Source organism: Microplitis mediator, chromosome 9, assembly GCF_029852145.1.
Source record: "Microplitis mediator isolate UGA2020A chromosome 9, iyMicMedi2.1, whole genome shotgun sequence".
In the NCBI taxonomy this organism is placed as follows: Eukaryota; Metazoa; Arthropoda; class Insecta; order Hymenoptera; family Braconidae; genus Microplitis; species Microplitis mediator.
Window position 1 is genome coordinate 2,301,345 of NC_079977.1, and position 576,716 is coordinate 2,878,060.

Genomic DNA, 576,716 nt, shown 5'->3' on the forward strand with positions numbered 1-576,716 from the left:
ATTGTTTTTGCCTCAATTAACGATAATTACGTAATTTTAACAAAATATTATTATACCCCCACCCTCATACTCGATCGGAGTTAATTTACTTCTTTTGTACACCATTTCAACACCCGTTGAAAACCTCCCCTACCGGTGTGTTCATTTAAACACCGACTTTTTTCACTGGTGTTGATTTTTGAATTTTTATCATTCACTTTAAATACAGAATTTATATGTCATCTGTATTGATGTTTCATATATTTGTATAAAAAAATTTATAAACTGATGGCATGTCACCCCTTTTAACCCGGCATTGAATTAAAAATTTTTCATTAACGAAATGTATGATAAATCTGGTTACTAATTAAAACGTTTGCCGTCAAGGCATTGTCTGAATTTAGTTGTGAATTTGTTTTACGTGAATTTATATATATGTGTATGTTTATATATATATTTTTCGGTAGTTTGTGTTTTCGAACGCGTTAATAAAAAATCTGGTGAATGCATCAGCAGCAAAAATGTTTTAGCTCGATTGATTTAATTATCGTCAATTGTTTTTACTCACAACAGATGACCAACTTTTCCATGCACTTTTAATCACTCACTCTGTAACGTACTTGCTCGGGTTACTTTACCTCCTGGCGCTCGTGATGTGTGTTTCAGTTAAACGAACCTCTAGACCACACTGTGTTATTGTGTCCGTTGTCCATAAAACAGCTTCTCCTAATGGCAAATGTGCGCCGCCATTAAATTTGTTACTCTCTGATACATTATTATATATAAACTATTACTACCCGTATATATGATAACTAAGTTTCCTAGTTTATTTTCGAAACACGATTATAAAAGACCGGCTCTCGTACAATGTACGCTTGTACTCGGCTTTTTTTGACTTATTGATATCCTGTCATTGCCTTTATTTATTTTCCGAGTTTGTAAAACGCTAATCAAAAACTTTCCTCATATTTATATTTCAAATTTAATTTTTTTTATCACAGACGTCGCGTAATTAAATTTGTCATTTACTTAATTACGTAAAGAAGGGAAGGAATCCTGAGAAAATAATCGTTGGTAAAATTTAATTTTCAAATTTCGCGCCAATGATAAATTTGAAAAATTGTAATTTTGAAGTCCAAATTAAAATTTTTAATTTTTACCAGCGGTAAAAAATTCAATCTGGGGTAAAATGAGCCAACTACAAAATATTGAATGGTCATATTACCCCCTCTGCTTACCCTATTTTTTAATAAATTTATTTATGACTCAAAAATGACTGAATTTTAAAAAAATAAAAATTAAAAATTTTTACCAGTCTCAAAAAATCTATCTGGGGGTAAAATGAGCCCCAAAATATTGAAATTTAAAAAAATTTAATTAATTATATCAATTAAAAAAAAAAATTACATTAAAAATTTTGAAAATAAAAGCAAATAATTTATACGACCTAAACTCCCCCCCCCCCAATGGTCATATTGCCCCCGCCCCCATATTTTAATAAATTTATTTATGACTCAAAAATGACTGAATTTTAAAAAATTAAAAATTCTTACCAGTCTCAAAAAATCTACCTGGGGGTAAAATGAGCCCAAAAATATTGAAATTAAAAAAAATTTAATTATTTATATCAATTAAAAAAAAACACATTAAAAATTTTGAAATTAAAAGACAAAAATTTATATGACCTAAACTACCCCCTAATGGTCATATTGCCCCTCATCATATTTTAATAAATTTATTTATGACTCAAAAATGGCTGAATTTTTAAAAATTAAAAATTTTTAATTTTTATTTTTAAAAATTTATCTGAGGGTAAAATAACTCAACTTCAAAATATTGAAATTGAAAAAAATTTAATTATTTATATCAATTAAAAAAAAATTTATATGATCTAGATCATCCCCAATGGTCATACCCCCCCCCCCCATATTTTAATGAATTTATTTATGACTCAAAAATGGCTGAATTTTTATGATACTGAAATTATCCGAGGTCTAATAATTTTTCGAGTTTTTTTCCAAAACGATAAATTATAAAAAAAGTTTTTGGAAAAATTGTACCTGTAGTTTTTAAAATTTTCTACAAATGCATATTTTTTGTTTTTATTTTTTTGCAATTGATTTGCTGCAAAAAAAATCTAAAAATTGTTGATTGTCTGTTAGCTTTAGGATCACGAATTTTTTAGGATTAAAATTCAAAAAAATGTTAATTATAATTTTTTAAATGAGTGTAATTACAAAAAAAAATTAAGAGATCAGTAACAAACTTCTAGAAGGTGTGAATTATTTTCTCCACTCGTGAGTAAAAAACCAGGCGCCCGGACTTCTAAATCCCGGAATCAAAATAAACTAAAAAACTGTAATTGAAATAAAAATAGTAATTATGATAATATGAAATAAAAAAAAAGGTACAAGTAGCGAAGAAACTACCAAACTACTTTTCAAGCAGCCCCCTCTGGCCCTGGCCCTGGCCCTGGCAAGATTATAATTAAAACGTCGCCCAGCAAGATAATAAATTAATGCATAATTAACATAGCTAATTATAATACTGGCTGAAAATTTTTCTCGTAACTCGACGAACGCACACGGGCAGAGAGAACGAGCTCAAGAGAACAGTCCCGGTAATTTATGATCGGACATGAAAAATTACCGTCTCAAGGGGGTTTAATCATCCACGAACTCACTCTCTTTTACGTCTGATTCCCTCGACTCTTCTCCCCTCTGTCCTCTCACTCTTACACTCGGTTTTTATTTATATTTATATATATATCCCTCTCGCTCGGCTTCTTTCGTATTCTCCGGACACTCTTTACTTTCGAGCCTCCGAATCCCCCCGACACTAAACAGAGACGGAAACTATATAATGCATTTTTTATTAAATCGTTTAACCTCCTCTTTAGTAGGTCCTCTGTTGATGATAATTATCAGCAAAATTAAAAAATACTTACTCACATATTTATATTTTTTTATAATTTATAGCCGTGTAATATATATTTTATATTAATATACAATGAGGACAAAATTGCTGTAGAAAAATAATAATTATATTTTAATTAAAATAATAACTAGCCCGCAATTACTGTGTACCGGAATAATTAATAAATTTATTTAATGAGATTTTAAATTTATTTTTTATCCAATTGTTTATTTAGACGCTGCTGTAATTTTAATTGGAAATTTTAATAGTTTTTATTGTCGTTTTTACTTAACATTGGCAGGGTGGGGTAAAATAGGTCCTTGTTTTGAAGACAAATTTTTTTGTCAGAATTATTTTATTAATTCAGACAACTGTGGGGTGAAATGGGCTACAGCTGAAAAAATTCGTGAATTTTTTTTGCTACGATCTATAAAAGCAAAAATTTATTTTACTGTTTTTTTTCGAAAAATTTAAAAGACCAGACCCAACTTGCCCCAATTTTATTTACAAACTGTAACTAAAAAAAAAAAAAATTGTGTATCAGTGGATCCCAAGTTAGCCGAAATTTTTTCAATACTTAATTTTTTTTATACGTTGGGGTGGAGGGGTGGGAAAAATGGACCACCGCGAAAATTCATTGAAAAATTAAAAAAAAAATTTTTTTTGGAAATTTTTCAGTAGACTATAGATCATTGGCCACAAATATAATATGTATTTTTTTTTTGGGGTCCGTTTAGCCCAGGGGAAAAAATTTTTTTTCTACAGCAACTAAAAATTTCCTTAATTACTTCTTATTCATTAAAAAAAAAGAAATTATTCTCAGGCCCAAAAATCGATTATTTTCTTACCGGCCCGACTTTCCCTCCCTCTACTAATAAAAAAAAAAAAATTTAATTCTTACGACTCCTAATTTTCACACCCAGTAAATAAAAAATTTTTGCCAGCCAATTTTTTCATATATTTTAAATAATTTCACTCATTCATGAAAAAATAAATTTTATCTCTACTAATTAATTTTTTTCATTGATAATCCAACATTAAAAAAATATATGAATATATATGATATAAAAATAACTTGATAAATAAATATAAAACTGATTGTCGGTCGAGATGATAATTTTTACTAAAGCGGCGTTTGATTTGATATGATGCTAATTAAAATAATACGTGAATGCATATATGTGTATATATGTATATGTATACGTGTGTGTTAATAATAAATGCAAGAATCTGCCGCAAAGTGGACAACTCGATGAAATACAATAATATATCAATGGCACGGGGACGGACACAACTGTAGTTGTCATATTAAGCTTAACTAAAGTCAAAACGACATTTAAACGTTAAAAGCATTTGACTGTTTCTGGATAATGTACGTTTATTAATGTAATGTTATATTTAGACCCGTTTATTATTCAATCATATTTAAATATCACCATAATATTACTGTTAACATTTAATTATTATTTATTCATAACTTCCGTTCTAACAAAAGCTTCAACTGAGGAAACTAAAAGTTACGTTTGTCCACTTTTTTTTTCTTTTCATACTTTTTATATACATTGATTTTAACGATTTAACTAACGAAGCTTTGTGTTATATTTTATGCTCACATATTTATTATCACAATAATTCTTAATCACTTTTTATGTTTGCGTACATTAAATTTTTTTCTAATAAAAATTTTAAATTGCATTTTTTTTTTTAATAAAAAATTTTTTTTTACTCTTCACTAAATAGTTAAATTTTTTATTAATTATTAATACGATGCATTAATTATTAATTAGTTGAGGTCTTTAAGTCCATGATCTGATGATTAAAATTCAGAAAATTTTCTAGGTCTTCTAATTTTTTCAAAAAAAATTTTCCGCGGATTTTTGGTTTTTGCAAAAAAAATTTTTGAATGAAAAAAAATTCAATTTAATCCGACGGGATTTTACGGATCGATAAAGAAAAAAAAATTGAAATTTTGATTTTTGAAAGAAATTTTGAAATGAAAAAAAAAAGGATTTAAGATCTAGAGATCTACGGATGTTAAATTGACAAAAATCAGATCGAATTAAATTTTTTATTTGGGAATAAAACGAAAAATAAAATATCTAGAATAGTTTTGGTGGCATCGAGAAGTAATTTTTACGACAATGGCGATCGCGATGACAATGATGATGACAATAAAAGACAAATTGTTTAAATGAGTTTAAAAAAAATTAATCGTGCATCAGAAGACACAGAATGAGTGGCAATAAAACAAAAAAGTTGTATCGTTACGAGGGTTTAAAAGAGGACCGCCGTGTCATTAAGGATACAATTAAAAATGGTCGCGTAATAAAATCGCGCATTAATGTAACGAATGCCTTGTCTTGGCTGTCTTTTATTTTATTTAATATCTCTGAGTCAGCCACGACTCTGACTCTGACTTTGCCTCATCATCCAACTACTACTTTAATATTTTTTGTGTGTAGAATTAGAGCCACAATTGGGAACCAGTCCAAAGTTACGTTGCTACACTGATGCTCAACAACTCAAGATAATTAGCGATGGTTATTTTTTTTTTATCTTTTAATGAAATATTTTTATATTGATTAAAAGTACGGTAATTAATATTTTTATTAGAGAAAATCGTTAAACATGCTTGCAAATTGCTATCAATTTTCGGTGGACAAAAACCTGATGGTCAATGGAAGATTTTAAACTGAGACTCTGCAACTTAATTTTTTTTTTTTCATAGGATTTATAAATAATTCGAATTATTCGTAAAGTTTCAAATTCTTTGAAAAATTCGAATTATTTGAAAAAATTTGAGTATCGTAATTTTTCTCATTATTAGAAAAATTTTAATTATTCGTAAATTTTCTAATTTTTCGGGAAATCAGAATTATTTGTAAACTTTCAAATTTTTCGAAAAATTCGAATTATTTGAAAAATTTTGAGTATCGTAATTTTTCTCATTATTCGAAAAATTTCAATCATTCGTAAATTTTCTAATTCTTCGAAAAATTCGAATTATTTGAAAAAATTTGAGTATCGTAATTTTTCTCACTATTCGAAAAATTCAAATTATTCGTAAATTTTCTAATCATTCAAAAAATGGGAATTTATCGTAAGTTTTCTAAATTTTTTGGAAATTGGAATTGTACGTAAATTTTCTAATTTTTCGAACAATTTTCTAATTATTCGATTTGTAAAATATTGCAACGAATTTTCATAATTTATCAAAAATTAGATCGAAATTTGATCTTCTAATTTCGAATTCCAATAAAAAGATTCCAAATTATTCCCAATAATTTTAATATTTCTAATTTTTTTATTAGTAAAATATTGCAACAAATTTTCGTGATTTATCAAAAATTAGATCAAAATTTTGTCTTCTAATTTCGAATTGAAACAAAAAAATTCCAAATTATTGCCAATAATTTGAATTTTTCTAATTTTTCGATTAGTAAAATATTGCAACAAATTTTCATAATTGATCAAAATTTTGTCTCCTAATTTCGAATTTCAATAAAAAAATTCCAAATTATTGCCAATAATTTGAATTTTCCAAAAATTTGATTCAATTTTATGCGAACACTATTTGCATTTTTCATTTTCTAATAAATATGAGAAATTGAGCCCGACAAAATACCAGCATTAATTAAAAAAAAAAATGAATACTCTATAGATTTAAATATTTTTTTCTGGCTAAATTTTATACTGAATTTTGATTTTAAAAATATTGAAGATCGGAGAGGGGGGTCGCGGAGGCTGGCGTTGTAAATATATAAAATTGATGATACACGCCCAGTAGCTGATGTGGTATCACTCGAAAGTGGTGATTATCAGCGTAGTATGTATCGTCGCTCCTTTATATAATATGTAATATGTATATATTTATATTTATAATATATATAATGTGAAGCATGTGGACGTATGGTGACTATGGTGAGAAAAGACCGGTTGTAAGTAAAATAATAAAATGCCAGGCACTTTATTATGCTTAGTAAGGTATTCAGATAACGGATAATAACAGCGTGACTGCTGCACCAACGTCAACTACTTTACTTATTCCCCTCGGGCTATACCTCACGTATCTTAACTTTTATATTAACTCCTTTCTCTTTTATTATTTTTATTTATCAAATTGATTTTTTATTAAGTTTTACAGTGATTTCAATGCTTGCACTTCATTCCAAATTTTTTTTTTCCAATTAATCAATTAATTTTTTACACCAAAAAATCAAAAAAATTTCTAAAACTCCTTGAAATTTTTCACGATCATTTCCAAAATTTTTCTACAGTCTGCAAAATTGAAAATCATCAAAAATTTTTAGTAAAAAAATAAAAGTTTCCGTTTTTCCGAAAACAGAATTGAAATTAACGAAAGTTAAGGAGACTTTAGTTGATCAAGTGGCTTTTGTGACGGTCGTCGTTCAACTCCAGCGTCTTTTCCGGGTCCTGGACGTAATATTCCAGACACTTGGCAGCAGTCCACCCTCGCAGACTATTGGCCAAAGTTAACAGAGATAGATATTGTAGCCAGTGGGCAGTGGGTAGTGGCCAATACCCACTGACCAGTGGCCAGTCACCCAACTCTCAAGCAACTTCTGTTATTATAAGTTGACCCCGCATCTACAAGCTCACGCCAGCTCACCCAAAATGTCCATACCCGTCCTGTACTGAAGCTTCTTGTTGACCATCTCCAGTCTCCAGCCTCCAGTCTCTAGTCTTTAGTCTACACTACAGCCTCCTTATTCCCAGATTATGGCCATCAGCCAGAGATCTTGCAGTGTAACGTCATCGAACTTTACTGTTTTGTTAACCAACCTCTTGTCTATACTACAATAACAATAATAATAATAATAATAATAGGAATTGCACGAGCAATAAACCACTAAACTATCATTAAATATCTCTCATCTCTAATCAAGTTGTTTAAATTCCGTATAATAATAAAATAAAATAAATCTTTATGTAAAGTTAAATTAATACAATTGTTAAATTGAATAAAATACGAATGTTAAAAATAATACGAGCAAGATAATACGGGAATGAGATTGTTGTGGTCATTGCCGATACAAAGCAATTGAATTTAAAATAGCAATACCCCATCCCTGTGGCACAAAGGAGAATTGCAAACACGGTAAATGCCTTTAGCTTTAGTCGAGCTAAAAGCCAACATTATTATTTTCGATAGGATGTATAAATGGTGGGATGTATGCTGGAGAAGATCCAGTTGAATTGAGAAAAGAGAATAAGTATTAAATCGAAAGAATAAGTATAAGACGATTCAAACTTAACTCGGCAGCTTTACGAGAGTTTAAACTTTAGTTAGAGGATATAAAGTAACAACGTCGCATATAACTTACAATCAACTCAACCAAAGCTGTACTACCTCGCAACCGGCCGGCTAAAGGCCAGCATTTTTAAATATATATGAGCCTGCTTCCAATCATTCCTAACTTGTTGGTTATATTAAAGAAGAGGAATTCGAATTTTTACCGCCACTTTATTCGTCTTGACTTTATCAATTTTTTTTTTTTTTAATTTATTTATTTCATTGGAACGGGGGTTAATTTGCAGGTAACACTGGAAGAAATTTTTTTTTTTTATTTGATGATCAGTTGAAAAAAAATTTTTTTAACGAAAATAAAATTAGAAATTTTTATTAATGAGGTTTGGAAAATGATAAGAATTTTAAATCGTGTAGTTGAGTTTTGAGTTTGGTGAGTTGCCACCAGATGGCGAGGGAGAAAAATACTTCTCTGGGTGAGACAGTAGGTTGGAAGGTGTTAAAAGCCATTCTATGAGACACATAAGTTGTCATTCAGTGGGGTCATTACTGATCCACTTAGCAGATGATGATTGCCTAAGATGACTTAGTGATTCGACGGCACTGACAATCGAACTATCGCCGATTAGTCAGAACACTCTGATGCTATTCTGAATGTCCAAAAATATTTCAAAGTTAAAATAATTGCTTAGAATACTAAGCATTGAATAAATTCGAATATTTTATTTTCGAAGTCGAGTCTAACCTTTGCTTTTGTTCAAAATTGATTATTGAAAAATTTCTTTTCATTTTCTAAGTTCGTCGAGTATGGAAAAGGATATTGGAACTTTACCAATAAAATTTTAGAAGTAAAATCATGATCGAAAATTAAAATTTTCGAAAGAGGAATTATTTTTTATTTTTCTAGAAGTGATTCTTATAATAAATTTCCTATCCGTGCATTCGACGACGCACTAAATGATTGTTTTTAAACTGCCGATAAATTAGAATCACAAATATTCGTAATTTCAGCAGAATTTAAATTTACGACAAAAATTTAGAATCTTTGATTTGAAGTCAACAAAACAAAAAACATTATTATTTAAATATAAATCAGCAGTCCTCATCAGAAAATTTGAGTACAAAATCATAAATATAAAATTTGAGTGAAAAAAATTTTGTAAATTTCCACCAGAATAATTATTTCGTTAACCGGTAACACGAAATTTGACTTGAAAAATCTTTTCCATCATAATTACAAGGAAGAGAAATAGTAAAATTTCCTTCTATTAAATTCTTATAAAATATATGAATTTACAGTAATCAATCCATAGTTTGTTCATTTAATTTTTTTAAGATGGACTTATAAATTAATTAATTAGAGTCGTGATCTCTTTCTACTCAAAGTAAATTATTACACTTGGCACCGGCGATAATATTCGTATGAAAATTCAGAGTTATGAAAAATCATAAATATATATAATTATATGTATACTTTTTAAAAATTATATATGATTATTTTCTCTCTGATATATATTATACAAAGCGGCGTGCTGCTTCCACTCTGTCCCGTGGTACGGTTTGCAACAAACTTTTTCCAGAGCCTCTAATCTGGCTCGATAGTTGATCAATTCTTGGTCTTTTAACTCTCGTATTATATGTAATTCGAATTCAATGGCAGGTGTTATCAGTGTAATTTCTTTAAATTTTATTATTTGATCATTTAGATCTTCGATCAATTCAATCCATTCTATAAAGCGTTGTTGTTCTCCTTGAGATTCCTGAATTTTTTCAGGCTCCATAATTAGAATCTTTTATTTGCAGATTCAATAACCTATATCCTCAAAATTTTTATCCTCAAAAGAGAAATAAAGCGATAACTTATTAACAGTTATAAAGAATAATTAAAAAAAAGAAGAACAAACTTTGCATTTTTCTAAGCCTGAGTAGCTGGACATAAATAAGCGAAATAATCTTTTACGGAAAAAGGTGGCAAGTATCATAATCGTAAAAAAACCAGTGACTTGCATTTCATTTTAGTAATAATTTAAAAGTTATCGCGTCCTCCTAGCCAAATTTATACTATAATAAAGCTTTTTTGTCTGTCCTTGCAAAGTTTTTTATGTCCATCCCGAACAAAAATAATCAACAAAACAAAGGAAGCACAAACAAAATAATCCTTTTGAATTACATCCCAGCAAGTGCTATTGTTCCGTCCATATTTTTCCCTTTTGCTTTAGCTTTCACGTTTACTTTAGCTTTTATTTAATGCGATACTTGATCCGACATTGACAAGCTTTAATTTTATCATAATAATTACCCTCTTTAATCATAAGTTCCTGCTTTTATCTCAAAACTACAGCAACAATTGTAGGAACGGAAACAAAAGTACGGTCGCGGCTCGATATACACCTATATATATATATAGGTATTTATATAAATATAGAGTAATAAGAGTAGTAGCATAATATGGGGATCTTCGTTTGAAATAAGCCCCTCCTTAACTTGTACCTAGTTTGTTGCTTTTGAATATTCAACGCAACATTTTTTTTTATTAGCTCACCAACCACCTCTTCTTGAAAACCCCTTGCCGCTCTTGCCTCAAAACTGACTTTACCCTTCTCTCTCCTCTCTCCTTGTTTCTCCTTCCCCACCCGCATTTTACTGCGAACGACCGAAGACATCTTTATTCATTGCCTTTCCAAAGATATAATTGAGTAATTATTTATAATATATCTCGAATATGCATGCTTCACTTCTTTGACTGAATATATTACCTGTTTACTACCCTTAAACGTTGCCCTCTACGGTTTAATTTTTATTTTTTATTTTTTATTTCACGTCCACTTGAGATTCGCGATGTTGTTTATTTGCTGAATGTAAATGTCTTTTATTAATTACGTTTAAAATCGGAGACACGGAATGCGGAGGTAATTTTCAGTATCACCGAGGTGGCAAAAAAAAATCACTAGTATAGTAAATTAAGTTTTTACATACTAGGGGTAAGCAAATTATTTTTTCGTACGAATTTTTTTCATCGAATTTGATAATTTGGGTTAAGTGCCAAATTTCGACTTCGTTTTTATTGACGATCGGGTCGAAAAATTTGATGATCTCTCTAATTTTTATAAAAACTTTAAGCTCTTTTGTATCTAAAGACAGCCGGAAATGGATTAAATAACGACGGAAAAAGTCTAGTTTTGGTCTGGATAAAAACAAAAGAAGGAAAAAGATTTTGAATCATCCTGAGTTAGCAGACAAGTAAAAATTTTTTTCCAAGATATCAATTGCGAAAAAAAAAATGCATATGTAGAAAATGAAAAAAGCTATAGGTGTAATTTTTTCAAAATTTTTTTTTTTTATAATTTACCGTTTTTAAAAAAATTCAAAAATTATTAGACGTCGGCTAACTTCAGTATTATGATTTTGATCTAGAGGCGACCAAAACCAGACTGCAGACTATTGGAAACAAGTATAAAAATAGACTAAATATTCAAAATAGATAAAATTTTTCGAGCCCGGAAGTGCGAACGCTCGAAATTAACAAAATTTTCACATTCCACTAAATTCCGGCGCGTTAACGAGCTTTTCATTAAGGGGGATAGCCACTGTGAAATTTAAAAAAAAAAAAATTTTTTTTTTTATTAAATCAAAGTGTATATGTTCAAAAATATGTATCTAAAGTTTTATATGAAAATTCCGAATATTTTCCAAGTTATAGTAATTTTTGTGACAGCGCGTCCACTGACCGCTGCATCGACTAAAAACTTTAAACGCGTTTTTCTCGAAACTACTTTTTTTGAACTGGTGGCATCTGTAATTTGCATAAATATCAACCGATTCGCAACTTTTTTTTTTGCCGTATTCGTCTATTCAGTAGCTAAAGTTGCGCGTAGGGGATTTTGAAAATTTTGATTTTTAAGATTTTTTAGGGCTGTTTGAATCCAAAAAAATGAGAAAAAATAACGAAAAAATTTTTAATATGTCGCCATTTTTTTTCAAATCCCAATTTTCAAAATCCCCTATGTGCAACGATAACCACATGCATACAGATTACAACGCCGTTTGGTTTTTTTGTTTCTGATAATCCGTTTTTGAGTTAGAGATGACACCGTGGTGGGGGAAATTTTTTTGTTGCTCCACAAAAATGCTTATAACTTTGTAACAACATGATATTTTTTAATGAAAATTTATGAGAATTATCTTCAATGTATACTTTATAAAACAAAAAAAACCCGATCCCCAAATTCCTTTATTATTCCAGTCAAAAAAATTCCCGAAAATCACCTATTTTTTCAATCCTCACAGTGGCTATCCCCCTTAACCAGAGATTTGAAAACAGGCAAAATTCATCTTCTTGATTTTTTTTTTTATTTGTAACGCAATAGAGACTTAAAGTGGAGTGAAGTCAAAAGGAAGGAATATAATAAATAAAAAAATTATCTTTGCGTTCACTCCACAGATTGATATACTGCAGCGGTGAAAAATGATTTTAGCGAAGGTTCTAGTTGAGGTACAGAGTAATTAGATTGGTAATGTAATTGTGAGGGTAATTTGACGGAAATAGATGTAAATGTTGCGACAGAGTATATCGAGTATTTCAATTTGTGGCCCTTTTTGATGTAAGGCTTTATGTGTTTCCCCTCAACTCGGATAAATATGAAATCATATGACGTTAAATTAGATTTTTTTTTCATTTTTGGTGACGTTAGAAAAATAAATAAATAAACTTAAGGCCGTAGCTTTGTCAGGGCAGTTTTTCTGGGATGGGTTCAGCTGGAGCTGGAGGTTGTTTTTTCGAGGCCTCACATGTTTTCAGTGACTAGTTTTCTCGGAATAGCCTGTGCTATGGCAAATTGAAGATGGAGATGCGAGTACCGGTACACTGGGGTCGGTAATTCTATCAGAAGCCAATCACATCCGGTCGAGGGTTGTCTGTGGAGCTGGAAAATCGACCAGACGGACACATCGAACCCGGAAAATAAAAAATTTTGTGGAAACTGCCTGTGTCCTTACTTGCACGGAAATATATTTCAGATAATCTGAAATGCTATTTTATAATATTTACATTTTTTCATACAATTTTTGTTATTGGATTGAGAAAATGTAAACCCATCACCCAGTTCTCGAATATTTATTTTCAAATTTTTTTTAAATTTATTGCACAGAAAAAAAGAATTTATTGGCACAAGAAAAATTCTTCATTACCCAGGTAGAAAATTGTCTTAGTCGGACAAGTTTGAAACTTAAAAATAGCTTTATTTTAGCTTAACATCTAAGTCTTGTTTTGGAAGCTTTGTTCTAGGTTGTTATTAGAATGAATTCTATGACAAGTCTTTAGAGTGTAACTAACTTTCAAATATATCTTTCTGTTAGCTTTTTTTCCACGCGTATGGTAAGATTCGTTGTAAGCTTGGATTCTAAACTTAAAACTACCTTATCTGCTAACATTACTCCAAGCGTATTGAAAACTCAAGTTTGAGGTTAATTAGGAGTTTGTGTTATTGTTTATAAGTGATAAATGAGTCCAATTTTATTTGCATTATATATAAAGAAAAATATTTACTAAGTAAGTAAGTTTTAATTTTTTAAATTATTGAATCACAAGTTTTTAATGCTCATAATAAAAAAATTTGAATATTTTAGAACGTCGTTACATTACAAGCATAAAACTGATTACGTTATAAATTATTGTTAAAACGATGAATGACAACCATAAAAGAACATTTACTGTTTTATATTTCTAAAATATATATAACACTATACATTTAATGCCCAATATCTAATGTTTGTGTACAGAAAGAAAAAATAATAAAAAATTTTTCTCTTTAAACATGTTTTCAAACTTAAATTACCAAATCTATTCTAGCTAAGAATAAGATATATTTTTAACCTTATAGTGAGCTGAATTGTCACTGTTTATGCAAGCTAAAATTGCAAGCTTTATGTTAGCAATCCAAAGCGTTACCAACTAACCTTGTGTTAACCATAGTTTGTTAGCTAATTTTAGGCTAAAACTGATAAAATTAGCTTGATACAAGCTAATTCCTTTGATTACTTTCTACCTGGGTACGAAATGACGACAAAAATTTTCTTAGGGTAAGTAAAAATTTTTGCACCAAAAGTCTTTTTTTTGTGTCGACTCAATTTAAAAATTTGTGCAAAAAAAAAATTACGGCCTTCGCCAGCCAGCTTTGGAGTGAATAAATAAAATGACGAGAACCCGAGTGTTAATTTTCTTAAAAAATATCTAAAGTGGGATTATTCCCTGCGGGATATCCCGGTTTCGGACAGCACCTCTAGCGATATTGTCTATTTAAACCGTGAGTATACAAAACACTGAGAGTAGGTGTAGTATGTCAGTGTGGGCGCCAACAGCCCGGTCGCCTGAAAGTCGAGCACATCATTTTATCTCCATGATAAATACGCAACATTTTATGCGCATTATTTTTCTCCCGTCCATCCGCGATCTCGAGCCCCTTCTTCGCCACAGACTCGTACAAATCCACCCTCACTTACACCCAACAAAAAATCCCCACACTCACTCACCCCAGAGTCATTTTTTTTTACCTCGGTCTCGCTCCCGCACCTTCGCCTCCATTATCTCCGTCCCACTCTAGTCTTCCTCTCCTCTTTCCCTGTTCCCCTTCCCTCCCATCCGACTGCATTGTATGCAACTCGCCCAGTGGGTGTCGTACACCCAGCAGTACACCAGCCCATCGTTTTTAATGTTAGGCAGTTATAGTCCGGGCGTGGAATAAAAAAAACTTAGGTCAATTTTTATCACACAAACCTTTGCGGGTGTACGAGTGAGCGAGCAAAATGAAAAAGAGTTAAACGCAAGCGGAGCCGAGCCGAGTGACCGAAAGAGGGACCGAGAGGGTGCGAGAGTGGCGCCCATAAAAAATGCCTCTTTACGTATGGCGATTGGTCCACGGCACGGGGTAATACCGGGGCTTGGCTCTCGTCTTGTTACTTTTTTTTATTTTCCAATGCGGGGAAAAAATGCGCGCTGCCCGTCGATTGGTCCAGGGGACAGATGACGTAGTGAGCGACGTGCCACCCACCGAACGGGGGCTGCTGGGGGATGAAAAAAGAGAGACCCGTGTATATATGTCGAGTGTATCGGGGTGAGGGTTTTGTAGTACGACATCGCTCTGAGTGAGCCAGTTCGTAGAGGGGGGGAGAGGGGAGGCTGAGGTTCGCGCTGAGGCTGAATTCGATGGAAATATCATTACATCGGAAAAGCCTCCGAAACCTCGGGTGGCCAAATGGTTACGGGAAAAAAATATATCGCCCGAAATAAACGAAACCCCACTCAGACCCATGGCAAAAAACAAGACGCGAATTATGTTTCAACACTTGCTGGCTATTATCGCTCTCTTACCCTCTTTACCCGGGTAATTTATTTATCTGGTTATTTAAATAAATACTTGGGTAAGCGCGAGCTTAAAATGGCTGCTCAGAATGATAAAAAAATGTATAATGTCCTCATTTAATGTCCCGATGTAACATGATCAGCACATTAACCCAGCAGTTTTTCATCACCCGGTGGGTCTTTGGCTGACGCCTCGCTGGATATGCGTTTTTATCGATTCGCTAGAACTCTGGCTGTGTATGTCTGTCTGGGTTTAATGTACGGACATGTATGATGTCTGTATGTCTGTCCACCTACATCTCCCCCTCTCTCAGCAGCCAGAATACACAAAGCATCGATAGAGAAGTATACAGATTGGATCAGACCATCAGAGCTCACCCTATTTAAAAATATTTTTCACCAGACTGATAACTAAATGCGACTCTACTGCTTCTACATCAACATACGATATTATATTTTATGTAAATTATTGCAATTTAATTTGAAAAAAAAATTTTAATAATTTTTTTTTTGACAGTTTTCGAAGTAGAGAAGCTTTTAAAGCCTTTTGACCTATAATGTATTTTATTATTATCAAATAATGCGTTTAATTTTAATGGACTTTAATATGGGGAAGGAAAAAGTTCATAAATTAATTAGGGTAAAAAAAAAAAATTTTTGGTTCGAAAAAAAAATTTTTGATTGGGATCGAAGCTCGGAATAGACACGTGGGAATTCAAAATTAGAAAGTGGGTTGGTAAATTTTTTTGAGAAAATTACGCGGGAAAAATGAATGAAATATTGGATTTTGTTTTTATTTATATTTTTTTAAAAAAAAAGAAGGGATGAAAAAAGTGTGAAAAATAACAGCTTACATCTTTATTGAGTTTTTACAATGAAAGTGGTGTTGGTGGCGTCGACGAAGTGGAGAATTCCTCGAAGCGATCAGAAGTGAGAGGAAAAAGAATCCCGGGTGTTACCCCCCCTTGTGTCCCGTTCCATGTCAAACACCTGTGGAACGTTTAAACTCGACATTCGAAGAAGTTGAATGAAGCCGGTGTACGTGTTCACATATACATATACATATATATATATACACGCACATGTAAATGTATTTATATGTACACCAAGTTTGCGGAAAGGATATAAAGGATAGAGGATAAAATAAAACGTCTAACAAAAGGTAAAGATTAAAAGTTTTCAGTCTGTGGATAAATATACGAGGGACTGGGCCACGGGACTAAAAGTTATGCTCACTTTTTAGGACACGAACTTTTTTTTTTTTAGGGTTAATTAGTCAGTATTTTTGAGTTTTTTTGATAAAGAGAAAAATTTCAGAGCACGACGGAATCGATTTTTAATTTTTAGAGACCCATTTTACCTCCAGAATTTCGTACCGATTTAAAATTCATAATAATCACAAATTTAAAAAATTTTGATTGGTCCATTTCACCCCCAGAATTTCGTATCGATGTAAAATCCATAATAATCGCGAAATTTGAAAAAATTTTAGTGGCTCATTTTACCCCGGGTACTTCTGATAGCTTTGAAATTTGGAATTTGTAAATTTTTTTTGTGGACTAAAATTTTAAAAAAATTTATTTTTGGACTTTTTCATTCAATACCTGAATTTCAGGATAAAAAATATTTTTTTTTTTAAATTAAAATTGGAAATTTTATAAAAATTCTGTGGCATGAAAACAAATTAAAAAAAAAAAATTTCAGAGCACAATGGCATTAATTTGTAATTTTGTAGCTGACCCATTTCACCCCCAAAATTTAGTACAGATTTAAAATCCATAATCACAAAATTTCAAAAAATTTGGCCCATTTTGCCCAGAGTATTTTTATAATTTTCAAATTTGTAAATTTTTTTTGTTGACTAAAATTTTCAAAAAATTATTTTTGACTTTTTCATTCAATGTCTGAATTTCAGGATAAAAAATATTTTTTTAAAAATTTAAAATCGAAAATTTTATAAAAATTCTGTGACATGAAAACAAATTTTTTTAATTAAAAAAAAAAATCTCAGAGCACATTGGCATCAATTTGTAATTTTGTAGCTGAACCATTTTACCCCCAAAATTTAGTACCGATTTAAAACACATAATCCCAAAATTTCAAAAAATTTTAGTGGCCCATTTTTGCCGAGTATTTTTATAGCTTTGAAATTTGATAAATTTTTTTTTGGTGACCTTTTATGTTTTTAGACTTTTTCAGGATAAAAAATATTTTTTCCAGAATTTCAGACCGGAAATTGTACGAAAATTCTGTGAGTAAAAAAAAAATTGTTTTCTAGTCCAATATATATATAAATATATGTATATTTATATTTATTGAAGGATGACACAAGCATAACAATCGAGAGACATTGGTTATAAAGTCAAATAGGATACTTGGCTGACCATTCCGCGAAAGGGCTTTCCGAGGGTTTCCCACTCAGTTGGAATCCGTAGCCATGGCAACGGGAGCTCATAATGATCTACTAGTCCAGTGGCGGTGGTACTAAAGCATCGGTGCTGTGCCCTGTCTCTTATTCCCTCACAACAAGCACACATAAACCCACAATCAAACTTGCACCCTTCGTACTGCAGTACACGGGTTTAGCTCTCTGTCTCTGTGCTGGTAATCTTACTGGAATAAACTTATCGCTAAGTTTGTTTCGCAACATTGATCGTTACCATCCACCTTATACACTCATCGACCCATACATTCACAATCCACCCTTCCATTTCATTACAATCCTTTGAATTGCTATATATATACATATACTTATCCCAACTGTAATTAAATTTTTATTTTTATTTAAATCCCCATTTTTTTTCCCTTAAGTAAAAAAAATTTTTAATTGCGAGGTCACTCATCCAAAACTTTTTCAAATTTCCACATAGAAAATTTTTTACCTCGTCAAAAAATTCACAATATAAAATATTCGTAACCAAATTTTCAATTTAAAAAATTATCGAAAATAAATTGGATTTTTTTTTTTTTTTAAAGAACTGAAATGTAAAAATTTACAGAATATTTTCGTTAAATTCCATTTTTGAATTCACCGGAAAATTTTTAATTACGAGGCCACTACTCCAAAATTTTTTTAAAATTTCCCCATAAAAAATTTTTTACCTCGTCACAAAAAATTCAAAATATAAAATATTCGTAACCAAATTTTCAATTTAAACAATTATCGAAAATAAATTTCAATTTATTCTTTTTTTTCAAAGAACTGAAATTTAAAAATTCACAGAAATTTTTTTTAAAATTCCATTTTTGAATTCACCGAAAAATTTTTAATTACGAGGCCACTAATCCAAAATTTTTTTAAAATTTCCCCATAAAAAATTTTTTACTTCGTCACAAAAAGTTCAAAATGTAAAATATTCGTAACCAAATTCTCAATTTAAAAGATGATCGAACATAAATTTCAATTTTTTTTGTTTTTTTCAAAAAACTGAAATTTAAAAATTCACAAAAATTTTTTTTAAAAATTCCTTTTTTGAATTCAACGAAAAATTTTTAATTACGAGGCCACTGATCCAAAATTTTTTCCGAATTTCCTCATAAAAAATTTTTTACCTCGTCACAAAAAATTCAAAATGTGAAATATTCGTAACCAAATTCCTCAATTAAAAAAATGATCGAAAATAAATTTGAATTTTTTTCTCTAAAGAACTGAAATTTAAAAATTCACAGAAACTTTTTGAAAATAAAATTTTTGAATTCACCGAAAAATTTTTTACTGTCCAAATTACGATTCAAAATTTTTCAGGTTAATTTTACTCCATATAAATTTTATTTCATAAAAAAAAAGTCGTTTTTTTACCACCCCCTCCCCCTACGCCTTTCCCGTGCGCTATATGATTATTAATTTATTATTATTACTCTAATTAGACGTACTTATGGAGATATTGAATGGCACACTGTACTTGGTACTTGTAATTTTAAATTATAACACAGCATTCCCATCAAAACATAACATTATCCCACTAATTGGGGCATTCATACGATGAATATACTTGATTATAAGTATAGCCGTCGAACTTAAGCTTTAAAACCTTGAAAATAAATTAAATATTTTCCCTCCTCTCTTATCTACGCTAATTTTTAGCTCTTATTAATTTACTCATCAAATTCGACAACTCACTCGCGCTTTATATTATTTCGATATAAATATATAAATATACATATATATGAACACAGGAACAATTGAAAAAATGGCACAAAAATCCCGGGGCGGGAACGTTTCTGAAAGCCTCTACATCAGCATCAGAATCGACACAAAGAAAGGTAAAATAATCGACTTTTAAATCGATAGTCTGTCGAATTATAAATTGAATTTAATTCATCTGCCAAACGAGAGAAGATATATTTTTTTTTTTTTTGGTCTTTTGTATAAAACCGTACGTTTGTTTTTATCTTTTGCTTCCGACAGATTTGCGATCCTACAAAACGCCCAACAATACTTTTATTAACGAATCAATTTATGCCTGAGGCTTATTTTAAATTAACCAGCATATGCTTAACAAATAAATATATATATATATATATATATAGTTTATTTATATATTTATTTTGGGAGAAGGTATGAGAGTATTGTAGGAAGTTCTTCATATTGTGAAAAAATTCTATAAAAAAATCACTAGAAAAAATGTTTTTGTTTCTACACTCAAAAAAATTGGGAGTGAATACGGAATTTGGAGTGAAATTCACTCAAAGAGAGTAAATGAAGAAATATCACCCATTTTGGGTTCACTCTGAAAATTTTTTACGGTGTAGTAATGTTCAAATTTCGATTTTTTACTCAAATTATTACAAGCCTTCAAAATATATGTTTGAAATGAATGATAAAAAATAGTCAATGTCTAATAATTTTTTGATTTTTTTTTTAAACGATAGATTATAAAAAAAAAAATATTTTGAAAAATTGCACTTGTAGATTTTTAAATTTTCTACATGTGCATTTTTTTAGTTTTTTTTTTTTTAATGAAATTGTTGAAAAAAAAAAATCCAAAAGATATTAGTCTACCAACTTCTGGAGCATAGCTAGACGTTGTCAAAAAATTTTTGGAATTTTTTCCAAACGATAAATTATAAAAAAAAAAATATTTTGAAAAATTGCACTTACAGTTTTTTAAATTTTCTACATGTGCATTTTTTTAGTTTTTTTTTTTTTCAATTAAATTGTTGAGAAAATGAATCCAAAAATTGTTAATTGTCTACCAACTTCAGGATCGTAATCAGTCAATGTCTAATAATTTTTGGATTCTTGTAATAACAATAAATTTATAAAATAAAAATTCTTTCGAAAATTGCACTTATATTTTTTTTCATTTTCTACATGTGCATATTTTTTTTTTTTTTTAAATAAATAACAATAAGTCAAATTTGCTGCTCAAAATTCTCAAAAATTTACTTGCTAATGTGTCACATTTTGTCCCGATTTTCCCTAATTATTGACTTTCAAAAATTAATTCTGTTGATAACTATCAAAAATTTATATAAGAATGTCTTATAAGTAATATATATATATATATATATATATCTATATATATAAAGACCAAATGCTTCCTCAATTTCACAGCCTCCAGCATATCAATATAATTTAATGACATCAGTACAACCCGAGGCTAGCAAAACATTTAGTTTTATATATTTCTTATAATTTTCCCTTTAATTGCTAATAAAAAAAAAAAAAAAAAAATGTCACATTAATATTCAGCGATCAGAAAATTATATCAATTAAATTTCTCTCGAATCATCAACATCATGGCCTACATTTATTATTATAATTATAAACATTGTATAAGATATAAGCTGAGTCTAAGTTGTCGTCATTGGAGACGTATAGATGTATATATGTGTATATATGTGAAGACGTAGGTGCTAAGATAATTACTTGTCTAATACTACGTCTTAAGTCCTCAATATACATGCTGAGCTAAGTAATAACTAATAATCCAATCGATAAACTACAAGTGCTTGACAACCGTGTGACTAAACTTAGACTCGCTCTTTTAGACACGTACTACCTTATTTTATAAATATATTTTTTTTTTTTTTATTAGAAAGTCGCTAATTTTATTTATATGAGAAAATTAAAAGTTTGTCGTCATTATAGAGGAAGTGAAATTCAAAATTCTGTAACTTGGGTTCAAAACATCGTATCGAGATGAAAAAAATTTTTATTTACAGCCTAGAGTATCGAGTTTCAGATAATCTAAGCCATTATTGTGTAAAAAAATTTTTTGGACATTTTCGAGGACTAATAAAAGGGGACATAAGAAATTAGAAGACAGATTTTTGGGAATGAGGGAAAATTCAAAATTCAAAATGCTGTAACTTGGGTTCAAAATATCGTATCGAGGTGAAAAAAATTTTAATTCAGAGCTTGAAGTGTCTACTTTAAGATAATTTGGGTCATCTTTCTTAAAAAAATTTGTTTTGATACTTTTAAGGCAAAAAATTAATCATATATAAAAGTTCAAAAATTTGAGAAATTTATTTTTCAGGCTTTTGAGCTTCGGAAAATTTTTTTAGATGAATTTTATGAAATTCATCAGCAAAATTAGACTTTTTACGATAAGATAATGAGGCTCAAAAAATTTCTAAGATGATTTCGAGACGAGTTATGATGATTTTTGTAACGAATCGTCTTTTGATGATTTTGTAAGAATTCAAAAAAACAAACTGAAGAAATTTGAATGAGAAAATGAGGAAATATTAAATTATTGTAGACAGTGTGACATTTTTTTAGCTGTCCGGTGTAGAAAAAAAAAAATTCCAATGAATTTGAGGAATTTTCCAGTTGAATATTTACTAATTATGTAAATTATTTAAAGTAAAATTAATATGGTTCAATAATATGAGTTTCGTAGCAAGTATGGACTCGAATACTCGGATTTCCATCGGCACAATGTTATCCTGTTCTATCCTCATTATGCTAAGCACCAAAATCGATATCGTCCAAAGTAAAGGGGGACTTTATACTTCAACACTATTACAGATCCGTGTACATAGAGGACATATAAGTACGCACATTGATACTGCCCACCAGAGACTGCGTTCGTTTGAGCAGGAGAAATTCGAAGGTTTCAGACGCACATTTGCATTGACCGTAACTCAAAAATAATTTTCGCAAACGCGACATAATTTTGAAAAATATTCTGAGCGATTTGTTTTATTTCTTTGATATGTATATAATATATAATATATATTTTTCATTTTATTTTATATTTATAGATTTTTTGTTGATAAAACTCGTTGATTGAATCCTTGAATTAGAAAAAAAGCATTCAATATTTGCATCGCTTTGGAAAAAAATAAAAAGTGTAGGTATATATCGGTGAGAGTGCAAGCCGAGACCGGTATTGCGATTGGATATCGTCGAAAATGACGGAGTTAAAAAAAAACGTAGAATAAAATAGGAGTAAAAAAAAATATAATAAAATCGGATGCTGAGCTTTAAAATTATGCTCTTGAATATATTTTTTTTTCCTTTTGTTATATTTTTATTTTCATTTTACGTTCGTTTGCCGGCGCTTCGGGAGCGCCAAAATTGATGCACATAAATTTCACCTTCGGCCGAACGGATCCAATTCCATCGAGAAAGGCTAACGGATGATACGTCGCTCTGTAACGCTTCTGCCCTTACGGCAATGCCTATATATATTTATATTTATATACAATAAACTATACTTTTACAAGCTTATATTTATATTTGTATAGTCATTATATTGCTTACAATTGTTATCGAGTACAACAAGTATTAACAGTTTGCATATGCACATGATTCCAGAATTTGAAATAGGGGAGGGGGGGGGGGGGGGGCAAAAAGGGGTACTTAAGGAAATACTAATTTTTCGAAGACTAAAATACGCTAAATCTTTTTGATATTAATGATATTTAAGGTAAATAGACAAAGTTTTTAGCTGCCGTTAAAAAATAAAATTTTTATTTTTGGCGGGAAAAATGGGGTACCCTTTAAAAAAGTTGAAAAAATAAAATTTCTGAAAGTTGATCAAATTTCATTAAATTAGATTTTTTATACACGGAAAAAAATTTGTAAAATCCAAAAGTGCACGCCTCGAACGCTCATATTATAATAAAATTAATTATTAATGTTTTTTCCTTATTACAAAATTTTTTAATAAACATCTAGACATTCCTTATTTTTTTTTTTTTTTTAATTTAGTTAATTGGATAACAGTTGGCAAGTCGATTTGTCACACGATATAATAAAAAAAAAAAAAAAAAATTATCTGATGGTAAAGTGGAGCCTTACAATATCAGCAAAGTTTCATGATAATCATGCCTACTTATATTTGTGGGGGAAAAATGGCGGATTGAGCATTAGTAAACATAATCAGTTTTCAGTTTTTAATTGATAATAAATGAACGAGAAGGACTACAGTAGTAATATTTAAAAGGCTTCTATTCTACTAAAATCTGAAGCTATTGAAAAAAAAATTAGACTGATTAATTGAGTTTTTCGAGAGATATCTTGCTCACACACGGACATCCCAATTGACGTCCAACTAGTCTCATGTTAAATAATTTTTTTCTTATTATAGTGTAGCTTAATGAAATTTTTAATTAAATCAAAATTATTCTTTAGAATTTTCTCTAGACATTGGTGTACTTTTTTTTCCACAGAGATGATTTACGAAATCAGCAGAAATGATTAAAGATTGGAAAATCCCGTTTTCACGACAAGTCGATTATAGAGCACAACCTCTCTCGCTACCGCGTCCGAGGCGTGCAAAAATGAACTATATAAATTGAGAATGACAAGTAATAATGATAAAGTGATCAGTAAATACCATCATTCTAAATGGTAATTATTTTATTTATGATTAAAATGTGAATAATTACAGGATAAGTATGAAAATTTATTGTCTATGTAAGAAAAATTACTATTTGAACTTTAAAAATCGTAACTGATACTTAAGGGGTTAGGGGTAGTCAGAATTTTCAAAAAATCGATTTTTTTTTTTTTGCATTTTCTTAAAGTATAATATTTTAAAAATATTGTGTGAAAATTTGAAGTGAATCCAACAAATTCTTTTCGAGTTATTTAACAATGACCAAAGGACGCTCGGGTGCTACGTGGCATTCGAGAGCAGGTAGCTAGAAACAGCTGCAAGCAACCGACCTTTCGGGTTTCATTGTCATGAATATCTCCCCATTTTAATGTATGTATAATTATATATATATATATATATATATATATATATATATATATATATATATATATATATATATATATATATATATTCACAATTTGTAGGTAGTACAAGAACTGAAAAATAATTTTTGGTTGCCAGTATACCTGTAGTCGTTGCACTGATCAGTCGATAGTTTTGTGATAAATTATTTCTCAAGTGAATTAAATTATTAACCATGGGACGTGATTCTAGAAAGGTTTCAAGAGAACTTCGGAGTTCTGAAAAAATTAATAAGTCGCGTTCAGTCAAAAGAAAGAATGTTTTTAATCCGAAAACAGCCGAACGTGATGAAAGTATTCAGAGTACATCTTCTAAAAAATTAAAACAAAACACTGAAGATGATGTACCTGAAGACAGCAGTACTGAATTTCGAATAATAAATTTTATTCAGGTATTCACTGCAATTTCTGCTCTTATAAAATGTAAAAAATGTGATGGAAATGTAGTGTTTCAAACAGCAAGTACACGTGGGCTGGGATTCAAAATTGTAGTTGCATGTAATAACTGTGGAAATGAATATATTCCTTCCTGTTGAAAATATGAAATCTGCTATAATGGCAACCTTTTATCACTACGGCTCGAGTGATGAAAAACCGAATCATGATATGTGTCCAAAAGGCGAAGAATCTTGGTGCTCTTACCAGCGCGCTGAAGCAAGAGGAGAGCTTGATACCTATTCTCACGATTATTCTCCCTTACCTTCTGATGTTTTAAAAGCTATCAAGCCTATATACGAAGATCTTAGTAATGAAAATTTACTTTCAAGATGTGTAGGTGGATTCAATCAGAATAATAATGAAAGCTTTAACCAACTAGTATGGAAAATATGCCCAAAAACGGTAAATACTAGTTTTACTATCGTACAAATAGCTGCATACGTTGCTATGTGTATATTTAATGAGGGTATAAATTCATTATTAGTCTTGATGAATACACTAGGACTTAATTGTGGGCCTAATTCTCATCGGTATGCAGAAAGAATGGATGCTGCACGTATCAAAGTAGCAGATAAGCGCGCTAATGATAACGCCCGAGAAGGTCGATTGCAACGTAGGCACCAGCAAATCGATATTTTGGAAGCTGCTATGACGGCTGAAGAGCTATTATATGGTCCAGGAATAGATGACTCAGTGTAAGTTATTAAATAATTCTTATAATTCGACATAAATCCATAGCAAAACTTTAAATGCGTTTTTCTCAAAACTATGTTTTCTGAACTGGTGATCACTGTAACTTAAAAACTGCTCGGTAGATTTCAATAAAATTTATTGTACTTTTGAAATACATTAAAAACTCGTGCCTGATCGAAGGATTTTTTTTTTTTTTCAAAATTTCGATTTTTTTTTAACAATAAACTGTCGGTTTTTTTCTCGAAAATTTGAAAAAAATTTCCTGAGGCCGCCATTTTGTTAATTTCGAAAAAAAAAAAAAAAGCTTCGATCAGGCACAAGATTATCTATTAATAAAACTAATTTTTCTTGTCCGATTGATTTTAGATGAATCTCCAAGGACTTATGATGATCACCGCAAAGGACTTCGGGAGGAACGGGCTCTACAAAAACAGCGATAACTTTTTGAATTATTAATTTTTTTTTTTGAAATTTTCGTGAAGTCAAATCGAAACGTGTTCTAATAAAGCTATGTTTTTATTTTTGTCAAATAAAGTAATTAACTACAAAAAAAAAATTATTGAAAATCATCATTTTTTCAGGCCTCTGAGTACCCCTAACCCCTTAAAAAATAGACGACACGTCCCGCATGGAAAAGCTATATATTGTTAAAAGTATATAACAAAATATATGGTGAATATGTGATAAATATATAGCGGCAAAAATATCTATATTGAAAAATATATGTTTTTTACATATATTGGATTATATATTTATCATAATATATTTACTTGTATATAATGTTTTGTATTTTTCTATATATATTATCTCATATAATGCTCAATATATTCTTATCATATATGGATAGTATATATATAATTTATAAGTATAATATAATAAACTTGATATATATATCCATATTTTTTGACTCATATAATTAGTGGTATATGGTCTCTATATAATTGATTATATATGAAAGAATTTATATGATTAAATATATGGTTCGCGGTATATTGGAATTATATTTTTCCAGTATATCAAAACTTATATTTTTCGCAATATATTGAAAATTTTATTTTTTCAAAATACTTTTTCAATTTCTACACAATTCCACAAAAAAAAAGTCAAATTTATTATTTTTTCTCCTTCTTTTCATTGACCTTATATTTACTGGCGATAACCTAAGAAAAGTAAAAAAAGTGCCATATATTTTACAATATATTGGAAACCATATATTTTGCAATATATTGGAAAACATATATAAAAAATACACTTATCCAAAAAATTAAAGGAACAAGAAAATTTTATAAATTTTTTAGTGATTTTTGGAAGGCTGTATTTTCGTGAAAAATGATCGTATCGAAAAAATAAAAAAAGCAAATTGAAGCTTGAAATCTCTAGTTTGAAGATCTTTCAGCAAAATATTTTTTTGAGCCACGGTTTTTGCGGAATCAGAAGAAAAAGGTCGAGACAAAATTTTTCTAAATTTTTTGGTTTCGTTTTTTAGGTCTACGGGGCCGGGAAAAATTTTTTCGAAAAAACGAATTCATGGCTTGTTTAGGAAATTTATTCAGCTACAGTTTGCTTTTTTTTGTTTCTCTGTACGACAATTTGCTGCTGAGATATCAGCCTTCAAATAAAAAAGGATCCTTTTGTCTTTGATTATTGATATCTCAGCAAGAAATGGTCACACAGTGATTTAAAGGACAGTTTAATAAACTTGAATAAATCCCCTACAAGCTCCATTTTTGATTTTTTCAAAAAAAAATTTTTTTTCATCCTTGACATCCATTTGAAAAACCTTTAAAAAATAGCCATTTTCTGGTTTTTTAGTCGACTCATCGCTACTCTGCAAATATTGATAGAAAAAATAATGTTGCCAGGTAATTTTAAAGCTTAATGTACCCCCAAAAACCCTGGAAATTTTCAGATTGATCCATTGAACCGTTTGTCCGGTCCGATTGCTCAAAGTTTTACAAAACAATTAAAGGAACAAGTTTTGTTCCTTAATCTGTGTAATCGTTATCAAAATGAAAAAATCAATTTTTTTCGGAGTTTCTTTCATTTTTGTGTTAGTTATTCAGTAAATGTAAGGTAAAGAAAAAAAAAAAAATTTTTTCCGAAAAACGAAAAAAAAAAATAACCCCCCGAATAAAACATAAAAAAAAAAAATTGGAATAAATTCTTGTTTGGTCTCGTTTTTTGGAAAATTTTTTTTTTTTCTCTTTACCTTACATTTACTGAATAACTAACGCAAAAATGAAAGAAAATCCAAAAAAAAAATAATTTTTTCATTTTGGTAATGATAACACAAATTAAGGAACAAAACTTGTTCCTTTAATTGTTTTGCAAAGCTTTGAGCAATCGGACCGGACAAACGGTTCAATGGATCAATCTGAAAATTTCCAGGGTTTTTGGGGGTACATTAAGCTTTAAAATTACCTGGCAACATTATTTTTTCTATCAATATTTGCAGAGTAGCGATGAGTCGACTAAAAAACCAGAAAATGGCTATTTTTTAAAGGTTTTTCAAATGGATGTCAAGGATGAAAAAAAATTTTTTTTCGAAAAAATCAAAAATGGAGCTTGTAGGGGATTTATTCAAGTTTATTAAACTGTCCTTTAAATCACTGTGTGACCATTTCTTGCTGAGATATCAATAATCAAAGACAAAAGGATCCTTTTTTATTTGAAGGCTGATATCTCAGCAGCAAAATGTCGTACAGAGAAACAAAAAAAAACAAACTGTAGCTGAATAAATTTCCTAAACAAGCCATGAATTCGTTTTTTCGAAAAAATTTTTCCCGGCCCCGTAGACCTAAAAAATGAAACCAAAAAATTTAGAAAAATTTTGTCTCGACCTTTTTCTTCTGATTCCGCAAAAAACGTGGCTCAAAAAAATATTTTGCTGAAAGATCTTCAAACTAGAGATTTCAAGCTTCAATTTGCTTTTTTTATTTTTTCGATACGATCATTTTTCACGAAAATACAGCATTCCAAAAATCACTAAAAAATTTATAAAATTTTCTTGTTCCTTTAATTTTTTGGATAAGTGTATAAAAAATACTATATATTAATTAATATACTACTTTCAATATAATATATCAATATAAAAAAGATATATTAAAATATATATGTAAAACATATATGAAAAGTCATATATTGATAAATATATTGATAATATATTCTAGAAATATATTTTTTTTCAATATATTATCATATATGAATACGGCAAAAATATAAATATTATTTTATATATTGTACAATATATCACATTATAATATTCATATATTCTATCATATATGTTTTCACATATAAAGTTTTTTCATGCGGGGTATTATAAAATTTACTATTTAAATGTTAAAATTCCCCATATTGACAACCGGGTTCCGGGTTATAATTTCAAATACTAATTTTTAAAGTTTTTTTTTTTCCGTGTATGGATTATACATAAAGAAAACTTACATTTTACATTATTGGTGGATACGAAGGCAACTTATTATCTGCCTTTATAACATAACAAGTTTTTTGCGTTATCGCACACCAAGTACGTTCAACTAATTTTTTTTTTCATTTGTATAATTACTAAAAAATATATTTTTTTTTTTTAATTAAAAAAAATTCTAAATACTTGATATTTTTATGATTTCCGTCGTTTTACCAATTTACGTTTTGTATTAAGTACATCTCGATAAATTGAACCGATCGATCAACTATTTTATTGCAGAATGATATATCTCAACTTGGCATTATTTAGTGATTTCAAATATTTTTGTAGAATAGTACAGTTAATATATTATTGCAATTTGAACGTGTACTTGGCGCAATCTATTACAGCTGTGCTATTTTTGGTGTGATTTTATGATATGACGAACCAATCATTTCAAATTAGATTTCTTAATTAGGGATATCACCAACTTTTTTAAGATAGATGGTTTATTACTTGAATTTACGGAATTGAATGTGCGACATTACTATTTTTGAGCTTGAAGAGCTCAAAACTATACTGACCATAACGAATAATTGAAAACAGGGGGAAGTTTCAGGGCTGGCCCAAAGGGTTCTTGCGGTTTCAAGATTTTTTTGTTTTATTTTCATCTGAAATATTTTAAAACTAACTGGACAAATCCGATTCTGAGGTAAAATGGGCAACAAGCATTATAAAAAAACGTTATATTATTTTGTATTTTCTTTTAAGTTGGATAATTGGTTTTACGTAAAATGTATGAGCGATAAGTAACTTGCTGACCTTCTTGAAGTACATTATTTAAAGTGATTAAATATCAACTGCGTCGATATAAATTATCTCTTTTAATTTAGTAGAAAAAACTAGACTTTATCTTTCTTTTTGTAAACAAAATAATTAAAATTATCGGCAAATTCGGTTAATTGCCTAATCACCTGACTATCCTGCCATTCATTGCTAAATTTTCTCACTTCCAATTTTCCGACTCCCACCATTAATTATTGTAAAGCCACGCCTCATGCCAAAATGTATATAAACATATTTTAACGCACAGACGAACATCAGTAAAAATTACTAAACTCCAACGTTGTCTTCCTGTCTGTTTAATGTAAGTATAAATTTTATAGACTTGTCAATAATATCGAAAGTCAGATCGATATAAGTAAAATTACCAGCCAATTACAGTTCAATATAATTGATAATCTAAACAAATGTTTTTCTTTTTTTTTTTTTTTTTTTTTTTGTACAGAAATCGTCAAAAACAACGAAAATTTTGAAAATGATTAAGCTGTTGATATTTTCACTTTTGATGATCGCATTGGTAGCAGCTGTTACTGCTGAAGGTTGTCCAGGACAATGGGTTCGTAAATATGATTATATTTATTCATTGTCTCCACACGGAGAGAAATTTATGGTAACCGTTCCTAGTACGTTTATGAAATATCATCCCATACCGTTACCGTAATTATTACTTGGAATTATGGAATATAGGCCCATACTTTCTGGGAAAAATTCTCATAAGTATGGGAACGATTCCCATCATTATGGAAAAAATTCCCATTTCGCATGTGAAAGAAATATGGGAATTATTACCATAATATTATGGTAATCGTTCCCATTATACTATGGTAATCGCGACTATAATATTATGGTAATCGTTACCATAATTATTGAGAAGGTTTGCATGTTTAGGTTTCCACTATATTTAAATGGTGTATTACCGTACGATGGACGGTGTGGCTCGATAAGTTATAGATCAAATTGAACGGAATATAGTATAGGGCCGAATAGCTCAACTGGTAGATCACTCGGCGCGATATCGAATTGGTCTGGGTTCGATTCCCAGTTTGGGCTATCTATATTTTTCTCAATTTATCTATTGGCTCCGTGCGCTTACGTATACTACTATAGAAGTAAATGTGTATTGTGTATACGTATTATCCTCCAGAAGTTCCGATCCTCCTTTTTGGTGGCGCTGTCATTATGCATGTATACGTCTCACACTGATGATTTAATAGTATTAGTATTTTCGTGCACGAAGCCAATAAATTGTCTTATTGAGAAGGTTTGCATGTTTAGGTTTTCACTATTTTTAAATGGTATTATATTATGGTAACGATTACTATAATATTATAGTAATGATAACTATTATTATAATCAACATTTCAAAGAAACCGGTTACCATGCATTACGGGAACCATTCCTATAATATATGGTAATTGTTACCATAAATTTCTGTCCGTGTTATAGATGTCTATTAAAGTAAACTAAACCAAAAATTTTTCATAATTAATTACACATAAATTTATATTTTTTAGTGTCACCCGAGTGAAGGTCACCCCTGCTGCAATGTCGATTATCGTTGTTCAGCCGAATGGTTCCAAGGTACCTGCTATCTTAGGAAAAATGGAAAATAAATGGAAAGTTCATCTTGTAATTACAAGTAATAGGCAAATGTACTACTTCCTTAATAAATAAACTGACATTTGCACTGAAAAAAAAAAATCTTTACTTTAAAATTCCATTTTCACTACACGGAAAGATTGGAACCCGACTGGTTACTGTTCTGCACCCGACTCAGTACGGTGCTGAAAAAAAATGCTCAATTCCCGACTAGAATTTTTCATAAGGGCCTGACGAGGTCCTTATCGGGTTAACCTTATTTTAAATAAGGTCCCGATCAGGGTATCCTGACAAGGATCCTGATATGGATGTAACGCTTAAGACCCATGAGGTCCTTATCGGAATTGCCTTATCAGGACCTTACCAGGATATCCTCATCACGTCCTTATCAGGATTGCCTTATCAGGTCCTTACCAGGATATCCTCATCACGTCCTTATCAGGATTGCCTTATCAGGTCCTTACCAGGATATCCTCATCAAATCCTTATCAGGATTACCTTATTAGTAATTATTTTCAAAAAAATATTAAATTGCAAAAAAAAAATAAGAGAATTTTAATTCGATCGAGAATGTTATCTATTGTATTGAGAGCATTAATTAAAGGAAGTAAACATATTTTTTATTGATGAAAAAATCCCGATAACTGCTGGGCTCGAACCTGCGTCCTTTCGATTCGAAGTCCTCGATGCTATCCACTGGGCTAACATACACAAGTGATTTTGAAAGTGTAAATATAATATTCATTATGATGTCAAAGAATAACTGATGAAAAAGTAAAAAATCTGTGCTACAATGATTGACGTGATTTTTATATAATATTCTTTTGTACTTTTTTAATTTTTAGCCTGTAAATGAAATATTTAAAGAGATGGGATAACTTTTTTTTTAATAGAGATATCCTGACGAGGTCCTGATCAGGAACTCGTCAGGTTGACCCGATGGCAAATGACTTCTTTTTAAATAGAGATATCCTGACGAGGTCCTGATCAGGAACTTGTCAGGTTGACCCGATGGCAAATAAGTTTTTTTTGAATAAGGATATCCTGATGAGGTCCTGACAAGGAACTTGTCAGGTTTGCCCTAATAAGGCAAACCTTATATTAACCCGATAAGGTCCTTATGGTACTTCAGGCAAATCAGGAAGAAATTCTAGTCGGGATAGCGAATATACTTATACCAAATATAAGTCTCAACGCAATATTTTTAAGCGTATGACTTAAACGAGTTTAAGTCATACGCTTAAACCGAGTTTTAGCGCCACCGCAAAACTCATATAAGCACTACACTCAAATCCTTACACTCATAAATTGACAGAATTAGAAAAGAAAGGTTATGGAAATAAATATTGCTATATTTATTTAAAAATGAAATTTATTTAAAAATTAATAAATAATTAATAATAATTATAATTGTAATATAGGTCACAGAGTATTAACCCTAGATGTGACAAGGTATATTAATACTCATATAATTAGTTTTTAAAATATTTAAAGATGAAATAATAATTTTAATAATGGTTAGATCGTACAATTATAAATGATTTATCAGAATCAGAATCAGAAAGGAATCCATGAATGATTATTTTTAATTCCAATTATGTAATTAATCTTTTGAATGCTCTTAAGAACGATGTATAGGTTAAAGCAGGTTAAAGGTATAATATAAACACGGGGAAAAAAGATGCGACATACGCGCTAAGTCTTACTTTTCTTACTATACTCTCTGGACTTGCTATAGTATCGTACGGAAAATATAAGTCACTCACTTAAACAGAGTATTGCGATAATACTTAAACTTTTTATATTATATCCGCAATACCAATTCATTAAAAAAAAGTATACCAATAGGACTTAAACTTTTTTTTTCAGTGTACTTTTGACTTGCTAAACCAAGTCGAAAAAAAGTCATTTATTCGCCTTACTTTCGCCTTAATATATAAAAATTATTTCACCTTAGTTCTGACTTTTTCAACTTATAATTTAAGTCGAATAAGTCTACATCAAGTCAGTTTCGACTTGATCTTGACTTTTTCGTCTTAAAATTTAAGTCGAATAAGTCTAAACCAAGTCAATTTCGACTTGATTTAAACTTTTTTGTCTTAAATCGTGACTAAGTAAGCCAGTTAAGTCTAAACCAAGGCGTAAACTTAATATATTTCATACCTTCGTAAAAAAAGTCGAGTTTGTCTTGTGAAAAACAGCTCCAAATTTCGACTTAGTAAACCAAGTCTAAATCAAGTTTTATTTTTAACCCGGGTAATATTAGAGTAATGATAACTATAATTATAATCAAAATTTTGAAGAAACCGGTTACCATGCATAACGGGAACCATTTCCGTAATGTATGGTAATTGTTACCATAAATTTCTCTTCGTGTTATCGATGTCTATTAAAGGAAATTAAACTAAAAATGTTTCATAATTAATTACACATAAATTTATATTTTTTAGTGTCACGAGAGTCAAAAACACTACTGCTGCGACGGTTATCGTTGTTCAAACAAATGGTTTCAAGGTCACTGCGTTCGTAAGAGAAATGGAAAATAAATGGGAAGTTCATCTTGTAATTACAAGTAATAGGCAAATGTACTACTTCCTTAATAAATAAACTGACATTTGCACTGAAAAAGAAAATCTTTACTCACGATTATTGTTCTTCAATCAAGAAATTTCTTGGCAGATGAAATGAAAACCGGAAATTCCTTGAATGAAGTAAGATAACTTTTTGAATTTTAAATCTTAATTAAGAAAAAATTCCTACTCCAAAACAAATTTCGTACTCCAAAACAAGTTATGGTTTTCACCCCGATTTGCGAAAATCGAAATTTCATCAGATGTCGACGTTCTGAGGTCCTAGGAAGCTATTCTGACTATTTTCAGAATGATGTCCGAGTGTTTGTACGTATGTATTGTAACGAGGTTTATAATACCTACTATTACTAGAGGGGGTGGACCTCAACTACGTTTCAGTATGTGTGTGTGTGTGCATGTGTGTATGTATGTGTGTGACCGGTCTATAACTTTTTAACTAATGAACCGATTTGGATGGTTAAGGCGGCAATCGAAAGAGCTTGTTGGCCATCAACTTTTCTGAAAATTTCAGATCATTTGATCAAGTAGACTCGAAAATATTGGCGAATTACGAAAAAAAAATTTTTTCTTCATACCCGGACGAAAGTACGTACTTTCGGCCTCGAGTTTACGGCAGAAAGTCTAACATTTCTGCTGTGCTGGGATAACTCGCGCGCCATCTATAACAGCGGGACGAAAGAGTTTTTCGTGCACACTGTTACCCGGTTATATGTATACTACCGTCATTTCGAGGAGATTTGCTGACACTCTCGCTCATATTTATAACCTCACAACTTGTCTAAAATTAATTTGAAATTTTATATGTCTGTGTTTTTGGAAAAGTAAAATTTACTAAAGATTAATAAAAACACAAAAAATTATTTTTAATAAATTTAGTAATTAGAAAAAAATTAGAAATTATTTATGATACTGAAGTCAGCCGATGTCTACTAATTTTTTTATTTTATTTTAAACGATAAATTATAAATTAAAAAATTATGCCTACAGTTTTTTTTTTAATTTTCTACAAGTGCTGCATATTTTTAGTTTTTATTTTTTTGTAATGGATTTAAAAAAAAAAAGTAAAATCTGAAAATTGTTAATTGTCTGTTACCGAAAGGATCATAATTATAATAATTTCTTTTAACAATGTGTAATGATCATTTTTTTTGTAGATATATTTGATGCCTGCCCCGACCAGCAGCACTCGCTTCGCTCGTGCCGCAAATGTCGGGGCAGGCATCAATACATGCTAAAACGTAATTATGTAATTTATACATCTTTGATTAGTCAACGTACTTTCGTCCGAGTATAAAGAAAAATAGTATACACTACACGGACAGAAAGTTGGAGAGCCCTGAACTGCGCGTCTGATGCCCTCGGCTTCGCCTCGGGCATCATGACGCACAGTGCAGGAATCTCCAACTTTCTGCCCTTGTAGAGTAATATACTATTTTTTTTTTTAGTTTTTTATCGATTTCTCAGAAACGACTCATACGATCAACTTAAAAATCTAATCAGCTCTAGAACTTAATAAAACGCGTCGATTGCCGCCTTAGCCATCTCAATCGGAGTATTCGTTCGAGAGTTATCGCGGGAGAAAGAAATGGTAAAAAACGGTTTTTTGCGAATATCTTCGAAACAACTGAACCAAACAATTTCAAAATCTAATCAGCTTTAGAATTTATTAAAACGCATCGATTGTCACCTTAACTATCAAAATCGGTCAATTCGTTCCTGAGATATCGTGGGAGAAAGAAATGCTAAAATCGGTTTTTTTCGAAAACAATGGAATACAAACGTATTTTCGAGCTCGAAGATGTATCCACAACAATGTTTTCGAGCTCAAGGAGCTCGAAAACAGCGGGAAGTTTTCGGGCTGGCCCGCAGGGTCAACCGATCGACAGATTTTTTTTGTTTTATTTTTATCTGAAATATTATAATACTAACTGGACAAATCCGATTCTGAGGTAAAATGGGCAACAAGCATCATAAAAAAACATCGTATTATTTTTTTATTTTCTTTTAAGTTGAATAATTGGTTTGACGAAAAGTGTATGAGCGATAACTAAATTGCTGACCTTCTTGAGGTAAATTATTTAAAGTGATTAGATACCAACTGCGGCAATATACATTATCTCTTTTAATTAAGTAGAAAAAACTAGACTTTACATTTTTGTTATTACCAAAATAATTAAAATTATCGGCAAATTGAGTTAATTGCCTAATCACCTGACTATCCTGCCATTGGTTGCTAAATTTTCCCACTTCGAATTTTCCGACTCCCACCATTAATTATTGTAAAGCCACGTCTCACGCCAAAATGTATTAAAACTGATATTTTAGTGCACAGAAGCACATCAGTAAAAATTACTAAACTTAAACATTGTCCTGTCTTTTTGATGTAAGTATAAATTTCATAGACTTGTCAATAATATCGAAAGTTCGATCGATATAAGTAAAATTATCAGCTAATTACAGTTCAATATAATTGATAATCTAAAAAAATGTTTTTTTTTTTTTTTTTTTTTTGCACAGAAATCGTCAAAAACAATGAAAATTTTGAAAATGACTAAACTGTTGATATTTGCACTTTTGATGATCGCATTGGTAGCAGTTGTTACTGCTGAAGGTTGTGATGGACAAAAGGTTCGTAAATATAATTATAACTATTCATTGTCTCCACACGGAGGAAAATTTATGGTAACCGTACCTAGTACATTTATAAAATATCATCCCATACCGTTATGGTAATGATTACTTGGAATTTTGGGATATAGGCCCATACTTTCTGGGAAAAGTTCTCATAAGTATGGGAACAATTCCCATCATTATGGTAAACACTCCCATATCGTATGTGAAAATTATGGCAATTATTATATTATAGTAAACGCTACTATAGTATTATGGTACTATGGTACTATATAAATATGGGTGCCGTCCCTATAATCAACATTCCAAAGAAACCGGTTACCATGCATTACACGGAAAGAATTTTCGTATGAATATTGCCATGTTATTTATTCTAAAAATTACTCTAAATCGAGTAATCTTGGGCCATTACGACTTTTTACTTTCGAATTACGAAATTTTACTCTTTCAGTGAGAAAAATCAATCAGATTAATTTTTACTCACAATTGCGAGTAAAAATTACACCTAGCGGATGTCTAAATAAATTATCTCTAATTCAATTTTTACTCGTAGGTTATGATAAAAAGTTGATGATTCAATTTATAAAATTTATATTGAATTACAATAAAAATTACAATTAATAGGCTGAAATTTCTATAAAAAATCTAAAAACCATCTAATTGCCTTAGAATATGACTTAAAATAAATATTTTGAAAAAGAATAAAAAAAAAATTACTCTTATTGTGTTGAAAAAGAAAAGATACAAATTTTTTTTTTAATTTTAAAATAAATATTAAGTTATAGAGAGATACAGAGATCGTCTTTTTTTCCAAGCCTACGTTTGTGTGCGTAACATGTAAGTTGTCGCGAGCAAAATAAAAGACATTTAATTGAAGCCGATATTAACCGAAGATTAACGGAGACTACTGAAATATTACTCTGCAGTTTAGAGTAAAAATTACTTCCATAGATAAGAAAATTTATTTGAGTTATAAGCAGTTTTTCATCAAACAGTTAATGGGTTTAAAAGAATTGTATATTGGGGAGTAAAAATTAATCGCATAGAGTAAAAATTAATAGATTAAGATGAGATATTCACAATAATCGAATAAATTTAAGACTTTTAAAAAATTACTCAGTAGTAGAGTAAAACATAGTCTAGCAACGTTAATATTTAAACAAAAAATATTAAATTTAAAACAAAAAATACCAATTTTTTGCAACGGCCCATGATTAGTCGAAATTAGGGAGTAATTTTCATCGAAAAATTCTTTCCGTGTACGGGAACCATTCCCATAATATATGGTCATTGTTACCATAAATTTCTCTATGTGTTATAACTAAACTAAAAATTTTTCATAATTAATTACACATAAATTTACATTTTTTAGTGTAACATGAACAAAGAAAAGTATTGCTGCAAAAATTATCGTTGTACAAAAAGAAAGGCCCCAGGTACCTGCGTTCCTTGGTAGACTCCAGGAAAACAAATGGGAAGTTTATCTTGTAATTACAAGTAATAGGCAAATGTACTACTTCCTTAATAAATAAACTGACATTTGCACTGCAAAAAAAATCTTTACGATAATTTTTTTTCAATCAAGAAATTTTTGGCAGATGGCATGAAAACCGAAAATTTCTTGAACTATGATAACTTTTTTAATTTTAAATCTTAATTAAGAAAAAATTCCTACTCCAGAACCAATTTCGTACTCAGTCAAAAAAAAAACTACTTGTGTTAAAAATTTGAATTTATTGGTGTAATGCTTAGAAATTTATCGGAAATTTTCATCTCCAATAATTTCCGGCGGCTTTGAAATTTTTAATTTTAAAAGGAAATTTCTCTAATGATTTACAAATATTTGGATCTGATGGAAAATATTTTCATGAGCTCTGAAGTTTCCATTTTCCAAAGAAAATTTTCAATTCAGTTATTGAATTTCTATTTTCAATAGAAAATTATTCTACTCTAGTTCTAAATATTGTTTTTTACTAGAAGTTATTTCTTTTAACGAGGAAAATATTAGGAAAAAGTTCTATCAGTATTTTTGATGGAAAATATTCTCATCAGCCACTAAGTTGCCATTTTCCATAGAAAATATTCCGACCAGCCACTAAAAATTTATTTCTACTGAAAATTATTTCCATTGATCATTAAAATTTCAATTTCACTATATAACTGTTCCATAAGTCCCGAATTCGTACTTTTCTATAAAATTTTTCCCTTTTAATTGATTTTAAATTCCAAATATTGAATTCCGAATTGGGTTTGGGCGCCATTACTATCTGTGTCTCCATTAGAAACGTCAGAGTGACAGTTGTTGCCAAGTAATTTCGAGTATTGCACGAAGAATGTGAAAGTTTGTAAAATTAGTTAATGAAGTCAGTGGTCGGTCAAAATAAACAGTCGGATAATTTAGATGGAGAGAAACTGTAATACTACAGAGTACAACAAATGACCATGGTAAAATTAACTAGACGACTGTAATAGTACAATACGATAGCGTAAATGTTCAAAGCATTTGCATGGCAGTGGACATTCCGTTAGTAATCGTAGCCCAATAATCCAGCTTCTCTCGTTGGATGTTATCGAGCTAATGACAAAACTACAGGCTGCGAATTCTCTACCTCCATACTATCTGTGTATTGACAACTGTCGAGCTGAGTGAAGTCAACGAAACGGGCAACAGAATGTTCCAAGTTGTCGCCAGCAGAGTCCAGAGTCCAGAGTCCAGAGTTACGACACCCTCATTCATTCGCACTAACACCGACGGCAAATGATAATTTACCAAAAGACCCCCTTTTCAATCCCCCTTCGCTCCCAATATCCTTTAGCTCCCCAGCCTCTAAATCCACCCTTTGATTACGTTACCCCTTTTGGTGCCTTCGAACCTACTCGCGATTCCCCTCATCCGTTTTACCCCAAAATTTACTCTTTCCTCTTTCCCAATTCCCTTATTCTGCAGCCACTCCACTCTATCCACCGCCAATACCCCCAGAATCCTCTAATTATATTCACTCAGCCCGCTTCCAACAGTGTCCAGGGGGTCCAATTTCGTTTTACACCTTTCATTATTACAACCAACCCAAAACTCGATCTATTAGCTATCGAAATTATCGGCATTTTTTAAATTATCGGCCCTCAGTCCAGACTAAGTTTACTCTGCAAAAAACTTGAGGTGACAAGACGAACACATGACGTTAAAAAAAAGCTGCGCTTTTCTCTATTGAAAAGTTATTAAAGAAGATTAGGGAAATTGGAGAAAAGTGACTGACTGGGTGAATTTGGCCACGACTGTCAGAATTAGAAGGGAAAATTAGCCCTGTTTTGGTTGATCAACTTGCCCCTTCTACAACCAGTTTCAACATTTTTTTATTAATTTTGATCGGCAAAATTTTTCCTATATTTGAAATTTTCTATCCGCCCGAAAATTCGTCAGAAAAATTTACCATTTTCTAGACATTTCCACTAGATCCACATTCTGAACTTAAAATCAAATTTCTGGACTAAATATCGAAGATACGCTAAAAAATACAAGGTACGATTTTGTAGGCCTCTTAATTTCCTACGAAAAAAGGAATTTGGCTCATATTTGAAATTTTACCGCCCGAAAATTCATCAAAAACCTTCACTGTTTCCTAGACATTTTGAAGATTCGCGTTCTAAATTCAAAATTCAAATTTCCGCGCTAAATATCAAAGATACACAAAAAAATACAAGGAACGATTTTGTGGCCAACAATTTCCTACTAAGTAGTGAACTTCGACCAAATTTGAAATTTTACCGCCCGAAAATTCATCTAAAACCTTCACTGTTTCCTAGACATTTTAAAGACTCGCGTTCTAAATTCAAAAATGAACTTTTCGCGCTAACTATCAAAAATATAGGGAACGATTTTGTAGCCAACAATTTCCTGCAAAATAGGGAACTTGGCCCATATTTGAATTATTTTCCACCGAAAATTCATCAAAAATCTTTACCATTTCCTAGACATTTTGAAACTCGCGTTCTGAATTCAAAAACCAAATTTCCGGGGTAAATATCAAAGAAACGCGAAAAAAAATAAACAATTATGTAGCCCAAAAAATTCCTGTGAACCCGGGTCAAAAATAAAACTTGATTCAGGCTCGCTTTGCCTTATTTTCTTTTGAAGTTATCGATTTGCCGACGATTTTTTGATAAGATCTCGACTTTTTCGACTTAAATTTAATTTTTTTAAACTTTTTCAACTTTTTTCATCTTAGGTTCAACAATTTCGACTTGGTAAACCAAGTCTAAATCAAGTTTTATTTTTGACCCGGGAAAGTATCATGCAAGAAATCTTTAAAGAAAATCAACTGGAAACTAAAAAGAACAGTAAAATTTCTCGTTGTCTATGGAAACTACAGCAGATAATAATAATGACCTGAATAATTTATCAAGTAATGAAAAATTTTTAAAAAGTGGGTTGCATGTTTTAACGCGCTTAGCACAAGTAATATTCAAAAGAAGTAGGCGTGCACCGCCGACAGAGACCGTTAAACACTGGTAAGGTTCTCTAGGTACTCTATATTAGCAGACAGGAGCCCAAAACTACATAAACTATATATAGTGGACTAGACGTGTTGATTATAAACTAATAGCTCTTGAATTATAGAGATATTATGCAACGCGTGAGGGTTTATTACCTTCGCGTCATAATTCCCGCGAAATTATTAAGGAAGGAAACCTCTGTCTCGGAGTATAAGAAAGCTTAGGTATGTTATCTACTGGAGATTTAGGGCCACTCTAGTTAAATATATTATTATTTCGGTAAATTTATTCTTTATCACGAGTGGCGGTTAAAAAACATAAAAAAAAAAATAACCAACCGCATAATGAATAACTTTTTAATAAATTTACCGCGCCCGCCTTCTTGCCAGTGGAATTTAACCGATCCCTTAAGACATTTCTGATTAAGGAATGCTCTAAGAAATGACGCGTCGGGACCTTGATATTGCTTGGAACTCGATTATTAATCGTCAATTAGCTATGATTAAAATATTTTGGGATCTCGCGTGCATCTTAACTATTTTATCGAGCTAAATATTCATTTTAAAGGGGCTTAAATATATTACGGAATTTTTTAAGTTATTACTTCAGCCATTATTTGAATTATTAATTTATTGCGCGGTGAAAAAATCGGTGGTAAAATGAACACACGGTAGGGGTGTTATCTAATGGTTGTAAAAACGGTGTACATATGAGTAAATTAACGGGGTATAATAATATTTCGTTAAAATTACGTAATTATCGTTAATTGAGATAAAAATAATTTTATTTCCTGCAAAATAAGAAATGTCTCTTTTATTAAACTGAACAAAGGCTGAAATTTTTGATCACTTGTCAAATTAAATATTTAGGAAAAATATTATTATTATTTTTATTATAACTCTGATGTTTTTCATGAGGTAATGACTGATTTTAAGATGATAAATTAAGGGGGATAGCCACTGTGAGGATCGAAAAAATAGGTGATTTTCGGGAATTTTTTTGACTGGAATAATAAAGGAATTTGGGGATCGGGTTTTTTGTTTTCTAAATTATACATTGAAGATAATTCTCATAAATTTTCATTAAAAAATATCATGTTGTTACAAAGTTATAAGCATTTTTGTGGAGCAACAAAAAAATTTCCCCCACCACGGTGTCATCTCTAACTCAAAAACGGATTATCAGAAACAAAAAAACCAAACGGCGTTGTAATCTGTATGCATGTGGTTATCATTGCACATAGGGGATTTTGAAAATTTGGATTTGAAAAAAAATGGCGACATATTAAAAATTTTTTCGTTATTTTTTCTCATTTTTTTGGATTCAAACAGCCCTAAAAAATCTTAAAAATCAAAATTTTCAAAATCCCCTACGCGCAACTTTAGCTACTGAATAGACAAATACGGCAAAAAAAAAAGTTGCGAATCGGTTGATATTTATGCAAATTACAGATGCCACCAGTTCAAAAAAAGTAGTTTCGAGAAAAATGCGTTTAAAGTTTTTAGTCGATGCAACGGTCAGTTGACGCGCTGTCACAAAAATGACTTTAACTTGAAAAATATTCGGAATTTTCATATAAAACTTCAGATACATATTGTTGAACATATACACTTTGATTTAATAAAAAAAAAAATTTTTTTTTTTGAAATTTCACAGCGGCTATCCTCCTTAATCATTAATAATTTTATTTTATTTTTGTCGCTGATTTAGTTTGCAAAGAGACTGCGAATCATAAAAATCTCTTTCCCATATTTTATACAGTAACATTAGCATGTAATTGTGGGCAAATATTCTTTGGATTTCTCCATAAATTGGCAACTCTGTCGTGTCATTAATTTTTGAAACAATCAAAATTTTTTTTTGTATTTGAAATCCAATTCGACTTCTGATACTTTTTGGGCCCACGGGTCAACCGTTTTTCAGATTTTTTTCTCAGCACCGAGCCCGGGTCTAGATTTTCTATAGAATTTCTTAGACGGCGATCCTGACCAAAATTAGGACGTCCATTAGATTTTCGGTGCCTCGGTATTTGAAATCCAATTCGACTTTTGATACTTAAAAAATAAAACTACTTTTTTTTTAACACAGCTTAACACCGGGAAAAATTTTACCACCGTTTTCGGTGTTAAATTTGACACCGCGATCATTGACATCGCGGATTGATATCGCGATAACCCCAACACCGGGATAGCGTAAACTTACACGTTTTTTTTTTTACAGCGAATTTTTTTTTATCCATCACTCAGATACTAAAACTATCCTTGACAATAACTTATTTATTGGGCCAATTATATCATCGTATTAGTTATGCTAATTGCGGTGAGAGGGAACGCGAGATAATAAATTCAAATAAAATTGCTCGAGCGATTATTATTAATCGGATATTTATCTGTGCCACCGTACGGATAATATGTATGCGATATATATATTTATATTTCACTGCTTGGTTGGCCTGGCCGCATGCACAATTTGTTGATATAAACTCTATATAATATTAATAATTATTTTGTGAAATATTTACACTAAATAATCCATAATTAATTTTCTTCAATATTTTTTTTTCCCAACACACAGAGCGCTGCGCATGTGGATTTTAATTAAAAAAAATATTTTGTCGGTCTCTACAAAGAAGGGGCAAGATGGTCTTCTATTTAATGGCCGCCTTCTTTAAAAAATTATAAAAAAAATTTTTTACTTGTCATTTTAATATGTAGAGGGGGTAAATGGGTCATTACTGCAAATTTACTGACCAGGGAAAGTTGGACCTATGGTACAAAATTTTTTAAAATATAATTTCCCTAAATTTTTCCGGTTAATTTAAAAAATATGACTATTACGCCCCCCCCCCCCTCATTTAAAAATTTTCTTGACCAATCAACTAAAAGTAAATTTATTTTTGTGGGAAAATGAACTCGTTCAATTGATAAAAATCTAATAAGTAATAAAATTCTCAAAGATCCATCTTACCCCCTCTTTTTTTGGAAAAATAAATTATTAATGAGGAATTATTTGGTAAGTATCTACTCGTTTACCGATATAATGATTTTGTAAATTTAAAAAGTTGACAATTGGAGCCGACGTGCCCGAGTCTGTGGTTTAATAATCGACATTCTGGAAGTAGGTGTAGTTTGTGTACTGGTACGAGGAGTGCATAAATTAACCTCCGAAACTCGTTAAGGAAATAACTGAGTTCTAAAGACGTCCGAAATAAATCATTTAACGGGAATAATAATACGATAATCGGAGGACAAGGCTTTTATCAACTACGTCAATAATTTTAAAGTTTTGTCAAACTATGAGCTGGGGCAAGACCTTATTATCTTGTGAACAAAAACCCTTGTGCTTTTTACTACATAATTAATTAATAAATTTAAGAAATTATAACAGTACTGAAAAAAAACGGGTGTAAGCCCGAGTCAAAAAACAAACTCGGGTTCAAGTCTCAAAGTTCTCAATGAGGTTTTTGAGTATCAATTTAGAATTTTAAGATTGACAACAGTAGAAAGTTATCCTAGCTTAGTCCTCAAAGAGTTACGACCCATTTTATCACTTTGAGGACTAAACTGGAATCCCGGGTCAAAAATAAAACTTGATTCAGGCTCGCTTCGCCTTAATTTCTTTTGAAGTTATCGATTTGCCGACGATTTTTTGATAAGGTCTCGACTTTTTCGACTTAAATTTAATTTTTTTCAACTTTTTGAACTTTTTTTATCTCAGTTTCAACTTATTCGTCTTTACTTTGAGCACGATAGTCATTCACATTACTTTTGACTCGCTAAACCAAGTCGAAAAAAAGTCATTTATTCGCCTTACTTTCGCCTTAATATATAAAAATTATTTCACCTTAGTTCTGACTTTTCTGACTTATAATTTAAGTCGAATAAGTCTACATCAAGTCAGTTTCGACTTGATTTAGACATTTTCGCCTTACATTTTAAGTCGAATAAGTCTAAACCAAGTGAATTTCGACTTGATTTAAACTTTTTCGTCTTAAATCGTGACTAAGTAAGCCAGTTAAGTCTAAACCAAGGCGAAAACTTAATATATTTCATACCTCCGTAAAAAAAGTCGAGTTTGTCTTGTGAAAAACGGCTCCAAATTTCGATTTGGTAAACCAAGTCTAAATCAAGTTTTATTTTTGACCCGGGATAACATGATCTGAATTAGAGCTTCAAAAGTCTCATTCGACGTATTTTCTCCCCTCCCTTTTCTATCTAAAATTTTCAAAAGTCCGAAGTATCTTCTCATTCGTTGAGGATTTTGAGGCCTTAGTTATGATTTAAAATTCAGACCTTATAGTTCTCATTAAGTATTTTGAGTACTAAAGTAGAGTTACTTTTTGAGCGGCAAATAAAACATCAAAGGAATCGAGGCTTTTGAGGCCTAAACTAGAATTTGTTTTTTGACTCGGGAGTCCGCACTCCAAGTGTTAAAATCAACCCCCGAAAGCGGTGTTAAAATAAGTAAATTTGAACACCGTTTTATTTTTAAAGTGAGACAGGAAATAGGATGCAGTTATGAACAAAGCTTTGGGTTTAGGTATTAGATAAATGTATAGCGTATAATAAATAGACGACGGGAGTAAATGTATTGCCGACGCCGACGGGCGGCTTGAGGTGATGGCCAGAACTCACTGCCAGAAGAGGGTCGCTAAATATTCAGGCATTACGGCTCTGCATAAATTCATTTCATTATAGCGCCACCAAACATTGCTTTTGATGGTTCCCTCTCGTTCCATGGCATACACAACTAACCCCCACCCTACCAGGAAAACCCTCCATACAACAACCAATAGAGATTCTAATTCCTCAGTACCGTTTGCCTCCGTATGACGGCGCTATTTTCTTCCAACCCTGAGTACTTTGCTTTGGTCTCTTATATCTTATATCTTATATATTACTGTTACTGTTCACCTCTTATTCATAAATTCGATTGTTCATTAGACTATTTGAGGAGCTATAAATGCCGACCGCTAAATAAAAGTCCATTGGTGGTATACGTGGATAGAGGAAGCTGAGACTTAATGAGATATGACTGGTGATGTTAAAAGGTAATGAGTTTTAGTGCAGATTGTATTTAGAGAAACGCGTGTGAGACCCGTTGAAAACATCAACTGTATTCCAGGCTGTCCTTTCTCATACATATGGAACATTTCATTATATCAGACCCGCTCAATGTATAATTTACTTTTGCGTAAGTCACTTCATCTACCGTCGTATATATATATATATATATATATATATATATATATATATATATATATATATATATATATATATATAGTCATCTGCGACATGAGTGCAGGACATTTATGTTGACAAAAAGTCAATTTTACATTGCTAATTTTAAGTCTACTGAAAATAAATAAAGCAAATATTTTATTAAAAATGTTTAATATATTTTAAACCTCAGGCTAAATGAGATGTAGAATACGCTAGTGTAATTACAGTTTATATCATGAGGAGTGGCAAGTTGGATACTTTGGAAAATGCGTTTATGATTATAAATAATAAGTGCGATTTTGATGTATTAGGGATTTTTACTATTTGGAAATATTTTAGAGAATTTTAAGGATTTGATTTGAAACTGATGAGAATTTTACTGGTCGCAGTGACTAGAACCACTTGACATAAGAGAAAAAAAATTTTTCTTGGGACTGTTTAGGGTTTCTTCTACTCGAGGACATCATAAGGAACAAAAAACGTTTGCATTGTATGGAGTTATTCCCAACAGAAGAAAAGTTACGGGTCGATCTTCGAAAAATGCATGACAGTGTCATCTGCCCGCATGTGCCCGTATCTGCCCGACGTCGATTACTCAAAAAATAAATTTTTTTCTAGAGGTTTTGAATCTTTTCCTAATACAGGACATTATATGGAACAATAAACGTTTATATTGTGCAGAGTTATTCTCGACAGAAGAAAAGTTACGGGCTACTTTTCATAAAAATGCATAGACAGTGTCATCTCCACCCATTTCCATCCATGGGCCTGGAAATGAAAAATAAATTTTTTACGGGACTTTTTGTGGTTTCTCCTATTCGAGGACATCATAAGGAACAAAAAACGTTTGCATTGTATGGAGTTATTCCCAACAGAAGAAAAGTTACAGGCCACTCTTCGAAAAATGCATAGACAGGGTCATCTACCCGTATCCGTCCGACGTCGATTACTCAGAAAATAAATTTTTTTCTAGAAGTTTGGAATCTTTTCCTACTACAGGACACTATAAGGAACAAAAAACGTTTGTATTGTGCTGAGTTATTCCCAACAGGAGCAACGTTACGGGCCACTCTTCATAGGAAGACATAAACAGCCTCATCCTCATTTATCTTAATTTATCCTAATTTATCCTGATATGGGTCTGAACTCAAGAAATAAATTTTTCTTAAGACTTTTTAGGGTTTTTTCTACTCAAGGGCCTCATAATGAACAAAAAACGTTTATATTGTGCTGAGTTATTCCCAACAGAAAAAAATTTACAGGCCACTTTCCATAAAAACACATAGATGGCATCCTCCTTCCATTCTCCCTGCCCCGACCGGGCATCATAAGTCAAGAAAAAAAATTTTCTCAGGACTTTTTGGAGTTACTCCTACTAAAGGACATCATAAGGAACAAAAAACGTCTATATTGTGCTGAGTTATTCCCAACAGAAAAAAATTTACAGGCCACTTTCCATAAAAACACATAGATAGCATCCTCCTTCCATTCTCCCTGCCCCGACCGGGCATCATAAGTCAAGAAAAAAAATTTTCTCAGGACTTTTTGGAGTTACTCCTACTAAAGGACATCATAAGGAACAAAAAACGTCTATATTGTGCTGAGTTATTCCCAACAGAAAAAAATTTACAGGCCACTTTCCAAAAAAACACATAGATGGCATCCTCCTTCCATTCTCCCTGCCCTGACCAGGCATCATAAGTCAAGAAAAAAAATTTTTTCAGGACTTTTTGGAGTTACTCTCACTAAAAGACATCATAAGGAACAAAAAACGTTTATATTGTGATGAGTTATTCCCAACAGGAGCAAAGTTACGGGCCACTTTTCTTAAAAATCGAGAGAGTCATTCTTATCTATCCTCAATTCTAACCTCTCTTCAACTTCTCGTGCCTTTTTTTCTATGCTTCAACTTACCCCACGTCTTCCTTACATATATTTACAACCATGCATACATTTAATGAATATTCTTTGTATATTATTATAAATTTCATTAAATAAATTATGTAAATAAGAGCAATAATAATTATTATTGTCATTTCAGATCTCAAATTACGTAACACCCGTCGTTATGTAATGAAAATGAGAAATGAGAACACAATTATAAAATAGGAAACGCCAAGTTAATTAATTCAAGTAGAAAGTAACTTAATGTGTACGTGCTTGCATTTGAGAGGTAATTAATTACAAATTGTTATTTCTGTATTTTCCGCGAATTATAAATAATTAATTTTCCCCCAAAAAAAAATTGTCTTTATTTTTTTCGATAAAAAGTAAACAAACGGTTTAGCAATTGACGTATTCACGCAAATGAATCATGAATTTTTGGGTGGATGTTAAAAAGAGTAAAACTTTTTGCTCATCAGAACACGGAGCGAATTTTTCTCATCCTGCAGCGTAGGCCGCTGTGGGGAGCAGTACAGTAGAATAAAAGTCCACAGGGTGAATCAGACAACGTCAGTAACGCAATTAGACTAACAATCGATCGCCGGTGATGAGTATAAACAAATTGACAATTAAATATTTAAATAAAATACACGGAAAGAAAATTATGGGAAGTTTTGCTATGCATTATGGGAATAGTTCCCATAATGGTATAGGAATTGTACCCATACTATTATAGGGGTGCTTCCCACATATTATTGGATCTATCCCTATAATTGTATGGGTAAAATTCCTATAACATTATGGGAACCATTCCCATAATTATAGGAACTATTCCTATAATTATGGGAACCACTCCAATAATATCATGGGAACTATTCCCATATAATTATTGGAACCATTCCCATAATGGTGTGGGAATCATTCCCATACTATTATGGGAACTATTCCCACAATGGTATGGGAACTATTCCTATAATATTATGGGAACTATTCCTATAATGTTATGGGAACCATTCCCATAATGGTATAGGAGTAGTTCCTATACCAATATGGGAGCCATTCCAATAATATTATGGGAACTATTCCCATATCACTATTGGAACCATTCCCATAATGGTGTGGGAACTATTCCCATAATGGTATGGGAACTATTCTTATAATATTATGGGAACTATTCCTATAATGTTATGGGAACCATTCGCATAATATCATAAGAATTTTTTTTTGCAAAATAGTGTAGAAATTTCCATCATGAAATGGAGAGATTCAAATAAAGTATCTTCGACGCTACATTTATTAAAAAAAAAAAAATTTTGTTAAAAATTTTAATGTTTTTGTCAAATGCAATTTTTTTTTTCAATGTTTGAATTTTTGTTTTCATATTTAATAATATTTCTGTGTTTTATAAAAGTGATTTCCACACTTTTCTTTAAATTAATTTTTTCATGATAGTATGGGAACCATTCCCATAATATTGTGGGAATAGTTCCCATAATGGTATAGAAATATTTCCTATAATGTTATGGGAATGGTTTCTATAATTTATAGGAATAGTTCCCATATATTATGGGAATGATTCCCATAATAATTTAGAAAGTATTCCTATAAATTATAGGAACCATTCCTATAATTAGAGGAACCATTCCCATAATTAAAGGAACTATTCCTATAATTATGGGAAACATTACTATAATAATAGGAACTGCTTCCATAATTTTATGAAATTTATTCCTATACCAACATAGGAATTACGACCATAAATTATGGGAGCAGTTCCTATAATTATAGTAATGTTTCCCATAATTATAGGAATAGTTCCTATAATTATGGGAATGGTCCCTATAATTTATGGGAATGGTTTCTATAATTTATAGGAATAGTTCCCGTATATTATGGAAATGATTCCCATAATATTATAGAAAGTATTCCGATAAATTATAGGAACCATTCCTATAATTAGAGGAACCATTCCCATAATTATAGGAACTATTCCTATAATTATGGGAAACATTCCTATAATTATAGGAACCGCTCCCATAATTTATGGTCGTAATTCCTATGTTGGTATAGGCAAAAATTTCACAAAATTATGGGAACAGTTTCCATAATTTTCTTTCCGTGCAGTAAATTATTATTATTTTTTTTTTTTCGTAACCCCGAGGATGATTTGAAATCCAGTCGTCAGTGAGACGCAATGGGTATAAAAGTCCTCCCTGTCCAGTGTCAGATTTCCGAGGCACTTTTCGCGGCCCCTCTAGCAGCGTATGCGCCACTAATACTAAAGAATCATCCCCTATATCACATTTAGCCTCATTGTACTTTTCCATCCATTGTTTTTATAATTACAAACCCTACTGCCAGCCTATCATACGAAACTCGATTTAAATTTTTATTCTCTCACTCATCTCTCCCACCCTCTATTATTATTATCATTGTCTTTATTATTATTATTATTATTGTTATCGTAATTTTTTTAATTCCAAACAATGTCACTGGTGAAAATGTTCTTTCCCTTGTACACAAACCAAATGACTTTCTATTAAGAGGATCAACTACACAAGGAACAATTACACCGCACTCGGTTTTCTGTTAAAATGTCACTTGACGGTTAACTCTTCATTAAACTTTGCTTTGCAATCAATAAAAACATTTTTAGTTATTGTCCCGAGTGGATTTACACGTAAGTCGGTTGTTTAATTGAAAGACTTTAGTCAAGTTCAAGGACCTGAAAATTGAATCCTTAGCATACGCGGCCGCGGAAAAAGTCGCGGTTTTGTGAGAAATGAATTTTTTTTACTGATGTGTAGTTCCTTAGATAATTTTCTGGGGTTGGTGTCATATGTTGGTCATATATTTGTTGACTATATACAAGAGGGGGGAAATTATTTTGAATTTTTTTTGTTTTTGAAAATCGAAAATTTCAGTGGAAAAATTTTGATGACTTTTGATAAAAATTTTATGAAATTCAACTTTTTTAGGGAGCGCCCATTTTGCCTACAAAAGAAATTTTTTTTCCAATGGCAGCTAAAAATTTTTTCTATTCACTGAATATAAAAAAAAAAAAATGGACGTTTTCTGTTTGAAGGCTGATATCTCTGCGACAAAACGTCCTACGAGGTTAAAAAAAAAAAACAAATTGAAGCTGAATAAATTTGCTAAACGAGCTTGGCATTTGTTCAGTTGAAAGAATTTTTTCGCGGTCCGTGGGCTTTTCGGAAAAAAAAAAAAATTTCTAAATTTTTTGTCTCGCGGTATTTTTCATGTTTGCGCAATAATCAGAACTTTTAAAAAATGCACCAAAACTATAGATTTTAAGCTACAAAATGCTTTTTCTAAAATCTCGATACAATCATTTTTCACCAAGTTACAGCTTTCCAAAAATCACAAAAAAATTTGTAAAATTTTTCTGCTCCTTTAATTTTTTGCATTAGTGTAAAAAAAAAAACGGACGTATTTGAGTCCCCAAAAATTTAGTATTTCCTTAAGTGTCCCGTTTTGCCCCTTTATGCCCTACGAGATTTATGTCTAAGAACAAGATATTTTTTCACAGTATAAAATTTCTGAAATTCAAAAGAACTCGCTGTGAATAAAAACGAAATTGTCATTTCCTAGGCACGGCGAAAAAAGTCGCGATTTCGAGAGAAATGAATTTTTTCTACACCGATGTCTACTTCCTTAGAGAATTTTCTAGGATTAGTGTCATATGTTGGTCATATATTTTTTGACTATATACAGAAGGGGGGAAATTATTTTGAATTTTTTTTGGTTTCTAAAATCGAAAATTTCAGTGGAAAAATTTTGATGACTTTTCATAAAAACTATAAAATTTTTTTTATTTTGCATCCAATAATTTTGTGAAATTCACTTTTTTTAGAGTGTCCATTTTGCCCGCAAATAATAAAATTTTTTTTCAACGTCAGCTGAAAATTTTTTCTATTCACTGAATATCAAAAAAAAAAATTGACGAATTTGAGTCCCCAAAAATTTAGTCTTCCCTCAAGTGTCCCATTTTGCCCCTTTACTCCCTACAAGATTTATGTCTAAGAACAAGATATTTTTTAGCAGCATAAAATTTCTAAAATTCAAAAGAACTCGCCGTGAATAAAAACTCTATTTCCATCCCCTAGGCGCAGCGCAAAACGTTGTCATCTTGACCTTGTAAAACAAAATAAAAAATCATCGATATTCCCGTACGCGGATAGTATTAATAGCATTTCCAGTGTGACGTGTCACACACTGGCCACTAGGTTTGGTGGGCATAAATCATTGAAAACGAAAACATATCCCCGTGGCCACGCAAATTTGCCAACACCCGACCACAGTGGCACGCAAACAAGCACGGCAACGCGGAATCATGACGCCCGACGAGCGACCACCGTCGATGAGCTATCAGCAATGTGTGTAAGCTCACAAGTACTAGTGTCCATTGAGCTGTATCCCGTGTTGTGTATATGCAGGGACACACCAGCTCCGACATATGAACCAATACTGCGAAATAGTTACTGACGATGACTGGGAGTGTAGGTATCAACAGTGGGTAGGTGTGTACACACGATACTGCGGGACGGACACAAACGAGTGACGATCGGTGAACGCAAAATCGAGGTATTCTAGCGTGGATGACTCGTCATTGCCGTGGGGCGCGCGTGCCACGCACACATTGATACCCACTACTGGCATATGCATGTATCATCAACGACCACACTGGTACTTGGCCAGAGCTTTCACATATGCAGCAATAGCTGTGGCTTTTCGACGATCCTGAACGTGGGATAGCGTCACACACACGCACACACACGCACACATTCGAGAGCCGGTCAGTGTTGGTGATGTCCGTGACTGCTCGCATGAATCAGCACCAACACCACCGACCGTCATCAGTCCCGTATGTGCGTATCCATTTATGAATGCGGATGACGGTGTGAGTGTGTGTGAGTGGCATGGTGCGGCCAGTCATCACCAGCGCTCACGGCACCACTCAATTACTCGCGAAACGCTGTGGAATCATTTACCCAATCATTTGGTTACATCAACGCACCGCGACGCGTATCCCGAGAGCGGCCCGAGGCCTTCCAGTCCACGTGGCTTTTAACACACACACTCACACACTCACACATGAGCGAGGGGATGATGACTGTGTACTGGATATTGAAGCTGCTCACACTTTCTCTCTCGGCATACTGTGTTCAGAGGGATGAAAATATTGCGGGGACGAGAGACTGTTGACTATTGTGTGTATCACGGCACGCGGGACTGAGCATTCCAGTCGTGGTGTAGGTCCTGTTGATTCCGCGTTATATCGTTATGATGACGGTATAATAGCCCCCGCCAATAGTCACCAGGATTTAGTTTGATGACCCCGAGCGTTTAACGTATTTTCACTTTATTTCCCACGTCCGTGTCATTAAATCCGCAAAGAGCTAAATATTTTTCATCATTCCTGCCATTTCACCCTTTCGCTTTCACACCTGGGACTTTTACACTCAGGCATTCCTCAGCTCCGACACGGACGTGCCTACAGCAGCTCAGTGGATGGACTCAATGACACCTGGGCGAAAACTTGGGGAAGGTCTTTTCGACTGGGACTTTCGGGGCTTCCGGTGATGACGGGATTAAGAAGTGCGTGATGATGGGATCAGAATTTTTTTGAGGCTCGATCGACCCAAACCGGTCGACAAAACCGATACATGCGCGTGACTACAATATCTCCTCCCGTTGGTCTGCAAGTCCGAATGCGTTCTACTCGGGATGGTAAAAAAAATGCTGGCAGGATTGGGTGGGTATAGACGGTGACTACGCCGAGGGGGAGAGGAAGCGGAAGGTGGTACCACACGTAGTTATAAACCAGGGGGATAACGTTTGGGGTGACGGGGGGAGGGGGAGGTATTTTTTTATTCGGGTGGGTTTGATGTGGGTGGCTGTTGGGTGGTAGGTAGGTAGGCAGCAATAGTAGAGATGGCTGGTGGTGTATTGCAGATCAATACAATTGCACGTTAGTGCTAATAAATAATAGGCGGTGGGAGCGAAAAAAAGCGCGCATTGCAGCAACGAACGCAACACACAAATAATACGCGATACATCAACCGGGCTGCTGGTCGGCTAGGTACCTATTCGCCTCTTCTCCCTTCTACAATTCACCCGCTACTCGCTATACTCTACACTCTCATTCTCTCACACTCTCACCCTCTTCCACAGCATCACAGTCCCCCTTTTTATTTTAAACCATTTTTATTATTTTATTTTACTCTTTTTTTCACAAATTTTTTTACCCATACAGCTCACACACACTCACACACACCTATCACGCCGCGGCACAAGCACCACCCCCGGGGCATCGCCATTTCCGGACAAATAAACTCTAGTCGACGTAATTTTTGGGCTGGCCGGCGCTTTGGCCTCGACGAAAAGTGAGGATCGGCCTTTGCAATACACGCATCTATACCTTTTTTACTCTTGTTTTTTGTTACTCCTACCACTACTGCGAACAACCTATTCTTTTTCATCGGGTGTCGCTGCCTCCCCATTCCTCCCATGTTTATATTTTACATTCTACTGTCATTTCTAATCATCTGTCTTTATTTCCCTACGCCTCGGCTGCTAAATGCCTGCGAAAATTATCCCCCTCGGTGCTCTGGCCTTCGGAAAAATCAAACCCCTATTGATTATCAGGAAAACAAAACCTCGTAAGTTATTTTCTGGGTAAAAAAATATTATTTAATTTTTTTCAATCATGATATATCGCTCCCCGCGGATTCGGCGGGTTTGGAATTCGCCGGCGGTAGCAGTAGGTGTAAAAGACTAAGGGTGAGTGTTGGCGAGCAAGGGGGCAGGGAGACCGAGGCTGTCAAACATTAGTTAATTTTGAAAAATAGCCCTTAACACGCCAGCTCGTATGTTGAATTGGCTTTTCTGTAAGCTTTAACAGGCCAATCGGGAGACACTCTCACCCATTGTTATTTTTATATTTTTTATTTTACCATTTTTACATGAATGTTTTGTTTTAACAGTGGCGTCGTGGCCCCCGTTACGAATCCTAGGCTCACTCATCCGATCCGCCTCAGTCCCTGTCTCTTTTCCCCCTTCCCACCCACGCACACACGCTAATGCCTGAAAAATGTACAGCTATTTTTTATTTTTTAATGCTTACCCACCCTACGTCCCGTCCCTGTTACTATACGAGCCCGGGTATACCGGCACCCAGCCACGATCGGTTTTTATTTCATTTTTTTTTACTTTTTACTATCGATAATTTGTTTGGATAATTTCCAATGCTATTGATCCAGATGTCCTGCATCCTGCAGAACACATCGAATCCCTAGTGGCGCCCAAAAACAGACGAGAATCCTCTAGAACCAACGCACTAATAAACCAAGTGGACGAATATCACCGGGGCAAAACGATACACTTTAAATTTTTATTACACGTGCACTAGGGTGATTCATTTCTGTAAAATTTTTTTTTTTTTAAGAGCTTAAGCAAAATCTCAATCTACATGAAAAAAAAAAAATTCTCACGAAATATGAGCTCTTAATTCCAATGCTAAGTACTTGCCATTTGATTTCAAAGATTTCCCATTTAAAATACACGTAAATTAAATTACTTTTTTTTTAACTTTCTAATACTCAGCTGCGTTTCATGATATCAAGGCGGTTTTGGTCGCAAATTGTAGGGCATTTGGTGTTCTTCAAAAGTGCCCGAAGTTACTTAGCTGTAATTCCAGCTGTTTCACTTGTGTCCGTTGCGGAACTTATTTTTCCTATGAAATTGACCTTTATTGGCTTGCAGAACGTAAACCAATGAAAGTACATCAAAAATGTCAATAGAAATTTTATAGGAAATTTTATTCCCTTCAAAAAATGTCCTATGAATCAAGTCGCTAAAGTCCATAGTTTCCGAGTTATAGTAATTTTAATAATTTGAAAAATATAATATAAAAAAAAATTATAATTGACATTTTATTTTTCAAATCATTAAAATGATTATAACTCGGAAACTATGGACTTTAGCGACTTGATTCATAGGACTTTTTTTGAAGGGAATAAAATTTCCTATAAAATTTCTATTAACATATTTGATGTACTTTCATCGGTTTATGTTCTGCAAGCCAATAAAGGTCAATTTCATAGGAAAAATGAGTTCCGCAACGAACACAAGTGAAACAGCTGGAATTACAGCTAAGTAACTTCGGGCACTTTTGAAGAACACCAAATGCCCTACAATTTGCGACCAAAACCGCCTTGATATCATGAAACGCAGCTGAGTATTAGAAAGTTAAAAAAAAAGTAATTTAATTTACGTGTATTTTAAACGAGAAATCTTTGAAATCAAATGACAAGTACTTAGCATTGGAATTAAGAGCTCATATTTCGTGAGAATTTTTTTTTTTTCATGTAGATTGAGATTTTGCTTAAGCACTTAAAAAAAAAAAAATTTTACGGAAATGAATCATCCTAGTGCACACATTTTATCGAGCAAGAAACAACTGACCGCTTAATATATCATCCGCGAGATCTCCCATCAATCTCAACTATTTCCTCCCGCTCAAAAAATTTTTAAATTTAATTCTAATCCTCGGCAGATCGCGAGTAAACTTTTAATTGGATTTTTTAAAAAAATTAATAATGTAGAAAGAGACGTTTAATTATCAGCCATTACGCGTCTTTGGCCGTTGGTAGAACCCAAGACGGGACTGAAGGTAACTCTGGGGTCATGATGGTCTTGGTCGGGTGCCTTAGGGTTTCAGTGCCTTGGACACTGGCCAAAATTCGTATTAACCCGCGGTAATCTTAATGAAAAGTTTTATTCAAAAGTTAAGTTCACTGGGTCTGGGTTACTCGAGAGATAAAAAAAATATGAGCAAGATATGGATGAGTGGATTTATGTGACACCATAGCAGAAGGAGATCGGAGTAGTCTTGTGAATAAATTTATTTCATCGGCAAATAACCGAGTGAATAAAGTGCCGGACGATAGAGTAGTTTTAAAACACGGGAATAAAGAGAAAAAGTTGTAGGAGTAGCAGAGTAAGGGAGCAGAGAAGTAGAAGGGGACAAGGGGAGGGGAAGAAAGAGGACACAGGAGTGAGACGATGAAATGGATGAGAGACGGAGCAAGGAAGATTGGATAGAATCAGCAGTCTGCGAGTAACAATAGGGGGTTCAATTGAAAAAATAATTTAATGTGTCCTTTTAATTAAACAGAGAGGGACAGCCGGGCATGTGAGGGCAGCGAGACGGGGGCCAGTGGGCGCGGCTTGGATGGACGCGGAAATTTAAAACCTGATCAATTGATAGGACGGAATGAAATAAAAAAAAATTCTGGCTGGAAAAAAAATGTTGAATTGAGGGGTTGCGAATAGGCAGTAGTGGGTGGGTGGGTGGGTGGTGGGTCGCGAGGTGCTCGGGACGCTGTGCCACGGAGTGCGTCGCGACGAGCAGAGCAATAGGGGGACCTGCTACTGCTACTACTACTACTGGTACTACTACTGGTACTGCTACAACTACTGATGCCTGCCTGCTAGCTGCTAGGGGTAGATGGGATTGCCGGGCATTATTCTGAAACGCGAATTTGTTCATTTGTTTCTTTCCTCTGTATGCATCGCGGCGTGTGTGCATCCTTTTATCGACTAAAATCCAGGCTTCGAATTACCGTGCAAATGATTTTTTCTTTTTTTTTTTTTAACTTTTTTTATATTTTATTCCGGGTTTTTTTATTTTTACAGATTCAACCGAGTGAGCGAACACCAACAGCAGACCTACACCCAACGAATATGTATACAAATGTCGTTTGGATCTACGGTTCTCTGTATGGATGTTTTCTAACTGCGCAAGTACTAACGTACAAACTCAAAAGGAATTTAAAACCACCGAGCAACCGTCCTCGCGATAAAAAAATAAAATAAAATACGGATAGAATGAATATACAAAAAGTATAAATAACAGAGCTATGTGGACTCGCATTACGCTAGTTTTTTTTAAACAGCAAATGTGTGAACACAATTGTTTACCTGATGGTTTTTAGTTTTTATTCAAGTAGCTGTCGTAGTTCATTGCTATTTTGTTGGTTCTTTGGAGATAAAAAACAGATTGGAAATAAAAATACATTTTGTCCTGATAAATTTTAGCTACTGGAGGTAAATTATTTGTAACGGGCTAGAAATATCGTCGGAGTCTGAGAAAAAAAATTTTAATATCGTTCAGGTCTAAAAAAAATTATTGAGGGGCAAAATGGGCCGTGATAAAAGATTTTAAATAAATTGTAGGAATAAAAATATGTATGGCAGGTTTAAAATTAAAAAAAAATGTCGGGTGGCATTCATTGGTCCATGGCCATATTACCTCGTAGTAGAATTTAAAAAAAAAAATTACGGAGTCTTTTTGCCCTCCCTGTCCTTAAATATCGTCAGAGCCTGAGAGAAAAATTTTCAAGTCAATGTCTAGGTCTAAAAAAAATTTTTACCGTGGGGCAAAATGGGCCGGGCAAAAAAAAATTTTGATATTCAGCCGTAAAAAAAAATTTTTGGAGTCAATATGACTCGGACCTAAAAAAAATTATTGAGGGGTCAAATGGGCCGTTAGGAGAAATTTTACATAAATTGTAGAAACAAAAATTTGTATGGCGGATTTGAAATTTTAAAAAAATTTCGGGTGGCTTCCATTACTCCATGACCATATTACCTCGTGGTGAAATTGAAAAAAAATTAGGAGTTATTTGCCCTCCCTATTCTTAAATATTGTCAGAGCCTGAGAAAAAAATTTCAAGTCAATGTCTAGGTCTAAAAAAAATTTTACCGTGGGGCAAAATGAGCCGCGCAAAAAAAAATTTTGAAATTCAGCCGTAAAAAACAATTTTTGGAGTCAATATGACTCGGACCTAAAAAAAATTAATGAGGGGCAAAATGGGCCGTCAGGAGAAATTTTGCTTAAATTTTGGAAATAAAAATTTCGGGTGGCTTCTATTACTCCACTTCCATATTACCTCGTGGTAGAATTGAAAAAAAAAATTACGGAGTCTATTTGCCCTCCCTGACGATATTTAAGTCTGAGAAAAAAAATTTCAAGTCAATGTCTAGGTCTAAAAAAAATTTTTACAGTGGGGCAAAATGGGCGGTTAGAAAAAATTTTAAATAAATTGTGGAAATAAAAATTTGTATGGCAGATTTAAGATTTCAAAAGAATGGCCTCTATTGTTCCACGATGGCCAAATTACCTCTGTGTAGAATGACAAAAAATTATGGAATCTGCCCTCCTTGTCCTCAAATAGATCGCAGCATTACTAATTCAACAGAAATAGCCTCAAGACTTTTTGCTGCCGAATAAAAAGACTTTTTTTACTGCAGATGGCCGAGATTTATAAAAACATTTTCAATAAACTCTCGATATTAATATGTGAGGATGAAACCACTCAAGAGTAACGTCTTGGTAACTCATCAGATGTCACGATATGAGATTTTCGAATCCAATAATATTTGAGTTGACGTTGACGCGACGAAGCGCAACGGTCATCTTCTGGACGGGATATATTATATCGAAATTGAGACAACTTGCGTCCAACTGGAAGTTATTAAATTTATATATCTACCCCATATATACCCATTTATATCACGTCCTCAAACATCTCGAGTAAAAATTCACGAGCTTATTTTAGCATCCGATAGCTCTAATAATTAATCCGGTTCGATGATCATAAAATTAAACTCATTACCCAATAAGAGACTCTGACTCTCGAAGACGTCGCGTTATCAAATTAACTCATCTAATTTAGGATAACCGTAATTACATAAAATTGCCGTGATTTTAGTATGAAGAATTGGTATAAATAACTCAGTTTTATATACGGAAATGCATGTGTGGGCTGAGAGGTCAAACGCCGGGCGACCAAACTGATGCTGATTGGGCGCCATATCGTCGATTCTAAAGGTAATCAACTAAGTAACGTTAACTAGGTGTACCTTTGCTCGTTACTTTGGAACCGACAAAACTCAAACTGACATATTTTACTCGTACCCTTCACTCTACACCCTAAAATACTCACATTCTGTTACGTGTAACTGCCGAGTTACCCATCAGCAGCATCACCAACTCGACAATTTTGCATCATGTTTAATCGATACTGTCTGTTAGACAAAAAATGAATTTTTTTTTGTGAAAAATAAAAAGTGCGAGGATCGACGCGAGGATCAACTGAATAGTCTCATATTTTTTTATTTTTTTTTTTTACGTAGATGATGTTTGCGAGTGATATTTGACAAAGTCCTGTTTCATCTACTATATATATATATATATATGGCACTTATATATGTATATATATATATATGAGTGTATATATGTGATGACGCGGCGTTGTTTGTTCTTTAACAGATTGACAATATTTAAAAATTTCTTCCATTCGGTTTATTTATTTATTTAGTTTATAATGTATACGGCAATTAAAAGTGTAATTAAAAATGTAATTAAAAAATACTGAATAAATTTTCTTGTAAATTGCTGTGTATTATAAATTAAAATAATTATAATAATAATTAAAATAAAAAAAAAAAAAAAAAAGAAAAAAGAGGAAATGAAGAGGAGGGTAGAAAGTAATAATAAAAAAAAGACCGGCATCAGCAGATGCAAATGAATTATTAAAAAAATATTAAATCAATCAAACGGCTTGTGTATACGCGCTCGGTCTCGCTCGCTCTTTAAACTCATCTCTCAATAGATATTTCTGTCCTGCTCTCAACGGGTAACTCTCCCTCGGATTCTGTGTTTGGTAATGATTATTCATGTCGTGGACTGACTCTCAATGCAGAGCAACCAGTATTTATAATTTGTTTTATTTAAATTACTCAAGACGCGGGTAATATTGATAAATTGTTTTTACTTTTCATTGTTTTATAAATTGTTATAAATTTTGTTTTTTTAAAGTGGGTACGGGTGCCCCGATTGGGGGGAAGTTTTTTTTCAACCCTGGTTTTATTAAATTTAATTTTTGATTATAAAACGAGGAGATGGGGTAAAATGGGTCTGGTTGATTTTTTTTTTATTTACAATGAGGTAATATGGGCACCGTGGGGCAATATGGGCCACCAAAAGTTATAAAAAATTCAAATCTTGAATTAATCATAAAAATTTTTATTTAAATTTTTACAGGCAGTTCATTTTACCTCACATTTTTAAATTATTTTTCTTCTACTGTCACATTGGGCCCAAATATTTGAGAAACAAAAATCAAACAGGGTCCGAGTGCCCGAATTGAGTAGAAAAATTTTTATGATCCTGAAGTTAGCAGACAATTAATAATTTTCAGATTTTTTTTTTACCAAATCAATTACAAAAAAAAAAAAACTAAAAATATGAACATGGAGAAAATTTGAAAAACTACAGGTGCAATTTTTCAAATATTTTTCTTTCTATGGGTTATCTTAAAAAAAAAAATCCAAAAATTATTAGACGTCTGTTAACTTCAGTATCATAATTTTTTTCAACCCGCGGTTTTATTGAATTTAATTTTTGATGATAAAAAAATATGGGGTAAAATCGGTCTAATTATTTTTTTTTCCAATTTACAATGAGGTAATTTGGACACAGTGGACAATATGGGCCACCAAAAGTTGTAAAAAAATTCAAATTTTAAATCAACCATAAAAATTTTTATTTTAATTTCTACAGGCGGTTCATTTTACCTCACATTTAAAATTTTTTTTTTCTACTGTCACATTGGGCCCAAATATTTGTAAGAAAAAAATTAAACCGGGTACGAGTGCCCGAATTGAGTAGAAATTTTTTTTCCACCCGCGGTTTTATTAAATTTAATTTTTGATGATGAAAATGGAGTAAAATGGGTCTGGTAAATTTTTTTTTATTTACAAGGAGGTAATATGGGCCACTAAAAGTTATAAAAAAATTCAAATTTCAAATTAACCATGAATATTTTATTTAAATTTTTACAGGTGGTTCATTTTACCTCACGTTAGTTGATTATTTTTTTATGCTGTCACATTGGGCCCAAATATTTGTAAGAAAAAAATTAAACCGGGTACGGGTGCCCGAATTGAGTAGAAAATTTGTTTTCCATTCGCGGTTTTATTAAATTTAATTTTTCATGATAAAAAAATATGGGGTAAAATGGGTCTAATTAATTTTTTTTTAATTTATAATGAGATAAAAAAATTTGGGGTAAAATGGGTCTAATTAATTTTTTTTTAATTTATAATGAGGTAATATGAGCACAGTGGACAATATGGGCCACCAAAAATTAGAAAAAATTCAAATTTCAAATCAATCATAAAAATTTTTATTTAAATTTCTACAGGCGGTTCATTTTACCCCACATTAAAAAATTACTTTTTTTTCTGACCCATCGATCAAATATTTGAGGCAAAAGAAGTAAAATTTTTTTCCCGCCTACTGCCCGCTGAAAAAATTCCCTAACCCGCGTAAAATCTCCCCCATCACTCTCCTCATAAATAAGACTCCCTGATACACGAGTATCGCGTATTTCTCATTCCTTATACAAAATAATATTCTAATGTAATATCGATCAAAATCGGGTCATTTAAATGTTGACCACAGATCAGAATGAAAAATTCAAAGAGCCGGTAAGAAAATATTTTTATACCTCTCTGGGGATACCTTTTCAAATATACTTTCTATATACATGTATACATATATATGGATATGTATGTACTGCCTACCGATTGACTTAATATATTCCTCGGCAATATATGTATGTATGCACCCACTGGGCATCCTCCGACCCGCCATTCCTTTCTCAATGAGCTACTCACGTGTTACTATGCGTGATGGCTGCTATATTTTAAATATATGCTAAATTCGCGGCATATAAAATGCATTGAAAATATTCCGCAACATACATATATATTTTATTTCATTTATTTTATTTATATCATATTTTTTTTTTTTTTTTTTTCAATAAATAAAGTAACCGGCAATAAAGCGAGCGATTAAAAAATATAAATAGTCGGTCGGGTTTATAATAAAAATGTTATTTAGTTAATGGCGGAATTACTGTTAGTTCATGAGCACGAGAGCATTTTAAATACATTGTAAAAAAAAAAAAAAAAAAGATAATAATAAATAAAATAAAAAGGCATCAAAGACGTAAACTTCAAAAGCATATTTCAGGTCATTGAATAATTGCACGATGAAAATATGTAAAAATAATGGGGCAACATGAAAATAGGAAGGCATCACGTCAACCCAAAAAGTGTGTAGAGTTTCGAGTGGGCTAGGGGTGAGTAGAATAGCGATAGAAACCGCCGCCGGTGGAGACAAGAGCAGTGTGGGTGCAATCGCCCAGTTCGCGAAGGGGTAGCAGGAGATCTCGCTCCATACAAAAATTTATTTTATTTTTTTTTCTCTTGCTTTTTAGTTTATTTTCATACTTTTTTTTGAAATACGTTTGCAAGAGTACTTTGTTCGCGAGACACCTCAATTTTTTACCTCCAAATAAATGTGTTCCGGTAAAAATAATATTTAACGTTAAAACGTTAACGTAATGCAGATCTCTATGCAGAATCGCGTACGCGTTTTCGCTGGAGAAACCCGCGGTTTGGGAGGGCGAGGGGGAAAGGGGGAGAGAAATACCGCGTGTTGTGTTATATAGTGTGTTTTTGTCCGTTTTCGAGTTGGAGCAACACGTGCCGCGGGCGAACGCGAGACCAGAGATGGGTTTAAACTTTAAAATTCACCCGAGGATGAAGTGATTAAAAGGCAAGTGCTCTGTTATTTTATCTCCTATGCTCAAGAGAATTTTATACCCACTATTTCATACTTGATTTAATCTATATTTTTTTAAGACACTGTCAATAAAAACAACACCCGTCTGGGAAAAAAGTTTCATCTTTTTTACGACTTTCGCACATGAGAAAATCGGACAGGTTTCATAATAGGGACATTTTGTTGTGATCTAAGGGATATTTTACCACAGGATTTAGGGGAAGGGGGGGTAAAAGGGAGTAGGGTAAGCAAAACGGGGTACCCCCAAAATTTGATAAAAAAAAATTTTATATTTTAAATGGTTTTTAAACATTCCAAAATCACTTCTGTAAATATAATTAAGCGTTACTTTGAATTTTTTTTGGAAAACTTTTTCAAAAATCAATTGTCAGTTGAAAAATATTAATGACGTTTGTTTTATGATAAAAACTATTAAAAATTTTTTTTCTTCTTTTGTATCCAATTAACATGTAAAATATAATTTTTCTTCATATAAATTACTTACAAAAAAATTCAACTTAATCAAATTCGTTTAAAATCCAGAAATTTTTTTTTTTTAACATTTTTAGGGGGTACCCCCTTTTGCCCGCAGAAATGAAAATTTTTTTTTTTCAACGGTAACTGAAAATTTCTTCTATTTACTTTAAATATCATTAAAAAAAAAAAGATTTAGCGTATTTGAGTCCTCGCAAACTTGGCATTTCCTTAAGTACCCCCTTTTGCCCCTCCCTCCCCTACTGAACTTTGGATCACAACTCTAGTGTTATTTTGAATGATGTAAAGTCACCCTTTTCTTCTTGTAATTAATTTAATTCGAATTAAATGTCTACTAATTAAATTTGAGGCCTGTATATTTTTTATAATCGCTTTGGAAAATTTATCTAGTGCTACGGACCCGGGTATCAATAAAATATCACCTCAGACAAAATAAGACACCATTTTTAACCCGAAAATATTTTTTTTTTAATTCCTAGTTATGATTTGTCGAAATTATGGGGTTAACAATTTTCGGATTTTTGTTTCAACGAATAAATTACAAAAAAAATGAAAACTAAAAAAATGCACCTGTAGAAAATTTTAAAAACTACAGGTACAATTTTTTGAAATATTTTTTTTTTTATAAGTTATTGGTTAAAAAAAAAATCCAAAAATTATTAGACGTCAGCTGACTTTAATATCATAGAATTATGATCTTAAAATTGATAGATAATTAAAAATTTTCAACAAAATAATGACAAAAAAAAAAACTAAAAATATGCACATGTAGAAAATTAAATAAACTGCAAGTGCATTTTTTCAAATATTTTTTTTTTATAATTTATTGTTTAAAAAAAAATCCAAAAATTATTAACCGTCGGCTAACTCCAGTATCACAAATATTTTAATTTTCTCAGCCCGAGCAGTGCGATCACTTGAAAATATTTTTCAATCGTGTCCTATTTTACCCCAAAATAAGATTTTTCAGTTCACAGTAAAATATTTTAAATAAAAATTTTTTTTCTGAACAATTTGATGATCCTGAAGTTAACAGACAGTTAAAAATTTTCAAATTTCTGTTTGAACGACTTAATTAAAAAAAAATTAAAAATAAAAATATGCACATGTAAAAAATTTAATAAACTATGGGTGCAATTTTTTCAAATATTTTTTTAAAAATAATTCATTGTTCAAAAGAAAATCCAAAAATCATTGGACGTCGGCTAACTTCAGTATCTTAAAATTTGAAGCCCAACTGATCGATTTACCCCCTTCGTTTTAATGAACCGCCCAATTTTTTTCTCAAGATGTCTCATTTTACCCCGGAAGTCAGGATTCCAATGCGACAAATTGACGTAAAAAATTTTCAATAAAATTTTTTGGTCATCTCATCCTGCCCCACTTTTCTGTTTGCGTGAATATTTTATTCGGACTGATAACGATATGAAGATTGAAAAAGCTTTTTTAAAAAAGAATTTATATTTTTAAATTTATTTTGGCAAATAGCCCGCTCGGGGTGGGAGCCGATTCTTTTGGTCTCTGTCGATAGTGAACCGTTTTTTAAATATTTTTTTACAGCACTCTGGTACTCTCTTCTCTCAATATACATATATATATATATATATATATATACATACATATATATCCGAACGGCGCCGATGAATGACAAAATATAAGCTCGAGCTTGGATTCAATCAGAAATGGCGACGCCCAGCGTTCGATTTTTAAAACTGGTTACACACAAGTGAGAGCACACACTGACAAAAGACTGGGTGGGCGTTTTTAAAAAAAAAATAAAGGAGTACCGCGTTGATGCTCTAATAAATAATCATAAGTTTCCAGTGAGTTTCAGCTTTTTTATGGCCCCATGGCTTTGTTGCGACCAATATCGATCTCGAAGTGATTGCATTTAAAAATCATCCTTTCATATTCGACAATCGTGATTCAAATATCTTTATGAAATATATCCTCGATAATCTATTGCATCCGTATTCGCAAAATGCAAAGCTTCCCACGAGAATTTTAAATATTTCTATTGCCCTAAAAAAATCTCATCGCTGTCTTTAAATATTTAATTAAGGGAATAAATAAATTTAAATAATCGAACAATTGAATTATATCTTAAACAGATACTTTGGAGTGAAGTGGATGGAGAAGAAAAAAGAAGAAGAAGAAGAAAAAAAAATAATAGCCAATATGATTACGTGACTTTGTATTATTATTTCTTTTATTCTCATTCACTTACTCTCCACCTTTTCATCGGCTGCGGCAGCCCCTGTACGTATGGACGCCTTTACCATACGAAGCGTTAAAATTAAAGTTAGTCAGCAGAGAAGCTGCCGCAATTGTGATTGCAAATAATAAAATCTATTTTTGTCGTTTAATTCAGTCCAAGCGGGATAAAAATTTTAAAAGATTATTGAATTATTTCTCTCTATTCACTTTATATATATCTGAATATAAGTAAGCGCGTGTTGATTTTCATATATTTATTTTGGCGTGGAAATTGTCGATTTTTTGGAGTGTCCAGCCAATAGGGTGTTCGAAAGAGATTTCACAAAGGGGAGGGTGGGGCAGAGCGGCTCCCCTGAAATTTTGATAAAAAAAAATTTGTTTTTTTTCGACTTATTACTATAAATCCGATATGTTTGCGCATTTTTACCCCTACGCATGACATTTGGGGCAAAATGAACGAGCCCAAAATTTTGAAAAAGTGATTTTTTCATATTTTTATCGTCAAATTAAAAAAAAATTATTATAATTCCACATTTCTAGCCCTACGTATAACACCTGGGGCAAAATGGACCAGCCGAAACCTCCGAAGAAATTATTTTTTCATATTTTTCGGCCGTTTCTCGAAGTAAGGGGCAAATTTGAACACTAAAAATTTATAAAAATAAAATTTTTTTTTAGTTGATAAATTTTTGAAATAAAGTAAAACTATAGAATTGTTTTTTCTTTTTATTAAATAACAATTAGTAATTAAGGTAATCGAGAGTGAACGATTTATTACACCTTAAAAAATTTTTTTCGAGTAATATAAAACCAAAAATAGTTGTCAAGAGAAAGAAATACATTCTTAATGATGAAAACAATTTAAAAAAAAAAAAAAACGAAAAAAAAAAAATTTTTTATCACTTTTTGGAGGGGGGCCGCTCTGCCTCACAAAATAAAATTTTTTTTTAGAATTTTGGCAAAATGTCCATAAATTTGTTCGAAATAGGACAAAAGTAAAGTGATCTTATGGTTGAAAGCCACAAAAAGTAATAATTGGCTTAGGGGGGCCGCTCTGCCCCACCCTCTCCTACATTTCATTTCCTTTTTGTGAAAACATACTAAAGAAAAAAACTTTTTCGATCCTAATCTCTCCACAGGACATGTCGATGTTCATCCCCTCTATGGGTCAATCGGAATTTTTCTTTTTAATCTGACTACTGATTATCATCCCACATAATTTTTGAGGCCCTTTACATGTAAAATAATGGAAAATACGGGAGGAGAAAATTTTTCTTAGCTCCAGAACATTCACTGGAATATGTGTCTGAATGTGTCTGGGCGTCTCTTCTGTATAAATCCGTCGGTTAATTTTTTTCATTCTGCCTGATCACCATTAATTATTTCCATGTCTCACTCAATGTGAATTAATAGAAAACACTGAAGGAAAAATATATTTTTAATTCCGTATTACAATCATTTCATAAGAGAAATAAAATTTTTTTTCCATCAATTCAATATAATATAAAAAACAAAAAAAATATAGACCCCATAAACCCATCGGATGAAAAAATAAAATTCCAATATAAAATATTCAGCAGTAGAATAAATAAAAATTATATAATTTTAATTTCTTTTTTTTAGGTACACACGAGCAATATCGAGAAAAAAAAATTCATTTCAAATCACCCGCTTATTTATATTGCATCCGCATCGTAAAAATCACGCAATACTTTTGAGATTAACAGGGAAAAAAAATATCACCAATAGCCGGTTCTGTAGGCTAAAAATAAATAAATGAAACGAAAAAAGAAAAAAAGGTTAATAAAAAAAGAGTTTTTAAAATATTATTAAAAGCCGAGCGATTGCCGATACACCGAATTCTAGATGCAAAGTGCACCATTTCATCGTATAAATATCAGTCTATATATGGTTATCTTTTGAGAACAGTCGTATACAAACATTACAACAGATACCAAAGACTTTATAATATCAATATATATTTTTGCCAATCTACTTTTCAAATATTTGACAAAATTTACCTGCCATAAAAGTTTAAAAAATTGTAAAATAAAAAAGTACGAGAGCGAACATCGTTATTTTTTTTTTAACTTAATGGATACACGAAATTGCAGTTAATTTCATAAAAAATAATTCGTCTAAAATCAAAATTTCCAGGCTTAATTTTTCTAATACGAGTATTTGAGGAATAAATTTTTGCAAACGTCAAAATTAAAAAAGTTGTCATCAATTTTCTAAATTCACTTCCAAGGAACCCAAAAAAAATTTAATAAAAATTAATTACCCTTTAGTTAATTAATTAAATGTAATTAAAAATCGCAAGTGAGGTTTGAAAAAAAATGGCGCCAAAAAATCATCCGCGAGATGTCGCGGTCATTAACATGAAAATTTCTACAGAAATTTAAGTTAAAAATTACACTCGTCATTACGCTCGAGGTTTAAAGAAATTAATTAATTGATAATTCGCAAAGTGACAGCGCAAAATAAGGAGATAAAAAATTAATATAATTTTATTTAACTTAATGGCGTGATAATTAGGCGCCAATGGTTACTTGTGGTATAATTTAGTAATTAAGAAAGTTGTCGTAAATTTTCTAAATTCATTTCGAAGGAACCAAACAAAAAATTTAATAATAATTAATTACCGTTTAGTTAATTAATTAAATGTAATTAAAAATCGCAAGTGAGGTTTGAAAAAAAATGGCGCCAAAAAATCATCCGCGAGATGTCATGGTCATTCAAATGAAAACAAAAATTTCTACAGAATTTCAGTTACAAATCGGACTCATTTTTACGCGGGAGGTTTAAAAAATGAATTGGTTGATAATTCGCACAGTGACAGCGCGAAAATAAAGAGATAAAAAATTAAAATAATTTTATTTAACTTAATGGCGTGATAAGTGGGCGCCAATGGATACTTGTGATATAATTTAGTAATTAAAAAAGTTGTCATAAATTTTCTAAATTCACTCCCAAAGAATCAAAAAAAAATTTTTAAATAATTAATTACCCTTCAGTTAATTAATTAGGCGTAATTAAAAATCGCAAGTGAAGTTTAGAAAAAAATGGCGCCAAAAAAATCACCCGCGAGATGTCGCGGTCATTAAAGTGAAAATAAAAATTTCTACAGAAATTTAAGTTACAAATCAAACTCGTTTTTACGCGGGAGGTTTAACAAATGAATTAGTTGATAATTCGCACAGTGACAGCGCGAAAATAAAGAGATAAAAAATTAAAATAATTTTATTTAACTTAATGGCGTGATAAGTGGGCGCCAATGGATACTTGTGGTATAATTTAGTAATGAAGAGGCCACTTTGAATAGACCCGTGTATGTGACAAGTGTATTAAGTGTAAGTATATAAACGTAAAGAAGTTTATTTGGTTGAACCTTATGATAGGATAATAGTAATTTGAGTATGGTTATAATGTGTAATGGTAAATGGTAAATGTTAAATTGTAAATGGAGTCATTCAAGAGTGCCCGAGTTTATTATTCATACAGATGGCACTTCATAATCCTATCACCCCTAATAAGTAACAAGTGGGACAAAATAGCTGGTAATTTTAAAACTCGATCTAAAGTAATCGTTAATTTTTCCATCTCCTCTTAAATATTTTTCTACACTTCCTAGTCTACGCACCGAAATTATACATATGTTTAATCAACTTTGCGTATGATATATTTATCTGATAAATATTAAAATTAAATAACGCAACAAATCGTCAGTGAAAGATAAAGCATATTGAGTTATTTAATTAATGTTCTTTGCCAGCGTAAAATTAAATGCCAAATGCGTTATTTGTAAATGAAATGGGAAATATGTATATATATTTATATAGAGAGGAGTTCAGGAAACATAACTCACCTAACACTTGCTCGCATTATCAGCCGCAGTCAACTAGCCATATTTATCTCATTTCTCCCAACGTCCGTTTAGCCGATCGTTATTTTATTGCCATTCACCGCAGCCTCATTGAAAACCCAGTGGGTAATCTTGTGTCTGCTCTGCAAACCTTTAATAAAATTCAGTAAATTATTATCAATATTATCCGTATATTTATTTAGATTTTTCAAGGTAATTTGGGTAATGTACCGCCGGAGGTCTTGATACGTGAATTGTAATCATTAGATGGTAGACATCAAAATACGATAGATTATTTATTAAATGCAATACAACGGCGGCATGGCTGTGAATATTCTGCACGTGCATTAATTTTGGTAATGGGCGCAGACCGTAATTAATAATTTATCATAAACGCATGAGAACAGTATATATGTGTACAAAAACGATCGGTGCCTCGGGGGATGTTTGTCATTTATACAAACTATCCTACAGTTCATTTCAATTGCTGCTATTTAAAACAATCAATTTTACTTTTTTTTTTTATCATTTTTTTGGCACTTTAATTAATGATTTTAGAGGACTACGGTATCCATTTTTTTGAAATTTATGGGACATTTTTGGGGGATTTAAATTGTTAAAAATTTTGTGAACTGGTTAGTAGACGATTAACAATTTTCGGATTTTTGTTTCGATGAATAAATTACAAAAAAAATGAAAACTAAAAAAATGCACGTGTAGGAAATTTCGAAAACTACAGGTGCAATTTTTTGAAATATTTTTTTTTTATTATTTATTGGTAAAAAAAATCCAAAAATTATTAGACGTCAGCTGACCAGTATCGTGAAATTAACAGGCAATTAAAAATTTTTAACAAAATAATGACAAAAAAAAAAAAAAGAAAAAATGCACATGTAGAAAATTAAAAAATCTACAAGTGCATTTTTTCAAAATTTTTTTTTTCTTATGATTTCTCGTTTTTAAAAAAATCAAAAAATTATTAGACGTCAGCTGACTTCAGTATCATAAAATTATGATCTAAAAATTAACAGATAATTAAAAATTTTCGGATTTTTGTTTCAACAAATAAGTTACAAGAAAAATAAAAACTAAAAAAATGCACATGCAGAAAATTTTGAAAACTACAGGTGCAATTTTTTGAAATATTTTTTTTTTATAATTTATTGGTTAAAAAAAAATCCAAAAATTATTAGATGTCTGCTGACTTTAGCATCAGAAAATTATGATTGTAAAATTAACAGACAATTGAAAATTTTCAACAAAAAAAAAAAAACTAAAAATATGCATATGTAGAGAATTAAAAAAACTACAAGTGCATTTTTTCAAATATTTTTTTTTTTCATAATTTATTGTTTAAAAAAAAAATCAAAAAATTATTAGACGTCAGCTGACTTTAGTATCAGAAAATTATGATAATAAAATTAACAGACAATTAAAAATTTTCAAAAAAAAATTAAAATTATGCACATGTAGAGAATTAAAAAAACTACAAGTGCATTTTTTCAAATATTTTTTTTTTTTACAATTTATTGTTTAAAAAAAAATCCAAAAATTATTAGACGTCGGCTAACTTCAGTATCATAAATTTTTTTTTACTGAATTTCTAGGATTTACTTTTTGAAATTTATTTCTTTGACGTAAATTTTCCAAAAAAAAAAAGACTTTTTTTAGTCTTCATAAAATCTGAGATGAAAAAAAGTGTCGAAGTCTTTAATAAAATTCATGATCAATGAATATTCTAATTAGAGTAAAAATATCCAATTTGTTTGAATCCGTTGGGTTGAACAAATAAAAATGAGATGTTCGACAATGACTACGAGCTATCAAGCATTCGTCAATCTCGTTTGCATGTAAAAGAAGAAGAGTGGACAGTTTTTTATTCGTACCTACTATCTCGGTCTTGAAGTTTAATTCTTAATGAAAATGAGACCCTCGGTCGTCGGTAAAAAAAAGAAATAAACTCGTAAAAGAATGAAAAAATAAAAAGTTAAAACGGGAGGATGGTCATGAGCAGAAAGAAGATGAAGATGATGATGACGATGAGGGGTTGGAACTACAGGGTTGAACAATGAACACAAGAGGGCCGTTGCAGTGCCTTTGGCCACGCGCGCCCCACACTACCCCCTATACTTAACAGTCTCCATCTCCTGGAAGCTTTAGAATTGTCATACACTCCCACACACTTTTAACACTTCCACAGACCATCGACACCCCCACAAATTTCCTATTCTTCAAATTTATCTACCGGATATTCTAAAAAAATTTATTTCAATTTTTAAAAATTTCATTTATCAAAATCATTTCCCGCCATCTTGCGTCCCTGTAAAATATATGACTCGTATGACAATAGTTTGTCAGCGTGAATATATAAGGCAACAAATGAAAAGTGTATATGCTTATATAAAAGTATATTATACATATATATGATGCGCTGACAAACAAAGTACTGACAAGTGACCACTTGGAATTTAACCGCCGGCGTTAATTTTTATTCATGTCTTTGTATCATTTGTTTTAATTACTCACTTAATTATTTATTTATCTTACTTTTTACTCATTAACAAATAAAAATAATTAAGTCTAGGCAAAAAAAACTTCAAAAAATTCTTCTTATGATTTTTTTAAAATTTAATTTTTGACTTCCCTTTAAACAAAAAAATTAATTACGGAAAATAAACGGGCCCGCGAGATTTTTTTCATTAAACGAAATTTAGTTGAGCAGAATAATTAAGAAATGCTCTCTAAACATGAATTATTGAAAATTTCATTAATTACACGGAAAAAACAAATTTCGTCCTGATAACAAAAGACGGGATAACGAAAGATTTTTTTATAATGACAAACATGATTAGCTTACGGTAACAAATCAATTTGTTATAGTAACAAATGAATTTGTGTCGTAATTAAGAGGTCGATTTGTTATGAGAACACATGATGTTTATTATAATAATATCGTCGTATTTTAAAGCCGGCATTTGCTACCGTAAGTAATATTAGCTTATGATTACAAAAATTTTTGTTAATACTACAAATTCATTCTGTTACTTCAACAAATCAGTTTTTCTTTATCCCTTAGTCGAAAGTACGCACTTCCCTCCCTAATTTTAAGGCCTAAAGTCTCATTTCCCTCTCCTAGTGGAGTTACACGCGCCCCACTTACATCGCCGGGAGCAAAAAATTTTTTCGTGCCTACGGAAACAGCCGGCTGCTGCCATCTACTGAACGTCTACCACTTTATCAATAAAATTTTTGACGATAACATCATAGATCGTTGCTTTATTTATATGTACGTCAGTGTTTTCGTGTCTCGTTGTTTGTGATATTTTAAGTAAACAGTGTACTTGCAATAATAAAATGACTGAAAAAGTATCATCTGATGACTCTATGGACGAGGATGAGGTGATAAAAGATTTTGATGCAGAGGCGAGGTTAATTATTGAAAGATTATGTATTCATTTATATATTATTTATTGGCAGGAAAAAAATCTTGTTCATAGGCATAAATTTATTTCTTTCGAAAAAAAATAATTATTTTTTATTTTTATTTTTTATAAGTATAATTATGTCTTTTTTTTTGTTTTGTTTTTGATGCCTGCCCCCGCCGACCAGACGCACTCGCTTCGCTCGTGCTTTCAAATGTCGCGGGGCAGGCATCAAAAACGCAACAAAAAAAAAAAGGGAGACGGAAAAAAATTAAAGTTTTATGTATGTCCGAAAGAGGCGCGTCAATAGGGAGCAAATAAAAAAAACATGGCCGACCTGTCAGCTGAAGGCAGAACGTGGTTGTGTTGTTTATAGTATTCAAAAATGTAATTAATAAACGTACTTTCGACCAGGTATAAAGAAAAATCGTATACACCACACGGGAAGATAGTTAAAAGCCCTGCCCTGTGTGTCATGATGCCCTCGGCTTCGCCTCGGGCATCATATCACACAGGGCAGGAATTTCAACTTTCTTCCCTTGTAGTGTAATATACTATTCTTATTGGAACACAACAGTTTTGTTACAGTTACAAATCATTGCTTGACCCAGCGAAGAATTTGCTAGCATTGCAAAAACATTGTAATCCCAACGAATGCTTCGTTATCCGTATATTAACGCAGAATTTTGTTACCGTAAGTTATCTTATCTTGTGGTCACCAAAAATTTTTTTCCGTGTACGTTAGTGAAGCAGTATTCACTTCATAATCAGTGTATTTAAATAACAAATTAGTGAATTCTCACTAATAAATTTGGTACTATAATTTTCACTAGCAAATTAGTGATTTTCACTACTGAACTGGCGATATTTTCATAATTTCTACAAGTGAAACTGTTATTCACTTCTTAATTTATGAATTTCAGAATTTCACTAGTAACTTTAACTTGCAAATAATTAAATATTTTACTAGATATAAATATAATTAATAATTACGGTGCTATTTTTAAAAATTTTAATAAAAAACTTTCAAAATAAAAAAAAATAGAAGTACAGAACAATAATATATTTATATGAAGAGTACGTCAATCATAACATCACGGATTTTTTATTTCTTCATCAGCTATTGTTTGGTATCATAACGAATATACTATTTACACTCACGCGATCACATGCGTAGGTCAGCGCAGTGGATAGCATCAAAGACTTTGAATCGGAAGGATGCAGGTTCGAGCCCAGCAGTCACCGGGATTTTTTCATCAATCAAAATCATGTATACTTCCTCTAAGTAATGATTCTAATACATTAACCACATTTCGGATCTAATTACAAGTGTCTTATATTTTTTTTCGCAATATAATATTTTTTTTTACCGATGAAATCAGTGGATTCGCATATTCACTTTTCAATTTAGTGGATTCTCATATTCACTTATCAAATCAGTGAATTCCAATATTCACTTATTCATTTAGTGAATAATCACTAATTCTGCGTGGTACGATTGTAGCATTGACTATTAGTGGATATTCACTTGAAATTAGTGAAAAATCACTAATTCATATTTAGAGAGTGGGTTATCAGTAATTGAGTGGGAATGTGTAATTTGTTTGGCTGATTTACAAAAGATGCCCGGGGTATTAACTAGGGGGTTAAAATAATGAAATAGGTATAGGGTTTGCTTGACACGCAGCAGGAAATGTGACTGTAAAAGCAAAGGTACTGTTTAGAATCACTGGACACAGCCAAGTAATACGTAAAATAAAAACTAAGACCCCTTGGTCTTGAGCGAGTACTGCTCCAGAGCTGGTTAACAATAGAGAGAACTGAGACTCACGTGCGCGAGAAATCAAGTGTTCTCACACAACGTTGCCCTCGACTTGTGTAGTACGCTGTAAAAAATAAAAAAAAAAAAAACATTTTAAAAGAGTAGGGGCGTATGCATAATACAATGACCCTGCTAAGTACTATTTTAAAACAATGCTGAAATTGCTTTAGGGGATAAAAATGAACGAGCTGGGTACGTAGGTATATTTTTTCCCTTGACTACTTATTCTTATTCTTCTTCAGCCTCTGACTTTACCTCTACTCTGCCAGCATCAGAACCTTTGCCACTATTCTGTCTCTATCTGCTGGCTGGTTTACTTCCGAGCTTTTATATTTGTAAGTAAAGATGCACGTACGTGGCCAGTAGCAATAGACCCATCCTTGCACCCCCTATTCTGTCGCCGCACGACAAAGTCTGAGCCTTTGAGTCTCCGCCAGCACAATAAGGCCTATGACTTGTGTAAGTATTTTTTTTTTTATTTTATTCTTTTTATATTTCTCCCTTGTATTTTTATTTTTACTTAAAAGGGGTTTTGTTTTTGTGAGCAAACGAAAGCAGACAATGAGCTTTCCGCCACTGGCAACTTGACGAAATTTTATGTCAGAAAAAAAAATTTTTTTTTAATGGTCAATTTTACCCCCTCCCTACCTAAAAAAAATTTAAGATTCATCTGTTTTGAGCGCGCGCAAATTCAAAAATTTAAAAGTCTTAAGATTTAATTTGACATAAAAATAGCAAATAAATTAAATGAATTTTTTTACCGAACTCATAAAATAAAGTTTAATAAAAGCTTTTTACTAAAAAATTACATTAGAGCCCAAGTAAAGGCTTCCCTTCATAAAAAAAATTTATCACAAAAAAATAACTCAATTACCCCAAATAAAATTACCGTTCGGTTGCTAATAATTTATCATACTGTGTTTCGATAACACTATTAGTTTATTTGAACCCCTACAAAAATAAGAGCCCGGAATGCAGAAATGGTTAAAAGTCTCGTCCCTTTAACGGAACCTAACGCAATTCGAACTTTCCATCGCTGTGACAACCAGACAATTCACCAACATTTACCCCCAAATTAACCAGCAAACATATATACATATATATATATATACATATATACTCGGTATTTATATTTTCCTTCACTCTTTCTCCTCTTTATACCTCCTAAAATATTCAAATTCCGCGGCAATAAATTGAATTAAAAATAATGTAAATACACGGATGTGTACACTACTTATCAAAGTATCCAGCGCACTACTCATTTGCTCGAGTATAAACAAACATTAACACTCGGCACGTTTACGTAAACACAGCAAGTAGTTTGCCGATAATTAACCTCCGTAAATGAGAGTTGTATTAAAAGTTTTAAGGGATGTTAATATATAATATATAATAAATATATATATTATACATCAAAGTTAATGGATACTATTTAGCAGTGTGTTAAAGTTGTTGTAAATTCACTTTATAACGAAAAGCTATAGCTCAAAGTAACCTTCCCTTCTCTCCCCTCGCTTTGACTTAATAATTTTCCCGGCCTCCAGGCATAGGCACAAGCACATAAGCATAATGTTGGCCGTCCTCGCGTGAAACCAATAATCCTCGACAGCTAGTAGGGGTAGCAGTCTATAGATTAGACGGGGGATTGAGTTGGTAGCGAATATGCCCGCTAATATCCACGTTAATGAGAGTACTCGCACATGTGGATCGTGAGGTAACATGCTTGTGACATGTAATTTAAACCGCCATTTTACCTCATTATTTATAGTATTTAATTCACAGATTATCATTTTAGTTCATTAATAATTACCGGTACTTACATTAGTAAGAAAATATTTTAACTACAGGTAATTAACGGCAATAAAAATCGATTATTTAATAACGCTGCTGAAAAATAACCTTTGTTGTGCTCAGCGTTGGTTAGAGACGCCGCCACTAGAGGGCGCGCTCGTGAGATCGTAGGCTGGTTTTAAGCTGAAGGGGGGGAAGGGAAGGGCGAGAAGACTGAGTAGGGATAAAGCATGAAGGCTGTCCGTAGCCCGCAGGCAGTAGGTACGTAATTAGGTGATTAAAATTAGATCTCACATCGGCCAGAAACTCAATTAGCAATTAAACGTTGCATTTTCTCTAATTACGATACGTTCTCACTAATTACACGACTAGCTATTACTACTCGTGTACACTCTTTACTTTCCTTCTATTACTTTATTTCACTTACGACAATTTTTTTTAATTTTTTTTTTCATATTTATTTATTCTTTTTCGATCAATCATGAATTTAAAAATGTGGAATTAATTATTGGCAATAAAAAAATAATAAATAAAAGAAAATGTATTTTATTAAATGAATTGTTTGTTTCAATAATTCGTGCAGCAAATATTAATTGGAATATATCGATAAATATATGTAATTAGCTTTTCGTCTGGGATATTATGTTTTTGTTTGTTTATGTTTATATTTATATTTATATATTTATATTTATATTTATAAATGTACGGCGAATGCAAAGTATGCATGTGAGTATGTGTTGGAGGCAAATAAATATAAATATGTTGCCGGCTTTATACCGCAACATTGTTTAATCGAAACAATATTTGAGTTTACAGAATTATGGTTCATTAACGTTACGGTAAATAGTAAACTTTGTGGAAATCAATACCTATATCGGTTGCATTATACTAGGGCATATAGATGGTAGACACCGGGATAGGAGTGTTGGTGTTGATGATGACGGTTAACGCGAGCTAATGATGGAAATAAAAATATTTAAAACAAATATTTACCCTGTTTATTAATTATCATGTGTGGTAATTTATTAAGGCTGTTTTAATTTTTAAATACACATGCGAGTACTCGTGACGCGTTTTCGAGTCAAGGCTCGAAATGAAAAAAAAAAAAAAATTTTCGAGGAAACTAATTATGGACGTGGGTTAAATGGTCATGGAGGGGTGAAAAAAATCAAGACAGACATAAATAAATATTTGATATCAATATGACCCAGTAAAAATATAAAAAAATTTTTTGGGGAGAACTAATTACTCTCGAAACATGAATTAGTGGAAATTTCATTAATTACGTTAGTGAAGCAGTATTCACTTCATAATTAGTGTCTTTAAATAACAAATTAGTGAATTCTCGCTAATAAATTTAGTACTATAATTTTCACTAGCAAATTAGTGATTTTCACTACTGAACTAGCGATATTTTCATAATTTCTACAAGTCAAACTGTTATTCACTTCTTAATTTATGAATTTCACAATTTCACTAGTAACTTTAACTAGCAAATAATTAAATATTTTACTAGATATAAATATAATTAATAATTATGGTACTATTTTTAAAAATTTTGATAAAAAACTTTCAAAATAAAAAAAAATAGAAGTACAGAACAATAATATATTTATATGAAGAGTACGTCAATCATAACATCACGGATTTTTTATTTCTTCATCAGTTATTGTTTGGTATCATAACGAATATACTATTTACACTCGCGCGATCACATGCGTAGGTCAGCGCAGTGGATAGCATCAAAGACTTTGAATCGGAAGGATGCAGGTTCGAGCCCAGCAGTCACCGGGATTTTTTCATCAATCAAAATCATGTAAACTTCCTCTAAGTAATGATTCTAATACATTGATCACATTTCGGATCTAATTACAAGTGTCTTATATTTTTTTTCGCAATATAATATTTTTTTTCACCGATGAAATCAGTGGATTCCCATATTCACTTTTCAATTTAGTGGATTCTCATATTCACTTATCAAATCAGTGAATTCCAATATTCACATATTCATTCAGTGAATATTCACTAATTCTGCGTGGTACAATTGTAGCATTGACAATTAGTGAATATTCACTTAAAATTAGTGAAAAATCACTAATTCATATTTAGAGAGTCGGATCGTGGGTTAAATGGTCACGGGAGAGAGATCTCGAAAAATAAAATTTGTAGGACTTTTTTCAGACACAAATAAATATTCGGCATCAATATGACCCATTGGTAAATAAAATAAAAAAATTTGTGAGCTAAAATGGGCCGCTAAAAAAAAATTAAGAAACTGATTTTTTTTTGGTAAAAATTAATGCTCATTTTCCCCGCGAATTTATTAGTCATTAAAATTATTTTTTAAATTTTTAATAAAAATTCTTGGGTGACCAGTTTACCCTACTTTGCCTAATTAGACTAATTGGAAACATCTGTCATGTAATTAAAATGTAATTGCTCTTAAATTACGTATTAAATACAACTGAAGGTAACGAAAAAAAAAAAAAATATTAAAATTTGCGTTTGATAATCTCGTAAAACTGAGCAATATATGTTTTAAATATTTTTTATATTTGCAGGTGAAAAAAAAAGTCTTAGAGCAATATATCACGATTATTTGACCGAAGCTTTTCACGAGGTCGTATATTTTACTTACAGTCACACCAGGTTGGATCACGAGTTTTTGTTTTTTTAAATATTTTTAGTCCGGCGCCCAGCCCATGGTATTAGATTTTTAAATGGTTTTTATGTTTTGAATAGCAATAGGGTTTTACCGAGCACTTTGCAGTATACGTGTATAATAACTATGATATCACGTGTACGTTTCTCTCAGTTCATCTTGATGAGTCTCTCGCTCTTACTCTAGAGCTATTCTTCCTTTATCGAGTCGACATAAGTACCCTTGCAGTGCTTTGTCCTCTATTGTAATACGAGATGATAGTCTCATGTCAGTCGACTAGACTCAACTACTACAACAGTAGCAGTTGCAGTAGTAGTAGTAGTAGTAGTAGAAGTAGTAGTACAGTTTACTAGCGCATACCCCACACCCACTACATTCTCGATAGCGGTCTCATTTGTCGAGCTTCGCCGCAACTTGGTGGCCAACTATTATTTAAATTCCTTCTTTACTTGTATCATATATCTATTGATATAAATATATTTATGACCCTATCACTCATCACTAAATTAAAAATTTTAATAAGAAAAACTACAGAAAAAGGATTTTTTGGTGCAAATAAAAAATTTTTTGGCAATTTTGGGTGGACTATATTAACGCATGTTCATGTTACCCCTGTGTGATGTTGAAAGAAATTTGGAAGCCACATTTCGCTTCTTGGAATTTTAATTTATAAAAATTATATATGGCCTATTTTACCCTCGTATCAAATTAATTTATTGGCTGTTTTAGGAACGACGGAATTAGAGAAGTCATATATATTTAAAATCTATATTTAGTTACGAAGTTTAGTATTTTTACCCTAATAAATAAACGAGCTATTTATAGAAAAACTATATTAGTGTTGAAAATATATAAATATATATGAGGAAAAAAATAATTTAAATCTACGATGACTTACAGCTTAATTAAGATAAATTATCAAACTCTAAGTATCAAAAATTTCCGATTTTCAAAAAGAGTTTTTTTATTGCGCATTCAAATCTTAAGTGTGTTCTTTCATTTAATTATTTTTGATAATTAGGGGAAAGGGGGCAAAAAGGGGCACCCTTAAAATTTTGTAAAAAAAAAAATTTATTTTTTAAATGTTTTTTAAACATTCAAAAATACGAGTGTGAATATTGCAGACAGGCAAATTTAAATTTATAAATAAATAGAGTAAATAATTTAAAAAATGATATTTTGAAAAAATGCGCTTTTTAATTTAAAAATTTTTTAAATGCGCATTTTTTTAAAATTTTATTTTATTAATTATTTACTCTATTTATTTATCATTTTAAATTTGTCTGACGTCTGCTACATTCACTCTCATTCCAGAATCACTTTTGTAAATATAATTGAGCATTATTTTGAATTTTTTTTTGTTACACTTTTTCAAAAATCGATTGTCAGTTGAAAGATATTTTATGCTAAAAACTAATGATACTGAAGTTAGCCGACGACCAATAATTTATGGATTTTTTTTAAACAATAAATTATTAAAAAAAAAATATTTGAAAAAAATGCACCTATAGTTTACTAAATTTTCAACATGTGCATATTTTTATTTTTTTTTTTTTTAAATTAAGTCGTTCAAACAAAAATTCGAAAATTTTTAACTGTCTGCTAACTGCAAGATCATTAAAAACTATTACAAATTTTTTTTTCCTTCGTATCCAATAATCATGTAAATTATAATTTTTCTTTAAGTAAATTACTTACAAAAAATTTAACTTGATCAAATTCATTTAAAATCCAAAACTTTTTTTTTTACCCCTTTTAGGGGGTATCCCATTTTGCCCACAAAAATGAAATGATCCAGAAATTGGCAGACAATCAAAAATTTTCGGATTTTTTTTTCACTGGAGAATTACAAAAAAAAAAATCGGTCTGTCAGTTGACCCTGCGGGCCAGCCCTAAAACTTCCCGCTGTTTTCGAGCTCAAGAACCTCGAAAACATTATTGTGAATACATTTTTATGCTTTTGTAAAATACTTTTGTATGCTGTTGTTTTCGAAAAAAAACGTTTTTCACCATTTTTTCTCCAACGATATCTCTCAAACGAATAAACTGATTGAGACGGTTGAGGTGGCAATCGAAGCGTTTTATCAAGTTCTAAAGATCATCAAATTGTGAATTCGACTTATCGAGTCGTTTTTGAGATATTTCAGAAAAAATAAAAAAAGTTTTTTTTTTAATTCTTTCGACAACGGTTTCTCTTGAACAAATGAGCCGATTTTGATGGTTGAAGTGGCATTCGACGCGGCTTCTAAAGCTTCAGAGCCCAGTCGATTTTGGAATCAATCCATCGAGCAGATTAAAAGTTATAAAAAAAAAAAAATTTTTGAAAAAAATTTATTTTTGGAATATCTCTGGACGAGCCCTACCGATCAAGCTCAATTTCTCACAGCTTTAAGATATTGACAAGCCGCGTCGAATGACACCTTAAAGTTCAAAATCGGTTCATCCGTTCAAAAGATACAGGTATTTACATACGTACGTACGTACGTACATACATACATACATACACTCGGACATCATCTTGAAATTAGTCAGAATAGCTTCCTAGGACCTCAAAACGTCGACATCTGATGAAAATTCGATTTTCGTAAATCGGACCGAAACCAATAACTTCCCGAATTTTTGAAAATTTACAATTTTCTTAGCGGTAAGTTAATAAAACTAAAAATATGCACATGTAGAACATTTAAAAAACTACCGGTGCAATTTTTTAAAATATTTTTTTTTTATAATTTATCGTTTAAAAAAGAATTTAAAAATTATCAGACGGCCAATTTCAGTTTCATAAAATGAAACATTTTTTTAACGGTAACTGAAATTTTTTTCTATTTACTTCGAATACCATAAAAAAAAAAATTTTGCGCATTTGAGTCCTCGAAAACTTGTATTACCTTAAGTACCCCGTTTCCCCCCTTCCTCCCTCCCCTATATTTTTCACTGATTTAAATTATAAAATTAAAACGCGCGGCTTAAAATCGTTACCGCATCCGAGTCCTTATTAATCAGAATTTATTGCTATTATTATTTTTATTATCATTATTGTCAGTGTTATTATTTTTTAGTGTTTTTTATAGACAGAAAAAATATTTTCAATGATACCATTAATGATTGTTACATGAACAGCTCAACAGTAACTGAAAAGGGTATACTAATGAGCGAGTAGAAAAATCGTTAAAATAATTGGTGCTATCGAATGCTATCGATTCTCGTATCCACCAGATTGAACTACAATAATGAAACTGATTTTCGCGGTTCACATAACCAGGCCTCAGTCTCCTACACTCAAACTACAGTTCCCTATCCCGTTCACTCTCTCTCTCTGACTCAAACTCCGGCTCCAGCACTAGCTCTATACTACTCTGCAATATCATGGCGAGTTGTCGAATCAAGAGTTCGCGTGTAGTTGAACCGCCGAGTGGCTGAGTCACCTTATGTGCACACAGCGGTGCTTAAAACTCATCAACTTCACTAATTAACAAACACAATCCTTAATTTTATCCTCCCGATCCCTAAATTCACATTTTTTTCTGTTATATATTTCCATTAAAAAAAAATCATCTAATTAATTAATTAATTAATTAACTAATTAATTACCCAAAAATTAATTTTTTTTCAAATCGCGAATGAGAATCACTGACGTTCCCTATTTTAGCCAATACACCCCTCAATAATTTCACCGCCCATACAATTATATAGCCCTTGCATTAAAAATACCCTAGTTAATTTTTATATATAAAATATGCACATATATTTTTTCACAATATTTATAATTATTATTATTATTTTTTTTTTTACTCATTAAATTTTTTACATATCCATTAAAAAATAAATTTACATTCAATGTTTAATTAAAAAAATTTTTTACCAAAAAAAAAAATATATGTGTATTTAAAATTGTAATTAAACGGCAGTAAATAATTTATTATTTTTCCTCTTTGATCAATAGACGGTAAAAAAAATTTTTTGTTTCCATTCGATCAAAAAATATGTGAATTAAAAAATGTAATAATAAAAATTACGAATCTGACCGTCGGTAAGGGTGTGTATATATTTATATATATATATAGGAAGTGAAGGGTGTGTGTCCCCTAAGCTCTGCGTGCCCAAGTGCTGGGTACGCATAATGAAAACACGGCTTACAGTATGAGGGATGGGGGGTGAGGAGATGAGGGGGCGTGAGAGGAGACCGCGGGGAACGGGGGCGCTATAATTAGGGGCTCGAAGGGCCATGGGGAGGAAGTAGAAGAGGCTGACAGATGTGGGAGCATTGTTTTATGGGGAACCCACACCCTTGTCACCCCCTTTATTATAGTCTCGTCTCTTTCTTACTCGTGTCTTCGGCTTTGTCGTGTGTTATTCTCTCTCACGTGGTTACAGTACAGTATAAGTATACTACTCTGATGATGGCTATACACCCCGTGGCGTGCTGTGATTTTAAATAGGAACCCCCGATTTTACGAACCCACCGCGGAGCCAAACGATTCGATGTTCGATATTTTATATTGTTTTTGTAATTTAAGAAATTTTAATCAGTATTCGGTATACATATTTATTAGGGTGTTTCAAAAAAAACAAATTTTTTTTTGGTATTCAAAAATTGAAAGTATACCTGAAAATAAAAATTTTGGTGGCAATCCGAGCTCTTAATAATAATATTAAGGTTTGCCTCAATCCATTTTTCTATTTTCCATTTAAATAACATAGGAAAATTTTTTTTTTTTTTAGAATTTTCTAGCTTACAGACCACTCAACGGATTTTTATGCGCAATGAAACTTTGTGTAGGAAATTGAACGCTCTACAAAAAATGTCTCTTATCATTTTTTGATAAATCCCACTGTTCAAAAGTTATTTGAGTTTCAAGTCAAATTTATAGTAAATTTTGAGATCTTTTCACTTTCTGGCGAAACTTTCAGTCTTATTACAAAATGTCATAGAAACTTTTTTGTAGGTAATTTTATTCCTTACAAATTATTACGAATAAAATTTTTCGAAATTCCGCATTGTTTTCAATTTATTTTCATTTCAATGTCAAGCTCTTAAAATTAATCAGACATCTATTTTTTTAAGAGCTTGACATTGAAATGGAAATAACTTGAAAACAACGCAGAATTTTGAAAAACTTTATTCGTAATAATTTGTAAGGAATAAAATTATCTACAAAAAAGTTCTTGTAATATTTTTTGATAAGACTGATAGTTTCGCCGGAAAAGTAAAAAAATCTCAAAATTTACTATAAATTTGACTTGAAGCTCAAATAACTTTTGAACAGTGAGATTTATCAAAAAATGATAAGAGACTTTTTTTGTAGAGCGTTCAATTTCATACACAAAAATTTCTGTGCATAAAAATCCGTTGATTGGTTTATGAGCTGGAAAATTCTAAAAAAAAAATTTTTTTTCCCGTGTTATTTAAATGGAAAATAGAAAAATGGATTGAGGCTTGGAATGGTATCAAAATTTTTATTTTTAGTTATACTTTCAAATTTTGTATACCATGAAAAAAAAAAAAATTGTTTTTTTTTTTTGAAACACCCTAATATTTATCCACGAGTATATTTTTACAACCAAAGCTTGTAATTAATTTCCCCATTAATTAAAAATAATTAACTTCTATTTTGACACGATCCAAAAATTCGACATTGGGCCAAAAATTTCAACAATCACGTATTCAAAAAAAAAAAATAATTACGTGAAGCAAAAAATAAAAGAGTAGAATAATATTTCGTCTGTAATTAAATGAAAAAATATTTCTCGAATTAAAACTGAGAATAATCAGCATCAGAGTACTGCTGAGCAAAAACGTGTTCAGTCACACCTCTCATTAGGTTTTTGACAACCCTTCATATATATACGCGGATCAACCCACTCTGTGCATCCGCCTGAGTCCCTACCAACCCTCTCGACATCGCAGTGTGATCATTCCCTTCCCTTCCCCCTCCCCTTCCCCAAACTGAAACACATCATCATAGATCCTTTGTCCTTTGTCTGAATGGTCTGCGACCCTCTTATTGCTTAAACAAAATGTCTCACATTTGTCATTTGTCATTATAAAAAAATTAATTATCATTTGATAATTAAAAAAAAAACCAAAAATCCATAAAGACATTATTTAAAACTTTGGCAATAATTCAAAGCCCCGAGACCGCACGCGGCAATAATTCAATCTCTTTTAAAAAACGTTAACTAATAAGCAAGGTGTTAATTTATCGCACAAAAAATAGTTTATAATAAAGGCAACTACTACGAAAACAGTAACAAGGACACAAATGACAATGACAAGTCGACAACCGTTGCCGAGAGTTTGAAAGTGCCTTAGCAAGCAAGAAAATAAGCATTTGGTCTGAGGGCGAGTGAGTACGTAGGAGACTAAGAAGAAGAAGAAGAAGAAGAAGAAGTAGGGGAAGGGGAAGGGGGTATATGAAGGGGATTTTGTGTTAAAGAAAATATGGTTTGGATGATGTATATACAAGAACCACGAAAGCTAGCAGAAGGAGAGTACACCAAGTGCGTGGCTTAATTTCCTGCTAAATTACTACTTTAATAGGAAAGATGAACGCCGTTGATGAGGAGGGTTAGTTGGAATATAAATAGGGAGAACGTCAGCAAGCATTGGCCATTACTACAACTACTACTACTACTACTACTACTAACCCTCGTTAAATTTTCTATCTCTCATTTCTTACTCTTGTTATTATGTAAGCACCCCTTTTGATTTTGGATCCCAATACCAATGCTGGTGGGTGGGATCCAAAACTGAAATACTAAAGCGCATATTAGTTTTTGTAAATCACAAGTAATTCACCCTCGATTCAAATCAACTTAAAAATTTATATTTCCTTATTTATTTTATTCAAATTACTTTTTTTTGAATAAATCGTGTTATTTAATATCGACAAAACTAAACAGATGTTTGGCTGATCTCCAATTTTCGATTCCCAATGGCGACTGCCGGATCAGAAAGGTCATCAAGGGTCAATTAACAAGTAATTGATAATGAACTGCTAAGGGTGGGGGTGAACCCATATAGAAAAAAAGAATCGACCCATTACTGGGTCATGAATGGCGGCTAATTTTCAAGCATCGGCCGAAGATCGGCTAAATATCGGATGATAACGTTATGCCAAGCATTGGCCAATCGTGGCAATCAATCAACGGCCAAAGCTTGGTATCAAGATCACTCGATTAAATCGTAGGCCAACGAACGGCGGGTAATTGTGCGCCGTTATTATAAGCAAAAAGACGGCTGCCAATTATTCACCATGCACGGGCCAGTATAGTTAGCCATTTATTGGCCAATCATTGTAAACCAGGCATCGGCTGATCTATGAAAAAATTTTGAAGCTCGGCGAATTTGTATGGGAAAGGGCTAGAAATTTGAATTTACGAAAATTGCATACTCTCTAAATATGAATTAGTGATTTTTCACTAATTTCAAGTGAATATTCACTAATTGTCAATGCTACAATCGTACCACGCAGAATTAGTGAATATTCACTAAATGAATAGGTGAATATTGGAATTCACTGATTTGATAAGTGAATATGAGAATCCACTAAATTGAAGAGTGAATATGGGAATCCACTGATTTCATCGGTGAAAAAAAATATTATATTGCGAAAAAAAATATAAGACACTTGTAATTAGATCCGAAATGTGATTAATGTATTAGAATCATTACTTAGAGGAAGTATACATGATTTTGATTGATGGAAAAATCCCGGTGACTGCTGGGCTCGAACCTGCATCCTTCCGATTCAAAGTCTTTGATGCTATCCACTGCGCTGACCTACGCATGTGATTGCGTGAGTGTAAATAGTATATTCGTTATGATACCAAACAATAACTGATGAAGAAATAAAAAATCCGTGATGTTATGATTGACGTACTCTTCATATAAATATATTATTGTTCTGTACTTCTATTTTTTTTTATTTTGAAAGTTTTTTATTAAAATTTTTAAAAATAGTACCATAATTATTAATTATATTTATATCTAGTAAAATATTTAATTATTTGGTAGTTAAAGTTACTAGTGAAATTGTGAAATTAATAAATTAAGAAGTGAATAACAGTTTCACTTGTAGAAATTATGAAAATATCGCTAGTTCAGTAGTGAAAATCACTAATTTGCTAGTAAAAATTATAGTACTAAATTTATTAGCAAGAATTCACTAATTTGTTATTTAAATACACTTATTATGAAGTGAATTCTGCTTCACTAACGTAATTAATGAAATTTCCACTAATTCATGTTTAGAGAGTAGGGCCCATTTCACCCCTTCTCGAAAAATGTCAACCAACAAGTGGGTAAGAGCTGGAAGAAATTATTTTTAAGTTTTGTTGGAAGTAGTCTTAGATTTTTGTTTAAAGTTCTGGTTCGGCAATTAATGCAAGCGAATCCTTTGGCAGGATGTCAAGACACCCTCTTATTTCGGGTAGGCGATGCCACGAGTAACTAACCCGAAAGAGAAGAGAAGACCCCTTTTATACAACTACTCTCTGATTCGATTCGCGCAACCTTTTCTCCATTTACTTATTTTCCACCCCCTCTCTCTCTCTCTCTTTTCTCAGACTCTGATATCCTTTGCCGTGCTTTTGTTAACGTTTGAGTATTTATTATGTAAATGAGATCTCGGTATATATATGTGTTTGCAAACCAGGCGGGGGAAGGGGGACACTTTGTGCAGAAAGGGGTTATAAGACATGGCATGCGAGACAAAAGATAAAAGACAAGACGAAACTTTTGAGATTAGACGAGAGCAGAAGAGTGAAACTTTATCAGCACAAAGGGACAGTCCATTCTTCTTCGCGATTCGTAATGCTTCATTACAAATGCTATTTAAATTATAATTTTAAATTTACAGCTTCATTAATTAACGGGACAAAACAAATTTTAATACTTTCGTAATCTCGGTCTGGATTTTTTTTTTAATTTAAACAAAATCAACAACAAAATCTTGACTTTTTTTGGCGGCGCTAATAACTCAACTGTTTCGTTGACATTGTAACAGAAAAAAAAAAAAGTTTTTAAATTCCCATGATCGAAATAAATTAAGTCAGTTGAAATAGATAAAACAAATAATGGGCTGGATGAAAAAGCTTTGGAGAAGTTACACGATCAGTCGAAAAGCGATTGGCAACTGGCGTCGATCACCACCTAGTGTATATGTAGGTATATGTATATAATATATATGTATGTGTATATAAATATATATAACTGGGATAGAGTCATAGAGAGAGAGTTCGTCGACCCTCGCGCTTCGATTCTTATTGAAACCCTCACAAAAGGGCGATTGTAGCTTTATCTGCAGTTTGATTGTAGATTATTGATGTTCCTCCCGTGTTCGTTCATCCACGCAAGCGAGACCCGTCGCCCGTTAAAAAAATCCGCTGCCGAAAAATCGACTGCAAAGGCTCTGAGTTGCCGAGCGAGAGAGTCCGGTGGATCTCTTTTTTTCCACCACTTCCAATGGCCGTGCTCTGGGCCCTGGCACTCTCGTTATACCGGGGATACAAAATAAAAAATGTACATAAAAAATAGGTAATAAAAAAAAAAATAATAGGTGGTCACACGCGTGAGAGTATGTGTTGGAAAAGTGTCGGGCTGATGGTATACGCGTCGGCGCGGCAAACTTTTTACTCTATAACTATACCGGTTCTTGTTTTGCACCTATGTAATCTCCATTCACAATCATTCACATACTTTTCCCATTAGAAACTCAAACTCACAAGTGAACGGGCAGAACAATACACACCCTTTTTTTTACAGACCGAAAATTACAAAGTTATTTTTACGGCTCTCAGATAACGCGCGTTTTGGAGACTCCGATAATTGAGCCAACATTTTTGAGGAAAAATTTTTTTTGTTTGAAAATGTCGGTTTTTAATTTTCAGTTTAAAAAAATTCAAATTTCCCGCCAAGAAAATTTAAAATTCAAAAAAGAATGACAACTGACTTTACTCCTATCATTTGACTGGAAAATTACTCTAAGAAATGTATCATATTTTTTTTTGAGTTTATTGGTTATTATAAATTATTGTCATTGTAGAGTTTGCGATAACTCGCTCTTGTTATTTTTTTTTTAATTCAATTTAAATTACAATAATAATCCTGATAAATTATTACGCGAATGTAGCAGACATGAAACAAATTTAAAGTTATAAATAAATAGAGTAAATAATTTAAAAAATAATATTTAAAAAAAATGCACTTATTAATTTTTAAATTTCCTAACTGTGCATTTTTTGAAAATTTTGTTTTATTAATTGTTTACTCTATTTATTAATAATTTTTTCTGATGTCTGTTACAGTTATTAAATTATTTCATTTTTTAAATTAATTATTTTTGGCGCCAAAAATTGTAATTCAAATTTTTTGTGTAAATAAAATGAGTACTTATAAATTATAATAAAAATCAATAATTTTCCGTGATAAATAAAATTTTAAACAAAAAAAAAAAATAAAAACTTACATTTTGTGGAATCGTTACAAATTCACCAGAGCCCTTCGGAAACGGAAGTTGGATAATTATTTGCACTAAAATACACTGACACTCACTTCACCAACTGATCACTTATATTTATTATAAAACACCACTCACTTATAAAACACGACTTGTAATTTTAAAATAAAAAATATGAAAAAATTTTTTTGAAAATCGCGGCACTGAACGACAAAAAAAAATCACTTTTCACGGTAGACACTTGTTTAAAAAAACTCACACTTATGCACAGACACTCACTGATATTTTTTCAACACTTTAATACACGAACACTAATTAATAAAAATTAATTACGAGGATTTTTAATTATTCTGGAATTAGAAGCCAATTAAAAATTTTTGAATTTTTTTTTAATCAATTGATAAAAAAAAAATATGCACGTGTAGAAAATAAAAAAAACTACAGGTGCAATTTCTTAAATTATTTTTTTTTTTTATATTTACTATTTAAAAAAAAAATTCAAAAATTATCAGACGTCAGTTAACTTCAGTACCATGGATTGTTAATCAATAACGCGAACGACAATGGAAAAAATCGTACGATTTAATTTATTGATTTTTTTTCTGTTTATATTCAAAGCACTGAGTAAATTATTATCACAAAATATTAATTGAGTACCGAATCATATTTTAATACACTTGTTTTAATTTATTTCACTGTAAAAACAATTAATTTATTTATTTAATCGCGAACTGGACAGGGCCCGAGTACTCTAGTGGCGTCACTATGAAGTTGGCAACAGACATGCGCAGTAGTTCCGCTATTTGAAATTAGCTGCGCGGGAAAAGCAAGTAAATTTAAAAAAATTTTTAAACCGAAAGTATTTTTTTCCATTCGTTTAACAAAAAAAATTATTGAGATAATTTTTTTACATAATTTAATTATTTTAATTAAAATAAAAAAAAATATTTTTAAAAATTGCACCTATAGTTTATTAAATTTTCTACAAGTGCATATTATTTTTTTTTTTTTTTTTTGTAATTAATCGATTAAAAAAAATTCAAAAATTTTTAATTGTCTGCTCATTTCAGGATCATGTCCACACTCATGATACTGAAGTGAGTGTCTGATAATTTTTGAATTCTTTTCAAAACGATAAATAATAAAAAAAAAAAATATTTAAAAAAATTCCATCTAAGGATTTTTTAATTTTCTACAGATGCATTTTTTTTTTTTTTTTTTTGTAATTAATTTGTTGATGAAAAAAAAAATAGAAAAATTTTTACTTGTCTGCTAATTTCAGAATCATTCAAACACTCATGACACTGAAGTTAGCGTCTGATAAATTTTGAATTTTTTTTAAAACGATAAATAATAAAAAAAAATATTTCAAAATTTTGTAATTAATTTGTTAACGAAAAAAAAAAAAATATAAAAATTTTTACTTGTCTGACACTTTCAGGATCATCGAACACTCACTCATATTTTTTTAACACTTTGATACAGAAAAAAAAAAAAAATTAATAAAAAATCAATAAAACAAACGACAATCAGTACACGCAACTCAACAATGGAAAAAATCGTACGATTTAATTTAATAATTTTTTTCCCGTTTATGTTCCACGTACCGAGTAAATTATTATCACAAAATATTAATTGAGTCTCAAATTATATAAAAAAACACTTTCTTTAATTTATTTAATTGTAAAAACAATTAATTTATTTATTTAATCGCGAACTGGACAGGGCCCGAGTACTCTAGTAGCGTCACTATGAAGTTGGCAACAGACTTGCGCAGTAGTAGTGATATTTTAAATGAGCTGCGCAGTAGACACAAAATTGCGACGCGTCGCGCACAAGCGTCACGCAATGAATTGTGGGTCAGTCTCCATCTCCACTCTCCGCTCGTCGCGTCTTATTGTCGTCGTAATTTTAATTAATTAAAAAAAATAATTTACTACTCGGTTATTAATATTTCGTAATTAATAAATTATTTTTAATTAAGTGATAAATATTTCGTGGTGTGTAATTTCGTGTGTGATCGTGAATTTTTAAGTGAATTAAATTCAGTGTCTGCTCTCTCGTAGTTCGTCGTCATGTCAGTTGTCGTAATTTTTAAAAACGAATAAAAATATTTAAATTTCTTATTTTAATTCAAATTAATATTTTTAATTAATTATTGATGTTCGGTGATCAATTAGCTGTGATAGTTTAATTTTTTTAGTGAGTGTTTGTGTGTGTAATGTATAAATTTGTGCGTCGGTGATGTGCGAGCAGCAGAGAATACAAATGGCGGGAAAAGTGAGTAAATTTGAAATGTTTTTAAATAGAATTTTTTTTTTCTTTGTTTTTAAATAGAAAAAAATTATGGGGTGAATTTATTTGAATAATTTAATTATTTTATTTGATGAAAAGAAAAAAAAAATATTTATTTTATTTGAAAATTTAAATTCCCGCGTCTTGAGAGGGAGCGCGATATTCAAAATGGCGTGACTGTAAACACCTGACATTTATTTTGTTGGAAAAAATAATTTTACTGATAAATATATGAATTAATGGAAGTCATTGATTATAAATAATATATCATACTTAATTACCAGCATCAATATTAATTATGAATAGAAAATTATGATAATAAATTTGGGATAATTATTTATTGGATTGAATTGTTGGCAATGAAATTGTAATTGTCAAGTAGGTTATTGTTGGAATGAACGTAAGTACAAAAAAAATTGTAATCACTTTATAATTATTTGAAATCGATATAAAATTTTTTTCGTAGCATTAAATTTTATTTTTTTGAAAATTAATGTCTAGTATAAATTTTTATAAAAATTTGGAAAATTAATTTTGAGGACGCAGAGTAGTAGAGAATTTGATGCTCTTTCAAACGAGTACCAACATGACATATTTATTTTTAATATTCAACAAGATGTACATATATTTAATTTTGTAAAAATACATATATATGTCAAATATTAATAAAGATAAAGATGTCACCGGTAGTCGTTTGGAAGGGCTTCAAATTTCCTGGAAGAAAAAGTCTGATAGTTTTTGGAATTTAAATAATTGACAATTTATAAATATATAAATATATGAGAATGTACAAAACAATAGACTTTGATCTTGTAGTTTCATAGGAAATCAAAAGTCCTCTCAAACGAGTACCTACATGACATATTTATTTTTAATATTTCCCAAGATATATATATATTTAATTTTATAAGAATAAATATGTATGTATGTTAAATATTAATAAAAAGAACGTCATGTCGGTAGTCGTTTGGAAGGGCTTCAATTTCCTGGTAGAAAAAATCTGACAATTTTTGGAATTCAAATAATTGACAATTTATACATATATAAATATATGAAAATGTAAAAAACAGTAGACTTTGATCTCGTAGTTTTATAGGAAATTAAAAGTCCTCTCAAATGAGTACCCACATGACATATTTATTTTTAATAATTCTCATGATATACATATATTTTAATGTATACTAATTTTTTATATCCATATACTTTAAAAATTCTGCAAATAAGTATGTCATGTCGGTACTCATTCGAAAGGGCTTTCAATTTGCTACCGAAAAAAATTTATATAGATCTCTAATTAAAATATTCTCAAAATAATTTTGTATTCCTTCAAATTCGTAAAATTACAGTGATTATAATTTTTTTTACATTTACAATTTACAGATATTCAATCCATCCCTACTATAGAGGCTCTAGATATCAATTCAATAATCGACGAATTTTTTAAAAATATATAAAAGGATCAAAAATCAAAACGTAATTAGGAATTTTTGGACAAAATTTTTCTTTAAAAAAAAACGATAATCGAAGATCTAAATTAATCTGACTAGATCTCGACTTTTCCGAACCATAAGAAAGAATATTTATCATAAATTCGATTGGCCCAAAAATATGGGCGCTAATGGACTTGGTAAAATAATAAAAATAAAAATGTATAACGTGGATCAAAAAGGTCGTTAATTAAACGTGGTGACATCGAAGGTGGTTGTAATATATCGAATGATGAATCTGCGAATCGTAAGCCCATAAAAAACCCGTCATGCCGGACAGCCGAGATGCGTTTAGTTCTATTACTGTCTGCCAACATATTCAGGCGTTTTTTCCAACTCCTCCATCCACTTCACTCTACTCAACTCAACTTGACTGCTCAACAAACGGCTAACTAAATTATACGATTATTTTTTTCACTACTAATACACCCAGCGGTTAAATTACCCGCTTAATATAAAATATAATACGTAATCGACGTTTTGACGTCGTACCGGGCATCTAATTAACGGTCGAACTCGAACTCAACCCGGAGCCTCCATGTCACCAGTAGTTTTTTTATTTTTATTTATTCTTTATGTAATTACTGTTTACTCGAGTTTATGTCCTCGCTTAATTAATAATGAACTAATAATTAGTACTCAAGGATTCAATTGGGCCAAATTAACGTTTATAGCTCGGGTATAACATCGATGATATATATTACGATTATTAGACACTGACGTAGACTATTTTATTTTTGTTAATCAATATAATGATTGTAATTAGTCGTACAAGTGGCCTTAATCGACGGAAGATGTAATTATAACCTCATCTATTTTATCTATTCACATAATCAAGGGGTAGGGGTAAGACGGCCCTCTATTACTGCCTCCAAAAAATAGGAAAAGACTTTTTTTCTCATTTTTATTTTTACAAGGCGACAAATTTCTGAGTAAAACACAAATTCAATGATCGGGGGTGAGTTGGACCCATGTAAAAAATTTTTAAATTAATTTTTGTCGGAAGCTTCGTAATTTCCCGCCTGGATATGAATGCAAATTTTAGTAAAATCTTTGAGGGTCCATCTTGCCTCGATTTCGAAATTTATTGTCTCATTTTTATTTTTCTAAGGCGATAAATTTCCCAGTGAAACACAAATTTAATGATTGGGGGTGAGTTGCACCCATGTCAAAAATTTTTAATTTAATTTTTGTCTGAAGTTTCGTAATTTTTGGCGCCAGAATTTGAATTCAAAATTTGCTAGTCAGTTTTTTGATAAACGAATAAAATCCTTGCGAGTTCATCTTGCCCCCACTCAAAAATTTTATTTCTCATTTTCATTTTTTCAGGTGACAAATTTCCTAGTAAAATACAAATTGATTGATCGGGGGCAAGTCGGACCCATGAAACAAATTTTTAATTTAATTTTTGGCGCCAGTATTCGAATTCAAAATTTGCTGGTCAGTTTGTTAACAAATAAATAAAATTTTTGAGGGTCCACTTTACCCCCACTCAAAGTTTTTTCTCTTATTTTTATAAGGCGACAAATTTCTCAGTAAAATACAAATTCAATGATCGGGGGTGAGTTGGGCCCACGTAAAAAATTTTTAATTTAATTTTTGGCGCCAGGATTCGAATTCAAAATTTGCTGGTCAGTTTTTTAATAAACGAATAAAATCCTTGCGAGTCCATCTTGCCCCCACTTCAAAATTTCATTTCTCATTTTTATTTTTTCAAGGCGACAAATTTCCCAGTAAAATACAAATTCATTGATCGGGGGCAAGTCAGACCCATGAACAAAATTTTTAATTTAATTTTTGGCGCCAGAATTCAAATTCAAAATTTGCTAGTCAGTTTTTTAATAAATAAATAAAATTCTTGAGGGACCACTTTGCCCCCACTCCAAAATTTTTGTGTCATTTTTATTTTTATAAGGCAACAAATTTCTCAGTAAAATACAAGTTTAATGATTGAGGGTGAGTTGGACCGGTAAAAAAAATTTTTACTCTAATTTTAGTTTGAAGTTTCATAAAAATTTTGCGCCTGGATTCGAATTCAAAATTTGCTGGTCAGTTTTTTAATAAACGAATAAAATCTTTGAGCGACCACTTTGCCCCCATTCCAAAATTTTTTGTGTAATTTTCATTTTTATAAGACGACAAATTTCCCAGTAAAACACAAATTTAATGATTGGGGGTGAGTTGGACCCGTAAAAAAAAATTTTTAATTTAATTTTTGTTTGAAACTTCGTAATTTTTGGCGCCAGAATTTGAATTCAAAATTTGCTAGTCAGTTTTTTGATAAACGAATAAAATCCATGCGAGTCCATCTTGCCCCCACTCAAAAATTTTATTTCTCATTTTTATTTTTTCAAGGCGACAAATTTCTCAGTAAAATTCAAATTCACCGATCGGGGGCAAGTTGGACCCATAAAAAAAATTTTTAATTTAATTTATTCTTAAGCTCCGTAATTATTTTGCCCTGGATTCGAATACAAAATTTATTAAAATCCTTGAGGGTCCATTTTACCCCTTCTCCAAATTTGTTTTTTTATTAAAAAATTTAATAATCCATTTTTTAATCCGACTGTAATTTATAACAATTCATATATCGCGATGTGCTCTCGCATATTTATAATCCTTTTTGGAATGTAATTTACGTCATATATATATATTTATTTCCAATGGATGTAAATAATATAACGCAAGCAAACAAATATATAAAACAGATTAAATGGATTGAAATACAAATCAGTTAAGTGTGTAAATAAATGATCAGCTGGAGTTAAATCAAGTGGATTTGATATTTTAAAAATTATAAAATATTATCCGAAATTCAGGGCAGGGTAGAAATGGAAATACTTGAGATGAGATGGGAAATAAAATAAAATAAAATTTCGTGTAACGCGAGCTGATAAAAGTATGAACGTACCGTGAATGATTGCCGATATTCCCAATGCGCCGTGTAAAAAAGTTATATATTTTTTGTAAGGACTATAATAACTAATATTTACTAGTGTCCAATTTCGCGAGCATCAAAAGAGTCACGGGTTGAAACGGTTAAATAAAATGTTCACGTTTATATACGCCCAGTATACTAGTATATATATATATATATAGATATATAGATATATATAGAGGGAGAGAGGGAGGGAGTACTCAACTCGCTCGTTTCGGAAGTCAGACATTGTAAATTTTGCGACCGTATGCATCAGACAATAAAGTGTGAGCACCAAAGATATCTGGGCAAAAAAAATGCTGATACATATCTGGTATTTTTATTCAGTTGTCATAAAAATACATACAGCTGGTGATGAATTTCTTTGGGTCTTATTTATGAAGATTTATTTTATTAGACGATCGTCAACTTGCGTATAAATTTTTAGTAAACGGGAAAACTAAAAATATTTTTAACGACTCATAGGTTTGGAAGTTTGATAGATTCTGATTTAGGAGGGAAATTTTAAAATTTTAATTATGAGTAAAATGAGGCGTCAGAATTTTTGTATTTTAAATAGGGTAATTTGAGTTACGAAAAATTGGAAAAATTTTTTTTTGTAAACTTGTCCGTAGCCATAAATTTTCACGAATAAATTATACGTTGATTTTTTTAACAGGAAAATTTTTATAACAAAGTACAGAGAAATAAAGAATTTCTTGGCGCGAAAAAAATTTTGAATTATAAAATGGAAGTAAAATTTTCTGAGGACCAGAAAATAATGAAAAAAATTTCTTAGGGTTAGTAAAAATTTTTTGCCTCAAGAAATCTTTTTTTTTTGTGCCCAGAAAAAAAAAATCTTGGCGTAGTAAATAATTTGTATTACAAATTGAAAAAAAAAAATTTTCTAGACCGTGAAAAAAAAAATCGTTCCAAAAAGATTTCAAAAAATTAGAACTTCGAATGGAACTTTTTTGGAACGTTAGTAATTTTTGATGAGCAAATTTCGAGTCAAAAAAGGACGTTCTTGGAACTTTTTTGGAATTTGTTTTTACATTTTTTTAGTTCTATAAAAAATTCAAAAGTAGTATGATTTTGGAACGTTTTTTGAATGTCCATATAAAATTTTTTACCATCAAAATTACTAACGTTCCAAAAAAGTTCCATTCGAAGTTCTAATCTGTCTCACATTAAGAACTTCCACATGCGGAACTTTTTTGGAACGAATTTTTTTTACACGGGGGGAGAAAAAATTCTTAGCTCGAAAAATTTTCTCTCGCACCAATAAATTTTTCTTCTCAACTCGAAAAATTTCTCAGACAAGAAATCCTTTTTTTCTGTATATATTGAGTTAAAAAAATTAAAGCCGATTTATTCTTTGTATCGCATTAAATTTACGAGCGAGTCATAAAATATATTGAGTGGACAGGTGTTTCTTTGCAGAAAGACTATTTAGAGTTGCCCTTGGTATCTTCGGTTACTTTAACATATATATATACTATCGCATGTATATCAGTGAAAGGTATAGAGCAGTGTATCTCGACAATGCAGAGCTGACGTATAAAACGCGGATGGTCGGATTCGAGGCGTGAAGGGTGTAGCTCAAGCGGCGGCAATGTGGAGCTATGTCGATAAAGTTAGAACCGTAGGTTGAACGATATGCAGCAGGGGCCGCGTAATGACAACGCACCGCGTCGTAAACGCGTTTATGTCCAGAGTTGCATTACAGTAATACCTGCCAGCACCCAATGGAAATCCAGAGCTTCCTCTCTACTGGCTGTTACACTGTAGCTCATTTACGACCATAAGCGTTTTGCTACCATATTATCTTCATACACTTACACTTACATTCTAACCCACACTCTTTCATTTTTCGGCCACACTAATAAATACATACCGTAAAACTTCCATATATACACATACATATTTTTTAAAATATATTTATTATAAACATAAAGACCACCGTAACCTTAACATTAAATAATCCTCGGTCGATCTGTAATTACATTTACCGCGAGTTTAAAAATAATTCAAATTTTAATTACATAATGACTTGATTTCGGAGCTCGTGTACATGTACAATAAACTGAAACAATTCTGTAAAAGAATAACTCGCGCATAATACAATAAAGCGACGGTTGATGGCTGATGGGTAATTTAAGGGCTGCCTCGCTAATGTTCAAAAGGACAACGCGAAGGGTTTGAATATCAACTTTCTGGTTGTGACACATCAGTTTGTTTGTTTATGTGCGATCTGCAATATATATGTGTGTATATATGTGTGTCTTGTGTGGGTGAATGCATGTAAATGGAGACTGGGAGGATGAGAAGAAGAAGAAGGGGTTGGGTGGAGGAAAGCTAGAGGGTATGTGGCTCATATTCTGCGTTTATGGGACATAACCCACCACACCAGCCGCTTCTCGTCTAGATTATTTTGGCTTGATCAATTTGATAACTACCCGTTGTTATGACGCTTATGATCATCTCTTGCCCTATACTCCATTGTGTTATTTTGTTGCTGGTTATGTTCACTGATTTTTATTATTATTATTTTTATTAAGGATTTATTTTATTTGTTTACGGGCTTAATATTAAGGAGTTCAAAAAATTTTACTGGGGTATGATCATATAAATTTTGAGGTTTTTTTACCGTAACCTTTTGAAATTTTTTTTCTTTTGAACTTTTGATAAACTCTCTAAATATTAATTAGTGATTTTTTACTAATTTCAAGTGAATATTCACTAAATGAATATGTGAATATTGGAATTCACTGATTTGATAAGTGAATATGAGAATCCACTAAATCGAAAAGTGAATATGGGAATCCACTGATTTCATCGGTGAAAAAAAATATTATATTGCGAAAAAAAATATAAGACACTTGTAATTAGATCCGAAATGTGATCAATGTATTAGAATCATTACTTAGAGGAAGTATACATGATTTTGATTGATGAAAAAATCCCGGTGACTGCTGGGCTCGAACCTGCTTCCTTCCGATTCAAAGTCTTTGATGCTATCTACTGCGCTGACCTACGCATGTGATCGCGCGAGTGTAAATAGTATATTCGTTATGATACCAAACAATAACTGATGAAGAAATAAAAAATCCGCGATGTTATGATCGACGTACTCTTCATATAAATATATTATTGTTCTGTACTTCTATTTTTTTTTATTTTGAAAGTTTTTTATTAAAATTTTTAAAAATAGTACCATAATTATTAATTATATTTATATCTAGTAAAATATTTAATTATTTGCTAGTTAAAGTTACTAGTGAAATTGTGAAATTCATAAATTAAGAAGTGAATAACAGTTTCACTTGTGGAAATTATGAAAATATCGCTAGTTCAGTAGTGAAAATCACTAATTTACTAGTGAAAATTATAGTACTAAATTTATTAGTGAGAATTCACTAATTTGTTATTTAAATACACTGATTATGAAGTGAATACTGCTTCACTAACGTAATTAATGAAATTTTCACTAATTCATGTTTAGAGAGAAAATCTAAAAAATTGTCGTGTTTTTTTGGTTTTCTAAAAAATTCTATCGATCTTTTTTTCTGTACTAAAATTTTGAGGACGGGTTTGGTCGTGGAATGAAACTTTTTTTTTTAGAAAAATATTTGGGACTTTTTTTAGTAAACAAAATTTTTAACCAACAGTCAGAAGTTTAAATTTTGTGAGCCAAAAATTCTTGGGCTTTATGGTGACCATTTTGTCTCTGAAAAATTATTACCCTCTGTAGTACGGATATTAAAGCTTAATAAACATAATAATGCAATCTGCCGGCATAATTTACGGTTTTACGGGCAAAACTGTAATTCTATAAAGTAATGACCGTTTTATTTCTTGGTCACGCATAAATATATAAATTTTTAGTCCATTTAAATCCGTAATATTGTTACTAATAGCAAAATAGCTGAAACCTTAAGTGTCAAAATTACATCAAAAGGTAATGCAGCAACAAATTACCCGGAAGTACAACAACTGCCGGTTAAAAGGGTGCAAAAATGGGTGTCTATAGTCTTTATTGCCCATTGTACTCTACTTGTATATATATTTATAAAAATTTATAAATCACTACTAGCCATTACTGCAAGTAATGTTTTCTGTAAAACCAGATGTAGACTTAAAAATAAATTCCGTCTTACATAAAGGGATTTTAAGGCTATTTCGCGTAATGGATTATCCTTAAACGCCGATGGGAATTCGCGAAAGTTGAGTTATAAAAAATAAATACTCTTTTGAACAGTAAAGAGATTAAGTAATTTCATCTAAAAAAATATAAAAACACCTTAAGGGGAAACTGGACTTAGATACAAAAAAAAAAAGGATATTTTCGTGATTTTTTTTTTCAGCGTCCCTTCATTCTCAAAATTCTCAAAATTTGTGACATTCTTAAGCATCATTTCAAGAATGTTCTCCTAAATTTTCATAAAAAAATATTGAAAAACAAGCCAGTGGTAGCGGGGAGAGACGTCACCTCAAAAAAAAGTCTCCGTGCCGTAGGCAGAATAACTCATGACTGCCTCATCTGAAATAAAAAAACCAAGAAGATTTCTTTAGTACATAAGTTTATCTTGGATTTGAACAAAGGAATAAACAAAATATTCATTTTTGAATTTTTGGTAAATTCGCAATCAAAAAACTCTGTTTTTTCCCAAAAATTCTTCCTTTTGTTTAATTAAAAAATAAGTAGGTATTGAAAAAAAAAATCCTTCGTTCAAATCTAAGATAAACTTATGTACTAAAGAAATCTTTTTGGTTTTTTCATTTCAGATGAGACAGTCATGAGTTATCCTGCCTACGGCACGGAGACTTTTTTTTGAGGTGACGTCTCTCCCCACTACCACTGGCTTATTTTTCAATATTTTTTTATAAAAATTTCACAGAACATTTTTGAAATGCTGCTTAATAATGTCACAAATTTTAAGAATTTTCATATCGAAGCTACTCTAAAAAAAAAATCAAAATATTTGAGTTTTTAAAATTTAATAATTCCGTTAATCGACCGGTAATTTTCTTTTCAATTTAAAAAAGTGGTCTTAAAAAAATAATATATAGATCGCGAACTGCTAAAGGAAATGATAGCTTTCTTCTGCACTGGATAGTTTCGTCCTCGCCCTCGCTCGCGTCCTCATCCTCCGTCTCATAAATACCGTTTCATTCTAAACAACTACTTTGTAGAGTCGTAACATCCAGCACAAACTAGAAAGCTAGAATAATCCACACGCAACATAAAACGTTTCTAGGAAATGTATATTATATCAGTACCGTGAAACCATAAAACCGAGTTCCAATATTGACAGCGCGACAATCCGCGAGTGCCAGTTGATACTATCATCGAGAATTGAACACACACGGTCAAGGTATATAGCATAGACATGGATATATACCGACACAAAACATATCATATTGTTATGAAATTTAACCACTGTTGCTATTTTATCACGTGCTTCCGTCTGCAAACTGTATATAATATCTAGACCCTCCTTTTCGCTCCTTCATATTACATTGGACTAGTGTAATGTACTTTTCCTCGGATTATATAGCCACTTAACGTTTAACAACCTTCGATGTCTGTGCAATTGTTCCTATTCTGTTTGTTTACTTGTCAGAAATATACAAAACACTCTTCCATGTCCAAGTTGAGTTTCGCTCTGGTCCGTTTCTTCGAAACAACCCTCGGGGACACCGACATACCCTAGAGGTAGCCATAGTAACTGCCTGGGATCACCAGAATTGATTAATTTATCTTCTGTGTTGGCCCTTTTACACACCCATCGTCCATCCGTACCAACAGCTTGAGTGTTATTGCGACCAAGGATTTAACGATTCTACATTGTCAAGTACTCGCGATTTATTAACCTTAAAACACTATTTACACTAGTGTTACGCAGAAAAAAAGTCATTTCTTGGTGTAAAAAAATTTTATTTGCTCTAAGAAATTTTTCACTTGACCCAGGAATTTTTTTTTCTGTGCACGAGAGGACATTCATTTTTTTTTTTTAGAGTAAATCACGATAAATTAACATGATTCTGAAGTCAGCGGACAATTAACAATTTTTGAATTTTTTTTTAACAGTTTAATTTTGAAAAAGATGAAAAAATAAAAAAATGCACATGTAGGAAATTTAAAAATCTATAGGTGGAATTTTTTGTAATATTTTTTTTTTGGAATTTTATCGTTTTTGAAAAAGTTCAAAAGTTATTAGACGTCGGTTAATTTCAGAATCATAAAGTAGTTGACTATTAAAAATTTTGGATTTTTGTTTTCAACGAACCAATTACAAAAAAAAAAAAATAAAAAAATGCACATGTAGAAAATTTAAAAAACTATAGGTGGAATTTTTTGAAATATTTTTTTTTTTATAATTTATCGTTTTTTAAAAAATTCAAAAGTTATCAGACGTCGGTTAGTTGCAGTATCATAAAGTAGTTGATTATTAAAAATTTTAAATTTTTGTTTTCAACAAATCAATTGCAAAAAAAAAAAAAAAACTAAAAAAATGCACATGTAGAAAATTTGAAAAACTATAGGTGGAATTTTTTGAAATATTTTTTTTTTTATAATTTGTCGTTTTTAAAAGAATCCAAAAGTTATTAGACGGTTAATTTCAGAATCATAAAGTAGTTGACTATTCAAAATTTTGGATTTTTGTTTTCAACGAATCAATTGCAAAAAAAAAAAAACTAAAAAAATGCACATGTAGAAAATTTAAAAAACTATAGGTGGAATTTTTTTGAATATTTTTTTTTTTATAATTTATCGTTTTTTAAAAAATCCAAAAGTTATTAGACGGTTAATTTCAGAATCATAAAGTAGTTGACTATTCAAAATTTTGGATTTTTGTTTTTAACAAATCAATTGCAAAAAAAAAAAAAACTAAAAAAATGCACATGTAGAAAATTTGAAAAACTATAGGTGGAATTTTTTGAAATATTTTTTTTTTTTGAAATTAATCGTTTTTAAAAAAGTTCAAAAGTTATTAGACGTCGGTTAATTTCAGAATCATAATTTTTTATGGTTTAGGACCGAGTATTTTATTAAATTCGTCTTCAAAAATCTCCAAATTATAGAAAATCTGTTTCTGGGCTTAAAAAATAAAATTTTACCAATGAATGATATTTTTAAAAAAATGTAAATTACATGAATAAATAATTGCAAAAGTTATTTTTATCAAGTGAAAGGATGTTGAGATCTTTAAAAATAATAAAATATAACGAAGGGGTAATAATGTTTTCTGGAGCAATTTTGAGGAATTCATTTTTAAATAACTTAGTCATAACACGCGATCGTTTTCTATTCATTCAGAAATTCAGTAATAAAAATAATATAACATAAATAATACAGGTGTACATATAAACATCCGGATGTTGCTCATCACAAAATTGTTATATGCGGTCAATGTAAACGACAGTGGATAGAGGGACAAAAAGGCCCAAAAATAAAAATCTCAAGAATTCGGCTAACCCATAATTTCCTCAACCAGTAGCACATTGTAGAGATTTTGTTATTTATCAGCAACAATGGGCGGAAAAAAAAACAAAAAATAATGGAGTCGCTCCCTTGCATTATTTGTCCAACTCGAATCCAAAATATTATTTATGCAGATTTTTTGCATAACATTATCGTAATAATAATGCGTGTCATTCTCGAATTTTATTATTATGCATACGACATAAAAATATATTTTCATAAATACTCAGTATTAACTTTTTTATCAAATTCTACTGGATATTTTTTAACTGTCACTCAACGACATATTTTCCTTTTTAAATTTATTCTCAATGACAATTCGTCAATTTTTGTCACGTCACCTCCGACATGCAATAATTTAGACTTTTTTTCGTTTTTTTAAATTATAATCACAATAATTTTCGACTGAGGTCATCAAAATATAAATTTCTTTCACTCATTTCTCAATAATATTTTAAAACTACATAATGATCGGTAAAATTGATCCTCCATTATGACTCATGGTTCCTTAGACAGTCCGATGTCCAGTGTCCAGTTCATGTAAATTTTTTGCTAAACGTGTTCAGTAAATTCGAAAAAGTGTTTTACAAAAATTTTAGATGACTAGTCTGAATTTATACTGAAATCAGCCATCTAATAATTTTTGGATTTTTGAAAAAACGATAAATTATGAAAAAAAAAATATTTAAAAAAATTCCACCTATAGTTCTTCAAATTTTCTACATGTGCATTTTTTTAGTTTTTTTTTTTTTCAATTGATTCGTTGAAAACAAAAATCCATAATTTTTAATAGTCAACTACTTTATGATTCTGAAATTAACCGACGTCTAATAACTTTTGGATTTTTTTAAAAACGATAAATTATAAAAAAAAATATTTGAAAAAATTCTACCTATAGTTTTTCAAATTTTCTACATGTGCATTTTTTTAGTTTTTTTTTTTGCAATTGATTTGTTGGAAACAAAAATCCAAAATTTTTAAAAGTCAGCTACTTTATTTTTTTTAAAAACGATAAATTATGAAAAAAAAAAAAATTTGAAAAAATTGCACCTATAGTTTATTAAATTTTCTAACTGTGCAATTTTTTATTTTGTATTTTTTTATAATTGATTCGTTAAAAAAATAATCCAAAAATTTTTAATTCAAAAAAATTAAAATTTTATTGATTTCGATCAAATTTTTGGAATTGAAATTTTCAATAGAAAATAAATTTTTCGAGATCTAAAAACTTGTGACTATTTTTAGTATGACGTCTTAATGCAAATAATTCTCGTAGCGATCAAAAGGAGTGAGGGGGGGGGGGGATCAAAAATTTTTTTTTCGAAAAAAAATAAATCAATGAATGAAAAATTTTTTCGGGTCGAGTTATGAAGTCAAGAAATTTTTTCATTTATTGTGTTGCTCATCACAAATTTTCTTAAATGAAAATAATTAGGGATTAAATTTATGATACTCAAGTTAACAGACGTCTAATAAATTTTGGATTTTTATTTTGTGACGAGTCACAATTATTTTAATTTTAATTTAAAAAAAAAAAAAAAAAAAATAAAAAAAAAATAAAAAAAAATATTTTATTATTTTTATAAAAAAAATTATACTTTAAAAAAAAAAAAAAAAAAAAAGTATAATACGTTAGAGTATAAGAGTAAGAGAGAAGGAAAAAAAAGAAAAGAGAAAAAAATTCGTGGAAGAGAATTAAAATTCTCGGAAGCGAATATCGGGTGAAAGAAGAGAAGAAGAAGAGAGAGACAGCATCAAGAAAGAGAGAGAGAGAGAATGGGCGATTGCACGCAATTTAGCAGCGGTAGTTCCGAGTGCCGCCGCTAGGCGGAAAAGGGCGCTGATCGCTTTTCGCTTGAGGACGGGATACTCAGAATATTTAAAAGCGATTCAAATACACGGTAAAAACAGATCAGCTCACTACCGGACAATATCTTGTAGAGAGTAAAAGTACCTTAAGGGAAAAATACTCGGGAGCTGACAATTGAAAGCAGTGAAGCTGGAAGAAATTCCAGCTGAAGCAGAAGCCGTGTAGCAGAGCAGCATTACACAGTATACGAGGTATACTGGCAGCGGAGCAGAGCAGCATTACACAGTATACGAGGTATACTGGCAGCGGAGCAGAGCAGCATTACACAGTATACAAGGTATACTGGCAGCGTAGCAGAGCAGCATTACACAGTATACGAAGTATACTGGCAGCGTAGCAGAGCAGCACAACACAGTATACGGGGTATACTAGCAGCAGTAGCAGAGCAGTGTTACACAGTATACAGGGGTATACTGGCAGCGTAGCAGAGCAATCTTACACAGTATACGAGGTATACTAGCAGCAGTAGCAGAGCCACAACACAGTATACGGGGTATACTAGCAGCAGTAGCAGAGCAGTATTACACAGTATACAGGGGTATACTGGCAGCGTAGCAGAGCAATCTTACACAGTATACGGGGTATACTAGCAGCAGTAGCAGAGCCACAACACAGTATACGGGGTATACTAGCAGCGGCAGCAGTAGCAGACCAGTAAACAGTACACAATATACGGGGTATATTGAGAGCAGCAGAGAACAAGTCAAGCAACAGCCAGGCAGCAACCGATTGCAGAGTAGCGGCCAGCCACTGGAAGGAATCCACTACCAAATATAACTTTCAAAATAAATTACTTTTCTTTTCATGTATTTAGTTAATAAGTCATCTTCAATAAATAATTATATATATATATATATCTTAAAAGGGTCTTCTGGTCAAATTAATTTAAATTTAGTTTTTTTTTTAGTAATAGTAACGTCACCACCCTGATATCCTATCCTTAAGAATCCTGGCAATCCGGCGAGCCAATCCACAATAGGGTTAAGGGTTAGAATAAGGATTAATTTAAGTATTTTAAATAAAATAGTAAGTTGAAACGTTACAATTTAGACGATAAACTGTAAAAAAAAATATTTGAAAAAATTGCATCTGTAGTTTTTTAAATTTTCTATTTGCGCATATTTTTAGTTTTTGTTTTTTCGTAATTAATTTGTTGAAAAAAAAATCCGAAAATTACTAATTGTCTGCTAACTTCAGGATCATTTAAATTTACCCTCAGCATAATTACTCAGCTGCATTGAATTTTCCTTTTAATCTTTTTTCAACTTCTTTTTGGTGGTTCTCTTGAATTTATAAAATTTTTTCCACTCACTCGGCCGATACGGCGGTTAACCTCACGCAGACTTTTTGCTCGCTGTAGAAAATACTCAAAAAAAAAAAAAGAAAAAATACTCTAGCATTTCATTATACACATTACACCTGTACGAGAGTAGCCGCGGTTCGCCATGTGGTGAACACGCGGATGGGGTGCCAATAAGAACACAGATTTTGAAAACCTGCGGCTACTTTGTTGCACTAATTTGCAACTAAGTATCTCATTATGATCTCACGCAACTTAAATCGCTTCCAAAAAACCAAAATCCAAAAAAATAATAATTTTATATAAATATATGGGTGGCGCAAAAAAAACCAACTAATTTTTTTTTAATTTCGTATGGAAATTTGTAAGCATCACACATTTTAAGAGTCCCCTGGAAAAATTGTATGAATATAATAATTCTTTGAAGCTGCTCCGAAAATTTTTATTTTTATTACGAAATAATCTAAAAATTTTCCAAAATGTCAATTTCTCTAAAAAATTTTTCATTGTCATGAGTGTGAAATGTCAATTTAAATATTGATATTAAATCTTCATATATATTTTTTTCCTTCGCTATATATATTTATATTTATATCGAAAAGTACTTCGGAAAAAAATAAAAAATGTCATATTGGAAAAATTTCAAGATTTTTGAGCAGCCTCCAAAAATTTATATTTCGGAGTAAAATTTCCAGATAATTTATTTTTTATCTAAAATTTTTTTTTATTCATGAAAAAAAAATTCGAGAAAAATAATCGACTTTTGAAAATTTTAAGATTTTTAAGCAGCCTCAAAAATTTATATTTCGGAGTAAAATTTTCAGATAATTTATTTTTTATCCATGAAAAAAAAATTCGAGAAAAATAATTGACTTAAAAATTTTAAGATTTTGGGCAGCCTCAAAAAATTCATATTTCGGAGTTAAATTTTCAGATAATTATTTTTTTATGTAAAATTTTTTGTTATCCATGAAAAAAAAATTCGAGAAAAACAATCGACTTAAAAATTTCAAGATTTTTGAGCAGCCTCCAAAAATTCATATTTCAAATTAAAATTTTCAGATAATTTATTTTATGTAAAAAAATTCGAGAAAACTAAAAATTCATTTTTTTTAAACTTTCAAAATTATTGACAGACCTCTAAAAATTTTCTGCCGATTTTTGACAGTTCTCAAAATGCGTAAAACTGAAAAATTTTCATACACTGAAAAAAAAAAATTAACCAATTTTTTTTTTTTGCGCCACCCATATATATGTATAATTTAAATAATTTTGAGTTCTCAGGTTAAAACCTGCGTCATTTAGTTACAAGGGTTTATACTTCTGAGAACTATGATCGTAAAGAGGTTTTGACTTTGAATCCAGTCTGTTATTAGTCTCAAAACTTTCGGCTCGTTGCCTTCAGGGTTCCAGCATTTCGACTCTCCACCATTTATTACATTCTATCATTATTATTTATATATATTTATACTAAAAATAATTACTATTACAATTTAAAACCCGGTTATTTAAATAATCGAGTGCGATAAATAAAAAATTATAAACTCACGTTTCCCACTGCGGGTAAAATAAAAAAAAAAAAATAAAAAAATCTCCAGGATTATCTGGGTGATATCAAGACTTATAAAGTGTAGATTAGAATCGTACAATAAAAACCGTACGATAAAGGAATAAAAATAAAAAGAAACTAACGAGAGAAGCGTGTCGGCATTCCGTGGCGAAATAACAGTCAGTTGAAGGAGGATGAGAACGAGGATGAGAATGAGAATGAGGAGGATGAGAAGTCGGTGTGTGAGTTTTAGTGTATTGCCAGTAGAAGTATCGTAAAAGGAAAGAGTTTAACACAAGAGACCAGAGAGAAACATTTGAGGGGCAGGAGGACACCAATAGCCCAGTGATGCTGTAGCCAGCAATGTGGTCGACCACGAACGAGCATCGGTACGAACAGGATACCCAACACTTTGTACTTTTAATTGATCATGTGATAGTATTAGTGAGTACCCGAGTCAAAATTAAAAAGGTAATTTGAGCCTCCAAATCCTACATGAGGGTAAGGAGGTTCAAATCATCTTTTTAGAATATGAAGATCCATGCATTAAAAAGGTAATTTGAACCTAAACGTGGTAACTTTGTCCGCTTTTACCAAGTTTAGGTTCAAATCATCTTTTTAAAAAGGTAAAATAAGCCTCCAGAGCCTAAATTTATAGATCGAGAAAGACTCTCATCGGATCGCGTACAATTGGTAAAGAAACAGAAGGGAAAAGGGGGCCACTAATTAGAAATGGCTGCCATGATCGAAAAAAATTTGAAATTAAAAATTCCAAAAATAATTTCTTAGCAATAAATGTTTTGTTGTGAGTTAAAAAATAACAAAATTTAAAATATTAATAATAATAGCTAAACTTATATGAGTAGGCGTTCGAATAGAATAGTACTATGTCATTCGAAATTCGAATTGAATAATTAGAGCCTTTGACTTATTAGTATATGATCAATTAATTATTTTACGCGAACAATAAATACAAACGAAGTAATGGAAAACGGAAACTGCCGAAGAATTTGAAAAAACCTGCTGATAAATAATCTGCTGCCGCCGGGATTCGAAACCACGACCTTACGAATATGAAGCACAACCACTGCCGCACTGCTACTCGGACGTTCACGATCAGTTGGAAATATCTTTATGTATAAGAATAATATCATGCTAAAGAATTGAGCTCATTCGAAGTTACAGATTAAAAGTATGGTAGGCCATGGAGGGTTAAAATACCATTTTAAAAAGGTGATTAAGTCCTCCACGCGCTTCGTTTAGGACATCGAGGACTTAAATAGCATTTTAAAATAAATGGTAGGCCATGGAGGGTTAAATTACCATTTTAAAAAGGTGATTTACTCCTTCATACGCTACTTTTAGGACATCGAGGACTTAAATAACATATTACATTCAGCGGCAAGTGCAACATCAAAAGAACTGAGGCTTTGGAGGCTCAAACTACTGTTTTAATTTTGACTCGGGTAGCGAGCAGGTAAAAGAGGAACACGTGGTGTCTTTATCATCAGCAGGAGAGACTCCGTCTGCTAGATGGACGAAATATCTAGGGGAAATAAAGACACGAGAATACTAGTTGAGACTGAATGAATGACTGGAGTAGAGGATGAGGGTGAGGATGAGGGTGATCGTGTAGGTGAGGGTGAGGGTAAGGGTGAGTTGCGGTAGTTTGAGTACCAGGGGGTTGAAGGCGGTCTAGATACTGCACTAGTCCAAGAGCAAGAGTACCGAGGGAAGGTGGGTTGAGTCGGCTGTTGAGTAGGTTGGGGAAACAGTTTCGGTTCAGGGGATATATTCCTACACTCTTTAAAAGAGTGCGAGCAAGACCGCGCCAGGGTGGGAATACAGCAGAGGGTAGTAAGAGAAAACGAGTATGAGACCCACATCTCGCCTCTTCTATACCCGGTGATATAGAGAGCTTGATTCCTACAAGTTTTCAACCAGCTGGGTTTTCCCTCTATCGTTTTCCTGCTCTATCATTTTCTTCCCTTACACGCCGGGTTTGCTGTCTGGTGTCTACTCTCTCGTATCATGGGGGTTATAGTCGTCTGGGTGTGCAAAGTGAAAGAGAATCTTTATATTCTGAACTACCAACAAGGACAAATATATTTCATTCATTCGTTCGTTTTCATGTCACGACGCACCCATCGACTAACACTTTTTTTACCCTCCTTACTCGGCACTCAATGAACCTCTTATCGGTCGGTGTACGACTACGGGAGATGGTGACCTTGTGACGTGTTTTTTATTTTTGGGACGGTCTATTAAAGGGGCATTTGTTGTTATTGTTGATTAATTTTGTTGTTATTAGATGTGAGCAATGTCTATTTGGGGCGTGAGGTTAAATAAAATTAAACTAGTTACCCGCATGTATATTAATCGGAAAGTATAATTTATTTTTAATACTTGGGAGATAGTTACTGGATGATAAAAGCTAATTGTATTAATTTAACTAATTTAGATCGAGCATTAAGATAATTAAGACAGTGGGAAACAAAAAAAATTTTTACGATTGGGGGTCGAATTCCTTATGCTTTATTTTGGGAATAAAATCTATAAATATATATTAATAAGTACTTTTGTTTGAGGAGGGTAATTTTATGAGACTGGATAATATTAACCGTGGATGTAAAATTACTCTTCTGGAATCGAGTTAATTTTTTCTAGGCTCCAAATTTTTCAGATGAAATTCTGAGTCTCGAGATTTTTAGTAGCAGAGGAAACTGGGGACGGGGTGCAAAATTTTTTTAATCTGCGTTTAAAAAACGAGGGTGAAAATGAACCTCTAAAAAAATTATCTGTAAATTTTTTTTTAAATAAAAATTTTTAATGCAGGGTAAAATGGTCTGTAAAAAAATTAAAAATTTTTAAGGCTCGGGTGAAAAATTGTTTTAATCTGCGTTTAAAAATCGAGGGTCAAAATAACCCTCTAAAAAAATTATCTGTAAATTTTTTTTGAAATAAAAATTTTTAATGCAGGGTAAAATGGTCTGTAAAAAAATTAAAAAATTTTTAAGGCTCGGGTGCAAAATTTTTTTAATCTGCGTTTAAAAATCGAGGGTCAAAATGAACCTCTAAAAAAATTATCTGTGAATTTTTTTTGAAATAAAAATTTTCAATGCCGGGTAAAATGGTCTGTAAAAAAATTTAAAAATTTTTAAGGCTCGGGTGGAAAATTTTTTTAATCTGCGTTTAAAAATCGAGGGTCAAAATGAACCTCTAAAAAAACTATCTGTAAATTTTTTTTGAAATAAAAATTTTCAATGCAGGGTAAAATGGTCTGATAAATTTGTGGTGACAAAAATTTTGACGTTTAAAAAAAAAATTTTTTTTCAAATTTTTTGCCTCATTCTGCTCCGGCACTTCCTATTGGTCTTCTAGAATTTCATTAAATTTTGAAAAAAAAAAAAAAAAGTTATCACTCGACCCGTTGTTCCCCGATTTCTGTATGACAATAAAATATTCAAAAAATTTTAGAGACTTAAGTGAGCTCAGAAAAAATAAGTAAAAGTCAAAACTATATATATATGAAGATCCCAAAATCCCTTGGTATTGTAATAACAAAACAATCTAATAAAATAAACAAGATAAAAAAATTTTATTGACATTTCGGGCGTTGGCTAAACATCCGGCCATTGGTATTTTTTTCCAATTTCATTTGTAACATTTTTTTTCTTCTATTACCATTATTATTATTATTATTATTTTCTATTCCAACCCCACTACACCGATCAGCCGGAACTCATCTTGTTCCCCAAACATTTGGGCGTTAAATTTAAATAACGCGGGAAAAAAAAAGGTTTCCATCATCTATTCCATGAAATTCGTGTCCCAGCTAGCTCCCTCCGAATATAAGCTAAAGCCTACACCGCCATCACTGTGCCCCCGTTTTCTTCCTTTTTTATTCCATGCGACAAAAAAAAATAAAAATCGCAATCTGATTTGCATCCCACGGTCACGACTCTCGATTGCTCATTGCACTGCGTTATAGATGATGGAAGGGACCCAACAGAATTCGCGGACCATCAAGGGGGTGAATATCGCAATCTTCACCCCCCGATCTACTCCGCGGTCTCGCCGATCGCTAATTCGCGTCTAAATATCTCCCATCCCCCATCTATCCCGGCCCATATTACCCCCATAATTAATAATACCCTCAATAATAATAATAATTATCAATAATAATGACAATAATGATAACAATAACAAACAGCAAGTAGATTTAGCTAACAAACAAGTCTGATCTTGGACCACCTCCGCGCATGGTATCCGCCCTCGGCACGCCTTTAAATCCCCCACTATTTGAATTAACAAGAGTGCGCAGATCAACTCGCGGACTATCTGGCCGCCTACCCGATGTATGTTAAACAACTGCCGTCACCCGGCACAACGCAGCCAGACTGCGACACGCGAGGTTCTTTATAATATCGCGGGTTTTTTTAAATTTTGCGCGGGTAATTTTGAACACACTTGTCCCATTCAACATAACGCGCAACGTGACTTACACGCTTTTATTATTACAATTAAAATAATACGACAATAATAATAATAATTAATTATTAATATTATTATTATTTTTAAATAAAATAATACTGTGACTGTGTCTCGATATTAATATTTATTATTTTTAAAATAATTTAAAACGAGACTGTAATTTTATTTGGGTGAGTGAGCTGTCAGGTGTATTGCTGTGCATTTAAAGGATTTAATTGATAAAGAGATTAACGTGAGATATAAGAATTCAATTTTAAATCCAGTATAAATAATAATAATAATAATAATAATAATAATAATAATAATCACTTGGTGATAATTGACAATTGAAATAACATAAGTGTGTTAATATAAATATATATATTTATATATATAAATTAAATTAAACGCAAGTGACAGTGACATTGCAAAGATTGTTTTTATTACGCATTGTACAAACACTGTTTTAAATTTACAGTACGATAATAATAATAATTATTGTTATTATTATTAATATATAAATCGAAGGTATGGAATATGTGTGCGTAAATTCTACAGATATATCGTCAAGTTACCAGAGGGTTAGGGGTTAATAAGATTGACAAGCGATCGAGGTGGAGGTTTGTTGCAATAAATTAGTAAAAACGGAGCCGGTCAAAACGGAGCGGGGATTTTCATTTTGGAGCGATGACGTGACTAGTGAAACGTGCAGAAATTTGTTTATGTTTGGGACGTATTCGCACAATAATAATAACAATAGTGCTAGTAATAATAATATTAATAGTAATGGTAATAATGATAATGATAATGATATAAGTAGTAATTATAATAATAGGAGTAATAATAATAATAATAATAATAACGACTGTGGTAATAATAATTTAGATATTAATTTATCTGATGCTCGAGGATCGAACGACGTTAATACAAGAGATCCACACATCGAGGACACGAAAAAATTACTAGGCATTCATACAGGTAAATTATTTTAATTTACTTAAAATAATTTATTGCGTAAAAAATTTCAATTTTTTTTTTTTTATAAATTTTTATATGACTGAAGTTCTCCGCCGATAATTTTTGAATTTTTTTTAAAAAGACATTATAAAAAAAAAGTTATTTAAAAAATTGCGCCTAGTTTTTTAAATTTTCTACTCGTGCATATTTTTAGTTTTTTTTTTTTTAATTAATTGATTAATAACAAAAAATTCAAAAAATTGATTGTCTTGTAATTTCAGGATGACACTGAAGTTCGCCGCCGATAATTTTTGAATTTTTTTTAAATATGACAGATTATAAAAAAAAAAGTATTTAAAAAATTGCACCTGTAGTTTTTTTTATTTTCTACATGTGCATATTTTTATTTTATTTTTTTTTTAATTAATTGATTAAAAAAAAAATTCAAAAAATTAATTGTCTTGTAATTTCAGGATGACACTGAAGTTCGCCGCCGATAATTTTTGAATTTTTTTTAAATATGACAGATTATAAAAAAAAAAGTATTTAAAAAATTGCACCTGTAGTTTTTTTTATTTTCTACATGTGCATATTTTTAGTTTTTTTTTTTTCTAATTAATTGATCAATAAAAAAAATTCAAAAAATTAATTGTCTTGTAATTTCAGGATGACACTGAAGTTCGCCGCCGATAATTTTTGAATTTCTTTTAAAATCACAAAAAAAAAAGTATTTAAAAAATTGCACCTGTAGTTTTTTTATTTTCTACGTGCATATTTTTTTTTTTTCAATTAAATTGCGGAAAAAAAAATCAAAAATTGTCTACTTCAGTATCATAATTTTTTTTAATTTTAACCAAAAATTTTACATTCTAAATTTCATAATTTTTCAAAAAATTTTAATCACGATATTTAATAAAAAAAAAAAATTCCATTCATAAAAAAAAACTTACTAAATTTTTGAAAAAAAAAAAATGATAACATAGTTGACGAGTGAGTGGTTTGCGTAAAAAATGACAGCGACTCTAATAATATCCTAATTATCTTAATAATTACAATGTGCACGTGACCGTAGTCATACGAGAGCACTCATAACTCGTACACATTGTAAACCGTACAGATAAACCGCCTCCACATCACATTCACAAAATAAAATATATATATATAAACACTCGCGAGTGTTTTTCAGCTGAAATTATACGTTTATACGCGAACAACCGAGACAGTCTCGGTAAACACTAAGTAAACCGAGCTCAGGCAAATAGAATAATTAAAAGTGTATTATAAAGCGGTCTTATTATATACATCGTTATCTCAGACCGCAGAATAACTCTCAAATAAACAAACCGGAAAAAGATTTTCTTTTGCATTTAAATAATAACCGACGATAAATATATACACCTTTAATTACGTTATCAAATTTTAAGACTCGTTATCATTTTTTTTTTTTTTTTATAATTATTTATCGATAAATTTATAAATACAATGATATTTTTAAAGAGAAAGCCGAGTACTTTTAAATCAACCGCATCTGGTTGATATATATGTATACATATATGTATATAGAGATATAGGAAGAAACTACGTCATTGAAACGCCCTAGTTACATCAGTCATTTTTAAAATCCATGTTGCTATTGGATTAATAAAATATTGTTATTGTTGTTGTCGTTATTGTCACCATCACCGTCGGGTTAATAGAGAGCTAATATTGATAATTGATAGGTCATTTTGTGTTAGGAAATAAACTTAGATCCATAAATAATATATATGTATATATATATAGTGCGGTGAATTTATACCAAGTTTAATTAAATATTTATTTCTATTCACTGCTTCGGTTATTATATTTTAAGAATCTTACAATGAATATGACTTGGAGATATTCATTTTATAATTATCAGATATATGTCTGATTCATCCCTTAGTATACTTATAAATATACGGAATTAATTATTTATTTAAATGAGAGATTTCAAGAGTTAGTTTGGAAATTTTATTGAATCATTTTTAAATTTATTCATTAATTTCATTAATCGGATTTTTTAACATCATTGAGAAAATGGAGAAAAAATTATTTTTTTTGGTCAGAAATAAAAAAAATTGGATGTGGGGTAAGATGGGCCGGTCAAAAATTTTGGTTTAATTTTTTTACTTAATTTTAGTTGATAGAAAAAATTTTCATTACGATGTGACGTAATAAAAAATTGTGGGGTAAAATGGGCCGGTAAAAAAAATTTAATTTATTAATTTTTGAATTATTTCACTTAATTTTAGTTCCTGGAAAAAATTTTCATTACAATGGGACGTAAAAAAAAATTGTGGGGTAACATGGGTCGGTAAAAAATTTAATTTATTAATCTGAATTATTTTTAGTTCGTAGAAAAATATTTCACTACGTGACGTAAAAAAATTTGGGTAAAATGGACGGGTGTAAAAATTTTGACAGATCAAATATTAAAACAAATTTTGAGAAATTTTTAGCGGCCCACTTTACCCCTGGACATTGTCCCGTAAGTAAAAAAAAAAATCAGTCTTTTTTCCTGACTTTTCTTATATATGTAGAATATTAAAAGTATGAGCGCTCGGAGGTCGCGGTGATAATTTAGCTACTGGCTGTTTAGCTGAGTCCTAGTAATTAGCCGATAATTATGTGCCATCGGATAACGTCTATATGTACATATACATATATGTACATATATGTGGTGGTTCATATTGCATTGTAAATGTTGAGTAGCATTGTGACCTGGAAATGCTAATTGAAGAATTGGAACTAAAGTAAATATGGCTCTCGGTCACGAGTTTCTTAATTTGTGTCAAAAGTTTCATTGCTAAATTATTGATCACATTTTAAATAGTACTAAAATTAAGATAACATCTATAAGAACAAGGTGTCCGAGATAAGAGTAATTTTCCAATTGGTTAAATTTATTATTAATTTATAAAATCAATTTCCATATATATGTATAACTGGACTACTTTTTAAAAATCAATTTACTTTTTTTTCCTCTTAAATATAAATTGTTATTTATTTTTAATGCGGATTTATGGATAAAGTGGAAAAAAAAAAAAAAAGATACGGAAAAGAAATGATAAGGGTAGAAAATTTTTTTTTTTCGTGTGTGGGTTTGGTAAAGTAGGGTTGAGGATCGCCGACGGCATAAAATCCCAAAGGCACTCGACTCACGATATTGTTGGGGTAGGCACTTGAAAAGTGGTCACAAAAGGAAACGACGTTGTATCAAAGCTTACAGAGGGTGAATTTTGCGCGGGAGTAACTCTTGTCGTACTTGAATTCTTACGAGTTTATACTAAAATTTTTTATACATTGTCTTTGATTTTTTTCTTACATAGACTTTAAATTAAATTTAACATTTTTATAATATTAATCTCTCTAAATATGAATTAGTGATTTTTCACTAATTTCAAGTAAATATTCACTAATTGTCAATGCTACAATCGTACCACGCAGAATTAGTGAATATTCACTAAATGAATATGTGAATATTGGAATTCACTGATTTGATAAGTGAATATGAGAATCCACTAAATTGAAAAGTGAATATGGGAATCCACTGATTTAATCGGTGAAAAAAAATATTATATTGCGAAAAAAAATATAAGACACTTGTAATTAGATCCGAAATGTGATTAATGTATTAGAATCATTACTTAGAGGAAGTATACATGATTTTTATTGATGAAAAAATCCCGGTGACTGCTGGGCTCGAACCTGCATCCTTCCGATTCAAAGTCTTTGATGCTATCCACTGCGCTGACCTACGCATGTGATCGCGTGAGTGTAAATAGTATATTCGTTATGATACCAAACAATAACTGATGAAGAAATAAAAAATCCGTGATGTTATGATTGACGTACTCTTCATATAAATATATTATTGTTCTGTACTTCTATTTTTTTTTATTTTGAAAGTTTTTTATTAAAATTTTTAAAAATAGCACCATAATTATTAATTATATTTATATCTAGTAAAATATTTAATTATTTGCTAATTAAAGTTACTAGTGAAATTGTGAAATTCATAAATTAAGAAGTGAATAACAGTTTGACTTGTAGAAATTATGAAAATATCGCTAGTTCAGTAGTGAAAATCACTAATTTGCTAGTGAAAATTATAGTACTAAATTTATAAGTGAGAATTCACTAATTTGTTATTTAAATACACTGATTATGAAGTGAATACTGCTTCACTAATGTAATTAATGGAATTTCCACTAATTCATGTTTAAAGAGAATATTTAATTAAAAGATAAAATTAATTTTTAATTAAGATGGTAATGACCCATTAAGTAATTATTAAATTTGGACATTGCTCGTCTTCTTATCGGTCGTTTGCCAGTTCAAATAAAAATCATAGCTAACTCATATGTATGTAAATACAACATATATTTTATATTATTTAAGATAATGATCTCACTGATAATTATATATCACAAAAAACACTTAACTTTTTCAATTAACGAAAAAGTATTACACTAAATATATATACATATTTTGTTTCGTAATTTATTTTTTTAGTACTAGTCAATCATTCGATTAATCGATGATTTTTATAATTAAAAGCTGTTTACTTGAGCAGTGAATTATCTCGAAAAATGCGCGTAAATATTTGAATTAAATTTAAGTTGGTGTTAAATGAGATTTATGTTTTATCTCGAGTGTGTGAATATGTAGAAGGAATTTATAGAAACTGTTGATTTTACGAGCTGATAAAAGTATTTGTTAGTGAGGTCAAGACTTGATATTTTTTTAACACGAGCGCGAAAACGAGGTCTTTAGTGAGACATTTAAATTTTTTGACTTTTTCTCGGGGTTAAATTGTTGCTACGATTTTTATGACTAAAGTGAGATATAATGCATAGAATTGTAGAGATGATTCGTTAATGAACGAGTCTGACGCGATTTCAAGTCAATTAATTAAAATATTAATGAAAGAAAAAATTATATCAGGATTTTTTTAAATGAACTTAAAATTTTTTATGAATAAAAAAATTATTTTAAATTAAACCTTTGAATTTTTCATTGAATTTTCCTGGAAAAAAATCGATTTCCAGAGGTTATTTTTTCTTATATCGTCGGTCAAATTTTACGAGAATTTGTAATCATGATAACTTCTGAATAACGCGACCAATAGACCTAATTTTTTTTCCTTAGCTTTGGATTTTCATAGAAAAGAATTCTATAGAAAATCACTAGTTAATTCTTTTCCGTTTAATTATAATCAACAATTAAGCCCTAAAACCGATAGTGGATGAATAAGCAGCTGACATTTTTTTTGTGTTTTTGGTTCCTGCCGAGTGGCAACAGCACTGGCGCGGCAGTCGCATAAATTCCGACTTTTGAACCCGCGGAAAAATGGCGGGTTAATTTAAAAAATTGAACGCGACTCAAATCGTAGATATAATAATTCAGACAGATATTTAAATTAATAACCGACCAATGAGTAATTAATTATCGTATTTCAATACCTAAATTAATTATTGAAGCTCTTTAATATCAAATAATAAAATTTATAAAATAATTCATCAGATTCAGTTCTTACATGAGCATTTGACATGTGGAGTTTTCAAAATTTTTTATTAAATTAAATTAAATCGCCATCTGACTTAGACGACTTTCCACTCGATTTTTACACCCAGCGTCGAGCATCAAAGCCACCCTTCGGCCAATATCGCAGAACCCTCGATTTCTAAACGATAACATTTTCGCTCTGGGTACCCACTTTACGTCAATGCACCGCCGTACCTAAACTATTACACAAACTACCCTTTGCCGTTCTCGTATTATCGTTTTCTCGTCTAATTTTACGTCATGCTGGGCTTTATCACCCATCAACGCGTCCAATCGATCTCCATAATCATGTGTCTTGAGCAAAAAAGTTTTTTTTCCCATTCGTTCATAAATTAATTCACTCACTCACTCGTTCATTCATTTTAAAATAATTATAATTTCCAGCAACAAAAAACATTCATCACGATAAATAAAATCCTGATTCACAATTGAACGTGACACGACTCTGCAATGCGTTGAGCGTGTGCTGTCATTAATTCAAATAATTTATAAAGAAGCACGCACGTGCGTAACGCCCAGACCCCGACAGCTTGCCTAGTCTAGCATCACCCAAGAAGGGGTTATTATACTTATAGAAACCAAGACCTCGAGCAATATCCCATGACTCGAGTGTTTTTTGTACGCATCATGTCTCTAATGGAGCTAATTTCCCTTTAAAAGGACGCTTAGACTCAACACACTCTTGTCTTATTGGATCACCCGTTAATGACGTCTCAACAAAATTCACCCCAGTCTATGCCAGATCACGTGTCCTTTCATATTCTCTGCTACGATTTATTCACCAATTATTATAATTTTATCATAATGGAGCTCAGAGGCAAGAGGCTGCTTCGTAGTCGAAATCTAAGGCATACTTTCAGCCTAAATGAGCACCGAAAACCTACATTAGACTTTTTAGGACATAATCATTGCAAAAGCTTTGAATGAACCCTTAGACAAAGGCATGAATTAGACCTACAAACTTATATCGTGAAGCGAACACTGAATTTTTGAATCAACTGTTGGTTCCAGGCTGCTTCTAGGTCCTATTCCACTCCTAGGTGTCATTAATCTGCTGATAAAATCGCTGGATCCCATCAATTTTTTACCAGCCTTAGAATTTTTTTAATCGACCCTCAGTCCCAGGCTTCCTGAGGGACCCAATCAACCCTTGGGTGTCATTAGCGCAGGGAGAGATGGACCACTTGCATCAATTTTCTAGTAGTCCGCAAATTTAACCTATTGTAGTATTCCTTGCAAGTCCTTCCTTCTGTTCAGTTACGTTCGCTCACGATTTAGGTCTGTGTAGGTCTGATTCCCGCCTCCATAAGCCTGTGGGTTCAATTCGAGCCTTTGTAGAAGTAGGTCCATTTCAAGCTTTTACAATGATCATGCCCTAAAAAGTCCAGTGTAGGTTTTCAATGCTCATTTAGGTTCCTTAGAATTTTTTTAAATCGACCCTCTGTTAGTCCCAGGCTGCTTGTAGGACCCAATCCACCCTAAGGTGTTATAAGCCCAGGGAAAGATGACTGGATCATTTGCATCAATTTTCCAGTAGCCCGCAAATTTAACCTAATGTAGTATTCCTTGCAAGTCCTTCCTTCTGTTCAGTTACGTTCGTTCTCGATTTAGGTCTGTGTAGGTCTAATTCCCGTCTTCATAAGTCTGTAGGTTCAATTCGCGCCTTTGTAGAAGTAGGTCCATTTCAAGCTTTTACAATGATCATGTCTTAAAAAGTCTAGTGTAGGTTTTCAATGCTCATTTAGGTTTCTCAGAATTTTTTAAATCGACCCTCAGTCCCAGGCTGCCTGTGGAACCCAATCCACCCTTGGGTGTCATTAGCCCAGGGAGAGATGACTGGATCACTTGCATAAATTCTCCAGTAGTCCGCGAATTCAACAATTTTACCTTTTAGTAGTATTCCTTGCAAGTCCTTCCTTCTGCTAAGTCTACTTACGTTCGTTCACGATTTCGGTCTGTGTAGATCTAATTCCTTCCTCCATAAGTCTTTAGGTTCAATTCGAGCCTTTGTAAGTCTAGGTAAGTCCATTCCAAGCTTTTACAACGATCATGTCTTAAAAAGTCCAGTGTAGGTTTTCAATGCTCATTTAGGTTTCTCAGAATTTTTTAAATCGACCCTCAGTCCCAGGCTGCCTGTGGAACCCAATCCACCCTTGGGTGTCATTAGCCCAGGGAGAGATGACTGGATCACTTGCATAAATTCTCCAGTAGTCCGCGAATTCAACAATTTTACCTTTTAGTAGTATTCCTTGCAAGTCCTTCCTTCTGCTAAGTCTACTTACGTTCGTTCACGATTTCGGTCTGTGTAGATCTAATTCCTTCCTCCATAAGTCTTTAGGTTCAATTCGAGCCTTTGTAAGTCTAGGTAAGTCCATTCCAAGCTTTTACAACGATCATGTCTTAAAAAGTCCAGTGTAGGTTTTCAATGCTCATTTAGGTTTCTCAGAATTTTTTAAATCGACCCTCAGTCCCAGGCTGCCTGTGGAACCCAATCCACCCTTGGGTGTCATTAGCCCAGGGAGAGATGACTGGATCACTTGCATAAATTCTCCAGTAGTCCGCGAATTCAACAATTTTACCTTTTAGTAGTATTCCTTGCAAGTCCTTCCTTCTGCTAAGTCTACTTACGTTCGTTCACGATTTCGGTCTGTGTAGATCTAATTCCTTCCTCCATAAGTCTTTAAGTTCAATTCGAGCCTTTGTAAGTCTAGGTAAGTCCATTCCAAGCTTTTACAACGATCATGTCTTAAAAAGTCCAGTGTAGGTTTTCAATGCTCATTTAGGTTCAAATTTTGACTCTGCCATGAGTTTTTAAGTTTTAAGAAAACACTTGTATATTTTACTGGCATATGTAAAATTGCCACACACAACTCCAATGGCACAGCATGAGATATTAAACTACCAGTTGGGAGCGTACCTAAATACCTCCTATATATATATATATATAAGCATAAACCATCTGAAATATACTACAGTAGGGGAGTTTTTAGTATTATAATCGTTTGCGTGCAACTGCTTAAAAGTTCTATTTGTGGTAATGCAAAGTTTAATGCACCCATACACAGACAGCTAATGTGTGTGTGATGTTGAGTCGTCCAGTCATTGCGGAATTACAATTTTTAGCCAGCCCAGCCCTATACACATATATATTCGTCAGACCGAACACGAGTTAAAGTCTCGGGTCGTAAAAGATAAAATGTTCTTCCTGCATTTTACAACCAGCACCCAGTGGGAACCATAACTCTAATGCTGATCAACTGCCTTAAAATGTGCACGTAAAATAATTAAATCCTTCACCCTTGGGCCCCGTTCTCGCATCCTGTAAAGATATCCGTCAATATCGACTTGTGTTTTGTCTTATTTACTTTTTAATTGCCGGGATAATTTATTGGCTCACTGAATCTGGTACATTGGGCGTTGGCACGCACATCTTCGGCTCACGATTCCCCACTAGTTTTGTTAAATATATACATATATATATATATATTAACACACACTTAAAGGAAAACTTAAACTGTGCAAGTCAGTGAGTATTTAACACTTGGCATTGCATTCGTGTGTTTAATCCTTGTATTTCGTGACTACGAACAAAAGCCCGGTGGATTTCTGACAGAATGGTATCGCACGAAACGAGCATTATCTTGGGTACTTATGCTACATCCATGAATCCAACTACCCAACTTATATATGTGTATATATACATTAAGACTATTTTCTTAAATAATCAGGCCAGGTGTCTTGAGCATCTGTTTTTTAAACGATTTCATTTAGTTTTAAGCATTAACGCTTTGGTTATGAATAAAAAAATATGTGGATCAGTTATTAAAGTACGTTAAAAGTACTCTGACATAATACCACGAGTGGACAAAGTCGCAATGGGCGGTTGCCAACTGCTCCTGCTGAGTTACTTTCATTGGTTGTTTAAATACTTGGTAGGGATATATAAATATATTACTACCATTATATATATATATAAATGAATAAATAACTGGCAATCTTTACCGATAACTTTTATTTGAACCGACTAATAATTAGCAAGCCGAGGGTTCACTGGGTGGAAAAACGTTCAGCAGTTGAAGATTTTTTTAATCTCAGTAATTTAATATAAACAAGAAGGGGTAAAATGGGTCCCCAGAAAAAACAATATATGGTTAAAATATATAAAATCATATATGTTTGCAAAAAAAATATATATGATATATTATATTGTATATTAGAAAAAATCATATAGAGATTTTGGCCGGTTTAATATAAAATTATATACAGTAGTAAATATATGTATTCCATATATGTCTTATATGTTTTTTATATTAAGCTGTATATACATTTACATTTACCTTATAATATATTGTATTGATATATTTCCTTTTATATTCAAAAAATATAAAATTTTTATGTGAAATGAAATATATGGTAGCATATAATTTATATTATAAATGGCACCATATATTTTCTTTGTTATATTTAAGCATATATTTTATTCGGTGTATGTATATGTATATGGGTATATATATTCGCATCAAATTAACTAATTTTGAAAATTTTAACTGCAATTTAAAGAGTATATTAAAATTTAGATCTAATTTAATTGGAGTCGGTCATACGAATAAGAAACTTTTTTTTTCCATACACAATATAAATATATGTTTTTATATATGATCAGAATATATTTTTCGTATATGATAGAAATATATATTTTTATGTGTGATAAAAATATAGTTTTCGTATATGACAAGAATATATATTTTCATATATGATAATAATATATTTTTTGTATATGATTGACATATATATTTTATATACATGCTAAACATATACAGACTCGTATATGATGAATATTATATTTTTTAATATAACAAAAAATATATCAGAAAATATAGTTAAATTGGCAACATATGTTCTCTGATATTTATCATATATTTTTACATATATTTTGATCATATACGTTATTTTCATATTGGTTTATATATGATCAGAATATATTTTTCGTGTATGATAGAAATATATATTTTTATGTATGATAAAAATATAGTTTTCGTATATGACAAGAATATATATTTTCATATATGATAAAAATATATTTTTTGTATATGATTGACATTTATATTTTATATATGCTAAACATATACGGACTCGTATGTGATGAATATTATATTTTTTAATATAAAAAAAAATATATCAGAAAATATAGTTAAATTGGCCACATATATTTTCTGATATTTATCATATATTTTGACTGTATATGTTATTTCATACCTGCTAAGTCGAAATATTTCGATCTATTTTACTCCCGTATATTAAATTTCGCTGTAAAGAAATTTCTATTGAAATAAAAAAGTAAACAGAAAAAAAATTTCACCTGAAAGAAAATTTCTTGAGTCAAGAAAATTTTTTTGAAAATTTCCATTTTCTCAGAAAATTAGAAATTTCCTCTGACCTAGACAAAAAATCTTGTGTCGGTTCCCGAAATCGTTGGTCTTAAAAAATATTTTCTTGACTCACAACTTTTTTGTGTGCAAATTTAATTTTGAAGTTTTAAAAAAAAAATGACCAGAGTACGATAGGAATAAAATATTTATATATATTTAGTTTTGAAAGAGCTCCCATAAATAACGTGATTGAACAGAGCCTAGAGCTAGATCCAACCAAGGGCTGTATTAAAAGGCCTTATATCTTATATATATTTATACTATGTATTTATAAAATCGACGGCGAATGAGTCTCGTAGGATTCTGTCGGTCGTGGCCGTATCGAGTGCTTGCAATTACAAGCTGGTCAACATATAATTATCCCCAATGACCATAAATTACTGTATTTTTATGCGCAACATTCTTAATTACCCTTTGAATTAACATCAATCAAGCCCCTTAATTATATAGTAGAGACTCGGGCTATTGCTGACGATGATGCGGCTGCCAATGCTACACAGCCTTGCTCAAGATAAAACTCAATATCTAAACCACGCATTATACATTTTATTCAAAATTAAAATACCTTTGATACAACTTTTAATTAGCTTTTATTGACACATTGTTATTTGGGCCAAGCGATTTATTCCATTGTCATTTTTTACTCCTATAATTTTGTGTATACCTTTGACATGGGTTCGTTAGAACGTATAATTTTATAACCAGACATATATGTATATATATATGTATATTCTTAATAGTGGTTGCTATCAGATGAGATCTTGACGGATCGCGTTGTTAAATCTTGACCGCTTTGATATAATAATGCAACACACAGCACACACACACACACAGAAAAACACACACATACCGATCATTATTGCATTTAAATCGGCTTTGCTAATTGATCCAGTTTCCAAATAACTGCTATTATATATCTCACGGGATTACTCGATTGTACAATCGCTTCGGGCTAAAATCTACTCTCCTACATATATATTTATGAATTGTACGGTTTATAACCGACAGTTGAAGGTTTAAATTGTTAATTATAGTAATTAATATCTATAAATTAATAAGTATAAGATTCGAGTCCCGAAACAATAAATTTTATTGCTGTTTAAATAAATTATTTAAGAAAAAGGAGAAAGTGACCTCTGAGAAAAACCAGCCGTTAATTTTCTATGTAAAAAAAAAGGGGGTAAGTCCCGAAGTTCGCATGAGTGTGAATGTAGCAGACGGACAAATTTAAATCTATAAATAAATAGAGTAAATAATTAAAAAAATAAAATTTTGAAAAAATGCACTTGTTAATTTTGAAATTTTTTAAATGTGCAATTTTTCAAAATTTTATTTTTTTAATTATTTACTTTATTTATTAGGAATTTTAAATTTGTCTGTCTGCTAAATTCACTCTCATAAGTTAACAGACAATTAACAATTTTTGGATTTCTGATTTCGACAGTTGAATTAAAAAAAAAAAAAAATGCACATGTAGAAAATGAAAAAACTACAGGTGCAATTTTCTGAAATATTTTTTTTTTTATAATTTACCGTTTTTAAAAAAATCCAAGATTATCAGACGTCAGCTAAATTCAGATCATGGTGTAGGCGTTAAAATATTTTTCGGAATTTTTTGACACCGATTTAACACCAGTATTTTAACACCGCCTACACCAGTGTAATTTCAAATTTTTTTCAAAATTCAAATTTAAATTTTCCCGCCGAATCTGAAGTTTAAAAATTTTAATTTAAAATTATTAGTAGTCATGTTGCCCCTTGAATAAAAAAAAAAACCGAGACCCATTAACACCGCCTACACCAGTGTAATTTCAAATTTTTTTCAAAATTCAAATTTAAATTTTCCCGCCTAATCTGAAATTTAAAAATTTTAATTCGAAATTATTAGTAGTCATGTTACCCCTTGAATAATAAAAAAAATCGAGACTCATTAACACCGCCTACACCAGTGTAATTTCAAATTGTTTTCAAAATTCAATTTAAAATTTTCCCGCCTAATCTGAAGTTCAAAAATTTGAATTCAAAATTATTAGTAGCCATGTTTTCCCTTGAATATAAAAAAAAACTGAGACCCATTTTACCCCACGTCCCCTAATTAAAATACTTGGTCATAAAAAAAAAGTTTAGCAGCCAAAAAAAAAAAAGTCCACGTGAATCAACGGGTTGTTTTAAATAAATAATAAAGAGGGCTTAGCACATGAGCCAGACTCTTTGTGCGGTGGCTAAACAAGGGAGAATCAAAGCGAAAAAATTTTTATTATAACCAAAAAATGACGTTGTGTTTCTACTTGATGAAGCGATTAATTGACAGCATTATCAATAGACAGCAAAAGAATAACAAATTTATTTAAAAAACAAATTAAAAAAAAAAAAATTAAAAAAAAAGATTCGATTATCGAGTCGATGAGCCATTCATTTACGTTCTCAAACACAGTCACCGCAATTCGTTTACCTCGGAGCGGTCAATGACGCGGAAGATTTCCTCCACCTCGTGTGTGTTTCGTCGAGTATCCCGTATAGTATCGTTACCCCCCAGCTCACCAGCAGAACCAAACACTCGACCAGTTGCACTCGTGACCTTTAGCTCCCAACACACGCCAGCGATCCATCTGCTCGTCACAATCCCGATCCGTATTAATAAATTTAATACGCATTATAATATAGAGGTTTAAAAAAAAAATTTAACTAAATAAATAATTGGCGCGAAGCCAAGAGATTTTAAAACTCCAAAATAACTCTAGCCAAAGATCCTCCCCATGTACGCGTCCATCTAGCCGCTCCGTCTCGTTTAAGATTAATTCACATGCTCAGATCATAAAACCCAAATAAACATAATTTAACGCCAATGCATTACGACAATTGCCCTTGAACCCATCTCTAAATATACTTGTGTTCAGCCAACCCGACGACTTGGTGTAAAAAGAAAGTCAACAAAACATGTGTAGCAAAAAATGAAACCGGCAAATGTATATTATATATAAGACTTGTTTCTCTTATTTAAAGAGTTTTTGCTTTGAAGTTGACAAAATAAGATTAAGAGGGTGCCCACGTTCCCCAGACAGCTGTTCACAAATTTTTATTACCTCCCAAAAGTCATTAGCGATTTAATTACAATCGTTTTATGACTCCGAGTATCAGTTTTATTTAGTCCCGGCCATTATCATTTTTTAGTCTTTTCTCCCGTGATCGCGGGCTGCCTGAATGCGGACCGCGACGGTAAAAAAATGGACTACGAGCACGTGCGGTTTTAGGGGAGGGTGGGGCAGAGCGGCCCCCCTGAAATTTTGATCAAAAAAAATTTTTTTTTTTGACTAATTACTATAAATCCGATATGTTTGCGCATTTTTACCCACGCATGACATTTGGGGCAAAATGAACAAGCCCAAAATTTTGAAAAAGTGATTTTTTCATATTTTTATCGTCAAATTAAAAAAAAATTATTATAATTCCACATTTCTAGCCCTACGCAGAACAGCTGGGGCAAAATGGACCAGCCGAAATCTCCGAAAAAATTATTTTTTCATATTTTTCGGCCGTTTCTCGATGTAAGAGGCAAATTTGGTCACTAAAAATTTATAAAAATAAAATTTTTTTTTTTAGTTGATAAATTTTTGAAATAAAGTAAAACTATAGAATTATTTTTTTTTTTTATTAAATAACAATTAGTAATTAAGGTAATCGAGAGTGAACGATTTATTACACCTTAAAAAATTTTTTTCGAGTAATATAAAACCAAAAATAGTTTTCAAGAGAAAGAAATACATTCTTAATGATGAAAACAATTTAAAAAAAAAAAAAACGAAAAAAAAAATTTTTTATCATTTTTTGGAGGGGGGCCGCTCTGCCCCACAAAAAAAAATTTTTTTTTTCAGAATTTCGGCAAAATGTCCATAAATTTGTTCGAAATAGGACAAAAGTAAAGTGATCTTATGGTTGAAAGCCACAAAAAGTAATAATTAGCTTATGGGGGCCGCTCTGCCCCACCCTCCCCTAATTATCTAAGAAATACTTTAATCGGTACTATTGTTGTTGTTTAAGATCACGAGTCATCGGGATGCTCGGCTGACATGGCAGAGGGTTCTGCTGAAGAGGAACAAAGCAGTACCGCAGCCCCGGCATCGCCGCCCGCGGATTTACGTACAATAAATACCCACTTATCGCCATCGTACCGACGTCTACAGCCGCCTCAGCCTCAGTCCCAGGCACCTCAGTCCCAGCAGCAAACCCACCATCGTCCTTACGCAAACATGTTGGCCACTGCGGTACCCATGAGACATAACTACAGCATGCTGTCACACGTTAAGACCGAGGCCGCGGACATCGATCCTCCCTGCGACGTTCCATTGAATCTCAAGAGTGAGGTAAGTCCCCGATAATTTAATAATTTATTTATCATACTTGACGATCATCACAACACCACCAACAGTATTATCCATCCTCGGTGTGGGGAACAATCCATTGGTATTGAATAGCAAAGTACATTGACCTGGTTAATGTGTCATTCATTAATGTTGGGCTTTGTATGTCAATGACAATCAATTAGACTACACGCTACTCTCTCTAGTTGGTACACATAAATGTACGTCCCGCAGTACAGTATCTCAATCGAAATCATAACTCTGTGTGTAATCAATTGGAGCGTGTCAAGATGTCAAGAGTCCGGGTCAATGACTTGTAGTAATTTTTTTATAAATTGTTCGCTTTCGTTACTGCGCTACAATCTATCCTTCGTAATTAATTGAGAAAAGAATTTTACAAAGTTAATTAATATTTAAATTTTTAAATTTTTAAATTTTTAAATTTTTCCCGCCTGAATTAAAGACTTCCGCGTTTCTATCAAATTCTATGAAATTTTTGTATGGACATACATTTACCGCGTCACTGTCCCTAGCATCGAGAGAGATCGAGATCGATTGACGTTGACGGCAGCTGACGGTTTGATTATCATCGAAAAAATAACGGGCGGTAAATAATTGAGGTTTAAATAAAGCAACGATAAATTTTTTGATGGAGATTACGCTTGTGAATCTGGTAACGGGATACATGTGTGTATACATGTGTAGTAGAGCAATATGTGTGACGATAAGACGGGTGAATAGTAGTTGTTTGCACTCGGCTTAAACGCCCACCTTTGGGACACACAATACAACAGCGACTACAAATTAAACTACAGCGACGTTAAACATCACAGCTACTGTAGATTCTGTTGAGCAAACCTTCGCCTCTATGGCTCGGGTGTGCAACAGCAAACCATCACATACTCAATATGCTAATTAATTTATATAGAGATTTTTTTAATTTATCGCGAAATTTTTGTCTAGCGAAATTGCAAATCCGTATTTTTGTAATTTGAGTAAATTTTTGTAGAGTAGAGGGGCAAGTTGGTCATCTGAGACAAAAAAGAAATTTTGAAAATTTTTATATGAATTTTCAAAATTTGAATAGAGTCATGTGGGGTAAGTGTGCGCAAACCTATTTATTTTAGATTGAAATGCATGGGTTTGCGCACACTTGCCCCACGTGACTAAGTTTTGTAGGGAAAGTAGAGAAACTTTTATTGAAATTTAAAGAAGATTACGCGAAGTTTTTAAAAATTTGAAATCGGCGGGAAAAATAAAATTATTTAAATACTTTTTTTTTACATAATTTTGAATTTCCAAGTGATAAATTTTAAAAATAAAAATCAGTTATTTTATTTAAACAATTTTTTTAAAAACCGAAATTTTAATTCAAAATTCTATTTTTTCATGGAGGGGAGAGGGGGGCAGAGTGGGCCGCTTAAAGAAAATAATTATAATATCATTAATTTTTTTTACGCGTTTACTTCTTTTTAGACTCGGGATATTTATTTTGACTTCATTATGCTGCGTCTATTAAAATTGAAAAATCAAAAATTCGGGGCAAAGTGGGCCCTCCAAAAAATTTCGGATTTGATATTTTTTATTCTTTACACGTGTGATATTTGCAAATAACTATAAAATAATTTTATTTTATTAATATAAAAGTCATTTTAATAGTCTGCTGCGATATAAATTTAAAACGTAATTTTATTATCTTTAATTTTCTTAATTAATTATATTTAATGAACAGTTTTGGGGGTCTATTTTAGCCCTCATTATATAAGAAACTTTGATAAGCTCATTATATGTCCGAATTGGCGTATAGAAAATTTTGAGGGACCCACTTTGCCCCTTCTCCCCTACAATTAAATTAATTAATTTTACTCACAAAAAAAATTATTTTTTGGCGCGAAAATTTTTTTGAAATTTGAATAGAAAACTAAAATTTTCTTGCGGCGAAAAAAAATTTCTTGCTGAAAAAATTTTTTCCACCCCTAAAAAATTTTTTTTTCAATTCAGTGCAAAATATTTCTCTCGCCAATAAATCTTTTTTTCCTGTGTATAAAATTAATGATACTGAAGTTAGCAGACGTCTAATAATTTTTGGATTTTATTTTAGACGGAAAATTATTAAAAAAAAAATATTTGAAAAAATTGCACCTGTAGTTTTTTAAATTTTCTACAAGTGCATTTTTTTAAGTTTTTTTTTTTTTTGTAATTTATTTGTTAAAAAAAATCCGAAAATTTTTAATTATCTGCTAACTTCAGGATCATATAAAATTAATAAATTTCTATGACAATTATCCTTGAAAATGGATAAAAAAATTAGCAACAGTATTTACTGTTGACCGTAGAGCGCATATAGAAAAAATACACGGGGAATGATGGCCCGAGTGCTAATCACCTGAAGGGGCTGTCATTCATGTTTGACGTTGGTGAAGATCGCCCGGTGTGTAACAAGTCTGACTAATCGCCGCTGCGTGTAGTTTAGCCTAAAGGCACATTCCACCTTGATGGGCTGGGGTTAAATTTATCCAACATACCTCCAGCCTGTGTACGGCTGCTGCGTAAATGCAACTGTCGAGATGTGATTGAAGGTATCGTATCGTATCGTATCGGGGATTATTAAACTAGCGGGAAAAATAAAAAATTAAACTTTTAAATAAAATAAAATTTATTTATACACGGTCTCATTACTTTAAGAATTATTTTGTACGGTTACAATTACATTGGGATCGTATTTCACAATTATACGATTATTATTATTATTCGTCGCCTTGTTAGCGGGCTGTTGTAAATAAGTAAGGCGGGAGTTGACTTAACTGGGCAGCATATTGGGGCACAGGCAACTGGAATCCGGTTACTTTATCGTGCATAATAATTATGTTTGTTTTCTTATTATTAACGTGGCTGCACAATATCGAATTACTGAGTGACCAGAGCTTGGGTTGGGTTTAACTTGAAAAAAAAAAAAAAAAAAATTATTTTTATGGTGATTGAAGTCTGCAGCGCGATTTAAAACTAAATTATTATTATTGTTATTAATTATTAATATTATTATTATTACTGTAAAAAAAATTGGGGTAAATCGAGGCAGTGTAGGTGTGAATATTTTTACTTACGCAATCATTATGAGACAGTATTTTTATTAATTAATTAAATTATTGGTGATTGAAATAGTGGCGGTAAAACTGTGGAATTTTAAAATTAATTTCGTACAACATAAATATATAAATAAGTATGTAGCAAAATTGAAATTTCCTCCGGATAAAATTAATTGAATTTTAAGATTTTTTTATGTGTACAGTAAAAAAGGATTCGTCAAAATCAACACATATTGTGTGTAAAATGAACGTTTTACTCTTATTTATGTGTTATTTTAACATGTTGTAAGTGTTAAAAAAAGTTACACACGTATATGTTGAAAGTAAAAATTTTCCAAGAATTCTTTTGTGATTATTAAAATTATTTTTAACATATTTTGTGTGTTAATTTGACACTAACATATAAAAAGTGTTAATTTCGCAAATAACATTTTTGTGTGTTAAAAAATCAATCGATTGCGACAGTTCAAAAAAAAAATACTGTGTGTTAAATTGACACCTAAAAGTGTTAAAAATTCAACACTCAGAATTTTAACACACGATTATTTTTACATTTTGACGATTAGTTTTTTATTGTTTAATACATTTTTGTTCTAATTTCTATACGTGGAATTTTTTTTTTACACCGATTTAACACTAGTATTTTAACACCGCTGAATTACACCATCTACACCGGTTTTATATTATTTTAAAATTACGCGGTGTAAAATTGAGTCCATTTTTAACTCTACTTTTTTATAGTGTATTATTATTATTATTATTATTATTATTATTATTATTATTATTATTAGTATTATTATTATCCTTAATAGTCTGACTCTACCAAGGGCCTCACCTGAGCACCAAATCGTTGTTGTTATTATTATTATTATTATTATTATTATTATTATCCTCGATAGTCTGACTTTACCGAGGGCCTCACCTGAGCACCAAATCGTTGTTATTATTATTATTATTATTATTATTATTATTATTATTATTATTATTATTATTATTATTATTATTATTATTATTATTAGTATTATTATTATTATCCTCGATAGTTTTACTTTACCGTGGGCCTCACCTGAGCACCAAATCGTTGTTATTATTATTATTATTATTATTATTATTATTATTATTATTATTATTATTATTATTATTAGTATTATTATTATTATCCTCGATAGTTTTACTTTACCGTGGGCCTCACCTGAGCACCAAATCGTTGTTATTATTATTATTATTATTATTATTATTATTATTATTATTATTATTATTATTATTATTATTATTATTATTATTATTATTATTATTATCCTCGATAGTCTGACTTTACCGAGGGCCTCACCTGAGCACCAAATCGTTTTTATTATTATTATTATTATTATTATTATTATTATTATTATTATTATTATTATTATTATTAGTATTATTATTATTATCCTCGATAGTTTTACTTTACCGTGGGCCTCACCTGAGCACCAAATCGTTGTTATTATTATTATTATTATTATTATTATTATTATTATTATTATTATTATTATTATTATTATTATTATTATTATTATTATTATTATTATTATTTATGTGGTAGTTTTTTGTTAAATTGTAATGCAACAATTGAATTAATCTGAAAATTCAATAATATATATGTGTAGAGAGACAAGAAAATATTTGAGGGAGGGGGTAAAAATCGATGAGTGAGAATTGATTGCAATTAAAAAAGAATAAATGCGATTGGTGGTTATAATGAAAATCAGGAAAAAAGCAATATTCGTATGTATGTTAGTGTAGAGTGAGTGTCCATTTTCATCGACGCCTCGTACACTAATACCAGTGTATATAAAAAAGCTATAATACGTCTGATACTCACTAACCGTGCAGGAGTTCTTCATTGAAATTGATATGATATGATATGATATAAAAATGTTTCCCGATAAATTAATTTCCTAGAAGCACGAAAAAGTTTAAAAACATCATCGTGATCTCTTTGTACGATTTAAATCTCAACTGATACATTCAATCAGTTTTATAAATTCGTGGTTGTGTACTACACCCATCTGTGCTGAGTCTGTGTGTGTGGGTGTGGGCGGGTGGGTTTTGTTCCTGTAGTATCAATAGATTGGGCATTTTTTCCATTAGATTGCAAGTTGATTAAATTGAAAATCTGTCAATTGAGGAAAAAGCATATCCGACATTTTCTGGTTTATAACCGCGTCTACGTCATAACATTACTCTACTTGGTTAAAAAATAACCAACACATTGGCATCACGACTCCTTATTCGTTAAATATTTTATATATTTGTCATATTTTTATTTTGTCATCAACTTCCACTACGAAAGTTATCGGCGTCGGTCTGATTTTCAAAAATCGCGGTCTCGTCAGAATTCGAGCTTTCGACCCGTATGAAAAAATATATGGTTGAATTATATAAAATCATATATGTTTGCAACAAAAAAATATATGATATATTATATTGTATTTTATAAAAAAATCATATAGAGATTTTGGCCGATTTAATATAAAATTATATACAGTAAATATATGTATTCCATATGTCTAACTTATATGTTTTTTATATTAAGCTATATATGGGGCATTTCACGCCAAATCGACGTCTTTTGAACCCGACCCCTTTAAATTTGGCTGAAAATTTTTTCTCTTTTTCTACCCCATCAAAAACGTTTCTCATAATTTTTTCATATTTTTTCACCCAACCGAAAAAAAGTTATAAATTTTTGAAAAAAATGGCTTTTTTCATTTTAAATAGCTATAACTTTTTCAAAATTCGACTGATTGGGACGTTTTTTTTTTTCAGAATTTTCGTTTTTAAATGTACTTTTTGAAAAAAAATACAAAAAAATTATTGCACGATCTTCATTGTTTTTTTTGTAGATTTTTAGAAAAAATCAAAAATTTTTCGATGTTTACCATTTTTGATTTTTGATTTTTTTTTTTTTATATAAAACTTTGACATTTTCTGCAGATCCTCAAATTTTTTCAGAGTGATGTTTTTTCGATTTATATTTTTTTTTCCAATTGAAAAAAAAAATTTTTTTAAACTAGCCTTATTTCTCATAACACCATGCTTAAAATTTTTGAGAGTGCTCAGAAAACTTCCAAATTTGGAAAAAAAAAATAAAAAAAATAAATTTAAATGGTAATCATCGAAATAATTTGAATTTTGTTCGAAAAATCAAGTTCAAAAATAGAAGAACCTTCTGAATAATTTTTTTGTATTTTTTTCTGAAACCTACGTTCAAAAACGAAGAAAATGAAAAAAAAAGTTTTCGTTTGGTCCATTTTTGGACAGATGCTGGCAATTCAAAAAAAAAATTCTTTTAACCATGAAACAATGAGTGTAGAAGGAATTTTCTGATATTTATCACATATTTTGACCATATATGTTATTTTCATACGCGTTTATTTCATAAAAAGTCAAAAATTATCAAAAAATGACGTTTTCGAATTTTCTTGCTCGAAAACATCAAGAAGACTTGGGATTGGCCGACAAATTTTCCGAATTTTATTTAAAAGTTCAGGGTCCGGTGAAAAAAAAACTATAAAACAATTTGAAAAAATTACATTCTATTTAATTTAATGAGATCTCGTTAGATCTGAATTATTTTCCCAGATCTATAGGAATTTGCTGTTGCATAAATTTAAATAAAATATTGTTTGTACGAATGACAAGATAATTAGCGAGCTCGCTGGCGTTTATAGAATTATTAATAACGATTTAAAATAGTAAACGAAAAAAACTTGATCCATTGCTCGTCATAATTTTTTTCCATGCGATCGTAAAAAAAGTAACCGTGTATTGTTAAACGTCCATCGAAAGTTGTTGGGAATATTTAAAATTTCTGGTAATTATGAGTGACGTGACTTTAACGCGGATAGCTACATATATATATACATCCACACAAATATATGTCTGTTGTATCTGGATATGGATTATGAAAAAAATTAACAGACTCAGTAATGTATCAGATGAATTATTTTCCACGGTGGATAAATATCTGTATACGAGTCGACAGACAACTAGAACTCGGTTGGTCGTTACTAATTTAATTTCAGTTTGTTTAATCTTAACGAGGTTCCGAGAATTTAATTTTAAAACACGGCAATTAAATGTTCAGTGACTTCGATACTTAGCGAGACTGCTGGGCAACTCGTTACTGATTGGACTCTTTCTCTCTCTCTTGCCTACCGATAATTCACCCAGTGGGCTCTGCTGTATCCGTGATAATAAAACAGGAAGAAGATAAAAAATGGTGAAAATAAAGTATGAGCATAATAAGATTCGATTGAGATTAAACAAGGTCTCTTTTGGAGCCGTCGATCGACGATATATAGGCATTAGCTGGTTCAGCATTATCGTGGCTTTGGCGGTTCGCTGGGAGGGCAGCCGGGAAAAGTTAATTTTTGAGTTTAAAACTTTTGATTAATTAGCTGACGAGCGGGAGCAAAGACAATTTAATTATCAACAAGTATAAATGAGTTTACAAGTGATGAATTTGAAGGTTGGTACACATTGTTCAGCTGGACAATCCGGCTTCCATAAATAGTAGCAGGAAACTCAAGTTGACTACACACACAAGCAGCAGGAACATGCGTCCTACAAGAGAGACCTCGTGCTAGAACTCCCAGGCGGTGTCAAATAACAATGTTGAATCTCATAAACAAGGAGACAAGACAAATACCCGCTGGTCAGTGGTCCTGAGAGGAGAACGAGGAGGAGATGAAGGAGAAGTGCTACTGGACAGAGTCCGTTCCACCGCCCACTCAACATCCTCCCAAGCATGAGAGAGACTCTGCTGGTAATTTCACGGTGTCTTGCATCTCTGAGCTAACCCCTAGCTGGTTACCCCCTGGACTAACCTCCCCCGGCCCCTTATTCTCCTCGGCAACACTATCATTCGACGCTTATACACGTCCGCTGACCAGTCTGTGAAGACTGGTCCTACTGATCCCAACACATTATGAAAACACACCCGCTTCAATTAATTTTACACTGTTCATATTCTATGTGATCCAGTGAAATTCATTTCCCGAATTGCCCCATGATTAATTGCCCTGCTGGACAATAAATAATCCAATATACTTTTTGAGTCCTTTGTCTTGACCCCAGATCCAAAAACTTCTTGATCCTATTCATCAAGATTTTTTATCGCAATTAGCAAATGGACGCAATGCTAATTTGTCTTTGTTCTCTAAACATGAATTAGTGGAAATTTTATTAATTACGTTAGTGAAGCAGTATTCACTTCATAATCAGTGAATTTAAATAACAAATTAGTGAATTCTTGCTAATAAATTTAGTACTATAATTTTCACTAGCAAATTAGTGATTTTCACTACTGAACTAGCGATATTTTCATAATTTCTACAAGTGAAACTGTTATTCACTTCTTAATTTGTGAATTTCACAATTTCACTAGTAACTTTAACTAGCAAATAATTAAATATTTTACTAGATATAAATATAATTAATAATTATGGTACTATTTTTAAAAATTTTAATAAAAAACTTTCAAAATAAAAAAAAATAGAAGTACAGAACAATAATATATTTATATGAAGAGTACGTCAATCATAACATCGCGGATTTTTTATTTCTTCATCAGTTATTGTTTGGTATCATAACGAATATACTATTTACACTGACGCGATCACATGCGTAGGTCAGCGCAGTGGATAGCATCAAAGACTTTGAATCGGAAGGATGCAGGTTCGAGCCCAGCAGTCACCGGGATTTTTTCATCAATCAAAATCATGTATACTTCCTCTGAGTAATGATTCTAATACATTAATCACATTTCGGATCTAATTACAAGTGTCTTATATTTTTTTTCGCAATATAATATTTTTTTTCACCGATGAAATCAGTGGATTCCCATATTCACTTTTCAATTTAGTGGATTCTCATATTCACTTATCAAATCAGTGAATTCCAATATTCACATATTCATTTAGTGAATATTCACTACTTCTGCGTGGTACTGTAGCATTGACAATTAGTGAATATTCACTTGAAATTAGTGAAAAATCACTAATTCATATTTACAGAGCAAAAACTTCTTGATCCTATTCATCAAGATTTTTTATCCCGCGATTAGCAAATGGACGCGATAATGCTAATTTGTCTTTGGGTATCGGACACTCGGACAAATTACGCGCCGACAGTTTTGAGCTTTGAACGTAACCGGGGGTTAGAAAGTTTTTCCTCGGCCTCAACATTAAATCATAAATCAAATTACCGAAGAGATTAGATTTCTGTTTGGTTGTATAACAGCCGAGTTTGGGGACGAGTTTCTCATCTACTGACCAAAAGTCTACGGCAGTGTTAAAGTGGGTGCCGGTTGAAGGCCTTCATTTCTCCTCTCAAGCTTCTACTTCTGCTTCAACTTCAACTTCTGCCTCTGCCTCTTCCTCTACCTCTGGTTGTACTTGTACTTGTACTTGTCTAAGCACTGGGGCGCCTTCATCGGCGTCTCATCCTTCTTTGGTCATTCCCCAGTCTCTTCTACCAGCAGCAGTAGCAGCGGCAGTAAGGTCCAACATTAGTTAACGATTAATCAAGGCGCTTGTAGCTCAACATATATCATTAAACTAGTTAGCGAAGTAGGGTCGGCCAAGTGTGCTGACCACTAGCCAGCTTCAACCCCCCGTAACAATCTCCCGGTGAGGAGTAGGGTGTATATGGGTTGATATGACCGTTCTCGGAGTCCCGACCTCCACCCACCCACTATACGTGCTCGCGTACCAAACCAAAACTCTTAGAGACCCACACCCTCTTACTATATTACCCTCGTATCCTCTACCTTACTCGCCAATCCTTTTGACCCTCAAGAGTTACTCTCTCATGTATATTTCGCTACTCGTTTTATACTTGCTCGTTAAATAACTTGCCGGTGCTTTAAACGATAGCACTTTTGTCACCTCGGATGTCTTATTTACGAATTTATTTATCAGACCCATGATTATTTAATCCTTGTCTGTTCTATTGGATGGATAAATCAAACTATTGGAAATCGGAGAGCAATATATATATGAATATAAATATAAATCAGGATTTGGAGCATGATCTGATTAATTATTTGCCTTGGAAACTTGGAATATAACGAAAAAGAGGAGTAGATTAATATTTATAATTTATTTGCCGAAACAAAGTCGATGACAAATCAATAAGGAGCTTATTCGCGACCTATTTTAGACACTCATAAAATTTTGAATATTCCGAGACAACCTGAACCGAGCAACCACTCATTTAACAAATATGTCGCGTTATAAATCCTCGAGAACAACAACTGGACACTAATGTACGACTGTTTGCGGGCATAACTTGGCCCCAACATGAAGGATACGAGAAATAGTGTTGGTGTACGTTAAGCTGGACTAAAGGCTTCTGCCGACCGAGCAATTCCTCTTCGGCCCTTAACAATCTTACACCTCAGTCTTGGCTGTGTCTTTGGTTCTTATCCCAACGCAAAATGTACCCGGCGTACTGGGTTGATTTATCGACATATTTCGACAGTATTTGCTCAGAAGAAGATTAATTTTTTTAAAAATAGTATGAATTTATCAAAACGACCGATACAGTGTAGAAAATTGGGGGTGAATCTGCATATGGAGTAAATTTATGTACCTGAAGATCGGAACGTTTTTCGCGAAATGAAAAGGAAAGAATCGAAATGAAAAGTAAAAAATCTACTGGATCTAAATTTCTGAAATGTTTTGCACATCACCGGAAAATTGCAGCCTATCTTATTTACTTTTTAAGTAAAATTACATAAATTTTTTTCATTTTCGTTGCACGAAAAACGTTCCGATCTTCAGGTACATGGAAATTTTCTTTTAAGAAGTGAATTTAACTCCGAGGGGATTAAATAAATGAACAGTAGGGTGGTAGTTAAAAATTCAATTTTCTCAGGAGCCCTATAAAAAGCTTCTTTTTGGTGAAAAAATACCTGGGGAATTTGGTTTTTTTTTTTTTTTACGTAAAAAGAACACGTGCCGCAAGATGATCATAGCTCATTTTTGGACACAATCGCGTTTTTTTTAAATATCTCATGAAATATGCAGATTAGAGGAAAAACTCAAAGGAACAATTTTGTAGGAAATTAAATTCTTAACAAAAAAGGTCACATTCATTTTTTTTATAAAATGTGTTTTTACCAAGATATTTAAAAAAAAACATTTTTGGGATCTATGAATTGGGCGTTTTAAGGATTAGAAATGTTTTTTTTAAATATCTTCATAAATATACATTTTATAAAAAAAATGAACATGACCTTTTTTGTCAAGAATTTAATTTCCTACAAAATCGTCCCCATAAGTTTTTCCTTTAATCTGCATATTTCATGAGATATTTAAAAAAAACATTTTTGGGATCTATGAATTGGGCGTTTTAAGGATTATAAATGTTTTTTTTAAATATCTTCATAAATATACATTTTATAAAAAAATGAATAAGACCTTTCTTGTCAAGAATTTAATTTCCTACAAAATTGACCCTACAAGTTTTTCCTTTAATCTGCATATTTCATGAGATATTTAAAAAAAACATTTTTGGGATCTATGAATTGGGCGTTTTAAGGATTAGAAATGTTTTTTTTAAATATCTTCGTAAATACATATTTTATAAAAAAAATGAACATGACCTTTTTTGTCAAAAATTTAATTTCCTACAAAATTGTTCCTATGATTTTTTCCCGTAATCTGCATATTTCAAGAGATATTTAAAAAAAACGCGGCTGTATCGAAAAATGAACTTGGATCATCCTAAGGCACGTGTTCTTTTTACTCAAAAAGAAAAATCCAAAGTCCCCATGTATTTTTCCACTAAACAGAATTTTTTTATGAATCGTCTGTCAAAATTTAATTTTTAACGACCACCCTAATAAACATTCATCTGCTTTTTATTTACTCCGCTAATTTACAGTAAAGTTTTGTTATTTAAAAAAAGGCCGTATCTAACATTTGAATATCGAAACCACTGGAGTACTCGTGTCAGAATTACTTGGGAACTTATTTGACCACTATTCATCGGCATACGCGATGCTGGATGGTATTAAATCCCGTAGCGGTAGTGGTGCTGCAGACAGACTTGTAACCAACCGGACTAGGGACCTGAGAGTTCCAGAGAGGAGGCACCAGTGTCCGGCGGTGTCGTCGGCAAACGTTTGCTCGACAAACAAACTCCACTCGCTCACCCACCAACACACACACAATTTCATCGTTTGCTTCCACATTCTCCATGTACATTCACCAGACAAGTACGAGTCTGTTTTCCTATATAAATGAGATGGTCCCGGTAAATACAGAATGAAACTGTCCGAACACAGATTACCAACTCGAATCACACGAGTCACTAAACAATCTATCGATTCCCGAATTTTAAAAACCCAGAGCCCAGCGTTATCATAAATCCAGAAATCAAATCCGCGGGTTATTTCGCGGTTTCGTATTCCAGTAAAATTAAAATTCTTTCAGCTCCACAATCTATAGGCAAATATTTAATTTATTGTAGACAATTTAAAGTGGTCAAAACTTTGAATTGGGACATTTGATACCCATTGGTCAACATTTAAACCGGCTTGCACTTGTCTATTCAGCAACTAGCAGCAGCAGCAGCAGCGTGTTTGCGAATGGCAGGTGAGGAAGGAGCCGAGGAAAAGAGAAAGCTTTTCCAACTAAACTCTTCCTTCTCTTGATCCTCATCCTCTTTCTCTCCCTTCACCTCTTCCTCATCCTCTTGCCTTACAGATCTAACACGGTACACTGGCAATGTGAATGTTGGCAAAGTTACCAAGCGTCACACTATCCCAAGAATAAGATAATCCTAGGGTACACAGTGTCCAGTATTCAGTATTAATGTTTGCCCGCGATAGTCGTTACCAGACACTACTACTACCGCTTTATTCGCGGCTTTCCTATCTATATATACACATCTATATAGATGTATTTATGTGTAGATGCTGTATAGATGTATATGCATACAAGCTTTACGGGTGTTTGAATATCAGCTGACCACTGAGATTAGGAACTTAGTTCGGACAGGCTCGCCACCGTCGTCTCGGTAGTCTGCTTCGTGCCATCTAAGTTCATCGGTAATAGAGGCAGTGGTGGACGGGGGGAGATACAGGGGGGAAGGCTGAAGAGGGATTCGAGAAAGCAAATTGCAAGCTGGTGGCCAGCCAATCTGCTGCCACGGTCAGCTAACCCCTTAGACAACCGGGTTCCACTAAACTCAAAGATTCAACTCCCAACTCTGACTCATTTCGCCGTGTAAGCAGCTAAGGACTTTTTTGTTTATAGATTTCGATAATTTTACAACGAAGTATCGATTTTGGGACGATAATAATGATATGGCGGCTTAAGCAGCTGTTAATATAATTATCGTTATCGGATTTATCGCAAGTCATTTAGCAGTGGCAAGTGATGACACACTGTTGTTATCACACATGGATTTCTATTGTGTCTATCTACTCATTCATCTGCCCGTGTAATGCGCCTGCGTTTGAATTTAAATCACGCGTGCTGCACATGCTTGCAATTTTTAGGTAATAAATTAATATAGCGGAGGAATAATAAAGAATTGGGAATTCACTTCTTTTTATTTCGGACTTTGAATCTTTCAGTTTTCTCTTGTATTTGAAGAAAATGGAACCGAAAATTTTTTGGGGTTTATGCGTAAAATTAGTCGACTTAGAAAATTTTTTGAGAAATTATGGGGATTTCCGAGTATTTTTGAGTTTGAAAATAATAATTATTCCTCATTTTGAAAGTTACAGGGATGAAAAAAAAATTTTGCAATTTTTGCAAAATATAGATTTTTTTTTCAAAAAGATCCGAAAAATAATTTTTGACAATTTTGATGATTTGAATGGAATTTTTGGTTAGAAAATAATAGCTATTGTCCATTTTGAGAGTTACAGGCATAAAAAAAAATTTTTTTCAATTTTTACAAAATATAGGTTTTTTCTGAAAAGATCAAAAAAATAATTTTTGACAATTTCGATCATTTTAATGGAATTTTAGGTTGAAAAATAATAGTTATTGTTCATTTTGAAAGTTACAGGCATAAAAAAAAAATTTTTTCAGTTTTCGCGAAATATAGGTTTTTTTCAAAAAGATCAAAAAAATAATTTTTGACAATTTTGATGATTTTAATGTAATTTTTAGTTATAAAATGATAGCTATTGTTCATTTTGAAAGTTACAGGGATGAAAAAAAATTTTTTTCTATTTTTGCAAAATATAGATTTTTTTTCAAAAAGATCAAAAAAATAATTTTCGACAATTTCGATAATTTCAATGTAATTTTTAGTTAAAAAATATTAGCTATGGTCCATTTTGAGAGTTACGGGCACGAAAAAAAAAATTTTCAATTTTTACAAAATATATGTTAAAAAAAAAAAAATCAAAAAAATTATTTTTGACAGCATTTAATAATTATGATGTCACAAATGATTATAAATATTACCGCTAATAAATTTTGGACATAAAAACCATGAAAAAAAAATTTTGAAAAAAAGTATAAGTTCCGGACATTTGAAAAATAAAAATAAATGCAATAAATAATAATCCGATATGATTTTTGAACAAATTTGTGATATTCCCGATTTATAAGAATAAAATAAGTTTTCTTAAATTAAATTAAAAAGTATGCTATTTCGAATGTGGTTCAATAAAATGTCAACATGTGTATTTTCTTGGCTGTTTGACGTCAGTTGCTCGATACGTCTCCATATAATATTCTTGTTGGTGTTTTAAATAAACGAGGATCGAAAATTATCAGATTATTTGACGTTAATTAAATACATATCGACGACCATTTGAGACGTTACAAATTTCAAAATAAACGGTTGTATGACAGTGAAATATGTCACGTCGCGCATCAAAACGTAACTTCATATATTTATAATTATAATCACACGTTCTACTATCAGTCTTTTTGGTCTTATATATATACTCGTGTCGCCGAATTACGAGACCGATTGGAAAGGAATACTCTATCGATTTCAATTTGTCTAATAATTAAATAACTTCGTCTTGAGGATACAATTAGACTACGCTATCATTTAAGCTCAAAACATGATATTGATTTTATATAAAACTGCTAATAATTAATAATCAAACTTTTCTTCACCATGTTTTATTTTAAGATACACAGCGCGATGTTATTATTTATTTATATTGTTAACTTATTGACCGACATTTAAAGCAGTTGTCAGTTAAAAAAAAAAAAAAAAAAAAATGACATCTGTCCGCCAAAAATTTAAAAAATAATTTTCAAAATTTCAAACTCATAAAAACTTGTAAAATTATTATGAAATAACCAGGAAAAAATAATTTTGATCCGTGAAGGTCAAATTCAAAAAAATTTCTAATCGAAAATTATAAAAATTCAAAATTTTGACATTTAGTGTTTTTAGGACCTCGTAAAAATTTTCTTTAGTAATTTCAGGTCTAAAAATATCTAATAGATCAATTGACATCAATTTAGATCTAAAATTTTTAAAAAATAATTTTCAAAATTTGTGAACTCCTAAAAATCAGTAAAAATATTATGAAATAACCAGGAAAAATAATTTTGATCCGTCAAGATCAAATTCAAAAAATTTCTAATCGAAAATTGTAAAAATTCAAAATTTTGATATTCAGTGATTTCGGGACCTCGTAAAAGTTTTCTTTAGTAATTTCAAATCTAAGATCTAATAGATCAATTGACATCAATTTTGATCTAAATTTACAAAAAATTAGATTTCGCTAAATCAAAATAATTTTTTCCAAAAAAATTTAATTTTGACTTTAGCTCGCGCATTTTTACATCATTGCTGACTCACTTGATCAGAAAGTGATGACAGTTAAATTTTTCATTTTGAAAATCAAAAATTGCCGCCATTTTTACAATTTCTCGAATTAGCCTAATTTCGATCTCAATCAAGTTAATTGCCCAAAATCGTGCCCACTCCCTTGTGATCGATTAGAAGAATCGCGACTGATCACAAGACCCTCCATATGAACTTTTGAACCCAGTATTTTGTAACCGTCAAATCAAAATCCATATAAGAAGTCACCATGGCGACAAATGCAACATAGAATTAAGCAAAAGCTGAGTAAAAACAGCAAAATGAATTTCGTAGTCGTTAACTATTCCGACTTTATGATAAAACAATAGAGCGATAAAATATTTTGTAGTGTGAGAAGTGAGACGAAGCGTAAGATCTCAACACTTGAAGTCTCTATATCTCAGAGCTGTTGTATCTTTTATTAGCATATCCCGTGGAATAGCTATTCCGTATTCCGAGCTATATAACATCCCTTAATATATCTATATATATATAGCCAAGAATAATATTACAAGTGGCCCTTGCCGATTTAACAGAGCTCTGGTAGGTTGGTGTTGCAGTACCAGTACGTTGGGTATACAGCAAAGCAGAAGTGCGTATTTACGAGCGTTCCCGTCCATAAAGCAACCTCGCGCCTGATTTTGATACATTCTCCATGCCGGGCACTATCTCACGCGCGAATACGACCTACGTAGCCATACACCCAGGATTTATGGAGATACCGTAGGTTATATTCCACCAGTACCACCAGAACTCGCACTGGCTGAGCCTCAACCGTATCACCATCACCAGTTTTGTTTCCTCCAATACTCGGCCCGACTATTGCCCTCGAAGATTCGACACCCAGATACTCCGAAGCATTTCGTCGGTTCGCTTATTTGCATACTCATTTTTATTTTATTCATTTCCATTTACTTATATATATATATATATTTATATATTAGGGTGGCGCAAAAAAACCGACTATTTTTTTTTTTCGATCTGTCATGAAAATTTGTTGGTTTACGATGTTTTGAGAAGCCTCTCCAAAAATCAGCTCGATAAAAAATTTTCAAGAGGTCGCTCACGAATTTTGAAAATATCAAAAATAATCGAAATTCGGATTTTTATTTCTAAATTTTTTTCTTTCTCGTGGCAGCAATAGTTTATATTTGTAAAATCATGACTACGCTGAGAATTTCAGCCCAAAATTTGAATATTTAAACTTCGCTCAAGAATTTTGAATGTTTCCGAGTGCTGTCTTTTGGACGTTTTTGAGCGACCCTTAAATATTAATAATAAAGCTTCTCGATTTTTTCACCGTCAATTTGCATGTCAATGAATGAAAATATAACCCGAGAAATAGAAATATCAAGTTATTTACATACTTTTTTATTTTTTAATTCAATTTGTAGGTTTTTTCGCTTATTCAAAACTTACCAAATTTTATTGTTTAAGACTGTCCTGTATATTTTTGGTTATGCAAAAGTTATATTTAAGTGAAATGACAATAATTGAGTTATAAAAAAATATAAAAACTAATTCAAACTATTAGTTACATATTATCAGTTAATATTCAAAATTCTTGAGCGCTGTTCAAATATTTAAATTTTGGGCTGAAATTTTCAGCATAGTCATGATTTTACAAATATAAACTATTGCTGCCACGAGAAAGAAAAAAATTTAGAAATAAAAATCCAAATTTCCATCATTTTTGATATTTTCAAAACTTGTGAGCGACCTCTTGAAAATTTTTTATCGAGCTGATTTTTGGAGAGGCTTCTCAAAACATCGTAAACCAACAAATTTTCATGCGAGATCCAAAAAAAAATATTCGTTTTTTTTGCGCCACCCTAATATATATAAATATATACCACTTCCAGACCCATACAATCTATATATTTATTTAATGGACTCGACAGCATCAATTCAAACTCATTCACGGATTCCCGCTTCTTGAATAAATATTTCAATTGCTTATTATTTTTATTCCGGAGCTGCATCTTCAGCGGTAATTATTAATTAGCATAATTAATTACTTGATTATATATTATATTAAGGAATAAATAACAGGGCAATTAAAGTAGGCGTAAGCTTTTATTTAGTTATCAAAGTCGCGAAATGCAAAAGCTCGCTCACGGTTTCTTATTGGCGATGCTGCCGGTCTTATATTTATAATGTTGAGTATAAATGAATGGGCCCGGGTTGCATTAGCATAATGTATGTTGCAATTATCGTCATAATTGCCAAAGTTGTTACAAACTTATTTAAATCCAGCAGTTCCAGGAGCACTAGCGCCGGCAGTATTATATAGCGACGCTAAGCTTCTCCTCTTTTACCATAGTACTTCATCTTGAGTGTCGCTTTCACAAGAAACATCTTACCGAAGAGTCGTAATCACTTTCGCATACAACCTATTTAACATCGCACACCAGCACACCCTCGCCCTCGCCCTCACCCTAACAGTCTCCTTGCTCTCTTTCTCTCCTTATTCGTCCCTGTCCTCCCGCCCGAAAAGTTAATTAACTCAATTTTAATCAATACTCTCTCGTCTTTAATGGACTTTGTATTAATTTAATTTTTGCTTTTAACTATTGACTCTCGGTACGGTAAATAATTAGTTTTTTATAAAAATATATAAATAGTAATTATTAAAGATACACAATGTCCTTAATATGAAATTGCATTGCCACAATTCATTTCAACGGCGGTCACGTCGTCGCCACAAAACCAATTATTGGAATCGACAAGGCCAATAATTATGTTCCTCATCACTCAACATACATATATATTATATACAATATATATATAATCTGTCTTGTAGAAAAATAATATTCAATATTTATTGTTTACACGGAAAAAAATTCGGGAATACCCGCATGAAAATATATATGGTAAACGTATATTAAAAAATATATGTAACAGATATAAATATATATGTGACAATACATGAAATCTTATATAGAATTATATATAGATTTCGGCCGATTTAATTATATTTCCATTGAACGTTCCTTAGAACACGCGGCCGCGAAAAAAGCCGCGCTCATGGGAAAATTTCAAGAAAATGAATTTTTTTTACACCGATGTCTACTTCCCTAGATAATTTTCTGGGATTAGTGTCATATGTTGGTCATATATTTTTTGACTATATACAGCAGGGGGGAAATTATTTTGCATTTTTTTTGTTTTCTAAAATCGAAAATTTCAGTGGAAAAATTTTGATGACTCCCGCATGAAAATATCATATATGGTAAACATATATTAAAAAGTATATGTTACAGATAAATATATATGTGACAATACATGAAATCTTACATAGAACTATATATAGATTTTGGCCGATTTTATTATATTTCTATGTATGTTTTCTCTTATATGATTTCATATATTTCCGTATAACTTCAATATATTATTTATATATTTGAAAACTTGAAATTTTGATATATTCAAAAATAAATGTTATTTATATATGGAAACAAATAAGAATACATATATAATTCATCATTATGTGGCACGATATATATACCATGTATTTAACTTTATAAATTTTTGTATATTTTTCGATATATTGAACCATATAAGTCTCCCCATGTACGTAATTTTTGAAAATTATTTCGCGTGAATGTATATGTAAAGAAGCTCGAAAATATTTCCGTACTCAATATAAAGTTTGAAATATAAAAGACGTAACCTCACTATGTATCAGTAATTTTCTCCGCTAGTTTTTACTACGATTTCATTCTGAATTTCCCAAAACTCCTTCGGAGCGAATAAAGAATCATCCAGACCATGTTTACTCCGCAAATTTTTTACAGTAGGGGAAGGGGGGGGGGGGGGGCAAAACGGGGTGCCCCCAAAATTTGATAAACAAAATTTTATATTTTAAATGGTTTTTAAACATTCCAAAATCACTTCTGTAAATATAATTAATCGTTACTTTGAATTTTTTTTGGTAAACTTTTTCAAAAATCAATTGTCAGTTGAAAAATATTAATGACGTTTGTTTTAAGATAAAAACTATTAAAAATTTTTTTCTTCTTTTGTATCCAATAAACATGTAAACTATAATTTTTCTTTATGTAAATTACTTACAAAAAAATTCAACTTAATCAAATTCGTTTAAAATCCAGAAATTTTTTTTTTTACCTTTTTTAGGGGGTACTCCACTTTGCCCGCAGAAATGAAAATTTTTTTTTTCAACGGTAACTGAAAATTTCTTCTATTTACTTTGAATATTATTAAAAAAAAAAAGATTTAGCGTATTTGAGTCCTCGAAAACTTGGTATTTTCGCAAGTACCCCCTTTTGCCCCTCCCTCCCCTATGTTTATTATTTTATATATAAAGACATTTGAATCGGTTATTTACGACAAGTATTTAAACTTCTGTTAATTTTTAAATAAAAAAAAAAAAACAATGACTTGGTCTCGAGAAAGTCTCTCACCTTCGCGGTATTTTGCTTGATTTTATGCTTCGTATTTTTTAAGACTATTTTTTATGCCTATTCAATCCCATATATATATATATATATATATATATATATATATATATATATATATATATATATATATATATATATGAATTTATACTGCCGAAAAGTCTGATCAGGGTGTCCCTTATTCTTAAACCTTTTTACGAGGGACTTTTTATGGCACGTATTACTTTTATACTTAAATATAAGGACGTAAATTAAATTTAATATTTAATTCTGCAGTTTTATTTACGAAAGAGATCGTTGGGAATATTAATCGATCTTTAATCACAAGTTTATTTCTACAAACTATAGAAAATTGGTGCTCGGGGTTTATTTTTTATAAAAATTCGCTCCCTCCGGGGAGTCATAAAAAAAATTACAAGTGTTTTAGTATTTTGTCTGGACTAGTTCTTACCTAGATTTTTTTTTTGTAATTTATGGCTGCCTTCAGGGCACAAGCAGAAATTTTTCGCATAAAATATCAGTAATAAATAAACAAATAATACAAATTCGGATTCCCAATACTAGTTTGCCTCTTCAGATTTTTTAAATTACCAAATTTTTAACCAACACACACATATATATATATATATATATATATATATATATATATATATATTTCTTAATTTTCTTTTTAATTACCCTGCCATTGGCTCTTAAGTAATCAAACAAATACTGGATTTAAACTCAACAATGTTTCGAATAATTAACATTTAAATTGTAGTCTCAATTTATTATAACAAATACCATATTTATGAAGCTATTGTCTGTTAAATAAGAAGCATTACACAAGTATTCTCATTCATGTTTATTTAATTTTATTATTAGCTATTTTTATTTTTATTGCCAATTGAAACTCATTGCGCGCATAAATCCTTGATGAATCTATAGCTCATTAAACTACCATTGACCTGAATGTATCATTCGTCTTTGCAATGAACCGATGATTATCATTATTACGATAATAATAACAATAATTATTATTATTATACAGGACAGATGATGCATGTGAGTAGAAAGCGATGGAGTTGCGGTAAATCGGTAGACATATGCAGGTTGGTTTTATATGTACCACCACCGCAACTCATTATATACGAGAGAAAATAATCATTACACGGGCATTGAATGTCGAGGGCGCAATTTTACCTTATATATCTATATATCTATACGATATTCCTCTCTGACTACGAATGAATGCGACTCTGATGACGATTAGTAGCCCTCTTGGCATCGTTAATGACCGCACTCATCCGCACAGGAATCCCGGCTTGATATGTCATACACATTACCCCCACTCTTCTCTTACTCGCCCTAACCCTAGGCCGTCCCCGCGAACTTCAAAAAACGCGGGAAATTCAAATTCAAAATTTCGGAATCTACGGGAAGTTTTAAACTCCGAATATCTCAATGGCTATCGAGTTTTTCAAAAAAACATAAGAGACCTTTTTTGTAGAGAATTTAACGAGCTACAAAAAAGATATCTTTCAGTTTTTGAATCAGAGCAGTATTTACCCAGATATTTTAAAAAAACCGATTGCGCTTTTTTTAAAAGAAATTTTTCACTTTATTGTGAAAATTAAAATTTATCGTAAGTCTATTGAGGGCAAGTTTTCTATTGTCCATCCATCTGTTCTCACAAATACGCGTTCTATGAACGCCCGTAATCTAATTTTTCTTTTTTCATTACTCACAATTTAATTACAAGTATTTCAAATCGATCCCCATTGCAAAGGCTCTTTTTTAATGAAACAGAAATTTACTTACGTAAAAGAATTTTCTGTTCGATGATTCGACGGTTATTTAAATTAGAAATTCGAGATAATTGTACAACAAAGTAGATTTCAAATTAAAGAATGGACAAAAAATTGCCATAGGTGTTACTTTGATCAGCGAACAGTTGGACACTTAGATTTTTATTTTTACCTTAATCGTAGTTAAAGACAAATCTATAGGCGGAAAAAAAAATATAAAAACCGTGGGAAGGAAGAGGGAATAATCGTTGGACGTTGAGCTGTCGTCAACTCTTGTATTTTCTACTCCATCAGTCTCTACACCGGAATTTGTTAGTCCACTCTTCTCTTCTCTTCTGTACCTCTGTCCCAACTGCTGAGAAAAGAGAAGCCAACAAAATAGACCGACTGACAGGAATTTACATCCTCTCGCGAGCAATCTGCGTGAGTGAATTGTGTCGTGTTACCGCCGCCCGGAGAATTAGATCCGGAAAATCCGTAATAATTACTCGAGCAACGGTTACCCAAGTATCCTACCCCTCTCCCCTCAACTCCCACCTCATTTTTTTTATTTTCCATCACGCTCATCGCGTAAAAACTTTTTTTTCACTTGTCTACTTTTTTTAATCGTCTGGTTGTTCGCGCTCACTTGTCACCCCGCGCTTTTATTTTCTCTCTCATATTCCGCATTACGTCCACTCTATACTCTGTTGTAAAGTAAAACCCGGTGGCTTTAAAACACTAAAATAAACATGATTCATGGGTGCATTTAGACGTATGCCAGCCAGATAAATTCATCGTACTCTTTTGTACTGATGTCCAACAAATCATATATTTTATGATTCTTATATTACTTGACGGTGCTCTTATTCGCTAGAAAAAAACTGATTCCCGGTCAACCCCAGTAGGCCAACCCCAAAATTTTCCGCGTTATTTTCAAATTTTGAGTTCTTTGAGGCCCGAAACATCTAACGGATGCTCTAATCGGAGTCAATTTACTCATTTGTACACCGGTATGTTCATTTTACTACATTTTTTTCAGTATACCCCCATGAAAAAAATTTCTAAAAAAAATATATGTTAAATATAAAAAAAATATATTTTTCATATAAAAAAAATATATTAAAAATACATAAGAAATATATAATATGTATAAAAAATATATATTAAATAGCTAACTTTTGGCCGATTTTCGTATATATTTGATATATTTTAAATATATTAAAAATATATCGTAGAATATATAAAAAATACATGTATAAAAATATACAAAAAATATATTTTTTATATAATTTTTTTATATTTTCATAATTATATTTTTTATAGATTTAAAATATATTACTAATATATTTTTTTTATATTTTTAAATATAAGAAAAATATATTTTTCGTATATTTTTATACATGTATTTTTTATATATTTTTAATATATAAAATATATACGAAAATCGGCCAAAAGTTAGTTATTTAAAATATATTTTTTATACATATTTTATATATATTTATATATTTTTTATGTATTTTTAATATATTTTAACAAATATTTTTTTTATAAATTTTTTTCGTGGGGGTATTAATTAAAATAAATCAGCATCATTTATTAAATGAATGATGCCTTTGATTTAATATATTTCGCTCCTCGTATCTGGGACAGAATCTCCTAGAAACTAAACTACTAGAGCCCAAGTGAAATCATGTTTGCAGACGTAAATGTATTTATATGTATGTATGTATGTATGTACGTACATGTACATTAACATGAGCATGCATGGGTTTATATACATACTAGATTCTCGTGAATCAACAATAGCAGAGGGCATGCAAGAAGGGATATGACTGCTCGAGGCGCGCGTGCACGTTCACAACACACTGAGGGATGCTCGAGTGGCTGCTGTCGAGACCAGAGAATTTATGATGGCAAAAAAAAAAAACAATTATAAAACAACATTTTTAATTTATAAATTATATTGCCGAGCTTTAAAACCTGCTCTCAAAATTAATCCGCGAAAGTACTCGGAAAAAAATTAAACGACTAATTTTCGGTAAATATTCACTAGTCCTCAGTAATTATTTTTTTCAAAAAATTACAAAACATCAGAAGTCATTGTAGGAACCCAGGTCAAAAATAAAACTTGATTCAGGCTCGCTTCGCCTTATTTTCTTTTGAAGTTATCGATTCGCCGACGATTTTTTGATAAGATCTCGACTTTTTCGACTTAAATTTAATTTTTTTAAACTTTTTCAACTTTTTTCATCTTAGGTTCAACTTATTCGTCTTTACTTTGAGCACGATAGTCATTCACATTACTTTTGACTCGCTAAACCAAGTCAAAAAAAGTCATTTATTCGCCTTAATATATAAAAATTATTTCACCTTACACGGAGAAAAAAGTATAGTAAAAATTACAATACTATAGTAAAATTTACTAACAGATATGAAAAAATACATTCTGTATTGTAATTATTACTAAGCGTTTAGTAAAATTTACTAGTTAGTAATAATTACATAATAAGATATTAAAAATTACTATGCGTAATGTATTTTTTGCTAAGACGATTATATTTTTTACTATTTGTATAGTAAATTTTACTATCAAGTACTATTAATAAATACAAATTTAAGAAAGTTAATTTTCTAATACAATATAGGATTTGTTACTATACAAAATATTAAAAATTACTATACGCAATGTATTTTTTGCTAACACGATTATATTTTTTTACTATCTGTATAGTAAATTCTACTATGTATAGATAAAATTAAAAGTTGGTGGGGATAGCATATACAAAGATGTATTACAAGTTCTGAAACGTTTGTTCAAAGGACACATCGGGCCGTAAGACATTGGAAAGAACTCGCGCGCGGGAGATCAGGGTTCGAATCTCGGTTGAATCAAGTGATTTTTTAAAAAACAAAAATCCACACCAACACCAATACAGATGACAGAAATAATAATAATAATAATAATCAATAATAATAAAAAGTTGAAAAACTATTAAAAATTTAATTTTATTTTTTTCCATTCTAATATAGTAAAATTTACTAAACGGGATAGTAAAATTTACTAAACTAGAATAGTAAAATTTACTAACCGACTTGTGAAATATGCTAATCTGTTTATGAATTTTTCATATAAATCATAAGCGTTTAAAGATTACTATCCAAATTTAGTAATTATTCTCATATTTTTTAGTAAAATTTACTATATTTTTTTCTCCGTGTAGTTCTGACTTTTTCGACTTATAATTTAAGTCAAATAAGTCTAAACCAAGTGAATTTCGACTTGATTTAAACTTTTTCGTCTTAAATCGTGACTAAGTAAGCCAGTTAAGTCTAAACCAAGGCGAAAACTTAATATATTTCATACCTCCGTAAAAAAAGTCGAGTTTGTCTTGTGAAAAACGGCTCCAAATTTCAACTCGGTAAACCAAGTCTAAATCAAGTTTTATTTTTGACCCGGGAATCGGTACCGAAACAGTGACACAGACAAGTCCTTAATGACGTGAATCGTCACCGCGAAATTCGCGGCCTCTTCCCTTCTCTCTCCATCTTCTTCTAATTGGCGTATTCATCTTCACCCAGACATCAGGAGATCGGGACTCAAGTAGATTTTGAGTAGCATTCGACTTGACAATTGTAATAGAAGTTGGAATGGACACAGAAATTCCTAAACTGGAGACCCAGCCTTAAAAACTTCAGTAAATATTTGACTATTAGTAAACTCCCCTCTATTAAAATACCAACTCGTTTCCAACAAAAATCATTATTACGATTCGACTTTTAAATCCGTACAATAATGACGTAACGCAGGCATTCGTATCCATCATCATCATCATCATCATCATCATCGTCATCGTCATCATCGGGTTTTTTTTGTATGCTGATATACATAACCCGCAGGGTATGAATCGAGCAGCAATCACTACGCATAATCTGCGTGCTCATTACTAGGACTCGGAATGTTATATATATATATATATATATGTACATATATAGGGATATATATCTAGCCAGGCATCTATACTATGGTACAGTAGGAAAGGGTAGAGCGGATAAGGGAGAAAAGCATTCATTATGGAGACGATACGCAGCATTGTTTGCACAATGATGAGAGGGACGAAGCAAGGAATCAAAGATATATATGTATATATGTATATATACTTGGGTAGAACAGTATGTAGTGCAGAAATGACTATCCCTTTAATACAGTCCCTCTTTCCTCTAGCCGCTTTCACCGACATGCTTGTTGACGAGCTCCACTATTTGTCCCGCAACTTCGCTAGTCATCAGTTCGCATCATGTCCCATATCTCCATCATCAATACATTTATTATTATTAATATGTCCCAATTAAATCATGATCTATAGATTTTATCGGAGGTAAAATTGTTTTTTTTTTTTCAAGTAGTGTCCAGGTGTGGGGGGAGTTAATCGTCCGCTGGATGATAATTATCCTTATAATTGGAACACGTGTACGGAAATACGTGACGATCCTGTAGGCGAGTATACAGCTCATGTATACATGAGACGCGATTATGATCGACGGATTGTAATCACAATCGACACGGAGTTTTATTGTATTTAAAAAAAAAAAAAGGGATTGGAAATTAAATATTTCGACGCTCAAGGGATTTTTTTGATGTCAAATTAAATTAGTTGAATTTTTTTTGTGTGTTTATTTATGACAGGTTTATATTTTGGACTAGATTTAGCAGTTGATGCAAGATAATTTTTTATCTGGGGTAAAGGAAGCGAATTTGCGAAAAATAACTTTACTAAATATATAAATATATGACTACTTTATCATATTCAAAACAGTTGCTTATATTAAAGGGGTTGTCCACTGGGGTAAAATAGACACCATAATTTTTTTTAACTACAAAGGGGCAACTTGGACACTTAGGCCTCAAAAATTAATAAAAAAAATTTGCAACTCAATTTTTTAATTGGCTCAAATTGCCGGGTCATAATTTTACAGTTTTGCACACCTCAAGCGCGAAAGCGCTGGTGTGCTTTATGTTCGCTCTATATTTTTTGACTCATTCACTCACATTAAATTATCTCTTGACTTTTTCGATTACACTAAAATGGGTCAAATTTTATACCAACACAAAGACAATTTATTAAAGAATAACTTCGACCCAATATTAAGTCGATTAATTATTCCATTAATTAAATATAAATTATTTTAATCCCAGTGACACGAGTTGTCAATTGTCCTGTATGAAACTTAGTAAACCAAATAACTCTCGATAGACACAATTAATCGGCCTAACTTTTTTTTTATTATCTTTGTATTTTTGATCACAAGAACCCTATTGAAAATTACTGTCTAAATCCTTTTAGTTTAATTGTAATTAAATAAAATAATAAGACTGATTATTCACGAAAAGTTTAGCGGCCATTTTTATTTTTACTATTGTTATTATTACAAAAGTAAATTTTTTTTTCTTTTTTTCTCCCCATCAACTACTGGCAGCAGCACTAGCGTAAAACAGTAGGATTGAAAAAAAAAGAGCGACATCTACAACAAAAATGCGGGATATTTAGAAAAAATTTAAATAAAAAAAAAAAATTTAACTGGAATTAAGAAATAAAAAAATCAAATTAATAATTTAAAAGTTGAATAAAAAAATTCATAAAAAAAATAAAAGTAATGATTAAAAATAAAATGAGCGATTGAGGTGTGCAATTTTGGATTTTCCAACATTTTTTTAATTTTTTAACGCGATTTACCCCCGCCTTTCTTAATTTTCTATAAAAAATTTTATTTTTCCAGTCCATACGTTAACAAATCTTACATCTGCACCAAGTAAAATTTTACCATAAAAGTTCAAGTAAAGTCTTGTAAATAATTATTCATGAGTATAAATTAAGGTGAAAACATGTGAATCTAAAACAACATCGATGTAGCACTAATTGCACGTTAAATTTAGTCCTTATGCGTCTATATATATAAACACACATACATACATATATATACATATTGTATACGGTATGTCGGATTAACAATTGCCATTGGGGTGTTGTGTGTAACGGTTCTTGAGTTTGCGGCTCCCGTTAGCAGTGTGTATATTTATTATTGTATGCCAGTATTGTAGACCAGGTATGGGTGTTACAGAAGGGTGTATAACACCCGCCGACGGACAATAATGAACGGCCTCGCTCTTTCCCCCTCCCCTTCCTTTCTCAGTATCGCGATGCAATCTGTGCATACTTAACGATCAAAACTGCATATTCATGTACTGCCGAGCCGCGAACGATGGTCGTACGAGGCGCGACTACCGCTCAGTTATATATTTTTTTAAATTTTTTCATTTTTTAAAAACTAACTGCTGTAAGAGGAGGATGGAAAGAGAGCTGTCATCCCGCAACGATACGTAGACTCGAGTCGGAACTCAACCCAGGGTAAATATTTCATGTCCCACTTGGTTTACCACCACCACTGTCGAGCTACGAGAGCCGTGTTTAATATTTGCATTTATATCGTTTACCAGGGGTTTTGTCGGAAGTTAAGGCGCCCAAGTACTCGTTTTGAGTGACTTTATATATTTTATTTTTTTATTTCACTAGCGTGAAACGTTGTCACGTGTATTTATCTTTAGGCCAGTAAAAATATACGATTTTTTGGTAAACTTTGCACTAAATTTCCGATCCAAATTTTTTTTTTTACAAAATTTAGGATCACTTACTGAGCATAAAATCACAAAATGCTGACAGATCCAGGTGGTGCTACAAGCGCTATGTTGAAAAAATGTTTTCGGCCGATATCTCAGAAATTATGCGCTTTAGGGCAAAAGTCATAGAGACCATTATTATAGAGAATAAAATTTCGCATCTTTTGTTTCCAGTAAACTTTTTTGTAAAACTTACCGTTTACGATTTATGGCCCATTTAATGAACCGGTTTATCTATCGCGGCCAATAACTTTTGAAATATTAGATTAATCAATAAAATGCATCAATCCATTTTTAAAGATCAGTTTATTTTCTACAACTTTTGTTTCAAACTTTTTTTTCTAATGTCAATACTTTTTGAGTTATAGAACGTTTAATGTAGAAATGCCGACGCTCGGCGGGTGACGCGGCAGCCCTACGGTTTTTTCCTATAGCAGGTAACCTGAAAATCTGTGAAAATCTTTTCACCGTTTTATCATATAGTCAATAGACATGAATTGGGAATTCATTATTTTTCATATATTTATTTATGGATGTTTGCAACCAACGCATTGAAAAGCTTTTAACGTTCCATCACAACCAATAATACAAAAATACTTATGGTCTTTCGTTGAAACATTTGGTAGTCGTTTAACCCAGTGACTCTTTCATTTGGTCTAGTGTGAAGACAGAGGACCAACCGCCGCGTTTTATTCCGCGTCTTTATCTAACTCGCGATAGTTACCCACCAACAGTTATACGTTTCTCTTTACTCCGACTACTTTACGCGAGGAAGTAAAGGGTGAGAGGAAACGGTGGCTTTAAATAGACCGCCGCACTCTGGGGCTTTCACTCTCAACGACTACGACGCGACGCGACACGAGGCGACGCGACGCCGTATTTCCAACAAGAAAACTTGAGACTTGTCGGCCAAGTTCAACTCGTTTTCATTCACCGATTCTTACGAGCAAAATTTATATTTTTTTTTTTATTTAAATAATTATTTTTACCGCGTAAATTTAAATTATGAAACATGACAACACAATGCGGACAGTTCGACGGATTTTTTATGTATCGTCTGTATTGATTACTCATATCACGTGTCAATAAATTCGAATTAAAAAAAAAAATATATATATATATATATGTATGTATGTATATGTATATGTATTTTGTTGATATGATTAAAGGGCGTACAAAAAAAATAAACACGGGTGAGTCACTCACTCTCAATAATTATCCATTCTCAGCGGACTCATTGACCTCGTAAGTATTGATTTTTTGTCGAGACACCCTCGGTGGCAAGGCATCCGCATTTAAATCGATTGTACCTACGCGTAATACCAAAGACTATAAAGTAGTTTAAACAATGTACATATCTGTTACGGGTTCCCGATAACCCGCGATGTGTGTATGTGCAAATAAACCCTTTATGCAAGCATATATTATGCTAGTCATTAGAGGTACTAATTTAAAAGTTTGTTTCCATATGTCCGTACGCGACTACGCTTCACTGCCGATTGCTTGGTCTCATTACCCCCACCACGGTGAATACTTCGTTCCCACTGAGCTGCTTGCCCCCACTCCTCGAGCCGAGACTGGCAATCTTCCCCCCACCACTTACTTGAGTAAATTATAGACAGCTTTCGATAGTGGGTGAAAAAAATTTAAATTAAGGGGGATGTTAAAGTTTAGCTGGATCACGTAGGCGCTTTCTCGCGTGTCGTAACATCCTGGTATCTGGTGGTTATGTATAGCGAACCGAGTCGCATATGTGAACATGTAAATTACTATACACAATTGAGAATGGAGGTTTATAAAAAGCACTGCAATGGCATGCATGGAACGCTGGCCGTGAATTGAAAATCCGATTCTTTTGTCCTCGCGGGTACACCCACTGTTATATTTTTATTTTTTTTCATTTTCTTTCGCTTAAGCAGGGGTGAACATATTCTCTACGTATTGAGTTGTTGTAGGTACTGTTCTCAGCTAGTATTTACCAATAGAAAATCACCAGCATTCGTTTTAAAACAAAACCTACTAAATGATCATGCGATTACGGATTTTTTTTCGATAAAAGTACACGCGGATTATTATCGTCATTTTTCACATGAGGAATTTTTTTTTTTTTTTAATTACCACCCAATTAAACACCAGAAAAATTACCTCTAATTAGGTCAGTAACTTTAAATATTTTTTAATTCATTAGTCTAGATAAAAAAAAAATGGGATGAAAATAAATATGACAGGAATCAAAATTAATAATTTATTTAATAAAATATGAACATTTATGTCTAAGAGATTAAAAATTGTCGATCAAAAAATTTCTTGTTTTGCTTCTTATAAATTTTTTTGGCGCCAAAATTCGAAAATTTTTGACAATTTTCTAAATTCACTCCCAGGGAACCTGAAAAAAAATTAATAATTTTAATTAGTCATTTATTTTATTAATTAGACGTAAGTAAAAATCGCAAGTGAGGCTTTGGAAAAAAAAATGGCGGCAATGGATACAAAAATAAAAGATGGCTGATTGATTTTTCTCGTAAATTGAATGAAAAATAAAAATTTCGACTTAATTTCCAAATTTTTAAATTTTTTCAAAATATATAATGAACATATATTTTTTTTTATTAAAATTTATATATGTATGTTTCTTATAAAAAAAAATTGTCGTATATTTTAGTAAATTTCCATCTGAAAGGAAAATAAAATGAGAAGTCGCGAATGAATGGACGAGGAACCGGACGAAGCCAACAACTCGATTCAGAGATTCAACGCGATCGTAGCTCGTATAAATCAGCTTTCTGCTTATCGTCCTTTCATCGCCATCAGCCTGAATTCCATCTAAACGTTCATTTTATTTTTTAAATTATTTATCACAATAAAACCAAAAAAAAAAAAAAAAAAAAGTTCTATTCACGCAAAATATACAAAGTACTAAAAAAAAGTATAATAATATTTTAAATAAATAAATTTTTTTTAGCAATATGTCGGAAAGTTTTTTAATGAGAATGAGGGCGTATAAAAAAATTGAGTCAATAAAATTTACATGAAAAAGAGTTGTGTGATGGAAAAAAGAGGTGAGAAGCAATAATATACATGTAGATGTTGAATGTATGTAGTAGGTGCGATTAATTGACAGAATTCAAGCGACGTAGTCGGGCTCGACGGCACATATATGTATATATAAAGTGTATGTGCGCCTATAAATGAGACAAAAAATTAAAAAACCGGGTATAGGTCTATGCGCTGATGCCGGTGCTAGTGCTAGTGTTTGCTCGACATATCAATCTCTGCCAACTCTGAAGCTCTACTTCATCGTTGCAACTAAATTGCTCGGGCCTTTAATTGAAAATAGATTAAAAAAAAAATAATAATAATAATAAAATAGAGTAGAATAGAATGAAAAAAATTGTAACCATCGAAAACTTTAAAATCCGACGTAACTCAATTGTCGCATTTCAATTTTAAATTTAAATTAAAATTTAATTTTTTTGCAATTGAATCTTAAATTTATTTGCCGTTTGACAATTGCCGGTAATTTGTAATTTTTAGCGATGGGAGTGTGTAAGTACAGGAGTCAAAGTATCAGAGCTTAAACGCGTGGCTTTCGCGCGGTCCGACTTACCGCGTGCGCGAATTAGTTTTACTCAGATGAGTGTACACATTGCAAGAGCTGGGATTTGATGTGTAGCTGGGTGGTACTCTGTAATGTGTGTGTGGTAGTTGAGTATGTAGTGTATATGTACTCTATGTGACGGCGGACGAAATTAAAGAGAGGGTTGATTGAAACGACGCGGCACCGTGAAACGAAGATGAGCAGAGCAATGACAGACATGCTTAAATTGCGTTAAATTCATGACTCAGCTTTTAATTATTTTTTTTTTAATGCAATTTTATGAATAAATAATTTAGCGGGCTTGGGTAAAATGGCCAGGGTACAAAAATTAAATTTTTTAATTCTTACGAAATTTGTTACTTTTTTTCCGTTGAAAAAATTACATGTAAGCCCGTTTTTTAAAGGGCCCATTTTGTCCCACTCTCCCCTAAATGAGATTTTTTTAAAAAATGTCAAAATATTTTTGTTTGAATTCTTTCACAAAATTTGTTACTTTTTTCTTCGTTAAAAAAGAATCAGTTTTCAAATAGAGGGGTGGGGCAAAATGATCTTACATTTATATTACATATACCCTGTTTTTTAATGTGCCCATTTTGCCTCACTCTTCCCTAAATGAGATTTTTTAAAAAAATGTCAAAATATTTATGTTTGAATTCTTATACAAAATTTGTTACTTTTTTTGTCGTTAAAAAAAATCAGTTTTCAAATAGAGGGGTGGGGCAAAATGGGCTTACATTTATATTACGTATGTCCTGTTTTTTTAAGGGGCCCATTTTGCCCCACTCTCTCCTAAATGAGATTTTTAAAAAAAATTTTTAAATATTTTTGTTTGAATTTTTACACAAAATTTGTTACTTTTTTTTTGTCGTAAAAAAATCAGTTTTCAAATAGAGGAGTGGGGCAAAATGGGCTGACATTTATATTACGTATGTCCTGTTTTTTTAAGGGGCCCATTTTGCCCCACTCTCCCCTAAATGAGATTTTTTAAAAAAATTTTAAAATATTTTTGTTTGAATTCTTACTCAAAATTTGTTACTTTTTTTTTGTCGTTAAAAAAATCAGTTTTCAAATAGAGGGGTGGGGCAAAATGGTCTTACATTTAAATTACATGAGCCCTATTTTTTTAAAGTGCCCATTTTGCCCCACTCTCCCCTAAATGCGATTTTTTCAAAAAAAGTAAAATTAAATTTTTTTCAAATTTTGATAAAAAATACGATTCGTGGGAACAAAAAAATTTAATTTTCCGTCCTATTCTACTAGAACTAAAATTAGATTATTCGAACCCTTTGACTTGAAATAACCATCGAGTTTGAATATTAAAAAAAAAATGGAATTACCGTAAAAAAAAAACGTAAAATGATTGATGTTAAAAAGTAATTTTAGATAGCTCTGTAAATGATGGGGTTGAGAGAATGAAAGTAAGATAGTGTGAGATAGCGAAAATAGTATTTATAAGTGATGATTTTCCAGCGTTAACTTAACACGAAATAATGTAGAGATATATATAGTGAGTAGCACGTGTGGCGTGTGTACTCTTTAGAGGCTGGGATGGAAACGGAAACGCCCGAGAGAATATCATTATAAAACGGCGAGTCACGAAACCGGCCATTCCATCGTCCTATTAAAATATTAAAACACCTCATCCAGCCCCGGGGAGTCGTAGTGGCATGGGGTGTGAAAAAAAATAAATCTACCTTGTCATGCACAGGCCCTCACGGTGGCAGCACCGCCACCGCCACCGACACTCTAGTCTCACTATCCTGCTCCGTCCTGGCTCCAGTTCCACACATTTATTTCAGACCGAACAAGTTCACACATCCTACTCAGCTAAAATAACACATCCGACTCTAACTATTATTTATAACTATTTTATTTTTATTTTTTCTTTATCATATTTATCAACCAGAAACAAAACTTATTAATTATTCCCGGGTCAAAAATAAAACTTGATTCAGGCTCGCTTCGCCTTATTTTCTTTTCAAGTTATCGATTTGCCGACGATTTTTTGATAAGATCTCGACTTTTTCGACTTAAATTTAATTTTTTTAAACTTTTTCAACTTTTTTCATCTTAGTTTCAACTTATTCGTCTTTACTTTGAGCACGATAGTCATTCAAATTACTTTTGACTTGCTAAACCAAGTCGAAAAAAAGTCATTCATTCGCCTTACTTTCGCCTTAATATATCAAAATTATTTCACCTTACACGGAAAGAAAATTATGGGAAGTTTTGCTATGCATTGTGGGAATGGTTCCCATAATGGTATGGGAATAGTACCTATACTACTATAGGGATGGTTCCCATATTGGTATAAGAACTATTCCTATAATATTATGGGAACTATTCCCATAATGTTATGGGAACCATCCCTATAATATCATAAATTTTTTTTTTGCACAATAGTGTAGAAATTTCCCAAAATTTAAATTTTCTTGAATGATTTGTGCTGATAAAAAATTCTTGTTAAAAATTTTAAGTTTTTTTTGCCAAATACGATTTTTTTTTTCAATGTTGGAATTTTTGTTTTTATGTGAAATAATATTTCTGTGTATTGTAGAAGTGATTGCCACACTTCTTTAAATTAATTTTTTCATGATAATATGGGAACCATTCCCATAATATTATAGGAATGGTTCCTATAATAGTATGGGAACGATTCCAATAATATTATGGGAATGATTCCCATAATGGTATACGAACCATTCCAATTGCACTATGGGAATCATTCCCATAATATTATGGGAATAGTTCCCATAGTATTATAGGAACCATTCCCATAATTTTATGGGAATGGTTCCTATAAATTATAGGAACCATTCCCATAAATTATAGGTATGATTCCCATAATATTATAGAAAGTATTCCTATAAATTATAGGAACCATTCCTATAATTATAGTAACCATTCCTATAATTATGGGAAACATTCCTATAATTATAGGAACCGCTCCCATAATTTATGGTCGTAATTCCTATGATGGTATAGGAAAAAATTTCACAAAATTATGGGAACCGCTGCCATAATTTTCTTTCCGTGTAGTTCTGACTTTTTCGACTTGTAATTTAAGTCGAATAAGTCTACATCAAGTCAGTTTCGACTTGATTTAGACTTTTTCGCTTTACATTTTAAGTCGAATAAGTCTAAACCAAGTAAATTTCGACTTGATCTTGACTTTTTCGTCTTAAAATTTAAGTCGAATAAGTCTAAACCAAGTAAATTTCGACTTGATTTAAACTTTTTCGTCTTAAATCGTGACTAAGTAAGCCAGTTAAGTCTAAACCAAGGCGAAAACTTGATATATTTCATACCTCCGTAAAAAAAGTCGAGTTTGTCTTGTGAAAAACGGCTCCAAATTTCGACTTGATAAACCAAGTCTAAATCAAGTTTTATTTTTTACCCGGGTTTTTAAATATTACCAGAGCAATGAGTGGTTTAAAATTATATCGATTCTAGCCCATCACCACCACGAGGCTATTCCGAGCTGGCTGGACTTGTCCAGCCGCTCATCAGTCAGAGTCATTACTGGGATAATTAATTACATTTACCAACCCTCGGCTCTTCATCCTCCACCATCAACAACTCCCTTCTCTTCCTCTTCCTATTCCTCTTTCCCTTTCCCTTCTTCTTCCTCTTCCACCCACTCACCCACCCCCACCCCCACCTATCCATACTTACACCTACTCATATTTAACCCACGCGGCCTTGATACCGACACCCCGAATAAATCAATAAAAAAAAACGTGATATTTGAAACAGTATAAATATTTTTTTCACAATCCGGAGCTTGTTGAGAATCTAGAGGATTCCAGGAGAGGTCACGGTGCAGAATTAAAATCTGTTGAAAACTCAACTCCTTCTTTAATTAATTATGCAAATGGCCTCAGGCTTCCATGCTTAAACTTTTCGTCTGAGACCTTATTCGTTTCACTCTAATATATACCGGAGTAGCTTCACCTCATCCTTTGCACTCTTATCCTCCTACTTCTGGTTATTCTTCTTCGTCTTATTCTTATTCTGTTTCTGGTTCTCTTTAACCTCTGGTTCTACTATCAGAGCTGTCTTACTCCCTCGGTAACATTTTATTCTGTGTCGACGCTTCTTCTTTTATCCCAGCTGGTCTGCTACTGCTACTGCTAGTCGATGAGACTGCTGCTGCGTTAATTATACACCGAATAATAACAATTATTACAATTACCACTGGCTTTGCTCCTGCTTCTACTGCCGCTCCGAGACAAGACGGCCTAGCTTAGAATAACAATTTTACTCGAGCGTTTTCTTTATCCAACTACTTATGAACCATCGATGTTTATTGTAATTTTTTAAATTATGGAAACTTTTGAATTATAACGCAATTAAATTCTCACATAAATTTAAAAAAAAAAATTTCTTTAGTAAATTTTCGGGGTAAAAAAATTTCAAGCCGAAAAGTGGCAGGCAAAAGGCTCAGGCAGTGAACACTAGGCCCCAAATTTGGCCGAAGGCATCAAAATTTTGTCTAAAACTTGAAAATTTTCTGTTCTAAATTCATTTGCTCAAAATTTTTCTAAAATTTTATTTAAAAAAAAAAACATGGCTGACAAAAGGCCCAAGTAGTGAAGACGAGACCAAAAATTATCTAGGCCAAAATTTGGCCAATGACTAGGGATTAAAACGATCGAAATTTTGCCGAAAACTTGAAAATTTTATGTTCTGTATTCAGTTGCTCGAAATTTTTATAAAATTTTACTTAAAAAAAAAAACAAAAATGGCCGACAAAAGGCCCAAATAGTGAATACGAGGCCGAAAATTATCTAGGCCAAAATTTGGTCAATGACTAAGGACCAAAACAACCGAAATTTTGCCAAAAACTTGAAAATTTTCTGTTCTGCATTGAGTTGCTGGAAATTTATCTATAATTTTATTAAAAAAAAAAATATGACGGAAAATAGATCGAATCGATTATTCGACAAATTTTCGGCCTGTTCTTTAAAAACAACAAAATTTCGGCGGGTTTTCGGCCGTTTTCGAAAAATTCTACGGCTTTGGCTCAATTTCGGTAAAATTTCGTTTTTTCGCCGTAATTTCGACCAAATATTTTACCCGGGTTAGAAAAAAAAAAAATTACTGAATTAAAATCGGGGTACAATAGGCTAAAAAATTTCCTAAACCGAAAAATTATAAAATTTCAATAAAATAATTATTTAACTATAATTAAATAAATAGTCTGCAAATGAACAAGGATAAAATTTTAATACACAGTGTTATCGTAAGTGGTTGTGCAATAGATAATTAAAAAAAAAATAATAATATATAAATCACGTGTACATTGCTCGTAAACCTGATCCGCGGCGCACAATCACCTACGAGAGCTGATACACTTTGAATTGTCATGGGCGTCTACACTCGTATTTAAATTTCCGCGGTACGTCTATTACACGTCTATTCAAATTCCATAAATAAATATATACATATATACATATAAACAATATGAAAAAAAAAATTTCAAACAAAGAATTAAAATTTTTTTTTTTTCGTTTCCTTCAGAAAATTTCCGTAAAATTTACGAAATAAATTCAAACAATAAATTTATTTCCACGCCTATGTACTCAATCCTCATTACACGGTTTACCAGTCACAAGATCACATTAAAAAAAATATAATTATAATTAAGTCTACCTATGAATTTAATCGTGCATATAAAACTTCATTAATTTTCTAATCTTTAATTACTGATAAAATTTAACGGTTACTTTACGAGTTATTTATTTATTTATTTTAATTATCACTATTATTATTATAAACATGGTTTTATAATTATTAAAGTTGATAAGAGAAAATTAAATTTATAATTTATAAATTATAATTTATAATTTAAATATAAAGATATTTATTACACGGTCGAGTAAATTATAATTGATATCTCTTTCTCAGGTGGACACATGAAACGAGTTAAAGTAATTTCCAGGTTTAAAAAGTTTAATAGAATAAAATGAACCCCCATCAGACATCAAGACTACTCTTGCTCTCTTTTAAACCAACAATTATACAAAAAACCTCGGGTAAAAAAAACTTACCCGAGTTAAAAGACTGCTCACAAACTACTCTGGTGGTTTTCTCCTGTCGGTTTGTGAACGCGCATTTTCTTTCTCATTAGGCGATAGAAATAAAAAAAAAAGAGTTTAAGGATCGTGTTACTAATTAGAAAAGAAATGAGCTTGCGATGTCGTTTGGACACTATTAAAATATTTATTAAATAAAACAGACGGATGATAAAGTAAGAGATTATTTATTTTTTTTTATTTATTTTATGAGACGGAAAAAATTTTATGCTTTTAATATTTTCAAGAAACTTGATAATTTTTTACAATAAATCTTTTAGAGCCGGGTGGGTAAAATGGACCAGCCAAAACTTTTTTTTTTATTTTTCCTCAGGAATTTTTTTTACATAAAAAAAAATTAATTTGTATTTTTTTAGGGGATGATTCGTTTTACCCAGGGAAAAAAATTTTATTTGCATTAAAAAAATTTACTGTATATTCAAGTGCACAAAAATCCATTATTTCTTAGTGACCTGAAATTTTCCACGTTTTCTTTTTTTGAAATTTTTCTTTTTCTGAAAAAAATCCCATGAGTCGGGAAAAATTTTATTCTTTAGTATGTAAAGAAAATGATTTAATTTTTTACGATAAATATTTCAAAGCAGGATGGGCAAAATGGACCACCAAAATTTTCTTTTTTTAATTTTTCCCCAATAATTTTTGTAAATAAAAAAAAAACTAATTTGCATTTTTTTAGGGGATGATCCGTTTTACTCAGAAAAAAAAATTTTATTTGCAATAAAAAAATTTACTGTAAATTCAAGTGTACAATAATTCATTATTTCTTAGCGACTGCTGAAATTTTCCACGTTTTTTTTTTTTTAATTTTTTTTTTTCTGAAAAAAATCCCATGAGACGGGAAAAATTTTATCCTTTAGTATGTAAAGAAAATGATTTAATTTTTTACGATAAATATTTCAAAGCAGAATGGGCAAAATGGATCACCAAAATTTTTTTTTTTTTTTAATTTTTCCTCAGGAATTTTTCTTAAATAAAAAAAAAAATAATTTGCACTTTTTTGGGGGAGTGGTCCGTTTTACCCAGAGAAAATAATTTTATTTGCATTAAAAAAATTTACTGTATACTCAAGTGCGCAAAAATCCATTTTTTCTTAGCGACTTCTGAAATTTTCCGTTTTCTTTTTTTGAAATTTTTTTTTTCTGAAGAAAATCCCGTCTCAAATTTTCCAGTCTCTAAATTAATCAATAAAAAAATTATTAAAAAATTTAATTCGACAAATATTTAAAACTGCATTTAATTTCTTTCCTCGAATAAAAAATTTATTTAAACCAATTGCTCAAAAACTATATCTTTGTTCATATCCACAATTTCTCCCGCTCAGAATCTACTTTTCAGTCTCACAAATTAAAAAGTGCAATTAAAATAAAATAATTGTCAATGTTTATATTTAAATACCGCGAAGTACCGTTCAAAAAGTTTAATTGTCTTAAAAGTTTTTAAAGCAGCTCGAATTCATCGCCGATGTTATATATATACATCTATATAAATATATATTTAAAGAGAATTTATAACCAGTCATGTGCGATATCCACGTCCGTGTATATCACCTGCACTTTCCAGTGGGGTTCTGTCGTCTCTATAATCTACTTGATATCACATACACATAATGATCGAGTAGCTTAACAATGGTTAAAGTGTAATTATATCTGACGAGTAAGACTTGAGTTGTAGACCACCACCGGCACTGCCACCACCATCGCGTCATTGACAATTCAGTTTTAATCACCGAGCAGCAATTTCAAAGAAAATTGGCCTCGTACTATCTTTGTCCCCGGGTATAAAAGACTAAAAAGGGTTTTTGATGTTAAATTACACCTTGGAAATATAAAACCGACGAGCTGACATAAATTTACCTCAAGCAACAAACGTTAAAACATCAAAATACTCTTCTTTACATAATTAAAATCTACCCAATTACAACCCGCGATATAAAATTTAAATATTCTATCTGGTTTTTATCGTTATCGAATTATTATTATTTTTATTATCATTCCCTGGGTTGATTCCCGAATGCGTTTTCCTATCAAGCTCAGTAACGAAACTCCACGTACTGGAAAAAATGCCGTATCACAATCTCGTATCGACGCTCAATCACATTTGCGATGCAGTAATTTTTTTTTAGTTTTACTTTTTCATATTTTTTTTTTTTTTTTTTTTTTTCATAAAGCTGGATTATAATTGCATCGCGAGTTTGAGTCGCGATCTATAAAAAACGAACGGACGTACGTATATGGCCGAGTGTTAGTGCGCCGATAGCTGGATCAGGGGCCGGTAGGGAGAAAGGGTATACGCGAGGGATGAATCACGGGATGAATCAAGGGGAACTTAAAAAAAAACTGATCAAGTTTTGAGCTGGCTGATTGGTAGATTGCTCGATAGGAATAGTAAAGGCACCTACTGCCACCCACATACATTTATATTCAAACTAAAACCTAACCCGATCCATATCGCTGTCCATCTCGGGGTTCCCATTTAAATATATCGCTTCGAATTATATCCTCGGTGAATTAATAACCCGTCGATACATCGTTAATCACTCGGACACGGGCACGGAGACTACAGAAGATAATTATCTGGGACTTTTTGGCTTAGCCCGATATTTTATCTCATTATATTAAATATAATGGTGTGTTGTTACGAAAGTCATCGGTCAGTCGGGGGATGTTTGTTTTGGGATTTTTTAGTATTTATCGAAAACCGCTTGCCGTCAATGTCTGCACACGTACGCAAAAATGTACGGACGAGGACATGGAAAAATACAAATATGAGAATTGGACACTCGCACGTACACATTGTCCTGCGATCGGATTGTATGGATTTTTTCCGGGAGCGAAATCTCCCACCACAGGCCACCCTTTGGACGAAAACTACGACCTCGTCCAGGCGTTACTGCCAGCCGACGACCCCCTTGCAGATTCGTTTGCTGTAATTTTAAGCTGCACTAATTTTTCACTCGATTATTTGACGCCCGATGCGCCACTTGGGTCATGGAAATTTTTTTCTGTCCATCGGTTGTCTAAATGCGGGAAATTTGAGTTAATACTTTAAAACACAATGAGAAATAAATAAAATTGATATTAAGTGTGGAGTAAAAAAAATTAAATCAAAGACACTCGTGTCTGGAATTCCCAGTCCTGAATAAATAAATAGCAGTCGGCCATATTACACAAAGGGTCGTTGCAAATACCTCATCCCTTCTCCACCTCCGCCTATTTTCAATCCCCACAATTTTTTTTTCTGTCCTCTCACCACCGCCGATGGCTCAATGGAATTCATAACGTTTGCGCAGATAGAAAAAACATAAAAAAAAACGAAAAAAACGGGGAAAAAAGGTTTGCTCGGCTACCAATAGGGTGGATCGTCCTCCACATCGGGACATTACTCATAGTCCGGCGTTGGCGCAATTTTTCGCTCGAAAATAAATCATCATTATTGCAAAGGGATACGCATTATAGGGTGGGCCAGGCTTGGGTAGATTATCACACACACACACGCAGATTTATTTTAAATATTTAAAATCTGATCCATTGGATACCAGAGTATAGGAACCCAGCATATTCTCAGGCCAATTAAATGAATACTCTTTAAATATGAATTAGTGATTTTTCACTAATTTTAAGTGAATATTCACTAATTGTCAATGCTACAATCGTACCACGCAGAATTAGTGAATATTCACTAAATGAATATGTGAATATTGGAATTCACTGATTTGATAAGTGAATATGAGAATCCACTAAATTGAAAAGTGAATATGGGAATCCACTGATTTAATCGGTGAAAAAAAATATTATATTGCGAAAAAAAATATAAGACACTTGTAATTAGATCCGAAATGTGATTAATGTATTAGAATCATTACTTAGAGGAAGTATACATGATTTTGATTGATGAAAAAATCCCGGTGACTGCTGGGCTCGAACCTGCATCTCTCCGATTCAAAGTCTTTGATGCTATCCACTGCGCTGACCTACGCATGTGATCGCGTGAGTGTAAATAGTATATTCGTTATGATACCAAACAATAACTGATGAAGAAATAAAAAATCCGTGATGTTATGATTGACGTACTCTTCATACTCTCTAAACATGAATTAGTGATTTTTCACTAATTTCAAGTGAATATTCACTAATTGTCAATGCTACAATCGTACCACGCAGAATTAGTGAATATTCACTAAATGAATATGTGAATATTGGAATTCACTGATTTGATAAGTGAATATGAGAATCCACTAAATTGAAAAGTGAATATGGGAATCCACTGATTTCATCGGTGAAAAAAAATATTATATTGCGAAAATAAATATAAGACACTTGTAATTAGATCCGAAATGTGATTAATGTATTAGAATCATTACTTAGAGGAAGTATACATGATTTTGATTGATGAAAAAATCCCGGTGACTGCTGGGCTCGAACCTGCATCCTTCCGATTCAAAGTCTTTGATGCTATTCACTGCGCTGACCTACGCATATGATCGCGTGAGTGTAAATAGTATATTCGTTATGATACCAAACAATAACTGATGAAGAAATAAAAAATCCGTGATGTTATGATTGACGTACTCTTCATATAAATATATTATTGTTCTGTACTTCTATTTTTTTTTATTTTGAAAGTTTTTTATTAAAATTTTTAAAAATAGCACCATAATTATTAATTATATTTATATCTAGTAAAATATTTAATTATTTGCTAGTTAAAGTTACTAGTGAAATTGTGAAATTCATAAATTAAGAAGTGAATAACAGTTTCACTTGTAGAAATTATGAAAATATCGCTAGTTCAGTAGTGAAAATCACTAATTTGCTAGTGAAAATTATAGCACTAAATTTATTAGCGAGAATTCACTAATTTGTTATTTAAATACACTGATTATGAAGTGAATACTGCTTCACTAACGTTATTAATAAAATTTCCACTAATTCATGTTCAGAGAGTAAACAATAAATTTTTTCTGTTCTTTGTTTCAGGTGAGTAAACTATCGATGACGGAACTTGGATTGAGTTTGGCAGCCGAGTCAGAGTGAGTAGTATTAGTAGTTGTAACAATTGATCTTGATCGAAAAGCTCGTTTCCTACATTTCACGACATCCGAGCGCGACGTTGAAGCCGTCAGACGTATAGTTGAATTAGGAGCTTAATGAGGAAGGAGTTACACCGCCCAGAAATGGGTGATTCTGTAGCTGTGTAGGTTCCCAAGTACCAGGGTAGCATCATTAACGTGATTAATGTTGAAATAAATCAGAAACTATGCAGCGGTAGTCGATAAATCCCGTAATTGCTGGATTATCATAAGTAAATAGGTAAAATCGATGCGATGACATATCCGGCTATTCGAGCACCTGTTATTAGATATACCACTGCATAGCTATACCTCAATATATATATCTCATCAAGTATCGTATCGTATCATTGTGCATTTCATAGGCAAATATTTAATGACTCCCGACTTGGAATTGAACAAGCTAACAGTTGAATCGATATTCGAGACCAAGTTTTCGAGGGTTCGGTGCAATACAAAGTATCATTACTTTCCGTGGCATTGTTTCGGTTGCTAAGAGCATCAAAACATCCATAACTCGGTCCCTGAGACGCGAATGTGGGGCGTGTAGATGTGAATACCGAATTATGTGGAATTTAACGTGTCCCGTGTGGGCATTACCCTGGAAGAGGATGAACAGACAACGGAGTATCACACCGTGTCAACCAACACGATGTCCTTTAAACACACCAACGAGACAATCGCCATCCGATGATACATAATAAGCGTAGTAGACTCTGTTCTGGAGTATAAACGATGAGGATGATGATGATGATGATGCCAGCGAACGTCTGGAGGCTTAATGCTAGTCCACAGGATCGCGTTGTCTAGCTTTAGCTGCACTACCACTACCGCAAGCAGAAACAGTAGAAGTGCCAGCAGAACTAGTACCGGCAGTAGCGTCACCGTGAGAGCTAATGAAGCCGGGATAGTTGAGTACGATGTTAATTAAATGATATGATCATTAGTCATTATAGCGTCATTGTCCGAGCAACAACTTGCCATCGGGCACGTCGTCTAGGTGTCCAGGGAGCTTTGCTCTGTGTTGCAGTACGTGTTAAACGCGCATAGAACATGCAAACTAACAGCAACACTACCAGCAATAGCAGGATGCCACACCCGTTCTCTATATACGACCACGAAATTTCTATAGCCGCATAATGCTCGCGTAAGCAACGATCGGATTAGACGCGGCGAATGCTTACTACTACCAATACACCGTTAGGCTTCTGATCATGATCATGGCATATTAGGCTAGACTACTGCCTGCTCCAAGAGCTATGGGTAAGCTTCATCATTCTGCCTCGAATATGAGGGATGAGAACCGGGGATGGGGCTCCGGGAACAAGAGGGAGAATAAGCGTTAAAGGGGCTGGAATACCGGCCACGGGAGGCCAGGAGGAATTTAGATGCCGATCCTTCTCACTCCACTGAGTCCAATTTCGAGGACTAGATTCCGATGACACCGAGTTGCTATCATGTCACTTCCTTCCATAGCTCATCATCATCAAACGCTGCCCGAATACCTATGCTACAAACATCGTTGGGGCTGACAACCCAATTCATTCATCCCAATTTCGTTCTTTCTTGCGAAATTTCGTCTGTAAACGCATCCCCGGTTATCACAAGTGACTATACCACGCGCTAATTAATTGGTTATAATCTAGGGCATTTAATAATTGTTATTATGTTGAACATAATGAGCAGGCTTCTCTTGGGCAACTGGCTCGAGTATGGCTTCGATAATTAATTAGCTATTACACTCCGCTATTGCTAATCAGCGGTCGTGTTCCGAGCCTCGTATATTGAATTAAAGTTTTTTTCGGTATTTATTTTATTTTTAGCAGGTGGCTTTATTTTTTTTAGAGAGCTAGTGATTACAAGTATAGTTTAATTTAGTGACAATGAGAAAATTTTTGAGCATCACAGTAGTCAGTAGAAATACGTACAGACGGATAATCCTCTTCGAACATATATTCCGTAATGTGGTAGTACTAGTGCGACCCTCCAACTACGATTCACTGTTCTGTAATTTAATACACGCACGGAACTGGAGACAGTAATGACTCGTAGGGTTTCAGGCTTAAAATTAAATGCGACTATCCGAGTTAGTAAAATTTCTAATTCGTCCCTGCGTACTCTCTATATCCCAAAGGTAAAATGAAAAGGAGCAACAGCACTATTATATATACATACAATACAGTATAACTCCAATGGTATTTACGTAAGCATATACATTTTTCCTGTGATCTTCCGGGGCTTCGTACTCTAGCGGACCCGCGCCTTATACTCCTACTGGACGCGTTCCAAATTAAAATTTAAAGATTAAAAAAAACAAAGTGAATTATATTTTTTACTTTTACTTCTACTGCAAATTGAAACTCGTCTCCACTTTTCCCCATTTTTTTATAAGTCCTCTTATCCGTCTAATTCTTCTTTACCTCTCGTAAAATCTCAGTGGCTGGTCTGAATACAGCCACTCTGACAAAAATGAACCCAACCCTATCGAGATTTACCCGCATCGTGTTATTCCTTCTTTACACTTGTGGCTACAGGATGCGGGCGACTGTTCTTTCTTTCGGGTCACTTACTAACAACAGGCAACATCTTTAAACAAAGCAGCCACAAGTACTTGAACCAATAGAACTGACACTGAAAACGAGTTTTAAATCTCAAAGTAAATGCTATCAAATTAATAGACGACGAAAGTTTGATGAAAATTAGTCCAGGTACCGAGTTCCGAGTGTTTGTTTTGATGTACAAATGTTTCAGCAGATGGACAAAATAATGTGGTCAAGTAGCCAAGGCAGCATTATGAAGCCCCTAGAGCATTGTGCCTCATATAGTTTTCACTACACATACTGACTAAGGTTTCAATAACCTAATGAACTAAACTTACACACTTGAGTCAGCACATGAACGCAAACTGTCCTCTGTAATTACTATTTCATTCACTTAAACTCCGTGTGTACTCGGTACCCCCGAAAATCTCTCCTGTAAAAACAGCTTTCAGAGGCCAAAACTTTTACATCAATTTAAGCTCTTAATTAACAGCCAAAGCCACCCGAGTTAGAAAATTTGATCAGTTTTAAATACTTCGTTGTTTCTATTCGATTTTACTTCTAAATGTATTGTTCATTATTGAGACTATTTTTAGACTTGTTTTCGATCATTGGCAGGCTGGTTTTGATCGAAATTATACTTTTTCTGTGCATTATTTTTAGTGTTTTTGATCCTCTTTAGATCAGAAGCAGCTTAGAATTTTTGAAATGAAGACCGAGCAAATAATTCAAATTCAGGCCAATTACGAACGGGACCAAAATCAGATCAAATAAAACTTTTAAGTTACTTCTATTCAATTTTAGTTCTATCTGTGGTTAATTGACATGTGAAATTTAATCAAGTTTTTGCACACCTCAAGCGCGAAAGCGCTGGTGTGCTTTATGATCGCTCCAAATTTTTTGACTCATTCACTCACATTAAATTATCTCTAGATTTTTTCAATTACACTAAAATGGGTCAAATTTTATACCAACCCAAAGACAATTCATTAAAGAATAACTTCGACCCAATATTAAGTCGATTAATTATTCCATTAATTAAATATAAATTATTTTAATCCCAGTGACACGAGTTGTCAATTGTCCTGTATGAAACTTAGTAAACCAAATAACTCTCGATAGACACAATTAATCGGCCTAACTTTTTTAACTTCCCGCTAAGAAAATTGCAAATTTTCAAAAAAGGGAAGTTATTGGTTTCGGTCCGATTTTCGAAAATCGAGTTTTCATCAGATGTCGACGTTTTGAGGTCCTAGGAAACTATTCTGACTATTCCCGGGTGGACGTCCGTGTGTGTGTGTGTGTGTGTGTGTGTGTGTGTGTGTGAACTTTTTTTTGTCCGACGATATCTTTGGAACGGATGAACCGATTTGAACGTACTTGGTGGCGATCGAAAGAGCTCACCAAAACTTAGTCTTGATTAGATTTTGGGGTAAATCGGTCATGTAGTTTACAAGTTATAGAAAGAATAAGAATTAAAATTTTTTTTTTATTTTAGTTTTTTATTGATTTCTCAGAAACGACTTATACGATCAACTTCAAAATCTAATCAGCTCTAGAACTCAATAAAACGCGTCGATTGCCGCCTCAACCATCAAAATCGGTTCATTCGTTCGTGAGATATCGTGGGCAAAAGAAATGCCAAAAAACGGTTTTTTGCGAATATCTTTGAAACGACTTAACCAAACAATTTCAAAATTTGATCAGCTCTAGAACTCAATAAAACACGCCGATTGCCGCCTCAACCATTGAAATCAGTCGATTCGTTCGTGAGATATCGTGGGAGAAAGAAATGCTAAAAACGGTTTTTTTCGAAAAGAATGGGATACAATAGTATTTTTGAGCTCGAAGAGCTCGAAAATGTACTTACAACAATGTTTTCGAGCTCCTTGAGCTCGAAAACAGCGGGAAGTTTTGGGGCTGGCCCGCAGGGTCAACCGATAGACAGATTTTTTTTATTATCTTTGTATTTTTGATCACAAGAACCCTATTGAAAATTACTGTCTAAATCCTTTTAGTTTAATTGTAATTAAATAAAATAATAAGACTGATTATTCACGAAAAGTTTAGCGGCCATTTTTATTTTTACTATTGTTATTATTACAAAAGTAAATTTTTTTTTCTTTTTTTCTCCCCATCAACTACTGGCAGCAGCACTAGCGTAAAACAGTAGGATTGAAAAAAAAAGAGCGACATCTACAACAAAAATGCGGGATATTTAGAAAAAATTTAAATAAAAAAAAAAAATTAAACTGGAATTAAGAAATAAAAAAATCAAATTAATAATTTAAAAGTTGAATAAAAAAATTGATAAAAAAAAATAAAAGTAATGATTAAAAATGAAATGAGCGATTGAGGTATGCAATTTTGGATTTTCCAACATTTTTTCCGTACTATTCCTTATGTAGACTATTTTCAGACTTGTTTTGTTCGCCATTAGATCGAAATTTTGCTTTTATCAGACCAAAATCCGACTTCCCGCCCATTATTTTTAGTTCCCATTATTTTTGATCGTCTTCAGATCAAAAACGTCTTAAAATTTTTATCAAAATTCAAAGACAGATCAACGAATACTTAAAATACAGACCAATTAATCAAAATCCAGTCTCGTTAGACTAAAATCAGATAAAATTTTTCTACCCGAGCAAGTAATTAAAATATTTGATTGGTTAGACCCCGAAAACTGGCGCAGTAATTCCGTTCTCGAGTATAAGTAGGCCCAGTGGCATATAACCTACTATTCAGCATCATGTTTACTACATTACATGTCGTGGTATCGTGGCTCAGTTTAATTTGAAATGCTAAACAGCAAATACGCCTAATGAACACGTACATTTGCCGCCCGATGTCTATCTACATTGTAACCGACGATCCAAACATTTATCATTTGTGTTCCTCCCAAGTACCCGCGACTTGACACAAGAATCACCAGCTTCGTATCCAATCCCATTTTTCAGTTTGTCTCTGTCACGCAAAATTTTTCATTGTTTTAAAACGAGCGTAGTTAAATTATGTTAATTTATTGTTCTATAAACGGAATATTTTATTCGTTATTATTTTTGAAATCGGTGCGCATGAAATGACGGCAATATAACGGTAATCAAGTGTATAAATTGATCAAAATATTGTAATATTAATGTTAATTAGTAAAATCAATGATGTAATCATTGAGAGTAAAATGTTAATTAATGTGATTATATTCAAAGTGGTAATATTTATGGTTTGAGAGAGTAGATATATATAAAATTACCATCGAAATGCGATTAAATGCTTTTGTGGATACCAACGAGAAAGAGAGAGAGCGATAGTAGGCTGGGTTGGGAAACTATCGATAGCATAATCATCAGCATCGTCATCATGCTAGAACTGTATACGCGTATTTATAAATATATATCATCAATATACATATATGTATTAAATATAGGATGGGTAGTTGGTATACAGACGTAGCAGGTATTCACGTCACCGCGGAATCCCCTGGAGCTTTCTTCTTCCCCCTTTGGAAAATGCTTTGCATTTTGTTGATCGGCCACATCGACAACTACCACGAGACGGGGCTCGCGTTTTTACAGGAAGCATCAATATTTATATTGCATAATGCATCTGTAATTGCCGCGCATGTACACTCTATTTGTTTTGATTTTGTAATTCCATTAAAATGTATGAACCAATAGACGCTATTATTAGGAGTTAAATGCAAAATAATATCGTCGCGAGTGTACGCGAGTTTAAATAATGATATAACAATATTCTGGTCTCGCTTCTTTCACCCACCTGCTCGGTAGGATGAAAAAAACATCAAACATTAGCCTGGAAGAAAACAATCCTGGGAGATTTGAATGAACTTTCGGGAAGTGTTTACCAGTTGAAGAGTTTTTTACATCAAGTGTCTCGTCAGACGTTGATGGGAAGTTGGGAGGCTGGAAGCTCAGCTGGAATTGGTCGGTCAAGCAGCCGTCGGTCTAGTTTCTCGGACGTTGTTCGAAATACTACTCGGCAGCAGTATTTCTGGATGAGAAATCGCCGTTGGATTCAAAGGCACTCGGCCGCTAGTTGAATTTATCGACAACCTGTATACGCGCGTACAACCACTACTAGTTTAGTCTACTAGACTAATGTAAGAGCCTAACACCAGGAAGGAGATGCAGGATAGATGGATGGAGAGAATTTGGGCAATGGAGGAGTAGATGCTTTTGGGTAATCCCGTGTAACACAAGGTCGAGGAGCCAGAATGACCGCTTGCCAGCTATTTCAACCAGACACCCTTCTTCAATCCACGGAGGGTTGAAAAGCTTCACTGGCTTTGCTATCTCTCTCCTAAGGAGGGTCCAAATAAGTTATCTTCAACCGACATCCCCTTCCCATCCTCCTTTCGTGTATCAAGTGGACAGTCGCTCAAGTGAGACGCCTCCATCTGCTGGTTCTGCTGGTGAAATCGATCGGTTATATACTTCCAGACGTTATTAAATCAAAGACTAAGTCCAACTGACCACTTTTTAGTGAATGACAAAGCTCATCTAGTTCCTCTTTTATGGAGAAAAAGTGTCGGACAATGAAACTAAAGTTCTGAGCATAAAATTTTCGCATTATACATCGATAGAGTTCTCATTTGGAGGGTTAGTTTCTGGCTGGAACCTATTGCCTGAGGGAATAAACGTAGCAAGGAGGAAACTCAGAGGCTGGGAGGGTGAGTAGTCGTAGTCGTAGTCGTCGTATCCGGTGTCTCGACGATGGTGCGACGGTAGGGTGATTGTGGCCAGTCACGAGGGGGTACTAGCCAAGGGTGAAGAGAAACGAGGCTCTGAGAAGAGAAGTGGACTCGGGTGGTATATAGTTTAGTCTCTTGTACACGAGCCTGGAACTTGAGAGATCAATAAACGACCCTCCTGGACATCTCATCCTTGTCATGGACCTTCGTCTGTTCATTAGCAACTTTAGTAATTCCCAAATGCTTACTAAAGTATATACCTGTACATATTCATACTTACATAAATATATATGATATATTACAGCATCTTACATCCAGCAATTCCATTTTATTTATTTCCGACGATTTAAAACTGGGGCACTGCTGGTTTATTTGTGTCGATCGTCGAATCTATAGACAGACCCAGTTCTGAACACCGGAATTAAAGCATTTGCCGGTGTGGTGGCTGTCGAGGGTGTGCAAGAAGAGACCAAGTGCCGAGTGAAAGAGACTGAATAAGCGAGAGCTGGATCGTCAAGTGTGCCGGCGGTATATAGATATATATAAAGAGTGAGAGAAGTAAACGACGCAGGGAGTTTGGGACTTTTACGGTCTGTGTTTCTCATGCCAGAATCGCGGCGGTTGCGTCGGCATCAGCTATAGTGCCAGAACGAAGGGGTGAGGAGCCAAGCAGCAGAGTTTGCGGATGCCGCGAGCAACTGGTGGTGGAAAAACACCCTCGTTCGCGCTCTACTCTCACCACTACCACCCTCACAACCCGAGCCCAACAACGACTACGACTACGACTACGACGTTGACGACGACTATCACCATCACTCGTACCAGCAATATACCAGCATCTCCTTTTAGTGGCTTTCGACGTCGATGCTCTCAACCTTCTCTCCCTTATTCATTAAACTCTTTCTCTCTCCCACTACACTCTCAGCGACACCCCGCTCGGTGATGCTCGTCCGTGTGTGTGCGGGTGTATCTGTATCTGTACCTCCATTGGTCGTGTTCTCTGTCGCGCCGCCGCATTCAACGGCTCAAAGCCACTGCAATTCTTCGAGCTTTATGAACACATAAATGCCAAAGGATATAATACGCGTTTATATAGAAAGGGAAAGTTAAACGTTTTCTTCTCTCCCCTTTTACGCCTCGATTCCATCTAGTTAGCCACTTGTCAACCGTCAACTCGTTTTTTCTTCCTCTTTTTCCCTTTTTTATCTTTCAATTTGACGTGTTCTATTTATTCAATCCTTTTTATTAACAGATGCTTTATTTAGATACATAGTCCTGTCCCGTACTTTTTTTTCCTTTTTCTATTCTCTTCTCTTTTCTGGGTGAAATCCCGGCAGTGAATGTGTGGACAAAAAGAACAACTTCAGTGTTAAAATAACGGATGTAAAAAGCAACATTTGGATTATCCGATTCTTTCGGAAATGAAAATCCAGACGAGCGCCTAATTCCCGGCTGTTCATTAGACCTCGCAATATTCACGGCCTAATCCCTCAGATCAGTGGGCCGGCGCTTAAGCCATCATTAAGACTCGAATAATTCAAGTTAACAGCGAGCAGGAACCAGGGGTAATCTAAATTTGCATTTTCTGGTTCCGATTTCGATGTTTGTGTGACCTCGTAAAAATAAACAATGCAGAATCACTTTGTTTTATTTTTAATTATTTTATTGGGCAATGGTCCAGAAGTGGGGCTCCACATATTTTTAAAAGTTCCAAGTGCTTACACCTTAAATATCTATAATTAAACTTTTTCCACGTGTTCAGCTACATGGCGGATTAAATTTTCTGTATGTGTTTTTGTCTTTAACACTAGATATCTATCCGAACCTTGTAACTGAAGTGTACAAAATTGATAAAAATAACATAAAATCATGAAAATTTTCAAAAATAAATTTAATAAATTTTATAATAAATATAAATAATTAATTTTATTAATACCGTAAGATGGACGGTGGCGATAGAAAGGTCTAACTAAGAGCTACAAAGATTTTTTGAACTCTTGTACAGTGAAAATTGGCATATTTCTGTTATTTCAATACTTTAACGATGTACAACAGCTCACCTAACATTTTCTTGCAAGTAGTTTGGACGGTATCCGCCTTCCTTTGCTAGTATAGTGTCTGGCTGAAGCCCACAACACAGTTTTACGCCGGCTTGTACTGGTAAGAGATGTAGTCTAAGGCAAGAGTGCGTTAACGTACTTAGGACGAAACTACAGAAATTATGGCAAATAGGCAGCTACCTTAAATTTTAGTGTTTGATTTAAGAGTCAATACACAGAATGAAATGAAAAGTATGTCAAATAATGCAGTGTTGCACGGAACTGAAAATTCATGAACTTAACATCTAAATCAAGCATAATTTATACCTTTGGTATACACTAGGGTGGCGCAAAAAAACCGACTATATTTTTTTTTTCGATATCGCATGAAAACTTGTTGGTTTACGATGTTTTAAGAAGCCTCTCCAAAAATCAGCTCGATAAAAAATTTTCAAGAGGTCGCTCACGAATTTTGAAAATATCAAAAATGATGGAAATTTGGATTTTTATTTCTAAATTTTTTTCTTTCTCGTGGCAGCAATAGTTTATATTTGTGAAATCATGACTACGCTGAGAATTTCAGCCCAAAATTTAAATATTCAAACCTCGCTCAAGAATTTTGAATGTTTCCGAGTGCTGTCTTATGGACGTTTTTGAGCGACCCTTAAATATTAATAATAAAGCTTCTCGATTTTTTCACCATCAATTTGCATGACAATGAATGAAAATATAACCCGAGAAATAGAAATATCAAGTTATTTACATACTTTTTTATTTTTTAATTCAATTTGTAGGTTATTTCGCTTATTCAAAACTTACCAAATTTTATTGTTTAAGACTGTCCTGTATATTTTTGGTTATGCAAAAGTTATATTTAAGTGGAATGACAATAATTGAGTTATAAAAAAATATAAAAACTAATTCAAACTATTAGTTATATATTATCAGTTAATATTCAAAATTCTTGAGCACCGTTCAAATATTTAAATTTTGGGCTGAAATTTTCAGCATAGTCATGATTTCACAAATATAAACTATAGCTGCCACGAGAAAGAAAAAAATTTAGAAATAAAAATCCAAATTTCCATCATTGTTGATATTTTCAAAACTCGTGAGCGACCTCTTGAAAATTTTTTATCGAGCTGATTTTTGGAGAGGCTTTCTAAAACATCGTAAACCAACAAATTTTCATGCGAGATCGAAAAAAAAACTATAGTCGGTTTTTTTGCGCCACCCTAGTATACACTTATAACTTATTAAGGCTCAAATAACACCTAAAGGAGCAATTATATCTTCAATCCGCCGACAAATGCTAGAGAAAAAAATTGGTTTCAAATCAATTTGTCTATATTTTGATTTTTGCTTGATATAAACAGGTGGAGCCCCGATTATAGACCATAACCTTTTATTGAATTAACTAATTATTTTGTTCTTCGCAATTCAATTTATCCATATCCGCTGTAAAATTGTCTGTTTTCATAAATAACAAATTGCTGGGATGAAAGGAACAGAGAGATAAAAAAAAAACAAGTAGCACAATCTAGTATTACTACTAAGCATCCTTTACATCCATCCGAATCGGATGAAACGTCTACCCAAATGCATTTTGTAAATCGAAACAGTCGACGGTGCTATCAGCCGTAACAACTATTCACCGGTAACGTGACGGCAGGGGGTGGCTGCATGGATAGGGTAGATCACCAACTATAGCTTTGAAAAATCACCAGTCCCCTTTACCAATTCACAAGCCCCCTTCGATCTCTCGTCATTACTTGCATGCGTTTCATTCTCTCCACTAGAACGGGAGTAAAAAATACAAAAAACCGAAACAGAAATACGGTAAAAAAATGCGACTGGTTAAAAAGAGAAGTAATTCCAATAAAAGGTTTCCTATCACGATGTATTTGTTTCAAAGGCCATACTATTCTTTTAACTTTTTTTAAAATATACATCACACTGAATTCAAACGCAATTCCATCAGACAGAATAATATTCTTTATCAACAATTATATCAATATTATCAAAGCGCCCGGTTTTAAAATAAATAGTCGGTCTATAAATTGGATGGCAGGACAGTGTAGCGTGAGTAAGTGTGTAAAGAAGTTATAGAAGCAAGTTTAACAATCTATTCCCTGATGGTGGAACGTAGAATAATGACAGAATCTTATGTATAGTTGTTAGGTAAGGACTCAAATAGCTCAAGTCTCGTCCCCGGTCCAGTTGCTCGGAGGATCGTCCGGTCGGTCAGTCCTCTATAGCTCGGGGTGGGTGGATGGGCAAATACTGACTATGCATAACAATCGATCTACCTTCCCAGGAAACTGCGAATAGGACCCGGAGCTTTCCTACTACTAGTATTAGTAATAGAAGTGGTAGTGGTCAGCCGGGAGAAATAGCCAAGAGCCAGTGCCAGTGGAATAGACGAGATCCTCAAACTCCTTTCCCCTCCTCCCTAAGGGTGTAAGTAGGAGGTGATGAGACTCGGTACGAACTGCATTAGAAGCACCAAGGACCTTGCTGGTGTTGAAGCTGTGGTAGTGTAGGAGTAGTTCGAAGATGGGAGGACTTAAACAAGATGAACCAAGTCTGAGAGATAGCCACTAAAACACCCTGTCCATTTCTCTTCAGTTACTGCCAGACCAATGGCCAAAAAAGCCTTTTCCCAACCAATAGTTATCACTGTCAGTTTATCAACACTTTCTCAATCCGTTTGTTCTCGCGTCAATGTTACGAAATTTGGGTTAGAAGGCGTTCGATAGATCTTCGACTGGGAAAGAAGGAGACTTCTATCAACGAAATCGTGATCCACAATGGGGGACATGTTTAAAAAAATATTTACTGACGAGTTTGCGGGTTTTATGGAGCACGTACGCGTTGATGTAGAGCTAGAGGTAGAGATAGAGGTGAGTGGGAGTTTGGATGAGCAGAGTCATCAGTCAAGTAGCATTACGGTATTTGCATGTTATTTACTCGCGAGCCACCGAGTGCATTTATTTGGATTATCCCTCAAATAAACTAGTTTCTCTGAAGCTCAAACTCGATTCCGAGTCTTTTGCTTTGCTTTTGTTTTACTCTCACTCAACCTACAGATTGTCAGAGCTTTAAATTCTCTGAAAGCTGATGAACGTATCCCAGAAAGAACAAATAAATGGCTTACGTTTGTCCACTTTATACGCAACTACATCATCCTGACAACGTTTTATTGTCCTGTTATTTTTCATTTCAGTCATCCGTTTATTTATTTTTTATACATCAGACCTGAAATTATGGTAGTTTATGTTAAATATTTTAAATGTCATCTTCAAGTAATCGCGAAATCCTGATGAACATCGTGATTGCTGCTGGTACACGGGATTGATTTTCTTGGATTCAAAGGGTAAAAATAATAAAATTAAAATTACAATCGTAAATTTATGGTCATTCCGTCAATTAAATCGAAGCATTGCAGCGGATGGTCATAACATAAATATGTAAAGCTGCATTGAAGAGGCTCCCTCTTATATTCAATACCCATATAAGCATACGCTTGTCCATCAATGTCTCTTGGGATTCGAGTATCGACATGCTTTACCCAATCTATACTTTATACTGTCTCTCCCTCTTCTACTGCCGCTATTGCATCCGTTATATATATATATATGTATACCAATAAGCCTTATCATATACATTTTAGCTTTGTATAATTTAACGTTTATCATCAAATGATACTTTTACGGAGCTGAATATACCCAAGGATTTATTGCGCAATTTAATACTGGCGATTGTTAAACTACTTTATTATTTTACCGTCGAATCGGACGGATTAAAAATTAAAGATCTACGATAGACGAAAAAAGAATATGGGATTTGGTGTCAATCCGCTTTTATAAAGTAATGATTTTAATAAAAACCAATAATTTGCTTCTAAATAGATTAATATATAAATATATATAAATAACAGAATATAAACGTCAAACTAATTATTTTAGTTAATTTGAGAAACGAGAAATAAACGATGGAATATAAATAAAATAAAATCAATGATAACCTACATAAATAAATATAACTAAATAATATAAATAAAACATGGATGGAAAATTTTAGAAACTTTTCTTATACTTCTATAGGAATTTTTCCATTGTGGGGAAAAAAACCCATAAGTATGGGAAAAGTTTCCGTAAGAACAAGAACTGTTTTCTTAATGTACGCATGTTATTGGAACAGTTCCTATAAATTATGGGCATGGTTCCCATTTTTTTTCTCTCCGTACACTTATGGGGGTAGTATCTATACATTCATGTAAAACCTATCAACAGTATATGGGAACCACTCCCATAAGAACAGGAACAATTACCACAATGTATGGGAATCATGTTCCTTTTGTAGGAACAGTTCCTAATTCTGAAATTTTTCCCTTATGGAAAAATTAATGGAATCAGTCCTTATAGTCTACAGGAACTGTTCTTATAAATTATGGGCGTGACTCCCATAAAATATTGGAACCGTTCCTTCATTTTTCTCTCCGTGCACTCAGAAAAACAAATACGCAAGTCATAGTTTCGATATACATATGGCGTTAGTCTCGATACATTAATAGAAACCATAACAATAGTGTATGGAAATAACTCCCATATGTACAGGAACGATTCCCACAATATATGGGAACCATGTTCCTTTTGTAAGAACAGTTCCTAAGTCGGAAAATTTTTCCTTTATGGGAAAATTAATGGAATCGGTTCTTATAGACTACAGGAACGGTTCTTATAAATTATGGGCATGACTTCCATAAAATATTGGAACCGTTCCTTCATTTTTCTTTCCGTGCACTCAAAAAAACAAATACGCAAGTCATAGTTTCGGTACACATATGAGGGCTGTCATCATAAATTAGTAAAAATCATACCCAATATTCTATAGGAATCACTCCCATAAGTACAGGAACGATTCCTACAATGTATGGGAACCAGATGCCTTTTGTAAGAACAGTTCCTATGACCTCTGAAAATTTTTCCCTTATGGAAAAATTAATGGAATCAGTCCTTATAGTCTACAGTAATAGTTTCTATATTCAAATAGACAGGAACGGTTCTTATAAATTATGGTCATGACTCCCATAAAATATTGGAACCGTTCCTTCATTTTTCTTTCCGTGCACTCAGAAAAACAAATACGCAAGTCATAGTTTCGATACACATATGAGGGCTGTCATCATAAATTAGTAAAAATCATACCCAATATTCTATGGGGTATGAAAATCACTTCCAAAATAGAACCAACCCCATAACCAGAAAACATTAACTCCTAGAAAATCAGCGCACTTTTGCACGCTAGTAAAAAATTTCAACAGTCCACTAAAACTTCTCATTTTCCGTATATAGAGCAAGAAACTGAAATAATTCCAATAGAGCAGATTATTTAAATTTATCGAACCGGCTCTATATCGCGTCTGCTCTTACTTATACGACTGTAATTAATGTTTAGCATAAACATTATTTGTTTAGTTTCATTTAATTATCTTCGGCGACGAGGGATAAGGATTTTATGCAAATAGAAACGAGACCTAAAGTTTAAACCCCAACCCCGGTGTCTCATTTTAACAATATAATAATTTATATCTTCTCTCTCATTCCGTTCCTTTGTCTGCTCAGTCCATTCCGTATCATCGTCATTATTATTATTATCATAATTATTATTATTATTTAATAATAATATTATTGCAGCGATAATTTTGGTTATTACCTAGCTCAGCGCGCCTTTTCTCTCATAATAAATGTCATTCATAATTCATTATGCTTCTTTGGTGCTCATTAATCCTTTGATTAACTGTATTTCATTATTTAGATTAGCCGTTCTTGTCGCAACTTTTGCCCTCCTATATACATATCCAACTACAGAACAGAGCTCTGTAGTCTACTAAAGTATCCATTCTCAGCTCAACATTTTCTCCTTTTGATCCCTTCATCCCCTTCGCTCTTTCGCTTTATATCTTTATTTATATCCATCTCTTTTCTTCAACACTTTTGTACTTCCAGTGCCTCATCTACGTGATATTCCGACGGAAACTGTCGTGCTGCATAATATATATACATATATATGTATATTTATATATTCACATATATTTCCATCCATCTATACAGGGGAGAGACGGAGAGAGAGAGATTTGTCGCGTGTTAATGAGACACATTCACAAAGTTTGTCTTACGGTAAAGCAAGTCGATTGTATAGAGCGAAAATTGGCTTTTCAATTCTCGTGGTCCTGTCCCATAAGCGTTACCATCACTAACACATGACTGTAAACTTTATAACATAAATTTGAACATTACTGTCCGAGTATAGATATCGCCGTCAGTTATTGTGCTGGGGAAATAATAAAAAAATGGGGATAGTAAAATGAAGCCTCTCATGAAAATATTATAAAATATATGTTACAGATATAAATATATATGTGATAATATATGAAGTCTTATATGGAACTATATATAGATTTCGGCTGATTTAATTATATTTCTATTAAACGTTCCTAAGAACACGCGGCCGCGAAAAAAGCCGCGTACTCATGGGAAAATTTCAAGAAAATGGATTTTTTTTACACCGATGTCTACTTCCTTAGATAATTTTCTGGGATTAGGGTCATATATTGATCATATATTTTTTGACTATATATAGGAAGGGGAAAATATTTTGGATTTTTTTTGTTTTCTAAAATCGAAAATTTCAGTGGAAAAATTTTGATGACTTCCGCATGAAAATATCATATATGTTACAGATATAAATATATATGTGACAATAGATGAAATCTTATATAGAACTATATATAGATTTCGGCCGATTTTATTATATTTCCATTGAACGTTCCTTAGAACACGCGGCCGCGAAAAAACCCGCGCTCATGGGAAAATTTCAAGAAAATGGATTTTTTTTACACCGATGTCTACTTCCTTAGATAATTTTCTGGGATTAGTGTCATATGTTGGTCATATATTTTTTGACTATATATAGGAGGGGGGAAATTATTTTGCATTTTTTTTGTTTTCTAAAATCGACAATTTCAGTGGAAAAATTTTGATGACTCCCGCGTGAAAATATCATAAATGGTAAATATATATTAAAAAGTATATGTTACAGATATAAATATATATGTGACAATACATGAAATCTTGTATAGAACTATATATAGATTTCGGCCGATTTTATTATATTTCTATATATGTTTTCTCTTAGATGATTTCATATATTTCCGTATAACTTAAATATATTATTTATATATTTGAAAACTTGAAATTTTAATATATTCAAAAATAAATGTTATTTATATATGGAAACAAATAAGAATTCATATATAATTCATCATTATATGTCACGATATATGTACCGTGTATTTAACTTTATAAATTTTTGTATATTTTTCGATATATAGAACCATATAAGTCTCCCCATATATGTAAGAATAAATAAAATCTATTCTTTTCTGTCTTCCTCTCTCTGTTATAAGATTCAAACATTGTGTTCAAAATATATATATATATGTGTGCTAGCTTACAAATTTACATATATAATTATCAATATATGTAATACATATATGTGCTAACTTATAAGTTTACACATATGATTATAAATATATATAATACATGTATTAACTTATAAACTTACGTATATAATTAATTATATTAAAACTTACTATATTATATATAAGAACATATATATCGTTTTTGGCCACTTATATGGTCCCATATTGATTACATATTTTTCCATATATATTTATCATATATGGTATTTTCATGCGGGCTGTAAAGTATAAAGTAAAATTGAAAAAGTACTTTAGTATAATGCGAGCAGTGTATATAAGAGAGTTAGATATTTTTATTATGATCATCCGGGTTTAATTTAAGCGGCGTTAGTCGGTTCCGTCATGGCTCCAGGTGTGAATTAAGCGTCGAGTTCGCGTATACTCTTATGGTAACAATGCACAGCATAATTAAATGTGTGTTATAATAAATGCCCCCATGAGTAAAAGCGGTTGAGTTGTAGTTGTAGTGTCTTATTCTCTTGCACTCGTGCTGCCTCCTGCTTTCTCTCTTTTACTCTATTCAACTCTGTTCTTTACACCAGCACTCTCTTGCAAGAAAATGATGCTCTATTTTAGCAGTAGTGGTTATTATATTACTTACAATACCACCACTACGACAAAACTTCGTCATGCAAAACGTCTACGCAGAGAAATCCCTTCCCAGGTGTATATTTAAATATATGTGTATATAAATATATTTAAATTAACCGCGAATATTGAAATTAGTGTTAATTATTTTGGGAATTCGGAGCTTGGGTGAAAAATAGGGTGGAAAATTAATTTTTTATCAAAAATCCGACTCTGTAGCTGTCAATATATCGACCTTCGGCGCTTTTTTTATTTATTTAATCATTAATTAATGTGACTAAAAATAATTGACCGAAAAACGCCGAAAAAGTAGAATTTTGCGGAAATTAAAGAATTTTTATCTAAAAAACCGAAATTTGGTCTAATTTACGCTGAAACTTTAGAATTTTAGTGGAAAAGCAGAAATTTGGTCGAAATTAGAGAATTTTGTTCTAAGAAACCAAAATTTGGTCAAATTTACGTTGAAACTTTAGAATTTTATTAGAAAAATCAGAATTTGACCGAAATTAGAGAATTTTGTTCTCCACAACCGAAAGTTGGTCACTTTACGCTGATACTGTAGAATTTTGTTCTGAGAAACCAAAATTTGGTCAAATTTACGTTGAAACTTTAGAATTTTATTAGAAAAATCAGAATTTGACCGAAATTAGAGAATTTTGTTCTCCACAACCGAAATTTGGTCACTTTACGCTGATACTGTAGAATTTTATTGGAAAAAGCAAAATTTTACCGAAATTAGAGAATTTTGTTCTAAGAAACCAAAATTTGGCCAAATTTACACTGATACTGTAGAATTTTATTAGAAAAGGCAGAAATTTGTCCGAAAACCCGGCGAAATTTTGTTTTTCTTAATGAACAGGCCAAAAATTAGTTGATAAATTGACCCAGCTTATTTCGGGCCTCATTATCGACCACTTTTCGGCAGATAATTAATTTTGTTTGCTTGAAATTTTTTTATCCGGGTAATGATAAATAAAATAATGGATTTTGCAGACCTGACACGTTCTAATTTATTTTGCTTAGTAAAATATTTAAAATTTTTACTGTCCTGCATTAAAAACGAAGTTCAGGTTTGTATAATACAAAGTTTTGGTGACTTGACAGTTTAGAGTGAGCTGGCAAATGCATGACGGCATGTTCCAGTTAATAAGTCACTATTTCGTTATTTTCGGTCGTTTATAAACTCATACATTTTATTTTCGTTACATATATTTTATCTCAAGTAAAAAAATTCCATTAATAATTAATTCGATTTTTTTTATCGACAATTCTTTTATAAAATTTCCACAAATGAACAAATTTTGAATTTCGATTCAAAAAACTTTTTTCATTTTTCGACAAAATTTTTAAAAAAGTTCCGGCATCTAAAATATCTTTAAAAAAATAATATAATTTATGAATTAAAACATAAAACTATTTTTTATAAAAAAAATTGTGATTTAAATTTTTCGCGCCCCATTTCGCGTGTTCTGAATATAAATAAAAACTAATTAATATTCCTGTTAATTATAAAATCGTTAAATTTGTAAGTTAAGCGATCCAATGAAATATTCATAACCAAAAAAAATAAAAAAAATGAAGATTTAATGACAAGTGGAATAAAGTGTAGTTATGATGTTGAGATTTAGCATGTAGGTGTTGGTAGTTGTAAATAATGAATTATTGACACGGGATTTTCTCTCTCTTTCTCTCTATGCTTTGCGTCAGGTCATGCTTTAAAGTTTGAATTTATGCTTGGTTGTTTATGATCGAGAGTGATAAGGGATCTAGGGTGTATGACAAATGATCCAGTAATGAAAAGTGAAAGATACTGTATGCAAGTATATACATATTTCCATTCCCGCATAAATTTAAATGATTTAATGGTATTGAGGGTGCCGGTGCATCCTCATTGAATTTAAATCAATAAAAATTACACTGATCACGACTTTGTTTAAATAATTAATTTATTACCAGAGTTTATAGGATTTGAATTTACCGGTTCTCTATCTATCGATACACTGTAACCAAAACACCGGTATAAGTCCATGCTATCGAAAACGGTGTTAAAAAGTAGTTCTATTTTTCAAGGATCAGAAGCCAAATTGGATTTCGTAATTCAAAAACATATTTTCGCGCCCTGATAAATTTGTCTTTGATTCATACCCTTGTAGAAAAAAACGGACCCAAGGATTGGCGCAAAAGTTATTAACTCTGGGGAAAGTTTTAAATCCAAGCTTGGCCTAAGTCTGTCTAAGCATCGAAATGATAACAGAAGTCAAGTTTGAGTGCCATTCACTCCAAAACCAAGTGTGTAGTCAAAATTAACGTTAAAACGCTTCAAGCAATCTATAGATATTTAATACACCGTAAATCGTGTTTTAGGTGACTACAAAAAACTATACTCTCTAAACATGAATTAGTGAAAATAAGTGAATATTCACTGATTCCAAGTGCAAACCGATCCACTAAATCCAAAAAGTGGTTCGGTTGGCACTCATAATTAGTGAATATTCACTTATTCATGTTTAGAGAGTAAAACATACATAAAAAGTCATATATTGACAATATATTCTAGCAATATATTTTTTTTCAATATATTATCATATATTAATACGGCAAAAATATAAATATTATTTTATATATTGTACAATATATCACATTATAATATTCATATATTCTATCATATATTTTTTCACATATAAAATTTTTTCATGCGGGCGGGAATGGAAAAAAATGTAATGATAATAATTATCGTGGGTTAACATTTGTTATCTAATTTAAAATGAATAAAGTCACCCGGGAAAAGGAGCTTGGGTATTTATTTCAAAAGTTTCGAGGGCTTTGTAACTGAAAAGCAGCTCACTGAAGTAATTACGAACGCCCGACGCTTATGTATTCTCCCGCTGGTCCATTGCGCGGTTGTATTTAAACATTGGGCGGTTTATGTCGATACGCGACCCCTTACTTGGAAACGGGAACGGGATTGTGAATGGGAATTGGAACGCTAGGGCATCTCGTTCCTCTCAATGGGATCTTTGATGTAAAGTATAAATTTATCTCACTTACACATGCATGTAATTGTTGCCTGAGGATTAAAGCTCGCGGATAGACGAGTCAAGTTCGAAAGACAGGAGACGAGAGACGGATGGAAAATGGAATAAGAGAGATGAGAGATTAAGGAATAACTTGCATTATTCATTATCGATTGATAGACTGCTGCATTAATTTACTCACAATTCCTTTGACAAGTTTCTCATGTAACTGATGATGCTAAAGTATTTCAAGAATTTATCCATTGATTATTTCAACAGTTTGAGTTTAATAAAACCCACTGATCATTAACACACAAAGTATATATAGGTACAGAAATAAAGAATTTCTTGGCGCACAAAACATTTATTTGATCTAAGAAAACTTCGGGATTACCCTAGTATAGAAAAGAATTTTGAGAACGGGGCTGTTCTTAGCACAATATTGGGTTACCCATTCTCTGAATGGGAAACGAATTAGTGAAAATCACGTAACAATGACTATTTGGCAGTGAATAGTCACTTATTACTAGTGAATAGTATACCACTATTTGAATTAGTGACCTATTTATCACTAAAAAATAGTGAATAGTCACTACTTTCACTATTTCAAATTTAAGAGAGCAAGCACGGTCTCCAAAAGTCGAGATGAGACCAATGTCCGAGATCTGACCATTGTTCAAGTCCGAGATCTGACCAATGTTCAAGTGACGAGCTTCGGTTTGTCATTCTTGAGCCAATACTCAAATAACAAATGTACCTGAAGATCGGAACGTTTTTTGCGCAACGAAAATGGAAAATTGATGTACTCTCTAAACATGAATTAGTGAAAACAAGTGAATATTCACTAATTCCAAGTGCAAACCGAACCACTAATTTCAAAAAGTGGTTCGATTGGCACTCAGAATTAGTGAATATTCACTTATTTCACTTATTCATGTTTAGAGAGTATATATTTTAATATATCTTTTTTATATTGATACATTATATTGAAAGTAGCATATTAATTAATATATAGTATTTTTTATTTATGTTTTCCAATATATTGGAAAATATAAGTTTTGATATACTGGAAAAATATAATTCCAATATACCGCGAACCATATCTTTAATCATATAAATTCTTTCATATATAATTAATTATATAGAGACCATATACCACTAATTATATGAGTCAAAATATATGAATATACATATCAAGTTTATTATATTATACTTATAAATTATATATATATACTATCCATATATGATAAGAATATATTGAGCATTATATGAGATAATATATATAGAAAAATACAAAACATTATATACAAGTAAATATATTATGATAAATATATAATCCAATATATGTAAAAAACATATATTTTTCAATATAGATATTTTTGCCGCTATATATTTATCACATATTCACCATATATTTTTTTATATATTTTTAACAATATATAGCTTTTCCATGCGGGCGGTTTTTAATTTCGATCGCCGTCGAATTTTATCAACATTTTATTTAAATATTTTTTTTATCACTTTTAATAATTTTCTTCATTATAAAATTTTTTTTGTGTGAGAATGTAATTAAAAGACAAGATGGAAAGTTATAATTATAGAATATAATTAGTATTATATAGTAAGAGGGAATATATATATATATATATATATGTATTATAAAGAGAGACAGATATAGAAGAAGGAAACAAAGAGAATGAGAAAGACCAATGAGCACTTCTCCAAAGGAACCTACTCAAGAAGGTTAATTAACTTCTTAATATAACTTATTCTTGTACAACCTCCAAGCTATTGACTATTACTTCTTCACAAATTTATATATATATGAATATAAAAATATAATTTATATTTTTATGAATGCATGGATGTATATATCGACCTTGAAGACAATAGATGCTCTATTTTTAGGTCAATTTATTTTACCCCCGGTAAATAATGTAATGGCTTTACTAAAATGATGGAGTTATAGTTTGTCATTTCCTGTTGCTACTATGCTCAGTTCCATATACAAGATTCATTAGCACACGGAATTAAATTAACACTTTATATAAATATATTTTCAGAACAAAAGGATTTTACTTTTTTTTTTTACTCACTTACGTTGAGAAATTATTTTATCAAACGGAGCAGACTGATAATTATTTATGATAGTAAAGTTGGCGGACATCTGACAATTTTTGAAACTTTGAAATAAAAATTAATATGTTTATAAAATAAAAATAAAAAAATACATGTTTAGAATTCAAAATTCAGTACATGCATTTTTGAAAATTTTTTTATTTTGATTATTTAATTTTTTTATATGTAATTAAAAATTGTCGTATGTCTGCTAAATTTATACTCATTAATTGTTTTGGTTGAATTGAGTATGAAAAAAAAATTAGAAAATTTGGGATCCATTTTTTTAGACCTCGAGTACAAAAAATTTTTGGATTCATTTTTTTAAATATGTTTTTAATAAATATCATAATATTTTAAATCAATTTTTTGAAAATATTTTTGAATCGAAGCTCAATTCAAAATTTTGATAAAAAAAAACTAAATAAAATTTCGTAATGCACAAAAAAAAATTTGCACCAAAAGTAAATATTTTTGATTCAAAAAAATTTTGAAAAAACCTCAATTTTTTTGGATGAAGTAGAAATTTCCTCTGAAGGAAAATTTTGGCTCAAGAAAATTTTGACAGTTTCCGAAAACGTTTGTCTTAAAAAATATTTTCTTGACTCAAAAATATTTATGATACTCAAATTAGCCGTCTAATAATTTTTGGATTTTTCAAAAGACGATAAATTATAAAAAAAAAAATATTTAAAAAAAATGCACTTATGGTTTTTTAAATTTTCTACATGTGCATTTTTTCAGTTTTTTTTTTTCTTCAAATTTAGTTCTTCAAAATAAAATCCAAAAATTTTTGTCTGATAATTTCATGATCCAGAAATTAGCAGGCAATTTAAAATTTTCAAATTTTTTTTAATCCCATTAATTTAAAAAAAAACAAAAATCTAAAAAAATGCACATGTAGAAAATTTAATAAACTATAGGTGCAATTTTTTCAAAAATTTTTTTTATCACTATTTATCATTATAAAAAAAACCAAAAATTAAAAGACGTCAGCTTACTTCAGGATCATAAATATTTTTGTGCAAAAAAAAATCAAAATAAATTTTGTGGTATCAAAAAAAAAAAATTAGACCTTGATCTAATAATTTTACTACCTCTTCCGCAAGTATATTTATAATTCCACCACAATCTGATACATAATAATAATAATATTTTATTAGGGGCATTATTATAATTATAGAACAGGCGTTTTATTTTCCTTCGGCAGCAAACCGTGAAGTGAATTTACTTGTTCGCTTACGAGTTAGATACGAAAGTGAATAATAAATGTATGAGCACATTAATAAAAGTATTATACAATTGAACTAGCATATATATTTAAGTACCCAAGGAGAATAAACACTCGTGCATATATATATATATATATGTATATATATAGAGTATGGTAAACCTGGTGAATGGATTTTAATGAGCCGGTTATACATATTATCAATTAAGAGTCCGGGTTACACTCGAAAGACATTTTTAGGTCTGGTTATATTTATATTATTATTATTAGACTCCTAATAGACTTTAATTGCGGGAGAGGTTGTGAGGATGATAATTGAACAATAATTAATAAAGTAATAAAGAGATGATGAATAATATACGAAGCCGTTGATTTCTGGGAAAACCTTGAAATGTATATAATTTCTTAAGAAACGTAGTAGCGTCATTAACGAATGCCTGGGTGTTAATGAGCGTAATTTCACATATTCCAATGACGTTTGAGAGTGTATGATATTATACATACAGCCTGCCCGCGTACCATCAAGGACGGTTTACTTAAGATAATCAAGTCGCTGTAAGACCTTAATTTCATATAATTATTAATAATAATAATAATAACATGTATGAACACAAAGGAGTACAGTTTTTAAATTAATTGTAACGGTTATTAATTTTTTTAATATCATACATTAATTATATATACGCGGTTTTTCTTACAGGCGCAATTTTTTGCATTAGATCTCAAAACATCGGAATACTATTTTTTTAATGAGGGACAAAATAATATTTCGTTAAAATTTTTATCACTGGCTTCAGATTTTTTGTAAAAAATTTTAGATGTCAATTTTTGTACTTTGGATTTTTGAAAAAAATTAGAGGCCCATTTTACCCCAGATGTCTAAATGTCTTACTATTCTTTTTAATTTCATTCAAAAAATTTCGCGGTTTTTTTACAGGCATAATTTTGCGCATCAGATCTCTAAGCATCGGAAAAATTTTTTTTTAATGAGGGACAAAATAATTTTTTGTAAAAAATTTTTGATGTCAATTTTTCTACTTTAAATTTCTGAAAAAAAAATTTGAGGTCCATTTTACCTTAGATGTCTAATTGTCTTTTTTTATTTTTTGTAATTTCATTTAAAAAAATTTCGCGGTTTTTTTCAGGCATAATTTTGTGCATCAGATTTCTGAGCATCGGGAAAAAAAATTTTTTAATGAGGGACAAAACGATCTGACGTAAAAAATTTTAGATGTCAATTTTTGTACTTTGGATTTTTTAAAAAAATTTGAGGTCTATTTACTCCAGATGTCTAATTGTTTTTTTTTACTCTTTTTAATTTCATTCAAAAAATTTCGCGGTTTTTTTACGGTCATAATTTTGTGCATCAGATCTCCAAGGATCGGGAGAAAAAATTTTTTAATGAGACATAAATCATCTTTTGTAAAAAATTTTAGATGTCAATTTTTGTACTTTAGATTTTTTAAAAAAATTTGAGGTCTATTTTACCCCAGATGTCTAATTGTTTTTTTTTACTCTTTTTAATTTCATTTTAAAAAATCTCGCGGTTTTTTTACAGGCATAATTTCATGCATCAGATCTCAAAGCATCAGAAAAAAAATTTTTTAATGATGGACAAAATCATCTTGTGTAAAAAATTTTCGATGTCAATTTAGAATTTTGAAAAAAAAAATTTGTGGCCCATTTTTCCCCAGAGGAGTCGGCTTCTATTCTATTAAATTTCCTCAAAAACAAAATATCAATAAACTCATCCCCATAGTGGAATAAATTCCTTACCCACTCAGCGTTTACGCAAATTTTTCCACGTGCATCCACAATATAAAATTATCTTTACACAGTCCTCTCTTTATCTCCATCTTAAAACTCTTTAGCCGGGTCTTTATACTCTAACAAAATTACGTTAGCTAATAAACAGCACCCTATCTAGCGTTCAAGTGAGTTAATTTCCATCTCTTTGATTTTTGACATTCCACTGAGCGCTCAACTCTAATTTCGCCTCACCTTTACACTATTATAGTAGGCATTGAACATATAGAGCCCCAACAACAACAGCAACAACAACAACAACAACAGAGACAAACAACGGGAACATAAAATACACAAGCCGTCTGGAATGATGATGGCGTTGTCACCAAGCCAGGCCTCGATGAATCTCTCTACTGTGCTCCGTAAAAGACGAAAAGCACGTGCACTAGTACTAGTACATACGCCGCTAAAAGGGAAAATAGGATAGGCCAGGGTGGGGTTCAGAGTTGAGTAGACGGCGAGCTGGGAAAGTTAAAAGAGGGACTGAGAGAAAGAGAGATTGATGATGAGGCCACGAGAAGAGTCGTCGAGCACTTTGCTAAATTTTACACCAGCATCGTCAAGGTTATACCAAGCGATCTAATAAAGAGACCCTCTTAATAGTACAGCCGAACCAGAGCATTCGCTCTTTGATGTTCCTCGGCTAGTCAGCGGCAAGTTACTCCACGTACAGGTCGCGATCATAATTACGACGATACAATCCCGGATGTTTAGAAATAACTGATTCCCGGGTCAAAAATAAAAATTGATTTAGACTTGGTTTACCAAGTCGACATTTGGAGCCGTTTTTCACAAGACAAACTCGACTTTTTTTACGGAGGTATGAAATATATGAAGTTTTCGCCTTGGTTTAGACTTAACTGGCTTACTTAGTCACGATTCAAGACGAAAAAGTTTAAATCAAGTCGAAATTTACTTGGTTTAGACTTATTTGACTTAAATTATAAGTCGAAAAAGTCAGAACTACACGGAGAAAAAAATATAGTAAATTTTACTAAAAAATATGAGAATAATTACTAAATTTGGATAGTAATCTTGAAACGCTTATGATTTATATGAAAAATTCATAAACAGATTAGCATATTTCACAAGTCGATTAGTAAATTTTACTATCCCGTTTAGTAAATTTTACTATATTAGAATGGAAAAAAATAAAATTAAATTTTTAATAGTTTTTCAACTTTTTATTATTATTGATTATTATTATTATTATTATTTCTGTCATCTGTATTGGTGTTGGTGTGGATTTTTGTTTTTTAAAAAATCACTTGATTCAACCGAGATTCGAACCCTGATCTCCCGCGCGTGAGTCCTTTCCAATGTCTGACGGCCCGATGTGTCCTTTGAACAAAAGTTTCAGAACTTGTAATACATCTTTGTATATGCTATCCCCACCAACTTTTAATTTTATCTATACATAGTAGAATTTACTATACAGATAGTAAAAAAATATAATCGTGTTAGCAAAAAATACATTGCGTATAGTAATTTTTAATATTTTGTATAGTAACAAATCCTATATTGTATTAGAAAATGTACTTTCTTAAATTTGTATTTATTAATAGTACTTGATAGTAAAATTTACTATACAAATAGTAAAAAATATAATCGTGTTAGCAAAAAATACATTGCGTATAGTAATTTTTAATATTTTGTATAGTAACAAATCCTATATTGTATTAGAAAATTTACTTTCTTAAATTTGTATTTATTAATAGTACTTGATAGTAAAATTTACTATACAAATAGTAAAAAATATAATCGTCTTAGCAAAAAATACATTACGTATAGTAATTTTTAATATCTTATTATGTAATTATTACTAACTAGTAAATTTTACTAAACGTTTAGTAATAATTACAATACAGAATGTATTTTTTCATATCTGTTAGTAAATTTTACTATAGTATTGTAATTTTTACTATACTTTTTTCTCCGTGTAAGGTGAAATAATTTTTATATATTAAGGCGAAAGTAAGGCGAATGACTATCGTGCTCAAAGTAAAGACGAATAAGTTGAACCTAAGATGAAAAAAGTTCCAAAAGTTGAAAAAAATTAAATTCAACTCGAAAAAGTCGAGATCTTATCAAAAAATCGTCGGCAAATCGATAACTTCAAAAGAAAATAAGACAAAGCGAGCCTGAATCAAGTTTCATTTTTGACCCGGGTTAGCACACGGGATGAAAAAATGATAATTCAAGAGCCGGCTGTGAAAAAGTTAATTGACAATTGATGCAGATTTTCAGCAAGTCGTTATTAATAACTCATAATCTCTAATTACTAATCACAGCTCTAATATGACCTCGAGGGGGTTGAGAGACGGAAGGACCGAGCACCAGTAGCAGCACCGCCAGCAAAAGGGATGCCAGGAATGGGTAGAAAGAGAGAGCTCGAGGACGAGACACGGCCCGAGTGACACTCTTGGTAATTCGCCCGTCGTTTCCAACGAGGGATCCTCGTGCCACGCTACCTAGCACCGTACTATCGATCATTTGGCAGGCCTCATAATTAGCAATTAACTATATCCATTAGTCTCTGATATAATTACCACACACTATACTCTCTTGCTGGTGGTGGTGCTGGTGCTGGTGGCACTCACGACTAGATACGACTACTGAACGTCTGCTTTACTGGCTACAGAATCCCCTGGCATACAACACACGGCGAATTGATTTTCCTGGCATTAGTAGCTACATCCGGATAATTATCTACTATTGATTATTACTTTGACAAGTATTCCGAGGGAAACATCCAAGGCGTAAATGTTTTTAAATAATGCTGATAATAAAAGCCATTGTTGCTGTACCCATTATTACCCGATGTGGTCTTATTACAATGATGCATGATTTCCGGTATATTTTAAAGTAATTACGTGTGGGTAAATCGCCGCTGTAGGTTTACAAGCCGTCAGTAGGGTTGATTCGTGATATGACACCTGCGGCTTGGCTACAAATTCAACTATTATATACACGTATTACCACAATTCAAAGTTTTACGTAATTATTATCGTGGGGCTGATGCTATATAACCATTGATTATGCCCATTATGAACTGTCGGGTAAATATATATAAGAAGGTAGGGCTGGGCGCCGGTAGTTGGAATTAGTGGTCTAGGATCGGCCTAGAACTATCTTGGATGTATATATATATATGTATATGTATAACGTTGATTGCAGAATTAGAATTTATATGGCTCTGTGCACGCGATGATTCAGGGGTTCTCTATTGTGTTCGATATCTCGTTATTATTATTGTAATTTTTGAGAACTTAACGCTATTAAGCTCCGACTATTTTCCGAGGTAATATTAGCTACATTGTAAAAAGTCGGTGTTAAAATGAACACTGGGGTGGTTTTCAACGGGGGTTAAAACGGGGTACATAAGAGTTAATTAACTGATCGAGTATGAGGGTGGGGGTAAAATTACGTAATTATCGTTAATTGATAAAAACAATTTTATTTCCTACAAAATAAGAAATGTCACTTTTATTAAACTGAACAAAGGCTGAAATTTTTGATCACGTAAAATTAAATATTTAGGAAAAATATTATAATTATTTTTATTATAACTCTGATGTTTTTCATGAAGTAATGACTGATTTTAAGATGAAAAATTAATCATTGATAATTTTATTTTATTTTTGTCGCTGATTTAGTTTGCAAAGAGACTGCGAATCATAAAAATCTCTTTTTCATATTTTATACAGTAACATTAGCATGCAATTGTGGGCAAATATTCTTTGGATTTCTCCATAAATTGGCAACTTTGTCGTATCATTAATTTTTGAAACAATAAAAAATTTTTTTTTGTATTTGAAATCCAATTCGACTTCTGATACTTTTTGGGCCCACGGGTCAACCGTTTTTCAGATTTTTTTCTCAGCACCGAGCCCGAGTCTAGATTTTCTATAGAATTTCTTAGACGGCGATCCTGACCAAAATTAGGGCGTCCGTTGCGGGCCTTGAAGAGCTTAAAAATTTGAAAATAAGGCGGGAAATTTTGGGGTTGGCCTACTGGGGATGACCGGGAATCAGATTTTTTCCAGCGAATAAGAGCACTGTCAAGTAATATAAGAATCATAAAATATATGATTTGTTGGACATCAGTACAAAAGAGTACGATTAATTTATCTGGCTGGCATACGTCTAAATGCACCCATGAATCATGTTTATTTTAGTGTTTTAAAGCCATCGGGTTTTACTTTACAACAGAGTATAGAGTGGACGTAATGCGGAATATGAGAGAGAAAATAAAAGCGCGGGGTGGCAAGTGAGCGCGAACAGCCAGACGATTAAAAAAAGTAGACTAGTATTTTTTTCTCAGTATCGAGCCCGAGTCTAGAATTTCTTAGACGGCGATTCTGACCAAAATTAGGGCGTCCGTTGAATGTTTGGTGCCTCGGTATTTGAAATCCAATTCGACTTCTGATACTTGGAAAGTAAAACTACTTTTTTTGACACCTACAAAAATTTTAACACTACTATCCGTGTCATTTTAACACCGAACCGGCATGGACTTACACCATTTTTCTAATAGTGTAGTATAAGACCGTGACATTTAATTAATAATATATTCCGGCAAATTCAAATACTTAAATATTTATTTATAAAATATTTAACCTCCAGTAATAATAATAATGATAACTTTAACGTTCGATATTTTCTTATGCATATGCATAAGAGACACTAGACCAGTGTATTCGAATTGATGAAATTTCCAACATTAATTGTATCACAATGGTAATTGAATCTGCGGAACGTCGTCTATTTGAACAATAGTTGGTTATATTATGCAGATTTCCTCCGTGGCGTCGGTCTTCTCACGTTTCTCCATTTCTCCTTTCTCCCTCGGCGTGTCTTCCTTCGTCCTCCTACCCTTACCCCAGTCCCAGTCATAGTCATCATCTTCTACTTCTTAGTCTTCTTCCTTTATTCTTGTTCCTCGAGTCCGTTTCTATCTCAAAGCTGCACCCAGCACTCCGGTTTTAATATATAGCCGGTAGAATTTCCGAGTGAGCAAAACTGGGAGTAAGGTTAGAGTCATACTTGACTTGCTGTTTAAACACAGACGATATCAGAACTAACCGAACTAATGCACGAAGCTGTCGAGGTTGCCCACATAACCTCTTCTCAACGAGATACATATATATATATATATATATATATACCACTGGCAGTGCCACCACCGACTACCCCATTCTCTTGTGTGTTATCACTGCTGCCTTATATATCTACATATATATGAATAAACTTTAACAAGTTAAGTGTAAACTGGACCTACACGACAGAGTTTCTCTCAAAACCACATCGGGTAAACATTTCGACAACTTCTTCCCCGAATTCGGGGTCGCGGTTCCTTCTTTAAGGGGTTAGGGGTACTCAGAGGCCTGAAAAAATGATGATTTTCAATAATTTTTTTTTTGTAGTTAATTACTTTATTTGACAAAAATAAAAACATAGCTTTATTAGAACACGTTTCGATTTGACTTCACGAAAATTTCAAAAAAAAAAATTAATAATTCAAAAAGTTATCGCTGTTTTTGTAGAGCCCGTTCCTCCCGAAGTCCTTTGCGGTGATCATCATAAGTCCTTGGAGATTCATCTAAAATCAATCGGACAAGAAAAATTAGTTTTATTAATAGATAATCTTGTGCCTGATCGAAGCTTTTTTTTTTTTTTTCGAAATTAACAAAATGGAGGCCTCAGGAAATTTTTTTCAAATTTTCGAGAAAAAAACCGACAGTTTATTGTTAAAAAAAAATCGAAATTTTTGAAAAAAAAAAAAATCCTTCGATCAGGCACGAGTTTTTAATGTATTTCAAAAGTACAATAAATTTTATTGAAATCTACCGAGCAGTTTTTAAGTTACAGTGATCACCAGTTCAGAAAACATAGTTTTGAGAAAAACGCATTTAAAGTTTTGCTATGGATTTATGTCGAATTATAAGAATTATTTAATAACTTACACTGAGTCATCTATTCCTGGACCATATAATAGCTCTTCAGCCGTCATAGCAGCTTCCAAAATATTGATTTGCTGGTGCCTACGTTGCAATCGACCTTCTCGGGTGTTATCATTAGCGCGCTTATCTGCTACTTTGATACGTGCAGCATCCATTCTTTCTGCATACCGATGAGAATTAGGCCCACAATTAAGTCCTAGTGTATTCATCAAGACTAATAATGAATTTATACCCTCATTAAATATACACATAGCAACGTATGCAGCTATTTGTACGACAGTAAAACTAGTATTTACCGTTTTTGGGCATATTTTCCATACTAGTTGGTTAAAGCTTTCATTATTATTCTGATTGAATCCACCTACACATCTTGAAAGTAAATTTTCATTACTAAGACCTTCGTATATAGGCTTGATAGCTTTTAAAACATCAGAAGGTAAGGGAGAATAATCGTGAGAATAGGTATCAAGCTCTCCTCTTGCTTCAGCGCGCTGGTAAGAGCACCAAGATTCTTCGCCTTTTGGACACATATCATGATTCGGTTTTTCATCACTCGAATTTCATCAAATTTATTATTCGAAATTCAGTACTGCTGTCTTCAGGTACATCATCTTCAGTGTTTTGTTTTAATTTTTTAGAAGATGTACTCTGAATACTTTCATCACTTTCGGCTGTTTTCGGATTAAAAACATTCTTTCTTTTGACTGAACGCGACTTATTAATTTTTTCAGAACTCCGAAGTTCTCTTGAAACCTTTCTAGAATCACGTCCCATGGTTAATAATTTAATTCACTTGAGAAATAATTTATCACAAAACTATCGACTGATCAGTGCAACGACTACAGGTATACTGGCAACCAAAAATTATTTTTCAGTTCTTGTACTACCTACAAATTGTGAATATATGTAGAAGGATTTATATATATATATATATATATATATATATATATATATATATATATATATATATATATATATATATATATATATATATATAATTATACATACATTAAAATGGGGAGATATTCATGGCAATGAAACCCGAAAGGTCGGTTGCTTGCAGCTGTTTCTAGCTACCTGCTCTCGAATGCCACGTAGCACCCGAGCGTCCTTTGGTCATTGTTAAATAACTCGAAAAGAATTTGTCGGATTCACTTCAAATTTTCACACAATATTTTAAAAATATTATACTTTAAGAAAATGCAAAAAAAAAAAAATCGATTTTTTGAAAATTCTGACTACCCCTAACCCCTTAAACGCTTTCGCCCCCGAATTATCGCAGATATTTGAATGGACCTATGAGATGTGGGGGTAAATCTGATGAAGATGGCTGTGTATCCGATATCACTTTCACAGGTTCACTCACCACTAATCGGCCGAGCATCTACTCTCTACTACTGGGACTTGTCGTCTTCCGAGGGGGAGTAACCGGTGATTCGATGTGGCCGCTGTGATATACACCGGCAAAGAGAGACATTGAGGGGTTGCTTTGCAGAGTATTAGGGACATGTTAGGGTTGTTGGACGCAAGTAACAGAGACAACAAAAGGACCGCAGGTACCGTGTTAGTGGACATCCTTTGTCACCGGGGAAATTGCTTTCGTAGAACAATTTATACTTTTTTCGTAACTCAATTCTTATTCGTTCGTTTGCTACCCGGGTCAAAAATAAAACTTGATTTAGACTTGGTTTACCAAGTCGAAATTTGGAGCCGTTTTTCACAAGACAAACTCGACTTTTTTTACGGAGGTATGAAATATATTAAGTTTTCGCTTTGGTTTAGACTTAACTGGCTTACTTAGTCACGATTTAAGACAAAAAGTTTAAATCAAGTCGAAATTTACTTGGTTTAGACTTATTCGACTTAAATTTTAAGACGAAAAAGTCAGAACTACACGGAGAAAAAAATATAGTAAATTTTACTAAAAAATATGAGAATAATTACTAAATTTGGATAGTAATTTTGAAACGCTTATGATTTATATGAAAAATTCATAAACAGATTAGCATATTTCACAAGTCGGTTAGTAAATTTTACTATCCCGTTTAGTAAATTTTACTATATTAGAATGGAAAAAAATTAAATTAAATTTTTAATAGTTTTTCAACTTTTTATTATTATTAATTATTATTATTATTATTTGTGTCATCTGTATTGGTGTTGGTGTGGATTTTTGTTTTTTAAAAAATCACTTGATTCAACCGAGATTCGAACCCTGATCTCCCGCGCGCGAGTCCTTTCCAATGTCTGACGGCCCGATGTGTCTTTTGAACAAAAGTTTCAGAACTTGTAATACATCTTTGTATATGCTATCCCCACCAACTTTTAATTTTATCTATACATAGTAGAATTTACTGTACCGATAGTAAAAAAATATAATCGTGTTAGCAAAAAATACATTGCGTATAGTAATTTTTAATATTTTGTATAGTAACAAATCCTATATTGTATTAGAAAATTAACTTTCTTAAATTTGTATTTATTAATAGTACTTGATAGTAAAATTTACTATACAAATAGTAAAAAATATAATCGTCTTAGCAAAAAATACATTACGTATAGTAATTTTTAATATCTTATTATGTAATTATTACTAACTAGTAAATTTTACTAAACGTTTAGTAATAATTACAATACAGAATGTATTTTTTCATATCTGTCAGTAAATTTTACTATAGTATTGTAATTTTTACTATACTTTTTTCTCCGTGTGAGGTGAAATAATTTTTATATATTAAGGCGAATAAATGACTTTTTTTGACTTGGTTTAGCAAGTCAAAAGTAATGTGAATGACTATCGTGCTCAAAGTAAAGACGAATAAGTTGAAACTAAGATGAAAAAAGTCCAAAAAGTTGAAAAAAATTAAATTTAAGTCGAAAAAGTCGAGATCTTATCAAAAAATCGTCGGCAAATCGATAACTTCAAAAGAAAATAAGCCTGAATCAAGTTTTATTTTCGACCCGGGCTGCAACAGTAGAGCTTATTATTGTTATCGTTCTACTCGGACGGGCGCGAAGCCGAAGAGTTCGAGCTGCTTGTTAATTATTTAGTTTAAATAATTCAATATCCACTTTGGCGAATTAAAAAATTAGCGATAATAATAATAAATAAGGTTATTATTACTCTCAATAGCCGTATTCATGATCTCGAGTTAATTAATAAGCATCATCATCCGTCGGAGCTCGGGTAGTTTCCTTTGGAAATATCGCTCCCCGGATTTGCCTTGAGTTATCTCTTGGAAAAGTTAAAACCACTGAATAAGTCTACAATGTCTGGGAGTACTAGTGGATAGAGAGCTGAGTAGGACGTTGTGAGTTGTTGGAGTAGTTGGTATTATCTCAAGGAAAATAGCTGCTGCCAGTGGTCCTGCTGGTGGTGGTGTTGCTGGTACTGCTACTGGTGTTGGTATCACTGGTCTATCTGTAGCTCGGTGTTTGTGCTGTACAGGGAGGGAAGGGATCATTGCAGTGTAATGCAGATTTCGGTCATTTCGGTGGCGTTTGACGTTCTATCCAGATATTACTTAAACTTGTGTTCGGCCGAAGGGTGGTACACATCGGGGTGTATATATATGGATACGAATAAGAGCGTAGGACAGTAGAGAGTAGAAATCCACAAGCACAAGCAGTAGCAGTAGCAGTAGCAGAAGTGGGAGCCAGGGTATGGGTGAAAGGAGGCCTTGGACCTTGCTCAGTAGCGATGGTACTCGCACCGTTGAGTTGGTAGCCCTTCCAGCCTGGCTGCCACCACCTCATTTGAATTTCTAATTAGGAAACCTCCATGCAATTATTGGATTAATGTAAATTACGAGAGCTGGGCTCGGTCTCCGCCACCGCTACCACCGCCACCACTGCACAAGGGTGAAACTCGCTTGTTCACTCTCTCCTTCTTGCTTTCTCCTACAGTGAAAACTAATCGCACCGCTCGCTTTACCTATCTCACCTCTTCTTCTGTATATACCGCCAGCACAAACCTTTCTCGTACTCCCCGCCGTTCATCCTTCCTCCCTTAGCCCCCTCCCCCGCTGCTTCCTCACCACGCGTTTCTCGGCCCCTCCCAGCAGGGGCTGGGGATAATTAAAATCCGTTGATTAATATGTAAATTTAATAAGATTACTGTTCTAGGAATGCCTGCTGCTGCTGCTACCGCTACTGCTCCCAGTACTCTATGCTCTACTACTGCAGTAGACGAATTCGGTGGTTATTCTGATTGTCAGAATCATACGCTTTCAAATCCCATACAAAATTATTACTAATACTCGATAATTAACGTCTTGATTGTTTCACTTTTTACCACGATATCACTGCTGGCGTTTAAATAAAAAATTGTGAGAAAAAAAATTTTTCACAATAAACTTTAGTCAAAAAAGTGACACTACCGTGTTGGTATTGTCCGTGATTGAATGGAATCGCGCCGATTGGCAGGCTGCATTTTTACAACATTTTTTTCTCTGCCATTTTTTTTTTTTTCGCTATTATTATTATTTAATTTTTTTTTTATTCCTATACGTCACACTGCATCACACCGTCCCAGTTGTCGTAGTATAATCGTCGACGCGTCAGTCACTATCCGCGCGCAATTTGCATACGCGGGCCAAAAGAGTTACCCGATTGTTGGGGGATTGGATGTGTCATTTTGCGGAACCAACTTGCCGATATTTTTTACCATTATAAAAAATATAAAACAAAATTATAACTGATGAAAAAGGTACAATAAATATTAGACTGATTCAAACAAATCGACTAATATTTTTTTTTCTTCATTATATCGAAAATATTGTTGGAAATGACAAAAAAAAAATACTGTGGTTTGAGCTCTTAATATTAATATTAACAACTGCCGCATCGCAATTTTCTATTTCCCGTTTAAATAATATGGGAAAATTTATTTTTTAAGCTTTGGAATTTTGTAGCTCTCGGTGGGACCAATACTTTTAAATGTTCAAGACATATTCTTATGGGAAATTTGACGCTCTACAAAAAAGGTCTCTTATAATTTTTCGATATTTTTATTTCTTCAAAAGTTATTCAAAGTTAAAGTTAGATTGACGATAAATTTCTACATTTTTTTAATTTTTTGACGCAACCATCAACTTTATCGGAAAATTTTACAGGACATTTTTTGTAGAGCATTTTATTTCCTACAACTTATCTCAGAGAAAATTTTTGATATTTCTCACAAGTCGTAAGTTATTTGCAATTAACTGAAAATTTAATATAATTAATTTTAAGCAACAAAATTTAGATTATTTAAGAAAATTTCCAGTTAATTGCAAATAACATACGACTTATGAGAAATATCGAAAATTGTCTCCGAGATAAGTTGTAGGAAATAAAATGCTCTACAAAAAATGTCCTGTAAAATTTTCCGATAAAGTTGATGGTTGCGTCAAAAAATTAAAAAAATGTAGAAATTTATCGTCAATCTAACTTTAACTTTGAATAACTTTTGAAGAAATAAAAATATCGAAAAATTATAAGAGACCTTTTTTGTAGAGCGTCAAATTTCCCATAAGAATATGTCTTGAACATTTAAAAGTATTGGTCCCACCGAGAGCTACAAAATTCCAAAGCTTAAAAAATAAATTTTCCCATGTTATTTAAACGGGAAATAGAAAATTGCGATGCGGCAGTTGTTAATATTAATATTAAGAGCTCAAACCTTCACAGTATTTTTTTTTGTCATTTCCAACAATATTTTCGATATAATGAAGAAAAAAAATATTAGTCGATTTTTTTGAATCAGTCTAATAAATATATAGATATACTCTGATAAAAAATTTAATAACGAGTAATATATTTATTTGAATTCCGAGGGATAAAAATATTTATCGCGTACTAAAATTCGTAATTATCGAAGGAAATCTAAATGAAATATTAATTACACTCATATATATATTTATTTGTTGATATTAGAGTATAAATCGGTTATATTTGTACGGCAGTTATTTTTTTGGACAAACGATATTGGTATTAAAAGTTTCTGTTTTTTTCATAATCCTCCGGCGAGACCGATCGTTTCTAGTAAATTCTTTTTCGAGCTCAATATAACCGCAGAATAGTTACGCACACAAATAAACAGTGACCATTTTTTATTTTTTTATTATAAATCTCTCTCATTTTCCGGAACATTTGTTCACTCTCCCAATTGGACGATTCGGCCGCTAACGAGCTCAATAAAAATATGAATTTTTTTATACTTTTTCTCGCAATCACAAATGTCACATACCCCCACCCCATTACTGTATTTGTTACAGACATTTATCTAATCGCGCTCTTTTTTGAATCTAAAAAAAATAAAAATAAAATGGGTGTGTTTTAAAATATCATTATTTTATTTAACGTTTTAATGTCGAGATGGCAAAAAAGTAAAAGCCGCTGGCCTCTAGCGTATTATACTTGACTACATGATAATACATAAAACTTTATTTTTGGTAAATTTAAACTTTTAAATTGTGAGGTACGATAATTATGCGGGGTAAAACAATGCCAGTACTTGTGGACTCGTGTGATATACGTCAGCGGGTTTTTGCAAGACAAAGGCGTTTCATATCGTGCCGACGCGTCCGCTACTTTTCTCCCTTTCTCCTGTACTGAGTCTCTTTCTCTTTTATTTTATTTTATTTTTTATCCCCTTTCCCAACTCGGGCTCTCTTTCCTACTCATTACACACTTGCCCGTCTTTATTACACACGACAATTTGTCTTCACAGTTTGTTTCCTCCTTCACCACATCCTTCGACTTTCATTAATAACCTCCCCTTAATTTTAACCGCCTTTTCATCACAACTGTATTTTTTTTATAATTTTTATCAAGTGCTACATTCGTTTTTTTTTTCTAAATCCACTGAATTTTTTAAATATTCAGAAGAATTGGAAAAAATTTTGAATCCTATCCCAAATTTTTTTGGTAAATTTTATGATGACTTGCAATTAATTTTGACTATTAAAGAAAATTCTACGGCTTCCGTGGTGCCGCCGAATGACCGCGAGTTCTTGTAGAACTCGACGTAAAACTTTTTTATGACTAAATGTAGCAGACATCAGACAAATTCAAAATTATTAATAAATAGAGAAAAACAATTAATAAAATCAAATTTTAAAAAAATGCACATGCAAAAAATTTTGTAATTAATAAGTGCATTTTTTAAAAATATTGTTTTTTAATTATTTACTCTATTTATTTATAATTCGAAATTTATTTGATGTCTGCTACATATGATACTAAAGTTAGCGCGATCCTGAAGCTAGCGGACAATTAAAAATTTTTTGATTTTTTTTGAACAATTAAATTTGAAGAAAAAAAAAAAACTAAAAATATGCACATGAAGAAAATTTAAAAGACTATAAGTGCAATTTTTTGAAATATTTTTTTTTTTATAATTTCTCGCTTACAAAAAATCAAAAAATTATTAGACGTCGGCTAATTTCAGTATCATAAGTTAGCCGACGTTTTATAATTTTTGGATGATTTTTAAAAATAATAAATTATAAAAAAAAAATATTTGAAAAAATTGCACTTATAGGTTTTTTAATTCTCTAAATGTGCATTTTTTTAGTTTTTTTTTTTCATAACCAATTTGTTTAAAAAAAAATCCAAAAATTATTGATTGGCTGTCAATTTTACTGATCCCTGCTACATTTACACTCATAACTTTTTAAGAATAAAAATTTCGATATCTCGCTTAATTTTCGAGAAAAATTCGATTTTTTAAAAAAAGGAAAATTTCATAGATTTTTACATCTGCAATTTTTTTGTATTTTTTTCCGTCTATTTAAAGACGAAAATTTTGAGAAAAAAATACTCCGGAATTAGTCAATTTTTGAAAAAGTCTTTCGTCGAGTTCTACAAGAATTCGCGATCATTTGGCGGCGCCACGGAAACTGAAGACTTCCAGCAAAAAAAAAAAAAAATTGTATTTTACTGGTTCGATTTTTATAAAATTAATTAAAAAAATAAATAAAAATATTTTCGAATCGTTACGTGTAAAATACACTAGCAGATAAAATCCGTAAAGTTTTAATGCAGCTTTGGCTAAATACCAATAGCGACTATTGTTTTCTCGAAACAATAAATGACATTTTGAAATTGGATTGGCTCGTAGTGACAAAAAAAAAAATTAGCATTTGTCATCCATTTAAAACAGTTAATTCCCCCCTCCCTTATCCTTCCATACACAAAACTTAATACCCTCTACCAACGATATATTTTTATTCACTCAACAAAAAATAATTAATTAATTAATTAATTTAATAAATAAATAACAAAAAAAAATCACCATAATAACAATAATTTAATGCACATTAAATTATTTAAATCGTAATATCATTTTGCCGCTTTAATCGACAATAAAATATATATACCCGTTGGATTTTAATAAACTCGGCGTTGTAACGGCTGGCCCTACTCCTCTTTGTACAGTAACTTTCCAGAAGAGTGCGTCAATTTTTAAATATAGCCGCATTAGTAAAGGTTTGGCCATCAGCGAGCGGTATCGAGAAAATAAAGTGAGATAAAGATACGGGATCTAGTTCCGAGTGTGAGTGAAAGAGAAGAATTGTTAGCACACTGATGATGTTGTTGTTACTATTACTATTATTATTATTGTTACTACTAATATATATATATACATATACATATATATATACATATTGAGAGATTGGTTAAACCGGCATCAAAGCTGCCACAAAAAGCTTCGCCTCGCTGACCCACGAAAAAGACTCGCCATCCGTGGAATCTTTTGTTTATAATTTTTTGATCATTATACGAGTGAATCAGTAATCCAATATATATATAAAGGTAAAAATATAGGGACACATGCCCAGTGATACAGGTGCATTTACAAATTTATTGATAGTCATTTGATGACGCCTATTTGCCCGTGAAATTCCCATCACTTTATTTTAACAGAGTAACTTTACTCCACTTCAATGGCCTTTGTCTAAATTCCGTCATCAGACATATTGTCTACGTTTATTTTATATTTTTTTGAATTTACCCTGGAAATAGATGTAACGAACCGTTGCCAGTGGATTGGACTAAAAATGATAGAGAATAAAAAATAATCATGTGTTTTTTTTTTTTTTTATAATCGACAGTATGTCTGATGGTCTGGAATTAATCGTAGCTCCACTACTAATAGGGTTCAAAAATATTACAGAGTTGGCATCAGTTGTAGCTGTAGGAGTAGAAATAGGAATAGGTGGAAAGTGCGATTATCGTATGGACAGGACGCGAATGGCGGACATTACAACAACGTGTATAGTAGCAGTAGCAGAAGCAGATGAACAGGGGGTAGAGATGGGGGTGGATGCTATAGATATAGAGGTGAGGGGCTAAAAGTAATGCGTTCAGGCGCAAGCGTTTTTTATCGTACACCCGCGACCGTTTTAGCCACCCTTTTGGCTGGCACCCTACTCTCAACTCGTCCACCTCTCTTTTAACATCGCCCGTCCAATGCTTTATGTGAACTGCACTGTAAAATCTCATTACATTCGTATCTATGTATATGCATTCTCAACGTATCCGCTGGTTTATGCCATAACACATTTTTACCTTTTGTGTACTTCCAATATCTTGTTTTTTATTTCACTCGATATTTAGCTGTCGGCTGATATAAAACTCATGTAATTTACAGCCCAGACATCTCATACTTTATTGACAGCAATAATTGATAAATATTTTATTTAGGAAAGGGTGGAGCAAAGTGGGCCTCCCTAAAATTTTCTATAGACAACACGGTAGATGCATGGCGTTCGTATGACCACAAAAACTATGTAGATGTTATTAGACTAGGTTTATCTGCCAAAAGCAATGTAGATACGGCAATGCAGTATGGGCTCGACGGCCAAACTGACATTGCGGCGTCCGCAACAACTATTGCCAATGTTACTATTCCCGCAATGGTTGAATCATCTATGCGTATATTTTTATAACCTATAGAAACCATCGATACCATACACGGTAAGAAATGCATGGCCAACAGCATCCTGGTATGGTTTCAAGACAGATACTAAAATAGTATGTGAAATGTTCCAAGACAGTATTGTAACGAATCCCAGAAGTATGGCGTTATTTACTATACTATATAGTACTGGAGCTATTGTATTGCTCACACGTATGTATAGCAGGCACGGCAAAACAACATGGCCTGACACCCATACTACAATGCTGAGGGCACAATGCTACTAGTTTTTCCCGCCATAATTTCTGGTGTGTCAGTCAATGTATACTATCGTATGACCACAAAAACCATGTAGATGTCGTTAGACTAGGTGTATCTGCCAGAAGCAATGTAGATACGGCAACGCAGTATGGGCTCGACGGCCAAACTAACATTGCGGCGCCCGCGACAACTATCGCCAATGTTACTATTCCCCACAGAAAAAAAAAAAATCTCGACTGAAAGTAAATATTCTTGATTCAAGAAAATTTTTTTGGAGACCTAAATTTTTTCAGATAAAGTAGAAATCTTTTCCGACCAAGACGAATTTTTTGTAACCAAGACAAATTCTCTTAGCTCAAGAAAATCTTGACTTGGTTCCCGAAAACGTTTGTCTTCAAAAATATTTTCTTGACTCAAGATAATTTTTTTTTCTGTGCCGCAATGGTTGAATCATCTATGCATATAATTTTATAACCTATAAAAATATTCGATACCATACAGTATGGCGTTCGAGCCCATACTGGCATAGTGATATCCGCAAAATATTTCTTACCGTGCTCATAATAAGTCACCTTTACTTTTTGACGACTATTCATTTATTAATTAGCTTATTTATGTCTTATCAAATTACTAATTAGGTTTATTTCTCTTTTCGCATGTGCGAAAGTTTTATCCGTCTGAAAGAAAGAGCGTTATTTGAAAAATATTAATTCAGCATGCATTTAAATAAACTTAAAAAAAGTAAAGCAAATGAAGAACAATTTTATGAAAAAATTTTTGGAAGGGGCTCACTTTACCCCATATTTTAAAATTCCTCATTTATTATAAACACAGCTTATTCATAACATATTCGAAGTGAAGAATTTAAAAAATATAAAACGAGCAATAAATTTGTCTTACACAATTTTTTTAGATGGGCCCACTTTGCCCCACCCCTAATTTCAATTATTTTACAAAACAAAATTTTCCACACAGCAGACCGACGATAGTCGGACTCAGGCTTGCGGAAATAAAACGATGGCATAAAATCCCGCAGTCGGGTATCTTCGTCGTTAACTGGAGCTTGCAGGTTGTTCATTTAAAGCAATATATATTTATATATATACAGATATAGTTTATGCTGTAGTAAAGAGAGATGGACACTCGGCTTAAGCTCAGGTTGGCAACGCGACCGAGAGGTTAATGGCGCGTCGTTGCGTATTCCAACGGTGTTTGTTTGCCCCGCAGTCGGCAATAAACTAAGATAAATGAATGTTGGGTAGGCCGGGCCACTATTATTCCTTCGGCCACTGCCTACATTAAGTCGCATTAAGGCCACGAAACGGTCCACACCCTGGCTATCCACCCTACGAACCCACCTAGTTACCTATCTCCTACCTACTGCATCAATTAATGGATCGAACACTCGTCCGAAGCGCATCCACACAACGATAGCCCACGATATTAACAACTTTAAGCCCCGCTGTGGACTCTCCTCTATTCCTACGCCAGATAGTTATAGACACAAAAGACCTATTTCCATTTAATTCGAATCCAATCCGTTCTCTTCCTTCTTCGACCCCCACTCTTTGCTGTACTTCACATGTGAGCCGGAATTAAAAAAAGTTTGGGAAATCCAAAAGTGCACTCCTCGAACGCTCATGTTACAATGAAATATATAAATTATTAATTTTTATTTTTCATTACAAAATTTTTTAATAAATATCTAGAAAGAAATTCGTCGTTTTTTTTTTTTAATTTAGTTAATTCTATGACAGTTGGTAATAAAAAAAAATTATTTGATGGTAAAGTAGAACCTTATGATATCAGCAAAGTTCGATGATAAAAAAAAAATTCCCGATAAAATAAAAAAATGGCGGCAGTGTGTGTTTGTTTACATGGAATAGTGCCGGTTTTAACAGAAATGATTTATTAAAAAAAAAAACGAGAGGGTCTACAGTAGTGATTTTCGAAAAGAACCTTCTTTGCATAATTCTGAAGACAGTGAAAAAAATATAAAGTCATTTTGTCAAGCTGTTCACAAAATATCCGTGCCACAGACTTTTTTTGGACTACAGACTAACTGACGTCCACGATAAATATTTTTTATTGAACTTTTTTTTATTATAATACGTATCGAACAACTTAATGAAAGTATCAGTCTTATTAATTAGTGTTTCCTCTTTAGGTTAATGTGCTTTTTATAACGTGTGAGTGTGACATAAAAATAATATATACAGTTTAATGAGGAAAAGTCAAGTGACCTTGACAGGTCCGTTATAAAGCACAACCTCGCCGCTTCGCTTTCGAGGCGTGCAAAAAAAGTTTGGAAAATCCAAAAGTGCACACCTCGAGCGCTTATGTTACAATGAAATATATAAATTATTAATTTTTATTTTTAATTACAAAATTTTTTAATAAATATCCAGAAAGAAATTCGTCGTTTTTTTTTTTAATTTAGTTAATTCTATGACAGTTGGTAATAAAAAAAAATTATTTGATGGTAAAGTAGAACCTTATGATATCAGCAAAGTTCGATGATAAAAAAAAAATTCCCGATAAAATAAAAAAATGGCTGCAGTGTGTGTTTGTTTACATGGAATAGTGCCGGTTTTAACAGAAATGATTTATTAAAAAAAAAACGAGAGGGTCTACAGTAGTGATTTTCGAAAAGAACCTTCTTTGCATAATTCTGAAGACAGTGAAAAAAAAATAAAGTCATTTTGTCAAGCCGTTCACGAAATATCCGTGCCACAGACTTTTTTTGGACTACAGACTAACTGACGTCCACGATAAATATTTTCTATTGAACTTTTTTTTATTATAATACGTATCGGACAACTTAATGAAAGTATCAGTCTTATTAATTAGTGTTTCCTCTTTAGGTTAGTGTGCTTTTAATAACGTGTGAGTGTGACATAAAAATAATATATACAGTTTAATGAGGAAAAGTCAAGTGACCTTGACAGGTCCGTTATAAAGCACAACCTCGCCGCTTCGCTTTCGAGGCGTGCAATAACGAAAATTATTTATTTAGCGGGTGTTATATATTAGTGATATAGATCTGAATAGTACTGTGTTTATGTATGTGTAGTGGCATAAAATCCAGTGGGGTATCAAATTCAAGTATGGAAGGATCAGCTACGGGAAAGCACGGGAAGATGCACAACGGGATATTAAGGCTATTATCGCCGTTGCATATTCATGCGGTATTATAATGAAAATACAGTTTATTACTCAAGATTAACAGCTTCTTACGCAGCGTTGGTAAGAGGTAGTACCTCTTGTGAATTTGAACCAAAGCACTAGCGGCGACATTACCACTAGCATCAGAAACAACCCCCTGATTATAAAGTGGGCGTAACTCTACGCCAATAATTTTATTACGGACTAACGATTTATCCAGATGTCTGTTTTGTTTATGACAATTATCCTTCAGGCACTTGGCATCACTTTGGTGTGAGAGATGGATACACTGGAAAAAATTGGTGTTAAAATGCACGCCGGGGGTGGTTTTCAACGGGGGTTAAAACGGTGTACATAAGAGTTAATTAATTTCGATTGAGTATGAAAAAATTTTATTTCCTGAAAAATAAGAAATGTCACTTTTATTAAACTGAAGAAAGGCTGAGATTTTTGATCACTTGTAAAATTAAATATTGAGGAAAAATGTTATAATTATTTTTATTATAACTCTGATGTTTTTCATGAGGTAATGACTGATTTTAAGATGATAAATTAATCATTGATAATTTTATTTTATTTTTGTCGCTGATTTAGTTTGCAAAGAGACTGCGAATCATAAAAATCTATTTCCCATATTTTATACAGTAACATTAGCATCTAATTGTGGGCGAATATTCTTTGGATTTCTCCATAAATTGGCAAATCTGTCGTATCATTAATTTTTGAAACAATAAAAAATTTTTTTTTGTATTTGAAATCCAATTCGACTTCTGATACTTTTTGGGCCCACGGGTCAACCGTTTTTCAGATTTTTTTCTCAACACCGAACCCGAGTCTAGACTTTCTATAAAATTTCTTAGACCGCGATCCTGACCAAAATTAGGGCGTCCGTTGGATGTTCGGTGCCTCGGTATTTGAAATCCAATTCGATTTCTGATACTTGAAAAGTAAAACTACTTTTTTTAACACCGGGATGGTGTGAATTTACACCTTTTTTTACAGTGTACAGTTTTTACGAAGTAAAAAGTGTTTTGACATTGAATATTTTTTTGTTGGACACTAACTTTTTAACAACCCAGTCACGGTGGGAATTGAAAAATAGACAGCTTACGTTTTCATATAAACGTCCCAAAGTTTGAGCTGTAAGTTGGTGTTTACGAGCTGTAAATAAGTAAATAATTTACTGTACTGGCGCTGCAGACACTTTGATAGGATGATAGGGATGGGGATGAGGATGAGGACGAAGACCGGGATACTACAGAGTATAAGTCGGTAGATGAAGAGCTAGAAGAGGGTACGTACCGTCTGGTAGACAGGATGAAATGGTGCGGTATTTAAGCAATAGGATGCCGGGGTGGCAGATCGTAAAAGTGGATCGAGTAAAGACTTTATAAAATTGTTAAGAAGTAGCATCAAGTCGAGGTAGCGGTAAATCTGCATAATATCGTCAGTAATGTTAATAAAATTTAAAACGCTCGTTGTTGCTGCATAGATGTTCCTTCGGTGTTGGAACTATCGTGCTTATCCTGCTATGACTACGTCAACTGTAACTTAATTATAATTAATTAACGCTCCTAACTAAGTCCAGGAGACAACTATTGCCCACGAATTATGTTGCCACGTCTTTGGCTCTCTTGCTCTCGCGTTTTATCTCTTTCTACTAAATTATGGATGCTACAACTCAATAACTATTGATCGATAAGATTTATAATTAATTCACAACTTGTGTTTTAAGAATTTCAATTTTATTGCGACGCTTTATATTCAAATTTATACCACTAGGTTACACCGCTACACCAGCGTGCACAGAAAAAATTATTTCTTGGCACAAAAAATTTTTTTTACATCAGAAATTTCTTAAATATTTTTTGGGAAACTCAAAAAAGTGATCAAAATTTTTTTTATTGTTTTTTTTTAAAGCGAGTGCATAAAATGTGACCTGAATTAATATTCAAAGAGACCTAGTTGATGAATATATATTAATATATATAAATATATAAATTTTGGTTGAATAATTGAGTAGGTTCAAAAAATAATTCAATTGAAAATCGACTTGTGGATATTTATTTGCGACATTAATATAAATTATTTATAATAAGAAAATGGAACGTCTGTCTTATTGATAATGTATTGATTAAATTGATACAATATATATGTGATATATTATTTGACAGGTGTGTAAAAAATTTGAAAATTCAAAATTGATGAGATGAATATTTTTTTATTTAACTCCGACAGAATTTCATTTTTATTAATAAGATTAATAATGATGTCAAGTCTCAGCTTATTGATGTTTAAATTTTTTAATTATCATTACCAATTGAATGACACGTCACAATGTGATTTTTACGGGTATTGAAATTTGTGTTGGATAATATTTTGAATTATAGAAAATTTATGTTTCAATTAATAGCATCTTAAAGGAAAATGGAATTTACTCTCTTTGGAAATGATCCTAAAGTTGACAGCCAAAAAAAAAACGGAAAAAAAAACTAAAAATATGCACGTATAGAAAATTAAAAAAACTATGTGCATTTTTTTTTATAATTTATTGTTTTGAAAAATATCCAAAAATTATTAGACTTCATTTTTATTCTTTGGGAAACTCAAAAAAAGTGAAAATAAATTTTTTTCGTACACTTTTTAGCCTTTTTCTGACACAAATAAATAAAAAGACGAAGAAAAAACTGATCGAGTCAAGAAATTTTAGTCCTAAGAAAATTTCTGTTTTCAATTCACAGTTCAAAAATTTTTCGCGCCGAAAAATCCTTTTTTTTTCTGTGCAGTTTAAAATGAGGTTCTAATTTCCTACCGGGAATTTTCCCAAAATTATTTTTTTTCTCAGAGCAGAAATGAGAGTGAGTGAAAATTAGCTTCCGATTATCAAAATTTGAAGTATAAAATATCTGCTTTGATTTTTCTGTTTTCAATTCACAGTTCCAAAATTTTTTCGCGCCGAAAAATCCTTTTTTTTTCTGTGCAGTTTAAAATGAGGTTCTAATTTCCTACCGGGAATTTTCCCAAAATTATTTTTTTTCTCAGAGCAGAAATGAGAGTGAGTGAAAATTAGCTTCCGATTATCAAAATTTGAAGTATAAAATATCTGCTTTGATTTTTCTGTTTTCAATTCACAGTTCCAAAATTTTTTCGCGCCAAAAAATTTTTTCTTTCCGTGCAGTTTCAAACGAGGTTCTATTTTCCTACTAGGAATTTTCCCAAAATTATTTTTTTTCTCAGAGCAGAAATGAGAGTGAGTGAAAATTAGCTTCCGATTATCAAAATTTGAAGTATAAAATATCTGCTTTGATTTTTCTGTTTTCAATTCACAGTTCCAAAATTTTTTCGCGCCGAAAAATCCTTTTTTTTTCTGTGCAGTTTAAAATGAGGTTCTAATTTCCTACCGGGAATTTTCCCAAAATTATTTTTTTTCTCAGAGCAGAAATGAGAGTGAGTGAAAATTAGCTTCCGATTATCAAAATTTGAAGTATAAAATATCTGCTTTGATTTTTCTGTTTTCAATTCACAGTTCCAAAATTTTTTCGCGCCAAAAAATTTTTTCTTTCCGTGCAGTTTCAAACGAGGTTCTATTTTCCTACTAGGAATTTTCCCAAAATTATTTTTTTTCTCAGAGCAGAAATGAGAGTGAGTGAAAATTAGCTTCCGATTATCAAAATTTGAAGTATAAAATATCTGCTTTGATTTTTCTGTTTTCAATTCACAGTTCCAAAATTTTTTCGCGCCAAAAAATTTTTTCTTTCCGTGCAGTTTCAAACGAGGTTCTATTTTCCTACTAGGAATTTTCCCAAAATTATTTTTTTTCTCAGAGCAGAAATGAGAGTGAGTGAAAATTAGCTTCCGATTATCAAAATTTGAAGTATAAAATATCTGCTTTGATTTTTCTGTTTTCAATTCACAGTTCCAAAATTTTTTCGCGCCAAAAAATTTTTTCTTTCCGTGCAGTTTCAAACGAGGTTCTATTTTCCTACTAGGAATTTTCCCAAAATTATTTTTTTTCTCAGAGCAGAAATGAGAGTGAGTGAAAATTAGCTTCCGATTATCAAAATTTGAAGTATAAAATATCTGCTTTGATTTTTCTGTTTTCAATTCACAGAGTCAAAATTTTTTCGCGCCAAAAAATTTTTTCTTTCCGTGCAGTTTCAAACGAGGTTCTATTTTCCTACTAGGAATTTTCCCAAAATTATTTTTTTTCTCAGAGCAGAAATAGGAGTGAGTCAAAATTAGCTTCCGATTATTCAAATTTGAAGTGTAAAATATCTGTTTTGTTTTTTCTGTTTTCAATTCACAGTTCAAAAATTTTTTCGCGCCAAAAAATCTTTTTTTTTTGTGCAGTTTCAAACGAGCATCTATTTTCCTATTGGGAATTTTTCCAAAACTATTTTTTTCTCAGAGCAGAAATAGGAGTGAGTCAAAATTAGCTTCCGATTATTCAAATTTGAAGTGTAAAATATCTGTTTTGTTTTTTCTGTTTTCAATTCACAGTTCAAAAATTTTTTCGCGCCAAAAAATCTTTTTTTTTTGTGCAGTTTCAAACGAGCATCTATTTTCCTATTGGGAATTTTTCCAAAACTATTTTTTTTCTCAGAGCAGAAATGAGAGTGAGTGAAAATTAGCTTCCGATTATCAAAATTTGAAGTATAAAATATCTGCTTTGATTTTTCTGTTTTCAATTCACAGTTCCAAAATTTTTTCGCACCAAAAAATTTTTTCTTTCCGTGCAGTTTCAAACGAGGTTCTATTTTCCTACTAGGAATTTTCCCAAAATTATTTTTTTTCTCAGAGCAGAAATGAGAGTGAGTGAAAATTAGCTTCCGATTATCAAAATTTGAAGTATAAAATATCTGCTTTGATTTTTCTGTTTTCAATTCACAGTTCCAAAATTTTTTCGCGCCAAAAAATTTTTTCTTTCCGTGCAGTTTCAAACGAGGTTCTATTTTCCTACTAGGAATTTTCCCAAAATTATTTTTTTTCTCAGAGCAGAAATGAGAGTGAGTGAAAATTAGCTTCCGATTATCAAAATTTGAAGTATAAAATATCTGCTTTGATTTTTCTGTTTTCAATTCACAGTTCCAAAATTTTTTCGCGCCAAAAAATTTTTTCTTTCCGTGCAGTTTCAAACGAGGTTCTATTTTCCTACTAGGAATTTTCCCAAAATTATTTTTTTTCTCAGAGCAGAAATAGGAGTGAGTCAAAATTAGCTTCCGATTATTCAAATTTGAAGTGTAAAATATCTGTTTTGTTTTTTCTGTTTTCAATTCACAGTTCAAAAATTTTTTCGCGCCAAAAAATCTTTTTTTTTTGTGCAGTTTCAAACGAGCATCTATTTTCCTATTGGGAATTTTTCCAAAACTATTTTTTTCTCAGAGCAGAAATGGAAGTGGGTCAAAATTAGCTTCCGATTATTAAAATTTAAAGTGTAAAATATCTGTTTTGTTTTTTCTGTTTTCAATTCACAGTTCAAAAATTTTTTCGCGCCAAAAAATCCTTTTTTTCTGTGCAGTTTCAAACGAGTTCTATTTTCCTACTGGGAATTTTTCCCCAACTATTTTTTTTCTCAGAGCAGAAATAGAAGTGAGTCAAAATTAGCTTCCGATTATTAAAATCAAAAGTGTAAAATATCTGTTTTGATGAATTAATTTAACATATGATATTTGGCGGGCATATAAGCCCACAGCAATAAGGTTAATTGAAATACGTCAAGTCTAAAGCAAAGCATCAGGGAATACGTTGTGATTTGCAGTGTATGTTTGAGCATTCATCCAGATAATCACGATAACAATAATAATAATATTATCTTAGCTCTTTATCCACGTGTAAAACATATTAACAAGTGATGGAGGTGGCGGTAATTAGCGCGAGCCACCACGTGACGTCTCGTTTCTCTGACGGGTTCGCTGTGAAGTAGGAGTGCGGCCCGGGGAGGGATGTTACGTGTAAAACCGAGAATCCGGAACCGACTAAGCGGCAGAATAGAAGGCAGGAGATCTCTGCCCCAGTGGTCTCAGGCGACTGAAACGGATAGTGTGAATTAGAGAAATGGGAAAATTAAGGGAAAGAAGAGGGAAACTGTTTATACTTTAGTATAAATTTTAACGGAATGAAGAACGTGGAGATCAAAAGGAACGAAATTAATAACGAATTATTTATGGATTCAATCTAATGGATTATATTAATAATTTTTTAATCTTATTTTGTCAAACGGTTCTTATGTTGTATATATATTTTAGTGTGTATGTGAGGTAGATATATATGTGAGTATACCGGCAGCAGTAATGACATAAAATTGGCCACTTGCTAGTGCAGTAGCTTATACAGTACGCTTTGCACTTAATTCAATTCAATTGTGATACAGTTCAATAATTCGATTAATTAAAAATATACCCCTGCAAGCACTTGCTGATTGCGAGTAAGAGAAGGAGTTGCGAATATGAACAAGAAATAGCAGAACGTCACGAAAAAATTATCGGGATACCGATGCTTTAAATGTCTGCCAAGCAGAGGGATCTCTATTAATAATATTTATATTTATAGAGCAAGGGGAGAGACCCGGAATTTTTTTTTCCCTCCACAGAGGGGTAATATGGACAGTTTGTCAACAAATTTTGAATTTTTTTTCTGGATCTAAATGAACATCCACTAAAATGAATTTTTAAATTAAATTTGTAGCGAAACTATTGGTGTTACGAAAAAATGTTTGAGACAAAAGTTGTAGGAAATTTAATTTGCTACAAAAAAGGTCTAATTACTCATAGCCGTATCTCTGATACTTTAGAAGTTATAGAAAGAAAACGAGAGCAATTCATAAAAATCCGTCAAAATTTATTTTTTTGAAAAATTTGTAATTACGTCGAAATAACGCGACGTACGTAAAAATGTAATCAGACCTTTTTTGTAGGAAATTTAATGACCTACAAAATTGCTTATATGCATTTTTGTCGTATCTCTATTAGTTCAGCTCAAATATTGACTTTTTCGTGATAACTTTTGAATGTCAATTTGGTAGTCAAAAAATTTTTTGAAAAAAAAAAAATAAAATAGACTTCAATGAAACGGGTGGAGTACCGTCGAGATTTTATATAAATGTATCGTTTTATATAAATATATTTAGTAATAAATTTGTCGTAACAAATTGATGAATAGTTGGGGAAAAAAATAAAAAATAATTTGATAATAAGATTAAGCGGAATGAGAGTAATCCTGGTCACGATGACATAATCCAAAGGTCGTGTAAAATAATAATCGGGCAATAATAAATCGAGTGAATGGACGATTTGTTTTGTAGTCTGAGTGCTCTTGGGTTTTATTCGTACCGAAGATTTCTCTTCCTACAGCAGTACCAGCAACTCCTGGTACTCCTCGAGCGTGCGAGAGACACCACAGAGTGGCTTCATGAATAATAATATCGTCCCGTCCTTCCAATACCGACTAGAGGCCTTCATCCAATCCCGCCGATTCGACTTGTCGCATCGGAAACTGACACAAGAAAAAAAAACAACAATAATTAAACCGCTTAGTTACGAATCATTCATTCGATATTATAATGTCCTAAGTTATTTTTATTTCCACCTCGTCCCCGCGCGATTCCCGGTACACTTTTTTTATGTCAACCCTTTTTCCGTCGCTGGTACGCATCCAACCTACCAACCAACCGACCGACTCTTATATTAGCAGACTTTCGCAGCTCTCTGGTATCATACCGGTGTTGTGATAATAATGAACGCGTTAATTAAACCATCTGATTTATACGCCTTTCATATTGTAATTGCCCGTAGAACTTGAGTCTCGCTGGCGCGGATCTTCTACATATATATATATACATAAATATATATGTATATATTTATATACAAGCCAATCGAGCTAAACTAACGCGGCCGCAACTCGAACAAACACTTAAATATTATTAAGATATTTAAATATATAATTAAATGTTGAATAATAAATATGAATATTTAATTATGGAACCTCGGGAAAAATAATTAAGATCTACGGAGATCAAGGTAGATCTTATGGATGTCAGTTTTTTAGGAGATCTTACATCTGCAGAAATTTATGAAGATCGCTGGAGATCGGTGACCTCTAGGCTTTATTAGAACAATTAATGGTTAGATCTTGCCGATCTAAGTAGATCTTTTTTTTTCTAGTAGATCTTTATCAATCTAAAAAGATCTCTATTGATATTATCGTGAAATCTTTGATCTGCCGAAACCATCAGAGATCTGAAATCTGATCAAATTTTAGATCTGCGGTGATCTGATTTTTTTTTATATTAGATCTCCGGTAGTTCAAGCAGATCTACGATCCAGATAGATCTCATAGTTGCCAGACCTTTTTTCAGATCTTAAATTTGTAGAAATTCACAGAAATCGTCGAAGATCGGTGACCTCTGTGGCCCCTTTGTAAATCTAACCAGATCTCCACTGATATTATTGTGAATTCGATCTGCTGAGATCTTGTGAGATCACCATAGATCGAAATCTTTGCCGACATCATCAGTGATCTGAGATCTAATCCAAATTTTAGATCTACGGAGTTCTAATTTTTCCAAAAATTAGATCTATGTAATTTCTAGCAGATCTACGATCAAAATAGATCTCATAGTTGCCAGAACTTTTTTTTCAGATCTTAGACTTGTAGAAATTCACAGAAATCGTCAAAGATCGACGACTTCTGTAGCCCCTTTGTAAATCTAACCAGATCTTCATTGATATTATTGAGAATTCGATCTGCTGAGATCTTTTAAGATCACCATAGATCAAAAATCCCTGACGATCTGCTGAACCCATCAGGGATCTGAGATCTAATCCAAATTTACCGTCTACAAAGATCTGATTTTTTCAAAAATCAGATCTACGTAATTTCTAGCAGATCTACGATCCAGATCTCGTAGTTGCCAGACCTTTTTCAGATCTTAAATTTGTAGAAATTCACAGAAATCGTCAAAAATCGATGCCTTCTTTGGCCCCTTTGTATATCTAACCAGATCTTCATTGATATTATTGTGAATTCGATCTGCTTAGATCTTTTGAGATCACCATAGATCAATAATCCCTAACGATCTGCCGAAACCATCAGAGATCTGAGATCTAATCCAAATTTTCCGTCTACGGAGATTTAATTTTTTCAAAAATCGGATCTATGTATTTTCTAGCAGATCTACGATCTATATAGATCTCATAGTTGCCAGAATTTTTTTCAGATCTTAAATTTGTAGAAATTCACAGAAATCATCGAAGATCGGTGACTTTTGTGGCCCCTTCGTAAATCTAACCAGATCTCCATTGATATTATTGAGAATTCGATCTACTAAGATCTTTTGAGATCAACAATCACTGATGATCTACCAAAATCATCAGTGATCTTATTCAAATTTGAGATCTACAAAGATCTCAATTATTTTTTCCCGGGACTGTCACATAAATTTCAGTGCTCGGAACTTAACTCAGTATTAAAATATTTTATTAAAATAAAAATATATATGAAAATGTCAGTGTGAAAAACCAAGAGAATAATTTTCATTTGACCATAGATGCAATGGCACCATTGAGAATAATATTTAATTTAACGCATGAATGTAATGTCTTTTGGTAGACTGTAATGAAGCGCATTCACTCGCTACAAAGCTCCATAATTACATTGCAAGTATAGAAAACTATATTATTTAATATATAACTCACCGTGATATTTATTATTTTTTTAATGGTTAATTTATTAAACTCATTAACATTTAAAATGAAATTATAAATAAAAATTAACATAAAAAATAACAGACTCGAGAAAAAATAAACGACTGTAAGAATTTAAATATAACTTGATTAAAAAAAATATTAAAACATATATATATATATCTTGGCACCTTTAATTTAATGAATTTAAAAATAATAAAAGAAATAAATTAAAACCCATGAATTAGTTATGACACTGAGTAGTACGAAGAATAAGAACTGGAAGAGAAAAGGAATAATAATAAGAACAAGGATAAAATGTTGAGTTTAAATAAAAAAAAAGTAAAAGTATAAGTGAGAATTGAGAACATAAAAAAAAAAGGTGTTAAGATGATCTTGTAGTATTGCCGGTAGTTAATGCCACGGGCTCTTAAGGTCCGTGTGTATATTTCCGTGCTGGGGACATGATTTGGACACACCACCACTGGCCAGAGTTGAGTTGAAGTAACAGCAGTGGCAGGCAGAAGCTATAGCTGTGCCAGGATATAGGACTGGAGGGAATGGTCTAACCGAACTTAATTGAATCCCAGTCCGAATGTATAATATGTAGACTGCTTGCATAATATCGTATAAGGGCAGTGGTTGTCAGGTCGGTTCGACAGCTCACAAAGACGACACTCTCGCCACCCCAAACTCGGTCCACTGAGAATTTGAGAACCGTCCGCGGAATTATATATACAATAATGTAAGCAGAGCTACGTTGTGGTGTAAGGGTTGTGCCAGTAAGGTCATGTATATTCATACATCGGCCAGGCCTTTCTCCATCTCCATCTCTCACCCCCAGCATTACTGCCACCCCATTCTTCTTGATTCCCGCCCGCGACCCCTTTCTGGAGCTTCCCCTGCATCTCTAAACAACGAACTGGGCGCCAGTGAATCGCAACTCAGCCTTAGTTTTTATTTTAATAAACTAATTAAAGTTATTTTGGGCAACAATTATTGCCAGTCAATTAAAATATTTAAATAACAAAAGCTGGCTCGGGTAAATTTATGACTTAACGCAGCTGATAAGAAAAAAAATGGATTGAGGCAGGGATACTTGCGTGCAAACTGACAAGTCCAACTAATTAACAGACAACGGTTGTTAAGAATAGATCGAATATTCTAAATGGCTGTATGTTGTGTTGTTAAGCATGCATACATATGTATAGACTTAGTCTTGGCACGTAGGCAGAGTTGTGTGCTGCTGAGAGCGAGGGAGAGAGATCCCTGGCTGATGGGAGTACCTATACGAGCCTACTACTATAGATAATGACCGATTTATCGCAACGAGCAGAGCGTGGCAGCGAGTAGACAGACCCCCATCAACCTACAGGGGTAAATTAACAACAGACAAGCCACTTGAAACATTACCGAGCTTTCGTATACCAGTGGGCCGCCACCACCGTGAGCTCAAGCAATACCAGCTCAACCAGAGAGTTCCTACCGTGGGTGGTTTTAGGGGTGAAGGAATCACCCCAGGGTGGGGGTGGTGGTTATACCTAAGGGTAGGTTGGGGATTTTCGCCTGTTACCTTACTCAACATAAATTAGAACCGATAGAAAGGGTAGATTGTACAATGTTAACTGTATAACAGCCATACCACTGACTGGCTGGGGGGTACATGTTAAGCTGTGTTACTGTATGAGACAATATTTATGTGCATCGGCTCTCTTCATACCAACCGTGAATCATCCTCTTACTGATACTTAACTACTCGTACGTGCTACCTGTCACCCACCCCACCCCACCCACTATCTTCATTGCCATCCACTATTTCCTCAATTTAGACTTATTACTATTTATTATAATACTCAGGAAATAACACATATATGATCATGTATGATCATGTCTGATATCACTCACAGTCATGCATGGTCATATTTTATATCATTCATAATCATGCATGATCATATCTGATATTATTTGAGGTCATATGATCATACATTATATCATGCATGGTAATATATGATCATATATGATCAGAAATCGATTTATGAATCATCATGCATGATTATGGCTAATATCCTGCACGGTCATATACGGCCATGCATGGTAATGTATGATCAGAGATTAATTGATGAATGATCATGTATGACTATGCATAGTATCACATATGACGACTGATATCTTGAAGGTCATATACGATCATACATTGTATCATGCATAGTAATGCATGATCATATATCATCAGAGATCGATTTAGGAATGACCATATATATAACTATGCATCGTATCACATATGAGCATGCATGATAATGGCTGTTACCATGCATGGTAATATATGATCATATATGATATCATGCATGGTACTATATGATCATATATGATATCATGCATGGTACTATATGATCATATAGTACCATGCATGCTATTATATGATCATATATTATCAGAGATCGATTTATGAATCATCATGCATGATTATGCATAGTATCACATATGACGGCTGGTATCATGCAGGTCATATACGATCATGCTTTGTATCATGCATAGTAATATATGATCATATATAATCATAATCAGAGATCGATTTATGAATGATCATATATGACTATGCACGGTATCACATATGAACATGCATGAAGATGTAGTTTGTATCATGCATGTTCATATATGATCATGCATGGTTATAAATGGTCATGCATGGTAATGTATGATCAGAGATCAATTTATAAATGATCATATAACTATGCATCGTATCACATATGAGCATGCATGATAATGGCTGTTATCATGCACGGTCATATATGATCATACATGGTAATTTATAGTCAGAAATTAATTGATGAATGATCATGTATGATTAACATGGTATCATATACGATCATGCACCGCCATATGTGATCATGCATGGTATCATAAATGATGAAATAGATGTATAAAATCATGCATGATCACATATAAGTACAAATAATATCATTTATGGTCATGCATGATCAGGTTCCGATTCATGCATGATAAGAGTCATTTTTTAATCTAATGACTCATGAGAATATTCATTTATGATAATTTATAATAATGTCTTAATTTTTCTCCTGTAAAATTATTATCAGGGTAATGAGTATGATTAAATGTCGAGTTAATTAATTTTAATAAAGAATAGAAATTACAATTATTATTATTATTTTTCCAAGTTTTCATTTGATTCTTATTTTAGTCGCGCTTTTAATCTGTACGAATACCAGCTGAGGAGTTTATTTTAATGTTGCATTTACATAAAATGGATATTGAAATTAATGACTGTCGCCCTATTAAGAATACGAATCAGTTGGAAGAAATAAAGAGAATTACGAATAATGAAGTTTCAAGTTGAATTTAACTTTTAAATCTTTTCTTTCTCTCATTATTATATTTCAAACATCTCGTTATTTTAATCAGTTATAATTTATTGAATACAACAATATTTCATAATATATTTTTTATTCATCCCTTTTGTACATTTTAATGATAACCGTAACCATAATCTTTATTATTAGTTATTACGTTAAATAATAAATCAGTCGATATCGATATCGAATTCGAATTATTTAAATAATAAAGACGATCAATAAATGTCTGGAAACATGAGATCAGAAAATAAAAGGACGCAGTTTTTTATCACAAGAGCAGTCGAAAGTAGTCGACAGTGTTGCGGGCAAGTCGCCCGGTGGCCCGGGTGAAACATTAATATCGCGAAATGAAGCTCATTTGCATATAAATAAGGTGGGGAATAGTGTGGTGGTGGAGAGTTTAAAACGAAAGGGGATGTAAGAGCAATGGCGCTGTTGAGGACAACCAGGGAGCGAGAGATCTAGATGAGCTAACACACACACACGCACACACTTGCACATTTACCATCAGCCATCACCCTTCTAGTTCTTCTGGTTCTTCCTTTAGTTGCCTTTTACCTTCCCAACCCCCGTTTACCAGCACAGACGCTCCGACTAATTACACTTACAGACAAAGCTGTAGACCGAACCCTACACCAAGGGTTATTCGCACGCGGTCTTCCCGATAACACTGGTTTGCAATGACCACGTGATAATTGCCAACTCAACTACCCCAGAACTACATACACAGCGCTTGTATTATTCATACACCAAAAACCACTTCCATGTTCTTAAATTCATCATTACTTTTATGATAATACGATATTCATATATTTTTTTTTATTTTTTTATAAACTGAGGGAAAAGTAAATTTAGAAATGAACCCGGGTCGAAAAATTTGATCTGATTTCAGTCCCGATAAATATATATGGAAAAATATATAATCAATATGGGGCTAAATGAGTGGCCAAAAACGATATATATTTTCTTATATATAATATAGTAAGTTTTAATATAATTAATTATATACGTAAGTTTATAAGTTAATACATGTATTATATATATTTATAATCATATGTGTAAACTTATAAGTTAGCATATATATGTATTAGATATATTGATAATTATATATGTAAATTTGTAAGCTAGCACACATATATATATATATATTTTGAACACAATGTTTGAATCTTATAACAGAGAGAGGAAGACAGAAAAGAATAGATTTTATTTATTCTTACATATATGAGGAGACTTATATGGTTCTATAAATCGAAAAATATACAAAAATTTATAAAGTTATATACATGGTACATATATCGTGCCATATAATGATGAATTATATATGTATTCTTATTTGTTTCCATATATAAATAACATTTATTTTTGAATATATTAAAATTTCAAGTTTTCAAATATATAAATAATATATTAAAGTTATACGGAAATATATGAAATCATATAAGAGAAAACATATATAGAAATATAATAAAATCGGCCAAAATCTATATATAGTTCTATATAAGATTTCATGTATTGTCACATATATATTTATATCTGTAACATATATTTTTTAATATATGTTTACCATATATGATATTTTCATGCGGGAGTCATCAAAATTTTTCCACTGAAATTTTCGATTTTAGAAAACAAAAAAAATGCAAAATAATTTCCCCCCTCCTGTATATAGTCAAAAAATATATGACCAACATATGACACTAATCCCAGAAAATTATCTAAGGTAGTAGACATCAGTGTAACAAAAATTCATTTTTTTGAAATTTTCCCATGAGTACGCGGCTTTTTTCGCGGCCGCGTGTTCTAAGGAACGTTCAATGGAAATATAATAAAATCTGTCGAAATCTATATATAGTTCTATATAAGATTTCATGCTTTGTCACATATATATTTATATCTGTAGCATATATTTTTTAATATACGTTTACCATATATGATATTTTCAATTGGTCTGTATTTGAATTTTTATCTAAATTTTAAGCTGTTTGATCTAAAGACGACCAATAGCAGAAAAATTTTCATTAATTAAAATAAATAATTAAATGTCCAAAAATCGATCTGCGGCCACAAATGGCACTTCTGCCCTACGATAAAAAAATTTTCTAGATCCTTATTTTACCCCCAGATCGCACTATTTAGTGATCAGTCAAATGATTGATAAAAATTTCCAGCTGTATTTGATCTAAAGGCGCCCAAAAAATAATTATTAATTAAAATAATTAATTAAATGTCCAAAAATGGATCTGCGGCCACAAATGGCACTTCTGCCTTACAATAAAAAAATTTTCTAGGTTAATTTTACCCAGATCGCACTACTCCAAAATCAGCCAAATTATTGGTAAAGAATTTTCTTGTCTCCATTTTTCCAGTGGCCTATCGTGCCCGACTTTCTGGTATTATTATCAGTAATACTTGATATAAATACATATATGTAACTCTCAGGTGATAAAACGTGAAAATAATCGATTTAACCTGGTATATAAGGCCATTAAGTCTGAGATAGAATGCCGGTATCGTTTATTAAACGTAAACGGATATTAATGTATTTTTACACAGAGCCAATAGCAACATTGTGTATACGTACCACGTGATATGGAAAAAAAGTATTAAAAAAAGGGAAATAATAAATAAATAAATAAACGAGGCAGCATATCCAAGAGAATACACGGTTTTAAGCCAAATCCAATTACTTTTATTCGAACGAAATGAGTGCAGCTAAGTCATTAATACTAATCAATGGACAGTCGGGACACCATAGGAATTACCCATAACTCAAACAGTTAAATTACTTTATTGCTAAAAAAAAAAAAAGCCTGAGTGAGTGAGAGGATTAAAAATAAACAGTAAAAAGGCAAAGTTGCGTTTTTGTGGATGAGAACTATAGAGTTTGGGCGCCATCTACTCTTCCCCCCTTCTCCCACCCACGTCCGGCATTGTTAAAGGCCAACACCGATAAGTAATGTTTATTGTTACATTTCCAACGGTATTGCTACGAGCATCCCTGTTCACTCTCACCTACCCTCCGACACCGTTCATCCCTTCGTTTTTACCGGACTAAAATTTTTTAATACTTTTTTTTTTTATATCCTGATGTCGGACTTTTTCGCATTAGAGAGATCAACCGAATATTTTGTTTTTAACGCCCAACGATCAACATTTTACGTTAAATTTTTATTCCAGGAGCTTTCTAGTATGAAAAAACAATATGTGGTTAAAATATATAAAATTATATGTTTGCAACCATAAATATATGATATATTATATTGTGTATTATGAAAAATCATATAGAGATTTTGGCCGATTTAATATAAAATTATATACAGTAGTAAATATATGTATTCCATATATGTCTTATATGTTTTTGATATTTAGCTATATATACATTTACATTTACCTTATAATATATTGTATTGATATATTTCCTTTTATATTCAAAAAATATAAAATTTTTATATGAAATGAAATATATGGTAGCAAATAATTTATATTATATATGGCACCATATATTTTCTTTGTTATATTTAAGCATATATTTTATTCGGTGTATGTATATCTATATGGGTATATATATTCGCATCAAATTAACTAATTTTGAAAATTTTAACTGCAATTTAAAGAGTATATTAAAATTTAGATCTAATTTAATTGGAGTTGGTCATACGAATAAGAAACTTTTTTTTTCCATACACAATATAAATATATGTTTTTATATATGATCAGAATATATTTTTCTTACTACCTCGGTCGAAAGTACGTGTTTTGATCCCTGGTTTCAGGGCAGAAAATCTAATTTTTATTCCTTGGTCGAGCTGTTCGCGCGCCATCTAGCATAGCGGGAGTAAAAATTTAGCCGCGTACACCGACACACAATACATGAGCAAAAATATCCCCTCTACAAAATACTACCACTAGAGCCCGACGCGCGCATCCACAACTTTTACGTTTACTTACAAATGACATAACCTCACAGTTTATTTACATTTATTTAACGCTTATTTCAATTATTAAATTTTACTCATAGAGTTATTGTGATCAATAAAGTGTTGTGATATTATAAAAGTAAAAAAATGTATGAATCGTCCGACGAGTCTACCGATGAAGAAGAGGTCACTCAGAATTTTGATGCGGAAGCACAATTAATTGTGCAGAATGACACTCTACCAAAAAAATCTGCTGACAAATATTCGTTGGTTTATAATAATTATAAGGACTGGAAACAAGAAAATAAGAATTCGTTATCTGGGTCGGAGGAAAATAATTTGATTGTCTATTTTAAAAGTTTATCCTCAAGACTATGTCCAACTACATTGTGGAGTATCCATTCCATGTTAAAATCAACAATGAATGCAAGAGATAATATTGACATCAGTAAATTTTACAAATTAAAAGGACTTATTAAAAATAATGCAAAAGGTCATAAGCCGAAAAAATCTGCTGTTTTAACGTGGGACCAGGTAATCAGCTTCATAAATAATGCGCCAGACTACACACATTTAGCCCATAAAGTATGTACTTTTAAATATTTGTTTAAATTGTATTGATTATTTAATTAATTAACTTATTATCATCTTTATTTTTATATTTTAAGATTGTCTTAATTTTTGGCATTTGTGGAGCTACGAGATGCGAGGAATTGAAAGAGCTTGGAGTTTCTGATGTCGAGGATATTAATGGAAAATACCTTGTTTCCATAAACGATTCCAAAAATGGTCTTCCTCGTAAATTTTTAGTCGGACCACTTTTTTATAAACAAGTAAAGACTTATATTTCATTCAGACCTAAAGATTTTGATTCGGAGAGATTTTTTATGCAATTTCTAAAAGGCAAATGCACTCGACAACCGATAGGGAAGAATAAAATAGGTCAAATTCCGAAAATTATCGCTGAGTTCCTGAAATTGGCTAATCCAGAACGCTACACAGGACACTGCTTACGCAGGACATCAGCGACATTGATATCAAATTCTGGTGCTAGTATTACAATGCTTAAACAATTGGGAGGATGGAAATCGGCAAATATCGCAGAAGGTGATTCTATTATTTATTAAAAAAAATTATAATTGTTGATTATTTGTGAATAGTTTAAATAATATGTTTTTATCTATATATTTACAGGTTATATCGAAAACTCCTTGCGCAATAGAGAAAAAATCTTTGATAAGATTACTCATGCAGCTCAAGTTGTTCCTCCGTCAGATGGAAATCTGCAACAATCTACGAGTAGGACTAATCCAGCTAATTCTGAAAGTTTAGTTCAAAACGATCAACCTGTATCAACAGAAACTGATAATGAAGATTGTTTTGAAGATTTTGTTTTTGATGATGACACTTTGGTGGCAATTGATAACTCGTTGATGTCAGAAAACCCAGTATCATCACCACCTTTCTTCACTACAGCCAATAATAAGAGAATAATAACAAATTCTGACCCTGAAACAGATCGACCTTGCCACTTTTTGAAAAAATCGCCCATCTCGGTTTTTTCGAACGGAAAAGAAAATTTACCTCCAGAAAAGAAAATTAAGCTTCAGCAATTGCATAATGAAAACAGTGGTGTAAAGTCGACATCAGCATTTAATAATTCAATAGCAAATAAACGAAAATTTGAGTCTAAGACTAGTAAAAATAAAGTCGAACAAGTAACATCGGAAACTAAATCGACAAATTTTGAGGAATCAGAGTTTGCACTTACGGAAACGTTTTCAAGCAAGACTCCTAACGTGAAGTAATAATCAAAATCCTGAAGCAAATTAATAATACAGTAAAATATTTACGATATAAAAGATTTAAAATTATAATACTACTGTTAGCGTATTAGTATATGATCCATGCAAGATATTTAAATTGATAATTATTTTTAAAAAATAACTAGTACTATATATAAACTATATAATACTATATAACTATATAATTCTATATATAAAAGTTTATATATAAACTATGATAGAAAAATAGAATAAGTAATTGATAGAGTAAACTTGGCTGTTTATAAATTAAAATTCATGATTGTGATAATGATAAAAAGTCAATAGATTATAACAGTAAGTTTAGTTGAATGCATGCAATATATTCATGTCGATAATTACTTTTAAAAAATGACTGTTACGATGTAAGCTATAATTGATAAAGTTATCTCAGGTGTTATGAAAATCGTTTAGTAATTATGATAGAAATAAATACTCATGTTTAAATATATGCATAATTTCTTTAATTAAAATGTAACTTTTATTTATACCTTTATTTATACTATACTTTTATTTATAGATGTATTTGATTTGATGCCTGCCCCCGACCAGCAACACTCGCTTCGCTCGTGCCGCAAATGTCGGGGCAGGCATCAATATCTTTTATTTAACACATGTCATTGTTCCGTACTTTCGACCGGGCAGCAAGAAAAATAGTATACACTACACGGGAAGAAAGTTTGAAAGCCCTGCCCTGCACGCCATCTTGCCCTCGGCTTCGCCTCGGGCAAGATGGCGCGCAGGGCAGAAATTTCAAACTTTCTTCCCTTGTAGTGTAAAATACTAATTTCGTATGTAATAGAAATGAATATTTTTATGTATGACAAAAATATAGTTTTCGTATATGACAACAATATATATTTTCATATATGATCAAAATATATTTTTTGTATATGATTGACATATATATGTCATACATGCTAAACATATAAGGACTCGTATATGATACATATTATATTTTTTAATATAAAAAAAAATATATCAGAAAATATAGTTAAATTGGCCACATATATTTTCTGATATTTATCATATATTTTTACATATATGTTATTTTCATACGGGTTTATATATGATCAGAATATATTTTTCGTGTATGATAGAAATATGTATTTTTATGTATGATAAAAATATAGTTTTCGTATATGGCAAGAATATATATTTTCATATATGATAAAAATATATTCTTTGTATATGATTGACATATATATTTTATATATGCTAAACATATACGGACTCGTATATGATGAATATTAAATTATTTAATATAAAAAGAATATATCAGAAAATATAGTTAAATTGGCCACATATATTTTCTAATATTTTTACATATATTTTGATCATATATTATTTTCATACGGGTTATTATAAAATATATATATATATATATATATATATATATATTTTTAATTCCAGCTTAAGTATAAATAATAAAATAAACGGCATCAAAGACCGTCGCTATTTGTGCTGATGAATTCCATCGAATAATAAAAATAATTTCATTATCCGATAATTATTTTATTTGCTCATATATATTATATTTAACAAACATTATTTTAATATAGATGATAATAAAAATGTAAAAAAAAATGATAAATAAAAAATAACTCGTACGTTTGAGCTAATCCCCCTTTGCCTCGGCGATTTAATATGCAATATACCCATATCGTCGGACATCGTTTACGAATTTACGCGGAAAAAATTCAACCGGCTCCTCTCCTCTTTTATGGAGGCGATTTTCGTTCGTTAGCCATTGACCGGGCTTTATCGTTTTTTTATATTTTTTTAAAGTTTTTGTTTCATCCGATCGAGCGTCACATCGAACAAAGCCCGGACGGCTCGCGAAGCTCGATAAGAACGCATCCTCCCGTGCAGTGACACTAGTATACTGTAGTTTGTATCTGTATTAAAATGGGAAAACAAAGAAAACCATTTTTTTATTTTAACGGGGCTCATAATTTAAGCCGTCGATGAATTGATTGACTTTTTTGACAAAAATATCGGAGGTGGGGATATAAATTTATATACGGAATAGTAGTGATATATGTGGTAAATTAATTTCGGTCAAACTAGGTCACTCGTAAAACTCTTAGAGTTAACCCCGATTTCCTCAATCGATTTGTCCTAATTAGGATCATCCGTCGTGATTATTAATATTCTTTGTTCATATAAATTAATTCGGTAACAAGATTAAGCGATGTATTAATTTCACATGTCTATTCATGTGTTAATTTATCAAATCATTGTTATAGATAATGATAATGAATGACTAATGAGTAGACTGTAGAAAGAGCGGTGTTAAAAATGGACTCATTTTAACTCCGCCCGGTGTTAAAATGAAATTACACTGGTGTAGGAGGTGTAATTCGGCGGTGTTAAAATACCGGTGTAAAAGCAGGGTAGTGATCGAGTAAGTAAAAATATTCACAAAGTAAAATATTTTAACACCGGTCTAGAATATTTTTTATTATTTACACCAGTGGCGGCGTTATTTTAACACCGGGGAATTTTTTATAACACCGGTACAGAATATTTACACCGGCGGTGGCGTTATTTTAACACCGGTCTAGAATATTTACACCAGTGGCGACGTTATTTTAACACCGGGAAATTTTTTTTAACACCGGTACAGAATATTTACACCAGCGGCGGTGTTATTTTAACACCGGTCTAGAATATTTACACCAGTGGCGGCGTAATTTTAACACCGGGGAATTTTTTTTAACACCGGTACAGAATATTTACACCGGCGGTGGCGTTATTTTAACTCTGCTTTCGGTGTTGAAATTTAACACCGCCGATTTAAACACCTACACTGCTTGGACTTACCCAGGTGATTTTTTACAGTGTATCTAACGGAGGTTAAAACGGTGTACATAAGAGTTAATTTTGATCGAGTATGAGGGTGGGGGTCAAATAATATTTCGTTAAAATTACGAAATTATCGTTAATTGAGACAAAAACAATTTTATTTCCTGTAAGATAAGAAATGTCACTTTTATTAAACTGAGCAAAGACTGAAATTTTTGATCACTTGTAAAATTAAATATTTAGGAAAAATATTATAATTATTTTTATTATAACTCTGATGTTTTTCATGAGGTAATGACTGATTTTAAAATGATAAATTAATCATTGATAATTTTATTTTATTTTTGTCGCTGATTTAGTTTGCAAAGAGACTGCGAATCATAAAAATCTCTTTCCCATATTTTATACAGTAACATTAGCATGTAATTGTAGGCAAATATTCTTTGGATTTCTCCATAAATTGGCAAATCTGTCGTATCATTAATTTTTGAAACAATAAAAAATTTTTTTTTGTATTTGAAATCCAATTCGACTTCTGATACTTTTTGGGCCCACGGGTCAACCGTTTTTCAGATTTTTTTCTCAGCACCGAGCCCGAGTCTAGATTTTCTATAGAATTTCTTAGACGGCGATCCGGACCAAAATTAGGACGTCCGTTGGATGTTTAGTCCCTCGGTATTTGAAATCCAATTCGACTTCTGATACTTGAAAAATAAAACTACTTTTTTAACACCGGGAAAAATTATAACACCGCCACCAGTGTTATTTTACACCATTTTTGTCGTTAAATTTAACACAGAGGTAATGATAGCGACTATAATTAATAAATTATTTTTGTCTGTTACAGGAAAGTGATCGAAGCAGTACCGGAAGTCCAGAACCAGCATCGGGTGTCCTCCATGAGCACCATATGCTCATGGAGGGACTCAAAAACTCACGAAAAAGACGACGAAGTACGTCGCCCGAAAACATGACCCATTCAAAATTTCCACGATCAGATTCTCACTTAAACGGTACCAGTAAGTTTCAAAACTCCAATTTTTTCTTTAAATCAACAACTCCCGGAGTTCACAAAACAATAACTAACTCTCCGGGTTTTCCTTTATAGTGGCAGGAATGGTAACTCTGCAAAATTTACAAAATTTAGCAAACATGCAGCAAAACTTACCGCAAGTGGCATCTCTGGCAGCTGGACTACAAGCCGGGATGTCCAGCGGGTTATCAAATAATCAAATGATCAATACTCCTTTAAATTTAACAGTCAGTGCATCAGGTAAATAATAAATTACCCTCATTTTATTGCACAAGCCCGGGTCAAAAATAAAACTTGATTTAGACTTGGTTTACCAAGTCGAAATTTGGAGCCGTTTTTCACAAGACAAACTCGACTTTTTTTACGGAGGTATGAAATATATTAAGTCTTCGCCTTGGTTTAGACTTAACTGGCTTACTTAGTCACGATTTAAGACGAAAAAGTTTAAATCAAGTCGAAATTTACTTGGTGTAGACTTATTCGATTTAAATTATAAGTCGAAAAAGTCAGAACTACACGGAGAAAAAAATTTAGTAAATTTTACTAAAAAATATGAGAATAACTACTAAATTTGGATAGTAATCTTGAAACGCTTATGATTTATATGAAAAATTCATAAACAGATTAGCATATTTCACAAGTCGGTTAGTAAATTTTACCATCCCGTTTTGTAAATTTTACTATATTAGGATGGAAAAAAATAAAATTAAATTTTTAATAGTTTTTCAACTTTTTATTATTATTGATTATTATTATTAATATTTCTGTCATCCGTATTGGTGTTGGTGTGGATTTTTGTTTTTTAAAAAATCACTTGATTCAACCGAGATTCGAACCCTGATCTCCCGCGCGCGAGTTCTTTCCAATGTCTGACGGCCCGATGTGTCCTTTGAACAAAAGTTTCAGAACTTGTAATACATCTTTGTATATGCTATCCCCACCAACTTTTAATTTTATCTATACATAGTAGAATTTACTATACAGATAGTAAAAAAATATAATCGTGTTAGCAAAAAATACATTGCGTATAGTAATTTTTAATATTTTGTATAGTAACAAATCCTATATTGTATTAGAAAATTTACTTTCTTCAATTTGTATTTATTAATAGTACTTGATAGTAAAATTTACTATACAAATAGTAAAAAATATAATCGTCTTAGCAAAAAATACATTACGTATAGTAATTTTTAATATCTTATTATGTAATTATTACTGACTAGTAAATTTTACTAAACGTTTAGTAATAATTACAATACAGAATGTATTTTTTCATATCTGTTAGTAAATTTTACTATAGTATTGTAATTTTTACTATACTTTTTTCTCCGTGTAAGGTGAAATAATTTTTATATATTAAGGCGAAAGTAAGGCGAATAAATGACTTTTTTTCGACTTGGTTTAGCAAGTCAAAAGTAATGTGAATGACTATCGTGCTCAAAGTAAAGACGAATAAGTTGAACCTAAGATGAAAAAAGTCCAAAAAGTTTAAAAAAATTAAATTTAAGTCGAAAAAGTCGAGATCTTATCAAAAAATCGTCGGCAAATCGATAACTTCAAAAGAAAATAAGGCGAAGCGAGTCTGAATGAATTTTTATTTTTGACCCGGGAGTCTTCTAATAGAAGTCATTTACACAAAATTTAAAAAAATTCCCGTTCAAGGAGGAACTGCACCAACTCCCTCTAGCACGACGTCATCGCCGCATCTTCTGCCCTCAAGTTCAGCCCCGATGGCAACGCTACCCCAATTACTGTCCCAACATCAGCCAGTGTCAATGCCTCAATTTATTTTAACCTCAGGTCAACTGGTCCAAGGGATCCAGGGCGCCCAGTTGTTCATTCCGACCTCCCAAGGCAAGTAATCAACGTCAATTAATAAGAACAATACTTTTTTTTACCGTGTGTACACCACAATTACATTACAATATTACTTGACAATATTCCCTCGGCCATTCTCCGTCTAAATCGAACTCATAATTCGATTCTTCCACAAAGTTATCCCGGTCCATTTGTCCATTAGTACGTTTCAGAGCTTGTTTATAAGACAATCAAATGGGTTATTAGTGTAAGACGAGCGTAGTCGTGAGATGGATTCTGTGTGGATGATAATTTGATAAAGAACTTCAATGGGAACTTGAATTAAACGTAACTTTTTTCATAAAATTTGTTGTATATAATAATGCGAAACGTCGATGGCCGTTGAAAACGTCAGATTTGCTTAGCCGAGCTATTAAGTAGATACACACAGGTACTGAAGATCAGTAATCATATTAAGCGCATGTAGAAGATAATCTGATTAGGGAAACTGGGAGGTAATCTCGAAACTATTCTAAGTATGATTAGCCAGCTCAGAGTCCTTCTCGGGCGCCAGTTCAAGTCCGGTACCTCTCACTAGTTTCTATTATATCTACCTATATATATGTATATATAATATGTATATAGATATGTATAATATTTCCTCCTACTCGCATCGGCACAGTATATTCGCCCCCACTTTCCACCAGCCTTTAAAGATGGCGATAATAGTTTGGGAACTATATCTAAACTAGCCGTCCAAGTAACCTGCCCTATGGGTTGCTTAATAATCCCTCTATGAGACTTGTATAACTTTACTTGGGATCCGGATGAGGAGTCAACGATATACGTCGGCTTAATAGAAATCTATATAACGTTATAATTCCCACTCGCGAGGCGCCGTCATAAAATACGTTCGCACTTATAGGGGGTGTCTTTTTCTGCGACAAGGGGTCGGGGGTCCGGTTCCATGCGTTTTGAGCACCTGACAAAATATCCCCGACAAAATATCCCCAGTTTTGTGTCAGTTTTTTTGGCTTTTTTCACTATTTTTGCTTTCTTTTCATGGGGATATTTTGTCCGAAGATATTTTGTCGGGGATATTTTGTCAGGTGCTCAAAGCTCCTGATACCGGGGGTCCAGGGAAACGTGACGGCAGCTCAAAAAAATTTTCAAAATCCTCTGGGTTTTTTTTTTATATTTTTTTGTTACGACAAAAAGTGATTCTGAACTCAGCAGACGTCTAATAATTTTTGGATATTTTTAAAAAAGGTAAATTATAAAAAAAAAAATATTTTGAAAAATTGCACCTATAGTTTTTTTAATTTTCTACATGTGCATTTTTTTATTTTTTTTTTTTTTTTTAATTGAATTGTCAAAAAAAAATCCGAAAATTATTAATCGGCTGCTAACTTCAGGATCATTAGAAAATCATTCGTTTCATATTTGCAAGTATATAAATATATGTATATATATATATATATATATTTCCGTCATAGTGGGGTAAGAGGGGCAACCTACTGTAGGATGACCCTAACGATACATGATTATTTACAGGACTCGTTACGCAAACGATACTCACTATCCCAGTGAACCATGTGACGAATAATCAAATGGTGAACCTGGCGCTCAGTAATGGCCAAGTTGTGTCGACAACTCTTGCAAATCTTCAGTCAATCGCACAGCCTCAGAACCTTATGAATACATCAACGAGTAATGGTAAGAATCCCCAGCAACTGAGAATGGCGCCCACTCACTTTCCTCAAAGACCGGGTCCTTTAGTCGTAAATTTAAAAATTGTTGCAGTGCCAACGAGTCAAAGTCTTGCATCGGGATTGGGTTTGAACCCAGCGTCATTGCCTCACTTACTAGGCAATAATTCAGCAAGTCAACAGTTACTCAATGCCATGCAACCACAACAGCTTCTGCAGGCTGCGCAAGCGGCACAAGCTCAAGCTGCCCAGGCTGCCCAAGCTGCTCAGGCATCACAGCAACCTCTGCTTGCTACGTCACCGCAACACCAGCACAGCCATCGGCATACCTCACACCTCAACCACTACCAGGTATACCAAATATTCTCATCAGTTATCACACTCATTTAAATACGACATTGCATCCTCGATTCAATTCCATTCCGACCCATCCCTACCCAACTTGATCTCTCATCCCATCCTGTCTTATGACGTCTCTCATTCCGTTTGCTCAGTTGTATTAACAGTAAATAATTATAATCAATCAGCAAACCTCCGAAAAACATCATCGAGAAAGACCAGAACAGTCCTCGCCTTTAAACAACTCAGCGGTTTCGGCCGCGTCGGCTCTCAACAGACTGGCAGCAACAAATGGGGAAATTACAATAACGACAACTCATGGGCCAGGTAATGCTGGGATGAAGTTGTCACCTGGTAGCAGGCTCAGTCCTAAGGAAGACGATGACGATTTACTCAGTGATTCTCCGAGTGAGTTGATATTTTTTTATTAAATACTTATTGGATTTATTTGAATTTGCCGCGGATTTATCGCGACTCGGGAGTTGTTTATTGGACAGCAAGTTGACTTTAGCAATTTCAAGTTAAATAAGTGGGGATTTATATATTGGAAGTGGTGTAATATGAGACGCAGCATTAGACGTAGAGATTTATGAGAGAAATCAGACATTGCAACATGAAATATTTTAGTTGAGACTTACGCAGAAAAAAGGATTTGGCGCAGAAAATTTTTACTCGGAACATTTTTATTTGTCCTGAGAAATTTTTTTTACTCAAGAAAATTTTTTCTCACCTCAAGAAAATTTTAGTTTTTTAATTCATAGTAAAAAAAATTTCTGAGGACCAGTAAAAATTTTCTGAGGGCGAATAAAAATTTCCTTGGGGCGAATAAAAATTTTCTGCGCCAAGAAAATTTTCGTTTTCAATTCATAGTAAAAAAAAATTCTAAAGACCAGTAAAAATTTTCTTAAGGCGAATAGAAATTTTTTTTCGGCGAGTAAAAATTTTCTTGGGGTGAATAAAAATTTTCTGCGCCAAGAAATTTTTCATTTTCAATTCATAGTAAAAAAAAATTCTAAGGACCAGTTAAAATTTTCTTAAGGCGAATAGAAATTTTTTTTGGGCGAGTAAAAATTTTCTTGGGGCGAATAAAAATTTTCTGCGCCAAGAAATTTTTTGTTTTCAATTCATAGTAAAAAAAAATTTCTGAGGACCAGTTAAAATTTTCTTAGGGCGAGTAGAAATTTTCTTACGGCGAGTAAAAATTTTCTCAGGGCGAGTAAAAATTTTCTTGGGGCGAATAAAAATTTTCTGCGCCAAGAAATTTTTGGTTTTCAATTCATAGTAAAAAAAATTTCTGAGGACCAGTTAAAATTTTCTTAGGGCGAGTAGAAATTTTCTTACGGCGAGTAAAAATTTTCTCAGGGCGAGTAAAAATTTTCTTAGGGCGAGTAAAAATTTTCTTGGGGCGAATAAAAATTTTTTTTGTGGTTGTAAATAAAATGTTAATTATTATTTGATATTGCGGAGCGAGTAGGGTTTAATTTATAAAATTTAACCAACTAGATCAACCGACAATCAATGAAGCTACGAATAACGTTGTGGATGGAATCAACTTAGATGAGATTAAGGAGTTTGCCAAGGCATTTAAACTTCGACGATTGTCTCTGGGATTGACGCAAACTCAAGTTGGACAGGCACTCAGTATCACTGAAGGACCCGCGTACAGTCAGAGCGCAATATGCAGGTGAGATATTTCCCAATTTACTATTTATATATTTAATTACATTGTTATTATTTTCTATTTTATTTTTTTTGGTTTTTTTGTTTTAATTTAAATAGTTTGCCAGGCCACTGGAAATGGCATTAAAATTATAAATATATAATAATAAATTATAGTCGTCCTGAATTAAGTCATTTTGATCTATAGTACACTGTAAAAAATTTTTATCGATACTCTAGCTCTTTTTGAGAAGAGCAGCCATTTTTACGGTTTTTGCCCTCTTGTAATTTTGAAAAAAAAATTTTAAACAGTTTAAAAATCCCGCCAATAGAAAATTTAAATTTTTCAAATTTCGAACTCACTCCCAATTTTTTACAGTGTAGTCAAACTTATAATTTATGCAGGAGACCTCGGGGCAAAATGAGACAAAATTTTTTTGGTTAAAAATACTGTTTAAAAAAATGGGGCAAGTTGACCCCGACAATAAAAATTTTTTTTATTAAGAACTGAAAAAATTTGAGTGAAGTAAAATGGGCCAAAATTTTAATAAAAATTAAAAAAATCACCGAAATGACCAAATTGCCCCATTTTTGAAAAAACCGCAATTATTCTTAATCAAAATTTTTTTGTTTAAAACCAATCAATTGCTGTTTAAAAAATGGGGCAAGTTGATCCGTCCGTCAATTCAAAAATTTTTTTCGTGTTTTCAAAATTTTTTTACTGAAATAATTTCCGTATGACTCAAAATGGGCCCAAATTAAAAATTCCCAATTGACCAACTTGCCCACTATTTAAACAAATAATTTTTTAGCCGCAAAAATTTCTCTAATTTTGTCCCGAGCGTACCTATAAATATATAGATAATTTATATAGATGTATGACGGCTGTTGTTAAAGCCCAAGGTTTAATTTCAATAAATAAACTCAAGTAATGACATTACCGTCTATACTCGAATAATAATAATATTAATAATGATAGTTAGTGAATTGTTATAAGTAATAATAGTATAAGAAAGTAACAAGAGTTTATTATCAAGAATAGTTGGAATCAAACCTTGTGTAGCTCTCACAATATATAAGCACCAACAACAAACAACTTAGATTATTATTATTATCGTTTCGACTAACTTAAGCATTGGTGATTGTTCCCCAGTGCCCTGGCTACCCAGATGTACGCTGCCTCGCAGATTGCCTCTCAGCAGCAAGCTATGTACGTTCACCCCTTATTCATGCTACATACTTTATTTAACATAACCTATATACAAGTTCTTTTTAAATAAATCCATCTTTAATAAATTTTTACACTCATGCAGTTACACCCACCCCCTTTGCAATCAATTTTTCAAAAAAAAAAATCTCCATAAGACGAAATTTTATTTTTGGTCATCGTTTACTTGACGGGGTGGGTATCGCTGTCATGAAAAAAAACTGCTTTCTCAATCGAGTTCGTGTGAAATTTATTGAAAGGAGCACAAAAAAATACGAGATAGAAAATTTTTTAGGCTCTACCTTTTCTGTATTTTTATGTTTCATTATCTATTTTGTCTTCTTTATACATAGTTTATATATATGTATATTTAGTGGGTGGCTTGGAAAATTTTTTCATTTTTTTTTCGACTTTTTTGGAAGTTAGTGGATGGTAAAAAAAATTAGCATCGAGCTTGAGATCAAAATTTTGGGATTGCTAAAGAATTTTGAACATTTTTCAAATTTTGGTGGCAAAATAAATTATAGAAAAATTTTCACTGCAAAATATAAATTTTAAAAGGGCGCGAAATTTTGAATTTTCAACATTTTGTATTTTTATGAGCGACTTTTAAAAATTTATTTTTTGAGGTGACAATTTTTCTACGGTAAAATAAATGATTTGAAAATTTTCACCGCAAAATATAAATTTTAAAAGGGCGCGAAATTTTGAATTTTCAAAATTTGGTATTTTTATAAGACTTTTAAAAATTTATTTTTTGAGGTGAAAATTTTGCTACGATAAAATAAATGGTTTGGAAATTTTCACCGCAAAATATAAATTTTATAAGGGCGCGAAATTTGAAATTTCAAAATTTTGTATTTTATCAGCGACCTTCAAAAATTTTATTTCGAGGTGACAATTTTATTATGCCAAAATAAATGGTTTGAAAATTTTCACCTCAAAATTTAAATTTTACAAAGGCGCGAAATTTGAAATTTAAAAACTTTTTTCTGAGCGACCTTCAAAATTTTTTTTTTTAAGCGACGATTTTCCCATAACTTATTTTGCCACAACAAAAAAAAAATTTTCAAAATTCTCAGACGGTCTCGTAACTCAAAATTTTGATCTCAAGTTTTCGAATTTTTTTTTTTTTATCATACGCTAATTTTCAAAGGGTGAGAGTCTAAAAAAAGTAAAAATTTTTTTTGAGCCACCGTAATATACATATATGATTTTCTATATATATATGTATAATTAACGAATATGTGTATACCGATGTTTTGTGTATATATATTTATATTTATATATATAGGTATATATATATATATAGAAATATGTGTATATATAGATATTATAATTATATATGTATTTATTATCTTGGAGCCAGGGCATTGGCAAGCTTGGGCATGGTGTCGCCAACACGCGAGATATTCGTATCAATTAACGTCCACCGGTCGTTTCAGATGTTTCTCATGATATAATAATAATAATAATTATTATTATTATTCCCATTCGTTGAGAGGGATATATCACGCGACTGGGACAAACCAAACCCGTTGGCAACATCATACGCGGCATCACCAAACCTACACGCATGCACGCATTGTCAATGTCCTGTTATTTTTTATATTTATTTTTTACACAAATTACATCCAAATATATAATGCATGACTCTTTAGTGCTCCTTTAGTTAATTTACTGCCTTAAGTTATTATTCTTTCACAAAAAAATTTCAACGGAACCAAATTTTTCTAATGAAATTTTTTTAAATTCAAAATACTTACGGGTAATTTATTACACTGTAAGTTTCATTACTTCATGGATAAGCAACAGCTTTTTTGGGCTTTAGGTTTGAAAAATTGGATATTACGCCGAAGAGCGCGCAGAAAATAAAACCGGTACTTGCGAGGTGGATGAAAGAAGCCGAAGAGAGGTGAGTTTTATTATTTTTCAAATTTGTAGTTTGTTTTTTCATTCTTAATTTAAAAAATTTAAAAACGCGGGAAAACGAAACCTTTTTTAAAAATTTGAATTGGACCAAAAACGCGGGAAAACAAAACCTTTTTTAAAAATTTGAATTGGACCAAAAACGCGGGAAAACGAAATCTTTTTCAAAAATTTGAATTGGAGAAAAAACGCGGGAAAACAAAATCTTTTTCAAAAATTTGAATTGGACCAAAAACGCGGGAAAACGAAATCTTTTTCAAAAATTTGAATTAGAGCAAAAACGCGGGAAAACAAAATCTTTTTCAAAATTTGAATCGAAGCAAAATCGGCACTGGGTAATTTGGGCCACCGAAAATTTTTGAATTTTTAATTCGTACTAAAAATTTTTTTCAACCCATTTCGCCCCGGATTTTTTCAAATTTATTTCAACTCACGATTAGAGCGGCCGTATTACTAGACACCTAATGTAGATGGTAGGGGTAAAACAGACACTTGGGGTAATTTGGGCCATAAAAAATTTTCGAATTTTGAATTCGTACCAGAAATTTTTTTGTAAATAAAAAATTTTTCTTGACCCATTTCGCCTCCGATTATTTCTGATCTTTTTTTCCTCGCGATTAGAACGACCGTATTACCAGACGCTTAATGTAGATGGCGTGCGGGGGTTACTGACCACGTGCGTGCTAATTGGTAATTCGCTAATTGAATCTACCTGATTAATTGCGTATTCTAATTAATACGGAATGTTAATTACAACTAAAGAACAATAAAAAATTATCCTTTTTTACTATAATTTATCGTCAATCGGCACTCGTACAACAAAAAACAACATAAATTTTCATTAGATAATCAGATTTGAAATTTAACCGGCATCATATATAAGTATATTGATGAAATATTTATAAACAGTCTAATTATTCACTGTCACAATCACGATAAAATAACTCAGCAAAAAAATTTAAAAGAGCGAATTGAAAATTGCGCATGCAAATGCTTTGTAGACAGCAACAATTACCCATCTCGCATTCTCTCGACGTAAAACTAAGTGCAACTGTGCCACCAGCGTCAACTGCAATCCAACACTATATATATATATATTTTTTTTTTATATATATACTGCGGAAAAATGAAAGCGGCTAGTTTATGCGGTGCACGTGCACGATTTATCGGCTTAGTAATTAAACTGTGGACTAATTAAAATCAGGTTTTCTGATGTACCCCGCGCAACTTCACCATCACTTGTACACCTTTACTTTGTCTTTAATTATTTTCTTTTGTCTTTTCTTTCACGCCCGCATGTTCAACCATTTTTATTCCTCCATCTATTATTACTTTTTTTTTATTATTATTCAAACTCCATAAATTTTAATTCGCTTTAAAGTTCTTATTGCATTAAATGCCGGAAGTTGGTCACTTGATGGTACACTTAAATAATAATAATTCTGAAAATGCTTCTGTTGGGTCAATATTCATTCTGGCGCCTCAAACTCCATTAGCATATTGTTTCAATGAACGATAAACTATCGAAAGTACTGTACTCGATATCATTTTTTACATTTTTTTTTGTTTTGGGTTTCGTTTTTTATTTTACGCTGCCTTTCGATGCTTTGGTCATTCGACGTTAAATTAAAAACATAAATTTATCTCAATGTCCAAACTACATATATATGTATATATATATATTATTGTGAATTTTATTTTGTTCACAGTTTATTCTAACTACGAAAAGTTTGAGCTGTTGCCAGTTGTTTTTCATTTCATTTATTTCCATTACTCTTTTTCATTAATTTTATATATATATATATATATATATATATATATATATATATATATATACATATATATATATGTGTATTTATCTATTGTAATTTCATATTTTTATTTTTTTTACACCAATAAAAATATGATCCTAAAGTTAGTAGACAATTAAAAATTTTCTGATCTTGTTTTCAACAAATCGATTGCAAAAAAAGAAAAAAAAAAAAATTGCACGTGTAGAAAATTAAAAAAACTACAAGTGGATTTTTTTTACATATTCTTTTTTTTATAATTTATTGGTGAAAAAAAAATCCAAAAGTTGTAAGACGTTGGCTAAATAGTATCATGTGAAAATTGAAATAATAAATTTTTTTTGGAAAAAAAAATTTTTTTTTACTACACTAATGTAGTAAAACACTCAATTGGGATAAATAGTTGCCAGAATTTTAGTGAGAGTAGTGTTTATGATTATAGGTATAAAAGCGGTGCCAATAATCTTACGGAATTTATTGGAGTCGAGCCAAGCAAAAAACGAAAACGGCGGACATCGTTTACTCCACAGGCTTTGGAACTTCTCAATGCACATTTTGATAAAAATACACATCCGACTGGTAAGATAATTGTTTATCTTTGTCATATTAACAGTAATCTACTTTATTTTATTTAAAAAAATTATAAAATTCTACGAGCTTTCACACTTGTATTTAAAAATCGTCATAAAAAATTGGAAATTTAAGCTAAACTAGTAGTGATACGACAAAAATGTATAGTAACAATTTTGTAGGTAATTAAATTTTCTACAAAAAAGGTCTCTTTACATTTTTCTATACATCGCGTTTTTTTAGATTTAATTTCCATGTAAAGTAAAAAAATTAAATTTCGATGATTTTGAAATTTAATCTTCCCGTGTTTATTTCATCTGTAACTTTTGTACTATCAGAGATACGGTGACAAGTATATAAACCTTTTTTGTAGAAAATTAAATTCCCTACAAAAAAGGTCTTATTACATTTTTCCTTACATCGCGTTTTTTTAGATTTAATTCCCATGTAAAGTAAAAATAAAATTTGATGATTTTGAAATTTATTCTTCCCGCCTTTATTTTATCTGTAACTTTTGTACTATCGAAGATACGGTGATAGGTAACTTAACCTTTTTTGTAGAAAATTAAATTCCCTACAACTTTTGTTTCAAACATTTTTTTCTAAAATCCATAACTCCGCTTTTTATTTGAAAGTTTATTTGAAAATAATTGACTAATTTTTATTTTTTTGACGTTTAATTAATTTATTAATGTAATTAAATAATAATAATTAAATTTGAATTTTAGGTAATGAAATAACAACACTGGCACAACAATTGGGGTACGAAAGAGAAGTGATAAGAATTTGGTTCTGCAACAAACGGCAGGCATTGAAAAATACCGTGCGGATGATGTCTAAATAAATATTCAAAGACTGGAATTAATATTAATAATAATAATAATAATTAATAAAGACAATTAATAAAAAATAAAAATGGTGAATGTTGTAACGATACGTGATAACGACATGGATAAACTGCGCGGATGACAATGGACATTTAATTGAATTAAAAATAATAACAAAAAATTAATTAAATAATTAATTAATTAAGATGGAATCATCCCGCCGAGGCTGTGGCATGTCAGCAATCTTACGATTACAAACTATGACTTCTTTGCGTCTAAGTATTTGCCTATGCTGAACAAATATAATAATAATATTAATTTTAATAATTATAATAATAATAATAATGATAATGATTAATAACCATCACAAAAAAAGTATAACTGTATTTACTTTTGACGGCAATTGTGATTATAAAACGTATACGCGTGTATTATGTGTAAATAGTTTATGACTTACGACTTCTGATTCGTATGAGTAGATTTAGAAATATCTTTTAATTATAATTATATTATGATAATTACTATTAAAATAATAATAATATTATTAATAATAATGATGATGAAGATAAAGATGACAAGTATTTATTATCAACTTGTTGCTTCTAAGGTGATACCAAATGACGGCCTGGAAAAAATACTAAGATATGATCATATATGATTTTATATGAAATCTCATATATTATCAGATACTCAAAATTTTCCTATTTGATCAAATATAATTATATATGAGACTGTATCATTGCAAATTTCTTCATATATGATCATATATTGTAGACATGATCAGATAAGACGTTTAATTACATCGGATATAATCATATATGTTCACATATGATCATAAATACTCATATATGATCACACATGACCATAAATATCTATATATGATCACATACGATCGTAGACATTCATATATGATCACATGTGGTATGTGGTATCACATATGATTATAAATTTCTATATATGATCATAAATGGTCATATATATTCACATGTAATCTTACATATTCCTATATGATCATATACGAATGTAGATATTTATCTATGATCATACATACTCATATATGATCACATAGATTATATATGATCATAAATATCTACATATGATCATTCACATATGATCATAAATATTCATATATGATCACATATGATCATAAATGGTCATATGTATTCATATATGATTACATACGTTCACATATGGTCATCAATGTTCATATATATCCACATATGATCTTACATATTCATATATGATCACATAAATTTACATATGATTATAAATATTCATATTTGATCATATATGATCACATGCATTCACATATGGTCATAAATATTCATATATGACCATAATAGTCATATATGACCATAATAGTCATATATGATCTTACATGTTCCCAAATGATCATATATGATCACATACATTTACATATAGTCATATATGTTCATATATGATCACCTACATTCACATATGGTCATAAATATTCATATATGACCATATATATTCATGTATGGTTATAAATATTCATATATGATCATATATGTTCACAAATGATCATATATGATCACAAACATTTACATATAGTCATATATAGTTATATATGATCACATACATTGACATATGGTGATAAATATTCACATATGATCATATATGTTTATATATGATTATTCTGTAATTAAAAATGAAGCTTGAAGTAAAATATGGTAATATATGATCACATCTGTTCATATATGACCAAAATTGATTAATAATACATAAATTTATGTATGAAAATATCGTAGTATTTTTTCTTGGGGAATTGTGTCAAAATTATTTTTATTTATTTGTATATTTGAAAATGAACTTTAGTTTAAAAAGCACGTGAGCAAAGAAATTGATATATAAGTTTTTTATAATTTTTTTAAAATTAAAAAAAAAATCCAGGGTATTAGATTTTATTGTGAAAAATTAATTTAGATGATTTTTGGGCGAGTGCTCAGTGCTGTAAGATGAAGAAAAGATAAAACGCAATGCGTCGATTTGGGTATCAATTTGACGACGTCCAGGCTCAAAGACTCTCTAGAATTATTACGCCAACATAAGAGTTAATAATATGAAAATAAAGTATATTAATAATAAATAATAAATAAAAAATATTTAAGTATTGATTAAAAACTATAAATAGTAAGGTATAAAAGCGCAATAACTTCTGTGAAAGTATATTATAATACTATATTAAAATTTCCTTTTCACGCACTATTAATCATCTACTAAATCTCAATTCAACATGAAAAATAAAAAATAAAAATTAAATAAAACTAACAAGGACGATGATATGTGAACAAATAAATAAATTAAATTTAAATAAATTTACGAAGCTAGTCCAAAACAACAATCTGCCATACGATTTAACATTTCTTTACCTCCTTAATCATTTTATTGTTACTGAATAATAATAAAAATAATAATAATAATAATAATAATAAAATAAATAATATTCTACTGAAATTTTATTACTATACATATTTTTTAATTTTAAACGAAACAATCCCATTTGCATTTATGATTTTTTTTCATTTTTACTGTAGATATTTTACCCATCTGACAAAAAAATTCAGATATGATCATATATATTTATATCTGATATCATATATGAAGTATAAGATCAAACTCAGCACCATACAAGACTCTAAATGACTATACACGCCCATATACGAAAATATATGACTTAATATGATCATATATAAACATTCATAGTCATATATGATCATATAGTCATATATGAGCATGCAAAATCATATATGACACTATTTACATGTATATGACATGATATATGACTATATATGTTTAAGTATGACCATATTGTTCATATAGAGTCATATATGGTTTTGTATAAGCAATCGTAGTCATATGTGATCATATAAAGTAATATCTAACTTTGTACGAGTAAGTGAAGTCATATATGATCATATAAAAGCATATGCGACTTTGTATCAGCAAATGTAGTCATATATAATCATATAGAGTCATATCTGGCCACGTAGGAGCAATTGTGGTCATATATGATCATATAAATTCATATATGACTTTTTACGAGTATGTGAAGTCATATATGATCATATAAAGTCATATGTGGTCTTGTATCAGCAGGTGAGGTCATATATGATCATATAGTCATATCTGGCCACGTAGGAGCAATTGTGGTCATATATGATCATATAAATTCATATATGACCTTTTACGACTAAGTGAAGTCATATATGATCATATAAAGTCATATGTGGTCTTGTATCAGCAGGTGAGGTCATATATGATCATATAGTCACATATGGCCACTTGTGAGCAATCGTAGTCATATGTGATCATATAAAGTCATATGTGGTTTTTTATGAGCAAATAAGATCATATATGATCATACAGAGTCATATATGGCCACGTATAAGCAAGCATAGTCATATATGATTATATGAAGTCATATATAGCTACATATGAGCAATCGTAGTCATATGTGATCATATGAAATCATATGTGGCCTTGTATAGGCAATCGTAGTCATATATTATTATATTAAGTCATATATGGTTTTTTTATGACCAAGTAAAGTCATATATGATCCCATAAAGTCATATATGGCCTTGTATCAGCAAGTGAAGTCATATATGGTATTGTATGAGTAGCTGTAGTCATATGTGATCATATAAAGTCATTAATGGTTTTATATGATCATGCATAGTCATATATGTTAATTTATGATCATATATGTTCATATAAAGTCATATATGGTCTTATTTTCGAGTGAATAGTCATATATGAATATGTATGAGCATATATGGTTATATATAATAACATCTATCAATATATGATCATATCTGAAAATTTTGTGGATGATAACTAATAATAAATGGCGATGATAAAAAATGAAACACTGAAAGGAGTGGAATCCTTTGTATATAAATATAAAAATAAAAATAAAAAATAGGTATTGTAATATTAAAGTACCTTTAATATATTATACATACTATAAATAAAAGTATATTACAGCTATCAAATAGCTAGACATGCAAAGAAAATTTACATGGTTGATAAAATAAATTGACGAGTTAAAAATATAATATAAATTCAAAATTTTAAACTGACAACCAGTTGTATAATAAATATAAATAATAACAATAGTAATAATAATGATAAATAATAAATAATAATAAATTCAAAATTCAAAATTTCGATCTTTAAATACCAGAGTTATTTTATCTTTTTGATAGAGAAAAAAAAAAACGTTTGTACAGAGATGTTCTGGTTATTAAATTTTGTTATGCGACTAAATCCAAAATGTATGTAGATCATGTGTATTTTCTTCGTAAAAAAAAAAAAAAAAAAAAAAAAAAAAAACCAAAAAAAAAAACATGAATAACTTGTAGCTCATTATAAGAGTATTGATATGAGTATTAAAAATTCAAACACGTATTTATGAGTGTCAGTGTCATATTTCTAGGAGACATTTAAACCAAGAAAAATTAAATTAATTAATTAATTAATTAACAATAATAATATTAAATAAATAAATAAACATGGGCTAATGTTTCGTAACAGTTTTCAGCGAAATAAATAAAAACAATCGTCAATAATTCATTAATAAATAAATCACTTACATACACATTGTACATAAATATATATTTAAATAGACTGTTACACAATATTATAAAATCAATTTAACAATGAAAAAAAAAAAAAAAACATTAACAAATCCTCTCTTTACTATATACCTCATTCATTTTTTTTTATTACTTATATAAGTATATATTAATATTAATTACGATTATAAATAATATAAAAAAAAATAATTTAAGTTATTTATATTAATATAAGTCGTCATAAGTGATCCCCTACCCTATTTGATATAATTTTTTTATCAATTGCACGCCTGAAGTACGAAAGCGCGTGCGCTTACGATCGGCTTAATTTTTTCGACTGATTCACTGACGATAAATCGTCTCTACACTTTTGAATTGCAGTCAAATGGCTTTAGTTGTATACTAGTACAAAGATAATTTACTAAGTAATGATATCGATCCGGTAATTAATCGATTAATGATTCGATTGGTCGAAAATAATCTATTTTAATTCGAAAAACCAGCGCAGTCGGTTGTTACGCGCGAATTCGGAACCACGATAACTTCTAAAAAATATAATAGAATGGCCTGATTTTTTTTTGTGGCTCTGTATCACTTGTCGCAAGGACCCTATGAAAAATTATTATCTAAATCTTTCTTGTTTAATTGTAATTAAGTAAAAATTAAAAATTTATCTCCTGTAATTCATGAAAAATTCAGCCGCCATTTTTGATTTTTATTGTTAGTATTTTTTTTCTTCTTTACCAACTACTGGAAGCAGCGCTGGTGGGTCAGTAAGATTAAAAAATGAAAAGCGACATTTTGAAAAAAAGGCGGGAAATTTAAAAAAATTCAAAATAATGAAAATTAAACTAAAAGAGAAAACTAAAAAATGAAAAATTTTTCCTGATTGAAAGATAGACTTTTTCTAGGTCGATATATATCGAAATTCGAATCCAGGCCAATGGTACGCAGGATTTCAATTTCTGTAGAAAAAATTATTTTTTTGAATTGAATGAAAACTGTTCCTGAAACATTGACCAAAAATTATTACAAAATATTTAAAAATACTCCTCGTTCATTATTGAGAGCAACACATTTTCGATAGCGCGATATTTATATATATACTGCAAGGAAGATTCATCTGCAAGATTGATCAGATCTGATAAATGTTTAACTGAAAAATTATAATTTTAAACGGAATGGATTTTAAATTATTTTAATAATTAAGAAGTTTTAACTTTGTTTTATTATTGAGACTAAAATTATTATTATCATTATATCGAATGTTGAATAATTAATTTATTTTCCGATTGAGAAAATTATTAGATGTATTTATTGATATTTATAGAATCATTTCATTGAATTATTCAAAATTATTGTCAATTCATAATGAAATTTTTATTAACGAGGTAAGTTCTATATATTGGATTTGAATGAATTATTTGCAGATATATTTTATTCATTGATAGTAAGGTAAGAGACTTAGTACCCGATCACTTCATGTATTTGTATATCTAGGTACTTCTTACTGTTCAAAATTTCATAGTAATTTTGAATTAAACAAAAAAAACTTTAATTTACTTTTTTCAAAATTTTTTTCGGGTGACCCTTTTTACCCCAGTTATTTGTACCATCGGAAAATGAAAATAAATTACGTACATACAAAAAAAAATCAAGTTGTAATTAAAGATAATGAAAAAAATTAACACATCATTAAAAATTTTTTAAGTTAAATTTTGAATTAATTTCGATTAGCGGGCTCGCGACTGTTCACTAGTTGGAAGTCAGTTTTCGGGTCGACTAAAATAACTTTAGAAATAGTTCCTGTAAACTCAATAATACCGTAACCTACGACCCCGATTATTAAAATACCGATGAGTAAATACAATTTAGTGCTGGTGCATAAATAAGAGCTATAAGAGTACGCAATAACTGAACCAGTGGCTTCCCAGAGTCGGAAGTTAGAGTACGCCGCTTCTTCCATTCCAGGAAACAGGATTCCACTTAAAGCTGAAACAATATTAAAGACAAAATCAATTCACCCCCAGATTCATCAACGACAGAAAAAAATTTCGGGTCCATAGGTCATTAGGGGAAATTAGAAGCTCTGACATTTTTTTTTATCAAAATTTTGATTAATTTTCTTATTGGTTGGGTCACATGAAGCTTCCGATCAAAAAACTGGATGCCAATTTGACATTGCGAGAAATTTTTTATCGAAAATTTAATAAATTTAGTGACCAAATTTCGAAAAAAATTATAAATGCTGACAAAATTTAGATACGACCCCATATCTGCTGCTAATTTCAAGAAAAATAATTTGATTTTTCTCAATTAAACAAAACCGCCATCTTTTGCTAAATTTCGAAACGTCAGTCATTTTTGTCAGATGGTAAGAGTTTCATTCAGAATTCGTGACAACCGTCGCACCTGCCATCTACCCTGATAGCCAAACTGACGGAAAGTTACCGACGACCTACTGCTGCTTGTCATCAAATTGATGTCAAAAGATGTCATTTCCATAAGCTGATGACTGGACGCCTAACTTTCTAAGAAAATTAACAACAAAAGTTGACTTCAATTTCTCCAGACAATTAACAAAAAATTATCAGCAATTTGATCACAATTGACATCAATTGACATCAATTTTCTGACCCAAAAGTCGGGCTATCAGGGAAAAAACTTACAGATGATGAGTATGAACTCCTCCGCAATTCCAGTAGCCGATAAAAAGGGATTTAATTCTTATCACCTTAAATTTCGACTGAATCTACCCCACCAATAATCAGCCAATCACCGACCTGAGCAATAATAGCAACCAAATAACAAATATTTAAAAATGCGTACCATTAACTTGGACCAGCCAAATTGCATCGCAGATCCCCCACAGTCCCGACATGAGGTAAAATATGATGCCCTGTTCTGGAGTAGGTTTCCAAAACAAAAGTGCTATTATTAGGAGCAAGTGAAGTAGAAACGCAAAGACAACAACTGGAATCCGTCCTGTCAGTTTGACAATTGATCCAGTTGCTAAGGCAGCGACTGCATTTGCGACACCATAACAAATCATGACAAAACCGATGTTGCTTATTCCATATGCGCACGAAACGAATGACTAAACAATAAATCACAATATTTTGAAACCCTGTCAAAAGACATCCTAAATAAAATTTATTTCACTTACTGCATTGTAATCAGCGAATAAAAACGCTTGTTCTGCTCCGATAAAAATAGTTATCGGCAATATAAGTAACTGACGTTTTTCTTTCAACAGTTTCAATGTTACGGCGAGCAATTTGAGTCCCGATTGTCCGGTTGCTGATCCAGTTCTACCCTTATCGTACCTGGAATAATGTAACGGTAATAGCGTAATTTCGTGATGAAAATTTTCATGTTATTTTAGTGTCGAGTTTCTAGTTCTTTAGTCAATTAGACGGCTTGCGGTATCTACTTGCACATCTTAAGCGTCGCGCTTAGTACTTTAGTGATAACGCAATTTAATTTCCGAACGATTCACTTGCGTTGGATTGCTGCTGCTTTTTTACGATAGACTTAAGTCGGAGATAAGGATAAAATTGCAATGGAAGTTTGTTAATAAATGAGTCTGATGCAATTCCTAGTCAATTTCTTTGAATATTATCAGCGAAAAAAAAAAATTTTTTTAAATAGTATATTACACACCTAGAGGGAAAAATAGGACATTATGATCCGGGTGTACAATTGCCGACCCGAGTCGTAGGTAATTTTATAGAGTAATCAAATACATTCTTGTTGATTAAAGTAAGAGCAGGTAATTACACGGGTTAATAAGTTATTTTATTTTCATGGCGTTTTCCTCATTGAGCTAAAAATTTTCAAAAATTTTGTCAGTGATGCTGTGGCAAAATATTTTCATAATTTTTTTTATAATTGGAAGTGATCATTTTTAAAAATTGGTAATTAGTGTAATTACTGAATAATTAACGTTCTAATGTAACGGATATGTTTTGAGTAATTGCACAACTCGAGCACGAGAACGTTGAGAGTTTTATTTACACATTGAAAGTTCTGACTGCTTTACTCACGTTTAATTATTTCTGCGACTTTTATGATAAACTATAGTAGGAAATAATTTATGGCATCGCAAAGAAGGTTTATTAATAAATGAGTCTGATGCAATTCCTAGTCGGTTTATTTAAATATTAATGGCAAAAAAATAACTTTGAAAAAAAATATTTATGATGTCGGTCAGATTGGCCGGATGTTTGTAAACACGATAGCTTCCGAAAAACGCAACTAATCGACTTAATTTTTTTTTCAGTAGCTTTGGATTTTCATAGAACAGAACTCTATAGAAAATCACTAGTTAATTCTTTTTTGTTTAATTATAATCAATGAATAAGCCCTAAAACCGATAGTGGATGACTAAGTCAGCTGACATTTTTTTTTGAGTGTTTTTGCTTCCTGCCGACTGGCAACAGCACTGGCGCGGCAGTCGCATAAATAAATTCCGACTTTTGAACCCATGGAAAAATGGCGGGTTAATTTAAAAATTTAAACGCGACTCAAATCGTAGATATAATAATTCAGACAGATATTTAAATTAATAACCGACTAATGAGTAATTAATTTTCGTATTTTAATATCTAAATTAATTATTGCAGCTCTTTAATAACTAATAAAATTTTACAACATAATTAATTTAAAATATTTTTCTGCCAATAAATTTCGAGTCTCTGTCTGAGACGTTACTCATTCGCTAAATCAAAAAACATTAAAATTAAGTGATAAATTGTTATTTTAATTTAATAAATTAAATTACTTTATATCCGTTCCGATGTGCAATTTTTGACTAAAAAAAATGTTTGTTATTTTTTTTTATTTTTAATGCCAGTGAAACTTGAAGACGATAAGCAGGTCTGGGAAATAACGGGGATAATTTATGAGGCTATTTAATATGCGCATGGCTGGATACAAATAAATTAGTGATGAGTAATGTTAGATAATGATTGATTATTCTCGTGAAGATTAATCACTAATTACATTTATATATTATAATATTTAATTATAATATGAAAACGCTAATTATTTATTTTTTAATTTAAAATATTCATGGTATTGAAGTCCAAGTATCGGGATCCATTTAAATGAATATGATTTTTTTATCCATAAAATACGAAACTGGGGTGAAAAATTGGTAGCGAGGATTGGAAAGCGGGTAAGATAAATTGCATGGCGCCCAGTGTATGAAACAGTAAATGTTTTGAATTACCTTGATAAAGAATCAACTCCAAACGCGACAATCAGAGACGCCAGGACCATACAGCCAAGATAAATTCCGGATATTAAATGGATTCGCTCGACTGGCGGTGGAGCTAAATTGGGATTTTCTTCAACTATTTGACAAAAATTAGCTCCACATATTTCAGATACTTTTGTGCTGTTCAATTCTACGAATGGCAAATCTCCTTTGCCGTAAGATAATACTGCAAGTAATATCTTAATAAATCCACTTGTTTAAAAATAAATATGATAAATGTGCCATTACCAGAACGAGCTCTGGTATAAAAAAAAAAAAAAAATGTCATAAAAATTTTTCTTCTTGTAAAATGTTATGAAATTTTTTTTATTCAAAATTAGGGTTTTTTTGACCTGATAAATTTGATGCGTATAATTTTCAATTTATATTTATATAAAATTTATCAAGGATTCGAAAGGTTTTTTAGGCAGACACGAGTTCATTTATGAAAGATTTTTTTTTTTTAACTTTTGGAAAATTGTTTATTTTAATTTTTCAATTTTCACAGAAAAAATTTGAGTCAAAATATTTTGGAAAACGTCTTTAGGAACCAGGTCAAGATTTTCTTGACTCAAGAAATTTTCTTTAGAAATTTTTACTCTATCCCAGAAAATTTCGGTTTTCAAAAAAATTTTCTTGAATCAAAAAAATTTACTATCAGTCAATAATTTTCTTTTTTGGGCCAAAAGAAGGTTGGGCCCCAATACCCTAAGTAATTTTTTTTTTTTCAAAATTAGTCTCGAATAATTTCGAACCTTCATTGATTTTTTAAAAATTTCTGCTCGCCAATAATTTGAGAATTTTTTTTGACAGTTCGTTTAAAATGATTTTAAAAATCATATTTTTACTTAAATAAGCCCGCGAATTTCCGTAATTTTCAAATTGAGTTAAAAATATTTAAATCAATTTTTGAAAATAAATCGTTTCCCGCCAAAATGAAAAAAAATGTTTGAAAATAAATTATTTCCCGCCAAAATAAAAAAAAATTTTTCCGGTATTGTAAAGTTTTTCATCTTAAAAAATATGTAATCCAGCGTATTTAGGATCAAGATAAATTTTTCTCAGCGGCTCTATTTTCCCCTAAATTTCAGTGACAATTTATATAAAAACTTTTTATCAAGTTAAATAAATTATCAAAAATGGTCCCGTAATTTTGAGTGTTCCAGCACTGGTACATTTATTTACTAAGGTAATAACAATAATTACGAACCAGCTGAAGAAATCAGATTACCCCAGACCTGCGCCATTTGATAAAACATAAAAAACATTCCAAAAAATCTGGTAACAAGAACATCAGCTCCAAGCTCAGATATTGTTGCATAAGCTTCTGAAACTACCGTTAAATATGTACACTTAGCACACCATAATGGCCCGCCGCCTAATCCAACGGCCAGCCCAGCTGGAATCATTGTCATGAACTTTGGGTAAAACTGCGTTGCTATAAACGGAATATATGCAATAAATGACAGTGAAATTGTCCATTTACATCCTAACCAACTGTAAAGTACAAAATATTGTTACCACAATATATAATAACGTTATTTTAATCATATATTTATTTATTGTTCGTTTTGCTGTCCTAATTTTTTGCATAGTATCGTATTTTGTTTTTTTATTTTTAAATTTAGTAGGGGCATTAATTTCCCGCCGAGTACTGGCTGCGGAGAGATTAATTTCGGTAGTGGACGGATAAAATAAGATAGACGAGAGCTAAACCCATTAAATTTGTCAAAGAAAGAGGAGGGAAGGTAATTTCCGGAGTCGGCTAATCGAAATTTCCTAAATTACTCTTTATACTTTTTTTTGTCAATTTGTTGTCATACTCTTTGAAGTTTGCTAGATAAATGTCATTCAAATTTATTACTTATATTTAATATATCAGAAATTTCACCACGACAGGATATTTGACATATATATTAATTATGATTTTTTTTTTTTAATACGTACTAAGAGTTTGAAATTTTTGAATAATTAAAATTTATACTGGTCACAAAATTAAGGGTGTAAAAAAAATTCCAAATTTTTGAGTGATTTTCAAAATGCTGTAACTCGATGAAAAATGGTCGAGTAAAAATAAAAAAAGCAAATTGTACCCTCAAGTTTCTAGTTTTCAGACCTGGACTTCAAATTTTTTTATCATGCGCGGTTCCGGAGTAATGCGGAGAAAACCGACGTAAAAAAAAATTTCCAAATTTTTGCTCGGCTTCAAAAAAGTCTGGGCTTCAATTACTTTTTTTTGATAATCTGACCTTATGTTTCTTTTAGGAAATTTTTATTCTTTAACTTTTGTGACCAGTGTAATTTGAAAAATAAATCGAATATTCGAAGTATTTTGCGTTACTGATGCCATAAGGGCCGATCCCGAAAAAAATACCCTTGAAAAGGCATAAGGGCGTAAAAAAAATTTTTTTCCGGGAAGTGTACTTTTACTTGCCCGTGTAAAAAAAATTTGTTCCGAAAAGATTCCAAAAAAGTTCCGCATGTGGAACTTCTAAACATGAGACAGATTAGAAGATCGAATGGAACTTTTTTGTAACGTTAGTAATTTCGATGGTAAAAAAAAAGTTCTTATGATCAAATTTAGAGTTAAAAAATGACGTTCTTGGAACTTTTTTGGAATTTTATACAGACATTCCAAAAAAATTCCAGAATCACCAGTTTTTACTTTTTTATGGACTAAAAAAGGCATTCCAAAACATTCCAAAATCACTACTTTTGCATCTTTTGTAGACCAAGGAAGTTTCAAAAACATGTCAAAATAGTTCAAAAATCACTACTTTTGAATTTTTTACAGAACAAGAAAAAAAAACATCCATAAAAATTTCCAAAAAAATTCCAAGAACGTCCTTTTTTGACTCTAAATTTGCTCATAAAAACTTTTTTTTTACCATCAAAATTAGTAACGTTCCAAAAAAGTTCCATTCGAAGTTCTAATCTGTCTCATTTTTAGAAGTTCCACATGCGGAACTATTTTGGAATCTTTTTGGAACGAATTTTTTTACACAGGCGAAACGCGTAGAAATGACGAAAAAAAATTTTTTTTCAAATTTGAAATTAACTTTGGTCAAAATTTTTTGGAATACTTTTATTCAAAATGATTACTCTCAATCATACATAAAGTGATCAAAGTTAATTTCAAATTTGAAAAAAAAAATTTTTCATCATTTCTATGCATTTAAAGTAAAAATTCGTTGTTTCCCGAAAAATTTTTTTTGGTACGCCCTTATGGCCTTCGTAACGCGATTTGATAAAAATTTTCATTTAAATATCAAATTTTGGTAATTGTTTAGATGTGTGGCTCCACCTATTTTTCAACATAAAAAATACAATAATGAAGGTATCGACAAATTTTTTTTTTTTTGAAATTGTTCTTCTCTGCGGCAGATTTATGGTTTTCTGGTTTTTTATCGAAATTTTCGTTGCAAAATTTTTGCGAGTCTTTAATTATTTTTTTTCGTAAAGAAAATAAAAAATAGAACAAATTAAAAAAAAAAATGTCTCAATATCATAATTTGAATTTTTTTTAGGCTTTTAAAAAATTCGAGTTTTTAAAAATTTGTTAATATCGTTATTTTTTTATTTTTTATGTCCAAAAATAGGTGGAGCCACACATCTAAACAATTACCAAATTTTAATTACATATAAATAATTTGTGAAAAAATTATTCGCACATCCCGACTTTTTTAATTGACAAAAAAAATTTTTTTTTACCAAATTTTTTACCGCCAAAATTTGAATTTAATTAATACGAGACTTCTTAAAAAAAAAAAATTTGCTTCTGGAGCAGGAAATAAAATCTTCATCCCGATTAAAAAAAAACGAATGAAAATTTTTTTTTTTCAAATTTTCCAAATGTCCCATCGTACCCCGTAAAAATTATCTACATAAATCAGAATTGATATAATCGATACTTAATAGTAATGAGCTCAGGAATCATTATCTCGAGTACTTGACTCGAATGACGTCAAATATTTTATCATTTATCAGTGAAATTAAAAATAAATAAGCCTACAAATTAAAATTAATCTGGAGTCTGTTTGTCTAGGTGACGTAGGTCAGATAAAAAAAAAAAAAAAGGAAACGTACCTTATTATAAGCACAGGTAAGAAAATATTACTGACTATAAGACTTCCATAGATAGAGGCCAGTGTGAATGTACCGAGTGATTGGTCGGCATTTATCGAACTCTGGAGGTTACTTGCACCCATGAATGCCGTGAAATGAATCATAAATGCAATCCCAATCATTATGATGTTTTTTAAAATTCTCCATCGTTCTTTTGAATTAAAATTACTCCTCACGGCATCTGTTGCTACCAAGTTTGCCATTATTGCGTAAATTAACTTTTCTTACCTGCAGTAAAAGATCGTGTTTGTTAATTTTTTAATAATGGATTTGCGGCAATTAAATGCAAATGTCGGATTTTTACAATGGGGTTGTGGGTAATTAGAATAAATTGAGAAATTACTCTAGCGTTGGTAAGTAATTGGGTCAGTTGATAAACGTGAAGAAATTAAATGTCATTGGGTTGGCGCCAAAATTTTTTGTAGGATAATTAAATAATAAATTGATAATTTAGAGGGAATTGGAAAAATTGGAATGTAAGATTTCGGTAGGAAAATTTTTTTAAAAATTTGTGACGTATGTGAAGTATAGGCATTAATTTTTTGAGCGATAGTGAAATTTTTATGGGAATTTTTACCTGGGAGATGGATAGAAATTATTATTTTAATTTATGTAGATCTAAGGAGATCTATTTAGATCATAGATAAAAGGCGGCAATTTTAAAAATTTAAAAAGTTTGAAATTTTTGTTTTTTAAAAATTTCAGAGCTTTGAAGGAAAAATTGAAAATATTTTAAATCTGAGGAAATTTGAATTTTGTTTTTAATTATTGGGATCTATTTAGATCTATGGAGATCTATGCAGATCAAAGCTGGGGAAAAAATTGTGAAAATTCAAAATTTTGATTTTTTAAAAAATTTTGTGACCTAGTGAAAAAAAATTTATTATCTAAGAAAGTAGATTTTTTTTGAGTTTTGGAATCTATTGAGATCTTTGGAGATCTAGACGGATCAAAATTGAATCACCATATTTTAAAAATTCAAAATTTTGGTTTTCATAAGATTTCGGATAGTGAAAAAAAATTTTTTCTGTATAAATTTCAGAATATTTAACTTTTATCAATCATTGGGATCTATTTCGATCTGTAGAGATCTATGTAGATCAGAGCTGAGAAAAAAAAGTAAAAATTCAAAATTTTGATTTTGTTAAAAATTTTGTGACCTGGTAAAAAAAAAAAATTTATCATCTAAGGAAATAGATTTTTTGTTCGAGTTTTGTGATCTATGCAGATCTATGAAAATCTATCTAGATCAAAATTAAATTATCATATTTTAAAAATTCAAAATTTCGATTTTTTTTTTCAATTTTGTGATTCAGTAAAAAAAAATTTCTTATCTAAGGAAATAGATTTTCTATTACGAATTTAGAGATCCATGTAGATCTATGGAGATCTATTTAGATCAAAATTAAATTATCATATTTTAAAAATTCAAAATTTCGATTTTTCATAAAATTTCGGAAACTGAAAAAAATTATTTCATTATAAATCTCAGAATATTTAATTTTTATTAATTTTTAGGATCTATTTAGATCTGTGGAGATCTATGTAGATCAAAGCTGAGGAAAAAAATTGTAAAAATTCAAAATTTTGATTTTGTTAAAAATTTTGTGACCGGGTAAAAAAAAAATTTATCATCTAAGGTAATAGATTTTTTGTTCGAGTTTTGTGATCTATGAAGATCTATCTAGATCAAAAGTAAATTATCATATTTTAAAAATTCAAAATTTCGATTTTTCATAAAATTTCAGAAACTGAAAAAAATTTTTTGATTATAAATCTCAGAATATTTTATTTTACTTTTATCAATTATTGGGATCTATTTAGATCTTTGGAAAATTATGTAGATCGAAGCTGCAGCTGATGAGAAAAAACTAAATCGTAAAATTCTAAATTACGATTTTCAGAAAAACTGCGGGACCTCGTAAAAAAAAAAAAATTGAAAAGTATTTAGGAGTTTTCTATAAATTTAAGTAATTAATTAAATGTAAATTCAAACATTAATTGGACTAAAGTTAATTCAGTTGCACACATCGAATTGATACAATTTATATCTCCAGGAAGTATCTCATTACTCTTGACCCTTTGAAATTATACCTATTGAAAATAACTTGACCTCAAAAAGCATCGCATGTCCCAGTATATAAATGGCTGAAAACTTCAATCGCTACTCGACTATTATTTTATATAAAACATGAAATTTAATTAGAACCAGTCCAAAGAGCTTTAATTCGTTAAATCCTCAAAGGAAAATCGCTTTGAATGCTTATCAATGACGAGAGCTTATCAAGCAAAAATTTTAAATAAAAATAAAAATCACACTTCTCATTGGCCCCACTCAGCTTTAATTACTTTAATCACATAAATAATTATTTTAATCAAGCACAAGATTCGTTTAAAATTCTATCATCTAATTGTCTATTAAAATGGCAATCGCCCCTAAGTACCCACTTTAATTTTTTATCGTGATTTTAAAATAAAAAATTATTAACAAAAAACATTTTTATGACAGCAAAAAAATTTTTATGTCTTTCGCACGGTAATAAAATTCTTTATTCTATTGTTCCGGTCTATTAATTGTTTTCCTACGTGCGCTGGATTGTACATATTTCTATCCAACTATTATATTATGAAGAAATTTTTATATCTATATAGAAGTACTTGAGACAAAATAAGACATCATATATTTCGGACAAAAAATTTTCGTATCTAAGTCTACGACAATTAAAGCTCATGCGATAATTAAATGAATAAATCGACAAAGTTTCAAGACATGACCCATTTTACTTCATAGTCTAACTTTTTTAGTTCTCAGTAAAATAATTCAGATTACAAGAAGTGAAAAAAAAATTTTTTACGGAAAATTAAAAGTTTTCCGATCTGCCAAATTTTCCCACTTTTTTTTTAAACCGGAATTTTTATTTATCATAGAAATTTTTATATTTATATAAAAGTACTTGAGACAATATATGACATCATATTTAAGGCAAAAAATAATTTTTTTACTCGAATTTTTCGTACCCAGTCTCAGAAATTAGAAAAAAAAAATTTTAATGAAAATTCAAAATTTTCCAATCTGACAAATTTTCCCACTTTTTTTTTAAACCGAAATTTTTATCTATCATAGAAATTTTTATATTTATATAAAAGTACTTGAGACAATATATGACATCATATTTAAGGCAAAAAATAATTTTTTTACTCGAATTTTTCGTACCCAGTCTCAGAAATTAGAAAAAAAAAATTTTAATGAAAATTCAAAATTTTCCAATCTGACAAATTTTCCCACTTTTTTTTTAAACCGTAATTTTTATCTATCATAGAAATTTATATATATATATATATATATATAATTATATATAAGTACTTGAGACAATATATGACATCGAATTTAAGGCAAAAAAAAAATTTTACTCGAATTAGAAAAAAAAAATTTTACTGAAAATTAAAAATTTTCCAATTTGTCAAATTTTCCCACTTTTTTTTAAACCGTAATTTTTATCTAACTGTCATAGCAATTTTTTATTTATATAAAAAAGTTTGAGATAATACATGACCCCGAGACGAAAAATTCAAGTCTCTCTGAGTCTCTGAGAGTCTCTAGAAGGCTCGCTGAGTCTTGCTGAGTCTCTCTGAATCTTCCTGAGTCTCTCTGAGTCTCCATTTTAAAGACTCGTAGACAATCGTGTTTCACATGGTCTCTTTGAGTCTCCCAGAGTCTCTCATTCAGAGACTATGGAAGACTTAGACTATAAAATTTCCCAGCAAACATTAAGTCTCCCAACACGAGACTTAAAGAGACAACTTACAGACTGTAAAATTTTTTAGCAAACATGTAGTCTTTCAACACGAGACTTGGAGAGACTAGAGACTGTAAAATTTCCCAGCAAACATTTAGTCTTCCAACACGAGACTTACAGAGACTAAAAACTGGGAATTTCCCAACAGCTTTAAAATTTATCTCTTCAACAAGACCAAACAGGAACAAAAATTTTATAAGTAGGGTACGTTTATCTACAAACAATAGTGTATGTACATATAATAAAATTGGTACTACATTAGGCAGTAATATGTTTACACGTACAATATTTTCGTAGGTTGGTGTAAATTTGTAGGTTTGTGTCCAGAAAATAATATTTTAAAGATTCATTCCGAACTGAACCTTCGAATCGGATAGTTCGCTTGAAATATCAGTGGATATCGTGTTGTGTTTCACAGTGTTAAAAAAATGTTCGTTTTAGTTTTTTTGATTAAAACCTTGCAAAAGTCTGTTATTAACGAAAAAGACATTTGCATTCCATCGAGCCCAGACGTTACAGCAGAAGTAGGGGATATTGTACTATAGTGAAATGGGGAAAATCAAAGTCTCAAACGAAGATTCTCCGATACATCAGTAAGTTATTAAAAATAGTAAAACTTGTAATATGACAAAATAATTTTCACAACTTCGTAAAGATTAAAAAAAATTTTTTTTTTCTCTATTTTTTCTATTTATTTAATGAAATCTCTGATCATATTCATAGGGTCTAAAGAAGAATTAGAAAAAATAAATGTTGGGGAAAGATGGGAACATCATTGATAAAGCAACAAGAAACTCGAAAAAAAAAAACAATTCAACAAAAATATTGCAGAAAAAAAAAGTTTTAGTAAATTCAAACTATTATCTCAAAAAGCTTGTAAGCAAACTGAGAAATATTATAATGAAGAACTTTTATCGAGTTTACTTGAAAAAAATTGCGAAGATAAAGATAATTACACAAATGACGATGAGATAGTAGCCGATACAATTCGAGATGACAATAAAACATCAGAAATCGATGAAATCAGTAAATCATGTTATATTTCAGTTTCCGATAATAGTATTAGTACCACGTGCGAACTTTGTTCATCATTACCTGTAAGTAAGTATTTGCATTCATTTCTATAACAATAATTTATTATTGTTTATTTTCATTTTAATTTTTCATACATTTATTTATTTTAGCATTAGTTACTGCATAGGCTATCATGTGTATGGAACATGTTTTAAAATTTTTAAAGACTATATATTATCAGAAAGTATCTATTGAAAAAGCAAATAGTAGTGTAAGTAATGAGTAAAATAATAATGCATTATACTCCTGTATAAGAAAATTTAAATTAATTTTAAATGTAATATTTAATAATAAAAACAATTAATATAAAACTATATTGTATTTTTAATTATTTGTATAAAAATATTTTAAGAGTTGATCCTCAGTCTCTCATTCAGAGACTTTAAAACAGTCTCGCCGAGTCTCTCATTCGGAGATTCTAAAACAGTCTCGCCGAGTCTCTCATTCGGAGATTCTGAAACAGTCTCGCAGAGTCTCTGATTCGGAGACTTCTATTACTTTAAAGCAGTCTTCGGAAGTCTCTTCCTGAGAGATTCGTAGAGATCGAGTCTCTACGAGTCTCTGTGGCTGCCAACACAGAGACTCCCAGAGACTACAATAAGTCTCTCATTCAGAGACTCCAAGAGACTCTCAGAGACTCCGAGAGACTTGAATTTTTCGTCTCGGGACATCATATTTGAGGCAAAAAAAATTTTCCACTCGAATTTTTCGTACCCAGTCTCGAAAATAAGAAAAAAAAAATTTTACTGAAAATTAAAAATTTTCCAATCTGTCAAATTTCCTCACTTTTTTTTGAAACCGTAATTTTTATCTATCATAGAAATTTTTATATCTATATAAAAGTACTTGAGACAATATATGACATCATATTTGAGGCAAAAAAAAATTTTATTACTCGTATTTTTCGTACCCAGTCTCGGAAATTAGAAAAAAAAATTTACTGAAAATTAAAAATTTTTCAACCTGTCAAATTTTCCCACATTTTTTTGAAACCGTAATTTTGATCTATCATAGAAATTTTTATATCTATATAAAAGTACTTGAGACAATATATGACATCATATTTAAGGCAAAAGAAAATTTTTTTACTCGAATTTTTCGTACCCAGTCTGCGACGATTAGAAAAAAAAAATTTTTCTGCTCAAATTGCCCCACTTTTCTTTTCTCTAAACCAAAACCACACACACAGATACTCATATGTATATATATATTTTTAGAGAAAGGTAGATAACAACTCCGTAAAAAAATGACAGATGCAGTAAAATATAATCTTATTACCTACGTAGTATAATTTAAAAATACATAAATATACTTTTACAAAATCTTTATACAAACAACCATTTCTTGCACGTAAATATAATAAATAATTTTAATTACAAAGCAGACACTTGTCTCAAGAATTAATTTAAATAGAACAGCACTGCAAATTAACACTTAAATGTAACTCATTAAAAAAAATAAACCAACATTTTTTTTTCTCAATAACGACGGAAACTTTTTTATGTCCGTAACTTCAAACGGTCCCAGAAGTAACTGATCCCGCGGAGGTATTTTATTATCGCTCGTGCAGCTAAAAAATCAATCTGGTTATATTTCCGTCCTTGAATTGTCTCTATCATCTAGTATAATCTACCTTTCACGTCTCCATTCGTACAAATAAATATTTATCAACATAAACTTTTGCAATCGTATACTTTCCAGACCAATGATTATTGCCCCCAGTTAATTATTTTAATTAATTAAATAAATATTAAATAATTACCGCCGAATTCCATAGGTTGCAAATTCATATTTTCATTAATATAAAATATAAATATATAAATATGACTTCGGGTGATGAGTTATTAATTTTATTACGAGAAAATTGAACCCTGACTGATCTGAGTGTAATTAAATTGTCAATAATTCGCCCCCGGGCATCAACTTCGCGCAGATAATTGAAGCGCATAAATATTTGCTGGAAGATGCCTTTATTTATTTCAATTATTTTATGTAATTGTTTGTTCAATTAGCATTTGTAATAAAATACGATATATATTTATCAGTTCTGCCATCTTTTACTAGACCTTGATTGAGAATAAATTTATGTAGAAAATAATTATTTGAGTTATTGGCTATTTATTTATTCATTTAAAGTTTGTGCGTCAGCAATTGTACTTTTCTCATTAACATGAATGGAAGTTTTAATAATAAAATTTTAAAATATTTTCAATGATAATGATAATGAGAAAATAACGAGGAGTTCGATGCACTAAACTATTGAGTTTTTTTTTTCTATAGCCTAAAGTCGGGCGTAAAATTTACAGATTGGAAATTGATAAAAGTAAGTTAGGAAATTGACCACTAGGTTTTTCGACGAATGCCCAATTCTGGGGATCTCATATCTTAATGACGAAAATATATAAGGGAGGAAATTTTTCATTTTCACTACAGTCGTGTGCAACAGTTCACTGAAGACACTTGTAATTTTTTTGTTTTTGAAAAAGTTAAAGAAAAAACGACGGAAATGGCTCGCATCCTTATTTTCACTTTCCTGCTTTGCTGCATTTTTGCTTACGTAAGTATCCAATAATTTTTTTTTTTTTTTTTTTCAATGGCTTTGATTAGTAATTTATTATTTTTATTTGTCGACGTCATCAATTTGTTGAAATGTAAATTAAATATCATTCGGAGTTCTGAGTTTGAAAAAAATTATTTTGTACACCGGAAAATATTTTTTTTTTTTTTTGAGGAATGATTTTGGGAGATTTTATTTTGATCCGAATTTACTCCTTTTTTTTGGAAGAAATTTCAGTGTAAGATTAAATAAAAAAATTCTACTTTGCGAATTCACTCCGGATTCAATCCACGTTTACTTGGAAATTTTTTTTACACTACATTTACGAAATTAATTAAAAATTGATTATTCACATGCTATTAAATTTTAAATTTTAAATTAAAATTTTGGATATTTGATATATTTTTTTTACTTTATTTATTTAAAAAATAAGAGATGAAAAAAATAATAAATATCAAATAGTTTTTTTTTATGTGGAAATCAGCTGACGTCTAATAATTTTTTGATTATTTTTTAAAACGATGAATTATTGAAAAAAAAAAATTTGAAAAAATTGCACCTACAGATTTTTTAATTTTCTAAATGTGGATATTTTTAATTTTTTTTTTTTTGTAATTGATGTTGAAAAAAAAATCAAAAAGTTTTTTCTTGTTTGCCAATTTCAGGATTATTAATTTTTAAATAGAAATGGAGCGAAATTCATATTAATTTTTTGAAATCTACACTGAAAAAAAAAAAAAATAATTTTCTTCAAGTATAAATACTTCATTTAAAAAAATATTTACTCGGTAGGATACAAACATTTATATACTTGAAAAAAGTTTTTATTTTATGATCCTGAAGTTAGCAGACAATTAGTAATTTTCAAAATTTTTTTTCACCAAATCAATGACAAAAAATATGCACATGTAGAAAATTTTTAAATCTACAGGTGCGATTTCTTCAAATATTTTTTCTTTATCAGAAACTTTAATTTTTTTTCGTTAGTTCCCTAAAACAAGATTTAAAAAATTAATTAACTTCCGCATACTTACATTCTACAGTAATTAAAAAAAAATTTTAATTACCCGATATTCATTACCGCCATAATATATCCGCAATCACCATGCAAGTTTAATTAATCAATACCACCAAAAAAAATAATTTTTTTTCCTACTAATCACTTTGGTGTAAAAACAAAAAATATTAATTTAAAAAAATAATTTTACCCATTAATTAAAATGGATAGTAAATGATCCCGCGTACTCATGAAAAAAAAAAAATCTGTCTTCTTTTACCTCCCCCCCCCTCTGTTTAATTCACCAGAAAAATTAATAATTAATACTGAAATTTTTTATTTGTGCAGGTAAATTGTGACCCAGTATTTTTTCCGGAGCACGGACTTATCAGTAGTCCGAACGCACAAATCACCACGACAGTAACTCACTCGGATGGTTTCTTCGCCAGCTTATGGGCAGCAATTGCGCATTTCTTTGCCAGTATAGGAGCCGGTATTACTGACGTCTCTACCTCAGTGAGAACATGGGTCGGCTTCTAATAAAAATCTGCAGCATATTTATAAAACTAATTCATGTTACTTTCTTTTATACAAAATGTAATTTCTAACTGATTCATATTTTTTGCTCGATGTCGGTCTCAATTGTAAGCCGTTGAGTAACAGATATTTTTGTAGAATAAAAAAAAATAAAATGTATATCGAGTTATTTCATTTCAAGTAGATAAGAATTTACACATTCAAATAAATGAGAAATTTAGTAGATATATGATTTACATTTGTCGAATATATATGAGACAATTCTATTACACGGAAAAAAAATATTAGTAAATAATACTCGGATTCTCATCAACTGCGGGTCTTGACTGAATAATAGTTAATATTATGGAGTAGAACGTAAGAAATTAATATCAGATGCATTTTTTTGACAACCCGTGTAATGAAAAATGTCAAAAAAAGGTTAAAAAAGTGTTGACTATTGTAAAGTTCAAAACGTGACACAACGACGAACTCTTTTTTAGCACTTTTTAAACTTCTAAAATTAAAGGGAGTAGAAAAAGTTTTCCCTAATTGTATAATTGTACGTTTTTTGAATCATTTGAAAACTAATTTATTGACTCTCTTCTCGGAACGTTTGATTTTTTTGTAGTGAGAAACACGTTTAAAAACGACTATTTTTGAACAGTTTGTAAACGTTTTTTGGTCTTTTTTCCAACGGATTTCTGATCCTGCCTACGGAACATTTGTAGATGACTTTATTTTTGTTAAAAAAATGTTTGAAAACACCGCATTTTAAACAGTTTTCTAACGTTTTTTGATCTTTTTTCTAACGGCTTCCTAATCCCGTTTACAGAGCATTTATAGCTGAATTTATTTTGGTTCAAAATACGATTTTTTTAAACGTTTTTTGAACAAGAAAAAAAAAAAAAACAAATTAAAAAACAAGTACTCTGCAAACGAAATCAGAATACTTATAGAAAAAAGATCGAAAAACGTTTAAAAACTGTTCAAAATTAGTCGTTTTTAAACGTGTTTCTCACTATAAAAAAATAAAAAAATCAAACGCTCCGAAAAGAGTCAATAAATTAGTTTTCAAATGATTCAAAAAACGTACAATTATACAATTGGGGAAAACTTTTTCTACTCCCTTTAACTTTAGAAATTTAAAAAGTGTTCAAAAAGAGTTCGTCGTTGTGTCACGTTTTGAACTTTACAATAGTCAACACTTTTTTAACCTTTTTTTGACATTTTTTTTTTACACGGGAAGTGTCGTGTAGTTTTTAAGGTTTAAGTAGTAATTTTAAATTGTCAAGCAGTTTATTTCAATGATTAACTGTTAATGATAGCAGTTTAAACATTGAAATCATAATTTTACTGATTAAAACGACATTAGTTATTGAACATAACATAAATAATTAGAAGTTAAACTATAATTATTGTTAATCATTTTTTTTCGTGTAAATTACATGACATATAGGGGAGGGTGGGGCAGAGCGGCCCCCCTGAAATTTTGATCAAAAAAAAAATTTTTTTTTTTCGACTAATTACTATAAATCCGATATGTTTGCGCATTTTTACCCCTACGCATGACATTTGGGGCAAAATGAACAAGCCCAAAATTTTGAAAAAGTGATTTTTTCATATTTTTATCGTCAAATTAAAAAAAATATTATAATTCCACTTTTCTAGCCCTACACATAACACCTGGGGCAAAATGGACCAGCCGAAACTTCCGAAAAAATTATTTTTTCATATTTTTCGGCCGTTTCTCTGTGTAAGAGGCAAATTTGGTCACTAAAAATTTATAAAAATTAGATTTTTTTTTTTTAGTTGATAAATTTTTGAAATAAAGTAAAATTATAGAATTGATTTTTTTTTTTATTAAATAACAATTAGTAATTAAGGTAATCGAGAATGAACGATTTTTTACGCTTTAAAAAATTTTTTTCAAGTAATATAAAACCAAAAATAGTTGTCAAGAGAAAGAAATACATTCTTAATGATTAAAACAATTTAAAAAAAAAAATTTTTTTATCATATTTTGGAGGGGGGCCGCTCTGCCCCACAAAAAGTTTTTTTTTCAGAATTTTGGCAAAATGTCCATAAATTTGTTCGAAATAGGACAAAAGTAAAGTGATCTTATGGTTGGAAGCCACAAAAAGTAATAATTGGCTTAGGGGGGCCCTGAAAAAGTAATAGTATCTTGAAAAATTTCATTTTTTAGAGCAAAATTGCAATTATCTCATTAACTATTAACTTCACGAAGTTTTATTATAGGACCTTTTTTGTAGAGAATTAAATTTCCGATCAAAATGAGTTGGAAAATGATATTTACTTATCAGTTCTGCCATCTTTTACTAGACCTTGATTGAGTATATATTTATATATAAAATAATTACGCTAGTTATTGACTATTAATTCATTCATTTAAAAATTGTGCGTCAGCAATTGTACTTTTATCATTAAAATAAATGGAAGTTTTAATAACTTAATTTTTAATGATGATGATAATGAGAAAATAACGAGGAGTTCGATGACTAAACTATTGCGTTATATTATTTTTCTATGGCCAAAGGATGGGCCCCAAATTAATAGATTGGAAACTGATAAAAGTGAATGATGAAATTGACCACTAGGTTTTTGACGGATGCCGACTTCTGTGGATTTCTTATCTTAATGAAGGAAAATATAATATATGAGGGAGGAAATTTTTCATTTTCACTACAGTCGTGTGCAACAGTCCACTAAAGACACTTGTAGTTTTCTGTTTTTTGAAAAAGTTAAAGAAAAAAATGACGAAAATGGTTCGCATCCTTGTTTTCACTTTCCTGCTATACTGCATTTTTGCTTACGTAAGTATCCAATAATTATTTATTTTTTTTTTTTTCGATGGCTTTGATTGGTAATTTATTATTCTTACTCTGAGTAATAGCGCAGAAGTTTGGTCACTAATCTTTAGTTATAAAATATTTAGAGATTTTTTTTTATCAGTCGACGTCATCAATTTTCGAAACATCACTTGGAGGTCTGGTTTAAAAAATATTATTTTGCATACCGGAAAATAGGAGTTTTTTTTTTTTTTTTAGAAGAATGATTTCGAAGGGGATTTTATTTTATCCGCAAAGACGCTGATCTACGAATTCAATCCACGTTCACTTCGAAAATTTTTTTCACTTTACATTTAAGAAATTAATTAAAAATTTATAATTCTCGTGCTTTTAAATTTTCAAATTCAAAATTAAAATTTTTGATATCTGATATATTTTTGCTCACTTTTTTTCTTTGTTTATGTAAAAAATAATAAGTATTAAATAGTTTTTTTTTATATGGAAATCAGCTGACGTCTAATAATTTTTTGATTATTTTTAAAAACGATAAATTATAAAAAAAAAAAATTTCAAAAAATTGCACCTACAAATTTTCTAATTTTTTAAACATGCATATTTTTTTTTTTTTTTTTTTTTTTTTTTGTAATTGATGTTAAAAAAAAATCGAAAAGTTTTTGATTGTTTGACAATTTCAGGATCATTAATTTTTAAACATAAATGGAGTGAAATTCTGATAATTTTTTTGAAAAATCTATTGATAAAATAATTTTTTTGTAATTTTGTGTCTCAGAAAATAAGTTTTTCTACAATTTTCCAGCAAAAATAAAACTAAATTTTGACAAACTTGTAAACAGAAAAAATTAATTCAAAAATTGATTTTCTTTATCACAAAATTTAATTATTTCCTCATTAGTTCCCTAAAACAAATTTAAAAAAATTAATTTACTTCTGCATACTGACATTTTCCAGTTAATTACAAAAAATTTTAATTACCCGAGATTAATCACTACCATAATACACCCGCAATCACCATACAAGTTTAATTAATCAATAGCACCAAAAAAACTAATTGTTTTTCCTCCTAATCACTTTGGTGTAAAAACAAAAAATATAAAATAAAAAAAAAAAATTTTTTAAAATGATTTTTCCCATTAATTCAAATGGATGGTTAATAATCTCGCGTACTCATGATAAAAAAAATTCTGTCTTATTTTACCTCCCCCTCCCCCTCTGTTTAATTCACCAGAAAAATTAATAATTAATAACGAAATTTTTTATTTTTGCAGGTAAATTGTGACCCAATTTTTTCGAAGAAAAAAAGTATCCATATGCTGGACGAAGAAAACACCAGGAGAGAACCTCGCTCGGTAGGTTTCTTCGAAACGATCTTCGCAGTAATAGTGATGATCTTGGGCAAATTAGGATTACCTGTGGTAATACTATAGTAACGTCTCTTCCTCAGTGAGAACATGGGTCGGCTTCAAATGAAAATCTGCACCATATTTATAAAACTAATTCATGATACTTTTTTTTTTATACAAAATGTAATTTCTGACTGATTCATATTTTTTGCTTAGTGTCGGCCTCAATTGTAAGCCGTTGAGTAACAGATATTTTTGTAGAATAAAAAAAAATAAAATGTATATCGAGTTATTTCATAAGTAGATAAGAATTTACACATTCAAATAAATGAGAAATTTAGTATATATATGATTTACATTCGTCGCATATATATTGGACAATTCTATTAATTACATAATATATACATATGTATATGTACGTATGATATATAGAACGAATAAGGAGTTATTATTAAATTATGCAACACACCCTCGACCACGAACGTAAACCGGTTATTTAATCAGATAAATTTGAGATTCTTGCCAGGAATTTCCAAAGTTTACGTACAGTAGCCTTGATATTATTGTTTTTAATACACGATTTTACTGATACTGAGAATGTAATGTGTAATTATGTTACACAAACTATTATTTAATTAGTTAATTAAAAGATAACTTATTTAATGGGAAATTAAATTAATGTAACTTTAAATAATGAAGTAAATAAACTGTGCACGTGTAATTAAGAATCAAGCTGCTATAAATTTAAAGGTAATACTGAAGTTTATTACGATGACTTTCAATTTTATTTATTTTTACTTCTATTGAATGTATGAGAAAAATAATTTAGCGCGCGCTCGAGTTCGGAAGAATTATATTTGAAAATTTTATTCAATGAGTATTGAAGTGTAATTATTTTTATTTTTTTTTACAATGGAGAACTTGAGGGCTGGGTTCAATATATTTTTAAATACTCATTGTGGACATGAAGAAATTTTTTTTTTAATTTAATAGAGGGGTCAAATTTTTTGAAAACTTTTTTGGGGAGGTTCAAAATGAAGTTGAATTTTAGATTAATTTTGACCACAAGACAAATTTTAAATTGTGAATAGAAGAAATTTTTCTTTAATTTCCTTTTTTTTTTGTGGAAAATTTTTTTTTTTTTCAAGGGAAGGGTTAGAATTTTTTGAAAATATTTTAAGGAAGGTCGAGCTAAAGACGAATTTTAGTTTAATTTTGACTACAAGACAAATTTCGAATTATGATTAGAAAATAGTAGTTTATCTATCGAGTGCGATCGCGTCTTAGACTCGATTGTACTAGATAAATACATTAGTTTTTGTGACAGATATTTGAAATGTACTACATTTAGCGCCTATAAATGGTGGATTATAACCTGCATATATTTATTTAGTAAAATTATTTTGAGTATTCGTTAAAAATGAGAGAAGTCGGTAAGTGTATTAATTAATATGATGATAAATTCTGTCACAAGATGGCTCGCTGAGTTACTTCGATTTTTTTGGTTATTTGCGATCGCACGTGTAGCTAAAAAATATTTTTTGATCCGTCGATGACGTCACTATTACAACGATCAGATATCTTTTTTACCAGCTGTAAGTTATCTAATATGTTTAACTACCGGCTGTAGGCGCTAAGTGTCGTACATTTTAAGTGTCTGTCACAATTTTTTTTTTTAATTTCCTTCCTTTCCGAGCACTCGGCGTGATACCGACGGTCTGGGTTCGATTCCCAGTTCGGGCTATCTATATTGCACACCTCAATCGCGAAAGCGTTAGGTGTGCTTTACTGTCACTCTCTCACTCTCGGCCCTTTTACGGACTTTAAATCCTCTCTACTTTCTTTATAGTACACCAAAGTTGTTAATGATATATACCATTTTAAAGGAAATTTATTAAGGAACATTTTTCAATGCAATCCATATTTGATTAATGATGTGATTAATTTAAAAAAAAGGATTTAGTCCGAAGCCCTCAGTGCGTCAATTGTGGTGTTCGGACTCGTCTAAACACGATAACTTTCGAAAAACAAGACTTATCGACTTAGTTTTTTTTTTATTATCTGTGTATTTCTGATCACAAGAACCCTTTCAAAAATTACTATCTGAATCCTTTTTGTTTTGGTGTAATTAATAAAAAACGTGAAAACTGATTCTTCGTGAAAAATTTAGCTGCTATTTTTACTGGTGTTATTATTTTTTTCATTGTTTCTCTCTATCAACTACTGGTGGCAGCACTATAGCGTATCAATATGTTTGAAAAAAAAGCGACATTTAAGACAAAACAAGGCGGGATATTTAGAAAAAATTGTTAGTAAAAAAATATTAAACTGAAAATAAGAAATAAGAATAAAAAAATCAAATTGATAATTTGTAAGTTGAATAACAGTTCATAACAAAAAAAAATATATTAATATTATATAATAATAAAAGTAATGATTAAAAATAAATTGAGCGATTGAGGTGTGCACTTTTGGATTTTCCAACATTTTTTTCTCAATTTATTTATAAATTGTCTTATTGAGGTCAATTGTAAGTTTAGGAATCACTATATTTAAAAATTACCGTTAAATTCCATACACTGAAAAAAAAAATCGCGATTTTTAATCGTTAGCTGCAAGCGATTTTTTCGCTATCACTTACTTATCTGTTCCTTGTATAAAAAAAAAGTTAAGCATCGGTATAGCTCGAAAATAAAACAAATACTGTTTTTATCATTAAAATAGATTCATAAATATATGTATATATATATATATATATATATATATATATATATATATATATATATATATATATATATATATATATATATACCGATGTTTAACTTTTTTTTATACAAGGAACAGATAAGTGCTAGCGAAATAATCGCTAGCAGCTAGCGATTATTTTTTTCAGTGTAAGTTACAAATTCATATTTTCATGAATATAAAATATAAATATATAAATATGACTTCGGGTGATGATTTATTGATTTTGTTACGAGAAAATTGAAACCTGACTGATCTGAGTGTAATTAAATTGTCAATAATTTGCCCCCGAGCACCAACTACGCGCAGATAATTGAAGCGCATAAATATTTGCTGGAAGATGCATTTATTTATTTTAATTATTTTGTGTAATTGTTTGTTTAATTAGCATTTGTAATAAAATACGATACTGATTTATCAGTTTTGCCATCTTTTACTAGACCTTGATTGAGAATAAATTTATATATAAAATAATTATTTGAGTTGTTGACTACTTATTCATTTATTCCAGAAGTTTGTGTCAGCAATTGTACTTTTATCATTGACATGAATGGAAGTTTTGATAATTGAATTTTTAAAACATTTTTAATGATAACGATAAAGATAAAATAACGAGGAGTTCGATGATTAAACTATTGAGTTTTTTTTCTATGGCGAAATGTCGGATCCAAAATTAACAGATTGGAATTTGATAAAAGTAAATTGGGAAATTGACCATCAGGTTTTTTGACGGATGCTCAATTCTGTGGATTTCTTATCTTAATGACGAAAAATATATAAGGGGAAATTTGTAATTTTCACTACAGTCGTGTGCAACAGTCCACTAAAGACACTTGTAATTTTTTGTTTTTGAAAAAGTTAAAGAAAAAACAACGGAAATGGCTCGCATCCTTGTTTTCACTTTCCTGCTTTGCTGCATCTTTGCTTACGTAAGTATCCAATAAAATTTTTTTTTTTTTTCAATGGCTTTGATTAGTAATTTATTATTTTTACTGAGTAATCGCGCAGAAGTTTGGTCACTAGTTTTTATTTGTAAAATATTTAGAGTTTTTTTTTTATTAGTCGACGTCATCAATTTATGAAATATCACTTGGAGGTCTGATTTAAAAAATATCATTTCGCATACCGGGAAATAGGATTTTATTTTTTTTTATAGGAATGACTTCGGAGTGGATTTTATTTCTATCCGCATTCACTTCAATCTAGTGTTGAGATAAAAAAAAACTCCGTTTTGGAGGAAATTTCAGTCTAGGATTAAACAAAAAAAAAATTCTACGTTGCAAATTTACTCTGCATTAACTCTAAATTCAATCCACGTTCACTTGGAAAATTTTTTACACTTTGTATTTACAAAATTAATTAAAAATTGAAAACTCACCTGTTATTAAATTTTCAAATTTCAAATTTAAATTTTGGATATCTGATATAGTTTTTCTCAATTTTTTTACTTTACATATTTAAAAAATAAGAGATGAAAAAAATAATGAATTTTAACATGAGTGTGAATGTAGCAGACATCAGACAAATTTAAAATAATTTATAAATAGAGTAAATAATTAATAAAATTAGATTTTTAAAAAATGCGCATTTAAAAAATTAAAAAATTCATAAGTGCATTTTTTATAAATATATATTTTTTAATTATTTACTCTATTTATTTATAATTTTAAATTTGTCTGATGTCTGCTACATTCACACTCATATATTTAATCGTTTCTTTTATATGGAAATCAGCTGACGTCTTATAATTTTTAGATTATTTTTTAAACGATAAATTTCAGAAAAAAAAAATTTGAAAAAATTGCACCTACAGATTTTTTAATTTACTAAACGTGCATATTTTTTTTTTTTTTTTTGTAATTGATGTTGATAAAAAATCGAAAAGTTTTTGATTGTTTGTCAATTTCAGGATCATTAATTTTTAAATAGAAATGTATCGGAATTCCGATCTCATTTCCTTATTTTGAGTCAAAACACTGAAGTCCTTTACTTGGGTCACCGGGACCACATTATTTGGCACCGAGCATGAATAGGGATAGGAGTGTGTATGTTTTTAAAATTAGCAATGAAAATGTCAGAACTTACAGATGCGGTTTTTTTATTGAAGTCAGTTACTCAGAATGTACACAAGTCGATGATGATCACGATGACAGCACACTCGGATTCGTCCCGATTTCGTTGGTGCTGCTGTTTAGCGGCGAATTGTGCGAAAGTGGTTACGTTGGTAGTCTTCTTTGTTGTTTTCAATATCACGGAATTTACTATTTCTCACGATATTCGAGCTTTAAACGAAAGATTGCATTAACTTAAGTTTAACTCCCTCACATTGGGTTACGAAGACGATCGAAAGTATTTCCGAAACCGAGATTTTAATTTAGAAATAAAGAATATGAGAGGAAAGAATAGAAAAATTGAAAAGGTGAAAAATTATAGGCGATAAGAATTTACTTCCGGATGATATATAATAAAAGGAAAAATCAATCATATGATTTGTTGATAAGCTAAGTAATTCCTCAAGGTTAACAAAAAAATGTAACAAAGAAAAATCAAAAGTAACTACGGATCCACTTGTTACGGCAACTAAAAATTACAATAGGCAATTAGGCCTTTATATACGCTAGTGATTAGGTGGGTACTGACAAGAAAGGGAGTACACGGCCTAGTTTTTTTAAGACTTCACTAATTTGAATAAAAATGGAAGGAATTTTATAACTTTATTTAAATTAGAAAACAAGTCATAAATTTTTGTAATAAATGTCATTTTTGATAATAATAGTAGAGCAAGATAATTTAACTAGGTCCTTGATAAATTATCAATTAAATTTAATAAGTTTTATTTTTAAAAATTATGTGATTATAATAAAAATAGTACGAAATAATTTTTTTTTTTTTCTAAATAATCGAAAATATTAAATAAATTCCTCTTTATATTTCATAAAACCAAATGGTTGAAGTAGACTGAATAAGTAGATCATATAAAAGAGTCAGCTCAACATTAGTAGGTTTGTCCGGTAGCCAATGTTCAGACCCAGCAATCAGAAGGGCGACAGTTCGCGCCTAGAGCCCAGCAGAATTTTTTCTGGGTTTTTTTCACATCATTGACCCTACTTGAATAGTTTAAACGTCAATAATCATGAATACTACACGGAGAAAAAAGTATAGTAAAAATTACAATACTATAGTAAAATTTACTAACAGATACGAAAAAATACATTCTGTATTGTAATTATTACTAGACGTTTAGTAAAATTTACTAGTTAGTAATAATTACATAATAAGATATTAAAAAATACTATACGTAATGTATTTTTTGCTAAGACGATTATATTTTTTACTATTTGTATAATAAATTTTACTATCAAGTACTATTAGTAAATACAAATTTAAGAAAGTAAATTTTCTAATACAATATAGGATTTGTTACTATACAAAATATTAAAAATTACTATACGCAATGTATTTTTTGCTAACACGATTATATTTTTTACTATTTGTATAATAAATTTTACTATCAAGTACTATTAGTAAATACAAATTTAAGAAAGTAAATTTTCTAATACAATATAGGATTTGTTACTATACAAAATATTAAAAATTACTATACGCAATGTATTTTTTGCTAACACGATTATATTTTTTTACTATCTGTATAGTAAATTCTACTATGTATAGATAAAATTAAAAGTTGGTGGGGATAGCATATACAAAGATGTATTACAAGTTCTGAAACTTTTGTTCAAAGGAAACATCGGGCCGTCAGACATTGGAAAGAACTCGCACGCGGGAGATCAGGGTTCGAATCTCGGTTAAATCAAGTGATTTTTTAAAAAACTAAATCCACACCGACACCAATACAGATGACAGAAATAATAATAATAATAATCAATAATAATAAAAAGTTGAAAAACTCTTAAAAATTTAATTTTATTTTTTTCCATTCTAATATAGTAAAATTTACTTAACGCGATAGTAAAATTTACTAAACGACTTTTAAAAAATGCTAATCTGTTTATGAATTTTTCATATAAATCATAAGCGTTTCACGATTACTATCCAAATTTAGTGATTATTCTCATATTTTTTAGTAAAATTTACTATATTTTTTTCTCCGTGTACTAGGATAATCAAAATAAAATTTATTTTTAATCAAATTTATTTGCTTGCTTGGCTGATCGCTGGCTACCATTAATCGGCTGATAGTCGAGCCCCATTAATGGGCCGAGGTTATCATCCCGGCTATGAGCCGTTCATCGGCCAATAAAAATTGCCATTGCTGAGCCATTAATCGACATTCTTCGCCCAGTAATGGCCCGATCTAGGGCCGATTCCCAAATTTTGTACAGGTATTAGACTGTGTAGAATAAAATCGATATTTTTTTTTTAGTTCCATACGAAAATTTTGTCGTATGTAGCAGTACAAAAATTTAGGGACTTTTTTGTATCTTATGTATTTTACCTCCCCCTCCTCCTCTGTTTAATTCCCAAGAAAAATTAATAATTAATAATAAAATTTTTGATTTGTACAGGTAAATTGTGACCCAATTGTTTCGAAGGAAGGAAGTACCCATATTCTAGACACAGAAACCACCACGACAGTAATTCACTCGGAAGGTTTCTTAGCCAGCTTCTGGGCATCAATAGTGCAGTTCTTTACCAGTATAGGAGTCGGTATTGGTAACGTCTCTGCCTCAGTGTTAGCATGGCTCGGCTTCCAATGAAAATCTGCACCATATTTATAAAACTAATTCATGTTACTTTCTTATATACAAAATGTAATTTCTGACTGATTCATATTTTTTGCTCGATGTCACCTCAATTGTAAGCCGTTGAGTAACAGATATTTTTGTAGAATAAAAAAAAATAAAATGTGTATCGAGTTATTTCATAAGTAGATAAGAATTTACACATTCAAATAAATGAGAAATTTAGTAGATATATGATTTCTATTCGTCGCATATATATGAGACAATTCTATTAATTACATAATATATACGTATGTATATGTATGTATGATATATAGAATGAATAAGGAGTTATTATTAAATTATGCAACACACCCTCGACCACAAACGTAAACCGGTTATTTAATCAGATAAATTTGAGATTCTTGCCAGGAATTTCCAAAGTTTACGTACAGTAGCCTTGATATTATTGTTTTTAATACACGATGTCACTGATACTGAGAATGTAATGTGTAATTATGTTACACAAACTATTATTTAATTAGTTAATTAAAAGATAACTTATTTAATGGGAAATTAAATTAATTTAACTTTAAATAATGAAGTAAATAAACTGTGCACGTGTAATTAAGAATCAAGCGGCTATAAATTTAAAAGTAATACTGATGTTTATTACGATGACTTTCAATTTTATTTATTTTTACTTCTATTGATTGTATGAGAAAAATAATTTAGCGCGCGCTCGAGTTCGGAAGAAATATATTTGAAAATTTTATTCAATGAGTATTGACGTGTAATTATTTTTATTTTTTTTTATAATGGAGGACTTGAGGTCCGGATTGGGGGCTGGGTTCGATATATTTTTAAATACTTATCCTGGACATGGAGAAATTTTTTTTTTTTTTTTTTTCAATTTAATGGAGGGGTCAAATTTTTTGCAAACTCTTTTGGGAAGGTTCAAAATGAAGTTAAATTTTAGATTAATTTTGACCTCAAGACAAATTTTAAATTGTGAATAGAAGAAATTTTCCTTTAATTTCCATTTTTATCGTGAAAATTTTTTTTTTATTTAAGGGAAGGGTTCAAGTTTTTTGAAAATATTTCTAGGAAGGCTCGAGCTAAAGACAAATTTTAGTTTAATTTTCACTACAAGACAAATTTCGAATTGTGATTAGAAAAGTTTTTTTTTTTAATTTCCATCATTTGAATTTTCTTAATTTATTTTAATTATTTTATGTGATTGTTTGTTCAATTAGCATTTGTAATAAAATACGATACCGATTTATCAGTTCGGCCATCTCTGACAAGACTTTGATTGAGAAAAAATTTATATATAAAATAATTATTTGAGTCATTGTTTATTTATTTATTAATTTAAAAAGCGTGTGTCAGCAATTGTACTTTTATCATTAACACAAATGGAAGTTTTGATAATTAAATTATTAAAATATTTTTATTGATAATGATAATGAGTCAACAACGTGGAGTTCAATGCACTAAACCATCGTGTTATTTTTCTATGGCCAAAGGGCGGCCCCACAATTTATAGATTGGAAATTGATAGAAGTAAATTAGGAAATTGACCATTAGGTTTTTCGACAGATGTTCAATTCCGTGGATTTCTTATCTTAATGAAGAAAAATACATAAGAGAGGAAATTTTTCATTTTCACTACAGTCGTGTGCAACAGTTCACTGAAGATACTTGTAGTTTTCTGTTTTTGAAAAAGTCAAAGAAAAAACGACGAAAATGGTTCGCACCCTCGTTTTCACTTTCCTGCTTTGCTGCATTTTTGCTTACGTAAGTATCCAATAAGAAATTTTTTTTTTTTCAATGGCTCTGATTAGTCATTAATTATTTTTACTGCTCTCTAAATCTGAAACAGTGAAAACTAATGAATAATAGTGCATATAGGGGAGGGTGGGGCAGAGCGGCCCCCTTGAAATTTTGATCAAAAAAAATTTTTTTTTTTTCGACTAATTACTATAAATCCGATATGTTTGCGCATTTTTACCCCTACGCACGACATTTGGGGCAAAATGAACAAGCCCAAAATTTTAAAAAAATTTGGTTAGAAAATTTTGTTTTTTCAAAATTATTTTTAATCAGTCACGACTTTTTCAGCCAAAATTTTTTTAGTTCATGAATTTCTCAGTAGCTCGATGTATCATTGTCCAGAAAAAATACATGCGGTGTCTTCATCGCTATATTTGAATTTTATGTAAGCTATAATCTTCAATAATCTTGTTTTTTTGGCACATTTATTTATTAAAATGCATTGAAAATATTTTTTTCACTTAGATTAGGGGAGGGTGGGGCAGAGCGGCCCTCCTGAAATTTTGATCAAAAAAAAATTTTTTTTTTCGACTAATTACTATAAATCCGATATGTTTGCGCATTTTTACCCCACGCATGACATTTGAGGCAAAATGAACAAGCCCAAAATTTTGAAAAAGTGATTTTTTCATATTTTTATCGTCAAATTAAAAAAAAATTATTATAATTCCACATTTCTAGCCCTACGCATAACACCTGGGGCAAAATGGACCAGCCGAAACTTCCGAAAAAATTATTTTTTCATATTTTTCGGCCGCTTCTCTGTGTAAGAGGCAAATTTGGTCACTAAAAATTTATAAAAATAAAATTTTTTTTTTAGTTGATAAATTTTTGAAATAAAGTAAAACTATAGAATTGTTTTTTTTTTATTAAATAACAATTAGTAATTAAGGTAATCGAGAGTGAACGATTTATTACACCTTAAAAAATTTTTTTCGAGTAATATAAAACCAAAAATAGTTGTCAAGAGAAAGAAATACATTCTTAATGATGAAAACAATTTAAAAAAAAAAAAAACGAAAAAAAAAATTTTTTATCATTTTTTGGAGGGGGGCCGCTCTGCCCCACAAAAAATTTTTTTTTTTTCAGAATTTTGGCAAAATGTCCATAAATTAGTTCGAAATAGGACAAAAGTAAAGTGATCTTATGGTTGAAAGCCACAAAAAGTAATAATTGGCTTAGGGGGGCCGCTCTGCCCCACCCTCCCCTACATTATTCCACAGTTATAAGTACACTACTTGGTGGTATATTCACTGTTTCATATTTAGAGAGTGAGTAACTGCGCAGAAGTTCAGTCACTAGTTTTGTTGTAAAATATTTAGAGATTTACTTTTATTAGTCGATGTCATCAAGTTATGAAATATCACTTGGAGATCTGGTTGAAAAATTTATAAGCGATAATTAAATTTTTGGTTTGTGCAGGTAAATTGTGACCCAGTAAATTTTCCGAAGGACGGACTTATCAGTAGTCCGAACGCACAAACCATTACGACAGGAACTCACTCGGAAGGTTTCTTAGCCAGCTTGTGGGAAGCAATAGTGCAGTTCCTTGACCGTATAGGTGTTATGGAAGTCATTAGTGACTCATTCATAAGTCTGTTCAGGTGGATGTAAAAATCTGCAGCATATTTATAAAACTAATTTATGTTATTTTCTTTTATACAAAATGTAATTTTTGACTGATTTATATTTTTTGCTTAATGTCACCTCAATGGTAAGCCGTTGAGTAACAGATATTTGTATAGTATAAGAAAAAAGAAAATGCGCGCGCTCAAGTTCGGAAGAATTATATTTGAAAATTTTATTCAATGAGTATTGAACTGTAATCCATTTTTTTTTTTCATAATAAAGGATTTGAGGTCTGGCTTGAGGGCTGGGTTCAATATATTTTTAGATAGGGGTCAAGCTAAATAATAAATTTCATAATTTACTTCATATTTTATCAAATTTTGTTTTTACTTTTCAGTTTTCATTAAAAAAAAAATTTAGTATCCATTAGGAAAATTCTTGAAAAAATGTTGGAAAATCCAAAATTGCACATCTCAATCGCTCATTTTATTTTTAATCTTTACTTTTATTTTTTTTTATGAATTTTTTTATTCAACTTTAAAATTATTAATTTGATTTTTTTATTTCTTAATTCCAGTTTAATTTTTTTTTTATTTCAATTTTTTCTAAATATCCCGCGTTTTTGTTGTAGATGTCGCTCTTTTTTTTTCAATCCTACTGTTTTACGCTAGTGCTGCTGCCAGTAGTTGATGGGGAGAAAAAAAGAAAAAAAAATTTACTTTTGTAATAATAACAATAGTAAAAATAAAAATGGCCGCTAAACTTTTCGTGAATAATCAGTCTTATTATTTTATTTAATTACAATTAAACTAAAAGGATTTAGACAGTAATTTTCAATAGGGTTCTTGTGATCAAAAATACAAAGATAATAAAAAAAAAGTTAGGCCGATTAATTGTGTCTATCGAGAGTTATTTGGTTTACTAAGTTTCATACAGGACAATTGACAACTCGTGTCACTGGGATTAAAATAATTTATATTTAATTAATGGAATAATTAATCGACTTAATATTGGGTCGAAGTTATTCTTTAATAAATTGTCTTTGTGTTAGTAAAAAATTTGACCCATTTTAGTGTAATCGAAAAAGTCTAGAGATAATTTAATGTGAGAGAATGAGTCAAAAAATTTAGAGCGATCATAAAGCACACCAGCGCTTTCGCGCTTGAGGTGTGCAAAAAAAATAGATCAGAGTAATGGAATTTGTTTTAGAAAAATTTGAATTGAACAAAGAAAGACATGATAAATTTTTTTAAACTGTGAGTAGGGGAGGGTGGGCAGAGCGGCCCCCCTAAGCCAATTATTACTTTTTGTGGCTTTCAACCATAAGATCACTTTACTTTTGTCCTATTTCGAACAAATTTATGGACAATTTGCCAAAATTCTGAAAAAAAAAAATTTTTTTTTGTGTGGCAGAGCGGCCCCCGTCCAAAAAGTGATAAAAAATTTTTTTTTTCGTTTTTTTTTTTTTTAAATTGTTTTCATCATTAAGAATGTATTTCTTTCTCTTGACAACTATTTTTGGTTTTATATTACTCGAAAAAAATTTTTTAAAGTGTAATAAATCGTTCACTCTCGATTACCTTAATTACTAATTGTTATTTAATAAAAAAAAAAAAAACAATTCTATAGTTTTACTTTATTTCAAAAATTTATCAACTAAAAAAAAATTTTATTTTTATAAATTTTTAGTGACCAAATTTGCCTCTTACACAGAGAAACGGCCGAAAAAAATGAAAAAATAATTTTTTCGGAAGTTTCGACTGGTCCATTTTGCCCCAGGTGTTATGCGTAGGGCTAGAAATGTGGAATTATAATAATTTTTTTTTAATTTGACGATAAAAATATGAAAAAATCACTTTTTCAAAATTTTTGGCTTGTCCATTTTGCCCCAAATGTCATGCGTAGGGATAAAATTTCGCAAACATATCGGATTTATAGTAATTAGTCGAAAAAAAAAATTTTTTTTTTTTATCAAAATTTCAGGGGGGCCGCTCTGCCCCACCCTCCCTTATATTGAAAATTTAGCGGAATTTTCTTATATTGACTGAATTATATAAATATATAAAATTATACCATAAAGATGAAAAGCAAATTTTCATCGGGTTTATAATAATATTGAGGTTAGTTTAATGTTTTAAAGAGGTCGTACGGGATTCAGTGCTTTATATGATGTGAATGTTAAATTTTATAAAAAGTATGAAAAGTATAAGAGCGTAGTCGGGGCGCTTTTGAAGATAAAGATAGTGGAGAGAATGATAAAGCGACGAGTGAGTGCCCACACTTGTAGAGTACAAAGCCATTCTTGAGGATAAGAAAAAAAAAAAAAAGGAAATTTCCTGAGAGAAAGTAGTTTCGAATGGTGATGTCGCTCGCTATGTAAGTCATAATTTTATTTTTCGGTTTAAATTTAATGGAGTTAAAATAAAAATACATTAAATTATCTTCACAACAACGGGTTTATAGTCGGGTCCTTTGAATAAACTTTATAATATAATTCAAAAAGTTTATTTGAATTATAATAAATCCGTTATTATTCAGCGAATAATTCTACAAAACTGAATAATAAAACTGATGAATTAACTTTTTAGATTAAATTTTGGTAAACATTTTTGTATTCATTGAACCAGAAATAATAGCATTGCAAATAGCTATTTACATTTCGACTTGATGCACATTCAAGACCCGATAACTATTTCCTTAATCTTTTAGAAACCATCGACTAAAAGTTTCTTAACTTAATATTGTTTGTAGAATCGATATTATCCGCTTTTTGTTTCAAACTTACTTTCTCTCATGATATATATATATATATATATCTATATATATTTATAGAACAGTAGGGGTGACCGAGGTCAAAATGAGATTATTTTTTATTTCGTTTGAAAATGTGTAATTACCCATAGAAAAAAAGAATTGGCCCATTACTGGGTCGTAAATGGCTGTCAATTTTCAAGCATCGGCCGAAGATCGGCTAAATATCGGATGATAACGGTATGCCAAGCATTGGCCAATCGTGGCAATCAATCATCGGCCAAAGCTTGGTTTCAAGATCATTCGATCAAACCGTTGGCCAACGAACGGCGGTTAATTGTGCGCCGTTCTTATAAGCCATAAGGCGGCTGCCAATGATTCACCAGGCATCCGCCGATCTATGGAAAAATTTCGAAACTCGGTGACTTTGTATGGGTATGAAGTTAAAATCGGGTCAGCTTGGCGGGGTCAAAAAATTTGGTCTGATTTTGGTCTAACGAGACTTTGATGGACGAATTGGTCCATTTTTGAATCAATTGATCTGTTTTTGAATTTTTATTGAAATTTTGCATGTTTTTGATCTAAGAACGTTAAAAACCAGACTCAGAATAATAGACAGAAAATGTCGGATTTTGGTCTGGATAAAAACGAAGAAAGCAAAATATTTTGAGAGAAAAATCTGATTTTGATCAAAAAGGATCAAATTTTTCGACTCAGACCTATTCCTTAAAAACTTAGTTTTAGAAATAGATGGCCCATTATACCCCGATAAAATTTGAAAAAATTACTATAATTTTTACAGAATTTATTGACCCATTTCGATTTGTCGGACATTGAGTCCAATTTAAAATTTTCAAAAAAAAAAAAATTTGAATCATTTGTAATATTAATTTTTTTTTTTTTTTAATAAGAGAACCGACTCTGAGGTAAAACGAGCCAGGCTGATCAACTTACCCCATTTTTTTTTCTATAAACTGTAACAAAGTATTTTTCAATAAAAAAAGAACTATTTTTGAAATGGTCTCATTTTGCCCGATATCCTTTAGGTCTTTGATAAAAACTGACAAACAATTCAAAATATAAAGCAAAGTTACGATCAGATGACACAAAAATACTGAGTAAAATAACAGACGAAGTAGAAAGTTTGAAATATTTTAGCAATGAAATATTGTTTGAATTGAAATATAATATTTTGCTTTATTGTTTCAAGAACTCGACGTATTTTAGTCGACTCGTTGCTACGGCGAGAAACATTATACCCGAGAAAAAATATTTTTTTATAGTTTGCGATGAGTGAGATAAAAAAAATAAGTAAAGAGGTATAATTTTGTTCGAAATACGGCAGAGACATTTTCACTGAGAGCTTTTAATGCCAGTAAATCACGTCGCCATTGTGCCAGTTGTATACCAGTGTCAAGCAACGATTAAGGTGAAATTAGGCAGTATTCCATCTTCTCTGTTTATGAGCTGAGATAAAGGGACCAGAATCACGACAGTAGTGCCAGTAGCTGTAAACCTAGATAAATTGATTTTTTTTTTATTTTTTCGTGTCATTTTTAATCTCAAGAGGCCACTATACTTTGGACAAAAAGTCCATTGTTCAAGCGATGAGAAAAAGTGCCGAGGCTTGAAAATAATAAAATAAAGTGATCAACTGTTGGATATTTTGTTCAAGATTCGTAAATACCCGAGTCAAAAAAATTATTTCGAGAAATGGTTCAAAAAGTTTCATAACTGAGAGCTTCCAAATTTGGGACGGTTCTTAATTTCGAGCTGATCATTTTTGGAAAACATTCAAGAGAAAAAAAATTTTTGACTGAGTAATTTGAACGGGCGTTTTTCCGAAATTTTAAAGGAAAAATAATTTTTGGAAATTTTGCTGGCATAAAAAACATCGAAACAAAAAGACTTTAAAACCAATTATGAACTTTTTTTGAGTATTTACAAGAAGTTTTCGAGAACGAGGTCGAGATTGAAATTTTTTTCCAATTCTACTTTTGAATTTTTTTGAATTTCCAAAAATGATCAATTGAAAGTTCAGAATTTACTCAAATTTGGAAGTTTAGTATGGCCATAGTAATTTTCGCATGCGCGTATTTCAATTTCTGCAGGTGGCCAACATAGGCCGGTTTTACTGTAACACCACAGCATCAAACGATAATTTCTCCGAGTATGTATAGATATTTGGATACATTATTCATAAAAAATAAATTTTGGTATTAAAGCGGACAGAAACAGTTTAAGGCATAAACTATTTACAAAGCGCTTAAACTATTCCCCAACAAATTTACATACATTTATATGTCCTGCCTTGATGTCGGATTATATATATGAAACTTTTACGGAATTTGGTAACATTAATAAACACTTCATCAAAGAGCTAAATGCCTCTTTAAATAGCTGTGTATCTAACTCGCAATTATAAATTTATACTAATAAATATTTGATCTGAAACTGCTAATGATGTCGTCATACATATATAAATATATACATTTATCTATTAACAAGGCAGACCATACTAGCTTTTATAAGAAACCCAATTTACCACAACTTGCACTTTCAAGTTTATAAAAAATTTTTTTAATCGTTTTGATTAACTATCAGTCTCAAAAAAATTTTGTGGCCCATTTTGCCCACAGTAAGATTTTTTTTTTGAGTCACCAACAATTAAATTTTTTAAATTTTTCTAATGAGATCCATTTTACCTCATATTAAATTGTTATTTTTTTATCGCTCGGTCATATTGACATCAAATAGGGGAGGGTGGGGCAAAGTGGGCCCCCTCGAAAATTTTGTAAAAATTTTTTTTTTTCATTTTCAGTCAAATCATGATACCTCTGATGTTTTAAAAATATTTTAAGCTGATCTGCGATATCTGGGGCAAAATGGACCACCAAAAAAAAATTTGCAACAGAAAAAATTTTTTTTTTTCTTAACTAAAATGAATTTGAAAAATTTATTGATTAAAGCTCTTTTAGGTCAACAGATTATATTGTGGTTAACATAAAAAAATAAAAATTTCAATAAAACTGGTTACCCATACAAGGTCGCCGAGCTTCGAAATTTTCCCATAGACCGGCCGATGGCTGGCTTGCAATGATTGGCCAATAAATGGCTAACTATACTGGCCCGTGCATGGTGAATCATTGGCAGCCGTCTTTTTGCTTATAAGAACGGCGCACAATTAACCGCCGATCGTTGGCCAACGGTTTGATCAAGTGTTCTTGATACCAAGCTTTGGCCGATGATTGATTGCCACGATTGGCCAATGGTTGGCATACCGTTATCATCCGATATTTAGCCGATCTTCGGCCGATGCTTCAAAATTAGCAGCCATTCACGTCCCAGTAATGGGCCGATTCTTTTTTTTTGTATGGTTATATCTGCTAAATACATTTTTTTTCTAATAAATTTGAAGTCCATGGAATTATAAAGGTACGGAAATAGTATATTTGTACTTAAAATCTTTTTTTTCAATAAAAAAAAACAAATTTTTTTTTAAGCTTTTTTTGAAGGAGGGCCGTCGTGCCCAAAAAAATTTTTTTTTTGATTTTTGGTAAAACCAAATAGATTTTGAAAGCCAGAAAAAATAATTACCGGCTTATGAGGGCCGTCGTGCCCCGGTCTCACATATATATATATAAACCATTGTCATATAAATTTAGTAGCGTCATAAAAAATAAATCCATATAAATGAAGAATTTAATGATAAATAAAAAAATAGTCAACATATTTTTTTATGTGTGTCTCGGAGTGTAAGTATAATTTGACAAATTAATGTACTACAACTTGTGTAATTCCCGAGGGAAACGTGAAAATGAAGTAACTTTATTGTCCACTAAAAATAAAGGTCTGAGACGGAAAATTTTTTTAACGCTCTCACGAGGAATCATTTTACAACTGTGACTTACTTACATACTCGCGTTAGTATATTTGCAGTACACACAAACTTTGTTTTATAAATAAACTAAATATTAAATAAATTTCGTTAATTAAAAACTGTAATAATTGTTACTTTTACTATAGACCGTAAAAACAAGTTCTCTAATTGTTCATATTTACGGAGGTTAAATTAAATTATTATTTATTGACTAAGTTTGGGTGGCAATTTTCTTATTTGAATTTTTAAAAACAGTTATTTATGACTGCATACAAGTTATAACATTGCAATTTTATGAAACCTTTGGAATCTTGCAAGTTCGTGGAATAACCTATAGGTTGTAGACGCAAGTTAACTACCAGCTATATAATTTTATAGAGTAATTAAATACATTCTTGTTGATTAAAGTAAGAGCAGGTAATTACACGGGTTAATAAGTTATTTTATTTTCATGGCGTTTTCCTCATTGAGCTGAAAATTTTCAAAAATTTTGTCAGTGATGACGCTGTGGCAAAATATTATCATAATTTTTTTTATAATTGGAAGTGATCATTTTAAAAAATTGGTAATTAGTGTAATTACTGAATAATTAACGTTCTAATGTAACGGAAATGTTTTGAGTAATTGCACAACTCGAGCACGAGAACGTTGAGAGTTTTATTTACACATTCAAAGTTCTGACTGCTTTACTCACGTTTAATTATTTCTGCGACTTTTATGATAAACTATAGTAGGAAATAATTTATGGCATCGCAAAGAAGGTTTATTAATAAATGAGTCTGATGCAATTCCTAGTCGGTTTATTTAAATATTAATGGCAAAAAAATAACTTTGAAAAAAAATATTTATGATGTCGGTCAGATTGGCCGGATGTTTGTAAACACGATAGCTTCCGATAAACGCAACTAATCGACTTAATTTTTTTTTCAGTAGCTTTGGATTTTCATAGAACAGAACTCTATAGAAAATCACTAGTTAATTCTTTTTTGTTTAATTATAATCAATGAATAAGCCCTAAAACCGATAGTGGATGACTAAGTCAGCTGACATTTTTTTTTGAGTGTTTTTGCTTCCTGCCGACTGGCAACAGCACTGGCGCGGCAGTCGCATAAATAAATTCCGACTTTTGAACCCATGGAAAAATGGCGGGTTAATTTAAAAATTTAAACGCGACTCAAATCGTAGATATAATAATTCAGACAGATATTTAAATTAATAACCGACCAATGAGTAATTAATTTTCGTATTTCAATATCTAAATTAATTATTGCAGCTCTTTAATAACTAATAAAATTTTACAATATAATTCATTTAAAATATTTTTCTGTCATTAAATTTAGAGTCGTCTCTGTCTGAGATGTGAGGAAAGTTTTCAAGAGAAAAACAAAATTATCGATAAAAAAACTGACGGTAATAATTAATGAAGTTTATCAGGACATGAACATTCAAGTGTACACTTGATCTTTTTAAAATTTTAATTAATAGACGACAAATAAATTTAAACGTCGCCAATTTTTTGACATAAAAACCAAAAAACTTTTCTTAGAATCCAATAAAGTCATATCTAATTTTTTTATCACATAAATTGAACGTTCCCAATTATGAACAGTAAAATAAAATATGAAAGTCTAGACAATACTGACTATCGAAATTTACAAAAAAGTAAACATGTCACGCTTTTTAGAGGGTGCGCGTTAGCAAGGACTCCGCACAAGAGGGGTAGGTAGCGAAACAACCGGTTTCACAGCCAAACTTACTTTTAGTATTCGCGCGTCTCCATATCGTGCAGGACGTTTCGCGATATTTATCAATAGACCGCAAAATCATCCATTTAACCCTTAAGTGATTTTTTAAATTTGCAGACTAAGTTTTTTCCTTAAAAAAAAAATAAAAAAACACGTGATTACTTGTGCCAATTTTTCATACTTATCTCAAGTTTTTTTTTTTTTTTTTCAACAAATCTTCATTGTACTCAAGTCGATAAATTGATGGTAAATATTTATGCACTACATAAAAATTACATACTTTTAAAAATTTTGTAACCTCAATAAAATTCTGCGGTACTTCAGAGAGGATTTTATAAATTTTTGACCAGTGATAATTTTCAAAAAAACATTAAACTTCATATATATAAATCCTGGTGACTATTATTGCATGATAACAAAGTTTTAGAAGCACTTTATCTTCCAGTTGTAACTTCTAAGTCGAGTCCATTTTCCTCAGATATCATTCTACCGAGGATATATATATATATGTGTGTATGTGTATGTATTTTTTTTTTATAAAAATTTTAGTTAATTTGAATTTTTACCGGGCATTTATATTCCCAATTTACTAAAGAGCATTTTTGATAAATTTTATTAATTAAGTTTCCATTGATGACAGAAAATCATTAGTTCAATAATTTATGCCATCATAAAATTCGTGATGACAAAATAAATAATAAAAAAATGCATATTTATAAACTTGATTAATTTTTTGTTTAAACAAAAAACAATTAGTCGGAAAATAAATCGAAGCGTTGATTTATAAAAATATTCATTTAAATAAACTATAGCCGCGGGCATATTTTCATACATTTATGCAAATTTTGGGGTGGAAATTTAGTTATGTTTTTAACAATATGAATATTTCTATGAGCGGGGAATGTATGATTGAAATTTTATTGTTGATGAAAGGATGACAAGAGATAATTGGGTGTATATATAAACATATATATGGAGTTTCATTTTGGTACAACATAGATAGAGATATTGTGAAAGTTTTTTTTTTTGTTATGAATGAAGTTGATATGAGAATCTGTTGTTAGTATCATTTATAAATATAACATATATATATATTTATATATATATATATATATTTTATAGTTCATTTATAACTTGTATATATACTGATATTTCTTGTTTAACACGTCAACAAAGTTTATTACTTTTTCTAACAAATAAACTACTAAAATTTTTTTTTAATATTATAATCTTTGGAAACTAAAAAAAAAAGTGGAACGAGTATTAAAAAACTTTTTTAAAATTTTTAATACTCTAATTCTAATTATTTTTTTTTATTAGAAACGGAGAAATAATTTCACGTGAGTAATAAATTATCTCCGAAAAAATTGGAAATAAATTTTCACTGTCATGAGTTTGGGGGTTGAAAAAAAACCAACGCAAACAAAATTTTGATTAACGAAGAGGTCAAATATATGAGCATATAAATAAGTTCATTATAAAATACGAAAATATTTTACGGCGATTATTTTTTTTATACACGGAGAAAAAAGTATAGTAAAAATTACAATACTATAGTAAAATTTACTAACAGATATGAAAAAATACATTCTGTATTGAAATTATTACTAAACGTTTAGTAAAATTTACTAGTTAGTATTAATTACATCATAAGTTATTAAAAATTACTATACGTAATGTATTTTTTGCTAAGACGATTATATTTTTTACTATTTGTATAGTCAATTTTACTATCAAGTACTATTAATAAATACAAATTTAAGAAAGTAAATTTTCTAATACAATATAGGATTTGTTACTATACAAAATATTAAAAATTACTATACGCAATGTATTTTTTGCTAACACGATTATATTTTTTTACTATCTGTATAGTAAATTCTACTATGTATAGATAAAATTAAAAGTTGGTGGTGACAGCATATACAAATATGTATTACAAGTTCTGAAACTTTTGTTCAAAGGACACATCGGGCCGTCAGACATTGGAAAGGACTCGCGCGCGGGAGATCAGGGTTCGAATCTCGGTTGAGTCAAGTGATTTTTTAAAAAACAAAAATCCTCACCAACACCAATACAGATGACAGAAATAATAATAATAATAATCAATAATAATAAAAAGTTGAAAAACTATTAAAAATTTAATTTAATTTTTTTCCATTCTAATATAGTAAAATTTACTAAACGGGATAGTAAACTTTATTAAACGACTTGTAAAATATGCTAATCTATTTATGAATTTTTCATATAAATCATAAGCGTTTCAAGATTACTATCCAAACTTAGTAATTATTCTCATATTTTTTAGTAAAATTTACTATATTTTTTTCTCCGTGTACTCAATAATTAATTTTCTACTCATTTTCAAGTGATAAATTACAAATGCTCATATATATGACTTCGAAAGGTGTATCTAAATTTTGTAGTGACACTTTTTTGGTGTAAGATCCTTTATAATAATTTTTCCCGCCGTTACTATCGCAAAAAAAAACGCACAATGACTAGTCATTACTATATTCATTCAATCGTTGAAACGAAACCGTTTTGGTTTTTTTTTACTTTAATTCCATGGGTCACAAATGCCGGGTAAATAAATACAGGATCTAAATAAAGAGAATATGTCATGTCGAAATTTTTATTTGTATTAAAGATAAAAAAATAAATGCGCCCAGTAGGACAGATGTTTTATGAAAATCGATAGCATACTCATGAAAATAACTCTCATAACTCAATTATCTAAGATCTAGCTCCTATGTAGCAAAAGATGTTACCGAAATCCCAAGAGAATTTTTATTCGTACCATACCTTCATATGTATAAATTTATTGGAGGATACGTTGAAAATAATATAGGAAGTAAGATATAAGTTTTTATTTCTTAGATTCTTGATTTTTCTTTTTTTTTTTTCAATAATTTATCTAACCGATACAAACAGCATTATTTGTTTTTACATTTATTTACATGCCGAAGACAGTCTGCGATAAAAAAAAAATATATACATATATATGCATGTATGGATAAGGGAGCTTTACATATAAAACGACATGAGGATAAAAATCGTGAATTTAAAAAATTTTATATTTTTTCTGACATCTTGTCTTTTGTTCTCAATTTTGTATCTGGGATTTTTGTTTCAATGCGATCTCATAAACGTATTTATGGTAATCTGAGGCTATCAAAAAAAATTTTTCTTTATCGGAGATATTTTTGACATACGAAAATAGAATGATTTGAACAGAATTGTTTTATTTGGTTTTTTTAAGGAAAAATTTTATTTTGGCTCCAGGTATCCCGCATGAAAATAATATATAGTTCTAAAGTATACTACAAAGTATAGCCATGTGCATACTTTCTATAAATGCGGCAAAATATATCGTAAATGAGTTATAACATGTGATACTTCGTTATTATAAATTTAAGATATAATTAATTGTATAGTATCACATATATGTAAAACTATACCTTAATGTATACTTTTTAATATATTCGAAATTTATAAACTATAGTTGATCGAAGATATTTATGATAGAAGTAGAAAGTATAATAATCGATGTATATCGCAAATCTATCAACGAGTATATCTTAAATATATAATTATTGGCGCCAATTTCAAATTTTGAAAAGAAATAACAAGGAAAAACTTCTTTAAAAATATGTTGAGAGTAAATTTTATTACTTACATCAATTTAGAAAGACATTATTACATCAATTTTATTCACTTGAAAAAAAAAAAAAAAAAATTTACTTTTTTTTGGGGTATCCCATTTTGCCCGCAGAAAATAAAAAATTTTTTCTGATGGCAGTCGAAAATTCGTTACATTTATTTCAAATAGAATCAAAATGAAGCCAATTTACGATATTCATGTCCCTAAAAACTAAATTTTTCGTTAAGTATCCCGTTTTGCCCCCCCCCCCCCTTCCCCTATATGAGATCGTTGTAAAACACTAACACGATTGTTTGACTAAATTTAGTCTGATAAAAAAAAATTAACTAGAACAGTAAATTTGGTAGGTTCAGATGCATTTATGGAGATCACGAGTACGTTAAGTTGAAGACGTACAATAAAAATAATACTACTGAGATAAATGTTGCATTAAAGGCTTGGAAAAATGCAGTATTGAGTAAAAGATTAAAAACTTAAATGAATAGAATTAAGAAATTTACCAAAAGTCTTAAGAATTAGCGGCATTATTTATGTATTTGAATGTAAGACTACATTTTCTGTGGTTTAAATATTTAATTACAATTGTTCAAGAACAATACGAACAGTCCTATTCAAATTTGTCCATGTATATATATTTATATATTTGTATACCTTTGTGTTTCTCCCATTGATAAGCAGAACAAATATGTTCGGCTCTACTGAAGAATTTTAATTAAATTAGTAATTATAATGAAATTCCCATTGAGATATCAAACAATAATTTGAATCTAATTATTAAATTAATGTTTGATCTTGAAATAAAAAATATGTAAAAAAAATGATTTAGTGTTATCACGAAGACTTTTTGCGATAGAAAAAATAATAATGAAATGAGCCCTAAAATATTAAAATAATAATAATATTCTGTAAAACTCAATTAACGTTTCATCGTCAACTTAATTATACTGTAGTCTTATCTCAAGTACTTTAATCACGATACAGTGAACAAATTGGGGAATTATTCGTATTAATAATTCATATAAAACTTTTATAATACGCATCACCATGATATATTTAATTATCATTATTATTATTATATGAAAAAAATAAAACTTTTTAAGTAAATGAATTAAAAGTTACTGATTGTTTTATAACTTCGTAATACGGCTTATAAAATTTGCGGGTTTCTTAATTTAAGTGACAGTTAAATCCTTCCAAATGATGCGCAATTATTGTAAAAGGGTTAAAAATCGAATTTTTTTTTATTACAGGATTTTATTCTAGGGCAGGTGCTGATTTTTTTATTTATTTTTGAAGATAAAGTGAATTTTGAATTGCATCAAAAATTTTTTCATGTTCTTACTTCGTCTCAATTTTGAAAGTCGGAGCGAAGGTTTTTGGAAAATTTTTAACCGTTCAAAAATTGATGCTTATTTTTTATGGTGTCAATAAAAGCTGAGTACTAATAAACGCTGCTTAAGTCGATTGGCCGTATAATCAAAATTTGAATATTTAAGCACGACTACGTCCTATTATTTTTTAACGATACACTATAAACGGTTATTTACTCACTACGTTGGCTTTATATCCAATCAGTAATGTACTGCATTTGATGATCAATAATCGTGATTCACGAGATTGTTTGTCGAACAAATATACTGAATTCCGATAGTAAACACCTGGGTAACATAATTGCGATTAACGATCGAAATGTTCAACAAGTACTTGGAAAAATTTTTACCGATTTTCAGTCGATTTCCCCGTACGAAAAAAATATATATCCGGGCAAATCTGGAATATGTCGCATATATGAAACATACATATAAATATATGTCTCATATATGCAGATTTGCCCGGATATATCCAAATATATGTTTTTTTCGTATGGGTCGTCGAAATCTGACTATTGCGTTTGGCTGTGCAATTTTCAAAAAATCGTTCCATGTATTTTACAATGCGCTTTCATGGGAAAACATAATTGAGATCTAGGATCTACTGCTTTAGATCTATGAAGATCGAAAATTTGGAATTTATTTCAAATCTTCGATAGTTTCGGCAGGCTGACAATGATTTTGAACTTATGGTAATTTACTAAAGATCTATGGTGATTTCAAAAGATCTTCAGATCTCACCTGATCTTTAACGATTTTATGATAATATCAATGAAGATCTACTCAAATTTATGGAGATCTACGCAGATCGACAATATAAGCATCAGTTTTTCTTATTAGGGCCAAGAAGTCACCGATTTTCGTCGATTTCTGTGAATTTCTTTAAATTTTCGTCGACCTTTTGAAAAAAAAAAACCCTGACATCTATGAGATCTACCTCGATCTCCATAGATTTGCTAGAAATAACGTAGATCTAATTTTGGAAATCAGATCTCCGTAGATCTAAATTATTTTTTCCTGTGTTGACATGAAGATGGGCCCGAGATTTGAATTTTAATGAAATCTTTTACCATCATTTTTTCTATCACCGAAATCGAGTTCGAAAATTCAAAAATTTGGTTTAATAGTTGAGAATCGATAGCCGTTTATAATTTTGAAAAATCTACTATCTACTAGCTACCAGAAATTTTTTATTCTAATGGTCAAAAATTATTAATGCATATTCTGATTTATTATTTGAATGCAGAAGGTAATAAACGATATAATAGGATCCGTTTAACGGCTTTTGACCCATTTGCGCCCGTCAATTCTGGCTCGAACCAATCCCTCTTTTACATGTGTGTATTTATGTTCAGAAACCCACCGAGGGATTTAATTAACATTTGGACTATCGATTTTAATCGAGTACCTGAACTCCCAATAAAATAATGTTTTTTAAATTTCAAAAGTTTAAAAGTATTTTATAATCCCACAACGGATTACCAGAGCAAAGTTTACATTTGACATATTTTATATTATAAATTTATGATATGAAATCCAATCAGAAAATCGCGAACTAAAAATTTCAAATAAAACTTTCGATTGCTTCTAACTCGCGCCAACTTATAATCGAAGTTTATAATAACAAAAAGTTGTACGATAATTATTTTCCAGTAATTTCTTTAAAAAAATAGGGCTCAGATAGATACGGTTTTGCTGTCAAAACGATACAGTATAGGTCTCTGAGCTATCTACCGTATTGTTGTCAGAACGATATAGTAGATCGTTGCAGTAACAATCTAGTAGATAACTTTTTCGTATTGTTACTGTAACTATACAGTATACTTCTCAGAACAATATTTTTTTCTCCGTGTACATGTAACTTAATAATCACCTATCAAAAATTTTCAAAGATATAAACAATGGCATGATCACCATAAGACATGAGTCAATTATGTGACTTTGAACTTTTATTAAAAGTGGAAAAATTATCGTAAAACAAAAAATAGAAAAAGGAAAGTATAGCTTTTTCTATCGGCTATCAAGTTCTTTTTACATACTTACACTGTAAAAAATTCGCGGAGTGAATGCGGATTAAATCCGGAGTGAATGCGGAGTGAATGAATTTTTAATTATTCACTCCCCTCGGAGTGAAATTCACTCCGCAGGGGAGTTTTTGCGGAGTAGATAATTTTTTATTAATTTAATCCCTCCGGAGTGAAATTCACTCCGGAGCGGAGTTTTGAAAATATCAATAAAAAATTGCTCCACTCAATAAAATCGAAGTAAAAACTCGCGTATTACATTATTGATCAGCTGATATGCACACACATACACACATACATATATAGGCACACACGCGCACTCGCACACACACACACGCACACATTTACACACACGCCGAATTCGAACACACGTACACATTTGCACACACACACAAATTTGCACACACGCACACATTTGCACACACATCCGCACACATTTGCACACACTCACATATTTGCACACACGCACACATTTGCACACACGCACACATTTGCACACACGCACAAATTTTCACACATGCACACATTTGCACACACGCACACAAACACCTGCACACACCCAAACACACACATTGTTTAGCAGTTTCATATAAATTTATTTAAGTATTAAAACTCCGGACCGGAGTAAATTGGGAGTGAAATGAAATCCGCGTCACTCCGAGATCACTCCGCTAAAAAAAACTCTCAATTCACTCCGCATGCGGAGTGATTTTTTTTAAAACTCCGGAACTCCGAGTGGCGGAGTGAATCCGGATTTTATTTCACTCCCAATTCACTCCGGATTCACTCCGGATTTTTTACAGTGTAAGATAGATATACCCGTTAAAAAGTTATTTACGAAAAAAGTCGAAAAAGTAGGATATTCCGTTATTTTTGGAATTTTAAATGTCTGACATTTCTAAACTAGTTGACCGATTTTGCTCATCTTCGAACTTAACCGTGATAATCGTTCATAGAATAAGTGTGCCAAGATTCATTAAGATCCGTTAAAAATTGTGGCCGCTAACGTCGCAACAAGGCGCGTTATATTACATTTATATATACCCGGGTCAAAAATAAAACTTGATTCAGGCTCGCTTCGCCTTATTTTCTTTTGAAGTTATCGATTTGCCGACGATTTTTTGATAAGATCTCGACTTTTTCGACTTAAATTTAATTTTTTTAAACTTTTTCAACTTTTTTCATCTTAGTTTCAACTTATTCGTCTTTACTTTGAGCACGATAGTCATTCACATTACTTCCGACTTGCTAAACCAAGTCGAAAAAAAGTCATTTATTCGCCTTACTTTCGCCTTAATATTTAAAAATTATTTCACCTTAGTTCTGACTTTTTCGACTTATAATTTAAGTCGAATAAGTCTACATCAAGTCAGTTTCGACTTGATTTAGACTTTTTCGCCTTACATTTTAAGTCGAATAAGTCTAAACCAAGTAAATTTTGACTTGATTTTGACTTTTTCGTCTTAAAATTTAAGTCGAATAAGTCTAAACCAAGTAAATTTCGACTTGATTTAAACTTTTTCGTCTTCAATCGTGACTAAGTAAGCCAGTTAAGTCTAAACCAAGGCGAAAACTCAATATATTTCATACCTCCGTAAAAAAAGTCGAGTTTGTCTTGTGAAAAACGGCTCCAAATTTCGACTTTGTAAACCAAGTCTAAATCAAGTTTTATTTTTGACCCAGGTAAACTTTTGGACCAATGGTATTTTTGGAGCCTACTCGATGAATTACGATAGATTATGGCAAAATTTTTCGAAAATTCCACCATGAGGACAAATGCAAAAGATAGATTCCTATGAAATCTACTAAAAAAAAAAGTTCAATTTTCTGAGGGGCCAAAATTTATAAATTAAAAAAAAATGAAATTTTAATTTTAAAAAATCAAAATTTATCTCGTCCCTGAATTTTCTTTACGTCACACGAACAAAAAACATGGAAATACTTTTATCGTAATTTATCGCAACACGTAACCTGATCAATATTTTTTTATAAAATATTTATTTGACCAATTTATCATTATTAAAATATTTCAAGTATTTTTGTTTCACTACCAATGCAATAAAAAGCTTCTATTGTTTTATCACATACATAGTAAAACAATAAAACAATAACACAATAAAAACGAAAAACTTTCATCGCTTTTATTTTTGTTTTTTAAACAACCCCGCTTTTATTTATCATAAAAATAAATAAATAGCCCAGGCATTTAACAAATAATAGTAAAATATTTTACTCTTATCGCGCCGCATCATTCACTATTCACTTTTTCCACCAGATTCAAATTACCAAAGTGTTTCCACCCATTTTTATTATTTTTTTTACATACACTCGGTACTTATTAAATATATTCTCATATTCATTTCACATTTTACTTAAACTTTGTCTTTATTCCCTATTGCGTTCAATGGGTTTTTTTTTTTTTTATCTGCGCGCGTGCATGCACTCGCTATTTTATTAATCCCATTGACATTGAAATAAGTCCTCTCCGGTAATTTATTAAAACTTTAATTAAATAAAGTGTAACCAACAAGAAGAAATGCTACTCAGGGTAAATTAATTACGATTATTACGCAATAAATTATTTATGAATTTAAAAAAAAAAAAATGAAGTTAATATTCATTGAAATTAACGAGAAAAAAAATTAAATTAAAATTCCGCTGAAAAAGAAGATACTAAAAGAAAAAAGTGCACAGTTATTATTATTATTCTAGGGTATTCTTAAATAAGGAATATTCATATTTGAATAGATAAACAAGGTTACAAATGTGTTATGAACTGGCGTTGCTTTCAACCATGTCATGCATAATAAATTTCTCATGAGACCTGTTCGTTCTCAGAATCCACATGTATTTGTATATTTGAATATATATCTATATATATAAGTAAATGTGATGCATAACGTGTCAAAGTTCTTAAACTCTAGAGAACTTTCGTAGTATTCATTAAATTTGATATTGAATCTGTTCATAAACTTCTCTAGCCCATTAGTCTTATTATTATAATATTCGGTAAATTAACGCCAGATGTTAGTTATGACATGACTTAATTTGCTAATTGTTATTTAGGAGGCGGTCCTTACCCCCGATCCGCGAATTTTCTTTGGGCTTTTGAGCCACGGGTACGTCGTTTTGAAATCGCGAATAAATTCAGTAGAATTTTGCCGTAATTTAGGAAAAAAGTCCAGCGTGCGATGAGTTCCTTTCAAAAAAGGTTCCATACCTAATGAACTTCGAAAATTTGAACTTGGAAATTTGAACTTTCGCAACCCGTGTAAAAAATTTTATTCATAATGAATTTAGATCTAAATTTCATCACGAAACTCGGATCGTGACACAAATATAACTTTCATCATCAATTTGTATCAAAAATCTTAATCACGACAAAATTATGACTCAGTCAAATTTTGGCTCAAGTGATCTGAAGTTCATTCACTAAATTAATTTTACAATCGAAACTGATTTACGATAATCGAGTACTTGATAGAAGAAATTTATTGGTAATTTCTGAGTCGATAAATTTGACAAAAGGTTTAATTTAGTCAAGTTTCTATCAAAGTCATCCCAAGTCCGATTCAAAGACATAATAATGAATTTTTAGAAGTGATACGGATTTACTAGACGAAAAATTGTGGGAGCAAATTCACGATGAAAGTCATATTTGTGTCACGATCTGGGTTTCGTTTTGAAATTCAGATCTAAATTCATTAGGAACAAAAATTTTTTCTACACGGGAATTTGAACTTTGGCGATTTGACCTTTGGTAAATTTGAACTTTGAATAATTTAATATTTCTTTCATCAAAAATGATTTTTTTTTTTTATATAATTATTTTTTTCATGTTTTTTGATAAGGAATTTGATATGAAAATGTAAAAAAAAATGAGAAAAACATTTTTATATCGGTCATCTCGAAAAATGGGGTCATTGGGGTCATGGCTCAAGAATAGGAAAAAATTGAGTCTTTCAAAATTTTTTTGGAGGTCCATTATGTCCCAGGTATCTCGTAATGCTTCAAAAATTAATAAATATATAAAACTTCGGAAAATATGACGTCAAAAAAAATTTTTGGAAAATATTTGAGGTGATCCGTCGTGCCCGAGGGGCCCGTAGTGCCCCGGTGCCTCAATTATTTTTTTTTTTTTTTTAAATCCATGATTTATTTGACTAAAAATCTATAAGTAATTTTAATCAAAATTTTAAATAAAAAAACTAAATACTTTTTTTTTGAATAAAGTTTCAAAATATTTACTTAAATATATAAATATTTGACTCAAAAATAAGTTTCCAATCATTTTGTTTACTAGATTTTTTTTTTCTTTGTTCACTACTTCGTATCGAATAAAACAAATATTCAAACAAACGATTGTATCTCGAGTATCGCAGTTCAATTATCGAAAAAAAATTTTGTTGTTATATTTGAGTTTGATTGCTCCCTTGGGGACGTATTGATTGAAAAAAAAAAAGTTCTATAAAAAGCAGCTTTTTTTATTTTATTAATAACCATTTATCCCATCGATCTTGATATTCATAACATGAATTATGAATAATTCATAATTATACATGAATAAAAAAATTTTATGAGTTTATACAAGATAAGTTATCTTAAAGTCTGTTTATAATGTTTAAAGTAAAGGCTGTGACATCTTGACTTAAGACTTTTCCAGCGAAAACATTTTAGAACAAGTGCAATAGATATATACAACGTGGGCGAAAGTTTATTCTATCAGTAAAATCGAGTTTCCACACGGACGAAAGTTTACAAATTACGACATCACAATTCAACTTTTTTTTAAATTATTCACACCATATACTTTTATTTTTTTTTTTTATCTTAAACCCGTGTACTCAAAATAATTTATATAATAATTCGATGAAAAAATTTTTAAAAATAATAATCTGTTATTTTTGTATCTCTAAATTATGGCCCAACTTTCCCATAAAAAAAAAAATTATTACTACATATTCCGGCTACTCAAGAAACCCGCGAAATTCAAAAAATAATTCTAATGAAAATTTTTTTTTAATTTAAAATTCAATGGAAATCGAAAAACACAATAGAGTTTGGGGTAAAATAGGCCACAGAAAATTTTAAAATATTAAATTTTTCACTTTACAATTTTTTTATGCTGGAAATTTTTGTTTAAATAAAAAATATTGATACGTCATCGGATATTTGTCTACATTGTTAGAAATAATTTGAAAATTACAATACAAAAGGAATTGAATTTTCATAACTAGATATTTGAATTGTATTTTCAATGAAAAAAGCTTTAAATTTGATATACGTAATTTAATAATCAAACTGGTATTCAAAATTAAGAAAAAAAGTATGAATTTTAATAAACGCTCTTAAAATTTATACTTGATTTTTAAATTTTCAAAGCAAGTATTGAAAATTCTAAAACAGACATTGAATTTAAAAAATTCTATTTGAAATTTCATAATACTTATTTGAAAATTAAAAAAAAAGTATTTGAAAATCCAGTGTTGATTTGAAAATTCAAAAATGTGTATTTTAAATTCTATATGAAATTAGTAATGAAATTTCAAGCACAAATGTATGTGTTTATTGCGTTACATACAATTTTTGAAAATTCAAACAATTTTTTTTACAGTGTACTGTCAAAATTTTAGTTTTTGAAAATTGAAACCCTAACAAAAATTCAGCGGTCCATTTTACCTCGTCCTTACTTTTTAACGAATAGTGAAGTAAAAAAAAACTTCTAGATGTTTAAAAAACTTTTTTTTTAAATTTAGAGATCAATGGAAATCGAAAAGAACAATAGAGTTTGGGGTAAAATGAGCCACAGAAAATTTAAAAATATAAAATTTTTCACTTTACAATTTTTTCATGCTGGAAATTTTTTTTTATTAAAAAAAATTGATACGTCATGTGAAATTTGTCTTCTGTCAAAATTTTAGTTTTTGAAAATTGAAACCCCAAAAAAAATTCTGCGGTCAATTTTACCCCGTCTTTACTTTTTAACGAATAGTGAAGTAAAAAAAAATTTCCCGATGTTTAAAAAACTTTTTTTCAAAAAATATCGATACGTCATCGGATTTTTGTCTACTGTCAAAATTTTAGTTTCTGAAAATTGAAACCCCAAAAAAAATTCTGCGGTCAATTTTACCCCGTCTTTACTTTTTAACGAACACTAAAGTAAAAAAAAATTTCTAGATATTTAAAAAACTTTTTTCTTTATTTTTATAAAATAAAATTATTATTCAAGCCCTGGGCTGATCGTTCAATAAAATATCGATGCTAATAGGGTTTAGACGGTTAATACGTCAATTAAAATAAAAGAAAAAAGTTTGTAAAATTTAAAGAATTCCTTGAATTATTTCCATCATCTATTTCGTTGACTCCAGATGTACGTATTACTGGTGGCACGTGGAATCCAGCACGTCTCGTATTTTATAGCTCATTTGAATAGAAAAATTTTTTTTTACCGCAAGTACAGCTGTAGACTTCAACTCAATTAAATCAATACGATTTAATACTTTTTATTTTACATTTCCGCCGAGTTTATTATTCGTTTTTTTTTTTAATCAATCAATGAAACAAATAAGAAACAGTGTAAAGTAATAAGTCAGTTGTCAATAAAAAAGATTGTTATTTTCATGCATAAGTTTTCTCTCCAATAAAAATAATCTCGATACACTTTCGAGCATTCGTAGCATAAAGTGCTTGAATGCATTCCCTTTAAAGTGTACCATGAAAGAAATAGAGAGAAAGAAATTTCATGAAATAATAAAATACAAGAAATTGAAAATTTAATGAAAATGGAATAAAATCTCTAGATATTTCGAAGTAATTTTTTTTTCAAATAAAAATAATTTAGTGTTGCCTAGGGAATCGCGGGGCAGAACGGTCACTATTAAATTTTTAGACGTCGGTACTAGTGAATACACAAGTCTAAAATTTTCCGGCCGCGGTCTCAATTTGTGGAAAAAAAAATGGAAAACGTGAACATTAAATAATTTTTTGTGCGATGGCTGAAATGTAAATATGTGTAAGCTCATAGCGGCTCTAAAAACAAACTTTATAACATCATAGAATCTCTTGGTAAAGGATAAACTTTTTTTTTAATCATCGTACCGCAGGGATAGAAAAAATGTAAATTACTGAGGGATAAAAAGGGTTCAAAAGAAAGCAGTTTTTTAATTTAATAAAAATTTTATCGTACGAGATAACGATATTCAAAGAAACGGTATATGCTGTGACAAGAGATAGGGGAGGGTGGGGCAGAGCGGCCCCCCTAAGCCAATTATTACTTTTTGTGTCTTTCAACCATAAGATCACTTTACTTTTGTCCTATTTCGAACAAATTTATGGACATTTTGCCAAAATTCTGAAAAAAAAATTTTTTTTTGTGGGGCAGAGTGGCCCCCTTCAAAAAATGATAAAAAAATTTTTTTTTTCGTTTTTTTTTTTTTTAATTGTTTTCATCATTAAGAATGTATTTCTTTCTCTTGACAACTATTTTTGGTTTTATATTACTCGAAAAAATTTTTTTAAGGTGTAGTAAATCGTTCACTCTCGATTACCTTAATTACTAATTGTTATTTAATAAAAAAAAAAAACAATTCTATAGTTTTACTTTATTTCAAAAATTTATCAACTAAAAAAAAAATTTTATTTTTATAAATTTTTAGTGACCAAATTTGCCTCTTACATGGAGAAACGGCCGAAAAATATGAAAAAATAATTTTTTCGGAAGTTTCGGCTGGTCCATTTTGCCCCAGGTGTTATGCGTAGGGCTAGAAATGTGGAATTATAATAATTTTTTTTTAATTTGACGATAAAAATATGAAAAAATCACTTTTTCAAAATTTTGGGCTTGTTCATTTTGCCCCAAATGTCATGCGTTGGGGTAAAAATGCGCAAACATAGGATTTATAGTAATTAGTAAAAAAAAACAAATTTTTTTTTGATCAAAATTTCAGGGGGGCCGCTCTGCCCCACCCTCCCCTACAGGAGAATTTTAGATGCGAGTCCCCTGAAGCCGGCGAAAGCTGCACGCCGATTTCGCGATTCGCGAAAAATAATTGAGACTTCAAAAATTTATTTCCTGAAAATTCTGAGGCCGAGTACTTCGCGGTTCGTTAATTAAAATTTTGCGTAGCGAAGTTAATTACATGGATTACGTGCGTTTTTAAATTATTTATAAGTACAATTCTAAATATGTCGCGTTACCACAGGATTAACATACGTATTAAGTTTACACGCATGAGCCTTGACAAATATTCAGATTTACATGTTATTATATGTACATATATATGAATACTTATAAAAAAAAAAAAAAATTATTTAAATCATTGCAGTGAAAATATTTAATTATAAATTTTGCAAAACCATTTTTTTTGCATGAAAAAATTCCGTGACAAAAATATGGAGGATTAAATCTGAATATTTTAAAACAAGAGTATTATGATTTTTACATTAGTAAATATTGAATAAAATTGTCATGTGTGGAATAATAACAGCTTCCGTATTCACTTTTCAATGCATTTTAGATGAGTTGGCGGATATTTTACTTCATCTTATTTCATTACTATATATTATATTTATCTTTATTTTTTTTTGAGCCCCGGTGATATGTGCAGATGTATGAAAAAATGATATAATATATAATATATATATTTTTGATATAAGAGGCCATCTTCATAAAGTTACATCTGCGAGACATTTATCCCCGACAATATCTATCGTTTTGTACATGCCAATGCACATTTATGAAACACGACCACCGTGACGGCGGTATTGTTAAGTTATTCATGAAACCTCAAAATTCAAAACCGCATTCTGTTGGACATTTATTTCCAAGCTATTATGTTTTATTTAATACCAACAACCAAAAGGAATCATTTTATCACCGCCATTTTAATATCATACACAATATTATTTTTTACAATATATATATATATATATATTCATATTTGTGTATATATATGAGCGGTTTTAATATTGCGAAGTATTCAAATTATTTGTGTTTTTGAATTATTCGAAAATTCGTGTTTAAAAATTTTTGGAAACTAAATATACGGGAAACCTAAACATGCAAACATGCAAATAACCTTCTCAATAAGACAATTTATAGATAAATTGAGAAAAATATAGATAGCCCGAACTGGGAATCGAACCCAGACCAATTCGGTATCGCGCCGAGTGCTCTACCAGTTGAGTTATCCGGCCGTACTTAAAAATTATGGGTGAAAAAATTTTATACGAAGTTTAATTAGAGTGGGGTAGAGATACCGTTTTTGGTCACTACGAGGCCAGTTTTGGACGCGAAAAATTTGAATTAAATAATTTGTAAAAGACGCAATGTCATAATTAACCCTAATCGGTTGAACATGGGTCGTTTGTACCCAAAATTCTACTGTAAACAGCTTAGATACTTCAGAATTTTGATGAAAATGTTTTTTGAAAAAGGAATTTTTGAAGCTAGCAACAACTCTATCGCATAGTTAGAAGTCCAAAGAAAACCGACGAATATAATGTACCTGAAGATCGGAATGTTTTTTGCGCAACGATATAAAAAATTGGAAAGAAGTAAATCGACTGAATGACAAGATTTCTGAAATTTTTCGCAAATAGATGCTGGTATGTCAGCTGAAAATCTTAGGCCACTCCAATCTCCGGAACTGCCCTTAAGCAGTCAAATTACATAAATTTTGTTCATTTTCATTGCGCGAAAAATTTTCTATTCTTCAGGTACATCGAATATATTCAGATTTTTCCTTACAGAATAACATAGTTGAATAAAGCGACAAACGGGTGCTGAATACAGCGACACCGAATTAGGGTTAATTTTTAAAATGTGTACGCAGATACTTTTATTACACTATTGCTGTAAAAATTTTATTTTATGAATTCATAAATGTCCAAAAATGGAGCAGTGGCCACAAATGGTACCTCTACTCTATTTGAATTCAAATTAAATAATGCAATTATTTTAAGATAGCTAAATTTATGAAATATTAAAATTTTTAACTATTAGATTCTAATAATATTGACATACCCTTACTATATATATATATACATATATATATGAGGATAATATTAAATGTAATAAATAAGAGTATCAACAATTTTCTTCATTGATTTTCAATATCTATGAAAGTTTTTGTTACTGTTTACTGTCTACTCTTTGAATGACGGCAATATAAAAGACCTAATATTGGAAAAGTAATAAATACATTGTGAATTCATATTGTTATACGTTATTGAAGAGATAGAAGTAGTCGTAAGTTGAAGTAATGCTTAATTAATTGGAGAAAATATATAGCAATTGAATCTCGTGGGGTTTAGAAAAAATGATGGCTTTATAAACTGAAACAAAAACTTGTCCAATTTAAGAAGAAGTATTAACTTGTTTCAATTCAATGACAAATTTAATGATCTTTCAAATGTTGATATAAACTTTCTTGAAATGAATCAGTAAAAAGTTCTGCAAATCAGTAAATATTTCCCGCGAATCAGCCCCAACCCGCGCGAAAATATTTATATCCCGGCAAAATAATATATATCCGGCTTATATCTTTAGTATTGTTGTATGTATGCTATTTTGCTGGCATATATTCCGGATATGTCTGTTTTCATGTGGGAAGTATATCACTGATTGAATTAGTGTTATACTTGTGACTATTTGTGCAGTGAGTATACTTCGGCTGCCCAATTTTAAAACACAGTAACTGATAAAAAAAATTTCTGAAATATATACATATATGTATTTGTGACACAACCGTTGAACCGAAGACAATTGATCCGTGACAATTGATCCTAGCGACAATTTATCCAAGCGATAATTGATCTTTCGAGAATTTCTCCGAGCGATAATTGATTTGGTGTCACGACTAAATATTTGACCCTAAATATCTAACGTCAAAATATCTAAGAAATTAGATCTAATCCAAAAATATCTTGTACCATAATAGAATTAAAACTTGATCTAAAACCAAAAACGATGATCGTTAATTAAAATGTTTTGTCATTAGATCTTTTGTCGTCAGATATTTTAAATTAGATATTTTGAATTAGTTATTTAGTCATGTAACCAATTGATTTGAGACGCTATTGATCTGAATAACAACTGACGGAATGATATAAAATTTGGTGATAGTTTATCCTTAAATTACTTGATTCTGGTGTGAATTAATTTTACTAGATAATTTTTTCAGTACCTTTGCAAGCATGGGTGTGTTAACATTCATCTTTGAAAAAAGGGCTCATTACCACTGCACACGTTTGTGTTTACATATTTATAGTTCTCCTAGAAAGTGAGTCACCGTCAATTTTAATCGCCACTCTTAGAAAATAGACGGATCCCGACGGCGACTTACTCTCTGGGAGGATTTTAACTGATATTTTATTTGGGAATATTAACTCCTGTAACCAATAATATTGTTCAGATAAATTGTCGGCGGATTAATTATCACTAGGATCAACTGTCACGTAACCATATGTATTGAATCATGGCCACAAGACTCCATTAGACCTAAAAAATAAATTCTAAAAATTTGTCCCTTACTGTGTTTTGAAATCAGGCAGCCGACTTATATATCAATATTATGAAGAAATGATCAGAATTTCATGACCAGTCATTTTCTAAAAAAACTTTTACAAAATCTTCAGGGTCTTCTACTTTTCCCGCGATTCCGCGGTTCCTGCCTCTCCCTAACACTAAAAATAATTCATTTTATCCGAACGAAAATATTCACTGATAGAAGGATTTGTTTGTATTTAATAAATCAATTTATTAAAATCTTTTTCAGATATTTTTTTGGGTGGAAAAAATATTTTTTTACTATTAACAATATTCGTTAGTATTAACAAAATCTATTTTTTATGAGAACAAAATTTTTGTAACTATTAAGAAGCTTTAATATATTGAAAAAAATATTTATTTCCACCAAATAAGATTTGTTAATAGTTAAAAAATATTTTGTTGGTGGTCGGTGTTGATAGATGGCTATACTTAACGTGTAGTTGTAAAAAAATATATATGTATATACATGATTTTCATACGATAAGTTGCTTATTATTTTATACTTTGTGGAAAACAATTAATAAAATGGAAGCTTTGCTACAATCGTGGGATTTAAGTGAGTTATACTCGATTTTTTGTAATAAGTTGACAGTTATATATAAGGTATATTCAGTAGCATCAGTACTTAACCTATTCATTGTCTTGTCATCCTATTTTATTTTTTATATTCCGTTTCTAAAATTAACACCAAGTTTATGAATTTACTTTTGTATTCCCACTCTAGTAAACCATATAACTGACTTTGAAATCCTTGGTGAATTCCTTACTAAAACTCGAGAAGAGACCCAAAAAGAAATAATCCCTAGTGTTAGTTTACGACTTCGTTTAAATAAAAAATATAATGAATATGTAGGTTTCTTTTTTACCTTACAACTATTTATTTTTTTAAATTCAATTCATTATTCTCAAAAAATTATTTCAAATAATTTTATTATTGATGAATAATTTTATTTTATTTACAGATTTCCCATCACGAGAAGATTAATGTAAAACTTTTCTAAAAATAATAAGAGGAATTTTTTAAATATTAATAATCCAGTGTGTAAATACTAATAAATGATTTATTAAATATTAATAAATCATTTTTTATATGTTAATAAATCATTTGTTAAATAGTAATAAATATTTGGTTAGCACAAAAAAATCGCTGCTAATAAATGATTTATTAACTGTTAATAAATATTTGTTAAGGACCTATCCTCTAATAAATTATTTATTAAATATTAACAAATCTTTTTAAATACAAAAAAATCCTTCTATCAGTGTTCAATTACTTGTTTAAAAACTATTCTGTCAATATTAGCCCTCATTTACTTGATATACATTTCAGTATATTTACTTGTCTCAACAAATATTTACTAACTAATTTTTCTCAGTACGAAGTTTAATTTTTTTTTTACTCAATTCTAATTTATTTAACAAAAAAAAAATATTATTTATTTATTGTCGGTACGAGCTATGACACATTATAATATATGAATGACATTCTTTCTGAGCCTGACTTTTTCGTGTAATGTAGAGCTTAGAGTAATGAATCATACCTTTTAACAAAATTACAAAATGTTAATTTTTTATACAGCTCTCTGCTGAAAATGGCTGAGTATAAACGATCTCAAGCTTCTCTCTGTAATTTCCGTTAAAATGAAGTAATAGAAAAAATTACGCACTCGTGCAATAGACCAATGGGTAATGTATGAGTGTAAAAATAACACGTTAAATAAATATCTAAGGTCATATTTTTTTTTTTATTTTAAATTTTCATAATCGAACTTGTAGATTTTATTTATGGAACCGTCCCGCGCTCTAAGTAAATTAACGATTAATGTTTTGAATTTAATTATCATCTCGACTTTTCTATGTGAGCAAAAAATAAATTATACTATATATTATTCTTTCATATATATTTTATCTCTGGTACAATGACTTAAATTTATTTTCACTTTATTTAAAATGTGTCTTTATTAAAATTTAAGTATTTTAAATGTCTTTCGTTTATTTTTCATTAAATTCACTTGAGTTTAAATAAAAGCTTCAATTAAATTAAATTACAAGGGGATAGAAATTTTTTTCATTTTATCCTTAATCCGACACGTTTGCTTGCGATAAATTATAGGAAGCTTTGAAATCGAAATTAAAATGAAAAAGGGTTAGTAGAAATTTTTTTTTTTAAAGTAGATAATTTACATGTATGATTTTTTTTTGTTACAACGGTGTAAATCCGAATAATGTTCTAACAAAGCCGTATAAATTTGATAAACGAACTTATTTGATAACGAGATTTACTTTAATCTAGTCGGTGTTGAAAGTTAAGTAGAGTAACTTTTGTTTTAAAATCCCGTAGCAGAGAACTACGAGGATTAAAGTCATAGATTTTTAATATATATGTATGTAATATGTATGCAATATATATTAATGTATTAAAGAATTGAGGATATCATGAAAATTATGTTAGCTGACTGTCGGGGATTCATAAAAAAAAGAAAAAAAAATTAATAGAAATTTCAAGATTTATACTCACACGGTTGGCTTTAGAGAAATTGACGGTATTAAATTTTTTCGAGGTATTAAATAGTGAACTATGGTAATTTCGAAAAAAATAGATCTTCGTTGATCTACAGTCGATTTACGGAGATCTAATTTTTTTCAAAAAAATTAGAACTACGTTGATCTACTGTAGATCCATGGAAATCTACTATAGATCTATGAAAATCTACCGTATATTTATAGAGATCTACTTTAGGTTTACATCGATCCATTGTAGATCTAGAGAGATCTTCTGTATATTTATGGAGATCTACTGTAGATCTATGGATCTTTATTTTGATTTACATCGATCCATAGTAGATCTATAGAGATCTTCTGTATATTTATGGAGATCTACTGTATATTTATGGAGATCTACTGTATATTTATGGAGATTTACTTGAGATTCACATCAATCCATTGTAGATCTATAGAGATCTACTGTAGATCTATGGATCTCTACTTCGATTTACATCGATCCATAGTAGATCTATAGAGATCTTCTGTATATTTATGGAGATCTACTGTATATTTATGGAGATTTACTTGAGATTCACATCAATCCATTGTAGATCTATAGAGATCTACTGTAGATCTATGGATCTCTACTTCGATTTACATCGATCCATTGTAGATCTATAAAGATCTTTTGTATATTTATGGAGATCTACGTTAGATTCACATCAATCCATAGTAGATCTATAGATATCTTCTGTATATTTATGGATATCTACTTTAGATTTACATCGATCTATTGTAGATCCATAAAGATCTACTGTAGATCTATGGATCTCGACTTAAATTTACATGGACTAATTGTAGATCTATAAAGATCTACTATAGATCTATGAAGAGCTAGTGTAAATCTATGGAGATCTACTGTAGATCTATGGAGATCTGATTTTTCCAGGCATTAGATCTACGTTCCCTTTAGCAGATCTATAATCAAAGTAGATCTTATCGATGCCAGGGCTTTTTTCAAGAGATCTCCGAACATTTGTGGAAATTACCGAACATCGTTAGAGATCGGCGATTCCTGTAGCCCTAATGAGAAAAATGAATACTTATAACTTGTCGATCTGCGTAGATCATCACAAATCCAAGTAGATCATCATAGATCTAAAGTCATCAAAGATTCGAGATCATTAGGGATTACCACAGATTTAAAATTATTGACCATCGGACGAAACCATCAGAGATCCTCTAAGATCTATTCCAAATCTAAGATCTACACAGATCTGAACTATTTTTTTCCGGCAATACTTTAAAATTTATAAGTGTATCGACTTTTCGTGATCTGAAACTATTGTAATTTAAAATAAATACCGGTATTCATTTTCTTATTGATCTTTAAAAAAATTTAATTCTAGAAAACATTGATCTCAATTACAACAAAAATTTACAATTTACACTGACAAGCGGTTTATAAAAAAAAAAAATGGTAGTGGGTAGAAATTGTTAATAACAGACTACTGACTAAAAATCGGTAACCGCAACGGACACAAAATAAATCAATTAAAAAATTTTTTTACAGTCTATTAACTTCCTGACACGTGTTGAGAGGCACGACAAGGTCAGATCCTACTTTTTTTGTCGATAATTATTTTTTTAAAATTGAACTTCAGGCGCGAGTCGAGAGGATGATTTAGGATGACACATTTTTATCGATTATTAATTTCAACTGCTGTAGATTTCTATCACGGAGCTAATGAGGTTAAGGCGGGCACTATTTTATCGATTATAAATTTTTTTGTGTCTACGAATTTGTGATATGTGGCGATAGCCGTAGGTCAGATGAAGTTGGATTCAATTTTTTTTACCCCTCATTATTTTTTTTTCCTTCTGTCCGCTGACGCAGACTCTAAGTGCAAGTAATGCCACTTTTCTGTGCGCAGAATTTTTTTTGCTCTGACACGTGCAGAAATAAAATCGATAATCAAAAATATTTGCCAATAATTTTAATTAAAAAAAATGAAATTCCGAATTTATTTGCTGCATAATTAATTTTATTTAATCAACGTCGATAGAAAATTAATTACGCATCAATTTATGAAGTAATAAAGCTATATATTGGATTATATATTATCATTATCATATATATTGCATCAATAAATTGATATTGATAATCTCATTAATAAAGTTTATGGTAAAATTAATTAAGTAGACTCTGATTGCCGGAAATAAAAGAAAATAATCCGGTTCCGCTGGGGTTGTAATTAAAATTGAACATTTAAATAAATAAACCCGGGTATAAATTGATGAAATGAGTAATATTTATAAAACGAAGAACACTATTTTTCCATTTGTCCAAGTGAATAACGTGGTTGGCATCTTAATCTTACAAAGTAAATCACGAAAACCTCTTTGAGTATTATTATAAAACTGAACTGAACTGGACTGGGCTTTGGTTGCTGCCAGAGGAGAAGAGAAGATAAGAGAAGAGGAAAGTATAAGAGAGTATGGTTGAGTAAAATTGAGTAAAGTAGAATAGAGTGTGTGTACCTAGGATACGGTGGCGTATAGTGTTGTTAGAATCAAGTGCGCACTTGGAAAAGTACATTGAAGGTTTAATGAAAAAGCACACAACAGGGGGTTTTTCCACTTTGTAGTCAACTTGATATAACACCGCCACCTTTATTATTATTATTACTAGTATTGCTTTATTTTTGGCCTCGGGTACTTGTAGGTAAGCAATTCTAGACCAGAGTCATTTTGAAACAAAATTATACGGGAGTCGAAATCTAAGGCATACTTTGAACCTAAATGAGCATTGAAAACTTACAGTGTAAAAAATTTGGAGTGATTTCGGATTTTATTTCAATCCGAATTCACTCCGTGTTCACTCCGCTAATTTATTACTGTGTACATTAGACTTTTTAAGTCATCCCGAGTCAAAAAACACATTCGGATTCAAGTCTCAAAGTTCTCAATGAAATTTTTGAGGATCAATTTAGAATTTTAAGATTGACAATGGTATAGAAAGTGATCTTAGTTTAGTCCTCACAGTAGTAGTTACGGCCAATTTTATCTAAACTGGAATAACATGATCTGAATTAGAGCCTCAAAATACTCAAAACATACAGGAATAATTTTACCCGCATTTGAACCTCAAAAGTCTTATTTGACGTTTTCTCTCCCCTCCCATTTCTATCTAAAATTTTGTGTACCTGAAGATCAGAACGTTTTTCGCGAAACGAAAATAAGAAAAAGAAATGAAACGTAAAAAATCTAATGGATCTAAATTTCGGAAATGTTTTGCACGTCACCCGAAAATAACAGGCCGCCCCCAACTACCCCTAAATTCGCCTTTGGACAGAAATTTCATGAATTATTTTCATTTTCGTTGCGTGAAAAACGTTCCGATTTTCAGGTACATAAAATTTTTCAAAGCCCGAACTATAACTTTTGATTCGTTGAGGATTTTGAGGCCTTAGTTATAATTCAAAATTCAGACCTCATAGTTTTCATTGAGGATTTTGAGTACTAGAGTTACTTTCTGGGCGGCAAATAAAATATTAAAGGAATAGAGGCTTTTGAGGACTAAACTAGAATTTGTTTTTTGACTCGGGTGATCATTGAAAACCTACACTGTAAAAAATTGGAAGTGATAACGGATTTTATTCAAATTCGAATTTACTCCGCTAATTTTTTACTGTGTAGATTAGACTTTTTAAGACATGGTAATTGTAGAAGCTTGAAATGGGCCTACTTATTTACAAAGGCTTGAATTGAACCTACTTAGACTTATAGAGACCGGAATTGGACCTACACAGACTCAAATCGTGAAATGAACGTAAGTAGACTTAACAGAAGGAAGAACGCAAAGAAAACTACAATAGGTTAAATTTGCGGACTACTAGAAAGTTTATGCAAGTGATCCAGTCATCTCTTCCTGGGCTAATGACACCCAAGAGTAGATTGGGTCCTACAGACAGCCTGGGACTCACAGAGGGTCGATTTAAAAAATTCTAAGGCTAGTAAAAAATTGATGCATGTGATCCAGTGATTGTATCAGTAGATTAATGACACCTAGGAGTAGAATAGGACCTAGAAGCAGCCTGGGATCTACAGAAAGTCGGTTCAAAAATTTAGAGTTCGTTCGTTTCACGATATAGGTTTTTGTAAGTCAATTCATGCCTACGTCTGAGGGTTCATTAAAAGCTTTTGTAATGATTATGTTCCAAAAAGACTGATGTAGGATTTCAATGCTCATTTAGGTTCAAAGTATGCCTTAGATTTCGACTCGGGAGAAGAAAAATAATTATTTAGTTCTAACGAGATTTGATCAGATCAGCGTTGATCTGATTCTAGATTCAAATTTTCTATTTATTGATATCATTAGATCTATTGAAATTTATGCTTTGTATCTAAAATGCATAGTGACGGAAATTAAATTCAGTTACTGTTGAAACTGTCAATAACTCTATTTTTTTACGACCAAACAAAAACATTTTCGCGAGCATTTAATTTCCTTTCTATTATATAAACAATGAAAAATTCTATTTATAGAAATGTCAGTGATGACATTCTCAATGGCGAATTCGTTTGAAATTTGAAGAGATCATTGATCGGGGCTTAAATAGCAAAGGTTGGAGGTGGACAATTTTATTATTTAAAGGGATATCATATCTTGAGGGAACAATGGATAAAAAGAATGCCAGCGAAGGTTTACCAGAGAGATTATGAAATATTTCATTTAACCCGCCATCACAAATACCCTTATCCATCTACCCCATGGTTCTCTGACGTGTCACATAAAGTATTTATGCTTGTGGTCTGGTCACACTACCACTGGTTAGTTAGATATAGGGTGCAATGCTCTTGCCAATAAGATCAATCGATCCGATGCTGTGTCTTGACATTAATATTGAACTTTCAGACATTAGAGTAATCGCGCGATCAAATTAAAATTTGTATACCAACAAATTAAATTTGACACCCGTAGAAAATTATAGGGGTGGGAGGGGCAAAACGGAGTAGGGGGAGGCTGTGGGATATCCCCAAAATTTTATAAAAAAAGTTTGTTTTTAAATTTTGTTCTATCCTGCATGAAAATATCATATATGGTAAATATATATTAAAAAATATATGTTACAGATATAAATATATATGTGACAATACATGAAATCTTATATAGAACTATATATAGATTTTGGCCGATTTTATTATATTTCTATATATGTTTTCTCTTATATGATTTCATATATTTCCGTATAACTTCAATATATTATTTATATATTTGAAAACTTGAAATTTTAATATATTCAAAAATAAATGTTATTTATATATGGAAACAAATAAGAATACATATATAATTCATCATTATATGGCACGATATATGTACCATGTATTTAACTTCATAAATTTTTGTATATATTTCGATATATAGAACCATATAAGTCTCCTCATATATGTAAGAATAAATAAAATCTATTCTTTTCTGTCTTCCTCTCTCTGTTATAAGATTCAAACATCGTGTTCAAAATATATATATATGTGTGCTAGCTTACAAATTTACATATATAATTATCATTATATGTAATACATATATGTGCTAACTTATAAGTTTACACATATGATTATAAATATATATAATACATGTATTAACTTATAAACTTACGTATATAATTAATTATATTAAAACTTACTATATTATATATAAGAAAATATATATCATTTTTGGCCACTTATATGGTCCCATATTAATTATATATTTTTCCATATATATTTTCATGCGGGTATGATAAAAACTATTAAAAATTTTTTTTCTTCGTGTAAATTACTTATAAGAAAATTCAAATCAATCAAATTTATGTAATTTCCAAAAATTTTACCCCCAAAAAATGACAATTTATTTTAAACAGCAGCTGAAATTTTTCTATTCACTAAAACTGAATATTTCCATAAGTACCCTGTTTTGCTGACCTCCCCCCTACTCCTCCTTCAATAATCGAGCGTACAATGCAATGGTAAATATATATAGGATATAAAGTAATTAAATACTCTTGGGAAACAATTCGAGCTGTTATCACAATCCAAATCTACCCATTTGATATTGTCTTATTCTGAACGTATTAACAGATGGGAAATCCGCAGGGATTTAATTGATTCCAGTGCGGTGAACATAATAGCAAGCTTAGGTATACATTAGTTTGATTATATTGCTTGCACATTCACTCACAATAGACTAAATTCTAATAATAATAACAAAAACAATCATTATTGTTATCATCATTATTATTTATTGTTATTGCGAGAATATTTGTGTAACTAAAATCAACAGATTTATCAGCTCCCACGTTCCACTCATTGGTGTATTATAATAATTCCATAGCTATTATGTGTATTCCAAAGTGCACATATTTGATTAATATATATGTTAATTTGATTATTTACGTCCTCGGACTGTACACTGATGATGCCAATTTCATTACATAAAACGGATAAATATTTTTTTAAAAAAGATGACGCTTATTTGATTAACGTTCACGGATATGTGAGGGTGGCAATGTCACAATTATCGACTTCCGGTAGACATCGACAAATTGACGTAAAATGCAGTCGTAAAAATTCTGTGACGATCAAAAGCGTTTATATTTTTTTTCTGAATCATCACATTTATTGGAATTTTTTTTGGTTTTTTTAATTTTTTTTTATGCATGAGAAATTAAATTTTAATTGCCGAGAGGGTTTTCGATTTATGGATTTTAATTAAAACTAAAAAAAATATAAATAAATAAAAAAAAAAAATTTTCATGGCCAACTTGCCCTCTTTCGATTTAAAAATAAATGGATATTTTTGATAGAAGAAATTTTTCAACTAAAATGATGTCCCAATTTACTTGGAGTTCTCCTAAATTCACTTTAAATTTGAAATAAATTTTACTATCAATATTTTATTTTATCGTATCAGGAAAAATGAATAATCTACAAAGATAACACGGAACGATAAATCAATTGTAACAATTTCCATACTATCTCAATGAAATGTAAAATCATCAATATAAATTTTGAATTGAATTCTACTATATATTATTTTACTGTCATTGGTTTTATGTTATTTTGTAAATTTGAATTTTGCGGCACTCTAATAATTTGAATTCCATTGTCGCAGTTCACCATCCAACGCGAATCTTGTGAATTTAACCATTCCTGTGTGAAGGCTGGCTAAACATTCTACGCCCTTTTCATAGCCGACATAATTCTATATCGCTTTAGAAAATTTAATAATAATAATAACAACGACGACAACCGGTTTGGGAAATCAAAACACATGCAGACCTCAAGCGCGCATGTTGTAATTAAAATTATAAATTGAGTGAAGATTTTTATTATATTTTTAACTCATATTTTTTCATTTAATTAACACGTGAAATTTTTAAGACAAAGTCTTATTAGTAATTATTATTTTATTGGCAGAAGAAATAAACCTAAAATATTATTAAACTTTGCTATTTAATGAGAAAGTCAATTAATAATTAATTTTAATATGATAATTTTTAAATTAATAACTGATTGACTTAAATATTAAATTCTTAATCAGTATGTCTGTAATGTCATTTTAAATTTTTAAAAATCACCCGCCTTTTTTTAAAACCCGCCATTTTTTAAACCGCAGCGCCAATGCCGCCGGTGCTCGGCCGAAAGCAGAAACATTGAAAAAAATAAATATGTCGGGTAATTTTGTGACGAACCCTCGGTTTTAAATTAAATATATTTATTATAATTAAACGAAAAAGATTCAAGTTGGGATAATAAACAGCGTTATCTTGGACGGAAGTAAAAAGCTGATGCTAAAATAATCAGGTCGATTGATTTGGTCTTTCGGAAGATATCGCGTTTAGTCACATACGAACTCTCTAATCATGAATTAGTGGAAATTTTATTAAATACGTTAGTGAAGCAGTATTCACTTCATAATCAGTGTATTTAAATAAAAAATTAGTGAATTCTCACTAATAAATTTAGTACTATAATTTTCACTAGCAAATTAGTGATTTTCACTACTGAACTAGCGATATTTTCATAATTTCTACAAGTCAAACTGTTATTCACTTCTTAATTTATGAATTTCACAATTTCACTAGTAACTTTAACTAGCAAATAATTTAATATTTTACTAGATATAAATATAATTAATAATTATGGTACTATTTTTAAAAATTTTAATAAAAAACTTTCAAAATAAAAAAAAATAGAAGTACAGAACAATAATATATTTATATGAAGAGTACGTCGATCATAACATCACGGATTTTTTATTTCTTCATCAGTTATTGTTTGGTATCATAACGAATATACTATTTACACTCACGCGATCACATGCGTAGGCCAGCGCAGTGGATAGCATCAAAGACTTTGAATCGGAAGGATGCAGGTTCGAGCCCAGCAGTCACCGGGATTTTTTCATCAATAAAAATCATGTATACTTCCTCTAAGTAATGATTCTAATACATTAATCACATTTCGGATCTAATTACAAGTGTCTTATATTTTTTTTCGCAATATAATATTTTTTTTCACCGATGAAATCAGTGGATTCCCATATTCACTTTTCAATTTAGTGGATTCTCATATTCACTTATCAAATCAGTGAATTCCAATATTCACATATTCATCTAGTGAATATTCACTAATTCTGCGTGGTACAATTGTAGCATTGACAATTAGTGAAAAGTCTCTAATTCATATTCAGAGAGAACTGCCCGGCCGACATGAATGAAAATAAATATATTATTTTATTTTTTACCATCGATATCTAAATAAATCGAGATGAAACTCTGCCAGGCTTGTTCATTAGTATCCTCTTTGTGAAAGCTTGCTTGTTACAACTACATCACCGTACCTCATAAATTTTAAACCAGATTTAGTGTCAGTGTTCAAGCGAAAAATTTTCAAGTGCCAGAGACCGCTACTTAGTGCCTTGCCTTTGAGGCATACATCATTTTAATTCATTTTAATGTTTTACTTTCAATTAATTATTGTATTTCTCTTATTTTCTTGCCGTGCACTAATTGCTCGAGCCAGGAAAAATAAAAGCAAAACAGCTTGAAAATAGAATAAAAAAAAAACACTATTTCGGATCGATGGGTATGAAAAAGCGAGCCTTAAATTTTAGATGTGTTATTTGTCTATTTCAGCAATAGTATGAGGTAAATGCTAGCATTTTCTCACGTTCAAATCGTTACGGATGATCCTACACAGATGTCGAATTTTTTCAAACAACTACCGCTCCAATTCTCCTCAAGATGTATTACGTCCTTTCTTCACATATTTTTTGTTATTTAACTCTTATTTTGCCGTCAGTTGGAGCAATTGCCCGTAAAAACAATTGATAATTTATTTTGAATTTAAACTTATGTTCCAAAGAAGAAAATAGCTTGAGAAAATGATTTTATTTTTATACGCAGTCTGATAAAAACGGAGCAGAATATTTGAAAACTAAAATTTAATTTACGAAAAAAGGAATGACTGAAAGGAAGTCAGAAAAAAAGGAAAGAAGGAGAAGATTGATGGATTTTGGATGCACGATATGAAAGAGGTAGACTTACGATGAAAGAGATTAGAGTCGTACGATTGCCAAAGTGGATAGGCTACTCTTGTAAAATACTCTTAGTATCTTTATTGAATCACGTATAAACTGGAGAATCTGAATGAAATTCAAAGAGCACGTTTGTGAATAGTCAGTCTTGGTGCAACTATTTATACAAGTGACTTTATACTGACGAAATTCACTATTTTTAACGCTGATAAATTTTAAGAGAAAAACTCTGAGATCCAAAAGTAAAATTTCAGATGCTAGAATTATTAACTGAGTCATGGATTTCGATCGATTGATTGAGATCGTGAGGATTGTTATTTATGAGGGGTTCGCACTTTTCTTTCTACACTACTATCTTTGTTGGACTTGTCCAGTAAATGGAAACTTTGGCCGAGTTTTTCTCTTAAACAAACGGATATTATCAAATAATTAAAGCGCACTTCGCTAGATTAGACAGTAGTGCATCAATGTGCGGTCTGTATTTTGTATTTAGAGATTTTGTTTCCGAAAAAAACTCAGCCGAAAATATCTGATAACCCCTGTTAAGACTTTAATTGACACACTGCCGGCTGCCCACGTGTGCGATCATAAACCTGTTGTCAAAAAATGCAAAATAAAATTTTCTCAGGACCTTTTTGGGTCTCTCCTACTAGAGGACATCATAAGGAACAAAAAACGTTAGTATTGTACTGAGTTATTCCCAACAGAAAAAAAATTACGGGACACTTTCCATAAGAACACAGACAGTGTCATCCTCATACGGTTTATAAATAAAAAAAAAATTTCTCAGGACTTTTTGTGTTTTTCCTACTAGAAGACACCAGAAGGACCAAAAACCTTTTATATAGTGTGGAGTTATTTCCAACAGGAGTAAATCTACGGGCATTTTAAGGCCTAAATGCTTGGCTTCCATAGTTCTGCGACTCCGATGGGAATTTGAAAAAAATTCCACGATCTCAAATTGTGATGAGGAATTCCTCTATTAAGCGACACTATAAAGATCAAAAAACACATATGTTATGAAGGGTTATTCCCCATAGAAGCAAGTCTACTCTCTACTATATCTGCGTATCCAAACAATGTCATCTCCAACCCCTTCGAAACAAAGGGTAAATTGTACAGATATTTAATATCAACACTCCAATTCAAACCTCGCCATCCAGGCCGAACTTAGTCAGTGTCTTCTATGCAGCTCGTGAAATTAGATACGTGCGTCAACATCTTGTCCGTATGTACATAATAGTTCACAAGTCAAACAGTAACAAGAGCGATACGTTGAACATTACGCGTCATCCTGAGATAACATATAACAGAAAGCCCGAGGGTCTTGAACAGTATTGTAAAGGGATTAAAGCAATGCGACAAGTTTGTCACTGCGGTAACCGGAGTTTGGTTTCTTGAACAAATCAAGCAAACGACCTGACCAAAGTACAAGGGTTTCAAGGAGATCTGTCTCTAAATCGTAGCAATTAGTCCGTTGGATTTAATCGACAACTCAACCAATACCCTAGTGATATATATTTCACCCGTTAATGGTCCGAGCGATTAACGTCGTCACATTATTCAACGGCTCTGATTTTTTGTCCACGAGATTTGAGCCAATTTATAGAGGGCGGAAGTTTTTTGTGTCTATGGTTCCTAGTTCTTGTCTTTTAAAAAAATTTACTCCCTAGTGTGAATTTCTTTTCCAACTGAGATCAAAGAGAGAGAAAATTTCGCTGAATATACTCTCTAAACATGAATTAGTGGAAATTTCATTAATTACGTTAGTGAAGCAGTATTCACTTCATAATCAGTGTATTTGAATAACAAATTAGTGAATTCTCGCTAATAAATTTAGTACTATAATTTTCACTAGCAAATTAGTGATTTTCACTACTGAACTAGCGATATTTTCATAATTGCTACAAGTGAAACTGTTATTCACTTCTTAATTTATGAATTTCACAATTTTACTAGTAACTTTAACTAGCAAATAATTAAATATTTTACTAGATATGAATATAATTAATAATTACGGTGCTATTTTTAAAAATTTTAATAAAAAACTTTCAAAATAAAAAAAATAGAAGTACAGAACAATAATATATTTATATGAAGAATACGTCAATCATAACATCACGGATTTTTTATTTCTTCATCAGTTATTGTTTGGTATCATAACGAATATACTATTTACACTCACGCGATCACATGCGTAGGCCAGCGCAGTGGATAGCATCAAAGACTTTGAATCGGAAGGATGCAGGTTCGAGCCCAGCAGTCACCGGGATTTTTTCATCAATCAAAATCATGTATACTTCCTCTAAGTAATGATTCTAATACATTAATCCCATTTCGGATCTAATTACAAGTGTCTTATATTTTTTTTCGCAATATAATATTTTTTTTCACCGATGAAATCAGTGGATTCCCATATTCACTTTTCAATTTAGTGGATTCTCATATTCACTTATCAAATCAGTGAATTCCAATATTCACATATTTATTTAGTGAATATTCACTAATTCTGCGTGGTACGATTGTCGCATTGACAATTAGTGAATATTCACTTGAAATTGGTGAAAAATCACTAATTCTGCGTGGTACGATTGTAGCATTGACAATTAGTGAATATTCACTTGAAATTAGTGAAAAATCACTAATTCTGGGTGGTACGATTGTAGCATTGACAATTAGTGAATATTCACTTAAAATTAGTGAAAAACCACTAATTCTGCGTGGTACGATTGTAGCATTGACAATTAGTGAATATTCACTTAAAATTAGTGAAAAACCACTAATTCTGCGTGGTACGATTGTAGCATTGACAATTAGTGAATATTCACTTAAAATTAGTGAAAAATCACTATTTCATATTTAGAGAGTACGTCCAATATTAAGACTGTAATGATAATTGACTTGTATTTCAATTTCTGTGATGAATTTAAGTTTCATTTTCAATTGAAACCAAAGAACGTCAATAATTGACATCAATTTATGTAAAAAAAGAAGTTGTTTAATATTTATAAGATTCAATGTGATTTTCATTACTTGGGAATAATATATATATAAATATATATAAATTGCGGTGGGTTAAAGAATAAGTGGAAATTCAAATCATCAGATTGCTATTCGACAATAGGAATTCTGTCCCGTAGGGATACACAAGCTAGAACAAAGTTTTCAAGCTCATAAACCCAAGTGCTCGAGAGAGTTAAATCTGGAATTATTCATGTGCCACAAACACCAAATATACTGTGAATTTTACGTGATGGACTCTCTTACGGGTTAACAATACACCATTAAGATACTTGGTATTTTCTATTTCAATAATGCCAGTATATGCGCGCATATTATTAGCATTGATCACGTTCAGTGGTTCGGAAATTTTCTATATTAGTGACACCCGAATAAATATAACATTTATACATATTTTCCTTTTATTCCAATTGACACTCTGTGAGTTCATTAGAATAACGATAATTAATATCAATAGTACAAGAGAAAAAAAAAATAATAATGTTGTTTGAAGTACGAAGAGTTCTGGGATCGAGTTTAGAAGCGCAACCTGTATTTTTTTTATTTGCACACACAGTAAAAAATATTGTGCATCTGCGTTGAAAACGGTCCGTGTTAAATTTTTTGTGTTGATTATTTTGCGTCAAATCAACACAATTTTCTGTGTTACTTTAAAATTCTTAATTGATCTACTATTCAATACTTTAAAAGTGTTACCTAGTACAAAAATCGATGTTATCAACATTTATTGAGTGTTACTTTAAAATCAACACAAAAAATCGGTCTGTCAGTTGACCCTGCGGGCCAGCCCCAAAACTTCACGCTGTTTTCGAGCTCGTTGAGCTCGAAAACATTATTGTGAATAAATTTTGGAGCTCTTCGAGCTTGCAAATACTTTTGTATGCCATTGTTTTGTAAAAAACCATTTTTTAGCATTTCCTTCTCCCACGATATCTCGCGAACGAATTAACCGATTTTGATGGTTGAGGTGGCAATCGACGCGTTTTATCAAGTTCTGAAGCTGATCAAATTTTGAAATTGATTTATTTAGCCGTTTTTGAGAAATTTCAAAAAAACCAAGGAAAAAATTTTTTTTGAATTCTTTCGTCAACGGTTTCTCTTGAACGAATGAACCGATTTTAATGGTTGAGGTGGCATTCGACGCGGCTTATAAAGTTTTAGAGCTGATTAGATTTTGGAATCAATCCATCGAGCAAATTAAAAGTTATCCAAATAAAACATTTTCGAAAAAATTTTATTTTTGAAATATCTCTGAACGCACCCTACCGATTAAGTTCAAATTTTTACGGCCTCAAGACATTAACAAGCCGCGTCGAATGACACCTTAACGATCAAAATCGGTTCATTCGTTCAAGAGTTATGAATATTTACATACATACATATGTACGTACGTACGTACACACATACATACACTCGGACATCATCGTGAAATTAGTCAGGATAGCTTCCTAGAATTTCAAAACGTCAACATCTGATAGAAATTCGGTTTTTGCAAATCGGACCGAAACCAATAACTTCCCGAATTTTTGAAAATTTACAATTTTCTTAGCGGGAAGTTAAAAAAGTGTTGAAGCGACAGTTGAATTGTGTTAAAAAAATGTCTTTCTTCTATTCACGCGGGAAGCGACATTAAGCATCAGTTTTGCTTGGTTAGTTATTATTTTTGTGACATTGATTTTATTTATTTTCAATTAGACATAAAAAAATAAAGTTGACAAAGTTCATGATTCGTATAGTTTAAAAAAAAAAAAAAAATATTTAAAAAATTGCATCTGTGGCTTTTTTACTTTTCTACGTGCGCACATTTTTATTTTTTATTTTTTTTCGTAATTGATTTGTTGATAAAAAAATTCAAAAATTGTCAACTGTCTGCTAACTTTAGGATCATGTTTACTATCACGAAATAGTTCAATGTTAAATAATAGTTGTTGACACTTTTGACAACCTAAAAATAATTCATGGTACAAAAATAAAATGTAAAAGTTAACATTTTTTTTGTGTCGCCATTAACATTTAAAAAGTGTTGAAGTTACTTCTCATATTACTCGAATTGTGTGTTGAAATTTTCACACAAATTTTGTGTTAAAATTCAACACAAACAGTCTGTGTTGAAAAATAACACAAATATTGTGTGGACCGTTTCTAACATACAAATTGTGTTGATTTTAACACAATATTTTTTACTGTGTATTCATTTGTTGTCCCAATAATTCGTCTCTGGAAAGATCTGCCTCCTGAGAAATTAAACTCGAGTAGTCTTGAGGTTTTTAAAAATGAAATGTATGACTACCTATTAAGTTTAGACTTTAAATGAAAGTAAACACAAATTTTTATAAAATAGCAAATCATAAATCAGCTTAGAAATTGGATTATAAAAACGCATAAATTGTAAGTAAAAAAAAGTAAGAGCTCAGAAAATTTCGAGTGAAATTATGAAAAATGAGATTTTAGACTAAAGTTTTATTGTAGATAAATTGCACAACAATAAGTTTAATTGCTGAAAAGAACTCTGAGATAAATTTTTTTTTCCAGTAAGAAATTATTTTTTGTGCTCCAATCAGAAATCAGAAAAGTGCATTGAGAATTCACGTACACACGTATGAGAATAAAATGAAGTTGATTGCTTGTCTCTTCCAGCTCGATATATGATATCTCGCAAGCACTCAAAATTCTACCAGTGAATATGACATTTAATACTTGGCTGTACATGATAAAAAAACTAAATTAAATTTTCATTACTGTCCAAGTTAATTTAATTTTTCGAATCCAACTGAGATATAAATTTTCTAATCCTCCGACTATTTATTTATAATTGGAGATAAAGAGCGATATGTATTCGCAGTCACGTTTCTTCGAATGTAATTGCTTCGCTCTTAGATCAATACGATTCTAAATTTTATTTATTTAACATTCAAGCACAAGGAATATTATTTTAACAATTACTGAAGTTTCTAATCAAAAAAAGTTTTTAAGATATCAAGTGCACTCTTAAGTGGTCGCGTAATAATAAAATTTATTGATTCTTATGAAGCTTCAATAATTAATTAGATATTGAAATACGACAATTAATTACTCATTGGTCGGTTATTAATTTAAATATCTGTCTGAATTATTATATCTACGATTTGAGTCGCGTTTAAATTTTTAAATTAACCCGCCATTTTTCCATGGGTTCAAAAGTCGGAATTTATTTATGCGACTGCCGCGCCAGTGCTGTTGCCAGTCGACAGGAAGCAAAAACGCTCAAAAAAAAAATGTCAGCTGACTTAGTCATCTACTATCGGTTTTAGGGCTTATTCATTGATTATAATTAAACAAAAAAGAATTAACTAGTGATTTTCTATAGAGTTCTGTTCTATGAAAATCCAAAGCTACTAAAAAAAAAATTAAGTCGATTAGTTGCGTTTTTCGGAAGTTATCGTGTTTACAAACATCCGGCCAATCTGACCGACATCATAAATATTTTTTTTCAAAGTTATTTTTTTGCCATTAATGTTTAAATAAACCGACTAGGAATTGCATCAGACTCATTTATTAATAAACCTTCTTTGCGATGCCATAAATTATTTCCTACTATAGTTTATCATAAAAGTCTTAGAAACAATTAAACGTGAGTGAAGCAGTCAGAACTTTCAATGTGTAAATAAAACACTCAACATTCTCGCGCTTGAGTTGTGCAATACAGTTCGAAAAAAATCATAACAAAAAGAAAAAGTAAACCATTCGTTTTATTCATGTCAATGGTTAATAGAAGCTCCATCAAAAAAGAGTTGAATATTAAAAAAAAAGTTGGCCTTGTAATATTTCTGCGTTGCTATTACAGAGGTTTCGGCAAAATTTCGATGATTGCTTCCTCAATTTCAACTTTAGAATAACGAACAAAAAAACAAATATTCCATTATCGATAAAAACGTACCTGCGTTGCAGGAAATTATTTTCGAGTACAATCACTAAAAAAAGTTCATATTTTCTCATTCTCGTATGAAATTACGATCGGGTTATAATAGAAAATTATTTTTTTTCATATTTCTACTCGCATTCAATGCAGTCATAGAAATCATCATAAACACTCGTACGATTTCCGAAAGGGGTTTTAATGTCATGCATACATTCTGCTAACAATTGTCTGTCTATACTCAATTCCATCGCACAGAAAACACAGATGGGCGCAAGACCATGCATTTAATCCGTTCAGATAAATATGTCTTCCCTTCTTTTTTATTTTTTGTTACGTTGCACGGAATGAATTTTTTGATAAAAATTACTCTGTAATTTCGAGTGATCCTGGACCGTTGCAAAAAATTGGTATTTTTTGTTTTAAATTTAATATTTTTTGTTTAAATATCAACGTTGCTTGACTATGTATTACTCTACTACTGAGTAATTTTTTAAAAGTCTTATATTTAATCGATTATTGTGAATATCTCATCTTAATCTATTCATTTTTACTCCATGCGATTAATTTTTACTCCCCAATATACCATTCTTTTAAACCCATTAGTTTTTTGATGAAAAACTGCCTGTAACTCAAATAAATTTTCTTATCTATGGGAGTAATTTTTACTCTAAACTGCAGAGTAATATTTCAGTAGTCTCCGTTAATCTTCGGTTAATATCGGCTTCAATTAAATGTCTTTTATTTTGCTCGCGACAACTTACATGTTACGCACACAAACGTAGGCTTGGAAAAAAAGACGATCTCTGTATCTCTCTATAACTTAATATTTATTTTAAAATTAAAAAAAAATTTGTATCTTTTCTTTTTCAACACAATGAGAGTAATTTTTTTTTATTATTTTCAAAATATTTATTTTAAGTCATATTCTAAAGCAATTAGATGATTTTTAGATTATTTATGAAAATTTCAGCTTATTAATTGTAATTTTTATTGTAATTCAATATAAATTTTATAAATTGAATCATCAACTTTTTATCATAACCTACGAGTAAAAATTGAATTAGAGAGAATTTATTTAGACAGCCGCTAGGTGTAATTTTTACTCGTAATTGTGAGTAAAAATTAATCTGATTGATTTTTACTCACTGAAAGAGTAAAATTTCGTAATTCGAAAGTAAAAAGTCGTAATGGCCCAAGATTACTCGATTTAGAGTAATTTTTAGAATAAATAACATGGCAATATTCATACGAAAATTCTTTCCATGTGAGAATATAGAACACGATTTTTATCCAACATCAACAGTTTAAGTAAACACGGCTGTATTCATTTTTTAAATTTCGCGGCAAGTTTAAAATCTAATGAAATTACGTCCTGCGGGAGACGTTAAATAAAAGGCATACTGACATTATTTTGACGGCGAATTACATTAACTAGAAAGCAACTATAATAAAATTTGTCATGTATTTTGGTGTATCAGTGGGTTGACGATGAAAAAAATTAATACTTTACTTTATAGTGGTATTACCACTTTTCTATATTGCGTTAAGAATAACGAGATTAATATTTAATTTAATTTTTAACAATAAACATTTTTTTTTTTTCAGCTGAATGTCAGCTGAAATATTAAAATTTTTTAAATATTTTTTACGCCTCGACCAGTTTTGGTGTTCAAGTTAACGCGTGTAATAAAAAGATGTCATTTACTGCCAGTAAAATATTGTTAATATATTTGTATATTAAAATAAAATGCAACGAATCTTTTAATTACGAACTTCGAGAAAGTAATAAAAAATTTTGCAATTAAGTTAAATAACTTAAGCCGTATTTTAGGAGTAAAAAAAAAAATTTATAGAGAAAAATATTAAAGTTTTAGTAAAAAATAAAAGTCGAAATTACGCAACTTATTTTTATGTTGAAATGCTATTGAAATTTAGTAATTAATCGTGTATGGAATTTAATTAGTGCACTGGAAAAGAGTAAAAGTATGAAGCATAATAAATTTTCTTAGATTATTGACTAAATTTTATCGTACACAGAACGTACGGATTCCTTGGCGCGAAAAATTTTTACTCGCCCAAAAAATTTGTCGCATTATCAATTGAAAAAGAAAACTTTCGTGGGGCAAGGAAACATTTTTTGTGCCAAGAAATTTTTTTTTTCTGTGTAGTGATTTATAAAATTTTTCTGGACAGTCTAATAAATTTTCCTATGATAAAATGCAATTAGGACACAATCGGCAAAAATAAGAAGACGAAAAAATTTCTTGTTGACTATTTCCTTATAATCGAGATGACTAGACAAACTATTTATTGAGATTAATATTTTTTTTTATTTTTCGGGTGAAATAGAGTAGCCTCCAAAAATAATTTTTTTTTACTTAACAAATACGGTAGCACGACTTTTAATCCGCGGATAAAATATCCGCGACAAAATATCCCTGGACTAAATATTCAAGAGACAAAAAATCCGTGACACAATATCCTGTCGATAAATCTTATATAGAAAAATATATTTTATGTGAAAAAAAGGGCACAATACGATTTCAAGCATATGTGTTGATCTATTTTTAATATCACACACTCAAATTTTATGTTTAAATTAGAGCGTTTCAAAAAAAACCGAAATTTTTTTTTTTCTCGGAACCAGGCTCAAAAGTTTCGTGTAGATGCCAAAATAGGCCTCTGAAAATATGAGCCCTTAATATTAATATTAAGGTTGTCCGCATCGCACTTTTCGATTTTTCATAAGGATAAAACAGGAAAAAAATTTTTTTTCATCTGATTTTTGAAACTAACGAACCGTAAATTCTCAAAATCGATTAGAAGACGATTATTTTTATGAGCTTGGCATTAAAATAAAAATAACTAGAAAACAATGCGGAATTTGAATGAACTTTATTGAAAATAATTTGTAGAGAATAAAATTGTCTACAAAAAAGCTCCTATGACATTTTTTGATAAGTCTGATAGTTTTGCTTGAAAAGGAAAAAAATCTCGAAAGTTACTATAGATTTGACTTCCAGCTCCAATAACTTTCGAACAGATGGATTTATCAAAAAATGATAAGAGACTTTTTTTGTAGAGCATTCAATTCTCTACCAAAATATTTCATAGACATTACAATGTGATTTACGGTTCATCAGTTTCAAAAATCAGAAGAAAAAAAAATTTTTTTCCTGTGTTATTCTTATGGGAAATCGAAAAGTGCGATAAGGACAACCTTAATATTAATATTAAGGGCTCATATTTTCAGAGGCCTATTTTGGCATCTAAACGAAATTTTTGAGCCTGGTTCCGAGAAAAAAAAAATTTTTGTTTTTTTTTAAACGCCCTAGTGTAAATATATTAAACATTTCTGATAAAAGGGTACCGTACTATTTATATTATAAGATATTTAGTCCGGGGATATTTTGTCTTCGGATAATAAGTGACAGTACCAACAAATACGATAAATCAAAAATACATCAAATTTAAAATTGAGATTCGGGATAAAATTTTTGACTAAATTCTGGTTATTTTTATAACAAAGAGATTTAAAATAAAATGAAAAATTTGAATGTTACAGAAAATGATTTGGATATCAACAAGGTGATATGCATAAATATCACATCTGGACGGCCCTGGTGGCCGTGTGGATTATTACGATCACCAGCCACGCGAAAGAACAATTTAATTACGACAATGCAACGATCGAAAGTACGATAAATTATCCAATAACTTACGAGAAATCAGTACCGCCACCGCATGATTTGTCATCCAGTTCGCTGATTCCGTTACCCAGTTCACCGACTTGGAATTCCATTATTGCAAATAGTTACCGTATAAAAAATTTTAAAAATAATAATACCAACAACAAACTTTATGGTTCAACAATTAAAATTATAAATAAAAATTCTTCAATCGGTATATCGGAGCCAGATGTAAGAAAATTCGGGTCGAAAAAACGTTCGACGGTCAGTAAATTTATTGATGGAAAAGATTATCAGGAGTTATATAGAACTAGAGCAAACAAAACGAACCAAGGTGAGGACGGATTAAAATTATTGTCAAATCCATCGGGTGATAAATTTAAAACTGTTGACATTATAAACCCGAAAACGACATACGGTAATCCATTACCGGAACCAATTGATGGAGTGAGTGAAATAAAAAGTTATTTAATCGCATCCCCATCACACGTTTCTTTAGCAGACTCCAGTAATAACAATAGCGATATAATAAAATGTTGTGTTCAAACGCCTGAGGAAAATTCAACTGATGTGAATATGCTAAAAGTTTCATCCCACAAAGTCACGTATTCAGAAACTAGAGTGAAAAGTTATAATAATAAATATAACCATAAAAATAACAATGGATACGAATTTGAGGATGTGAAAAATAAAGGAAATAAAGAAGAAACTAAAAGTAAAATTGAGACACTAGAAGACAGACATTTTGATGCCCCAAGTGTTGAAGTCAAAAATACATCTGCTGATAACACGTCAGAAATATATAAGAGTTTGTTGCTTTCGTTGCTGAGAAAGGGAAAAAATGAGGTTACAAGTCAGCGAAATTCATCAGATTTCGCGAATAATAAAGTTTTGAGCAGCGGAAATCATGTAAAATTGTTAAATATGAACACAAGTTTAAAGGGTATTAACCATCGGACAGACATCAACTTCCAAGAGCGAGTTAGCGTTAAAGTAACGGGAAATTTGTTGGAAAAGTTAGTACGTGATAAACCACAAACAAGCTTGGCTAATGAAAAGTCTCGAGGTAACAATCAAGAGTCTAGAGTGAAGCTATTTGTTACCGACAAACCATTTCGTCTAATGCCTCTTGATACTAGTCAACTTACTTCTTACTCAGATAAAAACACAACATCGATTTCGGCTTTATCGAAAATCCACAGCAGTGACTTCAATGTCACTCTTCCATCGCCAATTAATTATTTTTTGAATAATAACAACAGTAAAAATAATAATGACGGCTATGATATCGGATCCGTTAATAAAAATGATGAACGACAATTTTCTACTCGATCGTTCAATAGCGAGTCTGATAGAATTAATGAGACAAATGTTACTGCCGGTACTGCAACAACTTATAGCAGCCTCGCTATCAGTGCATTGGAAATCAATGAAGAGACAATGGAAAATTCCGTCACGGCAATTACAATCAAGGATAATAAAAATATTGGACGTATAATTAAGAAACAAGAATTTGAAATCAATACTCGCCTCTCGGCGAACAGTAATAAAGCTAATTGGGAAATTAAAAGTATGCTTTCACCAAAAAGTATTAATAGAAGACCGTTTATTTCGATGGAGATACTGCGACATAAAAAGTCGAGTAATTTAATGAATACTTCGGACAACAAGACAATGAGCAATGTAACATTTGGGGTTTCTGCTGACGAAACTGAGTCCAATGGAATAACAGAAAATATTTCTGAAACTATCTTACGAACTGACGAAAAGCGGCTTCCGAGTCATCTGCGGAATTTGGGTAGACCATCAGAACTTTTAAACCCACTTGACTTGTTGAATTCAACATCATTGTCCGTGGAATCAGGAACTGAAGCACGAAATTCGTTGCCACCGAAAGATATTTCGACAGAAGCTGGCAACCCACAAAGCTCGGAAATCAATGGCAGCATACACGAAAGTACCACTCACCCTCTTCACGCTCGTAATTCTGGTACTTTCCATCAAACTGACAGTGATCCCGGTTATTATGGAGAAAATGTTGCGTTTAACGATTATCGATTACAAGCTAGTAGACCTTTGACGGTAACTGAATTTACAACGGAAATAAGTCAAGTCGAACGTGCGAAAATGGGAATAGATTTATTGAGCAACGAAACTAAAACGACACCTCTGGGAAATACAAAAGCTAGTGGGACCAAAGCTATGGATAAATCGGCACTTTCAAGCTCTGCTAGCACCAGCCGCAGAAATGACTCACAAATTTTCAGTGAAAAATGGGAACATGGGTCGCTGTTACCACCCAGTGAGCAACCAAATGCCAATCAGACAATTAATGACGTGAATAGAGTTAATGCAGGTTCTACTATAAGTTCTACTAGCGCTAAACGATTTGGTGAACAAACCGGTAAAATTGGAACTAATCACCAGCAAAGCGGAATAAATGCAAATAATAATTTAACGTATAGTCAAAATAATCCAGGGGTTGCTGGTGCTCGAGCTACGGGGTTTGATAAAGTTGGTATGAATGAAAACTCGAGTTCGGTTGCGGTTAATCAATGGCCAGTGAAACACAGCGCTATCGTTGAGGGTGATTTGGTGCTCGGTGGTTTAATGATGGTACACGAGAGAGAAGACACCATTACATGTGGCCCCGTTATGCCACAGGGAGGCGTGCAAGCACTTGAAGCGATGCTATTCACGTTGGATTGGCTTAGTAAACGGCAATTTATTCCCGGTGTTAAAATTGGCGCCCACATTCTCGACGACTGTGACAAGGACACTTATGGATTAGAAATGGCTGTTGACTTCATTAAAGGTAATGGATTATTTAATTGTTTATTCGAGATCATCCATTAGTCTAAAGCACCCCATTTTTCACGTCTGACTAAAACTGTTATGGTATAGACATAATTCATGTGTATCTGAGATCCGAACGTTTTGCGCGAAACGAAATGAAAAATAAAAAATCTACTGGGTCTAGATTTCCAAAATGTTTCGCATGGGTGCTAGAATGTCAGTCGAAAATTGCAGCCGACCCAAACCACCCCTTAAGTCACCTTTGAGCAGTCGAATTATATAAATTTTGCACGCCTCGGAAGCGAAGCGGAGAGGTTGTGCTTTATAACCGACCTGTCAAGGTCACACGATTTCCACTCATTAAAGTGCATATATTTTTTTTCTATTACTCTTACACATTATGAAAAGCACATCAATATAAAGCTGAAACACTAATAAATAATCCTGATACTTTTTTTAATTTATCTAATATGTATTAATATAAAAAAAAGTTCATTAAAAAAAATTTATCGTGGACGTCCATTAGTCTGTGGTTCAAAAAAACGGCGTGGTACGGATATCTCGAGAACGACTTGACGAAACTACTTAATTTTTTTTTCAAAATTTTCAGAAATAAGCAAAGAAGGTTCCTTTCGAAAATCACTACTGTAGGCCTTCTCATTTTTTTAAAAATAAATCATTACGGTTAAAACCGGCAATCTTACATGTAAACAAACACACACTGCCGCCATTTTTCATTAGGAATGTTCTCCTTATTTATTTTTTTTTTTTACTTTTATTACCGTATATTTACCATGGAAATTTCTATGGGAAAAGAGCGGGATATTCAATTTTATTCGAAATTTAACTTTTAAAAAAAAACATAACATGAGCTTTCGAGGCGTGCACTTTTGGATTTTCCAAATTTTTTTTTTAATTTTCGTTGCGCGAAAAACGTTCCGATCTTCAGTACATTAATTTATTTCAAATGTAACCATTTTCAATTGAGAAATTTCATAAATTCGTGACCTAGTTCTGTCCTGTTGTGACAAAACGACGTATCTCGAGATTCGCTGTTTTGTCGTAATAAAGCTAAAAAGGTTTATTTAGTGTCACTTAATAATAGGGTATCATAAAAATTTTACTAATTTAATTAATTATGCCAATAATATTGATCAAATGTGCGTATAAAAGAAATGAAAAAAAAACGTATCTTTTTTGCATTGGAAATTTAATTCTTCGAGTTAGAGCGTTTTGTCGTAACAATTTCATCTATTTATCAAAATAAGCAATAGTTTCTTACGATACAAAAAACGTATCTCGAGTTACAACGTTTTGTCATAACAGAAATTAATTTTTCTGTTAAATTGTACTCAAATTTTGTTAAAACTTTAAACGCTATTTTCTCGAAACTATAATTTTTAAGATACGTCGTTTTGTCATGACAGGGCAGAGTTGATCCTTACCTACCCGCCAGGTTATGGAGTTTTTCGGTGCAATACCACGGATGTGTAAAAATAAAATCCTAAAAATGGCGAAAACACCATTTGCCTCATGGGGTTTTTCATGAAAATGGAAAATTTTGACCATGAGAAAAACAATATACTTCTACCCGTGTAAAAAAAACCCGTTCTAGAAATGTGAGCTCCAAAATTTGAGACAATTCTGAGCTTTGAGTTGAATGATACTGAAGTTAGCAGACATCTAATAATTTTTGGATTTTTTTTTAGACGATAAAACATTAAAAAAAAAATTTTTGAAAAAAATGCACTTGTAGTTGTTTAAATTTTCTACATGTGGATATTTTCATATTATTTTTTCGCAATTGATTTATTGAAAAACGAAAATTCAAAAATTTTTAAATATCTGCTTTCAGGATCATTTGAGTTGATCATTTTTTTAACTTTGAAAACTTTCAAGAGTAAGAAGAATTTTCAACTGAATTCTTCTTAGAAACGTTTTTCTGAATTATCAGAGCGAAAGTAATTCGAGTTACGAAAATTTTGTGACTTTTTATAAGAACTTTTCAAAAACGAAGCCTGGGGATTAAATTTTTTTGAAGTTCAAAAAAAGATCAACTCCAAATTCTGTCTCAAATTTCGAAGTTCACTCCTATGAATTTTTTTTGCATGAACAATTACTTTTTGTCACAGGGTTTTAATATTTGTTCGCACTTTGAACCTGCGGTAGACCTCACGAATGTACACACGACTGAATTCAGAAATATTTATATTCTTTTGAAGTATACTGAAGCAAAAAATATATATTTATCTGCCTAAAAGGTTTCATCAATAATTCTCTTTTTTTTTTTTCTTTTTTTTTCCATCGAGGTTCTTTATGTAATCCCTAAAAAGATTTACTTTACATAAAAGTCTGACCTATCTATCAATATGTATTAAAATTCTAAAAGAAAAAAAAACCATCGGAGCGTTAAAAAATATGTATGCATATACATACAAACGGTTATTTTATCAAATTTATCCCTCTATTTTTTTTTTTTTTTTTTTCATTGACTTTGCGATACGGGTTTAAAAACTTCAATTTCATTATTTTTTATCTAGAATGGCCATTTTTTTTAGTAATCAAACATTTGACAACTCGATGGTATTTCCAGTAATGAAACGAAGACATTTCGCTCGGGATTTGATCTGTCAGCGCATCGTTTAACTAGATTTTCATTAAGATATTTAACATCGCTGTTATATTCTGTCGTTTATAGCGCAGAATTTCTCGTAAAAAAAACGTTCTATGACGTCCGTGTTGTAACTTTACACGGCTTTGTGCAACAGAATAACAACGTCACGTTAAATTTCCTATCTCTGCATTTTTGAAAAATTGCAAGTAAGAAACGGGGGCTTAAAAAATTTCCCATATGGTGGGAGACGAAATAGAAAATCGATGGACAATTTGAACTCACCGTTGCTGGAAACATTCTTATCGACGACACGACTTTGTATCAGCGGTAAATGTCATGATATTACTTAGTCGAGGCTGGTTAGAGAGGCTGCAAGTAGTAGAGGTCGATGTTATCGGCAGACGGATGTTTATCTTCGCTGACTTACTCATCTGAAACTTAAAATTTCCTTCCACTTATTCAATAGATCTCATTATTAGGGACAATAAAAAAAAATAATAAAGACTTTCTACGACTGGGATAATTTCGTTAATTTAATTTATGGTGTCATGACTAAATATTTGACCCTAAATATCTAACGTCAAAATATCTAAGAAATTAGATCTAATCCAAAAATATCTTGTATCATAATAAAATTAAAACCTGATCTTAAACCAAAAACGATGATCGTTGATTAAAATATTTTGTCATTAGATCTTTTGTCGTCAGATATTTTAAATTAGATATTTTGAATTAGTTATTTAGTCATGTAACCGAATTTATTGTGGAATATAAGCAGCTTTTATTGAAGACATAGTTTTATACTCTTACTCTTACTCTGATAGCACGAGTTGCTAGTCAAAAAGTTGGTATTCATTATTTTGCGACCAACTTGACGAAAACTCTAGCTTTTGCAACTTTTGGCTACAGGTTGCTGTCAACTTTCTGAAAAAGTTGGCGCCAGTGAAGAGCAATTCGAAGGCAGCTTTCTGAGAAAATTGAAGGCAACTTTCCGTCAACTTATGGATTGCCAAATTTTGGCCATCAACTTTCTCAGAAAGTGTAACAACTTTGGAAATACTAGCTTTTGCCAACTTGACGTCTCGTTACGGCTGTTAGTTTGACGCCAGTTTCTCGTCAACTTGGCTATCAGTGTATTCCCTGATTAAACAACTGAATTCGATCGAATTAAATTTTTAATTCTGTTTAATTCAGATAAATTCGCTTAATTCGGGACCTGATTCAAAAATTAATTCTGTCTAATTCGGCAGGAAAACCAGAATTTGTCCAAATTAAAACGAACTTAAATAATTTTATTCGGTTTAATTCTGATTAGTTCGGAAATTATTCTTCAATTTCTGGTTCTGAATCCGAATTAAACTGAATTAAAACGAATTTGAAATTTTTAAATCGGTTTTATTCTGTTTAATTCAAATTCAAATTTTCAATTCAGTTGAATTCTGTTTTGCAGAATTCGACAGAATATAACAGAATCAAAATTTTTAATTCGGTCGAATCCAGTTGTTTAATCAGGGCTTGCAAAGTATTTTATTAAATATCAATATCACAAAGATGCGGATAGAAAAAAATGATAAAATTCTGGGAGCAGTAATTTTTTTATTGTCTATAAAATTATTTTGGATTAGAGCAATTAGTAGAAAATGAAAAAAAACTACAATATTGTTACAGATGCTGCGGGTAAATTTTTTCTGATCGATCTATTTTCGACTCATTTTTTTTTTACGTCCTAGTGGCTTTCAAAAACTCAAAAGTTGTATAATTTTCCAAAAAAGATTTTAGCTTTTTTAGCCCACGGGGGAAAAAATGGCGTCTATTCAAATATACCCTTATATTTTGTATAAAAAAAATTTATTGATCTGCTTTGAGTCAATTAGCGAAAAAAAATTTCTACGCCCTCAGGGGACTTGAATAGAACCTTTTGCTAGAATGTCCTTGTGACATCTGTAATGTGATATATTAAGAGACGTTTTTGATGTCTGTATACTGTATAGACAAGCCATTAAATTTCACGAGCATACAAAATTGTTAGTTTTTTTATTTAATGATTTTATCGAACATGAATAAATTTATCAAGACTAATTATTACTTAGGTAAACATAAATATTCAAAGTAAGTCATGAAGTAAAAACAAGAGCTCATTAAGTCGGTAGAGGTAGTTTATTGTTAGGTAGAGTGTCATAGAAAACGACCGAAATAATGAGATTTTGTGCGGCATTAATAGATGGTAATTTGTCAATCCGTCACTTTAAGCTAACTTACTACAACAACCATTTTTCAATCTTTATCGCACTACTTCTCACGAACAAATTTAATCTCTGTGTTACAATCAAGCTTTATTATATAACATATAATCATAAAATCGAAGTAATGTAACGTTTTTTACATATTATACTTTTATGACGCAACCGTAATCTATACCATCTTTCAATACTGAAAATTTTTAACTTCCTGCTAAGAAAATTGAAAATTTTCAAAAATTCGGGAAGTTATTGGTTTCGGTCCGATTTGCAAAAACCAAATTTCTATCAGATTTTGACGTCTTGAGGTTCTAGTACGTACGTACGTATGTATGTAAATATTCATAACTCTTGAACGGATAAACCGATTTTGATCTTTGAGGTGTCATTCGACGCGGCTTGTTAATATCTTGAAGCTGTAAAAATTTGAGCTTAATCGGTAGGGTGCGTTCGGAGATATTTCAAAAATAAAATTTTTTCAAAAATGTTTTATTTGGATAACTTTTAATTTGCTTAATGGATTGGTTCCAAAATCTAATCAGCTCTAAAACTTTATAAGCCGCGTCGAATGTCACCTCAACCATCAAAATCGGTTAATTCGTTCAAGTGAAACCGTTGACGAAAGAATTCAAAAAAAACTTTTTTTTGTTTTTTTGAAATTTCTCAAAAACGACTGGATAAATCAATTTCAAAATTCGATCAGCTTGAGAACTTGATAAAACACGCCGATTGCCGCCTCAACCATCAAAATCGGTTAATTCGTTCGCGAGATATCGTGGGAGAAAAAAATGCTCAAAAATGGTTTTTTACAAAACAATGGCATACAAAAGTATTTGCGAGCTCGAAGAGCTCGAAAACAGCGGGAAGTTTTGGGGCTGGCCCGCAGGGTCAACTTATAGACCGATTTTTTTTTCTCGGCAAGACTACAGTTCAAATTTTGAGACATACAACAGTAATTATCATTTTTTTGTTCATTCATTTAAAGAGATTGTTAATTATGATAAAGTCTCCACAAACAAAATATTAATATGCGATTATGAGGATTAGGACGGAACAGAAACTGTAAGTCATAGATTGTAGATATCAGTGGCACGGGGCAAAGTGTCAATTGTGGGTGGGACAATTGATCCAGCACAAATCTATTTCAATGACAAGTCATTAGTCCACATGTCATTTTCATGCTGAATATCTATTCTCGCATGTGTACACACATATATATATATACATATATATAGTGGTCTATAGAATCATGTTTGATCAATAATTGTCATATTTCATACTTTTATGGACAAAAAGAATTTCGAATTTAAAATCTACATTGATATCGATCTACTCAGATCTCTTCATATTTATGTGCATCGTAAATCTAAGACTACAGAGAAAAAAATATTTTACAAAATTTCGTTGAAATTCAAAATTTTGAATTTTAAGAATCAAAAATTTTTTTCTTAGCTTTGATCTACGGGTAAATAGATAAGAAAATTAAATGGACGCTGATAAAAATCTTTTTTACCCTAATCCCGAAAAAAGGATATTTTTTTTATTGCTCATAAATGCGTTAATAAGACACGAAAGTATATAATAATAAAGTTTTCTTTTAATTAAATTACATGTGTTACATGTAAAAATGATGACATACTAAACATCAGTACTCTGAAAGTGAGTAAATAAGTTTAACACTACAGGATATGAGGACAAAGTGAGGATTTCCGGTCACGTATTAACTTTATACTAGATGTTTTACCACTACAGATTCTTTAAATTTATTTCCTCAAATTCCGAATTCTACCCTATGTATATCACCCGCTGCCGACATCACTACTTCTACTACTACTACTACTACTACTACTACTACTACTACTACTACTACTACTACTACTACTACTACTACTACTACTACTACTACTACTACTACTACTACTACTACTACTACTACTACTACTACTACTACTACTACTACTACTACTACTACTACTACTACTCTACTATAACTACTTCTAACTTCTACTACTACGGGAACTATCGAACGGTATATTAGAATACTATCGCAACGAAAAATAACAAGGAATCGTTTATAGAATGACGTGATGTAAATAATGGCAGGCAATAAATCTTCTTTGGCGACTTTTAAAAATCTAACTGAATATTTTTTTATTCATATATAATTTATATGCTCTTTTATTACACGGATAAAGAAAAAAAACTCGTGTAAGCTCAGGCTATTCTGATGTTAAATTTAACCCCGAAAACGGTGTTAAATTAACACCGGTAGTGGTGTTAAAAAAAAAAGTAGTTTTATTTTTCAAGTCAGAAGTCGAATTGGATTTCAAATACCGAGGGACCAAACATCCAACGGACGTCCTAATTTTTGTCAGGATCGCGGTCTAAGAAATTCTATAGAAAATCTAGACTCGGGCTCGGTGCTGAGAAAAAAATCGGAAAAACGGTTGACCCGTGGGCCCAAAAAGTATCAGAAGTCGAATTGGATTTCAAATACAAAAAAAAAAATTTTATTGTTTCAAAAATTAATGATACGACAGAGTTGCCAATTTATGGAGAAATCCAAAGAATATTTACCCACAATTACATGCTAATGTTACTGTATAAAATATGGGAAAGAGATTTTTATGATTCGCAGTCTCTTTGCAAACTAAATCAGCGACAAAAATAAAATAAAATTATCAATGATTAATTTATCATCTTAAAATCAGTCATTACCTCATGAAAAACATCAGAGTTATAATAAAAATAATTATAATATTTTTTCTAAACATTTAATTGGACTAGTGATCAAAAATTTCAGCTTTTGTTCAGTTTAATAAAAGTGACATTTCTTATTTTACAGGAAATAAAATTGTTATTATCTCAATTAACGATAAGTTCGAAATTTTAACGAAATATTATTAATGATCCTGAAGTTAGCAAACAGTTAAAAATTTTCGAATTTTTGTTTCAACGACTTAATTTGAAAAAAAAATAAAAATAAAAATATGCACATGTAGAAAATTTAATAAACTATAGGTGCAATTTTTTCAAATATTTTTTTTTAAATAATTTATTGTTTAAAAAAAAATCAAAAAAAAATTATTGGACGTCGACTAACTTCAGTATCATATAGGGGAGGGTGGGGCAGAGCGGCCCCCCTGAAATTTTGACCAAAAAAAAAAATTTTTTTTTTCGACCAATTACTATAAATCCGATATGTTTGCGCATTTTTACCCCTACGCATGACATTTAGGGCAAAATGGACAAGCCCAAAATTTTGAAAAAGTGATTTTTTCATATTTTTACCGTCAAATTAAAAAAAAATTATTATAATTCCACATTTCTAACCCTACGCATAACACCTAGGACAAAATGGACTAGCCGAAACTTCCGAAAAAATTAATTTTTCATATTTTTCGGCCGTTTCTTTATGTAAGAGGCAAATTTGGTCACTAAAAATTTATAAAAATTAAATTTTATTTTTTAGTTGATAAATTTTGGAAATTAAGTAAAATTATAGAATTGATTTTTTTTTTTTATTAAATAACAATTAGTAATTAAGGTAATCGAGAGTGAATGATTTTTTACACTTTAAAAAATTTTTTTCGAGTAATATAAAACCAAAAATAGTTGTCAAGAGAAAGAAATACATTTTTAATGATGAAAACAATTTGAAAAAAAAAAAACGAAAAAAAAAAATTTTTTTTATCACTTTTTGAAGGGGGGCCGCTCTGCCCCACAAAAAAAAAATTTTTTTTTAGAATTTTGGCAAAATGTCCATAAATTTGTTCGAAATAGGACAAAAGTAAAGTGATCATATGGTTGAAAGCCACACAAAATAATGATTGGCTTAGGGGGGCCGCTCTGCCCCACCCTCCCCTATTATTATTACTATTTTTCTGTCATGATACTGAAGTTAGCCGACGTCTAATTATTTTTTGGACTTTTTTTTAGACGGTAAATTATAAAAAAAAAAATATTTAAAAAAATTCCACTTGTAGTCTTTGAAATTTTCTACATGTCCATATTTTTAATTTTTTTTTTCTTCAAATTTAATTGTTAAAAAAAAAAGCCTAAAAATTTTCAATTGTCTGCTAACTTCAGGATCATTTTTCTGCCTTGTAGATCTTAAAACTCTCCCACCCCCACCCTACACAATCGGAGTTAATTAACTCTTATTATTATCGGAGTTAATTAACTCTTAACCCTACCGGTGTGTTCATTTTAATACCGCTCATTTTTACAGTGTATGTATTTTTATATATGTACTGTAGTAATTATAGATCAATCATAATATAAAATCACTATCGTAAAACAAATAGACAAATTTTTTGATGTCAATTAAACTTTGAAGGCGAGTAATTTATCAACGAACTTTATAACTCGAGAAGTAAATTTTAGCTTCATCATCTTATATACTTCTACTTAAAGGTATTCCTTGTAAAAAAAAAAAAAAAAATAGGTACTTCTATCCGCTAATTACTTTAAGAGAAGCCTTCTTTATTATTCATATTATTCATATAATTTTCAATTTAAAACAGCTTTTAGTTTATTTTATTGAAAATAAAATAATGAGTGTTTCAATTCACGTCGACAGAATTTTAATTACCAATGGTGTCTATTCAAAAATGGTGTCTTATTTTTATTATCCCCCGTATTACTGCTGCTCCAATTCGTATATTCTATCATTTATTTTTTACGATACTTAAAATTTGAAATTTATTAGTCGCATATATTAAGTCGTAATTTTTTACACAACCGAGTCATAATTTTGGGATAATAGAGCGATAGATTTTACATCTGACTCTGTTTTAAAAAATAACGACCGAAATTTACAACAGTATGAACATCCGGAATAAATATTAACTCACTATCCAACTGAATTTCGATCATGTATATTTATTTTCCATTACATTATTAATTGTTTACATTTAAAACAAAGCAAATATATACGACCAAACTACCGATAAATAAAATACTGTTCAGAATAATCCGCTAATAAAAATTCTGTTTACTCATACCGCGGGTTTTTGTCCAACAGAACCCGAAGTAAAAATTCGCTCTATTTTTTTCACAGTATTAAAAATTATCAGGCCTTGAAATCACAAACAACACAGCGAAGTGTGGGGCAAAATGAGACACCATTTTTTAACGAAAAAATTTTCGTAAATTTTTAACGGTCTGAAAAAACGAGCTGAGTTCGTTGACTTAAATATCGACCATTTAGAAATTTGGCCAAAAATAAATTTTCCTGTTTATTATCTAAGAATTTTCCCGCATGAAAATATCATATATGGGAAACATATATTAAAAAATATGTTACAGATGTAAATATATATGTGACAATACATGAAATCTTATATAGAACTATATATAAATTTCGGCTGATTTAATTATATTTCCATTGAACGTTCTTTAGAACACGCGGCCGCGAAAAAAGCCGCGTACTCATGGGAAAATTTCAAGAAAATGGATTTTTTTTACACCGATGTCTATTACCTTAGATAATTTTCTGGGACTAGTGTCATATGTTGGTCATATATTTTTTGACTATATATAGGAGGGGGGAAATTATTTTGCATTTTTTTTGTTTTCTAAAATCGAAAATTTCAGTGGAAAAATTTTGATGACTCCCGCATGAAAATATCATGTATGGTAAATATATATTAAAAAATATATGTTACAGATATAAATATATATGTGACAATACATGAAATCTTATATAGAACTATATATAGATTTTTGCCGATTTTATTATATTTCTATATATGTTTTCTCTTATATGATTTCATATATTTCCGTATAACTTCAATATATTATTTATATATTTGAAAACTTGAAATTTTAATATATTCAAAAATAAATGTTATTTATATATGGAAACAAATAAAAATACATATATAATTCATCATTATATGGCACGATATACGTACCATGTAGTTAACTTTATAAATTTTTGTATATTTTTCGATATATAGAACCATATAAGTCTCCTCATATATGTAAGAATAAATAAAATCTATTCTTTTCTGTCTTCTTCTCTCTGTTATAAGATTCAAACATTGTGTTCAAAATATATATATATATATGTGTGCTAGCTTACAAATTTAGATATATAATTATCAATATATGTAATACATATATGTGCTAACTTATAAGTTTACATATATGATTATAAATATATATAATACATGTATTAACTTATAAACTTACATATATAATTAATTATATTAAAACTTACTATATTATATATAAGAAAATATATATCGTTTTTGGCCACTTATATGGTCCCATATTGATTATATATTTTTCCATATATATTTATCATATATGGTATTTTTATGCGGGTTGTTACAAATCAGCGAAAAGCTGGGGTAAAATGAATCTTAGAAAAAATTTTTCGGTCGAAATTCAAAAATGGTCGCAATGGTAGTCGGCCAACTTACCCCCTACTTTTTCTAGAGTAATTACAAAGAGCATTAGAACATTTTAAAATTGGATTCACTCCTAGTCCGTCATGACGCGAAACTTTATTTAACTGGATGTCGCTTTCAAGTAAAGTTTAAATCCTAAAAATCTCCCGCCGAAGGGTCAGAGACAAACTTTTACATTAAAACCAATTAATGAATTAAATATATTTTCCTTTGTTCTATATATCGAGAAGTGAAGTTTCTATGGTGTGACTAAATTCCCATTGTTAACTCGAGTCTTACCACAATAAATACCATCAGGAAACGAGGGATGAAAAAAGGAGTTGCGCGGTAGGAGTTTCCGTTATCTATGGGATCGAGTATGCCAGCTAGAGGGGGTTGATATTGTTTGAGAAAAGGTAGAAGGTAGTAGTTGAGAGGTGGTAGTGATAGTGGTGGCAGTGGTACTAGTGGTAGGTCCATAGTATTTAACGGTAAGCTTTTCAGTGACTGCTCTGGCACAGAGCTGCGCGTTTCCTCTCAATAAAAATCTCAACATCCCTAATTATTAATTACAAATAATAAATAATTTTTTGTTGATCAATTAAAAAATTTTTTCGCGTGATAACAAACTGTCCAATAAAATTCATAAATATTCAAGTACTCGCATACGTCACACGAGTAATTTATTTTAAAATATTTAAATAATTTCATTAAATTCCACAGAAATGTTATTTTTTAATTGAATGCGACGCTCGAATAAATTTATGTGAATAATTAAAATATATTTAGGTAGAGGTAATATTTATATTTTATTAAATATTTTTTTGCTGCTGTGAATTTGCGCGAGACAAAAGTTTTTGCACCCACCCACGTGAATTTTATTTGTTTTTTTTTCCTCACTTTCGTTGTTATTCGCAATCATACGTGAGCTCGCGATGAAATAGTTTTCATAATACGTAATATAAATAAATATATATGACAAGTAAATCATAGCCATATGTGGATTTGCATATAATAAAATATACTCGGTATTGTATACCTTTAAATTTATATGAATTATTCATATTTTTGATATTAGACTTCTGTGGCCTTGATTATGATATTAAGTCAGAGATTAGAAAATAAATTGACATGCGATATTGGCTTTGAATTTTTAATTTATGGCAATTAGTTATCAAGGCGACCGGGGTACGACAAAATTTTAGAGGCAGGTCGGGACACCTGAAAATTTTTTTTTAATAAGAAATTAAATATAAACAGTAATTAAAGTCAGTAAAAAAAATTTATGAAAAAAAATAATTTTGGTATCGCGCCCGCGAAAAAAAATTTTTTTTTGAATGAAAAAATTGATGAGTCATTCGAGATCTTTCGATTGCAAATGAAAAAAAATACTCGCAGTAAAAAAAAACCAGAAAATTTTTTTTTGTTTCCTATTGCGAGCGGAAAAATTTTTTTTTATCAAAAAAATTAATGAATACGATATCTATCGAACGGACGTGAAATAAAAGTATGGAGGGTAATTAGGACAGGAAAAAAAATTTTTTACGTACCTCGAATTCCGGAATTTTTTTAAAAATGATAACAAGTTTGTTTGAAATAAATAAAGCCAATAGGATTTGCAGAAGAGCTTAAAAAGTTAATAATTCACTCGTTTGAATATTCTGGACAGTCGTATTTATCATAAATTTTTGATTTAAATAAAAAGATTATTTTAAATTATTAATTAATATTCAAATTAATAAATGGACTTAAAAATTTATTATGCAATGAGATTAAGGCGCATCTAATAAATTCATTGTTTGATAAGGATTAATTTTGAATTTCAATAATATAATAAATATATATACAAAATTAATGAAGCAAAATTAGAATTCATAGTATGAACCCGTGTAAAAAAAATTCGTTCCAAAAAGATTCCAAAAAAGTTCCGCATGTGGAACTTCTAAAAATGAGACAGATTAGAACTTCGAATGGAACTTTTTTTCGAACATTACTAATTTCGATGGTAAAAAAAAAAGTTTTTATGAGCAAATTTAGAGTAAAACAAGGACGATCTTGGAGCTTTTTTGGAATTTTTTATGGACGTTTTTTTTTGTTCTTCAAAAAATTAAAAAGTAGTGATTTTTGAACTATTTTGGCATGTTTCTGGAACGTCTTTAGTCTACAAAAGATGCAAATGTAGTGATTTTGGAATGTTTTGAACTGCCTGTTTTAGTCCATAAAAAAGTCAAAAGTGGTGATTCTGGAACTTTTTCAGAATGTCTGTATAAAATTCCAAAAACGTCCTTTTTTGTCTCTAAATTCGCTGATAAAAACTTTTTTTTACCATCTAAATTAGTAACGTTCCAAAAAAATTCCATTCGAAGTTCTAATCTGTCTCATGTTTAGAAGTTACACATGCGGAACTTTTTTGGAATCTTTTTGGAACGAATTTTTTTTACACGGGAAATATTATTAACATTGCTAATATTTATACTTAAATTCAAAACCGCGAGAACTAATTACTAAAATACCACAAATTACTGACAACATTTTGTTCAGACTCAGATTCATCTTTATTAACATAAATCTCATTAGTTATTTTTTATTTTTATTTCCGTAAGAACTTTAATCCACTAAAGAATTTAAAAAAAGTAAATTTATCTTAATTAAAATGAATTTAAATTATAAAAAAATTAACTCGCGGATCAAGACGAGAAATAGATGAAATTCTGTTAAATTTTTTTTTGTTTTTTTTAATTAAAAAAAAAAGACATTTGCCAATGACTCAGTAGATTTTAGTTTCCATCGAAACCTCATTAGAACTTTATAACTCTGGTGTACCTCAGAGAACGATGTTGTGAAAACTATCCATGCAATTATCGAAAACGCATATTAATTAATAATTACGAATATTGTCAAACTTTGGTCATAAATATTGCGATAGTGTAAAGTTTGCTATGAATACAAAATATTATTTTGTTTACAGTTAATTAATAAATTAATTATTTTTATAAAAAAATTTTTTTTCCCGCTTTACTCCATAACAATTATAAATTACGGTATAGATATTCATTAATCTGGAAATATTAATACGGCTGAATGATCAAATGAATTTTATCTATAACAACCACATAAATTTTTTTTTTTTGGCTATTTGAACTCCAGTACAGACTGCGATGATAAAAAACCTCACATTCACATATTTTTTATTTTATTTATTATTATATTAATTCAACGAAAATTGATCGATGTGTCGGGCATTCATGTGGAGAATTTTTTTTATTGACGTGTACTTTATTTAATATGAAAAAAAATTATTGATGAAGAAGATGTTATTTTTTAAATTCGTATATTTATTTAATTAAACTAATCAGTGAAAAAATAAACGATATGGGAGACGGCACGATGGAATATTTAAGCGAGTAATTAATTTTCGCAGTTTTTGAATCAATTTTTTTTGTTTATTTGGATTTCACATAAGTCCGCTGTCATTTTTCAAAAATTTTAGGGTAAGATGGGGCACAAATTTTTGATGAATTAATTTCTGTACAAACTTTTATTATTTTTATACTTTACAAATTTCTAAAATGTTATCAATATTTTTTGTAAAAAATTCTTTTATTTCGAGCAAAATGAAAAAAATTTTTTTACGTAACCCATTTTACCCCAAATATTTGATTTTGATCGATGATTTCTAATAAATTCACATCAGTAAAGAACTTTTTTAAATAAATTGTCAAAAAAGGTTTCACTTTACCCCAGTTACATTTTTTGTTGCCAAAGTCCCAATAAAATCAATGTCTCAAAAAAATTTCAAGGTGTCCCATTTTACCCCAGATACTTGAATTTGCTCCAAAATTTTTAATAAATTCACATCAATTAAGAATTTATTTTTTTCAAATTTTCTAAAAAGGTCTCATTTTACCCCAGTTACATTTTTTTGTTGCAAAAGTCCTAATAAATTCAATGTCTCAAAAAAAATTTTAAGATGTTCCCTTTTACCCCAGATATCGAATTTTACTCCAAAATTTCTAGTAAATTCTCATCAATAAAGAATTTTTTTTTACAAATTTTCTAAAAGGGTCTCATTTTACCCCAGTTACATTTTTTTGTTGCAAAAGTCCCAATAAATTCAACATTTCAAAAAAAATTTTTGCAGTGTCTCATCTTACCCCAGGTATTGAATTTTACTCCAAAATTTCTAATAAATTCACATCAACTAAAAATTTTTGATAATGACCCGTTTCACCTGAGATACATTTTTTTATTCCAAATGTCAAATTCAAAATATCAAAAAAAATTTTAGAAAATTTTCAGGTGACCCCTCCCCTATTTGACCCTCTCTCCCTCCAAAAATTTTCATTTCTTCCAATCGACTGAATTACAAATAAAAAAAAAAAGTAAATCCCACCTAAAAATGACTTCATATATTTATATATTTACGTTGATAAAAAATATATTAAAAAATTCTTAACATTACTTCAAACAATAAAACATTCTCCGAAAGTTTCCAAGGTCTAAAATCTATCCAAGTATTTCATCAAAGCGGTGGACAAAAAAAATGATAAGTAATCTTCGGGAATCGTGAATCCGTACGGAAAAACTCATTTTGTATACGAGCATTTGAATATTTTCGAAACAATACATCATTGAACTTAATTAACTCAACTTATCCTCGTTAAAAAGTTCAAACAATGTCAGTTTAAAAACTTTTATCATTAATTGTCTTATTATTTATTTACTTTTTTTCTATCAGATAATTAAAAAAAAAGTTTAATTACTTCGCTGATCATATAAAAATATAAATGAAGACAATTAATTACTATCGTAATTCAATAATTAATTTTGTTAAATTAATAATAATAATTAAAGCTTCCGAATAAACAAAATAGTGTTGAATAATGACTGTGACGTCATGAAGAATTTTTTCCTGGTGCTGTTACTTGGCTACATTTGCCTCCTAAACAATTATAAAGTTATCAGTTATAAAGTAAATAATTATAATAATAAGTCACTTAATTGGATAACAAAAATTAAAAGACACCATAATAATAATAATGAAACTTTTGTGAACATGGACATGGATGACACGGTAGAAAATATATATGAGAATTTCTTTCCTCTGATGATGTCATCGGATCGCTCTAATGAAAAAATAGACTACGAGGATGAAAAATCACGAGATTCAATTCGACGTCATTACTTGGAAAATCCTCTAACTCATCATGTTATCAGACACAGCGATCGTCTATTTCGTTCGATAGAATTTAATCCTCGGGCTTTCTCGGCACAGATCAGTTGGCCTGTTAAGAAAGAAGCGGTTGTCGAGGGTGATCTTGTACTGGGTGGGCTTATGATGGTTCACGAAAGAGAAGATTTTGTTACGTGTGGTCCAGTGATGCCTCAGGGTGGTGTCCAAGCACTTGAGGCAATGCTTTACACCCTTGACTGGCTCAATACTAATAAAATTGTACCCGGTGTTAAAATTGGCGCCCATATACTCGATGACTGTGATAAGGACACCTATGGTTTGGAGATGGCAGTAGATTTTATCAAAGGTCAGCACTGTTGTATAGATAATATTCCATTTTAATATATATTATTATTATTACACTGTGAAATAATTTAAGGAGTGAACGCAGGTTAAATCCGGAGTGATTGCAAAGTGAAATTCACTCCGAAGAGGAGTTTATTTAAGATACTGAAATTAACCGATGTCTAATAATTTTTGGATTTTTTTTTTTTGAAACGATAAACTTGAAAAAAAAAAAATTTGAAAAATATCCACTTATAGATTTTTAAATTTTCTACATGTGCATTTTTTTTTTAATTAAATTGTTGAAAAAAAAAATTCAAAAATTGTTAATTGTCTGCGAACTTCAAGATCATTTATTTATTTACTGGAGTTAGCCATCTAATAATTTTTGGATTATTTTAAAGGCTATAGATTTGAAAAAATCAAAATTTCAAAAAAATACACTTATAGATTTTTAAATTTTCTACATGTGGATTTTTTTTGTTTAATTAAATTGTTGAAACAAAAATTCGAAAATTGTTAATTGTCTGTGAACTTCAAGATCATTTATTTATTTACTGAAGTTAGCCATCTAATAATTTTTGGATTTTTGTAAAAGCTATAGATATGAAAAAATCAAAATTTCAAAAAAATACACTTATAGATTTTTGAGTTTTCTACATGTGCATTTTTTAAAATTTTTTATTTTATATTTTATTTGTTAAAAAAAATCCGAAAATTTTTAATTGTCTTTGAACTTCAGGATCATTTATTTATTTACTGGAGTTAGCCGACTTCTGATAATTTTTGGATTTTTTTAAAACCTATAGATTTGAAAAAATCAAAATTTCAAAAAAATACACTTATAGATTTTTTAATTTTCTACATGTGGATTTTTTTTTTTTAATTAAATTGTTGAAAAATAAATTCGAAAATTGTTGATTGTCTACGAACTTCAGGATCATTTATTTATTTACTGAAGTTAGCCGACATCTGATAATTTTTGGATTTTTTTCAAAGCTATAGATTAAAAAAAATGAAAATTTCAAAAAAATGCACTTATAGATTTTTGAATTTTCTAAATGTGCATATTTTCAGTTTTTTTTTTTGTTAATTAAATTGTCAAAAAAAAATTCGAAAATTTTTAATTGTCTGCTAACTTCAAAATCATGTTAATTTTGATATTAAAATTCCGAATTGGAGTGTGTGGGTTGAAATAAAATCCAGATCCCTTTGAAATCACTCCGCTGATAAGACAAACTCCCTATTTACTTTTTTTTGCAGAGTGATTTTTTTAAAAACTCCAAAATTTCAAGTGAATTCAGATTGAAATAAAATCCGTATTCTCTCCGAATTCACTTCCGATTATTATCATTATTTATTAGTAATAGAGATTAAAACTGGCCTACACAGCACGACAGCAAGTAAAATATTTATCACCGTGATTTCGTAACATCTATTATTATATGTAGACTTTCTTATCAATTATTCCATGCTCGGAATAACAGTAAATTGAAAACTAAATATTAAAATCGTTAATCAATTTGTTTTTTATCTCGACATTTACTATATATTTATGAGTGGGAACTTTCAATAAACCAATAATTTATTTTTTTCTAACCCAAAAAGTTTTTTTTTAATCTATCACTTCTACAAAGCGGTTTTAGAGCACAATAGATCGATTCTACAAATAAATTTACTTCTCCAATAACTATCATACAAACAGACAGAAAAAGTAAATAAAATTCTGAGCTGTCTATTATAAATCTATAAAAAAAATCGTTAGATGGGAATCGATCCTCTTTAAACTGTCTATGATTTTCAAGGAAAAAAATTTAGCAATAAAATTGTGGCTTAGGGAGTATTTTATTTTATTTACAGGCATTCTATAACAATCAGCTTAATGTTATGACGTTTAACTTTTATTGAAAATTAACGCGCACGGAGCGATCTTATGAAAGTTTCATTACGGAACTCCAATAAAAATAAACAACGAAGCGTTTTATTGCTTTCAGTATTTAATAAAAAATTTTATAATTGTCTATATTATTGTTTTTTTTCTAGTTCGTGTAGATTAAAATTTTATGGAACAACGAAATGGATCAGGCACGAGATTCTCTAGAGAATAATTTACTCGCATTAATCCCAATTATCTGATACAGTTTTTTCTCATCTAAATTGGACGAATCTTTAATAATTTTGATAAAATAAATTTTTAGACATGCGTGTTAATCATTGATCGGTTTACCATCGGCTGGATGACTGGCCGATTGTTTAACCAGTGCCTTTGATACGAAATCCATCCGGGTCAAAAATAAAACTTGATTCAGGCTCGCTTCACCTTATTTTCTTTTGAAGTTATCGATTTGCCGACGATTTTTTGATAAGATCTCGACTTTTTCGACTTAAATTTAATTTTTTTCAACTTTTTTCATCTTAGTTTCAACTTATTCGTCTTTACTTTGAGCACGATAGTCATTCACATTACTTTTGACTCGCTAAACCAAGTCGAAAAAAAGTCATTTATTCGCCTTACTTTCGCCTTAATATATAAAAATTATTTCACTTTAGTTCTGACTTTTTCGACTTATAATTTAAGTCGAATAAGTCTACATCAAGTCAGTTTCGACTTGATTTAGACTTTTTCGCCTTACATTTTAAGTCGAATAAGTCTAAACCAAGTCAATTTCGACTTGATCTTGACTTTTTCGTCTTAAAATTCAAGTCGAATAAGTCTAAACCAAGTAAATTTCGACTTGATTTAAACTTTTTCGTCTTAAATCGTGACTAAGTAAGCCAGTTAAGTCTAAACCGAGGCGAAAACTTAATATATTTCATACCTCCGTAAAAAAAGTCGAGTTTGTCTTGTGAAAAACGGCTCCAAATTTCGACTTGGTAAACCAAGTCTAAATCAAGTTTTATTTTTGACCCGGGATAGGCCGGTTATCGAATATTACTGGCCCATTAATGTAATTCGATCATCGGCGAACCATTGGCTGAATGACTGGCCAAGGGTGTCACTGGCGATTTCGATACAAGATCTATGGGCCACTCATCAACCATTAATGGCCCAATACTGGTATTTTGATGATCGGCCAATGATTGCAAGCCATTAATAGGCCAGTCATCGGCATTGTTGTATGCCTGGCGGTTCCTACACGGGATAACGGGTCAAATTTTTTTTTATTTCATTAAATTTTCAGGTGTCCTATTTTACCCTAATTTTGAATCTCTAAAATATTAACAATTTCACTAAAAAATTTTTCAAGAGCCTCATTGTGCTCCGAGTACTTAACGATTTGTAAACTTTCAAACATTTAAATTAAACCTCGTCATTTATACTTTTTTGCCCTGTATTTAATTTTTAATTATTAAAGCTTGATATACTTGAGTACTCATATGATCATCAAAAGAGCTTCTGCATGTGTAGATGCACGCTGATATTATTTCCGCATGTTCTAGTTCTGACTGTTGTCTTGATTTATGATTTCATATCTACTTTATGTATATAGTAAATATATACCCTATTATATATAGTAGGGTAGCACAGAAAACCGACTTATTATTTATTTATTTATTTTTTTTTTAATTTCGTATAAAATTAAAAAAATTCAATTATTTTTCGAAGTTACTTAATAATTTTCTTCCCAAATTTTTTTTCTTTATAAAAAATATTATTGTGTAGAAATTGAATAATTTTTTAGACACATTTTTAAACCTCACTCAAAAATTTCTAACGTACGTTTGGGCCCGTTTGTTAAATACGTCGCGCAAAATTTTACTTTTTTAGATCCCCTACCCCTCACACTGTCACATTTTCTACCCCCACCCCCACTCATAAAACTCTAATTTTAAAAAGCCGAGAAAAAATTTGAAAAATTGTTTAATGAGCTGTGGTCACGTTTTCTTAGACCTCCTGAACCCCCTTGTCACATTACGCGACCCCCCCCCCCTCCATAAGGGCGAACGCATTTTATGACCAGCCGCTTTTGAAAATTAAAAAAATTTAATATGATCTGAAAAAATTAATACTTTGAGATGAAATTTTTAGATCATTAATTTTTTTACTGATGAAATTTTTCATAAAGAAAAAAAAATTATCCAGCCTTTTTAAAGCCACTCTACTATATATATATATATATATATATATTATGGTACAAACTCATAAATATTAAAGAAAAAATAGAACAAAACGATTTTTATATACTGTACTGTAAATAGAGTACAAGTGGTTTCGTTAAAATGTAATTATATTGTTCACAAAGTTATCTAGAAAAAGAATGTATCATTTTCTATCCGCTTGACCAGTCTTTTTATCTCAACTCTTGGTACAAAGTACAAACTACCACGCTAACATTTTTCCTTTGCCTTTGTCTGTATATATGCTCGTTACTTGTTGTTATTACTATCTATTTTCATCCAACAGTCTACTATTTTTATAAGATGAATCTCGGACTAATTTATCTTTTTTTTTTCAATTTGAAAATTTATACTTCCAATGATATGAAAAAAAAAAAAAAAATAAGAGGTTTTTTAATTATTTTTGTTGTTCGAAAATTTTTTAGAATCCAATTTTACCAGCACATGTTACTTTGTAAAAATCTTTGATTATTTTTCATGCGGCTGCTGCAAGTACGTGTGTAAAATACAAAGAGAGTTATAGTTTTTTTGATATATATATCTATCACTATAGTGATAGAAATCCTGAAGAAATATATATCCAAGATATATATGTATATAAAAAAAAAAAAAAATAGATAAAAAATTGTGAGCACTGAAGTACCGAGAAACCGGAAGAGCTTTTTCCTATATAGCGCACTTATATAAAGCAATCGAGTACTTGGGTAAATAGATTGTCGTTTGCTTTTTTTTTTGTTTATTACATCGGTTTTTTTTTTTTTTTTTAAATAAATGTATCGAATAATTAGTTTATGAAACCGTCTCCAGAAATAATAATATTTAAAAATACACGGAAAAAGCAGAAAATTAAAAATTAATAAATAATAGTAAGAAGTGGAATCTGTTATCAATAATTAGTTCTATTATATACTTAATGCAAAGTAGTTTACTAATTTTTGTAGATTCCGAAAAACTACTATCAATTATTTCAAAAAGTAAGTAAATATTATTACTTTTAGGTATATAAATACGTGACTTATTAGTGAAAACTAATTAATTTATGGCATACATCTATTAAAAAGTAGTGATTGGTCAAATTAAGAATCGGTATCTTAGATACTGATTTTTCCAGCCGAAAATTGCAAAAGTTACTAGCTTTTATTTTATAAATTCGATATCACTGATCAATTATTAGCTTTAAATGTCATTTATTCATCATTATAAATTAATTTACAATATACATAAATTGAATAAGTAGTAAATAATAAAATGAAAAATTAGTATAGGGGAGCCTGGGGCACGAAGGCCCCCTTAAGCCGGTTTTTTCTTTTTGAGGCTTTTCACCATCAAATTTGTTTATTTTTCGTCTATTTCGGAAGAATCAGTCGAAATTTTGCAAAAAATCGAAAAAAAAAATTTTTTTTTCTGGGGCACGAAGGCCCCCTCCCCAAAAAATTATAAAAAAATTTTTTTTTAATTTTCCGTCAAGTTATGACCTCTATAATGTTTTTATCATATTTTAGGCCTATATGTGATATGTGGGGTAAAATGGACCAATTAACGAAAAAAAAATTGTAACGAAAAAATTAACTTGACCGAAAATAAAAAAAAAAAATTTTCTTAATACAACTTTTTTTCTCGAGTGGTCCATTTTGCCCCACATATGACATATTGACCTGAATTATAATAAAAACATTATAGAGGTCATAACTCGACCGAAAATAAAAAAAAAAATTTTTACCTAATTTTTGAGGGGGGCCTTCGTACCCCAGGCTCCCCAACTAGATACTGATTTTTTGGTCATAAAAATACCAAAAACTTTTAACTCTTATTTTTATAAATTCTATCCCATACTAATAATTAATATAAATTGTTATTTATTCGTTATTATAAATTAATTTATTATATACATAAATCGAATAAGTGATAAATTTTTTAAATTTTTCTATGTTTATTTGAATAGTAATAAATAACTAGATACCAATTTATCGATTCTTTTTCATATTAATTTTAATATACGAAATTACAAATTTTGCTCTTCTATGTGTATCAAATTTTAATATAAATAATAGCCATTTTGTAATATATAATGATCCTGGTCTGATATTAGTATACAAATATACTAATTTTATGTCAAAAATAAACTACAAACTATTAAAATTTTGAGCATCATTTTTTTCCAATGAAAATAAATCGCGGGGTTTAAATTTCGATGAAATGAATGGGGGATAATTTTGATGGTGTATCGAATGTACGCCCGGAAATGATTCAAAATTCTAAAAAAAAACTAGAGCGAAAGGTGATTTGCAAATGATGGAGAAAAATACCTCAAAGCTTTGTATGTACGAATTGAAGGATACGAGCAGCCGGAAATTCAACGAGGCATTGTTCCGAAACAATGACAATTGTCTATATGTATAGTAGGTAAATTTTGCCAATAACACGAATAAGAGTGAAAAAGAGTTAAAGGATAGACAGAATGATTGATAAATAGAGGAAAGGGAGACAGATAGAGAGGGGTGGGGGTGGGGGTGAGGATGAGAAGTTGAGGATTCATTGAAATGTGAATGGTGAGTAGCATGTGTGTGGATGTGTACCATGATTTGAAAAGCAAGTGCATGGAATAGAAACATGCGGTAGTAATTTCCACGCACTTAACTACTGAGAATCGGTGTATGGAAATACTTGTTCAAGTAGACATATATTCCAGTCTAAAGTGATACTTAAACAACGGAATTGTTGCTCATTTCTATGGACTTTTAAACAAAACTCAAGTTTTCTGTATGGTCAGAGAACAATAAATATAAATATGAAAGATGGGCCGAATTGTGGGTGGAAAATTTCATTGAAAGGATTCTGAATTCTACTAAGGGCAATTGGTTATTTTACAAATATATCAAATTTATATTGACGAAGAATAAACAAATTGTGAAATGTAAAGTGATACGAATTTTCATATTTATTGGTTATTAAATTTCATTTTGTTGAATAGAAACTCGAAAATTGATTTTGAAATATTGATGTCAAGAATTTTTTTTGGGCTTCGATTCAAGGGAAATTAATTTTATAACTTTTATTTGATTTTTTGGTCAGCTAAACTTTTCAGTGCATGTGAAAAAATGGTGACACGCGTTACTATCCTTCGACAAAATGTCACAATAGTTCAAAATTTCTATTAAAAATCATGTTAATAAATAAGTTTCAATGTAAATTATTGTTAGAATAAGTGACTTGGGGTAATCTCGGGGTGTCACGTGTTTTGGGCCCAGCACGATAACAAGCTTATGTGTTGGCTTTTTTTCGAATTAACTCACACAAAATCCGTGAAAAAAAGACACAGCACGATAATAAGCTAATTACTGTTCTCTACTTATGTTTTTAATTAATTGAAAATTTTTTATTTATATGCTTTAATAGGCAAAAAGAAAGCAATGAACCTTGCAAGCCGTCCCTGAAATTTCCCATCTTGGACCTAAAAGGCAATGGACCGAATCTAATAATAAAACTATTTTTTTTTTATATTTCGTCACAGAGATATTTTGTCGGGGATCTTTTGTCCGGGGATATTATCGCACATAACTTGGAAAAATATTGTGACGTTTTTTGGATAGGAAACTATTATTTGATATTCAAAATCTAATGAAAAAAAAATTTTTTAAATATAATGATCAAAAAATTGGGACACTATTGGGCTTCGAAATTATTTATTTTATTTTTTGAGACCAAATAATTGAATACATTAAAAGATATTGGGCTTTGTTGGAAATTAAAGACGACATGACCTAATAATTCCTTCAAATCACATAACTCAGGATAATATACTAGGAATAATTGTGAGGTAACTTTTAATTGCGATGGCCGATAAAGATTTGACCATAAGCATCATAAATTTCCTCTTAAGGGGTTAGGGGTAGTCAGAATTTTCAAAAAATCGATTTTTTTTTTTTTGGATTTTCTTAAAGTATAATATTTTAAAAATATTGTGTGAAAATTTGAAGTGAATCCGACAAATTCTTTTCGAGTTATTTAACAATGACCAAAGGACGCTCGGGTGCTACGTGGCATTCGAGAGCAGGTAGCTAGAAACAGCTGCAAGCAACCGACCTTTCGGGTTTCATTGTCATGAATATCTCCCCATTTTAATGTATGTATAATTATATATATATATATATATATATATATATATATATATATATATATATATATATATATATAAATCCTTCTACATATATTCACAATTTGTAGGTAGTACAAGAACTGAAAAATAATTTTTGGTTGCCAGTATACCTGTAGTCGTTGCACTGATCAGTCGATAGTTTTGTGATAAATTATTTCTCAAGTGAATTAAATTATTAACCATGGGACGTGATTCTAGAAAGGTTTCAAGAGAACTTCGGAGTTCTGAAAAAATTTATAAGTCGCGTTCAGTCAAAAAAAAGAATGTTTTTAATCCGAAAACAGCCGAACGTGATGAAAGTATTCAGAGTACATCTTCTAAAAAATTAAAACAAAACACTGAAGATGATGTACCTGAAGACAGCAGTACTGAATTTCGAATAATAAATTTGATGAAATTCGAGTGATGAAAAACCGAATCATGATATGTGTCCAAAAGGCGAAGAATCTTGGTGCTCTTACCAGCGCGCTGAAGCAAGAGGAGAGCTTGATACCTATTCTCACGATTATTCTCTCTTACCTTCTGATGTTTTAAAAGCTATCAAGCCTATATACGAAGATCTTAGTAATGAAAATTTACTTTCAAGATGTGTAGGTGGATTCAATCAGAATAATAATGAAAGCTTTAACCAACTAGTATGGAAAATATGCCCAAAAACGGTAAATACTAGTTTTACTGTCGTACAAATAGCTGCATACGTTGCTATGTGTATATTTAATGAGGGTATAAATTCATTATTAGTCTTGATGAATACACTAGGACTTAATTGTGGGCCTAATTCTCATCGGTATGCAGAAAGAATGGATGCTGCACGTATCAAAGTAGCAGATAAGCGCGCTAATGATAACACCCGAGAAGGTCGATTGCAACGTAGGCACCAGCAAATCGATATTTTGGAAGCTGCTATGACGGCTGAAGAGCTATTATATGGTCCAGGAATAGATGACTCAGTGTAAGTTATTAAATAATTCTTATAATTCGACATAAATCCATAGCAAAACTTTAAATGCGTTTTTCTCAAAACTATGTTTTCTGAACTGGTGATCACTGTAACTTAAAAACTGCTCGGTAGATTTCAATAAAATTTATTGTACTTTTGAAATACATTAAAAACTCGTGCCTGATCGAAGGATTTTTTTTTTTTTCAAAAATTTCGATTTTTTTTTAACAATAAACTGTCGGTTTTTTTCTCGAAAATTTGAAAAAAATTTCCTGAGGCCGCCATTTTGTTAATTTCGAAAAAAAAAAAAAAAGCTTCGATCAGGCACAAGATTATCTATTAATAAAACTAATTTTTCTTGTCCGATTGATTTTAGATGAATCTCCAAGGACTTATGATGATCACCGCAAAGGACTTCGGGAGGAACGGGCTCTACAAAAACAGCGATAACTTTTTGAATTATTAATTTTTTTTTTTGAAATTTTCGTGAAGTCAAATCGAAACGTGTTCTAATAAAGCTATGTTTTTATTTTTGTCAAATAAAGTAATTAACTACAAAAAAAAAATTATTGAAAATCATCATTTTTTCAGGCCTCTGAGTACCCCTAACCCCTTAATATAAATTACTCAATTATTTTTGGTATTAATCATTTTATTACCATCAATTGCACTTATTTGTCTTCCCGGGATGCAAAATTTGATCTAATTTTAGACTGAATTTGCTCTGTATTTGAACTATTTGATCTGTCTTTAAATTTTGAACTGTTTTTGATCTAAAGACAATCAAAATACTAGAAAAAGTCTGAAAATAGTCTTAGTAAGGAATCATACGAGCGAAACTCGATTAAATTTCACATGTTAATAAAATACAAATAAAAAGTAAAATTGAATAGAAATAACATAAAATTTTTCGATGGCTATTGATTTAATATATAAAATAAATATGAACTGAATAAAAAGTTTGAAATGAATCATAGTTTTAAAGTGTGCGGAAGTTTATTATTATCAGAGCAAAAGCTTATTTTAGGATGGCGGTTGTAGGTAAGAATAAAAAGAAATTACTACTGCCATGATTAAAAAAAAAGCCCCCGCGGGTCTAATAGTATAAAATTACGAAAAAGCTCCCAGTAGTATTATCTTATAATGTCTCCTAGACGCTAGAATCTATTGCAACCGACCATAATCCAACGATTCAACTCTTCTTATCCACACGTACTAATGCCGTAAGTTAGTTTTTTTTTTTTTTTTATAAGAATAAAGTAATTCACTAATAAAGTAGCAGACGACAATCAACTAAATTGATTTTTTCTCAGTTTATTTTTATTTCTGATCAATTTTTTCTAAAATAACGACAAGGAAATGGAGAGAAAAATGAGTCTTATAAAATAGATATTTCGAGATCTACTGAGATTTGAGATCTAAAATTTTTTTCAATCTCTCGAAGATACGGAACGTTTCGGAAATGGACACCGCGTGACTACAACAGAAGAAACTCAAAAAAAGGAGAAAAATAAAATTATTTCCTCGAGTTCCGTAGCTCGGAGATACAGAACGTTTTGGACCATAGCCGCGTAAAAAAATTTCATTCATAATTAATTCAGATGTGAATTTCATCTCGAAACTCAGATCGTGACACAAATATGACTTTCATCATGAATTTGTATCAACAACTTTAACGACTAAATTATGAAAGTCAAATTTTGATCCAAGTGTTCCGAAGTTCATTCACTAAAGTACATGATGGAAGAAATTTATTGGCAATTTCTGAATCGATAAATTTGACAAAAAATAAAAATTCAGTCAAGTTTTTATCGAAGTCATTCCAACTCCAATTCAAAGACATAATAAATTTTAGAATTGATACGGATTTACTAGACGAAAAGTCATATTTGTGTTACGATCTGAGTTTCGTTATGAAACTCAAATCTAAATTCATTATGAACAAAAATTTTTTTACACGGGTAGACCATGCGCCTGTCATCGAGGATCGGCCGTAACATCGAACCGAAACTCATAACTTATCTTTTTTTTGAAAATTTCGAATTTCTTAGCGGGAAGTTAAAAATATGATATCATACTCAAGTCCTCGAAATCCTAGCATTTCTTTTATCCCGCCTCCTCCTCCCTTATACAGTCCAGTCGCGTTATAAGTCCGCCGACTTATATTTCTTGGAAGACATTCCCCCTCTATGACTACGAAAATAATTATGCACACACTCATACGCTTACAAAGTAGGGGAAGTGTGAGTTACGGCGTTCAACCAGCAGAAGTGGGGGTAGAAATTCTCAGAAGTATATTCCCCTACACCCCTGTCGACGGACTCATAACGCGATTCGACTGCATAAATAAAAAAAAAATTTAACAGCCCAGATATCAAACACTGACACTTTTACTACATATATACAAATAATTATTTGAACACATATTCCTCGGTAATAATTATCATCAGCGATTATCGTAAATTAGCATAATGAATGCTCTAAAAATTGCTAGCATAGAGTAGCCATTAGAGGCCTGAAGAAAATAGTTGGCATTAAATTATCAGCGGGTATATAATAATATAAATTATTAACAGTAATAAAATAGGTAAAAATGCTGTAGAGGTTTATAATTTGTTATCGCTTAACATTTTCCCAATTATATCAAACACGCTATCGTGACCAAGCTCCCTGGTTGCTGTTGGTTGTATACAACCCCGACACACCGAACCCGAACCTCTTTTACTCTAGACGATCTCATTGTTGAACTCGACTAGACGTTTGTACTGCACGCGCGATTTTACAACAAGAGCACAACTAAACAAGTAACGCGGTGCTGATGGTAACAGCAGGTCATGAGGATTCAGTGCTCAAGTAAAACCACTACTACTACTACCACTAGTACCATAAACTACACCCCAACCCCTAGTATGCTCTGGATAAACATAAAGTACTTGGGTAATTGCTATTGCATTAACATTAAATGTCGCACCGACAAAAAAATAAACAAAAATTATAACAATGAAACAAAAATAATATAACTGCAGTTACATAAATTTCGTTAAGTTTTATTTGAATTTCGGAGGGAATAAGAAATTTTAAAAATTAAAAGAAAAAAAAATATTAAATTTCTTTAGCTCTCGTAACCGAGATTTAATTAACAGAGATACGGATTAAAAAGACGGATCTCATTATAAGGGAGTATATTTTTTAATTAATATATCATAGCCTGCCTACGGGATGAATTAAAGTTTGAGGAAAAAAAATTTTAATTAGCTACTCGGAAAAATTCGACAATGTCGATTAAAATAAGTAAATTATGCCCGAATTGTATAATTACACGGAAAAAAATGATGCTCAAAATTTTAATAGTTTGTAGATTATTTTTGAGTTAAAGTTAGTATATTTGTATACTAATATCAAACCGGGATCATTATATATTAAAAAATGGCTATTATTTATATTAAAATTTGATACACATAGAAGAGCAAAATTTGTAATTTCGTATATTAAAATTAATATGAAAAAGAATCGATGAATTGGTATCTAGTTATTTATAACTATTCAAATAAACATAGAAAAATTTAAAAAATTTATCACTTATTCGATTCATGTAGGGGAGGGTGGGGCAGAGCAGCCCCCCTAGGCCAATTATTACTTTTTGTGGCTTTCAACCATAAGATCACTTTACTTTTGTCCTATTTCGAACAAATTTATGGACATTTTGCCAAAATTCTGAAAAAAAAAATTTTTTTGAGGGGCAGAGCGGCCCCCCTCCAAAAAATGATAAAAAATTTTTTTTTCGTTTTTTTTTTTTTTAAATTGTTTTCATCATTAAGAATGTATTTCTTTCTCTTGATAACTATTTTTGGTTTTATATTACTCGAAAAAAATTTTTTAAGGTGTAATAAATCGTTCACTCTCGATTACCTTAATTAATAATTGTTATTTAATAAAAAAAAAAAAACAATTCTATACTTTTACTTTATTTCAAAAATTTATCAACTAAAAAAAAAAATTTTATTTTTATAAATTTTTAGTGACCAAATTTGCCTCTTACATAAAGAAACGGCCGAAAAATATGAAAAAATAATTTTTTCGGAAGTTTCGGCTGGTCCATTTTGCCCCAGGTGTTATGCCTAGGGTTAGAAATGTGGAATTATAATAATTTTTTTTTAATTTGACGATAAAAATATGAAAAAATCACTTTTTCAAAATTTTGGGCTTGTTCATTTTGCCCCAAATGTCATGCGTAGGGGTAAAAATGCGCAAACATATCGGATTTATAGTAATTAGTCGAAAAAAAAAAATTTTTTTTTGATCAAAATTTCAGGGGGGCCGCTCTGCCCCACCCTCCCCTACTTTGCATTAAGTACACAATAGTACTTATTATTGATAACAGATTCCACTTTTTACTATTATTTATTAATTTTTAATATTCTGTTTTTTCCGTGTATGTGTAAGTTCTGAAGCTGTGTAAGTTAATTTTTAATTATTGAATATTAATTAAACAACTATTTAATTGGATTATATATTAATAAAGTTGAGCTTAAGGATGCTGCATTTAAGTGCCATAATTGTTTTAAATAAATCAAGAGTTTTAACGAAATTTATTTTTACTTGTTCCATGTAGTTATGAATCGGCAAATTAACCATGAAAGTTTTTAGACGAGGGTAGAAAAGTTATAATCTTAAGCTCTGTCTCGAGACAGTTAAATTTTTAACACAGTGACATTGAGTAAAAATTTCAAACTTTTTTTTAAAAACTTCTAGTCTGAAAAATAATTAAGCATCAGATTGTCGTTAAATTAAAAATATTTTAACGACATATGTAAAATAATTATTGTCATTTAAGTCCGCGGAAATTAATCATCAAAATTTCTAAAAAATATAAATGGTAAAATTTTAAATTTTATTTACAAACAATTTAAAGAGCTTAGAGTGCTGACATAGTTAACTATTAAATTTAAAAGTTGAATAAACATTTAAAACAAAAACTAACGCTTGAGGGTACGCCTGTGACACAGTTCATTATCATATTTTTTTTTTTTCATCAATCTTTTTTTACTTTTTATTTTCATTATCTTTTTCACTGTTTATTATTATTATTATTTTTTTATTTTATTTTATTGTCAAGCTTTTGCTACACAAGGCGGTACTTTGTTTTACCAGAGTGACGGTTTCTACTTGGCTACACACATTCGTCGGTTTAGTTTCAGAATTCACCTCATTCCCTCTGGCTCCATCTATATATATATATATATATATAACATTCTATCCACTATACCTTTTGAAGCATTAGTCCTATTTCGTGTTGCAAGATTCACTCTCAAACATTTTAACAGCATGAATGCATCACCACTCATGACTCTCAAGAATCATTAAATATATGTATATATATATATCTATATAGAGAGAGAAAGAGAGAGAATTCATCAGGCGAAATCCTTTGCCATTCATCCTAATATATATATTATATATATATAATTATGACAGCTACATAAAAGATCTATTTGATAAAATTTCTACTACTTAACTGTCATTAATTTTATTCTCCAGTGAATTTATAAATTTCTATACAATTATTAATTAAAATTAAAGCAAATATATGACGTTAAAAATATATCATTTAAAAAAAACAATACAATCAGTAAAAAAATCTATTTACTCTCATGGCTCGAATGCCTAAGAGCGTATTCGGGATAAACGCTATATTTTCAAAAAATTTTTTAAAACTATCTACTGATCCAAAGTTGATCATAAAAAACGATTTTTAATACCGCCCGGGTCGAAAATAAAACTTGATTTAGACTTGGTTTACCAAGTCGAAATTTGGAGCCGTTTTTCACAAGACAAACTCGACTTTTTTTACGGAGGTATGAAATATATTAAGTTTTCGCCTCGGTTTAGACTTAACTGGCTTACTTAGTCACGATTTAAGACGAAAAAGTTTAAATCAAGTCGAAATTCACTTGGTTTAGACTTATTCGACTTAAATTTTAAGACGAAAAAGTCAAGATCAAGTCGAAATTGACTTGGTTTAGACTTATTCGACTTAAAATGTAAGGCGAAAAAGTCTAAATCAAGTCGAAACTGACTTGATGTAGACTTATTCGACTTAAATTATAAGTCGAAAAAGTCAGAACTAAGGTGAAATAATTTTGATCTATTAAGGCGAAAGTAAGGCGAATAAATGACTTTTTTTCGACTTGGTTTAGCGAGTCAAAAGTAATGTGAATGACTATCGTGCTCAAAGTAAAGACGAATAAGTTGAAACTAAGATGAAAAAAGTTGAAAAAGTTTAAAAAAATTAAATTTAAGTCGAAAAAGTCAAGATCTTATCAAAAAATCGTCGGCAAATCGATAACTTCAAAAGAAAATAAGTCGAAGCGAGTCTGAATCAAGTTTTATTTTTGACCCCGGCCCCTCTATGCAACTTTTGTAGCCTTCACTACTACGCCATGACATAACGCGATATTTTTATTTTAAAAAACAAATCATAATCCATTTTTTTGCCGTCTAACAAAACTCCCAGCATTTCTTAACATCTATCTTTTCTATTGTGCACTTTTCCTGAAGCTATATATCGAAACACAAGTTTGAATAATAATAATAAAAATATGCGCAAAACTTCTCAGATCATTTTTCAAGAATACATTAAATTCATATGTTATTTGCATTATTTTTTTTATTCTGCAGCCTTTGGCGATGCTTTTTAAGTATCAAATGACAATAGCAATAATAATAATAAGCAATAAAATAATATATTTTGAGTTCCAGTATTGATCGTTAAGTATTTGCATGTATATTAAAATAAATATTTAAATAATAATGTCATTCAGAAAAGCTCTTACTGTTAAACTAATATTTCACTGTCACTTTTTCGCCAGTAGGTTCTGATATTGAAAGGATATCACAGCAATATCGTAATTACGATCCGTCTACCTTATCTCTACACACCACAATATAACAAGAGCTTACATATATGTATAATATACATATACATATATATTTTGTCTCTGCTAGGGGAATTGAAAATTATTCTCGCCTTTGTTTGCCGCATGTTTTTGTTCAACAGTTTATTGTTTTACCCTCATTATAAATTTTCAATAACTATGAGTAAAATAATATTTGAATTTGTTTTTTTAGACAGATTGTCTAGTTTAAATATGAGAATCGCGTAGATTAAGTGTTTGAACAACCGTATTTGAAAAAAAGTCGCGCGGTTAAAATAAGTTGAAGGGGAGGGAAAAGTGAATACGGATCTAGGGTTTACGTTTGTTCCCATGCAACCATTAATACAAGTTCACGTCAGCACAGGTCTATTGAAACTTCATGGTATACTAGATTTATCAATATAAATTATTGAGCATGAGTAAGCTTCTGCTGATACAAGTTGTGCTGTTCAAACACATCACCCACTTTATCTATAACCATGTGAACAATTGATCATGCCATAAAACTTGCATTGTTTTCGTTTCTCACAGATAAACATTGTTTTCGATAAACACAAATACCAACAGTGCTTTCATTCGCTGATTATTAATTCATGCAATCAAGTATAGATTAAATACTTTAGATATCTGTGATCAATAGGGAGTCCGGGCACTGTGGGATACTAAAGCGAGTAATTAATTTTTTATGTTTTTGACCCAACACAATTTTTTAATGATAGTAAAGTTAGCTGAAATTTGAAATTGGAAAATTTTTTTCAAACAGATGGATAATGAAAAAAAAATATTTCTAAAAAAATGCACATGTCGGAAATTTCATAAACTATACGTGCAATTTTTCAAAATATTTTTTTGTTAAAAGAAATAAAAAAATTATTAAATGTCTGCTAACTTTATTGCCCGTGTAAAAAAAATTCGTTCCAAAAAGATTCCAAAAAAGTTCTGCATGTGGAACTTCTAAACATGAGACAGATTAGAACTTCGAATGGAACTTTTTTGGAACGTTAGTAATTTTGATAGTATAAAAAAAGTTTTTATGAGCAAATTTGGAGTCAAAATAGGACGTTTTTGGAACTTTTTTGGAATTTTATATAGACATTCGAAAAAAGTTCCAGAATCACCACTTTTGACTTTTTTATGGACTAAAAAAGGCATTCCAAAACATTCCAAAATCACTATTTCTGCTTTTTTTTGTCGAATAAAGACGTTCTAGAAACATGCCAAAATAGTTCAAAAATCACTACTTTTGAATTTTTTATAGAACAAAAAAAAACGTCCATAAAAAATTCCAAAAAAGTTCTAAGAACATCCTTTTTTGACTCCAAATTTGCTCATAAAAACTTTTTTTTTCCAATCATAATTACTAACCTCCCAAAAAAGTTCCATTCGAAGTTCTAATCTGTCTCATGTTTAGAAGTTCCACATACGGAAATTTTTTGGAATCTTATTGGAACGAATTTTTTTTACACGGGTCTCTTAAATTTTTAAATTTATGTCCAACAAATTTGTGATCATTTTTTAATAATTTGAATTTTCATAATTTTTATTACGTCTCTTACTTTCATTTTATTTATGCACATCGATTTTAAATAGAACCAGGGCTAAATGGGCCACCCCTATAAATGATTCAAAAATTTTTTTTTAGATACGCGTCGACTTGTTTTTAAAAATAACAAAAATTAGGATTTTTTGTTTCACAGAAAATAAATTTTTATTCTATGTGGCTCATTTTGCCCCATACATTATTTTGCTTTTAAATTCCTAAGAAACTAAATTATAAACAAACGTCAAAAAAAATTTTTTGTCTCTACCAAATTTTTGAGACTGCCCATTGTGCCCATATTTGAATACTATTCCTAAATTAAATTGAAGTGATATATTTTTATAACATCATTTCAATATTTAAATAATTGATATAAATTATTATTATTATCGTGACCTCAATGATTAACATCAGAGTAAGTTTTATTAATTGAATCGCGACAATCCAATGATTACTTCAGATTAAATCTACAGCTTTTTTCAATTGAAATATTAAACACACATGTACTTTTTTATCCCACTGAAAATTCAATTTAACAAAAATAATCACGTATCTACTAGAGCGAAATTCTTTCTGTGATAGTGGACAGTGAAAAATTTAATGAATGAACTATTCATTGTCCTTCATGTGGAATAGATATGTGATACACATGACAACACATCCAGATGATTTTTCGATTCTTTTTTAGTTTTTGCGTATAGTATATATATTAGGGTGGGCCAAAAAAAACTTTTAATTTTTTTTTTTTAGCTACTACGAAAATATTGTTCAAGATGACGAAAAAAAAATCCTGGTAAAGTTTCAGCCCTTAATATTAATATTAAGAGGTCGCTCATTGTGATTTTTGATTTCCCATTTAAATAACATGGAAAAAAAAAATTTTTTTAGTTTGCAATTTTCTACCTCGGCAATGGCTCATTGTACGAATAAGCCCAGCATATATTTTTGTAGGGAATTTAACGCTCTACAAAAAAAGTTTCTTATCATTTTTAGATAAATCCATCTGTTCAAAAGTTATTGGAGCTCGAAGTCAAGTTAGAATAAATTTCGAGATCTTTTTACTTCTTCGGCGAAACTATCGGACTTATCATAAAATGTTATAAAAACTTTTTTGTAGACAATTTTATTTCCTACAAATTATTGTTGATAAATTTTTTTGAAATTCTGCATTGTTTTCTAGTTATTTCTATTATAACGCCAAGCTCTTAAAATCGATCAGAACACTATTTTTATAGGAGCTTGGAATTAAAAAGGAAATAACTAGAAAACAATGCAGAATTTCAAAAAAATTTATCAACAATAATTTGTAGGAGATAAAATTGTCTACAAAAAAGTTTTTATAACATTTTATGATAAGTCCGATAGTTTCGCCGAAGAAGTAAAAAGATATCGAAATTTATTCTAACTTGACTTCGAGCTCCAATAACTTTTGAACAGATGGATTTATCCAAAAATGATAAGAAACTTTTTTTGTAGAGCGTTAAATTCCCTACAAAAATATATGCTGGGCTTATTCGTACAATGAGCCATTGCCGAGGTAGAAAATTGCAAACTAAAAAAATTTTTTTTTTCCATGTTATTGAAATGGGAAATCAAAAATCACAATTAGCGACCTCTTAATATTAATATTAAGGGCTGAAACTTTACCAGGATTTTTTTTTCGTCATCTTGAACAATATTTTCGTAGTAGCTAAAAAAAAAAAAATTAAAAGTTTTTTTTGGCCCACCCTAATATATATATCTATATTAAATCAGCCGGCGGTGTAGTGAGACGCGGCAAATAATTCTTGAGTTTATTGTACTTATTGGGAGGAAAAATCCCTCAAGTACTGACGTCATAATTTGGATGAAAAATTCCCAAATTATTATAAGGATTATTCAAATTATTTATGGAAAACAGTCGATATCTTATTATTATTTGTATTATCTATATTATTAAGAGAATAAGGAAAAATTTGTTCCCGCCATATCTATACGATAGAATTAGTTAATGTTATTGAATTTCCTAAAAAGTTTTCCCCAAAAAAAATTTTTTCAAAATTTTATTTTTTTTCAAAAGAATCAATTTTCTTGAAAAAAAATAAAATCTAAAAAAAAATTTTTTTTTCCAATTTTTTTCAATAATCCATACCAACCAAATTTTCCATAGAATCCAAATGAAAAGACAATTGGTGTTGTCCTTAATATTACCTCATTATGATTATTGTGCGATTGCTTTCACAGATATGCCTAATGTGTTAAATATGCAATTACAGCGTTCTTTTAATGCATGCGTAAGATACATTCTAAGTATAAGCAAACATGAACATATATCGAACTTTAGGAGACAATTAGGCTGGCTATCCATTGAAAATAGGAGGTTATATCTACTTGGTACCTTAATTTATGAGTATCTATATCTAGGCAACATAGGGCTTTTTGCGGATAAATTAATATTCAAACATGATATGTATTTATTGAGAGTAGATCCAAATAAAACTAATACATTATGGGTACCACCATGTCATAGTAATCACTATCAGAAATCATTTCTAATAACTGGTATTAAATTTTGGAATTCGCTGCCTAAAAATATAACATCAGCTGATAGTTTGTGTATTTTTAAGAAATTATGCTATAGGCATTTAATGGTATTAGAGAAAAATAGTTAAAATTATTAAATTATATATGAAATGAATATGTTATGATGCATCTTTCTTTTATTAAATGGCTCTGAAAGGTATTTTCCTAGAGTCATTATTATTTATGCTTATTTACATTTACTATTAATAAATTTGTATTCTGTAAAATTATTCTTGTAAATAAGTTGATAAATAAATAAATAATAATAATAATAATAATAACTCTTGATAAATTTTTGCTTCCCTCAGTAACTCCATTGCGAATTTATTTTTCAAGTTTATATTTTCAAACAGAAAATAGTCTCGTTTTTCGTTGGATAACGTCGATAATATTTGCAGTAAGTATTTAAATATAATTATTTGCTATTTTTAATTGCTTTTAATAGCTACCACAAGATTGTCACGTGATAATATAGATATATGACGCATGTAGATTACTTTTATAATAACGACCAGGAAAAAAGTAACCGATAGATAGCAAGGACAGCAATTATTATTTTGAGTATAAAGAAGGGCAATCATTTACTGGCAGTCACAACTTTTGCGTCGACTGTCTTCTAACAAGCACCGTAAGTAAAAACACATAACAATTCAATATATATTATAACTTTTTGAATAATTCTTACAGCAACTGCGATATATAAATCGAAATTTGTTTGAAATGTCGAAGTTCATTATTTTCTTAATATGTATGGCTGCATTGTTTGCTATTGGAAACTGTATTAAGGATAATTGTTCACGCTGTGGAAAAGACGGAGAGAGTGTAAGTTTATTTACTTCTAATTAAATGTGCTTATATATGTATGTAAATAAAGGCCTTCTGCGGTTTTGAATGAGAATTTTTGAGTCTTATACGAAATTGAATAGCTTTAACGAAATAATAAAAAAAAATCCCTGAACCCGAAAAATAATTTATTAAGGTTTAACTCTTCACCGCATGGGAGCCCCGAAGTTAAGGGTCAAATAAATATTTAAAAAAAAGCTTTATTTATAATTCGTTTCAGTGTTATCGCGGTGAATGCTGCGCTGGTTTGACTTGCAAGAGAAATGATTCATATCAACCGATATGTCAATGTAAGACAGGTCCATTTAGTGACAACTGTATAAAATAAAATTTGACTTATAAACTGCTAAATTATAATAAAATTGCTTTGAGTTTAAGTACAAAATCAAATGTATTCAATAAATTTCATTGTTTGATTCAATAAAAAATTTATTTAACACCCAAAAAATGTTGTATAAAAGTTAAATAAAGGTGTGTTGAAATTTAATCGATGAATTTTTAACACAATTGCCTGTAAATATAACACACTGTCGATATCTTGTTTGACTACAGTTCTAATCAATTTATTGTTTAATTCCCGAATTCTTTTCACCGTGCCTGCACTAAGAGCTCAAATTTCTGCACAGAGAAAAATGGAGTGAAAACATGTACGAATTTTCATTATGCTGTCGAACAAACTTGAAACAGGAAGTTCGGAGTCACCAAAAAATTATTATATTTAACTGTAATTATTATTGTGAGCCTCTGATAGTATATTGCATAGTAGCCGAAGAATTAGTGATAATTTTCTCTATAAATCGAGCTTTTGAGCTTTTTCGTGGATTGCATAAAATAATGTGTTATTTGTTTGATAAGTAAAAAATTTATCTCGAACACAAAAGAACTGGTGAAAATTTTATCGCTGATCCTCGGTCGTTTTCTTGAGACACAACGATCATAAATAGTTACATTAGTGCAGCATAATCATTTATTGAGTCCATTTTTCTCCGTGTGTCCTGTTTAGAGGAGAGAAAGACGTACTTTTCTTTTATGAGGAATCAAATTATAAAAGCTAGCGCAAAAATAGAGCAAAAATTGAAACTGTCAGATGCAGAATTGGTAAATAAAATCGGTCTATCGGTTGACCCTGCGGGTCAGCCCCAAAACTTCCCGCTGTTTTCGAGCTCCTTGAGCTCGGAAACGTTGTTGTGAATACATTTTCAAGCTCTTCAAGCTCGACAATACTTTTGTATGCCAATGTCTTCGAAAAAAACCGTTTTTTAGCATTTCATTCTCCCACGATATCTCACGAACGAGTTGACTGATTTTGATGGTTGAGGCAGCAATCGACGTATTTTATTGAGCTGATTACATTTTAAACTCGATCGTTTAAGTCGGTTCTGAGAAATCAATAAAAAACTAAAAAAACAATTTTTTTTTTCGTAATTCGCCAATGTTTTCGAGTCTACTTGATCAAATGATCTCTTGAATCCTAGAGCTGATTAAAATTTAAAAACGATCGGTTCAATCGTTTCGAAGATATTTGAAAAAAACCGTTTTTCACCATTTCTTTCTCCAACTATATCTCTCGAACAAATTAACCGATTGAGATGGTTATGGTCGCATTCGACGCGGCTTATAAAGTTCTAGAGCTGATTTGATTTTGAAGTCGATCGTTCAAGTCGGTTCTGAGAAATCAATAAAAAACTAAAAAAACAATTTTTTTTTTCGTAATTCGCCAATATTTTCGAGTATACTTGATCAAATGATCTGAAATTTTCAGGAAAGTTGACAGCCAACAAGCTCTTTCGATTGCCACCTCAACCATCCAAATCGATTCATTAGTTAAAAAGTTACAAAGAGTTTACACACACACACACACATACATACACTCGGACATCATTTTGAAAATAGTCAGAATTGCTTCCTAGGACCTCAAAAAGTCGAAATCTGATGAAAACTCGATTTTCGAAAATCGGGATGGAAACAATAACTTCCTGAATTTTTCGAAAATCATCGATTTTCTCAGCGAGAAGTTAGAAATAGTATAATATAAGAGCTCATGTTTACACACTAGGGTTGGAATTCCCTAAAAGGAAACAAAAGAAATGTTGCTGCCACAGGAACGTTCCTAGGTGTGTAAGTTACTATTTAGTAGATGGCTGATGTAACCTCAATATATTCTGTGCGTTATTTAAATAAATCAACATATACTGTGAGTTTGATATACATTTGAAAACAATTTTTTTTGTATAAAATATACCATTTTTGTGGGTTAAAAAATAAATCGATTAAAACTTGTCAGATAAGATAAAGACCGTATGTTGAAATTATACACAAGTGTTAAAAATTAAACACTTAAATTTTAACACCTAGACAAATAATTTTTTAGGGTGAAAAATAGAATTTTTCGTAAGTCAAATAGTTAATTTTATTGAATGCATTTTTTTTAAGCTCTACAATTCAAAGTAATTTTACATATGATTCAACAATTTATAGAATAAGCGATCATAGTTTTTACTTTTATTTCTTATCCTGAACTTTGGTAAATAATCGCCGCAGTGCGAATGGTTACATGGCATTATGTCTCGTCACCCAGGTCCTACACTGTGGTTCCCCAAATTGATTTTCATAGCAGAAATATTTTTTGCAGCAATCATTGGGGTTCGAAAGGTCACACTAAAACAGAGTATAAATTAAACATTTAGCTGTATATTTAATAACCAAATTAAAAAATATATGTACTATCTATAGTACTGTAAAAAAAACTTCTTGACGTCAAACCAGACTCGATCAGCTCACGAAATCGATTAGAACACTACTTTATCGACATTACAATGGAAATAAATAGAAAACAACGGGGAATTTTATAAAACTTTAAAAAAATCTCATGACATTTTGTGGTGTTTAGTAGATTCGCAGGAAACGTAAAAAGATCTCGAAATTCCCTATAAATTTCAGTTCAAACTCCAATAACTTTTGAACAGATGAATTTATAAAAAAAAGATACGACACTTTTTTGTAGAACGTTATTTCCCTATATAATATTACAAATTTATCATTTCTTTCCCTTATTTCAACGATATGGAAGCGGGAAATCGAAAATCACGAAGAGGCATCTCTTAATATTAATATTAAGAAATTGAAAAGTTAAGAATCGAAAATTATTAATAAAGAAGCGGCTTTTGAATTTTTGTTCTCGATTATGTTCTCTGAAGTACATGTATTAAGGCAGAAATCAATGTCAGTGATCAAAATCAAGATTTGAATGAGTTTTGACTTAGGTCAGAGCAATAATATATGGAATATCCGAGAAAAACATTAAAGACTGGGTTTTTTCAATTTTTTGCTGACAATATGTTTAAAACTGAAGAACAAGTTATATGACATTATCTGATGATCGGAAGAGACTATACAGAGAAAGAGTTGGTATGATTTCAGACACATTTTAGCATATTATATTTTGATTTATCCGGAAAAAATAACATAAAATGTAATTTTTCTAACTTTTCAGCGCCGATATCTTTTGAACTAATCAACCGATTTTGACGTTTGAGGTAGCAATCGGCGCGTTTTCTTGAATCCTAGAGCTGATTAAAATTTAAAAACGATCGGTTCAATCGTTTCGAAGATATTTGAAAAAAACCGTTTTTCACCATTTCTTTCTCCAACTATATCTCTCGAACAAATTAACCGATTGAGATGGTTATGGTCGCATTCGACGCGGCTTATAAAGTTCTAGAGCTGATTTGATTTTGAAGTCGATCGTTCAAGTCGTTTCTGAGAAATCACTTAAAAACTAAAAAAAAATTTTTTTTTTCGTAATTCGCCAATATTTTCGAGTATACTTGATCAAATAATCTGAAATTTTCAGGAAAGTTGACGGCCAACAAGCTCTTTCGATTGCCACCTCAACCATCCAAATCGATTCATTAGTTAAAAAGTTACAAAGAGTTTACACACACACACACACATACATACATACATACACTCGGACATCATTCTGAAAATAGTCTGAATAGCTTCCTAGGACCTCAAAAAGTCGACATCTGATGAAAACTCGATTTTCGAAAATCGGGGTAAAAACAATAACTTCCCGAATTTTTGAAAATTTACAATTTTCTTAGCGGGAAGTTAAAAAAGTAGTTTTTTTTGCTCACCCTAATATATAAATATATGTGTAATTAAATGTAAAATAACTTACCTTTTCTGCGTGTCCTTTACAATCTGGACAACCTTCATTCTCAATCTCATAAGCATAACGACGACAGTTTACAATAGCAATCGATGCAGTTATACATATTAAAAAAATAATGAGCTTCGACATTTTGTTAAAATTTGTGTTCATTTATCGCAGTAACTGTAAAAATTAATTAAAAAATTTTAATAAATATCTAGTTGTTAATGTTTTCAATAATTGGTATAGCAACAGCCATCATCATAAACGTATACTCAAACATTTCGTTTCTTAAAAATTGGTTTAATCAATAAGCTGTATAATTTAATTTTTTTTTTTAGAAACATTCAATATTATTTATTTATCTACAGTTCTGTGGGCTTTTACTTACGGCGCTTTTTAGAAGACAGTCGATGCAAAAGTTGTGACTGCCAGTAAATGATTGCCCTTCTTTATACTCAAAATAATAATTGCTGTCCTTGCTATCTATCGGTTACTTTTTTCCTGGTCGTTATTACAAAAGTAATCTACATGCGTCATATATGTATATTATCACGTGACAACCTTGTGGCAGCTATTAAAAGCAATTAAAAATATCAAATAATTATATTTAAATACTTACTGCAAATATTTTCCATAGAATCCAAATGAAAAGACAATTGGTGTTGTCCTTAATATTACCTCATTATGATTATTGTGCGATTGCTTTCACAGATATGCCTAATGTGTTAAATATGCAATTACAGCGTTCTTTTAATGCATGCGTAAGATACATTCTAAGTATAAGCAAACATGAACATATATCGAACTTTAGGAGACAATTAGGCTGGCTATCCATTCAAAATAGGAGGTTATATCTACACTGAGAGAAAAGTGCTTAGTAACCTGAACTATTCAGCGACAGATATAAAAATATAGTCTCCTTAACCAATTTTTATTGTTACTGGAACTATATACTAGTGTGAATCAGCACGAAAAAATAGTTACATTAACTAAACTTAAGAAACTATTTTTGCCTCATTATGGTCACTACAAAACTTCAATCTTTTTAAATCAAGACTTAGTAGTGAACACAATATTACCTTTATCATTGGGCTGATTAACATAATATAGATACAGTAACTATGTTAGCTTAGTGACTGTATGATAGTTGGTAGAAATAATTTTAATAGTTGACTCAACTAAGAGTTTAGTCGTCGTCTCATAGAACTGCATTTATTTAGTTTCTTTTAATACTGACAAAAGTATCAACCGTACTATTTCATCTTAGTTGTCTAAACAACCAATTTCCAGTTAATTTAATAATTATAGAATATTTCTGCTGACTAATAATCGACTGTAAAAAAAAATTCAAAGGAGAATATAGTTATGGATATCCTTAATATTTAGTTTCCCTGGCTATAAATTCCGATCCTAATGCCAAAAGTGCGTACTGCAAAATATACGCCTTATTGGGTCTGCTGAGCCAAAGAAGCGTATCAAACATTTTTTTTGCTTATCAATTCCGAATTGTTAAAAATGTGAAGATCGATTAAAAAAGTGAAAAAAAATTTTTTTTTATACCAAAAGGGCGTGTACAAATTTTTTGTTGTCAATCAATTCGGAATTATTTATTAAAATGAAAATCAATCAAGATGATATATATCTTTTCTCCCAATAAATTTTCCTTTTAGCTTAAACAACTTTTTTTTTTTTTTTTTTGGCTGAAGCATACAAAAATTCTCGCGTTAAAAAAATAGTAATTATTCTGACTAAATTTATTTTCTTCAAACTAAAAAATGCAATTGTTACTAAAAACTAACATATCTTGCTACAAAAAATATCTCCTATATTGAGAAATTAAAACTCTTTAAATAAGTAAAAATTTTTCGATTTAAGCGTGGGAATATGTTGACTTGAAAAAAAATATTTCGATTCGAGATAAAAATTCAAGATAAATTTTTACTTGTTACAGAAGTTTTTATTTCTTAATATTAGATATTTTTTTGAAGTAAGATGTATTAGTTTTTTGTAGCAATCTGCACTTTTTTGTTTAAAGAAAATAAAATTTCTCTCAATGAGTACTATTATTTAGCGGAAGAACTTTTCATGCTCCAACCAAAACAGAATAGTTGCTTAAACTAAGGGATAAATTTCTTGGGAGAAAAGATATATATGGAGGAGAGGGAAGTCATCAGAGCAAGGCAACAGCATTGGGAGTAGTTCGGTGCTCGCCACTAGATCGCGCCCACTTTTTGTAGTGTCCCTGGTAAGAAACTTATTTCAGAAGTATTATATTCCAAGCTTGAGAACAATTCTGGCATCAGTACTTCTCTGTTATTAGACAGAGTGACTAGTATTATTTTTGATTGTAATATAGGATGTGCTAAATTACATTATAACATTAATGTTTAACGTTAATGTTTCCTAAAATAATTTTTGTAATAATAGAAAAACATCAAGTATATTTAATGAAATAGAAAAAAAATTTTCTGTATTTATCACATAAATGTTGGCTATTAAAGAAAAAAGAATTCAGTAACAATGAAACAAAATTCGCACTACAGATCACTAAATAATTTTGTTTCTTGCAATACTAAATTATGGCAATGGTAACTATGAATGTTTAGTTACAATAAGTCAAATTAGTACATTCGCAGAAAGTTCGATTTTCTAGTGTGTACATCTAGACACAAATACTTATTGCTACTATTATAAATGATCTGAAGAACTAAGTGTACATTATTAACATCACAATAATCTTAATATTTATTAGACTAAGAATAAATTGCTTGCTACAATATAAGTTATAGTTACGTTAACTTTAAACTGATAGTAATAAAAACTTTCCCTAAAGTAGTTATGTTCATTATTGCTATCTTAGTATATGTAACTAAAAATAGTAAGAACGACTATGTAGTCGTAGAGCACTTTACTGTGGCGTATTAGTTACTGAAACTGACTTCAATAGCTGAGTCGTCTGTGAACTACGATTCCTTAGTTCAGAAAACCGTTTTTTTCTCTCAGTGTACTTGGTACCTTAATTTATGAGTATCTATATCTAGGCAACATAGGGCTTTTTGCGGATAAATTAAGGAGGTTCATCGGATAATCACTTTTTTTACAACATCTTTCAATTTTTAAATACAAATACTTTGAAGTGTCCTGTATACGTAGGAATTTTTTAAAATAGTCCTTGCGGTACTAAATTTCGAAATATTAACAATTAAAAATCGTACATTTAACATGCATTCCCTATGTTTACCGTAGTTAGAGTGAGAATTTTATTAAATAACAATCATACTTTTTTTACCACATTTTTTTATAAGTTGAAAATTATTCATTCAATTTATAACAAGTGATTTTTTTCAATAAAAACATAAACGAGCGGTATTCATTTTTTTGTAATTAATTTTTAAAGTTTGTTACTTTTAATGATTTTCAAGCTTTCTCCCATAACCTGACAAGTGAGAAATAGTGACTTGGCAACGTTGCAGTGCGCGGGAAGTTTAAAACACAGTAGAAGCCCAACAGATTTAAATATTTATAAAAACAATTTTTAATTTTTTAGCATCAGACATATCTGCTAAAGCATTATTTATTTTCTTAGCAACTCGTTTTTTAATATATCTTCCATTCTTTAGTCGCGAAGTCATTATTATTTATTATTTGTTATCTCCAACTATGTATAACCTCGAAATTATTCAAAACAATTTCTACAACACATGCTCAAGGGGAAAAATATTTTAAGTTAGAATGCAACGTAGCCAAGTCTGAGAAAAGACGCAATGGGATCATTTTTATACTTCTGCGCATATAAGAGGATGCACAAAAGTGTACTGTATCTCAACCACTTCTTATTATACTTAGAATGTTTTACACGAGAGAAATCGTTCTAAAAGTTGCGAACTACTGCTACCGATGAACCTCCTTAATTGCTGAACACTTAAATTTTAAATTTTATTTTATAAAATAAGTTTTTTTCATTCATGATAATAACTTTATTATAACAACAATTATTATACAATTACAATTATTAATTATAATTAATGAACATTTGAATTTTGAATTTTATTTTATAAATTAAGTTTTTTTCATTTATGGAAATAAATTAATTATAATAATAATTATTATTATTATAAATTTACTACCGTAAATGAAAAAAAAACTTATTTTATAAAATAAAGTCAACAAATTCGTCGCGAGTTTTCGTGTTTACAAGAATTACAAGAACTCGGAACAAACCAGAGGATTGAAAATAAAAATTGAATAAAACTTTTCGACATAACCATAAAAATTAATCGACTTTAAGTACCATCAGACTTGTCGATTAGAATCTCCTCTACAATACTGTTCTTATCATACAACTTCAGTGACTTATATCAGCCATAAATCGAATTTAACGAAAATAAATGCGTGGAAAAACTTAAAGCGAAAGTGGAGCACTCGTAAGTATCGTAATTGAGGCGCTCAAAAAACTTAATTTGGAAATAACTTGATGTTGTTTGCGATCAGTGGAAATAGAAGGACTGATAGTGACAATAAAGCCCCAATATTAATTCTAGAAATACCAATATCAATAGATTAAGACGTCCATAGATCCTCTTAACGACTAAATATAATCGGATTACAATGACAAACTTCTACCCCCTTAAATCACAACTATATGAATCCAATTTAATCAAGTTAAGATCCACTGTAATCTTATCTATAACCATTTATCAATGACTTTACCCAATTCACTTTATTTTTATTCAATTTTTAGTTTTATTGCCTGAAATTTAAATATAACACAAGTATATCAAGAAACATGACCGATTCTGGATAATGAATTTGAATTTTGAACACTCTTAATATTATGATAAAAAAAAAAATAGTGTCCTATACACATAAACATGATTAAAAATTGATTTTTATCATCATAACTTAGAAATGTGTATATATTATTGGGTCGTCATGATGTAAATTATGGCAAAAATTATATTCATCTTACGGAATATATTGAAGCGACATTTCTTATTCAGGAAACTTTAGTTAGCATTTCAAATTAGTGTTATCACAGGCTTCTATCAATATTTTACTTGCCTTTAGTAACGTATACAATTTGTAAACCCGTCTTTACAAACGTCGTCTCTTATTTGCAGCCTGGCGCCCAAGGCTGTGTTATAGAATATTGCATTTCGTAAGCTTTTATCTCTAATCAGAGTGTAATTCAATCAGAGCTTACAAAAATATTTTTTATTTACTATTCAAATCATCGTCGAAATTTTTAACTCATAAATTTTTATCATTATTATATTTTAATTTTTTTAAGTAGGGGAGACCGGGGCGCTACGGCCTCCCTCAAAAATTTTGTAAAATTTTTTTTTTTCCATTTCCGGTCAAATTATGATACCTCTGATGTTTTAAAAATATTTTAAACTAATCTGCGATATATCGCAGATATAACTGAGGCAAAATGGACCACCACAAAGAAATTTACTACAGATAAATTTTTTTGTTTTCTAAACTAAGATGAATTTGAAAAATTTATTGATTAGAGCTCTTTTAGGTCAACAGATTATATTGTGGTTAAAATAAAAAAATTAAAATTTCAATAAAACAGCTTATATCAGCTAAATTATTTTTTTTCTAATAAATTTGAAGTCCATGGAATTATAAAGGTACGGAATTAGTATATTTGTGGTTAAAATATTTTTTTTCAATAAAAAAAAAACAAAAATTTTTTTAAGGTAGTTCCAGCATTGAAACCACTTTCCGACAGATTCGGCTGAAATTTTTTTCACAGGTTTAGAATAGCTTTATTTATGAATTCCTAAAATTTCATAATTTTTGACCGTTTAGATCGCGAGATATTTGAAGACAAAGATCGCGATTTTGAGGGTCATGTCCCATTTAAAGTATGTGAAATGTTCGGTCTCTCCAACTATTTTTTATTATATTAAAAAATTCTCTCGACAGAATTGGAAAAAAAAGTAGGAGAGTGTTGAAAAATATTTTTAGAATAAGTTGAAAAAATGAAAGTAGCACCTCACCGTTTTGTTATCGAGATATAATAATTAAAAAAAATAATTTTCGATCCATTTCCACACTGAAAAAAAAGTTTTTTTCCTCCCAGGATACAAAATATTTTCATCCGAGTATTTTAATATCCAGTATAAGTTTCTTAATATTAAAAAACTGGTATTTTTCCCCTGAGAATACCTAAGTTTTTTCTAGAGCTAAAACTTAATGCTGCGTTACCATAGCAACCGCAGTGGTGGCGCCACCAATTCTCTGATTTCCCTCCAATTCCACAGTGCTGATGTTTGTTTACACTCGAATTTTTAATTTTTTAACATTAATAAATAAATAAATAAAATAATAAAAAAATAAATAAATAAAAAATAACATTAAAAATTTAAAAATATTCTATAATATTGCGTCATTGTTTATAAAAATGAAATTTTAATTCAAATTTTCTGTTTTGACTCTGTGTAAATTATTTCATAAAAATATATTACTTGTTTTTATCAGAAATTTATAGTTTTTTATTATTAATACATTCTTATCTTATAATAAATTGTCATAATAGTAATTTCGTTAGTAAAAATATTGACATTAATAAGAATTTGTAAGTTTTTAATGGGTATTCAATATTTAAATTTACTGTAATGAAATAAATATAGAAATCAAGCCGTTTAATAATAGTAGATGTTTAATAATTTTTAGAATTTTTTTAACAAATAAATTATGGCAAAAAACTGAGAAAAAAAAATTGAATTGTAGAAATTAAAAAAAATTAATAGTACAAATTTGACAATAATTTTTCAGAAAAAATTTATTTGTTAAATATAATTAAAAAATTATCAAGTGGCTACTAACTTTATTCAAGGTAATTATAATTACATCCTAATCACTACATTTTATAGAAATTAAATTTTCCAGTAATTTTATTATAAATACAACTTTTAAAATTAGTAGTTAATTTAATATTATTAAAAAAAGGCTCGTAGTAAAATAAACATTACTTAAATATGTGTCAACTGAGTGAGGTTAAGTCAGCCATATTTTTTATTTTGGTATTTTGCTGAGAAGGAAACCGAGTTTTTTAGCAATCAGAATACTTATTAGTGTGGGAAAAAAACTTTGGTATTTTAAAAACTAGAATACCAGGTTCTTTACGGGAGGGAAAAATTTTCTAGGTGGAAAAAAACTTTTTTTTCAGTGCAACCTGCTCACTTAACAAATTATAGTGATCTGGCAACGCCGTGAGCAACGCTCTCTGAAATAGTGTAGAATAAAAAGCGGGAAATTCAAATCTTTCACGGTTTTAGTAAACAAAAATACATAAACACTCAGAGCAACGTTGTCAGATTACTGAAACTAACAATATATAATTGTATGTGTGAACGTCTGTGTGCCGAGGCTTCTAAATTTTTGTCTATAGTAAATACTCTGACTATAGTATACCTCGCTGGAACCACCTTAAGCTTTTTTTGGAGAGGGGCCGTCGTGCCCCAGAAAAAAAAATTTTTTTTTGAGTTTTGGTAAAACCTCAATGGATTTGCTCAAGAAAGTACTAAATTAGGTTGACCTATAGATTAATAGCCATAAAAAATAATTACCAGCTTAAGAGGGCCGTCGTGCCCCGATCTCCCCTATATATTAAATAATAAATAATAATAATACATAATAATAATATTTATGTAATTAATTATGATTTACCTTCATCGTATATTTATACGTAATATTGACAAAGCTTCCAGCAATATAACGTATATATGTTAGCATAATATACATTTTCATATGTCAAACAAATTATGACCCAATATTTTAAACTGTATATTATAGTGCGTAGTAAATACGGCCATAAATAACAAAAAGGTAATAAGCTATTAACTCGAAAACAATAAATATATATAATTTTTGATCATGTTCGAACACAAATATGTAAAATATGAAAAATTACAACAGAACTGTATTAGAGTAAAAAAAAAAAATTTATGACAATCTTTATCTAACGTTTTATGACTATCAAGTATCGCAATGGCCATACAGTTTTATCCACAATATTATATTATGATAAAAAAAAATATTTACGGCATACTGAAGCGAAAAATTGATAATAATGATGATATCGTTTCGCAAGACCCTCGACAAACTTTTTTAAATTATATTCATGAACTCGGAGTTTTTAAAAAAAATATTTTTATATCCATTGGAAATTGTGCATCCGGAAAATTACTCATAACTTTTTTAAGAAGTATTCTCTAGTAATCATCGAGATATTTTTGTATTATAAATTATTTAAAATTTTTATGACGTCACATTTCCTGAGGGTTTATTTTATAGCAAAATATTTATACTTTTATGATTTTTTTATTGGCATCTTTATGCATAAAAAATTTATCTTGTTATTGATAAAAAATAATGTTATCATAAAATACCTCTTTTATATAAATAGACATCGTCATTAGTAAAATTAAAAGCTGGATAAATTTTTAAAATCTCATTACTTATGGGATTGAGTTAATACTCGCTGAAGAAAAAAAGCTCAATAAATTATTATCCAGCGATTTTATAAAGTGAATTCAAACAGATTTACGAAAATATATCATTGTTATAATTAATTCAATAATGGCGATGAATAATGATAAAACATCAACTAGCACTTGTTCGAAAATGCCTGTAACGGATTACATTCTACGCTCGATTTAATACGGGATTGCTAACGTTTCCGACTTTCATCTTATCTGACAGATTTATCACTACTTTTAATCTACAAGACAATATATCTATTATTTTTTTGGAGATAAAGTAACATTCTATTATTCACCGACTAGGTATTGATTAAATAATAAATTTAGACTTGTTAGCTTGTGAAAAAATTCATCAAGATTTCGGAGTGAATATCAATTTTACTTTAAGTCTTATCTACTCTGATTACAAAATTTTAATGGGTATGAATTTATATGTAGAAAAAAATTAAAAAATAAAATATATGAATAAGTAATTTATATAAATATTTATTATTTTTACTACTCGTATTTCACTGCTGTTTGTTTTTATGAATAAGAATAAAACTCGCTCTGGGAGTAAACTTGATTCCTAAGGGATCAAATGAATAAAAAAGCATTCACTCCGCATTGAATCCGCACTTACTCCGCAAATTTTACCCAGTGTAGGAGAGACCGGGGCACGACGGATTTTAATTTATAGGTCAACCTAATTTAGTCCTTTCTTAAGCAAATCCATTAAGGTTTTACCAATACTCAAAAAAAATTTTTTTCTGGGGCACGACGGCCCCCCGCCAAAAAAAGCTTAAAAAAATTTTGTTTTTTTTTATTGAAAAAAAATATTTTAACTACAAATATACTATTTCCGTACCTTTATAATCCCATGGACTTCAAATTTATTAGAAAAAAAATTTATTTAGCTGATATAAGCAGTTTTATTGAAATTTTTATTTTTTTATTTTAACCACAGTATAATCTGTTGACCTAAAAGAGCTTTAATCAATAAATTTTTCAAATTCATTTTAGTTTAGAAAAAAAAAAATTTTTCTGTTGCAAATTTTTTTTTTGGTGGTCCATTTTGCCCCAGATATCGCAGATCAGCTTAAAATATCTTTAAAACATCAGAGGTATAATGATTTGACCGAAAATGGAAAAAAAAATTTTTACAAATTTTTTGAGGGAGGCCTTAGCGCCCCGGTCTCTCCTATAATTCGCAAAAATAAATGAAAATTTTAAATCCACTGATTGAGCATAAAAAAATTTTGCGATTTTCCCGCTAAAAATATTTTACAATTTTTTTTTTAAGGGTAAAATAAACTCCCTAAATTTTCTTAAGTTCAAATTACAGGAGAAAAATTGACCCCAAAATTTTTTTTCCATGCTTCAAATTTTTTTTTGTATGTTAATGTAATTTCCAGTGATTCGAATCAATTTCCATTCAATTTACAAGTAATTTACGTTTAAGTGACAGTAACAAATAGAAGATTGTTACGATCATGTATCCAGGAGATTGAATTTTTCAAAATTAAACTAGATAATAGCGAACAGATGTATAAAAAAAAAAAATGAACTTTTTGAGTGTTTTTATATTTATGAAAATTTATCATATTTTTTTCTTGACTTTTTTTTTCACAACACCGACGAATAAGTATAGAAAGCTATTACTCTTAAACTCGTTCAACTCTTGTTGAAGCTCTTTCAAAGAAAAGCACTCGAACATTTTTCATAGATTCGCGGAGCTGGATAAGAAATATACCCGGTATATATATATTTAATCTGGAACTACTACAAAGAATTAACGATTATTCTACTTGCTCTTTACGGAATCTGAGACTCAACTTGATTTATAATTAATCACGAAAGTGAGAACTAATTAATTTTCAGTTAACCGTAAATTTGTTTCACGATAACCCTAATTAAAAATATAAATCTTAGTCAAGAATTTTATGGAGATACGCAATCAAGAGACTTGGATTCTACAGAGATGGAAATTAATTTCATTGATAATCATATCAAACTATTATCGTTCATTTGAATCTAATTGTAATCTACAATTAGATGGCAGTTTATATCTACAGATTCAATTATCGACGGTAATTTTCCATCTATCGAGCAGACCACCCAGGGAGTTCTGTCACTGGAATCGATATATCACCTGATACTATTTAGTGATAGACAACATCTGGGCTCCATGCAAACTAGATCACAATGATCAATCATAATAATCAACCCACCATAATTATCTTCAACAATTGATTCACTTATGTCATGGTTCGCTGGTTACGAAACACTGCTCATATATATACTGATATATGTTTCACGAAATTATCATACAGTAAGAATTACTATTTTAGTGTTGAGATATAAAATTTTTTTTATGGACCAAATTATGATTTTTTGAACTTCCCGCCAAAAAAATTTAAAATTTAAAAAAAAGGAACCCGGGTCAAAAAAATAACTTGATTTTGACTACAGTTACTTTTTTTAACATCAGTATGGAAGGAAAAAAATTGTTTCTTAGCACCGAGCCCTGAGTAGAATTTCTATCGATTTTCTATAGAATTTCTTAGACGACGATTCTGATCAAAATTGAGGCGTCCGTTGGATTTTTGGAAACCTCGGGGGTATCGACAAATCTTTTGGAAAATATCTAGCGCATAAAAGTGAATTCACTAATAATTACTACACTAATAATAATTAATAACATAACCTATGAGGAAAATTCAAGTAAATCGTCTGTGCAATTTATAATACAGTAGAAGCTCTAGAACTCCAAGGAAGAGGCGAAAAAATTAGAGTTATAGAGGATTTCGAGTTAGGCAGCAGGAGCTGTCGAAATTGATGTGTATTGCAATGAATCCTAACTAAGTCTAAAGGTATGATAATTTTACAATCGCCAACAGATAACCTGACGTCAGATTTATCTAAAGATCAGAACGTTTTCGGGGAATGAAAATTAAAAAACGAAATGAAAAGTAAAGAATCTACTAGATCTAGATTATCGAAATGTTTTGTATGAGTGCTAGTATGTTAACCGACAATTGCAACTGGCCCCAATTACCCCTTAAGTCCCTTTTAAGTATTAAAATAACATAAATTTCTTTAATTTTCGTTGGGTGAAAAACGTTCCAATCTTCAGGTACATGACGTCAGCTATAAATTCCATTACCATTTCGTAGAACTGGTAATCCTAATAAGATCCTAACATACGGTAATAATTTTGAATTCGAGATAAAGAGGTCCAAGTGTATGTATTCGAGTTATGGAGGGTAAAAATGTACAGAAATTGTTTGTAGGGACTCACTAATTATTTCGACTTATAGAGGGTAAAAATTTCGAGCAACGGAGGTTTCGGGGCTTGGAGGGAAGGGGATGAAATATTTCTTCGAGTTTCGGAGGTTTTCGACTTATCGAGGTTCGACTTACAGAATCTCTACTGTACTAATTTTTCAAAATTTTTTTTTATTTTTCAATCGATCGGCTAAGCGGTTTTCAAGTTATTTAAAAAATAAATTTTTAATCCAACGGTTTTTGAGCTCGAAAAACTCAAAAATTTAAAAATCATAACGTTTTTCATATTTGAGTACTATATATATTAGCTCAGAGAGCGGGAAATTTAGGGGTTGGTCCAGAGCTCAACCATTTTTCAGATTTTTTACTCGGTTTTTAAAACAAAAAAAAATTTCTTACTAAGAGTTTAGAGTCGGCGTTATAAAGTTGGTTAAAGCTTTATTTTCTTGTTGATTTATTGTAATGAATGTTCCATTTACTTCGGCGGCTACTCTCTCGGGGCTATTATGTCAATCAGCTAATGTATTTCACCTGGCTCCATAAACTTTTTTTCCATCAAATACGTGGCTTAATATATAAGAAAAAAAAATATCTAAATATATAATTTTACAATACAAAGTACTTAAAAAATTACTCAATTTTTTTCTGAATCTCGCAGTTCGATACTCAAAAAAAAAACCCGGTTTCATAGACTAAATCTGAACTCTAACGTAAAATGATTGATACGAAAAATAACCATCCATGTTTTTATATAATAAAAGAACCATATTGTCAACTGTCAAAAAATTTCAATATTTGTCATTTTTTTTAATAAAAAAAAAAAAAAAAATAAATAAATTACTTTTTTTTTGTATAGCAGAATATAATAGTCTGCAGAAAGTTTTTGAAGTAAACTTTCGATGGCATGACTGTCTGCTTGACATTTGATTGAGTACCGCTATATCGAGTATATTCTAACACTATCACACACAGATTTATCAACACATGCACATCGAATAGGGCATTTGAGTTCTCAGCGACAATTACTATCCGAACTCGACGAAGCTTTGATCTTTGTCAAAGTTCTCTAACACCCAAATTCCCTTCGCTTTTGATTCTTATTCGAATACCACTAAATTAACCATTTCATTGTGTTTACCACAAAGAGATTTTATCGTAAATTGACGAAATTAAAAAATATTTCGAGGTCGGAACTGAAGGAGTGACAAAAAATCATTTTTTCAGTTTCGTTTTTGAAAAAGTAAAATTCCATGAGCTCGGAACCACTATCAGCGTAAATTTTTTTTCTCTCTTACACCTTTTTCAACCCCTTCCCCTAAGAAAAAATATATATCCGGGAATATATGCCGGCAAAATAGCATACATTCGACAATACTAAAGATATAAGACGGATATATTCCACTTTGCCGGGATATAGGGGAGGGTGAAGCAGAGCGGCCCCCCTAAGCCAATTATTACTTTTTGTGGCTTTCAACCATAAGATCACTTTACTTTTGTCCTATTTCGAACAAATTTATGGACATTTTGCCAAAATTCTGAAAAAAAAAATTTTTTTGTGGGGCAGAGCGGCCCCCCTCCAAAAAATGATAAAAAATTTTTTTTTTCGTTTTTTTTTTTTTTTTAATTGTTTTCATCATTAAGAATGTATTTCTTTCTCCTGACAACTATTTTTGGTTTTATATTACTCGAAAAAAATTTTTTAAGGTGCAATAAATCGTTCACTCTCGATTACCTTAATTACTAATTGTTATTTAATAAAAAAAAAAACAATTCTATAGTTTTACTTTATTTCAAAAATTTATCAACTAAAAAAAAATTTGATTTTTATAAATTTTTAGTGACCAAATTTGCCTCTTACATAGAGAAACGGCCGAAAAATATGAAAAAATAATTTTTTCGGAAGTTTCGGCTGGTCCATTTTGCCCCAGATGTTATGCGTAGGGCTAGAAATGTGAAATTATAATAATTTTTTTTTAATTTGACGATAAAAATATGAAAAAATCACTTTTTCAAAATTTTGGGCTTGTTCATTTTGCCCCAAATGTCATGCGTAGGGGTAAAAATGCGCGAACATATCGGATTTATAGTAATTAGTCGAAAAAAAAAAATTTTTTTTTGATCAAAATTTCAGGGGGGCCGCTCTGCCCCACCCTCCTCTATATTTTTTTGTGCGGGTTCATATTTAAAATGAATCGAAAATTTAAACTCGTTTGCATTTACATTAAACTTTTATTTACAGTGTTATCGTTTTATCATCTTCGATAAAAAGAAAAAACCGTTTCACAATGAAAGTGTGCATGTGACCCAATTTAAAAAAAAATCACAAAGTCAATGGAAATTAAATTTTAATCGAAACGACATAGCGATAATAGGGGAACACTGTAGTGGATTTTATCGCATACCTCAATCGCGAAAGCGTTGAGTGTTCACTCATTTAAAAATTTTTCTCCCATACTCGCGTTAAATTTTACCCTGGTTCTATTGTTCAATAAATTTTTATCAAAAGCCCGTTTTTAGAGACAGTCGTAATAATTTTCATTATTAATCCTCTGGATTTATTTGATGGGAAATAAAATTTTGATATTTGTTACAATCATATCCGTTCGTCAATTACTCGGTAATTAACGCGACGTGTAGTAATTGTGATAAATTAACCCAATTATTTTTCAATATCTTTATTTCCTTTTGATCAAAAAATATTTTCAAAATTTATGAATTTCCTGTATCAATTTTAACAGAACCCTCTATAAAAATATTCGAATATTTTTTTTTATATCGTCCACTATATTTTCTCATACAAAAACCAAACCGATAAAAATATAAGGGTTTAAAAAAAAAATTTTTAATGAAATTTTTTTATTATATCATATGAGCGTTTGAGGTCTGGGGTTTTTCGAGCTTTGTTTCCTACTCTCCGATGATCCCGAGAAATCAATACGAAAATGAACAAAACTATACGGAGACGTAAATAATAAAAATATTGAACACGTGTGACATGTTATAAAAATATATATTAAAGTAATTCTCCAATAATCTTTGGAGAAGCACTTGAGGAAAGTTTAATCGAGGAATCTCTCTAAAGTGCTTAGAACATCGTATTCCGGCTATCTCATAACTTACAGTTCAACAGTGATGCTAAAGTAAAGATGATATATAAACCACTGCTGCCCCAGTTGATAGTTAGAGGTCAAGTCCAATCAAATTTAATATTTAATCAACTTCCGTAAGTGAATTTCATTGCAAATATTGAGACTTTTATTAAACCCGTATGAAAAAAAAATATATGGTTAAAATATATAAAAACGTATATGTTTGCAACAAAAAAATATATGATATATTATATTGTATATTATAACAAATCATATAGAGATTTTGGCCGATTTAATATAAAATTATATACAGTAGTAAATATATGTATTCCATATATGTCTTATATGTTTTTTATATTAAGCTATATATACATTTACATTTACCTTATAATATATGGTATTGATATATTTCCTTTTATATTCAAAAAATATAAAATTTTTATATGAAATGAAATATATGGTAGCAAATAATTTATATTATATATGGCACCATATATTTTCTTTGTTATATTTAAGCATATATTTTATTCGGTGCATGTATATGTATATGGGTATATATATTCGCATCAAATTAACTAATTTTGAAAATTTTAACTGCAATTTAAAGAGTATATTAAAATTTAGATCTAATTTAATTGGAGTTGGTCATACGAATAAGAAACTTTTTTTTCCATACACAATATAAATATATGTTTTTATATATGATCAGAATATATTTTTCGTATGTGATAGAAATATATATTTTTATGTATGATAAAAATATAGTTTTCGTATATGACAAGAATATATATTTTCATATATGATAAAAATATATTTTTCGTATATGATTGACATATATATTTTATATATGCTTAACATATACGGACTCGTATATGATGGATATTATATTTTTTAATGTAAAAAAAAATATATCAGAAAATCTAGTTAAATTGGCCACATATATTTTCTGATATTTATCATATATTTATACATATATTTTGACCATATATGTTATTTTCATACGGGTTTATATATGATCAGAATATATTTTTCGTGTATGATAGAAATATATATTTTTATGTATGATAAGAATATAGTTTTCGTATATGACATGAATATATATTTTCATATATGACAAAAATATATTTTTTGTATATGATTGACATATATATTTTATATATGCTAAACATATACGGACTCGTATATGATGGATATTATATTTTTTAATATAAGAAAAAATATATCAAAAAATATAGTTAAATTGGCCACATATATTTTCTGATATTTATCATATATTTTACATATATTTTCACCATATATGTTATTTTCATACGGGTTTCCTCTGAAATTTCCACCAACAAATTAAAAATTTTTTAAATTCACCCTCAAATTTTGTCACTTAATTTAATTTTATTCTCAAAACGGATCGTATGTCTGGCCTTTAATTTATGGATCGTAATTTTACCCAAAGCATCAGCTAACAGGTGTACCATTAAATTAAATTATAAAATTGTTGCAGACATTAAGCGAACACTTGTTATATCTATATATATTTATAATGATATTAAATAACAAGTAACTATTCATGTTTTAATTAATAATAGCAACAACAATATATAATTATTAATACAAATTGATATCATAAAAATATTTTCAATTTCTCATGGGTAATAGACTGACGGCATCACCGGTTTAATTGAATTTCGATAAGCAAAGTCCATTTATGCTGCATACAATCGACTAGATGTCATTAGCAATGGCGTGCTTTCACGCCGCATTACTCACCACTACAGTCTTTTCATTCAAACTCACTATATATATATATCTATATATGTATATATATTCTAACTCTCTCTCGTCTCGTCACTCTAGTCCGATATGGTCTAACTTTCTCTAATTATTGGATAGTTTGTTCTACAGTCTGCGGTACGCCGATGCGTCAAAAGTTCCCAAGTGCTTCTACATCTTGACAAAATAATATATTTTTAAAAAATATATTATACTTTATTTTAGAGAAAAGCCATTTTATATAAAAAACGTTTATATACCATTTGAATACATTATGTGATAATTTCGCTTGTCACTTTAAGAAATTGACATTTTTTAAAATTTACTCAACGTTTAATATCTTCGGGGACTAAATTTTAAAATAAAATTGACAATACCGAACCTTTAAGTTTTTAAAAGAAAAAAATTTTACCCTATAGATTTTAGGTGATGGAAAGGATAAATGGAATCATTTCCTATAGACCCTTTTTTATTTCCTTTCTTTTCTTTTCTTTTCTTTCTCTCTATCTTTTTTTTTTTTTTTTTTTTATGTCGATAGCATCAGAATATATGAGGATCAATACAACTGTCACGATTTTTGGCATGGGACGAATTTCAATTGAATCGTCACTCTGATAGTCGACTAAGATAAGTGCCGTCGTTATATGATCCCTATTTTGGGTATGTAGTAATATTTTTATGTCAGAAACATGTTTTTTTTCTTTTTTTTATGAAATACTAGTGGGTACTCAAATCAAATCGAATGGAATTTTTGAATTTTCAAATATTTTATAAAATTTGAATTGATCGTCAATTTTCAAATTATTCAATTCAGAATTGATCATTTGGTTCAAATTTTGAATATCAAATCTTGACTTTTATGTGATGAATTATAAGAAAATTTTTGAATAATTCGAATTTTTGGAATTATTTATAAAATTTGAATTAATCGTCAATCTTCGAATTTGATCATTTGGTTCAAATTTTGAATATTAAATTTTTACTTCTATGTGACGAATTGTAAAGAAATTTTTGAATAATTTAAATGTTTTGAATTATTTATAAAATTTGAATTAATTGTAAATTTTCAAATTATTCAATTCAAATTTGATCATTTGGTTCAAATATTGAATTTTAAATTTTAACTTTTATATGACGAATTGTAAGAAAATTTTTGAATAATTCAAATTTTTTGAATTATAGATAAAATTGGAATTGATCATAAATTTTCAAATTTGATCGTTTAATTCAAATTTTGTATCTTAAATTTTAACTTTTATATGACGAATTATAAGAAAATTTTTGAATAATTCAAATTTTTTGAATTATTTACAAAATTTGAATTAATTGTCAATTTTCAAATTATTCAATTCAAATTTGATCATTTGGTTCAAATATGAAATTTTAAATTTTAACTTTTATCTGACGAATTGTAAGAAAATTTTTGAATAATTCAAATTTTTTGACTTATTTATACAATTCGAATTGATCATAAATTTCCAAATTTGATCGTTTAATTCAAATTTTGTATCTTAAATTTTAATTTTTATATGAAGAATTATAAGAAAATTTTTGAATAATTCAAATTTTTGGAATTATTTATAAAATTCGAATTAATTGTAAATTTTCAAATTATTCCATTCAAATTTGATGATATGGTTGAAATTTTGAATATCAAATTTCAACTTTTATGTGACAAATTATAAGAAGAGTTTTTAATAATTCAAATTTTTGTAATAATTCAAAATCCTCAATTTGAAATTCGAATAAAATACTGGGATTGAATTCAATAGGAATAATTCGTAAGTTAAAATCGTTCGCACACTCATAGTAATTATTTATCCAGTTCGGTTAGAGTTAAAGTTTTAATTATGTTTTTCTTGGCTCCTCTCGCTAAAATATATGTATATCAGACTTTATTGTTACTGAGTAAATTTTAACAACGAACGTGAGCATTATTTCGCAGAAGAAACTTTAATAGAAGTAACTCTTGCAAAGTATAATAGCTCCACAGTAAAAGACAAAGGAGGTGACAATACTGCTACAAAAGACGTCATCTATAATTAACTTTAAATCTCAAAATTATTTTCTCAACAGGAAGCCATTAAGTAATATTACTACTCGTACTCAAAAGTTGCTGTGATTATAGCTAAATTTATTCAACAGTTTTTATAACGAGTAATGAAACAAGTGTTTGAATAATATTATTTTCTGGAGAAAAAATAACTAGGGTATGAAAGGTTTGTTGACATTTATTGTCTAGCTCAACCTTGAACCCAGTCAACAAGTTGTGCTGTCAGTTTAATTGATTAAGTAAACTACCGGAGTTTTTAATATTTTTACGTCATTATTCTAAAGAATAAATTTATTATCTATTTTTTGGATGAATATTCATATAAATTAATTTTGGCCCACGAAATTTTGGAACGGATCAGCCGATTTGAACTTCAGTTGCGGCAAACGAAAATACTCATCAAGACTTGAAGATTTTAGATTTTGAAGTCAATCAGCTTCCAAATTATTCAAAAAATTAGAATAAAAAAAACTTCTTTTGGGATTTTATTTATAACTTGTGAACTACTAGATCGACTTTTTTCAAAATTTAATCATAAGCAAAGTTCAAAAAGTCTTTCTGATTGCCGGGTTGAAAATTTTGATCTGATTTTAGTCTAATTGGACTAATTAATCTGTCTAAATTTTTATAAAGATTTTAAGCTGTTTTTGATCTAGAGACGATTAGAAAAAATCTGATTTCGATCTGGATAAAAATAAGACACAATAATTTGAGATAAAATTTTGATTCTGATCTAGAGGCGATCGAAATTAGACTAAAAATCACTGAGAACCAGCCGGAAAAATGTCTAAATAAAGAATAGAATGGGAAAAACTCGATGAATTTTCTTTTGGTCCCCGTACGAAAAAAGTATATATACGGGCAAAACTGAATATATGTTTCATATATGCGACATATATACAGATTTGCCCGAATATATTCGGGTATATACTTTTTCGGTGCGGGATCTGACCGTTTTTCGAGTACAAAGAGTTCAAAAACATGCAAATAACAGCATTTTTGAGCTCGAAAACAGCGGGAAGTTTTGGGATTGAACAATAGGGTCAACTGTTTTTTGAATTTTTTATGTAAAAATATGAAGATGCAAAAAAAGCGGCAAATATTCCAAAAATTTGTAGACTTATAAATTTATTATATCGAAATTTTTTAATATTTGATTACAACCTTTAGAAAATTTATTACTCTAGGAAACGCATCCGTACAAAAGATTTAAAAAAAATCTCAATTAACGTTTCATAATTTTTAATTATAAATATTTGAAACTTAATCCGTAAGCTTGCTCTTTTAAATTAAACAAAAATTCTCATAAAAGTTAATGAATTTCTTATAAAAGAGTCGAGCCAAGAATTCCTAAGAAATTAATAATTATTATTTTTTTTTGTCCGGAAACAAAACAGGAAAATTTTATTCGCAGTTTCCTTTGTAGTAAAAATATTTGAATTTATTAACTTGCCGTAAATCTTATGCTAGAGAGATAAGTAAGCGTCATAACTTTTGTTAAAAGCAAGTATACAAGAGTACGCAGGTCGGTCATAACATAGATCTTAATTACTTACGAAGTGTAAGTGAGTTTGAGGAAATTTTTTTTATTATCTTTATTTTCTTTTTTTATTACTTTGTTCTCTGCTGTATTCTACAGCCAGTTTAAGTGCATTAGTTTATTTAGTTTACTTGTTACAAAAGGTATCGAAGCTGAAAGTGCTGGCATCAAGCAAGTAACCACATGGTGCAATATAAAGTAATATTGTATAGAAAAAATGAACGAATGGATGAGAAAAGATATTAGAAGCTGGTGGTGGGTGATAAGAAAGTTGGTTGTCACGCGTCGTTGCCCAGCAAATTCAACTTGGCATCTTCTATAAACAACCTTCAAGTTGTTCATAGATATACTACTTTTTTTTTCTATTATTTTTTTGCTCTCCATGATTTTATGACGTGACAGTAAAAAAAAAATAATGAACGTAAGCGCGAAAATAGGCAGCTGATGAACTACAGTAGATCTACTGTAGTCGGCTTTGGTCGCAAATTGTAGGGCATTTGGTGTTCTTCAAAAGTGCCCATAGTTACTTAGCTGTAATTCCAGCTGTTTCACTTGTGTCCGTTGCGGAACTCATTTTTCCTATGAAATTGACGTTTATTGGCTTGCAGAACATAAACCAATGAAAGTACATCAAAAATGATAATAGAAATTTTATAGGAAATTTTATTCCCTTCAAAAAAAGTCCTATGAGTCAAGTCGCTAAAAGCCATAGTTTCCGAGTTATAGTAATTTTAATAATTTGAAAAATCAAATATCAATTATAATTTTTTTTTATATTATAGTTTTCAAATTATTAAAATGATTATAACTCGGAAACTATGGACTTTAGCGACTTGACCCATAGGACTTTTTTCGAAGGGAATAAAATTTCCTATAAAATTTCTATTAACATTTTTGATGTACTTTCATTGGTTTATGTTCTGCAAGCCAATAAAGATCAATTTCATAGAAAAAATGAGTTCCGCAACGGACACAAGTGAAACAGCTGGAATTACAGCTAAGTAACTATGGGCAGTTTTGAAGAGCACCAAATGCCCTACAATTCGCGACCAAAACCGCCTTGATATCATGAAATGCAGCTGAGTATTAGAAAGTTAAAAAAAAAGTAATTTAATTTACGTGTATTTTAAATGGGAAATCTTTGAAATCAAATGGCAAGTACTTAGCATTGGAATTAAGAGCTCATATCTGGTGAGAATTTTTTTTTTTCGATGTAGATTGCGATTTTGCTTGAGGACTTAAAATGAAAAAAACTTTTGCGGAAATGAATCACCCTAACATATATGTATTACAAATATTGATAATTATATATGTAAATTTTAAGCTAGCACACATATATATATATTTTGAACACAATGTTTGAATCTTATAACAGAGAGAGGAAGACAGAAAAGAATAGATTTTATTTATTCTTACATATATGGGGAGACTTATATGGTTCTATATATCGAAAAATATACAAAAATTTATAAAGTTAAATACATGGTACATATATCGTGCCATATAATGATGAATTATATATGTATTCTTATTTGTTTCCATATATAAATAACATTTATTTTTGAATATATTAAAATTTCAAGTTTTCAAATATATAAATAATATATTGAAGTTATACGGAAATATATGAAATCATATAAGAGAAAACATATATAGAAATATAATAAATTCTGCCAAAATCTATATATAGTTCTATATAAGATTTCATGTATCGTCACATATATATTTATATCTGTAACATATATTTTTTAATATATGTTTACCATATATGATATTTTCATGCGGGGGTCATCAAAATTTTTCCACTGAAATTTTCGATTTTAGAAAACAAAAAAAATGCAAAATAATTTCCCCCCTCCTATATATAGTCAAAAAATGTATGACCAACATATGAAACTAGTCCCAGAAAATTATCTATGGTAGTAAACATCGGTGTAAAAAAAATCCATTTTCTTGAAATTTTCCCATGAGTGCGCGGCTTTTTTCGCGGCCGCGTGTTCTAAGGAACGTTCAATAGAAATATAATTAAATCGGCCAAAATCTATATATAGTTCTATATAAGATTTCATGTATCGTCACATATATATTTATATCTGTAACATATATTTTTTAATATATGCTTACCGTATATGATATTTTCATGCGGGCGAGGTTGGAATAAGAAATAGTGGGAGTAAAAGTAGTAGTGGGTCTGTGGATGTCAGCCGAGTGCGTCAAACGCTTCCACGTTCATTTAAGTTTATTCAGCCGAATAATTAGAAAGTGGTAGTTATTTGGTCGCTCGTGAATTGGTTTGTGGAATAGCCAATGCCCAGGGATGCTAAACTCATTATCAGTTATATCACTTTATTCAATTTGAAAGTCTAATATCTATAGAGGAAAAGGAAACCCCTGAAATTTTTGTGAATTCAAATTGTAGAGAAAAATTTACCGTGGACACTATTTAAATTTTTTTCTTATGGGGTTCATTTCACCCCCTCCCTAAATGAAAAAATTGAAAATTTAATTTCAAAAACTCGAAATTTCAATGGGATCCAAAATTGAAAGAGTCTAAAAAATTGTGCGACTATTTTTGGATAAATTTTCAAAATCTGTGTGGGTGAGAAAAATTTTTTTTTCAGACCGAAGTCTTGAGGAATATTTCTATGGCCGCAAAAAAATTTGAGTCAGTATTCGATCGAAAAATTTTTTTTTGATGAGGAAATTTAGAAATTTTCAAACTTAGCTTGGAAATTAATTGAGAATTTTTATGAAAGTAACTAATTTAAAAATAAATGGCTAAATGATTTTAATAAATTATTTTCAGCAGCTAATTGGATTAGTTAGTCTAGTGATAATTGTTCAAAACTAATTCAACTATGGACCAACTGTTGTTAAACAAACATGACTAATACATTATTACGAAAGTATGACGACACTTGCAGTGCTACAGCTTGAAATGTTATGCAAAATTACTTCCATCTCCATATTATTTTTTTTTAATTACCAATTATTTAAAAATTTTACCAAAACAAAAAAAATTCTTAACACCATTGGGCTCAATAGAGATTTTATCAAAAAAATTCATTTCTGTATCCTAAAAATTACAATTTCCATTTTTCCTTTTTTTTTTTCCGACAAATTCGATTATCCCAAAAAAAAATTCAAAATTCAGTTACCGGTGTCTTAAGAAATAAAAAAAAAATTACTATTGTGCTCACCCCTCTTTTAAATTTTTATTTACTCGCGTATAAAATTAATTGTATTGCGAAGATTAATCGAAAATAGCCAATAATACAAATTAATCGAAACAATAGAATATAAATAATTAAATTGTAACAATTGTACTTCATGTGAATTATTCAACATTTGTGATACAGCCATCAGGTCATAAATCGCAATTTATAACAGTGAAAATAAATTTGTATCACCACAAAGAGTACTCGTGCCATCTGTTATTCCTGATTGCATTATTCATTTGATAAAACGGTAATAACCACATCACATGTTGCAATATATATATATATATATATATATATATATATATATATATATATATATATATATATATATAATTCAATAAATAATAATTAATTAATTGTCAGATATTAATGCAAATTAAAGTTACACTTTAATTTAATTGTCCGTTTTAAATTTAAATTTTTAAATTTTAAATTTCCCGCACTTTTTTAAATCATAAAAAAATTAATTATTCTGCTTCCATTATTTCGATGTTTATTTCATAATGTAAAATTGTTGTAAAAAAAAATTTTTTTTTTTTCATAGAGACAAAAAGTATAGTTTTAAAAAAATAGTGTAATACTCTGTTGGAATAAATTGAGAATATATTTTAAACTCCTGTTGCCATTTCGCGGATACTGAACTTTTATTACACTGATTGCAACGCTTTGCTTTATATAAACTACAACTGAATACATATATATATAAATATATATATATATATATATATATATATATATATATATACAAATGAAACATCGTAAAATCCCTCGTGGCACGACACACATGTTCCAAAACATCCCAATTGAACATTCTTTCCACATCGACATCACCAACGTTCTCTTTTTTTAAAACAAAATAAAATACCTTGAGGAAAATGAAATAAAAAATGAACTAAAGGCATAGAGTATAAATAATTCAGACACTGACTTTAAAATGTGAATTGCATATCCGTGCTATTTGCAATATTCGTGTTTATTTCGTCTCCAAAGCTGCTGAGACAAGTTTTTTACGAGATAAACTTCAAAATTTATGTAAGAGTGCAATGACTAAGTGCGAGAAATGGAAATTGATTACTTTTGACAGTACGTAAGAAATTTTTTTTTTTTTAATTTTAGCGTAGGCCGACATGCCCCGATTTCCTATAGATTTTTACACCGGGAAAATATCGTGACCAGCACGACACGATTCTTATTGTCACGATACCCGTTTAGTTATTCGGAGGTTAGTGCGAGAATCGATACGTTTAATACTGACAGCAATTCGGATCGTGAATGATCGCGACTAGAATAGATCGCGATGGTGGCTATACAAATCGCGATACGCGAATCACGATCCATTAGATCGTTTCAATCAGGATATTTTTTCTCCGGGTAATATAATTTCTTGGGAGATGATTTTTTGCGGCTGACGGCTGGGTCACTACTTTTGCTCGGGGATATTAATTATGTTCTTTAGAATAAATCAACACAATAGAATTAAAAAAAAAATTCGCTCCATTTTATGCGGGAGCTGATGTTGACAGGAATATAAAGCTTGGATGATTATTTTCAGTCTTCCGGGACATCAAAAGTGTTGTTAGAACCACATTAATAATGGGACTTTAAGAAATATGTATATTTTTTTTTCTCATTTAAACGATCTCGAAAAATTGTTCATTATGCTGATTTTTGTCAAGGGTTCTTAAAATTCATTAAACTTTCCCCTGATAGCTTTTGAAATTTAGAAAACTCTAAGGTGTGTTAGTGAAAAAAATTTTCGGAGTGAACGAGGATTAAATCCGGAGTGAATGTGAAGCGGATGACTGTTTATTTACTTAATCCCCTTGGAATGAAATTCACTAAATAGGGAAAATGATTTCAATATTGAAACTGGTTCGAAGTGAAATTCACTTCAAAAAAAAAATTATTTGAATGTCAAAACTCTGAATCAAAGTAAATGCGGACAAATAAAATCCAGATCACCCTAAAATCATTCCGGATTTAATCCGCATTCACTCCTCAAATTTCCTACGGTCTATATATAGAAGAATAATGAAAATTGAGAAATTAAATATATTGAAAAAATTTGCGGAATGAATACGGAGCAGTTGACTTTTTATTCAATCCTCTTGGAGTGAAATTTACTCCGAAAGAGATTTTAATTTAAAATGAAAACTCCGAATCGAAGTGAATGCGGAAATCACTTCTCTGAAAAAACAAACTCTGTATTTACCCAGTATGCGGAGTGATTTTTTTTAAACTCCGGAACTCCGATTGATGGAGTGAATTCGGATTTACGTAAAATGCGAATTCACTCCCGATTTTTTACACGGTAAAAAATGCATGGCGTTCAACACCGTTATATTCACCGTAATCGTGGGAGGAATGGCACGACCCGGGTCAAAAATAAAACTTGATTTAGACTTGGTTTACCAAGTTGAAATTTGGAGCCGTTTTTCACAAGACAAACTCGACTTTTTTTACGGAGGTATGAAATATATTAAGTTTTCGCCTCGGTTTAGACTTAACTGGCTTACATAGTCACGATTTAAGACGAAAAAGTTTAAATCAAGTCGAAATTCACTTGGTTTAGACTCATTCGACTTAAATTTTAAGACGAAAAAGTCAAGATCAAGTCGAAATTGACTTGGTTTAGACTTATTCGACTTAAAATGTAAGGCGAAAAAGTCTAAATCAAGTCGAAACTGAGTTGATGTAGACTTATTCGACTTAAATTATAAGTCAAAAAAGTCATAACTAAGGTGAAATAATTTTTATATATTAAGGCGAAAGTAAGGCGAATAAATGACTTTTTTTCGACTTGGTTTAGCGAGTCAAAATTAATGTGAATGACTATCGTGCTCAAAGTAAAGACGAATAAGTTGAACCTAAGATGAAAAAAGTTAAAAAAGTTGAAAAAAATTGAATTTAAGTCGAAAAAGTCGAGATCTTATAAAAAAATCGTCGGCAGATCGATAACTTCAAAAGAAAATAAGGCGAAGCGAGTCTGAATCAAGTTTTATTTTTGACCCGGGGACCTAATCATTTGTCGGTAAGTGAGATAATTTTTAATTTTTTTTCAAAAAATTTTACCGTAGTCTACTGTAAATTTTATTCGGTTTTTGGTAAATTTTATGAAGTCTACCACAAAATAAATAAATTTTTTCGTAATTTTTATTTCAAAAATCGTAATAAATAAAAGCGCTGCATTATGTCCTACGATTACAGTGAATTTAACGGTAATTTTTAAAGAAAATTTCTTTCTGTGTATACTGTATAGTACTAGAGCTATTGTCTTGCTCACACGTATGCATAGCAGGCACGGCGAAACAGCATGGCCTGAGACCCGTACTACAATGACGAGGGCACAATGCCACTAGTTTTTCCCGCCATAATTTCTGGCTTGTCAATCAATGTATACTATCGTATTACCACAAGAACTATGTAGATGTCGTTAGGCTAGGTTTATCGGCCAGAAACAATGTGGATACGGCAATACAGTAAGGGCTCGACGGCCAAACTGACATTGCAGCGTCCGCGACAACTATCGCCAATGTTACTATTACCGACACCTTTTAAAATTGAGCTAAAAATTTTGCCCAATGGGAGAATTTTTCTCTCGATATATAGGTCCTTTTTAAGACGTAAATTCGATAGGTTGGTTTTTTTGGCTCACCCTAGTGTACAGTAAAGCTTAAAAAAACGCATTATAAAATTGAAATTATTTTTTTCTATCTGATCTGTAATGAAAAACATTTCTAACAACGTATCTAAGCTTAAATTTATCCATATTCACCTAAAGTCCTCATCTCTTATAGGCTCTACATTTTCTACATATATATACTTATATATAACAGGGGTTGAATTTCATCCTATATCGACTAAATTCATAAACCAGCGTCTTTCAGCGCACGAACCAACGATTCTTTAGTATAAACGATGGGATTGTACTAAAAATTTAAACTTTTTTATCCTATAATACGACATATACATTTTTTATGCATATATTTATCTTGATCCAAGTTCCGATTACCGTTATAACTTTTTTCATTTTCGCGAGCTCGTTATTTTTTCATAGGCTTTGCATATTTTCGATTTTTTTTTTTGCTAACTTATTAAATAGAATTACGGGAAAAAAATCGCGATTTGAATAAAAAAATAAAAATTCCGTGGCTGTGTTATAAAGTGTACTTTTCATAGCGGTATATATCCATCCCCTGGAGAATAACCGTATAGTACCCTGTAAAAGAGCATCAACATCCTTCTTTTGACGGCGACCCAAATCTTACTTACATACTCTCTCATCAAGGGTGTAAGGGGTCGGGTAGTCATGACATCAGGGAGTTAAGAAGAAAGACAGCTGAGTGTAAGGTAAAAAGGTATCATCATCAACAACCCTGAGACTTTATGAAGATAATTTTTTTCCTCGGTTCTTTGTAACAGTCCCATCAACCCGTGAAAACTTAAGAAAAATTACGGTATAATGATAATTGGCTTGCGTTTACATAACCTTAATAAACCCTTTGTTTTTAGGTGAGTACTCGGATGTTGCGTAATAATTCTTACTTTTTATCGTTACCTTCACCTTTTAAACTTCCCGCCATTAAAATTCAAAATTTAAAAAAAGAGGGAAGTTACCGATTTCGGTCCGATTTTCGAAAATTGAGTTTTCATCAGATCTCGACGTGTTTTCCTAAGAAACTATTCCACTATTTCCGGATGAACGTCCGTCCGTGTGTGTATGGATGCGTGTAAGCTAATTTTTGTCGTACGATAACTTTGGAACAAATTAACCGATTTGGACGTTTTTGGCGGCAATCGAAAGGGCTCATCAAGACTTAGATCTCAATAAATTTTGAAGTCGATCGGTCGAGAAGTTTACGAGGTATACGAAAAATAAAAATTAAAAAAATTCTTTTTTTAGGTTTTTTTCGTATAACTCATAAACTACCGGCCCGATTTGCCTCAAAATGTATCCAGTTCTAAGTATTGATGAGCCAGTTCGATTGCCGCCAAAAACTTCCAAATCGGCTGATTTGTTCCAAAGTTATCGTGGGACAAAAATTAATTTTTTTTTAGAGAAGTCTTGGGATCGGACCACAGGGTCAAGCTTTTTTTATGTTTAAAAAAAAATTTTTTTCTGTCGTTTTTGTTACTTTACTCAGAAAACCGCATTCGCTACGTCTAATTTAGTTTTTAAATCTCTCCTCTTATTTACTTGGGAAAAAAAGTCTATTTAGTTAGACGAGATATTTAAATTTAAAAAAATGAAGCTTATAAGCAACTACACGAGTTCTTTAAATGATTATTTTTTTATCATTTTATGAAGAATCTAATATTAAGGGGCAGTAGAACCAAAGTTGATGGATATTTGCCTTGAGTAAATTTTATATGGCTCAGCTACGGGAAAATAGCGTGGGCTCTTGATCTTCATGTTAAGCTGCTGGCAAATATTTATTCAGGATTTTCGTCAGAGCACCGCGACGACTAGTAGAAAGGAGATAGTAGGAAATATAAAAAGATGAAAAATGGTGGAAAAAAAGAAAAAGAATTTAAGAGAGCTGGTAATGTAAGCGACGATTGACGACTGGGCTTACCCGAGGGTATTTCTGCAAATCGAATTGAGGCTCGTCATTTTTTTTATGACAGCAAATCGATATATTATAAAAAAATTAATAATCTCTAGTTTTTTTTTTTTTTTTCAATTGCTAATGTCCCAATTACTTTATCATATATTTTTTTGAATACATATTTTATGATAACGAGGGAAAAAAATTCGGTCTTAAAAGATTTCAAAAAAGAGAACAAAATGGACCCTAAGGTAAACTGGGTGACAATTTTTTTTTTGAAACTCTACTAGGGTCAACTTGAACATTATGGGGCAATTTGGGCCGTTGAAAATTTCTTATAAAATTCAAAAAATGTTAATTCTAATTTTTGAATTTTTTTTAGACTTTTCTTCACTTATCAAATTTTTATCTTTTTGTCACAAAAAAACCCAAGACAATTTTTTTTCTGAGGCTTCTTTTCGTCTCCTCCCCCTAATTAATTTAAAGCTTAACGTCAACGTATTCCGATTTTCTCTCAAACAAATTTTTATTTTCCAGTGAATTTTTATCCCATTATTTTTTTTTTCATGTAAAAAAAAAAAAAAATTAATAGTCAAAATTTTTCAAAGTTAATGAAATTTAAAAAAAAAATCTTATTCGTTAAAAAGTGAATCACAAAAAATTTCTCAAGTTAAAAAAAATTTTCACCCTAGATGTTTTACAAAGAACAAATTTTTTAATTTTTTATAACAAATTTTTCTCATCCGTCCTTCAGCAGTTTATTACTTTACAGGTAATTGAATTAAATATTTGCATTGCGTATTCCGACGACAAAAGAAGAAATAATTTAAATTTATAATGTCCATTATTAAAATAAGCTGGCAATAAAGACAGAAATAAATAAATATTCAATCGAATTTTCTGATCATAGCTCGTCTCTTCATTTCCTTTGTACCCGGACAGTAAATTTTTTTATATTAAAAATAAAACAATGAGGTAGTTCATGAAATAAAAAATTCAACTAAAGAAACGTCTTTCCCCAGTTAACGTTATCGCGTACAAAAAGACGGTAAGAAGATCAAAGAAGCCCCGAGAAAACTACAGTAGGTCGATAAAATTGTCCCCGAGTCCTGAGGCTCTGAAGAATCGATACTCAGTCGACAATCTCGATAAAAATGTATAATATAATGATCTAAAACACTGAACGGACTCCCTTGAAAATACCATATATGATAAATATATATGAAAAAATATATAATCAATGTGGGACCATATAAGTGGCCAAAAACGATATATATTTTCTTATATATAATATAGTAAGTTTTAATATAATTAATTATATACGTAAGTTTATAAGTTAATACATGTATTATATATATTTATAATCATATATGTTAACTTATAAGTTAGCACATATATGTATTACATATATTGATAATTATATATGTAAATTTGTAAGCTAGCACACATATACATGGGGCATTCCACGCCAAATCGACCACTTTTGAACCCGACCCCTTTAGATTTGACTGAAAATTTTTTCTCGTTTTCTACCCCATCAAAAACGTTTCTCATAATTTTTTCAAATTTTTTCACCCAACCGAAAAAAAGTTTTAATTTTTGAAAAAAATGGCTTTTTTTATTTTAAATAGCTATAACTTTTTCAAAATTCGACTGATTGGGACGTTTTTTTTTTCAAAATTTTTGTTTTTAAATGTACTTTTTGAAAAAAAATACAAAAAATTATTGCAACCTATCTTCATTGTTTTTTTGTAGATTTTTAGAAAAAATCAAAAATTTTTCGATGTTTACCATTTTTTATTTTTTTTTTTATATGAAGCTTTGACATTTTTTGCAGATCCTCAAATTTTTTCAGAGTGATGTTTTTTCGATTTATATTTTTTTTTTCCAATTGAAAAAAAAAATTTTTTACAACTAGCCTTATTTCTCATAACACCATGCTTAAAATTTTTGAGAGTGCTCAGAAAACTTTCAAATTTGGAAAAAAAAATAAAAACAATAAATTTAAATGGTAATCCTCGAAATAATTTGAATTTTGTTCGAAAAATCAAGTTCAAAAATAGAAGAACCTTCTGAATAATTTTTTTGTATTTTTTTCTGAAAACTAAATTTGCAAACGAAGAAAATGAAAAAAAATCTTTTTCGTTTGGTCCATTTTTGGACAGATGCTGGCAATTCAAAAAAATTCCTTCTACACTCATTGTTTTATGATTAAAAGAATTTTTCTTTTGAATTGCCAGCATATATACAAAATCTATGTATAGTTCTCTATAAGATTTTATGTATTGTCACATATATATGTATATCTGTAACATATATTTTTTAAGAAATGTTTACCATATATGATATTTTTATGCGGGCTGACTGAAAATTTTTTTTCCATTACGTCAAATATTAAAAGAAAAACCGTTTTATGTTTTGTGTTCATGACTTTAACTTGATCGAGGTTTGAATTAAGTAAGTTTAGATGCACAAGTTATAGTTGAAGTAATTTCGTAAAGTTTAAACTAGTTGTTATTTTTTATTTTTATTTTTATTTTACCTGTCGTGTAAATCTTTTTTTTACTCGCACTCGTTTTCTACTTTAAGAACAACAACAACAACAAGAACAATATCTTGTTCTTGTTCTCAGTTGGCTTCATCAACTATCGCCTCGCAAGTACTGCAATGCTGTTGCATTGCTAACTAACCGAAATATTACAACTTTAAATACGTATATAAAGTTACCCTGTACGTCGTGTTGAAATATCATCAGCATATAGCGAAACTTGTTGAATAATTTTTAACAATATATATGACTAACAGTATGATACATTTATGTCGAAAAGTAAATAATCATCCCAAGTATGTACGCGGAGAAAATTTTGCAGTTATAATTACAATATATATGGGAATAGTTCTCATATTGTATGGTAACAGGTTTTTTTTTATATATTTTGACTTTAAGAATGACATCCGTACGAATTATGGTAATGATTCCTGTCTATATGGGTTTAATTAAAGTCATTATGGGTTTAATTAAAGTCATTATGGTGATCGTTCCATACTACACTGTAAAAAATTTACGGAGTGAACGCGGATTGAATCCGGAGTGATCGCGAAGCGGATTACTGTTTATTTATTTAATCCTTTAGGAGTGAAATTCATTGTGAAAATTGTTCACTGAAATCATGGGCGTATATCTTGTAATTGTAACAAATTTTTACCATAAGGTTATGGTCTGATATTTCTTAGGAAAAACCGTTTAAATATAGTGGAAACCTAAACATGCAAACCTTCTCAATAAGACAATTTATAGATAAATTGAGAAAAATATAGACAGCCCGAACTGGGAATCGAACCCAGACCAATTTGGTATCGTGTATTTAGATACAGTAGGACCTCGTTATAAGACTAGCTCGGAGCTGTAAGGGAAAAATTCTTGGAATTGAGGTACGTCCACTATTGTGCTTAATAGTGTTTGCACCCAGACCTCGTTATAAGACTATCGCCGTTTTGCATTTTATTTCTGTATTCGGTTCAACTCTACTCTATTATACAGTGAATCTTTTTTATATATATTCATAAATGAACAGAGTTTTGTTGTTCTTTTCTGTTAATTAAATTTTAAAACACGAAATTTTAAATATTATTTATGAGAATAAATTATTTGATCTAAAATCTTTATGTATGTACAGTTTATCTTGATTTTAGTCGTAATTGTCGTTAGTCTTATAACGAGGTCCTACTGTACTCGAAACGGTTACCATAATTTTTTTCCGTGTATGGAGATATTTATAAAGTAAATTGTTAAGATAGAACCAAATATACTGCAGTTATATATATAAATATATATATATATATATATATACATATATAGTCATGAAGTAACATTAAAAGCATAAATATATCTCGGTGGCATATTATTAACTTTTAACGATCCGACGTTCAAAAGTTTATCTTGTTATCGTTGAAAAATATATATATAATAAACTCAAACATATATATAAATATATGTATGAACTATTTTATAACTAATTCAACAGGTGTTGTATGTACTGTTAAAATATGACCGTTGAGATTTATATACTTGTTATATATCTATGATAATTTGAAAAAAAAAAATAAATATATAATTTTCAATTATAGATAGCAATCGATATTTTTTTGGTAGATAAATAACTAATCAATTAAATGAGTTTGGAAAATAGAGTGAAGGAAAGAAATTGGGGTGTGGGATGGAATAATAAAGTGTCGGTATTAATTTGGCGAGCCGGAAATGATGGTGATAGTCAAGGATATCCATGGAAATATATATGACAAATAAATATAACATGTATGTTGAGTAATTTAGTATATATGTTGTCATAAATGTCGACAATATCTTCGTTGAAGCCTACGATGACATATATGTTGACATTTATGAAGAAATATAAGTAACCATATATGTACATTTATGATGTACTTGAAGATTGTAACGTTTTTCGCGCATCGAAAATGAAAATAATTCCTGAAATTTATGTCTAAAGGCGACTTAAGGGGTAGTTGGGGGTGGCCTGTCATTTTCGGGTGACGTGTGAAACATTTCCGAATTTTGGATCCAGTAGATTTTTTACTTTTCATTTCTTTTTTCTTATTTTCATTCATTTATGGGAAAAAATTAATGTCATATAGGTTTTTGATGTATATATTTATATATGCTTATGCGGGCAATTTGGTTTAAGAAATTTTACTGTTCGGAGACAGCTCGAATATTTTGAGTATGCAGTAAACAAAATTTTAAATCAGAGTAAAAATATATTTTAATTTTACTCTCGAAAATTTATGTAACTGAAGATCAAAACGTTTTCCGGGAAATGAAACAAAAAAAATTGGAAAGCAAAAAAATCTAGTGGATTAGATTTCTAAAATTTTTCGAATATTGATGCCGAAAATTGTAGTCACTTCCAATTACCCCTTCAGTCACTTTGAAGCAGTCAAATTTCATAAAATTTTTTCATTTTCATTGCGCGAAACCGTTTCAATTCTCAGGTACCTGAAAATTTGAATTTTTTCGGACTGTGAATACATATTTTATTTTTACATCTCGCAAAATAATCAGTTGAAATTTTTTTATAGAAAATCGGTGACGGATATCCGATCAATTTATAAGTATTCTATTATAGACTCAAAAAAAAAAAGTTGTAACGTATGAAAAGAACTTGATTGGATAATTTTTCAACCCGGAAGTAGTTTATGTGTCTGTTCATCGAATCGAAAGTGATTCAAGTATTTAATCATACCCGAAATACTTGAATTATCTACTGAATCGTTTTCCTGATGAATTTTTTATTTAATCCTCTCAAATCACTAACAACATATATCTATATATATATATTTTTTTTTTGTTTGCAGGATCTATAAGCAATATTGATGGTGCCGAATACCACTGCAACAAAAGCACTGTTCGAAAAGTTATCAGTGGAGTTGTTGGAGCAGCTTCTTCTGTAACTTCTATTCAAGTTGCTAATCTTTTAAGACTTTTTCGAATACCACAAGTAAGTTGAGACAAAATATAGCTTTACACTCTTGAAATAATAATTTTTTAAGTTTATTGTCAAACAATGAAACAAAACAAAAAAAAAATATATATATATATCAGGGTAAATATAAGATATTTATAACAATGACCTAAAACCTGAAGCATAAAATCATTTTATCTACATCCTGTGTCGTCTTGTTTTATTATATATACATAAATATGGATACATATATATATACTGAGTTGAATCAAAAAGCTTTTCTCAATTTTAATGCTATTTACAAAATCTTCTTTCATAAAATAAAATAAAATTAAAGAGATGAAACATATTCAAGATTTACTTAAAAATCCGGGTTGAAAAATTTCATTTCATCTTTTTTAAATAAAATTCAAATTTTACTTTTTATTTTTATTTAATTAACATGTGAAATTCAACCGAGTTTTTCCCGTTCTATTCCTTGTTTAGATTATTTTCAGACTTGTTTTCAATTCTTTTAACTTCCCGCTAAGAAAATTGAAAATTTTCAAAAATTCGGGAAGTTATTGGTTTCGGTCCGATTTGCAAAAACCGAATTTCTATCAGATGTTGACGTTTTGAAATTATAGGAAGCTATCCTGACTAATTTCACGATGATGTCCGAGTGTATGTATGTGTGTACGTACGTACGTACGTATGTATGTATGTATGTATGTAAATATTCATAACTCTTGAACGGATGAACCGATTTTGATCTTTGAGGTGTCATTCGGCGTTGCTTGTTAATATCTTGAAGCTGTAAAAATTTGAGCTTGATCGTTAAGGTGCGTTCGGAGATATTTCAAAAATACAATTTTTTCAAAAATGTTTTATTTGGATAACTTTTAATTTGCTCGATGGATTGGTTCCAAAATTTAATCAGCTCTAAAACTTTATAAGCCGCGTCGAATGTCACATCAACCATCAAAATCGGTTCATTCGTTCAAGAGAAACCGTTGACGAAAGAATTCAAAAAAAATTTTGTTTTTTGTTTTTTTGTAATTTCTCAAAAACGACTGGATAAATCAATTTCAAAATTTTTTCAGCTTTAGAACTTGATAAAACACGTCGATTGCTGCCTCAATCGTCTTAAACGGTCCATTCGTTTACGAGATATCGTTGATTAAAAAAATAGTGAAAAACGTTTTTTTTCGGATATCTACAAAAAAATTGAATCATTCGATTTCAAAATATAATCAGCTCTAGAACTTAATAAAACGCGTCGATTGCCGCCTCAACCATCGAAATCGGATAATTCGTTCGCGAGATATCGTGGGAGAAAGAACGCTAAAAAATGTTTTTTTAGAAAACAATGGCATTCAAAAGTATTTTCGAGCTCGAAGAGCTCGAAAATGTATTCACAATAATGTTTTCGAGCTCGTTGAGCGGGAAGTTTGGGGGCTGGCCCGCAGGGTTAACCGATAGACCGATTTTTTAGTCTGGTTTTGGTCACCTGTAGATCGGAATCAAACTTTTTTCTCAAAATCTTTTGCCGTCTTGTATTTTTATCCAAACCAAAATCTGACTTTTACTGTTTATTATTTTTAGTCTGTTTTTGATCATCTTTAGATCAAAATGAGCTTAAATTTTTCATAAAAACTTAAAGACAGACCTATTTGTCCAAATTTAGTCTAAATTCAAATAAATAATCGGCTTCACCTCTGCCAAGAATTACATGTGATCTGAAACTTTTCTCATTTTACTGGCCTAGGTATGTAATATACTATTTTGAATTAAACGTTAAGTTTCAAGAGATAAGTTAAGTATGATTATGCATTTACCAGGTTTAAACTTAAGCTTAAATAATGTCGCAATTAATATTAATAAATGCATCATATAATTATACTCAGAACATGGTTTCTTCTTTGAGAAATTAGATCGAGACACTAGAGAATGTAGGATGTGATGTAAGGACATGAACTGAAATATCAAATGAGCTCCGAAAAGCTACTAATTAGGAAGAGACTGCATCACTTTCTACAAATTCTTAGCTCTATATATACAGCAGTATTATGTACTCAAAACCGCAATATGTTCTAAACTCTATCTCTTAATCTCTATATATCTTTATCTATATCATATATACTCCTACACGGTCTCCGGTTGGTTTTCTCGACATGGCTTTCAAGTATTTCGTGTAAGAGATGAAACAGGTTCATTAGTATATCTATATATTTATTACCCTGGTGGCTCTTAAGCTGAACGAGATTCGACCATCCTGTCACGAGATCACGACCTGTGGGCTTATGCATGTGCTAGTTGTTGTTACTAAAGCATTCCACGGTTTACCTCCTATTTCCATTTCATTTTCGAATCCGTTCCAGCAGTTGAATTGTAAAATAACTACATCAAATTTCCATTTAAACCAAGGACTAGTGTTTCATTAATATAGAAGTCCTCTAAATATTATATATTTTTTAAAAATTCAAAAAATAGTAATAACGTTAAGAATTCAAATCATCCCCAAGCATGTACACAAAAAATGATTTCTTGAAGTAACGAATATATTCCGTTGTAAAACGAAAACAAAAATTTTCTTAGGGCTAGAAAAAATTTCTCAGCGCAATAAATTTTTTCCTGCCTCAAGAAAATTTTTTCTCGCCCAAAGGAAATTTTTGCTTTTAATTTATATTTCGAACGATTTCTTAGGCAGAAGAAAAATAGAAATGTTTTATTATGTGAAATTAGTGCTTTTGGCAAGTTTTTGACAGGTATCTGGTCGAAATGTGTCCGAAAGACACTTCCCAGACACTTCCCGGACACTTCCCAAACACTTCTTAGACATTTCCCAGACACTTTCCAGACACTTCCCAGATACTTTCCGGACACTTCCCAGACACTTTCCAGACACTCCCCAGACATTTCCCAGACACTTTCCAGACACTTCCTAGACATTTCCCAGACACTTTCCAGACACTTCCCAGACATTTCCCAGACACTTCCCAGACATTTCCCAGACACTTTCCAGACACTTCCCAGACATTTCCCAGACACTTTCCAGACACTCCCCAGACATTTCCCAGACACTTTCCAGACACTTCCTAGACATTTCCCAGACACTTTCCAGACACTTCCCAGACATTTCCCAGACACTTTCCAGACACTTCCCAGACATTTCCCAGACACTTTCCAGACACTTCCTAGACATTTCCCAGACACTTTCCAGACACTCCCCAGACACTTTCCAGACACTTCCCAGACATTTCCCAGACACTTTCCAGGCACTCCCCAGACATTTCCCAGACACTTTCCAGACACTTCCTAGACATTTCCCAGACACTTTCCAGACACTTCCCAGACATTTCCCAGACACTTTCCAGACACTTCCCAGATACTTTCCGGACACTTCCCAGACACTTCCCAGACATTTCCCAGACACTTTCCAGACACTTCCTAGACATTTCCCAGACATTTCCCAGACACTTCCCAGACATTTCCCAGACACTTTCCAGACGCTTCCCAGACATTTCCCAGACACTTTCCAGACACTCCCCAGACATTTCCCAGACACTTTCCAGACACTTCCTAGACATTTCCCAGACACTTTCCAGACACTTCCCAGACATTTCCCAGACACTTTCCAGACACTTCCCAGACATTTCCCAGACACTTTCCAGACACTTCCTAGACATTTCCCAGACACTTTCCAGACACTCCCCAGACACTTTCCAGACACTTCCCAGACATTTCCCAGACACTTTCCAGGCACTCCCCAGACATTTCCCAGACACTTTCCAGACACTTCCTAGACATTTCCCAGACACTTTCCAGACACTTCCCAGACATTTCCCAGACACTTTCCAGACGCTTCCCAGACATTTCCCAGACACTTTCCAGACACTCCCCAGACATTTCCCAGACACTTTCCAGACACTTCCTAGACATTTCCCAGACACTTTCCAGACACTTCCCAGACATTTCCCAGACACTTTCCAGACACTTCCCAGACATTTCCCAGACACTTTCCAGACACTTCCTAGACATTTCCTAGACATTTCCCAGACACTTTCCAGACACTTCCCAGACATTTCCCAGACACTTTCCAGACACTTCCCAGACATTTCCCAGACACTTTCCAGACACTTCCTAGACATTTCCCAGACACTTTCCAGACACTCCCCAGACACTTTCCAGACACTTTCCAGACACTTCCCAGACATTTCCCAGACACTTTCCAGGCACTCCCCAGACATTTCCCAGACACTTTCCAGACACTTCCTAGACATTTCCCAGACACTTTCCAGACACTTCCCAGACATTTCCCAGACACTTTCCAGACGCTTCCCAGACATTTCCCAGACACTTTCCAGACACTCCCCAGACATTTCCCAGACACTTTCCAGACACTTCCTAGACATTTCCCAGACACTTTCCAGACACTTCCCAGACATTTCCCAGACACTTTCCAGACACTTCCCAGACATTTCCCAGACACTTTCCAGACACTTCCTAGACATTTCCCAGACACTTTCCAGACACTTCCCAGACATTTCCCAGACACTTTCCAGACACTTCCCAGACATTTCCCAGACACTTTCCAGACACTTCCCAGACATTTCCCAGACACTTTCCAGGCACTCCCCAGACATTTCCCAGACACTTTCCAGACACTTCCTAGACATTTCCCAGACACTTTCCAGACACTCCCCAGACACTTTCCAGACACTTCCCAGACATTTCCCAGACACTTTCCAGGCACTCCCCAGACATTTCCCAGACACTTTCCAGACACTTCCCAGACACTCCCCAGACACTTTCCAGACACTTCCCAGACATTTCCCAGACACTTTCCAGGCACTCCCCAGACATTTCCCAGACACTTTCCAGACACTTCCCAGACACTTTCCAGGCACTCCCCAGACATTTCCCAGACACTTTCCAGCCACTTCCCAGACATTTCCCAGACACTTTCCAGACACTTCCTAGACATTTCCCAGACACTTTCCAGACACTTCCCAGACATTTCCCAGACACTTTCCAGACACTTCCCAGATACTTTCCGGACACTTCCCAGACACTTCCCAGACATTTCCCAGACACTTTCCAGACACTTCCTAGACATTTCCCAGACATTTCCCAGACACTTCCCAGACATTTCCCAGACACTTTCCAGACGCTTCCCAGACATTTCCCAGACACTTTCCAGACACTCCCCAGACATTTCCCAGACACTTTCCAGACACTTCCCAGACACTTTCCAGGCACTCCCCAGACATTTCCCAGACACTTTCCAGACACTTCCCAGACATTTCCCAGACACTTTCCAGACACTTCCTAGACATTTCCCAGACACTTTCCAGACACTTCCCAGACATTTCCCAGACACTTTCCAGACACTTCCCAGATACTTTCCGGACACTTCCCAGACACTTCCCAGACATTTCCCAGACACTTTCCAGACACTTCCTAGACATTTCCCAGACATTTCCCAGACACTTCCCAGACATTTCCCAGACACTTTCCAGACGCTTCCCAGACATTTCCCAGACACTTTCCAGACACTCCCCAGACATTTCCCAGACACTTTCCAGACACTTCCTAGACATTTCCCAGACACTTTCCAGACACTTCCCAGACATTTCCCAGACACTTTCCAGACACTTCCCAGACATTTCCCAGACACTTTCCAGACACTTCCTAGACATTTCCCAGACACTTTCCAGACACTCCCCAGACACTTTCCAGACACTTTCCAGACACTTCCCAGACATTTCCCAGACACTTTCCAGACACTTCCCAGATACTTTCCGGACACTTCCCAGACACTTCCCAGACATTTCCCAGACACTTTCCAGACACTTCCTAGACATTTCCCAGACACTTTCCAGACACTTCCTAGACATTTCCCAGACACTTTCCAGACACTTCCTAGACATTTCCCAGACACTTTCCAGACACTCCCCAGACACTTTCCAGACACTTCCCAGACATTTCCCAGACACTTTCCAGGCACTCCCCAGACATTTCCCAGACACTTTCCAGACACTTCCCAGACATTTCCCAGACACTTTCCAGACACTTCCTAGACATTTCCCAGACACTTTCCAGACACTTCCCAGACATTTCCCAGACACTTTCCAGACACTTCCCAGATACTTTCCGGACACTTCCCAGACACTTCCCAGACATTTCCCAGACACTTTCCAGACACTTCCTAGACATTTCCCAGACATTTCCCAGACACTTTCCAGACACTCCCCAGACACTTTCCAGACACTTCCCAGACATTTCCCAGACACTTTCCAGGCACTCCCCAGACATTTCCCAGACACTTTCCAGACACTTCCCAGACATTTCCCAGACACTTTCCAGACACTTCCTAGACATTTCCCAGACACTTTCCAGACACTTTCCAGACACTTCCCAGACATTTCCCAGACACTTTCCCGGCACTCCCCAGACATTTCCCAGACACTTTCCAGACACTTCCTAGACATTTCCCAGACACTTTCCAGACACTTCCCAGACATTTCCCAGACACTTTCCAGACACTTCCCAGACATTTCCCAGACACTTTCCAGACACTTCCTAGACATTTCCCAGACACTTTCCAGACACTCCCCAGACACTTTCCAGACACTTCCCAGACATTTCCCAGACACTTTCCAGGCACTCCCCAGACATTTCCCAGACACTTTCCAGACACTTCCTAGACATTTCCCAGACACTTTCCAGACACTTCCCAGACATTTCCCAGACACTTTCCAGACGCTTCCCAGACATTTCCCAGACACTTTCCAGACACTCCCCAGACATTTCCCAGACACTTTCCAGACACTTCCTAGACATTTCCCAGACACTTTCCAGACACTTCCCAGACATTTCCCAGACACTTTCCAGACACTTCCCAGACATTTCCCAGACACTTTCCAGACACTTCCTAGACATTTCCTAGACATTTCCCAGACACTTTCCAGACACTTCCCAGACATTTCCCAGACACTTTCCAGACACTTCCCAGACATTTCCCAGACACTTTCCAGACACTTCCTAGACATTTCCCAGACACTTTCCAGACACTCCCCAGACACTTTCCAGACACTTTCCAGACACTTCCCAGACATTTCCCAGACACTTTCCAGGCACTCCCCAGACATTTCCCAGACACTTTCCAGACACTTCCTAGACATTTCCCAGACACTTTCCAGACACTTCCCAGACATTTCCCAGACACTTTCCAGACGCTTCCCAGACATTTCCCAGACACTTTCCAGACACTCCCCAGACATTTCCCAGACACTTTCCAGACACTTCCTAGACATTTCCCAGACACTTTCCAGACACTTCCCAGACATTTCCCAGACACTTTCCAGACACTTCCCAGACATTTCCCAGACACTTTCCAGACACTTCCTAGACATTTCCCAGACACTTTCCAGACACTTCCCAGACATTTCCCAGACACTTTCCAGACACTTCCCAGACATTTCCCAGACACTTTCCAGACACTTCCCAGACATTTCCCAGACACTTTCCAGGCACTCCCCAGACATTTCCCAGACACTTTCCAGACACTTCCTAGACATTTCCCAGACACTTTCCAGACACTCCCCAGACACTTTCCAGACACTTCCCAGACATTTCCCAGACACTTTCCAGGCACTCCCCAGACATTTCCCAGACACTTTCCAGACACTTCCCAGACACTCCCCAGACACTTTCCAGACACTTCCCAGACATTTCCCAGACACTTTCCAGGCACTCCCCAGACATTTCCCAGACACTTTCCAGACACTTCCCAGACACTTTCCAGGCACTCCCCAGACATTTCCCAGACACTTTCCAGCCACTTCCCAGACATTTCCCAGACACTTTCCAGACACTTCCTAGACATTTCCCAGACACTTTCCAGACACTTCCCAGACATTTCCCAGACACTTTCCAGACACTTCCCAGATACTTTCCGGACACTTCCCAGACACTTCCCAGACATTTCCCAGACACTTTCCAGACACTTCCTAGACATTTCCCAGACATTTCCCAGACACTTCCCAGACATTTCCCAGACACTTTCCAGACGCTTCCCAGACATTTCCCAGACACTTTCCAGACACTCCCCAGACATTTCCCAGACACTTTCCAGACACTTCCCAGACACTTTCCAGGCACTCCCCAGACATTTCCCAGACACTTTCCAGACACTTCCCAGACATTTCCCAGACACTTTCCAGACACTTCCTAGACATTTCCCAGACACTTTCCAGACACTTCCCAGACATTTCCCAGACACTTTCCAGACACTTCCCAGATACTTTCCGGACACTTCCCAGACACTTCCCAGACATTTCCCAGACACTTTCCAGACACTTCCTAGACATTTCCCAGACATTTCCCAGACACTTCCCAGACATTTCCCAGACACTTTCCAGACGCTTCCCAGACATTTCCCAGACACTTTCCAGACACTCCCCAGACATTTCCCAGACACTTTCCAGACACTTCCTAGACATTTCCCAGACACTTTCCAGACACTTCCCAGACATTTCCCAGACACTTTCCAGACACTTCCCAGACATTTCCCAGACACTTTCCAGACACTTCCTAGACATTTCCCAGACACTTTCCAGACACTCCCCAGACACTTTCCAGACACTTTCCAGACACTTCCCAGACATTTCCCAGACACTTTCCAGACACTTCCCAGATACTTTCCGGACACTTCCCAGACACTTCCCAGACATTTCCCAGACACTTTCCAGACACTTCCTAGACATTTCCCAGACACTTTCCAGACACTTCCTAGACATTTCCCAGACACTTTCCAGACACTTCCTAGACATTTCCCAGACACTTTCCAGACACTCCCCAGACACTTTCCAGACACTTCCCAGACATTTCCCAGACACTTTCCAGGCACTCCCCAGACATTTCCCAGACACTTTCCAGACACTTCCCAGACATTTCCCAGACACTTTCCAGACACTTCCTAGACATTTCCCAGACACTTTCCAGACACTTCCCAGACATTTCCCAGACACTTTCCAGACACTTCCCAGATACTTTCCGGACACTTCCCAGACACTTCCCAGACATTTCCCAGACACTTTCCAGACACTTCCTAGACATTTCCCAGACATTTCCCAGACACTTTCCAGACACTCCCCAGACACTTTCCAGACACTTCCCAGACATTTCCCAGACACTTTCCAGGCACTCCCCAGACATTTCCCAGACACTTTCCAGACACTTCCCAGACATTTCCCAGACACTTTCCAGACACTTCCTAGACATTTCCCAGACACTTTCCAGACACTTTCCAGACACTTCCCAGACATTTCCCAGACACTTTCCCGGCACTCCCCAGACATTTCCCAGACACTTTCCAGACACTTCCTAGACATTTCCCAGACACTTTCCAGACACTTCCCAGACATTTCCCAGACACTTTCCAGACGCTTCCCAGACATTTCCCAGACACTTTCCAGACACTTCCTAGACATTTCCCAGACACTTTCCAGACACTTCCCAGACATTTCCCAGACACTTTCCAGACACTTCCCAGACATTTCCCAGACACTTTCCAGACACTTCCTAGACATTTCCCAGACACTTTCCAGACACTCCCTAGACACTTTCCAGACACTTTCCAGACACTTCCCAGACATTTCCCAGACACTTTCCAGACACTTCCTAGACATTTCCCAGACACTTTCCAGACACTTCCCAGACATTTCCCAGACACTTTCCAGACGCTTCCCAGACATTTCCCAGACACTTTCCAGACACTCCCCAGACATTTCCCAGACACTTTCCAGACACTTCCTAGACATTTCCCAGACACTTTCCAGACACTTCCCAGACATTTCCCAGACACTTTCCAGACACTTCCCAGACATTTCCCAGACACTTTCCAGACACTTCCTAGACATTTCCCAGACACTTTCCAGACACTCCCCAGACACTTTCCAGACACTTTCCAGACACTTCCCAGACATTTCCCAGACACTTTCCAGACACTTCCTAGACATTTCCCAGACACTTTCCAGACACTCCCCAGACATTTCCCAGACACTTTCCAGACACTCCCCAGACATTTCCCAGACACTTTCCAGACACTTCCTAGACATTTCCCAGACACTTTCCAGACACTTCCCAGACATTTCCCAGACACTTTCCAGACGCTTCCCAGACATTTCCCAGACACTTTCCAGACACTCCCCAGACATTTCCCAGACACTTTCCAGACACTTCCTAGACATTTCCCAGACACTTTCCAGACACTTCCCAGACATTTCCCAGACACTTTCCAGACACTTCCCAGACATTTCCCAGACACTTTCCAGACACTTCCTAGACATTTCCCAGACACTTTCCAGACACTCCCCAGACACTTTCCAGACACTTTCCAGACACTTCCCAGACATTTCCCAGACACTTTCCAGACACTTCCTAGACATTTCCCAGACACTTTCCAGACACTTCCCAGACATTTCCCAGACACTTTCCAGACGCTTCCCAGACATTTCCCAGACACTTTCCAGACACTCCCCAGACATTTCCCAGACACTTTCCAGACACTTCCTAGACATTTCCCAGACACTTTCCAGACACTTCCCAGACATTTCCCAGACACTTTCCAGACACTTCCCAGACATTTCCCAGACACTTTCCAGACACTTCCTAGACATTTCCCAGACACTTTCCAGACACTCCCCAGACACTTTCCAGACACTTTCCAGACACTTCCCAGACATTTCCCAGACACTTTCCAGGCACTCCCCAGACATTTCCCAGACACTTTCCAGACACTTCCTAGACATTTCCCAGACACTTTCCAGACACTTCCCAGACATTTCCCAGACACTTTCCAGACGCTTCCCAGACATTTCCCAGACACTTTCCAGACACTCCCCAGACATTTCCCAGACACTTTCCAGACACTTCCTAGACATTTCCCAGACACTTTCCAGACACTTCCCAGACATTTCCCAGACACTTTCCAGACACTTCCCAGACATTTCCCAGACACTTTCCAGACACTTCCTAGACATTTCCCAGACACTTTCCAGACACTCCCCAGACACTTTCCAGACACTTTCCAGACACTTCCCAGACATTTCCCAGACACTTTCCAGACACTTCCTAGACATTTCCCAGACACTTTCCAGACACTTCCCAGATACTTTCCGGACACTTCCCAGACACTTCCCAGACATTTCCCAGACACTTCCCAGACACTTCCTAGACATTTCCGGACACTTCCCAGACACTTCCCAGACATTTCCCAGACACTTCCTATAGACTTTCCATCGTGATGACTGATTGATGACCGATATATTTCAGAAAATTTGAAAAAATTTTTAATATTTCGGCTCAAATTTTCCGAAATGGTCTTCTTAGTTTTTAATACTTCCAGAAAATTTCAAGAAAAAAATTTCAAATACTCCCGAAAACTGAAAAACTTCCATTAATTTTGAAAACGCGGACATTTAAGAAAAATCTAAAACTTTCGGTAAAATTTCCTCGAAATTTGTTTCCAAATTCACAACTCGAATTGTACGTAGCAAGATTATTATTATTAGTATTATAAATTAGAACGCACAAGTCGACACAAAGATGACACGTCGTCAATGAGTTTTAGGTGTTATTCACACCCACACACACCCTTGCACTTTGAAACAATACACAGAAGGGAGTACAGCAAATCCGGGTTTGAATTTAGGCTCGAGTTTGTGGGCCGCTGTGAGCACGCGTGTATTTGCATAGATAATGAGATGGTTTACGATCCCACGTATCACGATTAATTTATACAGGTTGCAAATATCTGATAGCGCAGCCACCCTCATTATTCCATAGGTAATACAAACCCCGTACATTAAACTGTTTATTCCATTTACTTTAACCGTAAATTGCATTATTTTATTATACTTCTCAAATAGTCGTGTAATTACATCGATAATTTTCACGTCTGCCTTCGACACATTTTCATTCTTTGCTCAATTTATTAAGCGCTCAATAAATGTCACTAAATAACTGATTTTTCTCCCCAGGCGCGAGAAAATATTTGCACTAAATTTAATATCGATGTTAAATTTTTTAAATAAATATTAAAAAAAAAAAAAAAAAAAATGGAGTAGCTGTCAAAGAATTGTAATATGATGTAATAGGATTATGATCTTACTCGGAAATATATGTAATAGAAAACGTATGAAATATGTATTATATTTCCGATTTGAATCTCTCGGTAATCTGACTGTCGTGCGCCGTCATAAATGTATACATTCTAATGTCATATATTTTGCACGTAGTCTGGGTGATTGTGTATATCCTACACTTCCTTCGGATACTGGAGAATACAATCGATCCGTAACCAGACTTTGAACCTCTTTCACTGAGAAAATCTACTGGTTCTCAATTTATTCCGGTCTAGAAATCACTAGTTCATGAAACGCCATCTACCTTATGGTCCTTTTACGCTTACAGAGAGTAAATTTTAAGAAAATATCGACAGGACCCCGAAATCGAGGTTTTAAATCAGTGACCGGAGCTTTAAGGGGGATAGCCACTGTGAAATTTCAAAAAAAAAAAATTTTTTTTTTTTTATTAAATCAAAGTGTATATGTTCAAAAATATGTATCTAAGCTTTATATGAAAATTCCGAATATTTTTCAAGTTATAGTCATTTTTGTGACAGCGCGTCAACTGACCGCTGCATCGACTAAAAACTTTAAACGCATTTTTCTCGAAACTACTTTTTTTGAACTGGTGGCATCTGTAATTTGCATAAATATCAACCGATTCGCAACTTTTTTTTTTGCCGTATTCGTCTATTCAGTAGCTAAAGTTGCACGTAGGGGATTTTGAAAATTTTGATTTTTACGATTTTTTAGGGCTGTTTGAATCCAAAAAAATGAGAAAAAATAACAAAAAAATTTTTAATATGTCGCCATTTTTTTTCAAATCCAAATTTTCAAAATCCCCTATGTGCAACGATAACCACATGCATACAGATTACGCCGTTTGGTTTTTTTGTTTCTGATAATCCGTTTTTGAGTTAGAGATGACACCGTGGTGGGGGAAATTTTTTTGTTGCTCCACAAAAATGCTTATAACTTTGTAACAACATGATATTTTTTAATGAAAATTTAGGAGAATTATCTTCAATGTATACTTTAGAAAACAAAAAAAACCCGATCCCCAAATCCCTTTATTATTCCAGTCAAAAAAATTCCCGAAAATCACCTATTTTTTCGATCCTCAGTGGCTATCCCCCTTAATCGATGGAACCTCGAAATTTAACCAGAACTTTAATTTTTCGCCCGAGTCCATTTGGGAAAGAAATATTTTTAGTTGTCTCATAAATCGATAATAATATCAGAAGGTAAACTTTTAATCTGTAGCCTCCTTGGTGTCATAAATCGACCAATTCCGGTATAAAAATTAATAATTCACTGAAATCGGCGGACTGTGGATTATATTTATGATTATAATCTCTTAGCTTTGCTGGTATCGCGGAATTCCCGTCAGATGTATACTATAATGTAATATACTTTGCATGTAGAGCCGGTGGTAATTGTGTATGCAGTTGATGAAGAATAATGACCAGGTTGGTGGCATAGTGGTGGTGTATCTAAAGCCTTTTCCATCTGGGGCTTGTACTGTGTCTCCCAACATACTTCTTTTATCTTTTCTCATTTTCTACATCCGAGTATACCTTTTTTTTTTATTTATTTTATTTTTTATCTAATTTTTGTTTCAACCCAACCCGAGCTCGTGATTGATGCGGATAAGGCTAAAGTTTCTGTACCAAGGACAGTTCTTGCAACTCAAACAGGCAATCGACATAAATATCAGAGTTTACAGCTGAGCCAAGGTCCGACACGCCTTTTTTTGCATTTAAATCATTTTAATGATATTTGTCATGAAAATTATCGCGAGCTACTGCATAAGTTTATGCCGAAGGCTGTCAAAGCTGCACAGTAAAAAATATTGTGTACACGGAAAGAAAATTATGGGAAGTTTTGCTATGCATTATGGGAATGTTTCCCATAATGGTATGGGAATAGTTCCTATACTACTATAGGGATGGTTCCCATATATTATGGGAACCATCCCCATAACAGTATGAGAATAGTTCCCATACCATTATCGGAATGGTTACCATAATGATATGGGAATGGTTCCCATATTGGTATAGGAACTATTCTTATAATATTATGGGAACTATTCCCATAATGTTATGGGAACCATCCCTATAATATCATAAAATTTTTTTTTTGCACAATAGTGTAGAAATTTCCCAAAATTTGAATTTTCTTGAATGTTTTGTGCTGACAAAAAATTCTTGTTAAAAATTTTAATGTTTTTTTGCCAAATACGATTTTTTTTTCAATGTTTGAATTTTTGTTTTTATGTTTAATAATATTTCTGTGTATTGTAGAAGTGATTACCACACTTCTTTAAATTAATTTTTTCATGATAATATGGGAACCATTCCCATAATATTATAGGAATGGTTCCTATAATAGTATGGGAACTATTCCCATAATATTATAAATTATGGGAACCATTCCTATAAATTATAGGAACCATTCCTATAATTATAGGAACCATTCCTATAATTATGGGAAACATTCCTATAATTACAGGAACCGCTCCCATAATTTATGGTCGTAATTCCTATGATGGTATAGGAAAAAATTTCACAAAATTATGGGAACCGCTGCCATAATTTTCTTTCCGTGTATCTGTGTTAAATTTTTTGTGTTGATTATTTTGTGTAGAATCAACACAATTTTCTGTGTTACTTTAAAATTTTTAATCGATCTACTATTCAACACTTTAAAAGTGTTACCTAGTACAAAAATCGATATTATCAACATTTATTAAGTGTTACTTTAAAATCAACGCAAAAAAAGTGTTGAAGCGACAGTTGAATTGTGTTAAAAAAATGTCTTTCTTCTATTCACGCGGGAAGCGCCATTAAGCATCAGTTTTGCTTGGTTAGTTATTATTTTTGTGACATTGATTTTATTTATTTTCAATTAGACATAAAAAAATTAAGTTGACAAAGTTCATGATTCGTATAGTTTAAAAAAATAAAAATATTTAAAAAATTGCATCTGTGGCTTTTTTACTTTTCTACGTGCGCACATTTTTATTTTTTATTTTTTTTCGTAATTGATTTGTTGATAAAAAAATTCAAAAATTGTCAACTGTCTGCTAACTTTAGGATCATGTTTACTATCACGAAATAGTTCAATGTTAAATAATAGTTGTTGACACTTTTGACAACCTAAAAATAATTCATGGTACAAAAATAAAATGTAAAAGTTAACATTTTTTTTGTGTCGCCATTAACATTTAAAAAGTGTTGAAGTTACTTCTCATATTACTCGAATTGTGTATTGAAATTTTATCACAAATTTTGTGTTGAAATTCAACACAAATAATCTGTGTTTAAAAATAACACAAATATTGTGTGGACCGTTTTTAACATACAGATTGTGTTAATTTTAACACAATATTTTTTACTGTGTACTTGTGGTCGTTCATTTTCATACAATTTCAATATCATATTGAATTTGTAAAACAATGACACAGAAAAAAAGGATTTCTTGGTACAAAAAATTTTGACTCATCTCAAGAAAATTTTTGCCTGCCCCCAGAAAATTTTTACCTGCCCCAATAAATTTTTTGCATACCACAGAAAAAAAGGATTTTTTGGCGCGAAAAAATTTTTGTTTCAATTCATAATCTATTTTAAATTTTAAGCTAAAAAATTTTTTTAATTTCCCGCTAAGAAGACTGAATATTAATAAGAAAATTCTATCTCAATATTTTATAAAACTGCATTCAAGCTTGAAAACGTACACACAATAAACCGATTAAGCTCTGAAACAGCGGGAAGTCTTTAACTGCTATGCAGTTTAACTCTTTTCTATATTTTTTTCTTTTATCAAATATTTGGTCTGTAGATTCTAATAAAAGATTTTTTTTCCGCTTTTGTATATTTATTTACTTGAGAAGCTTGTTAATAATAAATCCTCTATCATTATTATTATTATTATTATTATTATTATTATTATTATTATTATTATTATTATTATTATTATTATTATTGCTGTCATTGTTCTGTTGAAACTAAAGATTTATCGCAGTGTAAATTTTGTATTTGCAAAGATCTCATTGTTTGAGATTCGTCTCGAAATATAATAATATATATATATAATAACAATATATATAATTGGACGAACGTTTATGTACATCAACCTCGAGGTTTTTAAATCCATGTAAAAGTATATTGTTTAAATTAATAATAAAAATAAATTATAAGAAGTTAAAAGTTAATAGGAATGATAAACAAAAAGCAAAAAAATAAAAAATATAATAAAGGATTTACTTTGACAGCGGAAAAAAATATCGAAAAAAAGTTAATTGAAAATTCGATAATTTATTCAAATGTAAACGAATATTGTTATTATTATCGCGAAGCTTTTTTAAACAACCGAGTATGGCAGCAATGTAGCAGTCAGCGCAGTAGCGTCGGAAGAGTATCAGTAGCACTGGCACACATTATACTTTTTCTCCCGTCCAATGTCTCTAGTCTTACTACCGAGAAGTAATTCCGTTTAATGCTGTACATTACATCCATACGCATTTCTATGCAAAACGCGAGTTGGTAAAACGGGCATCAGCGTTCGAGCTTAAAGATCTAATGGAGATAAGAAAGATACAGCAGCGAAAAAAAATATAACTTAAGTACTTGATAAAATAAAAAAAATACTTTAATATTTTAAATATTTTAAATATTTTTTTGTATCGTTAGAAACAACGAATAGTGTTTGTAAATTTTTACTTTTTTAGGGGGCAAATTATCGATAAAAAATTAGAAAATAGTCGACTAATTAGAAAAAACGAAATTTGCCCTGGCAGATCCGAATTACGGGAAATTACCGTAAAATACCGTAAGTTACGGTATTCGGCAAAATTACGGTAAAATTTGCGGCAATACTGCGGTATTTTGCAACAAAAGTGCGGAATTTTTCCGTAATTTACGATATTCAGACAAATTACCGCAAAAGTTGCGGCAATACCGAGTTATTTTACCGTAAATTTACCGCAACATTGTAGTATTTTACCGTAATTTACGGTATTCGGATGAATTCCTGTAAAATTTTCCGGTAATACTGCAGTATTTTACGACATAAGTGCGGCATTTTTCCGTAATTTACGGTATTCAGACGAATTACCGCAAAAGTTGCAGCAATACTGCGGTATTTTACAGCAAAATCGCGGTATTTACCGAATTACGGTTAATTACCATAAAGTACCGTAAGTTACGGTATTCGGAAGAATTAAGGTAAAATTTGCGGCAATACTGCGGTATTTTACAACAAAAGTGCGGAATTTTTCCGTAACTTACGGTATTCAGACAAATTACCGCAAAAGTTGCGGCAATACTGCGGTATTTTACAGCAAAATCGCGGTATTTTACCGCAACATTGTAGTAGCTTGCCGTAATTTACGGTATTCGGAAGAATTGCTGTAAAATTTGCGGTATTACTGCGGTATTTTACGACGAAAATTCGGTATCTTACCGCAAATTGACAGCGACATTGTGGTACTTCACCATAATTTACGGTAGTCAGAAGAATTACCGTAAAGTATGGAATTTTATGGTAATCTGCCGTAAGTTATCGCAATTTACAGCAAATTTAGATTAAATTACGGTATTTTGCGGCAAAATGCGGTAATTTACCGTAATTTGGATCGGCTAGGGCGATAACACGAGCGACAAAAAAATTTTATTTTATGATTATTTTTCAATGACCAGATTTAGTTGGCAAGTAGAGTGAAGAGTTCAATAAATTTTGAATACAATCCGTTTCTTAGATTATGAATTATTCAAAAACGAAAAAAATTTTTTCTCAAAATTTGACAACTGATTGACTCGAAAATTTTAATTTTTAATTCTTCATATGCCCTAAATTTTATTGCAAACCGGACATTGTTCTCAAAAAAATCTTGATACGTACGAAAAACTCAATTTATGAAAATTTAATGAAAGTTGATAATTTTCTTCTTCGAAAATTTTCAGTTTTCTGAGCGAAAATTTAAAAAATTATTTTAGCCGATTTATTTAACATTCACATTAACCGAGTTTTATTATATATAGACGCAGAAAAAAAATTTTATTGTTATTTTTTATAAAAAAAATAAATAAAAGTCGCATTCAATTTAACTGTGAGATGCAATAAGCGTATATACGCACAATGTTATGTATATCAGTAGTTTTATTGTGCTCTCGTGAACTCTCATCAACATTTATATACGTAATATATATATACATGTGTGTATACATTCATCCATTCTTTTATACAGTTACCCAAAGAATTTTACAGAGCTACGAAAATTGCCGGCTTAAGATAAGCCACCATTGTAAATTTATTACTTTGACTTTTCCTCTTTTTTCTACCGCTTTTACTTTTTATGTTAACTGTTTTTATTTTTTTATTTATTATTTTTCATTTCAATGGTTTACTCGCTATTCTCCTCATTTTTTTCCACCACGTAGATATGAAAATTAAACACAAACAAAATTAAAACTAATAAAAAATACTAACAGACCTCGAAAAAAAATAAATCCCGCTATTTTATCCGTACCGACACCAAACATTAATCCTTATGTTTAAAATTTTATTTATTCATTTTATAAATATTCAGAATTGCCAACATATTTAGCTTTAATTATTCTTGCATTTATTGTTCTACGCTAAAAAAATATTTAAATAAATGAATTTATGTCTGCAGAATTTTTAAAATTTATTATTTTTGTTTTTTTTCAACTTCCCGCTAAGAAAATTGTAATTTTTTAAAAATTCGGGAAGTTATTGTTTTTGGTCCGATTTGCAAAAACCGAATTTCTATCAGATTTTGACGTTTTGAGGTACTAGGAAGCTATCCTGACTAATTTCACGATGATGTCCGAATGTATGCATGTGTGTACGTACGTCCGTACGTATGTAGGGGAGGGTGGGGCAGAGCGGCCCCCCTGAAATTTTTTTTTTTTCGACTAATTACTATAAATCCGATATGTTTGCGCATTTTTACCCCTACTCATGACATTTGGGGCAAAATGGACAAGCCCAAAATTTTGAAAAAGTGATTTTTTAATATTTTTATCGTCCAATTAAAAAAAAATTATCATAATTCCACATTTCTAGCCCTACGCATGACACCTGGGGCAAAATGGACCAGCCGAAACTTCCGAAAAAATTATTTTTTCATATTTTTCGGCCGTTTCTTTATGTAAGAGGCAATTTTGGTCACTAAAAATTTATAAAAATTAAATTTTTTTTTTTAGTTGATAAATTTTTGAAATAAAGTAAAATCATAGAATTGATTTTTTTTTTATTAAATAACAATTAGTAATTAAGGTAATCGAGAGTGAACGATTTTTTACGCTTTAAAAAATTTTTTTCGAGTAATATAAAACCAAAAATAGTTGTCAAGAGAAAGAAATACATTCTTAATGATGAAAACAATTTAAAAAAAAAAAAAACGAAAAAAAAAATTTTTTTTATCACTTTTTGAAGGGGGGCCGCTCTGCCCCACAAAAAAAAAAATTGTTTTCAAAATTTTGGCTAAATGTCCATAAATTCGTTTGAAATAGGACAAAAGTAAAGTGATCATATGGTTGAAAGCCACAAAAAAATAATAATTGGCTTAGGGGGGCCGCTCTGCCCCACCCTCCCCTATGTATGTAAATATTCATAACTCTTGAACGGATGAACCGATTTTGATCTTTGAGGTGTCATTCGACGCGGCTTGTTAATATCTTGGAGCTGTAAAAATTTGAGCTTAATCGGTACGGTGCGTTCGGAGATATTTGAAAAATACAATTTTTTCAAAAATGTTTTATTTGGATAACTTTTAATTTGCTCGATAAATTGGTTCCAAAATCTAATCAGCTCTAAAACTTTATAAGCCGCGTCGAATGTCACATCAACCATCAAAATCGGTTCATTCGTTCAAGAGAAACCGTTGACGAAAGAATTCAAAAAAAAATTTTTTTTTGGTTTTTTTGAAATTTCTCAAAAATGACTGGATAAATCAATTTCAAAATTTTATCAGCTTTAGAACTTGATGAAACACGTCGATTGCCGCCTCAACCTTCAAAATCGGTTAGTTCGTTCGCGAGATATCGTGGGAGAAAGAAATGCTCAAAAATGGTTTTTTACAAAACAATGGCATATAAAAGTATTTTCGAGCTCGAAGAGCTCGAAAATGTATTCACAATGATGTTTTCGAGCTCAACGAGATCGAAAACAGCGGGAAGTTTTGGGGCTGGCCCGCAGGGTTAACCGATAGACCGATTTTTTTCTTTGTTGTTACTACATACAAAATTACGCAAATTGCTGCAACGATTTGATAAGAGTTAAATGCTATGTAATATCAGAGATCTATCACTGACATATAGACATATAGACAGTACTGATATATACTAATTCTCGAATATAATTATAGTGGGTATCGGGTAACCACTAGATCGATTCAAAGTATATATTTGTCTATTAGTAACCTATACGTCCGGTATGATCAATTGTGTAGCTTTAGTACCATATATACATGTATATATATAAATATACATATATATGTATATGTACATAGTTGTGTACATGACGTGGTGTATAAATTAACAAGCGTACTGGTGCTGATGCTACGACTTCCCCAACTACAGCTCATGTCGCTGAACGAACGTACAAAGCATCCGTGAGAAACATATCAAACTAGATAATAAAGCCATGTTACACTCTATATACATGTATATATATAGATATGTATAATTGTATGAGATAGTAAAGGTAGATCTGGCATTTATCTGCATCACATGACTGGTTCAATTAACAAAAAGCCTCTGAGTCAAGTTGTAATGGGAATTACTTGTATAATTTAGTTTAAACAAATGGAACTTCGCTACGAAATAATAATTGATATAAAAATAATTAAGTTAATTTTCTTTTTTAATTTGAGGGATTAAATTATTTTTTTGAAAAATTAATAGTGTAAATTGCATAGACGGTTTACTGAAATTTTACTCATATGTTGTGTTATCAATAATTATTGGAATTCACTTCTGCGCTAGCGTTCTTCCAAAAAACTTGTCGGTGTTTGGTCGGAATTGTCATCTAAGAAATTTTATAGAAAATCGATGGAAAATCTAGACTCAGGGCTACGCCAAAATTAAAAAAAAAGGCAGCATTGTGTGTCGTTATTCCGAAAAAGGGCAGAATCACGGACTATTGTGGAAAGAAATTGTCACAGTGTCAACAGGACGAAACTCCGAGTGTCGTCCACTCGAAAGAAAAATTTATTTTCCGGAATTTATTCAAGTTTTCCCTGCTAGAATACGTCAAAACTAACAAGAAATGGTAGCAGTGTGTGTCGTAATTTCGAAAAAAGGGCAGAATAATGGACTACTGTGGATAGAAATTGTCACAGTGTCGAAAAGACGAATCTGGACGAGACTCCGAGATTTGTCCACCCAAGAAAAAAATTTACCCTCCAGAATTTATTTGAGTTTTTTCTTATTTTAACAATCTGTCATATGTAAATAAACAAAAAATTTTAATGATCCTGAAGTTATCAGACCATTAAAAATTTTCGGATTTTTTTTCAACAAATAAATTACGAAAAAATCAAAAACTAAAAAAATGCACATGTAGAAAATTTTAAAAACTACAGGTGCAATTTTTTCAAATTTTTTTTTTTATAATTTTCCTCCTAAAAGAAAATCCAAAAATTATTAGATGTCAGCTAACTATGATCCTGAAGTTAGCAAACAGTAAAAAATTTTCGAATTTTTGTTTCAACGACTTAATTTGAAAAAAAAATAAAAATAAAAATATGCACATGTAGAAAATTTAATAAACTACAGGTGCAATTTTTTCAAATTTTTTTTTTTTATAATTTACTGTCTAAAAAAAATCCAAAAATTATTAGATGTCAGCTAACTATGATCCTGAAGTTAGCAAACAGTTAAAAATTTTCGAATTTTTTTTTCAACGACTTAATTTTAAAAAAAAATAAAAATATGCACATGTAGAAAATTTAATAAACTATAGGTGCAATTTTTTCAAATTTTTTTTTTTTATAATTTTCCGTCTAAAATAAAATCCAAAAATTATTAGATGTCAGCTAACTATGATCCTGAAGTTAGCAAACTTTTAAAAATTTTCGAATTTTTTTTTCAACGACTTAATTTTAAAAAAATATAAAAATATGCACATGTAGAAAATTTAATAAACTACAGGTGCAATTTTTTCAAATTTTTTTTTTTATAATTTTCCTCCTAAAAGAAAATCCAAAAATTATTAGATGTCAGCTAACTATGATCCTGAAGTTAGCAAACTTTTAAAAATTTTCGAATTTTTTTTTCAACGACTTAATTTTAAAAAAATATAAAAACATGCACATGTAGAAAATTTAATAAACTACAGGTGCAATTTTTTCAAATTTTTTTTTTTTATAATTTACTGTCTAAAAGAAAATCCAAAAATTATTGGATGTCAGCTAACTATGATCCTGAAGTTAGCAAACAGTTAAAAATTTTCGAATTTTTGTTTCAACGACTTAATTTAAAAAAAAAATAAAAATATGCACATGTAGAAAATTTAAAAAACTACAGGTGCAATTTTTTCAAATTTTTTTTTTTTATAATTTACCGTCTAAAAGAAAATCCAAAAATTATTAGATGTCAGCTAACTATGATCCTGAAGTTAGCAAACTTAAAAATTTTCGAATTTTTGTTTCAACGACTTAATTTAAAAAAAAATAAAAATAAAAACATGCACATGTAGAAAATTTAATAAACTATAGGTGCAATTTTTTCAAATATTTTTTTTAAAATAATTTATTGTTTAAAAAAAAATCCAAAAATTATTGGACGTCGGCTGACCAGTATCATAAAATTTTATCAAATAAAAAAATATTCAACGTTTTTATTTGTCACTTCGCGCAACTGTCAGTTAAAATTACACACGTGTGTAACATAACAGAGATAAAACAAATACAAAGAATTATAAAAACTGAAGAACCAAAATTTTTAACTGCATTCTATTATAAAAAAATCTCCACGTAAAAATTAAAAGAACGCAAAAAAAAATTTCCAGTGAAAAAAATGATGTTTGTTCAGACAGTAGTATCAGAACAGGTCGTGATTCGTGAGAGCGGAAACAGATGGTGGCTATAACACGAAATCAATGCTTCAGACGTTTAAATGTTGAATCAACCAATAGATTTTTTTTTAGTTACAACGCTTTGTTTATTTATAGAAGCAATTTAAGCATGGGAAAGTAGACATAAAAAATATCTTCGTTTGTTTATTTTATATCCAAATAAAATAAATAACACTTAATTTTATTTGGTCGTATAAATTTAAGTACTGACGGTGCCGAAGATTTAGTAAATCGTTTTCCGATTATGAAAAAATTTATATACATATATGACAGTTAAGTATTACGGCAGCTAATATATAGTAGTGTAATGTTATATAAATTATGTGTTCAGTGGTTGTTGGTGCATATATATCATAGGAAATACGATACACATGGTTATAGTGTATCACGTTATGCGGTTACTCCATTCACTCGATCGTTTGGTTGAGCAAGGATGTGGAAAGACGTGAATTTAACGACAACTACGACGACCAAGAGGACGAAAATGATAGCAATAGTGTTCATATATATATATATACATATATGGTGTAGTATTCCTGGGCTCAGCCGGTCCCTTTCTCATTCACAGCATAACCTTGTTTTGTGCGGCCGCGGAAACCGATTGGCAATTTAACTTCAAGTTTTAGGACATGGAAAGACGTTGAAAAGGGCATTGTGTTTTATTGAAAATTTACGATACGACTCTCAAGTTTGTTGTAGGAAATATTGAACATCTGCTAGTGATATTATTATATTGATATTGTTGGTATTTTAGTGATAGTAGTGTAGTAGTGGCGGTAGAAGCAGAGCAACGGTAATAATGGCAAAAGTTTATGGTAAAATGATAAAATTTATGTGAATGATAAATTTGAAATTTTGTATCTCTTACTCTGGGTAGAGTAGAACATTCGGAATAGACGCAAAGTGGACGGTTTATTTATGTACTTGGAGTTGATTTTACTGCGAGGAATTTAAGTTGCATGGCTTTGAAAAAGCAATAGGTCGGGGTTTATTGGTGTTTAGATTTTTTAAGAAGAATTTGAGAAATAAAACTTTTGAAATTTTCAAAACTAGTGCAATTATATATCATTTTCTGAGGAATTTTTTTTTGGGGTCCTGCGATTGTAGAAAATAATTAGGCTCCAGGAAGTCTGATTCTACATTTATACCCAGGTAAAAAATTTCGAGCCAAAAAAATGAAAAAATTTTTTTTTCGGCCGAAAAGTGGCGGCAAAAAATCAAAGTAGTGAACATAAGGCCAAAATTTGGCCGAGAACTAGACCTAAAGAAAAAATACTATGGTCAAATTTATGCCGACTTAAGTTATCGGGAAATTTTCGGCCTGCTTTTTGAGAATAATAAAATTTTGGTGCACAGAAAAAAATAATTTCTGGGCGCAAGAATTTTTTTGTATTATAAATTGAACACAAAAATTTTCTTGGGACGAGAAAAAATTTATTGACTCAAAAAGTTTTTTCTTGCTCTGAGAAAATTAATTCTCCCCGTAAGAAAATTTATGTTTTCAATTCATAATACAAAAAATTTCTTGGGCTGGGAAAAAATTTTCCTGGGGCGAGTAAAAAATTCTTGTGCCAAGAAATCCTTTTTTTCTGTGTGTGTTTTTGGCCAACTTTCGACCTTTTCCATTCAAATTCTAAGCCTTTATCGTAATTTCGGCCAAAATTAGGCATTTTGGAATAAAATTGTATAATTTCGGCCGGGCTCAATCTTTTCGGCCCTATTTTGACCAGATATTTATACCCGGGTATATACTTACGCGAGTCAAAAATCAAATTCTAGTTTAGTCCTCAGAAGTCTCAATTCTTTTAATGTTTTATTTGCCGCTCAAAAAGTAACTCTAGTACTCAAAATCCTCACTGAGAACTATGAGGTCTAAATTTTGAATTATAACTGACCTCAAAATCCTCAAAGAATGAAAAGTTATAGTTCGGACCCTGAAAAATTTTAGATAGAAAAGGGAGGGGAGAGAAAACATCGAATGAGACTTTTGAGGTTCAAATGCGTATAAAATTATTCCTGTATGTTTTGAGTATTTTGAGGCTCTAATCCAGATTATGTTATTCCAGTTCAGTCCTCAAAGTGGTAAAATGGGTCGTAACTATTACTTTGAGGCCTCAACCAAGATAACTTTCTATACCATGGTCAATCTTAAAATTCTAAACTGATCCTCGAAAACCTCAGAACTTTGAGCCTTAAATCCGAGTTTGTTTTTTGACTCGGGTATATATTTGTATTCTTTACTCAAAATCGATATTCAAAACAATTCAAAAAGATGTTAAAAGAAGTATTACAAGCTGCCTGTAATGACTTAATGAGTGATAACCAGCAAGTGCATGAGACCAGTTGGCAAGTTTTGGCAGTCGTAAAGTTAAAAGCTATCCAAGACAAGGGTATATCGAAGCATATGATCTAGGTCTTGACATTACACCCAACTACACTCTATAGATAACTTCTCTATTACATTATCATAATAATAATAACAACAGTAGCATCCTATCTTAACTGCCGATCAAGTTGCATAAGAAATTTCCACGGCGGACGCAAACACACGCCACTAAATATTTGAAATCATCATTTACGTCACTATTAATTTCCTTCCTTAAATATTGATCCTACAGCCTATACTTTTAACACCAACATATATCTACACTGAAACATGCATCATTTTTTGTACAACTCTAAGTACTATTCGCACGTCTACTCGGTTAAACTTTTTACGACCACAATTGTTTTCGCGCCAATTCCCAAATTAAATTAATGTTCTCTACATTTTTATCCGACGATCATAAATTTAAGTTATTTTTACATCTGGCATTACCATACGTCAACTCCATATTGTCTGACGATATTTATCATCAATATATATATATCTATACTTATATATCTTCTTGTTTATTAAAAAAAATGAAAAATAACAATGAAGAAAAAATCATTTTTTCTCTGGGGTATAAACTACTGGAGTAATAGCCGAGTTTTTTTTTATCAGATAAATATTTATGAGTCTATCAAAGATTGTAAGTCGATAAATAAAATATTATTTTAAAAGCATTAAGGAGAAATTAAATTTATTCATCACACATAGTATCGATAAATTAAAAGATTCCCTACCGCAAATAAATTTAACGCGGGATAATATTTGGGATTAATCTCATGGGTACTTACACGTATTATAATATATATTATCTTCAATATATACTATACATGTATGAAAATCGCGAGTTTTTTATATTAAATTTGAACTGGAGATTTATGAAAATCGATGGCTGATAATTAAAAAATTTTGTTTTAATTAATTTGTCTAACAGAGCTTGAAATATTATTAAAATTTTATTAAATACTGTCTAGTCTACCATGATAATAAATATGATTAAATTTATTTATACTACATGATATGAATATTAATAAAATACAAGGATATTCGACGAAAATATACAAAAACTAACGAAACGATATTTAATGACAGCAAAAAAAAAATTTGAAAACTTTTTTTCTGATCTGAGAAAATTTATATTAATTTTTTTTTTGCCAATACCCAACTTTGCGAATAACATAACGTAAAAAATTTTTTTTTGCTATTTATGTTCAAAAACATTTGAATTTTAATTATAAAAATTTGAAAAATTCACAAGCTGTAGTCAGAATAAATTTTACATGAGAATGTTAATACTGAGTCGACTAGAAATTATTTTTTTTTTTTTACAAGTAGAAGAGCTCGAAATTATGTCGAACATATTTGAGAATATTCTTCGCCATTATATTTTTGACCTCAGTAAAAATTTTTTTTAACGAGATTAGAAAAAAAAACAATTTTTTAGAAATTTGCCCTGATGGAATTCGCGATTCAAAATTTTATTGCGGATTCGAAGATTATCAGATTTGAATTAAATAAATTTTGTGCGCCATGTGAATGATCAGTTTCATAATTTACGAGTTATTTGAAAATTAATTTTATTTTTTGGAATTATTTGTGAACCGCTGGCTGATTTATTCGACTAATTTATAAAAAATATTTTTTATATGTTCATTTTACCCATCCCTCATATAAATTGTATATCGATACTGCCATTCGAATACGTCGTACCTCACAAAATTTGAGATTCTCACTTTTCTTGAAAAATGTAATCATTGTAACAATGTGCAGCTTATGTCAAAATTTTAGAGGTCAAATTGTTTATTTAGTATTTTTAAATAAATAATATGTCGTATCCCACACGCAGACTTTCGCGTCATTCTAATATGTCGTATACCCAAGTGGCCAGCTTAGCTTTTTGTTAGCTTTTAGTTACCTATTTGAAGTCAACTTTTTGCTATTTCTAAATGTTATCAAAATGGTAACAAAAAGTTGTCATGATCGAATATTTTTAGAATTTGTGTTTGTTTATTTGTAAATTTTTAAATTTCCCGCGGTTTATACTACCCCTAACCTCTAATGATCCTTAAAATTGTTAACATTAAATCAACTATAAAATAACAAAAATTTGTTAATTAAAGTCAACTTTTTTCCATCAATTTGTTGCCAATTTGTTGCCGATTTGTTAACAAAAAGTTGAAAAATGTCAATAAATAGTTAACAATTTGTCACCAAAAAGTTATCTTTTTGAGACAGAAAAAAGTTAACATTTTGCTGGACATTAGTAGTGATATTTGTTGAAAAAAATTTGCCTTTTTACGTCGCCAAATAAATGTTAACATTTTTTTTGTTAACTTTTTCGATACAAAAAAGTTAACATTTGGCCACTTGGGATATATTCCTCATTCGCATAAGTTCAGTCACGCTTAACATTTTCAATTTTAAGTTAATTTTAAGGAAGTAATTAACGCTAGTAAGAAGGTAATTATGCATAATTTTTTACTCTTCATACAGCATGTAATTCAAAATTATTTATTCACTACAAATTCCTGTATTTTATAAAAAATATGAAAATAAATTTGTAGGTTATGCCAATGTAATCATATTACAAATAATTTTCTTTGCCGATCGTGAAATATTTTTATTGTCTCCTGAAAAATTTCATAAATGAGGGATATGATGAAACGGAAGTTGGCCGACATCTGATATTTTTTGGATTTTTTTAAGCAATAAATCATTAAAAAAAAAGTATTTGAAAAAATTGCACCTATAGTTTTTTTAAATTTTCTACATGTGCATTTTTTTAATTTTAATTTTTTTGGAATCGATTCGTTTAAAAAAAAATTCAAAAATTTTTAACTCAGGATCATATAAAATTTCTTATGTCAAGTTAAAATTTTTGGCGCCAAAATTTTTTTTTTTAATTCAGTGAAAAAAAATTATGATACCGGTCTGCCGGTCTAATAATTTTTTGTTTTTTTTTTTTTTTGAAGACAAATTATGAAAAAAAAATATTTGAAAAAATTGGACCTTTAGTTTTTTGAATTTTCTACATGTGCATTTTTTTATTTTTCATATTTTTGACCTATTAAAATTACGATCCGCGAACTCAAAAACTTGAGTCAATAAAAACTATTAATTTTTTATTTTTTAAATTACCCGCCTTTTAATTTGAAATTTTTTTTTTTAAAGACAAATAATAAATTATTTAAAAAGACATTAAAATTCTAATAATGTCGGATTTATCTGTTTATTTGAAATGTGCAAATAAAAATGTATAGTTTATTGATAAAAAAATATTTTTATTAGCAGACTGAAATTTACTATCATGATATTGGTTCGTTCGGAAACAGCATACGGGTTATTGTATAAAAATGGATGTTTACGATAACCACGATAATAAACAATGAAAAATTAAAAATAGTGTTCCGAATGAAAGATAAAAAATAATTAACTTTTTTTATGATTACAGGTATCTTTTTTTTCGACCAGTCCAGAGCTATCAAACAAACAACGTTTCGAATATTTTACCAGGACAATACCAAGCGATCACTATCAAGTAAAGGCCATGGTTGATATCATCAAAGTTATGAACTGGAGTTATGTCTCTATTATTTACGAAGAAAGTAATTACGGGATCAAAGTAAGCTGATATATATTTTTAGTGATCAAAACATCAAATACTTTTTTTTGCTCTCATATTATTTTCAAAAACAGACAACGGAAATTAAGTAAACTGAGCGGTGACCGGATACGACCCTAGAAATTTTGTAAAAAAATTTTTCTATCATTTTACAAAAAATTTCCAGAACTAAATGGGCCTCAAAAATTTGGTAGAAAAAAATAATTGTTTTTTAAATTATCAGAATTTTTCAGCAATAAAACTTAGGGTAAAACGGGTCACAAAAAATTTTTTTTGCTCATATTCTTTTGAAAAATTAATTAAACCGAGCGGTGACCGGGATACGACCCTAAAAATTTTGTAAAAAAATTTTTCTATCATTTTAAAAAAAATTTCCAGGACTAAATGGGCCTCAAAAATTTGGTAGAAAAAAATTATTTTTTATCAATAATTTTTTTTTAAATTATCAGAATTTTTTAGCAATAAAACTCAGGGTAAAATGAGTCACAAAAAAAATTATTTTTATGAATTTTTTTTTGCTCATATTCTTTCGAAAAATTAATTAAACTGAGCGGTGACCAGGATATGACCCTAAAAATTTTTTAGCAATAAAACTGAGGGTCAAATGGGTTACAAAAAAAATTTTTCTATGAAATTTTTTTGAAACGCGGAAAAAAAATTGTAGTTGCTGCTCACGAGCTTCAAGAATTAATTACTCGCTCAGGTATCCCGTCGTGCCCCAGTCTCTGCTATAATGAGCTTTCTCTCCCAGTCATTATTAATCTAAATATAAATAACGCGAAAAAAAATAATAATAATAATAATAATAAAATGAAAAAAAGAGTAGATGAGTCAGTAATAAAATAACGATTAATCACAAATGTATGTAGTCGACCTACATAAAGTGAAACCGACGTAGAAAATTATAATTCCAAGACTTTTCCGCCCACTAAAGCTAGATATCGAATAGTAATTAAAAATCAAAGAGTAAAACTAGTTTGCAAAAAATAAAAAAAAATAAAAAAGTAGCAGAATTGCAGTATCAGGTAAAAGTACACGGAATATATGCATGTATGCACCGAGCGTGGGAGTTAATGAACGAGTAGTGATAAAGTGATACAAGTGTCGGAACGAAACGATATTTAAACAATTTAAGCGAGTACAAATGTTAAACTAGCAAAATGCAAATGATTTTAATCCACTAACTCTTCTTCTCTCTTTAAATATGTACTCTAGTAAACCAGCGGCCATCGCGAAATCCTTCTATTCCGTTCCATTTATATCCACCAACATCTATATTATTGTCTATATATTTAGACAGAACCAACACTAACAACTGCCAAGTGTTCCATTATAATCCAGTGAATATTTAACGTCTAGAGACTTGTTCTAGTACTCCCGTTCCCTCGTACTCTGGTACTCTTGTACTAGACGAAAGTAAAGACTGCCGACTAAAGAGTAGAATAGTCAACCTCTACTCCATTACTTATAAAATTCGCACACCAGTTTCCTGATGTCATGCTTCCAGCATTTCATCTCACACACAACAACTCAGCTTTTATAATCAAATTTACAGCACAGAACTAATCTTATTTATCTCACGTATGTCATTCACATTTTTCACACCCCAGTTGTATTATTCTGCTATGCTTTGTGTATCTTTTCAATCAAATCTTTTTTTTTTCAAGTTTTTCTGGAGACGATGAAAAAAAAGTTTATGATAAAAAAAAAATTACTCGAACTTTTGAGTATGTGAAAAAAAAATTCAATAACATAAGTAGAGTTTTTTTTAAATTGTAGATGTCACTAGTTCTCTAGAGTAAAAGTTCATTGGATTTTTTGGAATTTTGGAAATAGTTCCATTGAAAAATAAATGTTTCAAATTTTTCTACTTGGAAAATTGAAGAAAAAAAAATCTTACGGTTGTAAAAAATAATTCGAATTTTATCTAAACAAAAAAAAAAATTTAATAACAAAAATCATAATCCGGAAGTTCGCAGATAATTAATAATTTTTGGATTTTTTTTTTTCAACAATTTAATATAAAAAAAAAAAAAATATAAAAATATGCACCTGTAGAAAATTTGAAAAAGTATTGGTGCAATTTTCTGAAATATTTTTTTTTTTTCAAACTTGTCGTTTGTAAAAAAAATCCAAAATTTATTAGACCGGTTAATTTCAGTATCATAAAAAATCTAGTTTTTTCAAAATTTAGATGTCACTAGTTCTCTTTAGAGCAAAAATTTATTGAATTTTTTGGAATTTTGGAAATCAATAGTTCCATTAAAAAATAAATGTTTCAAATTTTTTGACTTGGAAAATTAAAGAAAAAAAAATCTTACAGTTGTGAAAAATAATTCGAATTTTATCTAAACAAAAAAAAAAAAATTTAATAACAAAAATCATAATTCGGAAGTTCGCAGATAATTAACAATTTTCGGATTTTTTTTTTCAAAAATTTAACATAAAAAAAAAAATCTAAAAATATGCACCTGTTGAAAATTTGAAAAAGTATGGGTGCAATTTTCAAATTTGTCGTTTTTAAAATCCAAAATTTATTATAACTCGGCTAATTTCAGTATCATAAAAACGATCCTGAAGTTAGCAGACGGTTACGAATTTACGAATTTTTTTTTTAACAAATAAATTACAAAAAAAAAAAAAAAAAAATATACACATGTAGAAAATTTAATAAACTATAGGTGCAATTTTTCAAAATATTTTTTTTTTGAAAAATCTAGTTTTTTCAAAATTTAACAGATACCTAAATCTTATAAGATTCAAAATTTATCAGATTTTTTTTTTTCAAGTCAAAAATTTCTTAAAATAAAACATTTGATTCAAATTTAAGGTAAAATTTAAAAAATCCTCACGTTAAAAAATAATTTTCAAAAGTAAAAATTTAATTTCCGCAAAAAAAACTTAAAATGCTACTGAGCATTTATTTTTTTCTACCCTTATATATTTAATATATATAAAGTCTCTGTGGATTGCAGAATTTAAATGTCAAATTTTTTTTATTAATATATATATGCACTGCAGTGCCCCGAGGGCTACCTGAGTATTTTAGAAAAATTTTTCCTCTCAATTATTCTTCTCCCTCTACAAAGTCCAGTCTCCTAATAAAACTCTACACTTAAATTAATTTAAACCCCGCGAAATTTATTAAATTTTATAACAAAGTCTAAAAAACTTTTTCTTCCATGTAATATTATTTTGCCTAATGTTCATTTATTTAAAGTTAATTTAATTTAAAAGTATTTAACTTATATAAAAGTTGAGTTGAATAAATATATAACATTTTTCAAATTAAATATTATATATAAATAATTAAATGGAATAGAGACGTAATATATTTTTTAATTAAACTTTTATAAGTAAACCGCGTGGGTAACTATCAAGTATCGTCATACATAAACTGAAAGTAGCGGATGAGTAAAGAGAAAAATTACTCAAATTACAATATATATATATACATATATATATAGTCTATAGTTCTATCTGTGCACTTTAAACTCAAAAAACTACAGCACCGACAATTTAAATATTTAAGTAGAAAAAAAAAACATTCACTAGTGTCTTTATTTTTGCATTTTCTTTATCTATCCGCTCTTATATACTTGTTAGATGTTTTTATTTAACTTTTTGTCTCCTGCCTTTACTTACTTTATAGTCAAATAACTTATAAAAACTTATATAAGAGAAAAAACCGCGGTTAAATTTAAAAAATTTAAATTAAAAGTAAAATATATCAGTCTATCAAACTTTGGTAATAACAAACGTTGCTTTAATTATTTTTTATCTTCAAGTGTAAACAGAAGATAACGATTAATCGATTAATTAAGTAATCTATAGTTTAATTTAATTACTCTGCGTCGCTGGATGAAATTTATTAAAACTTTGATAATTAGACGGATAATAAGAATTGAGGGTTACTTTTTTTTTTTTAATTTTCTTGCTAAATGTTATCGTTATTTACTTATCTCTTAATTTGAAATGATGACTTAATAAAAAATATAGCACGCCGTTAAAGTCTTGACATAAATTCGTGTCTGTTAATAATTTTAATTACGAGTAACAGAAAAAAAAAAAAAAAAAAAAAAAAACATTAAATACATTTTTAAATTTTTTATAAAATTTGAATTTCGCGGCATTAATACGATTCAGTTATAATTTTTTTTCTTAAATTAATTGCACACTTGTAAAATTTTACTCCACACAATTTTTTTTTTTATTCTGTGATATTTTAAAAATTCAAATTTAAATTAATAGGAAAATTGATAAAATTTGTCAAATTTTTGATATTACAGAAAAAATGTTGGTCGTATAGAAAAATTTTTCAAGCAAAAGTTGTAGGAAATTTAATTTTATAAAAAAAATGTCTCTTATTATTTTTTCTTGGGACTAAAAATAAAGTCGTGATTTCAAAATTAAGATTTCCATAATTATCAAAAATTTGAATCATTCATTATGAATCTTAATTTTGGAATTACGGTGAAAATATTGGCCGTATAAAAAAATTTTTCGAGTAAAAATTGTTCAGAATTCAATTTTACAAAAAAAATGTCTCTTATAATTTTTTCTTAGGGTTAAAAAGGAAGCCGTAATTTCAAAATTAAGATTTTCATAATTAACAAAAATTTGAATCATTCATTATGAATCTTAATTTTGGAAGTACGGTGAAAATATTGGCCGTATAAAAAAATCTGAAGAGACATTTTTTTTAGAAAATTAAATTTTCTACAACTTTTGTTTAAAAACTTTTTTGATAAGACCGATATTTTCGCCGTAATATCAAAAATTTGAACCATTCATTTCAAATTAAGGCGAAAATCTTGTCCTTAATGACTAAAAAATCAGTGGGCAAAAAAAAGTTTTTTGACAAAAAAAAAAAATTATCAATAGAAAAATAATGAAAATTCAAATTTTTACTATGGGATCAATTGGTGATATTTTTTTTTTATAGACGAACATTGCGATAAAAAATTTAATTAACAAAATTGATTTTTCATACTCGAGCAGTCACTTAGTGAATCACTGATTATTATTATAAAATAAAAAGCATTGAATTGTTTCTGTTAAAAGGCTTATGAAGAGTTGGAAGAACTTCTTGCCAAGTATCAGATTTGCATCGCTATTAAAGAGAAACTCGTAAAAGATTCAGGGGTCGCTGAAGAGATTGCTTACGATAATATAGTACAGAAGCTATTGACTAAACCACGAGCAAGAGGTAAGAAAATAATAATCAAACATAATACATTTTCTATAATTGGTATATAGTTTTTCCATGACAAAAAATATAAATTGTTTAAAATGAATTTTTGAAAGTTTTATAAATTTCTATCAAATGTTTTTGTCGAGAGCTCAAAATGTTTTCGAATTAAAAGTTTGTCAGTTTAAGTAACATCAAGTCTTTAACAAACAGTAAAAAAATACTTTAACCGTACGTTAAAACAAACTTTCAAAAGTTATACAAACACAGCACTAAGTATTTCTATTAAATAAATTTGAGTGAAATTTATTTAAAAAATAAAACTATAGACTTATATTTTTTTTCAATTTAGTTAGTAACTTAAAATTATCTAGAGCAATCAAGAGGAAGGTGAAATAATGAAATAACTTATTTTTATTATATTGAAAATTAATTAAAGATAAATTGCGACTGTTGAATTTTAAGAAATAATAAAAATTCAAATGATTAAAAGTTCGTGAAAAGGAAGTCTAAGAGTAAAGATTTATAAATGAGAAAAAAAAAATGAAACTGAGTTCTTTCAGCTGGAAACATTATGAATAATGACAACTAGCAATAATGTTCTCTAATGAAATATACTTTTAAGCATAAAGATATTCAAGGATTTTTAATTTTACTCCAAAGCTGCTAAGAAATTTCCACATCATCACGTTCTTTGTCTATGAGCAATTCTTATTTTTTTTTAAATCACTTTTTTTGTAAGGAAATAAAAAAACTACTTGGGAAAAAATAATTAAGATCTACGTAGATCTAGTAGATCTATAGAGATCTGATTTTTTTTTAAATTTGATCTACGTTGATCTATAGTAGATCTCCATAGATCTACAATAGATCTTTATAGATCTTCATAGATCTAATTTATCCAAAAATTTGATCTACGTCGATCTACTGTAGATTTTCTATAAATATATGATCTATTATAGATCTGTAAAGATCTACTGCAGATCTATGAAAATCTACTGTAGATCTATGGAAACCTGATTTTTTTCAAAATTTAAATCTCTGAAGACTTACAGTAGATCTCCATAGATCTAATGTAGATATTCATAGATCTACAATAGATCTACAATAGATCTACAATAGATCTTCATAGATCTAATTTTTCCAAAAATTTGATCTACGTCGATCTACTGTAGATTTTCTATAAATCTATGAAGATCTATTATAGATCTCTTATATATATCTGTAAAGATCTACTGCAGATCTATGAAAATCTACTGCAGACCTATAAGAATCTACTGTAGATCTATAAAGATCTACTGTAGATATATGGAAATCTGATTTTTTTCAAAATTTAGATCTCTGAAGACTTACAGTAGATTTTCATAGATCTACAATAGATCTTCATAGATCTACAATCGATCTTCATAGATCTACAATAGATCTTCATAGATCTACAATTGATCTTCATAGATCTACAATAGATCTTCATAGATCTAATTCACTCTAGATCTATGGAGATCTGATTTTTTCAAAAATTAGATCCACGTTACTTCTACCAGATCTAAGGAGATCAACGTAGATCTTATAGTTGCCATGACTATTTTTTCGAGATCTATGATTTGTACAAATTTACGAAAATCGTCGATCTTCGGAGACTATTGTAGCCCTTATAAAAAAAATTGATGTTCACAACTTGTCAATCTGCATAGATCCTAATAATTCTTTTGAGATCATTATCGATCTAAAATCATCGTAAGTTTTAGATCAAAGGAGATCTTCGTAGATTACCATAGATCTACGTATTTTCAGATCTAAATTATTTTTTCCCGGATAGCGATCTAAGTTTCAAAAACTATTATTTGAATTAATTTCTTTTCGTACGAACTCCAGATAGTTTTTACTATAGATCAAGAAGTAAAAGCTACTTTTACAATGATCTTAATGTAATTCCCTCAAGTAGCACTCGCCGTTAAAAACATTTGGCAAAGTACACTTTTATATAAAATAAAAAAAAAAATAATAATAACAAAAAGGGTAGAAGTAAAAAAGGTAATAATGCCGAAAAGTCTGTGAGCTCATTTACTTTGAAATTGAACCTCACCAACTCTTATTCTCTCCGCAGAGTGTAAGTGTAATTAAGATCTCATCGAGAAAACGTGAAAAAGTAAAAAGAGCCACAGTAAGAACGAGATAAAAAAATTGTCTAATGATCACACTTTTTTTCTCCACTCAATATTCTACATCCGAACCTTCTAATAAAAGAATTTATCATTTTTCCGGCTACAGAATTTTTTTGTAAAATTATTAAGTTCGTTTTGTTGTTCCGACTCTCAATCATTTAGAGTTAATTATTATTTTATAAATAAATTTGAATTTATTTGATGGACAGACGTATAAAAAAGGTTGAATTAAATCAACTACCCTTCGGAGGCCGAGATAAAACGAAAAAAATCTGAAAGACGATAATAAAATACCATTATTCGAGTCCCATGGGGAAAAAATCAAAGGTCTCATGATACTTTATCATTTTATTCGTAGCCCAAACTTTGAAATAATGAAAAAATTAAATAAACTTCCTTATAAAAGAACGACAAATAAAAAATTTTTCTTACAATTTACGAAATAACTCTGGTTTCTTTTTTCAATAAAGTTAACAATCTGTACAAACGCTTCTTACAAGTACTTTTTCCGCCCGGATAAATATTTTGTAAACTGAATTTTCTTTACGACGAAATTCTACATGAGTTACTACATATGTTGACAAAAAACTGTACATACTAAGAATTTTACTGGGCATCCTGAAGTTAGCGGACAATTGAGAATTTTCGAATTTTTTTTTCAACTTAAAAAAAAAGAAAAAAAAAAAACTAAAAATATACACATGTAGAAAATTTAAAAAACTATTAGTGCAATTTTCTGAAATATTTTTTTTTTGAAATTTATCTTTGGTAAAAAAATCCAAAAATTATTAGACAACTAATTTTACGATTCTGAAGTTAGCAGACAATTGAAAATTTTTGGATTTATTTTTTAACAATTAAATTTGAAGAAAAAAAAAAATCAAAATATGCACATGTAGAAAATTTAAAAGACTACAAGTGCAATTTTTTGAAATATTTTTTTTTTGGAAATTTATCGTTTGAAAAAAACCCAAAAATATTAGACGACTAATTTTACGATTCTGAAGTCAGCAGACAATTAAAAATTTTTGGATTTTTTTTTTGAACAATTAAATTTGAATAAAAAAAAAAAAAACTAAAAATATGCACAGGTAGAAAATTTAAAAGACTACAAGTACAATTTTTTTAAATATTTTTTTTTTGGAAATTTATCGTTTGAAAAAAACCCAAAAATTAGTAGACGACTAATTTCACAATTCTGAAGTCAGCAGACAATTGAAAATTTTTGGTTTTATTTTTTAACAATAAAATTTGAAGAAAAAAAAAATCAAAATATGCACATGTAGAAAATTTAAAAGACTACAAGTGCAATTTTTTTAAATATTTTTTTTTTTTGGAAATTTATCTTTTGAAAAAACTCAAAAATTATTAGACGACTAATTTTACAATGCTGAAGTCAACAGACAATTGAAAATTTTTGGATTTCTTTTCGAACAATTAAATGTGAATAAAAAAAAAAACTAAAAATATGCATATGTCGAAAATTTAAAAGACTACAAGTGCAATTTTAAAAAAAATTTTTTTTTTGGAAATTTTTCGTTTGAAAAAAACCCAAAAATTATTAGACGACTAATTTCACAATTCTGAAGTCAACAGACAAGTGAAAATTTTTGAATTTTTTTTTTAACAATTAAATTTGAATAAAAAAAAAACTAAAAAAATGCACATGTAGAAAATTAAAAAAACTACAAGTGCAATTTTTCAAAATATTTTTTTTTTGGAAATTTATCGTGGATAAAAAAATCCAAAAACTATTTTACAGCTAATTTCAGTATCATACAAAATGAGACAGTTTTTTTGCATTCAAAAATTAGTGCTTCAAATTTTTAGCTAATGCTGGGGTAAGTTGGTCAGCCTCGACGGCCAATTAAAAATTTTTCTTGTTTTTTTAATTCTCTACCCAAAATGAAAAATTGCAAAATTTGACTCGGAGATAAAAAAGCTCACGATAAAAATATTTTTTTGAAAATTTTCAAATAATTTTACTCAGACTGGTCAACTTGCCCCTTTTTCAGACTTAAGCATGTAAAAAAAAACTTCTTCTCAAAAACAGTAAAATCGTTACCGATGAAAACCATCAAATAAATTTTCAAATTTAGCGCCCACATTTTTTCAACAGAATAAACATTTATGCACAAAGAATTTCTTTAAAAAATTCCACTCGAATAATCGCACATTCTATTCCACATTCATTTGTAAAAAAATACCATATCGTTCACATATATATTTATACCAATTTATTCACATTTTATTCTTTTGTTTGAAATGCACGCGATCGAACGCTGATAAAAAAAAAAAAAAACAGTGGAATCATCAAATATATAATAGTCTTCATACAGAAAGATTCGAAAAAGTTGAATAACAAGTAAAGTGCAAATAGCAAAACCGGACAATGAGCGGAACACGCAAACCTTCGGTTATTTTCAACTGTAGATATTTATAAAAAAAATATATATATACCATCAAATCTATAGCCGTACTACCCGACGAGCTTTTTAAAAAATCTCTTCCCTGTTTAGCCGACAAATAAAATTGCGTGATTTAAAAATCCTCTTTACAATAAAAAAAAAAAAAAAAAAGTATTAATAAAAAAAAATGAAATTTCAAATAAAAGTTGGAAGTTAATTGGGAAAAAGCTTAAAAGGCTCAGCATAAAGCTTCAGTATATAAGCCAATAAAGTTTGTAAACGATATCGTTAATACAATTTTAATCGAATGGAGATAAACTACTCGCTACACCGTAGATTAAAAGCCTTTGGATCCAATGAAACAGTAATAAAAATAATACCTACATTGTTAAATTAATTCTTTTGGGTATAACTTTAATCCGATTGCAGTGTATCCATTAGTGTGGATCATAACTCTAATAAAAACTACTGTCCATTAAAAACCTAATGGTCTATAAATAAAATGTTTTTTAATGTTTTTCAACCAACAGGATGCATAATATTTGGCTCGGACCAGGAAGTCGCTGAGATGATGAGAGCGGTACGACGTAATAATGCAACTGGTGCGTTTTACTGGATAGGAAGTGATGGTTGGAGTGCCCGCGGGCTTGTTAGCAATAAAAATGAGGCTGAGGTCGAGGGTACTTTGTCGGTACAACCGCAAGCTAACCCGGTTGTCGGATTCGAAGAGTATTTTCTTAATCTTACTGTTGAAAATAATAGACGGAATCCTTGGTTTGTTGGTCAGTTTATCTGCTTTTTTATATTTTTTGGAAAATAAGGGCTTGAGTAAAATGGACCTCGGAGATAAAAATTTTAAGTGAATTTTTTTATCGCTCGTCCAATAATTGGGTCTAGAATTTTTTAGTCTTTTCCTACTGAACAATATTTTAAATAAAAAAATAATTTAACCAAATTTCAATTTATTGTTTAAAGAAAAAATTATTTTGGCCTGATTTGAAATTTGAAAATTTTTTTAGAGAAATTTTTACTGTCCCACATTACCCTCTGTCCGTATTGACCCTTTGTAAGTTAAAAATTCAAGTCATTTTATGCTGATTAATATTTCAAATAAAAAATAATTGAACCAAATTTCGATTAATTGTTTAGAGAAAAATTTTCTTTGGCCCGATTTGAAATTTGAAAATTTTTTTAGAGAAATTTTTACTGTCCCACATTACCCCCTGTCCTTATTAACCCTTTGTAAGTTGAAAATTCAGGTCATTTCCTGCTGATTAATATTTCAAATAAAAAATAATTAAACCAAACTTCGATTAATTGTTTAAAGAAAAATTTTCTTTGGCTCGATTTGAAATTTGAAAATTTTTTTAGAGAAATTTTTACTGTCCCACATTACCCCCTGTCCTTATTAACCCTTTGTAAGTTGAAAATTCAAGTCATTTCCTGCTGATTAATATTTCAAATAAAAAATAATTGAACCAAATTTCGATTAATTGTTTGAAGAAAAATTTTTTTAGAGAAATTTCTGCTGACCCACATTACCCCCTGTCCTTATTGACCCTTTGTAAGTTGAAAATTCAAGTCATTTCCTGCTGATTAATATTTCAAATAAAAAATAATTTAACCAAATTTCGATTAATTGATTAAAGAAAAAATTTTTTTTGGCCCGATTTGAAATTAAAAAATTTGTATGAGAAATTTTGACTGGTCCACATTACCCCCTGTCCTTATTGACCCTTTGTAAGTTAAAAATTCAAGTCATTTTCCGCTGATTAATATTTTAAATAAAAAATAATTTAACCAAATTTCGATTAATTGTTTGAAGAACAATTTTTTTTGGCCCGATTGGAAATTTAAAAATTGTTTTAGAGAAATTTTTACTGACCCACGTTACTCCCCGTCCGTATTGACCCTTTGTAAATTAAAAATTCAAGTCATTTTTTGCTGATTAATATTTTAAATAAAAAATAATTTAACCAAATTTCGATTAATTGTTTAAAGAAAAATTTTTTTTGGCCCTATTTCAAATTTAAAAATTCTTATGAGAAATTTTGACTGGTCCACATTACCCCCTATCCGTATTGACCCTTAGTAAGTTTAAAAAAAAATTTACGAGGCCCATTTTACACCAGGGATTTATTTTTCCTTCTCTCCCGCGATTTTTATTGTCATTATTTATATTAAATTATTGTTTTAGAATTTTGGGAAGATCATTTTCAATGCCGCTATCCAAATTCCTCACTTACGCCATACAATAAAAAATATAAGACAGCATGCACGACTAAAGAAAGACTCACCAAGCAGAACACAGCATTTGAAGATCAGCTGCAATTTGTCTCCGATGCAGTAATGGCATTCGCTTATGCATTCAGGTAATTTTTTTGTTCACTTATTTTCACTAAGACCTGCAATTTGAACAGTAGTCAATAAGCTTTTGTTTTTATTTACTTAGTTGTCTACTTAATTACTTTTTTATTGAGGTCTCAATAATTGAATTCGCTTATAGATTTCAAAATTTAATAGACGGGACAGACTGTTGTTATTTGTAAACTATTGCTATTGCAGTAATCCCAGAGGTTAAAACAAGCTTATTCTATCCTCCCTCTGGTAATTGGATTTAATAGAGAACAATCACGGGAGGAAATAAGACGTAGGGTTCCGAGATAAATAAGGGAGAGTTTAAGACGACTGATGAAATATTTTATAAAAAACAAAGACTGAGTGTTGATAATTTAATTTATAAATCTGATAATAATCTTATTATTTATTAATAAATTATTTGATTTGTGTCGTTAAGAATTACTTGGATTAAAATATCCAAAAAATTTTTAAGAATATTTTTAAAATCAAATCGGTTATGGAATATTCTAGAAGATGAAATCTAGAAAGTTTAAGAATATTTTGTACTCATCTGGAGAATTTTAAAAAATTTTTAAACTTTCCAGAATATTGAAAATGAATTCTAGATATTTTTTCTAACTTTTTTAACTTTCTAGAAGCTTTTAGAATATTTGGAAAACTTCTAGAATTTTTCATAATGATCTGGAGAATTCTGAGAAATTTTGAAACTTTCCAGAATATTGAAGATGAATTCTAGATTTTTTTAAAACTTTCTAGAAGCTTCTAGAATGTTTAGAAAACTTCAAGAATTTTTCACAGCGTTCCTTAATTTTTTAGGAGCTTCTAGAATGCTTCAAAATATTTTAGAATCAACTGTTAAAATCCGAAAAAAAAGTTGAAACTTTCTAGAATATTGAATATGAATTCTGGATTTTTATTTAACTTTCTAGGGGCTTCTAGAATATTTAGAAAAATTCTAGAAATTATCGAAGCGTTACTCGATTTTTTAGAAACTTCTAGAATACTAAAAATAAATTCAAGGACTTTTTCTAAAAGTTCTCAGAATACTTTGAAATATTTTATAACATCGTTAGAAATTTTAGAGAAATTTTAGAACCTGGAATACTTAAAAAAATTCTAGAATTTCTTTCAAACGTTCCTTAACTTTCTAGAAGCTTCTAAAATATTTTGAAATATTTGATAACCGCCTGAATAGTTCTTAAGAAAATTTAAAACCTTCTAGAATATCAAAAAGAATTCTAGAATTTTTTCTAGCGTTCCTTAACTTTCTGGAAGCCTTTAAAATATTTTGAAATATTTATTTACCACCTCAACAATTCCTAAAAAATTTTGATACCTTCTAGAATATTAAAAAGAATTCTAGAATTTTTTTCAAACGTTCCTTAACTTTTTAGAAGCTTCTAAAATATTTCGAAATATTTGATAACCGCCTGAAAAATTCCTAAAAATATTTTGATACCTTCTAGAATATTAAAAAGAATTCTAGAATTTTTTCTAGCGTTCCTTAACTTTCTAAAAGCTTCCAGTATTTAAAAAAAATTTTGTAACCTTCCAAAATATAAAAAAAATCTTGAATTTTTTAGAATAAAAAAAAATCAATAATTATCCGGAATACCTCAAAAAATTCCAGAACCCAAAACTCAAAAAAATAATTTCCACCGTCCCGTGAATCAAAATTTTATTAATAATTACTAATAATTTTAAAAAATACAGGGACATGCATGATGATCTTTGTCATGGAGAACTAGGTCTCTGTGATGCCATGAAACCAACAAAAGGCACCGAGCTATTAAAATATTTACGCAAAGTCGAATTCAAAGGTAAAAATTTAAAAAATATAACAAAAAACCCCACCATTAATTTATAAACTAATTCAAAAAAAATTATCAAAAAGGTCTCAGTGGTGATAAATTTCACTTCGACAAAAATGGAGACGGACCCGCCAGATACAATATCATTCATTTCAAACAAGTATCCCCCGGTAAATATAAATGGGTACGTGTCGGAAAATATTTAGAAGGTGAACTGCGACTTAATATGTCAGGTAAATTTATAATTATTATTAAAAAACAATCAAATTCGTACCTCATAATCGATGAGTCAGCTGCCGGCAACATCTAAATTTTTCACTTTGAATTTTATATTTTATTTGCACAATTAACACTTTCCCGACACTAATTTATATGCACACTCACTAATTACAACCTACACTAATTAATTATAAATAATTTAAACGCTGACACCGCGAATTTACACTCAAAATTAAAAAAATACTGAAGAGCGTCACCGGTTTGAGACCGCGTCGAGTTTTAACGAACAAACAACATGGCGTCGCTACTTTTGAAACTCACTCTCCTCTCTCTTCGCCCTTCTTTCCCATCCATCCCGTCACGCCATTGGCTGATTTCAAAAAGTTCACTGTAGCGCCACCTAGTACTCGCGTGCGCGCAATTTAAAAACCGCGGGAATATTTGAATTAAAATTTAATTCAGCGTCTAATTGGACTTTTAATTAAAACCAATGATTCTAAAATTAATTAATTTTTTAAATCATTTATAATTTTCAAATAAATTACTAATTTTTGAAAAAAAGTTCTAAAATGGCCATAGATTTATGATACTGAATGTAGCAGACGTCTAATAGTTTTTGGATTTTTCAAAAAATGATTAATTACAAAAATAAAAATATTTCAAAAAATTGCACCTGTAGTTTTTTCAATTTTCTACATGTGCATATTTTTTTTTTTTTTTTTTTTTCGTCTGATTAATTGGAAAAAAATTTTAAATTGTCTGCTGACTTCAAGATCACATAGATTTTATGATCCTGAAGTGAGCAGACAATTAAAAATTTTCGGATTGTTTTTTCACCAAATCAATTAGAAAGAAAAAAAAAATGCACATATAGAAAATTAAAAAAACTATTTTTTCTTTTAATTACCGCTTTTTTAAACAATAAAATTCATACCTCGAAATCGAGAGTCAGCTGCATGATACTGAAGTTAGCTAACGCCTAATAATTTTTGGATTTTCTTTTAGGCGGTAAATTATAAAAAAAAAAAATTTGAAAAAATTGCACCTGTAGTTTTTTAAATTTTCTACATGTGCAATTTTTTAGTTTTTAATTTTTTCGTAATTGATTTGTTGAAAAAAAATCCGAAAATTTTTAATGGTCTGCTAACTTCAGGATCATGTCAGCTGCCGGGCAACATCTGAATTTTTCACTTTCAATTTTATATTTTATTTGCACAATTAACACTTTCCCGACACTAATTTATATGTACACTCACTAATTACAACCTAGACTAATTAATTATAAATAGTTTAAACACTGACACCGCGAATTTACACTCAAAATTAAAAAAATACTGAAGAGCGTCACCGGTACGAAACATCGCCTCGAGTTTTAACGAACAAACAACATGGCGACGTTACTTTTGAAACTCACTCCCCTCTCCCTTCTCCCTTCTCTCTCATCCATCCCGTCACGCCATTGGCTGATTTCAAAAAGTTCACTGTAGCGCCACCTAGTACTCGCATGCGCGCAACTTAAAAACCGCGGGAATATTTGAATTCAAATTTAATTTAGCGTCTACTTGGACTTTTAATTAAAACCAATGATTCTAAAATTAATTAATGTTTTAAATTATTTATAATTTTCAAATAAATTTCTAAAATGGCCATGAATTTTATGATCCTGAAGTGAGAAGACAATTTAAAATTTCCGGATTGTTTTTTCAACAAATCAATTAAAAAAAAAAAAAAAAAAAAAAATGCACATGTAGAAAATTAAAAAAACTACAAGTGCAATTTTTTAAAATGATTTTTTTTTTAAATTTACCGCTTTTTCAAAAATCCAAAAATCAGTAGTCGTTGGCGAACTTCAGAATCATAAAATTTTTTAAATTTTTAAAATTTCCGTATTAAATTAAAAAAAAAATTTTTTAATGATGAGTTGGTTTATTAAAAAATATAAAAAATGACAGCTGTCAATTAATTTAAATCTCATTAAAAATAAATAATTAATTAAATTTCAGAGATTCAATTCCGGATGGAGAATTCCGAGACTCCAGAGAGCGTGTGCTCACTTCCTTGTAGAATTGGCCAAGCAAAAAAATACGTCGAAGGAGAAAGCTGCTGCTGGCATTGTTTTGATTGTACTCAGTATCAAGTATGTCTTTATAAATTCAGTAAAATATACACTTATCCAAAAAATTAAAGGAACAAGAAAATTTTATAAATTTTTTAGTGATTTTTGGAAGGCTGTATTTTCGTGAAAAATGATCGCTGCGAAAAAATAAAAAAAGCAAATTGAAGCTTGAAATCTCTAGTTTGAAGATCTTCCAGCAAAATATTTTTTTGAGCCACGGTTTTTGCGGAATCATAAGAAAAAAGTCGAGACAAAATTTTTCTAAATTTTTTGGTTTTGTTTTTTAGGTCTACGGGGCCGGGAAAAATTTTTTCAGAAAAACAAATTCATGGCTCGTTTAGGAAATTTATTCAGCTACAATTTGCTTTTTTTTGTTCCTCTGTACGACAATTTGCTGCTGAGATATCAGCCTTTAAATGAAAAAGGAGCCTTTTGTCTTTGATTATTGATATCTCAGCAAGTAATGGTCACACAGTAATTTAAAGGGCAGTTTAATAAACTTGAATAAATTCCCTACAAGCTCCATTTTCGATTTTTTCAAAAAAAAATTTTTTTTCATCCTTGATATCCATTTGAAAAACCCACAAAAAATGGCCATTTTCTGGTTTTTTAGTCAACTCATCACTACTCTGCAAATATTGATAAAAAAAATAATGTTGCCAGGTAATTTTACAGCTTAATGTACTCCTAAAAACCCTGGAAATTTTCAGATTGATCCATTGAACCGTTTGTCCGGTCCGATTGCTCAAAGTTTTGCAAAACAATTAAAGGAACAAGTTTTGTTCCTTAAATTGTCTAATCATTACCAAAATGAAAAAATTAATTTTTTTCGGATTTTCTTTCATTTTTGCGTTAGTTATTCAGTAAATGTAAAGTAAAGAGGAAAAAAAAATATTTTCCAAAAAACGAGACCAAACAAGAATTTTTTTACATTTTTTTTTTTTTACGTTTCATTCGGGGGGTTATTTTTTTTTCGTTTTTCGGAAAAAATATTTTTTTTTCCTCTTTACCTTACATTTACTGAATAACTAACGCAAAAATGAAAGAAAATCCGAAAAAAATTAATTTTTTCATTTTGGTAATGATTAGACAATTTAAGGAACAAAACTTGTTCCTTTAATTGTTTTGCAAAACTTTGAGCAATCGGACCGGACAAACGGTTCAATGGATCAATCTGAAAATTTCCAGGGTTTTTAGGAGTACATTAAGCTGTAAAATTACCTGGCAACATTATTTTTTTTATCAATATTTGCAGAGTAGTGATGAGTTGACTAAAAAACCAGAAAATGGCCATTTTTTGTGGGTTTTTCAAATGGATATCAAGGATGAAAAAAAATTTTTTTTTGAAAAAATCGAAAATGGAGCTTGTAGGGAATTTATTCAAGTTTATTAAACTGCCCTTTAAATTACTGTGTGACCATTACTTGCTGAGATATCAATAATCAAAGACAAAAGGCTCCTTTTTCATTTAAAGGCTGATATCTCAGCAGCAAATTGTCGTACAGAGGAACAAAAAAAAGCAAATTGTAGCTGAATAAATTTCCTAAACGAGCCATGAATTTGTTTTTCTGAAAAAATTTTTCCCGGCCCCGTAGACCTAAAAAACAAAACCAAAAAATTTAGAAAAATTTTGTCTCGACTTTTTTCTTATGATTCCGCAAAAACCGTGGCTCAAAAAAATATTTTGCTGGAAGATCTTCAAACTAGAGATTTCAAGCTTCAATTTGCTTTTTTTATTTTTTCGCAGCGATCATTTTTCACGAAAATACAGCCTTCCAAAAATCACTAAAAAATTTATAAAATTTTCTTGTTCCTTTAATTTTTTGGATAAGTGTATATAGATATATATTTAGTAATTCATTTTTATTTATTTTCAGATACGACATCCCGATGATCAAACTCGTTGCATTCAATGTCCCCAGGGTACAGTACCCGACGAGACTCATTCCTACTGTCGCGATATCCCCGAAGAATTTTTAAAATTCGACAGCGCATGGGCCATAGGCGCAATGACATTTTCTACAAGTGGAATACTTGTAAGTTATATTTTATAAAGTAACTAGTAGAATTTTTCCAATGGATCAATGATTATACTTTTTAAAAATATTTGTTACCAGGTAACTTTATTTGTTGGCGGAGTATTTTTAAAACATAACGACACCCCTATTGTTCGAGCTTCTGGTCGGGAACTATCCTACGTTCTTTTGACGGGTATATTGTTATGCTACTTGGTAACATTCACTTTAATTCTAAAGCCGACGGACATTGTTTGCGGCATTCAAAGGTATTTTTTTAAACTTCCATTTTTTATTGATCTATACACAGAAAAAAAATATTTCTTGGCGCGAAAAATTTATGAATTTGAATGCAGCAGACATCAGGCAAATTTTAAATTATTGATGAATAGAGTAAATAATTAAAAAATGAAATTTTGAAAAAATGCGCATTTAAAAAATTTGAAAATTAATAAGTGCATTTTTTCAAAATTTTATTTTGTTAATTATTTACTCTATTTATTTATAATTTTAAATTCTTCTGATGTCTGCTACATTCTCACTCATAAAAATTTATGATCCTGAAGTTAGCAGACAATTATAAATTTTCAAATTTTTTTTTTTTCCAATTAATTACAAAAAAAACAAAATTCCAAAAAAATGCACATGAAGAAAATTTAATAAACTACAGATGCAATTTTTTCAAATTTTGTTTTTTTTATTATTTTTAATAAAAAAAAAAAAACCAAAAATTATACATCGTCGGCTAACTTCAGTATCGTTAAAAATTTCTATGATATTGGTCAGCTGACGTCTAATAATTTTTGGATTTTTTTAAAAACGAGAAATTATAAAAAAAAAAAAATATTTTAAAAAATTGCACCTGTAGTTTTTTTAAATTTCTACGTGTGCATTTTTTTAGTTTTTTTTTTTTCTGTCATTGATTTGTTGAAAAAAAAATCGAAAAATTTTTAATTTATAAATGTGAATGTAGCAGACATCAGAGAAATTTAAAACTATAATTAAATAGAGTAAATAATTTTAAAAAATGAAATTTAAAAAAAATGCGCATTTAAAAAATTTTGAAATTAGTAAGTGCATTTTTTCAAAATTTTATTTTTTTAATTATTTACTCTATTTATTTATACTATTAAATTTGTCTGATGTCTGCTACATTCACACTCATAAATTAAAAATTTTTTGATTTTTTTTTCAACAAATCAATTACAGAAAAAAAAAAAACTAAAAAAATGCACATGTAGAAAATTGAAAAAACTACAGATGCAATTTTTTAAAATATTTTTTTTTTATAATTTATTGTTTAAAAAAAAATCAAAAAATTATAAGACGTCAGCTGACCAGTATCAGAAATTTTTATGAGTGAGAATGTAGCAGACATCAGAGGAATTTAAAATCATAAATAAATAGAGTAAATAATTACAAAAATAAAATTTTGAAAAAATGCGCATTTGGAAAATTTTCAAATTAATAAGTGCATATTTTCAAAATTTTATTTTTTTAATTATTTACTTTATTTAATTATAATTTTAAATTTGTCTTGTCTGCTACATCAGAAAAATTTTCACTCACTCCAAAATAATTTTTTCTTTTCCTTAAAAAATTTTTTGCATCATAATTTGAAAAAAAAAAAAAAAAAAAAAATTTTGAGACGAGAAACAAAATTTGCACCAAGAAAAAATATTTCAAGGCGGGAAAAAAATTTGAAATTTAAAATTTTAGTCGTCAATTCGTAGCAAAATATTTCTTGTGTCAATAAACTTTTTTTTTCTGTGTAATAATAATAATTATTAATTAATAACTTTTAAAATGTAAACAGATTTTCAGCAGGATTTTGTTTCACGGTAGTCTATGCAGCGCTTTTGACAAAAACAAATAGAATATCCCGGATATTTAATAAGAGCAAAAGAAGTGCTAAGAGACCATCATTTATATCTCCACGATCGCAGCTCATCATTTGCTCGCTTCTTGTTGGAGTGCAGATACTGATAAATATCGTGTGGATGGCAATTGATCCGGCGAAAGCCCGACATCATTATCCCACTCGTGAAGATAATCTCCTTGTGTGCAATAGTTATATCGATGCGAGCTACATGATAGCTTTTACTTACCCTATTATTTTAATTATCGTCTGCACAGTATACGCGGTCTTGACACGTAAAATACCTGAGGATTTTAATGAAAGCAAACATATTGGTAATTTAATACAATCATATAATATACAAATATATGAATAAGTAAACTAGATTAACAAATAATTTTAATTTAATTAAATGTCAATTAAATTGCGCGGTTTTTTATTTTTCATTTTAAAAAATCCAGTAATTAAATTATTTTTATTTTAATTAACAAAATATTTTTTTATAAAAAATTTAATTCCGATTTATAATTTTTAATTAATAAATTAAAGACGGATTTTAAAATTTAATTAATTATCATGTTTTATTTATTAATTAAAATTATCTCAGTTTTAAAATCCATTAAATTAATTAAATTAATTACTATTTTACAAAACAAATATTTAATTTAAATTTCACGGACTAGTTCCTAATTATTTTAAAACGTCATCCAATTCCATCAATTGATTAAAAAAATATTATCACTGAATTTAAAAAAAAAATCTATTTTTCCGGTGCGGGGATCTTTGAAGCTCTGTAACTTCGTTCCCGTAAGAGTTACGATCTAAACATCACAGAGCTTTTTTGTAGAGAATTAAATTTCCTATAAAATCATATATTTCAAAATATTAAAAAAAATTTTTTGCCTCTTATTTTAATAGACCCTCGATTCCTGACAGAAAAGAAATTTCTTCCGGCGGTTGTTTTTAAAATTTTGAATAAAACCGCGATACGCATGATCGATATTAATAACAATAACAATAATTTACAGGATTTACAATGTATACAACATGTGTAATCTGGCTGGCTTTTGTTCCTCTGTACTTCGGTACCGGGAATCATGTCGCACTTAGAATAACGTCAATGTCCGTAACCATAAGTCTCTCGGCATCAGTAACTATCGCTTGTCTCTTTAGTCCCAAGGTATTTATAAACTATATTAATAGTAGCAGTAGTAGTACATTAGTTTCCTAATTTACAACTACTGCTTACAATACAATGACATACCCGGTCCATGTTCCGTTGGACATTAATACCATGAGTAAATTGAAAGCGTATCGTGTTATTGGATTTTAGTTATACATAATCTTAATACATCCCGAGAGAAACATAAGACGAGGAAGAGGACCTTTTGCTGCTCCGAAGCATTCAACAGTTGCGAGGACCAATGCCTCCAGTATGATATCGACAGTAACACTGACGGCTGTCACTTGTGATCAGAACAAAGCTATCAGAGGGCATTCCAATGTCACTACTAATGATTGTTCTACACAAAGTGAGAGTAAGTTTTGTCTTATCTATTCAAATTGTATCCCTGGCGGATCCAAATTACAGTAATTACCGAAATTTACGGTATTAGAAATAATTAAGGCAAAGGCGCGGTATTTTTTACCAGAAATTTGGGGTAAAAGAATGATAATTTACCGTAAAATTGCGACAAGCCTGCGGTTTCTTACCGTAGAGTAAAGTATTGTACTGTAAAATTTCCCTAACGGATCCGAATTATGGTAATTTACGGGGGACTACGGTGTTTTGCGGTAAAAATTCGGTATTCTGCCGTAAAATAGGAACTTTACAGTAAGAGTACGGCATGTTACTGCAAAATTACGGTATTTGTACCGTAAAATTGGGGTAAAAGAATGATAATTTACCGTAAAATGGCGGCAAGCCTGCGATATTTGTACCGTTAACTAAAGTATTGAACTGTAAGAATGAAAAAGGATTCGGTATTTGCAGTCAAAATACCGCCAATTACAATAAATTGCCGTAGTTTTACCACAGTCCCGCAAAGTAGCGGATGTTACTGTAAATGATCGTAAAATGCGCCAAATTGCGGTAATTTACCGTAATTCGGATCTGCTAGGATATTTATATATATGATGTATTGAATATTAATGTTAATAATGATATTTAATTGAAAGTGTATGAAATAGAATTGAAAGATTGCAAGAACGGAAAACCAGGGGCTGGAGTGACAAGATCAACGCAGACGGCACTGAACAACAATGAAACAACAATAATTTCACCAGAGAAGGAGGATAATAAATTAAATGAACTAGGATCTGTTAAGTCGTTGAATAATATTAAGATGGGAAATGGTCCGGGTGTTAATAAAAAAGATGTCGCTTTATAGCAGAGCACTGGGTCACTTATTATTCGGACTGAACTTCCCGATGCTCTTCTTCACACTAATCTCATACCTATTTCTAAGGAACCTGTTCAAGTATAATAATAATATTATTATTATTAAATTACATATCTGCTGAAATATTTGTGGTTAAAACGTTAAAATTTATGTATATATTTATATAGATATTAGGGTGTGTAAAATAAAAATGATTTTTTTTTCTTTAGGTCCCATAGACTCATAAGTTTCTTTGGGACCTAAAAAAACTACTAAAAAATCAGCTCAATATCTCGAAAATTGAGTAACTTTTTTGGATTGTAGTTACGGACATGACTATTAGTGACATTTTTGTAGCGAATGAGATTTTCTGTAAAGGTACGAGAGTCAAAACCGGAAAAAAAAATTTTTTCATTGATTTTTAAATGAGAAAATAAACTTGTAAACCGCCAGCACAATTTTCGAGCTATCGAAGTGATTTTTTAGGATTTTTTTGAGGTCCCAAAGAAACTTCTGAGTCTATGATACCGAAAGAAAAAAAATCATTTTTTTTTACGCATCCTAGTATATATGTATATTAGGGTGGGTTGAAAAAAAAACTTTTCTTAGCATGGGGGTAGAATTTGTACCTTATAAAAAAAAAAAATTTTTCAAGAAAAAAAAAATTTTTTTACTCAACATTTTGAGGTGGCTCACTCGTTTTTAAAATAAATAATTGATCAAACGGGGTAGTCCCAACGAAAAAAATTACATGGTGTTCTACAATCTGTAGGGTGTCCCCTTGAAAGCTAATTGAAAGTCAGGAGTTGAAAAAATTTTTTTCCTATTATTTTTGTAATTTAAGTAAAAAATTCAAAAATGAAAAGCATTTTCTTTTGAATTAAAATGAAAGTGAAGTAAAAAAAAATCACATTCGACAATTATTAGATGTTTTCCACGATTTTGGACGAAAAAAAATTTTTTTCGTTGGAACTACCTCGTTTAATCAATTATTTATTTAAAAAACGAGTGGGCCACCTCAAAATGTTAAGTAAAAAATTTTTTTTTTTCTTGAAAATTTTTTTTTTTTTATAAGGTACAAATTCTACCCCCATGCTAAGAAAAACAAAAAAAAAGTTTTTTTTCAACCCACCCTAATATATATATATATATTATATATAATATATATATGTATATCATACTAATTTTTTTATTAATTTGATTGAAAAAAAGAACTTTTTAAAAAAATATTCATTTTGGCGCCAAAAAATTATTTTTAAAAATTTGAATCGATTAATTGAATAATAGAAGAACATTTTGAAAAAATATATATATTCCATCAAATAAAATACTAGTCTAAAAAAAAAATTATCTGAATGTTGAAAGAAATTTTTTTCAAAAAATCTGAATTGTGAATTTTTTTTTTTTATAAAAAAAACTCTTTTGATGGAACGCAATTGAAAAAAAATTTCTATTATATGGTCAATAATGAATATTTTATTAAACAAAATGTTAATTTTTTTGAAAAATTTTTTTCTGTATAATAAATTTATTTTTGAAATTTGATTTTTAAAAAATTTAAAAGTATCATCGAATTGTAAAAAAAAGTAGACCTTTGAATAAAAATATAATAATATAACGACGAATAAATAAATAGTCGATAAAATGGTTGTTACAAAATAAATATATATAAAAAATTCGGAGATCAAGTTTTCTCCAGTGTTCTATATTTATAATTAAGATTGTAATTATTGAGTTATACTGTGATGATAATTTATAATTTATATTAATAGTTAAATTAAATAAGTCTAGATTAACTAAAGTAGGTATTGAGATCAAATGAATAAAATTTTTTATACTTATTAATAATATATATAAATATATATAAACGTTCTGTAAATATAATACTTTTAAATTTGAATAAGTGGCCAAAATTATTGATTGTAAAAAAAAAATACGCTTCTGTATAAATATTAATAAATTAAAGCAAAGCATTATTGTGATCGTGGGTAAAAAAAGTGTACAGAAAATAATAATTATTCTAAGCAATATGTATATAAATATAAATGAATATTCATTTCCGCATGCTGTATATATTTAATAATTTCTTGTACAGTTCATGTTAATTTTTTTTTTTTAGAAGAAAATAGTGGAGTCTTAAATTAAAAAAAAAAACTACAGCTTGAGGAATTGCGTATGGAATATTTAAGAAGTAGATTTATTTTAATTAATTTTATTAATATTTAATATAAATCCGAATTATGTAGCTCGTAATTAAAAATAATAACTCGTAATTAGGGTAAGTTGACTTCCGGTTAAAAAGTTTCTTTAAAAAAATGAAGAAAATTTTTTTAAGAAATGTCATTTTTATTTTGCCTGCAATTTTTTTTTATTGGGAGATTTAAAAAAAAAATTTAGGATTTTAAGATCTAAGATCTCCGGGATCTGAGTAAATTTAAAAAGATCTGTTGACATTGATGTAGAAAAAATATTGGATCAGAATTGATCTTATGAGATTTGAATTTTTACCCGGGAAAAAAAAATTTGGAATTTGAGATCTAAGATCTACGAGATCTGAGTAAATTTAAAAAGATCTGTTGATATCAATGAAGATTAAACATTAGATCAGAATTGATCTGATCAGATCTCATTAGGTTTGAATTTTTACCCGGGAAAAATAAAATTTTGAATTTGAGATCTAAGATCTACGGGATCTGAGTAAATTTGTAAAAGATTTATTGATATTAATGTAGAAAAAAAATGGATCAGAACTGATCTGATCAGATCGTATGAGATTTGAATTTTTACGCGGGAAAAAAAATTTTTTAATTTGTGTGTCTTATTAATTTATAAAGAATAATTTTGTTTATAAAAAAAATGTAGAGGGGAGGAGATCTGATACCAATAAGAGAAGGAATCGAATACTTGATTTTATATAAATATCATATATTTATTTATTTATCAAAATATAAGTATCCTTTCTGCTAAAAAGTATTTTTAAGTAAAAAAATGTAAATTAATATTTTTTAAATAACTTTTTTTTTTATATGAAAGTAATTAGTGTGATAATTTAATTTTAAAATAATTGAGCCAGACAAGAAAATAAAAATGAGCCCAATATTTTTTTGTCGGGCTCTGATTAAAAATTACTGTTATTTTATCTTAATTTTTTATACTCTAATTATTTATTGTTATTAATAATAATAAGAATAAAAAAATTAAATAAATAATTTTTTTTAACTGCACAGAAAAATGATTTTTTGGCGCGAAAAATTTTACTCGTCCCCAGAATTTTTTTTGTCCTAAAAAATTTTTCTTCAAGAAATTTTTTTTAATCCTAGAAAATTATGATCCTGAAATTAACAGACAATTAAAAATTTGCACCAAATTAATGACAAAAAAAAAAAATAAAAAAAGTGCACATGTAGAAAATTTAAAAAACTACAAGTGCATTTTTTCAAAATTTTTTTTTTTTGTAATTTATCGTTTTGAAAAAATCCAAAAATTATTAGACGTCAGCTGACTTCAGAATCAAATAAAATTTTGTCTTAATTTCGTAATAAAAAATTTTTTTCGCGCCAAATCAATTTTTTCTGTGCATCAAATTTATAATTTGATGCAATGCAAAACAATGTCAAAAAAATTGTAAAAATAATAAATATTTATAGTAAAAAAAAAAATGTAACTTGTAAATTAAAAACAAATTAATAAATAAAATAATTAATTTACTTAATAATTTTTTTTTATCCTACCAAATCTTAATATAAGTAAAATAATATATATAAATATATGTATATTAATAAATGAAGACTTTTATTTCTATTGTTATAAATACATTATCCACTAACATAATTTTTGAAAAAAGTATCGGGTAAAAAAAAGCTACGGATTTTAAATTTCAAATATAAAATTGAATTAAGGGAATAATTATCAGTAATTACAGTAATAGAATCTTAATAATGATAATAAAGTTTTATAATAGACAAGTTAAGTTTTCCAAAACTTGCTGCGGTCACGGATACCTTTTGACTTTTGGGGTTTTTTTTTCATGTCCGTTGAAAGGGACATCGCTTCTCTTGTTGCTTCACTTCCTGTAGCAGAGCTACCCCCGGCAACGTCTGCTTCCTGTACTCCTCCACCACCAGCTTGTGCCATTAATGATTTTTTAATATTTGCAATCTGTAAAGAATATAATAAACATTAGAATTAATCATTATGACAGTCGAGTCATTTTTAATTTTTACAAAGTGGGGGCACTCCGGGAATTCCCTTAATCTGCTGTAATTATTTTAGTATTTTAATTTAACAAAGGGAGAGTCAGTCTCAAAATAGAGGATACAGGTCAGCTAACTTTGAAGGACTACGGGCACAAGTGCAAACACAACGCACACATGTGCAGAAAACTGAGTGATTGCTGAGTAAAAGATAGTAGGGAAAGTCATTTTCAATCAATTTTTCTCCTATTGTCCTTAATGGTAACTGAGACCCAGGCTGTACTGTAATAATTACAGAAAAAAAAAGATTTCCCAAGACAAGAAAATTTTTTTGCTCTAAGAATTTAAGACAAAAATTTTCTGGGACTAGAAAAAATTATTCGGTGCAATTATTTTTTTTTCACGCTAAGAAAATTTTTGTTTTCAATTTGAAATTCAAAAATTTATGAATTTAAATGTAGCAGACATCAGACGAATTTAAAATTCCTCATAAATAGAGTAAAAAATTAATAAAATAAAATTTAAAAAATTGCGCATTTAAAAAATTCTCAAATTAATAAGTGCATTTTTTAAATTATTTACTCTATTTACTTAGAATTTTAAATTCATTTGTCTGCTATATTCTCACTCATTAAAATTTCTATGATGCTGGTCAGCTGACGTCTAATAATTTTTGGATTTTTTTTAAAACCACAAATTGTAAAAAAAAAAATATTTTAAAAAATTGCACCTGTAGTTTTTTAAATTTTCTACATGTGCATTTTTTTAGTTTTTTTTTTGTCATTAATTTGGTGCAAATTTTTAATTGTCTTAATTTCAGAATCATAATTTTGTGATACTGAAGTCAGCTGCCGTCTAATAATTTTTGGATTTTTTTTTTAACAACAAATTATTAAAAAAAAAATATTTAAAAAAATTCCACTTGTAGTTTTTTTAATTTTCTACATGTGCATTTTTTTAGTTTTTTTTTGTCATTAATTTTATGCAAATTTTTAATTGTCTTAATTTCAGAATCATAATTTTATGATACTGAAGTCAGCTGCCGTCTAATAATTTTTGGATTTTTTTTTTAACAACAAATTATTCAAAAAAAAATATTCAAAAAAATTCCACTTGTAGTTTTTTTAATTTTCTACATGTGCATTTTTTAGTTTTTTTTTTCTCATTGATTTGTTGAACAAAAATCCAAAAATTTGTAATCGTCTGCTAACTTCAGGATCTTAAATTTCTAGGGACGTAAAAATTTTTCCCCACAAAATTATTTTCTTTTGCATCATAACAAACTTACATCCTGCTGGACCTGTTCCTTATGAGCAGTAGCAACTCTCTTATCATTATTAGCCGTGATGACCTGCTGTTCAATGCAAGCCAGCACTTTCTCACATGTCTGGCCCCAGGCCTCCAAAGTTTCCATCACAGCTCCAGTCTCTCCCGGCTTAACATCGCGACCCAGACCCGCGTAATCAACTTCCAGCTGCGAATTCTTGTGGTCCAACTTTCCATTGATGATGTCCGCATACACAGCCTCGATGATCAAATCCTCCAGCTCTCTGACGTTATCAATCCCCAGCTCCGTCAGCAGAACCGAGTACGGAATGCACTTGGACTTTTCCGCCAACGTGACGATCGTCAAGTGCTGGAGTTTTTTCTTCTGAGTTCCCGTCAACTCCAGGAAGTTGTCTTTGTTCTCGAGGTATTCTTTGTAAGTTCCATAGGCAAATAAATTCAATGTGTTCCAGTATGGAGCATGCGCGCCATTCTTTAGCTCTTTTATATTCGGCATGTCCAGTAATTCCCCGAAGACGTTGACTCCTGGTGCTTCGATCGCCTGCTTCACCAGCTGCAGAGCCGCGGCACCTTTTGCAGTCTTTGCCAGAAGGACGAACTGCTCCAGAGGATTATTTGAACAACTTTTCTCAGCAGCAACTGAGGATTCCTCCATCTCACTGTTTCCAGTCATTTTTTAATTCAAACTTCGACTTTTAGGTTAAGCCGCAGCGCGAGTCTAAAAATATTTAAATTTAAATATTTGAATATTTTATTTGTATAAATTGATATATTATATTACAAATACTTACGTAATTTATGTAATTTTTGGTTTAATTTTCGGTGACAAATTCGAATTTGTGTTTTAAGAAATTTTTATTTTTAATTTTGTTCCTTTTTCTCGGAATCTGAAACTCTGCCGGTAAAAACTTTTTGTTTTTTTTTTTTAAATTAATATCGAGATATCGATAGTTAATATATCGATGTGTGAATAGAATTAGTACTGTAGTATACTGTTGGATGTATAGGAAAATATATAACAATGTAAAATATATGTATGTAAAATTAGTGGAGCAATTATAGAAAATAAATTTAATAAAATCGGTATATTTATATATTTTTTTATATTTATAACAGAATTATTTTTAAATAGTTATTATTGTAATTGTTTATAATAATAAATATATAAATTTGTAATATGGATGATGAATTAGAAGACAAAATTATTTATCAGGTAATTTGGGTTTTTTTATTTTTTGGAGTGACGGTAATAGTAGTATAATTTTTGGATTTTTTTTTTTTATGATACATTATAAAGAATAAAATATTTTGAAAAAATGCACTTGTAGGTTTTTTTATTTTCTACATGAGCATTTTTTTAGTTTTTTTTTATTGTCGTTATTTTGTTGCAAATTTTTAATTGTTAATTTCAGGTCATAATTTTATGAAACTGAAGTCAGCTGATGTCCAATCTTTGGATTTTTTTTTCACGATAAATTACAAAAAAAAAAAATATTTTGAAAAATTACACTTGTAGTTTTTTAAATTTCCTACATGTGCATTTTTTTAGTTTTTTTTTTTGTCATTAATTTGTTGCAAACTTTTAATTGTTCATTAATTTCAGTTTCGTAATTTTATGAAACTGAAGTCAGCTGACGTTTAATAATCTTTGGATTTTTTTCTTCACGATAAAAAAATATTCTGAAAAAATGAACTTGTAGTTTTTTAAATTTTCTACATGTGCATTTTTTTATTGTCATTATTTTGTTGCAAACTTTTGATTGTCTACTAATTTCAGTTTCGTAATTTTATAAAACTGAAGTCAGCTGACGTTTAATAATTTTTGGATTTTTTTTAAACCACAAATTATAAAAAAAAAAAATATTTAAAAAAATTACACTTGTAGTTTTTTAAATTTTCTACATGTGTATTTTTTTTATCTCCATTTTGGTGCAAATTTCTAATTGTTTGTTAACTTCAGTTTCGTAATTTTATGAAACTGAAGTCAGCTGACGTCTAATCTTTGGATTTTTTTTTTCAAATGATAAATTACAGAAAAAAAATATTTCGAAAAAATGCACTTGTCGGTTTTTTAATTTTCTACATGTGCATTTTTTTATTTTTTTTTTATTGTCGTTATTTTGTTGCAAATTTTTAATTGTTAATTTCAGGTCATAATTTTATGAAACTGAAGTCAGCTGATGTCCAATCTTTGGATTTTTTTTTCACGATAAATTACAAAAAAAAAAAATATTTTGAAAAAATGCACTTGTAGTTTTTTAAATTTCCTACATGTGCATTTTTTTATTTTTTTTTTTTTTGTCATTATTTTGTTGCAAACTTTTAATTGTCTATTAAATTCAGTTTCGTAATTTTATGATACTGAAGTCAGCTGACGTTTATAATCTTTGGATTTTTTTCTTCACAATAAAAAAATATTCTGAAAAAATGCACTTGTAGTTTTTTAAATTTTCTACATGTGCATTTTTTTTATTTATTTTATTAGTGAGTTAATTATAATAAAATAATAATAATAATAACTGTTTAAAAATAGACATATTTATCCCACATGAAGCTGATGTCGAAAATTGCTGTCGGCGGGTTATTACCTGCCGGAATAAATCCACAATTGGTTTATTTTTGGAAACTGATGCGTTACTATGCTTTAAAACCAGAGATTGTATTTTGTGGCGCAATAATACTAATTATCATATATTACCTCCAAGCTGTTGACACTTGGAGTAGAAGTTTGATACATAAATTACACTACACCGTTTACAAAACGAATTCCAAGGTTATTTTATATCTTAATTATTTATTTGTTCATTTACAATAATAATAATAAAGTTTATTTTTTAAAGGTGTCAAAATTACAGTTTCTTATCAACAATGTTAACACAAGCGGTGATAAGGTTAGCTGGGAGTTGGAGCAAAACAATGTCGCGGCTTACGCGGTCCAAGGTCACAGAGATCATATGGAAGATCGTTTTATAGTAAATAATGATATTGATAATACAGGAGTTTCATTATTTGCTGTCTTTGATGGCCATGGTGGTGAGGTAATAAAATTAGTTTTGAGTGAGACGTCAACTGATTCCAACAATTTTATATCATGACAAGTGATCCTTAGAAATTGGTCCCACTGACATCTGATCCTATTGACATTCGATTGAAAATTATGGAGATAAAGGTTTTGGAGATGATGATAATGAAAGTTATGAAAATTTTAGTGAAACTGATGAATTAGGAAATCAGTTGTCAGTTGTCACTTGAACCAGTTGTCAGTTGTCAGTTGGGCCAATTGTCAGCTACCAGTTGTCAGTTGGACTAGTTGTCAGTTGGATCAGCTGTCAGTTGGACCAGTTGTCAATTGTTTGTTGGACCAGCGGTCAGTTGGACCACTTAAAGCAGTTGTCAGTTGGATCAGCTGTCAGTTGGACCAGCTGTCAGTTGGACCAGCTGTCAGTTGGATCAGTTGTCAGTTGGACCAGTTGTCAATTTTTTGTTGGACCAGCTGTCACTTAAAGCAGTTGGCAGTTGGACTAGTTGTCAGTTGGATCAGCTGTCAGTTGGACCAGTTGTCAATTGTTTGTTGGACCAGCTGTCACTTAAAGCAGTTGTCAGTTGGACTAGTTATCAGTTGGATCAGCTGTCAGTTGGACCAGTTGTCAATTGTTTGTTGGACCAGCTGTCACTTGAACTAGTTGTCAGTTGGATTAGTTATCAGTTGTCAGTTGAACCAGTTGTCAGTTGTCATTTGGATCTAGTATGTGGGATCAGTTGTCATGGAACTTAAATTTTGATAATTAATTTACTATCAATTTATTATCAACTCCGATTAAGGACATTGTCAAACAGTGCCCCCACTTTTTAAAAAAATTTTCAATAACAATTGTCATAAGCGTATAAAAATTTTTATCCATTGATTCAAAAAAAAATTAAAGCATTAATTGAAAAATAGGACAATTTTGCTGAGCTACAAATTTGAACAAAATTTGTTGAATAAATTTTAGCCCTCAAAATTTGAAAATTCGAATTATTTAAATTAACATGAAGATTTTACTGAAAATTATTTAATAAATTTTTTTGAACTCCTAATTGATAACAGCCGTAAGTAATTTTTTTTAAATCCTACATCTCAGTAAGCACAACTTCATTGTCTTTTTTTTCAATTGAGGTATCAATTTATTTTTAATTAATTAATAAAATTTGATACTATGACAGTTGAGTCATTGAAATTTTTTCTAAAAAGTCGAGGCACTGCCTGTGTAATTCCGATTGCATGATTTAATTCTTCTTCTTACTTTTTTTTTCAGTTTGCAGCAGATTACGCGCGAGATAAACTGATTCCCAGTATAAATAGCAGAGTCATTGAGCTAAAAAATATTATTTCCGGTAAAATTAAAGCTCCCGTCCAATCAGACGAGCTCACAGATAAAGACAACCAGAATAATAACGATAATGAGGAGCCCGTTAAAAAAACTGACGATGAATGGAGCAAACGGCGAAAGTCTTTTAAAAAAACAGTCAGTGCCTCGCACACCGACGATTGTATGGAAAACAAGACAATAACAGACCCGGTGTTACTGGGCAAGTTGGACAGCTTGCCTCGCCCGATAACGCGGGAAGTGAAACCCGGTATTTGGACAACTAAAAATAAACCGCGACAAGTAGACATCAATAGTTATCTGGAACAAGACACTGCTAGTAGTAGCAGCAGTAGAAAAAAAATAAACTATCAGAAATTATTGACCGACGAAGTGCTGGCGGCGGACAGTCTGCTAGTTGATGCAGCGAAAAGAAAGATGGACGTTGCCGGTTCGACGGCACTGATCGTTATACTAGATGACAAAAAACTTATCGTTGCAAATGTCGGTGACTCACGTGGAGTTATGTGCGACAATAAAGGGAACGCGATACCTCTGTCATTTGATCATAAACCCCAGCAGCAACGGGAGAGACAGAGGATAAATAAAGCTGGTGGTCTGGTGACCTTTAATGGCGTATGGCGAGTCGCTGGTATTCTGGCGACGTCGAGAGCACTTGGAGATTATCCGCTTAAAGACAAAAAATTTGTTATCGCAGATCCGGATATTTTGACATTCGATCTCAAGGATCACGATCCGATGTTTTTGATTCTCGCTTCTGATGGACTATGGGATACGTTTTCTAATGAAGAGGCTGTTGCTTTTATAAAACAACGACTTGATGAACCTTTTTATGGAGCTAAAAGTATTACACTGCAAAGTTATTACAGGTTATTATTATTATTTTTATTGGAACATTGGAAAAATCGGGAGTGAATGCGGAGTAAAAATGACAATCATTTACTCGGACTTCGTCACTTGGAATTCCAGATTTAGAAAAAAAAAAAAAAACTTTGTATGGAGAAATTTTTTTTGGGGGGTAATTTGAATCCGTATTTACCGTGGTTCGTAATTTTGGTATTAAAATGAATTTCTCTGGAGTAAATTTGACTTCAAAGGATTGAGGGGAGGAAATGAATGTGAATGTCGCAGACATCAGACAAATCTAAAATTACTAATTAACCCGTTGAGGACACATGGGGTCCAACGGACCCCAGTCAAATTTCAATGCTATTTTAAGTCTACAAAGACCCTTAGGGAATAGATATTTCTTTTGCATAGTTTGCATAGGAGTACTATTTCTTTATTACAAGAATGATCGAAATTCGTGACTTCGATCTTCAAAATAAATATACTTTTTTCAAACTTCATCAGAAATTTATTTTTTTCTCGAAAAAATATTGTTTTTTGAATAAAACGCCGTTGGATTTTTTTTGATATTTTGAAAATTAAAATTTGTAATACTATTTTTATAAAAAAAGTCCAATTTCGTAAGTTTTTTTTTCTTAACAATATTTAAGTATTTTAAAATCATAAAAAGATTAAAACAATCATAAGATTATTTAACGAGAATATAAAATTAAAGTTTCGCACCGGTTTCAAGTCGATACATAGCGCAGAACACAAATGAGAACTGTTTTCCTGCGTGGGGTCCGCTGGACCCTGTGTGTCCTCAACGTTATTTTTTCGATGTGTGTCCTCAACGGGTTAATAGAGTAAATAATTAATAAAATGAAATTTAAAAAAAATGCGCATTTAAAAAATTAAAAAATTAACAAGTGAATTTTTTCAAAATGTTTTTTTTTTAATTACTTACTCTATTGATTTATAATTTTAAATTTGTCTGATGTCTGATACATTCACATACATGGGGAGGAAGGGGTCTGAGATACAAAAAAAAATGAGGATATTTTTGATTTTTTTTTTTCAGAGTAGGGTCGTTTTAAAAATTCTCAAAATTAGTAACATTATTAAGCAGATTTTCAAGAATATCCTGTGAAATTTTTATAAAAAAATATTGAAAAATAAGCCAGTGGTAGTGGGGAGAGACGAGTCACCTCAAAAAAAGTCTCCATGCGGTGGGCAGGATAACAACTGATGCAGTTATGAGTTATCCTGCCTACCGCATAGATACTTTTTTTTTAAAGTGACTCGTCTCTCCTCACTACCACTGGTTTATTTTTCAATATTTTTTTATGAAAATTTCACAGAATATTCTCGAAAATCTGCTTAATAATGTTACTAATTTTGAGAATTTTTATAACGACCCTACTCTGAAAAAAAAAATCAAAAATATCCTCATTTTTTTGTATCTCAGACCCCTTTCCCCCCCTTAAATAAATAAAAAATTCAATGTATCCGCATTTACTCCGAATTCACTTCGGATTTAATTTGCGTTCACTCCGAAATTTTTTTTTAAAGTATTATTATTATTATTATTATTAACAACAATAATATTTACTCTTTTTTAGGGGATCATTGGACAATATCACTGTGATAGTAATTAATTTTAAAGACAAAAAGTACAGCGTTGCTGAAAAAAAAAGTGTATGATAATAAATTATTATTATTATTTTAAATAACTTATTTATTTTATTTATTATTATTATCGTTGATTTATTGAAAAATTTTAATTGTCTAGTCTACGATTTATTATTCAATTTTAAATGAATCTGGTTTAGGAAAAATATTTGTTATTTAAATAATAAAAAAAAAAAAATCAACTCTCAAAATTTACAAAATAATCAAACTTCTGTCGTTGCGCTTTTACAGTAATTAATTTCAAAATTTTTTAAAGTAAAATTACCATGAGTGTAAATGTAGCAGACATAAGACAATTTTTAAATTACATATAAAAAAATAAAACCAAACTGACAAAATAAAAAAAAATGCATGTACTGATTTTAGAATTTTCTAAAAGTCCATTTTTTAATTTTTTTCTAAAAACAATTTTTTTTATTGCAGTCGGACCTCTTTATAAGACTATTTGCTGTCTTTTTTATAAGCCAGGTATCGCGATAGTTTGAGAGAGAAACTACTAGTCTTATAACGAGGACTTACTGTAATTTAAAATTTAAAAAATTGTCAGATGTCCGGCATTTTTACTGTCATAAATATGATTCTAAAGTTAGCAGACATTTAGTAATTTTTGGATTATTGTTTCAAAAAATGAATTAAAAAAAAAAATAAAAACTAAAAATATGCACCTATAGAAAATTTTATAAACTACAGGTGCAATTTTTTTAAATATTTTTTTTTCTAATTTATCGTTTAAAAAATAAAATCCAAAAATTATCAGACATTTGCTGACTCCAGTATCATGATCCTGAAGTTAGCAGACAACAAACAATTTTTGAATTTTTTTTTCAACAGATGAATTAAAAAAAAAAAAAACTAAAAATATGCACATGTAGAAAATTGAAAAAACTACAAGTGCAATTTTTCAAAATATTTTTTTTTTAATAATTTATTGTTAGAAAAAAAAACCAAAAATTATTAAACGTCAGCTGACTTCAGTTTCATAAAATTACGAAACCGAAATAATTTATCGTTTTGAAAATAATCAAAAAATTACTAGACGTCGGCAAACTTCAGTATCATTACCAAGTCATAAATTACTTTATATAAAATTGTAAAAAAAAAATTGTAACTTGTTATTAATTATTATTAATAATTAAGGATTGTTGTGAATTAAATTTTTATTTAAATAAATTATAATCATAAATTAGTTAGATCGTTATTTATTATAGAATTGACAGTTTTTTATTTTTTTTTTCATTTTATTTTTTTTTTTAAATAATAATTTATAACGATGTGAATTATTGCTATAATAATAATAAGTAAATGACATGATTTGTAACATTTTATTACCATCATTTTATAAATGCACAGAAACATATCTATACATATATATAAATATATATATTTATATATACATATATATTTGTTGACAAGAATATACGATGCATTTATTTTATAATCATTAATACAGAAGAGTAATAGAATGACAACTTGTAAAGAAGTAAAAGCTTTACATATTTTTAATTAAATTTATTAATATCTAATTATTATTAAATTGTTTATACTTATTAATAAATGAAACAGTATATAATATAATTTTAAAACATTTTTTTAAACATTTAAGATGCAAAATATTCAATTGCATTAACATCAAAGACGACACGTGCACTCTATTGTTAAATAAAGAGCAGGTTTATTTGTTAATACATAATAATAAATATATGATAATTGATAAATACAATATATAATAATAATAATTTAATGATTAAGGGGAAGCACGCGAGCGGTACACAGCGTGGAAGACTCATTTAATAATTGTATGTTGATTGATTCATATAAGAATAGATTTAGTTTTATATATATATAGATATATAAATAGAAAATTTACATATATAATAACTTGTGGGCGCAGCGCGTTCAATTGTCTATTTTTTGAAAATAATAACATTCGATAAGTGACTAAATTTTTTTTAAAATTAAAATGCTAAACCTTGTTTTTTAAATTTCAGGGAATAAATACTTAAATATGATGATATATGGCCTTATATGATTACAAAATCTGATCAGACACGAAAAATGGCCTTTGTTATCATCGATGATCATATATGACCCCATCTGATCATATATGGTCATACCTGATCATACATACTGATTTATGATCATATACGATATCAGGTATGATTTTATATGACCGTATGTGAATGCTTATATCTAATCAGATACAAAAAATGATCTTTTTTATCATTGATGATCATATATGACTTCATCTGACCATATATGGTTCTACTTGATCATGCATAAATATCTATGATCATATACTATATCAGATGTCATCATATACGACCTATATGATTACATATATCTGATCAGATACAAAAATGGTCTTTGTGATCATTAATGCTCATATATGGTCCAATCTGATTACAGATAGTTATCTATGGCCATACACTATATCAGATATGATCATACATAACCTATATTAATACTCATATCTGATCCGATACAAAAAATGGTCGTTTTTAATATTGATGATCGTATATGACCCCATCTGACCATATATGGTCATACCTTATCATACATCATTATCTATGATCATATATTACATCATATGTTCATATATGACTTACATGATTATTTACATGTGATCAGATACAAGAAATGGTCATTTTGATCATTAATGATCATATATGCTTTTATCTGATCATAAATATTTATCTATGATCTTACTTTATATCAGATATGTTCTTATATGTTCGTATGTGAATACTCTATATCTGATCCGATACAAAAAATAGTCGTTTTTAATATTGGTGATCGTATATGACCCCATCTGACCATATATGGTCATACCTTATCATACATAATTATCTATGATCATATATTACATCATATGCTCATATATGACCTATATGAATACCTCTATCTGATCAAATACGAAAAATGATCATTTTGATTATTAATGATCATATATGGTCCAATCTGATCACAGATATTCATCAATGATTTTACTTTATATCAGATATGATCATATATGTCCATATATGATTACTCTCATATCTGATTCGATACAGAAGATGGCCATTTTTGATAGTAATGATCATATGTGACCCCAACTGACCATATAGGGGCATATCTGATCATATATAATCATCTAAGATCATATACTATATCTGATATGATCATATATGAAAAACCTCTATGTGATCAGATATGAAAAATGGTCATTTTGATCATCGATGATCATATGTGGTTCTATTTGATCATATATGCTTTCACCTGATCATATATTGTCATATATAATTATTTATATTTATATATGATCATATTGGAGTATTTTGTTCCAAAATTCGAATAATATAGAAAATGTGTCGTCTTTAAATATAATACAGGATGCAAGTACACATTTAATAGTTTCAATGGACATTTAGATGATGTAAATATATATATTTATATATATTTGTAAGTTGTAATTAATATTACATTAATAAATAATTAAATCAGGTATCTAATAACAATAGAAAGTCCTCAAGACTTAAATTGATTCTACTATCTTCGGAAAAAATCAATCGTCTATAAAAGAGTTCATTTATCTACATACATATATATATCGCTGTCATAACTACAAATAAGGTACTCTTGAGATATGCGATAATAAACGATTTATTTCCATCATTCTTTTTAAATATATATATACTTTTTTTTAGTTGAATTGCTTTCAAAACAAATTATATATATAGTGAAATTTCGTCATTTATAAATATATCAGATTTCAAATTCTCCCGCGTTTTAATTTATCTTTTTTTAAATTGTTGTTATATATTGTTTTTTTAATACATATATATAGAATAATATTTATACTCATACTAATTTGAATTTATTATCATTTATTGTAACTAGCTGTTATATTTATTAATTAACTTATTAATTAATAATCATAATTGTTATAATTATTATGAGAAAAATCAGTATGCTCGCTCAAAAATATTCGAGCTAAAGAGATCATCATCATTATCATTAACATCATCAATAATCAAGCACCATCTTTTGAAGCTCTTACCTGCTTTATATTCATCTTAATTTAATATCCAGAAAAAATATACTCAGATATGATCATATATGAATACTTATATCGGATCAAAAAATTAATAATGATTCTATCTGATCATATATGATATCATGCCTGATATCATGTATGATCAATCCTGACATCTAAACCTTAATATGTGTTCAGATATGATCAGTTATAAAAGCTGTATTTTTCTTATCATATATGATACGTAGTATCAGACATATATGATTATATATGATATAATATCTGATCATATATGACATCACATGATCGTATATGGCACCACATATAATCATTTATGACATCACATATGATTATATATGTAATCATACATGACATCGCATATGATTATATCTGAGCATATATGAGATCACATATTATTTTATCTCATCATATATGACATCACACATGATCATTTATGACATCGCATATGATTCTATGTAGTCATATATGATCACATATGACATATATATGATAATATATGATCTCATATGTCATATACGATAATATATTATCACATGTCATATATGATATCATCTGATCATATAAGACACTTCATATGATTATGTCTGATCTTATATGACATTTTGTATGATCATATATGATTATATTCGATAATATATGATCACATACGTCATATATTATCACATATGTCATATATGATCACATGTCATATATGATCACATGTCATATATGATCACATGTCATATATGATCAAATATGTTATAAATGATCAATTATGTTATAAATGATCACATGTCATATATGATCACATGTCATATATGACCACATGTCATATATGATCACATGTCATATATGATCACATATGTCATATATAATCATGTATGACACTTCATATAATTATGTCTGATCTTATATGACATCACATATGATCATATATGACACTACATATGATTATATATAATATCACATATGATCATACACGCATATGATTATATCAGCATATATGACATCACATATAATTATATCTGATCATATATGACATTTTATATGATTACACATGGTTATATTTGAGCATATATGATCACATATGATATCAAATATCACATATGTTCATATATGACTACCTGAAATTATATATGATCATATCTGAGTAACTGTTCTCATGTAACCAACAATTTTATTTATTTTAAATTCAAAAAAATTGAAAATTAATTTTTCAAAATATTCTTGAATTTTTTTTTTTTTTTTTTTTTTCAATAAATATTAAAATTTTACATTTTTAAAAGTAATTAATAATTTTAATAATATTCTAAAATCAGTTATTATTATTATTGTTTACAATATTATTTATTTTGGCAATTTAATATAATGCCTATCGCATATATATATTATATATATTTATATATATTAGAACACTGGAGTGTATAAAAAGAATGAATATAGAAATAAGCGAGAGCGAATTAGATATTAGACTCATATTTATAAATTTATTTATTTAATTACCTATTATTATTAGTGTTATTATTTATTATTATTTATTGATTATTCTCTTTTATTTTATTTAGATTTTTTAGTTTTCATAATTTACTTAATAATACTATTTTTTTTTTTTTTTTTTTTTTTTTTGTATCAGAGTATACATTTGTCGCAGATAATATAACAACAATTATATATATTATTTGTTATTGTTATTATACTCGAAAAGTTTCTATTTCATGTTTTAAAGTCATATATTTATATATATATATTTTTTTAATGATAATTTGACTGATAATAGCACAGCCACTCTTTAAATTTGAAACTTGAGCTTTCAATAAAACCGACGCTACAACTTTTAACATAAACTTTTTTTTTTTACAACATTTTCTTTCTATTAATATTTTAATTATATACAATTAATCAAGTACATAAAAAAAATCTATATAAATTTTATAAATTAAATAAATAAATAAAATTAATAATCTTTAAATTACACAATAATTTTTTATTTTTATCAATTTATTTTTTGCTCTCATTCTTTCGCCCTTGTAACAATTAAATGTTCATTAACATAAAAAATATATGAATATTTAAAATTAATTAGCTATTGGAAAATTCTCACGGAATTATTGGAATTTATTATTATCATTTTTAAATCCAATAATGAACTTTATTTTTTTTATAAATTTTGATAGAATATATAAACCCATTGAGTGCATGAATTTTTTTCAGTTTAATTTCAAAAAATTTTTGATGCATTTTTTTCAAAATTTTTGATACATTTTTTTTTTTATTTTGTATTGCATTTTTTTCCAAATTTAGTTCACAAATTTTTGATGCATTTTTTTCAAGAATTTTTTGATGCATTTTTTTAAAAATTTAATTCAAAAAATTTTGTATTGCGATTTTTTTGAATTTTAATTCAAAAAATTTTGTATTGCGATTTTTTTGAAATTTAATTCAAAAATTTTTTTTTATGCATATTTCTTCGAATTTAATTCACAAATTTTCGATGCATTTTTTTCAAGAATCTTTTGATGCATTTTTTTCGAAATTTAATTCACAAATTTTTGACGCATTTTTTTCAAGAATTTTTTGATGCATTTTTTTCGAAATTTAATTCAAAAAATTTTGTATTGCGATTTTTTTGAAATTCAATTCCAAAAATTTTTTTTATGCATTTTTTTCAAATTTAATTCACAAATTTTCGATGCATTTTTTACAAGAATTTTGTGATGCATTTTTTTCCAAATTTTATTTAAAAAAAATTTTTATTGCATTTTTTTCAAAATTTGATTCAAAAAATTCTGTATTGCGATTTTTTCAAAATTTAGTTCAAAAAATTTTTGATGCATTTTTATTTTAATTTTTTTATTCTTGTAATTTTATAAAATAGATCTCGTTTTTTTTTAATTGTCTAAATATTTATATCTGTCTGAATAAAATAACCGCGGGTTTATTTATTTGAATTTTGAATCGCTGATAGACAGCAGCTTTTTTTCCGTGTGAGCGAAAGATTAAGAGCGAAAATAAAATGTTGCAAATGACAAAATGTTTGATTAGATAATAAAATATTTATATATATATTGAGAAATATAATTTGGGGTTAACGACGCGATGATAGTCACCTATATGACTTACAGATTATAATTATTAATACTATTATTTTAAATATTTTTAATTATCATTAATCATTAATTATTAATTAGTAATAATAACCATAATGGTGATTGTTCAGCTTTTTTTTAAATTCAGTTAAATATTAATATATTTATATATGTTGAATATACTCGGGATTTAAATACGAAAAGCCCATAAATTCTGTTTGATCCAAATTCATCATGAAAAGTTTGTCTGTTGGTGTGAGATCTGTTTTTTCGGACGTAAATTGTTTGTCGAAATTGCTGACGTCTTTCCTGTGTTTCTATAAAAAAAAAAAATAAATTATTTTATTTTATTTACTGAAGTAAAACCTAAAAATTCTTACGATTTTCGGTTTAAATGGAGGCTGAACTTCACGATTTTCGATTCTCTCCCAATCAATTCGACGGAAAAATGCATGACCTCGTACGTCATCTTCACCACGAAGTCCACATCCTAATCTTTTGCTTGGATTTTTTGTTAAAAACTGTACAATAAATATAATAATATCAATTTTATAAATGTGTGTGGGTGTGTGTGGGGGGGGGGGGGGGTTGTAACTTACGCCTTTGCAAGCTTCTTTTGATTCTTTAGATAAACTCTTAGGATAATTAACACTGTGGTCAGTAATGGCCGCAAATAATTCTTCTTCATCTTCACCATCGAATGGAGGCTGCCCTACCAACATTTCGTACAACAATACACCGTACGCCCACCAGTCAACAGATTTCCCATATGGTTGGTAAAGAATTATCTGTTATAACAACAACAATAATAATGACATTAATTAAAAAATATTAATCTTAAATATGAACATACAGAATCACCCCAACTATTTTTGACTAGAAAATAATATAAATTTGTACCGGAAGTAAAGAAAAAAAATTTTGACCCTATATGACGCACCGTAATATATAATATATAGGAAATATGTGAGTATATGATCATGTCATATCATATAAGATCAAAAATGATCATAAGTGTTCATATATGATCACATAAGTGCATATATGATCATATGTTTGACTATGAATGCGAACATATATATCAGATACGATCATATATGGTCATATAAGTGGATATATGATCATATAATCGAATGCGAACTTAATTATATATATCAGATACGATCATATATAATATTGTTTAAATTTGAATATGATCATATAGAATCAAGTATAATCATATATAAGTAGAAGTATTCATATATGGTCATATAAGTGCATATATGATCATATGTTTGAATGGGAACTTGACCATAGATCATATACGATCATGTATAATACCGTTTAAATTTTAGTATGATCATATAGAATCATATATACTCATATATGATCTTGTGTTCATATATGGTCATAAAAGTGCATATGTGGTCATATATTTGAATGGGAACTTGATCATATATTAAATACGATCGTATATGATCACGTTCAAATTTGAATCTGATCATACATAATCATATAGAATCAGACTTGTTCATATATGATCATAAGTATTCGTTTATCGTCATATATGTGCACATATGATCATATATTTTAATGACAACTTGATCATATATATCAGATACGATTATATATGATCATGTTTAGATTTGAACCTGATCATACATTATCATATAGAATCAGATTTGATCATATATGATCATAAGTGTTCATTTATCGTCATATATGTGCATATACGATCTTATGTTCGAACGGGAGATTGATCATATTAATCAGATACGATCATATATAATCAAATATACATTTGAACTTGATCATACATTATCATATAAAATCAGATTTGATCATACATGATTATGTGTTCATATAGGGTCATATATGATCATATTCATCAAATTGACTTTGATCATGTATATCAGATACGATCATATATAATCATAAGTGGTGATATAAGTGCATATATGATTATATATTTGAATGTGAGCTTGATCATATATATCAGATACGACTGTAATTCGATTTCTTATCATAAAATTAGATGGAATTGTGATTCTATAGGTTCATATATACCCAATTTCAAATTGTAATTAATAATAAAATAACCTCAGGTGCAATGTAATCAGGTGTACCACAAAATGTTTTAGTCGTTCTATCACCGGTAATTCCCTCTTTGCACATTCCAAAATCAGCTATTTTAATATGACCATCCTGATCCAGCAGGACATTGTCTAATTTTAGATCGCGGTAAACTATTCCACGGGAATGAAGGAAGAATAGTCCAATCGCTATTTCAGATGCGTAAAATCTATAAATATACAATACATACATGTGTAAATTTTTTGAGAAATAAATATTTTCATTAAAAATTGATAATATATTTGATCGAGTGGGTGGGTGTGCACCTCGCTGTAAATACATAACGTTATTGTAAAAATAGTTTTTTATTTTTAAATAGTGTGCGGTGCCGGCACCATTATTATTATTGTTAAATCATCTGTACAGTGTTATATGTTATATGTTGTATGTTATATGTACATGATATACTTACACTGCTACAGGTTCTTTGAATTTTCCACACTGTTGAATTTGAAACATAAGATCACCGCCGTTTACATATTCCATAACAAAATATAACCGGTCCTGTAGATTTTTAATAAATTACTCAAATCATTTATCCATCAATTAAAAAATATGTGAAGACACAGAAAAAAAAATTCTTGACCCAAGAAATTTTTTATCGCCCCTAGAAAATTTATGATCCAGAAGTCAGCAGACAATTATAAATTTTCGGTTTTTTTTTTCAACAAATCAATTTTGAAAAAAAAAATTTAAAAAAAAGAAAAACAAAAAAATGCACATGTAGGAAATTAAAAAATCTACAAGTGCATTTTTTCAAAATATTTTTTTTTTTATAATTTGTGGTTTTAAAAAAAATCCAAAAATTATTAGACGTCAGCTGACTTCAGTATCATAAAATTATGATCTTGAAATTAACAGACAATTAAAAATTAATGAAATAAAAAAAAACTAAAAAAATGCACATGTAGAAAATTAAAAAATCTATAGGTGGAATTTTTTGAATATTTTTTTTTTTATAATTTCTCGCTTTTAAAAAAATTCAAAAATTATTAGACGTCGGCTGACTTCAATATCATGAAATCATGATCTTGAAATTAACAGACAATTAAAAATTAATGACATAAAAAAAAACTAAAAAAATGCACATGTAGAAAATTAAAAAATCTATAGGTGGAATTTTTTGAATATTTTTTTTTTTATAATTTCTCGCTTTTAAAAGAATTCAAAAATTATCAGACGTCGGCTGACTGCAGTCCCGTAAATTTTCGTCGGGCAAAAAAAAATTTATTGGAGCGGTAAAAATTTTTTACGTCAAGAAAACAGATTTTTCTGTACAAAATAAATAATAAATTGAATTAAAAATACCATAGTTTGAAAACAGGAATGAAGTTGTACCAGAAATGGTGGCTTGTGAGACAGTGCAAGAACACGTTTCTCCACCATCGTACACTCGACATCGTCGTCTTGAATTATAATATCTTTCTTTAATATTTTAATCGCGTACAACTCGTCCGTACCTTTACGTTCCGCGAGCAAAACTTTGCCGAAACTTCCTTTTCCAAGTACCATAAGAAAATTGAAATCAGACGCTCTTATTAAATCACTTTTACCCATATTGTGAGGTATATCTTTATCCTGAGGGGTTGGCGTTTTCTTCGTCACTGAAGTTTTCTAAATATTTTTTATTTATTAGAAGGGGAGTAAATGGATGCAGAGTCAAAGGAAATTCTAATCCACTCCGGCTTTTTTTATAATATAGTACTAGATTAATATAATAATAGTATAAGTAAATTACCCTCATTTTTAATTTAAGCTCAGCCAAATCTACCCCTTCCTCAGGGACCGGGACATTGTAAAATTCACCCTCTTCTTGCGTAAGAAGCTTATACCATCCATTGGCTGGAGCTTTTATTAATTCCGAAATACCGAAGGACAATGAACCCATAAAATCATTCCTCGATGTTCTGTCCCAATCCCAAACTTCTATTAAAAGCCTTCTATCCTTATCCTCGGCTTTAAGTTCGCTTGAATTTTACGGTTTTTTTTTTTTATTAAATTATTAATATTAAAGTGAAAAAATTTAAAAACTTAATATTCAAATCTTACAAAGTGATTGTCTCATTCCACTCGGGGTTTAAAGATGATTTGATTGTCTTTGTTTTTTTTTTGACTCCATCCGTGTCTGGAATTAATTTAAGCTTTACATAAGGATCTGATAATCCGTTGGGATCCATTGGAATGAGATTTCTTCCTCGCTGAACTAAACATCAGTAATAATTTACATTATTGCAGGGGGTAATTTTTAACATTCACTCAAGTAAGCTAACGGGGGTAGTAATTTTGGTGCTGGTTAGAAGACAATCAATTATGGGATTTTTTTATTCAACGAATTGGTTACAAAAAAAAAGTAAAAAAATGCACGTGTAGAGAAATAAAAAAACTATAAGTCCAAATTTTTTGTTTATTATTTGGCGGTTTTAAAAAAATCCAAAAATTGATAGTCGGTTAACTTTAGTGTAATTTCGGGTAAAAGTTTTTGACCGAAATTATGGAATTTTATAAGAAAAAGCCAAGAGTTGGCCTACAAAAGGATGAGAAGATTAAATTTGGCCGAAACTATAGAATTTTATTCAAAGAGGCCTAAATTTGGTTGAAATTCCTCTGAAGTTGTAGAGTTTCATTGGGAAATTCCGAAAACACGCCGAAACCGTAAAATTTTTTCAAGAAGGCCTAAATTTGGTCGAAATCACTCTGAAGTCGTAGAATTTTATTGGAAAAGACCGAAAATTGGGAGAAATCATAGAATTTTGTTCAAAAGGTACAAATTTGATCGAAATTACGATAAAGTCGAAGAATTTCATTAGAAAAGGCCGAAAAAAGACCGACAAGGCTAAATTTAGTTCGAAACCATAGAATTTCATTCAGAGAGGCCTAAATTTGGTTGAAATTCCTCTGAAGTTGTAGAGTTTTATTGGGAAATTCCGAAAACACGTTGAAACTGTAGAATTTTTTCAAGAAGGCTTAAATTTGATCGAAATTACGCTTAAATCGAACAATTTCATTAGAAAAGACCGAAAGTTGGCTGACAAGGCAAAATTTCGTCCGAAATCATAGAATTTTATCGCTAAAGTCCGAAATTTGGCCGAAATCACGCTGAAGCCGTAGTATTTTATTGGAAAAGGCCGAAAGTTGGCCGAAAAAGAGCCGACAAGGCTAAATTTTGTCCGAAACCATAGAATTTTATTCAAAGAGAAATAAATTTGGTCGAAATCACTCTGAAGTCGTAGAATTTTATTGGAAAAGACCGAAAATTGGCCGAAATCATAGAATTTTATTCAAATAGGCCTAAATTTCATTGCAATCACGATAAAGTCGAAGAATTTCATTAGAAAAGGCCAAAAGTTGGCCGAAAAAAGGCCGACGATCCAAAATTTGGCGAAAACCATAGAATTTCATTTCAAAAGTCCGAAATTTACCCAAAATCACGCTGAAGTCGTAATACTTTATTGAAAAAAGCAAAAAGTTGGCCGAAAAAAGGTCGATAATTCAAAATTTGGCCAAAACCATAGAATTTCGTTTCAAAAGTCCGAAATTTACCCGAAATCACGCTGAAGTCCTAGAATTTTATTGGAAAAAACCGAAAATTGGCCGAAAAAAGGCTGACAAGACAAACTTGGCCAAAACCATAGAATTTAATCTCAGGAAACCGAAATTTCGATAGAATATTTAAAGAAGCTTAAAGTTGGCCGAAAAATTGAATCGCCCTATTTACGACCAAATTTCGCTCATTTTCCGGCCTATCTAGTTTTCGGTCTTGTGTTCATCACCTGGGCCTTTTTCCCCAAAAAAATAGTAATGTTACTTCTTTGGCTTGAAACTTTTTACCCGGGATAATTAATTTAACTTAGTAAATTTATAAAATTACCTTCAATAGTGAGTTTGTTTGCAATACAAGTGATATGTAATGCAATGCGCCCACGTCTTTCTGTGTGATCGCACCCGCAAAGATTTGGTACACTCTCTTCACATCTTTTATGGACGTTCATGTCACATGCTATCAATTAAAATCGTCAATTACTTTCTTTGTTACTAAATTCCAACTTAAAAAAAAAAAAATATCAGTAATATATATAAATATATCAAGTATATTATCTGTAACAACGAAAGAATAATTTTTTTTGTATAAAAATAAATAGATATATATAGACTGGACATACTTGTCGTTACATAGCAAGTTTAGTTGTTACAATAAAATTGAAAGTGACATTAATCAATTACATTCTATAGAATTACGTAAACAAGGTCGTCACATGGTTAAGGGGAATGCTGGGTACTGACAGAGAAAAAACATTTTAGTGAATTTAAAAGCGGAAGGGTGAGAATAAATATAAATACGAGTATGGAGGTATATAATAAAACTTTATACATTACATCATATATGTATATATTTATGATATAAATAGTGCACATGCATATATGTTGTGCGTAAGGTGTTAATGCAGTTAATCGATATTTTAACTACATTACATTAGTGGCAAAAAAAACTAACGTATTATTATATTTTTTTAAAGTCGTATATAAATTTTTAACTTTAAATTTCAAAATTCTAGTCTTTTTTTTCAAAAATCGGCATAATGAAAATTATGTCTCTCGATAATATAAAAAAATTTCATTTTTATTTCCAAAAATTTTTGTATCGCTAAAAGTTTCATTTTAATGAGCCTCGATATTTAGTGATTTTTGGAAAATATCAAAATTATTATATTTGGAAATTTTCTGAATTTGTACGCGATATCAAAAAATTAACTATTGATATTAAATTTTTTTTTGCACGTAATGAAATTTATTTTAATAAAAACAATAAATTGTTTGATTTTTGAAAATTATTGACCTCGGAAAATGGCCCAGTCATGCTGATTTTTGGTAAAAAAGTATTAAGATCCGTGATACTGCAAAATTTTCAGACGGCATTTGAAAAAAATTATTTTTTTCTTCCGCCACCTTAATACAGTTGACTGCCCGTCATAAGCCTCTTCTATTGAACCAACAGTTACTGAGTTTAAACCAACCCTCACTTAACCACTATTTTGAAATTCGTACCCACCAGCCCGTTGTAAGCCTCTGATAAAATTTTCAAAATTATACACTGAAAAAAATAATCGGTAGCAGCTACCGAAAAATAATCAGTAGCTGCTACCGATCATTTTGGTAGCAGTTATCGATTTTTCTTCGGTAGCTGCTACAGACTTCAATCGGTAGCGGCTACCGAAATAATCAGTAGCCGTTACCGATCTGTTTTCAGTAGCCGTTATCGGTTAATTCGGTAGCTGTTCCCGATTTTTTTGGTATCAGTTACGTACACATACACACGATTTCAATCGGCAACTGCTACCGAAATAATTGATAAGAGCTACCGATTATTTCAGTAACAGCTACCGATAATTTTCGTAGCAGTTATCGATTTTTCTTCGGTAGCTGCTACAGACTTCAATCGGTAGCGGCTACCGAAATAATCGATAAGAGCTACCGATTATTTCAGTAACAGCTACCGATAATTTCGGTAGCAGTTATCGATTTTTCTTCGGTAGCTGCTACAGATTTGAATCGGTAGCTGTTATCGATTATTTCGGTAGCTGCTACAGACTTCAATCGGTAGCGGCTACCGAAATAATCGATAACAGCTACCGATTATTTCAGTAACAACTACCGATTATTTTGGTAGCCGTTACCGAAAATTAATCGGTAGCTGCTACCGATTATTTTTTTCAGTGTATACTAAAAAAAATGTATGAAGAAAATTCACTGCCTTAATTTCCCAGAGATTTTGCTCGGTAAACACGAGAAAAATCGAGACAAAAGTGTGTGATTAAAGTCTTATAACGAGTAATCGGGAACGATAGTAAACGCAGAGTGGCGGGAAAACTTAAATTCAAAAAAAAATTTTCCCTACGTCCCCTAGACCGACTTATGGCGGGTAGTCGACTGTATGCTGTAATTAAAATATTAATGCAAATATATAAAAGTTAAAAAAGCGATGTATCAAAAAATTTATAAAATATCGATTAACGATACTTATATATACATATACATATAAACCAATAAAATATATTAAAAATAAAAAACGTTTCCTTCAATAATTCTTTACCCCAAGTCCGTCTATGACGCATATAATTAATAATTTCATGTAGTACGTAGACATTGATATTTATTTATTGAAATGAGCTAAAAAATTTATCTGCCGCTGATGAAATTCTCTAGAGGATACACGAATGATAAATAAAATCTAGTGACATCGTGCATATATCTAGTATATCTATTATATCTTCTAATGTTTTGCGTATAACAAGTCTATGGAAATGGGATTTCGCAATGAGAAGCCTTTCAAAATATATCTATATCTATATCTATATATTTATAAATTAATTTTGTTGCGCATGATTGCGATGATTCCTTAGTTTTATTAATATTATTATTATTTACTTTGCCACTACCACCATATTGTTTCAATTCTTGTTAACTACCTGAACACTTGAGCCCTTGATGTGCTATACCATGAAGCATCGAGCCGCAATGATCGCAGAAAGTCGGCGTCAAGTATGTGAAAACATCCCATTTGTGTGCTGTTTTAGCCGCCTGAGAACACAAAATTACAGGGCCCAAAAAAAAGCCCATTGTTTTTTTTCTTTTTTGCTTCTTATTTCTTTGGTTCTTTGGTGTACTGATGTATGAATGGAGACAATTGCAATAGGATTTGTAATTTAAGGAAAGTTTGGATACTCAACATTCTGTTATATTTTATCCTAATTAATTATATTTTAAGAATTTACTTCATATATTATTTTTAAAGACATTCATACTTGCATCACACGTGTATTATTGTTTAATATTTTTTTTATCATCTTCTTAATCACTACAGTAATTAATAGATAATTATAGTAATCATTTTTATTTACAACCTTACACCTGTAAATATAGATGTTCAAATATTACCCATAAGACATTAAGGTAAATTAATATATAATTTATAATCATAATTATTTATAAAAAGTATACTGGGTGTCTATTAAAACTTATTGTTACTAAAAACGTTTGATTAAGAGAAATCTGTACGGCTACCGTAGAAATCCGTACGGCTAAAGTAGTCAAATTTCGATGAATGATTCATTTTTTTCTAAATAGTGTTTTAGAAATTTTTTTCTATATCAATTAAGCGGACACGTTTACGAATTTCTGTACCAATGCGTACGGCTATCGTAGCGATCCGCACTTCATTCGTACAAATCTACAAGGCTATAATAGTGATTAGTAGATTTATCAAAGATACTCATAGGCTACAATGGAAATCCGTACGGCTACAGTTTTACTCCGCATGAGAATAGTAGTATTCCGTACGGCTATAATAGCCATCCGCACGGCTTAGTACAGTCCAATTTCAATAACTAGTTATGTTTGTATCAGATACACGACCGAATTAGTATTTAACTATCAATTTTCGTGCGGCTATAGTCGAAATCCGTGCGGCTATCGTAGAACTTCGTAAGGATATAGTCGTAATCTGTACGGCTATGGTGGAACTTCGTATGGCTGTAGTAGGAATCTGTATGGCTACAGTAGAAATCTGCGCGGCTATAGTCGAAATCTGTGCGGCTTCAATAGAACTTCGTATGGCTATATTCGAAATCCGTACGGCTATAGAAGAACTTCGTATGGCTATAGTCAAAATCCGTGCGGCTATAGTATAAATTAGTAGAAATCTGTATGGCTAGTGTAGAAATTTGCGCGACTATAGTTGAAATCCGTACGGCTATCGTAGAACTTCGTATGGCTATAGTCGAAATAAGTACGGCTATAGTAGGATTCGTATGGCTATAGTAAAAATTCGTTCGGCTATAGTAAAACTTCGTATGACTACAGTGAAACTTCTTATGACTACAGTAGAAATCTGCACGGCTATATTCGAAATCCGTACGGCTATAGTATAAATTAGTAGAAATCTGTATGGCTATTGTAGAACTTCGTATGCCTAGTATAAATCCATACGGCTTAGTACAGTCAAATTCCAATAACTAACCGCTGGTGCATTAATAAGAAAACCGAACTAGAATTTAACCATAAATTTCCGTACGGCAATAGTATAAATTCCATCGCTATGGTAAAAATCCGTAGGGCTATAGTAGCTGTATCTTTACTTCCGCTCGCATTAAATAACTTCTTTTCATGTCCAATACACCTCGGCGGGTTTATTTCTAATTAAAGATCGTACAAACCAACTAACACAATTTCCGGCGTATATTATTGTATATAAACGATAATAATAGGTACGCTCAAGTTAGCTTGGCTAAAATTTTAATGTTTACGTAATCTATATAATATAAAATGGAATGTTACCGGCAGTGTGTGATTGCGAAAGATGATCCGCTCAATTCGATTGACACGACATAAATAAAAAGTTCAAGGTTAAAGAAGCCATTCTGCATTTTATATTTTTACTTCACTAATAATTAATTAATGTTTCAATATAAAATGTCATATTTATTTTTCTCAAGATGACATATGATGTAATAATCAGACATGTTTTTCATGTTTATGAATATTTTGCTGCTTTAATTTCTTGTTCGTACAAAAACATAACCTATTTTTTTTTTTTACAAAAGAAAAACAATGAAAGCATTTCTCTCGTGTCCTAGTTTTATGGCGAGACTTGTCTCTTGGCCCACTGCCCTAATAAGACTTTACTAGCCGATGAAAAGAGTAGAGGGTGTAGAGAATAAATCCCGGTCATATATATGTATATATATTTTTTTCTTTTGGCTTTTGCTATTTCAACTATTGCTTTGTTCACTTTTTGCACATAAGGGCTTATAATAAATTATTTATGAATTATTTTTTTTGTCTTTATGTCCAGTTGAATAGACCCTTGGCTCTTACAGTAACAGCTAAGCATCAATAATAGCTAAGTAGTAAAATAAAGCGATAGAGAGTACGTGAGATGTAAGCTAAGTAAAAAAAGTATAACTTTAAGAGTTTTATTTTTTATTAAATGAATACCCAGCAATTTAGCTCTAATTTATAGTTTTATACATTTAAATTTTTTGTTCGCTCCCACTTAAAACTTTAAAACTTAAACTCTACAAGTTATCTTTTCATATTTTTTTATTATTCTACAAGTTATTTAACTCAATCTTATATTTTTTACTCGTATTTTCATAACAACTTGTCTAATTATTCATTGTTATAACTTTGTATTATATTATGTTCTATGAAAATTATAAATAGCGCCTGCGTTACTAATCCTGATAAAAATATATAAACTTAAACTTGAAAATCAGACCTCAAACGCGCGTGTTGTAATTAAAATTATAAATTCAGTGAAGGTTTTTATTATATTTTTAACTCATATTTTTTCATTTAATTAACACGTGATATTTTTAAGGGGGATAGCCACTGTGAAATTTAAAAAAAAAATTTTTTTTTTTTTTTTATTAAATCAAAGAGTATATGTTCAAAAATATGTATCTAAAGTTTTATATAAAAATTCCGAATATTTTTCAAGTTATAGTCATTTTTGTGACAGCGCGTCAACTGACCGTTGCATCGACTAAAAACTTTGAACGCATTTTTCTCGAAACTACTTTTTTTGAACTGGTGGCATCTGTAATTTGCATAAATATAAACCGATTCGCAACTTTTTTTTTTGCCGTATTCGTCTATTCAGTAGCTAAAGTTGCACGTAGGGGATTTTGAAAATTTTGATTTTTAAGATTTTTTAGGGCTGTTTGAATCCAAAAAAATGAGAAAAAATAACGAAAAAATTTTTAATATGTCGCCATTTTTTTTCAAATCCAAATTTTCAAAATCCCCTATGTGCAACGATAACCACATGCATACAGATTACAACGCCGTTTGGTTTTTTTGTTTCTGATAATCCGTTTTTGAGTTAGAGATGATACCGTGGTGGGGGAAATTTTTTTGTTGCTCTAGAAAAATGCTTATAACTTTGTAACAACATGATATTTTTTAATGAAAATTTAGGAGAATTATCTTCAATGTATACTTTAGGAAACAAAAAAAAACCCGATCCCCAAATTCCTTTATTATTCCAGACAAAAAAATTCCCGAAAATCACCTATTTTTTCGATCCTCACAGTGGCTATCCCCCTTAAGACAAAGTCTTATCAGTAATTATTATTTTATTGGCAGAAGAAATAAACCTAAAATATTATTAAACTTTGCTATTTAATGAGAAAGTTAATTAATAATTAATTTTAATATGATAATTTTTAAATTAATAACTGATTGACTTAAATATTAAATTCTTAATCAGTATGTCTGTAATGTCATTTTAAACTTTTAAAAATCACCCGCCTTTTTTTAAAACCCGCCATTTTTTAAACCGCAGCGCCAATGCCGCCGGTGCTCGGCCGAAAGCAGAACCATTGAAAAAAATAAATATGTCGGGTAATTTTGTGACGAACCCTCGGTTTTAAATTAAATATATTTATTATAATTAAACGAAAAGGATTTAAGTTGGGATAATAAACAGAGTTATCTTGTACGGAAGTAAAAAGCTGATGCTAAAATAATCAGGTCGATTAATTTGGTCTTTCGGAAGATATCGCGTCTAGTCACATACGAACTGACCGGCCGACACGAATGAAAATAAAAATATTATTTTATTTTTTACTATCGATATCTAAATAAATCGAGGTAAAACTCTGCCAGGCTTGTTCATTAGGATCCTCTTTGTGAAAGCCTGCTTGTTACAACTATATCACTGTACCTCATAAATTTTAAATCACATTTAGTGTCAGTGTTTACGCGCGAAATTTCCTAGCCGCGAATAAACTAAAACTATTTTAGCTATTAAATGTTTTTTTTTTTTTTTTTTAATTCGACCTATGAAAAAATAGTTTTACATTTTTTTTCCAAGGTCAGGTGTCGTGATATATAAAATATAATCATTTACGTAATTCCTTTAGCACATCAGCAGCTATTGTTCTTTTTTAAGTACGAGTAGCAATGAGAGTCTCAAGCACGGAATTGCCCTTTAAATAAAAGTTAAATGAAAAAAGAGTAACACATCTATACATATCATCATCTCTCATATATTTTACACCTCAGGGTCTGCTTGTGACCCGTTTCATAAAAATTAAGTTGATGAGTCTGCTGAGTTTTGTGCGACGATAAATCTTGCCGGGATGTCAAGTATCATTACTTGTTTAATTTTTTTTTCTTATATATGTATATATATATATATATATATATATATATGTATGTTATAAAAAATTTTAACATTAATTAAAAGCTTTTCAGTCCGATCGAGCTCAAGATGTTGAGTATTTAGTTCGAGGTTAAGTGACGATAAAAATTCGATCGATATTCCATATAATGCCATATTCAAGAGAAATAAGAATGACGCGATAATCGATTTAATCAAGGCTTCATTTTTTACTTTCATATATATATTTATACCGAGCACTATATTTCTTAAATAAAAAATCGTATCAAATTTTTTTTACCCTCGTATTTTTTTTTATAATACATCCGCGATGTTTTAAAAATGTTTGCTCTTATTATTATTATTGAAAAAAAAATGTATGATGGAAAAATAATATGAGAAGTATTGAATACGGAGACTGATATTTAATATATATTTTTATTAAAAATATTATTTTCTTTCCGTGTTTTTTTTTCTTTTCTTTAAATAAATGGTTGTAAAAATATATAGAAATACAAGACCACACATACGTACATACATTTAACAAATCGAGATAATATGTGTACATAAATATGAAAAATATATTTTATAAAATTTTCGTAAAAAAAAAAAAAAAACAGTTTAAAACTTATGAGTAAGGACAAGATTTTTGCCTTAACTTCGAAATGCATGGTTACAATATTTAATATTACGGCGAAAATATTGGTCTTGTGAAAAAACTTTTCAAACAAAAGTTGTAGGAAATTTTATTTACTAGGGAAAATGTCTCTTATGATTTTTTTATACGACCAATATTTTCGCCGTAATTCTAAAATTGAGATTCATAATGAATTATTCAAATTTTTGGTGATTATGAAAATCTTAATTTTGAAATTACGGTGAAATTATTGGTCGTATAAAAAAATCATAAAAGACATTTTTTCTAGAAAATAAAATTTCCTACAACTTTTATTTGAAAAAATTTTTCATACGGCTAATATTTTCACTGTAATTCCAAAATTGAGATTCATAATGAATTGTTCAAATTTCCGATAATTATGAAAATCTTAATGTTGAAATTACGACTTTCTTTTTAGTCCTAAGAAAAAATTGTAAGAGACATTATTTTTGTAAAATTGAATTCTGAACAACTTTTAGTCGAAAAATTTTTTCATACGGCTAATATTTTCCCCGTAATTCCAAAATTGAGATTCATAATGAATTATTCGAATTTTTGATAATTATGAAAATCTTAATTTTGAAATTACGGTGAAATTATTGGTCGTATAAAAAAATCATAAGAGACATTTTCTCTAGGAAATAAAATTTCCTACAACTTTTATTTGAAAAATTTTTGGATACGGCCAATATTTCCACTGTAATTCCAAAATTTGTAACAATTAATTATTAATTGTTATTTTGAAATAAAAGCAAAAATCCTGGTCCTATGAGATTAACTTTTTTTTATTGAATATTTAAGACAATTAACGTCTAATTTTGACATATATTTTGTATGAAAATATATGACAAAATATTTAATTATATTTTTAAAAAATTTTCCAAAACCGCGAGATTTAAATTCAGCAAAAAAAACGAATTTTGAACTGTGTAACAAACATATTTTTTTATCCACGAAAATATATAAAAAACATATATTTATGTACATATATACATTAAACGATATTTATAAATATCAATAAATAATTCAGGAAAATAGCAGTAATATTTACATGTCAAATTGTCACACAAAAACACAACTCATAAATTATGTGTCAGGTCAATAAAAAAAAACGATTAGTCGAATTAACGATAATTCGATTTAAAAAATAAAGTTTTAGTATCGTCAACTTTATTTTCCATACAATTATAAGAAAACGTAAGCGAATATTAAGAGAGTCAATAATTAAGTACATAATAAAATGCTTAAAGTGAAGATTTCAAAAAATTTACTCAGTGACGAAAAAGAGTTTTTAAGTATAAATATATACGTATTATATATATTTTTAAAAAAAGCAACACCCATGTAAAATAATAGTGGCGGTTTAAATTTATAATTTAGGCTTTTACAAAACCAATACCTTGGCATTTCATGCCCTGGTGGATGACACCATAGAGTAGACTACCGCAGTGGTCACAGAAGGTGGGGCTGTTGTAGGTGTGTTGCTTGAAGTGATGCTTCGTCCGTGTATCCTGCGTTACGTCATTATTATATCGTGCATACACGCATACACATACGTACAAACATACACACACACATTACATGTTACATATATTTATGAAAAATAGGAAAGGATGGGAAATAATCACGGATGAGATGGGAGTTTTCTTTGCGACTCAATGAAATGATATATCATTAATATATATATTAAACGCATGCACAGTTATCCTGTTTTATCATTTCTGTAAACCGCGAACCCTGTGGCCGATTATCGACAACCCGGTGTTCAGTCGAATTCCTTTAAGTCAGAACTTCCCCTTAGTCTTGACCCCCACTACGAGCTACGCAATCTCCCACCTGTATATATTTATATACCGTCATTCCGTAAATGTAAGAGCGCATGCGCTGTAGTTTACTGTTTAAAGAAGAAGGGGAAGTCGATAAGTCGGAAATTTCTGCGCCTCCGTAGACTAAATGTCCGAGTTAATGGGCCTCATCACAAGTTCAGCGCAAGCGCATCCGCAATGTCCGTGTAAAAAAAATTAGTTCAAAAAAATTCTGCATGTGGAACTTCTAAACATGAGACAGATTAGAACTCGAATGGAACTTTTTTGGAACGTTAGTAATTTTGATGGTAAATGAAAAGTTTTTATGAGTGAATTTAGAGTCAAAAAAGAACGTTCTTAGAAATTTTTGGAATTTTAAATGGACATTCCAAAAAAGTTCCATAATCACCACTTTTGGCCTTTTTCGAAAGCTAAAAAAGACGTTCCAAAAACAGTCAAAAATGGTTCAAAAATCGTTACTTTACAACCTATTATAGAACTAAAGTAGATGTTCCAAAAACATTCCAAAAAAGTTCCAGAATCACCACTTTTGACTTTTTATGGACTAAAAAAGGCGTTCTAAAAACTTTCCAAAATCACTTCTTTTGCATCTTTTGTAGAATAAAGACGTTCCAGAAACATGCCAAAATAGTTCAAAAATCACTACTTTTGAATTTTTTATAGAACTAAAAAAAACGTCCATAAAAAATTCCAAAAAAGTTCCAAGAACGTTCTTTTTTTACTCTAAATTCGCTCATAACAACTTTTTTTTTACCATCAAAATTACTAACGTCCCAAAAAAGTTCCATTCGAAGTTCTAATCTGTCTCATGTTTAGAAGTTCCATATGCGGAACTTTTTTGGAATTTTTTTTACACGGGTGTTTTAAAGGCGGCAATTCAAAAGTCTTGGACTTTTTTCATACAAATTGCAGAGCACACATACACTTACACTGATCATAGACATATAAAGTCCGAAAAACATGGCGGATATCGAGACATGCGCACTGAAAATTTTTAATTTCCTATGGAATTCGACTGTACGTTCATAAATAAGAATGCAGTGATATAATGAGCTCATAATGACACTTTTAAAGCCATTATTGAATACTTTTGTACATGTACTCTACTATTGCAAAGTTTGATGCCAATTAATTTTAGAACCAATTGTTAATTAGTTGTTCATATTTTATATTAAGCGCAAATTATCACTATCGCTTAACGACCACCGTGACTTCGATTTACAGGATTGGTTTGATAAATCAGGATAACCAGACATGCGTTGAATAAAGTAATGCGTAACACGTGGACTGAACTATTGTCCGTCAGACGCAATGTCTAGCTTACGACTCGTGCGCTTGACGAGTAATGGCTGATTTAGTCCACTCGTTACGTAATGTACTAATTTAAAATTATAACTGGGCAGTAAAAAAAATTTTTGAAAAAGCGTTGGCTGTTAAAACTTCAAAACGTGACATGAGAAACTTTAAATTTTAAAATTTTGAAAATTCCCGGGAAAAATTGATGATTGGCTTAAAATTATTAAAATAATATAAATATATGGGTAAAAAAATTTTTTTTTCGGTTTGAAACGTCAAAAGTTTAAAAAAATGCAAATAAAATTCCTTTGAAGTGAAATTCCGGAAGGGGTTAAAAAAAAAGTTTAATCTGAATCGTGTCACGTTCACTGTTCACTATAAATTTTTTCACAGGTTAATTACTAACAAGTGACAAATCTCTGGTTTAAAGTTTGTTGATAATTATATTAATATAATAATTAATGACTACTTGAAAGTTGTGGAGTTAATATATGTACTGATATATTAATTATTCAGCAGTATAAAGTAAATCTGTTGGGAAAATTAAAGTTTCTACAACCATCTCCCGTTCTATCATGCGCGAGTTTATTTATCTTATAGTTATAAGTAAATTAATGTATGGATTATATTTACATACTATACTAAGTTTATATTTGTTTAAGATAAAGAATAATTATTATTATGATTAGAGATAAATATCTAGAGATGGCTGATATTTATCAGTTTAAAATTTAATTGATCCAGAGATTTGTTATTAAATTTAATTAATCAGCAATTTATATAAAAAAAAATTATCTACTAAGGATTTGAATATTTGCTTATTAAGCGGCGACGTCATCGTTTTTTAATCAGATACTGATAATGAATAATAATATGGAAAATAAAATCTCGGGTATGAATGAGAAATTAATGAATTAAAATTTTTTATATGCAATAGGGTGTTTAAAAAAAAAAAACAATTTTTTATTTTTTTTAATGGTATCCAAAAATTGAAAGTATAACTAAAAATAAAAATTTTGGTTCCATTCCGAGCTCTAAATAATGATATTAAGGTTTGCCTCAATCCATTTTTCTATTTTCCATTTAAATAACGCGGGAAAAAAAATTTTTTATTTTCAGAATTTTCCAGCTCATAAGCCAATCAATGGATTTTTATGCACAACAAATGTTTTTGTAGGAAATTGAACGCTCTACAAAAAAAGTCTCTTATCATTTTTTGATAAATTCCACTGTTCAAAAGTTATTTAAGCTTCAAGTCAAATTTATAGTAAATTTTGAGATTTTTTTATTTTTCCGGCGAAACTATCAGTCTTATCAAAAAATATCATAGGAACTTTTTTGTAGATAATTTTATTCCTTACAAATTATTACGAATAAAGTTTTTCGAAATTCTGCGTTGTTTTCAAGTTATATCCATTTCAATGTCAAGCTCTTAAAAAAATAGATTTCTGATTAATTTTAAGAGCTTGACATTGAAATGAAAATAAATTGAAAACAATGCGGAATTTCGAAAAATTTTATTCGTAATAATTTGTAAGGAATAAAATTACCTACAAAAAAGTTTCTATGACATTTTGTAATAAGACTGATAGTTTCGCCGAAAAAGTGAAAAGATCTCAAAATTTACTATAAATTTGACTTAAAACTCAAATAACTTTTGAACAGTGGGATTTATCAAAAAATGATAAGAGACTTTTTTTGTAGAGCGTTCAATTCCCTACTCAAAGTTTCATTGCGCATAAAAATCCGTTGAGTGGTCTGTAAGCTAGAAAATTCTAAAAAAAAAAAAATTTTTTCCTATGTTATTTAAATGGAAAATAGAAAAATGGATTGAGGCAAACCTTAATATTATTATTAAGAGCTCGGATTGGCACCAAAATTTTCATTTTCAGGTATACTTTCAATTGTTGAATACCAAAAAAAAATTTGTTTTTTCTGAAACACCCTAATATGCAATTATTGTTATCAATTAATGACTGGGGTAAACGGTGAAGTAAAAAAAGTCGGACTTACATCGGAGTCAGCTCCTTTGTCAGCACCAGGACACGTAAATGAAACATATTCATGGCACCGTTTATGAACTACAAAACTACAAACTGAAATGTTAAAAAAATTTATTGGTAATGACTAAAAATATATAAATTAGTACATATAGTAGAGCTGTGATTGTATTGTTTTTTGACTAATGAAAAAAAAATGTATAGTAACCTTGGCACTGGTATCCCTGTTTTCCGAAGCCCCTGTAACATAAAAAAATTCTTTTATAAGAAAAGTCATAAATTTATTTATTTTGTGGGAGGATTTTTTTTTTGAATTGTAGTAGGATTTAACGTAAGCCCGGGATACGGATTCTGCTTCTTAAGTCTGATCCCTTTAATAATTTCCTATACAATATTATTTCCTGCAGGATTTCTGTCGCGGAAATATTAAAAAAAAAATATTGCGAAAGCGCTGAGGGTTCTTTACTGTCGCTCGATTTTTTTCGGGTGCTTCAGTGACTTTCAATCGGCTCTGCACTTTTTGAAGTATATTATAATAGAATGACATATCATATAGAGAATTTATTAAGGAATAATTGTAATACATAGAGTTGATTCCTTAAGATGTATTTTTAAAATAAATAATTTAGTTGAGGGGATCTCTGATGTCTTGTGATCGCGATAACTCACGAATAAAACGGCTCACGGACCTAATTTTTAAACTTCCCGCCATGAAAATTTAAAATTTAAAAAAAGAGAAGTTATAGGTTTCGGTCTGATTTTCGAAAATTGAGTTTTCTACAATAAAATAAACATTTTTTGACTTTAGATAGAGCTAAAAAATTTGCCAGTCAAAATAATTTCGAGTTTTCTAAGCTCGAAAAAAGCGGTAAATTTTTGGGTTGGCCAATAGGGTCAACCGTTTTTCAGATATCTTTTTTTACTAGCATTAGTTTGGTGACAAGAATCCTTTCGTTAACCGACATGAAAATTTTGTGAATTTTCGAGATGTAGATATATTTCTTGTATAAAAATATATATCAGAATATGAAAAATAAGTATGTCATGTTGGTACTTATTTTAAAGGGCGTTTAATTTTCGAGTAGTCTACGAGCTCAAAGTGATCAATTTCCAAGTTTTGATGAAACTGTTACAGATCTTAATTAATAAAATTATTAATAATTTTAATTATGATTGTGAATGTAGCAGACACTTGGAAATTTTTGAATAAAAAAAAAGAAGTTAAATAAAAATTAAAAATACATATTTCGATAATTAAAAAATTGGAACGCGCATTTTTTTAAATTCCATTATTTTAATTAATTCATTTATTTATTTAGAATTAAGAAATTGTTACATATCTGCTACAATCGCACTCATTTTTAATTAATAATTAATTAATTAATAATAATAGATATTAATTATTAAACTTATTAATTATTATTATCATAATAACTTACTTATAATTTTTTTAATACTCAGTAATTAATTAAATAATAATTGTCGCTAATTTTTCCACATATATATTCATAAATCATTAGTATCAACCCTTGTAATTAAATCCTATTAATTATTTATATTTTACTACTTTCATTGGTTCATATTTTCGAATAAATTAATTATCTTGTATTAAAAAAATAAACAAACGTGTCAGATTTGTTTACAGTCGCCATTTTGAACAGCGCGCCCTCTTCAAAATTACGCGGGAGGATTTGAAATTTAATTTTGCCAGTAAATATATAAAATAAATTTGAAAATTAACATAAACAATTTTATTATTGTCAGAATTTTAATCCATAATTATAATGAGTGAATAAAAAACTAATCAATAATTTTTTTTTGAATTTACTCACTCTTCCCGCCATTTTTATTTTCCGCCAGTGCTAGTGCATTCAATGAAGATACAAATAAAATTAAACATCTAAGCATTCACTAAAAAAATTCAATTCTCACAACTTATTAATCACCAAATTATGTAATCACTTAATTTAATTATTTATAATAAAAGAAAACATTTAATTATTTTTATTCCCGTTTGAAAATTCCGCCAAACATGGCGGCGCAAAATAACCCGAGAACTCCGAGAGCTAAGCTGGCACTGAATTTAATTTATTTAATAACTTACACTCACGGACGTACATAAATTAATATCACAAAATGTTCATGATTTGAAAAAAAAATTATTTAAAATTAATGTACACTAATAATCGAGTGTCGCAATAATTATAAGAATTATTTAAACTGAATAAAATGACGACAATGAGAGAACGTCAGCCGGGAGAAGAACAGACCCAGTGTTTCTGCGCATGCGCGCCTCCATTTAATCTCTACTGCGCAGGTCGTACCAACCGCACTCACAACTGCGCAAGTATTCTGGGTCCAACTTCACATCGCCACCATCGTAATGACGCCGGTCGCGTCTAGCTCGTGATTAATTAAATAAATAATAGATTTTCGCAATGATATTTATTAAAACAAGTGTCTTTAAATATTATTTGACGGCCATTGAACATTTTGTGATAATAATTATATCAGTGTGCAAAATATAAGTAGTAAAATAATTCATTCGAATAAATCGTGTCTGTGCTTCCAGTGTGAAGCTATCGGTGTTCGTTGTCGTTCGTTTTATGAATTTAAAATCAGTGAAAATAAATTTTATTAGTTATTAATTATATGGAAAAGTATTGAGGACTTATCAGTGAATATTTTATTGTGAGTGAAGTGTTTTTTTTTTTCAAGTGATGTGAAATTTTTTTTTTGTTCGTTATTTTTAAAAATCATCCTGAAGTTAACAGACAGTTGATAATGTTCGGATTTTTTTAGAAACTAAAAATTATAAAAAAAAAAAAAAAACTAAAAATATGCACATCTAGGAAATTTAAAATACTATAGGTGCAATTTTTCAAAATATTTTTTTTTTATAATTTATCACTGAAAAAAATCAAAAAATTATTAAACGTCTGCTAATTTCAGTATCATGGTTAGCTATGGTATCATTTCTTTTTTTAAAATAAAAAATCGTGGTTATCTTTTGTTAATTTAAATTGTGCAAAGTGTCTGTGATGTAGTGAAGTGTTCAGTGCTAGTGTAAAGTGTTGCTGATAGCTGATGCTGATAACTTCCAAGTTCCTGAGCAAAATCATCTGGCATCGTCTGGTGGGGAAATAGCAGTTAAGTGACGTTTTTTAGCTGCAATACACTTGGAGCAATTTAATTCAAATCTCCAAGTGTATTAGGACACCCTTCTGCATATTATTTCCCTGCCAAGGTTTGTTCAAACACTCAAGTGTTTTTTTTTTTAAATATTTTAAATATTTTTCAATCCAATTTTGCCGCCATTTTATTTTAACGTACGAATTTTAATTTGTCACCAATATTCAATCTCTAGCGTCTCTAGCTCTCGCTATGTGACAATGCTTGGCTAGACCTAGGGCTAGAGCATCTCCAAATGCACCCAATAAATCATTCGCTGTAATTTCAATTATAAGTTCATTTGAATTGAATTTCAAAAAAATAGAAAACTCGTTTCCGAATAGTCGAATAATAAGAGGACATTCTGTTGTCCTGGTGATGACGCTAAAGTTAGCTGACGTCTAATAATTTTTTATTTTTCTTACAAACGATAAATTATAAAAAAAAAAAAAAGTTTTTAAAAAGTTGCACCTATTTATGGTTTCTCCTACTAGAGGACATCATAATAAACAAAAAACGTTTGTATTGTGATGGGTTATTTTCAATAGGAGCAAAGTTACAGGCGCCTCTACACAGAATGACATAGAGAGAGGCATCTTCCCCCATGATCACTTATTGCCAAATGAGTCTGAACTCATAAAATAAATTATTCCTAGGACTTTTTATGGTTTCTTCGGTTAGAGGACACCATAAGGAACAAAAAACGTCTATATTATGATGAGTTATTCCCAACAGAAGCAAAGTTACAGGCTGCTCTTCTTATAAATTCCAAGGTCGAGTCATCCTAATTTATCCTCGTTTATCTTCATTTATCCTCATAAGGGTCTAAACTCAAAAAATAAATTTTTCTTAGGACTTTTTATGGTTTCTCCTGATAGGGTACATCATAACAAACAAAAAACGTTTTTATTATGATGGGTTATTCCCAACAGGAGCAAAGTTACAGGCCACTTTTCATGAATAGTCATCCTCATTTATCCTAATTTATCTTCATTTATTCTCATAAAGGTCTAAACTCATAAAATAAATTTTTCTTAGGACTTTTTATGGTTTCTCCTGATAGGGTACATCATAACAAACAAAAAACGTTTGTATTATGATGGGTTATTCCCAACAGGAGCAAAGTTACAGGCCACTCTTCATGAATAGTCATCCTCATTTATCCTAATAATTTATCTTCATTTATCCTCATATGGGTCTAGATTCTAAAAATAAATTTTTCCTAGGACTTTTTATGGTTTCTCTTATTAGAGGACATCATAATAAACAAAAAACGTTTGTATTGTGTTAGGTTATTCCCAACAGGATCAAAGTTACAGGTCACTCTTCATACGAATTCCAGGACAAAGCTATCCTCATTTATCCTCATAAGGGTTTAAACTCGAAAAATAAATTTTTCCTAGGACTTTTTATGGATTCTCCTACTAGAAGACATCATAACAAACAAAAAACGTTTATATTATGATGGGTTATTCCCAACAGAAGCAAAGTTACAGGCTGCTCTTCATATGAATTTCAGGATCGGGCCATCCTAATTTATCCTCATAAGGGTCTAAACTCAAAATAAATTTTTCTTAGGACTTTTTGTGGTTTCTCCTACTAGAGGGCATCATAGTGAACACAATAATTCTTGTCATAACAATATAAAAATAGTTAACGCTTATAGATATACTTTTTAGTGTGACAATTACGGTTAATATGTCGTTATTCTTTGTCCGCAAGCGTCGACATCTATAATGTGCTGGACCCGATTAAATCAGCTTCAATGAACAAATCGATAACATTTCAAGGTTCGCCAGTCGATAATTCTGCTCAGTTACCGCATATATTATAACTATCATCTTAAGTTTTTTTTTTTTTTTTTTTTTTACTATTTTTTTCCTCGCTAATTGCTCCGTCCGTCATGTGCGTCGTCTAGGTATTTTTGTCTCCAACAAAAAAATATATATTTATTAACAAATATATATCTTTACCTTTTTATTTATTCTACTGGAAATTCATAACATATATATCTATTTTTTCTTTGTATAAATATATTAACGATAAAAAAAACTTTTGTCGTGTGTATGACATAAAAATTTGTGAAAAACTGGATTTAGCAATATGATACTCATCAATATAGATATATATAAATATATATAGTCGCTTGAGAGCTTACAATCCTCCTTTTACTCTAGATTTTTTTTTTTATTGAAATAAAAAAAATATCCAATAAATTTTTTTTTTATTAAATCCACGGAATTATTGTTTGGGTTTCAACGAGAGGATAGAGAGACTTTTTTATGGTAAATTTTAAAAAATCTCCTTGTGATAAAATTTTTTTTATCTAAAAATTTATGATCCTAAAGTTAACGGACAATTGACAATTTTCGAATTTTTTTTCAATACATAAATTACGAAAAAAATAATGAAAATAAAAATACGCACATGTAGAAAATTTAAAAAACTATAAGTGCAATTTTTAAAAATATTTTTTTTTTTACAATTTATCACTTTGAAAATAAATCCAAAAGTTATTAGATCTTGGCTAAAAAAATAAAAATTATGATACTGAAGTCAGCGGACGTCTAATAGTTTTTGGATTTTTCTAAAAACGGTAAATTTAAAAAAAAAAATATTTAAAAAAATTGCACCTACAGTTTTTTAAATTTTCTACCTGTTCATATTTTTAGTTTTATTTTTTTTTTTAAATTAAATTATTTAAAAAAAAATTTAAAAATTTTTAATTGTCCGCTAATTTCAGGATCATTAAAAATTTATGTCTATTACAAATTCGTGTACACAAAAAAAATATGTCTTGGCACAAAAATTTTTTTCTCATCTCGAAAATTTTTTTTTTCGCTCCAAAAAAATTTTTTTTTCAATTTATAATAAAAAAATTTCTTGTGGTGAGTAAAAATTTTTTGCGCCAAGAAATCTGTTTTTTCTGTGTAGATTTTACATATTTATTTATAGAAAAAAAATATATATGATCTATAAATATAATAAATGAATAATTAATGACGTAATAGAACAATGATAATTTCCTGTAACATTATTTCTGCGGTTCCTGTCTAAATATCCTCTGGCCTTGTTCTGCACCTATAAGTACATATATATATACATCATATATTGGTTGTTTCCTCTCTATCCTGGTACGGTTATACAATTGCAGCGGCAACCGAGTAGCAAAGTGGTTGGTTGTCCCGGGACACGGGGCTCGGGTCGTCATCCCCAAGCGTGACCCACCCGCGAGTGAAGCTGCCCCAACCCCCTGCCACCCAATGGCCTAGACTATTACTCGGATATGGTGGTGGTGTACGGGTGCGGCTGTTTGTTCGCATGAAAATCCACTCAGGCATATTCAATACACGATAAAACACTAGTCACTAAACATTTATATATTTTATTTAAAGTATAAATCAGGAGTGAGCAAAAATAAAATATAAATAATGAATAAGACCGTCGCCGTTTGTCATGAATTTGTTAAAAGTAAGTGACGAGGGTTGTAATTAAATTTATTATTTAAAATTTCGGTTATGATTATTTCGCTGCAGCCGATTATACCCAAGGGTATAAGCAGCGAAAACATCTGAAGGGTTGCTGCGCAGTAGTAAAGGAAACAGTAGGAGGCTACAATGTAAATCTGTGATTAGCCTAGATATATATGTACATCAGTTGTTCATGAGCTTATGTAGAATAAAGGGAACTTTGTCTGATTCTTTTTTTTTTTTATTTTATATTTTTATTTATAGTCTGGACTTGTTATTTTTACTATTATCACTCAAGCCTTATCATTATTTTTTATTATCTAATATTAAATACATGTGATAAATTATAAAAAAAATTTAATTGGTAGTACAGTTTTCAAAATTTTAATTTTAATCCGTAAATATATGATAAATATATAACTGCCGCGCTTATAAAAAAAAATATCAGTAGGAAAATATCCGAGGACAAAAATATCCGCGGGCAAAATTTGTAATTCTTACAATTCTACTATTGCGAACACAAGAAAATCTGGCAAACATTAAATAGTATATACACGGGTAAATTATTGGGATTTGAAATACTGGTGTCATAGTAAAGCCGGACCATGTTGGCCATCCACAGAAATTAAAATAAACACATGGAAAAAATGTACCTGAAGATCGGAACGTTTTTCGCGCAATGAAAAAAAAAACTATTGATAGTAAAATTCTACTGGATGACTAGATTTCTGAAATTTTTCACATATATATATTGGTTTGTCAGTCGGAAATCTTAGACCACCCCGAACTTCCGGAACTATTTCTTAAGCAGTCGAATTACATAAATTTAGTTCATTTTCGTTGCACGAAAAACGTTTCGATCTTCAGGTACATTGGAAAAATTACTAGAGCCGTAGTAAAAGTACACAGAGAAATTATAATTACAATAAAATAGGGCTCAGAGGTTCAAAATAGGACCTAATTTTAATTTTCGTGATCCTATATTGAACCCCAAAGTACTGAAAACGGAAATTTGCACTTTAGGGACCAAAACCGGACCGAATTGAACATGGAAACAGACTGTATTTTGAGCCTCCAAGTCCGAAATAAATCCGACTTTAGAAGGTTCAAAATTGGCTCTAAATTTCGACTTGGGATACTCTTGTTTGAAACGCTATGGTGTAGAAAAGCTGGACCACGTTGGCCACCTGCAGAAAGTGAAATGAACATGTACGCATGGAAAAATTACTATTTGGCCATAGTGAAATTGACAATGGTTACAGTAATTTTTGATGATCGCTTCAAGTTTATTATGGCCACCCTGGTGGAAATTTTTCGGACTTTTCTCTGAATAACTCTGAAAAAGTCTTTAGAACTTTAGAACTGAATTTTTCAGAGAAAATTCCGAAAAATTTCCACCAAGGCATAGTAATTTTTCCATATGTTTATTTCAATTTTCATCAGGAGACCGACATGGTCCGGCTTTACTATGACACCATAGCATTTCAAACAAGAATAATTTCTCCATGTACTTTTACTATGGTCATAGTAATTTTTCCATGCATTGATTTCAATTTCAATTTCTGCAGATGGCCAACATGGTCCGGCTTTACTATAACACTATAGCAGTTCAAACACGAAAAATTTCTGCCTGTAATTTCTATAGATTAGATTTTTTATGTCTATTCGGGATTATTTTGCCCCGGATATTTATTTTTTGACGGAACCCAAATATCCAATAATTCAAAATTTTTTATTTATTTGAAAAATTTACGTATCAGATTTTTCAATCAGAAAATTACCACACTACTGTATATATATACATATATACAAAACTTTTGGCAAGCGCTAACACGTGCAGGCGTTGTATGATAAAACTTATGTATGCAAAAGTAGTTTTCAAACTCGAAAAAAATTAATTCCAATTTTTCACGAAAACTGTAACTTGAAAAATGGCACAGCTGTAACTATCATGCAAATTTAAAGTCAAATAACAATAATATCATTAAAGCTGTGCGGTTCCCAAATTAATGATCCGGTGCACAAAATTTCTGACAATTAAAACTTCGATACTTTTGTCCCAGGGCTTATTTAGGTTTCACTCGTAAAATTTGGTGACAAAGTTTCCAAATAATTTCGTGTCGTAAGTTTTTGAAATTTTTTACGAAACTTTAGGGAAATAATTTCTGGAGACAATTAAAATTGAACGTATCATTATTATTATTATTATCTAGTAGTATAAAGTATTATCTAGTTGAGCAGTTGAGTTAGTAGTTGGTGATATGTAACTCTTTCACTTGCTCAAGTTGCATCAACAACAAAACTTGAGTTCTATTCTATTGAATTGTATTCTACTCGGCTACTATACCATTCATTTAGCAATCAATGTCACTTCCATTCCAAAACTTGACAGTGTGTAATGGGAACGATATTGCTAAATCGAATTTAAAGTTTCTCATCGTACAGTGTACTCTAGTAACCTGTCGCTCTAGTAGTTGATCGGAACCTGTCAATATCTATGAGTGTCTTTTGCTTTTACCGACTAGACGGGCTCTCTATCTCATCACTGATCCCTTTGTCAGCCCATTAACACTCACTCTAAATTACCCTTAATTAATATTGACGTTAAATTATTTTATCATATATACTTAGAAGTCATGTTCTTAATAATTATATCACATTTTTAACTTCACGGAAAAAAATGATGCTCAGAATTTTAATAGTTTGCAGTTTATTTTTGATTTAAAATTAGTATATTTGTATACTAATATGAAACCAGGATCATTATATATTACAAAACGGCTATTATTTATATTAAAATTTGATACACATAGAAGAGAAAAATTTGTAATTTCGTATATTAAAATTAATATGAAAAAGAATCGATAAATTGGTATCTAGTTATTTATTACTATTCAAATAAACATAGAAAAATTTTAAAAATCCACTAATTTTAAGTGAATATTCACTAATTGTCAATGCTACAATCGTACCACGCAGAATTAGTGAATATTCACTAAATGAATATGTGAATATTGGAATTCACTGATTTGATAAGTGAATATGAGAATCCACTAAATTGAAAAGTTAATATGGGAATCCACTGATTTAATCGGTGAAAAAAAATATTATATTGCGAAAAAAAATATAAGACACTTGTAATTAGATCCGAAATGTGATCAATGTATTAGAATCATTACTTAGAGGAAGTATACATGATTTTGATTGATGAAAAAAATCCCGGCGACTGCTGGGCTCGAACCTGCATCCTTCCGATTCAAAGTCTTTGATGCTATCCACTGCGCTGACCTACGCATGTGATCGCGTGAGTGTAAATAGTATATTCGATATGATACCAAACAATAACTGATGAAGAAATAAAAAATCCGTGATGTTATGATTGACGTACTCTTCATATAAATATATTATTGTTCTGTACTTCTTTTTTTTTTATTTTGAAAGTTTTTTATTAAAATTTTTAAAAATAGTACCATAATTATTAATTATATTTATATCTAGTAAAATATTTAATTATTTGCTAGTTAAAGTTACTAGTGAAATTGTGAAATTCATAAATTAAGAAGTGAATAACAGTTTCACTTGTAGAAATTATGAAAATATCGCTAGTTCAGTAGTGAAAATCACTAATTTGCTAGTGAAAATTATAGTACTAAATTTATTAGCAAAAATTCACTAATTTGTTATTTAAATACACTGATTATGAAGTGAATACTGCTTCACTAACGTAATTAATGAAATTTCCACTAATTCATGTTTAGAGAGTAACTTTTGCAATTTTTCGGCTGGAGAAATCAGTATCAGTAAGATAGCAATTCTTAATTTTACCAATCATTACTTTTTAATAGATGTATGCCATAAATTAATTAATTTCCACTAATAAGTCACGTATTTATATACCTAAAAGTAATAATATTTACTTACTTTTTGAAATAATTGATAGTAGTTTTTAGGAATCTACAAAAATCAGTAAACTACTTTGCATTAAGTATATAATAGTACTAATTATTGATAACAGATTCCACTTTTTACTATTATTTATTACTTTTTAATATTCTGTTTTTTCCGTGTTTTTCGTACTACTGTTCCATTCTAAAAATTCATTTTGTGATCAAAGAAATTTTTTTTCCGATTTCTTTTATAAACAGGATTTCACTGACGTAAATATAAAATGTATGTATACCAATGACATAAGATAGATATTTTAAATTATATATACATATATAAATATGTAAAATCGATGAAAATTTGGTGGAAAAATTGATGGTTTTGCTGGAAAAGTAAAATAATATTGAAATTTACTATGAATAAAACTTTGACTTTGAATAACTTTTTAAAAATAAGATTTATGATAAAATGATAAGAGACCTTTTTTGTAGAGCGTTCAATTCCCTACAAAAATATTTCTCAAGATTTTTTTGTATGACGCATCGTTTGCTAGTTATGGAAATGAGAAGGAGTAAAAAAAATTTTCCACGTTATTCTTATGGAAAATAGAAAAAGAAAATTTTAGTTATGATTTATTTTTTACGGGGGGTAACTTGGGCAGCCTAAATAAAATTTTAAATGAAAAAAAAAATTTGACTGTTAAAATATTTTTTATCTGAATTTTTTTATTGAAATCTGGAAAAATTTGACTGAAGTAAAATGGGAGAAATTTTTTTTTTTAATTCCATAAAAAACTTAATATTTGAATCTATATAGTGAACAATTATTTCATTATTAAAGAATTCCCCATTTATTTTTAAAAACTTTTTTTAATCGAATCTACAATAAATCAATAATACTCGCGTATGTGAAGCGAAAAAAAGAGAAACAAAATATCACGGCTGAACTAAATATTGGACTCTATATTTATCAACAAAAAAAAATACCCAAGAAATATATAAAGTTGAAAAAAAAAATATAAATAAATAAACCGATCATGATTAGAGGGTGAAAGCTGAGCTCCTGTTGTCTAACGCAGACAAAAGAATATTTTTTTTCAATTAAAACGCTTGTATTGACAATCAAAATTGTTTGTTCACTTTTTTTGATCGCTTGCTCACGTTGTTATTGTTCACTCGTACAAACTTTTCCTATTTTTAATTAACATTCATCAGCCTGATACTTTCATCATTCATCAACCTCTTCAATTATTTCATTATCTCAAATAATAATCAAATTTTTATTATCCCATTTCGTCTTCTCCAATTTCTTTACTCAGTTCATTTCTTTTTTTTCAAAATCATTATTTGGTTCATTTCCAATTTTTGTTTCCCCAAATCGAGATCAAAAAATCAAATTTTCGTCGAAAAAAAATTATCAGTTTCAAAAATTTATAAAATTCAAATTTTTTTTTTTGAAAAAAATCTTCAATTACACATCTGTTATTTAGCATTGAAATTTTTTAATAAATTAATTTCTTCGCTCACAAAAATATACTTTTTTAAAAGTTTTTTTTTTGGCACGAGGCTCAATTTTATTTTTAAAAATTTCAAATTTAAAAATATTTAGTTTTTTTGTATTCTATAGATAATAGAGAATTTTATGTTTTACTTTGACTTGCATACAAGTTTTACCCTCCAATATATATATATATATATACATATATATATAACCGTCTGTAGTCTTTGAAAGCCTTTGTTTTGACTAATTGGGTTAGCCTAGTTTCTATCGATTTCCAGTTGCACTTTACTCTCTTATACATTTCAAGACTCTTTACTCTTTCTATCTAATATATATACATATATATACTATTTATTATTATTCACCAAAGTTAACACGGTTGCAAAAACTTTTTAAATCGAATTTTCGATGTTAATAATGCGCGCCACATATGCTCAGTTTATTTACTCATACATCTACTGAATTATTAATTCAAAGCAGCCAAATTTTGGCGCCTTTTTTTTTAAATTCAAAAATAAAATTATTCATAGCTCGCGGATCGAACGCGAATCAATGTTGTAAAACAATTGTTGTTATATTTGTTAACTGATAAAGTGAAACATTATTGGATTTGATTGTGTGCCAATGGGATGTCGAGCACAGAAATACGATCGGATCGGATATCAAATAACGTCCCAAGTGAAAATAAAAAAGTCATAAAAATATAAACACGTCAGCATAGAAATGCATGTATATTTTATGTAATTTGTAGCAATTATTTTTTTTTTTTTAGATCAGAGATTTCTGAATATCAAAAATTTAATTGCCCAATTACGACACTTGTTATTTAAAAGTAAAAGCTGAGTGCCATTATAGAATTTGGCAACATGCCAACAAAATTAACAGGACGTGTGCTGGTGGTATTTTCTCTCGCTTCATATTAATATATGTTATGAATGAACATTATATATATATACATATGTATATATACAAAGAAGTTTATTTGCCACGTGTTCGAATACGCATGTAACAAATAATGAGCATGATCTAGAAACACGACATTGAGTGTTAGTTTACAATACACTCAGTAGTAAAAATTTTTTGATGACAATCATTTTTTTTTTTTTTGAAAAAAATAATTTTTGAACTCTAGATCTAATGTTTTCTTTTTTTTTACTTTTCGATAGATCGTAGATGTAAAATTATTACGATACTAAAGTTGGCCGATGTCTAATAATTTTTGGATTTTTTTAAAAACGTTACATTGAAGAAAAAAAATATTTTGAAAAATTGCACCTATAGTTTTTTTAATTTTCTACATGTGCATATTTTTAGTTTTTTTTTCTTACAATTTAATTGTTCAAAAAAAAACCAAAAATTTTTAATTGCCTGCTAACTTCAAAATCTTAAAATTATTTTAATTTTTTTCAAAATCGAAATTTTTAATTCTGACAATTTCATACACAGATAAAAAAAATTCTTGGCGCAAAAAATTTTTGCTTGCCTCAAAAAAATTTTTTCTAGTCCTAAGAAAATTTGTATCTTCATTTCATAGTGAAAAATTTTTGTTGCGCCAATAAATTTTTTTTTTCTGTGTATTTGATTATTTTGAGCTTCGATTTAGATAAATTTATTAAGATCTAAATTATTTTTTCTGCTCAACGTGATTTAGAAAATTTTTCAAAAATTCGTAATTAACGTAAAAATAAATGATACTGAAGTCAGCTGACATCTAATAATTTTTGGATTTTTTTTAAAACCACAAATTATAAAAAAAAAAATATTTTGAAAAAATGCACTTGTAGATTTTTTAATTTTCTACATGTGCATTTTTTTAGTTTTTTTTTTTGTCATTAATTTTTAATTGTCTGTTAATTTCAAGATCATAATTTTATGATACTAAAGTCAGCCGACGTCTAATAATTTTTGGATTTTTTTTAAAACCACAAATTATAAAAAAAAAAATATTTTGAAAAAATGCACCTGTAAATTTTTGAATTTTCTACATGTGCATTTTTTTTTTTTTTTTTTTTAAATTGATTTGTTGAAAAAAAAAAATCCGAAAATTTGTAATTGCTAATTTCTGGATCACAAAAATAAATGAATATTTAATATAAAATATGAAGTCAATTTAATTTCTGGATATGAAAATTAATTAAATAAAATAATAGTACGTCTTTTTCAATCATAGTACAAAGAATAATATAGAAGTAAAAATAATTAAAAAATGTATTATAAAAATCCGAGGTACGGTAGAGTGACTCGGTCGGAAAGATAAAAACTACAAAGGGCATCAGAGAAATAAATCAAGGATGCCGCTGCAGGTAAACTGTTTTATAAAGGAAAAAATTTAATAAAAATATGATAATATAATTGTGCGCACAACGTAATGGGCTGTGACATTTTTCAGTCCTCCTACACAGTCCATTTGCTAAATGAACCGGGGTTCAAATAATAATTATATCAAAACATATTTTTTCGTCATATTTAATTGTAAGTAATTTTTAAATCCTTCCTATCTGATTTAATCCCCTCATATTTATTTACTTTTTTTTACTCAATTAATAAACCCGGAAATGAGTGAGTAGTCGTGGTAACATTTTGATCAGACTAAATGTACTGTACATATATTTTGTAAATAGTTTTTTTCTTAAATAATTAATCAGTTAGTTGGTTTATTAATTCTTTTTATCACGATATCACGGAAACATTTAAAAGCTTTATGATATAAAGACAATTGCGTGCCTCGCGGTCATTAAATATTGACACTCAATTTATATCATATATATTTTGATAAATTTTCAATGTTAAATTAAATTCTACATATCATGCAACCAAATATTAATATTAACAATAATAAATATACAATCCAAGCCCGTTATAAGCAACTTCCCCTATCGCGCTTTTCGTTACTTTGAAGCTCTTCCATCCCTTTGGCCGCTCAAATTTCATGTCTCGGCGTTCGTTATAAACATCACTTATGATACAAGTCCATTTTTATCAGCATCAAAACATAGAAATTATGATTAAGGTCAGACCTAGTACCCGATCATGAAACCAGTACTCAATCACAACATTAAAGTATCGATATAAAAATACATGAGTGATCGGGTACTCGTTTTCTGATCGCGTACTGGGACTGTTACCTTACGTAGGGAAGGGTGGGGCAGAACGGCCCCCCTGAAATTTTGATCAAAAAAAAATTTTTTTTTGACTAATTACTATAAATTCGATGTTCGCGCATTTTCACCCCTACGCATGACATTTGGGGCAAAATGAACAAGCCCAAAATTTTGAAAAAGTGATTTTTTCATATTTTTATCGTTAAATTAAAAAAAAATTATTATAATTCCACATTTCTAGCCCTACGCATAACACCTGGGGCAAAATGGACCAGCCGAAACTTCCGAAAAATTATTTTTTCATATTTTTCGGCCGTTTCTTGATGTAAGAGGCAAATTTGGTCACTAAAAATTTATAAAAATAAAATTTTTTTTTTTAGTTGATAAATTTTTGAAATAAAGTAAAACTATAGAATTGTTTTTTTTTTATTAAATAACAATTAGTAATTAAGGTAATCGAGAGTGAACGATTTATTACACCTTAAAAAATTTTTTTCGAGTAATATAAAACCAAAAATAGTTTTCAAGAGAAAGAAATACATTCTTAATGATGAAAACAATTTAAAAAAAAAAAAAAACGAAAAAAAAAATTTTTTATCATTTTTTGGAGGGGGGCCGTTCTGCCCCACAAAAAAATTTTTTTTTCAGAATTTTGGCAAAATGTCCATAAATTTGTTCGAAATAGGAAACAAGTAAAGTCATCTTATGGTTGAAAGACACAAAAAGTATACGGAGAAAAAAGTATAGTAAAAATTACAATACTATAGTAAAATTTACTAGTTAGTAATAATTACTTAATAAGATATTAAAAATTACTATGCGTAATGTATTTTTTGCTAAGACGATTATATTCTTTTACTATTTGTATAGTAAATTTTACTATCAAGTACTATTAATAAATACAAATTTAAGAAAGTAAATTTTCTAATACAATATAGGATTTGTTACTATACAAAATATTAAAAATTACTATACGCAATGTATTTTTTGCTAACACGATTATATTTTTTTACTATCTGTATAGTAAATTTTGCTATGTATAAATAAAATTAAAAGTTGGTGGGGATAGCATATACAAACATGTATTACAAGTTCTGAAACTTTTGTTCAAAGGACACATCGGGCCGTCAGATATTGGAAAAGACTCGCGCGCGGGAGATCAGGGTTCGAATCTCGGTTGAATCAAGTGATTTTTTAAAAAACAAAAATCCACACCAACACCAATACAGATGACAGAAATAATAATAATAATAATCAATAATAATAAAAAGTTGAAAAAGTATTAAAAATTTAATTTAATTTTTTTCCATTCTAATATAGTAAAATTTACTAAACAGGATAGTAAAATTTACTAAACGACTTGTAAAATATGCTAATCTGTTTATGACTTTTTCATATAAATCATAAGCGTTTCAAGATTACTATCCAAATTTAGTAATTATTCTCATATTTTTTAGTAAAATTTACTATATTTTTTTCTCCGTGTAATAATTGGCTTAGGGGGGCCGCTCTGCCCCACCCTCCCCTATACTTGAACTTATCAAAACTAAAAAATAAAAATTTGTATCTACTATCAAGTCCCATGGAACGTCCTTAAATATCAAGTTATTTATGATCCTAAGTCCTCGGAGTATGGTTTGGAATTAATAACAATAATGTTTTTTATAAAAAAGTATATTGACACCCTTGTGATTCCATAAGTATTCCATTACGGACATATTAATAAAGTAAAAAAAAAAGTACACGATCTAGGGAAAATTTAAAGGATTTTATTAAATTGCTAAGTAATCTTGTTGAAAACGTTATACTCATTCGTACCAACTGATTTGATTTTTGATATAAATTTTCCCTCTCATTCTCTTTCTCTCTTTTACTTAAACTTTGCTTATTCAACATTTCAATATAGCTTCCAGTAAATAGATTTCCATCTACTTGGAGACGAAATCCTCTAGATAGAACACCCTACTCAAAACCGGCTATCCCTATTCCTATACTATCTATCAATCAACTCTCATCCGTGCAGTTATACGAGATCAAAGATAAATTTTCCATTAACGTTTCCTTGGAGATTACGTTTCTATTATTAATTATTATTATTTACTTCATTAATTCATTTATATCTGATCATTAATAAGAGAAAGATCCACAGATGGACTAAAGTCGTTCAAATTTTTTTACTTTTTACGAATTAAATCCAAGCAAAAAGTAAAACATTCGTACATTTCCTCTTCCCTCTATTCTCGTTTTTGCCCGACGAGAAAAAAAAACTCCATAACTCAAACAATAACCAAGTTTTATAATTAGTTAAACTTGGGTATTTATATTCGCTGATTAGTCCCTTGTGTATCTTATTAACTTGATCTAGCTTTTAATGCCCGTTCTGATTACGAAACACAAGATTTATCGATTAATTACTCTATTATATAAGTCATCATTTATCATACATACTCATTAATTAAATTCTTAATACCATATATATACTATGATAATTAATATCATCTGAGTATATGTAGATACTATATATATGAGGGTGGTCGTTAAAAATTAAATTTTCTCAGGCGCAACATAAAAAGCTTCTATTTAGTGAAAAAATACCTGGGGAATTTTTTTTTTTTTTTTTTTAAGGAAAAAGACCACGTGCTTCAGAACGATCATTTTTCGATACAATCGCGTTTTTTTGAAATATCTCATTAAATATGCAGATTAAAGGAAAAATTCATAGAAACAATTTTGTAGGAAATTAAATTCCTGACAAAAAAGGTCATATTCATTTTTTTTATAAAATGTGTATTTATGAAGATATTTTCAAAAAACTTTGCTAGATCTGATGAATTGAGCGTTTTAAGGATTACAAATTTTGAAAATAACATTTTTCTTATAGAAACTACAACGAGCATTAATGATTGATATGTTACGAGTTACGAAGTTGTCTATATTTAAGAAAAAAAGTTATCTTTGACATTCGTTATCCTTAAAATGCTCAGTTGATGAGATCTAAAAAAGTTTTTTTAAAATATCTTCGAAAATACACATTTTATAAAAAAAATGAACATGACCTTTTTTGTCAAGAATTTAATTTCCTACAAAATGGTTTCCATGATTTTTTCCTTTAATCTGCATATTTCATGAGATATTTAAAAAAAACGCGATTGCATCGAAAAATAAACTTTGATCGTCCTGCGGCTCGTGTTTTTTTTATTTAAAAAGAAAAAACCAAATTCCCCAGGTATTTTTTCACGAAAAAGAAGCTTTTTATGGGGTGCCTGAGAAAATTTAATTTTTAACGACCACCCTAATATATATGTACATATGCACTGTAGAAAAATCAGGTCTGAATACGGATTTTATTTTAATTCCAATTTACTCCGTTACTCGAATTTCGGAGTAAAAAAAAACACTTCGCATACAATAAATAATCATGTACCTGAAGATCGGAACGTTTTTTACGCAACGAAAATGAAAATAATTAATGAAATTTGTGTCTAAAGGCGACTTAAGGGATAGTTGGGGGGTGGCCTGTTATTTTCGGATGACGTACGAAACATTTCCGAAATCTAGATCCAGTAGATTTTTTAATTTTCATTTCTTGTTTCTTATTTTCGTTCCACGAAAAACGTTACGATCTTCAGGTACATAAAAAATCGGGAGTTAATTCGGAGTACGGATTCTATTTAAATCCAAATTTACTCCATTACTCAGAGTTACGGAGTTTAAAAAAATCACCGCATACGGAGTAAATGGGGAGTTTTCTTTTTCAGTGGAATGATTTCGGAGTGATCGGGATTTTATTTTAAATTCGCATTCGCTTCTTCGGAGTTTTTATATTAAAAAATTTTTTTTAGGAGTAAATTTACTCCGAACCGGAGTTCCAGTACTAAAACTCCTCTTCAGTCAATTTCACTCCAAGGGAATTAAATAAAAAAATTCATCCGCTCCGTATTTACTCCGCATTCACTCCAAATTTAACCCGCGTTCACTCCGCAAATTTTTTACAGTCCAAGGAGTCAATTAGGAAATTTTTTTAGCAGAGTCATTTTGCAGTAGTGTCGATTTTATTTCAACCCGCATTCACTCCAATCCATAATTTCAATGTCAAAATTTTTCTTTGGAGTAAATTTCACTCAAGAGAATTAAATAAAAAAATCCATCCGCTCCATATTTACTCCGCATTTAATCCCAGAACTCCGCAAATTTTTTACAGTCCAAGGAGTCAATTATGAGTTTTTTTCAGCAGAGTCATTTTGCAGTAGTGTCGATTTTATTCCAACTCGCATCCACTCCAATCCATAATTTCAATGTCAAAATTTTCCTTTGGAGTAAATTTCACTCCAAGAGAATTAAATAACTCCGCATTTATTCCGAGAACTCCGCAAATTTTTTCCATATATATCCATATATATTTAATTCATCTTATATGCATCAATAAAAATAAATTTAAATTAAATTAAACGTATCAGTGAGTTTTCGGACTTGACGTAACAGCAAACTGACGTAAACACTAGTATATAAACTTGTTGCAAACTCCGAGTTTCATAACACGTGAGTAAAATGTGTTAAAAGTGAGAAAGAGACAGCGACAGAGAAAGAGTGTAGTTGTAGACCTCAAAGCTATTTCATTTTATTATCAAACTTACACTATACACACATATATATATATATATATATATCCTCCATTGTATTTTGTCATATCTCACCCGCAGTTCCATTTCAATTTATTATGTCCGCCGCAAACCTATTTCACTTCATCACTATGCTACTGCATTTTATTGCATTTTACTCTACACAAATTTTTATTTTATTATATATATTAATTTTTTTCTCCAAGGTCGCGGTATATTTATAATAATAAATAACCCGACAAGGTAAGACTGAGGAATAAAAAACAAGTTTCCATTATTATTATTTTTTTTTACAACTTTAATCATGATAATTAATTTTAATAATTAAAATTTATCGGTATTTAATCTCGAGTTATTAGTATGGATTAAAAAGTTTATGAATATTGAATATGTTGTGGGTTAATGAGTATAGATAATATATACATGTATATGTATATATATATAAAAAAGGGTAATTATGTAAGAGTAATTACAATAGTAATGGAAATAGTGAATAGAAGGTTGATTAGAAAAAATCGGTAACAACATCAGCTAGTACTCGGTCGAGTTGGTTTAATAATCAAGAGCTCCCGGGTGGCCTTCTTCACACCAGCATCGCGTTCGTCGCCTAGTCAAGCTCACGGTTGATCGATACCGAGCACAACTTGAGAGCTGAGCACCAAAGAGAAAAAGATAATATACGATGTGCGATAATCAATTGCGCCTCTCACTCTTCTGCATATCGATATCGTCATATACTGCAGTGTCGTCAAGATGAAAAATAATGAATAAAAAAATCTGATATGAATTATATTAGATTGAGTGATGACAACTTTCGTGTCAATTATTTATCGTTTTTTTATTCTGGATAATTCTGGGGTAAAATGAGACATTTTTTGCTGGGTGTTTTTTTTTCTATGGGCAAGTTGACCAGTCTGACAATTGGCAATTTTTTTTTACAATTGTGACCTGATGCGAAATTAACGTCAATTTTATGCTCAGTCAGATTATGAAAAATTTACTGTCAATTGACGTCAATAATTTTCGGTGAATTTTTTATTCTGAAAAATTCGTAAAAAATTTTTCTTCACTGGCATTCAGATGCGAAGCGAAGGGAAAAAATTTTACGGTCAATTTTTTATAAAATAATTTTCTGGCGAAATGAAATTGGCGCGAAAACTGGCATTGAATTCAAAAAATGACCAGTGGTCAATTTTTCGCTGGTCAATTGACGTCAATTGTCTGACAATTTTTCTGTCTTACGTCACGATTCGTGGCCCATTTTACCTCAAACTCAACTTTTTCGCACTCTTAGTAAAAATTTCAGGCTAAGAAAAAAAATTTGTCTCATTTTGCCCCAAACTTTTCTACAAAAAAACTTTAACATAAAACGCGACTTTGAAGCCGATAAATGCCTTTACCTGATTTCAAAAAAAAATTTTAGACAAGTTATTTTAAAATAACAATTTACTGTTTAAAAATTGAAAAATTAAATCTGGGGTAAAATGAGACATTTTTTGCTGAATGATTTTTTTTCCATGGGGCAAATTGACCAGTCTGACAATTGGCAATTTTTTGTTTTTTACAATTGTGACCTGATGCGAAATTAATGTCAATTTTATGCTCAGTCAGATTATAAAAAATTTACTGTCAATTTTCGGTGAATATTTTATTCTGAAAAATTCGTAAAAAATTTTTCTTCACTGCCATTTAGATGCGAAGCGAAGGGAAAAAATTTTACGGTCAATTTTTTATAAAATAATTTTCTGGCGAAATGAAATTGGCGCGAAAATTGGCATTGAATTCAAAAAATTACCAGTGGTCAATTTTTCGCTGGTCAATTGACGTCAATTGTCTGACAACTTTTCTGTCTTACGTCACAATTCGTGACCCATTTTACCTCAAACTCAACTTTTTCGCACTCTCAGTAAAAATTTCAGACAGAAAAAAAATTTGACTCATTTTGCCCCAAACTTCTTTATAAAAAAACTTTAATATAAAACGCGACTTTGAAGCCAATAATTTTACTCCGCCTTTACCAGATTAAAAAAAAATTTTAGACAGTTCATTTTAAAATCTCAATTTACGGTTTAAAAATTGAAAAATTTAATCCAGTAAATGGGTAAATTTTTCAACTCCAAATCTCGACAATAAAATTAAAAAAATAAACAGAGCTAATTATTTATTATTGAGCAAAACAAAATGTCGGTGTTATGTAACACATAAATAATGAAAAATGAAACAAGAGAACAAGGAGATATTATTTGAATAATTCAGGATCTGTTTATTTGTAAAAAGATATGATATAAAGACAGTGTAAGAATGAGAGGCGTCTTGTTGACGCGCGAGCACCCCACGAAAGGTCACAGCAGAGCTAAAGGATTTCATGCCGCGCATTAAATACACACACTAGTTTTTTCCATTCTTCTTTATCTCTTCACCACCGTATTCTTTTCTTCTTTTTCTTCTTCTACTCATTTTTTCCTCTTGACAAAACCTAGGGGTTCTTTTGCTGGCGTTCTTCCTTTAAATTACACTTTTTTCCTCTTTCTTTCTTTCTTTTTTTTTCATCTCGTCTTCACTTTTTGTAGTCATTTTACATACTTTTTATACATATATACTACATGTTAACTTAATTACTTCTATTTGATAACTACACTATAAATAACAGTTTAAATTTCGCGCTTATTCTGGAGACACGAAATTTTATTAAACAAGGGGATGAAATAAAATTTATTATTTTTTTTATATTTATTGTGTAGACGGAAATATCTGACATCAAAGTGAGACCATTAGTAAGATATGCATCTATATCTTATATATATGTATATATAAAAAAAAAAATGGGTAAATGATCCATCTTTTTATTAACGATCGATCGTTAACGCCAGGCGACGGAACGGAGCTCGTAAAATATCTTTTCTTGACGTCGAGTCGTCTTGTGTCATCGTCTAACGATTCATCGTTAGAATACGTTAAATTGTTATCTCCCGGTAGTAAAGCTGACACATCATTGTTTACATATATGACAAATGTATGTAAACATTGAAATTTATTATTCATTTATAAAATTTTTTAAAAATTTATCATAGGTCAGAGTGAATTTTTTTGAAAAAATGGTCTGTAAAAATACATGGGCAAGTTGGTCAGTTTGGACATCGAGGCTGATTTTGAAATTTTATTTATTTTTCAAATTTGTTGACTGAATTTTTTTATTGGTCAGTAAGATTTGATTTTCCCAGAAAATTTTTAATTGGTCAGACTGGTCAACTTGCCCCTTTTTCCAAAAATTGTAACATTATTTCTAAATAAAAATATCTCGTTTTTTTTGAAAATTAAAAATTTTTTTAACAAATTTAAAAGTTAAATTTTTAAAAATGAACAAAAAAAAATTATACTGAAGTCAGCAAACAATCGTCAAATTTTGAATTTTTTTTTCAACCATTTAAAATAAAAAAAAAAAAGAAACCAAAAAATGCACATGTAGAAAATTTAATAAACTATAAGTGCAATTTTTCAAAATATTTTTTTTTTTATAATTCATAGTTTTTATAAAAATCAAAAAATTATTAAACGTCGGTTAATTTCAGTATCATCAAAAAAAAAGCTTTCGGACGAAAAGAAATTTTTATTCAAAATTTTCAGAATTAAATATAAAGAAAAAAAAAAAACTAAAAATATGCACATGTAGAAAATTTGAAAGACTACAAGTGCATTTTTTTTAAATATTTTTTTTTCTATAATTTATCCTTTTTTTAAAAATCGAAAAATTATTTCTTGGCTAATTTCAGTATCATAAATTTTTTTGGGACGAAAAAGATTTTCTTGGGGTAAAAAAAAATTTTATGACGGAAAAAAATTCTTCCAAGGAATTTTTTTGTTCTGTCAAGGAAATTATTGCTACCTAACGTATATATGTATATATATATATATATATATATATATATATATATATATATATATATATATATATATATAAATAACAATAAAAAAAATGTATATCTGTAGACGTCATTGATGGGAATTTTTAGTACCAAGTTCCTGATAGTCATTGTTGATCGTTAATAATAATAATAATAAAATAAAAGATCAGTCGATTTGAACGACCGTGCGTGTATTGACTCAATGTCATACGTAAACACATCCGCGTTAATAAGTAAAATAAAAATATAAAAAAGGTATGATTCAGCGATAAGAAATGTTGGCTGGGTCGCGGTCGGCTTTTAAATATTATATGAATTCCTCAATAGATAAATAAATAATTAAATCAAAACTTGCGTGTCTGTAAACTTTACTATGTAAATAACCTTGATCGATTAAATACACGATTAATACTCTAGACAAACAAATTTATTTACATATTATTTATTCATAATAATAAATAAATCTATAGGGGAAATTGGGTTACTGTTGAATAAAATAAATATGACAGAAAATCCTGAAAATTCAGTAAAAATATTTTATCAATTCTCTGTTTACTATATATATAAATTTTTAATCAAATTTGAGACGAGGGGTAAAACGGACACTTGAAAAATTGAATAAAAAAAATTATTTTTTCTAAGGAACGAAAAATCTCCGACCGAAATAATTTTGAAAATGAATTTCGTGAAAAATGATTTCGTCTTGAGAAAAATATATGAAATATATGGTCAGTTAATATCCTAAAAAATTAATTACTTCTTAAAGTACCCCGTCGTGGCCGTCTCTCCCCTTTATCAAACAAGTCCTTAAATATATATGTATATATATATGGGATTTTGTTAAATGTTTGAGCTGAGTTGTTGACTCTTACCCAGTAGTTTAAGTAATCCCCAGTAAATCCGATGAATCTACGACCGTTGTTAAAATAATGATAACTCTAACAGTTGTCAGTTTACTTAAATTTTAATCACGAGTAGATTAACCCATAAACTGTACCCTATCTTAATTACTATCTCGTGAAACTAATGAAAAATATAAATACTAGGGTGGCGCAAAAAACCGACTATTTTTTTTTTCGATCTCGCATGAAAATTTGTTGGTTTACGATGTTTTGAGAAGCTTCTCCAAAAATCAGCTCGATAAAAAATTTTCAAGAGATCGCTCACGAATTTTGAAAATATCAAAAATAATCGAAATTCGGATTTTTATTTCTAAATTTTTTTCTTTCTCGAGGCAGCAATAGTTTATATTTGTGAAATCATGACTATGCTGAAAATTTCAGCCCAAAATTTAAATATTTAAACCTCGCTCAAGAATTTTGAATGTTTCCGAGTGCTGTCTTTTGGACGTTTTTGAGCGACCCTTAAATATTAATAATAAATAAGCTTCTCGATTTTTTCACCATCAATTTGCATGACAAGGAATGAAAATATAACCCGAGAAATATAAATATCAAGTTTTTTACACTTTTTTATTTTTTAATTCAATTTTTAGGTTTTTTCGCTTATTCAAAACTTACAAAATTTTATTGTTTAAGACTGTCCTGTATATTTTTGGATATGCAAAAGTTATATTTAAGTGAAATGACAATAATTGAGTTATAAAAAAATATAAAAACTAATTCAAACCATTAGTTACATATTATCAGTTAATATTCAAAATTCTTGAGCGCCGTTCAAATATTTAAATTTTGGGCTGAAATTTTCAGCAGTCATGATTTTACAAATATAAACTATTGCTGCCTCGAGAAAGAAAAAAATTTAGAAATAAAAATCCGAATTTCGATCATTTTTGATATTTTCAAAATTCGTGAGCGACCTCTTGAAAATTTTTTATCGAGCTGATTTTTGGAGAGGCTTCTCAAAACATCGTAAACCAACAAATTTTCATGCGAGATCGAAAAAAAAAAAAAATTGTCGGTTTTTTTGCGCCAAAAATATTTATGATGTGATCCCACATGGATAATTAAAAAGTGCCCTATTACGGTAAGTTATTTTTGTAGATGGGTGCTGACACTAAATTCATGTTAATAATGTAAACATAATATGCATACTAGAAAGCCCTATACTAATATAAACCTCTTGTGTACGGCTTACAAGAGTAAAGTAATATAGCGAAGCTGAATATTTCTTATCCATGCAGAGAGTAGAGAAGCAGCCTGGAAATGAATCTCGAGATTCAGGCCACATACTCTCTCTGTCACTGATTATGCACATACAGGTAAACAGCTTGCTGTATTGTATAAACTCTGGTACATGTCCCCGTGTTACATACTGATGAAACTCGTCGTCTTGACAGAGAAAACTCTAAAGCCTCTCTGCGTTTACCTCTGCCTCTACCTTCGTTTATGCTTTTACTTCTGCTTGTGCTTCTGCCTCTACTCTGCTTTTACTTATACTCTGCAGATATCATACATTATGTACAACTGTACAACCTCAATATTTTTCTTGTTCATATAAAAGGCAAAAAAAGCTTATCCTCATTTTACTTATGCGCTCATCATCTGTTGTTTGTTTTTTTGACACTGTCATAATTTTTATTTCATTCATAGACGCGAAATATTGATTGCAGACCGAGTTTAATCATATTAGATTTTTTGGTATTTATTTACAGGATTATTTCAGAGTAAGTGTGGCTGGGAACAATATTATGATCATATGTGATCATATATGAACACTCATATCTGATCTGATAAGAAAAATGGCCTTATCTGAGGATACATGATCATATAAGAATATTTTTTCCAATTTAGCGAAATTTGTGCAATTATGTAGGGTCAGATATGATCATATATGACTATATATGAATACTCTTATCTGATCATGTACAAAAAATAACCTTGTCTGGTCATACATGATCATACAAGGATTTTTTTCTCCAATTCAGCGAAATTTTTGCAATGATGTAGGGTCAGATGTGATCATATATGACTATATATGAATACTCATATCTGATCATGTACAAAAAAGGCCTTGTCGGGTCACACATAATCATATAAGAATATTTTTCCGAATTTAGAGAAATTTTTGTAATTATGTAGGGTCAGATATGATCATATATGACCATATATGAATATTAATATCTGGCTTTGTAGAAAAATGGCGTATCTGAGTATTATTTCAGAGGTTTCTCAAATTGTGTTAATCATATATGATCAGATATGATCATATATGACCGTATATGAACACTCATATTTGATCAGACACAAAAAATGACTTTATCTGATCATAACACCCGTATGAAAATAACATATATGTAAAAATATATGATAAATATCAGAAAAGCTATGTGGCCAATTTAACTATATTTTCTGATATATTTTTTTTTATATTAAAAAATATAATATTCATCATATACGAGTCCGTATATGCTTAGCATATATAAAATATATATGTCAATCATATACAAAAAATATAATTTTCTCATGTATGAAAATATATATTCTTGTCATATACGAAAACTATATTTTTATCATACATAAAAATATATATTTCTATCACATACGAAAAATATATTCTGATCATATATAAAAACATATATTTATATTGTGTATGGAAAAAAAAAGTTTCTTATTCGTATGACCAACTCCAATTAAATTAGATCTAAATTTTAATATACTCTTTAAATTGCAGTTAAAATTTTCAAAATTAGTTAATTTGATGCGAATATATATACCCATATACATATACATACACCGAATAAAATATATGCTTAAATATAACAAAGAAAATATATGGTGCCATTTATAATATAATTTATATGCAACCATATATTTCATTTCATATAAAAATTTTATATTTTTTGAATATAAAAGGAAATATATCAATACAATATATTATAAGGTAAATGTAAATGTATATATAGCTTAATATAAAAAACATATAAGTTACATATATGGAATACATACATTTACTACTGTATATAATTTTATATCAAATCGACCAAAATCTCTATATGATTTTTTATAACATACAATATAGTATATCATATATCTTTTTGTTGCAAACATATATGATTTTATATATTTTAACCATATATTGTTTTTTCATACGGGCATCGTCGGATAAAAATATTTTTCCATTTTACCAAATGTTTGTAATTATGCACGATCATATGTGACCATATATGAAAACTCATATGTGACCATATATGAAAACTCATATATGACCATATATGAAAACTTATATATGATCATATATGATGATTAAAATATTTTTTCTCAGCTTGGCTAAACTTTCATAATCATCACATACGATCAGATATTAATATATATGATCATGCTTGATTTTATATGACGGAACAGGGATCCAAGTGTTTATACTCATACACAATCAAATAGAATCTGATATCAGACATTTACTACTACTCAGTAGGAAGTGGTCGCCTTGTAAATAAAATATACGTGATACTAAATTAGCATAGCAATTTTATTTTTTTCCTGTGTCGCTCAGACACGTGGATATTATCCCATATCCGCTTGGTCAGCTCAGTGGTACTGCCGATGGAATACTCTGACCTTAAATAAACCACGATCGCGTTCCTCAGTTAGTCACATCCTACCACAGTAATTTCTCTCCAGCAATGTAATTCTAGCCGGCCAATAATTACACGAATTCATCAATATCAAATTTTATTACTTCTACATCCATGCCTTCAATTTTAAGTTCCTCATATTTTTTTTACCCCAGGATTTTTATCTAATTGATTTCCTAATTACATTTTATTTAACGTAATTACCCGATAAAAGTCTCTAATAAAATAAAATTATTTTATTCGCTCCCTTGTCTCTCTAAGAACAGTAGCAGTAAAAATATATAAGTCGAGATCAAAAGACTAAAGCAATTTGATAATTAATTAAAATAAGGTGCTACATCAAAGCGCCAATCATCATCATCATCATCATCATCATCAAAAAAATTTTAAAAGTTCAAACCCAAATTCTTTTATTTGTTTTTCTCTCATACTCTCATATATTTACAGAAAAAAATGATTTTTAAGCGCAAAAAATTTTTATTCACCCCCAGAAAATTTTTACTTGCCATCAAAAATTTTCTTGGGGTGAGAAAATTTTTTTTTGAGCCGAGAAATTTTTTATCTTCATTTCGTAATGAAAAATTTTTAATCACCCCTAGAAAATTTTTACTTGCCCTCAGAAATTTTTTGTATTATGAATAAAAATCCAAAATTTTCTTGGGGTGAGAAAATTTTTTTTTGAGCCAAGAAATTTTTTCTAATCCTCCGAAAATTTTTATCTTCATTTCGTAATAAAAAATTTAATTCACCCCCAGAAAATTTTCACTTGGCCTCAAAAATTTTTTGTATTATGAATTAAAATCAAAAATTTTCTTGGGGTGAGAAAATTTTTTTTTGAGCCAAGAAATTTTTTCTAATCCTCAGAAAATTTTTGTTTTCATTTCGTAATAAAAAATTTTTATTCACCCCCAGAAAATTTTTGTATTATGAATTAAAATCAAAAATTTTCTTAGGATGAGAAAATTTTTTCTAATCCTCAGAAAATATTTGTCTTCATTTCGTAACAAAAAATTTTTTCTTTATCCCTTAGTCGAAAGTACGCACTTCCCTCCCTAATTTTAAGGCCTAAAGTCTCATTTCCCTCTCCTAGTGGAGTTACACGCGCCCCACTTACATCGCCGGGAGCAAAAAATTTTTTCGTGCCTACGGAAACAGCCGGCTGCTGCCATCTACTGAACGTCTACCACTTTATCAATAAAATTTTTGACGATAACATCATAGATCGTTGCTTTATTTATATGTACGTCAGTGTTTTCGTGTCTCGTTGTTTGTGATATTTTAAGTAAACAGTGTACTTGCAATAATAAAATGACTGAAAAAGTATCATCTGATGACTCTATGGACGAGGATGAGGTGATAAAAGATTTTGATGCAGAGGCGAGGTTAATTATTGAAAGATTATGTATTCATTTATATATTATTTATTGGCAGGAAAAAAATCTTGTTCATAGGCATAAATTTATTTCTTTCGAAAAAAAATAATTATTTTTTATTTTTATTTTTTATAAGTATAATTATGTCTTTTTTTTTGTTTTGTTTTTGATGCCTGCCCCCGCCGACCAGACGCACTCGCTTCGCTCGTGCTTTCAAATGTCGCGGGGCAGGCATCAAAAACGCAACAAAAAAAAAAAGGGAGACGGAAAAAAATTAAAGTTTTATGTATGTCCGAAAGAGGCGCGTCAATAGGGAGCAAATAAAAAAAACATGGCCGACCTGTCAGCTGAAGGCAGAACGTGGTTGTGTTGTTTATAGTATTCAAAAATGTAATTAATAAACGTACTTTCGACCAGGTATAAAGAAAAATCGTATACACCACACGGGAAGATAGTTAAAAGCCCTGCCCTGTGTGTCATGATGCCCTCGGCTTCGCCTCGGGCATCATATCACACAGGGCAGGAATTTCAACTTTCTTCCCTTGTAGTGTAATATACTATTTTTTTGCTCCATGAAATCTTTTTCTCTGTATACATATATGTACATATATATGACAGTAATTGTCTTGTACATCAGTGTATTTAAAAAAAAACCTCGCAATGTCGAATTTGATGACTACGACGACGACGACGCCGATGATGATGATGATGACGAGTGAGGTCTGTCAAGGCCGTACCATTTAACGATGAAACGTCGCGCGCATTCTACTCGGCATATTATAACGTTTTATATACCGTATTGCGTGTATATATATATACATATAAATATAAATATATATATATATATATATATATATATATATATATATATATATATATATATATATATAGAAATATATGTATCTGTACAATTTTAAATGGACAGAACAAAGACATCTCGTACAATAAGGACACAAATAAATAAATATATACTACATATTATTATAATTGATTTAACGCACTGAGCTATTAATTCAAAGTTAATAATAATAAAAAATATATGCTGATACCGTCCATTGATAAAAAAATAATAAACTCACCATATAAAATCTTTACAATGACTGCAAAAAGTCGGTTGTTTAAAAAACCGGGGCATGAAACTGTGATCCTTTATCATGTAAACATTTTTTTTCTTCAGCGCACCCTTGCGACCCCTCAGCCGTTTCGCAAAAGCTGTTGTTGCATCCCCAGGACCCATTGAGTCCTCGCACGTGTCATTTTCATCCGCCATCTCGTCTTGTTGCTGTTACTCTTGTTGTTGTTTCGCTATTCAATTAAATTTAAAAAATAAATTTATCTCAAAAAAAGTCGTCAACAAAAGTGAATTCTACTCCGTTAAAAAAAAAATCCCAACTAAAAAAATTAATTCTAATAAAAAAAATGAATCTAGTGTCTCCCGCGCTGTTGCACTGATGATGCGCGCACGAAGAAATCGCACTACTGACTGACAAAACTTGACAACGTAAACGATCACGACGATAACGACGTCGACGACTATGACTACGACTACCACACGAATATGCTCGACGAGAACACACACACTTTAGTTAACTTGCAGTCCAACTACTAGAGCCAGCCACTTACTCCAAATCAACACTAGTCATCCTCTCTCTCTCTCTCTCCTTTTCTCTTTACCCACTAATAAATATCTATCTACATACAATACTTTTGCAGTATATATTTTTTATATTCCCTTAACTATCTAATATATATCTATTTATTTATATAAATAATGTGTTGGTTTTTTTTTTGCCGTCTCTCCCCGTCTCTCCCCTCTGTACTCAGTACTTAATGTCCATATTATACATATATATGCACATACATATATTTATACATATGTATATATATGTATTATATGTGCGCTTGAAGTATATCGTGCTCTAGTCCCGCGGATTAGCCGTTACGCGCTAGCCCGGCTTCACTTGGTTCCTCTCAGTAGTACACGTATACGTCCAAGTACACAAACTGATCTATATATATATGTATATATGTGTATATATATATAGGTATAGGTATAATACTAGACAGTGATAATTTTAGAATCTTACTACTGTAAGCGGTGGCGGTGGTGGCAGCGCAGCAGCAGCAAAAGCAGCGGTGCCTAAGCCAAACGCTACCACACTACACTATCACTCAACTACTGCTCATCCAAAGCCGCGCACTTGGATGATATCGACATGACCCATGCGGTAGCAGCCACGGCGACTGTGCCGTTTAAACGTTAACGTTGAAGCTGCTGGTGGTGGTACGGAACCTGGTGGGAGCTGAAAGTTTACGGTAATAAGTTATGGAGGATAAGTTGGCAGAAAAGAGGGAAATTCTTTTAAGGAAAAGATGCTGCATGAGCTTTTTACCCGGTAGTATGACTCAGTGAATACCGAGACCGGGATTTTGGATGATGATGTAAATTACGAGAGATAAGCAGGTGCCGATCGATGACTGATATTTTATATTGGCTCGGTTATATCGGAGTAAGCTTTGAAAAATAAGCCGGCATGCATTGCCAGCGTGCCCGAATGACCCGGCGAAACGTGACCCCGAGAATCCCTACTCTTTAATTTAAGCTGGTTAACCCCCACTTTCTTCGGCAGTATCTGCTGGAGCACAGCGGGAATGGATCCAGCGTTCAGCTGATAGACCTTCCTGCTGGTGGTGGTGGCACTGGTGGTGCTGGTGGTAGTGGTGGTAAAACGGTTGAGCTTAAACTCTAAATTGATCCGATCAACACGCGACAACGGAGATCCATTTTATCGGTAAATTCCAATGGCTTGATACGGTCATCCGTGAAAAATTTGATTTTAAGGCTGACAGCGGTAGTGGGTGACCACCGGTAACCAAGTCGCCGGGTGGTTAATTCGTTAAAACAGGGACTGGACTACTGCTGTCGCTGGTTCTAAGCTTTAAGATATGAAAGGAAAAAAAACGATAACAACATCGATAAGGTTCAGCAGTAAACTGGCCTGGGCTGAGCCAGAGCTGGGCTCTGGCCTAGGCTGTGCTGTGCTATGCTACTCTACTCTCGCAGACCAGTCAACTGTGAAGACCGTAACCCGTGGTTGTAACATGTAGGTCAATAATACCCTCTCGGGCCTATGTGCTGCTATTTTTAATAGCGAGCCTATCTATTGCGCGCCCACGGATCAACAGCCACCGCATGTATCTACTGTTCTATGCTGTACCACTTGGGCTGCTGCTGATGTTAGCTCTCTATTATACAAACTATTAATCTTGTGTTTTGTTTAATTCGAGGTATGTTTATCCGAGTGTTTATACGCTCCATGTCATCACAAGGAAATTACTGGGCTATACGTCACGTCAGTCATAATATTCCTAATTACTATTGCAAATTAACGTTCTTCTGTAAATAGAGTTTTTTTGTGTCATGGTATTTAGATTGGGACGAGGAAATTTAATGGAAAATTTTTTTAGTGGATAAACAAACCGAATTAGCATACGAGGTTTGTTTTGAGAGATATGTAAACTATTGAAGGAATGGAAATTTTTGTTTGTGATAATATTATTATACATATTTTAAGTTTAATAATAGTTTGGGGTATATATGTATGGATAGAGGAGAAAATTTATGGATTTGCAGTTGGAGTTGATAAGAGAGAAAAACTCTGTTACTAACAGAAGTAAACATAAATATTTAATTAATCGATATGTGGAATCTAAGGAAGATAACACAGAAAATTTGAGATGCATGGAAGCATTTTTTTTGCGGTTTTCTTTGAATGTTTTTAGTTTATTATCTATATAGATAATTTTTGCAGATGAAAATTTTTGGAGTAAATAAAATATTTGACAATAATATATAGAAAGGGTGGGCAAAATGGACCACTCCACAATTTTTTTAATTGTCACTTATGACTCATGGCCATTTCTGTACAAATTTGAGTGTCCAAAAATTTTTATTCAAAATTTTTTCAGAAATTTTTCAATGGACTCAATGTATTGTTAACCACAAAAAATACATGCAGTGTCTTTTTCGCTGTATTTAAATTTTATATATGTTTTCTATCTTCAATAATTTTTTTTTTGGCAACTTGATTTACTAATAGTATTGCAAATCTCATTATTTACTTCGATTAGATGTAAGCAATTTTATTATAGCCATTTTTGAACCATAAAAGTAAAAAATTGTTTAGTTTTTTCTGGTTGGTCCATTTTGCCCGTTCGGGAGAAAAAATTTTCATATGGCAACTGGCAAATTTAGTTCGTTATATTTTTGAATCAAAACCTCGTATCAAAATTTTCTCAACAATCCTATTTAAAGAAAGGAATGAAATAAATGCTACAAATTATGAATTAATTACAAGTACGTTCTTTAATATTATCATCGATATTTAATAATTAATTACAAATAATGAAATATTTATTTTGATTACATAAAAAAATACAACTACACCATCTTTCGATTCTATACTTAATATCTTAACTTTTAATTCTAATTTCCACTCCGCTCTTTATCTTAAAATAATATTTATTTTGTAGTAAAATAAATATGACAGTAAAAATTTATTACTGTTTAAGGATTAATTGGTTATTAATTATTACATAATATATATAAACTAATAATTAATAAAAAATAAATATAAAATTAATCCTTAAGTGATAGAAATCTCCATTATTGAGTAATAGTACACAGAAAAAAATTTTTCTTGATGCAGAAAATCTTTTCTTGTCTCAAGAAAATTTTTTGAAGTATGGATTGAAAAATAAAATTTTCTTGAAGCAAGAAAAACTTGTGTTGATGCAAACGAGACAATACAAAATTTCTTGAACTAAGAAATTTTTTCTCACCCCAAGAAAATTTTCTGCACGTTAAATTGAAAAATAAAATTTTCTTGAAGCGAGAAAAAATTTTATTGAGGCCAGAAAAATTTTTTTTTTGAGCAAGAAAAATTTTCTTGAAGTGAGAAACAATTTCTTGAGGTAAGAAAAAATTTTTATGAATCAAGAAAAAATTTTCTTGAGGTAAATAACATTTTCTTGAAGTGAGAAAAAATTTTATTAAGGCAAGAAAAATTTTTATGAATCAAGAAAAAATTTCTTGAGGTAAGAAAAAATTTTATGAATCAAGAAAAAATTTTTTGTAGCAGGGAATTTTTCAAGTCCTTGAAAAAATTTTTATTTTCATTTCATAGCGCAAAATATTTCTTGTACCAAGAAATTATTTTTTTTTGAGTACTGGTCAACAAGGTTTAAGTCTCGACATTATTATTATTATTTAAAATTTCTATACGTTTGTTTTTTTTTAATAAAATAAATAAAATATTTATATTATTTATATTTAGAAAAGTTGGAATATAAATTACCATTGAATACAGAGCATACAAACACATAAAGATGACTAGTAAAATTGAATTATTATAAATAATTCCATCAACAGTCAGGCAACCTGTACCGCAACAGCATTTCATCCATAAGAAAATACATTATTATTATTATTATTAATTTTTATTATTATTTCTATTTATATCAAACAGTTTAATAAATTTGTTTTTTTCTTTAATTCAAACTATATACAAATAAAATAATAATAATAATTAATGACGACGTCGTCTGATATTATTTGTGCCAGGAGTCGTTATATCCCAGACAGCTCGACATCTTGTTGATTTTCTCCAGTGTGGTAACTGAATTCCTAATCGCTGGCATTCGCGAACGTACGCGATAAATGATTGACAGTAACAATTGTCCGTTGGACATTCACACATGTCTTGGAGACACGATTTGTAGTACATTGTTGGGTTTACTTTTTTGTGACATGGCTCGAATATTTGAGATCTCAAGCGGTTGCATAGTCTGCAATAACAACAATAGTTTTAATTATATGTTATGATTTATGGTGACAAGCTCATTTTATGCCAGGTAAATTAAATGCTTTGTCACCGGATTGTGAATTTAGTTAACGTTTCCGGTACGTAAAAGAGAAAATTTTTATTTTGTTTTTAAAATACAAATTTTTCGTTCAAATTTCGAATTTCTTTGAGAAATTTTTTCTGGCCCAGATTGCCCCGCAATATCTATGTTGCCTCTGTGTTTGAAAAGAAATTTATCATGTCCATTTTGTCTCCCTCTATTTTACATTGCAGTGAACTTTTAAATTTGAGGAAATTTTGAACTTGGAATTAAATATTTTTGAAGCTCAAAAAAAAATTAAAGAGCAAAAAATTTACAATTGAGTACTTTTTAGTCACGATTTTTTGAATTTTTAGAGCAGCAATTATTAGATTTGAGAATTTTGAAGTTTACTGATATGAACTTTTTTGGATACTGAAGTTAGCCGACGTCTAATAATTTTTGGATTTTTTTTAAGACGATAAAATGTAAAAAAAAAATATTTTAAAAAATTGCACCTATAGTTCAATTTTCTGTATGTTCATTTTAAAAATTTTTTTTTTTTTGTCATTAATTTGGTGCAAATTTTTAATTGTCTGTTAATTTCAGGACCATAATTTTATGATACTGAAGTAAGCTGACGTCTAATAATTTTTGAATTTTTTTTAAAACGATAAATTGTAAAAAAAAAAATATTTCAAAAAATTGCACCTATAGTTTTTTAAATTTTCTACATGTGCATTTTTTTATTTTTTTGTAATTGATTTTTTGAAAAAAAAATCCGAAAATTGTGAATAGTCTGCTCTCTTCAGTCCGTTAATTTTTGAATTTTGTTAAAAACGATAAATTATAAAAAAAAAATATTTCAAAAAATTGCACCTATAGTTTTTTTAATTTTCTACATGTGCATTTTTTTAGATTTTTTTTTTTTAAGTTAAACTGTTGAAAAATAAAAATTCAAAAATTTTTAATTGTCTGCTAACTTCAGGATCAATTTTGAACAAACATATTTTGGACTAAATATATATCAACTTCTAAACTTCCTGATGACAAAAATCACCACGAAATCATCAGTAAAAAAAACCTAAAAATTACCGATGATCTTGTCGACTTCTGCACCTTCGTTCCCGATCGACTCTCGGTTTCCCGCATGATTTCTTTGAACCAACGGCCCAGGATTGCCCGAAAGGATACGGATCCTGAACTAGTCTCCCTCTTCTCGTAGTAAAATCATCTTTGGGCATCGAATTAAAGTTACCGCACAGACCGCACAGTCTTTCGCGATAGCTCGTGGGTGCCGAGACCTCAATGAATCCAATTCCATCCCAGAGTATTTTGATACCGATCTTAGTGTTCACCAGAATGCTGTCGGCAGTTCGGTTGATCTCCAGCTTGTTCGGTAGTCGATAAGGGACGTCGATCTTCATCCCATTCACTTTGACTCTCATCCGCTGCCCGAGATTTACTCTCAAGTCTCCCATCTGCAAGTGCGCGATCGATATTATTGTGAAAAAAAAAAATCTTATTGCTATTATTTATATTTATAAATACTTTTAAGGCGATAGTTTTGGTCCAAGCTGATGATCGTGATGATTTAGCGTCATTTGTAACACGAATACTGAATGTATGGCCCAGACAATCACTAACTAATTGATATTTACATGGACCTTTAAAGCTAAAAAATTTACCATCGAATGTTTTGTAATGAGGGTCACCAAAAACTGTACACACGCCGTCACCTGTAATAATAATAATAATTATTAGTAATTTTCTAATAATTAGTTAATTAGTAGTTGAGATGTAGATATTACTTTCAACGCAGCGTGGACAGCATTGACCGTCTGGGTGTTCCAACCGCGAATTTGGCGGACATGGAAGATTAATTGGCTGACACATGGGCATGGCACATCGTACTTTACCCTGCATGCAAGCGCATGCTTTGCAGGAATCAAGTTTCCATGACTCGCCATCCTGCCTAGGAGAAATTAAAATGTTTAAATTACCTTTTTAATTTTTAAATTTTGAGCTGACTCTTTTAGAAACTCAAATTTTGAGATTCAAATAATAATTTTTGGCCATTGAAAATGGGTAGTTATTTTTTAGACAATGAATGCATTTAAAAATGGCGCGAAAGTATCAAAATTTAAAAAAACAAAATAATTTTTGATTTTCAATTGTCAGAAAAATTTTTAATTTTTTGAAAATGCAATGAGCAAATTTTGAGTGTCAAAAGTAATTTTTGGTCATTTTTAAGAAGAAGGAATTAATTTTTAGGTGCATTTGAAAATGGCGCGAAAATATCAAAATTTAAAAAAATAATTTTTTATTTTCACTCGTCAGAAAAATTAAAAATTAATTTAGAAATTTTAGAAATCACTTTTAGTCATTCAAAACTAGTAATTATTTTTTAAATGATGCATTTGAAAATGGCGCGAAAATATTTGAATTTAAAAAAATTTAATTATTGTTTTTTTACTTATCAGAAAAATTAATCACACACGTAATGACCAAATTTTAAGACCAAAAATAAATTTTGGTCATTCAAAACCTAAGAAATTATTTTTCAGATTTTGGATGCATTTGAAAATGGCGCGAAAATATTTAAATTAAAAAAAAGTTAATTATTGTTTTTTTACTTGTCAGAAAAGTGCATCACACACGTAAAGACCAAATTTTAAGATCAAAAAATAATTTTTGGCCATTCAATAAATAAGAAATTATTTTTCAGATTTTGGATTTATTTGAAAATGGCACGAAAATATTTAAATTTAAAAAAATTTAATTATTGTTTTTTTACTGGTCAGAAAAATTAATTACACACGTAATGACCAAATTTTAATATAAAAATTTAATTTTGGTCATTCAAAACATAAAAAATTATTTTTCAGATTTTGAATTTATTTGAAAATGGCGCGAAAATATTTAAATTTAAAACAATTTAATTATTGTTTTTTTACTTGTCAGAAAAATTAATTACACACGTAATGACCAAATTTTAAGATCAAAAAATAATTTTTGGTCATTCAAAACGTAAGAAATTATTTTTCAAATTTTGAATTTATTTAAAAATGGCGCGAAAACATTTAAATTCAAAACCAATAAATAAATAATATTTTTAACTCGTGAGAAAATACTCGCCAGGTAAGTATGTCCACCGTAAAGACAAGAAGCACGTGTTTCTTCTCCAACAACCGGACATTGAGGACAGCATCGCCCCGGCAACGTCACCTGGTGCTCAGCTGTACATTCCAAAACAGGACAGGTCTCTTTAATGCACGATATCGTTGAATTTAAACACGAGCATCGCGTGCACTGGTCAACATAAAATGTTGACCCGGAATTATAAATTGCCTGGCTGAGCATACAGGCGCCTTTTGGAGGTGACATGTAACGTCCGCTACCTGATAATAATTACAAGCATCAATTCTGTAAATTACCGTCAAAATAATTATTTAAAATATAATTAAAATAAGTGATTACCAGTACAATGAGGACAACATTCACCAGGTTCATGGACAATCCGCGACAGAGGACAATGTTGGACCGGACACGCCTGTTTGGCGCAAGTCAATCTGCCCATGTTGCATCGACAAGTAACACACGGGTCTTCAGTGGTCGTTACTGTCCGGTCGGCAGTTACTTTTTGCCCATTAACGAAACATCCCGAGCATGTTGGACAGCACTGACCTGCTGCTGGCGGTACTGGATTTTTACAGGGCGTGTAGCACCGTAATTTTGATTCTGTTATTACTCCGGCTTTGCACGCCAATATTCTGCACGGGTCACTCGGCTCTGTCCATTCTGTACCCGATGCATGATGGACTCCGTTCCTCACGCAGCCTACAATTATTAATAATCGGAAAATAACAACAGTAATAATGATAAGAAAATTTATGAGAGCGAATAGAGCCGAGTTGTAAACAATCGTTCCGCGTTCAATCATCTTATCATTCAAGTTTTTTTTTTACATCGAATATCTCCGTAAAAGAGACGAGGGTACTGTATAAATATCAATATATATGTAATGTGTTGATATATATTTTATATATATTTCTGAAGAGAATAATAAAGCGAAAAAAATTAACGCGGTGGGCTTAAATTTGAAAGATGGAAAAATTATTTTTTATTCAACAAACCTTTGCATCGATGACAACATTCGTCGTCATGTCGTTCTAATAAAGTGTAACATCCCTCGATACTTGGACACTGTTGTTGCAAGCACTCGACAAATCCGTTCTAGTAAATAAAATTTTAAAAAAAGTCTTAGAGTTCTATGATCCTGAAGTTAGCAGACAATTAATAATTTTTGAATTTTTTTTTTCAACTAATTAATTAGTGAAAAAATAGAATATAAAAAAATGCACATGTAGAAAATTTAAAAAACTATAGGTGTAATTATTTGAAATATTTTTTTTTTTATAATTTATCGTTTTTAAAAAAATCAAAAAATTATTAGGCGTCGGCTAAACTCAGTATCATAAAGTATTGGAGTAAATAAAATTATAATTAAAAAAAAAATATATAAATATATAAGGAAAATTTTTTTTTCTTCGTTTTAAATATTTTTCTATGCATCAGAAAAAAAAATAAAATTTGACTCTTTTTTAATTTGCAATCTATAGACAATTTCGAAATTTTCCCATTTAAAAAGTATATAAATACATATATATGTATTTATTAAAGTGTTTTAGAAAAAACAAATTTTTTTTTGGTATTCAAAAATTGAAAGTATACCTGAAAATAAAAATTTCGGTGCCAATCCGAGCTCTTAATAATAATATTAAGGTTTGCCTCAATCCAATTTTCTATTTTCCATTTAAATAACATAGGAAAAAATTTTTTTTTTTTTTAGAATATTCTAGCTTACAGACCACTCAACGGTTTTTTATGTGCAATAAAACTTTGTGTAGGAAATTAAACGCTCTACAAAAAAAGTCTCTTATCATTTTTTGATAAATCCCACTGTTCAAAAGTTATTTGAGTTTCAAGTCAAATTTATAGTAAATTTTGAGATCTTTTTACTTTTCCAGCGAAACTATCAGTCTTATTACAAAATGTCATAGAAACTTTTTTGTAGGTAATTTTATTCCTTACAAATTATTATGAATAAAATTTTTCGAAATTCCGCATTGTTTTCAATTTATTTTCATTTCAATGTCAAGCTCTTAAAATTAATCAGAAATCTATTTTTTTAAGAGCTTGACATTGAAATGGATATAGCTTGAAAACAACGCAGAATTTCAAAAAACTTTATTCGTAATAGTTTGTAAGAAATAAAATTATCTACAAAAAAGTATCTATGATATTTTTTGATAAGACTGATAGTTTCGCCGGAAAAGTAAAAAAATCTCAAAATTTACTATAAATTTGACTTGAAGCTTAAATAACTTTTGAACAGTGGGATTTATCAAAAAATGATAAGAGACTTTTTTTGTACAGCGTTCGATTTCCTACAACAACATTAGTTATGCATAAAAATCTGTTGATTGGTTTATGAGCTGGAAAATTCTAAAAAAAACAAAATTTTTTTCCCGTGTTATTTAAATGGAAAATAGAAAAATGGATTGAGGCAAACCTTAATATCATTATTAAAAGCTCGGAATGGCACCAAAATTTTTATTTTTAGTTATACTTTCAATTTTTGGATACCATAAAAAAAAAAAAATGTTTTTTTTTTTTAACACCCTAGTATTTATATTTAGCTCAGTTGCAATTTATGACATCGTCTAAGGACTGATTTGCAGAAAATTTTTTTTCGAGTCAATTTACTCTAAATTTTTTTTTGTAGCGGGTCAACTATCGAGTTTACAAAAAAAATGTCAAGACCAATTTTGTAGGAAATTTAATTCTCTTTAAAAAGTTTTCTGGACTCTAGACTCTTAAGTTCATAATTTACGAGTTACAAATATTTTAATTAATTAAAATAAAAAATTCATAACTGACATTTTTTTTTTAAACAAAACGTCATATATTTATATATATATAAGGCGGAAGAGAATCTTGGTATGAAATTACTTGGAAAATGAAAGTGTCAAAGTAAAGGGATTCCCCAGTGTGTCAGTATACTATTTTCAGTAGTATATATAAATATACCCTGTATGTTATTATTATAAGAGCATAGTTAAGAAAAATAATATATATGTAAACATGTATATAAATTATGAAATATGTATTAATTATATTTATAAATAAATAAGAAAAAGATAAAGCTTTGTATTATTTATTAAACAAACAAGTCTATAAATTAATGAGTGATGACTGATGACAGTAGATCAATGATCAGAGATAGATTGCTGGTCATTTGATCCCGATGGTTAATAATAACAAATAATAATTATGTCACAGCCGGCAACTGGCAGCCAGCAGCCAGCAGCCGGCGATCGGCATGTGGATATAAATTTAAACATGTGATTGGACCAAAGTGTTATATATACATAACACTTATTATTCATAAATACATATGTGTATTTAATATTTAACTCATGTGTGGCTGCAATGTGACGAGTCAATGAACCAAGCTGGGTCAGATAAGTAGGCGATGAGAATGTTTTCATTTTATATTGATCGTTATTATCATCACTAAAGACATAATGTCATTAACTGATTCTCTACATACATATATATATACATATACATTTAAAAATTAGATACTTGGGAATTAATTAATTTGTTTATAAGTTTGTCAGCTAGGGTATTTTGATTAGTATATATATATTAATTGATAATAATAAATATATTATTTTCATACTTTGTTTTTACCTTGCAGATGCAACTGAAACATCTTGTGTTTGGTATTTTGTCAACTGTGAAATCTTCCCCTTCGATATCACAAGTTTCTCGACTGCCTAAAAAAAAATAATAAATTTTAAATCAATTTTTTTATGATACTGAAATTAGCGGACATCTATTAATTTTTGAATTTTTTTTAGACCATAAAGTATAAAAAAAAAATGTTTTAAAAAATTGCACCTACAGTTTTTTCAATTTTCTATACGTGCATTTTTTTTTTTTTTTTTTTTTTGTCATTAATTTGGTGCAAATTTTTAATTGTCTGTTAATTTGCAGATCATAATTTTATGATACTAAAGTCAGCTGACGTCTAATAATTTTTGATTTTTTTTTGAACGATAAAACATAAAAAAAAAAATATTTGAAAAAATTGCACCTTTAGTGTTTTAAATTTTCTACATGTGCATATTTTTATTTTATTTTTTTGCAATTGATTTGTTGAAAAACAAAAATTCATAAATTTTGTAATGTCTGCTAACTTCAGGGTCATATTTTTTTTACGATCATGAAGTTAGCAGACAATTAAAAATTTTTTGATTGTTTTTAGAACAATTAAATTTGAAGCAAAAACAAAAACTAAAAATATGCACATGTAGAAAATTTAAAAGACTACAAGTGCAACTTTTTCAAATATTTTTTTTTTCATAATTTACCGTTTTTTAAAAAATCCAAAAGTTATTAGACGTCAGCTAATTTCAGTATCATTTTTTTTTTTTTTTTAGATAAAAGTCTTAGTCTGCATGAAATATAGATACTGTAAAAAAATCGGTTAAAATGAACACATCGGTAGGGGTAGTTATCCAACGGGGGTTAAAACGGTGTACATATGAATAAATTAACTACGATTGAGTATGAGGGTGGGGGTAAGAGTGTTTTAAGATCTACGAGACAGAAAATAATAATAATAATAATAACAGTTCGTTAAAATTACGAAATTATCGTCAATTGAGATAAAAATAATTTTATTTTAAAAAAAATAAGAAATGCCACGTTTATTAAACTGAACAAAGGCTAAAATTTTTGATCACTTGTCAAATTAAATATTTTGGAAAAATATTATAATTATTTTTATTATAACTCTGATGTTTTTCATGAAGTAATGACTGATTTACAGATGATAAATTAATCATTGATAATTTTATTTTATTTTTGTCGCTGATTTAGTTTGCAAAGAGACTGCGAATCATAAAAATCTCTTTCCCATATTTTATACAGTAACATTAGCATGTAATTTTGGGCAAATATTCTTTGGATTTCTCCATAAATTGGCAACTCTGTCGTATCATTAATTTTTGAAACATTAAAAAATTTTTTTTTGTATTTGAAATCCAATTCGACTTCTGATACTTTTTGGGCCCACGGGTCAACCGTTTTTCAGATTTTCTTCTCAGCACCGAGCCCGAGTCTAGATTTTCTATAGAATTTCTTAGACCGCGATCCTGACCAAAATTAGGACGTCCGTTGGATGTTTGGTGCCTCGGTATTTGAATTCAATTCGACTTCTGATACTTTACAAACAAAACTACTTTTTTTTCAACACCGGAAATAATTTTGACCCCGCTACCGGTTAAAATAATTTTACACCTTTTTTTTACAGTACATGTGTATATATTTTGCAGAAGATCTATTAAGACAAATTTATTCTAGATTAGAGATCAATGTACTAATGAGCTCTACTCAATTCATATCCCGTCTTCTTAACATAAAACAATAATAATAATAATAATAATAATAATAATAATAATAATAATAATAATAATAATAATAATAATAATAATAATCATAAGAAGGCTTACGAAAGTCTGCGACAATAAAACAATAAAATAATCGCTAGCGCATAATTAAAATGATAAACTCCAGCATCGGTATTTATTATTTTACAATCACCTGGCCTACTCAGTTATGATTTTAATTCCCATCGTTAATTTAACGCCGCTGTACACCATCAACAATTTTTTATTACACTATACGCTACTTTATTACCGTTTCATAATAACTTTTTTTTTATTATTATTACACTAGTGCGTACATCGGGTCCCTATATATGCAATTATTTTTCTTTACTTTTAAACTTAATAATCATATTTTTGTTTCTATTTATAAGCAATTAGTAATTGCAGTTTTTTTTTTTTATTCATATAAACATTTGCTGTATCAAAGCGGCGTGTCTCAAGTGTGTGTCAAGGCACATGTAGGTACATGCAAATTCGCACTCTCTTATCTATTGAACGTTATCCGGTCTATTGAACGAAACCGCGGTGGTATATATTTATATATATACATATATTTAATGTCCATTACTTAAGAGTGTACACACACATGGTATATATTTAATAAACATTAAAATTAACGTCTAGTTTGTATCAATACAAGATATGACTAGACTGTATATATCTATATATATGTTATATATAAAGAAAGAGAAAGAAAGTAAATGAAAAATAATTGCAGTAGTAATCTAAGACGATGTCAAGTAAAATCAGGTCTCGATGTCCTCCCCCATAAAAAAAAATGTGTATTAAAATATAAAAAATATATAAATATGTATAACAAATATATAATACACTGGTCACAAAAATTAAGGGATATAAAAAAAATTCCAAATTTTTAATGATCCTGAAGTTCGCAGACACTTGACAATTTTAGAATTTTTTTTTCAACAGATCAATTACAAAAAAAAAAAAAACTAAAAAAATGCACGTGTAGAAAATTTAAAAAACTACAAGTGCAATTTTTTCAAATATTTTTTTTTATAATTTGTCGTTTTTAGAAGGATTAAAAAATTATTAGAAGTCGGCCAACTTCAGTATCATATTTTTGAAGTGATTTTCAAAATGCTGTAACTCAGTAAAAAATGGTCATAGAGTAAAAACAAAAAAAGCAAATTTTAGTCTCAAGTTTCTAGTTTTCAGATCTGGACTTCAAATTTTTCCAAATTTTTGCTCGTCTTCAAGAAAGTCTACGGGTTTCAATAAATTTTTTTGATATGAAAATGGGCTTTTTTGCTTTGATCAATGATAACTCGGCGCCAAATCGTCGTAGAGACGTTTTGAGGGCTGCAAATTGAAGGGCATAAAATTTCCTAAAAGATTCATAAGGTCAGATCATCAAAAAAAATTTATTGAAGCCGATAGACTTTCTTGAAGAGGCGCGAAAATTTGGAAAATTTTTTTTTGCGTTGGTTTTCTTAAAATTACTCCGGAACCGTGCATGAGAAAAAAATTCGAAGTCCAGATCTGAAAACTAGAAACTTCAGGCTACAATTTGCCTTTTTTTAAATTTTTTTCTACGACTATTTTTCACCGACTCACAGCATGTTGAAAATCACTCAAAAATTTGGAATCTTTTTTCTATCCCTTAATTTTTGTGACCAGTGTATTATATATTTTTTTACATGTATTTTTTATATATTCTAAAATATATGAAAATCGGCTAAAAGTGAGTTATCAAAAATACATTTTGTATACATATTTTATATATATTTATATTTCATCTTATATTTTTTTATGGGAACTACCGCGAGGTGTCTCTTATTATTATAATAATATATTGGATTGTAATTGCACGCTTATATATATATATATATATATATATATATATATATATATATATATATATATACATATGTATATGCATATATATATCATTTAAGATCCCCTCTATCAACTCTATATAATATAATAATAATATACAGACAATAACAATATTAATTACAACTTTTTTATTAAAACTTTATGAAGTTGACGAGCCAAGTGCGATACTGCCCGTATGCATGTATACATATTTACATATATATACATATACATATGTAAAAAAAAAATCTTATACATATACATATTATCATCGCAGTATAATATAATATGTTATATGTTGAATGTTAGTGACCAGGCCGTGACTTGAGAGATAGATTATTCGAGGCCCGACTTGGCGCAAATAGACCGGGAGATAATAGCGGGATACTAAGAATAGAAGTAGTCTTAAGCTTTGCATATGGACCGTAACCGATTAACTGTCAATGTACTGTACACTTAATATTATTATTATTATTTATATTTATTTTAATTAACTCAATTATTTAAACATTATTCAAACAACAATAATAAATATATTTATATATATATATAAAGTTGATTAATAAATAAAATGTTAATTTGACAGAATTAAATCAATTAAGATTTCCAGAGTATAATTTAATATTTATATTAAGATCGTATAATTTATTCATATAAATATAAATATATATATGATTTAAATATGATTTATTATTTTTTAGGTAATATGATTAGGTTATATATATATGTATATATATAATAAATAAATATGAAAGATAAAGACACACGATTAAATAATAACGTGAATGAGGGATAAGACTTTCTGACGATAAATTGTGACAGTTGAATTTATTCCTCTCGTACAATTTATATACATATCGTTATATATATTGCATCATAAGCAACACATGCGAGGAATCAAATTACATATATATAATATATATATGATTATTTTTAAACTGTTTTCTCCAAATTTTCATCATTTAGAGATTTTTATTTATTTATTTATTTATTTATTTACGCTCATATATTTTATAAATAATAACTATATATATATTTGTTAAATGACCTCAACTTACCGATGATACTCTCAGAAACAGAGTCACATTGTCGTGCGATCGAAAGTAGTACCAGAGCCAAGGTTAATGGCGTCGCGACGCAAAACATCGTGTGTTTTCTCATTTTCTTGAGATCTTTAAAAATAAACTGAAACAAAAAAATTTTTTTTTTTTTTAATTATAATCATTAATCACTAATCATTAATCATATAGTCTCTATTACCATACGCAAAAAATTTAATCATCCAATCAATTATTTTAATTAATTTATTTTACGCGCGAATTTTTAAACTTGCGCGCGATTTTTAAAAATAAATATTAAGTAGTGTAATTAAAAAAAATATTTATTGTTTAATATTACACCCATATATATTAGGGTGTTTCAAAAAAAAAAAATAAAAATTTTGGTAGCATTCCGAGCTCTTAATAATGATATTAAGGTTTGCCTCAATCCATTTTTCTATTTTCCATTTAAATAACCCGGGAAAAAAAATTTTTTTTTTTTAGAATTTTACAGCTCATAAACCAATCAACGGATTTTTATGCATAACAAATTTTTTTGTAGGAAATTGAACGCTCTACAAAAAAAGTCTCTTATCATTTTTTGATAAATCCCACTTTTCAAAAGTTATTTAAGTTTCAAGTCAAATTTATAGTAAATTTTGAGATTTTTTTACTTTTCCGGCGAAACTATCAGTCTTATCAAAACATATTACAGGAACTTTTTTGTAGATAATTTTATTCCTTACAAATTATTCCGAATAAAATTTTTCGAAATTCTGCGTTGTTTTCAAGTTATTTCCATTTCAATGTCAAGCTCTTAAAAAAATAGATTTCTGATTAATTTTAAGAGCTTGACATTGAAATGAAAATAAATTGAAAACAATGCGGAATTTCGAAAAATTTTATTTTTAATAATTTGTAAGGAATAAAATTATCTACAAAAAAGTTTCTACGACATTTTGTAATAAGACTGATAGTTTCGCCACAAAGTGAAAAGATCTCAAAATTTACTATAAATTTGACTTGAAACTTAAATAACTTTTGAACAGTGGGATTTATCAAAAATGATAAGAGACTTTTTTTGTAGAGCGTTCAATTTCCTACACAAAGTTCCATTGCGCATAAAAATCCGTTGAGTGGTCTGTAAGCTAGAAAATTCTAAAAAAAAAAAAAATTTTTTCCTATGTTATTTAAATGGAAAATAGAAAAATGGATTGAGGCAAACCTTAATATTATTATTAAGAGCTCGGATTGGCACCAAAATTTTTATTTTCAAGTATACTTTCAATTTTTGAATACCAAAAAAAAATTAATTTTTTCTGACACACCCTATTATATATATATTAATGTATAGACTAGACTAGTTCTTAGTATAAATATTAGATCGATTATTTGCTCCAACTTGAATTAAATAGAAATCACGATACCACATGCTCACAAATAATATAAATATATATGTATTATTTAAGTGAGTTTGTATTGGTAATACAAGTAAAGGAATAAAAGAGAAAGAGAAAGATAAATAATATTAAAAGAGCAATAAGAAGGGAGTAGTATATGCACCTGTCGCGACGTCAGTAGTCTTTATAGTAAACAGCAGAAACAGCAGCAGCAGCAGCAACAGCAATAACCGAGTTGTGTGTATAGTGAAAAGCGATAATCATTCGCGAATAATCGTATCGGTGCGCTTTTAATCCTTACCGCATGTGCTATGCTATTCAAGTTAACTAACATATATGTATATATATATAAAGCGGCATGTTACAAAGCAACACCAGGAAGAAGAAAAGCATCAGTGGAATCTTCACGTGTATGGATGGGGACAACTAACTAGTGCTTACTGCTAACAACCATTATATATATATATATATATATAATGAACGAAAACGAGAAGGGCAAAATGAAGAAACTGATGCTGAGACTTTAGCTGGTGTTGTTGTTACTGCTGGAGAATGGAATCTCAATGTTCTTTCACTACATTCAGATATAAACTAACTTGTGGAGAACAATCGTTATAAACGATGAGGTTGAAGGTCGACTATTTGTGCATTTTTTTAAGTCTTTTATATGACATATTATTTATTTTATTTATATACACAGTTTTTGGTGGGTATTGTTATCATTGGTCAGTGATATGAAGTAGTAATACATATATATATATTTATATATATATATATGATATGAAGGATCATTACAAAGTATCATCTCTGCATTGTAAAAAATTATGATCCCAAAATTAGGAGACTAAAAATTTTCGAATTTTTTTTTTTAACAATTAATTTAAAAAAAAAAAAATCTAAAAAAATGCACATGTAGAAAATTAAAAAAACTATAGGTGCAATTTTTCAAAATATTTTTTTTTCTAAATTTACGGTTTAAAAAAAAATTCAAACATTATGAGACGGCTGATTTCAGTAAGAAAAAATTATGATAGTAAAGTTAGCAGACATTTAAAATTTAAAAAAATTTTTTTAAACAGATGAATAATGAAAAAAATATATTGTTAAAAAAATGCACATGTCGGAAATTTCATACACTATACGTGCAATTTTTCAAAATATTTTTTTTAATATTTATTTTTTTGATAAAAAAAATCCAAAAATTTTTAAATGTCTTCTAACGCTTATTATCTTTAAAATTTGGAGTAAATTCGAAGTGATTACGGAGTAAAGGCATATGGAGTAAATAAGGAGTTTGTTTTTTAAAAATTTTTTCAAATTACGAAACCGCGAATTTTTTTTTTTTATAAATTATGAGTTATTTTTGTAAACGTCAAAATTACGGTACTTAGTTTTCTATTCATGGTGTCGGTATTTAATTAAAGTAATGGCGATTGTTGTTGTCGGTAATAGACAAGTTGAAGAATAAATAAATTACTCGAGTTTATTTTATGTCTCTAATGTGGTAATTTAGTTATGGGTATTATTGTACATTAACCAGGAAGGTCGCGTTTTATTAAATGAGACAGAAAATAAAAAACGAAGAGAAAAAAAAATTAATTTATTCCGCGAGCGTCCCGACACACGCGTGCCGGACTAAATTTATATGTATATCTATTTTATTATTATTATTTATTTTTAAAAGTAACAATAATAATAATAAAATATTTTTTAAGCAAAAAATGAAACCTTATGACTGAATTAAATGAGTATCTGATATTTAAAATGAATTTATTTTCATCTGATTATATTTTGCATAAAATAATTTTACATTTTCACAATTTAATCGTAATTATTTTTAAATGTTTGGTTACATTAGAATTACAAGCATGGGATATCAGTAAAACAATTTTTTAAAAAAATATGACATATTTACGACAGAAGAAAGTATACATTTGATAATGTAAACAAAGCCGTAGTTCAAGAGAATTTTAAATATGAGAAAAAAAATCACTTCATATATTATTAATATTAAAAAGTAAGATTATATATATACATATAAATATATGAGAAATAATATTGAAAGCTGGTAGTAGAGTAATACACGTGTGAATATATGAATGACTAATTTTTTTGTTAAGGGCGTCATAAATAATACCCTAAAAATTCTACATATATATATAAAATATATATATTTTTATATTATTACTATACGTAATTATATCAGCAAATAATTTTTAATTACATAAATTGATTTGGTTTTTTTTAGCTCGAATTTTTCAAATTTTATCCGTCAGTTTGAACCAAATTTCGAAACGGAGTAATTTTAGAATTTTTGTTTACTTCCAAAATTTTGATTTTATTTTCACTCCATTTTTTTCGTTTCATTAATTTTAATTTTTTTACTCCATTTAAATTTTTTAAAAATTCAATTTCTTCAAATTTTTAATTAACGAAATTTTGAATTTTTTCTGTTACTTTAATTATTAATTTTTTTTACTCCAAGATTTAAAATTTTCCAATTCCAATAATTTTGATTTTTTTACTCCAATTAAAATTAAAAAAAAATTAAACTTCAACAAATTTTTAATTAACGAAATTTTGACTTTTCTGTTTCTTTAATTATTAATTTTTTTTACTCCAATATTTGAATTTTTCCGATTCCAATAATTTTGATTTTTTTACTCCAATTAAAATTAAAAAAAAATTAAACTTCAACAAATTTTTAATTATCGAAATTTTGATTTTTTTCTGTTCTTTTAATTATTAATTTTTTTATCCCAATAATTTTGATTTTTTTACTCCAATTAAAAATTACAAAAAATTTTTTTTTACTATCAAATTTTGACTTTTTCACTTCCTCCAATAATCAATTATTTTTTACTCCAAATTTTTTTAAAAATTCACTGACAAATTTTTACTGGTGACAAAATTAAAAAAAATTTGTGAAAGTAAATTTTACAACAAAAAAAATAAAAATTACAATAATCTTACCAGCGAATCCGTGATGTCAATAAACTGAAGTACAGAAAATTTATAAATCCACGTTTCGAACCCCAGCAACCATAATTCAAATCAATCCGTCAATTAATTAGCAAAATAAAAAACCCCCGTATTAAAAAAATCAGCATCTGTTATTTTTTTAATAACATAATATTTATAATCCACCGCAGTACCATTAAGATGCACCATTAATAACACAAATACATAAATATCAACGTCACAAATGATCATTAGATTTCAATAAATAACTTATTAACTTTCACTTTTAAATTAATAATATGAATATATATTTATTAATACTTGTCACAGTTTTGAACTTTGCATTTTATAATAAATAATAATAATAATTAAATAAAAAATTATATAAAAAATAAATATTTTTTTTGTGATTAAAGTCACGATATCAATTAGTAGTTTGATATCCGCCGTAATTTTTTTAAAAAATATATAACTGCGCTTTTATATATTAATAAAATTGTTGGTGTAAACAATAAGTAGAAATTTTTTTTTTATATATGTATGTATGATATATATGTATATATATATGATTTACAAAATAAACTATCCGCGTCAACTGGTTGTCGCGGCTGCACTGAGTGGTTCCGTTGTTGAGTACCAGTAATACTATGCGAATGAGTGGAAATGAAAAGGATGAGGAGCAGGAGGAAGGGGAGGGGGAGGTGGTGGTGGTGATGGTGGTGGTGGTGGTGGTAGATTGGTAGACAGTGTGGTGGATGATGGTGGACTACAAGTAATGTGTGAAATAATTGTATGGAAGTAAAACGAGTCAGGTTGCAATCAACAATGTGGAAAATATATATATGTATATATGATATAAATATGTATAGTAAGTTTTATGGTAAAAATAATTTTTTGAATAATTGAATGCAGGTAAAACACGGGTTCTTATCAGCGATGACAATAAATATATACATATATATGCAAAAATATATAAGGGGCTTGTGGCAAAATTAATTCCATTTTTCCCTTCCATTTGTAGGAAAATAATTTTTTTTATTAAAAACTTTTATTTGAAGAAATTTGACGGTCAAAATTTTGACTAAATTTTTTTTATAGATGACTATTTTACTCCGCGTTTTATTTTTTTTACTCCTTAATTTTTAAAAATAATTTTGAGTACAAAATTTTTTTTCACGAAAATTTTGACTCAAATTTGTAGTGACTATCTTACCCCTTTTGACTTTCTTTACCGCAAATAAATATTTTGAACAACAAAAATTTTATACAAAGTGTCCCATTTTACCCAGATTTCATTTTGATTCAGTCCTTGAATTACAAAAATTTTTTTTTTTTACGAAAATTTTTTTTCAAATTCCTAGTGACCAACTGACCCCTTTTGATTTTTGATACCGTAAATAAATATTTTGAAACAACAAAAATTCTACACAAAGTGTCCCATTTTACTCCATTTTTATTTTGATTCAGTCCTCGAATTACAAAAATTTTGTTTTTTTCTCGAAAATTTTCGTTGAAATTCCTAGTGACCAACTGACCCCTTTTGACTTTTGTTACCGCAAATAAATATTTTGAAACAACAAAAATTCTATACAGTGTCGCATTTTACCCGGTTTTATTTTGATTCAGTCCTTGAATTACAAAAATTTTTTTTTTTTACGAAAATTTTTTTTCAAATTCCTAGTGACCAACTGACCCCTTTTGATTTTTGATACCGTAAATAAATATTTTGAAACAACAAAAATTCTACACAAAGTGTCCCATTTTACTCCATTTTTATTTTGATTCAGTCCTCGAATTACAAAAATTTTGTTTTTTTCTCGAAAATTTTCGTTGAAATTCCTAGTGACCAACTGACCCCTTTTGACTTTTGTTACCGCAAATAAATATTTTGAAACAACAAAAATTCTATACAGTGTCGCATTTTACCCGGTTTTATTTTGATTCAGTCCTTGAATTACAAAAATTTTTTTTTTTTACGAAAATTTTTTTTCAAATTCCTAGTGACCAACTGACCCCTTTTGATTTTTGATACCGTAAATAAATATTTTGAAACAACAAAAATTCTACACAAAGTGTCCCATTTTACTCCATTTTTATTTTGATTCAGTCCTCGAATTACAAAAATTTTGTTTTTTTCTCGAAAATTTTCGTTGAAATTCCTAGTGACCAACTGACCCCTTTTGACTTTTGTTACCGCAAATAAATATTTTGAAACAACAAAAATTCTATACAGTGTCGCATTTTACCCGGTTTTATTTTGATTCAGTCCTTGAATTACAAAAATTTTGTTTTTTCACGAAAATTTCGTTTAAAATTTGTAGTGACCAACTGACCCCTTTTGATTTTTGATACCGCAAATAAATATTTTGAAACAACCAAAATTTTATACAGTGTCTCATATTGCCCCGCATTCCCTCATATCCAAGAAAAATTACCTAATTTTGAAATTTCCCAAGAATTAAATATTTTTCTATGAAAAAAATAAAAAAACCTCTGAAGCCTAAAAAAATTTTAATAGCATCCGAGAAAAATTATGAATACTAATTATTTTTCTACGATTATTTTTAAATAAACTTTTTTTCCAAACTCACATAAGATTCTATAGCCTGTATTTTATTGCTAATTTTCGTCTTTTAAATCCAATAATAATTGCAATACATATTTTTATATACATATATACAGGTAGAGGTATATAATAATGTGAGTACAGTTTAGACCGCTCAATTATCGGTCTATTATATGGGAAGACTAAACGGAATTTTTTTTTTTGGCTTTGGGAATTTTGTTAATATAAATACCGGTTTGTTCATTGACGTCAAATGGCCGATACTGTATTGGTATTTTTTTCTCTGATATATACCCGTGAGTTTTCATTATTTTTATTTACTCATATATATATAAATCTTCAGTGATCATTGATTAAGAGTGAGTTAATTAATAATAAATAATTATTTATTATGTAATTAAGTCACTGAAGAAATTGGTCAGCAATAAGAGAAAGTACATACATATATGTAGATGTATGTGTTTATGTATATGAATATAAATATGTATATTTATAGTAAGTTAGCTGGGACACCAAGTGGAATTGAGTAGAATTCGAGTGACCTTGCGCCCGTTACATTGCCGTAACAAATAATCTGACTATACTACACTCTACTACTCGCTCCTGAATCCTTACGCAACGAGCGCAATACTTTAACGCGTCCTTTCGAGGTCTCTCGACGTCCGGTATCGATGCCTCCGGTCATAAACTTAAATTTTATTGAGTTATTTCGTATTGATAAATATTCATTTTTTTCTTTTTTTTTTTATTGATAAATTTATGAGGACTCTTTATATCATTTATTATTCAATAATATGAAAATATCTAAATCTTGATCCTGCAGTTTACTTGCATATTTTTTTTTTAGATCTGGAAAAAATTTAATCAGCGGATCGAATTCAAAATTTTAAATTTCGCGGCTTAGCGCAGGAGCGAAATTTTTTTTTTATTAATAATTGAAAAATATGAAATAATTGATTTTACTATGAAAGAATTTAATTTTTTTTTAAATCTGTGGAAAAAATTGAATCAGCGGATCGAATTCAAAATTTCAAATTTTGCGGCATAGCGCAGGAGTGAAATTTTTTTTTCTTTAATAATTGAAAAATATGAAATAATTGATTTTACTATAAAAAAGTTTATTACGTTTTTAAATTTGTGGAAAAAAAACTAAATGAGCGCATCATCGAATTCAAAATTTTAAATTTCGCGGCATATAGCGCAGGAGCGATAAACTTCTTTTTTTTATTAATAATTGAAAAATATGAAATAATTGATCTTAAAATGAAAGTTTATTTTCTTTTTCTTTTGAATTTGTGAAAAAAAAATAAATGAGCGCGCTATCAAACTCAAAATTTTAAATTTCGCGGCATAGCACAGGAGCGAAAAAAATTTTTTTTAAATAATTGAAAAATATAAAATAATTGATTTTGCTATGAAAGAATTTAAGTTTTTTTTTTAATTTGTGAAACAAAATTAAATCAGCGGATCGAATTCAAAATTTCAAATTTCGCGGCATAGCGCAGGACCAAAATTTATTTTTTATTAATATTTGAAAAATATGAAAAATTGATCTTAGAATGAAAGTTTAGTTTTTGAATTTGTGGAAAAAAATTAAATGAGCGCGCTATCGAATTCAAAATTTCAAATTTCGCGGCATAGCGCAGGAGCGAAATAATTTTTTTTTAATTATTGAAAAATATAAAATAATTGATCTTACTATGAAAGAATTTAAGTTTTTTTTTTAATTTGTGAAAAAAAATTAAATCAGCGGATCGAATTCAAAATTTCAAATTTCGCGGCAAATCTTAAGAGCAAAAAAAAGTGTTTTATTAATAATTAATAAAAAACTAAAAAAATTAATTGAACTATGAAAGAGTTTATGATAATAATCAAGTATTATAGATCGTGTAAATAAAATAAAATGTAATATAAAGTAAACTCCGTAGCTAAATATGTGAGGTAATAATTTTAATTTCTATTTATTATTTTACTTCATGATTCTTTGCTTTATACCAAATGTTATAATTTTGTTTTATTCCATGGAATATTTTCCAAGTGAATTTATAGAAAGATAAATAAATAAGTAATTCAAATGTATGTCGGTTGAATAAAAGTAAATAAATAATTTTCAAATTTGAACTATTGGTAAAAAAAATGTAGCAGTTCCATGACATATATTAAGAATTGAAAAATTTATGGTGAAAAAGTAAAAATTTTTTCCCATAAATAATATTGAGTCCCATCTTGTGGAACAAACTGTCGGGCCGAGTTTCGACTCCTTATCTCAACCTTTTCCAAACTCATCCGAGTTTTGTTGATGTATCATCAACTGGCCGCTAGTTGAGGCTCCCGTCAAGACAGAGATATTTTTTGTGCTATTGCTATTATACCTTTACTACCCGTACTACTCATCCTGAGGTGGAAAAAGGACGAGAGCAAGTGAGCGGTCGCTCTCCATTAGACTGAGCTAGAGGAGAGACCACCTGGAGGGATGATAACTGAACATAAATAACGAAAAAAAAACTTAAATAAACAAATAAAAATAACAAGGAGATAAAGGATGGTATTTTTAAGTTTTTACCTTTTAGTGAATATGAAGAATGGAGCGGAACAATCTACTGATGATAGAAAAAGGTTTTTTTTCGGTGGAAAAATTTTTAATCTTTATTTACTCATCATGATTAACGAATTCATCCGAGCATATAACAGTAGTAATTCAAAAGAATGAGTCTAGATGACTAGATATATATAGTCGTAGTATATATGACGGTTATTTTGGAGAATTTTTTTTTAATACTCAGAATTTAAAATCATTTAGTGTCCACTCAGTCCGAAAAAATGATCCTGGAAATACGCGCGCGAATTATGATTTTTGAAGATCGCTGATTTTTATAGCATGCGCGCCAAAAGTACAAATAAAAATTATTTTATTACATTTAGTGTCACTTTTTACGATCCAAATAAATTTTTCCCGCCATATCGATTATATACGCTACATATATTTGTAGAGTATAAAATTTAAAATTTGTAAAAAATATTTAAATTATTTTGTTATCGTGATTTTATTTTAAAATGCCTACAACTTTTTAAATTTTAAATTTATCAGTTTATTCAATTAGACCTTTTTTGCAGGCCATGCAATTCTATAAAAAATCGTCGTTTAATTTTTTTATGTGACTTTAAAACTTTACCAGCGCTGAGTGATTTTATAATAATTTTTATAAAAAATAAACTTTCACCCTCCGTAAATAAAAAACTCTATGGCGTACAGATTTAACTCGGGGCTTTTTTGTAGATAATTTACTGCCCCATTCCGCTCTATGATTGATAATTCCACAAGATAATTAATTGATTATAAAATATAACAATAAACGACTAAAAAATTTTTATTTCTCTATTTTTAATCACAAATTTTTTTAAACGACCGAGCTTTTAAAATTACGCGCCATAACGAAACCAGGATTTTTTTTGACTTACTGAATTTGAACAGTGACTATAAATAAATATTGCTGCAAAATAGTTGTCTAATACATCCACACATATGTACTTATATATATTTAATAAATCAATCCAGTTCTTTTTTTATTATTTGTAATAATTAATAATAATAATAATAGTAAATACTGAGTGTCAATTCGGGAGTCAATTCGAAGTGATTACGGATTTTATTTAAATTTGAATTTATTCCGTCACTCGTTCTGCCTCTCTAAATATGAATTAGTGGAAATTTCATTAATTACGTTAGTGAAGCAGTATTCACTTCATAATCAGTGTATTTAAATAACAAATTAGTGAATTCTCGCTAATAAATGTAGTATTATAATTTTCACGAGCAAATTAGTGATTTTCACTACTGAACTAGCGATATTTTCATAATTTCTACAAGTGAAACTGTTATTCACTTCTTAATTTATGAATTTCACAATTTCACTAGTAACTTTAACTAGCAAATAATTAAATATTTTACTAGATATAAATATAATTAATAATTATGGTGCTATTTTTAAAAATTTTAATACAAAACTTTCAAAATAAAAAAAAATAGAAGTACAGAACAATAATATATTTATATGAAGAGTACGTCAATCATAACATCACGGATTTTTTATTTCTTCATCAGTTATTGTTTGGTATCATAACGAATATACTATTTACACTCACGCAATCACATGCGTAGGCCAGCGCAGTGGATAGTATCAAAGACTTTGAATCGGAAGGATGCAGGTTCGAGCCCAGCAGTCACCGGGATTTTTTCATCAATCAAAATCATGTATACTTCCTCTAAGTAATGATTCTAATACATTAATCACATTTCGGATCTAATTACAAGTGTCTTATATTTTTTTTCGCAATATAATATTTTTTTTCACCGATGAAATCAGTGGATTCCCATATTCACTTTTCAATTTAGTGGATTCTCATATTCACTTATCAAATCAGTGAATTCCAATATTCACATATTCATTTAGTGAATATTCACTAATTCTGCGTGGTACAATTGTAGCATTGACAATTAGTGAATATTCACTTAAAATTAGTGATAAATCACTAATTCATATTTAGAGAGTGGAGTTTTAGAAAAAATTACTCCTTATACAGCGTAAATATGGAGTTTTTTTTCAGGGGAGTGATTTCAGTTTTGCATTTCATTTAATCCCGCATTCACTCCGAAAATTTAGTACAGTATAAGGGCTGTAATAAAACCAGGATTTTTTTGCTGACTTAAAAAATTACAATCTGTGTCTTCATATTCAAATTTAAAAATTTTAGAGTAAAGTCTCTATTGACGAATTATTATTATTATACTCAATCATCGTCTTGTTGAGGTCGGCTGAATAACCAACATCATTTTTTTATCATTTTTCTTTTACTTTGAGTTTTACTCTCATATATAGTTTAACTTAACCATCATCATTCGGCTATACACCATAATAGTATATATATATATATATATTGTAGAATGAGGATGAGGATGAGGATGGACCACCTGCGAAGAGGACCACCATGAGAGTCTTCTCGAGTAGTCTTGTGGTTACCGACCCAAGCGAATCTCGCTCGTTCCAAGAACAAAAGCTGAAAGAATAATGGATATAGAAACAAAAAAAATATTTTTTATTATTAAGTATATACATATATAAGTATAAAGAAAATAATAACCAGGTTTTACGAAAACCATCGTCAGAAAATGACCAAAATTTAAGACCACGCAAATTTCAGAGCCCGAGTACTCAGACTCGTTAATTATCTTTCCGCCAATCCTGTAATAGACTAAACAAATATCAGATTACTGGTATATATTATATATATTATATATAATCAGTCTACAATAAAAATTTCTGGATATGAAATTTTGTCAATTGAATGAATTATTTATTGGGCTCTATCTTGTCAAGTAAAATATTTAAAATGACGGAATTTATATTTTTTTCTTGCTAATGATGGTAATGAATTCAGTAAATTTTTGTATTCCTACGACCACCTAGGGCATACGACCACCATGAATGTATTTATTATTTTTTATTATTTTTACTAAAGTACATAATTTTTTTTTTTTACTTCTAATTCAAATTTCAAATAATGAATTTACTGAAAAATTTATTAACCAAAAAAGTCATAGGTCAGATAACAGGGTGGCCACAAAGAAATGATTTCAAAATTCCCTGATATTTCCCGGTTTTCCAGTAAAGTTTTTCACATTTTTCCCTGATTTAGAAATTTTATTCGTATCATTTAGATATTCAAAGTTTTTATTATATTTTCAATTTTAATAATTTAATTTGATAGTTAAATCATAAGAGAAACCAGAAAAAAGGGCAATAAAATAAATTAATATTGCCTACTTTTGATTATTCGATGTTAAAAATGTATAAGTTAAAATATTTAATAAGAAATTTTATAATTTAAATAAATTCAAAATTCACTGGTTACAAAAATTAAGGGATATTAAAAAAATTTCAAATTTTTTAGTAATTTTCTCCAGTTTGTAACTCGAAGGAAAATGGTCGTACAAAAAAAACAAAAAGTCAAACTGTAGCTTCAAGTGTCTAGTTCTCTGACCTGGGTCTTTAAATTTTTTTATTATGCACGGATCCGGAGCAATAAAAAATCAATCATAATCATCGAAAAAAATTTATTGAAGCTCGAGGACCGTTTTTGAGACGAGCAAAAATTTGGTGAATTTATTTTTCGATAGTTTTCTAAGGATTACTCCGGAACCGCACATAATAAAAAAATATAAAGACCAGATCAGAAAACTAGACACTTGAAGCTACAATTTGCCTTTTTTGTTTTTGTCGTATGACCATTTTCCTTCGAGTTACGACCTGGGGAAAATCACTTTAAAATTTGAAATTTTTTTAATATCCCTTAATTTTTATAACTAGTGTATAATTTAAAATTTTTTAAATTTTGAACTGTTACAATTTAACTCCCGGATACTTTTCCAAATTCCCTGACATTTCCATGATATTTCCCGGTTGCATTAAATTCCCTGATAATTCCCGGTTTTCCCGGTTCGTGGCCACCCGGGATAAAAAATTTTTTGTACAGACTTATATATGTATTCACATTACAAAAAAAAACAGCCGATAATTGGTAATGCCGACACAGAAAAAATTTTTCCCACAATTCGGGCCAAAAACAGAAAAAATACGAAGTGACTTTTTTTTTTATTTTTTATTCAAAAATTGCGAATTTTTTACCCCATAACTGAACAATTTCTGTAAACAGCAGAGTAATTAATTCTGGCCCATTTTCCCCATCGATGACTGGAAATATTTTAGAGACATTGGATAGGGCAGAAAAAAAAGTTTGTATATATATATGTATAAAAAAAAATTATTCATAATTTATTTAGTTTTTTATATATTTTCTTGTCGAACACGTGTAATAGGCATATTAATAAATTTTAATTGCTAATTTATTACTCGCTGTTATTAACTTCATACATAATAAGTTAATTAAAGGCGCCATACTGTAATTGACTGATGTTAATTTTTTTTACTGCTGCTGCGAGTCAATATTTTTTTCTAAGTTTTATGCAATTGTATTTTTTCTTCGTAGATATACGTATATATGACTCAGACGTTTATATTTCGCATGATTAAAAAAAAAGTAATGCAAAAAAATTTAATTATATATATACATATATGTAAACAGAAGACAAAAGAGGATACGAGAGATGATAAAAACAGTGAATCATGAATCATATATATATAAGTATAAATGTGAATGTGTTTATAGATATTACTAATGTATGACTCGTATATATTACAGTGAATTATAAATTCGTCATCAGAGTGACAACAGATTCATAGAATAGAAATTTACTTTTTATTAGTAAGAAAATTAAATAAATTTCATTATTATTTTATTATTAATATAAACAGAAAATATATTTATATATATCACGTTATTAATTCCAAAAAAACTCATAATCTAAAATTACTTGGGGTAAAAAATTAGGACTTGTCCCCATTGTAGACAGAAACAGCTCTCTCAAGGAGGATAGCCACTGTGAGGATCGAAAAAATAGGTGATTTTCGGGAATTTTTTTGACTGGAATAATAAAGGAATTTGGAGATCGGGTTTTTTTTGTTTTTTAAAGTATACATTGAAGATAATTCTCCTAAATTTTCATTAAAAAATATCATGTTGTTACAAAGTTATAAGCATTTTTGTGGAGCAACAAAAAAATTTCCCCCACCACGGTGTCATCTCTAACTCAAAAACGGATTATCAGAAACAAAAAAACCAAACGGCGTTGTAATTTGTATGCATATGGTTATCGTTCCACGTAGGGGATTTTGAAAATTTTGATTTGAAAAAAAATGGCGACATATTAAAAATTTTCTCGTTATTTTTTCTCATTTTTTTGGATTCAAACAGCCCTAAAAAATCTTAAAAATCAAAATTTTCAAAATCCCCTACGTGCAACTTTAGCTACTGAATAGACGAATACGGCAAAAAAAAAGTTGCGAATCGGTTGATATTTATGCAAATTACAGATGCCACCAGTTCAAAAAAAGTAGTTTCGAGAAAAACGCGTTTAAAGTTTTTAGTCGATGCAACGGTCAGTTGACGCGCTGTCACAAAAATGACTATAACTTGAAAAATATTCGGAATTTTCATATAAAACTTTAGATACATATTTTTGAACATATACACTTTGATTTAATAAAAAAATTTTTTTTTTTGAAATTTTACAGTGGCTATCCCCCTTAACAGAAGATCTATCGCTTTTCATATTCGCTAATATAATTTTTCTAGTGTAAGGGGTCGTATTTGACTCACTTGAACAGTTGTCGCCCTATTACTTCATAATTTGATATTTTTTCTAAGATTATGTGGTCGAAATCGTCATTTTGACCCATTTTCGAGGCCGACAGCTCTCCTACAAAGACTCCATGGCTTCCCTTAATTGCTATTTCAATTTTTATAGTGCAGGAGTTCATATTTAACTTTTTTTGTTAAGCAAGAAATATTTTCCATTAAGAATTCAAGAAAAAAGCTTTCTCAGGACTAAAAAAAATTTGTCGATATGCTTATTCCCGTGAAAATAAGAGCGGAAGCTTGTGGAAATCTATCGCGCAGAATGACATGAGAGTTAACATTTATTCCAGGTAATCAGACGTTATAAAATTCATTACAATCAACTGTAACGATAGCGCAGATACATAATCAATTTTTTTATAAAATTTTTCTTCATTCCTTATCCTTCATCCTGTTATTGATAGCCATTTATTTACATCAATTTAGTCTAGTTCCTCGAAATTATCATTTTATATAACGTGATTTACATAAATAGGTGTATTTTTAGTTGCACCAATGACGACAGCCACAACATATATACTGTAAAAAATGTACGGATCCATTGCGGATCGACTTCACTAAAAAATATTTTCTGTGCGCGGAGTGATTTTTTGAAATCTTCAAAACGAGGGACAAGAAATTTCTGTTTAAAAATTCAGTCCGAGTTCACTTTCGATTTTTACACTCCACACTTGCAGTATCGTCGCACTAAAATTTGAATGGACAAAAAAAATTTTTCGCTGACATCCGCTAATTTTATAAATTTCTAAAAATACTAACCGTGGATATATTTAATAAGAACCCTTGGAATCAAAGTACATTTTGTAATTAAAAAAAAATGTATGTATGTATATATATATTTATATATCACAAGCAAGAAATTGATGACGTTTGATGTATATAATCGCGGACCCTGACCTCTTTATTCTTAAACCCTACTCGTCTTGAGTCTTGATGTCGTCTCTCTTTTCTGGATGCCGTCTGAGATAGCGGTCTGAGCAGTCCCTACTCTGGTACACATGCTTCCTTATACTATCACGCATGTATTTTATTATTATTTCTGATAACACAAACTTACTATAACCCACATTTTTAAAAGTCATCATTTTTTACATTTAAAAGTTTCCGTCTCAAATTTTATATATCATCCGAGAGTGAAGAAACAAAATTTCAAAATTTCACTGCACGGAAAAAACAGAATATTAAAAATTAATAAATAATAGTAAAAAGTGGAATCTGTTATCAATAATTAGTACTATTGTGTACTTAATGCAAAGTAGTTTACTAATTTTTGTAGATTCCTAAAAACTACTATTAATTATTTCAAAAAGTAAGTAAATATTATTACTTTTAGGTATATAAATACGTGACTTATTAGTGAAAATTAATTAATTTATGGCATACATCTATTAAAAAGTAATGATTGGTAAAATTAACAATTGCTATCTTAGATACTGATTTTTCCAGCCGAAAATTGCAAAAGTTACAAACTTTTATTTTATAAATTCGATATCACTGATCAATTATTAGCTTAAAATATCATCTATTCATCATTATAAATTAATTTACAATATACATAAATCGAATAAGTGGTAAATAATAAAATGAAAAATTAGTATACTAGATACTGATTTTTTGCTCATAAAAATACCGAAAACTTTTAACTCTTATTTTATAAATTCTATCCCATTGACTAATAATTAATATAAAATGTTATTTATTCGTTATTATAAATTAATTTATTATATACATAAATCGAATAAGTGGTAAATTTTTTAAATTTTTCTGTTTATTTGAATAGTAATAAATAACTAGATACCAATTTATCGATTTTTTTTCAGGTATATAAAACGGGCAGTGAAAAGTGAGCAGAATCCAATGCGATTTACGCCAAAATTCGTTGCTAATTAGTTGCTAGTTAGTTGCTGAAAAACCGATTCGGGCTATCTATATTTTTCTCAATTTATCGATAAATTGTCTTATTGAGAGGTTTGCATGTTTAGGTTTCCACTATGTTTGAATGGTGGATTTATATTTAAATTTAGTGGAAACCTAAACATGCAAACCTCTCAATAAGACAATTTATAGATAAATCAAGAAAAATATAGATAGCACGAACTAAGAATTTTTCGATTTCAGGCCCATCTGAGGGTGGGTGGAGATGGCTGTAGATGATTCTCTATAGGGTGGCCTCTAACTTTGCTCCTGTTGGGAATAACTCATCATAATATAAACGTTTTTTTTTCATTATGATATCCTCTAGTAGGAAGAGCCCTTTGAAGTCCTCAGAAAAATTTAATTTCCGATTTATGATACGATTTTTGCTCCGATTTCCAGCCACAAATTAGCAACAAATTCTCACCTATCAGTCGTCTTATGAAAGACCGATTTTGCGAGTTCACTGCTATCTTACGCATAAGCTAGCAGTAACTTGATTTTCTTGAAATCGGTTTTAGCAATAAAATCGGCTTTTCTGCAACTTACTGTCAACTATTTAGCGACAAATTTTGGCGCAAATCGCATTGGATTCTGCTCATTTCTCACTGCCAGTGTTATAGACCTTTCCTTTTCATATTAATTTTAATTTACGAAATTACAAATTTTCCTCTTCTATGTGTATCAAATTTTAATATAAATAATAGCCATTTTGTAATAAATAATGATCTCGATTTGATATTAGTATACAAATATGCTTATTTTAAGTCAAAAATAAACTACAAACTATTAATATTTTTAGCATCATTTTTTTCCGTGTGCGCTGTAAAAAATCGGTACCGATTACGGATTTTATTCAAATCCGAATTCACTTAGAATTCGGAGTCTTTTAAAAAAATCACTCCGCTTCCAGAGTTAATAAATTTCATGTGCAGTTTTAGATTTTAAACTGTTTCATATTATACTCATATATATATAATTATTCTTAGTACTTTTAATTCCCTTCCCTTTGTGCACCAGACATTCTCTATCTCAATATTATTTTATCATCCTTCTTATTTCCATTATTTTTATCCGTATTAACCGGGTAATGTAAAATATATGTATGCATTTATATATATATATATATATATATATTTACTACACTAGCTACCACCTCTTATTCCGTTACTTATTTATGTATCAAGTACACACGTCTAGTGTAACGCGCGTAGCAATAAAGGAGATCGGTATCGAGTTTATACGTTCATAATACCATGAAATCCTACTTCTATTTACCTCGTGCACCGCATTTTGCTCAATATAAGTGTGTACATATATGCATATAGATATGAATGTATGAGGTATTTTTTCCTTCAATTATTACCGACGCACTATATTCATGAACACAACACACTATCTTGTATAAGTTAAAAGCGACGGCGCCGGCGCGTCCGCGGTCTAACATAAAAAAATATATATCATAACGCTAATCTTACACGTTTACGCAGATCGCCAGATCGATATCACTTGTCTGCTGTTCAACGTCAATTGCACTATGTATATATATGCACATACATATAGACCATTGATTATTTATATATTTTTAAATCCTTCTCGAGGTGGTTACGTTCATATGACTACAGTCATTATGGCAATTTAATATTTTGAAATATATATGCCATAGGTGTTTTAAAGATTTATTATTAATATGCTTCAGTTTTTTTTGTTACGTAAATTTTTAATTTTTAGCGAAAATTCAAATTTTTTATTTTCGCGCGAAATTTATAAATTTGAATTTTAGCGGGTTTTTATTTTGAATTGTTTTTAATATATATTTCTAGTATTTTTATATGTACATATATATGAGCTAAAAAAAATTTTTAAACATAAAAGTGCGCTAAAATTCAAATTTTATATTTTCGCGCGAAATTAAAAAATTGAAATTTTAGCGGGTTTTTATGTTTTGAATTTTTTTTATATATTTGTAATATTTATATATAATATCTATGAGCTGAAAAAAATTTTTAAACATACAAATCCACT

General features: G+C 30.3%; 10 protein-coding genes and 5 long non-coding RNA genes across 37 annotated transcripts; 9 read left to right on the forward strand and 6 right to left on the reverse strand.

The window, feature by feature from the left end:
* Positions 1–24,782: 24,782 nt before the first annotated feature.
* On the forward strand, positions 24,783–26,448 carry LOC130674899 (uncharacterized). Of its 4 annotated transcripts, none has more exons than XR_008991159.1 (3): positions 24,783–25,560; positions 25,661–25,853; positions 26,218–26,448. XR_008991159.1 is itself a non-coding variant. In XM_057480350.1 (3 exons), exons 1-3 carry the CDS (start codon positions 25,539–25,541, stop codon positions 26,219–26,221), a joined length of 237 nt encoding a protein of 78 aa, XP_057336333.1. In that variant the 5' UTR covers positions 24,783–25,538; the 3' UTR covers positions 26,222–26,448. The 4 variants fall into 4 exon arrangements, 3 of the variants coding, with proteins under 3 accessions (XP_057336333.1, XP_057336331.1, XP_057336330.1); XM_057480350.1 differs by having other exon boundaries at positions 25,643–25,853; XM_057480348.1 differs by having other exon boundaries at positions 24,783–25,112; positions 25,180–25,853.
* Positions 26,449–30,248: 3,800 nt separating this feature from the next.
* On the forward strand, positions 30,249–31,786 carry LOC130674900 (uncharacterized). The gene is made up of 3 exons (XR_008991160.1): positions 30,249–30,404; positions 30,546–30,656; positions 31,615–31,786. It is a non-coding gene; the product is annotated as an uncharacterized LOC130674900 (long non-coding RNA).
* Positions 31,787–36,514: 4,728 nt separating this feature from the next.
* Positions 36,515–38,478, forward strand: LOC130674555 (uncharacterized). Its single transcript, XR_008991070.1, has 3 exons — positions 36,515–36,673; positions 36,808–36,918; positions 38,294–38,478. It is a non-coding gene; the product is annotated as an uncharacterized LOC130674555 (long non-coding RNA).
* Positions 38,479–114,287: 75,809 nt separating this feature from the next.
* On the forward strand, positions 114,288–253,644 carry LOC130675213 (POU domain, class 6, transcription factor 2). Of its 5 annotated transcripts, XM_057480768.1 has the most exons (14): positions 114,288–115,145; positions 115,242–115,334; positions 130,370–130,692; positions 241,572–241,743; positions 241,833–241,997; positions 243,420–243,611; positions 245,109–245,270; positions 245,358–245,614; positions 245,791–246,010; positions 247,106–247,286; positions 248,415–248,471; positions 250,300–250,383; positions 252,615–252,766; positions 253,486–253,644. In XM_057480768.1, the coding sequence occupies exons 1-14, from the start codon at positions 115,079–115,081 to the stop codon at positions 253,599–253,601; spliced, it is 2,241 nt and encodes a 746-aa protein (XP_057336751.1). In that variant the 5' UTR covers positions 114,288–115,078; the 3' UTR covers positions 253,602–253,644. The 5 variants fall into 5 exon arrangements, with proteins under 5 accessions (XP_057336751.1, XP_057336747.1, XP_057336748.1 ...); XM_057480764.1 differs by having other exon boundaries at positions 114,288–115,334; XM_057480765.1 differs by having other exon boundaries at positions 114,288–115,334; positions 252,630–252,766.
* Positions 205,201–207,013, reverse strand: LOC130675216 (uncharacterized). Of its 4 annotated transcripts, none has more exons than XR_008991239.1 (4): positions 206,801–207,013; positions 206,089–206,679; positions 205,796–205,988; positions 205,201–205,431 (listed from the first exon to the last, which is right to left on the reverse strand). XR_008991239.1 is itself a non-coding variant. In XM_057480777.1 (4 exons), the coding sequence occupies exons 2-4, from the start codon at positions 206,108–206,110 to the stop codon at positions 205,428–205,430; spliced, it is 237 nt and encodes a 78-aa protein (XP_057336760.1). In that variant the 5' UTR covers positions 206,111–206,679; positions 206,801–206,984; the 3' UTR covers positions 205,201–205,427. The 4 variants fall into 4 exon arrangements, 3 of the variants coding, with proteins under 3 accessions (XP_057336760.1, XP_057336758.1, XP_057336759.1); XM_057480777.1 differs by having other exon boundaries at positions 205,796–206,006; positions 206,801–206,984; XM_057480775.1 differs by having other exon boundaries at positions 205,796–206,679; positions 206,801–206,991.
* Positions 253,645–257,900: 4,256 nt separating the features above from the next.
* Positions 257,901–464,075, reverse strand: LOC130675215 (UNC93-like protein). Of its 5 annotated transcripts, XM_057480771.1 has the most exons (9): positions 463,866–464,075; positions 461,717–461,824; positions 346,861–347,015; positions 267,529–267,795; positions 264,653–264,939; positions 263,416–263,629; positions 261,349–261,508; positions 261,012–261,279; positions 257,901–260,174 (listed from the first exon to the last, which is right to left on the reverse strand). In XM_057480771.1, the coding sequence occupies exons 4-9, from the start codon at positions 267,768–267,770 to the stop codon at positions 259,906–259,908; spliced, it is 1,440 nt and encodes a 479-aa protein (XP_057336754.1). In that variant the 5' UTR covers positions 267,771–267,795; positions 346,861–347,015; positions 461,717–461,824; positions 463,866–464,075; the 3' UTR covers positions 257,901–259,905. The 5 variants fall into 5 exon arrangements, with proteins under 5 accessions (XP_057336754.1, XP_057336752.1, XP_057336756.1 ...); XM_057480769.1 differs by lacking the exons at positions 346,861–347,015; positions 461,717–461,824; positions 463,866–464,075 and adding an exon at positions 273,717–273,957; XM_057480773.1 differs by lacking the exons at positions 346,861–347,015; positions 461,717–461,824; positions 463,866–464,075 and adding an exon at positions 273,751–273,951.
* LOC130675219 (uncharacterized) lies at positions 271,777–272,687 on the forward strand. Its single transcript, XR_008991241.1, has 3 exons — positions 271,777–271,957; positions 272,088–272,465; positions 272,549–272,687. It is a non-coding gene; the product is annotated as an uncharacterized LOC130675219 (long non-coding RNA).
* On the forward strand, positions 341,080–473,370 carry LOC130675212 (metabotropic glutamate receptor 2-like). Of its 3 annotated transcripts, none has more exons than XM_057480762.1 (15): positions 341,080–343,983; positions 420,343–420,485; positions 449,488–449,658; positions 454,723–454,867; positions 459,950–460,201; positions 461,617–461,791; positions 463,494–463,600; positions 463,675–463,824; positions 465,814–465,947; positions 467,804–467,962; positions 468,044–468,210; positions 469,758–470,134; positions 470,828–470,979; positions 471,133–471,337; positions 471,990–473,370. In XM_057480762.1, exons 1-15 carry the CDS (start codon positions 341,745–341,747, stop codon positions 472,187–472,189), a joined length of 4,776 nt encoding a protein of 1,591 aa, XP_057336745.1. In that variant the 5' UTR covers positions 341,080–341,744; the 3' UTR covers positions 472,190–473,370. The 3 variants fall into 3 exon arrangements, with proteins under 3 accessions (XP_057336745.1, XP_057336744.1, XP_057336746.1); XM_057480761.1 differs by having other exon boundaries at positions 341,083–343,983; positions 471,978–473,363; XM_057480763.1 differs by lacking the exon at positions 341,080–343,983 and adding an exon at positions 359,967–360,753 and having other exon boundaries at positions 471,978–473,369.
* On the forward strand, positions 368,823–370,550 carry LOC130675217 (uncharacterized). Of its 2 annotated transcripts, XM_057480778.1 has the most exons (3): positions 368,823–368,973; positions 369,075–369,958; positions 370,323–370,550. In XM_057480778.1, exons 2-3 carry the CDS (start codon positions 369,432–369,434, stop codon positions 370,324–370,326), a joined length of 531 nt encoding a protein of 176 aa, XP_057336761.1. In that variant the 5' UTR covers positions 368,823–368,973; positions 369,075–369,431; the 3' UTR covers positions 370,327–370,550. The 2 variants fall into 2 exon arrangements, with proteins under 2 accessions (XP_057336761.1, XP_057336762.1); XM_057480779.1 differs by lacking the exon at positions 368,823–368,973 and having other exon boundaries at positions 369,048–369,958.
* On the forward strand, positions 381,471–382,296 carry LOC130675218 (uncharacterized). The gene is made up of 3 exons (XR_008991240.1): positions 381,471–381,611; positions 381,671–381,805; positions 382,047–382,296. It is a non-coding gene; the product is annotated as an uncharacterized LOC130675218 (long non-coding RNA).
* Positions 473,371–475,966: 2,596 nt separating the features above from the next.
* LOC130674735 (COP9 signalosome complex subunit 7b) lies at positions 475,967–478,610 on the reverse strand. The gene is made up of 3 exons (XM_057480159.1): positions 478,452–478,610; positions 477,662–478,378; positions 475,967–476,338 (listed from the first exon to the last, which is right to left on the reverse strand). The coding sequence occupies exons 2-3, from the start codon at positions 478,331–478,333 to the stop codon at positions 476,147–476,149; spliced, it is 864 nt and encodes a 287-aa protein (XP_057336142.1). The 5' UTR covers positions 478,334–478,378; positions 478,452–478,610; the 3' UTR covers positions 475,967–476,146.
* Positions 478,611–478,670: 60 nt separating this feature from the next.
* LOC130674734 (protein phosphatase 1L) lies at positions 478,671–487,103 on the forward strand. The gene is made up of 5 exons (XM_057480158.1): positions 478,671–478,873; positions 480,194–480,433; positions 480,501–480,698; positions 481,956–482,896; positions 484,478–487,103. Exons 1-5 carry the CDS (start codon positions 478,838–478,840, stop codon positions 484,557–484,559), a joined length of 1,497 nt encoding a protein of 498 aa, XP_057336141.1. The 5' UTR covers positions 478,671–478,837; the 3' UTR covers positions 484,560–487,103.
* A 4,378-nt stretch (positions 487,104–491,481) lies between these two features.
* LOC130674730 (protein kinase C, brain isozyme) lies at positions 491,482–542,471 on the reverse strand. Of its 5 annotated transcripts, XM_057480150.1 has the most exons (14): positions 542,341–542,471; positions 541,333–541,558; positions 510,907–510,938; positions 510,712–510,794; positions 500,222–500,333; positions 497,626–497,754; positions 495,807–495,960; positions 495,496–495,724; positions 495,066–495,371; positions 494,170–494,261; positions 493,725–493,926; positions 492,245–492,433; positions 492,026–492,166; positions 491,482–491,962 (listed from the first exon to the last, which is right to left on the reverse strand). In XM_057480150.1, the coding sequence occupies exons 2-14, from the start codon at positions 541,521–541,523 to the stop codon at positions 491,810–491,812; spliced, it is 2,013 nt and encodes a 670-aa protein (XP_057336133.1). In that variant the 5' UTR covers positions 541,524–541,558; positions 542,341–542,471; the 3' UTR covers positions 491,482–491,809. The 5 variants fall into 5 exon arrangements, with proteins under 5 accessions (XP_057336133.1, XP_057336132.1, XP_057336130.1 ...); XM_057480149.1 differs by lacking the exons at positions 500,222–500,333; positions 542,341–542,471 and adding an exon at positions 506,976–507,087 and having other exon boundaries at positions 541,333–542,307; XM_057480147.1 differs by lacking the exon at positions 542,341–542,471 and having other exon boundaries at positions 541,333–542,300.
* A 3,085-nt stretch (positions 542,472–545,556) lies between these two features.
* On the reverse strand, positions 545,557–562,532 carry LOC130674731 (BMP-binding endothelial regulator protein). Of its 2 annotated transcripts, XM_057480153.1 has the most exons (10): positions 561,911–562,532; positions 557,556–557,682; positions 552,896–552,981; positions 550,273–550,372; positions 549,617–549,976; positions 549,275–549,537; positions 547,948–548,107; positions 547,688–547,875; positions 547,232–547,617; positions 545,557–546,100 (listed from the first exon to the last, which is right to left on the reverse strand). In XM_057480153.1, exons 2-10 carry the CDS (start codon positions 557,656–557,658, stop codon positions 545,842–545,844), a joined length of 1,905 nt encoding a protein of 634 aa, XP_057336136.1. In that variant the 5' UTR covers positions 557,659–557,682; positions 561,911–562,532; the 3' UTR covers positions 545,557–545,841. The 2 variants fall into 2 exon arrangements, with proteins under 2 accessions (XP_057336136.1, XP_057336137.1); XM_057480154.1 differs by lacking the exon at positions 561,911–562,532 and having other exon boundaries at positions 552,885–552,981.
* A 6,405-nt stretch (positions 562,533–568,937) lies between these two features.
* LOC130674737 (uncharacterized) lies at positions 568,938–576,171 on the reverse strand. The gene is made up of 3 exons (XR_008991111.1): positions 575,970–576,171; positions 569,604–569,714; positions 568,938–569,519 (listed from the first exon to the last, which is right to left on the reverse strand). It is a non-coding gene; the product is annotated as an uncharacterized LOC130674737 (long non-coding RNA).
* Between the last annotated feature and the right edge of the window lie 545 nt (positions 576,172–576,716).

Excerpts from the sequence above, each read along its gene's own strand:
- LOC130674899 (XM_057480347.1), top strand. The coding sequence starts at position 25,234 with ATGAATATATTCCTTCCTGTTGAAAATATGAAATCTGCTATAATGGCA.
- LOC130675213 (XM_057480764.1), top strand. The coding sequence starts at position 115,079 with ATGTTTGGGACGTATTCGCACAATAATAATAACAATAGTGCTAGTAAT. Across the intron at positions 245,271-245,357 it reads GAATACATCAACGAGTAATG|TGCCAACGAGTCAAAGTCTT; the intron begins GTAAGAATCCCC and ends AAATTGTTGCAG. Across the intron at positions 250,384-252,614 it reads ATGAAAGAAGCCGAAGAGAG|TGTTTATGATTATAGGTATA; the intron begins GTGAGTTTTATT and ends TAGTGAGAGTAG.
- LOC130675216 (XM_057480775.1), bottom strand. The coding sequence starts at position 206,322 with ATGTGTCCAAAAGGCGAAGAATCTTGGTGCTCTTACCAGCGCGCTGAA.
- LOC130675215 (XM_057480771.1), bottom strand. The coding sequence starts at position 267,770 with ATGGCAAACTTGGTAGCAACAGATGCCGTGAGGAGTAATTTTAATTCA. Across the intron at positions 264,940-267,528 it reads TTACCTGTGCTTATAATAAG|TTGGTTAGGATGTAAATGGA; the intron begins GTACGTTTCCTT and ends TGTACTTTACAG. Across the intron at positions 263,630-264,652 it reads TAATCTGATTTCTTCAGCTG|TATTATCTTACGGCAAAGGA; the intron begins GTTCGTAATTAT and ends TATTACTTGCAG.
- LOC130675212 (XM_057480761.1), top strand. The coding sequence starts at position 341,745 with ATGCTAAAAGTTTCATCCCACAAAGTCACGTATTCAGAAACTAGAGTG. Across the intron at positions 454,868-459,949 it reads GACTAAACCACGAGCAAGAG|GATGCATAATATTTGGCTCG; the intron begins GTAAGAAAATAA and ends TTCAACCAACAG. Across the intron at positions 471,338-471,977 it reads TTGTTCTACACAAAGTGAGA|TGTATGAAATAGAATTGAAA; the intron begins GTAAGTTTTGTC and ends TTTAATTGAAAG.
- LOC130675217 (XM_057480778.1), top strand. The coding sequence starts at position 369,432 with ATGTGTCCAAAAGGCGAAGAATCTTGGTGCTCTTACCAGCGCGCTGAA.
- LOC130674735 (XM_057480159.1), bottom strand. The coding sequence starts at position 478,333 with ATGACTGGAAACAGTGAGATGGAGGAATCCTCAGTTGCTGCTGAGAAA. Across the intron at positions 476,339-477,661 it reads AGGAACAGGTCCAGCAGGAT|ATTGCAAATATTAAAAAATC; the intron begins GTAAGTTTGTTA and ends TATTCTTTACAG.
- LOC130674734 (XM_057480158.1), top strand. The coding sequence starts at position 478,838 with ATGGATGATGAATTAGAAGACAAAATTATTTATCAG. Across the intron at positions 478,874-480,193 it reads AAGACAAAATTATTTATCAG|ACATATTTATCCCACATGAA; the intron begins GTAATTTGGGTT and ends GTTTAAAAATAG. Across the intron at positions 480,434-480,500 it reads TTTACAAAACGAATTCCAAG|GTGTCAAAATTACAGTTTCT; the intron begins GTTATTTTATAT and ends TATTTTTTAAAG.
- LOC130674730 (XM_057480150.1), bottom strand. The coding sequence starts at position 541,523 with ATGGCGGATGAAAATGACACGTGCGAGGACTCAATGGGTCCTGGGGAT. Across the intron at positions 510,795-510,906 it reads ACAGGGATACCAGTGCCAAG|TTTGTAGTTTTGTAGTTCAT; the intron begins GTTACTATACAT and ends TTAACATTTCAG. Across the intron at positions 495,372-495,495 it reads AGCTTAAATTAAAAATGAGG|AAAACTTCAGTGACGAAGAA; the intron begins GTAATTTACTTA and ends AAAAATATTTAG.
- LOC130674731 (XM_057480153.1), bottom strand. The coding sequence starts at position 557,658 with ATGAGAAAACACACGATGTTTTGCGTCGCGACGCCATTAACCTTGGCT. Across the intron at positions 549,977-550,272 it reads ATGTTGTCATCGATGCAAAG|GCTGCGTGAGGAACGGAGTC; the intron begins GTTTGTTGAATA and ends TAATAATTGTAG. Across the intron at positions 549,538-549,616 it reads ATGTTGTCCTCATTGTACTG|GTAGCGGACGTTACATGTCA; the intron begins GTAATCACTTAT and ends AATTATTATCAG.